Source organism: Natator depressus, chromosome 12 (genome assembly GCF_965152275.1).
Source record: "Natator depressus isolate rNatDep1 chromosome 12, rNatDep2.hap1, whole genome shotgun sequence".
Taxonomy (NCBI): domain Eukaryota; kingdom Metazoa; phylum Chordata; order Testudines; family Cheloniidae; genus Natator; species Natator depressus.
Window position 1 is genome coordinate 40512947 of NC_134245.1, and position 557769 is coordinate 41070715.

The 557769-nt window shown below is 52.3% G+C and overlaps 20 protein-coding genes, 2 long non-coding RNA genes and 1 pseudogene across 35 annotated transcripts in view; 13 read left to right on the forward strand and 10 right to left on the reverse strand.

Annotated features, from left to right (window-relative positions):
- Nucleotides 1-8521: 8521 nt before the first annotated feature.
- On the forward strand, nucleotides 8522-24276 carry DEF8 (differentially expressed in FDCP 8 homolog). 2 transcript variants are annotated; one of them, XM_074968961.1, is made up of 12 exons: nucleotides 8522-8661; nucleotides 12712-12837; nucleotides 13787-13884; nucleotides 14108-14257; nucleotides 14573-14714; nucleotides 15155-15319; nucleotides 16143-16270; nucleotides 16866-16979; nucleotides 17358-17438; nucleotides 18381-18521; nucleotides 19106-19215; nucleotides 19941-24276. In XM_074968961.1, exons 1-12 carry the CDS (start codon nucleotides 8565-8567, stop codon nucleotides 20041-20043), a joined length of 1455 nt encoding a protein of 484 aa, XP_074825062.1. In that variant the 5' UTR covers nucleotides 8522-8564; the 3' UTR covers nucleotides 20044-24276. The 2 variants fall into 2 exon arrangements, with proteins under 2 accessions (XP_074825062.1, XP_074825063.1); XM_074968962.1 differs by lacking the exon at nucleotides 8522-8661 and adding an exon at nucleotides 9147-9254.
- A 1956-nt stretch (nucleotides 24277-26232) lies between these two features.
- Nucleotides 26233-43025, forward strand: LOC141996704 (mitochondrial inner membrane m-AAA protease component AFG3L1-like). The gene is made up of 17 exons (XM_074968963.1): nucleotides 26233-26400; nucleotides 27140-27227; nucleotides 28496-28564; nucleotides 29050-29156; nucleotides 31016-31165; nucleotides 33016-33084; nucleotides 33466-33590; nucleotides 33695-33965; nucleotides 34954-35091; nucleotides 36827-36980; nucleotides 37397-37504; nucleotides 38487-38612; nucleotides 39729-39839; nucleotides 41125-41240; nucleotides 41782-41982; nucleotides 42106-42300; nucleotides 42535-43025. The coding sequence occupies exons 1-17, from the start codon at nucleotides 26287-26289 to the stop codon at nucleotides 42739-42741; spliced, it is 2349 nt and encodes a 782-aa protein (XP_074825064.1). The 5' UTR covers nucleotides 26233-26286; the 3' UTR covers nucleotides 42742-43025.
- Nucleotides 43026-48483: 5458 nt separating this feature from the next.
- DBNDD1 (dysbindin domain containing 1) lies at nucleotides 48484-59954 on the reverse strand. Its single transcript, XM_074968965.1, has 4 exons — nucleotides 59816-59954; nucleotides 52974-53120; nucleotides 52391-52531; nucleotides 48484-49964 (listed from the first exon to the last, which is right to left on the reverse strand). The coding sequence occupies exons 1-4, from the start codon at nucleotides 59844-59846 to the stop codon at nucleotides 49801-49803; spliced, it is 483 nt and encodes a 160-aa protein (XP_074825066.1). The 5' UTR covers nucleotides 59847-59954; the 3' UTR covers nucleotides 48484-49800.
- A 4978-nt stretch (nucleotides 59955-64932) lies between these two features.
- On the forward strand, nucleotides 64933-87365 carry DRC4 (dynein regulatory complex subunit 4). Of its 3 annotated transcripts, XM_074968967.1 has the most exons (11): nucleotides 64933-65044; nucleotides 66941-67033; nucleotides 68884-69081; nucleotides 69413-69619; nucleotides 70681-70735; nucleotides 71545-71750; nucleotides 72355-72522; nucleotides 72982-73068; nucleotides 74928-75137; nucleotides 84193-84258; nucleotides 84918-87358. In XM_074968967.1, the coding sequence occupies exons 1-11, from the start codon at nucleotides 65042-65044 to the stop codon at nucleotides 85065-85067; spliced, it is 1443 nt and encodes a 480-aa protein (XP_074825068.1). In that variant the 5' UTR covers nucleotides 64933-65041; the 3' UTR covers nucleotides 85068-87358. The 3 variants fall into 3 exon arrangements, with proteins under 3 accessions (XP_074825068.1, XP_074825067.1, XP_074825069.1); XM_074968966.1 differs by lacking the exon at nucleotides 64933-65044 and having other exon boundaries at nucleotides 66691-67033; nucleotides 84918-87359; XM_074968968.1 differs by lacking the exons at nucleotides 64933-65044; nucleotides 66941-67033 and having other exon boundaries at nucleotides 68965-69102; nucleotides 84918-87365.
- LOC141996707 (B-cadherin-like) lies at nucleotides 85874-97227 on the reverse strand. The gene is made up of 11 exons (XM_074968969.1): nucleotides 97157-97227; nucleotides 95932-96075; nucleotides 95130-95279; nucleotides 93975-94119; nucleotides 93028-93203; nucleotides 91953-92081; nucleotides 90962-91141; nucleotides 89848-90021; nucleotides 88436-88578; nucleotides 86663-86713; nucleotides 85874-85966 (listed from the first exon to the last, which is right to left on the reverse strand). The coding sequence occupies exons 1-11, from the start codon at nucleotides 97196-97198 to the stop codon at nucleotides 85915-85917; spliced, it is 1386 nt and encodes a 461-aa protein (XP_074825070.1). The 5' UTR covers nucleotides 97199-97227; the 3' UTR covers nucleotides 85874-85914.
- A 10449-nt stretch (nucleotides 97228-107676) lies between these two features.
- On the forward strand, nucleotides 107677-129460 carry LOC141996708 (B-cadherin-like). Its single transcript, XM_074968970.1, has 16 exons — nucleotides 107677-107825; nucleotides 108104-108218; nucleotides 116820-117031; nucleotides 117675-117818; nucleotides 118365-118520; nucleotides 118646-118790; nucleotides 119342-119517; nucleotides 120031-120159; nucleotides 120671-120856; nucleotides 121166-121410; nucleotides 121921-122063; nucleotides 122622-122846; nucleotides 125771-125989; nucleotides 126404-126531; nucleotides 126817-126963; nucleotides 128472-129460. Exons 1-16 carry the CDS (start codon nucleotides 107736-107738, stop codon nucleotides 128679-128681), a joined length of 2670 nt encoding a protein of 889 aa, XP_074825071.1. The 5' UTR covers nucleotides 107677-107735; the 3' UTR covers nucleotides 128682-129460.
- Nucleotides 129461-144446: 14986 nt separating this feature from the next.
- Nucleotides 144447-188577, forward strand: LOC141996709 (B-cadherin-like). Its single transcript, XM_074968971.1, has 16 exons — nucleotides 144447-144579; nucleotides 145409-145523; nucleotides 170821-171044; nucleotides 172738-172881; nucleotides 173453-173602; nucleotides 174609-174753; nucleotides 175526-175701; nucleotides 176646-176774; nucleotides 177586-177768; nucleotides 178708-178952; nucleotides 180726-180868; nucleotides 182167-182391; nucleotides 183214-183438; nucleotides 183710-183840; nucleotides 184775-184918; nucleotides 186065-188577. Exons 1-16 carry the CDS (start codon nucleotides 144523-144525, stop codon nucleotides 186275-186277), a joined length of 2649 nt encoding a protein of 882 aa, XP_074825072.1. The 5' UTR covers nucleotides 144447-144522; the 3' UTR covers nucleotides 186278-188577.
- Nucleotides 188578-191011: 2434 nt separating this feature from the next.
- TANGO6 (transport and golgi organization 6 homolog) lies at nucleotides 191012-278737 on the forward strand. Of its 2 annotated transcripts, none has more exons than XM_074969224.1 (18): nucleotides 191012-191099; nucleotides 193426-194078; nucleotides 199861-199977; nucleotides 203378-203528; nucleotides 204487-204623; nucleotides 204768-204930; nucleotides 208618-208700; nucleotides 217833-217945; nucleotides 219642-219818; nucleotides 222277-222403; nucleotides 223755-223946; nucleotides 226789-226923; nucleotides 232538-233074; nucleotides 234364-234421; nucleotides 246219-246371; nucleotides 260861-261012; nucleotides 268853-268966; nucleotides 277549-278737. In XM_074969224.1, exons 1-18 carry the CDS (start codon nucleotides 191024-191026, stop codon nucleotides 277723-277725), a joined length of 3315 nt encoding a protein of 1104 aa, XP_074825325.1. In that variant the 5' UTR covers nucleotides 191012-191023; the 3' UTR covers nucleotides 277726-278737. The 2 variants fall into 2 exon arrangements, with proteins under 2 accessions (XP_074825325.1, XP_074825324.1); XM_074969223.1 differs by having other exon boundaries at nucleotides 191012-191093.
- A 3213-nt stretch (nucleotides 278738-281950) lies between these two features.
- On the forward strand, nucleotides 281951-300071 carry HAS3 (hyaluronan synthase 3). Of its 2 annotated transcripts, none has more exons than XM_074968974.1 (4): nucleotides 281951-282339; nucleotides 294184-294804; nucleotides 298078-298179; nucleotides 299104-300071. In XM_074968974.1, exons 2-4 carry the CDS (start codon nucleotides 294184-294186, stop codon nucleotides 300025-300027), a joined length of 1647 nt encoding a protein of 548 aa, XP_074825075.1. In that variant the 5' UTR covers nucleotides 281951-282339; the 3' UTR covers nucleotides 300028-300071. The 2 variants fall into 2 exon arrangements, with proteins under 2 accessions (XP_074825075.1, XP_074825076.1); XM_074968975.1 differs by lacking the exon at nucleotides 281951-282339 and adding an exon at nucleotides 283934-284111.
- A 4002-nt stretch (nucleotides 300072-304073) lies between these two features.
- DERPC (DERPC proline and glycine rich nuclear protein) lies at nucleotides 304074-307232 on the reverse strand. Its single transcript, XM_074968973.1, has one exon. It carries the CDS (start codon nucleotides 307230-307232, stop codon nucleotides 305448-305450), a length of 1785 nt encoding a protein of 594 aa, XP_074825074.1. The 3' UTR covers nucleotides 304074-305447.
- CHTF8 (chromosome transmission fidelity factor 8) lies at nucleotides 307229-311035 on the reverse strand. 2 transcript variants are annotated; one of them, XM_074968976.1, is made up of 5 exons: nucleotides 310902-311035; nucleotides 309845-309946; nucleotides 308000-308036; nucleotides 307625-307742; nucleotides 307229-307453 (listed from the first exon to the last, which is right to left on the reverse strand). In XM_074968976.1, exons 3-5 carry the CDS (start codon nucleotides 308020-308022, stop codon nucleotides 307229-307231), a joined length of 366 nt encoding a protein of 121 aa, XP_074825077.1. In that variant the 5' UTR covers nucleotides 308023-308036; nucleotides 309845-309946; nucleotides 310902-311035. The 2 variants fall into 2 exon arrangements, with proteins under 2 accessions (XP_074825077.1, XP_074825078.1); XM_074968977.1 differs by lacking the exon at nucleotides 309845-309946 and having other exon boundaries at nucleotides 310902-311021.
- UTP4 (UTP4 small subunit processome component) lies at nucleotides 311019-323845 on the forward strand. The gene is made up of 17 exons (XM_074968972.1): nucleotides 311019-311109; nucleotides 311506-311671; nucleotides 312604-312795; nucleotides 313755-313839; nucleotides 314510-314599; nucleotides 315015-315226; nucleotides 315598-315769; nucleotides 315872-315963; nucleotides 316459-316555; nucleotides 317496-317560; nucleotides 318493-318615; nucleotides 318920-319079; nucleotides 319562-319668; nucleotides 320591-320686; nucleotides 321295-321480; nucleotides 322241-322351; nucleotides 323624-323845. Exons 2-17 carry the CDS (start codon nucleotides 311513-311515, stop codon nucleotides 323738-323740), a joined length of 2064 nt encoding a protein of 687 aa, XP_074825073.1. The 5' UTR covers nucleotides 311019-311109; nucleotides 311506-311512; the 3' UTR covers nucleotides 323741-323845.
- Nucleotides 323846-328893: 5048 nt separating this feature from the next.
- On the forward strand, nucleotides 328894-376923 carry SNTB2 (syntrophin beta 2). The gene is made up of 7 exons (XM_074968978.1): nucleotides 328894-329365; nucleotides 352424-352637; nucleotides 359154-359364; nucleotides 362701-362843; nucleotides 364962-365155; nucleotides 369632-369816; nucleotides 370537-376923. Exons 1-7 carry the CDS (start codon nucleotides 328894-328896, stop codon nucleotides 370627-370629), a joined length of 1512 nt encoding a protein of 503 aa, XP_074825079.1. The 3' UTR covers nucleotides 370630-376923.
- Nucleotides 366586-366924, reverse strand: LOC141996717 (cytochrome c oxidase subunit 7A2, mitochondrial pseudogene; annotated as a pseudogene).
- Nucleotides 376924-378689: 1766 nt separating the features above from the next.
- VPS4A (vacuolar protein sorting 4 homolog A) lies at nucleotides 378690-385478 on the forward strand. The gene is made up of 11 exons (XM_074969225.1): nucleotides 378690-378797; nucleotides 380271-380382; nucleotides 380865-381012; nucleotides 381322-381383; nucleotides 381770-381889; nucleotides 382152-382308; nucleotides 382571-382719; nucleotides 383253-383334; nucleotides 383663-383882; nucleotides 384125-384265; nucleotides 385150-385478. Exons 1-11 carry the CDS (start codon nucleotides 378777-378779, stop codon nucleotides 385249-385251), a joined length of 1314 nt encoding a protein of 437 aa, XP_074825326.1. The 5' UTR covers nucleotides 378690-378776; the 3' UTR covers nucleotides 385252-385478.
- Nucleotides 385479-391787: 6309 nt separating this feature from the next.
- On the reverse strand, nucleotides 391788-394955 carry COG8 (component of oligomeric golgi complex 8). Its single transcript, XM_074968979.1, has 5 exons — nucleotides 394627-394955; nucleotides 394299-394506; nucleotides 393250-394068; nucleotides 392722-392890; nucleotides 391788-392431 (listed from the first exon to the last, which is right to left on the reverse strand). The coding sequence occupies exons 1-5, from the start codon at nucleotides 394953-394955 to the stop codon at nucleotides 392151-392153; spliced, it is 1806 nt and encodes a 601-aa protein (XP_074825080.1). The 3' UTR covers nucleotides 391788-392150.
- A 96-nt stretch (nucleotides 394956-395051) lies between these two features.
- On the forward strand, nucleotides 395052-401289 carry NIP7 (nucleolar pre-rRNA processing protein NIP7). The gene is made up of 5 exons (XM_074968984.1): nucleotides 395052-395350; nucleotides 395961-396047; nucleotides 396421-396559; nucleotides 398078-398218; nucleotides 398340-401289. Exons 1-5 carry the CDS (start codon nucleotides 395295-395297, stop codon nucleotides 398457-398459), a joined length of 543 nt encoding a protein of 180 aa, XP_074825085.1. The 5' UTR covers nucleotides 395052-395294; the 3' UTR covers nucleotides 398460-401289.
- On the reverse strand, nucleotides 399261-406048 carry TMED6 (transmembrane p24 trafficking protein 6). Its single transcript, XM_074968983.1, has 4 exons — nucleotides 405484-406048; nucleotides 402164-402290; nucleotides 401708-401859; nucleotides 399261-399797 (listed from the first exon to the last, which is right to left on the reverse strand). Exons 1-4 carry the CDS (start codon nucleotides 405742-405744, stop codon nucleotides 399564-399566), a joined length of 774 nt encoding a protein of 257 aa, XP_074825084.1. The 5' UTR covers nucleotides 405745-406048; the 3' UTR covers nucleotides 399261-399563.
- A 338-nt stretch (nucleotides 406049-406386) lies between these two features.
- Nucleotides 406387-418662, reverse strand: TERF2 (telomeric repeat binding factor 2). Of its 3 annotated transcripts, none has more exons than XM_074968981.1 (10): nucleotides 418455-418662; nucleotides 418180-418275; nucleotides 416608-416738; nucleotides 415315-415401; nucleotides 414844-414990; nucleotides 413373-413638; nucleotides 411551-411793; nucleotides 409463-409548; nucleotides 408532-408584; nucleotides 406387-407881 (listed from the first exon to the last, which is right to left on the reverse strand). In XM_074968981.1, exons 1-10 carry the CDS (start codon nucleotides 418645-418647, stop codon nucleotides 407723-407725), a joined length of 1461 nt encoding a protein of 486 aa, XP_074825082.1. In that variant the 5' UTR covers nucleotides 418648-418662; the 3' UTR covers nucleotides 406387-407722. The 3 variants fall into 3 exon arrangements, with proteins under 3 accessions (XP_074825082.1, XP_074825081.1, XP_074825083.1); XM_074968980.1 differs by having other exon boundaries at nucleotides 406447-407881; nucleotides 411551-411949; XM_074968982.1 differs by lacking the exons at nucleotides 418180-418275; nucleotides 418455-418662 and adding an exon at nucleotides 417996-418156 and having other exon boundaries at nucleotides 406463-407881; nucleotides 411551-411949.
- A 4584-nt stretch (nucleotides 418663-423246) lies between these two features.
- On the reverse strand, nucleotides 423247-433212 carry LOC141996919 (uncharacterized). The gene is made up of 3 exons (XR_012641648.1): nucleotides 432258-433212; nucleotides 426566-426660; nucleotides 423247-425631 (listed from the first exon to the last, which is right to left on the reverse strand). It is a non-coding gene; the product is annotated as an uncharacterized LOC141996919 (long non-coding RNA).
- A 420-nt stretch (nucleotides 433213-433632) lies between these two features.
- Nucleotides 433633-467241, forward strand: CYB5B (cytochrome b5 type B). The gene is made up of 5 exons (XM_074968985.1): nucleotides 433633-433866; nucleotides 451551-451679; nucleotides 453214-453240; nucleotides 465875-465906; nucleotides 467133-467241. Exons 1-5 carry the CDS (start codon nucleotides 433711-433713, stop codon nucleotides 467221-467223), a joined length of 435 nt encoding a protein of 144 aa, XP_074825086.1. The 5' UTR covers nucleotides 433633-433710; the 3' UTR covers nucleotides 467224-467241.
- A 15557-nt stretch (nucleotides 467242-482798) lies between these two features.
- Nucleotides 482799-497057, reverse strand: LOC141996920 (uncharacterized). 3 transcript variants are annotated; one of them, XR_012641650.1, is made up of 5 exons: nucleotides 496933-497057; nucleotides 493898-494003; nucleotides 486222-486335; nucleotides 485451-485517; nucleotides 482799-483465 (listed from the first exon to the last, which is right to left on the reverse strand). It is a non-coding gene; the product is annotated as an uncharacterized LOC141996920 (long non-coding RNA). The 3 variants fall into 3 exon arrangements; XR_012641649.1 differs by having other exon boundaries at nucleotides 485362-485517; XR_012641651.1 differs by having other exon boundaries at nucleotides 485362-485517; nucleotides 486222-486356.
- A 636-nt stretch (nucleotides 497058-497693) lies between these two features.
- The window catches only part of NFAT5 (nuclear factor of activated T cells 5), a 136865-nt gene continuing 76789 nt past the window's right edge, over nucleotides 497694-557769 (forward strand). For 2 of the 4 annotated variants that reach the window (XM_074968988.1, XM_074968990.1), the window contains exon 1: nucleotides 547728-547796. Coding sequence is in view for 1 of the 4 variants with exons in the window: in XM_074968987.1 (XP_074825088.1) it covers nucleotides 497719-497791; nucleotides 547671-547796 (199 nt within the window). In the remaining 3 variants the exon portion in view is untranslated. Of the gene's footprint in view, nucleotides 497792-547670; nucleotides 547797-557769 lie in introns of those variants that run through there. The other 2 variants (XM_074968987.1, XM_074968989.1) reach the window with 2 other exon arrangements.

Below are 557769 nucleotides of genomic sequence, written 5' to 3' on the forward strand. Positions count from 1 at the left end.
TGTGGCCTGCCCGGGCAGTTTCCTCCTCCCTCCCCTTCCCCCCCATCGGTGGGCCTGCACCCACTCCACAAACACCCCTGCAACTGCATTGCTGGAGTTAGCAGGGGGTGACTGTCTGCTTGTAAGAAGCATTTATCCTTCAATCCTGACACCCCAGATCCCTGTCCTGGGTCTGAGTTGGCAGAGGGGCCAAATGACAGATGTGGGACAAAGGCTTGCAGAATCCTCCAGAAGAGGCTTTTCTGGCAGGATTTCAGTTCCCTGCCCCATGCTAGCCAGGCCCTGCAGGCTCTGCAGCAGGCTGGGCCCAACTCTACAACAGGGAAGTCTCCAGCAGTGGGGGGTAAAGCAGACGACAGAGGCTCTTCCAGGTGCAGCCTGGACTGACTGTCCCCCACATGTGCTTCACTTTGCCCCTACACTCTTAGTACGCTCCGGCTGTTTGGGTTGATAACTGCTTTGCAGAGGGGGAGACAGATGCTGGAGGCAGCCGGGTGACATGGGACCTATGGCATGCTGGCAGGCTGTCTGGAGTTGTGCTCATCCCACCTTTGGGCTGGGGAAATCCACTTCTGATCACTGCTGGAACAACAAACAGTGAGGTAGTGCCCATCTCCGCTACTGTTTCAGGCTCTGCAGACTCAACGCTGCCCAACCTGCCCCTCCATTTGCAGCCCGAAGGCACTTGGGTTCTGGAGCACCATCTGGGGCAATGGCTGGATTTTTGCAGCATCTTCCATGGCTGAGGAAGGGTGGAACAGCCCTGTCAAAGCCCTAGAATTCAGCCCAATGCACATGAGCTGGTCCTGCCCTGAGGGTAGGATAGAACTGCCCGTTCCGGGGGGAACTCTAGAATGGTTTGGGTTGGGAGGGGTGGCTGAGGCCTCATGGAAGCCAACTGGGCTCTGAGCTTCATTGCAAGGTGTTGGTTGGCACAGTTACCACCATTGCTCCAGCTTTCTCTGTAGACAATTGATGACTTTGCAAGTCTGTGAGCACCCCGCTGGAGGGCCAGGGCTGCAGGTGTCTTCCTTGCTTCAAGCTTCCTTCTCCATACTCTGCCCCTCAACTGAAAGCTCTTTGGATTTTAGTGGCCTCCAAAGGTAGAACCTGTCACGGAGTCCCAGGGCGATGCTCTGGAACTGCTCCCTACAAAGCCAGGCAGGACTCTGGGGAAGTCTCCTCTCTGGGAGCAGCCTGTCTTCAGGGCAAAAAGGTCACACGGCTTCCATCTTCCTGGGTCTGACCTCGGAGCATTCAGCATCCTCTGCCCCTCCGTGCGCTTCCCACAGCGAGTCCGCCCAGGCGGGGTCCTGGGGAAGCCAGAGGGTCCTGCACCTCAACGCCGCAGTCAGATGGGACTCTCAGCCAGCCAGGAGAATAGAACGTTTATTAGATGACAGGAACGTGGTCTAACACAGAGCTTGTAGGTGCAGAGAACAGGACCCCTCAGCTGGGTCCATTTTGGGGGCAGTGAGCCAGACAACCGCATCTGCACTTCACTCCATGTCCCCAGGCAGCCCCAAACTGAAACTCTCTCCAGCCCCTCCTCCTCTGGGCTTTGTCCCTTTCCCGGACCAGGAGGTCACCTGATTCCTTTGTTCTCCAACCTTTAGCTCTCACCTTGCAGGGGGAAGGGCCCAGGCCATCAGTTGCCAGGAAACAGGGTGCCGGCTATTCTCTGTAGCCAGACCCCCCCCCCCACACCTGCCGTCTAGGGCTCTGCAATGATCATACACCCTTATCCCACCACCTAGATACTTAAGAACTGCATAGGGGAAACTGAGGCACCCCCACAATATTCAGAGGAAACATTAAGAACAGTCCCACTTTGTCACAGAACCACAATCAAGTCTCTGGTCCAAACACTAGCAGGGACAATACTCCAGCAGGCAGCCACCTAGGTGAGGAATGATGGGGGTGGAGAATCATAGAATATCAAGGTTGGAAGGGACCTCAGGAGGTCATCTAGTCCAACCCCCTGCTCAAAGCAGGACCAATCCCCACTTAAATCATCCCAGCCAGGGCTTTGTCAAGCCTGACCTTAAAAACTTCTAAGGAAGGAGATTCTACCACCTCCCTAGGTAATGCATTCCAGTGTTTCACCACCCTCCTAGTGAAAAAGTTTTTCCTAATATCCAACCTAAACCTCCCCCACTGCAACTTGAGACCATTACTCCTTGTCCTGTCATCTTCTACCACTGAGAATAGTCTAGAACCATCCTGTTTGGAACCACCTCTCAGGTAGTTGAAAGCAGCTATCAAATCCCCCCTCATTCTTCTCTTCTGCAGACTAAACAAGCCCAGTTCCCTCAGCCTCTCCTCATAAGTCATGTGTTCCAGACCCCTAATCATTTTTGTTGCCCTTCGCTGGACTCTCTCCAATTTATCCACATCCTTCTTGTAGTGTGGGGCCCAAAACTGGACACAGTACTCCAGATGAGGCCTCACCAATGTTGAATAGAGGGGAACAATCACGTCCCTCGATCTGCTCACTATGCCCCTACTTATACATCCCAAAATGCCATTGGCCTTCTTGGCAACAAGGGCACACTGCTGACTCATATCCAGCTTCTCGTCCACTGTAATCCCTAGGTCCTTTTCTGCAGAACTGCTGCCGAGCCATTCGGTCCCTAGTCTGTAGCTGTGCATTGGGTTCTTCCGTCCTAAGTGCAGGACCCTGCACTTATCCTTATTGAACCTCATCAGGTTTCTTCTGGCCCAATCCTCCAATTTGTCTAGGTCCCTCTGTATCCTATCCCTACCTGCCACCGTATCTACCACTCCTCCCAGTTTAGTATCATCTGCAAATTTGCTAAGAGTGCAATCCACACCATCCTCCAGATCATTTATGAAGATATTGAACAAAACCGGCCCCAGGACTGACCCCTGGGGCACTCCACTTGACACCGGCTGCCAACTAGACATGGAGCCATTGATCACTACCCGTTGAGCCCGACAATCTAGCCAACTTTCTACCCACCTTATAGTCCATTCATCCAGCCCATACTTCTTTAACTTGCTGACAAGAATACTGTGGGAGACCGTGTCAAAAGCTTTGCTAAAGTCAAGAAACAATACATCCACTGCTTTCCCTTCATCCACAGAATCAGTAATCTCATCATAGAAGGCGATTAGATTAGTTAGGCATGACCTTCCCTTGGTGAATCCATGCTGACTGTTCCTGATCACTTTCCTCTTGTGTAAGTGCTTCAGGATTGATTCCTTGAGGACCTGCTCCATGATTTTTCCGGGGACTGAGGTGAGGCTGACCGGCCTGTAGTTCCCAGGATCCTCCTTCTTCCCTTTTTTAAAGATTGGCACTACATTAGCCTTCTTCCAGTCATCTGGGACTTCCCCCGTTCGCCACGAGTTTTCAGAGATAATGGCCAATGGCTCTGCAATCACATCCGCCAATTCCTTTAGCACTCTCGGATGCAATTCATCCGGCCCCATGGACTTGTGCACGTCCAGCTTTTCTAAATAGTCCCTAACCACCTCTTTCTCCACAGAGGGCTGGCACAACAGAATCTTGGCTTACCAGTGCTCTGTAAAGAGGGTGAGTTGCTGGTGGTCGGACGGATAAGGCTGGCCTGGGGAAAGCTGAAGAGCAGTTGGTGTCTGGGGCAAGAGGCAGGGGGCACTTCAGCCTCCTGCCTGTTACCCTCCCCTCCCCCACTGACTTAGGTGGGAGCTAGCCCTGCCCTGGATGTTCTGGGCTCTTCCTGGGAGGCTAATGGCTCTTATTTCCTTGCTTAGGGAGCAAGTTCCCATCTGCAGCATGCACCTTGGGGAGAGATGGGCACTGCTGCCTCTGGCTTGGGTGAGTCTCTAGCTAAGGATCAGTGTGCTGGGCCTCGTGCATTTTATCAGCCAGATTGCAGTGTCCTATCCCCTCTTTCCAATGTACTGTGGTATTAACCCTCTGCTCTCCAGTGCCACAGAATGCAGCTATCACTCCCCGGTGGGCTTGGGACAGGACAGCTCTCGGGTCAGTCCCATCACGCTCTCTTCCAGCTGCTAGCCCATTCCTTGTGCCATCATCTAGCTCACAAGTATCCTGCTCCTTCCCTCTGGTCCCCTCTCAGCCTTGGATAGAGATGGGTCAAGCTCGTTACCACCTTTAACACAGGTGTTTAAATGCTACTTCCTGCCCCTCCTAGTGCAGGCTGGGGTCAGCCCCTTTAAAAACCTGCCAGCTGGTTGGGATTGATCCCAGCTCCTGAGCAGGGAATGGGGGGTGGGAGATGCTGCTGCACCAGGGTTTTTAAACACATTAACTTATTGGTTTGCAGAGCATCTTTTCGCCCTGCCTTGAGCAGCTCTCTCTGAATTGTGTGAACACCCTTACTGCGCGGGAGGTGCTGGGGAGGATTCTCCATGCAGGAGGAGGGAGTAGATGTAAAGCAGGGGCTGGGCACTGCACGATCTGTCTGTATGCAGGAATCTAGTTAGCCCTGTTCATGGGCAGATCCCTGACTTGGGCACTGGGACAGCTGCAGAAGTGGCTGGGAAGGGGCCTCTCCACTCAGCTCATGAGCGTGGGATTAAACACACCATGCTGCCTGTTTCCTTTCGAGTGTTGGCCAGGAGCTGGCTTTGTTCCCTGACCCTGCCCTGTCTGCCCGCAGTTGGGGAGGCATCCCCTCCTGTGGCCCGGCCAGGCCAGGCCAGGCCAGCATAGCTGCTCCCTGGGGGGAGCTCCCAGGGAACACAATCCTCTTACCTGCTGTGGGGCAGCCAGAGAGCAGGGGAGCCCTTTCCCCTGTCGGAGGAACCTGTCTCTGCTCAGGCTGGATGCAGTGTCGGGGGAGGGCGTGCGGTGCTGGCAGAGGGACCATCCTCTTGGGAAGTGCCAGACCTGCTTTGCCTGTGAGTTAAGGGATTAGTAACCGCCAAGGAGGGCAGAGAAACAGGTTCCTTTAGCCATCGTCTTTGTGGAACAGCGAACAGGTGCTGCCTCCCCCAGTGTAGCCCCAAGTGTCACTCGGTGCACGGCGCAGGGGGGCACACTCGGTCCTGAGCCTCATGTAACACGGCCCGGCCCTGGTTTGGGGCCAGGACCAGGTAGGGCCCAGCTGGAGATGGAACGCACCATGCTGGCCAGGGTGAGCCTCCCTTGGTCAGGAGCCGATTCCACCAGCGTAGGCAATGGGTGGGCTAGCGCTGAACCCACCAAGGCCGCTGTTCAGCCACACAGGCACCAGCGAATGGCCACTCTGCAGAGGGTGCAGTGCAGGCCGATCCCGGGGGGGGGGAAGCGAAGCACAACACCACGAGTGAGTTTTAGTCTCTCCTGCACTGCGGGATGTGTCCCAGCCTGCCCTGCACCTGGGGCCCGCTCACGCCTTTGCTAGCTGGTGCTTATACCTGAAAGAAGTTTAAACAAGAAGAAAATCTAGGTCATCCCTTCTCTGCCCCCAGTCTGCAGCAAACCCCAACCCTAGGGACCTCAGGGCATCAGTGCTTTGTGCTCCCAGGAGGGCCAGACCTTGAAGGAGTGCTTGCCTCTACAAGGACCTGCCCTGGCTCCTTGTCCACCTTGCTGGGCACACGTAGCTCTGCCAGCTGGAGGATACACTGGGAGGGCCGCTAGCAGCAGAGGAAGGGGACTGTCTGCTTCTTTCTTTCCCTGTGGAGCCTGGTTAGAGCCCCCATAGATGCTGGGGTCTGTTCCCCCTGCTGCAGGATCCTTGGGCTGTCCCCAGTCTAACTGTAAAGGGGGAAGAATGGGCTTGGGAGCTGCTGGAGGGGGGTCAGGCCAGCTGATCCGGGCCCACAGGCAGCAGCAGGACCCCCTTCTCACTAGGCTCCGAGAAGGCAGAACAAGGGCCCAACATCTCTCAAAGTGAGGTGTGTACCACTGCAATGTGCATTGGCCAAGGGGGTCCAGCCAATTGAGGGGCCCTGGAAAAATGGGTGCCCTGCCCCCCACAGACAAGCACTGGGGTGGGGGAAGCCTCCATGCCCCAACCCCACTCTGCCCCTTCCCCCCTTGCAGCAGCACCAGGCAAGTGGGGCAAGAGAAGTCCCAGTGTCCTGACCCTGGTCCCCCACAGCAGTGCAGGGCGGCGGGGGAAGCCCCAGCACCTGGACCCTGCTGCAGCACCAGGACTGGAGGAGCTCTGGGGCTGCAGTGGGGGGTGGAATGGGGCAGGACCGCAGGCGGAAGGGGTGGGGAAGGGGGCCCCCACTTGCTCTGGTCCAGGGCCCCACAAAACCTTAATCCGCCTCTGTACCAGTGCATGTGTGACTCTGGTCAGCACAGAGGCGGTGTGGGGGCCAGTGCACATGTGGGCCACGTTACCTGTTCCACCCTTCCTCAGCCATGGAAGATGCTGCAAAAATCCTGCCTCATGTGAAAGTCGGACCCTAAACGCTGCCGGGGCCCTGACTCTCCTGGAAGAGAAACTGCTGCTACGCTCAATGCCCTTCACCGCGGGCCCCAGAAGACACTGCCGACGGTGGGCCCCCACCGAGAACAGCAAGAGCATCCTGGTCTTAAAAGGGTGACAGGAGCTCAGGTGGAATAGCCCTACAATACGGGCCCCTTCACCATTTTTATGTTTATGGGAGGCCGCGAGCCCTCCGCTGGGATCAGTGCTGCACAGACACATGGTGAGAGCCTGTCCCTTCCCCCGAGACAAGGTTACTCCTGTTGTAACACAGACACCGGGGTTGCAACCAACAGGAGGGGGAAGGGCAGTGGGGAGAGGCTCTTTGGGGACACGGCCTAGCTGGGTGCCTGGTTTTCAAGCTGAGAGTCAAAATGGGTTCTAATGACACACATAAACATGAGGGCTGAATGCTCCCCAGAGGCCTCTGGGCTGGCCCTGGCAAACTGCTGTTTCCTGCAGACAGTACAGGGCAGCGGATCTTAAGGAGGGTTTGACAGAGGAGAAGGGAGAAACTTTGGGGGTTACTTTGGGGAGAGCATTCGGTGAACAAGGGGCAGCTGGGCAGAAAGTGCCAGGGGCTGGCAGAAGCAGCCAGATGAGTGACAGAGGCTGGCACCACGGATGTGGGAGAGGGATGCCAGGGGAGGGTACCAGAGCAGGTGAGAAGGGAAGTGCCTTAAAGGAAAGGCCAAGAAATCTGGGTTATTAATGCAATGAGGAAGAGCGAGCCAGTCGGGGGAGCTGGAAGGTGTGTGTATGAGCGAGAGAGGTAGAGAGAGATGGTCAAAGCAGTGGGCCAGGAAGGTGAGCCAGACGTGGCCCTGAGGCTGTCAGGCACTTCAGAAGAATAATTCATTAGCTTTGCGTTTCTCTAGTGCTGCTTCAGTGTTGACCTCAAAGCATTTTACAGACCTGAAGTCAAGCCCACAATGCTCCCTCATGCAGTATTGCCGCCCTGCTTTACCGCTGGAGCTGGGATTTTCCCAAGGCTGCCCAGTGAGTCAGTGGCAGAGTGTTGGAGAGAACCCAAATCTCCTAGTTCTGGGTCTTAACCATTAGCCTCTGATTCCTGTCATCTGGCTCCCCTGGAGAGATGGGGGCTGAGTGGGGAGACTGGATGAAGAGAAGCCTAAAGCTTGTCTGACCAAGTGGCCTCTTCTTCTCCAGAAATCTCTATGCCCTCAAGCCTCCAGGAGCCCACTTTGCCAGTTGAAGCCTGGCAGGAACTGGCATGGGGTGAAGAAGGAGCCAAGCCTGTTGTGTCTGTGTGCATGGGCCAGGGCGAACAGGACCAAAGGAGACATGTCCATGCCTGGCAGGGAGCCGAGGAGTGGGATTGCCTGGGTTACTGCTACAAATCCACAGGCTTCTCCTTTGTTGCGAGGCTGCTCTCTATGGGATCTCTGGACATCATGGCAGCAGTGGGGCCGGAGTTCAGAGCTTTATTCCTCCAAAGCACAACCCTACGCTATTTGCACTAAAGGGGAATCTTCATGTGCTGTTAACACATCTGGCCTATGACCCACAGTTGAGCAGTTCTGATAATAATCAGTAGAGGGCAGCACTGCAATACATGAGCCAGCTAACTGCAGCTGCAGGTGTTTTGTCTGAGTGCAGCCCAGTTAGACCCATGAATTTATGGAGCCTTAAATATCCCCAAACAGATGAGCAGTGAGCAGGATGAATTGGGAAGAGCCCAGTCCAGCCTAGCCTGTTGACCTGGATTTGGAAGGTCACAGCCACTCTCCCCCTCTGAACACACTGTCCCGCTGGTGTGGCTGAGGAGCAGGCCCGGTCCTGAAAGGGCTAGAGGGACGGAGGAGCAGTGGAGGGAGATATTGATGGGGAAAGGAGGGAGGGAGAACACAGAAGGGAAAAGGCAAGTCAGAAAAGAAAGAATCCCCCAAAGGGGAACTGGGGAGAGCGCTAGAAAGCGGCACTAGGGATACCCGAGCGCTGGCACAGACTGGAGGAGAGGTGCCGGGGCAGAGACAGCGTGGAGGAAGAGAAAAGGGGGCAGAGGAAGGAGCTGTGGCGGTAGATTGTCCAGTGCTCAGCACCTGGCATGTCCAGCTGCTCTGCTATCCAGCCCTAGCTCCTGATGCCCAGGCTGCAGGTCTCCAGAGCAGCCCCTGGGCTGGCTAGGAATTGACCCTCTGCGGTTTGATGGCGTCTTCTAACTGCAGCCGCAAAGCCTGTGCCCCACCCGCCACAGGGAGAGGCAGGATGCTGCCCTGGGCCCGACCCCTCGCCAGGCTGGAAGGTGAGAGCTCGGAGAGCGGCTCTGCCGGCTGCTGCCGGCTCTGCCAGGGGACTCCGCGCCCGAGGCTGCTGGGCCACGAGGGGCTCTCGGGGCGGGCAGGCCGCCAGGGCGCAGGAGAGGCCGGAGGGGCTGGACTCGGGGGAGGCTGGGCAGGTGCACAGCGAGGCCGGGAGCCCCGGGTACCTCGTTTCCCTCGCAAGGGGCGATGGGGCCTGGCCCTCCCGCAGCTGTGGGGCTGCGCCTATGGGGTCAGGCTGGACCTAGGGGCTGCCCCCCGGCTCGGAGCGGTTTCCACCCGAGGCAGGGTTCCAGCTCTCAGCCCCACTGAGCCCAGCCCTGGGGGACGCTCGGCGGCTGCGGGGCCTCGGCCAGGGCCGCTGGGGGGGGGTCCCGGCCGTGGGGTCCCCGCGCCCGGCCCCTGCGGGCTCGGCTCGGGGCTGGGGCGCGCGGTCCGCCCGGCCAGCGGGGGCAGCAGCGGCCCCTCCGCCGCCGCCTGCGCCTGCGCCTGCGCCCCCCGGCCCGAGCTCGCTACAATGTAGCAGGGGCAGCGGGGCTGCGCTGCGGACCCGGCGGGTCGTGCGGGCCATGAGCAGGTGAGAGCCGGGCCGAGCCGAGCCGAGCCGAGCCCCGCCGGCAGCGGCTTGGGGGGGTCTGGCCCGGCCGGGGGGGAGTTCGCCCCCCAGCGTCCTCCCCCCCCCCCCAGCGCTGCAGCCCCCCAACCGTGGGGGCTTCTGTGGCGGCCGGGGCTGGCCTGGCCCGGCCCTGGAACGGCTCGGGGGCCGTCGCTGCTGTCCCGTGGGGGGCGGGGGTTTTGGGGCCCGCGGGGTCCCACTTGTCACTTTCCTCCGTGGGGAGGGCGAGAGGCGTGCGTGGCTCTGGCCTGGGGCTCAGCCCCCCCTGACCTGGAGGGTTCCTCCTGCCGCCCATCACTTGGGGGGGTTCTGCAGAAGGCCCCAGACACCCGTCTCACGCGCCTGCCCGCCAGACGAGAGGCAGCAGGGAATGTGGGGTGCTGCCCTGTGCCCCCTTCCCAGAGGACAGGCGGTGGGGCCCCAGGTGGGGCGTTCTGGGTCCCGGGGATTCCGCGGTGCCCAGCACCACGGTACTTGGGCACCGGGTTCTGCACTGTTCGTAGGCCACTGCAGAAATCTGCAGCGTAACCCTAGCTCTGGTCGGGTGACACCTGGCGGGTCCCTTTCCCCTCTGGTCTCCCACCTATAAAGTGCCCTTTCTCGTGGCAGGCTGTAGAGCGTTATTGTTCTTGTGCTGTGAAGCCCCATGTAAACACTGTGCGTGTTTATCATCACGCCCTGGCTTTGGGCGCTCGGGGGGCAGGTGCGGGGAGGGGCAGTAACTCGGCAGTGGTTTTATTTGGGGGTGTGGATTGCACCACAGCGCCAGTTTTGTCACAGCGATCCTTTTAAAAATCCCACACAGGAAACTGTCAAAACCCAGCTACGTTCACTGTGAGTAAAGAGCCCAGCCCAGCATTGAAATCCCACTCTGGCTACCAACCAGGCCTTGAGTGACAATTAGCTTTAGGCTCCACTGTTGATGTTTTTCGAGAGCCATCTATTGAAGGGCCTAAAATGCTTTATTTGGGGCCTAAATCTAGCTGGTGCGTTCATTGGAACAGAGCTGCCTATTCACTAGGGTGGGATGGCAGCTTAAAAACACACCTGTTGTAAACCAAGGTCCTTCCCCCACTGCTAATGAAGTTTGGATTTGTGGAAGTGGAAGTGGACAAATAATGTATCCTTGTCCTTAGCAAGGTTCTGCTTCTTCTGTGCTCATCTCTGGCATTGCACAATGAAACTGTCCCCCTTGGGGTGCTGAATTGTTTGGGTGTCAGATGCCAGGGGAATGGTTTAGAAAAATAACTGCTCCCTCTGGAGTTCTGAAAAGAGACGTGTTTCTGTGTGCGTCGTGGGTTTGGGAAAAGTTTGTGTGTGGCTGTCTCTGTTTGTTTACAGCATTAAAATTGGAGGCCAGACTGATCCTGACAGTGTCTCTTTATTAAATGGGATAAGAAATGGTTTCTGGAAATTTAGCAGCTGTTTCAACATAACTTCATGGAAAGCAGTTCTCCTGCATTTAAACTTCCCTTTTGGATGTCAGGCTAATTCATGAGAACTAGGAAGTAAAACTGATCACTCTAGAATTGCTGTCGAATGGTCAGACTGTTCACTTGGTAAAGAGCATTATTAGGATTGTGGCGCCAGCAGTGAGCTCGGCTCAGTACAGACCAGTACGGAAACATCCACAATGACGCTGGATAAACCTCTTGAAAGAAAAAAATCCCTGGCAGGAACATGCATCCTTCTGTTTCTGGACACGAGGACAAACGCAAACCCAAAAATTGTACCGCTCATAACGATGTCAGTTTAGTTAATCAGGACAGCCGCTAGTCTGTTTATACTGTTACAGCTTATTCCCCTTCCCGTATGGGACGAGCTATCCCGGTAAGCACTTTACACTAGTAGAACTGAGCCCACACGAGGGGTTTTACCCGTGTGATTCTATCTGTACCAATCACCCCCTACCAGACTGAGGCAGAGCGGTGTGTAAAGCAGGGGGCTGGGAAGGAGCTGGTACTGAACGAGGCGTGCCGCTCAGAGTCAGCTTGGCCCTTCCCTGCATGCGGCCTTGCCTTTGCTAGCCGTAAAGAGCCTGCGTGTAGCTCGGGTTAGCTGACGTGAGGTCAATTCTGCGGATGAGCCAGTTGGTAATCTTCACATGAGTTAGCCGGTAGACACTGACTGTATGCAAAGGCCAGCGCTGGGCTGGGGGGCACCAAGAGTAGTGATGGAATGTGGGGCTGAGCCCCATTGGTGTGTGTTTGCATTACAGGTGCGCCCTGCGTGCCCCGGGGTGGTGGGTGCCTTTCCCGTGGTGTCTGTGCAGAACCTTTCACAAGGAGCTCTCTGGATTTTTCACACACCTAGGTGGTGGCAGTGGTGAGGAGAGAGATTGCACATTCTGTCTGTGCAGCACTCTGAGATGTTAACAACACTCCTCAGCTGTGTCCGATTGTAATTGTGTTGCTAGGTTAAGACCCTCCCAGAACACCAGAAGCCAGTGCTTGCCCGAGGAGAAGATGCTCAAGGACGCCTCTCTTCAAAAATGTGGAGTTTTTCTGTGTGACTAAGGGCTTGTCTACACACGAAAAGCTCGCTCCAGCAGTGGAGGGGTTCACCTGTCAGCAGGGTCAATCCACCTCCCCGAGAGGCAGGAGCTAGGTCGATGAAAGAATTCTTCTGTCAACCCAGCACTCTCCATGCCGGAGGCTAGCTTGGCTTAGCTTTGTTGTGCAGTGGGGTGGATTTTTTTCCCCCCGAGAGGTCGACCCAGCTACATCAATCTTTGGAGTGTAGCCCTGGCCACCAGAGGAAGGCTGGCCTTGTGGGTAGAGCACTGGACTGGGCCTCAGGTTCAATTCTTGGCCTATTGGACCCTGGCCCAGTCACTTCATGTCTCTGTGCCTCAGTTCCCCGTCTGTAAGAGGGGGTGAACACATCTGTCTGCTCCTCAGGGCAGGGGCCCTTGCTAGGGGTATCTAGGTAGGTGTCTAGCACAGCGTGGCCCTGAGCTCTGCTGGGACCTCGAAGCGCTGTCAGAACACGTTTGTGGAGTGCCATTGGTGGTAATAACTCCAGGTGGCCAGAGCTGGGGAGCGTGCTGTAATGATGGGGTGCCACGTGCCGGGCTCTCAGGTGTCTGGCTGACTTGGCTGGAAGCTGGTCTGGCGACATAGGCTGGTGGAGAGACCGGTTTTTCTACCTCCTCTGCGGTGGAGCAGAAACCCCGAGGAGCGTGTGAGCGGGGTGATACTGCTCGGAAGTGGCTGGGAAAAATGATCCGTCAACTTCAGTTTTAAGTGGAAGCTGCCTGGGCTGGGCTGTGGGAGGGAAGGATCAGGCATTGCCAGCTCTAGCCTGTTCCCCTGCTCTGGTGCCACAGGCAGAGACGGGTGAGCACCTGGGGCAGGTGACGTGCCCCGGCGCGGGCTCTGGTGCGCGCTGCTCCCTTCACCTCTGCGTGGTCCGGCAGGTTGGCCTGCTATGGAATGTGATGAGAAGCTGGTCCGGTTCCGACAGGCCCACCTCAACCCCTTCAACAAGCAGCCGGGGCAAGGCCAGCATGACCAGGAGGCTGGGGACGACCTTTCTTGTCGAGGTTAGTGTGGGGTTCTCTCTGCCAGGCTGAGGCGGGGAGGGGTGTGCATGTCTGCCCGCTGCTGGGGAGCATGCAGTGACCAGGGGCTGGCACTGGCCCAGGGAGCTCTGAGAGCCACAACCAAAGGGGTGGGGGCCCCCTCTGACCCCAGTCCTCCCCCACCAGGTCCCTGCAAGCCAATCTCCTGCCCAGTCCCTGGGCTGCCAGAGACCTAAGTGCCATTATCTGGAAGGCTTTCCCCACAGCCTGGAGGAGCGGGGAGAGGACACTAGATTCTCCCAGCATAAGGGGGTTGTGGGCCAGGTGGACTCTCCACACCAGACAGACTCCCAGAAAGGCAGCCAGGGCTCCTGGTTCTAACCCGGCTCGTCCACTCACTGGCTGCTTGGCCAGGTGACTTGTGAATGGAAGCTGTGAGGTTCTGAGCATTGGCAGATCTCGCACATGCCGCAGCTGGTCGTTCTCTTTGGGGCAGGGGTGTAGGGAGGCTGCAAAGTGAGACGGGAGAGCACTTTCCCAGCATTCTGGGGGCTGAGTGTGGGAGCGGAGCCTCCCAGGGTGGGGGCTGTGTGGGGGAGAGGTGAGCGGGTGTCTCTGAACCCGCCCGTGCCCCGCTCTCGAGGGTTCAGTTGGGAAGGTCTGTGCAGGGGCAGCCCTCGAGTGACACACCTCCTGTGTCCCCAGGATTTGGGGTGTGCTCCTGGGAGGGGCCGCTAAATGCTGCTGCTCCTTGAACCTGATGCCCAGAGCCGCCCCCATGCCCAGTTCCCCTTGCCATTCAGTGCTGTGGGGATTCCTGGGCACTGGTGCCCATGTTCTTCAGGGGGCGAGCCTGGCGCTTGCCTTGCAGCTGGGCTGGGACCATCTCATGGTGGTGGTCAGGGCTGTCTCCCTGCTCTCCCCAGGCAGATGTCTCCCTTCCCTCTCCATATGTCTCTGCTTGTTGCAGACTCGCTGCTGGGGCTGTCCCACGGGGACCCCAGGTTCCAGTGCTCAGAGCGCATGATGGACCTGGGGCTGGCGGAGGACCACTTCTCCCGCCCTGTGGTGAGTGACTGCGGCGGGAGGGGGGTGGCATGGGAGTGGGGGGCGCAGGAGTCTCCCGGGGGCGGCTGGGTGAAGCTTGGGGCTGGCAGGTGTGTGATGAGGCGTTGATTGGCCCAGCAGGGGCAGCCTGGGAAGTCTCTGTGCCCGGGGTGGGGAAGGGCACCATGCCTGGGCCCAGCAGGGGCAGCGCTGCTCACCGGCATTGCCCGTCTCTTGCCTGCAGGGCTTGTTCCTAGCCTCAGACATCCAGCAGCTGCGGCAGGCGATCGAGGAGTGCAAGCAGGTGATCCTGGAGCTCCCTGAGCACTCGGAGAGGCAGAAAGACGCTGTGGTCAGGCTCATCCACCTGCGCCTGAAACTCCAGGAGCTGAAGGTGTGGCCCGGGGGCTGGGGACGGGGTGGGGGCTGCAGCCAGCTAGTGGCTTTGCTGGCTGAGGCCTCGGCTGTGTGGGCTCAGAGCAGCCCACCCAGGTAGCAAAGGGCAGGATCCCCTGCTCTGTCCCAGGCACCTTGGCCTCCCTGCTGACTTGCCAACCAGGGCCCAGGCAGGGCTGAGCAGGATTCTGAGAGCAAGGCCCTATGTTGGCAGCGGGGCCTGCAGGACGCGATGGCCTGGCTCTCGGTGCAAAGGAGGCGAATGTCTCCCAGGCTCAGCCCTGCTCTGGCCGTCTGTCTGTCTGCGCTGCAGGACCCCAGCGAAGATGAGCCCAACATCCGGGTGCTCCTGGAACATCGCTTCTACAAGGAGAAGAGTAAGAGCGTCAAGCAGACGTGTGACAAGTGCAACGCCATCATCTGGGGCCTGATTCAGACCTGGTACACCTGCACAGGTGAGCAGCCAGCCCTGCCAGGGCAGCACCTCCCTGCTCTCCAGCCCTGGGGCAGGATGAAGGCTCGTTCTCCTTCCCGGCAGGGCTGATCCCCTGGAGCTCAGCCAAAGCTTGCCGCTCACGCTGGGCTGAAGGGCAGGCGGGAGGCAGCAGAACCCCTGGAATGGGGTGGGCTGGGTGGGTGGCTCTCCGGTCACCTGGGCTCTGCCGCAGACAGGAGTGCAGACCCCTGATGGCATAAATGCCCCAGTTGCTTCTCTGCTGCCACCCCCTCTGCTCTGAGCCGTTCCCCGCCTGTCTCCTGCAGGGCTGGGCCAGTTCCGAGTGTTGTGTGAGTGTTGGCAAGGGGCCTGGGTGCTCCCCAGCCGGGTCAGGCTGAAGCAGCAGGGAGGCTGAGCCAGGCGGGTGACTCCTGGGTCTCTGTGCCGTGTCCTCCCCAGGGTGTTACTATCGCTGTCACAGCAAGTGCCTGAACCTTATCACCAAGCCCTGCGTGAGGTCCAAGGTCAGCCACCAGGCTGAGTACGAGCTGAGCATCTGCCCCGAGACAGGCCTGGACAGCCAGGATTACCGCTGTGCAGAGTGCCGGGCGCCCATCTCCCTCCGTAAGTGCCACCCGCACGGGAGGGGATGCTGGGGCTGAGAAGTGCCTGGGAATAGCCGTTAACCCTCACAGTTACCAGCCTGCATGCACCAGAACCCACGTCCCAGGGGCCCTCCTGCTCATCCTGAAGGAGAGCTCTGTTAGCGGGAGTGGGGCGATCCCTGTGGCCTGAGCACACACAGCCAGCACGTCAGTGTGGTCGCCCTGGCTGGTGTGTGGGCAGGCTGGAGCACAGAGCAGTGCAGGACCTGCCACGCCACAGAGGGAGCGGCGCTCGGTTGGGATTAGATCTCGGGAGTTCCTGGCTCCCAGGCCTGTGCTCAGCCCGCTCTCGGCATCCCTGGCGCTCTGGGGTGGGCGTTCTGCAGGGGCATGGCTGGAACCGGTCAGGAGGTTGCTCTGGGTATATGGAGTGAAGGGGGCAGTGGGAGGAGATGACAGCAGAGATACGGGGAGGAGGCATCAATGGGGGCAGAGGCCTTGGCATCGGGACACGTGGTGTCTGGTCCTGGCTCTGCCCTGACTCACCGTACGCTCATGGGTGAGTCAATTCCCCTCTCCGAGCCTCAGTTTCCCAAGTGCAGAACAGGGCCGGTGACACTCACCCAGCCTCCCCGAGCGCAGGGCTTGGCGCATGCTTGAGGTGTTGGGAGGAGCCTCAGGGCTCAGCGGAGCAGCAGGGAAGCCACCCGCAGGCCCTGCCCTGGCGGGTGAGAGCAGAGACCCTGCTGGGTCTGGGAAGGCTTGGGGCGGGGGACCTGGCAGGGCTGGGGCCCTGGGGCTGTTCCTGGCATGCTGGGGCTGATGACCCGTGTCCCATGCAGGGGGCGTGCCCAGCGAGGCCAGGCAGTGTGATTACACTGGCCTGTACTACTGCGGTAACTGCCACTGGAATGATCTGGCCATCATCCCGGCCCGTGTCATCCACAACTGGGACTTCGAACCCCGCAAGGTGAGCGGGGCGGCCCCATGGGTGGGGGGCGTGGGATGGGAGGTGACGCTAGGGGACACTGAGGCTCAGCTACCCTGAGCCGAGCCAGGGCATAGGCTGGGGGTTGGGACACGGAGCCTTTCACCTTTGGGCAGCGGCGTCCACTCCAGCCCCGGCTGCTGGAGACCGAACCTAGTTCCTGTCTGCACCTGGTGGCCTGTGATGTGAGCCCAGGGGCTCATTTAAAGACAGGAACAGCCCCAGGAGATGGTTCCCTGGTGACCGGCGAGAGATGGAGTCCGTGTACAGCACAGGAGTCGGGCTGGCTTTCTCCGATGTGTCTGCATAGCAGGGCCCTTCCTCTCCCAGGCCCTCAGACACGTCCTTTACTTACCAGAACAGCTGGTCAGCATGGAGGGGCCGCGCCCAGCAGCTCCCCTAACCGCCTCTGTGCTAATCACATGGGCCTGCAGGGCCATCTCCCCGAACCATGTGCTGCCATTTACACCTGTCTCAGTGGGGCGATGGACGATTAGTAAGCTGGGGGACCCTGGCACAGGGCGATGCTGCCTCCTGCCCCTGGTTCATAACAGGGCTCTGCATTCTCCGGGCCCAGGTCTCCCGCTGCAGCATGCGTTACCTTGCCCTGATGGTGTCGCGGCCGGTGCTCAAGCTGCGGGAAATCAACCCCCTTCTCTTTAACTATGTGGAGGAGCTGGTGGAGATCCGGGTAAGTGCCTGTGTCCACTTGGCTGGGCTCTGCTTGGGGCTCGTGCCCCTGGTTCTAAGGGCTGGGGTCCCATCACGAGACCTGACTTGTGAGCGTGTTCTTCCCCCAGTGTGGGGGAGTTTGATGGGGCTTCCAGCTCTGGGCTGGGCCGGGAGCAGCTCCCAGGCGTGCCCCCTTCGCTATGTATTTGTACAGAATTGTACATGCTCACCCGATTTCTCACCCCTAGACACTGGGGCCAGGGGGCAGATTATCCCACACCTGCTACTGCAGGGCCCTTACGCTTTCCTGGGAGGTGTCCGGTCGCTGTCAGGCAGGGTGCTGGGCTAGCTGGGCGGGCCCTATTTCCTGAGACCCGCCTGCCCCCTCTCCCTGCAGAAACTGCGCCAGGATATCCTGCTCATGAAGCCCTACTTCATCACCTGCAGAGAGGCCATGGAGGCTCGTCTGCTGCTCCAGGTGCGGGGGTGTCTGCATGGGGAGGAGCTGCTGTGCAGGGACCGTGTGTGTGAGCGAGTTTGCTGGGATGGGGAGGGAGCTGAACCGCTGGGAGCATGAAGCTGTTTGTGCCACTCCCCGGCAGGGTACAAACCTTCCACCTGTGCCCAGCTGGTGTCCGGTGACGGGCCAAGCCTGAGCAGCTCCAGCCAAGAAAGTGACACTGGAGGGGCAGCTGGGGGGCATGGCACTGCCCACTTGCTGGGGGTGAGAGATCCGTTAGCCTGTCCCTGTCTGGGATCAGCTCCGCCTTGTGCTCTCCTGAGGGTAGAGGCGCTGTGGGGTCAGCGTCACATGGGCCAAGCCCAGAATCCATGGACAGGATTCTCCCAGCCCCAAACCTCTGGCTACTGCGGAGATGGGCAGCTGCTGAGACACGCCTTGCTGTCGTGCTCCCCTGTGGGGATCTGCGACGCCCCCGAGGCTGTGCACAGCAGCGGGTTAAGTGGACTCTCTACAGGACAGGAGCCACGTGCCGGGGGAGGACGAGGGAGGTGTTCAGGCCATGCTGGTGGCTGTGGCGAGCCCAGCTGAGGAGGAGGGGACTGGGTCCAATGGCCGTCGCTAGCCCAGGCGATGGTCTGGGTGGCCTGTATCCCAATCGCCCTGTGTCCTCTGTGGAACTTCAGCTCCTGCACCTGCCTGCCCCAAGCCCTGGGAAACTCGTTGGGTTGATGGGGACGAGCCCTGGGCCAGAGAGGAAGGGCACGTTGAACCCGAGTACGTGATGTTGGACCAGCCACAGAGGAAACCAGAGAGCTCTTGGCCAGGGCTTAGCTAGACTCTGCTCCCGGTCTGAGCCCTGGCTGGGGAAGGCCCCTTGGCGAGTGGGGGCAGGGAAGGCTGGGTGGGGGCAGACAGGCGGTCTGGGAGTGTTGTCATCTGATGATTCTTCCCCTGCAGCTGCAGGACCGGCAGCACTTTGTGGAGAACGACGAGATGTACTCGCTGCAGGACCTGGTCGACATCCAGGCTGGGCGCCTCAGCTGCTCCTTAGCGGAGATCCACACCCTCTTCGCCAAGCACATCAAGCTGGACTGCGAGGTGGGGCTGGGGGCTGACCTGTCCCCTGGGGATCAGCACTGAGGGGCAGATGCTGTCTGAGGGGCCGGAAACTCCCGCTCCAGCCTGTCCTCCCTAGATGTTTGCAAAGACTCTAATTTCTGCATCTTCATAGCTAGACAAATGCTTCAGTGTTTAAACCCCTCCCATAACAGACAAGGGAGGTGGGGGGGGGGGCGCACAGGCCCCGCCCTCCCCCAGTAGCAACCCTAGGATGACAAAGCTGGTAGCGAGCAGGCGTGTAGTGGGAGGATTCCTCTTTTTTGAGTCGGGGCTGGCTGTGGGGAGGCTCAGGGTGGGACGTGAAGGCGCCGTTGCCACTGTCCTGCTGTATTTGTTGAGCCCCTCCCAGGTCACGGAGGTGGGAATGGGGCAGACAGGACTGGGGGAGCAGGGCCTGGAAGCACTTGGACCCCAGGACTCTGACACCCCAGTGTGCAATCTGCTGGAGCCAGCAGCTCCATGGTGTGTGTGGGAGTTGGGGGGGCTGGATCACAGCCCTGGGGCCGAGGGGGGAAGGGCCCATGCGCAGCACCAGACTCAGTGATCTTCACTCTTGTCTCCAGCGGTGCCAGGCAAAGGGCTTTGTGTGTGAGCTCTGCAAAGAAGGGGACGTGCTCTTCCCGTTCGACAGCCACACATCGGTGTGCAGGGACTGCTCTGCTGTCTTCCACAGGTGGGTGGGGAGGAGCCTGGGGCTGCCCTGTGGCGTCCTGTGCCAGCCCCGGCTGGGAGCATGGGGCCCAGTCAGGGAGAGCAGGGAGATCTCTGTGCTGGGGGAGCCCCAAGATATGCAGGGCTGCGAAATGAGCCAGGTGCAGAGGCAGACCCCACGGTGCCCTCAGGTGGCACTGCAAGGAACCAGCCCTGGGCAGCCCCTGCCCCTGGCATGTCCTGGCCCTGGCCCCTGGGGAGGTGAGGCTGCTGGACAGTGCCTGGGGTGCTGCGTGTGTACTCAGCGCAGCGGTGACCGTGGCTGGCCAGTCTGTTCGCGTGCAGTGGGGTGGAGCAGGCCCAGAGCGTGGGACCTGGGACCTCTCCAGTGCTGGGCTGGGAGAGGATGGGGCTGGGCTCCGCCGGGCTGGGCTGGCTGGAGGAGCTGGCTTGCTCCCTGGCATGCTGCCCCCTCCTACCTGCTGGCTCAGGTGCTGCTGCAGCCACGCCCCTGGTGCTGGGCACTAGCCTGGACACGGCACCCACGTCTCCCTGGTGAGGAGGCTCTCTGCAAGGGCACCGCGGGTGGCTCCCCGAGCTGGGGGGGCACTGGCTGTGAATTCTGGGGGCCATGCAGCTCTTTGCCAGCAGAAGGGCCCGGCGAGGCTGCAGGGCTCGCCTGAGCCCCAGCCCCACGCTCCTGACGGCAGGGCTGATGGGGGTAACCTTCCTCCTCCTCGCTTCCAGGGATTGCTACTATGACAATTCGACCACGTGCCCCAGGTGTGCCCGGCTCAGCCTGAGGAAGCAGTCGCTCTTCCGAGGTCCCAGTGCAGAGGAGCAGGCCTAGGGTCCCCCAGCGCCCCCCAGACCTTGGCACCAAAGAACATTGGCGAGAACTGGGCGTTCGAGGGGCGCAGCTGCAGTGCTGGGGCTCCCTGTAGCTGCGAGATCTGAACTAGCTGCCACCGGGGGTGGACCCGGGCAGGGAACAAGGTGTTGCACAGGTCCGAGCGGGCGCTTTGCCCTGGGACTCCGGGACCAGCCCAGCACGCTGCCTGTTGCTGGGAATTGGTGCTGGGAGGCAGCTCCGCAGGTTCTGAATCCAGCTCTGACAACTCGCTGGGGCTGGGGCTGTGTGCAATGGGGTGGCAGGCGCCGCTGGGGGCCTCTCGCTGTCCCACAGCAAGCGCTGGGGTCTGCAGCGCTGCCAGCCGCCCTGCCTCTAGCTGCTCTGTCTACAGCTGTGCAATGAAGCAGGGCACATGCCCTGGCATGCGGCAGCTGTTACCAGGGGTGACCGTGCACAAATCCCTGGTGAAAGGAGGGGCCTGGTGTCCCTGAGACACTAACAAAGGGGGACTTGTGCACCCTCCCTGAAAGAGATCAGCCTGGAGCAGGGGCTTTCCAGGGCGCCGCTACTTGCTGGTGATTTGCCCCGGCCTGTGCTGAGTGTTGCATTCCCTGCTGCAGATGCTTGCTGGCCTGGGCCGAGGGCGGAGAGGAGGGAGGTGGCTGTGGTAGGGAAGAGCCGCTGTGTGCAGCAGCCAGTTCTCCTCCCACGCTGATCACGGCTCTAACCCCTCCTTTGGAGAAGCCCATGTCTAACACTGCCTCTGCGCCCCAGCAAGCCGCCTGGCATGGTTCGGCGTGCCAGCCTCCACTGGCGCCACAGCGCTCCCTCTGCCAGCTGCTCGGAGCTCTCGGGGTGGTGCATTCACGTCTAAAGGGCCACGTTGGTTTAGCTTCAGGCGTGGGCCCAGGGAGCCTCCCCTCCAGGTGTCTGGCCGTGGCCCAGCTGGCGAGGGGCCTGTGTGCAAGGATGTGAGACTCAGGCTGGTCCCTTGGGGACGAGTGTCCACATCATGGCCCTGTCCTCACCGGCGTTACTCAGCCCCGGCTGGGCCATCAAGCTGGCATGTCTCTCTCCTGTCCACAGGCTCTGCAGGGCCGAAGTGAGGCACAGAGGCTGGGAGGAACCGGTGCGTGCTGGTAGAATGGTTCGCGCTCGGTTCTCAGCCTTGCTAGGCTGATCTCGCTGGCTCCCCTGGAGCCTATACCCTCTGCTGAGAGAGGACGCGAATGCTATGGCCTGCAGGCTGGAGCTTGTTGCTTCTTGCTCAAAGCCTGCCAGCATCTGGCGCTGGCTCCCTCCAGCTCCCCACAAATGCGGGTGGCACCTCTCAGAGAGAGAGAGACTTGCAGAAATGAGTGTGGAGCTGATATAGAGCTACTCATTACCTGGCCTTTCCATGGACCCTCCTGTGCTGTTCAGAGGCCAAGGCCTCAGGTTGGAGTCTAGCTGCTTTAGTCTTGTATTTATTTCTGTGCCCAGCCCGGCAGCGCCCAGAGCAGGATCAGCATCTTTCCTCAGCGCTGGGAGCATAGGGCTTGCACTCTGCGTGGTACTGGAGACACCCTGCTGGCTCCATACCGCTGACTGCTGCAGGAGTGAAGAGTGGCACCGGCCTCCCCCACCACCTTGCTTGAGCCGCAGGGCCAATGGCAGACAGAGGGATCCAAACCTGGCCCTTACCCGCAGCTGTAACTGAACCGGCTGCCAGCCCCCATCTCCTGCAGTGCGGCTGCCGCTCTCCCTTGCCAGGGCCAGGAAAGGCAGGAGATGTTCAGAGTCATCCCTTTAAATAAAAAAAGTACATGGGATGGGCACCTTGAGCATTGAAGTCTAAGCCAGCCCCTTCCCCCAGGGCCCCTTTTGAGTGGTACGTCCTGGAATTAAACAATGCACGGAGGGGGGGCTGCTGCTGCTTTACGCAGGGTGTTTGGGTGAAAGAGAGCACCAGGGCCTCCCCCCCTCCCTCCCTCCTGCCTCTTGCCTCATCTGTCTTGTTGCTGCTGTTACTGGGATAGATTGGGGGGGGCTAGGAGCTGGCTGGGGTCTGTCTCCCCAAGCCGCAGTCACACCTCCCCACTGCAGGGCAGCCGTTGGGGTTTCAGTAGTGGGTGTTTTCAACAAGCAGAACCAAGGACTCGCGGCTGCTGGACCCGGCAAGGGGGGTCGCAGGCTTTGGGCAGTGACAGTCCGACGGAGCTCCTGAGTGACAGCTCAGGGATGAGCACTGATCCCTTTAGTCTTCCTTTTTCTACAACAGGGGGAGCAGGGCTGCAGGCTCTGGGCAGGGCCGAGCCCCTCCATCCCTGGGGGAAGTGGGAACTAGCGGGCAGGGCCGAGCCCCTCCGTCCCTGGGGGAAGTGGGAACTAGCAGGCTTTGTTCTAATTCGTCAGTTCTGCTCCCGCCACCCCAGCTGGTGCTGTGCTCAGCTGGTCTGCGTGGGGCTCTCGCACCCCTGGGGGAGGGGCTGTGTATGAAACGCCCTGGATAGCAAGTGAAACACACATTACCTCTTTGTAACCCGCTTGCCTGATTTCCCAGAGGACACTTTTCACCTGCTGGGCCATTTCCACTCCCTTTGGATAAGGGACTTTCTTCTAGTCCCAGTGCTAAGGGCAGCTGAAGCTAGCAGAGGCCCTGAACTCTTGCCTAGAGCTGGAGTCTGATCAAAGGGGATTGGAATGGAAACACCACCTCTGCTGAACGGGGTGTGAGCAGTCAGACCCCTCTGGGAACCGAGATGGGCCAAAGGTAGCACCCCTTCCCCCCTTAGCCAATGTAGTGCGTAGAGGGCCATTATTGCCAGTTTCCATAGTGCCTCTGACCTCTTCCTCTGCTTGGATCATAGTGTTTGCTATTAGCTATTAGCAAACACTGGGTTTATTACTAGGCTTCTGTTAACCCCCACACTCTGTTTTCACTTGCTCATTTCATTTCTTTCCCAATAGTTCTCCTCAGATGAAACTTTTCCTACTCCCTGACCGCATCCCGCCCCTAGGGCTGTTACACATTGAAACCCTCCCACTTCACACTAGCATGGACTCAGCCTCTGGGTGCGATGCTGCTGGTTCCCCTTTGCAGTGCGGATGTTGGATACTCGGGGTCTGGTGTAGTTGTCATGGCCCAAGCCCTTAAACTCTAACTCCCTTTTCAGGTGTTTTTAACTTTCACCTGCTAGGCTGAAATGTCCCTGTCCTGGGCTCTGACCAGAGGCGAGCGCTTGGAGAAAGGGTCTGCGACAGCAGTTCTACCTCTCCGGAGAAAGCTGGCCCTTGTCTCTTCGTTAAAATAAACCACTACATGTCTGGGACCCTCTGAAAAGTGAGCTGCTGCCTCAGCCTTCTCTTACTGGGTTTCTGTTTAATGGCGATTCTGCCAGGGAGGGTGTGCACGGCTTGAACACTAGTGTGAGCACTTTAATTCCTGTACAGTCCTGTACGTTGGTTCTATTTGAGTAGAAATAACAAACCTTGCTACAGAATCCTTGTTTACCCTGTAAGTCCCTGACTTACAGGTGGATCTTTTTCTTGGTTTCTAGAAACACTTTGCCTGTGTGGGTGAGAAAGTGAGATGGCAGGCTCCAGGCAGGCAGGGGGGAGGATGGTTGTGAAGCTGGGGTGAGGTGGTTGGTTTTTTTTAAATTTAGTTCCTAATCTTGCAATGACAAAGTCTGAAGAAGAAAGTGTTCTCCTGGCCCCCTCCCCCAGTTCAGAGGGCAGGACTAGCAGTGCGAACCTGTTTTCTACTCCTGCCTAGTCACCAGAGCCTAGGTTTAAATGAGCGAGGCATGGAAGAGCACTTGCTGAACCTGCTGTTCCACACGCTTGCAGAAGCCTGACAAGCAGCATATGCCACAGGTGTGGCCACATGTGCTAGCCGGTGGCAGGATGGGCAGTCCAGGGGGAAGGGTGCAATTCCCACCTGTTCTTCCATGGTATCTTGTATAAACTTCTGGTAGTCGGGTTATTAGACCCAGCGCTGTTGCACCTGTGACAAGAGACAGTCTCGGTCCCTAGGCCAGCTGCTCCATGGTCTTTATTAAATGCACCTTGGAAAGAGTGAATGCAGCAGCTACTGTGTTGCACCTGAGCCCCAGACAAATCTGTGTTCATGCATTGTTACCAGACCCTAGGAGTCTGTAACTTCGTGGGTGCTTCAGCTAGCATAAACCACCAATGTGAAAGATACCACAGACAGAACAGATGGCATGATCCTGCCTGTATCTGGAAGGGTAAAGATAGGGGAAGAGGCTATGTCTGCATGGCAGCTGGGAGCGTACCTCCTAGGCCGGGTAGACAGTTCTGCTTGAGTTACCAGGCTAAAAAGAGCAGTGTGAATGTTGTGGCATGAGCTAGCCACATGAGTACAAGCCCATCTGCCCTCCTTGCAGCTCTGAGCTCATGGGGTAGGCCAGGGGTTGGCAACCTTTAGCACCTGGCCCGTCAGGGTAAAGCTGCTGGTGGGCCAGTTTGTTTATCTGGAGCGTCTGCAGGCACGGAGCCCCGCAGCTCTCACTGGCCGCGGTTCGCCGTTCCTGCGGGAAGTGGCGCCGGCCGAGGGACGTGCTGGCCACGGCTTCCCACAGCGCTCATCGGCCAGGAACGACGAACCGCGGCCAGTGGGAGCTGCGGGGCTCCATGCCTGGGGACACTCCAGATAAACCGGCCTGGCCTGCCAGTGACTTTACCCTGACGGGCCAGGTGTCAAAGGTTGCCGACCCCTGGGCTAGGCCATGCCACACTACTATCTTTAGCTGGAAGCTCAAGCAGAGCTAGTGTGTGTCTGTATATCGAGCATGGGAGGCATGTTTCCAGTTACATTGTGAACATACCCTTTTATCCTGCAGTCTGATTCCTTGCCATGCCTACCCTCCTGCCAAGGGATCACTTCTTAATGAGAACAAACCTGGTTAGTTGACACAGCTGCCCTGTAACCTGCACAGCAAGGGAGGACAGAACCAAGACCAAGAGTTTGCAGCAGTGATGTCTCCGCCATCCAAAAGTGGAAACAGTGAATGACAAAAACAAAACCTCCTGGAAAGTTTCCCTGTGGTTACTCCACAACTTGGTGACTGTAGGAAGGGGGAGGAATGGGGGATAGTAGCACAGGAATCTAACGTACAATGGTATTGATTCAATAAACCGCTGTATTTGATCATTTTAATGGAGTGTTGTCGTTGCTCATTTGTTGAAGGATGGGGCGGTGGGGATTAGGCCAAACGGGTCACTGAGGTTACATGCTGCTGCTGGGTCTGTCATTACCTAACCGGTTGCACTGAAGCCTGGGGAGGAAAGTCCAGTTGCTAATGGATTAAAGACTACAGCATGACTCAGCATCTGCTGGCACACAGATTAACAGAGCTTCCCATCTGGGCCTTGGCCAGACCAGGACCAACGGGGGGCATAGCTTGGCTTGTTCTGGTGACCTACCTACCAGTACAAGCCCAGCTTGGGCATGCACTGGTGGGGTGAGCCTAGGCCCCTGCAGCTACATGGTTAGTTTTAGCAGAAATGGAAGCTCAGTTCTCTCTGTGTGCTAGTCATGCTGTCCCTTTGAAAGGAAGCCAGGGGGGCGCTCCAGGAGCTAGCTGGGGTCTGTCTCCAGGGCTGCAATCCCCCCACCCCACTGCAGTGCAGACATGGCGGGGTAGGAGCTAGCTGGGGTCTGTCTCCACATGCTGCAATCCGCCCACCCCATGCAGTGCAGACATGGCGGGGTAGGAGCTAGCTGGGGTCTGTCTCCAGGGCTGCAAACCCCCCACCCCATGCAGTGTAGACATGGCGGGGTAGGAGCTAGCTGGGGTCTGTCTCCAGGGCTGCAAACCCCCCACCCCATGCAGTGCAGACATGGGGGGTAGGAGCTAGCTGGGGTCTGTCTCCAGGGCTGCAATCCCCCCACCTCATGCAGTGCAGACATGGGGGGTAGGAGCTAGCTGGGGTCTGTCTCCAGGGCTGCAATCCGCCCACCCCATGCAGTGCAGACATGGGGGGGCGGGGGGTATCCATCTCCTGTCCCTGCGCTGGGAGTCCGCTCTGGGCAGCCCGGAACCAAGGCCCCAGCGCTCGTCCCTACCCGGAATGTCTCGCTGGGACCCCAGGGGCGCCTTTCCTGTCCCTCCCCCGGCGTCAGGCGCTTCCGCCCAAGCCCGGCCCAGGACGAGGGGCAAGGCGCATGTGCACACAGACTTCGCGGGAGTGATTTCTGCGCATGCGCGTCCACGCGCAGCGCACCCGCGGGGAATGGCTCATCGGCTCGCGTCGGGGACTCTGGGGCCGCCTCTCGCTGCCCTATGGCGAGGGGGCTGCCGGACGCACGCAGGGGCTGGGCTCAGGGACCTGGCACCGATCCGGCAGGTGAGAGGCGACGGTTTGTTTTCCGGCATTGTCGTAACACGTACGGCTCCGTATGCCCGTGCAACGGCGCTAACCGTCGCCCGATGATGTCATCGGCGCGCGCTCGGCGCGGTGATTACGTCCCTGTGGCTGGGGAGAAGCGCTGGTCAGGGGGCGTGGTCTGGTTGTTAGAACGAGGCTGTGGGTGGGAGGGGTGCACAGCTGTGAACGGTGTGAAAGCCCCGCCCCTTGCGCCCTCAGCCCCTCCCCTCCCCCCATCGCGGTGCTCTGGGGGGCAGGGCCCGGCCCTCTCCTGCCCCTCCTGGGGTGCTCTGAGTTCTCCAGCTGCCCACAGAGCCGCCCAGGCTTGGCGCCCCCACCCCCAGCTGCATGGACACCAGGCCCGTCCTCTGCCAGCCCGGGCACCGAGGCAAGGCCTAGCTCAGCGCCAAGTCTCCTGGGCCCTGCCAGAGCCCACCATGGGGGGCCAAGTCAAGGTCCAGCTGAGGAGCACTGCATGCAGGACTGGGGAGGCAGGGCGAGGGTTGCTTTGTGCCTCCTGGCATGCTGGGTCTGCATGGCTCCTACTGTCAGTTAGAGCAGCCTCGGCGCTGCTCTAGTTTACGCGTGGGCGGCCTACCGTCCCAGAAGGCAGTTGGAGCACCGCAGCACTCTGATCATTCTGTGGGGTGCCTGCCCCCGGAGAGCCAGTACAGTCCTGTGTCAATGGTGTACGTGAGGCTACTCTTTACTGTTCTAGTGGCTCAAGGGGATCCGCGCCCTGCAGCAGGACTACCCAGGGAGCAGAGCATCCTCTTGGCACTGGCTCTGCTCAAAACCACCCAAAGGTATGTGTCTCCAGCAAGGCTACTTGTAGGGCCTTTTACTTCACTAGCTTTCTTAGTGTAGCTGTGGTTTGCTGAGGGATATAGACCTTAAACAAGAAGAGAGCGAATGCAAGCCCCGAGTGAAAGGGGCTTGGGAATGGATTGCAGAACAACACTACACACAGAAGGTGGGCTGCTGCTACAGGTCTAAAGATCATTAAAGGTCTAAAACAATGGGGAACAGAGATCTGGCTGAACTCCTTGGGTCAGGGATCGATTTTTTGTTCTGTGTTTGTACTTTGTCTGACACCATGGGGTCCTGGGCCGTGATTAGGGCTCCCAGGTGCTACCATAATACACCTAATAGTGTACATCGCTTGGCAGGCCCTGGGCCCATTAATAATAATAATACCCCTAGTGATGTTAAAGGGATGTCATCAGCTGAAAAATCACACTTCTGTTTAAGGGTAGGTTTTTTTAATGTGTGTTTCGGGTAACAGCTGAGATTCATGTGGCTATAAATCTAGACAAATCGGCAGGGGGACTCGGGCAGGGCCCAAACCTCACTGTAACTCACTTTCTGCAACTGCCTAGATTCAAGCTCATGGCCCTTTGATAAGTGTTGTGTTGCAGGGCTCTTGCCTGCTGCCCTGATCTATATCCCCACAAAATCACCTCAAACCTGAATGTTGGGGCACCTTTTCTCCAGAACTCCCCTGTGCAGTGGGATAGTCGAAGGTAACCGATGTGAGCTGAGTGAGTGCCTCTCCTGGCTTAGTCTGCATTCCAGCCTTTGAACCACAGAATGGGGGGATGGATCCCCACTAGAGATCAGGATGTCTTTGTCTGTAGACTTTCAAAGAGTGCAATGCAAGGCATTCCTCTGTGCAGAGACCTTCCCTCTACAGAGGCAGCAACATACTAGCTAGCAGGTGTTTCTTCCTTCCCTTGGATCGATCTGTCCAAGTTAGATCCCAGAAGCAGAGATCTTCTTTCTTGGACAATGCTGTTTGGTAAATAAATGTAAAACTACGTGCTCTAATAATATCTGGTATTGACTGTTGTAACCTCCTTCTCTCCAGTTGTGTAGATACTAATCTGCCCCCTGCAGTCCATTCAGAAGGCTGTCATCAAAATCATTTCCCCTCACTTTTTGGTTTTGGTTTAGTGTCTTCCTGGTTTGCCCAGAATCTTTCCCCTATAAAGAGAGGGGGCTCTTTGACTGGACAGTGTCTGTCCAGTGTCACTGTACCTTTAAATAACCAAAACACAATCACTTTCTCTCTAAGGCTTTGAGAAGTATTTTAAGAAGAATGGAAGAAGTTCCGGCCCAGCAGAGGATGCTCACGAGACTAAAGGTAAACAGTCCTAAATCCTCCAGGGCTGGTCCTTAGGTTTTCTAAAGATGCTCAGGAGTGGGAGTTTTAGTGAGGGGCTGGATAGCGATTGCTACAGTGTGGATGTGTGTAAAATACTCCCATAGTCCATGTCCATGAGTCAGTACGTTTCCCCACCACCACTTCTCTGAGAATTCAGCCCTTGTCTTGACACCCAACTCTCTCTCTATTCGAGTCCTGCCCACCTCCATAGGATCTGCTGATGCACCTCAGTTCAGATCTGTAAAATCCCCATTGCTCTGTAGGTTTCTGAGTATAGTTGGCTTTATCTCGCTTGCCCTGTCAACCTCTTTTTAAATATTTTTTCATTAGACCTTCCAAACAGGGCTGGCTTATTTAATAAATGGGCTGGCTGTTCGGCGTGTGAACGGGATGAGGAAGTTGGGCTTCTTTATGTCTCTTCTCAAAGCCCATTGTCTGTCTTAACGCACCTTTCTTTTCCCTAGGCCTCCCTGATCCAAAAGCGCTCGGTCATGGGGGAGATGGCAGAGGAGGTGGTGGCAAGAGAGGAGGGAAGAAGGAGGATTCTGGGTGGTGGAGGCGCATGTGGAAGGTCTGTAGCTCTGTTACGGGGCAATGACAGTTAAGGTTCCAGAAGGATTATGTCCCTTTGTTCATTCCGAAAATCCGTCTCCGTCCCCACGGGGTTCATCACCCTGTCTCTTGCAGGGCAGACTGAATTGCCTGGAAAGTCCCACGTAAATCTCTTCATTAGTTTAGTGGTTCAAGTGACTCCCTGTTTGCAGTGCAAATCTGCTGTCTGGCTCTTCCTTCAGATCGCTCCAGCGTAATGTTCACCACAGTCACTCACCATAACCGTCACTTTGGACCCTGTGTCCGAAACGTTTCTGTTTGTGCCCCAGCAGCAGCCATGGGAATACAATATCCATCGCAAGCCGCGGATATAATATTCCACAGCAAATCACATACAGGGCTGCAGTGGTCAGGGCTTAGTTGGAATGGGGGCAGGGAAGGGGTGGGGCCTCACGGAAGGGGTGGAGTGGGGGCAGGGCCAGGGCAGCGGGAGGCGGGTGGTCAGTGGTGCGGCCCTCGGCCACATGAGGACTAGTACATTGGCCCCTCGTGGTCATTTGAGTTTGAGATCTGTGATGTAAAGGTTTTCCTGCCAGTCAGACTCACTGCTCCTTGTGTGGGTTTGGTTTTTAAAAACTAGGAAACTCCTAAACACAAACTTAATTAACTCAGGGTTAAGGAAGCTGAAATTGCTGTATAACCCTTAGGTACCATGCTTACCTATAGCATTGCCAGTCAAAATACCCAAGCACTGAAGAGACAGGAAATGAGCGATGGCAGAATATGTTCCCTTGGCTAAGGACAGTATCCATGTGAAAACTCTACAAATGCCAGGGGGAACCTTAGTGCTGGCCCACAGCCCGGACTCACAAGTGAGGGACGTCTGGATTGAAAGAGTTCTTTAGCTTGTCCCGTAGGGCAGGGCGAAGGTGGTGGTTGGAATGTGTAGGGTGAACTTTCCCCTCAGGAGAGTGGTGAATCGATAGAATATTGACATGAGTGATCTGAACTAGTCATTTCCTATCGCTAATAAGTGGGTATTTTAATGGCAGTGCTGTAGTTAGATACGTGACAGAAGTCACTAATTGCATCAGCTTCCTTTTTTCAGAGTCATTGGAGTTTCCTGTGAGGGTTACAAACCTGGATTACAAACCCTTTTGCTTTTTGCCTAAAGTAACTAAAAACGGTGCAGAATTTCTCTGTTGGAAGGATCTAGGTATAGTTTTTCTTTCGGGATTAACATTAGCTCTGTGAGACAGTGGGGTGGGGGCTACCTTGGAAAGGAGGCATGAGTAAAGCTATGTGACACGCAGCCCAGAGCCAGAGGTGTGGCTAGTGAAGACTGTGTGTTTCTTCTTGGTCGGATGGCCAAGGCATCCTGGGACCTGTACTCTGCAGGCCACGCCTCCATGTTCGAGGTGCGAATGGTTGATGTTTCCTGTGGTTTGGTTGGGCAGCACGTCAGATCGGTGCTCAGGCTGCCAGCGCGTCCCTTCTCAGGCAGAGTATGGGGGCCCAGGCCCAACTGCACCCTGGTGCACGAGTACAGGCATTGACTCCAGTCTGATGCACTGGGCTGCAGCTCTACGTGTGAGCGCTCAGTGTAGACAGGCTCCGCGTTCGGAGACCAGGGTGGGGCTGCAGCACAGATGCACTGGCTGTTTCTTCACAGTTAGAGCAGTCGTGCACCCCTTTCGAATCTGGTGTGCCAGCAGCCTGCTCTGAGTCATTCAGCAGCACTGTGGGGCTGGCCGTCAGGGCAGGGGGCAGCAAGGAACTGACAGTTGCTCCCAGGCTAATTCTGAATGCTGGGTGTTTATTTCCCGGTTGGAATCAGGCTGCTGACTTTTAGTGTTCTTTCCTTTCCTCCCACCCCAGGGAGAGTTCCCCTGGGATGACAAGAACTTCGGCTACCTGGCTGTCATGGGGGCAGGCGCTGCCGTGGGATTCCTCTATTTTTTTTGGCGAGATCCTGGCAGAGAAATCAACTGGAAGCATTTTGTCCATTACTACTTGGCTAGAGGATTGGTGAGGAAATGTCATCTGTGTGAGTGAGAATGGCTCTCTCCTGGCTCACTGTGCACGTTTTTCCCATTTGTCCCCTTGTTACTAGCACAGTGCTTGGGCTACTAAGTCACCTCTGAATCCTGCTGACTTTAGGCTGGGGGAGACCACCCCCAAAGGGCCGCTGGAAAGCAGTGACTATTCAGGCACCATTCTGAGGCTGGAGTCAGGGGGCAACTTCTGTTTTGATCAGGGAGAGCCCCGTTATCAGAGCATGGGCACCCCTTTACCCTCATTCCTCACTTCCTGCCAATTGTTCCCAGAGGACTGGGTGTTACACATCAAATGATCCTGTGCGAGGGGTCCCACACTAGCCCTGGGCTGCCCTTTATCTCTAGCATGTAACTTGCAAGGCCTTGTGTGCCCTGTGCCAACTGCCTCTAAATCCTGGGGCAAGGTCCCTAGGTTCTGCGGTAGCTTCATATAACTGGAGGAGAGGGATGTATTGAATTAATAATGCAGTCCCTGCCAGAGCCTCTGTTGTTTTATTTTGACTTTGTCTATTTTATGCTGTCTCCAAAATTTCAGTTTTCAGTGTGGCACAAGTTGCCATCCTTAGGGTTCAGAGTTAACACCTCATTAATAATGGGGCGGTTTGAACTTCCAAGTTGTTGTTTTAGGTTTTCTGCAGAGTCAGGCAAGCATCTCTGTGTCCATTTATGCTTGGTTCATGTTGTCCAGCGTTTCACCACAACTATGAGGTCTGGAAAGGTGTCAGTGTCTCCGTGTGTCTGTCTAAGGAAGCAGAGATTCTGAGCTCACTTCTCCCATCTGTTGTTATCAGGGGAGCCCCAGAGCACTCCTGGCTGTCAGTGCTCCAGGCTGGCCACCGACTACATCAGGATAGTGGGGGCTTCCGGGTTGTTGTGTGCACCCTGTGAAGCCTACCTTAAAGCTAGCATATTATGTGAACAGACACCCCCCAATTGTTCCCTGGAGACTGGCTCTGTGCCCTGCTTCCTCGGGCCCCAGTAATTATGGGAAGCCCCAAGTGGGGGCTCTCTCTCTCAGTAAGGCGGCACGTGGAAACTTCCCCAGACCTGTGTCCTGGTGCTGCTCTGCTGTTGGGCTGGGAGCCCCTCGCCACGCCTGCGTAACTGCCCTTGCTGCCCGCTCCCCACGCTGCTGACGCCATTCGGCTGGTCCCAGCTGAAGCGCTATTGGGATTGCTGCTGGATGGACAACGCTCAGAGTTTGTCATGGCTGGGGGGATGAGGGTGGCCTGAGCTTATCACAGGGGCTCTGCCATCCGGGGAGCATAGACAGGCTTTAATTGCACCCTCCACTTTCCAGTGGGGTTGGGTTAAAAGGACTGTTGCCTCTGGCTGCCAGCTCCCCCAGGGTGTCTGGTAATTACTCCCGGGAGAGCAGCTGCCCCTTTACAAACAAGGGCTGTACCGCCAGGGCGGGGGACGGGCAGTGCGATGGGGGCTGGCTCGCCAGGCTGGGGCTGGGGACGGGCGGTGCGATCAGGGGATGGCTCGCCAGGCCGGGGCTGGGGACGGGCGGTACGATCAGGGGATGGCTCGCCGGGCCGGGGCTGGGGACGGGCGGTGCGATCAGGGGATGGCTCGCCAGGCCGGGGCTGGGGACGGGCGGTGCGATCAGGGGATGGCTCGCCAGGCCGGGGCTGGGGACGGGCGGTGCGATCAGGGGATGGCTCGCCAGGCCGGGGCTGGGGACGGGCGGTGCGATCAGGGGATGGCTCGCCAGGCCGGGGCTGGGGATGGGCGGTGTGATCAGGGGATGGCTCGCCAGGCCGGGGCTGGGGGGGGCTGTCTCATCACCTGCCTGTCTGTCTCTGTCTGTCTTAGGTGGACCGTCTGGAAGTGGTGAACAAACAGTTTGTGCGCGTGGCCCTTGTGCCAGGTGTGACCTCGGAGGTAATGGGATTGTTTCCTAGGTGTGGGGGAGGCGGGTCTCGGCACAGGCACACAAAGAACTGGGGAGGACAGGGAAGCCCCCAGGTGAGCATGCCCTGTACAGAGCCCCACAGCACAAGCCAGGCTGCTGGGGCCACAGAGCGTCCGTGCCCCCAGAGTGGAGGCCGTGTGCGCTCTGCACGTTGCTGGTGTGCCCGGGGAGGGTGGAGAGGCCTCTGATGCAGCCGCCCTGTGAGATAGCTCAGTGAGTGCAGCAGGCAGGGGGCAGTGCTTGGTCCTGCTGGTGGCTTGTTGGGCCCAGCCGGGGATCCTGCCCATGGGTGGGGGGCGGAGGCCGATGCAGCGACTGACTGGCTCCGGGTCTGTCCCTGGTCCCTGCAGAGGTACGTCTGGTTTAACATCGGCAGCGTCGATGCCTTTGAACGGAACCTGGAGACTGCCCAGCTGGAGCTGGGAATGGAAGGTGCTCAGCGGGTCGCAGTGATTTACACCAGGGAGAGTGACGGGTGAGTGCCAGCCGGGGGAGCGGCTGGAGCCCGTGCCGGCTGCGGGTGCTCTGCTGCACCATTGTTGCTGTGTGACAGTGGCTTGTGCTTCTCTCCCCTCCCAGCACATTCCTCATGAGCATGGTGCCCACTCTGCTGCTGGTTGGCTTCCTTCTGTTCACTCTGAGACGTGGGCCAATGGGAGCCGGGCGCGGAGGACGAGGGGGCGGGCTCTTCAGCGTTGGCGAGACCACGGCCAAGATCCTGAAAGACAATGTCGATGTGCAGTTCCGAGACGTGGCCGGCTGCGAGGAAGCCAAGCTGGAGATCATGGAGTTTGTGAACTTCCTGAAAAACCCCAAACAATACCAGGACCTGGGCGCCAAGATCCCAAAGGTGCCGTCTCAGGGAGGGGTGGCTGGGTCCCCTCTGCTGAGCTGTTGGAGTGCTGTCCTGGGGGCTTCAAGGGGTCCAGGACCCTGAGCTGAGCTTTGTGACTAATGGAGAAAAGAGTGAGGAAAGGTGGGCCCAAGGAATGGCAGAGGGCAGCTCGTCCAGACCTGTGGCCTGTGTCCCATGCCTGAGCCGTGCTGCACACGTAACTCGGCCTACAGATGGGTTCCCTTGTCTCAGACGGTGCGGAGTGTTTATCAGCATGGTGCGGAGAGGGGGTGTTGTGAGTGCCCGGCTCCACGAGGAGCACTGAAGCTTTCACAGCTGTGCAGCGGGGACGCTCGGATTCACGGACGCCCACCGGGCCGGCCGGCGCTACACAGTGCCGGGCCGTGCAGTGCTGGTGTCTCTGGCGTCTGGGTTTAGTCGCCTCTCTTTTCCCCTGGGATGTCCGTTAGTTACCATGGGGACGATAATGTCATTGGTGTGGGCGGGGCTTAGTGGCACCTGTAAGTGCCGGTGAATGTGCTGTTTTGAGGTGTAGGAGGCACCAGGGTGTGCGCAGTGCAAGGCGTGGGGGGGTGGGGCCGTGGAGGGGGAGCAGGTGTCTGTGCACGCACATGGACACGCTGTCTCAGCTTCCTTCCCTTGCTGGCCCTGGGAAGCCAGCTCGGAGCCCAATGACCCGGTTCCCCTCGGGCCCTGTGGCACGGCACTGTCTGGTGATCCTGGTTGCTGTGGAGCCCTGTGTGCTAGCCGTGCTGGACTCTGCCGACATGCTGCCAGGTCTGTCCCTGTCCTGCGGGCCAGGCCTGCTACGAGTGATTCTAGCGGAGGCTGCTGGGAGGGAACCAGTCCCCAGACATGCCCCGGGGCACCAGGTGACAGGGCGCTTGGAGCAGCCTTGGCAGCGTTGCTGCCAGCGGGGTTCTGACCATCAGCCCTGCTGACGGTCCCACGCTAGCGCTGGTCTCTTTTGTCTCTGCTGCAGGGTGCTGTGCTCACGGGCCCACCGGGCACCGGAAAAACCCTCCTGGCCAAAGCAACGGCGGGAGAAGCCAACGTTCCCTTCATCTCGGTGAATGGCTCGGAGTTCCTGGAGATGTTTGTGGGTGTGGGGCCCGCCCGGGTAAGTCTGCGGCAGCGCGGCTCACAAGGGCTCCCCAGGGGAAGCGCAAGTCCCTTCTGCAGGGGTCATCTCTGGTGCTGGAGCTAGATGGTGGGGGTGGCTCTTAGCTGCCATGAGAGCCTGGGGAGCGTGGGTCTCCCTGGGTGGTGGCAGGACAGGAGGGCAGCTGGGCTCCAGCCTCTCTTCCAGTACTGGCTCTTTGCCTCCTGTCTGGGGCTGGGCAGGCAAGGGCTGGCTGGGTGCAGGGCTCCCGCTTGCAGCACCTGCGTGTCACAGAGTCCATGGGCGATGCTCTGGAACTGCTCCCTACGAAGCCAAGCAGGACTCTGGGGGAGTCTCCTCTCTGGGAGCAGACTGTCTGCAGGGCAAAAAGCTCACACAGCTTCCACCTTCCTGGGTCTGACCTCGGAGCATTCAGCATCCTCTGCCCTTCTGTGTGCTTCTCACAGTGAGTCCGCCCAGGCGGGGTCCTGGGGAAGCCAGAGGGTCCTGCCCCCCAACTCCACAGTCACACATGACTCTTAGCCAGCCAGTAAAACAGAGGTTTATTAGATGACAGGAACATGGTCTAAAACAGAGCTTGCAGGTGCAGAGAACAGGACCCCTCAGCCGGGTCCATTTTGGGGGCAGTGAGCCAGACAACCACGTCTGCACTTCACTCCTCCTCCCCAGCCAGCCCCAAACAGACTCATCCTCCAGCCCCTCCTCCTCTGGGCTTTGTCCCTTTCCCGGGTCAGGAGGTCACCGGATTCCTTTGTTCTCCAACCCTTTAGCTCTCACCTTGCAGGGGGGAAGGGCCCAGGCCATCAGTTGCCAGGAAACAGGGTGTTGGCCATTCTCTGTGTCCAGACCCCTGCACACACCTGCCCTCTAGGGCTCTGCAACGATCATACACCCTTATCCCACCACCTAGATACTTAAGAACTGCCTAGGGGAAACTGAGGCACCCCCACAGTATTCAGAGAAAACGTTAAGAACAGTCCCACTTCGTCACACTGGGCCTGCTGGCAAGCAGGGGATGGGGCAGTGATGGGGAGGCTGCCCAAGTACACAGCACAGGAAGGAGGCACATTTTAGCCAGTGGAGCCGGCACTGGCGGTTCTGAGCAGGCCATGAAGGGATGGCTTGGGACTTTCCTCCCCCCACAAGCGTAGCTGCTCCTGCTGACCCATCGTCACCCCCTTGTGCAAGGCTGGCTCAAGGGTTGGGGGAGAAGATATGTGCTCCATGGGGCATCTCTGGGTCCCATCCCACCAGCCTCCTGCTGCAGTGGAGAGCCCAGTAGCGTGGTCCTTTCAGCCTGAGCCATCAATTCCCACTGGTTCTATTCCCAAGGCTCTTTGCAAGGAGAAAGGAGTCTCGGGCAAAAGCTGGGCCTGGCTCCTCCAGGCCCAGGGCAGCTGCGTTAGCCGCAGCTCATGTAAGCCCCCTTGGCTCGTTGGTGCTTCGGGACAGTGCATGCACTGCACGGGCTGATGGGCCGGGGCTGCAGGGAGGGGTTAGCTTGGTGCTGTTGTCCTTCTCCCACCTCAGACCTGGCGGGAGCATCCCAGACCAGTCAGAGCCGTGCCTGGGGAGCCTCTGGACGCTCCGTCTCTGGGGACAATGGTGCGGAGAGGGTGACTGGCTCTGCAGAGCCCCTGCTGAATCCCATCCCTGCAGAAAGGCAGTGGCCAGTGGAGGCCTGTCCGGAGCCTTGGAACCCCAGTGGACCCATTGCATGTGGCTGTTTCAGGTTCGGGACATGTTTGCCTTGGCCCGCAAACATGCCCCCTGCATCCTGTTCATCGATGAGATCGACGCTGTCGGTCGGAAGCGGGGCCGGGGGAACTTCGGGGGGCAGAGCGAGCAGGAGAACACCCTGAACCAGCTGCTGGTCGAAATGGACGGTGAGTGAGATTAGGGTTGGAAGAGACCTCAGGAGGTATCTAGTCCAACCCCCTGCTCCAAGCAGGACCAACCCCAACTAAAGCAGCCTGCGGCAGGGCATCAGGGCGCTCCTTAGAAAGTCGCTGGTAATGCCCCAGCCCAGAGTGCCGGGTGCTCCCAGACATGCCAGGGCGAGGGGCGCTGCATGGCTGCTCAGAGCCTAGATAGTGGCTTATGCTCAAAGCTAGTGAAAGCAGAAGGTCTGGCTTGAGCAGTGTAATCTGTCTGGCCTACTGGGCCCACACAGCAATACAGCTGTGAGCCCCTCACAGCCTGCCGGGCAGTCCAAGCCCTCCCAGTCTCCTGTGCATTTTGCTTGTTCCCTTCCCCCCTGTCCTCTGCCGGTATCTGTGTGACCTCCTCCCACTCTGTTTAGGGTTCAACTCCAGCACCAACGTGGTGGTGCTCGCAGGAACAAATCGCCCAGACATTCTGGACCCTGCGCTGATGAGACCAGGGCGCTTTGACCGTCAGATTTACATTGGTAATGTCTGCCACGCCTAACCCAGGCAGCTTCGGGCTCTGCCCTCCTCCCTTGCTCCCCAGCCTAGACTTGATCATTAGCGGTAGAGAAAAGAACTGTCTTGCCCTACAGCTGCTAACGCTGCCTTCACAAAGCCAGGGGACCAGCTGCTGAGCCACTGAGTGTGGGGTGGGGAGATCTGGTTCTCGCCTTGCCTGGCGTGGGGAGCCTGCTGCCCTGTGGAGCAGATTGAATTTCCCCCAGCTTGGCTGGAAGTTGCAGGATCATCTGGCCTCTGTGTAAACATGGAGTTCCATGATAGTTGCAAGGAGTGGGGGGAACCCAGCGGGGGTTAATGTAAAACGGGCAGGACTGGAAGCAAGACCAACCCTGGCCTGGTAGATCCATTACTGCAGGCCCCTGTGGTGGGGTGTGCAAGATCCCAGTGCCAAAGGGGGTCATGAGCAACACTGGTGCCATCTCGGCTCACACTGCACAGGGCTCTGGACAGCGGCTTGTGGGACTGGGGGCTCTAGCTGTCCTCGGGGCAGCTGCTGTTGTAAACAGGCCTTTGCCACTAGGCAGCCCAGCCCGGCAAGTGTCACTGGGGGCGTTACAGAGTTTGGGGGCGTTCTGTGCACCTTCAAGTCCCCCAGCCGTTTCCAAACCATCCTGGCTGCGTGGTGTCGCTGTGGGGCTGTTATGCAGTCCGTGGGGTCTCTGCAGCGATCTCGGTACGTTGTGCGACTGGAGGTGCTCTGGATACAGGCATCACTGTCGTGTCAGGGAAACAGGGACACTTCCAGGCGGCTGACTGTAAATAAAGATGGCTGTGAGTGTTCTCTTCCAACCCGGGGCAGAAAAGGCCCCTGAACTACAGAGTCCAGTGTGGCGAGGATACGAGGTGGTGGGGAGAAGACGTCCCTGTGGAGAGCTTGTGTGGCAGTAGGAGCCCTGCATTATTCAGTTCTGAAACAGCCTCTCTGGCTCTGTTCTCACCCAGGTCCGCCTGATATCAAAGGCAGAGCATCCATCTTTAAGGTCCACCTCCGGCCCCTGAAACTGGAGGAAAGCGTCAGCAGAGACGCCCTGGCTCGGAAATTGGCTGCATGGACTCCAGGATTCACTGGTGTGTGGCCGGGAAATACCAAGTGGGAGGAGGCGTGGGGGAGGGAGCTGTAGCAACTGGCTGATCTGCTGTGATGGGAGGACAGATGCCAAGGGGCTCTGGAAGTACCTAGACAGAGCAGCTGTGAGCCTCCTGCCGTTATGGACATGGTCATGAGCTGCACAGTAAATATTCACTGCAGCCTTCCAGCTCCAGCAGGGTTCAATACACGGTGAACTGGAGTCACTGTTTTCTTCTGTCTCTGCTGCAGAGGGCTGAGTTAGCACGTCCGTGTGCTGCCCCCGTGGCAGAAGGCAGCCAGGCCTCGCCCTGTTCTGCAGGACGGCAGAGGGATCCCGGTGCTGCCCCACATTCTCTTGGTCTCTGTCCCGTTTCGGCTGTGAATGGGACCGTCCCCCACGCACTGGTCCTTCCTCGGTGGGGTGTGACGTGCGCACACAGGCGGGGATGAGAATGCTGCAGTGCTGCTAGGCCAGAGGACTCGCCTCGGCTATTCCTGAGCTGTGTTTGTATGCACCACTCTGTACAGAGCGCCCCCCTCAGTCAGGTGTGCTTGGTGGGGGTTCCACCTTCCTTGGAGCCCCAGGGATTGGAGCTGGGATACCTGAGCAGAGGGGCCTTGGTCTGCCTGGCCGGTCCTGCTGCTGGAATTGTGCTGTGGTGGGGCGTTAGCCAAGGGGAGGGTGGCGGGAGCCTGTTAGCTGTGTGTGAATGGCAGGGGAGCGCAGCTCTGCGGGTGCCAGTGAGGCAGGGTGACTGAGGAGCCCAGCACCCTCCTCTGAGGGGACTTGGGGTGAAGCAGCAGCCTCCCAGCAGGGGGTTCAGTCAAGTTCCAGCCCCGCAAAGCCCTACGCTCCGAGTGCTCCTGTGCCTGGGAGCCCAAGTGCTGCACTGGCGCCGGGTTTGCTGCTCGACACCCAGAGCCCGGGCAGCCTGGGGGACGCGGGTCAGCTCCTGTGGTGCCCCGTGCTGCTGAGGTAGCACTTGCCCTGCTGGCCGTTTCTCACTATGACTGTCCTGAGCCATGGCTGGGGGGCGCTCCAGCTGCCTTGGCTTGTCTGGGCTCCTCACGTGTGCGTGGGGACTAGGCTGATGGCGTGGCCCTCTTGTCCATAGGTGCTGACATCTCCAACGTCTGCAACGAGGCTGCCTTGATTGCCGCTCGCCACTTGAATCGCTCTGTTGCCGAGAAGCACTTCGAGCAGGCCATCGAGAGAGTCATCGGGGGTGAGGCCAGCTCGGAGCTCTGCTGGGGGATGCAGCTACAGGGGGGTTCTGGGAACCACGCAGGGCGTGGCTGGCTGCTGCAGCTTGCTTTGGCCCTGCGCACAGCCAGACAGCTCTGCTGCTAGAGCAGAGACTGACTCAGAAGGTTCGGGGCTTCTGCTGAGCCTGGCAGACGATGCGCCAGGCAAGGTGGGGTTCTCCAGGGCCCTGGGGCTCAGCCCAGGCTCAACTGGTGGTCGGGCCCTGCTCCCAGCTGAGGGGAAGGAAGAGTGCTAGGGAGATGCCCAGGCACTTCTCTTAGGGGGCGTTGCTGTCGGGGAGCCACCTCTGGTGCTGTCAGGAAGTCGACTCTGTGTCCCCCGTACTTGGCTTAGGGGTGATGCTCCTCCTCCTCCTCCCCCTTCCCCCCCCCCCCCCCGCCTAGGAGCTAAGCTGAGCACACTCCTGCTAGCCTGGGAACGCAATGGTTGGGTCCCTGCAGGGTGAGGGTAGCATCTGCAGAGCTTCCCAGGCATGGCACGAAGAGCCACGTGCTCCCTGGGGAGTCTCGGCCAAGCGGGGAAGAATCGTGGGCTGCAGCTGATGAAGGAGGCTGAGGCGCTGGAATGAAAAGCACCAAGTTTTCCCCAGGGGATGGAAAGCAGCAGGGCTGCTGGGCTGTGTGCAAACCCCAGCGCTGCCGCCCCCAGCCCTCTGCAGCCTCAGCCTGCTGAGCTAACGGTCGTGCAGCTCCTGGGCCTGCAGTGGCTCGGAACAGCGATTCCAGCCATCCAGATCTTGACCCAGCCCCGCAGAAGAGGTGCTCGAGTGAACGAACGTTCAGGGTCCCTTCCTGCGCTCTCGTCTTCCCGTCCTCCCACGCAGCCGGGAGTGTCTAGGGGTTCCTTGTCTTCCTCCTGTGGCCCCTCCAATCAGCACAGCATCAACTTACCTCCTGGCAGTGCTGTGAGTTCCTAACCCCTGAGCTTGTGTTCTAGAAACCCATGCAGAGAGCTGGCAGCTCCCATGGCCAGGCACATCCCTCTAGGGAGGAAACGTGAGGGGCCAGTGTCTCCCCTGAGCCTAAAGAGCAGGCTGGGCCTCAGGAATCATCCCTAGCCAGCGAGCCAAGGCCCCAGGTGCTGTCCCTGGCTCGGAAAGGAGGGGAGTGGGGTTCTCCCTTCTGGGTGTTGTGGACACGGCTGGGTTTGTTTCACTGGGGCAGGGGGCTTTCTGGCTCCCAGCTATGGGGTCCTGGTACCTGTCTACCCATGAGTGTCACTGACTCTCCCGAACCTGTGTCCAGGTCTTGAGAAGAAGACCCAGGTTCTGCAGCCGAACGAGAGGACCACAGTGGCCTATCACGAAGCTGGACATGCCGTGGTGGGGTGGTTCCTGGAGCATGCTGATCCCCTGCTGAAGGTTTGTGTCTAGCCTGCTCCCGCTTCCCAGTGGCAGCCTGACGGGGCTTTCCCATTGCTCTGGCCTCGAGCCTGGCGGATCTGGAACTTCACAACACGCCCTCCCCAAGCGTGACCGGCGGGGGGCTCAGGTCAGGATGAGGAGCTGGCAGCACGGATGGGCCCGCTCTGTTGACTGGATTATACCCTCAGGGCCAGACGGCTGTGGAGGCTGTTGAACATTTCGGTTGTGCCTCAGGCCATCCTCCCCTGGAGGAGAGCACCCCTGGGTGCTGGGCACCATGCAGGCAGCATTGCGGACCCCTCCCTTGCACTGACCGTGTCAAGTGCATTCATTGTCTGCCAGGCTGTTCTGGGAAGAGCATGCTCATTCTCAGGCCCCCTTCTGGCCAGCTCTGGTTTCTCCGGATAAAAGCCGGGCCCAAGGTGTGCTCTCACAGGGGAGGCAGGGGTGGCCCCAGCATTCCCTCTCGCAGGCAGATTCTAGAATCCGGGAGCCGTGGCGGCGGGGCCAGTCTCACCAGGTGCCTCGTGTCTTGCAGGTGTCCATCATCCCCAGGGGCAAGGGGCTCGGCTACGCGCAGTACCTGCCCAAGGAGCAGTACCTGTACACCAAGGAGCAGCTGTTCGATCGCATGTGCATGATGCTGGGCGGCAGGGTGGCTGAGCAGCTGTTCTTTGGGCGCATCACCACGGGCGCTCAGGACGACTTGAGGAAGGTGACGCAGAGCGCCTACGCCCAGGTAACGCCCAGAGCCAGGAGCGTGTGGTGGCACCGTGCTGCCAGGTGTCTCTGCCCGGGGGATGGGAACGGCTCTGCTCGTCCCCGTGGAACTAGCCAGCTTAGCAGGGCTGCTCTCTTCCAGATCGTCCAGTTTGGGATGAGTGACAAGCTGGGCCAGGTCTCCTTCGACTTCCTGCGGCAGGGCGAGATGCTCGCAGAGAAACCATACAGCGAGGCGACGGCCCAGCTGATAGACGAGGAGGTCCGAAGCCTCATCAACTCTGCATACGAAAGGACCCGGGAGCTACTGACGCGGTGTCACGACCAGGTGGAGAAGGTACGTGAACGGGCCCTGGTCTGTGCCCCAGCGGGCGCCAGCCGCTGGATGGTTAGCTCCTCCCACGCTGGCATGGGACACCCTGATGGGAGGGGAGAGAGCATGCTGGAGCTGCACACGGCATTTGCCTGTAGAGAAGTGTGCGACTTGTGGCAGGGAACATGTCCCTGCCTTCCCAGTGCAGAGGCTGGATGGCTGAGGAATCGGGCTGTGATGATTTTATTTTCCCCACAGGTAGGAAAGCGTCTCTTGGAGAAAGAAGTGCTGGAGAAAGTGGACATGGTTGAATTGCTTGGCCCCAGGCCCTTTGCAGAGAAATCCACCTATGAGGAGTTTGTAGATGGCACCGGGAGCTTGGACGAAGACACCTCCCTCCCAGAGGGCCTGAAGGACTGGAACTGCGAGAGAGATGAGGAGAGAGCACAGGAGAGCACCTCCTAGCAGTGAGAGCCAGCTGGGGAGGACCGTGCCAGAGCTGCTGCCAGCCCTTGCCGCTGGGTGGGCCCCGGTCTCCAGGGACCCTTTCTGAGTGCGTCTCCTGGTGATACTGCTGACGCTGGACAGAGCCATCCAGGAGGCCGGAGCAGGAGCGAGGCTGTCTGTAAATAGGAACAGCAGACAAGGCCCCTGCACTGCCGTGGTAGGGCTGGTGCACTGGCTTTCCCTCTGAAAGCTGCAGGTCCCGCCCTCTCCTCTCCCCAGGGGCCATCCTATGGCCTGGCTGGCTGACACCCAGTCAGGACAAGTGCTCGTTCCCACTGGCCGGTACAGCAGCTGCTTTCTTGGTGCTCATGGCCCAGTCTCTGTGGGCCTGTTCAGTCTGTGCAGGGTGGATGGAGCATGCTCCTGCCAGCATCCACCTCTCCCCAGTAGCTGTCCCAAAGCCAGCAACCCCAGGAGGGTGCTGGAAGGACTCCCCAGCCATGGGGCGGAGGCTGGGAGCCCAGGCGAGCAGTAGGGTGAGCTGTCCAGGAGCCAGCTCTCCTCTGATTAGCAACTCTGTCTAGGATGCAGTTACCCTAGTGCTACCACAGCATCCTCCCCGACTGTAACACCCCCCGCCCCCCCCAGCACAGCCAGCCTTGTATGAGGGAGGCCAAGGATCCCGGGGCATGTCCTATGGCTCCCTGGGGCGTTAGAAGAGCCAACGCCAAAGCGGAGGGGAGGGTGCGCAGACGGGGCAAGATCCTCCCCTGCGAGTTCCTGTCCTCAGTGCCTTCCATGCAGCCTTTGCAGGTTTGCAGCCGCACTCCAGTGAAGTCCTACTTTGCCCTCGTATCCCTGTGCATAGGCAGTGACTGAGCAAGGACAGAGGTCTAGGAGACGAGCCAGAACAAGTCCAAAGAGCCTTTCAGAGCCACGGCCACGCGCGCCTGGTAGAAAGAGCCTACCTGTGGGCAGTCACTGCAGGGCTAGGCTGAGAAAGGCCCCCCTTTCACCCGAGGCACCCGGCTCCAGGGGAGCCAAGAGCTCCGTGGAAATGGGCTAACAAAATGGTGCTAATTAAGTGACGCTGCTGTGGGCTCTGCCCCCTAGCCTGGCCCACCCACCCTGTTGGACGTTGGCAGGAGTAACTCTGGCCCTGTAGGACTCGGTGAGTTGTCTGGCAGTGTGGGGTGCTGGTAGTCGGAAGTTCCCCAGCTCAGACCCCTGTTCTGGGGGGTTGTGACTGGCCGTGTGAGTTCCTGGGGGCCTGGCAGCGGGTCTCTTGGCCTGGGGTGTCTTTATAGCACCTATAGCCATGTATCAAAGCAGAATAGCTGTTGGCCCAGACATGCCTGGGCTAGATCCTCTCTCCGGGCGGGGCGTTCCTAGCTCAGGCCGATGGGGTGGAAAGGGAGGCCTAGCTTCTAAAAGCTGAGACGTGGATTCCTTCCTTGCGTCGAGCCTGTGCCCTGACAGGGCGTGGGCTTTGCCTGCCATGTCTACCTTGCGTGCAGGGGATAGATGTGGCCTGGGTGCGGCACTGCTGTGGCATGGCGGAGCTTTGCGTTTGGGCCCCGTGCCATGGCAGTTAGCATGCAGCATCCCTGCAAAGGGCGTTTCTCTGCCCAGCCCTCTGACCATGGGCTCCTGAGTGAGCAGCATTCATGCTGCAGGCCCCAGCCGCTGGGGCCTGTGAGGGGAGGGGCATCTGCAGCAACCGCAGACAACACCCCCAGTGCAGTTCAGAAGGTGACGTTTTCATGGTGGGAGGCAGCTTTGCAAATGGCCTGAGCTCCCTGGCAGGCTGGGCTTCCCTAGCGCCGGTGCCGTGCTTTACTCCTGCCCCGCCTGCCCCTCGGCCAGGAACACAACCGAAAGATTGCAGCACCTCCCACTGCTGGAGGAGGCCGCTTCAGCCAGGCCGCTGGATGGCAGCCGTAGTGCCTTCCCCTGCAGCCATCGGCGTTTAGCTTTGGAGTCCCTTTACTCCCATTTCACGAAGGCAAATGCAGACAGCATAACCCCCATCTGTTACGCTGACATCCCCCTCTGCCTGGTCTAGTCACTTCCCCTGGCTGCAGGAGGGTCGAGCTCAGCTATTCACCCCTGGGAGCATGTTCCAGCCTTCTTGGGCTTAGGAACTGCAGTCCATGCTCCAGAGCCCGGTTCGCTCCTTGCCTCCAGGACCTACTGTCTGGGGGGCAGAGCTGGGCATGTCTGCGTGGGGGGTGGAGGGGAGCACTGATTCTCAGAGCCCAGTCAACTGACACGGGCTGGTGCTATGGAGCTAGAACTACCAGTCTAGATGCGCCAGGCTCTCCTGGAAGCGTTTCACATTCATGTCACTCCAACAGGGATGTGCTCTGCTGGCTAAGCAGCTACTGTCAGTCATTTCCGCCCCTTGTCTGCTAGCTGTCCTCTGCGGTTCTCTGACATTTGCCGCTTCCAAAGCACAAGAAGCTGGTACCCTGCAGCTCTCCTCTGACTAGGGCCTGCGGAAAAGGCCCTGGCTTACTCAGCAGAGCTGCCCACTGTTTGTTCCAAGCCGGATCTGCTGACTAGTGGTGAGAAAAGCATTTACTTCCTTTTACTCCCGAAGGACCAGGACCACGTTGTGCTAGGCACGAAATTCAGTCTGTTACGCCACTGGAAGCAGCAGGCCTGCGCCGATGGCGCAAAGAGCATCATGTGAAGGCAGGGGGAATTACATGCCTGGGGTTAATGTACCCTGGAGCCCCACCATTCCTGTGGCTGATGAAGGGAAGAATCCTGCTTGATGTTCAGATGGCAGGCTGAGTTTGGGGCACGGGCAGTTAGACAAATCAGACCTTTGCTTGTAAATGGAGCCCTCTGGCAGCTGGACTCACCACCCATAAACACGAGCCACTCTGATGGAATCCCTTTGTGACATCGCCACGGCACTGCGGCTGTCCTGCCTTCCTTTCCAGCGGTGCCATGCAGGTAGGGAGCAAGGAGGGAAGGAGAAGATGGAGCTGACTATAATTATTATTTATAATGTATTTCTTTTCACATGGTCTAGCTGGCGTAGCAGTGTGTGCTTGGGAGGGGGAGGGCAGCACGAAGGAAAACTAGCTTTGTCGTTGTCTCCGGCGATCCAGCCACGTGTCCAGACCCCCTTTACCACTTTGATAACTGCAGAGTTGTGATTTCTAATGCAGGGTGCCAAATAAACCCAACCCCCACTGTGTGGTGAGGGATCATTCCCTGTGTCAGCACTTTCCTTTCTGCACAAGCCTGAGTGACTGGGCCCCAGCTGAATGGCTGCAGGTGACTAGCACAGCAGGTCCCAGGGGAGCATTGGAGCTGAGGCCCTGGTGAAGGGACTGGAATACCAGGGTATGCAGGGCAAATTCCCTCCTGCCCCACCTCTGGCCAGTGCTTTAACCCTCTGCATAAATGCCCAAATTAGGCATCAAATCCCATGTCCGCCCAAGGGAGAGTTCACAGTTCTTGTTGAGGGATCTGCCTGCAACAACCACTGCTTTTGACTCAAAGGAGTATTATCCTTGGAGAGGGGCTCTGAGGGGCCTGACCCTTGCTGTGCGGAGGGGTGGGGGAGATGGACCTGGGAAGTCCCATTCAAGCCCACCTAGGTGACGAGTGATGTTTTTACTCCCAGCTGGTCCCCTAAGCAGGTCTAGGGGTTCAGCTCTGTGGTCCATGATGAGCGTGACTAAAGAACAGCCATGAGCTGATGCCAGCTCTGGGCTGAGAGACACAGCATTGAACGCTGAAAGCCAGGCCTTCCCAAACGTCACCCCCTTCCCCTTGGGCAGGAGCACGGCCCAGCAGCTGTGCTTTTCTGATCGTCCCCTTCGCATGCAAACCCCTGTCGACTTCAGGTGTGCAGAGCTGGGTGCAGCGCCGCTGGTGCTGAGCGAGGTGGGAGACCAAGGAAACCACTGGACACACCCGGCTGGGCACGTGGGGATACGTTTGTTTTTTAACAGTACAGAAAGCTGCTACACAACCAATGAAAAGTACAGGACAAGGGCAGAATGGCTCAACAGCTGGAGGGTGCAGGTGTGTGTCCTAGAGCTGCATCAAGACTTGGGTGGTTTTAATCTAAATCCTTATTGTGTCATGCTGGCATCACGACCTAACTGCTCTTTTAGTCTGGTGACCGGGTGGCTCCGGGCTGGAGCTCTGGGGAGGAGTTTAACCAGCTCCTGCTTTGGTGGGAGATTGTTTTTAAGAAATCCCTCCCTTGCAAGCCCCCTGCACCCCTCAGAGTTGGAGCCTTCCTTTTCCAGGGGGCTGCTGGCACTTCTATAACTAACATGTGGGACGCTGGGATAGCAACAGCACGGATCTGAATGAAAGCTGCAAACCAGCCCAAACTGCTACTCTGGGCTCAAAGCAGGGAATTTATTTTGGAAGCTGCTCCAGAAGCCCCTCATGGCTCATGTGTCAGCTGAAGCATGAGGTGTGCTCCAGCTGGCAGCTGGTCTGATTTACATGACAATCAGGAGCAGCTCCACTGTCAGGCCATGAAATTTGGGTGCAGCCCGGAGAAAGGCCTGCTGGACCCTCGTTCTCCATGCTGCAGCTGAATTTCACTGCAGCTGGACTCCACAGGGCAGAAACAAGAGCTGTGGTTCCTCCAACCCCAAAGATCTGACCCTCTTTTCCAAATTTGGTAGAGGAGAGAGAGGGCATGGTCCAATGACTGGGGCATTATTTGTAGGGCCCTACCCAATTCTCAGCCATGAAAAAAGCATCACGGACCGTGAAATCTGTATAGCAGAGGGTAAAAGCACACAAAAGACCAGATTTCACGGGGGAGACCAGCGTTTCTCAAATTGGAGGTCCTGACCCAAAAGGGAGTTGCGGGGGGGTTCACGTATTGTTGCCTTCAGCACTGGGTGGCCGGAGACTGGCACTTGTTGGTTGGGCACCCAGCGCTGAAGGCAGCTCCCTGCCAGCAGCAGCCCAGAAGTCAGGGTGACAGTACTGCAACCCCCCCCACACACACGCACAACTCCTTTTTGGGTCAGGACCCCTGCAGTTACAACACTGAAATTTCAGATTTAAATAGCTGAAATCATGAAATTGATTATTTCTTAAGTCCTGACTCTGAAATTGACCAAAATGGACTATGAAATTGGTAGGGCCCTAATTATTTCAAATCCCTTGACAGACTGGTCCGCCCCGCCCCTGCCCAACTGTTACTATTCTCACTTCGCAATGCTGCTGTTGGGCACTAAAGATGAGCTTTGCAGAGAGCTGTATGTGACTGGTTGTGCTGGCCACCTCTGTGTTGTCTCCTTTCCCTCTTGTGAACGTAGCCTCCAAGCCAGGCTACCTTGCCAGCTGGCCACTATCTGCAGCCTGCAAGGTTCAAGGGGCCAGGGGTCCTAAGCAGAGCCAGCAGTGCTGCTTCCCAGACGGGAAAGGACAACATAGCCCCGGCCAAGACACTACTGCGCACACAGAACCACAGGGAGAGAAGGCAGCCGCACGCCCAACGCAATGCTACAGTGAGGCAAGAGACGTTGGTTCGGCAGGAGAGTTTCTTCTCCACAATGGCAGAAAATGAGGATTCCCCAGTTTAACCAAGGGAGGGTGGAAGGAGGGGAAGACCTGCCCCCTCCCCATCCCTCCTTTGTAACTGTCTTTTAAGAAAGTTGCCATGGCTCCTGAGGCAGCCTTGGCATTATTTGGTGCTCTGAACAAGGGAGGAGATGAAGACTAGACAGCCCCGGGGGCTCGGCGGGATGGACAGCAGCAGTTGTGAGGGGAGCCTGCGAAGACATTCTAGCACCGTCCGGCTCCCCCTGCAGAACAGCTGGGCTTAGCAAGATCGGGCTGTAGGGGCATTCAACAGGCTAACCCCACCCCCGGGAGGAGGTAGGAAAAGTTTGGTAACCCACCAGATTCCAGGTGGACAGCAGGGGCTAGGAGGGTGGCAACAATTCAAGTGGGGCTGAGGTTTGAAGGGAACAGGATGTCCAGCTTAGCCCCTCTTGTTTTCTGGGCACAGTGCGGGACCCGTTCCTCTCCCAGGCCCCCTCGACTCCGTTCTGCGCCCTAGCACGAAGCAGCTTGTGTCAATGGTGAAAGGATCAAGTAAACACAGCCCCTCCTGCCTCGCCCCAGGGCCCCCTCCAGCAGGATCTGTGCAGTCGGGCTCATGTTCCCATGCTCCAGCTCGCTTCAGCCTAGTCTGGTTTGACCGCAGAAAGACGTCTGTCCAACTGCCCCTGACCCCACGCCGCTTCCGGAGATGGAACTGGGCTTCCTTGTAACAGCAGCAAAGCAGTCGTAATTCAGACCCATGGGTTCCTCGCAGCCACGTGAGTTCACACGAGCCAGCCCCACTGCAGAGTTCCCTGTGCAGGCTCACAGTGGGAGATGAGCACGGGCTGCTGTTCCCAGGCTGGCATCCAGCAGTGCTGCTCTTACACCGGAGCTAAAGCCCGTACAGGTGTAAAGCCACAGGGACGAGAATGTGCTTCTAGCAAGTGATGGCTAAATCCCACCTTGGCCGGCGGCCCCCAGGCAGCTGGGTTCTGCTCTGAGCTACAGCACTTCATTGGGGAAGAACCAGCGTGGCTGTTTGCCCCCAGGTTCCTTGGACGTTGCCTCCCTCCTGCCCTGGGGGAAGAACGGTGGCTTCCCCCCCCCCAACTCGCCTGCAGCCAGAGGGCTTTTCTCCAGAAAGACGCAATTCTCCCCAAACCTGCTTTTCCCTTCCGTGCAGCCGGGCTCTCTCCTGGCCCTAGGCCCTGCGCTTGCTGCTGCCGGCCTGGCCAGGTTTTGTACAGAGTGAGCAAGAAAGGGTTAAAAAAGTGCTAGGACAGCGTGCTGATGATCTGTCTCCTCGCTGGAATTCCTTGCCCAGCACGGCCAGTGCCCTGGCACAGCTGATCCACGTGCTACGGCCGCACTAAGGGGGGAGCTTTGCATTACACGGAGCCAGCAGGGTTTGCTCGTCTCTCTAGGAGTAGGGGTCTGTTAAGGTCACAAACTGTCTGGAATTGGGGGTAAGTGCAAGAGTGCACACCCCCGGCTTGGCACCTTGGCTCAGATCCCACTGTGGCTCCCAGCCTCCTAGTCCTCCTGGGGCCTCTCCACCGCCAGGAAAGTGTCTACGATGCCTGCTTGCAGCTCCGAGTCACTGAGGTGTTTCTTCTCCCGCCCCTGCTCGCCTTTGGTCCTTGTCCAGGAGGGGGATCGCAGGCACCCGGCCCGAGGAAGGGGGGGCGGGTGCAGCCCTGCGAGGAGACAGACATGCTAAGCAGGCACCTCCCGCGCCCCTGCCAGCCCTTTCAACGTTACAGCAGGTGCTGGCCTGGGCTGGGCTTGCTCCACAACAGCCGCCGAACGGGGAGCAGCAACACAAACTCCCCCCCGCGCTCGTCTCCGCCCCGCTCTTGAGGGACCAGCTCTAGGCAGCATTCAGGCCCCGAACCCCAGGATCACTGGTGAGCCTGCTAAAGACCCGCCGCAGCTAGTGGGCTGGGGCCCTACAGCCACAGGGACGTGGAGTGAGACCCACAGCTCCTTCCACAGCCAGGAGCCTAAAGCGCTAATCACCTTTGCTTACACCCAGCTGGGCCCCTAGCAGCGGAGAGGGCAGAGGCCTGTATCTTATTGCCAGAGCCATTCAGTGCCTTCCTCCACGTGTTTTAATTCCTTTGGGTCAGATTCCTGAGCAAGCTAATTTGCAGTCAAGTCAGGGGCAAGGGGGTTTGGGATTTGCGCTGGGCCTGCTTTTCAGAAGTGGAGGTGCTCTGAATCATGTGTCCCCAGTTTCTATGGTGTTCGGCCCCATTGTACAGGGGTGTGGCACATAGCCTCCTGTAAGCTATGCAAGAACTTTGGGGAAACTGAGGCAAGGAAAGAGTCTGTGTCTTGCCTAAGGTTACACCAGAAACCTTCCAGTCCTGTGCCCTGCCCCACCTGCCTGGGTGAGTGATGGGGCAGATGCATTGGCTAGTTGCAGGTCCTGCTGTGGTAACTGCATGTGCAAATCACACCTGCCATTTTGCATGTGCACTCAAGGCCACAGACGTGCTGTTCACGTTCCCCTTGCCTTTGCATTAAGGGACTTGGCGCAGATTCAGAGAGGATTTATTACCATGTGTCTACGTGGGCAAACTGCAGGTAAACCCTGCACTAGCTCTTTGCGCCCATCTGGGGTGGGCACCTGGTCTGGCAGGTGCTGACTCATCTACCTTTCGGGGCGTGGTAGCGTGAACTTGGTGGCGTTTGACGAGCGTTTTACACACACCCCTGGTGCCCATGCCACGAGTGCGTGCCCACACGCTGTGTCGCAGGAACCAAGCTGCAGCAGGGAGCTACCTTCGGCTTCAGCCATCTCCCTAGTGAGAGTGCAGGGGAGTTCTGCTAATTGATTCAGGTCACGTGTTCCCGCTGAAGATGCTAAAGGGGCTGATTTACATATTCATTAAATCTGTTTCACCGGGCTGCAGCTGCTGTTTCTGCATGCGCTGAGACACAGACTGGCAGAGCAGGAGCCTCAGGCAGATGGGGTGCTGGGGGACAGAACAGGTGGGAGCCCCCCGAATGCCCAGGGCTGCCCGTGTTCTCAGACAGCGGATCCATGTTAGTGCCTGCGCAATAGATCCCTTCCTTCCCGAGCAAGTGGGGAAATGCCAAGTCCCTCACCCCAGAGTACCAGCCTCCCCTTTGCACAGCAGCTGGGACTGACCAGCTCAGATCCCCTGTGCTCTGCCCTGCCCTCCACCCCAGCACTGCAAAGCTGCTTTGGGGCCATCCCCTCAGACAAAGGGCTGCGGCTGAACTGAAACCCAAGTGCCTCCCCCTTGTGCCCCAAACAGGGAAGCAGCCCTGCAGTGAGACTGTGTGGGACTGCACCCCACCTGCTGCAGAGAGAGCAGCAAGCTAGGGCGTGGCAGGCCCCAATGTGCAACCTCCAATCCACTGGTGTCGGTGAGCATGTGCGCCCCTCACTGCCCCACGCTCACCGATCCCCTGACACACACACTCCTGCCCAGGCCCTCGCACCCAGAACTACGGCAGCCCCACGCCCCGGCCCATGTGCCCTTGGTTGCTGCAGGGGCTGGCCCAAGCCCTCGGACAGTTACATGATGGAAGGGAAGAGCCTCCCATGGAGCAGTGATGCCCCGTGGAGACGCCCCTGTCAATCAGTATTGATCTGCTCAAGATGCATGGCAGAGCTGGTGCATTTAATGAGGCCCCCTGCTGCACTCTGTCACAGGCTATGGCCCACACTGGGTGGGGTTTGTCTGCAAAGGCCTGGCTCCAAACCCCCTCCTGGCGGCCCCGGGGCTCAGGCTGCGCTGGAGGAACAGACGAGGCTGGCCCTGCCTCTCTGCTCCTGGGCCTCGCTGCTGCCTTCCCCAGCGAGGCCAGCTGCACTGCAGGCAGCTCAGGGGACGCATGGACCACAGGAAGGATGTGCTGATCCCGTGCTGCCTGTGGCTAGGGGAAGCCGCGAGGGGGCCACACCCTAGCTGGGGCAGGCCTGGGTCGTCAATAGTCTCCCTTGTTGTGTTTAGACATTGAGCTCACCGGGTGCTGCCTTGACCCCCCCCCCGCCCCAGCTGGGAGGGACAGGGACCCAGGTGAGTGGAGTTGTCCCAGTGTGTGGGGGGCAGGCCAGGCTGCCCGCCCCCGGGCTGGGCACACTCACCGGCCGGGGACTCGCTGGCGACGTTCTCGTCGTCGGAGTCGGCGAAGACCTCGGCGAGCTCCTGGTCCGACATGTCCGTCAGCTCGGTCAGATCCAGCAGGTCGAAGTGCACCTCCAGGGAGGACACGCTGCTCAGGGGCTCTGAGGAGCAGAGGTGACAGCTCAGGGATTTGGGGCCAGAGTAATGGCCCTGCTTCCCTCTCCTTCCGCATGGCAGATCCTGCACTCTCACCATGTATCCACAACTGGGGAATCTCCCCCTGGAGTCTGCCTGGGGGAATGAGCCCCTGGAACCAAGACACCCTCTCCCTGGCTTGGAGCCCTGGGCGGGAGGCAAGTCCAGGGCTGGGCTGGGCCCCAGGGCTGGAAGGGATTCAGTCCTGGGGGACAGGCCCCTGGCTGTGCTGGGCCGGGCTGGGACCAGGGCAAGGGGAGGAAGGAGCCCTGGGGGCAGGCCAGGCCCAGGGACAAAGGATCCCCGGGGCAGGCTCCTGGCTGGGCTGGGCCCCATGGCAGGCCCTGGGGAAGGCCTGGCCAGCTGCACAGCTGTGAGCGGGGGGGCGGGATGCTGCCTTGTACTCACGTCTCCGTTCAGCAACCTGCAGCAGGCCCGAGCTGGGGATGGGGATCCCGCCTTGCTCCTCGGCCGGGGGGCTGGGAGGCTCCTCCACCGGCCCATGTGCCGGGATGCCTGCGGCTCGCTCCAGCGTTTGGGGCTCTTTAACCCGTTCTATAATCACAAAGCGCTGCCGGTGTTAGATACCCAGAGACCGAGCCCTGGGCTCTGCACCCTCTGCCCACCTCCCCACCCGTGCAGGGACGAGGCCTCCTCTGCCCCCAAACAGCTCCCGCCAGCCGGCAGGCACTGTGTGCCTTACTACATGGCTGCTCCAGCATGCTCCTGCCTCTGGGACTTCCACCAGCAAGGTGGGGGATGGGGAGAGAGACCCCTGCACTGGCACCTCTAGCCCCCCTTCCCGGGAGAGCTGGGTGCCTGGCAGGGCAGGGGCCGGCGGGATGGAGCCTCTCCCCATTGGGAGACTGGCTCCGCTCCAGCCTGTGCCGCGAGTGGCCCGAAGCCAGGAGATGGCTTTGGGGGTCCCTGCAGCGAACGGGCCATGGAGGCTGAGCTGCCCAGTCCCCCCAGGTGGGTGGTAGGCACACTCACAGGGCTCTCTCTGGCTCTCTCTCCCTGCACCACTCCTGCTCTGGGGACACAGGGCTTTGCTCTAGTCCCTTCCCACCGCCCCACGCCTGCTTGCTCAGGGGCTTGGAGGGGCACTTCCGCCCTGCCACAGACAGGCCTCTTCCCTTGCTCTCAGCCTCTTCCCTGAGTCACACGTGGCTACCCGCTGCCTCTGTCCCTCGGATGCTCTGCCCCTGCCAGTTCCGGTGGCTCTGGGGCGCTCATCTGGCGCAGTTTCCCAAGCCGAGGAAAGCCATTTTGAAATGACAGGACCGGGGGGGCGGGGGTCAGGGAGGCTCTGGTCTCTGCCCTCATCTCCACACCAGAGAGGAGGGACACGCACACGGAGCAGTTCAGAGAGCGCAAGCCACCGCGCTCAGCTCCGCAGCCACTGGGGGAGACGAGGGAACAGCCTGCGCAGGGGGAATGGGAGGAAAGGGCAGTTCCAGACACTGCACTGGTGGGAACCCTGCCCTGGCTGGGGGAGGGGGCAGATGGACCTGTACTGGCAGGACGCCTGGGTGCCCGTACCAGCAGCTCCACACGCCCTGCCCTGCACAGGGACCCTTTGTGTCAGTGAAAACAAAAGCCTGTTCTGGGGAAGCCTGGAAGCCCGAGATAAGAGGCGGTTGGTCTTAGGGGGAGCAAGATCCAAGGGGTGACAGTGCTGAGCCAGACCCTGCACTGACGGCTGGCCTGAGTGCTGGGGCTGGAGCTTTCCCAAGGCAAACTTGTGGGGCAGGATGAATCAGTGCTGCCGGGAAGCCACAGCAAGGAGGCGTGACTTGGCCTGCCACCACCAGCTCACCTCCTCCGAGCAGGGAGCCCTGAGCGAGATCAAAAGGCAGGCAGGGAGCCCGCCGGGCCAGAGGTATCCCCCTAGAGCCCAGGGAAAGGTGAACAGCAGCACGCTCTGGACTGCTCTTGTGAGGGGACAGGAGCCACGCTGGGCATGGGCACACGGACGGGGGGGCGGCACGCGCAGGGACAGGGCCTGCACTGTGCTGGGCAAGCAAGGAAGTGGCAGTGGAGCAGTCACTGCTTTTCACGGTGCCTTTGTGTGTCCTGGGGCTTGAGAGAGGGACCAGGAGGGAGCTGCTGTTTAGGGGTTTGAAGGGGCTTTTCCCCTGTCTGAGCTGGGCGCCCCGGGGCACTGGAGTAGCGCATCAGGGAAGGCTGGGTAATGGGAGGGAAGGATTTGTTATCAGGCTCTGTTTGTTAACTCCTGTTGATTTCACTGCTGGAGAAACCCCTGGGAGAAAAGCTGTTACCGGGAAAGATTCCGCCCCGCCCCAGTGAGGCCTGGGGGACACAGACAGGCCACATCCCTGAGACCTCCGGCACGTGCCAGCAAACCCCAGGGGCACCAGAGACCTAGGTATCCTCGTGACAGCAGTGCTAGGGTCATTATCGGAGTCGGGCGCCAGTGTGCTGGGCATGCCTGAGGCCACAGTATTCTTAACAAGCAGGGCACACTCCAGGTCAGGCCTCGTCTGGACATCCCACAGTAGGAAACAGGCCCACAAGCCCGTTTTCGCTGCAAGGCAGGAGAGCAGCTCACTGAGCTGGCACCAGGTGACACTGGGTTGGGGCCAGGAGCTGCAGCCATCTTTCTTGGGCGGACCCAAGACCCCAGCCCTCAGGGCTGGAACCACAGCAAGTAGGAGCTGCTTGCTCATCTGAGCAGCTGTTCTGCATGTCATTCTGCTCCGGGTGCAGAATGTCCTTATCAGGGTCAGGCAAGGAAAAGGAAGCACAGGACTTTGGCTGCTCAGGATGGTGCCTGGCCATGCGGGTTTCAAAAGCATGCACTGGGGGTGGTTTGGCCTGAAGGGAAATGTGCTGGAGCCAAGCTAGCCAGCAAGCTTGATGCAATGGAGCTCATTCATGCGTGTGCTGCAGCCGGACAGCTGCACTAGAGCTGCCCATGCACCCAAAGGCCATGCGCTGGGCCACCCTGAACAGACACTGTACGCATGCAAAGAGCTTGTGGACACCCCGGCTACATTCACTGTCGCCAGACAAGGCCTGACTGCTCCCACTGCCTGTGTGCGGGACTCCGCTGATTAGATGGGTGGCCAGTAGCCCTCCGGGTGCAGGAAGCCTGTTCTTGCCCCAGGTCTCCGTTAGCTGCCACTCCACATGGGAGGCTGCATATCTGCACCAGCTGAATATATCTGAGAGGAGGCTTGCAGGTTCCTGCTGTAGGGATGGGGTCTCCCCCCACCAAGGGGAAAGATCCTGGGTCTCCCCTTTAGGAAACATCAGGCAAAGGGGGAGGCTTGAAAATCAATTCTAAACCAGTAGAGCAGGTGAAAGAGGGTCATTGGGGCCCAGGCCGGGAGCAGACCAGTGGGAAGGCAGAGCTAGGCAATCAGGCTCAGGGTGGGGCTGTGTCCCGTGACCCCATCTCTTCCCGTGTCCACGGGAACTCTCCTGGCTGTCAGCACGTGGACGCTCTGGGGGGTCGGTGTCGCACAGGACGCAGGGATGGAGATGAGATTAGAAAGAAGGGCTTATTGCTGCAGTTCCTGAGATCAAGGCCCCACCCTGCTGTCCATCTCCTGCCCAGCTGGCCTCACAATGGGGGCTCATGGGCAAGGGGGGCTCCACACTGATTTCCAGTGGGAATATATTAGCCAGACCAATGGAGGGGAACTGAAATCCTTCCCACCCTGACTGAATCCAGCAGGGTGACCAGATGTCCTCATTTTACAGGGCAGTCCTGATATTTGGGGCTTTTTCATATATATAGGCACCTATTACCCCTCACCCCATCCCGATTTTTCACACTTACTGTCTGGTCACCCTAGAATCCAGGCAGGAGAACTGGGGGGAGGGATGGTGCTTTGCCACAGAGTGACCAGATGATTAACACTTCCCTTAGCAACAGGGGGGCGGGGGGGGGAGCCCTCGATTCAGCCTAATCTGGACAAGGGCTGTAGGAGCCTGTGTGGGTGGGGAGGGCAGCATGCTCCTGAGCTGCTGGTGATGAAAGGGCCCCGTGCACCTGGGGGATGGCTGGCACACATGGGCACAACGTGCTACATGCCCCATTTCAGACCTCCCGGGGCTGGGATTCGGCCCAGGAGACTTGGTGCGTGGAAGGGGGATCCACTGCCCCTGGGGTGGAGTTCAGAGCACATTCCCCTGCTGAGAAGGAGACGTGCCCTGGAGAGCAGGGGCCTGCTGCGCTAGCTGTAAGGTGCCCTAGGCTGGCGGGGTTCTGGAGTTCAGTGCCTGGACGCCTTGCCTGCTGCAGCTAACGTCCCCGAGCCTCACCTGCATGGGTTACCCTGCGTTATAACCCCGGTACGTTCAGCCACGAGAGATGAACACACCGCACTTCGGGAGCCAGGCACTAGCATAATGGAACCTGTTTAACTGGCTCAGCTCCAGCCATAAAACTGTCTCCCAGATCCAGTCCCCTAATTTACCAGCAGAAATCCTGGCCCCAATGGCTCATTAAATGCATGCAGAGCTGCTCCGGCTTTGTTCTGTTCTCTCACACTGCAGGCACATGCCTCTCCCGGCAGAGAGACACTCACAACATGGGGACAGCCCGGCCCAGCGCAGACAGGTGCTGTGCAAACCTCCAGCACACACACAGCTGACCTGGCCTGCAGGCCCCTCCCTCTCCCAGTCTCACCCCACACCTTGGCCAATGCACCTTAGTCCGAACCTGCAGCACCTTGTGATGCTCCCGTCCTGCAGTCCCCATGCAGCATGGTTAGTGCCCCTCAGTCCCAACCCACACCATCCCCCCCAACCCCCCGAAGCCACTTCTGAGCAGAGAACAGCTGCAGGGTTGTAATGTGGGTGAATATCAAACTGGGAACCAGGCTGAGACTCGTTTTCCCTGCGCCACAATCAGGATTCAGCTCCCGTTTCCAGAGGCCAAAGGCTGGACCCTCAACCCAGCGGAACCCTGAGGATAGCTCTAGGAAGGGGTTCTGTCCTCCACTCTCTTGCCATTGCTGCCCTTTCGCGGGTGCCCCACAGCTGCACCCTGGGGGGCTAGGATCCGGTTTTGTTCAATATCTTCATAAATGATCTGGAGGATGGTGTGGATTGCACTCTCAGCAAATTTGCGGATGATACTAAACTGGGAGGAGTGGTAGATACACTGGAGGGCAGGGATAGGATACAGAGGGACCTAGACAAATTGGAGGATTGGGCCAAAAGAAATCTGATGAGGTTCAGTAAGGATAAGTGCAGGGTCCTGCACTTAGGACGGAAGAATCCCATGCACAGCTACAGACTAGGGACCGAATGCCTAGGCAGCAGTTCTGCGGAAAAGGACCTAGGGGTGACAGTGGACGAGAAGCTGGATATGAGTCAGCAGTGTGCCCTTGTTGCCAAGAAGGCCAATGGCATTTTGGGATGTATAAGTAGGGGCATAGCGAGCAGATTGAGGGACGTGATCGTTCCCCTCTATTCAACATTGGAGAGGCCTCATCTGGAGTACTGTGTCCAGTTTTGGGCCCCACACTACAAGAAGGATGTGGATAAATTGGAGAGAGTCCAGCGAAGGGCAACAAAAATGATTAGGGGTCTGGATCACATGACTTATGAGGAGCGGCTGAGGGAACTGGGATTGTTTAGTCTGCAGAAGAGAAGAATGAGGGGGGATTTGATAGCTGCTTTCAACTACCTGAGAGGTGGTTCCAGAGAGGATGGTTCTAGACTATTCTCAGTGGTAGAAGAGGACAGGACAAGGAGTAATGGTCTCAAGTTGCAGTGGGGGAGGTTTAGGTTGGATATTAGGAAAAACTTTTTCACTAGGAGGGTGGTGAAACACTGGAATGCGTTACCTAGGGAGGTGGTAGAATCTCCTTCCTTAGAAGTTTTTAAGGTCAGGCTTGAAAAAGCCCTGGCTGGGATGATTTGATTGGGGATTGGTCCTGCTTTGAGCAGGGGGTTGGACTAGATGGCCTCCTGAGGTCCCTTCCAACCCTGATATTCTATGATTCTATGATCAGTGTTACTCCAACCTGTCTCCTTTGCTGACTCATGTTAAACTGCAGCGTGGGCTGGCTCCACAGGGATGTTCCAGACAACCCCCAGTCATCCCCACTGGAACCCTCCACATCTTGCCCTGTCTCCTCTCGGCCCCAGAGCCGCCCTGCTGCCCCCTGCAGGCACCGCTGCCCCCTTATGGCTCAGGCCTGCCTTGTTCCAGACACAGGGAAAGCCTGGGACATTCTGGGGCCCTGAGACACAGGGCAACGCGGCACCGGAACGTGAAGGTAAATTACACACACCAAGACACATACAAAGTTCGTTGTGTGCAAACCACCCACCCCCAAGCACACCACCGCATACACACAGCCACGTGCAAACCCGCAGGCATTCCATGTCCACGTGCAGCCCACACCCACCCACTGAGCACCCCCTCCTGCAACACCCACACGCCCCAGGACACCGTGTAACCCCTGCACACCTGACCACACACATGCAGACAACCACCCCCCCCGCACCACTGGGCACCCCACGCACACACACCCCAGACACCCCCGCATGCACAGCACACCTCCCCACCCCCACTACACACATTCCACCCCCAGCCCCGCGCCAGACAGCCGCACACTTACCCCTCCCCCCGCTTAGCTCGGCCACGGGCCACTCCCACGTCTGGCTGCGCTTCCTGGGCCGGCGGCCCCGTCTGGGCCCCGCGCAGCGCCGGCGAGAGGCTGAGCCAGCCCCGGGGGGCACCGGCAGCTCGGCCCCGCACCCCCCGGCTGGGCTTTGCTCGGGAAAGCCGCCGGGTCGGGCCAGCGGACCAGGGCGGGTCCCTGCGGCGCGGCACGGGCTGGCTGCGGAGCCGGCACCTGCCCCAGCCGGTCACCCGCCTCGGAGAGGCCGCGGCTCCTTCCCGTGCCCGGGGAGGCGTTTCCTCAGCGGGGCCGGTGGCGGCGGTGATGGGCGCGGGGCGAACCTGCCCGGGGCAGCCCGGGCGCCCAGCACTGCGGGGAGCAGCCGCCTCCCCCCGCTGAGCCCGACAGGGGTCCCAGGCCTGCCGCCAGCCCTGCGGGGGGAAGGAGGCGCCGGGGATGGGCGGGGGGACGAGACCCCGGGCGGGGAACGGACGCGGTTCCCTGCGCTCGGACCAACTTTCTCTGGCGTGGGAGCCCCCCCGGACCCCACCCCGGGGAGCGGAGCGGCCCCTTCCGCCAGCCCCCGCCCGGCACGGCGCTGTCCCTCAGCACCGGGGAAGTGCCCCAAAAGCCGCCACGTACCTGGGGTCCCCGCCCCACCGGGAGCCTCCATCCGGCCGGGCCGCGTCGGCTAGGGGCCGCGTCAGGCCGAGCCGCAGCCTCCGGGTCCCCGCAGCAGCCCCGGCGCCCGACGCGTGGCCGAGCTGGGGGATCAGCGCCCGGAGCCGAGCCCCCCGCTGCCCAGCCGGCGCCGCATCGCCGCGGAGCGGGGCGGGGCCCGCAGCGGGCGGGCGGGCGGGGGGTGCAGACGCCGGCAGCAGCCGGGGACTGGGGAGCGGCGGAGACAGGTGCAGCCCGGCGAGCTCGGCGCAGAGCGGCCGCCCCCGGCGGGAGCCTTTCCCAGCCCCCTAGACGCTGCGCCGCGATGTTGCACCCCTGGGCCGGGCCGGGCCCCGCTTGCACGGAGCTGCCGGCTCTGTAGCGTTTAAAAGACGAAGCGGACCTGGGGTGCTCCTGGAAGCCGCCTGCCCACCGGATGCGCTTCCCTCGGCGGGGCTGGCGCGGGGGCAGGGCGAGCGCGACCCGTCCTTGGCTCAGGCAAAGCTGCAGCTCAAGAAAACAGCCCCGGGCCTTGGAGGTGGTGGCGGACCCCGGAGGTGATGGGGCAAAAGCGGGAGTCTCCGCTTTTCTGGGGATGAAGGACACACTGGTGGGGTCCATGTGGACACGCCACTCCCGTCCCCACCCCCAAACTGCCCTCCTTGCTCCAACCTCCCGGGGGGGGGGGGCTGCACCCTGGCCTCTGGAGCAGACCCCTGCATCTTTTCTGCCTCCTCAGCCCCCGTGCCCTCGGTTTGGGGTAGCCAACTCTCCAGTATTGTCCGGCAGCCCCCAGGAATTGAAGATTATGTCATGTGATGAAACCTCCAGGAATACTGCTACCAACACTGGCAACCTTACCCCACTTTCCCGTCTCCCCCTCCCACGTAGCTTTGGCCCCTTCCTTTCTGGAACTGCAAACTGTTGAAGGTACCGTGTGCAGGAAAGGCCAGGGGTCCCCTCCCATGCTTTCTCACAGCCAGAAAGGGGCAATGCCTCCCCTGGAGAGGGCTACGGCCCTCGCCAAGCCGAGCAGCTCATCACACTCCTTGTCATTGCTCAAAACAAAGAGTCTGGAGCCCCTGGTGCAGGAGGGGCAGCGAGTGACATGTAGCCCCCCATCCCCAGCAGGAACAGGCGCACGCGCCCTGAGCAAGGGTGGGCCCCATCACCGGGGGCAGAGCGCTGGAGGACAGGCAGGCGGGGAGCAGTGCGGCCTGGATGGAAGCTGGAAGGTGTGGCGGATGAGGCTCGGAGGAACCTTGCTGGTACGGCTCGAAGAGGAAAGGAACAGGACAGCGTGGCCCAGAGGACATGAAGATACTGCAGCCGCAGACAGGCTTGGGAGCCAGCAGCAGCACCGTGGCAGGCAGGGTGCCATGGAAACACAGCAGCCCTCTGAGGAGAGGGAACTAGGGGCTGGCAGAGAGGAGTGCCCCAAGGGAAATCGTAGGGATGCCAGGCTCAGGGAGGGAGCTCGGGCTGAGCTGTGTGTTGTTTCTGAGGCCTGGTCCACACCTCAAAATTAGATCGCCCCAGCCACATGGCTCAGGGCTGTGAACAAGTGTGTGCCCTGTGCGATGTAGTTAGGCCCACCTGACCCCCACAGAGGTGCAGCTGGGCCTACGGGAAGGATTCTTCTGTCGACCTGGCTGCTGCCTCTCCGCGGGGTAGATTAACTATAGTGACAGAAAAACCCCTTCAGGCAACGTACAAAGCCCCCGAGCTGCAGTGGCACAGCTGTAGTGGAGACATCAGCTGAGTTACCCGTGAAGCCAAGCCCCGGGCCTGAAGGGCACGAAGACCCTGTGGTCTGGGGCCAGCACAGGAACCAAGGGGAAGCAGTTTGTACCTCCCCTGCTCCCGGGCTGTGGGCAGCCTTCAGGGGTCCTGGAAAGGGACCTAATGGAAGAGAGCACAACAGCCCAGACAGGGCAGCGGCTCATGCTCCACCAGTTTGACTCGTCTCACCCGCAGCCCAAGTGCTCAGACAGCCCTAACCGGGATGAGCGGTGGATTGGCAAATGAAAGCTAGCTATGCTCTGGCCCCCACGCTATCTGATGGGCCAGATCTCCCGAGCCCCTGCCCTGTGATTCACCTTAATGCATGACATTCAAAGGCATCCCCCTGTGTCCCCCAATTCCGTCCCTCCCACACACACTGCCAAGAGCAGCACCTCCTGCTGGCTGCAGAGAAGTGACATCTCTGGAGTGCCGACAGGAGCTAGATGCAGTGGGCTTCAGGGCAGCTCGCTGGGTGGGAGTTTAGGCCACTTTTGTCAAAACCAGGTGCCTAAGCTTAAGTTATTATTAAACTGAAATAAATTCCAGTCATGCAACAAAGTCAGGGTGGTCTGTTTCTTTGAGGGAATCACACTGGGGTCGGTGGCAGCTGTGGGGGTGGGGCTTGGTATCCTGCAGAACCCAGCCCCAGGATTTGAAAATTCTTGCTTTGGAGACCTTGCTGGGCAATTAGTGCAAACTGCAGCCATCTATTGTGGAGGTACCAGCTGCTGTTTTTTCCTGCTCAATTCTTACGGAACATGGTGCCTGACTAACGAATTGCCCTGCAGGTAGCTGCAACCTACCTAGTGACCCTCTTCGAGCAAACTCTGAACGATAGTAACAAATGCCCCAGCCTGGCCAGCGTGGAGATGCTGCCTGAGAAGAACAGCTCCAGCCCAACTCCAGGAGCACTGAGCTCATCCCTGCACAGGGTCAAATCGCAGCAGTGGCCAGAGCTCAGAATAGCCAGCAAGGCTGGCAGTGCTGTGGGCAGTGCAGGCAGACACGTGCTGCAGTGGGGTGGGCTGGGTCCTCTCATCTAGGCCGACATGCAAGAAAAGCCTGCACATCTACCATAAGAACTTTTGTTCAAGTTTTCAGTGTATAATGCACCCACAGGGCATTATCTACCAGCGTGTCCCAAGAACACTGAGTCCCTGCCAGAGATCCCTTCAATTCAGCCTCTCCTGGGAGAGAGCCTTGCAGAGTGGTCTTGGGCCAAGTGAGTCCCAGTTCCCTCACTGCAAACACCCTTGGGATGCCAGTCTCAAGGAGGCAGACCAGACCCCAAAACACAAAGGACTTTATACAGCAGAGGCAACACCATTAGTTGCATCTGGAAACTAGTTAAAAGCCCTGGCGTAGTGTGCTCCCTGTGTGAAGCCCTGCTAGGCAAGAAGGCAGCTGCATCCTGCATCTGCTGAAGATTATGAGCGGCCTTTGGGTGTAGTGCAGGGGTGGGCAAACTATGGCCCGCGGGCTGGATCCTGCCCGCCAGACGTTTTAAGCCAGTCCTCGAGCTCCCACTGGGGAGCAGGGTCTGGGGCTTGCCTCGCTCTATGCGGCTCCCGGAAGTCGCAGCATGGTCCCCCTCCAGCTCCTATGTGCTCCAATGGCCCCCTCCAGCACTCCAATGGGAGCTGCAGGGGCTATGCCTGCAGACGGACAGCGTGCAGAACTGCCTGGCTGCGCCTCAGCATAGGAGCCGGAGAAGAGACATGCCGCTGCTTCTGGGAGCCACTTGAGATAAGTGCTGCCCAGAGCCTGTACCTCTGAGCCTCTCCCCATGCCCCTAACCCAGCCCTAATCCCCCTCCTGGCCTCTGAATCCCTCGATCCCAGCCTGGAGCACCCTCCTGCACCTCAAACCCCTCAGCCCCATCCCAGAGCCCGCACCCCCAGCCAGAGCCCTCAAACCCCCCCCACACACACACAATTTTGTGAGCATTCATGGCCCACCATACAGTTTCTATTCCTAGATGTGGCCCTCAGGCCAAAAAGTTTGCCCACCCCGGTGTAGTGCCATGCAGAGCGCATGCTGCACGCTCCCTGCACTGTGACCAGGTTTCTTTGAATCAGGTGAACGTCCCATCAGAAAGGCACCTGTGCAGTGGCATCTCAGTTCTGGTAACTGTTCCTACTACTGCTTCCAGCCCCACACTGCTCCCACACTGCACTATTAACTGCAAGCTCCCCCTGGAACCTATCTAGGCTGACCAGACAGCAAGTGGGAAGAATCAGGACAGGTGCGGGGGGGGGGTGGGGGTGGAATATGAGCCTATATAAGAAAAAGACCCTAAAATCGGGACATCTGGTCACCCTAGACCTGAAAATCCAGCTGTTCCTTCCGCCTCTGCCCTCCTCCCCTGCCTTCCCATAGGGAAGATTCTGCTTGCAGAACATCCCTGACCGACAGTGGGGCTGCACAGCTGGGCCTGACTCCAGCTGGCTCTCCCATAGCCCTGGGGTGTCTGAGTAGATGCTCCTTAGTCTTAATACTGCAGATTTGCTGCTTGGACACCCAGGGAGCAGATCTCGGCACTTGTTATAGGCGTTTCCTGCCCCGGCTGTAGCGAAGCCCTGAGAGACTCAGTGAAGCCCCAGTGCCAGGAGTTTGGAGGGCCTTCGGCCTGTTCCTAATCCCTACAAAGGAGGAGGGAGTCCCCTCAGACCTCAAAGATCAGCATGGGTGGGTCTCTGTCCTGCTCCGCGGGCAGGGCCTGCAGCCGGCCGGAGCGAAGGAAGCCCTGACCCTCGGCCCCAGCTTGCCAAGCACAGCTAGGCTCCGTGTGGGTCAAGGATGCAATGGCGCCTGTGAGCGCCTCTCGGCAGCGCCCGCAGCCCAGGAACGCCGGGCCCGGCGGCGGCGGCGGCAGTGCCCTGGGCCGAGCCCCGGGGACACCGGGCAAGGCCCCGTCGGGCTCGGCCCGCTCCTGTGGCTGGTGCTTGTGTCTGTCCAGGAGCGCGGCAGCCCGGGGCGGGGGGGTGAAGCACAAGGACGGAGTCTGGATGCCCGGGGGACCCGCTGGCACCAGGCTGAGCCTCAAGTCTGGCTGTCCGTCCGCGGGGCCCGGCCCGGGACAGCGGCGCTGCGCCCCCGCCGGCTGGCGCTGGGATCCGCCGGGCCCGGCCCCGCGCAGTCTCGGGCAGTTCCGACGGCTCGGCCCGCGGACAGGACGGGGCTTGGCTGCGCCCCGCGCCCGGGCCTTAGCGCCCGGACCGCCCCGGGGAGGGCCGCTGGGGCAGCGGGCCCGGGCCGGAGCCGCGCGCGGGCCGCGGGGAGCCTCTGGGGCCGCGCGCCGCCGGCGGTTGCTAGGGCCGGGGCGCGCGTTGCTATGGCCGGGCCGGATTCTCGCGAGGCTTCCCCGGCGGTTGCCTGGAGACTCGGTGACTCCGCCGAGCCCGAGCCGCGGCTGCAGGAGCCATGGTGGGGGGGGCCTGGGTTCGAGGGGTCCCCTGGGGGGCGACCGGGGCGCTGGGGGGGGCCTGGGTTCGAGGGGTCCCCTGGGGGGCGACCGGGGCGCTGGGGGGACCCCCTGGGTTCGAGGGGTCCCCTGGGGGCCGACCGGGGCGCTGGGGGGGACCCCCTGGGTTCGAGGGGTCCCCTGGGGGCCGACCGGGGCGCTGGGGGGACCCCCTGGGTTCGAGGGGTCCCCTGGGGGCCGACCGGGGCGCTGGGGGGGACCCCCTGGGTTCGAGGGGTCCCCTGGGGGCCGACCGGGGCGCTGGGGGGACCCCCTGGGTTCGAGGGGTCCCCTGGGGGCCGACCGGGGCGCTGGGGGGACCCCCTGGGTTCGAGGGGTCCCCTGGGGGCCGACCGGGGCGCTGGGGGGGACCCCCTGGGTTCGAGGGGTCCCCTGGGGGGCGACCGGGGAGCTGGGGGGACCCCCTGGGTTCGAGGGGTCCCTGGGGGCCGACCGGGGCGCTGGGGGGACCCCCTGGGTTCGAGGGGTCCCTGGGGGCCGACCGGGGCGTTGGGGGGACCCCCTGGGTTCGAGGGGTCCCTGGGGGCCGACCGGGGCGCTGGGGGGACCCCCTGGGTTCGAGGGGTCCCCTCGGGGGCGACCGGGGCGCTGGGGGGACTCCTTGGGTTCGAGGGTTCCCCTGGGGGGTGACCGGGGCGCTGGGGTGGATCCCCTGGGTTCGAGGGGTCCCCTGGGGGGCGACCGGGGAGCTGCGGGGGACCCCCTGGGTTCGAGGGGTCCCCTGGGGGGCGACCGGGGAGCTGGGGGGACCCCCTGGGTTCGAGGGGTCCCCTGGGGGGCGACCGGGGCGCTGGGGGGGACCCCCTGGGTTCGAGGGGTCCCCTGGGGGGCGACCGGGGAGCTGGGGGGACCCCCTGGGTTCGAGGGGTCCCTGGGGGCCGACCGGGGCGCTGGGGGGACCCCCTGGGTTCGAGGGGTCCCTGGGGGCCGACCGGGGCACTGGGGGGACCCCCTGGGTTCGAGGGGTCCCCTGGGGGGCGACCGGGGCGCTGGGGGGACTCCTTGGGTTCGAGGGTTCCCCTGGGGGGTGACCGGGGCGCTGGGGTGGATCCCCTGGGTTCGAGGGGTCCCCTGGGGGGCGACCGGGGAGCTGCGGGGGACCCCCTGGGTTCGAGGGGTCCCCTGGGGGGCGACCGGGGAGCTGGGGGGACCCCCTGGGTTCGAGGGGTCCCCTGGGGGGTGGCTGGGGAGCTGGGGGACCCCCTGGGTTCGAGGGGTCCCCTGGGGGGCGACCGAGGCGCTGGGGGGGACCCCCTGGGTTTGTGGGGTCCCTTGGGTGTGGCTGGGAGGAAAACACTGGGTTCAGGGGTCCCCTGGGAGCCCCTGGTGTGCTGGGGGGCAGCAGGATTTGGGGCAGGGTTCTGGGGCAGGCAGCAGAATTGTCCCGTTTCCTCTGTGCCTGGGGCACTTTGCTCTGGACTGATGGCTGCAGTGGCCTTCCTGGAGCTGCAGCTGGGCTGGTCAATGCCCTGAGCTGTCAGTCGCACAGTCCTTCCGGGTGAAGGTACTGGGTCATTCTGAGACCTTGGCTGCACCAGCCCGTGGCACCTGTTGCCTTCCCCTCAAGTGCATGCCCCTAACTCATCACAGGGCTCAGGCTGCTCCAAAATGGGCTCTTAGTTGATTGCTTTGGTGTGGAGTTTCTTGTACCTCTACTGACCCTCCAGCCCCCTCAAAGCTGCACCTGTGGCCTGTGGGAAACTGGATGATCACACCTTGTGTCATCTCATTGGTCAGAATGACATCCACACCCAGTGGTCCCCAGCAGCCCAGGTCAGTGGCACCTCTGTAGCTCTGAGCTATGGAAGCCTGTCATGTATATTGTTTTCTTTTCTAAGGCACCCAAAAAGAAAGGTGGCAAAAAAGCCAAGGGGGGCAAAGCTGCAGCGGTGGTGGATGCTATCCCCCCGGAGGACATGAACAAGGATCAGGTGAGAGCTCACAGCATCCCTCCTAGGGCTCTTTGCCCTAGGGCTTCACATGGCCATCGAGCTCCTGGTGAGAGGAGGCTCCCATTTGTAAGGATTATTGGTTGCACGAAGTGCACAAGGTTTGGTTCAACCCATGGAGATGGCAGATGGTGAAGATTAGTAGAAAAGTCAGGGTGGGTTTTCACACCAACAACTGCACCATCCCCCACATGCCTGAACTATCTGCATGGGTGTCACAAGAGCAGGCTCGTTATGGGCTTTAAGGTGTAGTTGGGTTCCCAAAGGGTTTAACCATCTCATCTCTACCTCTCCAGAGCTTCCATAACCTCCCTGTGTCCCTCATCTAGCCTGCACTCTATTGCCCATGACCAGGATTCTGTGCCCTCCTCTGCACCCTGTTCCACTGTCTAGTAGTTATAAAAGGTTTTCTGTGACACAGTCTAGCATTTCCCTGTCAGTCTGAGCACTATGTCTTGTTCTGTCCTTGTTTCCTATTGGAAACAACCCCCTCCACTCACTCTGATACAGGTGTATAACCCCTTTAGAACTTGAATTGCTGATGGAATCAATGTCTGTTGCTAGGGCATTCATACACCCCATGCCATAAATACACCTTCCTCTTCTTCCCGGGCCCAAGCAAACCATTTCCCCAAGTGGTACTGCGTTCAGATTCAGTTCTATGATTGTTCAGTCTGTGGTTTGATGATCTGCAGTCATGCTATCTGCTGTGCTCTCATCGCATCTTAAGCGAAGCCAGTGCTTGAATGAGAGAATGGACTAGGTGCTGTGCGAAGGGGAGTTAGTGATTCAGCAGGTAGCCCTCTTCCCTTGTATTATTATTTAGTATGGTAATGTCCAAAGTCCCAGTCAGGATCAAAGCCCTGCTTTGCTGGCTGCTATACAATCACATAGGAAGACATGATCCCTGACCCAATGTCCCTGTAGTCTAAAAGAGGAACCTGCAATTCTGAGTCAGAATTGGTTGTTAATGAATGCAGCACTGCTCTTCCAGATGACATATAGCGTCTGTTCCCTTCCGATCAATAAAGATGCCTTAGCTCTGTGGAAGTATAACATTGTATAAGTATAATGTTGTATAAGGGGACATGCTGGATACATTGTATATGAGAGGGCATGCCAAAACATGTTACAAAGTATCTGAGGGAGCACACGTAGGGACAGTTAGCTTTTGAATGGAGAAGCAATTAAGATAGAGCCAGCATGTCTAAGAAGCAGGCATCAGAATGGAAGGTGTGAAGGGCAATTAGTTAAGTTAACTGGAAGCTGTTAAAGGAGATTGTTAAGGGTGGCAGGTAATTGAAGATACGTGACTGGTCTCAGGGATCTTGAAGGGTGGTGACTAAAATCTTTTTCTTCTTTTGTCTGTAACTTCTCTGTAACTTGTTCTCCAAAAGACTGTATAAATTAAGAGACACAAGCCCCACTCGGGGGGCTCACTTCTAAATGTATTAGCAGAGCAGCTTTGCTAATAAAACAGAGTGGTCTGATAAATTGTGAGTCTGAGTCAAACTTTGACAGCTCCCTTTTCCAGAGGTCAGGGTGTTAGTCCCAGTATCCATATCTTAATGGCTAATTACAGTCTGCCTCTCTAAACGGCCTGTGGTTTCTGTTGGATATGGCATCGTCACTTCCTGTCCTAAACTTTTGTATCCTGTTAAACAGCTGCCATGCTCCACCCAGGGGAGGCTGTTGGGATTGCTGTGGGTAGTTTGGAAAGAGCTTTGGGCCCCCAGAGGGTGACAGGTACTAGAGAGACATAGGTCAGCAATTTTGTGGGAGGAGAATTCCCCTAGTGGTGCCTTCACCCGCTGTGCTTGTTGGCTCTGCAGCTGGAGGAGCACATTGTGCGTCTCCGGGAGGAGCTGGACCGCGAACGGGAGGAGCGCAACTACTTCCAGCTGGAGCGTGACAAGATCCACACCTTCTGGGAGATCACCCGTCGGCAGCTGGATGAGAAGAAGGCAGAGCTGCGCAACAAGGACCGTGAGATGGAGGAGGCCGAGGAGCGGCATCAAGTGGAGATTAAAGTGAGAGGCTAAGGGAAGACGGTTAGTGGACTCCAGCTCTTGTTACTGATGCCACAGCTCCATGCTTGGCTGTGCCCATAATTAGTAGCACCCGGGTGTTCTTTGAGTGAGCCCTGAGCAGCACGGGATAAAAGGAGGGGACAAAGATGAGTTGGGCAGGACACTAGCAAGGAGTATCTCAGGCAGTATTTAAAGTTCAAATGTGTTCTTGCCAGCATCTGCTAATGCCCCTCTTCCCAGGCCCCTGCAGAGGGGTGGGTCCCCACTGCTGGGCTCCCCCTGCTCCCATCCCTGTCTGCGGGCTTTACACCACTGAATTCCTTTCTTCCAGGTTTACAAGCAGAAGGTGAAGCACCTGTTGTATGAGCACCAGAACAACATCACAGAACTGAAGGCAGAGGGCAGCGTGTCCATGAAGCTGGCCCAGAAGGAGCACCGCACTCAGGAGACGGAGCTGCGCAAGGATATGCGCACCTTGAAAGTGGAGCTAAAGGAGCAGGAGCTGGCCAACGAGGTGGTGGTGAAAAATCTGCGCATGGTACGTTGCTCTCAGACAGATAATCATGGGGCTGCGGACACCTTAGCTGCAGCCTGGAAGAAGAGAGCAGCAGAGACGACAGAGCGAGTCCGAGGCCTGGGTGGTATTGGCATGCAACGGAGAAGGGAGAGCCCAAGGTTAGCTTGTCAGAGAAGGAGGCAAGAGGGGGCACCTGACTGAGACTTCCAGGCTCTGAAGGGCTGAATGGAGACTGATCAGTCCCTGATCCTTCCGCCATCTCCATAATGTGAAACTAAGGGGTCATCCAGTGTGGGAGATCTATTGAGAGTCACTGAAGGAAGTCTGTCCTCCTGGGGCTGGGAGTCAGCCAGTAGGTTCGGTGTTGCGGGAGTCAGAATCCAACATGGGGCTGGAGAACCTGATGACCAGTAACTGCATGTGTCACTCTGCAAACTGCAGTAGGATGGGTAATCAAACCATGTGCTCCAGGGCATCAGCTGATCCCCATGGGGTCAGGAAGGATTTCTGGCATGGCCAGGTGCATTGTGGGAATTTGTGTCCTCCTCAGATTTTGGTCATTTCCTGGGGCAGGATATTGGGTAATATGGACCAAAGGTCTGATTTGATTTGGCAGATACAGTGCTGTTCTCGGAGCTATGCTGGGTGCTGGTGCACTGACGTGGGGGTTACTGTTGGCAGAGCCAAGCTGGTGTGTGCTGCACAAGGAACCCTGGGGCATGGTGGAGAGGGCGCTGGAATTGGTGTTTGCCAAGCAGAAATGGCCAAAGTCAGTAGGGAAAGAAATGTTCCCGGAGAGCGATACTGTCCATAAGGCAGGGGGTGTGCCCCTCAAACACATCTGCAGGTTCGGTGCATGTCCCAGGTGTCTGAATGTAGCCCATACATCCACGGGCACACTCAGCAGCCTTTGGCAGAGCGGGCAGTACTGGCATAGCTGGTCAGCAGCCCTCAAGCCTTTCGGTGATGGCTTTGCACTGCAGCCAGGTGAGCAGATGGCCTTGACTCTGAGCCTGTGTGTGGAGGAGGATTTCTCTCTCTATTTGGCTATCCAGGTCTAATGTGCAGCTTCTCCCTGGCAGAAACAAGAGGAGGAGATCACACGGCTGCGCAGCGACTTTGAGAGACAAGTGAAAGGTCAGTTCCTATTTGGACTCCTGTATGAAACCCAGAGTGAGAGCTCTCTTAGCACTCATCACACTGTGCCTCTGCTGGGCTCCCTCCCCTGGAGCAAAACAGGGCCTAGCTGGCTGAAGGCCATTCTCCTCCTCCTTCCATCTTCTGCCACTTGTGGGCTGTAAGGCTGAGTGGCTTGTTTGAATTCCCAGGAGCAGCTTGTCTGCGTGCCTGCAGAATGGATCAGAGCAGCACCAGCAGCGGGTGCTTTGCTGCCACTCAAGGTTGGACTCGGTCTCACTCTACACTGCCTGTCTCCATGTTGCAGTGCAGCCCTGCTCCCTCGATCTGTGTCGGGGGAAATTGTTTAACACTGTGCTCTGGTGGGCACCATAGTGGGCACTAAGCAGTAGTAAGTGCCCTTCACAGACACTCACTGGCTCTCTGGAGCTGCAGGGCTCTGAGGCTGGAGGAGACTTTACAGGCGCTTAGGTCTTGCGCTAGTACCCTCTTTGTTATAGCGTGGTTCGATTTGCATGGGCTGATTACCTGAGTGTTTCTAGTGCTCCCACGCCTGTGGTGTCTGGGCACCGCAGTCAGCCAGGGTTTCTGGGCATTCCCTTCCATGATTCTGCAGTAACTGGTCCCTACACTAATGGGAACTGATATGGCACCATTAATGGGCACCCTTTCCAAGAGTACCATCCCCATAGTGTGGACTGACCAAGCAGCTTGTCGCAGCAGCAAAGGGGTGCTCACGCACTGAGTCCCAGCCTCTCTGGCCTGCCCTATGGGGTGGTCACTCAGCCATGCGTGGTGTTTCGCTTCAGAGATTGAGGCCAAATACGACAAGAAGATGCGCGTGCTGCGGGACGAGCTGGATCTGCGGAGGAAAACGGAGATCCACGAGATCGAGGAGAGGAAAAATGGACAGATCAACACACTGATGAAGAACCACGAGAAGGCCTTCGGTGACATCAAGAACTACTACAACGATGTCACCCTCAACAACCTGGCGCTCATCAACACCCTCAAGGTAACCGGCACCGGAGTGGGGACACAGCTGGGTCGGAAGCCCAGTGCTGGAGAGGACTGACGCTCTCTTGGAGGTGACAGTTCCTACCTGTTAACTCTACATGCATTTCAGTATTGGCTTCCCACTGAGTGCCTTCCACTGCAGGGGTTTTCCCAGCTGCTTCATATGCTGTGTGAGCACCAGCCCCTCTAATCCTAAGGAGTGGTGACACTCTTACACAATTACACTAATGACGGGTTTCAGAATAGCAGCCGTGTTAGTCTGTATTCGCAAAAAGAAAAGGAGGACTTGTGGCACCTTAGAGACTAACCAATTTATTTGAGCATGCATCCGATGAAGTGAGCTGTAGCTCACGAAAGCTTATGCTCAAATAAATTGGTTAGTCTCTAAGGTGCCACAAGTCCTCCTTTTCTAATTACACTAATGAAGATTATGCAGCTGCTTTGTAAACATCACCATTTTAAGCCATCTGCTGGGAAGCTGCTGTGGCAGTGCTACGTGCAGTGCTTGGGAGTCAGGCAGGCCTGGGGTCTCCTGCCGCGACACCCCATGCTGGCAGCCCTCCTCAGGGACTCAATCATTGTGTATCTGTCCCTGAGAACAGGAGCAGATGGAGGAGATGAAGAAGAAGGAGGATCATCTGGAGAAGGAGATGGCGGAAGTGCTGCTTCAGAACAAGAGGCAGACAGAGCCCCTGCAGCGGGCCCGGGAGGAGGTGGCCGAGCTGCAGAAGAAGCTAGCCCACTACGAGAAGGACAAGGAGGCACTGGCTGTGAGTCACCTGTTCGGCTCCTATCTGGTTTAGGTCCCATGTCCTGTAGTGTCTCCCCCTCTCCTTCTCAGAGCACTCCTTGTGCCGTGTCCAGGGTACAGATTGGGCTTGAATAGTGGCCTCTGCTGGTCATCTGGGAACTACACTGACAGGCTCCAAAATGGAATCCCCTTTAGTCGTGCTTGGCTTACGCTGGTGTCCTCAGCATAGCATCTGGTGGGGATCCCCGAACTCAGGGGTGCAGAGGACCGCTCTCTAGTGGAGGAAGGGGAATAATGGATTCCTGCCCGCCGGGGCTGACTCCTGAGCCCTACATATCTTGTTAAGAGAGAGAGGATTCTGTGTGGGTGATGCCCATCTTGGGGAGCAGAGTCTGGTATTCTCCTGTGCTGCCTCTGCCCCACCCCAGGAACCCATAGCATGTGTCTAATCTCTTTCCCTTTTTCCTCCCCTCTGCAGAACACAAAGGCCCGTTTGAAAGTCACCCAGAAGGAATTAAAAGACCTTCAGTGGGAACATGAAGTGCTGGAGCAGAGGTTCAGCAAGGTGAGAGCCATGGACATGAAGCGAGAGCACCTGGGCATGGGGAGTTCCCGTCCCGTCCCTCGCCAGCCCACTCTGAACAGCTGGGATCCGGGGGTATGAGATGATGTCACAATGGTAACGGTGTAGACGACTGCACGGGCCTCAGCTCAGCTGGGGTTGTCCTGGGTTCTGACACCCTCTGAGTTCCCTAGGAGCGGCTGCCTCCTCTGAGCTCTCTCTGCTCTGCCATCTCCTGTACTCAGTAGACAGACCCAGCTTTGTAGTTGACTAAACAATAACACATGCTCCACTGGTCCCTTCCTGGCCTGGGGCTGCCTGGCTGCAGCATTAGGCCAGGAGGAAGACAAGAGAGATTGTTGATGAGAGTCTCCCTGTTATAGTGAGGGAGTGCTGGATACAGCATAGCATCAGATTACCACTGTGGAGCCCCTGCCCTTCCACTGGAACGATCATCCTCGGGCTCTCCTATAACCGCTGGCTTTAGGATAATCCCTGCTCTGACCAGGCAGAGTCTGTTACTGGCACGCCACCCTTCAGGGAGCATGCTTCAGGTTAAGTGCTTGCAGCCTGAGGGTCTTTTCCGCAGCTCACCCAGCTGAGCGGGTTAAGGCAGCATGGAGCTTGTCTGCAATTCGTGAAGACTCCCCAGCAATATGAATATTGATATGAGACCTCATTAACAAGCTGTCACTGAGGCAGCAGCATATTCAGTGTATTTGGAAATAGGCTTTGGAGGATATGTCTTAATTCAGACACACATTAACTAGATAAGAGCCAAGGTTCTCTTAGTTTCTGCTGCTAACATCTGCCATTCCTACCCGCTGCAAGGCAAGTGAGTGATCCCTTCATGCACTTAGCATTGGGGTCACTCTGAGGGCCAGAATAGGGTCCTGGGGTCTCACAGCCATAGACTTTAAGGCCAGAAGGGACAACTGTGACCATCTAATCTGACCTGCAAAGCCCAGGCCAGAGAACCTTACCCAGTGATTTCTGCATTAAGCCCATTATTGTGGTTTGAGCTATAGTACATCTTTTAGAAAGACATCTGTCTTGGTTTAAAGATTCCAAGTGATGAAGAATCCATCATGCCCCAAGGTCAGTTGATCCAATGATTAATTCCCCTCACTGTTAATTCAGGAGGAGACTGTGGCTACCAGAGGATGGTTTCAATCCATCAGCCTCTGGGCCCAGCATGCTGCCATGGCACCACTGTTCCAGGAGCCAGGATTCATGGGTTCTCTTCCCATATCTGCTGTTGATTCAAGGGGTGACCTGGGGCCAGTCTCTCAGTCAGCCCATCTTGAGACTGCTGATAGTAATACCTGCCTCTCAGAGATGACCTGAGGATTGGCTAATGTTTACAGAGCACTTGGGCCCCTTTGGATGAGCACAAAACGTAGCAGTTGAGGTGGAAACTAGGTACAGGAACTGGGAGTACAGTGCAGAGGAATGAAAGTGGGCTAAGGGGGAAGACCCCCTTCCTATGGGGAATCCGTCTGGGGCGGGAGCTGTTTGGTGGGGGGAGTTTATGACATTCCTGCCTTTGGCAGGTATACTTCGCTTATTACAGTCAGGCCTGTGGGGTGCATGTGCTAAAGGACACACATGCAGTGGTGCTGGCTAGGGAAGAAATGCTCCAGACTCCTCATTCCTCTTGCTTCAGGGGGAGGGATTTCCCCATTGGGAGTCAGGTATGTTAACTTCCACTGAAGTTTCCAGTGTTGCCCACTGTCAGGGGCATGCTACCCAACCTGGTGTTCCATTGGTCAGTCCCAGTGTGGCTGTTCCCACAGTGCAGAGCAGGTGGTTTTGAAGGCACGGCATGGAGCTACCTGGGTGTGTGGTTCTCTCCTGAGCAGGTGCAGGCAGAACGAGACGAGCTCTATCAGAAGTTCACCAAAGCTATTAGTGAGGTGCAGCAGAAGACTGGCTTCAAGAACCTGCTCCTGGAGCGCAAGTTGAAGGGCCTCTCCAACATACTGGAGAAGAAGGAGGTGCAGCTTAACGAAATCCTCTCAGCCTCCAATCTTGACCCCAGCGCCCTCACCATGGTCACACGCAAACTGGAGGTACTGTAGCCTGCTTCAGGGTCTTGGGGGAGAGATGGGAGCAGAAGGGTCACTTCTTGCTGGGCTTGCCCCCTCCCCACTGCAAGAGTTAGGGCTTGGGATGATAGGGCTGCACAGGGGGGCCGGGCCGGCTCTGTGGCTAAACATGGGCTAGATCCCTGGCCTTTTAACCTCAGCACCAAAGAGTTGAGTGCAGTCTCTGTAGCTGGAGAGGGATCCTGCTGGAGGCAGCAGGGGGCTACATTCATGGTGCAGTCAGGCTTGGAGAAGGCATCAGAGAATGGTCGCTTTATGACCAGGAGGGAGCCCTCTCCTTCTCCCTGCACCCCCTGAGGAGCGAGGACCAACCTTGTGGGACCCCACACTCTTTGTTACTCCCGCCTGGTGGCTAGCTGAACTTGGTAGTTTTGTCAGAGTTTCTGGTCTGTTAGCGCAGCCCCAGGCTTGTGGTGCAGGAGGAGAGGCCCAATGGACTGGGAGGACAGAAAGAGTCACCCCTCGTCTTGGAAGAATTTCACCTCTAAGATGTGTGTAGAGCTGGGGCCCTGGCATACTTAGGGAAAAGCCCCGACATGGTCCACTGTCCTGCCAGAATCCCTAGGCTGCCGCTGTGGTAAGGGGATGGGTTTCAGTGGCCTCCTGTAACTCCCATGAAGGCCATTGTATGGGTAACCCCCTTGGGGCACTAGGATTCTCCTTGCATGAGGGGCAGGCTAAGGTGCAGTAGGTTCAGCGCTGAGTCTCGCTCCCTCAGCTGTGGAAAGGGCGGTTCCAAGTCCCATCCTACAGGAGAATTGTTGGGGCTGCTGATTCCTTTGTGTGCCACAAGCCAGGCACTGCTTGTTTGTACTCTGTAAAGGTGAGGGATGGAAGCACACTGAGCAGCAGCCTCACCCAGGCTTCCCCGGCCAGCTCTGCAGAGACAGCCCTCTCCTGGCTGGCACCACCCTCGGCAATCTAAGCAGGCTCCATTCTGGCTCTGCCAACACTTGGAGCTGGAAGGCGTGATTCCTAGCTCGAAGTGACATACTCGGGGCGGCCAGCCTCTCCTGCTGCTTGCACCTTGTGACGATGTGACGCAGCAGGGAGGGGGGAGTGTTGACCTGGGAATGTGCCCTGGGGACGGGAGACCTGAGAGCCTGTCACCTGAGCCAGGAGGGGGAGGGGGAGGTGACACCTCTGCCCAGGAATGTGGATGGAGGCTGCAGCAGGGAACCTGCTCGGTGGGTTTAGTTTCAGTTTGGGGCTGGGTGGAGGAACACAGGGAACCCCAGGGCTGGGGTCTAAGCTCCCTGCTCCCCCAGAAGGACTTGACTGAGGGGTCCTGGGTGTCCCCACAAGCTCTGTTTTGGACTGTGTTCCTGTTGTCCAATAAACCTTCTGTTTTACTGGCTGGCTGAGAGTCTCAGTGAATCCCAGGAAGAGGGGTGCAGGGCCTGGACTCCCCCACACTCCGTGACAACTGGTGGCAGCGGTGGGATCTACTGCACCCCGTGAACGGCGCTTCCTGCAGTAAGTGACTGGGGAACAGTAAAACGAAGGGGGATTGACGGGGACCAGGCGTGCTGAAGATTCAGAGAGAGACGGTTTCAGGGGGCGGTTAACCCCTGGGAGTGTGTGACCAGAGAGAAGGACTTTTGCAGTAACAGGGTCCCCCGGGGGATTGCAGCGAGCGGTCCCAGGGGCGGAGGAGTCTGCAGCTCGACCCTGGCAAAGAGGTGGTGACCTCAAGAAGGACTGGCACACTAGGGGCTTTTCCTGGAAACCGTGGACAGCTGCCCGGCCTGCGAGTGGCCAGCCGGGAGATGTACGCTAAACGCCTTAAGAGCGACCTGGTGGAGCTGTGCAGGCAGAGGGGGCTGCGCGTCGGGAGGTCCACCAAGGAACAGCTGATCGCCCAGCTGGAGGAGAGGGATCGCTTGGATGACCCGATCCCTGTCCCTGAGGGAAGCCGCCCGGCGGACGCAGCGTGGGCCCTGGGGCCTGACCAGGCTGGGAGGGGTCAGACTGCTGCCCAGGACACCCCGAGACCCTTCCTACCTATGCCTGGGGGAGGGGTTGTGGGAAGCCCAGCGAATACCGAGGGCCCCCTGACCCCAGCAGCCAGCAGGGGATCCTCCCAGCGGAGCTCCCCATCCCTGGAGCGGATGCGGCTGGAATGGGAGAGGGAGAGGAAAATGAGGGAGCTGGAGGATCATGAAAAACAACGTCAACATGAGGAGAAACAACGTCAACATGAGCAGGCGGAGAAGGAGAAACAACGTCAACATGAGCAGGAGGAGAAGGAGAGGGAACGTCAACATGAGCAGCAGGAGAAGGAGAAACAAAGACAGCATGAACTGGAGCTGGCCAGGCTGAGGAGCAGTGGGGTCCCGGCTGCGGTGAGTGAGGGGGGACCCAAGACTGCAAGGAGCTTTGATAAGTGCTTCCTGGCCCAGCGGAAGGAGGGGGAGGACATGGATAGCTTCCTGACGGCCTTTGAGAATGCCTGCGAGCTGCACAGGGTTGACCCTGCAGACAGGCTCCAGTTCCTCACCCCCTTACTGGACCCCAAAGCCGTGGAGGTCTACAGCCGGATGACAGGGGCAGAGGCAGGGGACTATGAACTGTTCAAACAGGCCCTGCTCCGTGAGTTTGGGCTGACCCCCGAGATGTACCGGAGAAGGTTCCGGAGTCAGCGTAAAACGCCTGAGGTCACCTACCTACAACTGGTCAACAGGATGCAGGGATATGCCCGCAAGTGGACAGCGGGGGCCCAAACTAAAGAGGACCTGCTTGACCTGTTTGTACTGGAGCACCTGTATGAACAGTGCCCTTCCGACCTGAGGCTGTGGCTGGTGGACAAAAAGCTCGCGAACCCCCAGCATGCAGGGCAGCTGGCCGACGAGTTTGTGAACAGTCGGTCAGGGGGTAGCCGGGAGGAGTCCCAAAAGAACAGGCCCCCCCCGATGCAGAGAGAGAGTCACCATGGGGCCTCCCAGCGGGGAAATAGGGAGAACCCCCTCCAAAGGGGAACGCCTGGTGTCGGGCCCCTCCGACCCGTTCGAGGGGACCAACGTGACCTGAGCTGCTATCACTGTGGCCAGAGAGGCCACGTACGGGCCCAGTGCCCCGGGCTCAGGGACAAACTGAGCAGACCCAACCTACCCAGGGTTAACTGGGTAGGGACTCAGCTGGACGAGGGGCAGGCGACCCAGGAAAGGGGGGCTACCAGTTTGCCACCTGCTCAGGAGGGAAGAGTACCCCCAGCCAGCCCCGCCAGAGGGCTGGAGGCTCTGGACTCAGGGTGCTCGGTTTACAGGGTGGGTGCGGGGCTGTCCCTCCGGAGAGAGTGCCTTGTTCCCCTGGAGGTGGATGGGAGGAAGGTCAATGGATACTGGGATACGGGCGCGGAGGTGACGCTGGCCCGGCCCGAGGTGGTGGCCCCAGATCGGGTGGTGCCCAACACCTACCTGACCCTGACGGGGGTGGGCGGGACCCCATTTAAGGTGCCCGTGGCAAGGGTACACCTGAAATGGGGGACCAAGGAGGGCCCCAAGGATGTGGGGGTACACCACCATTTGCCCACTGAAGTTTTGATGGGGGGAGACCTAGAGGACTGGCCAAGCGACCCCCAGACCGCCCTGGTTGTGACCCGTAGCCAGAGCCGGCGAGGGGCACTGCGACCTGACCCTGGGGAGGGTACCACACTGGAGGCGCGAGACCCTACTCGGGTGGGGAGGGAGCGCCGAGGGGCACGGCTCAGAGAGGCTGCGGCCTCAGACCTGGCCACGGAGGGGGAACCGGGCCCCATCCCTTCCCCAGCCGCTGAGTTCCAGGCCGAGTTGAGGAAAGATCCCTCCTTGCAGAAGCTCAGGGACCTGGCCGACCTCAGTGAGGGACGGACCATGAGGAGAGGCTGCCAGGAGAGGTTCCTGTGGGAGAAGGGGTTCCTGTACCGAGAATGGGCTCCCCCAGGGGAAGGGGAGTCCTGTGGGATCAGGAGGCAGCTGGTGGTCCCCCAGAAGTACCGCCGCAAGCTCCTGTCCCTGGCCCATGACCTCCCCCTCGCAGGGCACCAGGGAATCCGGCGCACCCGGCAGAGGTTGCTACAGAACTTTTACTGGCCCGGGGTCTTTACCACCGTCCGGCAGTATTGCCGATCCTGTGACCCCTGTCAGAGGGTGGGGAAGGCCCGGGACAAGGGGAAAGCGGCGTTGAGACCTTTGCCCATCATAGAGGAGCCTTTCCAGAAGGTGGCCATGGACATCGTGGGGCCTCTCAGCAAGACGACCCGGTCGGGGAAGAAATACATTCTGGTGGTGGTAGATTTCGCCACCCGCTACCCCGAGGCAGTGCCCTTAGCTTCCATTGAAGCAGACACCGTGGCAGATGCGCTCCTGACCATTTTCAGCCGAGTGGGGTTCCCCAGGGAAGTCTTGACAGACCAAGGCTCCAACTTCATGTCGGCCCTGCTCCGGTGCTTGTGGGAGAAATGTGGGGTCCGGCATGACTGGGCCTCAGCGTATCACCCCCAGTCCAATGGGCTGGTGGAGAGGTTTAACGGGACGCTAAAGATGATGCTGAAAACCTTTATGAACCAGCACCCGCAGGATTGGGACAAGAACTTACCTCACCTGCTGTTCGCGTACAGGGAGGTGCCCCAGGAGTCTACCGGATTTTCGCCTTTCGAACTGTTATATGGAAGGAGGGTGAGGGGCCCCCTGGACCTGATGAGAGACGAGTGGGAGGGGAAGGCCACTCCCGATGGAGAGTCAGTGGTGGAGTATGTCCTGACCTTCCGAGAGAGACTGGCTGAACTCATGGGCCTGGCCAGGGAGAATCTGGCCAGAGCCCAGAGGAAGCAGAAGGTCTGGTATGACCGCACGGCGCGGGCCCGTGCCTACGCCACCGGGGATCAGGTGATGGTTCTCATCCCCGTGAGAAAGAACAAACTACAGGCCGCCTGGGAGGGCCCGTTCAAGGTCGTCAAGCAGCTCAATGAGGTAAACTATGTGGTGGAGCTGTCGAACCGGGCCCACCACCGCCGGGTGTACCATGTGAATATGATGAAGCCATATTATGCCAGGGGGAATGTGGTGTTAGCTGTGTGTGGTCAGTGGGAGGAGCAGGGAGATGACCCTTTAGTAGATCTATTCCCTGGGACCAGAGCTGGTTCCCCCCTGGAAACAATCCCCCTCTCGGATCAGCTCACCCCTGCCCAGCAAGCTGAGGTCAGGGGGGTGCTGCATCCGTACCGACAGCTGTTTTCCAACCAGCCTGGACGCACTAATCTGACTGTCCACCGGGTGCAGACAGGGTCGCACCCGCCGATAAGATGCTCCCCCTTCCGAGTCACAGGGAAAACTGCTCAGGACCTGGAAAGAGAGGTCCGGGACATGCTGGCTTTGGGGGTGATCCAGCCATCGGCCAGCCCTTGGGCCTCGCCGGTGGTGCTGGTCCCCAAAAAGGATGGGTCAGTCCGGTTCTGTGTGGACTATCGGAAGCTCAATGCCATCACTGTATCGGATGCCTACCCCATGCCCAGGCCGGACGAGCTCCTAGACAAGCTGGGAGGAGCTCGGTACCTTACCACCATGGACCTTACAAAGGGCTACTGGCAGGTGCCGCTGGATGCAGATGCCCAGCTGAAATCGGCCTTTATCACCCCTCTGGGGCTCTATGAGTTTCTGACCCTGCCTTTCGGCCTCAAGGGAGCACCGGCCACCTTCCAGCGCCTGGTGGACCAGCTCCTGAGGGGGATGGAGAGTTTCGCCGTGGCGTATATTGACGACATCTGTGTCTTTAGCCAGACCTGGGAGGACCACGTGTCCCAGGTTAGACAAGTGCTGGACCGACTCCAGGGGGCTGGGCTGACTGTCAAAGCGGAGAAGTGCAAGGTGGGGATGGCTGAAGTATCTTACCTGGGCCATCGGGTGGGGAGCGGCCGCCTAAAGCCAGAACCGGCCAAGGTGGAGGTGATCAGAGACTGGCCCGCTCCCCACACCAAAAAGCAGGTCCAAGCCTTTATTGGGATGGCAGGATACTACCGAAGATTTGTGCCCCACTTTAGCGCCATAGCCACCCCCATCACTGAGCTATGCAAGAAGGGGAAGCCAGACAAGGTGGTCTGGACCGAGCAGTGCCAGGAGGCTTTCCGGGCGCTGAAGGAGGCTCTGGTCAGTGGCCCAGTTCTAGCAAACCCAGACTTTGACAAGCCCTTTGTGGTGTTCACCGACGCCTCCGACACGGGACTGGGGGCGGTGTTAATGCAGGAGGATGAAAAGGGGGAGAGACACCCCATCGTGTACCTGAGCAAGAAGTTGCTACCCCGGGAGCGACACTACGCGGCCATCGAGAAGGAGTGCCTGGCCATGGTGTGGGCCCTCAAGAAACTAGAGCCCTATCTCTTCGGGCGACACTTCACCGTGTACACCGACCACTCTCCCCTGACCTGGCTGCACCAGATGAAAGGAGCCAACGCCAAGCTCCTGAGGTGGAGCCTGCTCCTGCAGGATTACGACATGGACGTGGTCCACGTGAAGGGAAGTGCCAACCTGATAGCGGATGCGCTGTCCCGGAGAGGGGACCCCGAACTTCCCCAGGTCACTGGTCACAGTGACCCCGCTCAGTTCAGTCTCGAAGGGGGGAGAGATGTGACGATGTGACGCAGCAGGGAGGGGGGAGTGTTGACCTGGGAATGTGCCCTGGGGACGGGAGACCTGAGAGCCTGTCACCTGAGCCAGGAGGGGGAGGGGGAGGTGACACCTCTGCCCAGGAATGTGGATGGAGGCTGCAGCAGGGAACCTGCTCGGTGGGTTTAGTTTCAGTTTGGGGCTGGGTGGAGGAACACAGGGAACCCCAGGGCTGGGGTCTAAGCTCCCTGCTCCCCCAGAAGGACTTGACTGAGGGGTCCTGGGTGTCCCCACAAGCTCTGTTTTGGACTGTGTTCCTGTTGTCCAATAAACCTTCTGTTTTACTGGCTGGCTGAGAGTCTCAGTGAATCCCAGGAAGAGGGGTGCAGGGCCTGGACTCCCCCACACTCCGTGACACACCTCTAGAGCGACACTCGGATTTTAGCAGGCTAGCTCCATGCGTGTAGCACGGTTATGTCTCCTGGAGCTGGCAACGACACCCTCCAGCTCTAGTGGAGGCGTACGCAGAATGTGCCAGATTTGGAGGGGCTTTGTGGCCATGGGGGCTAGCAGGGACATAATGACCAATGAGAACTAAGATGAATCTCACTAGTCACTCCCCCCCATATCACCTGCTTTCCTTCCTGGCTCTGTGGCTCACAGCAGCCTCTGGGATGTCTGGCACGCTAAAAATACATCACAGGGAGCTCCTGGGGCGAGGGGAGAAAAGGCTTAGTGATTCCACATTCCAAGCGAGTGGCAGCAGTGACAGGAGAAGCAGCACTTGCTGTCTGCCTTTGTCCCAGCCCAGCTCAAATGGGAGACCTGGGTTCCTGTGTGACCTGGGGCCAGTCACTTCATCCACCCTGTGCTCAGCTTCCAGCACTATAATGGAGATACCATTTCCCTCCCTCCCTGGGGTGTCGTGAGGGTGAACCATGAGCAGCCCTGTAGTGCTCAGACACTGGGGATGGAATGAGCTCCACTGCCTGGCCTGGGGGGAGCAGATCACAAAACACATTCTTCAGAAACCACCAAGGCGACATCTCTCCAGCAGCTGCTGGCAGTGCTGGAGTCTCCGAATTCCTTTGCTCAGCTGCCTTCTGCAGGCGAAGCTCCCGGTCTGTAACTCTGCACTGGTGCCATGTAGCCCAGGCCCTGACGTTTGAGCAGTTAGGTGATGGAGTGGCAGAAGTGCAGACCTGGCCTTCCCCTCTTGCTAATGTTAGTGGAGCGGCACCATTGGTACATCTCAGGACCAATTTAACTAGTGTAGACAAGCTCTCAGAGGCACCAAGCGGCACCCAGGTCCAGAGGGCCCTGGCTGGGTTCTTGGAGCGGAAAGGCCAGGCAGCACATGTGAGGCACAGCCGCCTCGCCTTATCACAACTCCATACCCGCCCAGGGGTTCCTTTCATAATATGACCCAAAACTGGGGGTCCCCTGCGTTCCTGGGGCCAGCCCCTGAACACTGGAAGCTGCCATAGTGGCCCCTGGCACAAGAGTCACAGTGCAACTGGAGCCTTTTCCAGCGAGAGGCTGGTGCAGTGGAAGTTCCAGGTGGGGGCATGTTGTTCGTTTGCTGCCCTCTGCAGAGCACAGGCTGCTGGCAAGTCAGGCACCTCATGCTTAATGGACACATTTGTAGCCCTCACGCATCCCACGGTCTCTGCAGCAAACCAGCCGCTTAACCAAAGGGAGAACACATTCCTGAACCCCAGAATGTCAGACCAGGTGTAGCAGTTTGACAGAGGGCTCAGCCAGCCCCCAAAGAGAGAGGGCCCACTCAGCCACCAGGGCCCTGGATTTCCTCTGGTCTCCGCTTTCCCCAACTGCAGAGAGAGCCCGGGGCCTGTGCTCAGCTGGCTGTCAACGGGCACTGGGCACCCAGCAGGGCTGGATTCGGACCCTGTGGTTGTGAGGCAGGAGGGTGGGATCAGGGGTAGGGACTGCTTGTCATGGAAGGTTTCAAAGCACTCTGAATGCCTCCCTGGGGACTAAGGTCGCACTCCATTGAGTGGCCTGAGGATTCCCTCTGTCATATCTTTGGCTTGGTGATGGGAGGAAACCAGGCTGGAGTGGGATGAAGTAGGCTGTGAGCTCTCCGAGTGCAGTGCAGGGGCATGGGCTTCTCCGCAGTGTTCGTTACCGAAGGGAGCACAGGCCATGTCTAACCCACCAGATGCAACATGAACTGGCGGGCAGGCAGCACTAAAGGCATCTCAGTCTCTGGGTCAGTTACACTGAGCAGGGTTCTGGGGTTACGTTCCAGTCCCCCCCCACAGACTAGCCCCAGCCAGGAGGCACCACCTCCTCTGGCAGCACTGTGGGAACCTTGCCAAGCCAATCTCTGCAGCTTTCCCGTGGCACCACGCTGAGCTGGGCTCCGGTCCATGCCCAGGGGACCCAACCAGTAACAAGGCTCTGATCTCCCTTCCCAGGACGTGCTGGATTCCAAGAACAACACCATCAAGGATCTCCAGTATGAACTGGCCCGAGTCTGCAAGGTGAGAAGAGGGGACCCTGCTTCTGTCCTGCCCCAGTGGAACCAGGCAGGGTCAGCGCTGGGACATGCCACATGGTTACTGTGCTCTGCAGGGAGAGTCCTCCTGTGCAAAACCTAATGGGAATCAAGGGGAAGCTCCAGGGCCTGCTGGGAGGAGCAGGGCACTGCTCTTACATGGCTCTGTTAGACATAATCTCTCCTGAAGGAGAGGAGGCAGTGGAAGGGCTGTTCCTGCACACGTGTGCACAGATAGACACAGCCATTGCCCAGCACTTCCCTTGTTGTGTCAGGCCTTTAATCCTCTTGATTATGTGGCAAAGCTAGAAAGAGCTGGCCAGACAGCTCAGCCCTCTGGCACGTTGGCATCTCCTATTGTGCGTGCAGCCCTCGCTGCTAGGCAGCTAACTCGATGGCGGGAAGGAATTAGACACACGGTGCTGGTTCTCTCTCTGGGGAGGTTTCCCAGGAACCCCCAGTACCCAGACTGGCTTGGGGGCCGAGTTCTGGTTTCCCTAGTTATAATGACAGCCCCCCTTTGCCCCTGCCGGGCACCACAGGGGATGGTGCAGGAGTGGGTGGTCTGTGTGGGTAGGAGCTAGCTAGTGAAGAGCTGTGTATGGTGTGCACTTCCCTGGGACTCACACTCTGCTTCGCTTTCAGGCACACAACGACTTGCTGCGCACCTATGAGGCCAAGCTCACAGCCTTCGGGATCCCCCTGGACAACATGGGCTTCAAACCACTGGAGACCACAGTGATGGGACAGCTGCTGGGGCAGGGCCCAGCCGGACTCGTTGCTACCCCCACCTAACACTGCTGGGGACGTGCTTGTCCATCCTCTCTCAGGTTACACTAAATATTGTCAGCAACCTCACCATGTGCTCCTGTCCCAGCACCGCAGGGAGCGGGCTGGGCTGTCCCAGGCAGAGAGCAGGGCTGTTTGGTGGCTCTGCCTCATTAAACAGACCCCAGAAAGGTTTTTAAGCAGGCTCCAAAGAAACCGTTTTTTGCTTCCCAGGGCAGGGCCGGGCCTCAGCGTGGAAGGAGACCTCTCACAGCCCAGTGTTCCCTTGCCTAGAGAACGTGCCAGCCAGAGCCAGCTGGTAGCTGGCCCCTGGGTACCGCAGCACTATAAGCAGAGGAGTGTCGCCACTCCAGACCCACACCCATGGCATCCACATGCAGCCTGTTCTCAGCCAGTCCTGCACCCATAGGCCTCCCAGCTGGGCAGGGACTGGAACCCAGAGGCCTGCATGGGTCTCCTCCATATGCCAACAGCTCTCGGCCTCAGGAAGAGGGATGAGCCCTGCTGGCTCTGGAGGGACTGCGCTCACCAGCAGGGAGAACTGGGCCCCTGAGCAGCAGAGCCACGCTGCCCTTCCTAGAGCAGAGCTATCCATCTCCGTGGCTGTTTTACCACTCGGATCCACAGAGCTCGCTAACGAGCGGCTGAGTGCATCAGGCTAAGGCAAGTGCTGCTGCAAGAACCCTTTAATAGCACAGCCCATCCTGAGCCCTCCCTCGCGTCACTTCCTCCAGCCCATCTCTGGAGCCAAGGCCAGTCCGGCAGGGGGTGGGGGACTAGTTCCTGCGCCATGCCGACCTGCTCTCCCTTGTGCTCTAGGTCCCCTTGTAGGTGGTATAGGAGAAGGGGCTGATCAGCAGAGGGACGTGCAGCTTCCGGGTTTGCTCTGTGACTGTGAAGACAACCTGGCAGAGACAAGGGAGGGTTACATGTGTGACAAAGCATGTGCTGGCTGGGGAGAGCCTTAGCCCCACAGCAGTTTGATCTGTCTGCAGACGGTCCCTAAGGCAATGTCGGAGCAGCGCAACCCTTTCCCGTTGACACTGAGCAGCTCCAGCACTGCTGGGGTTTGCTGGGGACAGAGCTGCAGATTAGCCGTGTAAAGTGCATCTGTGCTGCACTGAGCCCTAGTCACTCTGAGATGGCAAAGGCGATGGGTGGGGAGCAGGGAGATGGGGCCAGAGTCTGCTCCTGTACGCTGCTGTCAAACTGGAGCTGCTGCCCTGCTAGGCCACAAGGCAGAGTTTACGGTGGAGTATCAACGAATTTGACCCTTGGGCTCCAGTGCATTTGTAGCATCTGTGGTAACTTAACCCTGACTTAGCAGAAGATTCTGGAGAGGCAGTCACAGAGCAACCCATGTCCTGGGCTTCAGACACTCCATGTGCTCACTGCCTCCTGGGTCTGCATGTGCTAGCACTGGCTTTGTAGACAGGGCTGATTCTCCTCACTCCTGCTTTAGCCCAGGTGAGAGAGGAATTGGGCCCAGACATGCTCCTGGTTAGTAGATTTACCTCCACGTAGGGGTAGAAGCTAGTGTACCCCAGCCGCTGCCAGTAAGCCCCAGTGTCGAAGTGCAGCTTGTATGTGCCAGCCCTCACCTGCTCAGGAGCCTGGAAGAGCAGGCAGCACCCATCCACGGTATGGTAGAGCTGAAATCAAAACAAGTGTATCAAACTGAAGCTGTCCACGGCTCCCTCCTTAGTCCCCTGGAGCCTCCCTGCTGGGAGCCAGTCGCAGGTGCGGCTGAGCCAGGCACAGCTGTTGGGATGACGTGCTCCCTGCATGGTCCTCATGAGCAGAGCAGGAAGCAGAAGGCACAGCAAGGAGAGGCGTGACAGCAGGGGAGAGCGCCTGGGGATGGGGCAGGCAGGGAGGTCCTTCCAGACGGCAGGAGCTGCCCCCAGGGACTCCAGGAGACGGTTTTTGGCCAGCATCACCTCATGCTGCGTGCACATCACCACCCTGGGAGTTGATGGGGAGATTGAACTGTTCTGGGTCACGTCAGAGCATAGGATCTGTCCTCTGCGGTCTGGCCTGCAGCCCAGGAAGGCTGAGCCAGAGCGGATGGCAGTGCCCCACTGGAGTGCATCCCCATGATGCCAGGTGAGTGCGGAGTGGGGGCCCAGCCGAGCAGTGAGGCAGCTGCCAGGCCAGAGACCAGAAGGGAGTAATCCCCCCACCCCACAACCAGAGGGGAAGAGACTCCCAAACCCAAGGAAGGGAGCACCAGGGGAAATGGCTATGCATTGGCTGGGTCTGTGCCAGTACGCTGGCTGGCGGGGGGAGATGGAACTTGTGCCTGCCGCAGGCCCCAGCCCACTCTGCCAGAACCCATCCCGCAGCCTGCACCCCCTGGGGCCACCTTCTCCCTGGTGGCTGGGCTGGGCAGGTGCAGCCTGATCGATGGGGGGGTGGGGAGGGGGGTTGAAGGGCTCAGGTAACTGTTCTGTTGTGGGCTGGGATCAGACTCAGGTGTGAGGTGGGGGAGGGAAGCCTGAGGAAGTGGAAAAACGCTTTCCTGTCCTGCCCCCAGGCTTTAGCTCAGCCCCCCGCCCCCGACCCCCAGGTCTTTGCACTTAGGGGGGTTGTGGGGTGGTGTGACGAAGCGGGACGGTTCTTAATGTTTCCTCTGAATAGTGTGGGGGTGCCTCAGTTTCCCCTAGGCAGTTCTTAAGTATCTAGGGGGTGGGATAAGGGTGTATGATCATTGCAGAGCCCTAGAGGGCAGGTGTGTGCAGGGGTCTGGACACAGAGAATGGCCGACACCCTGTTTCCTGGCAACTGATGGCCTGGGCCCTTCCCCCTGCAAGGTGAGAGCTAAAGGTTGGAGAACAAAGGAATCCGGTGACCTCCTGGCCCGGGGAAAGGGACAAAGCCCAGAGGAGGAGGGGCTGGAGGGAGTTTCAGTTTGGGGCTGGCTGGAGACATGGAGTGAAGGGCAGATGTGGTTGTCTGGCTCACTGCCCCCCAAAATGGACCCAGCTGAGGGGTCCTGTTCTCTGCACCCAGAAGCTCTGTGTTAGACCATGTCCCTGTCGTCTAATAAACCTCTGTTTTCCTGGCTGGCTGAGAGTCCCATCTGACTGTGAAGTTGGGGGGCAGGACCCTCTGGCTTCCCCAGGACCCCGCCTGGGCGGACTCGCTGTGGGAAGCGCAGGGAGGGGCAGAGGATGCTGAATGCTCCGAGGTCAGGCACAGGAAGGTGGAAGCTGTGTGAGCTGTGTGTCCTGAAGACAGGCTGCTCCCAGAGAGGAGACTTCCCCAGAGTCCTGACTGGCTTCATGGGGAGCAGTTCCAGAGCATGGCCCGGGGACTCCGTGACAGGTGGCCTTTCCCTTCCAGGGGCAGCCCATCTGCCTCCCCGCACCTACCTCGTCATCAGCTCCCTCCATTGCAGCCCGGGGCCTTCGAGCCAGGACAGGTGCGTTGCCAGGCCTGTTGCGGGCTGGCCCGTCAGAATGTTCAACACGTGGATGGTCAGGGAGGTGCTAGGGGCCTCGGGCACGTTTCTGGCCTGGGACACAAGATAATGAGCCAAGCGGGGCCCCTCACGCCGGGCCCCCGAAGCACCGCAGCCACTCCCCCGCCCACGGCAGTGCCCACCCCGCGGGGCGCACACTGGGGCATGCAGCAGGGGAACTGCGTCTCTCTTGGCGCGCGCTGGTAAACGGGGAGGGATCGGAGGGCAGAGCACAGGGCACTCGGGCCTGCTCTACACTCCATCGCGATGGTGCTCCGGGCTGGGAAACTCCACCCGCCCTGCGCACCCTGGCTCTGCTGACCGGACCCCCCTCACCCTCTGTACAGGCAGGGAGGGCAATGGGACAATGCCTCCATCCGCCCAGCTGCCATCGCTCGGGGCATGGAAATCTGAGTCTGACCCTGATGGAAACCCCCTGTAGCAGTGTAGGGGGGGTGAGGCGGGGCCCCTGGCGCACGCTCAGGCCGATGGGGGGGGGTGAGGCGGGGCCCCTGGCGCACGCTCAGGCTGATGGGGGGGGGTGAGGCGGGGCCCCTGGCGCACGCTCAGGCCGATGGGGGGGGTGAGGCGGGGCCCCGGTGCACGCTCAGGCCGATGGGGGGGGTGAGGCGGGGCCCCGGTGCACGCTCAGGCCGATGGGGGGGGTGAGGCGGGGCCCAACCCTGATTTCTGAAGCTCGCACAGCAGAACCGCTGCCCCCAGCAGTTGTCTAACCTCATGAACGTGGGGCATCGCCCCAGCAGCTCTGACATGGATCGGGGCAGTGCAGAGCATTGGCCATTTGCCCCACTCCACCCTCCAGTCCCCTCCCTGTGGTACCATTCCCTGTAGCATATTACCAGGGCTTAGCACTGGGAGCCAGGCCCCGGCTCGGCTTGCTGAGCTAGCGAGGCCAGTGAGTAACCTTGGGGCCTCGGCGAGGAGCAGGGCCTGGGGAGGGACTCATGACTGCAATAGGGGTGTGCCAGCAGGAACTACCCCACGCCCCGCCAGCTCAGCTGGGGGTCTCTGTGAGCTGGTTGCAGTCCCACAGCAGGGGCAGGATCCCATGCCACGGACAGCCTGCACTGCCAACAGGCATCCTGCTCACACTCTGGTCTGGGGCACTGTGGCTCGCAGCTCCCTGGGAATCGGGGCATCCCACTTTACTACAGCCCTGTCTGGGGTGCTCCACGGGCTCCCCTCCTAAGTGTAACTGCTCCCTAAGTGTAACTGTAGCTCCTCCCTCGCCCGTCAGCCATTCCCACAACAAGCGGGACCAGGGTCCCCAAGGAGTGTTCTGTGCCCAGTTCCCAGTGCAACCTCTCCTGCTGGGCTCAGGCTTTTGATAGGTGGATCAAAGACTGGGGCTTCGTTCACATCCTCAACGTTCACAGTAACGGTGGCTGTGGAAGTTGGGAGAGACACGGAGAAGGGAATGTCGTTCACTGCGACAACGTTGAGGATGAACTGGCTTTGCACCTCAAAATCCAGGCCCTGGAAAGGAGGCAAAGGAAGGAGTCGGCTTTCCAGGAGAGACAAAATATAAACCCTGCTAACGCCAGGGAGAATTCCCAGAGAGGAGGGAGCAGGGCTGTGAACGGCTAGGAGGCTATTCATCCTGCTCTTGGAGAGAGGACACACGTTAACCCGGTGGCAGAGGAACTCCGCCCATCAGCAGGCTCGCTTCAGGAAGATCCCTTGAGAGCGCTGTTCCCTTCCCCGGGTGCCTTCCATCCAAGACCCCCCCAGTGCTCCAGCCGCATGGGCCCCTCTCCGGGAGGGAGAACCATCCCTACCGCACTGACAGGGATAAGGAGGCACTGAAGTTCTGTGACAGGATTGCTCAACGCTCAGTCCCCCGGTCTAATCTGTTGACCGTGCTCCCTCCCCACTCTTTGGTGCAGTCCCACAGGGCCCGTGGGATCCAGTGCACCGAGCTCTGACCCCTCATGGGCAGGCCCACAGCCCCTAACCAGATCTGGAAGGGGGAGGGAGAAATTTTGGGAACCTAAAGCCCCGAGTCCGTCCTACCAGACGGACTCTCCCCCCCGCCCCCCCTGAGCAGTGCTGGGAAGAGATTCAGAAGAGTAAGTCTCAGTAGAGTTGGTTCTGGGGTGGCTGAGGGAAAGCCCCTGCGACCCCAGACAGAGCTGTACCTTCCCGGGGAAGGACTCGCACGCAGCAGGGCTCTGGGGACTGGGACTGGGAACCCCCCCGGGGCACCCTCTGCTGGGGATCGTGCTCCTGCAGCCTGAGAGCAGTGGCGGGCTGAGCCGGGCCGGTTTACGTTCCTGGGGTGAATGCAGGTGCATGCAGGAGGGGGAAGCGGTGCAGCTGAGGACCCCAGGAGCCGTCCCTCTGGACCGTAGCATTTTCAAAGTCACGTCAGGGTGAGGCGCGGGAGCTGAGGCAGCGCTGGGTGGGCACAACTCACCTGGGAAGTCTTCAGGAGCCCGTTGTTGTTGGGATCCGTGGTTATGGTGAAAAAGCCCCCTTCGTTCCCTCTCACAATCTCGTACTTCGCCCGCCAGGCCGGAGAGCCCTGCTTGTCCCTGTCCGACACACTCAGCCTGGCAACCAGCCCCACTGTGTTCTCGGGCACCGTGGCTTGGTACTGCAATGGAAGGGACAGGCTGGACTGTAGGGCTACTGCCCAGCCGCTGGAGCGCTTCGCGCAGCCCCAGAATCCCACTGATTTTTAAAACAACAAAGCCTAAGCGTCTGGCTTCTGCAGCGGGGCCGGAACCCTCCACACAGGGGCACAGTGCAGCTGCTTCAGCCGCTGGGCTCCAAAGGGAGCCGCAGCTGGAGATCCTGGGCCAGAATCACGGCACCTATTTCCAGGGAGCGCTGGTGGACCCAGAGCTGCTACACTCTCCTAAGGGGCCCCATACATTGGGGGCAGGGGATGGAAAGTTGCACGGAGGGTTCCAGCGACAGAAGACATCTGTCCCTGCAGCTGCTATTCCATAACTACACACCCAGGGCCAGGATCCACAGCTAGGGGAAATCAGCAATTTCCACCGGCTTCAATGTAGCTATGCCGAGCTAGGATCTGGCTCTCAGCACTCAGGTACGAACACACACAGCAAGCAGGTCCCCAGCTCCCGCAATGGCTAGCGGTACTTCCGTGAGGTTGCTGTGACGTTTGCCTTTCACTCATGTTCCTAAAGGGAACAAGTTCAGGCAACTTCCAGTTAGAGGCAAATGTTTTTGGCACAGAAGAATTTGATTCTCTAACCCCATGGAATAATTCTGCCCCTTTGATTTTTCACCACATCTGAGGTTTAGTAACTTGACAGTTTTCTCAGGCATCTAATTAACTCTTTGCGCAGCTGTAGCTAATCAAATCCTCTGTGTTGGGAGTGGAGCTCCTGACCCGGGTAGTGCGAACAGAGATAGAAGCAGGCGAGAGGATGCGTTACCGTGAGTGGGTCGAACACTGGAGCATTATCGTTGGTGTCTGTGACTTCAATCATTGCTGTGGCTGTGGTAGTAAATCCTTCGCCTTTTAAGTCGGCAGCCTGGACAATCAGCGTGTAGTTGGGGGTCATCTGCAAGCCACAAAAGTCACTTTGGGGTTAGCACCTGGAGGACACGTCAGCCTGCTGCCATACTGGCTGGGAATGGGCTTTGCCAGGCCTGGCCTCTCTTCCTCTTGGGGGAACTTGTTATGATTAGTTTCACTGCGGTCAGAGCAGCCAGCAGGTGAGACAGGAGGTGTGAGCGCCTGAACTCAGCTAGCAAGCAACACCACTCTTCTGGCTGCGGGTGCCCGCTCGGGGGAGTTTCATCCACTGAAACCCGGCAGTAACAGGTAAGGAAATCTGCTTCACAATTCAGCAGGCAAGCTGTCATTGTCCCCGCTACTAAAAATTAATATTTCACAGTGGTAGCCTAGAGCATTTTAACCATTCACTTTTCTTTTCAGTATCTACAGTGAACAGCTTGGGGGTTTTCTGCACATCTATCTGGGCTTGGACAATTAATCAATGACGTCAGTTTCACTTTGTATTTGTTAGAAAGTGGGTTTCCCTTGATCAGTAGAGTTCCCAGGGCAACCCCTCCTGCTGGGTGCAAGCTCAGCAAAACCATGTTTCTACAAAACCCAACGTGGGGCTGAGATTTGATGCATTTAAATTAGCTGAATTAACCAAACACGGCCAAACTATCGGGCCTCCCGTGGGGGGTCAGTTTCTAGCGCTGCAGAGATGCCCGTTGAACTCCCCACTGCCTCCCTGCCAAGCACAATTCACTCAGGCCGAGAGCTGGCCGGGCAGGGAAGGTCTAATATGGCATAAGTGCCCAGGAGAAATGGAGACAGCAGAAGTTTGACAAAGACATCCTGCAGCGTGACACGGATTGTGCCGGACACCCGCCACTGTCTATGCGTCTTGGTGCGGAACTCGCACTTCAGAGCCTGGGGCCATCCATCCTCTCTGTGCAAACGTAACTATGCCGAGCTAGGATCTGACTCTGACCCAACGCTGCAGCACTCACCTCTCTGTCCAGCCCAGCTGCAATCACACTGATGATGCCATTATCAAAGTCGATGGTGAACATCTGGTGGTGGGGTTTTTCAGGTATCTGCTGCAGGATGGAGTAAGCAATGACCCCATTGTAGGAGTTTACACTGTCGTCTGCATCTGTGGCTGTCACTTGCATCATGGAGGAACCTGGGCACGAGTTTAGAGCAACACTAATTTTCTCGTTCTAGGACAAAATGAGGCGGGAGACGATTCTCCAGAACGCACTGCCGGGACCAATCCCACCCTGGCCCGCCAAGGGGAATGGGGGAAGGTGACTAGATCAACCACAGGCATTTCCCATCCCTAACATCTGCCGATTCCTCTCTGCAGTCACCAAAGAAAGGGAATAAGATTGTAAGCGCCTCGGGGCAGGGGCCGGCTGAGCCGTCGGCCCAGAGCCATCGATCTCACTGGGGCAATAGAAAGACTGGAGCCCTAGGAGCGTCTCACAGGTAAACAGACGGCACAGTTTGGAGCCACATTTACTGATACCAAATTAGCTCCCCTGTTCCCTTCCAGTTCTCACACCGCCCCCATCAGCGCACCGAGCGCCTGCTCCCTGTCAGCCCCAGAGCCTTCTGCGAAGGTAACTGGTCCCCTCCGCGGGTTCTGTAGCGAAGCAGGTGGTCAACCCCAGGATGCCGACTCTCCTGCAGGATCGGGGGAAGGAACTGCTGGGTTGGAAGGGGAGGGAGAGCCTGCTCCAAGCCCAGCCATCCGCACTCTGGACAAGGCGCGTCTGCTCAGTGGGCAGATTTTAGCCCCTTTGGGTTATTCTGGGATTTAAATTCTTCAAAGCAAAATTAACCCAACACTAAAACAGCCCCTGTCTCTCTCTCTCCTTGGAGGGAACCCTCCAAAGCCACATCTCATGACCGGTGTGTCTCAGCCCCCAAGTCGGGGGCTCTGCTCACATACCTGGCTTGGCTCCTTCTTCTATGAAGCCTGTGAAGACACTCTGGGTGAACTGGGGTTTGTTGTCGTTCTGGTCACTCACAGTGATGATGATCTCCATGGGGTCCTCCACGGGCTTCCCATTTGCAGACACAGCGTGGGAAAAGAGCTGCAAAGCCAGCACGGGGTGTAAGGCACCATTCAAGCCACCCCGCGAGGCCACGAGCAGCCAGCAGCGCCCGCCAAACCCAGCCATGGCTCTGAAAGCAGCGGCCATGCTTGGCTTGTGCATGGCGTTCCACGCGTCCCTGCAGAACGGGAGCCCGAGCCTGGCTGGCTTAGCCAGAGGGGACTTGTCTTCGATTCCCCAACTCCAGCTGCTGGCTGACCATCCCCACCAGGGTCTTGAGTTCACATGCAGGCCACACGGAACAGGTCCAGCATGGGGGAATTCTGCCCAGCTCAGCCTAAACCAAGGGTCCGGACAGCAGCCTTCAAAGGGCCCATCCAGCTCCCCTCCACACTCGGAGGATAATCACTGGCTAGCCCATGGACAGTGAGGTCCTGTTACCCAGGGAGGGGCCAGTCTGGGCTGTCCCGACCCGTGTGGATTTATGGTTTCTCCTCCCTGCTGGGCCAAACCCCAACATCAGTAATGGACTCGGAGCCATTGGCCAGCCCTGCTCTGCCCAGCAGAGACCCACGGGCCCGTGACGAAGCGTCCAGCCAAGCTTTCGGAGACAGGAGGTGCACGCTGAGCGCGTCTCCAAGCAGCAGGGGCCCTGCTGAGGCAACGAGCCGGTGCTAGGCTGTCAGCGCGCTCCAGGCCCGATTCTCACCGGTGCTGGGCCCCCTCAGCAGCACTCAGCAACTCGGGGAAAGAACCGGGCCTCAGGGCCAAGTGCTGACGTGGCCAAGTGACCAGGGCCGGGCACAGATCAGGAGGCAGCGCCCAGCTGGGGTCAGCACCTCCTCTCTGGCTTTACTCTGCCGGGCCTCGGGGAAGAGACCGTGACGGGGGAGGAGAGGGCAGCTGCCCTCTGGACCGTGCGGTACAAGAAACGGAGTGAGACCCAGTTCATTGGAGCCTCGGGCCCTGTCCCAGCCGCCTCCAAGCTCCAGGGGCCATCAGCCCCTGAGAACATGCCCCTTCTCCATCCTTGGCACCCAGGGACTCACCGTGTAGTTGCTGATGTCTTCTCTGTCCAGCGGCTTCGTCACCTTTAGCTGCCCCGTCTCCCTTTCGATGATGAAGACGCCCTCAGGGGGCTTGTCTGCGCCCTGCCCCGTGATGCTGTAGAAAACGTTGGTGGGGATGTTGGATTTGACCTGGTGCCAGAGAATGCCAGAGAATGGGGCGGGGGCCGCCCCAGCCTGTGCTCCCCTCCCCGTCTGTCAAGGACCTGCAAGGAACTGCTCCCATCCAGGCTGCTCCCCACTTGCCTCACTTCCCCCCAAGTCCCTCCCCTCTCAAAACCTCTGCCCCTTGTAGATTCCTGGACACTGCCCCTTTTTCACCAAGCAGCACCAGCATCTTGGGGGATGCCCATGGCAGCCCTGCTGCCTCTGCTGGGATCTCTCACCTTTGGCTGAGTTGGGACCACCAGAAGCCACTATTGTACACAGTTGCCCCAGAGGAAGCCCTCCCCCCAGTTAGGGTGAGGCAGGTCAGCAAGTTAACGTGGGGAGAGGATGCTCGCCTTGCGGCCACCCTGAAGGAAAACTAGGGGATCTTACATCAGAGCTGTCAAATGGGCAGACACCTTTGCCATCAGCACACAATTCTGCTAAAGGTGCTGTTTATAATACACGCAAATTATGTTATATTATGCAAATTAGCACACTAGTGATTTGCATAACACATTATACATGGAGCTGCACTCAACTTGGCAGTATAAATTCCTCACAGCTCCCCATACACACCTTGCCAGGCAGCTAGTGCTGGGCCACCACCCACCACACTGCCAAAGGCCTCCCATACCTGAGCCAGCAGCTTGGGGAAGGGCCCCCTCTCATTCTCAGGGCAGTTGATTGGAGGGATGACCCAGTCCCTCTTCTGCCGCTTCCGGCCAGGGCTGGCCTTTGGGACCGTCAGCCCATCTGCCTGAAGGCAGGGGAGGAAGTCCTGCAGGGGCAGAGACAGCTGCTAGGCAGGGAACTGGGGAGGCACCAGTAACCGCAAACAGCCAAAGGAGGAGGTGAGTTTTGCCTGGGAAGTGGTGCTGCCCCAGTGCCTGTTGCTAGGTGTCTGGAGGGGTTGCAGGGTTTTCACTGCTGATCCCGACCAGGGATCCTGGGACTGGATGTGGAAATGCCCCATCAGGGCTGCTGGAGCCAGTGCAGGGCTCTAGCCTGGGCATCCTGCTGCTGGGGCCAGCCTGAGTGGGTGGGAGACACTGGTTAGTGTCCCTAGGGCTGCCCTAGGCTCCCTGCGGGGCTCCCACCAGCCTACGCTCCCTCGGCGGCTGCTCTCTCCTTCGCAGCTCCTGGAAACTGGCCGGAAAGCCCAGGTGCCGCCTTCGATGAGAGGGGGCTCAGAGCCCTGTCCTGGAACCAGACGCCCCGGCATACCACAGGAGCGAAGGCTGGGCGCGCACTGAGGCCAGGGCAACGTCCAGCCCCCGGCACAGGCCGCTCCGGAGCAGGGCTGGAGCTGCCAGCAGCAGCCTGTTCAGTGCAGGTTCCCAGTACACCCCCGTGGCCGTCCACGGCCCACGACTGTGGGCGGCAGCACCCAGCCCACCACAACGGCACCCAGGGGCCAGGACAGGACTCTTCCAAAGCAGCTGACCCCGGGTACCAATGCTCCCTCCCCTTCCAGGACAGGTGGGGCTCAGGAAGGGCATGGACAGCTTCTCTGAGAGCACAGGCTGCAGCCATGGGCAGAGGGACGGACCCCCCTGGGCTGTGCCACCTTCCCTTGATCCCACGCCCTGCCCCCTGCCCTGCCAATATCTGCTCCCCTTCCCCATCCCCCACCAACGAGCCCACCCCATCCCATGCCCCCCAGGGCCCGCAGGCTCTTCGCACCTCCCAGATCTGCCTGCCCCGCCGGGGCCTGTGCTCCCCCTGCCCGCCCCGGGACCCACGCGCTCCCGCTGGAGTCTGGACACTGCCCGCTCTGCCATCCACACTCCCCTTCCCCCCCCCCGCTCGCTGTGTTGGACCCTCCCCCCCCAGCCCCTGGGGGTGAGGGATCCCCCTACCTGCGTGAGGAGGAAGAGGAGGCTGAGAATGGAGCAGCGCATGGCTCTGGCTGTCTGCTGGCCCTGTGAGAGCCTCCCTCTGGCTGGCTGGCTGGGCCCTGGGGCGGCTTCCCCATGCCCCCACCCCGACCTTCAGCAGGGGCAAAGTCTGCGTGGTGAGCTGGATTTCGGGAAGAGTTTGTGCTGCAGGCTCCAGCAGACCTCTGGGGCAGCCTCGTCCTGCCCAACCCAGTCGTCCCCCCGCCCCCGTACCTCCATCCCCTCTGCCCAGCCCAGGGGAATGGCCCTCTTCCCCTCCCCACCCCGTACCTCCATCCCCTCTGCCCAGCCCAGGGGAATCCCCCACCCCCACCCATACATCCATCCCCTCTGCCCAGCCCAGAGGAATGGCCCTCTTCCCCTCCCCACCCCGTACCTCCATCCCCTCTGCCCAGCCCAGAGGAATGGCCCTCTTCCCCTCCCCACCCCGTACCTCCATCCCCTCTGCCCAGCCCAGAGGAATGGCCCTCTTCCCCTCCCCACCCCGTACCTCCATCCCCTCTGCCCAGCCCAGGGGAATGGCCCTCTTCCCCTCCCCACCCCGTACCTCCATCCCCTCTGCCCAGCCCAGAGGAATGGCCCTCTTCCCCTCCCCACCCCGTACCTCCATCCCCTCTGCCCAGCCCAGAGGAATGGCCCTCTTCCCCTCCCCACCCCGTACCTCCATCTCCTCTGCCCAGCCCAGGGGAATCCCCCACCCCCACCCATACATCCATCCCCTCTGCCCAGCCCAGGGGAATGGCCCCACACACACAGACACACGCTTGGGGGAACAGCCTCAGCCTGGCCTGGAGCAAGAGCTGGGAGGGAGCGGGGTGGCAGCCCAAGTTAATTATTATCAATCATGTTTATTGCCGCGGTGCCCAGGGCCGTTGTGCAAGGTGCTGCAGACACAGTCGCCAGGCCCTGCCCTGAGGTTTCCAAGCGACACTGGCCAGACACAGGGTGGGGGAAGGGGTACAGTCCGCAGGCAGAGTGACCCACGCGATGGGGCACGAGCCCGTTCGGGGGGTGGCTTTGCCTAGGAGGTCAGCCCAGAGCAGAGTCTGCTCACAGCTGCAGACACCTGGGAGGAGCAGTGGGAGCTGTCTGGGGTTCTCTGCTCGGTGTCCCCCTCTGGATCCTGCTTTTGGAGCTCTGAGCCTCACTCCTGACCCTCCCATTCATCAGTTGGCCCCAGTCCTTATTTCAATCCGGGGTCCAGTAGCTCCTCCCCTAGGCTGGGGGAGGGCAGCACCCCCTTCCCCTCCCCTGCCTCCTGGACTTCCATAGGTGCAGCAAGTGCTCCAAGGTCCCTGCTCTGGCCAATCCTGCCCCTGCTCCAGGCTCTGGCTGGCTCCTCCCTGCAGCTTTCCCCCAAGGTGATGAGGAGGGCCCCCCCTTGGTCCTAGTGCCCAGAGGATGAGGGGTGGCCCCCACCCCAGAGGAGTACCTGGCATGTTACTGGGCCTGTTTGCCAAATGCTGGGGCCCTGTGGCGCCCTGTTCATTTCACTGCACTTGAGGGGGCCCAGGCCCTGTCACCCCTCGTGTCAACAGCTCTTCCCGGCACACGTGTGAGGGGGCTGTGTTTCTCAGCGGGGCACTTGACAAGGCAGCTGTGTTTCTCAGTGGGGCACGTGGGGGGGCTGCATTTCTCAGCTGGGCACGTGGGGGGGGTTACGTTTCTCAGTGGGGCACTGGGGGGCTGCGTTTCTCAGCGGGGCATGGGGGAGGGGGCTGCGTTTCTCAGCAGGGCGTGGGGGAGGGGGCTGCGTTTCTCAGCGGGGCACGGGGGGGTTACGTTTCTCAGCGGGGCCCTGGGGGCTGCGTTTCTCAGCAGGGCATGGGGGAGGGGGCTGCATTTCTCAGCGGGGCACGCAGGGGGGTTACGTTTCTCAGTCGGGCACGGGGGGGGGGTTACGTTTCTCAGCGGGGCACTGGGGGGCTGCGTTTCTCAGCGGGGCATCGGGGGGGGCTGCGTTTCTCAGCAGGGCGTGGGGGAGGGGGCTGCGTTTCTCAGTCGGGCACGGGGGGGCTGCGTTTCTCAGCGGGGCACGTGGGGGGGCTGCGTTTCTCAGCGGGGCACCCTCAGCGCACACACCCGCTGCAGGGGCTGCCAGGCAGCTTGGTCAGGTCCTGCTGTGGCTTCGGAGCCCGCTGCCCACTGGCCTGCACACGCTGCCGCAGGAGGTGCCCGCACAGCTCCTGCAGCTGGCAGGGCTGCTCTGCTCATGGGCGCGACGCCTGGCGCTGGAGAGGGCTACAGGCAAATGTGCATTTGGGGAGCTGCCTGGAGCCCCAGTGCCAGAGCCACTGGCCACCCCGGTGTGAGGGACGTCTGGCAGCTGACCCCATTGCAGGGCGGGTCTGGGAGTGCTGGGGAACACCAGCCCCCTAAGCAGCCGGCAGCACACTGGGCGTGTCACCAGGCTCTCTGGGCTGCAGCCCTCGGCAAGGCCCCCTAATGCCTGTCACCCTTTCCTAGTGCTGCGGGGACGGCCTGTGCAATGCGGCGGGTCCCTCCGGCTGACCAGCCACAGGGGATGTAAACGATTCCCACAGCCCACTTAGCCTGTTCCTTTGCTGTGGGTGGAGAAGGCTGCCCTCCTGCTGGCTCAGATTACAGGGGTGGTAACAGGCATGAGCAGGCCCCCAGCCCACAGCTCTCCCCCCAATTATGTATGTAAGCAGTACACCTTACCCTGGGGGCACCAGGAGAGGGTCAGCCACAGCCTGGCCCTTGGGCTCCCCTGCCCCATCCCCTGCAGGGGTAACACAGGCCTCCTGCTCACAGACGCAGCTCCCAGCTCTGCCCTCAGGAAGGGAGTCAGCTGGCGCCAAGCAGAGACCATCTGCCCATCTCATCAAGGGCAGGGGGAGCTCATCAGACTCCGGGCATGGGCGGGTGCATCTCCCTGGGAGCTCAGGCCTGGCTGGGTTTGTGCCTCTCTTTCTGCCCTGCCGATGCAGGAGATGGGGCCAATGCTACAGTCTGAGCGCCCGCCCGGGGCGCCCGCCCCCAAGTCCTGGTCTGAGCGCCCACCTGGGGCACCCACCCGAGTCCTGGTCTGAGCACCCGCCCGGGGCACCAGCCCGAGTCCTGCTCTGAGCACCCCGCTTGGGGAGCCCACCCCCGAGTCCTGGTCTGAGCACCCCGCCTGGGGCGCCCACCCCCGAGTCCTGCTCTGAGCGCCCGCCCCCGAGTCCTGGTCTGAGCGCCCGCCCGGGGCACCCACCCGAGTCCTGGTCTGAGCACCCCGCCTGGGGCGCCCCGAGTCCTGGTCTGAGCGCCCGCCGGGGCACCTGCCCCTGAGTCCTGGTCTGAGCTCCCTGCCCGGGGCACCGGCCCCCGAGTCCTGGTCTGAGCGCCCCGCCCCCGAGTCCTGGTCTGAGCGCCCGCCCGGGGCACCTGCCCCCGAGTCCTGGTCTGCGCGCCCGCCCGGGGCGCCCGCCCGAGTCCTGGTCTGAGCGCTCGGCTCGTGGTGGGAAAGTGGAAGGAAGCACCGCACGTTATGGCCACAAGAGGGGGCTCCAGGAACACACGGGCTGGGCCAAGGCTGATGAAGGCCCCCACCTGGCTCATTCTGCCTTGCTCCCGGCTGAGCACACCTGAGCCTGACGGGGATCAGGCCACCAGGCCGCTGCGGCAGGGGCCAACCCAAGGCCTGTGCACCCTGTACGATCCCCTAAACTTCGAGCCGGAGCCCCTCCAGGCCTCGGGGCTTATGTGGGACTTGGGCGGCACATAGGCCTCATGCTGGCCCCTGGCCCCGGGGAGGCCTCACCCAGCCAGACTGCAGCCTGGCCTCCCGTGGAGGTTTGCCCGCCCCTCTGCCCTCGGAGTAGCGGCACCAGTGCAAACCTCTAGCCCAGGCAGGCAAGGCTGCTGCAAACCCCCAGTTGAACTGGGGCACCTGAGCCTGGCTTCAAGCAAGAGCAAGCTCCCCGGTGCAAACAGCAGCTTTGCCTGTCTGCCCTGGGGCAGCTCGAAGCCAAGCTGCGCTTCTGTCCTACTCCTTCCAGTGGGCTTGAGCAGCGGCCTGGTTGGGCGCTGTGGGGACATTTCCACATTGTGCTTTGATTCAGTGATCTTAGTTACATCTTGTGTTTCTTCTTTAAAGGAAGCAGGAAAAATGCAGGGAAAACCCCAGCCCCCTGGCCTTTCTCCAGGGTGAGTGAATCAACTTCAGGCTCTCACCTGTCACCTGAATTACCCACTCTGGGTTAAACCAATCAAAGGAATCAAATCAGTGAAGAGATAGTCAATTCCTTGCGCCAGACTGGCCCTGCAGCCAGAGCCCACAGAGGATCTTTATGATGAGCACAAGCTGCGGTTGTTGAACATTGAACCGACCAGTGACCAGGTTGCTCTGCCCCTTGAGGCTGGCCCATAGCCCCAGAGGAAGGACTAGGTAGCATTGCTTCATCGGGTGTCCCAGAGAAATATATACAAGAAGCAGCAAAACTCAGTCCCACGTGGATTATTTCTGTCAGCGACCGAGGTTCTAGCACAGGGTGGGCAAAGTACAGTCCGGGGGCTGCATCCAGCCCGTCAAACCTTTTAATCTGGCCCTCGAGCTCCCACCGGGGAGCAGGTTCAGGGGCTTGCCCCACTTTGCACGTGCCATGGCTCCCAGAAGCAGCGGCATATCCCCCATCCAGCTCCTATGCATAGGGGCAGCCAGGGGGCTCTGCACACTGCCCCTGCCCCAAGTGCACTCTGCAGCTCCCGCGGCCAAGGGGGAACATGCAGCTTCTTCCAGGAGCTGCTTGAGATAAGCGCCACCCGGAGCCTGCACCCCTGATGTCCTCCCGCGACCCATTCTCCTGCTCCAGCCCTGATCCCCCTCCTGCCCTCCAAACCCCTTGGTCCCAGCCTGGTGCACCCTCCTGCACCCCAAACTCCTCATCCCCAGCCCCACCCCAGAGCCCACACCCCCAGCTGGAGCCCTCACCCCCTCCCGCATCCCAACCCCCAATTTTATGAGCATTCATGGCCTGCCATACAATTTCCATACCCAGATGTGGCCCTCACGCCAAAAAGTTTGCCCAGCCCTATTCTAGCACCTGGTGACTGGTGTCACAGGAACGGGCCCAGCGGGAGGCATTATCTGACCTGGTGTCTAACGCCACGGGTTTCCTAGGGATAAAGCCGGCCACTGGGGCAGGGGGGACAAGGTGAGCAGGGGAGAGCTCCTTTATGCCTTTTATTCCTGGCCAACGCTGCCATGTTGGAGGTCAGGGCCAGGGCCCTGTCATCACTACCTGGTGAAGTCACACATCAGACGGGCTTGGCCGTGCAGAGCTATGTAACTGTACAGCCCACCCTGCCCCAGTCGGGACCCTGAACCTGACTCCCGACAGGCTTCCCAGTGCCTCACCACCATTCATGACCCACCTGCCTGCTCACCGGGCATTGCTGTGCGCGCCACGTGTGGACTGCCCTCGCACGGTGCCAGGTCTGGCCGGGTGTAACACTTCACCAGGTGGGCCCTGCTGTGTTGAACATGCGGGTGGCGGCTGTGTTTTGCAGAGTGAGCTGAAATGCGGCACAGCTCCCAGTCCCGGCCCTGGCTGCATTCCAACTGCACAGCGACCCACTCATGGCCCAGAGCCGCGCAGGTCCCTTCCTCCTCTGCTCGTGCTGCTCGTCCCCCAGTGGGGTCACGTCATTCATTCATAGAGCGTAAGGCCAGAAGGGAGCACCAGGAGCATCTAGTCTGACCTGCACAACACAGGCCGCTGGATGAACAGATTCCATCGAATGTCATGCAGTGAAGTGGATTCGGGGAAGTCTTACAAACAGGCCCCTCTTCGCCTGGATTTCCTGCTGGCTGTGGAATGGGTGTCTGCTGCCTCCCGCAGCACGGTTATCAGCCTGCGTTTGGGTTTGTTTAATCCCAGCCCCTTCGCTAAGCCATGGCCTTGGAAAGCTCCGTGTCCCAGAACTCAGCCAGTCACATCTACTCCAGGCTGAAACTTGTCAGACAAATTCTCCACACACAGCCTGGGCGAGAGCCTTCTTTCTCCCGGGTCACCTTGCACGGTTCACATGCATGGATGTGCCCGCTGGGCAGGAAGATGCCTTGCTGTTAGCCACGTGTAGATCGCACCCCTTTCTTTGAGACTGTTTGCTCTTCAGAGCAGGGCTCTGTGGGTCGGAGAAGGGGCACGCCGGGGGGCTAACCCTCAGAGATCAGGCATTTTAATAGCTGCTTCGGACAGAGCTGAGGGTGAGGGGCTAATGGGGAGTGCCCCCCCCCGCGGTGTACAGGCTGCCCAACGGGGAGTGCTGCCCCCCCCGTAGTGCACAGGCTGCCCAACGGGGAGTGCTGCCCCCCCGTGGTGAATGGGCTGCCCAACGGGGAGTGCCGCCCCCCCCGCGGTGTACAGGCTGCCCAATGGGGAGTGCCGCCCCCCCCGTGGTGAATGGGCTGCCTGATGGGGCATGCCAGCCCCCCGGCAGTGCACGGGCTGCCCAATGGGGAGTTCACACCTGGGCCGTACTGTTATTTGGCTGGAGACAGTTTTCAGCTGGGCTGGTTTGCCAGGTGGCTGCACATCTGGCCATGCCACAGCTGGGCTTTCGCCAAGGGAAAGGGTCGAACCATAACGTCTGTGCAGCAAACTGCAGGAGGCAGAAGAAACTCCTGAAATCCCAGCGGTGGGGAGGGACACGCCAGCTCAGTGGGGCTGGGGCTGGTAGGACTTTGCTCTCTGCTTCAGTGACTCACGCTTAGTCTCTCTGAAGCCAGCTGTCCCCCGTGGGGCCTGTCCGTACTGGACCCTTAGCAGGGAGAGGCCCCACCCCTGCAGTGACACCATGCTGGGGGCAGGCTGTAAAACCCCCGCTTTGGGGACGCTCCCTAAGCAGGCTCAGCAGCGATTGTTCAGTGGCCTGGCCCAAGTGTGTTTGCACTAGGATTTAACGTCTCCATTGCAGTAATGCCCAGACCCCACCGGAGCAGGGCCCCCTTGTGTCCAGGGCTGGACAGACATGGGGTGAGCCCCATGCCTCTGGGGAACTCTCCCTTGGGGGGCCAACCACTGGGTGTGCTCGGAGGGGTGCGGCCCAGCCACGGCTGAGCGACCAGCCACCAAAACCAGAAGACAGGGCCAGACCCTCGAGGGTAGCTGAGCTGTGCTCAGGGCTGCTCCACGCTGGGGCTCAAGCTGGGCAGGGGCGATGCTGAGGCCCCATGTGCGCCCAGGGGCAATTTTGCCCTAGAAGATTTTGCCCTAGTGTCCCACCAGCAATAGGGGAGCCTCACGTACTTTCATCCACATCTGCCCCAGTGGCACCTTAGTGACTAACACATTTATCTGGGCATAAGCTTTCATGGGCCAGAACCCACTTCATCGGAGGCATGGAGTGGAAAATGCAGTAAGCAGGTATAAATATACAGCACGTGAAAAGATGGGCGTTGCCTTGTCAAGTGAGGGGTCAGCGCTGATGAGGCCAATTCAATCAGGGTGGATGTGGCCCATTCCCAACAGTTGACAAGAAGGGGTGAGTATCAACAGAGGGCAAATTACTTTTTGTAGTGCTAACGAGGCGAATTCAATCAAAGTGGATGCTTCTCAAACCACACAAGGGCCTGCCAGAGGGGCACCAGCACAGGTAGACAGACAGACAGACAGACAGACACACACACGCGCGCGCGTACGTTGGGCGGATCTTATCTGAGCCAGTGATTGGCACTTGCTGCTGCTGGTGTCCGTCCTTTTGACTGGGTGTCGTTAGCAGGATGGTTTTAATCTGAAAGCAGAAGCCCCACGGGGCCCTTCTGTTCGCCCTGTGAGATAGACGGTCCCTGCGTGAGCGCAAGGCTGTAATTCACAGGCCACAAGGCTGCGTGGGTGCCAGGGTGCGAGCCAAGGAGCCCGTGAACGGCAGCAGAGCCCTGGCACTGGTGAGCTGGGCTCCTGTGCGCTCTGCCTCCTTGGATTGCCACGTGTAATGAAATGCTGGCTGATAAACAGCAGCCTCGCCAGTTAACATTGATTTACACCAACCCCTCCAGTATTTCATGCTCCTCCCAGGATCCATCCCCTGGGCACAGTGGAGGGAATTGTAAAAGCTTGTTTCAAATGCAGAGATGGTTTAATGTAAGAATTATGCTGGAGCCAACAAGTAGCCCCCCGGCTCTCGCGGTGGAAGGGCATTGCTGGTACCTGCAGGTACGACGAGCCCTGGGAAAGTATCACTGGGGTTAGAATCGACTTCCCCTGTAGGGAACTGGACTAGCTCAGGAATCAGGCCCCCTGAGATGCGTGAGACCCCCGGGCGTAGGCAGGCAGCTGGCTCCGGAATGGGGTTCGGTTCAGCCTTGGCTGTCAGTCGTGCCCGTCTGCAGTGGCCAATGTGAAAGGAGTTGGTGCTTTTCAGGCTGGATCCGGGGGGAGGCGTATCCGCCTCAGAGCCCCCGGCTAGCACCAACTGACCCTGCTGGGCAAGGGCGGGTTCAGCCAGGAGCCTGAACTTCCCCCTCACTGCTGCCTGGGTGAGGCCGGCAGCGGGACCAGGGGAGGGGAGCGGGCACCGACCCTGCCCACTTCAGGGGCGAGTGACTGGGCTCCATACTCCAGGCCGTGCAGCCAGTACCTTCACCGGCACGGCATTCGCTCCGACGCTGGCAATTTGTGTCCTCAGCACCTGCGCGAGGCCAGTGGCTGGGGCCTGCCGGGGACGTGACACGACTGGAAACGTTCCCCCGGCATTTGCTCCTCCTGGTAACAAGGCACAAGAGGCTGTAGGCCGCTCCCCATGGGCCGGGGGCATTGCTGTTAGCATGGCACCCTCAGCTGGGGCACGTATGTCCAGGGCCACTGTCCCGTCTCCCCTGCAGACCTGCTCGGGGCTGGGATTGCTGCCTTGGCATCACCCTGGGAAGCCGCAGGAACTTCCCATGAGAACAGAGTTATCCTGCTGGAAAAAATCTCCACAGCCGCCCCTTCCCCCCGCTCCAGGGGCCCAACCCTCAGCTCGTGCAAATCATCATAGCGCCATCGAACCCAACAGAGCGATGCTGATTTACACCAGTTGAGGATCGGGCCTTCTGTGTTTAGTCCAGTTTTCTGTCACCCAAGTTACTTTCCAAATCCCAGCGTGTAATCCCTGGGATACTGCCTGTCGCTGCACCCCGCTGTCATACTGTGCATGGTCACGCTGGCACTTCCGCGGCCCAAAATCCACACTGCTCATCATCAGACTGCTGTCTCTGTGCCTTCCTCCCTCTCGCCCCTGTTAGGGAACAGCTTCCCTACCCCACTCTGCAAAGCTGCTCTCCTGGTAAAAATCTCACTCCTCCTGCAGCAGGCCCAGATGTCGAACTCACGAACAGCTGAAGACTCATTTCCACCCAAAGCACACGCTTTTAGCCTGAAAACACTTTTAGTTTGGATTTCAGGAGAATGAACAAGAAAGTGAAATCTCCCTGGGAGAGCACAGCGTGCAGGTCTCCTCCAAGGACCAACTCTACGAACACAGCGGCTGCTGGGCGCTGCATGCGTGTGTAAAACACACACATCCCACCCCGTACTGAGAAACAGAATGAGGCCATACACAGAAAGCAAAAGGTAACAGTTGCAGAGTGCCCCCCCAATAAGCAAACAGTGATAATTAATAATAAATAACTATTAATAATCAAACCGGTTCCTTCAGCTTCACCCACACTCTCAGCCTGGGCATGACTTTACCTGCCATTGTTACAAATACCCAAACAGGGCATTGTAAAGCTGCACTTCCCAAACTTCTGACAGCAGAGTCCCGCTCCAGGGGAATTCCCACCGCCCAACCCTGCTGGTAAAGGCCTTCCTTTAAGAAGCATCACTCAGGCATATTTAAAGGTTTTGCTAACGTTGCCATGTCAGTAGGAGTGTGAAAAAACCATCCCCCAACCGGTTTTTTTTTTTCCAAATCATTGTAATTTTTTATGTAGGCTTTTATTGCACTCAGTACAAATAATGTACAATTTTGTCTCTATTCGTTACTAGGCCTAAACAAAATAGAACCAAATAATGCTCTTTGTATGTTGTGACCGGGTTGGGCCCCCCTAACCGGTTCAGCTGTGTTGGCAAAGGGCCCCGTGTAGACGCAGTTATAGTCTGTGCAGGAACCCGGTTTAAACTGTAGGGGGCTCTGGGGCAGGGTGCGGGGGAGGGACAGAGGGGCTGGGGGGGGAGATTAGATAATGTGGGGAGGTGCAGGGGGGCTCTGGGGCAGGGTGGGGGAGGGACAGAGGGGCTGGGGGGGGAGATTAGATAATGTGGGGAGGTGCGGGGGGGCTCTGGGGCAGGGTGGGGGAGGGACAGAGGGGCTCTAGCGGGAGGCTGGATAACGGGGGGAGGTGCGGGGGGGCTCTGGGGGTGGGGGGCAGGAGGAGCTATGGGGCCCGGGGGGCTCTCGGGCCGGGCCGGGTCAGGGCGGGCCCTGGCGCCGCCCCGCGCCGCGCACACGGGCTGAGCCCCTCCCGGGGCGGAGCCGACGGGGCGGCACCTGGTCCCGCCTCACCTGGAGCCGCCGCTTTAAAGGCGCGGGGCGGGGCAGCCGGGGCGAGATGGAGGCGCCGCGTCCCCCTCGCCCCGCCGCACAGATGGGGCTGCTGCGGGGCCGCCTGCCCGGGCTCTACCTCCTGCTCCTGCTGCAGGTAACGGCGCCGCGCTGCGGGCTCGCTGCCCGCCTGGACCCCGGGGAGGGGCCCCCGGACCCCCTCTGGCCGCGTGTGCCGGGGCCGGAGGGGAGCCCTGTGCGGGGCCGGAGGGGGGCTGCAGGGGGCCGGCCGCGCCGGTTGGGGGGGGGGGGCCGGCCGCGCCGGTGGGGGGGGGGTTGGAGGGGGGGCCGGCCGCGCCGGTGGGGGGGGGCTGCGGGGTTGGAGGGGGGGCCGGCCGCGCCGGTGGGGGGCTAACCCAGCTCTCCCTGGCGCAGGTGGGCTGGCAGCTGGGCGAGCCGGCGGAGCCGTGCCGGGCTGGCTTTGCCTTGGAGCGGTTCGCGTTCGTGGTGCCCCGTGCGCAGCTGCTCCGGGGCCAGGTCCTGGGCCAAGGTAAGGCTGCCTCCCTGGGGGGGTCGGGATCCCGGGGGCAGTGGGGCAGAGCCCGTGGGGAGCGGAGACACTTGGCTGCCCCGGGCTCTGGGTCATGCCCACGGGGTGCTGCTCGCTGCCCTGTGGGACTTGAATGCTGCAGCAGCTGCGGGACGTGCCCTTGGATGGCTTCACCCCACCAGGTGCTCCCCCATGAGCCCTGTCTGCCCCCTGCCTGTGGGGTGGGTGGTGTCGGCTGATCGCTTCTGCCTTGTGTGCTAGTCCTTCCCCTGGGCTCCTAGGGCAGCGTGGTTCTGGGTTACCCCAGGCTGAGACTAGCTTTGATGCTCTGGGGTGTGGCTCTTGTTCTGTCCCTTTGCGCTTGGACATTCCCCTCTGCTTGTCCCTCCCTGGCCTCCGGTGGGCCACTGGCCACGCTTGCACCGTGAGAGCCATTGAAAAGTGGAGCCCCAAATGCTCTGCTGTGATGCCTCTGAGTCCTGTCAGGAAGAGCTGGCTTCCATTCCCTCCTTCCACCCCTCCACTGTTCATCAGCTCTGCCAGACTGCGAGGTCCTCGGGGCAGAGACCTCCTCTCCCTGGGCTCCTGTTGAGCACAAATAATTGAGGGTACCCAGGCAGCCTAGGGGAGGAAACCCTGCATGCTGAGTGAGGTTCCCTGGAGCTATAACAGCTAAGCAGCTTCCTGGCTGCTCCTAAGTCAAAACCTGCCCTGACATTCCAGCTTATTCTCTAGTATCCAGCAGGCTCCAAAACTTGTCCTGGAATGGAGGGTTAATTCTGATTCCCTCTTCTCACCCAGTGCAGTTTAGGAGGTCTTGTGGCCTCCTTCCCTAAACCCCAATCCTCTGGGCTTCCTGGGCAGTTAGTTAGACCAGTGCTGGCACTTCTGAAAGCGGAAATGGAGAGTGCCAGGCCCTGGCTGCTTTGTTCCTCTGAAGTGTGGTCAGCAGATGATCTGATCAGACCCTATAGAGGAGAGTCTATTTCCAAATGGGGGGTGGCTCAAGGGCCTTTTCTGCGGCAGTTGAATTGCTAAAGCCCTAATTCAGACTGGGGGGTTACACGTTTAGTGGAAACTTCCTTAATGTAGTTAGGGCTTAGCCTGCAAAGGCTGTCTCATGTCTGTCCCACCCCAAAGTAGGGGAAATTTCCACTCTGTTTATAACTTTGCCCTGAGTTCTGGTGAACTTGGCCATCCGTGGTCATAAATCCCCCAGGCCTACAACACTTCATAAAAACTGCTTCTATCCCCGAAGAAAGAGTGGGCCTGTCTCCTCTTTATCTCTGCTCCTCCCCCTGGAGTGCAGGAGGCTTTGTCTTGGGGAATGCAGCCTTTGAAATGCTAACGTCCAAACGGCTGGAGGACAATCCTCTGTGACTGGACGGCCAAAGACTCCCACACCTTGTTGAGCCCCACCCGCCCAGGGCAATGGTGCAGGACTAGAGCGTCCTGTAAATGGGCTCTGAGCAAGCCCTGGGAGAAGATGTGGGGAGGGAGCTTTCTGTGAGACAGTTACTGACCTGGCTTGCCCTGCACCCTGAGACCACTCTGACCCCCCACCCCACCCCATCCACCACTTGCTCCTCTTGGCCTGCTGCCTCCTCGGCCCCATCCCCCTGCTCCTCTCTGCTCCCTGGCCGGACCTCAGTGCACCTCCGGCTCCGGGCAGCCTCTGCTTCCCACCGCCTGTGGGTCCCCACCTGTCTCTCCTGGGACTGGGGCAGAAGCCTGGCCAGTCTCACTGGGTGGGGGCAGGGGACAGTGCGGGGAGCTTGGCTGGGCCCCTCCAGGGGAAGTGAGTCTTAGGCCGGGGCAGGTCCTGGCTTGGCAGATCACACCACTCCTGAGGGACCGGAGCCCCGAGACCAGCTCTGGCTGTGCTGGTGCTCAGCCTGGCAGACAGTCACCTCCCAGCAGGGCCAGTGAGTGCGGACAGGAGGCAGGGTGTGGGGGAGTGGGTTTCTTGCGGGGGCACTGCTGAGCTGTGAGGGCAGGGAGGATGTTTGTTAGGGCACTAGGGAGTGGGGGTTTTGTGGGGTGCTGGGCAGTTGTGGGGCTGTGGGCTGGGAGGCTCTGGGCAGGGGTAGTGTTGGGCAGGGCGCTGTGCATTTGTGTGGAGGGGGCTGGGAGGGGTGCTGGGCTGGGGGGGCTCTCTCCATACAGAGTCAGGAGGATTTGGGGAGGGCTGTGTGGTGTGGCCTGGGCCTGCCCCCGAGGGCAGGGGGCACACTGGCAGCACAGGGCCAGGCGTGCCACTGTGTCTGGCAACTGCCAGTTTATAAATAGTGCCCTCGCACTGGGCTGTGTGGAACAGGGCTGCCCTTGCCATGCCATGCCCCATTGCCCCTGGCTGGCCCCTCGCTCTGGGGACTGACCCCCCTGCACCATGCTCCACTGCTCCCATGGGGCCCACAAATAAGTTTGGCGCTGGACTCACAAAAGGTTAATCCAGCCCTGCCTGGCCTGTTAGCTTATTTTGGCTGGTGTCATGTCTTAACAGATACTCCCCCGCCTTCCCCTGCAGCAACCCCTCCCTTCCAGCTAAAGCGGCTCTGCTTGTTGAGTTAGGGCTGCTGCTTCTGGGCTGGAGTCTCCCCCATGCTGGGGCTGTGGATAAATTTGCTCGCTCCTGAGACTGACCTGGGAGCCCCAGGCATGATTCAGCTTGGCAGGGCTGCATCTCTCTGGTCTTTGTGCATGTGGCAGAATCCTGGTGGCAGCACCCCTGAACCCATGTCCTGATGGCTAGTGCCAGGCGTTGGAGGGTGGCATTTAAATCCCCCACCCCCAGCCAATGCCTGGGTTAGACGGCCTGAAATGGCAGTCAGTGGGCCTGTCCCTGCCCTTGCATTCCAGGCCTGCTCAAGCATGGCAGCGGGTGCCAGTGCAGAATTCTTGAAGTGAGGTGGGTGTTTCATTGCCCAGTAGACATGCTCCAGTCACCTGCGGGGTGACCTCCCCAGGGTCCCGAATGGGGGGAATGGCTCAGCTTTGGACTCTCTTCCCTGCCTCTGCTGGCCCACCCTGCAGTGGGCCCAGGGAGTGCGGATCAGGTGCTGAGATGAGCCGAGCCAGTCCTGGGCATGGTTCCGGGGATGTGAAATGTGCACATTGTACTCCAAACAGAGGCTGGTCTGTCTCCTCTGCCGTCCCTCCAGGGACTGGAATGCACTTAACTCCATGCTTGCTGGAGTGATTTCAGGACACCAGAACTTAGTTGATTTAATGTCACCCCCTGCTCTGTGGAAGAAAGACTTCCCTTCCCCATGGGCCAGAGCCTCCCTCACAGTGAGGGGAAGGAGAGACTACACCTGCGTGTGACAAGGGCTTGCCTACACTTGAAAGGTTACAGCAGAGCTGCTGGAGCACTTTGGTGTAGACTGCAGGGGTTCTCCTGTCCCCATGTGGGTAATGCTGTCTGACAAGCAGTAGCTAGGTTGAGGAATTCTTCCATCAGCCTAGTGTGATCTACACAGGGATTTAGGTCGGCTTAACTATACCGCTCGGGGTGTGGATTTTTCACGCAATGTAGTTAAACTGCCCTAATTTTCTAGTGTAGCCCAAGCTGTAGGCTCTCAAAGCTCACTCTTCTGTCTGGAGATGTAAAAACAAATAAAATACCTAACAGAAATGTGCAGTGGATCCAGGGAGCTCTCCCATTATAAGCCAGATCCATGCTGTTCAGTAATTCACTGGCCTGCAAAACTAGCCAAATCCAGCCTGCAGAGCAGTTACTTGGTTAGTGCCCAAAGCCCAATTAACGTTCCTCAAAATGCCAATTGTTCCCTTAGCATGGCAATGTTGCCTTCCCAGTGCTTTGAGCTTGACTAAAACCCTGCACTGGTGGCTGCAGATCAGGGATTGCTGTAAGAGGACCCTGGGGGTGCTGCGTCCACACAGTGGTGATTACTGCTTTGCTTAGGGAGGATTTAACCAAAGCAGGCTTTCTGCTCTTCCTTCACCTCTCACACAGCCTGACCTTTGTAAAGTAGAGGCCTTGAGACAGACCTTTGGTATGTCAACACAGGGGCTGCAAAAATTCCATGCATGCTGGAGAGAGGGGAGGTGCTGATCTCCTAGCTTGTTCTAATTCCCCTTGTGCTGGAAAGCCTGCTACAAATTACTCTTTAGAGTAGCACTATGGTGCTGAAAAGCAGGCCGTTAGGAGAGATTTAATATCCAGAGCTATTTGAGTCCTCTAATCAGCATTACACAGGGATCAAAATGCATCTTAAAAAAATCACATGCACTTAATGTTCTGAAGTGTAACTGCTAATTCTCCAGTGTGGAGGAGGAGTTGGCCGGTTGCTATTAGTCCATCTCAGACAAACAGGTCAACTCTGATTACACTTAAGCCTCTGACCAGGGAAGTGATGCAGAAGACTCCTGGGTGTAGGTGCAGTCCTTGCCTGTACTACAGGGCTTGTGCAAAGGGCGTCCTATTGGCCTTGCCTATTACAGGGCTTCCTCTGCTGTCTGAGTGAAAGGATTGCCTTCCTGCCCAGCTGGTACCAAGGCTGGGTATCCTTGTGGTGAATGCCAGGCAGAGGCAGTTGCTTGCTGGGCTGGGGCCCAAGACCTAGGGGCCATGAAGTGGCTCTGCTCAGGGTTAAAGGCAAGCAATAACCGCTTCCATAGACGACCTAGCGCCTGCCATCTATGCAGTGGTGGGAGCTTTCTGCTGCAGTGCCTCTGGTGGGGACTGTGACCAGCAGTCCCAGAGCTCTAGGAGCTGTATCTGTCTCCTGCATGGTCTGATGCAGGGCAGCATTGCAAGCCCTTGTTTACTCTTTCTGTTTTGAAGTGTCCTGGGGGAGGTGGCTATTTCCAGTAACTGCGTGCAGAACTCTAGCTTCGGTGATGGGCTTAGCTAATGGCTGCAGAACTTGAAATACCACTAAGTGGTGAGTGCTTTCAGCGAGCCAAGGCCGGTGAGCTGACCCAAGTGTGCAGCTCACTCGGAGTACCTCTGCTGGGTCTAGCTGGATGTGGGGAGCTGGAAGCCTTCCTGTTTTCTCCATCCTAGAGCAGAGATGTCTGTTGCAAACACTGTCCCTTCTCTGAGAAATGGAGGCCTATGTTCCACAAAGTATCACTCTAGGACTTCCTGGTCCTGTCCAGGCTGCTGCTGCAGGTTGGGGCTTATAATGTGCCAAAGCAGCTGAGCTGGCCCAGGGCAGTCTCATGGACATGCAGGCTGACAATTACAAAGGAGCCGAAGCCTTAAGGGCCCCCGGGCCACGTTAAGTGTGGAAAGAGCTTGTGTTTTTATTGCAGGGTTTGTGTGATCCTGGATGCAAGTGCAGCTCCCCTTGAGTGTGTAATGGCTGAGGCTGGTGCTGTCTCTGGGAGATGGGTTTTTGTGCATGGCCCTCGGGAATTCTTGTCCAAGACCACAGATGGTGTGTGGTGATAAGGGCTCTGTCTGCACTGGGCACTCTAAAACCTTCCCACCGGTGCAGTTCACTAGGGCTAGTAACAAGGGAGCACTACTGGAGCCCAGCGGCTGGGCTTGCATCGTGCTGGTTAGCCCAGCTCGGAGCAGGCGTGGGCAACGCCACAGCTTGCTGGAGGCTAGAGTCCATGAGAGTGGGAGGACTTCAGCACCTGCTGTCACTCCTAGCATGGCAAGGGAACAAACTGGTGATTGCAGGACTGAAGAGCACCTGGAATCCTCCAGGCATGGGGTCCGTTTGGCTGCCTCAAGGCACCTGTGCTGCAGTTACTGGGTTTCCTGTCACCAGCCTCCCCCCTCCACTCACCCATCCCAGAGAGGCTGGTACCTATACTGAGCTAGCCACCCTAGTCCGGGACCTGTGGAGGAGTCAGTCCATGGAGAGTCAGTTTCTTGTAACTGCTCCCAGGTCACGGGGAAGGTCGAGTTGCTAAGACATGACCAGTCTAGCTGGGCCTGATCTCCAGTGAGAGTGGAGCAGCAAGCTGCTCCCTGACTGTTCCTGCCCCAGGAAGGGAGGAGATCGCACAGTGACCCTGGATTTCTCAAAGACCAGCCATGCTGGTGGGCAGTTGCAGCCTTCTCTTGACAGCCCTAAAAGCTGTTAACTGGAGAATGGGCCAGGCTTCACTCCATGCCCCTGATCTAAGGGTGGTGCAGTCCCCTCCTGTACAGGCTACTTGGTGTTATGCCCAACACCTGCTCTTCGCTGCAGTGGTCAGAGCATGAGCATCTTCCTGTGCAAAACAGGGAGCAGAGGGCCTGTCCTTCCAGCTGTGAGGAACTGCCCCCCAGTCTCACCTCCAAAGCCACTCTACAGAGCTGCACAGTGTTCCCCATGCAACAGCTGCCCCATCCTTGGTGAGGGAGGCTCTGTGGCTGGATCAGCATGGCAGGAGCAGGAAGTGGAACAGGTCTGATTGAATAACTTGGCCATTTAAATACCTGCATAGCAGAGGCTAGACCTCTCAGTGCTACCTGGGAGTCAGTGACTCCTCCTGGGCCCAGGGTCTGAAAGCAAACCAGAAACATGCATGTAACTCACTGCTGGGGGCAGATTACCCAACAGGCCATGCAACTGCTTGGCCTCACATCAGGCTCTTACACATGTGGACTTCTGGAGACCAGTGACTGGCCACTGCATTATCCAGAGGGATTCCTGGATTCCCTGCCGCTGGAGCGTGGGCAGAAACCCCTCCTAAACAAGAGCATGGGATAGGGAAGCCCTGGGTCCGGAGCACTGTTCCAAGCCTGCCTGCCATTACCCTGCTCTCTGGCTGCCCCTGTAGGGCATGGCACCCCTCTAAACTGGCAGCCAAGTGTAGACCTGCTGGCATGCTACATGTGCCCGTACTTGTGACGTGGCTATGGGAGCCCTCGTCTCCTAGGGTATTCGCATTGAGAACGCAGGTCACAGCCGAAGCCATGTTCTGGAGTGTGACCTCAGCCCCTCAATGGCAAAGAAAAGGGGAGCATGCCCCAAACAGGCTTCCATGCAGTAGTCTACAGAGCTGGCTGTCGCAGGGTGCTGGCTTTCCTGGCTTACAGGAAGTCTCTCTTCTACCAGACCAGTTGCCATGCATTTCATGGGCGTAGTATGGAATGGGGGCCCAGGCAATAGTGAATGGCAGGGTGGGTGTTTGCAAGAATCTGTGAACTATCCCATTGCAAAAGCTTTGGGACCACTGGCCTACAGCACAAGGTGAGTACAGCCTTCCTGCCCAAGGAGGGGTAGCTCAGTGGTTTGAGCATTGGCCTGCTAAACCAGGGTTGAGGTCAATCCTTGAGGGGGGCCATTTAGGGATCTGGGGCAAAAATTGGGGGTTGGCCCTGCTTTGAGCAGGGGGTTGGACTAGATGACCTCCTGAGGTCCCTTCCAACCCTGATAGTCTAGGATTCTGACTGCTGAGGTCCTGGCTGCAGCTCTCCTAGGCAGCATTACCTTGTGGAAGAGCTGGTGGCAGAGAGGTCTAAGAAGACCTATAGTGCTCTCGTTAACTGCTGGCCCAATGCACTCAGCCACACAGGGCTGGGGTAGCTCTGGTGAACTGGGTAAGTCTCTGGCCTAGCAGCCTGGTTGTTGGGATAGAAATGGTGTGCCCTGTGGGCACTCTGTGCAAGGAGTTAGGGTGTGGCCAGGATACAATATGACTGAAGCATGCAGTGCAAAGGCTCATTCTTGGAGTCTTTGCCAAGGTATCATGCACCTGGTGTGGGATTTGCCCAAAGCCCTCAGCCCTGCAGTCCGCCTCTTGCATTCCCAACTCCTAATGCAACTAAACCTCTAAACTGAGTCAGGCCATCACAGGCTCTTCTGCAGTAGGAACTACCTGCCAGAGGAGAATTGGCCCTCCTGCTAATTGCTCCATCCCTCTGCCTCCTGTTAACAAGGCTGTCTGCAGACAGCATGGAGGTGGAGTTCTTGTCTGGAACTGCACAGTCATGGGTGCTAACCGACAGGCGGCCGACTTACTGCCTTGTTCTGGAGGTGTAATAGCAAGTGATGCTGCGTCTCTAAAGTGGCACCGTCGCCCTCACTTACCCAAGCTTGGAAGGCCACGTGCTGTGTGGTGGGGGCCCAGGCTGACAGACCCATCGGGATTCTGACCTTGGTGTATTACTATAGGGAGATAACCATTCCTACGGCCAGTTTCAGAAACCCAGCCTCTGTTTGGGCTCGCTGACTGCACTAGGCACAGCCTGTCTTAGCTGAGTCAGCAGCTCCAGTTGTCTGAGAGCAGCCTTAGCTGATCGCATTGGAGGATAAGTCCAGATTTCCCCTGCCCCTTCCTGTATGGTGGGTGCTGTCACATGTCTGGCTTAAACACTTACTGCCTCCTAGTGGGTTACCCAGAGTCTCGCTGGAGATATCTGATCAGTCACGTTCCTGTCTCCCGTCTCCCTTCTCCCTTCTGGCATTGAGAAACTTGTTTGCACATGTGGCTGGGTAGCTCAGAAGGCTGGCTCCAGGCTGGCCACTCCAGGGAATGATGACGTGTGCTCGGGCCCAATGGCTTGGGAAAGGGGTAACATGAAAATGACTAGATAGGCAAACCCCTTCAAGCTGGAAGCCGTTGCAGTTAGTCTGTCTCCTGCCGTCCTGTGCGTGGCGGGAGCCTGTTAACAGAGCCCTTCCTCCCCAGTGAGGTTTGAGGACTGCACGAGATGGAAGCTAGCGCTGTACGATGCAGATGATGCTGACTTCCGGGTGCTGGCGGATGGGACGGTCCTGGTGAGACACCAAACCCAGCTGCCTGGGCAGGGGAAGACTTTTACTGTGAGTGCCTGGGATTCCACGGGCAAGAAATTCTCTGCTTCAGTGACTGTGAAGAACCAAAGCCCTCGCTCAGCACAGGTAACACTCGTGCCAGCTGGCAGGCCTGTAGGGAGCGCAGAGGGCTGACTCTATGGCAACCTTTGTGCCTTGGGTAGAATACAGCACTAGCGAACCTTGTTCCGCTAACAGGATGGCAAGGTGCCCTGACTGATCATGGCCCCTACAAGAGACGGGGGTGGGAAGGCCAGTCCCCCAACCATTAACGCTGTAGTGTTGCCAGTGCACCCAGCCCACTAACTGCCTGTTGCTTTGCTGGGAGTCCGTTACATGGAGAATGACGCTGGTCTAGCAACTGCTTTCATGGCTAGAGCAGCCCAGGAGTGTGGGGCTCAGTGGGAATCACCACTTGTAGCGCTCCCTGGACTGCCAAGTTGGCCCCTGGTCACACTGGGCCCAGAGTGCAACCTTCTCCATTGCACTTTATTTCTGTGTCTGGCTTGGATCATGTATATGGTCTTCATCCCACTCACCGTGGTCTGGCCTCCTGCAGCGTCTGTGTCTGAACGGTCAGCAAGTCTGACTCCAGGTCTGTTGTGCTCACAGCACGCTCTGCATAAAGGAGCCACCGGCTGGCACCGCGCTAACCCAGGGTTATACGCTGGCTGGTCTGGGATCCCTGGGCTTGTTTCTTGTACACATGGATGTCTCCTTCTCCCTGTAGGAATCTGCTCCAGGCCACCCAGCAGAAGTGCTGATGTTCCCACAGGCCAGACCTGGTCTGCAGAGACAGAAGAGGGACTGGGTGATCCCTCCAATAAGGGTTCCTGAAAATGAGAGGGGCCCGTTCCCTAAAAAGCTGGTTCAGGTAGGGACGCATCTCAAACCTGCATTCACCCACCTGAATGCTGCCTCTTGGGCAGGCAGGTGCTGCCGGGTCTCTTGTTGCTGGACCTAAACATGTCACATGCCTGACTGCACAGGTGCTGACTTTGCTTTTTGCCAGTGGGTGCTTTTGAAAAGGTGGTGGGGCTCTGCCAGTTTGGGAGGGCAGGGCTATGTTCGGCATATTTATACACTTCCATATTCTAGTTGTGGAATGTTCTATCATTGGCATTTTAACAATTTAATCCCTATTAAAATAGTAATGAACTACAGAATCCCACTGTCAGGAATTACAGTAGAGGAAAATCTTTGCACTCCCCTAGACGCTGTTGCAGCAGATTCTTCTGTATTTGCTGGAGCACAGTGGGTTCCTGAAGGTTTCCCACTGTTGGTCTTGTCTGAATGCAAGTTTATCCATCTTTCAGTCTGGCCCTACTCACGTCTGTTACTGAGCTGTGACTTGCAGTGTGCTAGTCTAATTCCGCCTTCGTTATACCATACGCCATGTACATGCTTTGATTCCCCCTAGATCAAATCCAATAGGGATAAAGAGTCCAAGATCATCTACAGCATCACAGGGCAAGGTGCAGACACCCCTCCCAACGGCATCTTCACCATCGAGGCCAAGACCGGCTGGATGATGGTGACTCAGCCCTTGGACAGAGAAGACATCGACAAATACCACGTAAGTCACCCAAGCCCTGTGTGTGGCAGGTGGGCAGAGCCCCACTGACCAGGGGGCCTGTTTCTGAGTCAGTCGCTGGTGGAAGGGAGCATGGTGGAGCTCAGAGCCCTCTTGTTTGTCTGTAGCTCTTCTCTCATGCCGTGTCTGAGAATGGCAAACCTGTGGAGGAGCCCATGGAGATCATCATCACCGTGACTGATCAGAACGACAACAAACCCCAATTCACCCAGGAGCTCTTCAAAGGCTCAGTCCTGGAAGGAGCACTGCCAGGTAGGAGGAATGGGTGGAAATAACTTTGTCCTGCTGATAGTGATCCAGGCTCCAGAAATCTGCATCCCTGGGCTCTGCTCTGTTAGCCCTTAGTGGGACAGAGCATGGGCTGGGTCTGGGGTGTCCCTGTTAGCAGGTGGGATTCTGCCTTTGACATCTCTGATAGTCTGCACATGGATTGCAGGGGCATGGATGCAGTCAGTACAGAGCACAAATCAAGCCCTGATAATCTCTTACAAGCCTCTGGTCTCTGGCAGCCCTGAAGGGTCAGGCAGGCTCCCCAAGCCACTGGTCCATGAATGTGGTGCCCACTTACACACCCTTTTGTGTGGCTTGCCAATGAGTCCTCAGAGCAGTTAGCTCTCCTTCCTACTGAAGGAATGAGCCCAACGCTGCTCCGTTCTCCATTGGCAGTCTCTGCTATGGTTCTGAGCTCCTAAAAATTCTAAGCATCTTGTATGAGGCTGCAGCGCCCCTCAGGGGAAATGTTCTGCCTCCTGATCAGGGAGGAGCGAGCCACTACCACCTCCAACTCTACCCCACTCTCTCAGGTACCTCTGTGATGCAAGTAACTGCCACAGATGCAGATGATGCCATAGAGTCCTACAATGGGGTCATTGCATACTCCATCCTGAACCAAGAGCCTAAGGAACCCCATCCCCAGATGTTCACCATCCACAGAGCCACTGGAGCCATCAGTGTGATTGCAAGTGGCCTAGACAGAGAGGTGAGCAGAGATGTGGGCTTGGCAGCATGGCAGCTGTTGCCATAGCAAAGTTCCATGAAGGAGGGTGGCAACATCTTCAGTTACTGAAGTGTGCCAAGGACGGTCCTTTTCCAGCTTGTGCCAGCAAGGGCAGCTGTATGGCACAAGCCTATGAAGGAGACGGCTCCTTGTTAGCAGCCTGCCTCTTGATGGTCTGAAAGGGGCTGCAGGAAATGCCCAGGTTTATAAATCTGGGCTTGACACACGAAGACTCCTGCAGTGGCTCTCCCTGGCTGGAGAACTGTGGGCTGCTGCAGGGGAGAAGGGCTCCCTGTTGATGCATGCCTCTGAGATCTGAGCAGACCCCTGCCCAGGGAGTCCTGAAGCATGGTGGACTCTCATAGTCAGCTTGACATGCCCTGGCTGCTGGGGACTGTGTGAAAGGGTTACAGGGAACTGGCATCTGAGGCAGCACTGCTAATGTCTTATCTATCCATCTCTACCACTGACTGGCATGTCTGCCTCCCCCCCCAGAGAGTGAGAGAATACACGCTGACGCTGCAGGCTGCAGACCTGGATGGGGAAGGCTTAACAGCCACTGCATCCGCTGTGATCAAGATTGCAGACACCAATGACAACGCTCCTGTGTTTGACCCCAGAACGGTACCTACTCAGTCACCCTCTCATGAGTACCAGCTGTGCTGGGGTGTCCTGCCCCATTCACCTCCCTGGGATCGGGTGGGGGGAGATGGCAGGCACAGTGAAGACTGCAAGGAAAAGGGGCCATTCCTTCACCCAAAGCATCTGTTGGCTAGGAGCCACATGAAGTGCTCTCTGCACAGGCTGCTGCTATCCTGAGCCTACCCCAGTTGTAGGGGATCAAACAGCCAGGGTGCCCCAGATGTCTCCCTTTCAGGGGCTCCAGCTGGATCAGCCCCACTGTTAGGTGCTGCACAGACAGTGAGGGCGTGGTTCCAGGCAAGGACTGCAATCTATTGTCTTGTCCTATGCCATGTGCAGGAAGAGTGGGGCAAGGTGGGAGAGCAAGGAGCGATCGCTGTCCCTGCTGGCTGCTTTGTGCTGCTGGCCAGTGGAGAAGGCTCAGGGCGGTGCTGTCTCTGCTCTGAGCTGTGACTGTGTGGCTGACCATGGCCTGCATGCCCCTGTGTTGCAGTACACCGTGGCAGTGCCAGAGAATGAAGCGGGGCGTGAGGTCCAGAGGCTGACCGTGACAGACACGGACGAGGTCAACACAGCGGCGTGGCGGGCTGTGTACACTATTGTGCGAGGCAACGAAGGAGGCTTCTTCACCGTCACCACGGATCGCGAGACCAATGAGGGCATTCTGCGAACAGCCAAGGTAGGGTGGGCTTGGGTTTCATGGGCAGCTAGACCAGTGCGCCTCTGGGCGTGAGAGGGGCATCTGCCTGCCTTAAAACTGGGCTGGCGTGCTGCAGGGCGAAGCGCCGGCTGCGCCTGGTGCCAGCGTCCTGCCGGACTGAAGTAGCTGCATCAAAACCCGGGGCCATTCTGCAGCACAGCTGAGCACATGGTGTTGCCACGTAGCTAAGTCTAGAGCAGCCAGCTCCCACATTGCTGGAGGAATTGCCCGCCCTCCTGGGCATGAGGCAAGAGGCCTGGCTTCACCTTTCCTTCTCGTCCCTCCCAGGGCTTGGACTTTGAGGTGAGAAGCCAGTTCATCCTCTACGTGGCAGCCACCAATGAGGAGCCCTTTGTTGTGAAGCTCTCAACCTCCACGGCCACCGTCACGGTGAACGTGGAGGATGTGAACGAGGCACCTGTCTTCGACCCACCCATCAGGACAGCCCAGGTCTCGGAGGATGTGCCTATTGGGCAGAAAATCACCTCCTACATGGCTCAGGACCCAGACAAAATGCAGAGTCAGACAATCCGGTAAGTGGTGGTGTTGGACTGGGAGCCTGGGTTGGTAACACCACACATACAGAACCCAGCTTCGTGCCTAAACAGCCAGGCTCACCAAGGCCAAACAGAGACCGATGGCCTTGACAGCCCTGTGCCATACAGTCTGGACCTGTAAACCATGGGCAGCGACGCCTCTGGACTGGCCCTTGCCAAACACACCGTATCCCATGGCCACTGCTCCCGTCCCTGAACAGACTAGCTGGCGTGGCAGCCCTTGCAGGACAGGACCTCTGGGCTCCACGCTCTGGAGTTCAGCGCCCGCTGCGCAGGAGTACAGAGCCCCCAGGGAAGCCGCGATTTGGGCAGGAGCCGCCCAGCTCAATGCCCAAGTGCCACCGAAAGCCACCCGCTGTCAGAGTGGTGCTGAGTCTGGCCTCTCAGCGTCTTGGGAGGCACCTTCCAGAATAGCCTCCCCCTACAAACTGGCTTCTGCCCCAGGCTCTAGCGCCTCTTCTGTCCCCTAACGCTCTTTCCTTTCAGGTACCGCATTGGGAATGACCCTGCGGGGTGGCTGGAGATTCACCCGGAAAACGGCATTGTAACAGCGAAGGCCCAGCTGGACAGGGAGGCTGTGTTTGTGAAGAACAACACCTACACGGCCATCGTGCTGGCAGTGGACGATGGTAACAGCTCTGCAGCTGGAATGTGGGGGGCAGGGCTGAGAGCTTGTCTGATCGCTGCGGTTCTGCGATCAAGAGCATCTTTGTTCCCCTGCGCTGGTGATGGCTCCCCATGTGAGAGACATGTGCTAAGGCCACACCCCCTCCGAGGCTGTCACGAGAAACCACACCTAAATTAAAACCCAGCTCCCTTCCCAGAAAGATGGGAGTCCTTCTAAAAGCAGCCCAGGCTGGCTTGTCGGCCCCTCCATCATACTGCACCAGTCTGAAGCAGCCTGTGCTGGGGTGGAACTGAAGGTGCAGGGCTTGGGAGCCTCACCTGAGTCATGGGCAAAGCAGGCCCTGTAGCCTAGAGTGGGGACCCAGGTGGTGGTCACTGTTGGGACTGCACCAGGGACCTCCAGAGCTGACACGTGCTGCCCCTGGCTGGCAGGGCAGCTCTGTTCTGGGTCAGGCACGGAACAGGGGTCTCCCACCTGCTGAGCAGTGGGCTCCCCTTCTGGGCCAGGCGAAGGAGACTGAATCACTTGCCACGATTAACCTCCACTCTGTCCCCAACAGGTGCCCCTCCTGCCACTGGCACCGGCACCTTGCTTCTGACTCTCCTGGATGTGAACGACCATGGGCCCGAGCCAGACCCTCGGGAGATCACTGTCTGCAACCGGAATCCGGTGCCACAGGTCCTGACAATCGTTGACAAGGACCTGCCCCCAAACACCTCCCCCTTCAGAGCAGAGCTCCTCCATGGATCTGGTGCGAGCTGGGCTGCTGAAATGGACAGCAAAGGTAACTGCTGAAGGGATTTGCTGGTCACCTGAGACCTCAGACCATCCATTTCCCCTTCACCTGCCCCCCTCCCCATTCCTTCCTTTCCCTCCAGTAGGAGGAACGAGCCCTGAACTGTGGCTGTGGATCAAAGGCAAGGCAGTGCAGGACGCAGCCCTTGCCCACAGAATGCAACGTGGTGTGGTGCTGGCTTGGAGTCACTCATGTGACTAGGTCTAGAACACTTGACCTACCAGGCAAGATTGGAAAAAGTTAGGTTTGTCTAGTCTGGAGACAGCATGTCCCCTTTCAGTCTAACAGTCATTTTGTAACAACCTCTTATGTATGTGGAGGAGGGAGATAAATTGTTCTCCTTAACCACTGAGGACAGGACAAGGTGTAGTGTGCTTACATTGCAGCACGGGAGGTTTAGGTTGGACATCAGGAAAAACTTCCCATCTGTCAGGGTAGTTATGCACTGGAACAAATTACCTAGGAAGGCTGCAGAACCTCCATGGTTGGAGGCTTTTAAGAACAGGTTGGCCAAACACCTGTCAGGGATGGTCTACAGCAGTGGTTCTCAAGATATTTACCGTTGTGGGCCACCTCCAATTCTAGCTGTATGGCCCTAAGCATGTCACATGAGCTGCAGCTCTGTGCTGATCGGGCTGCAAGTGGCCCGTAGGTTGCAGGGTGAGAACCACTGGTCTAGAGAATACTTGGTCCTTCCTCAGCACAGGGGTTGTGCTAGATGACCTGTGTCCAATCTTCCACTTCTTGTAAGCTTGTAAAATGACCAGGGAGGAGTATAAAAAAAATATTGCTCAGGCATGCAGGAGTGACATCAGGAAGGCCAAATCACACCTGGAGTTGCAGCTAGCAAGAGATGTTAAGAGTAACAAGAAGGGTTTCTTCAGGTATGATAGCAACAAGAAGAAAGTCGAGGAAAGTGTGGGCCCCTTACTGAATGAGGGAGGCAACCTAGTGACAGAGGATGTGGAAAAAGCTAATGTACTCAATGCTTTTTTTGCCTCTGTCTTCACAAACAAGATGAACTCCCAGACTACTGCACTGGGCAGCACAGCATGGGGAGGGGAAGTGACCAGCCCTCTGTGGAGAGAGAAGTGGTTCAGGACTACTTAGAAAAGCTGGACAAGCACAAGTCCATGGGGCCAGATGCCCAGCATCCGAGAGTGCTAAAGGAGTTGGCGGATGTGATTGCAGAGCCATTGGCCGTTATCTTTGAAAACTCATGGTGATCAGGGAAGGTCCCAGATGACTAGAAAAAGGCTAATGTAGTGCCCATCTTCTTTATATAAAAATAAAAGAGAGGAGGATCTGGGGAACTACAGGCCAGTCAGCCTCACCTCAGTCCCCGGAAAAATCATGGAGCAGGTCCTCAAGGAATCAATTCTGAAGCACTTAGAGGAGAGGACAGTGATCAGGAACAGTCAGCCTGGATTTACAAAGGGCAAATCATGCCTGACTGACCTAATTGCCTTCTATGACGAGATAACTGGCTCTGTGGATGAGGGGAAAGCTGTGGACGATGTGTTCCTTGACTTTAGCAAAGCTTTTGACACTGTCTCCCACAGTATTCTTGCCAGCAAGTTAAAGTATGGATGAATGGACTATAAGGTGGATAGAAAGCTGGCTAGATTGTTGGGCTCAACGGGTAGTGATCAATGGCTCCATGTCTAGTTGGCAGCCGGTATCAAGTGGAGTGCCCCAAGTGTCAGTCCTGGGACTGGTTTTGTTCAATATCTTCCTTAATGATCTGGAGGATGGCGTGGATTGCACCCTCAGCAAGTTTGCAAATGACCCTAAACTGGGAGGAGAGGTAGATACGCTGGAGGGTAGGGATAGGGTACAGAGGGACCTGGACAAATTGGAGGATTGGGCCAAAAGAAATCTGATGAGGTTCAACAAGGACAAGTGCAGAGTCCTGCACTTAGGACGGAAGAATCCCATGCACTGCTACAGACTAGGGACCGAATGGCTAGGCAGCAGTTCTGCAGAAAAGGACCTAGGGGTTACAGTGGACGAGAAGCTGGATATGAGTGGGCCCTCGTTGCCAAGAAGGCCAATGGCATTTTGGGATGTCTAAGTAGGGGCATTGCCAGCAGATGGAGGGCCGTGATCGTTCCCCTCTATTTGGCATTGGTGAGGCCTCATCTGGAGTACTGTGTCCAGTTTTGGGCCCCACACTACAAGAAGGATGTGGAAAAATTGGAAAACATCTAGCGGAGGGCAACAAAAATGATTAGAGGACTGGAACACATGACTTATGAGGAGAGGCTGAGGGAACTGGGATTTAATCTGCGGAAGAAGAATGAGGGGGGATTTGATAGCTGCTTTCAGCTACCTGAAAGGGGGTTCCAAAGAGGATGGCTCTAGACTGTTCTCAGTGGTAGCTGATGACAGAACAAGGAGCAATGGTCTCAAGTTGCAGTAGGGGAGGTTTAGGTTGGATACTGGGAAACACTATTTCACTGGAATGGGTTACCTAGGGAGGTGGTGGAATCTCCATCCTTCGAGGTTTTTAAGGTCAGGCTTGACAAAGCCCTGGCTGGGATGATTTAGTTGGTGGTGGTCCTGCTTTGAGCAGGGGGTTGGACTAGATGACCTCCTGAAGTCCCTTCCAACCCTGATATTCCATGATTCTTTCTTTCAGCCCCTTCCAGCCTTACATTTGTGATTTCTCTGCATGTGTTATGTGTTGGGTATCCTAGTCCCAGATATGCCATGGTTGAACACTGGGGAGGGAAGATGCAAACTCCAGGGATGAAGTGGTCTTGGGTAGAGCATGTTCATGGCACTGTAGGGTCTTGGTCTGCTGGGGAGGTAGAGGGGATGTGGGGGGCCTGTTCTCTGACCCCTGGTGACCCTCCCCTCTGGTATCCAAGCTGCTGTCTCACCCATAATCCCACTGTCTGTCTGCACAGGGGAGATGCTCACCTTGAAGCTGCTGGAGCCGTTGAAGAAAGACATCTACCAAGTTTACCTGCGGCTCTTTGACAACCAGAACAAAGACCAGCTGACTGTTCTCAAGGCAGAAGTGTGCAACTGTGAGGGGCATGCAGAGACATGCCCCAAGGAGCAGCTGCCTGTTCCAGGAGTCCCCATCATTCTGGCCATCCTGGGGGCTATTCTGGCCCTACTGAGTGAGTGCTTGGGAGGAGTTGCTCTAGGCCTGGCTGATGGGCATCTTGTGCCAGGGTGGGGTCTTCCAGAGCTAAGCTAGCCTGGCCTGCATGGAGGGTGAGCTGCAGAAGCAGGTGTCTCCCGGTGCATGATGGGACCTGCTGCTGCCTGGGGTGAGGCAGCTTTACCTAGTGGCTAGAGGACCAATGGTCAGACCTGGGACCTTGTTCCGGCTCCACTGCTGACCTGCTGTTTCACTTCTGTGCCCTGGGTTCCCTGCCATTAGAACTGGCACCTGCCCTCCTGCCAGGTGCTCCGAGATGGGAGCTTGCTGGTCACTGCACCAGGAGAGCAGCATGGGGCCCCATCGGGGAGGAGGAGAGCGCCCCAGTGCAGGCTGCATGGCACACACCGACCTGTCTTGTCTCTTCCAGTCCTCCTGCTGCTGCTGCTCTTCGTGCGACGGAGGAAGGTGGTGAAGGAACCCTTGCTGCTCCCCGAGGACGACACCCGGGACAACGTCTTCTACTATGGCGAGGAGGGAGGTGGCGAGGAAGACCAGGTGGGCACTAGTGGCCCATGGTATGTTGCGGGGTGGGGAATGGGTAACAGCACACCCGAAGCACTGGCTTGCCCTGGGGGCTTGACTGGGTCCCACCTTCATACTCTCTGGCTTTCCATGTTTCCAGGAGTGGGCAACCTGGGCATTCAAAACTAATGGCCTTGGAGTCCCTCTGGTGCCCGTGCCCATCCCCAGGACAGATGTGGCCTGGCAAATAGACATCCCAGTTCTGGATCAGCCAAACTTGAGTGAAGGGCCCTGACCCTGTGCATCTCCCTCCTAAAGGACTATGACCTCAGCCAGCTGCACCGCGGCCTGGAGGCTCGCCCCGAAGTCCTCGTCCGCAATGATGTGGTGCCGACCCTGCTGCCAGCTCCCCAATATCGGCCTCGACCTGCCAACCCCGATGAGATCGGAAACTTCATTGATGAGGTGAGGCCAGGGATGCAAGTGTTGCTAAACTCACATGAGCCTGGGCTGATGACACCTAGTGAGGAGCTGGAGCCAGCTCTGGACATGGGCATTGGCTGATCAGGGCCAGCAGTTCCTTTCTAGAGCTCAAGATCTGGTCCTCGCTCTAGCTGGATGTGCATACATTGGGCACATACCACCCTCAGGGCTAGTGGCTAGCCACCTGCGGCGCTGCTGCTGTGGGGATTCCCTGGACAGCTGGTTCTTGCAGCCAGTTCTGCCCAAGGATGTACTTGGCTATGTGGTGGCACTTCAGGGTCTCCCTTCCCATTGCCATGGGGGCCCAAGGTGCCCACCCAAGGTCAGCAATGGGTGTTATCTGCCTGGCCTGGTGCAGTTACCTCACTGCTGGGAAAGCCTGGTTTTATGGCTGTGCTAGGCTCTGATATCCCTGCCCTCATTGTCAGGGTGTAGCTCGCCCAAGGCTGTAACCTAGCTATGGGGAGTGGAGAGGGTGGGTGGATATGTCCAGGTGTGGGCCACATATGCAGCTCTCTGCTAGCAGGCCACATCCATGAGATATGGCCCTGAGGATTGGGCTGCAAGTGGCCCATAGGTTGAGAACTGGTGGTGTAGAGATTTCAGGGGAACTGGCTGAGGGTGGTGGAGAATGTGGCCAGAGCACAGACCTGTTTTTTCTCTCCCCTGTTGGGTCTAGAAAAGCCCACTGGCCAACACTGGAGGCCAACCTCCAGGAGAAGGCCTGTGGCACCCGTTAGTCTGAGCTCTTCCTTTCTGTCAGGGTGCTTGGCATGACCAGCCCCAGCCTCCGAGTGCACATGCTGTCAGACTGGTGATGTGCCAGGCCCTCTGCTCAGACCGGCTGCCTCTGGTCATAGCGGCTTTCGTTCCTCAGGGGCGTTGAGCGCTGCAGCTCCCACTGACCTCAGTGGGAACAAGGGTTGCTCAGGACCTCTGCCTGCACTTGCCCTGCCTGGGCAGGGGTGGCAGGACCTGGCTCCTGCCAGAGAATTCCCCAGGTCCAGCTGAGGGACCAAATTCCAGCCTCTGGGGTGGGAAGCCAGTTGGCGCTGGGGTTGCTCTGGGCTGACCTAAGGTCAGGATCTCCCTGCCGGTGACTCAAGGAGGGAAGACTCTCGAGTGACTCATGGGTGTGGCAGGGGACCCTCCATCAGGACTGATCTGGGAGCCCCAGGCCCAAATGCAGGCACTGAGGGTAGTCTCACTGCTCAGCAAAACTGCCCTTCAGTGCCCTGGTCTCATGATACAAACCTGCCTCTTGACTTCCCATCTGAGAGCTCCCTGCCTGTCCTGTCCCCTGCCAAAGCCTGGGCCCCAGGTTGGCTCCCCCCTCAAGGTGACAACTCACTGGTCTTAGTGCTGCCTGCCAGCACTGATGGGGGTGGCCTTGTTTAATCCCCCTGCCCCCCAAGCTCGCTGCACTGGAGAGGCACCCCAGGAGCACGTGCTGGGATGACTCGTAACCGAACGCTCCTCCCCTCCCCCAGAACCTGAAGGCGGCCGACACTGACCCCACCGCCCCGCCATACGACTCCCTGCTGGTGTTTGACTACGAGGGCAGCGGCTCTGAGGCAGCCTCGCTCAGCTCCCTCAACTCCTCCGCCTCGGACCGGGACCAGGACTACGACTACCTGAAGGACTGGGGCGGCCGCTTCAGGAAGCTGGCCGACATGTACGGCGGGGGCGAGGACGAGTAAGGGGGGTGGCCAGATGCCATGTGCCCACCCACCCACAGAGCAGCTTCTGCCGGGATGCCAGATTTCTCTCCAGGAAGCTCCGCAGAGCAGCTTGTCTTGCATGGGGCAATTGGCAGGCTGGAGCCTCAGTGGGCAAACTCTCTGGCCTGGGTCCCTTCACATGAGATCTTCAAGCTTCTTGGAGAGGAAATAGGCCTAACTCTGGCTCCTGGTGGGCACCTGTCTCTCCATGCCACCTTTGTGGCTGAGCCATGTGTGTGAGATGCTTCCTGGAGCTGAGGAGCCTAGTGTGACTTTCCTGGAGGCTTGCAAACAGCCTTGTGCCCAGACCCAACCATGCCTGGAAGCCTTACACAGCTGCTGGTGCCTTTTGGATCTTAAGACACACTTGCCTGCCAGGGAAAATAAAAGCCTGTCTTATGAATCCTTAACTCCTAGAATATCCCAAAGGCCTGGAGACCTCTGGCTCCTGATTCCAAACTGTGGCTGGATTGCCTCCTTGTGTGAAGTTTGTCAAACTCCAGCACCAGGGTAACAGTATCCGTGCAAGGTGCTGTACCCCAATCAGTCCAGAAGGCTGCTGGCCAGCTACCCATGCAACTGCCTTCCTGCTCCAACCACTCGACTGTTAATGCCCTGCTGCTAGCCCTGTTCCCTACAAAATGTTTGACTACTGCCTTTTATATCTTCCTAGGCCACCCTCTTTTTTCTTTTGTACTGTGTATAAAGTAAGTTAGTGTGATGCTAAAGCATGGGGCAATGGGTGATGTAACTTTTAATAAAGGAAGTTGATTTTTGTTTTTACAGGCTTGGCTCTTTATTCCTAGTGTCCCTCTTGCCAGTTAGACACCACCACAACCCACAGCTCTGTCTCCACGCTATTGCTCGAGGGCTGAGCAGTAACAAGCTCCCTAGCCTTTGGGTAGTTGAGAGATCCTCCCCACTCTGGAGCCCCAGGAGCTCTGGCCTGTTTGCAGGTACTAACTTCCAAAGGGTTCTGGCCATGCTGGCTAGCAGAGCTCTGCCGCTGGCTCCCCTCACCCTGTGAGGGGGGGATGGCAGGGACCCACTTCTTGTGAGACCCCCTAGCTGGAGAGGCCAGCCCTCGCTGGACTCCTGGCAACTGGAGGGGAAAGGGGTTTCCCTAACATAGAGGCAGGATCAACCTGGGGTTTAGTATGCACCAACCCCTCGGGTCATCTAGATGACCCCTGGCAAAGGGACCATGGAAGCAGGACTCCTAGCCATTGCTGCTGAGGGGGTTGGTCTACAGGTCAGTGACCCAGTGCTGCACCCTTGTCCTGCAGGGAGGTGTTAACCGCACAGCAAGACTGAGTGGCCCTCTGGCCTGTAGATACTGCCCCAGTGCCCAGGGGGAAGTGGAGTGATTTTAGCTTCTAGCAATGCTGGTACTGGGAACAGCCAACAAGCTGCTACTATCGGAAGGGAATCCAGCCGTTGCTTCCCTCCAGTTGTGACAAACTCCTACTAGAAATGGCGTCCTGTGTCCAGAGTGATCCCTCTGCAGGTGAACAGCTGCAGCATTTGCCAGAGAGACTAGCCCCACTTTGCAGGGGCAGGGAGGTGTTTATGGCTGCAGGGGCCAGGGTAGCCCAACTAAACTGTCCTGCACTAGCCCCACCCATGCCCCAGTCAATGCACAGCCTGTCGTGCACAGCTGGGCTGCCAGGTGTTTGGAGCAGATCAGCACCTTGCAGCTGGTGGGAGCCCCCTGTTGATCCCTTATCTTGTCCCAGCCCTCCTGCAAACCTGAGCCATAAACGAGCTCAATCAGCCAAGGCCACTGATCTCCAAACAATGCTGCAGCGTGTAGCTCTCCCACAGCTAGGCAGAAGCTGAGCTTGGAAGCTGGCTAGTGAGGAGCATCCCATGCAGAGGAGAGGTTCGCAAGAGTGAATGCTGTTGCTGCTTATCTTCCTAATTACAGCTGCTTGCCTCTGCCACAGGGAGCCAGTGGGCCAGAGCCAGCCTAGGACCTCGTTAAGAACAATGAATGACATCTAAAGTGGTCCAGCTCCTGGGACTGCTCTGGCCTTGGCTTCACTGCACCTCCTGCAAGCTGTGGCAAAATCATCATCTGCAGAAAGGCTTTGGGGAGCGAGTGGCACCGCTGCCCATGGGAGCTTCCTTTGTGTCTGCAGGGAGCTGGGGAGGCCTGTGCAGAGGGTGTGATGGAGGCTGGTGAGAGCTGGGCCGGGGCCGTACGGGCAGGAAGGAGCCAGCAAGGCTTCCTCCCCACTGCCCTAAGCTAACCTGACCACCTGCGCTCCAGGGGCTGGAGTTCAGGGTGAACTGGACTTGTCAGGTGCATGTGCCCATTGAGATGCTGTATTGACAGCGAGTGCCTGAGCTCTGGAGTGAGCATGACCCTCCCCAGCAGTTGTTGCTGAGCTGGGAGCTGCTTAGAGACTTTTCCCTTCCAGGTGACATGATTTAGCCTGTAGCCAGCCAGTGGTAGAACTGGGAAGAGAACCCAGGAGTCCTGCCCTACAGAAGCATGCTTGGCTCTTGCTTCACTGATGGCAGCTGTTGCTGTGGGCCGTGAAAAAGCTGCCCTGTTCCAGCCAAGAGGAGGTGGCAGCTCTGGGGTGAGTCCAGTGACTGTTCTTACAGAGGTGGTGGGGGGGGTGAGGTGCCCAGCAGTTTTGGGGGGATTAAACTTGCATGCTCTATGCTCATGAGCAGGGGTAGGTCCAGGCCCTGCTTGGTACCAGGCCCAAGGACCTTAGCGCTGCAGAGATGAATGCCAGGAAGTCACTTAAGCAGCTGAGTTTCAAACCCTGCTACCCAACCAGTCGGAGGGCAGCGAGGTATCTGGGCCCTGAGCCCCTCCTGCAGCACGTGCCCTCGCTTTCACCCTCCACCAGACTGAACAGGTCTGGGCCTGCCGCTCACGGGAGCCTCCACGGGCACCTTTTACTTAACAGGTCCCTGCCGGGGAGCAGAAGCCCCCTGCTCCGGCCTGGCCCCTTCCTTCTGCCCAGAGATGATCCGCCTGCTCCAGACAAATCCCAGGCTGGGGGAGGGGGCCACTTCTAAACCCAGAGAGCTGCCTGTAACCTGAGGCCAGGCCCTGGCTCCTTGCTTTGCTTAGTGGTGGGGGGCCACAAACTGCCTTCTCCCCAGAGTGCCCTTCCGTGGGGGGAGGCTGGATGCAGACTGTGCCTGGACCTAGCACTGTGGGAGCTGCTCCAACTGCCCCTGGCCTGATGCTCACCTGGGGGGTGTCTACGCTACTTAAACACCCTTTGGGCTCGGCATGTGCCCTGGGAAGGGGGAGGATCCCAGAGCCTGAGCTCCAGCCCAAGCCCAAAGGTCACACCACAGTTAAACAGCCCCTGAGCCCAAGCCCCATGAGTCCAACTCAGCTGGCATGGGCCTGCTCTGGGGTTTTAATTGCAGTGTTGACAAACAACCCTGAGTGGCTCCTCCTGCTGGGCCATATGAGGGTTGCCAATTATCTGATTGCAGAAAACTGAGCACCCCTGTCCCACCCCTTCTCCAAGGCCCTGCCCCGCTCACTCCCTCTTCTCTCACCCCCCCCCCCCCTTACTTGCTCATTTTCACCAGGCTGGGACATGGGATTGGGGTGGGGGTGCAGGCTCTGGGGTGGGGTCAAAGATTATGGGTTTGGGGTGCAGGAGGGGGCTCCAGGCTGGCGGGGGTGGGGCTCAGGACTGGGGCAGACGCTTGGGGTGAGGGCTCCAGTTGGGGGTGGGGGTTCTGGGGTGCAGACAGGGATATGGAGGGGGTGCAGGCTCAGGTGGCTCCCGTAAGCAGCTGTCATGTTCCGCCAGTTTCTAGGCGCAGGGGCAGCCAGGGGTCTCTGCAAGCCACCCCTACCTGCTGGTACCGCCCCCGCAGCTCTCATTGGCCATGCTTCCCGGCCAATGGGAGCTGCAGAGCTGGCATTCAGGGCGGGGGCACTGTGCAGAGCCCCCCTGGCCCCTCTTGCACCTAAGAGCCAGAGGGAGATGCCAGCCACTGTGGCCAACGGGACTTCTAGTGGCAGTACTGACTGGAGCTGCCAGGATCCCTTTCCAGCCGCATGTTCCAGCTGAAACTCGGATGCCTGACAACTGCCAGTCACACACAGGCAGGTCTCTGCCTGCCCCCCATGTGGCTAAAGTGGGGGGCTGCAGCAAGACCCAGACCGCTCCACTTAACCCCACCTGCTCGCTCCAGCCCCCGTTTGCTTGGCTGGGGCTGTCTAGCCCTGCCCACTGACAGTGCGAGAAGTTCCCAGCAGTGGCTGAGCATGTGACCCCACTGATGTGGGTGCAGCCTCCCCCTGCACCAAAGCACAAGCCTGGGCCTGGTTCCAGGGGCAGCCTTTGCTGTCTGTCTCTGAGAACAGCTGTTGGCCTGCAGTGGAAAATAACATTCCCTGTCTCTCTCTACCAGAGCCTGACCCCCGCTCCTCTCAGGGTCCCCCCTGCAGCTGCCCTGGATCTCTGCTGAACTCTCCCAGGACAACAAGACAAACATCCCATTGCTTGTGGGAGCCCTAGGCACCCCTAGCGTGCTCAGTGCCGATCAGCCCCCCAGGCAGCACATCCCAGCACCATCAGATGTTCCCTTTCCCTGAGTTTTACAGAGGGAGGTCTCCCCACCGCAGGGCTCTGCTCTGTGCCCACCAACCAGCCCAAGGCACAGGATGGGGCCCTCACTTCCTCTTCCCCCCTCCCCAGCAGAAGGCAGCAGGCATTGGCTTCTCACCCCATACTGGCCAGGAGGCACCTTGGTTGCTCTCATGGGCAGGAACCCACTGGTGGAGGTGGCCCTAGGAAGAAGGGCCTCACTGATGCTGAGTGCCCACCAGTGACTCTTGGCTCTCACTGAGCAGGAGCAAGCTCCCCAGGGGCTAGCCAATGACCCTGGGCACCTCAGCCAGGCATCAGCTGGAGAGCACAGCCCTGCCCAGCTGCCAGGCATGAACCCACCTCCAGCACTAGCTCAGGGGGCCTGTAGCAGGATGGGGCCGGTGGCTAGTGGGGCCTCGGGGCAGGGTCCCCACTCTTCCCCAGAACAAGGTGGGGAAAAGGTAACTTTTTGAGACCCAAACAGGAGCTTCCCAGCCTAGCATCCCCCCGCAGGCACACGCTCAGCTCCACCGCTGCAGTCACCGGGGGCCCTAGCACACAGCGGGCCCCGGGGCCCCACAGTGAGTCAGCTTGCCGTGCTCCAAGCAGGCCTGGAGGGTACCGTGGGCCCAGCACCCGCTGGTGTCTCCTCCCCTCATGGGCTGTCGCCGGGAGCAGCTGAAAGGGGGGATGGTGATGGACAAGGCGGGTGAGGGACCAGTGTATGGGCTTCACCCAGCTTGTGTCTCTGTCCTGACCAAGCGCAGCTACACCAAGGCTGCAACCAATGGGCTGGCATAGACACAGCTCGAGGCTGAGATTCGGCTCCATGCCCCTGTCGTTCCCCTCCACAGCACCAGCGCTGGGCGGCTGATGGGCCGTGACTGCTGCTTGTTCGGCTACGCAGAGCCGGCTGGTGGCACTCTGTGTGCCTGGACCCAGACTGATGGCTTGGGGCAGGGATCATCTCATTAGCAGTGTGCACGGCCCTTAGTGCAGTGAGGCCCTGGTGTGTGGGGGGGCCACTAGGCACTTTGCACTACAAACATCGTAACCTCCCAGAGGTCCTGGACAGCACCAGGGAGCAGTGCGCTGGGCCGGCTCGAGCTGCGGCGGGCAGGGGCCCCTGGGTTGTTAACAGGCAGGGAGAGTCCATTCCAAACTCTTCCTTGGGTTTGCATTTCCCTCGAGCATCCGCGCTCTGCGGGTTTGCAAAGCCTCTTAGTAACAAGACCTCCACCGCAGCAGCCCCTTCAGCATCCCACCGGCCCCCGGCGCGCTCAGCTCCTGCCCCTGCCCCAGCAGCAGAGAGTTCAGAAAGCTGGGGCCTGCAGACTAGGCCCCGTTGACGGCCGTTGTTTCTTCAGGGCTCTGGTTCCCGCCATCAGCGCGAAGGATGGGCAATGGCCTGGCTGGCACAGCCGGGCACCCGTACAGGAGCAGCTAGAGCCAGGGTGGCGGGCTCCTGCCCGGGACTGCGGGAGGGCCTACGGGGCCGGCGCTGAGGAAGGGACAGCACCCAGTGCAGCGGTAGCTGAGGCCTCAGGCCACACAGGAGGGTCGTACAGGCAGCTGAGGAGCAAAGCTGGATGGGAGGGCGGGGCCGGGCTCTGTCTGACCGGGGAGGCCCTGACGGCCGGTTTCTCGCTCAGCAGCTTTCCCCGAGCTGCACCATCTCCCTGCAGCTAGCCGTGCGCTCCCTGGAGGTGCTGGCCAGCCCGCTGTTCCGCTCTGCCCCTGTCCCTGCCCCTGCCCCGGCCCTGGCCCTGCTGCCCCTCAGCCACCACCTTACACTGTAGCCCACCTGCCCCAGCCAGACCCCTGGATGATCGCCACTCTTCCTTCCTGCCCCCGCTCTATGGCCTGGCTTCACCCGGCTCCCAGCTTGGCATCCTGCCCATCTCTGCTCAGCGCTGCCCCTGGCGTCTCGCCCCTCCACGCCTGCCAGCAGCTGCAGGCCCCCCTGGGCCGTGAGCACCATCACGTCCCTTATGGCAGGGAGGCAGCACGGGTGGGGAACGGCGGCTCAGGCCTTGGCCTTTGGGCAGTGCCACGGCTACCCCGGGGAAGGGGGCAGTGCTCAGAGGGGAGCGTCCGCCTGACCCAGCAGTGTCAGGGCCATGAGCTGCTCTCCACAGTGACCAGAAAGGCCTTGCTGTCACCCAGGCCTGAGCTCCAGTGTCTGGGCCCAGTGTTCATTAGTATTTGCTAGGAGGGGAGCACCTAGAGGTCCTACCGGAGACCAGTGCTCCACCATGCCCAGCACTGCACAGGTGAGAGGCAGTCCCCGGTGGGCCAAAGGAAGGATTATCACCCATTGGGCCTTCTGTACCTGTTACAAATCCCCAAGTCAGTTTGGGGGGCAGGGAGGGGACGCCCCAAGCTGAAGCCCATGGGACTTGCTGTGGCTGCGTGTGTGGGCTGAGGAGAACCCCAGGGAGGGGGGCGGGCCAGCCTACAAGTGATGAGGGACTCGGTGCTGCTCAGACGCCTGCGTGGGCTTCTCTGGGGAATGCAGATCAGCTGGCAGGAGCCACGTGACCTGCCTACTGGGCACTTGGCAAACGTTCCCCTTGGAGCACATTCCTGCAGGGTGTGAACACCCACACTTACTGACAGGGGCCACCACTCAGCCCGCCGACTGCCCAGCACATGTGCAGCAAGCAGCTGCTTAGGGAGAGTGACTCGGAGATCCAGCTCCAGCCAGGCTGCTCTGGTCTGTAGGCGAGAAGCAGAGGTCTGGTCCCTGACAGGTGCCTTCACACAGCACCTAGGGCCTGTGGAGATGAGCGCTCTGGGACTGCTGTGAGTCAATGGGGGGGACTGGCTGATGTGCTGGGCCCCCTTTGTGCCATGAGCTTAGCCCCGCAGTGAATGTCCCTTGGGCAATGAACCAGGGCCAGGGGTTCGGCGGTTCCTCCCTTGTGGAGTCAGTAGCAGGGATTTAAATGCAGCTGACCAGTGAAATGCACTGGCCCCGCTCGTGCCCAGCGCGGCCAGGCTGCAGGTCTGGCTCGGGGCTCGTGTCTGCCACGCAGGGCTCATCCTGCCAGTCAGGGTTCAGGGCCAGAGTTCTCAAACACGGTGGCCGCACTAGCGCAATGAGAGCTAGGCAGGGAGTGGGCTCAGCAGCAGTGCGGCTCCCAGGCTCATTCAGTGTCTCTGACACTGAAGCCGGGAGGAAAATGTGGGAAATAGGAGTGTGAAGAGCATGAGTCAGGTTCAGCATGGTCCATCATCAGCCTTCCTGCATCCCCCGCCCTCCCTCCCGAGCAGCTGGCACTGGCTATTGGCGGGGGGGGGGAGGGGATGGACCCCTGCTCTGACCCACTATGGCGATTCCTAGGTTCTCAGCTGTGCCAGCTTTTCCATGGGTGCTTGCACCTTTTGGCACCACAACCGTTCCATTGTCTGAGCAAGTGTGTTACCTGCAAACCCAGCACATGGGAGGCTTGATCGGGTTGGGTGTTTTTTAATGAATCCTGGTTCTCACAGCAGGTTGCACCGTGCTCGGCACTACACAAATACAGAGTAGCTGCTCCCTACCCCAAGGGCTAAAGAGTCAAGGTAGCCCCGGGGTGGGACACAAAAGCCAAGTGACCGATGTGATGCCAGCAAACAGCGTGTGCGTGCGAGAGTGTGAGTACATGTGGATTCACATTGGAGCGGATTCACTAGCTGGGAGGCGAGGGGGGTGATGGAGACAAGGCTACGAGAATGCCCTGGGGGCGGGGAGCACCTTGGACGCTGGACTCTCGGGGCAGCCCCCAGCATGCTGCCTCATTGCACTGCACAAATATTTGCCTTCCCCAGCTGCTCAGAGGGCAAGGCAGGCTCCCGGGTGTTTTCTGAGGCTTCCCTTTCACAGGCAGTTGGCAGGGCTCTTCCCTGCCCCTTTCCTGGGGTGATTTGTGTCCCCGGGGCGGCAGGCGTACATCCAGCTGAGGGGTTAGCGTGAGGCTACAGAGCAAGGCTGACAAAAGCCGCCTTGCCCTGGCGTAGCTGTGCCCGTCTCCCACCACAGTAACACCACCGCCCCGCACGGCGCTGAGCCCTGGTCGGCACAGGGCCAGTGCAGATACTGGGTTACCTCTGTCGACCCGAACAGCCCTCCAGCAGCGGTCCCCCAGCGTCCGAGCCTGACCATTGTGAACTCCACTGCCCAGGGGTCACGGAGAACGGATGGGAACGCCACATATTTCTGAACTGCCTTTGCACGACTCCCCCACCTAGCAGCTCTCCCAAGGCCACGCTCCTGCCTGGAGCACACAAGAGGTATTGGGTCTCCTGGGCCTGTGGGTAGAAGCAGCCGTGCTGTCACTGCTGTGGAGCAGGCGTAAAGCCGTGGCCAGCTGCGAAAGGATCGTATGGGGGACAGCAGAAGGGGGGTGACCGCGGCCAGCAGCAGTGTAGTGTGAAAGCGATGGAACTGCAGCAGGCATGCCAGGCCGGGGGCCCACCTGCTGGGGCCCACCTGCAGACCTTCTATAACGAGCTGCATGCAGAGACCCCCCAGAGCACTGGGCTACCTCTGAAGTGCCTGAGACAGACCACTGCCAGGAACTGGACGGAGGACATGCAACGGGGGGTCCAGCTATGCCACAAGCCAGGACCTGTTTGAGACTCCACCGCAGCCGAGGCTGAGCAAGCCCGCTGCAGGGAAAGGAACCTCGGCTAAGCGTGTGAATGCATTTTCCAGGACCATGTTTAAACATGCAGATGGTGCCTGACCCCAGCGTCGCAGGCCACAGGTATCGACAAACAGAGGGAGCACTGTGAGCTGCTTTTCATTCCCCTGTAATGCTGGGGGCAGGGCATGCGGAGCAGCTAGTTTATGCACCCGGGGATGGCCCCTGCGTCCTCCTGAGAGATCATGAAACTTCTGTGGCAGTAATCGGTAACCTTCCCCCACAGGGATCTAGGGCTGGCAGCCTCATTTCGTCCTCCATGGTAGGACACCTCCCACGCCACTCCGCGCTGTGTGGCGGCACCATTGCAGTGTGCGGGCTGTGGGCGTACGGGCCCAGGCAGCTATAGGACACCAGCAGCAGCTGTGCTCTCCGTGCGTGGCACCCGTACGCAAGAGAGATCAGCTACAGTCACCCCGCCTGTGGCAACAGTGCCAGCGTCCTGCACTCGTACCCATGTCAATAGGGGCCAAAATGTTATTGTTCGATGCAGCCAAACAATTCCCTCCCGATTTCCCCTCTTCCCCTGCCCCCCTGACAGGCTGGGCTACGCTCACCAGGCCTTGGACTGCAGAGCAGTGCTAGGCAGAGGGTGTTAATAAGCATGGCTTTTTTAAAACTTTGGGGGCAGGGAGTTCTGAACCTTCCCTTTCCGCTGTTACTCTAAATACAATTGATACCTGCCACGGCCTCCTGAGGGTCCCCCTCCACACCTGCGGAACGCCTGTCCCTGATAAAGGGGAGGCAGAAGAGCACTTGAGAGGACATGTTCTCGGAGATAATGCAGGCCAGTGCGGCATCAGCCAGTGAGCACAGGGCCAGGAGGGTGAACACTGCAGACAGCCTGGAGAAGGAAAGAGCAGAGAGGACAAGGGCCCAGGAATCCCAGCAGGAAAAGGAGAGGGAGATGCACCAGGATGTAATGGGGCTTCTCCAACAGCAAACACAGCTGCTGCAGACTCTGGTGGACCTGGGCTCACCTCCCTTTGCAGTACATGGAGAACTCCCTACACCCAACACCGTTCCACATGGCATCAGGGGCTACATCCCTTTCCTGACCACACCACACTGGCGGACCTTAAGGACAACCACAGCTCCACCTGCACTGACCTGCTGTATGCTGCTGTCTGTGTAGCCAAAATGGTCTGTGACGGCCCGGAATGTTCTTTTCCTTGTTAAGTTCTATCTGTTAATTGCTTTCTGAAGTTTTTCTTGTATTTATTTTTCTGTTGCACGTGGGGTTTTTGCACTGGTTTTGGTTCGCAATAAAAGCCTGGTTTTGGAAATGAATTCATCTTTATTACTTGACAACACGTGCTGCAGAATGCGGCGCGCTAGTGAAAGACCCCACTGCTGCGCTGTCAAGGTTCCTTCCCCACTCTGAACTCTAGGGTACAGATGTGGGGACCTGCATGAAAACCCCCTAAGCTTATTTTTACCAGCTTAGGTTAAAACTTCCCCAAGGTACAAACTATTTTACCTTTTGCCCTTGGACTTCATGGCTGCCACCACCAAGCGTCTAACAAATATATAACAGGGAAAGAGCCCGCTTGGAAACGTCTTTCCCCCCAAAATCCTCCCCAAACCCTACACCCCTTTTCCTGGGGAAGGCTTGATAAAAATCCTCACCAATTTGCATAGGTGAACGCAGACCCAAACCCTTGGATCTTAAGAACAATGAAAAAGCAATCAGGTTCTTAAAAGAAGAATTTTAATTGAAGAAAAAGTAAAAGAATCACCTCTGTAAAATCAGGGTGGTAAATACCTTACAGGGTAATCAGATTCAAAACATAGAGAATCCCTCTCGGCAAAACCTTAAGTTACAAAAAGACACAAAAACCGGAATATACATTCCGTTCAGCACAACTAATTTTATCAGCCATTTAAACAAAACAGAATCTAACGCATTTCTAGCTAGATTGCTTACTAAGTTCTAAGACTCCATTCCTTTTCTGTTCCCAGGAAAAACAACACACAGACAGAGAACCTTTGTTTCTCCCCCGCTCCAGCTTTGAAAGTATCTTGTCTCTCATTGGTCATTTTGGTCAGGTGCCAGCGAGGTTATCCTAGCTTCTTAACCCTTTACAGGTGAGAGGGTTTTGCCTCTGGCCAGGAGGGATTTTAAAGATTTTTACCCTTCCCTGTATATTTATGACATGGGCATTGTCCTGGGCAGCAGAACTCATGGGGTCAGTGACACACAGAGTAATTAGAAATGTCCAGCAAGCACTGAAAAGTTAATGGGTGCATTAGCAGACAGGGTTACAGTCACAGATGTACACGATTCCTAACAGGCCCCAAAACTGCAGGGCCAAGGCGTATCCAGCCCAGCCCGCACATCACTGGGGCGGACTGTCAAAGGGCTCTTTCAAGGCCTCCCAGAGCCATAGAGCTCTGTACTGAGCTCTTCTAACAGCTCTTGTGTCAGGCTGTTCAAATTCAGCAGAGAGCCGCTCCACCCCACCCCAGCAGCAACTTCCCCCCTTTGCTTCACAGACATCATGCAGGACGCAGCAGGCAACTAGAACCATTGGGATATTTTTCTCATTTAGATCCAATCATGTGAGTGAACAAAGCCAGCGTCCCACTCTTCAACCTACCAAACGCACATTCAACTCTCATTCTGCACCTGCTGAGCCAGAGGCTGATGCTTCCCTTGGTGTTGTCGAGGGGGCTGGTGTACAGCTTCATGAGCCAGGGGTAGGCCGGGTCCCCCAGGATCACAATTGGCATTTCAACTTCACCAGCGTTAACCCTCTGGTTGTCAAAGACTGCCCCTGCTTGTAACTTTCTGAACAGTCCTGTGTGCGTAAAGATGCGTGTGTCATGCACCTTCCCTGACCAGCCCACACTGATGTCAGTGATGCATCCCTGGTGAGCCACCAATGTGTGCGTAACCGCAGAAACATAGCCCTTGCTGTTGACATACGGTGTTGCAAGGTGAGCGGGTGCCAAAAGAGGAATACACGAGCCATCTATCACCCCACGGCAGTTTGGGAGCACCATTGCAGCAAATTCATCCACTATGTCCTGCACGTTACAGAGAATCACAGACCTGCCCAGCAGGAGACGAGGAGCGGCCTTCACACTTGCCTGCCAACAGCCCCCACTGTGGATCTTCCAGCTCCCAAGTGATTGCCCACTGACCGGCAGCAAGCTGGTGTTGCAAGCTTTCACAGTTCAATCACCGTTCTCTTCTCAGCTGGGAATACATTTCTCCTTCTCGTGTCCCTGCACTGGAGGGCTGGACTGAGCTCAGAGCACAGAGCTAGGAATGGGGCCTGCACTATGACACCATCCATCAGTCAGTGCTTGTTTCTTGGGGTGAGAAGCGCGCTCCACCCTCAGCAGCTACTCCTTGAAAGCCGCCAACATCTTGAACTGGTTTGCGCTGTGTCCCACGCAATCTGTCCTCCACGAAATCATCCCGTTCCCCGGTGCTGTGGTTCTTCGTGCAGCTCTGCAAATACTGGAGTATCGTTCAGCCTGGGTTTGTAACGCTCATGCCAACGGTGCACAGCTGTGTAGGGCCGCAGGCTCCATGTTTCTGTCAGAGATGATGAACCGCAAAAAGGGCCAGGCCAGTGTGTGAGATGTTTTTAAAAGGCATGCATATGATGGGATACGGATGGCACCACTACGGGATGAAGTTGCATGCTGGGAACTTGACCCCCTTGCTCCCAGCACCCCTGCGTGACTCAATGCTGCCCTGCCATGCATTGCCAAGATTTCCCAGAAGACAATGTGCTGGACCATGGTGAGTGGCACATTGGGAAACCTCCCGCAGGGCGCTGTGCTGTGCATCCACACACGCATGCCTGATGAGTACGTGCAGCACCGACGCCAGGACCCAACGTGATCTACCAACGTGCGACATACTAACCGCTGCAGCTCTATGCCACATAACTTGTGTCAGCCCAAATCTGTAGTGTAGACATGGCCTGAGAGACCTCTCCAAGAATGCTGCTGTGCTGTGCTCTGCCTTCCACGGTGCTGAGGTTCCTCTCAAGCCATCCTAACGCAGTCCCAGGGGGTTCACTACTAGCGTAGAGGGATCCCTGGGTGGTACAGAGCCAGGACAATGGCTCCTGAGCCACACCCAACTCTTCCCTGCTGCTAACCAACACCTCATCTTAAGAGGTGCAATTCAGTCCACCTCTCCTGGGTCCCTGCACCACCACAGGGATGAATTCCAGCCAGCCAGGAGATGAGAGTTAGCCAGGCCCTTGGGGCCAGGATCCCAGCTGCTCCCTCCCTCCCTCTCGGAAAGAGACGGATGCTAATGTGTCCTGCTGAACAAGCTAGAGTGACAGGGAGAGAAGGCTCCCCTAGCCCGGGCTGCCCTACAGCCTGGCCCTGCCTTCCAGGCTGGGGATGTGTTCCCAGATCCAGGAAAGGTTTGATGCTACCTTTGACAGGCAGATTTACAGACATTTGTGACAAGCCATGTGGCTCTACCCTGCCCTTCCCACTTACTAACCCACCATTTGCACAAGGCTGAGGGCTGGCCCTCGCCCTCTCTCGGCTAGGCTGGGGCACATAGGTACCAGAGAAGCTGGGGGAGGCCCTATGGCCAGATCCTCAAAGGTAGTTCGGCTCCTAACTTCCACTGATTTGAAGGGAATGTGGGAGCCTAAATACCTCTGAGGACCTGGGCCTAAATTCACACCAAGCAGCTGGTTCTGTCTTCCTTGGTCCGTTCAATTCCCAGGTCCAGGCTGGGGTCGGGCTGAAGAACCTTGCTGTGCTTTTCTTCTGTTTGCTGACGGCCAGACAGGATCGGGCAAATTCACAAACAACAGCTGTTTCCGGGAAAGCATTTGCTCTGTGTTTGCGCAGAAAGGGCACTTCAGCCACCTGTTTCTGCCATCGGGTGGCCATTGAGCCTGCGATAAAGACTGAAAGTTCAGAGACCAGCTCCTCACCTGGTGGAACCTGGAAGTGACATCAGCGGAGTGTTGCCAGTTTACACCAGGTGAAGATATTTAACCCTAGATCCCAACCATCATGCACCCTAAGAGCCAGGATCAAGCTTTCCAATGTCAATGGAACCCAGAGAGGTCAGGACACTCTTATTGCAGGACAGAAGTTTCCTCTCCTGAAAACTTTACAGTCTGAGAACCTAAATCTGCAAACATGTACTTAAACAGCCTGATCGGTTTGGTTCTAGATTCCCCACCAGAATCCCAACAGACAAAGGATGAGGGGCAGGTTGTGAAGTGATTGAGGGGTGACAGCAGGCATCTCACTGGTAATGATAGTTTGTATTTTTGGGTAGCACCCAGAAGCATCAGCTGAGCTGGGCCCCCCATTGTGCCGGGTGCTGCACAGACAAGCAGCAGGAGCCAGCCCTCGCCCCAGAGGCCTTGCAGTTCAAGGGCCAGTGAGTTGTTTCTGAGCAGCGCACAGTGGCTTGGTTTGGGAAATCTGCCTCTCCGGAAAATCCCAAATGGAAATGCCACTTCCTGCAGGGCTGCCTTTACATTCGCTCCTCTGACCTGTGCCACAGTTAGGGAGGCTAGAAGGGCGAGGACAAAACGCAGTGGCAGCTTTCAGGGGCTGGGCTGGGGCTGGGACAGTTCTGCCTTAGCCGGCTCCCTTGAGGCTGCAGAAGTGCATTTCTGTTCTTTCCCGCAGAGGCCGGATCTGCCTCATCCCTCTCCCACGTGAGGAAATAATAAGGGGGCTAAGGAACACGCTGGATCTGCTTGTGTGCCTGTGACTTCGGCTGCACTGCCCTCTCCAGCCATGTCGCCATGCCCCTCCCAGCAGCATCCAGCTGTACCCACATCCCAGGCCTTCCACAACTGCCACACACCCTGGGGACACCGCCGAGGCCAGCTTTGAGAGGGCTTGTTCCCAGGGTGAGAGAAGTGAGGATCATTTGTTATCTCATTGGTGTACACCCCCGCTCCCTGTCAGATTTGTCTGATGTCCCCTCGGAGCTCTAGGCACCTCCTGGGGAGCCCAGGCTCCTAATGCCAGCAGGCCGGATCCGCGCCGGGTGGGTCTGTCGGCCCAGCGGGGCACTGTCCCAGCAGCTCCGCTGGACGTGAGCCCAGGCTCCCCCGGAGCGTTCTCGAGCAGGGACTGGCTCTCTGGGGCACCCAGCGCGGAGGGCCCTGGGTGCTGCCTCAGGGTCCCTTTCTCCAGCCGGCCCAGGCCTTGCTGCCGGCGCCCGGCGGGCGAGCCCCTGTCTGGGCACCAGGCAGGGCTCGCAGCTGGATGCCCCGCGCAGGGGGCGCTGGAAGACACCTCTGGGGCAGACAAAGGGCCGCCCCGGGGAGCCAGGCCCTGCGGGCGAGGCAGGTCCAGGCTGGAGCCCGGATCGGACCGGGCCGGGCCGGGCCGAGCCGCGCCGCGCCGCGCCAGAGCGGAGCGCACCCACCGCTGGCCCAGGGGTGGAGCCTCCTCACCTGCGGGGCGGGGCGGGGCGGGGCGCGGCGCGGCGCTGGGAGCGGCCGCACCTGCCCGGCCGGCACTCGGCGCTGCAGCGCGCCCGGAGCAGAGCGAAGCCTCGATCCGCAGCGACCTGCCGCCTCCTGTCCCATGGGGCCGCCGCGGGGCCGCCTGCCCGGGCTCTGCCTGCTGCTGCTGCTGCTGCAGGTAACGGGGCCGGGGCGCTGGGCCGGTCCCCGATCCCTTCCTGGGGCTGGACTGCGCCCCCCGGCTCCGCTCGGCAAGGGCGAGGCCGGGTGTCACTTCTGGGGGGTTGTGCAGAGCCGCTTCCTGGAGCACCCGGCTGCCACCCCCTCAGCCTCCCATGCGCCCCTTCGTAAGGCAGCACCCGCCCTGGCTGCCCCACTACCACCCCCTCCTGCCCCCACACCCACTTTGTAAGGGCAGCCCCCCCCAGCTGCCCCCTGCTGCCACCCCCCTTCGTAGGGCAGCACCCCCTGCAGTGTGCCCCCCCGCCCTCTGAGGCACCCCTGCCTAGGCAGTGGGTTGCTGTACTTGTGGTGTGCTGGGGCAGCATTGGCCAGCGTTGTGCGCAGTAGCCAGGCGCTGACTCCAGCGTTCAGGGCTCGTTGGACTCTCCACGGTCTCGGATCCAGGGCTGGGACTCTCATGGGACAGGCTCTGCCATGAGGCTGCCGGTCTGTGACACAGACTTTCTCCCTGGAGCCCAGTGCTCCTGCCTCACGGGGATTCTGGCAGTGCAGAGGACAGGGGAGGGCTCAATTGCAGGTGGAATTTCCTTCTAAACAGAGGGATTTTCTGGGAGGCTTACTGCTTGTGACCTGTCCCGGATGCCAGATACAGCTTCCCTGGGGGCTAGGGGGACATGAGCTTTGGGACCCGTTCCTTCTGGATCCTCCGAGTAGAATTCTCTGGGCAGGATTTTTGGGGGTCAGCACGATGGGGTTCAAGGGAAATCGCAGATAGGGCCAGGCCAGAACGTGCGACTTACTAACGCTTATTTCTCGGGAATCAGGCTGGCCAGTGGTTTTGCGAGGAGGTGTCGCAGTGCCAGCCAGGTTTTGGCTCCGAGAACTACATCTTCCCTGTCTCCCGGCGGGATCTGGAGACTGGCCGAGTGCTGGGCAAAGGTAAGGTGACCTCTCAGCTCCTTGAATGCTCCATGCGAGGCAGGTGTTCTCCCACTTGATCTTAGGGCAGCTCACACCTTAATGTGGAGACCGTTTCCCTCAGCTGCTGTGTTCATCATCACGCAGACTGTTCCTGATCATAGGTTCATAGAGTTTATGGCCAGAAGGGACCACAGCGATCATCCCGTCTGCCCACCTCAATAACCCGGGCCATGGGACTGCCTCGAATTAATCCCTGTTTGAACTAGAAAAACAGCCAATTTGGATGTAAAAATTACTGGAGCTGGAGAAACCACCAGATAACATCCTTACAGCAGGTACTGCTGATTGGGACAAGTACAGTTCGGAAAGGATTTAATGTGTTTCTAAATACTGCTGCTGGGAAAAGGGAGAGCCCATCGCCTTTGGGCAGTGGAGATATGGCTGGTCACAAGACCGCAGTTTGCTTTACGCTTTTGCATCTCCCTGTGCTGTAACAGTGACAGAAGTTTCACTAGATCAGTAAATGTTTATCAGTGTCTCCTGCTACTGACAGTCAAGTGTTAACAAGCAGTGAGGATCACTGAAATCTGCCCTTTCCCCTCTAGCTATGGGAGGGGTAAGGCAAGCTGAGAGCACACTTGTTCAAACTAGCAGTCTTTCGGTGTTTACTTTGTGTTTACTCACTGACAATCTGCCTTCAAAGCTTTTCGCTATCATCTGTGTGCCCGGCAGCATGAATGCCCATTTCCTGCTCTTCTTACTGAAGTTTTGGTAATATGAATGGGTCATCTGTTTGGCCTTTGATGTTGTGTCAATAAGGGTATTATTACTTACTTATTAATTAATTACTTAAATGGCATCCGTTGGGGGACTTAGTTCTGGTTTGGCTATAAATTGCTGGGTCTCAGGCATGACCAACAAAACCAAAGCAGACAATCTGTCTACATTGCTGTGGGCTCTTCAACTGTATCGTTTTCAGGGGAGGGACCCTTCCACGGCTGTGTGTAAAACACCTCGCACTAGACAAGTAGTAATTGCCAGCCTCCGGATGGCAGCAAGTCCAGCAAAAGCAGTGCCTCTGTTCTCTCCGAGCTTGTTGATAGGTTAAGTGTGCCCTCCCCGCACCCCCGGTGCAGACACCCTCTGATGGAGCTTTGGTTGTGGTTCGGTTGGCAAGTGTAAGCTGGAGCATGCTTTCTGGGCTTTCATGACTGCATGCAATGCCTCTGACCCATCTTGGACAGAATGAATAGTTCTTTGTTCGTTACTGCTCCCACTAGCAGACTAGGTGCTTCACAAATGCACAGGTGATGGGGGCCCTGTCTGGAGGTGCCTCCAATCCACATCTGTAAACCAAAAACCATCTGGCGAAAGCAGAGTTTGGGTCGCAGGTGTGTCAGTGGTTCCATCTGGTTCCATCCCTCGCTATACATCACACTTCCTTTACAAATGTGCTGCACCTCTCAAACATCCAAACCTGACTTTTGGGAGTAGACCTAGCCACTACCCCGTAACCCTACACTGCACCCATCACCTCCCGCAGTCAACGCTGCCCACTCAGACTTAGTGTCATCCCAGGAAACTTGCAAAATCAAAAGAACAAATTAGCAGGAGAGCAGAAGTTCCACTTCCTCTTCATGGGTCTCCAGAAGACACAATCCCACTTAAACCCACTTCCTCACTTCCATGTCCTAGTGTTGATGACTAGTGCCCAAAGATGAGCTGAAGGAGGGTTTTTCCAGATGGCAATTTCCATTGCAGGCTGTGAAAGAGCCAAGACGCTCGTTCCCTAACATCATCAAAGATTTGGCAGCCTTTAAATCTGGCTTCTCAAGCTTCTACTAAGTGACGTTGGGGACGAAATTCCTATGCTCAGCATTCTGTGAAGAATGAGCTGGTGCAGAGGAACCATCAGTACTTAGCTGCCTTTGTTCCAATGTCCTGGAGTTGGCTGGTGCTTCCTTCACTGGCTACTACGGAACAAAGGAGAGCTGATTTTGTGTGTGACTGGTACCAAGAGTTGTGAGGTGTCTAGTGTCACAACTTTTGCTTGTGACTGCACCATTCCTGGAAATGCCTCTTCCATAACTGGCAGAATGCTTGGTGAGAAGCCATTGTCTAAACTTCTTCTCAAGAGGACAAACTGGTGCTTGGCTAGAACTCCATCTAGGGTCTCCTCTAGCCTGCATCTGGCTTCCTTATGGCTTGTGAGGAACAATGTGTAGCCATGCTTGGAAGTGGGTTGTGGGGGAGAATCAACTCAGGCTGGGGGGTCAAACCCTGTGAAGAGCATGGTGAAAGGCTACAGGCTGGAGACTTTGCTGGGGCATTTGGAACAGTGGTGGCCAGTGTGACTACTGCACTTTTAAGGTCCCGGATGTCGTGTGGGGCAGAGTTCTTTTGCAGCTGGAGGTAGACTGAGCCCAAGAATGAGCTGGTGTTGGGCAGAGCTTAGGACCCACTCGATTTTTGCTGTGGTGATCTAGTCTGTCAGCATCATTGGCTAACAAGACGTGACTGTTGTGTGTCCCGGTCCAAACATGCCTGTCTGTTCAGCATGGCTGTAAAATCAAGCCCCGTTCCTTTGCCCCTCACCTGTATGGTGCCCTCTTGAATATCTTCAGCAAGTGTTCCTGCCCCTACTAGGGGCACTTCTTTCTCTTCAGTTGTTATGGCAAAGTTGGCAGGAGCTGGGGCAGAGCCTATACCTTAGGGAAGGCCTGGGAGCAATGCTCCCTCTTTCTCTTTGTGTTTGTGAAGCAGACAGAGGAAGGCAGGTGGGGTCTCAGGTGAGCAGCAAGCCCAGCGGGGTAGCGCCCTGTCAGAAAGGCTGGTAGCTCCTGTGTTCAGGTGGCTGGCTGGGTGTTGGGATCCTGCTGCAGTTCTCAGGACTGCTCTGTTGATTTTTGACAGGGTTGCTATGGAAATGGTGCATACTCCTGGTTAATGGTTGATAGGGTAGGTAGGCAGTCTTTGGAAAGACAGGCAGGCTCAGACCTAGTGCCTGTGCACAGAGCCCTGTAGGTGAGTCGTTGAGGGCAGGGGAGAACCTCCTGGTAGCTCCTCCTGCTGAGTGAGGTCTTCAGAGGCCCTGCACCGTTGGGCCCCTGGAGCCTGGCAGACCGAAGTTAGACTTCGCACCTCTGTTGTCATTGCTCATTAGCAAAACTGCTTCACTGGTCCCCTGCTCCGGGTCCCTCTGCCAAGTGCCCTGCTGCTAGTCTCGTCTGTGCTGGCGTGACAGGGTGGTTTGCCGCTCAGCGGCCTGAGTCATTTTTCTGCAAAGCCACCCCGATCCCTCAAGCTGGTGGTAGCTGGAAATTCCCTTGGTCTCTGGCGCGTTCTGCTTCCGGGTTGGGGGGGAGGGAGGGGAGAGAGAAATTGCTCTGGGAGTGTCCCCCTCCTCCAAGGCCCAGTGTCTGGCTAACCCATTCGGAAGGCCTGACATCCTTGCTGCTTATTAGTAGAGGTCCAAAGTTTGAGCAAACAGGAAGGTCTTGCCCCAGGCCTAGGGGCTTGCTAGAGGGAGCATGTTGCAGGCGTTGTCACTCTGCTGATTCCATAGCCAGTGGCAAGGAGCAGAGTCCAGGTCTGGGCCTGGCAGCAAGAGCAATTCAGCAGGTTGTAATTCCCATCACAGGGCACGTGGAGAAGGGCGTACTGGGATCTGAGGCAATTCAGGCCTTTCTGGACTGTAACCTGCACCTGCTGGGGGCAGAGTATGCAGCCCGCTGCTACGTGCTCATAGCAGTTTATGCCACGTGACGCAAACCGTTCCATTCTGCGCTAGCTGAGGTGTCTGGGAGGCCCAAGCAGAGCCCTCTGCAGGGATCTGTCCTCCAGGTGAGAGGAGTGGATCCCAGCAGCAAGGTCTACATCACAGGAATGGCCACAGCTTCCTAGCCAGTCGAGGTGGGAAAAGACTCCAGGGACCACAACGCGAACGTAGGACTCCCGGGGAGAGGTGACTCCAGTGTAACCCTGCTGCTGAATCCTGTCGGAAGCTCGGATGTGCGCCTCTGACAGAAGGGGTCCCTGCCCAATGGGGTCATGTGCTTCTCCCAGTTCAGTGGTCGATCAGAGGTTAGCCCCGTGCCATGGAGAGGAACGGGATCACTTGTATTTTCTGATGTTCTATATTAAACTGTCCACTCTGCATTAAGTTCTGGTTTAAGGGCTTGGTCCTTAGATGCCACAGGGGTAGATCTTTAAGAAACTTGATTGCGGTAAATTTGATCTAAAAGGCAGCCCCTGGAACTGGAGGATGGTTGTACTGACCCGATGCTCCAGAAGAGCTAATCACGACACTTCAAAGGGAATCAGCTGGGTCCTGTGACTGAAACACAGAAGCTTTCCCCAGGCTGATGAGTTGGGCTGTAATTAGGATGATTAGCTCAGGGTGTGTGCGCTTTCCAGCTGATGGCTTTGGATAGATTTCAGGACTCATTTTGCTTAGGAGAGAAAAACACCTGTTGTGATCCTGACCGGAGGCCGCCCCCAGGCCTCTGGCTGGTTGTTTTTAACTGGCCATCCAACTCATGCATCTGCAGAAGCGGGGTTTTACCCACGAAGGCTGAGGCCCAAATAAATTGGTTAGTCTGTAAGGTGCCCCCGGACTCCTCGGTGTTTCTCTGGAGGAGGTTGGATGCCTACCCTAAACCTTCCCTACAGAGGTATTGCAGGATAAGGCCCTTAAAGAGCTAATGAAAGGGTTTGATGGAGGAAGAATGAATTGCAAAGAATAGATACTGCCTGCTGCATTATTCCCTCAGCAGCCATTAGCTAGAAACCCTTACGCATCGTTTTGTAACCGCCCTGTCTGCCGGCCTTCCCGCCTGGTGGCAGATGCTGGGATCAAACCGTCCTCTCACGTAAGGGGTGGCAGGTGCTGGGATCAAGCCATCTCTTTCTGAAGGATCTCCGTAGCATCTGATGTTGAATTCAAAGGCAGGTTGCTACCCATTCTTTGGATGGCAGCTGTTCCTGGCCGCCTAGGGCTAGGAGCCGGGAATTCCTGAGCTTTTAGCTCTGGCACTGACTCACTGGTGACCGTGGCATGTCACTTCACCTCTGTGTCCCCAGGGTACGGAGGAGGAAATGGCACAGTGGCCGCAAGTGGAGGGAGGGGACTAGCTTGTGCAGCACTTTGGAACCGATTTTTCTGGCTGATCCTGCCCATTCCATGATTGCAGCCAGGAGGGGCCAACCTCTGGAATCCAGGGCGGGGTGACATCTCCTGGAGAAGGCAGCTGCTGCTGCTTCTCCCTCCTGTTGTATTTATTTGTTAAGCTTATCTGCTAATAGGGTCCTGCTGACACCCTCTGCCCTTCTCCGGGTCTCTGTGGCTCGTGGCCTCAGCTGTCCCGTCTGGCTGCTGGTGTCCAACTCGAGGGAACGCCTCAGTGACGGGCTTCTGGGGAGGCAGCAGCCGCACGACTCCCTTGCTGACCTCCCTGCACCTTGTTCTGCCCCATCCCCTGCACTCTGTCTGTGCGCTTGTGTTGCGCTGGGACTGCCTCATCCAGAGACCTGGTCCCCGATCAGCAGCAAAGGCTGCCACTGTAGGGTTTGGGGCTTTGGCCAGCTTCCCAGGGCTAAGAGCATCCCTCTTAGGTTGTCACCTTTGGCAGCCTCGGTGAATTGTTCACTTTGTACATGATTTCGCCCTGAATCACCTTTTGGGAGAAACTCGGTGATTTCACCCTGAATCACCTTTCGGGAGAAACTCTGTCTCGCGAGCCTGACGTCATGGTGAAACTTCGGTATGACATTGGGGCCTGTCCGGGACCAGGCATTTCCGGGGGAGAGGCGGGGTAGGAGTTCTGCTGTCCTGTTTGTTCCGGGGTCCAAAAAGCTGATGAGTCTCTCTGGACTCTCACTTCCTCCTACGACAGGTGTCTGCGTTTTGCGGAGGAGCGGCTGGATTTGGGTAAACAGAGAAACAAGTTGTTGCCCAAACCCAGGGGCTGATTGTACAAAGGCAGTGACAAAACAATCTACAACTGGCAATAAACCCAGAACTCCTCCCTGACTCCAGTGTGGGAGGCGAGAGCTTGTTTTGCTAATCTGCGGCTCTAAGCCTCTTATCTGTTAAGGAGGGGCTGGCGTTCCCAGCCAGTGAATGACTCACCTCCACCTGCGCTGGGCCTGAATGAAGGAGCCCTGAGTCGGCTGAGAGTGATGTCATTGTTCCCTGGCCCAGCCTGGGCTGGAGCGAAAGTCTGCTCCATCCTTTAAAATGACCATATTCGGCGCTGCGCTAACGGTTAGCGTGGCGTCCACACTCTGGGATCACTGCACTGGTTTGTCGTCAGCCGAGGTTAACGTGACTCTGGGTGTCTGCTGCTGCTAAGTGGGGACTAGGCAGCTTGCAGTAGCAAACAAGGACATCTCACAGCTTAGCTCCAGCTCTGTTGTGGGCCACTGACTTCCATGCCCTCTGTTTAATTCTGACCCTGGCGTATTCGGCTGTCCCTCTCTTTCCACCCTTCTCCCCCCCCCAGCTCAGGCCACAAGACTTGTTGAATTCAGACCTTTGCTCCTTCCAGTGAGGGTTGCCAGGCACCCGGTTTTCGACCAGAGCGCCCGGTCAAAAAGGGACCCTGGTGGTTCTCTGACCAGGCCGTTAAAAGTCCGGTTGTGGTGCAGCGGTGCAGGCAGGCTCCTTGCCTGGATCCACGCAGCTCCTGGAAGCAGCAACAGGTCCCTCCAGCTCCTAGGCGCAGGGGCCTACCCCGAGCACCGGCTCCGCAGCTCCCATTGGCAGGGGTGGTGCCTGCGGACGGGGACAGCGTGCAGAGCCCCCGTGGCCTCCCCTGCGCCAAGGAGCCAGAGGGACCTGTTGCTGCTTCCAGGAGCCACCTGAAGTAAACCTGCACCCGGAGCCTGCACTCCCTGCCACGCCACCTAACCCCAGCCCGGAGCCCCCTGCTGTACCCCAAATCCTCATCCCCTACCCCATCCCAGAGCCTGCACCCCCAGTCAGAGCCCTCACCCCCTCTTGCACTCCAACCCCTGCCCCAGACCAGAGCCCCCTCCCTCACTCTCAACCCCTCATTTCTGGCCTCACCCCAGAGCCCGCACCCCCAGCCGGGAGCCCATACCCCCTCCCACCCCCTGCCCCAGCCCAGTGAAAATAAGCGCGTAAGTGAGGGAGGGGGAGAGCGAGCAATGGAGGGAGGGGGGATGGAGTTAATGTGGGGTGGGACCTCAGAGAAGGGGGGGGGCCTTGGGGAAGGGGGCAGGGTAAGGGTGTTCAGTTTTCTGCAAATAGAAAGTTGGCAACCCTAGTTCCAGCTCTTAAACGACATACAATAAAATTCCAAAGCCTTCCAGAATCGGTGACTCCTTTTAGCTGAGCCTTCAGAAAATCTGTTTTCTACAAGTGGGAGGAATCCTGAAGCCCTTGTTCATCAAACCCTTAACGTCCCATAGCCCTTGTGCCTCAAGTGCCCAGGGAGCCGTCTCTGTGGCCTAGGTACTCAGGGGCCTCCATCACTGTCAGATCCGTGCGCCTCGGGGTCCTCACACGCCTATGAGGCAGGGCACTGCTGTTACCCCCATTGTACAGATGGGGAACCGAAGCACTAAGTGCCGTGCCCAAGGTCACACAGGAAATCTCTGGCAGAGCAGGGAATTGACCCTGGGTCTCCCAGATCTAGGCTAGCATCAGCCTTCCTTTCTATGTCACACAGCGAGCGGCGATGGATCTGGGCATCAGGTCCTGTGTCGAAAGCTCCCGCAGGCAGGTCGCACTGTGACACCATGTGGCTGCTGTGACGGATGGAGGAAAGAACAAGGGGCCTCTCCAGGCTGCCCCATTACTTTGTTAAAGGGCAGTAGGGACAGGCAAGTATCTCGTGTGAAGGCCACACGCTGCTCAGTGCTAGGCTGGTGCTCTGTGCCGTCGCCTGCCCTTTCAAAGTAGGACTGTCTGCCCAAGCTCGGCCGCTGGAGGCTTGTGTGGTGGTTCATGACGCGTGCCTGGGTGCAGTGTAGACATAGTGTTCTCACTGGGCAGCTTTTTCATGGGCAGAGAGCCTGGTTTGACTGATCATAGGTATAAGTAGCTTTGCCTGGCTCGGGGCTCTTCCTGCCCTGTCTGGGGGAGATCAGGGGACTAGAGCCGTATTGTGCAAGGGCAGAGTTTTAGGCCCATAACTGACGGCACGTCATTTGCCAGTAGTTCTGCGTGGGCCAGAAGCCACTTTTCAGTGTCTAATATCTTGGCCTTTGCTGTTTAAAGTTGATTATAATGTGGGTTAGTGCATCCCACAGGAGCCTAATGCAGCCATTTGTCTGAGTGGCTAATGCATCAACTCTTTTGCTTGTATCCTGAATTTTTTTTTTTTTTTTAAATCTACAAAACCCCTCCAGACCCTGCTCTTAGCGGCAGCTGCTCTGTCTCTGCAGAGCTGAGTTACAGGAGTTTCTAACTGAGCGGCTCCGTTCTGTGGCAAATTCTGTCAGTTTGTTCCCTGGGCACCAGAGCAAGCAAGAGGGTTGGAGGGAAATCCACATGAACCTCAATCCAGTGCCCTGACGCTGCCTAGGCTGGGCTCCTGTGCTGTGCGAGGATCGCTCCGTAGTGCTTCCGGGCACCTGTCCTGCGGGAGGAGGAATCTGACTGGCCAGGGACCAGGGTAAAAGTGAACCCTGCTGTGTGCTGTCTGGGTGTGGCTGGGCAGGAATGCACTTTCTTTCCAGCCAGGCTTCCTGGAGAAACAGGTTTAGCGGCTGCTTCTCTCCAATTTAAAGAAGTCGGTCGGCCTCCATTCAGAGGCTCCCGGTGGCCAGGGGCGGTTCTCTCTCTTCTCTTGGGCCAACGTGAGATTTTCTGCAGCACACTCCCTGGGCACATCCTCCTGGCCCAGAGCTGGGGGGCTGGGGAGCCAGTGTGCAGAGGGGAGAAGGAGAACATCTCATCTCCCCTCTCTCTAGGAGTATGAGCAGCACTGACCCCCTCCAAAGGGGCGTCCCACCCCATTCCCCTGGGCTAGAGGCGGTGCCTCGGCGCCATTCAGGGGTTGGCGTCTGTAACCCTCCACTTCGCTCCGTGCTTAGCCTGGGCCTGTAGGTCTCTGAGCCTGAGCACTTTTCGCCTCCAGGCCCCCCGCCGAGGAGAGCAAGTATTGCTCTCCCCGGTCTGCAGATGGGGGGACGGGTGCCCAGAGAGCGAGTGACCAGGCCGAGGTCACAAAGCGAGTCTGTGGCTGAGCCAGGAATGGAACCTCGCGTCCCCTGTCCCTGCGACCAGACTGCCCCTCGCTGGCACGTGGGTAGGAATGGGCAGAGTGAGGACGTGGATGGTGTTTCAGGAACCTTTTCTGCCTGCGCATGGCGAGCGGGAGGGCAGCTCTGAGTCTTTGCCTAATGTGGCCGTTGCCTTAATTGTCCAAAGCATCTACTCTCACCCAGAAGGTTTATTGCAGGAAGAACAGATGTGGGAGTCATTCTGAGACTGGATTGAAATGGAAAATGAAATGAAATTTAGGGACTTTCCTACTTCGCCTGTGATTTCTGTGTGGGGAAATCCTTCGCTGCCCACCTCCCATCCCTCTTACGGGTTTAAGACACCCTTAAACACAGCCATAGACTAACTCAACTTTGCATTATGTGATAGAGAAAGTGGCAAGTGTCTCATTATTATAATGATCTTGCATTATATGTTGCTGGATCCCAGAGCTTTGCAAACTCTGTAGCGTGAATTGAGAAGGATTTCATACATTTTTGATGAGTGTTCCCTAAAATGGAAACACTTTGGAAACCGCTATGAAAACAAATGAAAGGTTCTGCTGGCTGTAACTTACCAGTGACTCCCTGGCTCTATTACTGAGCCTCCCTCTGGAAAATCGGTATTGAAATCTAAAGAACTAATGTCCTGCTTGTTAGTTGAGACTAGACTCTGTTCCAGATCACTGTGGGGGGCCTGGGAGATCATTTATCCCCATCATCTGGGATTTAAAAAAAAAAAACCTGGGGGACATGCTGGCAATACAAAAACTCATGATTATTTTTCACATTGGAAAAATTCTGGACTGGACTCTTCCCAGTTAGTGACTGTGTGAGCTCTTGTGCCCAGGAGTGACAAAGGTATTAAATTGAGGTCCATTTTGTATCTCAGTGCTATGGAAACCCAATAAAATGTGTGCTAAGTTGAAAGAGAATCCCTGTGCACATCTCTGGAATGCAGCTACCTCTGGGTAAAGTGACCGTGTCCTTGTCTCACCACCAGACAGTCCCAGTTCTTTCGAGGAGGTCTTGGCATCCCAGGAACTTCTCCACACTTTCCACTGGATTAAAATGTTTGGTGTTTGTTCAAGACCCTGCTGTACCCAGCAGAGTTTCCTCAGTTTGCCAGGAAGAAGCCGCACCGTGGAATGAGTGTTCAGTGCAGTGAGCAGGGTTTGGGGTGCAGAGCAAGGCTGAAGGAGCCCAGAGCCTCTTGGGGCTGTTCCTTCGTGCCGAGCGAACGGCCACACCACTGGTTCTGTGTTTCCTGAGAAACCTGTTCAGACACTTAGCCCTGGTCTGAACTGGGGGGCGGATGGATCGAAGTTACGCAACTTCAGCTACGTGAATAATGTAGCTGAAGTCGACATGCTTAGACTGACTCACCGCGCTGTCTTCACCGCCGTGAGTCGACTGCTGCTGCTCCCCTGTCGACTCCGCCTGCCCCTTGTCCCCCCCCGGTGGGTAGTGTAGACATACCCTGAGCGACTGGGAAAGTTCCTCTGCTCTGAGAGCCGCACGCAGGAGGCAGCTGAGCGGGAGGCCGTCAGTGGCGACACCCGCACAGTTTGAACAAATTGCTTCTTTGCTGGAGCCTCTTTCCTAACCCCAGCGCTCACACCCAGTGTCCTGGCTTGGGGTTTGAAAGAACAGCCCCCTCGCTTCTGGGGTGGGGCGCTGCAACTCCAGCCGTGCACATTAACGCTGGCCACGGCCAGGGGAGGAAGCACGCAAAAGTAAGTGCATTAAATCTCCCTGCCTGGCTGGGAGGATCCCCATCCGGGGGGCCCTCCCAGTGGGGAGGCCCATCTGGGCTGCATCTCAGTGGTTACAAAATGCTGGGGGGAGAGTCCGAATGGCTAGAATCCTCCAGGGTCTGAATCCCAGACTCCTGCTAGAGCATAGCCCCCACCCTGCCTGTGGCTCTGCAGATGCAAATACAGCGACACACAGTGTGTGGGGGGGGAGAGGGGAGATGGGCGATGTCACTTGAGCGATCTGCCTGTGGCTGGTGGAGGCCACGCTCCTGGCTGAGAGGCGGGAGAGAGCAAAGGGTGGAACAGAAGGGGAAGTGGTTGGGAGGGAATGATGGCTGGCTTGGGGGTGGGCAAGGAAGCAAATGCTTTAATGACCTGTGGGATTTATGTAAATGATACATATTAGTGCATTGTATTTGCATATAATCCCTAGCTGTCTGCTGCTACGGCTTGCACAGGTGTGGAGAGGCCCGTCTGACATCCTGCAATGGCAGAGGGGGCTGAGATCAGCAGGATGTGGCTGGGATTTGTTCTGCCCCATCTGACAGGCTGCTCCTGCAGCAGCCCAATGCCCCTGGGCTGCGGGGTGGCCGGGGGAGTCGCCAAGTCACTTCCCCGCAGCAGCCCCCCGGCGGGTCCCTGGGAAGAGTTTCTCCCGCGCAGAGGTTGGGAGTTGCGCAGCACCCAGAGGAGGCAGCTCCTGTCAGCTGCAGACTGCGCCCAGGATGGGATGCCCTCCTTTTCATATTGGGAACCCTGGGGGTCTCTTGCCATAGAGACCCTGCCTCGGCTTTAGGGGCACCCAAACTCCAAGAGCCGTTTGGCCAATCGGGAGCTGCCGGCTGTGACAGCTGGTTCTGCATAGGATTGTGTGACTTCAGTAAAAATGCAGCGGGCGTTGGAGACACTGGGCCCCCTGTCTCTTACCCCATGCACAAGCTCTTCCTAGGGACCCGCAGCTCGTAGGAAAAGGTAACCACATGCTCACTCCTGCCTTCCCCTCCCATCGTCGGGTCTATTGTAATATCCAGGTCCGGGAAAAGCCTCTCTCCCAGCATGATTTAATTCCCTGTACGGCCTAGCATAAATAAAGTAGACAGGCCGCCCCGTTAGCTCTCTGTCCTGGTGACTTGTGTTCCTGACCTGTGGGAGAACCAACGCTCGCAGCTGGAGGGGCACATCGGCTCTGTCCAGGAGCCCGACGGCAGGTCCCCTGGCTGCAGGACTGTGTTCGTCCTTTGGCTGTGCTCAGTGGGGCCCTTCTGGCTGTCAGGGAGTGTGGACGGAGATCCCGTCGCAGCCAGCAGCTCAAAAGCCAGAGCGCCACTGGGCACGTCAGAAAGAGACCCAGGCGATACAAGCCTGTGGAGCGGAAGGGACTTCGCAGTCCTGCTAGGAGACGGGGCTGTTCAGCGGATCCAGGGTTCCCAGTGAGCGGACACTGTGTGGCTACGTGGGGTTTGGACCTTTGCCCTGCTGCTTGTGTCATCAAAACGCCAGCTGGCCTGCCGGCCACAAGACCGTGACCTATCCCTTCAGACAGTGTGTGTTTGGGATTTGCCAGCCTTTCTCCATTGGCTCAGCCCCCTTACCTGCGTGTGCGATTTGTGCCTGCCCCCTCGCTTTGAGTGGGGCACAAGCCAGCATGCAGACCCACAAATATGAGAGCTCTGGCTGCTGCGGGGGATGTCTGAGGTGCGTGTGCTGGTGACAACCGCTGTAACCAGCCACCTCGTTAGATTTCCCCCCCCCCCACACACACACACACAGCGCAGCTCCCTGTAACGAAGTAGAGCTGACTGCTAAAGCCTTTAAGCAAACCACGCCAATGCCATGTCAGCATATTGCCTTGATGGAACAAAAGGTTGTGTCTTACCACACCCTGAAAACAGACACCAAGGCTATGGAGGATGCAAAGGCAGCTTTAGCCATGAGAGTGTCTCCAGCAGCCAGGCTCAAAGTGCTGTGAACCCCAGAACCCTCGTGGCACCTCCCCGCCCCCCACAGGGTGCAAGGCTGCCCTCTGGGGTGCACAGGCAAGTCTCAGGACGAACTGGCATGCAGAAATTGGCACCTTCCTTTTCCTGAGAGCAGCGGGGTGTCCTCACAGTGCTCTTGTCACTGGGAAGCCTGCATGTGTTGCAGGCAAATCAGCACCACTAACTCTAAACCTTTCCCACTGTTTGCTCGCCGTGCAGGACTGTGAAGGTCTGAACATGTTCTGTTCTGTGGTGCCTGCCCTATCCTGCCGTGGGACTGAGTGAGCCATGGGGCTGTGCCCCCCCCCCCCATTTAGGTGTGGTGTGAGATGTTTTCCCTTTGGTTTGTGTTAATTGTTACCTGCATTATCGTCCCCTGGTACGTCCCTGGGAGTACATCCCAAAAGCTGTGGGCAGGGAGCGTTGCTGCAAGACTGGATCTAGTCCAGGGGTTCTCAAACCTCACTGCACCACGACCCCCTTCTGACAGCAACAATTACTACACGACCCCAGGAAGGGGGACCAGCACCTGAGCCCGCCGGAGCCCAGCTGTCCCGGGCAGGGTGGCCAAAGCCAGAGCCCAAGGGCTTCAACCCCAGGTGAGGAGCCTGTAACCTGAGCCCCGCCACCAGGGCTGAAGCCCTTGGGCTCTGGCTTTGGCCCCAGGTGGTGGGGCTTGGACTTTGGCTTCAGCTCCGGGCGGTGGAGCTTGGTCTTTGACTTTGCCCCAGCAAGTCTAACACCATCTCTGGCGACCGCATTAAAACAGGTTTGTGACCCACTTTGGGGTCCCGACCCACAGTTTGAGAACCGCTGATCTAGTTCTTAACGTTGTACCCTGGCAACACTACAGTGAAGAAGCCATAGGCGGCAGGTATCATAGGCATGGGAAGGATCTGCTGTCCCAAACAGCCTGATGTGTCTCCACCCATGCTCCACCCCCAGGCCCCATCCTGCCTGCTATTCCCCCTGTGTCAGGGGCTGGGGAAGGCAGCCTGGGGGCCGCAGTGCGCCCCCGGGGCCGTGCCATGTCACCCGTCCTCCTGGCGCTGGGGCCGCGCTGCCTGCTTGCCGGCCTGCTCAACACTGGGGCTGGGCCAGGGGGTGCCTTCAGGGGCAGGGGGGTGGCTGGCCATGGGTCAGGCTTGGTGGCACAGCCCCGATGGTGCGACCTGGGGAGGCTGGGGCCGTGCTGCCCGGCTCTCCGGCGCACCGGGGGGCTGGGGGCACTAGCCTGAGGCAGGGGCCAGTGGCCACAGTGGGGGCTGGGCTCTGGTGGGGGTGGAAGGGGCATGGCTGTGGGGCTAACCTCCCCAAGCCAGGGGTTCACCCACGGCCCATGGAAGAAGCCCATTGCAAAGTGCAGACCAATGGTGCTGCTCAGGGGTGGAAGGAGAGGGTTTGGGAACCCTGACGGCAAATTGCTGCTGGAGGAGATGATGAGACGTCCTGCGTTTTGGATTGAATTGGAACGATGTTATTCTAATGGCTTCAAAGAATTTTCCTTTAGCTAGCCTGGTGGTAGGCATGGGTTGACCTCTGAGTGCAAATGGCGCATTGATACTGAGTGGAATTCTTCTTTCTGGGTGAGAGAAGAGACCAGTGTGAAATTGGCAGGGTGTAGATTTAATCCTCTGATTGTTTGCTTTTGTTCAAAGGAACCCATCACTGGGGAATTAAGTCAACTGCAAAGAATGAGTTAAAAGTGGTTTCAATGGTACACCTGCCCTAGAGTTCCCCACCGATTTGTGTGCATTTTCCATAGTTTGCTCTTTAACAAAACAAACACAAGCTTGCTCTTCTCCGCTGCTGCCCAAGGGGAGGGGAAAGAACACAATCTACAGGGGAAGAAATAAACCTGACTGTGTACAAACTGCAGTTAAATGCACCAAGTAAAAAAACCCTGGGAAACCAAGTGCTTTGCTCTGATCTTTCAGTGATGGGCTCTCAGGGGTTACTTGTTACAGAAGTGATTAAGTTCAGGCAGAATTGTGACTTTGTCCATTTAATGCATCATGGAAAATTCTTTATTCTCTTGATCCCTTTGAGCAGTTCTTTGTGATTACAGAGCTCTCCCCACCGTATTTTCCACTGCATGCATTCGATGAAGTGAGCTGTAGCTCACAAAAGCTTATGCTCAAATAAATTTTTTAGTCTCTAAGGTGCCACAAGTCCTCCTGTTCTTTTTGCGGATACAGACAAACACGGCTGCTACTCTGATAGGTGTCAGTGTTTCACAAGGGCAGGCTCCTGTTTACACATACAGGTTTGCCAGGTAAGCGTTCTGACTCCAGGGTGGATCAGCAAGTTGTGCATGAGCAAAGGCAGAAGTAAACTGTACGTTAGAGAAGGTGTTTAGCTGCCTTCCTCCATTTCTGTAATGCACATTGAGCTGCCTGTGCTATTTGAAATCTGCTCAGGGCCCCGTTACGACAGGATGGTGGCCGTCATCTCCACGGACTTCTCACTGCCCCGTAGCCGTGAAAGCAAAGGGGATGCGAGGGGTGTGCTATTTTTTGTAAGACTACGAATAGAGTGTTCTCTGTGTCCATCAGACAATAGTCTGTCCACGTCTGGAGCGCTGCCTTCACCTTAGGGACACGGTCAGGCTGAAACATTTTTTTAAACCCATTTCCTTCCCTTAGGTTGTTGGACTGAAAGAGGTTTAAAAGTCAAACTTACTTTTCACCATTTGTGCTGATGACCCAAAGCAGGGGAGTAAACAGTGACGATAAACTGCCGGGTCCCTTACACAGGCTTTTGTTTATAGTGTCTAGTCAGTTTTGCTTTCCAGTTGTTAGGGTCTAGAATCTTGCTGCAGTCTTTGTTCCAAGATGGCAAAGGAAGAGAGCAGGGACATGGTGGTTATTTAGCCCTAAAGGGAGGGTTTGGAGGACTAGGGAATTCAATTATGGAAAACCCAGTGGCAAGTGCTCCTTTCCTCCTCTTGTTCTGTCCCATAGTCTGAGCAGTGGGGAAAAAGGGGAGCACCGAAAGAACTGGAAGAGCAGTAAGCCTAGAGCAAATAGAAGGATGGTGGTTTATACAGTTCACCTATGTAACTCTCTGCTGCAGGAGGCTAAAAGACAGGCATAGAGGCTGCTGTTGTAGTCTGGTTAGGCCCAGGATATTAGAGACGCAAGGTGGGTGGGGTAATAGCTTTTATGGGACCAACTTCTGGTGGTGTGTAAGCTCGAAAGCTTGTCTCTCTCACCACCAGAAATTGGTCCAATGAAAGATATGATCTCACCCACCTTCTCTTGAGGCTGGCGATTTACAAGGGCTGGATATTTTAATGACTTGTCAGGAGGAAAACTAAGGGCTTGATCCTGCTCCAGTGGAGTCAGTGGCCATCCTGCAGGCACTTAGCTAATAACAGCTCTCACATCTCGTTGCTCAGGGCTCTGGCTTGAGAAGGAGTGTTTCCCCTCTACATAGAATACACCAGAGCTGGCTAGATAGAGCAAAGGAAAGGAAAAATCCAGGCTGAGTATCCGGAGAAAGCGGGTGGAGAAGCTGGTCAGAGTGGGGATTAGGGTCACTGTTTGTGTTGCGGTAGCACCGAGGGGCTCCAGTCATGGATCAGGACCCTGGTGTGCTAGGTGCTGTACAAACTCACTACACACACACGTACGTACGTACGTAACGACGAGATGTATTCTTCCCTTTGGCTCCCACCCCACCTCGCTCTCTTTCTATCCACAACAAAGCAAGGGAGGCCTGTCTGGTGGGACGCTTCTTACAACCAGTGGCAGATTAGCCACTGGGCCAATGGGGCCTGTGCCCAGGGGCCCCAGAAAAATGGGCACCCCTGCACCCTGACTGACCCCGCTCCCCAGCAGGAGCGCTGGGTGGGCGGAGCAGGCCGTGCCCCCGTGCCCCAACCCCATTTCCCCAGCCCAGGGCCCCACAAAACTCTAATCTGCCACCTCTTAGAACAAGCTGGACAGAGAATGTTCAGTAGAGAGATCCTGCACCAGCCCTGGGGGAGACCCCCTTGGTCTCTTCCAACTCTAGGCTTTATGTCCTGCTGGGGCTCGCTCTTTGTTTTGGGTACAACAATAAAGCTCTTCTCCTTTTGTCCTCCAAGGCCCTTCTGGGACCTAGGGCGTCTGCACAAGGTTTTCCCCTGGCTGAATTAGCCAGTCATCTCTGAGGATGCCTCATGCCGAGCATTAACTGGCCTCCCAGCCTTTGAACTGTGATGAAATTCAAAACCAGTATACTACGGGTGGGGCTTCCAGCCTTCCAACTCTGATGGTTAATGGAAACATTTGCTACCCCACTGGTTGGCTTCTCTAGAGAATGTTGTTGCAGGCTTTCCAGTGGAAAGGCTCAAACTTCCATCACGAAATAAGGGCCAGCGTTGTATCCCGGAGTAGAGCACAGGACTGGGCGGGGAGGAGAGTTGGGGGTTTGTTCCTGGCTCTGCCACTGGCTTGCAGAGACACCTTGAACAAGTCACTTAACCTCGCTGCTGCTCAGTTTTTCTGTAATAAAGACAACCCGCCCCTTCCTCTGGAGAGAGCTGGATGAGTGCTTCAATAAAGAGATTCCTAGAGTGTGGAGCTCAGAGGCTTGGGCTGTCCAGAAGCAGGTATGCCAGAGTGCTGTGATGGTGCTTGTTCCCCTTTGGTAGCCAGAATCCGGGGCTCTGCAGGGTGGATGAGAAATCTGGTGATGCTGACTCAAGGAATTGTCTTCGTGTAACTTGTTTTACACTGTGCAGGCCTGTCCTGTTTCCTTGCATGGCAGCAGGGTCAAGCTGCGCACAGGTGGGAATCTTTCTCGGGCCGGTGAGCTGTTTTTGCCTCTGCTGCTCTGCAGGGACTCACAAAGTCTGCTCCATCCTTGCCCACTGCAGTTGCTTAGCCCCTCTGTCTGAACCTGGACATGCTCCTCTCCTGGGGCCACGTGGCCTCCTGAGAGGAGTCTGGGCCAGTCATCTCCCAATCCCTCTGGGTGGCTGCCGGCAGTGCATCCCCTCTTCCTAGGGAGAAGTTTTCCCTGGGTCTACCTCAGTGGCCCTTAACAGGCAGAGCCCTTCCATACCTCTGCTGCTCAGAGCCACTGCATAGCAGGCCACGCTCCGTCTGGCCGCACCCGGGGAGTCTGAGCCCACTCTCAGGGGTGCTGGCTCTTGCAAACTGCTCCCAAGCAGCATTCTGCTCCCGAAATGGGTCCCATCCCGGAATTTACTGTGAGAGAAGCTCCTGGTGGTGACAAAGTGACTCTGAAGGGATGCCTTTCTGAGGGATGCTTCCCTTCGTCTCAGTGCTTGGGTGGGAAAGGAGCAGGTACTTTTCAGGCTGTGTCGCTAGGTGATCAAAGTCACTTCTGAAGGCTCTAACCCATGCAATGGAATCATACCTGGGCCGTTAGTTACAGTAAACATCTGTTCCCAGACTCAGCGCGGAAACAATCCCACAAACAAGTCTGTTTGTCCAGGAACCTTTTAACAGTCCCCCTCTTCCCCCCCCCACTCATGTGACATCACTGAAGTGGAATGCATCTTCCTCCCCCAGAGCCTTCCCTGGAAACACCCCGGGCTGGGGTTCTTCCCCCAACGGTCACAGGTGGGGAAATGCACAACCGAACCTGGGACCTGGCTCTTCTGTCCAGCACGGCAAGCATGTGGCTGAAACCAAGCTCTGCAGTGACTGGCTTGGTGCGTGGCCGTGGACTCCTTGGTTTCACTGAAGATCAATACTGAAAATTGCAGTCTGGATTCTCATGCATTTTGTCATGCTGGGGACTGACCTGGTTCCCAGTAGCCAGGGGCCAGATCCTGCTCCCCTTGCTCAGTGAGCCAGTGGAGCTACTCAGTGAGAGCAAGGGTGGGAGAACTGAGCCCCTGCTATAAGGGGCTTAGATCTTTTTTGTCTTACAAAGCACTTGTCGGAGTGATTATGTGCAGTCCAGGACAGCCTGAGCTGCGTGCTAAGAGCGCTTGGTTCTGGGCCTCCTTTAGCTTCTAGGCCTGTCTCCAGACAAGTGCAGTGACTCTGGAAAGCCCACAGAATGGACATTCTGGGAATACTGACTTGCAGGGCATGGTAAGGAGTAGAGAAGTGGTAACAGGAACTCCCCTGAGATCTGGGTGCTGCCCCTGCAGCTGATCTGCTTCCAGTGCAGAATTCTGACTGATCAATCTGCACCTGCCAAAGTCAGGCAGAGCCCACCGCTCCCCGAAGGAAAATGCCCCATTCCCCTGTGAGCTGAGGAAAGCCTGGTCCAGGGGTGGTGGCAGAGGCCTTCAGGGGCTGTCAATCCATTCAGCGTGTGCAGAGACTGTCACTTGGGTGATGGGCTGGTCTGCTCATGCACCAGCGCTGGTTTAAGGAAAGGTGTGATGGGTTAAACAGGTGTGGACGCTCATGGGGTTTAAATCTGGCTTATCTGTGTAACTTTCAGTGATAAATCTATGGTTGAGCTTGGGCCCAATGTCACCGGTTTTAAACCAGACGAGTTTTCCCCCCAGGGGTTTGCCTCAGTTTAACTAATCAGGTTTTTAGGAAGTCTGGGTGTAGACAAGCCAGGTACGCGGCAAACTGCTCCACCCACCGTTCCTCTGTGATGGAAGAACTGCACGCTCTCTAACCCTGATTGGGGTTCTCGTCCCGGGGGCGGCGTCGGCATCTGGCCATCGAGCTAACTCTTCTCCATGACAAAATGAGGTTTTTACAACACAAAACGCATCCAAAAGCCTTCTTTGCTTGGGATCAGAACGTCCCACGCTGGTTTCTGCCAAAACCGCCCCGCTCCCTTGCTTGGGTGTTATGGTGCTAATGGCAAAGCTATTTGGTTCCCAGCAACGTGGACTGATACTGAACTTCCCAACACTCGTTTGTTTCTAATACTTAGTGGGAGGGAATTGGCTGTAGGCTGTTACGCAAAATAGCAGTGACCGTAGCCTGCTGGCGGGGGGGGCGGGGGGGAGCTAGGTGCAAGCACCTTTCCATTCATGTATCCAGCCAGCTGCCACCTGCTCTGTAACGGGTCTTTGGGAGCATGCACGGAGGGCGACCTGCCTCAGTGCTGGTGGCCAGCAAGGCCGCTCGTCTGCTAAGGGATCTGCCACCTAAGGAGGCGAGAGCCCCTCCAGGGCTGAGGGGTTCTCAAACTTCATCGCACTGCAAGCCCTTCTACAACAAAAATTACTACTGACCCTGGAGCGGGGACCGGAGCCTGAGCCCACCTGAGCCCTGCCAACCTGGGCAGGGGGGCCAAAGCTGAAGCCCAAGGGGTTCAGCCCCAGGCAGTTGGGCTCAGGCTTCGGCCCCAAGCCCCGTCAAGTCTAAGCCAGCCCCAGCCACCCCATTAAAACAGGGTCCCTACCCACAGTTTGAGAACCAATGGATTAGATGTTGAGAGACGGAGAAACATTTCCCATTGTACATTGCTCATGAGAAGCAAACAAAACCACTTCCACAGGCGGGGGACTCATGCTACCATAAATGTGGACAGATGAGAGAATTGCATGCGTTTCCGCTGTGCCCTCTGGCTGCTGGATGGGACAGTGAGTGTAGCACTCTTACCCGCCCTGGGAGTGGCTCTGTGGTCAAAGTTCTGTTTCAAACCAGCCCGGCTTCCTTCCCAGATGCAGGCGACTGTTAGTCATGGCTTTTATGGGGGAAAGAGGGCAGATAACAAAGACCCCTCTTTTTCAGCAGGAGAATAGGGAGAGAGAAAATCTCCTGTTTGGATAGTGGAGTAGGGGGTCCCCTGAAAGATTTTCTGTCCCCATAACTTTGGCAGGGCGCTGGAATAATTTGTACAGTGGGGGTGCTGAGAGCCACTGAACCAAGCTGTAAACCCTGCGTATGATGGAAACTGCTTCAAGCTGGGGGTGTGGCCGCACCCCTAGTTCTACCCCCTATGAACTTTGCTGCCCCACTCCTCCCCCCGCCCCGCCCTTACTGTCCTGGCGCACGTGAGCACTTTGGGGAATTGGATCTGCTCTGGGTCTGACGCGTCACAGCCCGAGAAGCCTGCGGGCAAAAAGTTCTTGAGTTGTGCTGCTGCGTAACTGCAAGATGGGCGGCGAAGGGAGCCTCAGCCGTGGCTGGCTGGAAAGTGCCGGTCGTGCCTGCAGCGCTTGCTCTGATGTGCAGGGCCCACTCCGTGCCCTTGGCAGCCGGCGGCCCACTCCGTGCCCTTGGCAGCCGGCGGCCCACTCCGCGCCCCTGGCAGCTTTTGCTTTTAATGTCGCTGTTCCTCTGAAGGCTGCGCTATCGATTGTCTGGGCCCTGCTAGGGTGCATTTCCCGCCCCCGTCGTACAGCTGTGCGGATGCGGTGCTGAGCAGGGGCCAGCAATGGGAGGTGACCCAAGTCGGAGGGGCACTGGCTCACCCTGCTTGTCCCTTCTCCAGCTGGGGGCTGCGGGTTGTGGAGCCCGCCCCCCTGAACTGCTCCCTGTTTGGTGCTAGCAAGGAGAGCCTGAGAGGCCATTAAAGCAGGGCTGTACTGTGAAAGCTTTTAGTGACCCGCCCCCGCCTGGCTCTCACCGGGCAGAGCATTAATAACCTAGTGCACTAGCTGGGATGGGCTCTGCGGGGGAGGGGGGGTCCTTATTAGACAATGCTTCATTTCCTTGGGGTGAGATCCGGGAGTTGGGGCAAGGAGCCCTCGGCCGAGTCGGAGCTCTGGGGGGCTGGCCCCCGGAAAGAGGCAGGTGGGTCTCACCTACGTTCACTGTAACCACTTGGGATGTTTGCCTGGAGTGGGAGCAGCCGCATTCCAGACTTTCCCTTCCCAGGTTAATCACCCGGCTTCCTGGGGGAGGGGAGGGCGTGGGGTCCCGCAGCCATTTCCTGCTGATCTTGGAGCTGTGAGGACAAAGCAGCGGGGCTGCCATTAGCCCTGGGCTTAGACAGCACCTGGGACTCCCTGCTGTGCTGGGGGCGGAGGGGAAGGGAAGGGAGGGCAGCCTGCATTCAGCATTGACCAGGCATGGGGAAGACAACTCCACTCTCCTCCCCCCTCCCCAAAGTTGGGGCTTGCATTAATAAATGTGGGATAAGTGGAGTCTGGAACAGCAGCTGGCGGCCCCCGCCCTCCCCATAAATAAAGTTGCTGGTGCCCCGGTCAGGGTATGATTTCGAGGAGAGGGTGTAGCAAACTGCCCCAGCGGCTCCCGGGCTGCAAGCTATAGGAATCCCCTTCCAGCCTGTGCCAGCAGTGCGGGATGGTTGGGCCTCCAGAGCGACCGGCCCGGCCGTGCCCACCCAGGCTCGTGACCAGATAGTCCCAGCGTGGGCCCCACGAAACCCACCATAACTCTCTCACTCCCAGTGAAACCCATTTTAAACCAACCCTGAGGAGACCAGGGCAGTTCCCAGAGCCCAGCGTTGCGGTTTGCGCTGCTGGCACCGACTCAGGGGAACGTCGCTTTGTTTGCTTTGGCAAAGGTGCTGCTGTGCCCGGGGCACGTGGGCCAAGGAGACTGGGGCACGGGCGCCCTCTGGCTGAGACTGGCACCTCAGCTGGAAGCTGAGAGACTCACTGGCACAGGTCCCCTCAGTTCTGTGCCTCTACAGCATCCCTGGGGCGGGGGGAGCGGGCGGTTGGCTGTTGGAAGCGGGGCCTGTAGCTTTGATTAGAAGCAGCGTAGGACTGGGTGGGCGGTTATGGCGCCTGGAAGAATACAGGAGTGACGCCTCTCTTTCGAGAAGGGTGCCGATGGCGTCTGTCATGTCTGAGATCTCAGGTCAGGCAACATTGCTCCAAAGCAGCCCTTGGGCAGCATCTGCTTTAGCTCTAGTAAAAACAACGAGGAGGACTTGTGGCACCTTAGAGACTAACAAATTTATTTTGGGCATAAGCTTTCGTGGGCTACAGCTCATTTCATCGGCTGCATGGAGTGAAAATACAGAAGCAGGTATAAATACATGAAAGGATGGGGGTTGCTTTACCAAGTGTGAGGTCAGTCTAACGAGTTAAATCAATTAACAGCAGGATACCAAGGGAGGAAAAGTTTCAGAGTAACAGCCGTGTTAGTCTTTATTCGCAAAAAGAAAAGGAGTACTTGTGGCACCTTAGAGACTAACCAATTTATTTGAGCATGAGCTTTCGTGAGCTACAGCTCTCTTCATCCGATGTAGCTCACGCTCAAATAAATTGGTTAGTCTCTAAGGTGCCACAAGTACTCCTTTTCTTAAGGGAGGAAAAATAACTTTTGAAGTGGTAAGAGAGTGGCCCATTACAGACCGTTTCAGAGTAGCAGCCGTGTTAGTCTGTATTCACAAAAGAACAGGAGGACTTGTGGCACCTTAGAGACTAACAAATTTATTTGAGCATAAGCTTTTGTGAGCTACAGCTCACTTCATTGGATGTAAGCACTGCTTACAGACAGCCCCCCAACCTGAAGCAAATACTCACCAGCAACTACACAACAGAACCACTAACCCAGGAACCTATCCTTGCAACAAAGCCCATTGCCAACTGTGTCCACGTATCTATTCAGGGGACACCATCATAGGGCCTAATCACATCAGCCACACTATCAGAGGCTTGTTCACCTGCACATCTACCAATGTGATATATGCCATCATGTGCCAGCAATGCCCCTCTGCCATGTACATTGGCCAAACTGGACAGTCTCTACGTAAAAGAATAAATGGACACAAATCAGACGTCAAGAATTATAACATTCAAAAACCAGTTGGAGAACACTTCAATCTCTCTGGTCACTTGATTACAGACCTAAAAGTGGCAATTCTTCAACAAAAAAACTTCATAAACAGACTCCAAGGAGAGACTGCTGAATTGGAATTAATTTGCAAACTGGATACAATTAACTTAGGCTTGAATAGAGACTGGGAATGGATGGGTCATTACACAAAGTAAAACTATTTTCCCTTGTTTATTCCGCCCCCCACCCCCACACTGTTAAATGGCCCACCTTGATTATAACTACAAAAGGTCCCCCCCACTGCACTCTCCTGCTGGTAATAGCTCACCTTAAGTGAGCATTCTCGTTACAGTGTGTACGGTAACACCCATTGTTTCATGTTCTCTGTGTATATAAATTTCCCCACTGTATTTTCCACTGAATGCATCCAATGAAGTGGGCTGTAGCTCACAAAAGCTTATGCTCAAATAAATTTGTTAGTCTCTAAGGTGCCACAAGTCCTCCTTTTCCATTACAGACAGTTGACAAGAAGGTGCATCTGATGAAGTGAGCTGTAGCCCATGAAAGCTTATGCACAAATAAATGTGTTTAGTCTCTAAGGTGCCACAAGGGGGGGTAGCTAAGTGCTCTGAGCATTGGCCTGCTAAGCCCAGGGTTGTGAGTTCAATCCTTGAGGGGGCTGTTTAGGGATCTGGGGAAAAAATTGGCAATTGGCCCTGCTGTGAGCAGGGGGTTGGACTAGATGACCTCCTGAGGTCCCTTCCAACCCTGATCCTCTAGGATTCTAAGGACTCCTTGTTGTTTTTGCTGATACAGACTAACACGGCTCCCCCTCTGAAACCTTTAGCTCCAGTGTGAACCTGCTCGGTCACCGCCTCTGAGGACTGGCTGAGGCGCTTTCCCAGCCTGGGTGTCCCAGTGGAGGTGATCGACCGCACAGCTCGCCGATGGTGTCTATATGGAAGACTCTGCGAATACGCAGGTCGCCACTTCCTGCCCCAGTACTCCAGGGTGGAGTTCACGGCCCCGTCACTGCTGCCAGCAGAACCTCCCTTTAAAGTGATAGCCCAGCCTAGCTCCTCAACCACCGTGTCCCTGCAGTCTGAGAACCTTGCTAATGAACCCCCTGCCCGGCGCTAGCGGTCTCTCCCTGCCCTCGGAAGAGCAATTAGCAGTGAGGCCGAGTTGCTAAGGCCTTGTGGCTGGGGAGCCGCGTAGCGACGAATGGGTTCTGCATGGCCCTTGTCCCTGAGTCCAGGATGTTCTGCACTGCTGTGGCCTGGCCTCCGAACTGCTCGCGGACTCGCGGATGGCGCTGCCATGCCACTAGCTGCGGTAAAGGAGCCGGGTTCTGCCTGTGCTCGGTGGGTGGCAGCTCAGTGAAACCTCCTGCCCTCAGCCCATTGTTACGGGCGAGGAGGCTGGCAAAGCTCAGGCTTTAACACCAGCCCTCCAGGAGGCATCGACCTGCTGGTTCGCCCCTTCCGTCCCCTTTCGCGTTCTCGACGCTCGGGCGCGTTGGGCCCCTGGCTGGCGGGGTTAGCGCGGGTGCGGCTCGGTCCGGAGAGAGGAACGTCCGGCTACTGGCTGTCCTGGTATCCGGCGGGGCGGGGGTAGCACTTGCTGGCCTGGCGGGGACTGGAATATGCAGATGGGCAGGTGGCTCCGCTTCTAACCCCCTTCTCCTGCCGGGCTTTGCTGTCTCTCTCCGCAGTGAGCTTCGAGAGCTGCGCAGGAAGGAAGCGGACGGCGTACCTGTCGGATGACACACGCTTCAAAGTGCACACGGACGGAGTCGTCTCAGTCAAACGTCCCCTCCAGCTCCACGGGCACGAAAAGAGCTTTTTCATCCATGCCTGGGACTCTGCCAGCAAGAAGCACTCTGCCAAGGTTACCCTGAAGAGAGAGGGGCACCGGCACCGCCGCCACCGGCACACGGTATGGCGACAAACCCAGCGGGCCTTCTGCCCTGGCTCTGCATCCGCTGCGGGCCATTGTGTCCCTTCAGGCCCAGAGGGTTCCCCCAGCGCTGGCCCCGGGCCAGTCTGGGCTCATCCTCTGCCAGCAGAACGGTCTCTGTGCAGCTGCAGCCACCCCGTCCCGTGACTGCCTGGCTGCGTGGCTGCCTGCGCCTTGCAGAGCCTGGGCGGCCCCCCGGGGGTCCGGTGGCACGCTGCCAGCTGCGCTGGGGGAGGGGGGCGGCTGTCAGCTATTGGGCAGGATAAAGCTGCTGGCAGCCGTTCAGCCCGCGGCTCTCTCCTGGGGCTGGCTCACTCTACAAACGAGGGCAAGGAAAGTCAGTGTCCTTGGGTACCGTCTGCGAGGCTTTGCTAGCTTCAGCCCGCTGGGAACCAGGGGCCACGGCTTCCCTTCCTGAATACTGGGGAGAGACCCACGCGGGGGCGTCCCTGACCCTGGGTGTCTCCATTCTGCCGCCTCCTCCATGTGGGCTCCTGTAGGTCACGTGCCCTGCCGCTACTGCTCGGTGAGAGGAAAGGCCAAGGCGAAGCAGGAGGCTCTGGTCCTGCGGAGGAGCAGGAGTGAGCACAGCACTGCAGGGACGCTGTCCTCCGGAGCAAAGCTGAGTCTCCTGCCAGGGAGCCGCTGCGCTCGAGCGGAAGAGGGGTGGGGTGAAAGGGAGGCTGTACATTTCAAGCGCCTGGTGCTGCGAGCTGCTGAGCACCCTTCACTCCACATCAGCGGGAGCTAAGGACACTCGGCAACGGGCAGGATTAGCGCTAAGTTAAGAGCTTGGACCTCTTCCAGCTCTGGCTCCTGTGCTCTGCAGCGGGGCTCTCAGATTGGCGCTGTGGCTGGTTGTCTGAACACATCTGTTCAGTGTGCAGCAGCCGCCAAACAAGCGAACAAAGTGGGGGGATCACTAGGAAAGGGCCAGATAAGGAGCCAGAGAACACCCTAAGGCCACTACATAAATCCCTGGTACGCCCACACCTGGAATGTTGCGTGCGGTGCTGGTCGCCCTATTGCAGAAAAGATCTGTTGGAATTGGAAGAGGTACAGAAAAGGGCAGCAAGACTGAGTAGGGGGATGGGACTGCTTCTGCAGGAGGAGAGATTAAAAAGCCTGGGGCTGTTCAGTTTGGAGAAGGGGGCTAGGACGGAGCTCTGTACACTCATGACTGGGGTGGAGAAAGTGGATAGGAAAGTGCTGATAAGCACAAAGTAATGCACACTGGAAAACATCATCCCCACTATACATACAGAATGATGGGGTCTAAACGAGCTGTTACCACTCAAGACAGAGCTCTTGGAGTCACTGTGGATAGTTCTCTGAAAACATCCACTCAATGTGCAGCGGCAGCCAAAGGAGCTGGGTCTGGGGCCTGTTACGTCCCTTGTGACAAAGCGCCATGCCCAGCTATAAAAGGGATAGGCCGAAGGTCCGTGCAATTCCAGTTACTTGTTCCGGTCCAGCCCAGCCCAGCCCAGTGGTGAATTAGTAAGAGCTTGCAGCGAATGGCTCCTCAAGCCCTTAGCAGAAGGTGGAGAACCAGAGTCTGGATTTGTCTGTGTAACGGGTGTGGCTGAATCTTGGAAGGTTTGATAAAACTTCCAGTCCCCTTGTGTCTAATGCAGGGACCTCACTGTGAACAGTGTCTCTCTCCCTGCAGGACTCCCCCGCCAATGCTCAGGCAGACATATTGATCTTCCCAGAGTCCCGACTCAGCCGGAAGAGGCAGAAGAGGGACTGGGTCATCCCTCCAATCAACTGCCCTGAGAATGAGAGGGGGCCCTTCCCCAAGTTGCTGGTTCAGGTATGGGAGGCCTTTGGCACGGCATCCCAGCCAGGCGCGGTGTGTTGGATGTGTCACTCTTGGGGTGGGAGGAGGGGGGTAGCTGGGAGAAGGCAGAGGGGGAGCGTGGAGAGATGGGTGGGTGGCATTTGTTTGGAAGAACTCTTGGGATCTGACACCCTGGTTCCGCCTTCCCACTTGCTCTCGGCTGCGCATCCAGCTGGGCCGAGGAGCCATTTCATTGCCTGGGTCTTGTGCACTAGCTGGCTGCCACAGGGCGGCCATGCAGCGCGGGCTGTGGGGAAGGCTCCATCTGCCCCCAGACGGCTGCTCCGTCAGCATTCACAAACAGAACCTCCCCAAGCCCTCTGTCTGCTACTGGGCTTGTGTAGCACCAAACCCGCCTTCCAGGCCTGTCCTCCTCCGCCGTATCCCCGAATGGGGTGGCATGTGGTGCTGAGCAGGAACCTGAACGTGAGGGGCAGCTTCTCGGGGACCGGAGGGATTCTGGCGAGATGGGAGGGGAGCACAGGCTGGGGTGGCCCCCGTGCTCAGAATCCCCCGGCTGACCTGCCCCGTTCTCTGGCACCAGATCAAATCCAACAACGGCCCCAACATTTTCTACAGCATCACGGGGCAGGGCGCAGACAAGCCCCCTGAGGGCGTCTTCATCATCGAAAGGGAGACGGGGCAGCTAAAGGTGACGAAGCCGCTGGACAGAGAAGACATCAGCAACTACACGGTGAGTCCCTGGGTGCCAAGGATGGAGAAGGGGCATGTTCTCAGGGGCTGATGGCCCCTGGAGCTTGGAGGCGGCTGGGACAGGGCCCGAGGCTCCAATGAACTGGGTCTCACTCCGTTTCTTGTACCGCACGGTCCAGAGGGCAGCTGCCCTCTCCTCCCCCATCATGGTCTCTTCCCCGAGGCCTGGCAGAGTAAAGCCAGAGAGGAGGTGCTGACCCCAGCTGGGCACTGCCTCCTGATCTGTGTCCGGCCCTGGTCACTTGGCCACATCAGCACTTGGCCCTGAGGCCCGGTTCTTTCCCCGAGGTGCTGAGTGCTGCTGAGGGGGCCCAGCACCGGTGAGAATCGGGCCTGGAGCGCGCTGACAGCCTAACACTGGCTCGTCTCAGCAGGGCCCCTGCTGCTTGGAGACGCGCTCAGCGTGCACCTCCTGTCTCCGAAAGCTTGGCTGGACGCTTCGTCACGGGCCCGTGGGTCTCTGCTGGGCAGAGCAGGGCTGGCCGGTGGCTCCGTGTCCATTACCGATGTCGGGGTTTGGCCCAGCAGGGAGGAGAAACCATAAATCCACACGGGTCGGGACAGCCCAGACTGGCCCCTCCCTGGGTAACAGGACCTCACTGTTCATGGGCAGCCAGTGATTATCCTCAGAGTGTGGAGGGGAGCTGGATGGGCACTTTGAAGGCTGCTGTCCGGACCCTTGGTTTAGGCTGAGCTGGGCAGAATTCCCCCATGCTGGACCTGTTCCGTGTGGCCTGCATGTGAACTCAAGACCCTGGTGGGGATGGTCAGCCAGCAGCTGGAGTTGGGGAATCGAAGGCAAGTCCCCTCTGGCTAAGCCAGCCAGGCTCGGGCTCCCGTTCTGCAGGGACGCGTGGAACGCCATGCACAAGCCAAGCATGGCCGCTGCTTTCAGAGCCATGGCTGGGTTTGGCGGGCGCTGCTGGCTGCTCGTGGCCTCGCGGGGTGGTTTGAATGGTGCCTTACACCCCGTGCTGGCTTTGCAGCTCTTTTCCCACGCTGTGTCTGCAAATGGGAAGCCCGTGGAGGACCCCATGGAGATCATCATCACTGTGAGTGACCAGAACGACAACAAACCCCAGTTCACCCAGAGTGTCTTCACAGGCTTCATAGAAGAAGGAGCCAAGCCAGGTATGTGAGCAGAGCCCCCGACTTGGGGGCTGAGACACACCGGTCATGAGATGTGGCTTTGGAGGGTTCCCTCCAAGGAGAGAGAGAGACAGGGGCTGTTTTAGTGTTGGGTTAATTTTGCTTTGAAGAATTTAAATCCCAGAATAACCCAAAGGGGCTAAAATCTGCCCACTGAGCAGACGCGCCTTGTCCAGAGTGCGGATGGCTGGGCTTGGAGCAGGCTCTCCCTCCCCTTCCAACCCAGCAGTTCCTTCCCCCGATCCTGCAGGAGAGTCGGCATCCTGGGGTTGACCACCTGCCTCGCTACAGAACCCGCGGAGGGGACCAGTTACCTTCGCAGAAGGCTCTGGGGCTGGCAGGGAGCAGGCGCTCGGTGCGCTGATGGGGGCGGTGTGAGAACTGGAAGGGAACAGGGGAGCTAATTTGGTATCAGTAAATGTGGCTCCAAACTGTGCTGTCTGTTTACCTGTGAGACGCTCCTAGGGCTCCAGTCTTTCTATCGCCCCAGTGAGATCGATGGCTCTGGGCCGACGGCTCAGCCGGCCCCTGCCCCGAGGCGCTTACAATCTTATTCCCTTTCTTTGGTGACTGCAGAGAGGAATCGGCAGATGTTAGGGATGGGAAATGCCTGGTGGTTGATCTAGTCACCTTCCCCCGTTCCCCTTGGCGGGCCAGGGCGGGATTGGTCCCGGCAGTGCGTTCTGGAGAATCGTCTCCTGCCTCATTTTGTCCTAGAACGAGAAAATTAGTGTTGCTCTAAACTCGTGCCCAGGTTCCTCTGTGATGCAAGTGACAGCCACAGATGCAGACGACAGTGTAAACTCCTACAATGGGGTCATTGCTTACTCCATCCTGCAGCAGATACCTGAAAAACCCCACCACCAGATGTTCACCATCGACTTTGATAATGGCATCATCAGTGTGATTGCAGCTGGGCTGGACAGAGAGGTGAGTGCTGCAGCGTTGGGTCAGAGTCAGATCCTAGCTCGGCATAGTTACGTTTGCACAGAGAGGATGGATGGCCCCAGGCTCTGAAGTGCGAGTTCCGCACCAAGACGCATAGACAGTGGCGGGTGTCCGGCACAATCCGTGTCACGCTGCAGGATGTCTTTGGCAAACTTTTGCTGTCTCCATTTCTCCTGGGCACTTATGCCATGTTAGAACTTCCCTGCCCGGCCAGCCCTTGGCCTGAGTGTATTGTGCTTGGCAGGGAGGCGGGGGGGGTTCAACGGGCATCTCTGCGGCGCTAGAAACTGACCCCCCACGGGAGGCCCGATAGTTTGGCCGTGTTTGGTTAATTCAGCTAATTTAAATGCATCAAATCTCAGCCCCACGTTGGGTTTTGTAGAAACATGGTTTTGCTGAGCTTGCACCCAGCAGGAGGGGTTGCCCTGGGAACTCTACTGATCAAGGGAAACCCACTTTCTAACAAATACAAAGTGAAACTGAGTCATTGATTAATTGTCCAAGCCCAGATAGGTGTGCAGAAAACCCCCAAGCTGTTCACTGTAGATACTGAAAAGAAAAGTGAATGGTTAAAATGCGCTAGGCTACCAATGTGAAATATTAATTTTTAGTAGAGGGGACAATGACAGCTTGCCTGCTGAACTGTGAAGCAGATTTCCTTACCTGTTACTGCCGGGTTTCAGTGGATGAAACTCCCCCGAGCGGGCACCCGCAGCCAGAAGAGTGGTGTTGCTTGCTAGCTGAGTTCAGGCGCTCACACCTCCTGTCTCACCTGCTGGCTGCTCTGACCGCAGTGAAACTAATCATAACAAGTTCCCCCAAGAGGAAGAGAGGCCAGGCCTGGCAAAGCCCATTCCCAGCCAGTATGGCAGCAGGCTGACGTGTCCTCCAGGTGCTAACCCAAAAGTGACTTTTGTGGCTTGCAGATGACCCCCAACTACACGCTGATTGTCCAGGCTGCCGACTTAAAAGGCGAAGGATTTACTACCACAGCCACAGCAATGATTGAAGTCACAGACACCAACGATAATGCTCCAGTGTTTGACCCACTCACGGTAACGCATCCTCTCGCCTGCTTCTATCTCTGTTCGCACTACCCGGGTCAGGAGCTCCACTCCCAACACAGAGGATTTGATTAGCTACAGCTGCGCAAAGAGTTAATTAGATGCCTGAGAAAACTGTCAAGTTACTAAACCTCAGATGTGGTGAAGAATCAAAGGGGCAGAATTATTCCATGGGGTTAGAGAATCAAATTCTTCTGTGCCAAAAACATTTGCCTCTAACTGGAAGTTGCCTGAACTTGTTCCCTTTAGGAACATGAGTGAAAGGCAAACGTCACAGCAACCTCACGGAAGTACCGCTAGCCATTGCGGGAGTTGGGGACCTGCTTGCTGTGTGTGTTCGTACCTGAGTGCTGAGAGCCAGATCCTAGCTCGGCATAGCTACATTGAAGCCGGTGGAAATTGCTGATTTTCCCTAGCTGTGGATCCTGGCCCTGGGTGTGTAGTTATGGAATAGCAGCTGCAGGGACAGATGTCTTCTGTCGCTGGAACACTCCATGCAACTTTCCATCCCCTGCCCCCAATGTATGGGGCCCCTTAGGAGAGTGTAGCAGCTCTGGGTCCACCAGCGCTCCCTGGAAATAGGTGCCGTGATTCTGGCCCAGGATCTCCAGCTGCGGCTCCCTTTGGAGCCCAGCAGCTGAAGCAGCTGCACTGTGCCCCTGTGTGGAGGGTTCCGGCTCCGCTGCAGAAGCCAGACGCTTAGGCTTTGTTGTTTTAAAAATCAGTGGGATTCTGGGGCTGCGCGAAGCGCTCCAGCGGCTGGGCAGTAGCCCTACAGTCCAGCCTGTCCCTTCCATTGCAGTACCAAGCCACGGTGCCCGAGAACACAGTGGGGCTGGTTGCCAGGCTGAGTGTGTCGGACAGGGACAAGCAGGGCTCTCCGGCCTGGCGGGCGAAGTACGAGATTGTGAGAGGGAACGAAGGGGGCTTTTTCACCATAACCACGGATCCCAACAACAACAACGGGCTCCTGAAGACTTCCCAGGTGAGTTGTGCCCACCCAGCGCCCCCTCAGCTCCCGCGCCTCACCCTGACGTGACTTTGAAAATGCTACGGTCCAGAGGGACGGCTCCTGGGGTCCTCAGCTGCACCGCTTCCCCCTCCTGCATGCACCTGCATTCACCCCAGGAACGTAAACCGTCCCGGCTCAGCCCGCCACTGCTCTCAGGCTGCAGGAGCACGATCCCCAGCAGAGGGTGCCCCGGGGGGGTTCCCAGTCCCAGTCCCCAGAGCCCTGCTGCGTGCGAGTCCTTCCCCGGGAAGGTACAGCTCTGTCTGGGGTCGCAGGGGCTTTCCCTCAGCCACCCCAGAACCAACTCTACTGAGACTTACTCTTCTGAATCTCTTCCCAGCACTGCTCGGGGGGGCGGGGGGGAGAGTCCGTTTGGTAGGACGGACTTGGGGCTTTAGGTTCCCAAAATTTCTCCCTCCCCCCTCCAGATCTGGTTAGGGGCTGTGGGCCTGCCCATGAGGGGTCAGAGCTCGGTGGGCTACCTCCCAAGGGCCCTGTGGGACTGCACCAAAGAGTGGGGAGGGAGCACGGTCAACGGATTAGACCAGGGGACTGAGTGTTGAGCAATCCTGTCACAGAACTTCAGTGCTTCCTTATCCCCGTCAGTGCGGTGGGCATGGTTCTCCCTCCCGGAGAGGGGCCCATGCGGGTGGAGCACTTGTGGGGTCTTGGATGGAAGGCACCCGGGGAAGGGAACAGCGCGCTCAAGGGACCTTCCTGAAGCGAGCCTGCTGATGGGCGGAGTTCCTCTGCCACCGGGTTAACGTGTGTCCTCTCTCCAAGGGCAGGATGAATAGCCTCCCAGCCGTTCAGAGCTCTGCTCCCTCCTCTCTGGGAATTCTCCCTGGCATTAGCAGGGTTTATATTTTGTCTCTCCTGGAAAGCTGACTTCTTCCTTTGCCTCCTTTCCAGGGCTTGGATTTTGAGGTGCAAAGACAGTTCATCCTCAACGTTGTCGCAGTGAACGACATTCCCTTCTCCGTGTCTCTCCCAACTTCCACAGCCACCGTTACTGTGAACGTTGAGGATGTGAACGAAGCCCCAGTCTTTGATCCACCTATCAAAAGCGCAGTGGTCTCAGAGGATTTGCCTGTGGGACAGCAAGTCACCTCCTACGTGGCCCGGGATCCAGATAAGAGCCAGACGCAGAAAATCAGGTAAGGGCAGGAATGCTGCAGATAAGCCTTGGCAGGCCCCTGGGACTGAGCTCACAGCAACCATTCGATTTGTGCATCAACTGCTCAGGCCACCCCAAATCAGTCCAGAAATACTGTGGAGCAAACACAATGTGGCCTGTGCACGGCCTTTCTGTGTCCCATGGACCCAGGGGAAAGCCAGGCACTAAGGAGGTTCTGATTGTTGGCAAACTCCTCCTTCCTGCATCGGAAATCATCTCAATCATCTGCTCTCTTGAAAGGAAATAAAGGCAAATTCTCCAGGCAGATCCGTGGTATGATTGCCCTGCCAAAACTCATACCTAACTTTGCACAATGTACCTTCATGCTTGAAAATTGCGTAACTGGAAATATACCGAGCTGGCTGTTTGCCCACCTAACCAAGCAGATCAGGGGCGTAGCTATGTGTCCAGCACAGCCAAGCCACCTGCAGCTCCAGGCAAATCAGGCTGCTGCCTGGTGATGCGAAGGCCTGGTTTACGCTACAGAGTTAGGTTGATGTAAGGCAGCTTACATCTAACTGGGTAAGCGTCTACACTAAAATGTAGCTCCCACCGATGTAAGTCACCCACTACACCGACTTCATAACTCCACCTCCACGAGAGACGTAGTGCTTCGTCGATGTAGTGTCCGTGTAGACACCCTGCCACTGACCTTGCCTGTTGGCTGTCAGCTCTGCATGGGGCTCCAAGCTGGACCCCCCCTCCCCGGCAGTGGGGCTCCCAGCCACAGGAACCGACTCGGTGGGTGCTCCAGGGCTGGAGCACCCACAGGGAAAAATTGGTGGGTGCTCAGCACCCACCGGCAGCTCCCTGTGGCCCCCAAGCTCACCTCCGCTCCGCCACCGCCTCCTCCCCTGAGCGTGCTTCCCCCAAGCCTGGGAGCGGAAGAGGGGGGAGAAGCGGAGCGGCGCTGGCGCGCTCGAGGAGGGGCGGGGAGCGGTTCCTCTGCTCCCCCCCAAAGGTTACTTCCTAAGCCCCCCCCTCCTCTGTCCGCCGCCTCCCCTGAGCGCGCCGCTGCTCCACTTCTCCCCCCGCTCTCCCTCCCTGGCTTGCTGGGGAGGAGGGGAAATGTGGTTGGCGGGGGGGGGGGGGACGAGGCGGGGCAGGGGATTTGGAGAAGGGGTTGGAATGGGGGTGGGGGGGGCGCAAGCACCCATCAGCACCGGCTAAGGTCGGCGCCTATGCTCCCAGCTGTCAGGCCCAGGGCAGCAGGGTTCCAGGTGTCAGTGCCCCACTGAAGTCGGTCAAAGTGCTTCTGCCGCTGACAGAAGGAGCAAGTGTGGACGGGAAACAGTGTTTTAATGACGGGGCTGCCTGAACGTCACCGTAATTTTGTAGTGTGGGCATGCCCAAATCCACCCTTCCACACCTCTCTCCTGAGCTCTTCCCTTCAGTTCCTTTAGCCGTGTGCTCTCGGCACCTCTCTGGCTGGCTGGAGGGCAAGTAAACAGCCCCTCTGATCTGAAATGAGACAAGCTGCATTCCTGCCAGCAGTCTGCGAGAGAGAGTGAACCCTAGCAGGCACCTGAGAGCCCTCGGCAGGGCAGCGACCGGTCCCCGCCTGCAGGGGATGTACGCATGAAAGGGGCCGGTTGTTCATATTCACAAACCTAGTTTGCTAGATTTCAGCCTTAAACTCTCACTGGCAAATTCATTTCATGTTTCCATAGAACATCACCCACCTTCAGCCCCCGCACACCCCCTCTCCCCATGCTGGACCTTTCTCCTCATACCTGCTTGCCCTCCCCTCCAGGTACAGCATGGGGAGCGACCCTGCAGGGTGGCTGGCTATTGACGCCGAAAATGGCATCATCACGGCCAAACTCCCTCTGGACAGGGAGTCGAGCTTCGTAGTCAACAACGTTTACAAGGCCATAGTCCTGGCTGTCGACTCTGGTAAAGACACGCACCTCCTTCTCGTTTCGGGCCCCTGTTCTCTGTCCAAGTGAACTGCCTGTGTGATGTGCAGTAAGGCAGCGATCGCTCGCGACTCTCCGGCAGCAGCACTGCCTTCACGCTGTGTTTGGATACAGATGCCCCTGGCAAGAGAAAAGGGATAAAACCTCGCCTCGTGCTTATGCAGCGGCTTTCCTCCCCCAAGTCCTGCACTGCTCCACAGAGTAGAGAGCAAATAGCTGCTACCCCGGCGGTGGGGAAAGTGGCGTATGAGCCCCTGGCTGCACTGTATAATATTCTGGGACAGGAAAAGGAAAAATAGTGCCCATTGGACACTGCTTGGGCAAAACGTGACTGCCCAAGCTGGGACGTGGCCAAGACACCAGGGCTAATGCCACAAGAAAAGTAATGGCCCCAAGTGGTCTGCACTTTCCTGAGAGACAGAGATGGACTAAATCAGTGCTGTGGGAATGCTCACTAAAGCATGGCACCGTTTAAGCAGGGGTGGGCAAACTATGGCCCAGGGGCCGCATCTGGCCCATAAGGCCTTTTAATCTGGCTCTCGAGCTCCTGCCGGAGAGTGGGGTCGGGGGCTTGCCCTGCTCTGCATGTGCCATGGCTCCTGGAAGCAGCGGCATGTCCCTCATCCACTCCTATGCATAGGGGCAGCCAGGGGGCTCTGGACATTGCCCCCACCCCAAGCACCGGCTCTGCAGGTACCACAGCCAAGGGGGGACATGCCGCTGCTTCTGGGAACTGCTTGAAGTAAGCGCCGCCCGGAGCCTGCACCCCTGACATCCTCCCATGACCCATCCCCCTGCTCCAGCCCTGATCCCTCTCCTGCCCTCTCAACCCCTTGGTCCCAGCCTGGAGCATCCCCCAGCCCAACCCCACAGCCCACACCCCCATCTGGAGCCCTCAACCCCCCCTGCACCCAACCCCCTTGCCCCAGCCCAGAGCCCCTTTCCACAGTCTGAACTCATTTCTGGCCCCACCCCAGAGCCCGCATACCCATCCGGAGCCCTCACCCGCTCCTGCACTACAACCCCCAATTTCATGAGCATTCATGATCCGCCATAAAATTTCCATACCCAGATGTGGCCCTTGGGCCAAAAAGTTTGCCCACCCCTGGTTTAAGGCCATCAGCCCAGGTCCCCTCCGCCCCGGCCCATCTGATCACTAGGTTCTCCCCCAGCTGCCCGTGCAGTGCTCGTACCAGGTGTGGGAGTCGGCTGGGCGGCAGAGTGTGTGGGATTCTAGGGTCCCCTGCACTGAGCCGTGGTGTCGCTCTCCCTTAGGGCAGCCATTCGCCACGGGCACGGGGACCTTGCTGCTGACCCTCACGGATGTGAATGACAATGGGCCAGTGCCAGATCCACGGGAATTTTACATCTGCAATCAGAACCCAGTGGTCCAGATGTTAAATATTGTGGACCTGGACCTCCCCCCAAACACCAGCCCCTTCAAGGCGGACCTGCTGCACGGCTCCGGCTCCAACTGGACAGCAACTGTGAACACTCAGGGTAAGGGGCTGGGCCGCTGTGCGCCCCTCTCGGCTTCTTCTGCTGCTGCCCCGGCCTTCCAGAGCAGTCAGTTGTGTGGGGAGCTACCCCGCGCTGGTGTTCCCGCTCGGGCTGGTGGCCCAGGGGCTGCGGGGTAGAACTGGGCCCATCTGCCGGTTCTTTGTTGCTTTGTTTGACTTGCAAAACAGCCTGCGGAGCCACAAGGCCGTTCCAGTTACTGCTTGTGCTCCCCGCCCCACAGCAGAGTGAGGGGCAGGGACCCCAGCCCCCTCTGGGGCCTGGTGCGTTCTCACTAACCTGCCCAGCCGCCGCTCCTCAGAATGAGAATGTGAGAGCTCTGGAGCAGCCAGGCCACTCTTCAGGTGCCAGCCTACCCTACCGGTCTCCTGAACCCACAGCGGGTACCTGAGGGTAGAGCCCCCCTAGGAAGGACCCCGAACGTGTGAAGGGGGCTCAGGCTTCCCCACTCCCGCTGGGCCTGCTGGTTGTAGCCAGTGGCAGCTCCGCCCCCCTAATGCCCCCAATGCCAGTCACACTGCCAGCTGTAGGGGTTGCGAGCTTCCCCCCACCCCTACGAACCCCAAGCTCCGTAAACCTCCCTGCAGGAGCTGGGCTTTGTGGACAGCCAGGCCCTCCCAGCGGGGAGGCTGCTCTGCAGTGTGTCCAGCTATAGAGCTGGAGGGGCTGGCGGCTTTGGCCTCCCACTGTGCCGGGGTCCTGCAGCAGTGCTGATGTGGCATGGCCAGGCCTCGGTGCTGAGACTACCTGCTTCCAGGATCCCGTCACTTTCTGACTCAAGCCCTGAATCCTGCTCTCCCCCAGGAGACAGCCTGGCCTTAAAGCTAACCAAATACCTGGAGCCAGGAGAATACAGCATCTTCCTGCAGCTGGTGGACAACCAGAGTAAATCCCAGGTGACGACTGTCAAAGCCAGTGTGTGCGACTGTGACGGGGAAGCCAGGAACTGCGAGAGGAGAGCAGCCATCGCGGGCGGTCTGGGGATCCCGACCATCCTGGGGATTCTTGGAGGAATCCTTGCCTTGCTGAGTGAGTACCGCGAGCGGAGTCCCCTCACCTCGGAGAGAAGCAAAGAGCCTCCCGTGCCTGCCAAGCGAGTTACTGTTGCAAAAGGCCTTAACCTCAGACTCACGGCAACTCCCCTCACTGCTGAAACGACTCCCCAGCGTGCGCTGTTGCCTGAGAGCTCCCTGGCTGGAGCAGTGCACCAGAGGGAACTGCTCCCGCTGCTCTCCGGCCTGGCCTGGCAGTGCAGGTTGCTGGCCCAGATAAAGGCAATGCTTTCACTCCCTCTTTCTAGTCCTGCTGCTGCTGCTGCTGCTCTTCGTGAGGAAGAGGAAGGTGGTGAAGGAGCCCTTGCTTCTCCCCGAGGACGACACTCGAGACAACATCTATCACTACGACGAGGAGGGCGGCGGGGAGGAAGACCAGGTGGGTGGAGCTCGGAAGCCGTTGCTCTAGGAAGGCCCTGCTCTCGGGGCAGAGCGGCTCCCCTGCGTGCGGCTGGGGCTCTGCGCTGAAAGTCTCCAGCGCGAGAGCATCGCGGGGACCTCCTCCGGACGCAGGCAGGATGGGCTCTTTTTGTGCCTTGCCCAGTCTAACAGCCAGGCTCGTGTGGCCTGGCGAGGTCACACAGTGGGTCAGTGGCACTGCCAAGCTCTGAAACCAGGATCCTCTCGATCCAGCTGCTTGCTGTGCTGATTGGCTCTGCGGGCATCCCACGTCGCTCCCCAAACGCGGCGGTCGCCATCACCCAGGGCCTGGAGTTACGCTGCGTCTTGGTCGCCAGCTGCCCCCTCCGATCTCTGACACCCCACACGTCAGCCCCTCCACCGTGGGCCAGGCCGTTCGGACAGCCCGAGTATGACTCGCTCGGCACGTTGAGTGCGTGCGGCCGATGCACGGGGGGGGGGCCCGTGGAGCTGCGCTGCCGCTCGGGGCTCGGTTCCCCAGTGTGGCCCTGACAATGCTGCCCTTGGCTTCTCGTGGCCAGTAACGTTGGATTTGCTTGTGCTTCTAGCACTGACATGAGCCAGTTACGGAAAAGGAGGAGGAGACATGAAAACCCACCCCGGCCTTCAGTGCTCCTACCCCCTGGCCCCTCTCCCCCCACTTCAGCTACCGCTTCCCGGCAGGTCTTGGTACAGAGCCGTTCTCTGCAGTGCCCCTGTGCAGGGCTGAGAGCTGGATGCACCCCGAGGGAGGCGCTGCTGTGGGGTGACACTGCAGTGGTGGGGGAAGTTCCTGCTGTTGGGCCCTGCCTGAGGCCCCCCCTTTACAACCTTGCTTTGGCTGCATCTCGCAGAACAGCCTGGCTTTCTCTTGCTCGTTTCCTGACATCCCACCTCTTCTCCCTCCTCCATAGGACTATGACCTGAGCCAGCTGCACCGCGGCCTGGATGCTCGTCCTGAGGTCACCCGCAACGATGTCGTCCCAACTCTCATGCCAGCCCCGCAGTACCGGCCACGCCCCACCAACCCTGACGAGATCGGCAACTTCATTGATGAGGTGAGTGGGGCTCATCACTGCCCAGCAGGCAGAGGAGTGGGTTACTCAGAGCTCTGACTCTGTTAGCAAGGCTTCCCGTTGGCTCGGGCTGAGCAGCAGAATCAATTGCTACGGGCTGGGCTGGGCTGTGCGAAAGCCCTTCCTTAGACCCTGCGCCATAATTCCTAAGGCTCCGTCTCTGCGCCCAGTGGGGACACTAAAGCCAAAGATCCAGAATGTGAAACTCGCTGGGGCTAGGGCATTCTAGGTGTCCGGCCCTGGCTAGGGAGCTCTTTCCTGCAGTTCAGGACTAGCCCCCTTCAGAGCCTGGTGCACAGCCCTTCTCCTCCCCCCAACCTGCCCCCAAGTAGCGAAGGCAGAGAGGAGTCCGATTGCCATCTGTTATAATGCTTGGAACTCAGCATTTTAATTCTCTTGGTGACAGCTCTGGGACCCCCTCGCAACTGTGTGCAGTACCAGAGTGCGCCAGATACAGGTGCTCCAGAGTCATCTAAACACCTGGTCAGGACTGGGGTGCCTGGGGGGCCAAGCCCACAGGGACAAAGGGAGGGGGAGATGGCATTCCTGCTGAGCATCCTTGGGGGAGCTAACTGCCTTGCTGGATTGCCCTCCGACCCCTCGGTGGGGCCCAGGTGCAATTCCAGAAGACTGCCCAGATCATCCATGGTAGTGTTAGCCCTCTTGTTCCCCATCTGCTTCTGTCAGCCGTGAAATAGCCCTGTTGTCAACTGGGATAAGCCGCACCCACGTGCAGCGTATCTACATTGGGGTGTGCACTGCTAAGAATACCCCCAGTGCAGACAGGGCTCCGGGTGGATCCCCCCGCACCTCTTCACAGTCAGATCGTGTTGTGAAGGGTTCCTTTGTGGTCACGAGAGCTAGAGGTTTAAGTTTCTTCCAAAGAGAAGCCGAGTCTCTAGCACGAGATGCCAGCTCCCATGGGTGCAGGGTGCCGTTGCATGGGCTGCTAACTGCGATGCAGATACAGAGTGTGCAGGAAGGGCTGATTCTGGGACAGCAGAACTGTACTGCTCCTCCATTTAAAGTCTCCCTGAGATTCTCCTGAGGGCATTCCCCGAGTGGCACCTCTGCGCAGGGCGAAGCTGTTGCTCTAGCTCATGATTTAACTCTCCTCCCCACCCCCAGAACCTGAAGGCGGCCGACACTGACCCCACTGCCCCGCCATACGACTCCCTGCTGGTGTTTGACTACGAGGGCAGCGGCTCCGAGGCAGCCTCGCTCAGCTCCCTCAACTCCTCCGCCTCGGACCGGGACCAGGACTACGACTACCTGAAGGACTGGGGCGGCCGCTTCAGGAAGCTGGCCGACATGTACGGCGGGGGCGAGGACGAGGAGTAGGTGCCACCAGTGTGTGCGGGCCGCAGCTGTGAGAGAAATGTCGCTGCGGCCCGTTCGACACACACCAGCAAGGTCTTCCCGAGCGGGCTGGATGGCTGAAATTCCCTTTCCTTAGCAGACAATAGCACTACGTGAATCTGTCCTCCTTGCAGAACCTGGCTCAGTTTCTTCAGCCCCTGTTGTTCAGCCGTGGATAGCCAGGGCTTTCCAGGTTAATGGGGGTGGGGGGATTCTGTTTCGGTCAACTAAGGGCCTTGGTGGCAGCCTGCCCAGAGTGTGAGGCTTCTGCCCAAAACACGCTGCACTTTGACGGCTTCACTGTAGGGGCTGCAGGTCCCGGCGTGCTCAAGGCAGAGCAACGCACGCTGGGATCTACAGCCTCCACAGACTGACTGGTTCTAGGAGAGGGCAGACGTGCCCCACCCTTTAGTTACCCCAGTTTTGTTTCCTCTCGTGCAGCTGGGGAGCTCCTGGCTGCTGTTACTTCCCCCAGACGGCCAGCCACTTCCACTTCCCTGTGCCCACGTTGCTGAGTACTCACAGTCACTTGCTAAATGGCCTAGTCTTGCCTCTTTGCAGCACACTGGGCAAGGGGTGCCCGGAGAACGCACTCACACCAGTCTGGTGCTGTGTAGCAATGTCTTCACCTGCCGTGCTGCAGGCCTCCCAGGACAGGGGCCTGCTAACTTCTGGGGCTCCTCTCCTCCAGCGGTATCATTAAAAGGTAACCATTTCCCCAGTGCTCTCAGAATACCTCATTCCAAATACAGGAAGCCTAGCGGGAAACTCCCCTCCACCAGCAGATGGGATTTGTTCACTTTTTAATGCCACCCATTGTGTGGTTCGGTGCTGCGTGTGCCCATGGAGTGGGCGTGTTCTCCAAAGGAGATGCTGAAGAGCAAGCGTGAAGTAGCCTCTTTCTCAGTAACCGTGGAGACCAGCTACCGCTGGGCCAGTCTGGAACACAGCCAGATTGCGGGGGACTTTGCCAGAGATATTTTTATTGAATTTTCAGATGCCCCTTATTTTTAATATTATTGTTACCCTTAACCAAGAGCTGCACTTTGATACGTTTAGCGCTGTGCCAACCCAAAGACCAAAGATGATGGTAACCCGTTTACTAAGCAATCACAGGCACAGGAGATATGGGGGAGAGCCCCCAGGAAATCCTCAGGGAACGGACAGTAGATTCACACCCTTTCCTGGAGAACCCCAGACTCACCTTTGCGTGCTGGTTTTAATGAACCCAGCTCGTCCCTGTCCAAGCGTTCATATGCTTGGAACCTGATGATAATTTGTCTCTGTGTGCTGCAGTAGTGACTTTCCATTGCCCTAGAGTTCAGTGTTCTTCCCCACCCCTACACTTTGCCATGCACTCCTTACCCCTCCAAAAACCTGGATTATAAACCAACTCTTAAGTAAAGCGCTCCTGAGTCCCTCCTCTCGCCTGTGCGGCTAAGGGCTGTAGTCTGTCCTCTGCTGACTGGAGGTGTGACTCTGAAGAAGTGTGTCACATGATATTCGTGCCTAGTACACTTGGAGCTCTGTATAAATAAATGCAACGTCTAAAACCTGACTGTCAGCCCAGTTTGATGCTATATTTTTGTATAAAGTTGTTCATTCATATTTCTGAATAGGGGAGAGAGGATCTATAAAATTACCAGCCAATACCATGCCATGTTCTTTTCACGTAGTATTTAGCAGAATGTCTTATTTGATTTAATAGCTATAGGCCGATTTATATTTTTCCATAATGCCACATTCCATAATGTGGCTACTTCCTTCATTGTGTTGTCTAATCTCTAGCGTGTGCTGTGTAATTACTGTGCAATGGAACTTTTAGAAAAAGGAAATGGCTTTATTTGGTTTCTAAACTGTGTATTTGGCTGCCTTAATACTTTGTACCTTTCTGTGACGGGGAATGGTGGGACACAAAGGAAGCTCAGAGAACAGCAATAGCTTCGTGTTAATCTGAGTACATTTTTATAACATTTTAATACATTTGTTTAAAAAAAAAATACTTTTCTCTTTTAATGTCAAGGCTAAAAGTCTCCGAACCGGTGTTGCTGCAGAGTATTCATTGTGAATACTCTGTAGAACACTGGTTCTCAAACTTTTTTTTTTTTCCACGAACCACTTGAAAATTGCTGAGGGTCTCGGCAGCCCACTTAATGATCTTTCCAAATGTTGTTTGTACCATAGGTAACTATTGTAAAGCGCTTTGGATAAAAGCGCTATATAAGAAAACTTAATAATAATTCAAGTTTTTTGGTTCTACAAATAAAAGCACACAACTCATATTTTAATATCCGTAGTCTTACCTTTCTAATGCGATGGATGTGGCCTCTCTCCCCCACTGCAGCAGCCTCCGAGCTGGGGCTGGGAAGGACGGGGGGTCTCTCCCCCGCCACGGAGCTGGGGCTGGGAAGGACAGGGGGTCTCTCCCCCGCCACGGAGCTGGGGCTGGGAAGGACGGGGGGTCTCTCCCCAGCAGCCACAGCGCTGGAGCTCGGGAAAGTCACCTCTTTCTCTGGCCGCCCAGCCCTGCACATCCCAAATTCCCCCCACGCCCTCTTCTCACCCCACTCCCCCCTCCCACCTACCCCTTATTCCCCCCAAGGCCACCACCTCACCTTACATGTGGATCTTCTCCAGGGTCCAGGCACCTAATTAGTGGAGTCACGCTGGCGCGGTTCCCCTGGTTAGGTGGGTGGCCCTTCATTCTCTCGTGTGCGGCTGCCCAGGCACGCACCTGAGAGGGAACGATCCATGGACCAGCTGAATGGAGCTCGCAGACCACTGTTTGAGAACCGCTGCTCTAGAACTCCAAAGCTGAAGTCCAAGCCTGTCCCCCAAGGAGCAATGCTGTGGTGTTTCTGATCAACCTCGGCTGGCTCCTTTGGAAAAGAACAAAAGACAAATGCTTTCCTTAGCCTCTGGCTATTCTGTATGAAAATGGCTTTTGGAACAGCCGCACGCCATGGGACAAACCTGGAGTGTTGCTGGCAGAGCAGGAACTAGCTAACCATTCTCATTCAAACAGCTGGAAGAGCACCTGCTATTGCTTCATACACCAACGGAGGGGTCAGGCTGGGATCCATTTTATACAAACAAGGCACAATAAAGGTCAGAACTAGACTAATTGAGTTTTGGGGCTAACTCAAAACAGCTCATTTCCCTGCAATGGTATCGGACAGCCCCAGCCTACTCTAGGAAAGTTTTGCTGGTCCAACTATACAAGTACACCAGCAACCTCCTCACCCCACCCCCACCCCAGTATAGAGGCAGCTTCCACTGGCAAGAATTGTTTTGCTGGTATAACTCATGCCAGCTCTCCAAGTGAAATAAGTTATGCTGGTATAGCTGCATCTACCCAAGGACTTTTGCTGGTGTAGATATGTTGTCAAAATTCACCCCCCTCTGTGACATGGTTACACCGAATAAAGATTCTAGTGTAGACATAACCATTGAATGATAGTGAACCACACCACCAATGCTGGCTATTCAGCAGCAGAAATCGTAAGGAGAACTGAATGGTTGCTGAGAGTGAATGCAGTTTTACCCTGCTCTCAGCTTCTTCCTGACAGACCCCGGGCGCGTGGGACATGATGATATCTGGTGCACTGGACACAAGGCTGAACTGGAGAACTGGGCTCCAGCCTCAGGTTCCTTGTACTGTACACACTACCGAAGGACACTGGTGCCCTGTGCAGCCAGCCCTGAGGTGTGCACGTGTAACTATCCACCTATTCGCTCTCCAAAGGGCCATATGGGGCACATATGGCTGAGCAGAGCTAGAAGAGGCAGGAGTCCAGCAAAGTAGCAAGTGGGTGGGTCAATCCTCCATTTGTTGACCCGGGGTAGGAAATGGAGGCAAGAGGCTAGCTTTCCTCTGTCAGCTGCTGGGTGGAGGGCTGGAGGCTGGTCAGTGCAGGGGGTCTGGTAAGCAAGGAGTGAAACCTGAGTTGTTGGGACAGAACTGACTTGGGCTGCTGGGAAACCAGGGTCTGCCTACGCTCCCCAGGGCTGCCGGCAGCACCTGGATGGCCTCGCTCGGGGGACTGGCGCAGCGACAATGGGTTAGATGGAACTGGTCTGCTGCGTCCCTGAACTGGGTGTCTCGTGGCTGAGGGGGGCCCCCCAGCCCGGGGCCTGGGGCTGCCCCGTCTGCTAGGGCCCAGCGGGGCGGCTGCAGGGCGGCGAGGCCCTGTCCACGCACCCTGTACCGGGGGGCCCTGGTGCAAAGCCTGGCTGCACGGGGGGACACGGGGCGCGTAGCAGCGCGGCTGCAGAGGAGCCAGAGGAACGACCGGCGGGAAGGGCCGAGCCCTGAGCCGTGCTACAAGCTGACTAACTGCCCACGGTCTGACCCTCCCAAGATGGCGGGAAGACAGCTCACGGAAGCTTATGCTCAAATAAATGTGTTAGTCGCTAAGGTGCCCCAAGTCCTCCTGTGGCGGATTCGGACGAACAGGGCTGCAAGCGTGCGGCTGCGTTAGTCTGACCCTCCCAAGATGGCGGTAGGGCCAGTCCGCTACTCCCCCTACGGGGCGGCACTAGTCTGACCCTCCCAAGATGGCGGCAGGGCCAGTCCGCACCTCCCCCTACGGGGCGGCACTAGTCTGACCCTCCCAAGATGGCGGTAGGGCCAGTCCGCTCCTCCCCCTAGGGGGCGGTACGAGTCTGATCCTCCCAAGATGGCGTCTCGGTGCGCTATTGTGCGCAGGCGCAGTGGGCGCGGGCGCTATGGCCGGGACTTTGAAGCTGGAGCGGGTGGTGGAGGCGCTGGCGCTGCTGATGGGGAGGCCCGGAGGAGGTACCGGTGAGGGGGGCGGGGACTGTGGGGCTCGCATGTTGGGGTCCCCCCCACACGCCCTGGGGGTCTCTACCGCCCCTCCCCACCCCCCATTGCCTGTGTGGGGCCCCCCGCCTCCCCCATTGCCCTCAGCAGCCCCTCCCCACCCCCCATTGCCTGTGTGGGGCCCCCGCCCCCCCATTGCCCGCAGCAGCCCCCCCCGCCCCCATTGCCTGTGTGGGGCCCCCCGCCTCCCCCATTGCCCTCAGCAGCCCTTCCCCACCCCCCATTGCCTGTGTGGGGCCCCCGCCTCCCCCATCGCCCTCCACAGCCCCCCCGCCACCCCCCATTGCCCTCAGCAGCCCCTCCCCACCCCCCATTGCCTCTGTAGGGCCCCCCGCCCCCCCATTGCCCGCAGCAGCCCCCCCCGCCCCCATTGCCTGTGTGGGGCCCCCGCCCCCCCATTGCCCGCAGCAGCTCCCCCGCTGCTCCCCATTGCCTGTGTGGACCCCCCTGCCCTCCTATTGCCTGCAGCAGCCCCTCCCCACCCCCCATTGCCTGTGTGGGGCCCCCCGCCTCCCCCATCGCCCTCCACAAACCCCCCTCCGCCCCCCATTGCCTGTGTGGGGCCCTCAGCCCCCCCATTGCCTGCAGCAGCCCCCCCATTGCCCGCAGCAGCCCCCCCGCCGCTCCCCATTGCCTGTGTGGGGCCCCCCGTCTCCCCCATCGCCCTCCACAGCCCCCCCGCCGCCCCCCATTGCCTGTGTGGGACCCCCGCCCCCCCATTGCCCTCAGCAGCCCCCCCGCCTCTCCCATTGCCCGCAGCAGCCCCTCCCCGCCCCCCATTGCCTGTGTGGGGCCCCCCGCCTCCCCCATCGCCCTCCACAGCCCCCCCGCCCCCCTCATTGCCTGTGTGGGCCCCCCCGCCCCCCCATTGCCCGCAGCAGCTCCCCCGCTGCTCCCCATTGCCTGTGTGGGTCCCCCCGCCCCCCCATTGCCCTCTGCAGCCCCTCCCTGTCCCCCATTGCCTGTGTGGCCCCTCCCCGCCCCCCCTATTGCCCGCAGCAGCCCCTCCCCACCCCCCGTTGCCTGTGTGGACCTCCCCGCCTGCCCCATTGCCCACAGCGGGCCCCTCTCCGCTGTGTAAATAGTGTTTTGGGGTTGGGGCTCAGGCTCTGAAGCCCACCCTGTGGGCTTCAGAGCCCAAATTCCAGCCTGAGCTGCCACTTTAAAGTGCTGTCTATACAGTACAAACCCTGGTATTTATTTTCACCCAATGGATTGGGGAGGGCAGTTTCTCACCAATTATCAGAGGCCAGGAGAGTGTCTTTCTTCTTGTGTATCTTCCTGAGTCATGGAAGAGGTACCAAAGTCTTTGTACCAAACTCTTGCTTGGTGAGTTCCGTGTTGGTACTTTCTTGCTAGCTCAGATAAGCAACAATGTGGTGCATCCATAACCCCTCTGAGACAGGGATTGTCTCTTTATCTGGGCCCTGTGCAACGGGATCCAATTCTGGCTACTATGACATAAATTGTTAGTCTCTAAGGTGCCACAAGTCCTCCTTTTCTTTTTATGACATAAATGTTTATTATGTTTGCACCCTGACCTTAAATCTTCTCCCAGGTTTCTTACAGGCTCAGACACCCTGCTTTCAACTGCCCCTTCTAGCTGTCTGTCTTTCTTTGTCGCTCCTAGGTTTTCTCTTCTTAGAGTATGTTTACACTGCGAAGTTGTCGACAAAACTTTTGTCTTTCACAGGTACTTAAACAATCCGCACCCCCACCCCATCCCCCTCCGCGGGAAAGACAAAAGTTTTGCCGAAGCAAGGGACAGTGTGAACCCGGCTTTGTCGGCAGAAGTGCTCTCCTGCCAACAAGGCTAACACCGCTTGTGGGGCTGGAAGTATTTTGTTGGCGAAAGTGCTGACAAAGTACCGACAAAGAGCGTTTGCACGTGCTGACTTTTAGCAACAAGGCTGTGTCGACACAGCCTTTTCGCTGAAAGCTGCGTGGTGTAGACAAGCCCTCAGCTTTTCTGTGTTCTGCCTCCCCCATGCCTCACAAACACAAAACAGTACTCAGCAAAACCCCTCTGACTCTTAGCCCAAGAACTCTTGGGCAGGTTCACAGCTCCCTTTTGCCTTGTGATTAATTTATCCAGACATTTATGTTAATGGCAGGGTGTGTTCATACCCAGGCTCACAGAGGTTAATGATCCAAGGAGTAGCCAGTACCTCTCAGCAGAAAACTAATAATAATAGCTATGGAGGGACAGTATACTGCTTAGTGGAGGGCAGGTGCACCGCTCTCGCAATCCTTGTACTGTACGTGACCTATTTGTTTTTCCTTTTAGGAACAGGTTCAGGTTCTCTCCAGGCGGCAAAACATGCAGATCTGCTCGAAACCTTAAACTCCAACTTGGCAGCTTTAGAGGAAAAGCTTGGTCAGGATCCCCAGTGGAATGAACTGCGGAGCTTGAGAGCTGAAGTCAGAGAGCAGGCTGTTTGGCTAGAAAGCTCTACAGATGTGACCTGGAGTTTTACTTGTCAAGTCCTGCTGTTACTGCTGAGTCTGAAAAAGCGCATGATCATCTTAGCTGCTGCTTACCATCCAGCCAAACCAAACCCTAGGACCGCTGAAGCTGCTCCAGCTCTCAGCCCTGACACGCTCAGTATCTCCCAGCAGAAGACTGTTCAGTCTGCATTGCAGTTTGTGATTACCTTGGGCCTTTGTCCATATCTCTTGCCTGGGGTTGGAATCCCGCTGAAGCACAGGACAGAGTTCAGTGCTGTTGTTCAAGATGTGGTATCTCCCAACGCTTCCCCCAGTGCAATGCATAGGCTCTACGGCAGCTGTACTGCACTGCTGCAGATTGCACAGCACCCATCTTTAGGCAACCTCATCCTTACCCGCCACCTTGGGGACCTCATAGCAGGTCTGTGCCAGCTAGGATTCTGCCCGACCAAAGGAAAGGGTGAGCAAGCCAGGCCATTGGAGCAACTAAAGGTGTGTATTCTGATTAGAATTTCCTGCCTTAATTTTGTGTATAGGCCCCATCCTATAGCTTCCATTTTTCTGGGGCAAAGACAGCTAACTGGAAGAGACATGAAACCTTGTGCTTCAGGACTTCAGCCAATCTCTCACTATTAGGGAGCAAGATGAGACCTTCCTTGGGGAGAAGATTATCCCATTTCTGCCTTCTGTGTGGTGTCTTGCACCTTCCTTTGAAGCAGCTGGTACCAGCAACTGTCCGAGACAGGATACTGGGCTAGCTGAACCACAAATCTGATCTTGTCATAAGAACATAAGAATGGCCACACTGGGATGGACCAATGGTCCATCGAGCTCAGTATCCTGTCTTCTGACAGTGGCCAGTGGCAGAGGCTTCAGAGGGAGTGTACAGAACAGGGCAGTTTATAGAGTGATCCATCCACTGTTGTCCAGTCCCAGCACCTGGCAGTCAAAGACTTAGGGACACCTATGACATGGGGCTGCATCCCTGACCATCTTGGCTAGTAGACATTGATGGACCTGTCCTTCATAAACTTTATTTAATTCTTTTTTGAACCCAGTTATTCTTTTGGCCTGCACAACATCCCCTGGCAACAAGTTCCACAGGTTGACTGTGTGTTGTGTGAAGAAGTGCTTACTTTTGTTTGTTTTAAAATTATTGCCTATTAATTTTATTGGGTGACCCCTGGTTCTTGTTTTATGTGAAAGGGTAAATAACACTTCCTGATTCACTTTCTCCATAGCATCCATGATTGTACAGATCTCCATCTTATCCCCACCTTAGCTGTCTCTTTTCTAAACTGAACAGTCTTTTTAATCTCTTCTCACATGGAAGCTGTTCCGTACTCCTAATAATTTTTGTTGCCCTTCTCTGTACTTTTTCCAATTCTAATATATCTGTTTTTAGATGGGGCAACCGAACTGTGTGCAGTATTGAAGGTGTGGGCGTACCATGGATTTATAGAGTGGCAATATGATATTTTCTGTCTTATCTATCTCTTTCCTAATGTTTCCTACCATTCTGTTTGCTTTTTTGACTGCTGCTGCACATTGAGCAGAATGTTTTCAGAGAACTATTGACAAAGACTCCAAAATCTTTCTTGAGTGGTAACAGCTAATTTAGACCCCATCAATGTGTATGTATAGTTGGGATTAAGTTTTCCAATGTGCATTACTTTGCATTTATCAAAATTGAATTTCATCTGCCATGTTGTTGCCCAGTCACTCAGTTTTGTGAGACTCTTTTGTAACTGTTCGCAATCTGGTTTGGACTTGACTATCTTGCTACTTTTGTATCGTGTGCAAACTTTGCCACCTCGCTGTTTACCCCCTTTTTCCAAATTGTTTGTAAATATGTTGAACAGCACTGGTTCCAGTACAGATCCTTGGGGGACCCCATTATTTACTCTTCTACACCAGGAAAACTGACCATTTATTCCTATCCTTTTTTCTATAGCTTTTAACCATTTACTGAACTGTGAAAGGACTTTCCTTCTTATTCCGTGACTGCCTCTTTTGCTTAAGGGGTGTCTGCTGCTGTCTGAACTTACAAGACAGCATGCTGACATGCCCTCAGCCCCACCAAAAACCCACTCTCTCTCCCCCCACATACACACAACACACTCCCTGTCACACTCCACCCCACCCTCCCCATTTGAAAAGCATGTTGCAGCCACTTGCATGCTGAGATAGCTACCACAATGCACGGCTCTCTGTGGCCGTTGCAAGAGCTACTAATGTGTCCACGCCAGTGCGCTTGTAGCTGTCAATGTGGACAGATTGCAGCGCTTTCCCTATTGCGCTTTACAAAGGCTGGTTTGACTCAAAGTGCTCTACATCTGCAAATGTAGCCATGTCCTCAATTTCAACCAGTTTGCCCAGTACTGAAGTGAAGCTTACTGGCCTGTAATTGCCAGGATCTCCTCTGGAGCCTTTTTAAAAAATAGGCATTACATTAGCTATTTGCCTGTCATCTGGTACAGAGGCTGTTTTAAGCGAAATGTTACACACCACACTTAGTGGTTCTGAAATTTCATATTTGAATTCCTTCAGAACTCTTGGGTGAATCCCATCTGGCCCTGGTGACTTATTACTGTTTATCAATTTGTTCCAAAAACATCCCTACTGATGCCACAATCTGGGACAGTTCCTCAGATTTGTCACCTAAAAAGAATGACTCAGGTGTGGGAATCTCCCTCACATCCTCTGCAGTGAAGACCCACGCAAAGAATTCATCGTTTCTCAGCAACAGCCTTGTCTTCCTTGAGTGCTCCTTTAGTGCCTTGCTCGCTCAATGGCCTCACTGATTGTTTGCCAGGCTTCCTGCTTTTGATGTAATTAAAAAAGTTTGTTGTTAGCTTTTGTGTCTTTGGTTAGTAGTTCTTTAAATTCTTTTTTGGCCTGCCTAGACTTGCCAGAGTTTGTGTTTCTTTCTATTGTCCTCAGCAGAATTTGATTTCAAATTTCTAAAGGATGTCTTTGTCTCTAACCACTTCTTTTACTCTGTTGTTTAGCCATGCTGGCATTTTTTTGGGTCCTCTTACTTTTTTTTTTTCATTTTGGGGTATACATTTAGTTTGGGTCTCGATTACTGTGTTTTTATGAAGTTTTTATGCAGCTTACAGGCATTTCACTCTTGAGACTGTTCATTTTAATTTCCATTTAACTAGCCGCCTCATTTTTTGTGTAGGTCTCTTTTTTGAAGCTAAATGCTACTGTGGTGGGTTTCTCTGGTATTTTCCCCCCTACAAGAGTGTTGAATTTAATTACATTATGGTCACTATTACCAAGCGGTTCAGCTATATTCATTTCTTGAATCAGATCCTGTCCCCCACTTTGGACTAAATCAAGAATTGCCTCTCTCCCTGTGTGATCCAGGACTAGCTGCTCCAAGAAGCAGCCATTACTGGTGTATAGACATTGTATTTCTGAGGTGACATGTTCCTTGTCAATATGTGGATAGTTGAAATCCCCCATTATTATTGGGTCTTCTGTTTTGGTAGCCTCTCTAATCTCCCTGAGCATTTCACAATCATTGTCACCATCCTGGTCAGGTGGTTGGTAGTATATTCCTATTGCTATACTCTTATTATTCAGGCTTGGAATTTCTATCCATAGAGATTCTATGGTACTGTTTTAATTCATTTAAGACTTTTACTGTATTTGACTCTATGCTTTCTTTCACATACAGTGCCACTCCCCCACCAGTGTGACCCACTCCTATATATTTTGTACCCTGATATTACCGGGTCCCATTGATCATCATTCTACCAAGTTTCTATGATTCCTATTATATCAGTATCCTCATTTAATACCAGGCAGTCAAGTTCACCCATCTTACTATTTAGACTTCTTGCATTTGTATCCAAGCACTTATAAAATTAGTCTGCCTTCGTGTGATGTAATTGAATGGGGACTCTTTTTTGTTGTCTGTTTCTCTTCAGTTCCTACCTGTACTTTGTCAACTTCTATCCTCTCCTCGTTACAAGGATACAGAATATTCCCTTTAATAAATCCTCCCATATGGGATGTATGAACCATGTGCTCCTCGGCACCTATCAGTTTCCCCCACTCCTTAGTTTAAAAACTCCTCTGTGACCTTTATAATTTTACATACCAGCAATCTGGTTCCATTTTGGTTTAGGCAGAGCCCATCCTTCCTGTATAGGCTTCTCCTTTCCCAAAAGATTCCCCAGTTCCTAATAAACCTAAATCCCTCCTCCGAACACCATTGTCTCATCCACTCATTGAGACCCTGCAGTTCTGCCTGTCTACCTGGCCCTGCGCGTGGCACTGGGAACATTTCAGAGAATGCCACCCTGGAAGTCCTGGACTTTAATCTCTTACCTAGCAGACTAAATTAGGTCTCCAGGATCGCTCTCCTACCTTTCCATATGTCAGTGTTACCTACACGTACCATGACCACCAGCTCCTCTCCAACCCTATGCATAAGGCTGTCTAAATGTCTTGAGAGGTTGACAACCTTTGCACCCGGCAGGCAATTCACCATATGGTTCTCCTTGTCATCAAAACCCCACAATGTATATTTCTAATAATCAAATCCCCCGTTACTATTACCTGTCTCTTCCTAATAACAGGGGCCCTCTACCCCAGAAAGGTATCCTCAGTATTCTTTCACACTATGACATCATCTGGAAGTAGGGTCCCAACTTTGGGATTGTTTCACTCCGCTCCAGCTTGATGTTCGCTTCCCTGAGACTTTCCTCCTCGGCAGCACAGAGACTGTCATAGTGGGGGTGGAAGTGCTCTACTTTGGGCTTGTCTACACTACAAAATTAGGTCAACTTAAGTTAGGTCGACCTGCAGCCAATACAGTAATTAAATCGGCTGTTTGTGTCCATTACTACCCTCCTTCTGCCGGTGCTGCGCATCCTCACCAATAGCGCTTGTACCAACTGAAGTGGGGCATTGTGGGGCACTGACAGCCGGAGCGTGGGGCACTGATAGCCACACAGGGTTCACAGCTGGAGCCCTCCTCCTGCCTCAGGGCCGACAGCCCCAGCTGTGAGCCAGGCACAGGGCTCAATTTCACAGTTGACATGCTTGTCAGTTTCATGGCTGCTATTATTTCACTGTTCCTCTCTGGCTGTCAGCCGGTCCAAGGTGGGGCTTACAGCTGGACTCCTGTCCTGGGGCTGACAGCCAGAGCCAGAGAGGAAATGTGAAATAATAGCAGCCCTGAAACAGACAAGAATGTCAATTTCACTGCTGGTAGGCTCCTTGCTATGTAAATGAGCCCAGTGCTGGTGTCACAGCTTAGACTCTCAGCCCTGAGGTGGGGATGGGGAGGATCCCACTGTAAGCTCTGCTGCCAGGGCTGACAGCCGAGAAGAGGTATTGACAACCCGGAGCCCCGCTGCCACCTCCCAGTAAGGGATGCGATGGAGAGGAGAGCCCAAGCCCGGGCTCTCCTCCCCTGACAATCCCTCACTGGGAGGTGGCAGCGGGGCTCCCGGTTGTCAGCTGCCCGACAACGGGGCTCTGTGCTGTCAGGGATCCAGCTGTGAGTCCCGTACTGGGCCAACAGCCAACGGGTAATGTAAGTAACGCAATTACTACACAGACACTGTGTCGCCCTAGTACATCAACCTGAGTGCTACGCCTCTCGCAGAGGTGGAGTTATGAGGTCAGTGTAGTGGACGACTTCCATTGGTGGGTGCACCAGTCTAGTGTAGACAGTTAGAGAGTTAGGCCAAGGAAAACTGTCTTATGTCAACCTAACTGTAGTGTAGACCAGGCATGTGTCCCGCAAAGTCTCATCTGTGTATCTCGCTGTCTCTCTTAGCTCCTCCAGTTTGGAAACTCTCATTTCAATAGCTCATATTCGGTCTCTGAGAGCCACGAGCTGCTTGCACCGAATGCACCTACACCACCTGCCCACAAGGCAAGTAATCGCTGCATTCACTGCAATAAACAGGATGGACCCCACTCTGCTGCTGGACTTTTGCCTGCATTCTTTTTACTCTTGCAGGGTTGTTTTTTGTATTTGTTCCTTGAGTGTGTGTGGCAGTTCCCCTGTAACAGTTGTTCCTGAACAGTTTTTGTATATATTTGCCTTAACTAAAAAACACCCTGTGTCAGACAGAATTTAGAGTGGTCTCTAGATACCCACCTGGATGTTTTCCAGTCGATGTCTTATACGTTGCTAATGGTCCAGTAGAGGGAGCCAGGACCTAGCAAAATACGTGCCCTGTGCTGCTTTACTGTTTGTCTGTGCTGTATTCATATTCCAGCACAGAGACCTGTTGTTTTTCAGGGCCTTACAGAAGAGCAGAGAACCCGCAGCAGGGAGGCCTTGAAGAGTGTCTTGGATCGAGTCTACCAACCGCTAGTGGTCCAGGAACTGCTTGTACTTCAGGGTGGATCCAAACAGGTACCAAGGATGCCAACTGGTTCTGTAGCTGGTCAGGAGGTGGGGGAAGGGAATCTGATTCATAAGGCTGTCTCCAGTGCCTGCACCTTCCAGTGGTACAGGAGCTGGAATATGATATGCTAGGGCAGGGGTGGGGCAAACTTTTTGGCCTGAGGGCCACATCTGGATATGGAAATTGTATGGCAGGCCGTGAATGCTCATGAAACTGGGGGTTGAGGTGCGGGGGGTGGGGAGGAGGACTCCGGCTGGGGGTGTGGGCTCTGGAGTGGGGCCAGAAATGAGGAGTTCAGGGTGCGGGAGGAGGCTGGGGGTTGGTGTGCGGGGGGGGAGGGCTCCAGCTGGGGGTGTGGTCTCTGGGGTGGGGTTTGGAGTGCAGGAGGGTGGTCCAGGCTGGTACCGAGGGGTTTGGAGGGAGGAGAGAGATCAGGGCTGGAGCAGGGGGATGGGTCACGGGAGGAGGTCAGGGGTGCAGACTCTGGGTGGCGCTTATCTCAAGCAGCTCCTGGAAGTAGCGGCATGTCCCCCCTCTGGCTCCTATGCGGAGGCATGGCCAGGTTACTCTGCGCGCTGCCCTGTCCGCAGGCGCCGTCCCTGCAGCTCCCATTGGCCATGGCTCCTGGCCAATGGGAGCTGCAGAGCCAGCACTTGGGGCGGGGGCAGTGTGCGGAGCCCCCTGGCTGCCCCTATGCGTAGGAGCTGGATGCGGGACATGCCGCTGCTTCTGGGACCCACGGAACGTGTGGAGTCAGGCAAGCCCCCGACCCCGCTCCCTGGCAGGAGCTCGAGGGCTGGATTAAAAGGTCTGAAGGGCTGGATGTGGCCCCCAGTCCGTAGTTTGCCCACCCCTGTGCTAAAGCATTAAACTGCAATTTCCTAGCTACCTGTCCAACCAGTGGGATGAAGATGTGGGGTTTGGAATATGCAGCAGAGACTTGCATTTGGAAGCTTTGTTTTATTTTTATTCAAGCTACATACTAGGAGTGAATCTATTTTCTTGAAAAGATAATAGAAGCGCAGAAGCTTCTTCCCTAGAGAAGATGATGTTCTGGATCCAGCATTATATTTGGTGAAGCTATGTTGCTTCACCAAATATTATGCTGTATCAGCAGGGATGAATCTGGCTCGTTGTGGCTGGTTTGTATGCTTCCTGACAAACCAGCTGAATTTGTGCTAAATACACATTGATGACTACTTCCTCCACTCTGAGATTGGCTGGGCTATTTGTCCTAGAAACTTGGCTATCTTACTAGTAATGAATAATGCAAACATATGTTAATAAAACATTATGGATTAGAATATAAATGCACAAAAATCAGCAAAATTGTGGCTCTACAGCAACAGTGACCCTGTCACACTGAACATAAATATTTATGGCATAAAATAGTAATAAAAATTCTACTTGTGATGCCTGCAATAAAGCAGTGTTGCTGTGAGAGCCATAATTTGGAATGTTAATTTTTGTGCATTTACCCTTGTAGCTAGAATACAGCGCTTGTCAATTCCACAAGCTGACTACAGCTCCACACTTTCTTCTTTGCAAAGAAATTGTTCTGAGAAACACCTTGTACGCTTTGCGTGCTCTATGAATAGTAAATAGACATTCCTGGCAATGCTTTGTTCATCGGGTTAGCTGTGCTTTGCCCAGAACTCCCTGGAGTGTATGTACATACCGTCGGCTTCCGTCAAAGCCAGTACAGCATCAGTTCAGCAGTTTGTATTCTGTCAAGCTTCCAACATGGCTGTCCTTCTGGTGAAGTGTCTTGTCCTGTAACTTTCCTATGTCACTCTGGCAAAACAGGCATCGATTTATCTTCAGGCTATGAGGCGCTACCTTGAGTAAATATCCATTATGGCCACACTTTCCAGGGCTATGTGCAATGTGTTCAAAAACAAAAAGGGAGATGGGGAATGTGGGATTAGCCTGTGAAACTGACAATTCCTAATTTCAATCTGTACAGGACTGCTGGGAAAAGACTGGTACTTGGCTTTAAATGAACAGAGGAATTGCAGCTAGATGCACGTCTTTCCTCCCATGTAGCAATTTAAACTAGGCCATGTTTCAGGGTGCTCTGTGGGGCTGTAAACTGGGAGAACCAGGGGAATTCAGCACACTGAGAACTATGTTGCTGTCAGGAATTCAGTGTACCACTTCTGGTGAAATGAGAAATCTGAGCCTTGGTTTTAAAACCCTAATGCACAGTACAGTACTGCCCCTAAATTGGAATTGTGTGTTCAGAAACGCTTGGCTTATACTGCTAGATTTACTGGCAAGGAGAATATTAGATTTTCCTTTCAAGAATCTTGTATGGATCCTCAATACATAGTCATTTAAATATCTTTTCTAATTGCTTATCTGAATAGTGTCAGCAGTATTCTTGTGCTCCAACTGTATAGCGTTATGCTGATCCATCTGTTTGGACTGGCAGGTGTCAATCAAAGTTGATAATTTTGAGCTGCAATTGTTTTCACTTAGCACTGGAGGCTTAAAGGGAGGGCAGCTGCTCTTTAAAGAAAGCTGCTGTCTAGGATGGAGGTTAGGTTAAAGCAACATGAAAGAACAGTCCGTTGAAGGATTCGGGGTGTCAGATCTCATTAAATAAAGCAGCTGGACACTTCTGATCAGTTTTGACCTGGGTTGCCAGTAGCTTTGAATCTGCACTGATTCGTTCTTATTTGATCTTTCTTCCTCCATAAACACCCTTTTTATTTAATGTAGCTGTTTAACCTGGAAGTGAGGGCTGCCTTGTAAAGAAAAAAGGTGAGAGAATCCCCTGAGCTACTTCCTCAGTAAAGCAAACATGCACCCACCTTTTCCACTGTTGGTATGACAGGTGACAGCAAATGCTGTCCATGCAGACTTCATGATTTCTAGGTTTGCAAACTCTAGATGGCACTGGTGTTTGTACTGGAACAGCACCTGTCCTAATACTGATACACACTCGGGTTGTTTCCTTTCTTGACCACGTAACCTATAGATTTGTATTCTCTGTCTTCTCACCACAGTGCTTTATTACTGTGCCCTGCAGTCACTGGAGTTGGAATTGCTCTCCTCTTGAGCGCAATGAGCCCTGATTCATACTGAGAACCCCCTGTGTCTCTCACTGGTAGTGAGACAGTCAAAGCTGATGCATAACCCCAGGAGAATGTAATTTAGGGAAAGAAATATCTGCATGGAGGAGAGGCTCCTGGGATGCTCAGCCCACCTAATTAAACCCTAATTATCTTGGTGCCATTGGGTGGTGAAGTGATTTTTAGAAAATTCCCCTCTGTGCTGTGTTCCTGCCATGACATACATCAAAGCCCTTCATGGCAGAGAGCATGTCGTCTTGCACATCTGGGAGAGCTTGCACCATTCTCTAAAGAAAATACATTTCCTATCCCCCTCTCCATATCCTTTCAGTGCTTGCAGTCCCCTGGACAAGAGGTGAAGCAGCCCCTTGCCCAAGCTCCAGCTTGGCTTCGGCGTCTCTGTGGACAGCTGCTCTCGGAGAGGCTGATGAAACCCAGTGGGGTTCAGGCTGTGGTCCGGGGCATCATGGAGGGAGCAGGAAGTAAGTATGTTGCTCAGACACTGTCATTTCTGTTTTACAGATTATGAATGAAATGAGACTTCCCAGGGTGGGTCAGAGATCTTTCCATCCCATGAAATAATAAGCTGGAATAGCATTATGGGGACCCTCACATAAGAGATTTCCTCTTTAATTAGACTATAAATACTTACACACACAGGTTATGCTTGCTTCTGACCTTAAAAAGGGAGTACTGAGCTCCTGAACTTCAAGACACCTTTTGTCAGGGTGTGTTGTTACATTTCTGGGTTCTGTACCTGGAAACCTCTACAATTATTGAGAAAATATAAATAAAATGACAAAACCTAGGGCAAAAATACCAGTGCATATGAAATGCCAGTTCCTCACTCTTGTGAAGAATAAGTTTGTTTTTAAAGATCTGTATTGTTGATCTTTTTATTAGCTCCTATTTCTGTAAAGGGCATTGGTGCACGGGAACAGTGCTCTGTGTTAGTAAATGATGATCATCTGGGAGAGGAGTGAGATCGATTCCACACCCAATAGGGTTTGGGATGTCAAGGCTTACCACTGCCCCCCTCTGGCCAATTAGCCCAGGAAGGGGTTTCTCTCCAAGACTAACCTCTTGACCTGACCTCTGGGACGTGTGTTCCATAGCCTGCACTCCCAGAGCCCCGGCCAGGGTGGTCAGTCTTGTGCTGTGGCTCTCTGAGAGGGTCTTGAGATCACCACCTGCCTCCAGTGCTTGGTTGTTATGCTTGTGAGTTGGAGTTGACTGCTGGAGTCCAAGGCCTTTGATAACACTTTGTTCCCTTCCTCCAAAGCAGCAGGGCAGTCATCTGAAAGACACCTGGGCTGAGGAGATTGTTAAAAACAAAAATCCAACTTTTAGCCTTAAACGTGTGGCTTCAGAAAAAACGGAGCTGTTGTTTGGAATGCCAGAGTCTAATGGGGTCTGTGTCCCGCTCTCCTTTGCTTTCAGTCGGGGTAGCTGGTGGCAGTGGCGCTGAAGCAGCAGCTGCAGACTGGAGAAAGTGTGACGTGGTTGCTAGGATCTTGGCTTCCTGTCCTCAGCAATCTCTGTCCCTGGAGGATTACTACCGGCAGGTGTGCCCACAGGTATGCCCTTCTTTCCCCGTTCTCACCCCGTTCTCACCAGAGCATGTCTGCAGCGCTCATGAGCAGGGGATTGTGTGCTTAGCCCATAGTCTGTATGCTCTCTCTGTTTCCTGACCTATGTTGTATGTGAAATTTCCATTCCAGATTCTAGACTTATTGCATATTCAGGATACGCTGACGGCACACCAGTTCCAGAGAGTTGCCACCACTTCCCTTCTCACTATGGCCAGAGAATGCCCTCAGCTGGCAGGGAAATATTTGCTCCATCCCATGCTAGCACCGCTTCTCCAATACTGGGATATGGCAGGTAACGGTCCATCTGTCTTGGTCATGTGGTCCCATAACATATCCAGCAAACCCTCTCACTTGAGAAGGGAAGATCGGTTCTCTTTCTTTGGGCTCATCCCCCTGAAACAAATCCCAGGGAGTAATCTCTCTGCAGATCCGGGGTCCTGGTCCTTCCATCAAGGGTTCCTCTTGATTGTCTGTCTGGCTGCTCAGTGTCTAGGCTCAAACTGGAACATGTAGAAAGAGACATTGGTCCAGGAACACTTTGTCTTTATAGCCTGCTGTGACCTCTGCCTCTTTCTGGTTGTGCTGCTTAAGGAACAGCTGGGTGGGTTGAATTTGAGACACGTCCCAGATTCTGATTCCACCCCATGATAGCTACATATGGTCCATTCTTAAAGAGGTTTGAGGAGTGACTTTGTTCTCTGAAATCAGTCACATTCGTGCATGGAGGCCTGGTTTTTGCTGTGGGAAGTGGTGGGAGGAGCGCAATCTGTTTATAGTATGGCGTGCAGTGGGATGGGTGATACCTTCCTGTGCTAAGTCACCTGCTCCATTTGCTCACCCAGCAAAGGTGTTACATTATGTTCTTCAGTGCTTTGTTCAATCTCTGCCACACTGTTAAATGACTCAAGTGGCAGGGCTGCTGCTACTTCCAAAGTCTGAGGTGGTGTCGAGTGGTCAGTGGCAGGTTTCTGGTGGCCACCCTTCCTCCTAGCTGCTGGGGCGTGGGATGTCAGCCTCTGAGCAAGTAGATAAACTTCTCCAATTTACATATTCTGACTTATGTTTTTATAGGTTGTTCAAAACAAAGCACATAACTCATGGTAACCCTTGCAAATGAACAATTTTCCTGTCATCAGCAAGCAGCTCCTAGCCATAACGTTAGCAAAAACTCCTAATCAGGAACACCTAGATCAATGGTCTCCAACCTTTTTATGCCCAAGACCACTTTTTAAATTTAAGGGCAACCCAGGATCTGCCCCGCTCCTTCCCCAAAGCCACATTCACTCCATCCCCCCCCCCCCCCCCCCATCGCTCACTCTCTCCCACCCTCACTCACTTTCACTGGGCTGGGGAAGGGGTTTGGGAGGGCGTGCGGGCTCTGGGTTGGGGCCAAGAGGTTAGCAGTGTGGAAGGAGGCTCTGGGCTGAGCCTGGGGTAGGGGGTTGGGGTGCAGGAAGAGGTGAGGGGTGCAAGCTCTGGGAGGGTTTTTGGGTGCAGGAGGAGCTCTGGGATGGGGCAGGGGCTTGGAGTGCAGGAGGGGGTTCAGGGTGCAGGAGGAGGTGTGGGGTGCTGGCTCTGGGAGGGAGCTCAGGGCTGGGGTTTGGGGTGTTGGCTCTGGGAGGGGGCTCAGGGCTGTGGGTTGGAGTGTGGCCTCCCGCTGGGTGGCACTTTCCGTGGGCAGCTCCTGGTTGGTGGCACAACGAGGCTAAGGCAGGCTCCCTGCCTGCCCTGGCCCCAAGCTGCTCCCGGAATGGGCCAACGCACCTCTGTGGCCCCTTGGGGGTAGGGGGATGTGGTTCTGCATGCTATACCTCTCTGCAGGCACCTCCCCCAAAGCTCCCATTGGCCACAGTTTCCCGTTCCCGGCCAATGGGAGCTGTGGGGGTGGTGCTTGCTGGCAGGAGCAGTGCGTGGAGACTCTTGTGCTCCCCCACCCACCCAGGGCCGCTGGGGCACTCTGGCCACTTTTGGGAGCAGTGTGGGGCTGCAGCAGCCCTGCTACACCACCAGAGATCGCGATTGATAGGGAGAGTCCCCAGGATCAACCTGTCGATCGTGATCAACGGGGTTGGTGACCACTGTCCTAGATATAATGTTAGCTATCGACACTTCAACCCATTCTCATGGTTCTTCTAATTTTTACTTTTTATCCTTATCAGCAAAACTGCAGCTATTTTGTATGCTTACACGACACCCAAGTTATTCCTGACTATCAGGTGTTCTCGCTTCCAATTAATGTTGGCGGAGTGCACAAAATTGCTGTGGTTTTGTCAATGTCTCTTGTAACATTGCCATCACTGTAATGGGAAATAAATTTACAGTACGTCCTTACCCACACATCCTCCCCCCTTGCCCTGGCTACACTGTGGTGCAGTCTCAAACAGGCCCTGACTTGCAGCATAGCTGAATCCCCTGGTCACGTGTCCCCAGCTCCTCCCCTTCCTCCTCCTCCTCCTCACTTTTCAGGCTAGAGGCCTGTGGCTTGACTCCTTGGAAGCATCCATGGTGGTGTGCGGGGTGCTGGTGGTGTCTCCACCAAGTATGGCATGCGGCTCTTTGTAAAACGGCAGGTCTGTAGCTTGACACCGGGTCTACTGTTGGCCTCCCTGGTCTTCTGGTATGCCTTCTACAGTGCCTTCGCTTTCATGTGTCGCTACTGCTGGTCCCTTCTCCTGCATCCCCGTGCAATCTGCTCGTAGATGTTGATATCTCTATGGCTGGTCCATAGCAGTGCCTACACAGCCTCCTCTCCCCACAGGCCCAGGGGATCCAATATCTCCTGTCTACTCCAGGCTGGAGCATGTAAGCAAGACACGAGAAGTAATTCTCCCGCTCTACTCCGCACTGAGTAGGCCTCAACTGGAGTATTGTGTCCAGATCTGGGCGCCACATTTCAGGAAAGATGTGGACAAATTGGAGAAAGTCCAGAGAAGAGCAACAAAAATGATTAAAGGTCTAGAAAACATGACGTATGAGGGAAGATTGAAAAAATTGGGTTTGTTTAGTCTGGAGAAGAGAAGACTGAGAGGGGGTATAACATTTTTCAAGTACGAAAAAGGTTGTTACAAGGAGGAGGGAGAAAAGTTATCCTCCTTAACCTCCGAGGATAGGACAAGAAGGAATCGACTTAAATTGCAGCAAGGGAGGGTTAGGTTGAACATTAGGAAAAACTTCCTGTCAGAGTGGTTAAGCACTGGAATAAATTGCCTAGGGCGGCTGTGGAATCCCAGGGATGGTCTAGATAATACTTAGTCCTGCCATGAGTGCAGGGGACTGGACTAGAGACCTCTCGAGTCCCTTCCAGTCCTGTGATTCTGTGTGTAGTGCATGTAGGCTTCATGGTCAGCTGGGCAGTTGCATGCAATAATGGAGAGCTGCTAGGTGTGCTCACCATTCCGGGCAATCAGGAAAAGGCATTTCAAGAATTTGCAGGGCTTTAAAGGGAGGGGAGGGGGGGCCTAGCGTGCTTCCAGTCTGCATGACCCCGGGCAGTGGAGTTCACAACTGAGACCAGAGAGGTCAGTGTTGGGCATTGTGGGACAGCTGCTGGAGGACTGTTAGGGTCGACATAGGCAGCGCAGCGTTTACACTCATGCTGAATCAACCTCAATACATGCTCCATGGCTCAATGCCACTCAGGGAGGTGGTGGTACTATGTCAGCGTGATGGAGCACTTACATGAATTGGAGACCAATTTAAGTGTAGACACAGGTGCAACTAGATCAACGCAAGGTGGCTTATGTCAGCCTAACTTTGTATAGTAGACCTGGAGGCTGCTGATTTCACCCTTAACTCTTCACTTCCCTCCATCTATTATCCTATAACCTATTTGCATGTGGGTCCAGTGTTGCTCTACTAAACTGCTTTGGGTGCTGTAGCCATGTGCCAGGACAGTGTCACTCTCCTGCTCCCAGAGGCTACTCTTTGAAGGTGCACGTGGCAGCAGAGTCTGGATGCTCATGCTCTGTGGTTTTTTTAGAGATGGCAATGGAAGACTTACCAGCAGGGACTGTGCTGGTGAAAGAGGCAGAGCTCAGCCGCTGCGTGGAAGATGTGTTCAAGGTACAGTATCTCATCTGGATCTCTAGTATGTGTAGCTGTTGCCTAAGGATTGAAGAGAAAACTGTACGTCCGAAGTCAGTCTTCAAGTCTGGGACCTGCTGAGCCACTTAAGATGAATATTCTAAACTATAAAAGAAAACAAAATCTCCACTGCAGCCTCAATGCTGAAATAAGGCAGAGTCAGGAGCGCCAGAGCCAGGGGAGCCATGCCTGCCCACTTTTTAATGTGGGCATAGTTTAAAGGGACGGGGGGCTGCGTTACCCCACCCAAGCTGCAAGCCTCGGGCAGGCACAGAGTGGTGCCGGCAGGGGCTGCACTTTGGGTGGGGAAGATAAGGTGATCAGCTTCCCCACCATGAAGCGCAGCCCTTGCCAGCGGCACCAGCCTCTTCTCGGTGGGATGGGCTGAGGTGGGCCCCTTGGTTCCTCACCCAGGGCAGATGGAGGGTCCAAGTCTCCCCACAGCAGCCCGGGTTCCCTGGGAGGCTCTTAGTACTGCTCAGCCGGTTCCAGCTCTGGCCTGGCTAGGGGGCAGGGCCTCGTGGCCCCACCACTTCTGCCAAGGTTCCAGCACTCCTGGACCGCGTCAATAAGGTTTTGTCTATGTAAACAATTAGTCTGTTGCAAGTTGGGGTGTGCATCCACCCCACCATAGCCTCCAGCAGGCTGTCTGTGTGGATCCTGCTGACACATATTAACAGTTTGTTAATGTGCTTTGATCTAATCCTCTTTGAAATGGGACTAGATCAAAGTGCATCATCGAACTGCTTATGTGCTTCAGCAAGGTCTGTGTGGACAGTTAGTCCATAAGAATGGCCATACTGAGTCAGACCAAAGGTCCATCTATCCCAGTATCCTGTCGTCCGACAGTGGCCAATGCCAAGTGCCCCAGAGGGAATGAACAGAACAGGTAATCATCAAGTGATCCATCCTGTTGCCCATTCCCAGCTTCTGGCAAACAGAGGCAAGGGACATCATCCCTGTCCATCCTGGCTAATAGCCATTAATGGACCTATCCTCCATGAAGTTATCTAGTTCTTTTTGAACCCTGTTATAGTCTTGGCCTTCACAACATCCTCTTACAAGGAGTTCCACAGGTTGACTGTGCGTTGTGTGAAAAAATACTTCCTTTTGTTTGTTTTAAATCTGGCTGTCTATTAATTTCATTTGGTGACCCCTAGTTCATGTGATAGGAGAAGGAGTAAATAACACTTCCTTATTTACTGTCTCCACACCAATCATGATTTTATAGACCTCTATCATATTCCCCCTTAGTCATCTCTTTTCCAAGCTGAAAAGTCCCAGTCTTATTAATCTCTCCTCATATGGCAGCCGTTCCATACCTCTAATAATTTTTGTTGCCCTTTTCTGAACCTCTTCCAATTCCAATAGATCTTTTTTGAGACGGGGTGTACCATAGCAGGCTACAGCGGGGTAGATTTGCACCTTAGCTTGCTGCGAACTCATGTTCATGTAGACAAAATCCATAGAATAACCCTGTATCAAGTACGACTGTGGGGAGACTGCTACTTTTCTGACGTGACCCAGAGACACCTCCGGATCCTTTCAAGCACCGACACCCAGAAGTGTTACTGGAAAGGGTCACAGAGCTAAATCAGCATAGGAGAACTTGCTGTTTGGCTCCTTCCCCAGAAGCCAGAGTCGCTCTGGAGGCACACTTGAGGTAAAATAGGCTTTGTTCTTTCTGGAGACAGTCTTGCAGCAGGCAATGAGGCAAAGAGTTACTATTCTGATCTCACACCCCTGCTTCTTTGGGTACGCTGTCTCTGTGTTGGAGCTGATTGTAGAATCTAAATCTTTACACAGGATAGCTAGCCATTCTGCATTCCTAGCAGCCAGCTTTTAAGCCATTTAATGTGTGCCATGTTAATTGTATATTATTCTAGTTTATCAGAAGGTAGTGCTGTACCAAGTCAAACGCCTTACAGGAGTCTAAATATACTAGATCAACACTGTTACCTTTATCAACCAAACTTGTAACCGCATCAAAACCAGATACCGGTTTAGTTTGACAGATCTGTTTTCCATAGACTCATGTTGAGTGGTATGAATTATATTACCCTCCTTTAATTCTTTATTAATCAAGTCCTGGATCAGCTACTGTATTATTTTGCCTGGGATCTATGTCAGGCCATGTCTGAAATAAGTCAGGTCATCCTGTTTACCCTTTTTAAATATTGGCACAATATTAGCTTTCTTCTAGTCTTCTGGAACTTCCACAGTGCTCCAAGACTTATCGAAAATCAACATCAATGGTTCAGAAAGCTCCTGAGTCAGCTCTTGTAAAACTCTTGGATGCAAGTTATCTAGGCCTGCTGATTTAAAAATGTCTAACTTTAGTAGCTGCTGTTTAACATCCTCCTGGGATACTGGCGGAATGGAAAGATTGTTCACATCACCATATGATATGACTACATCATCTGTTTTACCCAGATACAGAACAGAAATATTTATTGTTATACTTACTGTAAGGCTGTTGTCAGGCTGAATACAGTTACAAAACAGAGGTAAAGCCTATTAGGAGTTGGGAGGAAAAGAAATGTCACCACTCAGCCACAAAGGATACACTGTTCTTTTTGGCTGCCCAGTGTTACACTAGGGTGTACAAAGTCAGGAAATGGCTTGGATGAAGAATTCATGGAGTGACTTATTGGCCAGGGATGTGTGTCTAAGTGCCCCAGGTAGAGTAGGCTGGAAAAAGCAAAAGAAGGCTAGAGCATCAACTGCTTCTGGAAACTGCGGTCATTGTCTGCTCAGCCTTTCGCTTGAGACAATGGGGATGAGCTGGGGGAAGCTGGCTCAGTTAGTTGGGCGTGCCGAAGCTAGCATAGCTAACTAATTTTAGGATTATCCTAAATCTCACTTTCAAAGGATGTATCCAATACCTAAACCCTTCAACTCAGATTTGAGTCCCCTACCCAAGGTCACGCTCAAGTTCTCATTGACAAACAAACACAGTACATATGCCATGTAGAGTTCTGTACACTGCAAACACCAGCTGTCGCCAAAAGGACTAAGGCACTGAGGTGCTTTCCTGTATTCTTGCAGCTGCAGGCTGCTTGGTAGGATCTCTCATAGGGTGGAAGTGACCAGGGCACTGCCCTCTGGCAGCTGTTTGGAGACCTGTATCGAATGAATTTCTCTGTCCAGTTTTTACTGTGCAGCTGTCCACATCACAACTGACACCTGTCAGTGATCGTGTGGGCAGCCTCAATAGTGGTACCAAACATTCTGTGGGGACAATTCCTTCCTCGCTGTCGTTTGCCATCCAAATCAGGACTGAGGCATATGGGTGGAGTGAAATGTGGGGAAACTTGAGCTGTTTCTGTCACTCCTCTTCCTGGATAAACAGGAAACTTCAGTCTCCAGGGCTGTTATCTGATACCTTTCCCTGGAACTAAACTTGAGTAGTTCAAAAAGTGTCAATATTTTACAGTGAGGGTAATTAACTATTGGAACTGATCTAGGGACATGGTGGTTTCACTATTGCTGGGAGTTTTTATATCTAGATTAGATGTCTCTTTTTAGAAGTGATGCTCCAGTTCATCCAGAATTCATGGACTTGATGCAGAGCTCGCTGAGTGAGGCTCTATGCCTGTGCTCTGCAGGAGGTCCAACTAGATGATCACAGTGGTCCCTTCTGGGAGGGCTGGCCCTAGACCAAATGGTGCCCCAGGTGAGGAGTCTTTTTGGTGCCTCCCCTCCATTTGTTAAACTTTCGAATACCTTATTTTTTATTGCATTTGTAGCCCAATTCTCGACTTCGATGCACTATTTGCATGCATGATTTATCCCTCTCATTATAAGATAATTTGCATGCTAGGATCTGTAAAGCTGTATTTATTCATGCCATATATAAGCAAATAAAAAAAAATTGTTTCCTCTAAGCTTAGAGAAACTTTTTAATTTTCAGAGTAATGGAAATGTACTCGCATCAAGAGATTGAACGGTGCCCCAACATTGGGTGGACCAGTATTAAATTGTGTTGTTGCAGGTGACCGCCTTAGAATGTTAACCCTGTGTTGTTCTGTTTCATATATTTTCCTATCAGATTTGCTTCTTGCTGCAAACTATATTGCAATTGAGTTTTTTGCTTCTTATACTGAGCTCCTGAAGGCTTCTTCGGGGGCATCTTTTATTTTCTACGGGGGAAAACAGACAGTACTAGGGAGAGCAAAAAATCTGTGTTCAGCAGTCTTAGAAAGTCATCAAACATTATGTGTTAAGCATGGCAAAAGAAAGAACAGTATTTTTTGTTGCGTAGATAGGGGTTCGATCGATATCTCTGGCGTCTCATTAAATGTCCTTTATTAGTTGCTACTTACACTTGTCAAGTCTTAAAACACACGTACACTTTCACAATTACACACTAAAACAAGGATCACAATATCACAGCTGGGCTGTCAATTCACTTCAGTTCGTTCTCATATCTCACTGACTGGCGACCCCCTGCCCCTTATATACCCATGAGGACATGGCTGACAACATTCTAGGAGGTTCGAGCAAAATATAGTTCTCAAAGTCTGGAAGGTTCCACAAGATTCTATAAAGGTCTAGATCATTCTAGGAGGTTAGTGAAAAATGAAGCCACATACGGAATACCTGAAACATTTTACTTTAAACGTTCTATTTTCTCTTTTGCCACTAACAACAAAAACAGCAGCCTCCAAGTTGTCACCTGTGTTGCCTGCCTCTAAATCCAGCCCTGCCTCCTGGCCTTAAAATCTATGAAAAAAGATCTGCAGAGGAAGTAGTTCCAAGAACATGGAAGTGAATCACTTTAGACTCCATCTAAAGCTTCATTCTAGCTGCTGGGAGCAATCTCCATTTATATTGTGTCTTTGTCAAGCTGCAATTTGTCAGGGGTTTTCCAGTTTTAACCTTCCTGGAAGAGGGCTAACATGTCTTAATTCCCACAAAACCTAGCTTTTACCATCAGTGCTTACCCAATGCTTGGCAGGAAGCAAGTATGGGTGTAATTCCTCTCTTTCGTGATGCATTCCTTCCATCTGGGGTAGTCCCTCTCAAAACACTGAAGGAATAGTGAGAAAGAAACAAAGTTCTCTTTACCTCTGCTACCGTCAGTATGTTTTCTCCTGACAACAGAAGTCGGAGAATCAGGGGAGGTCAATAGTATAGTGTTTTCCAGATTCCTGATCCCATTGAATTCCCTTGGAGAAATCTATAACATTCTCAGTGTAAGTAGATGCTGTACCACGTGCAAAGGAAAAAGTAATAGCTTAATTCTAAATTTAAATTCAGCTTTGGCGCAATGGCAGGGACCCTCATCTTACTCTGCAACATGTGGATTCCTCTGTGTTGTGTAATTTCAGCACTGCAGACAAGTAATCTGGTCAGCAGTCACCACCCATTTTTCAGCATCATTACCAAGCAGTGTAATTTACTAGTGTGCTTTCAAGACCTGCTCTTGCATGGTATAGATCAAGAGGAGGAGAATGAGCTGGACAAGATTTATGGTGATTGGGCCAAGTGCTACCAAAGCTCACTGAAACACGATGGTTTTCCTGCTCCAAAGCACAGAGGGTGCTCTTGTTCAGGTTATAAGAGATGGGGTGATCAGGCAAACTCAAGAGGACAGGAAAATTGATGGAAACATGAGCTTACTACCCAAATGGGCCTGTCACTGTCAGCTTGTGCCAATAACCGACTGTCTTTAATGTTACTGCAGAAATCTCGGCAGGCAGGGAGGATAGTGCAGACTCAGCGTTTTATGTGGAGCTCCTCCCAACAATGAATGATTGTTCTTGAAGCTGCTGCGAGAAAACTGCTCCATCTCAATGAAATCGATTGCCTCTTAGCTGAAGTGCCAGTGTGATGAATGCTATCCGAGGGACTCAGATGGGCTCTTTGGAGCAGTGGTGACTTTGGGTGTGGTGGTCTGGAATGCAGGTCCCAGGGCTATGGCTGTGGAGAGGAACTAACCTTCCCTTGTGACGTTCTTTTAGGTTGTTAAAGGTACTGCATCCATTTGCTCCGAACTATGTCCAGAAATCTGATGTGGTAAGAGAGGCTTGGGCAGGTATCTTACTGTCCTCATCCCCTCTTCCCACACGTCACTTCTGTCCAATGAAATGCTGTAGAGAGGGTAAAAGGAGCAAATGGCCATGTTGCCAGACCCCTGAATTACAGCCCGGAAAGTCTAGGTATGCAGAGCAGTGCTTGGATCGAGATGGAGCGTTGCATGCTGAGACCTGTAATCGGTGGGAGAGGCAGCAGGCTGCATTGTAGAGCCCCATGGGCGTCCTTTAGCCACCCTGCTTGGTGTAGGAAGGTGTGGAACAGAAACGCCCTAGTGGCTCAGCCCAGGTTGGAGCTTGATCCTCTGCTGTGACCACAACGGCAAGTGGCCTCTTTGGGTCTAGCAGAAAACAAGATTCAAACCAGTCTCAGACTCTTACTCATCTGCAGTGAGCCAGCTCTGAGGCTTAGCCACATGTCCTGACAGGGGAACTTGCTCTCTGCTGTGAGTCCCAAGCTCTGGGCTAGAAGGGCAGCATCTGGAGCAGTGGAGTTTAACGGCAAGAAACTAATGATTGGATCTTCGGCAGAAGCCTTGGCAGTCTGAGCTTTTAAACCAGGGGTGGGCAAACTACAGGCCGGATCTGGCCCGCCAGCCGTTTTAATCCGGCCCTTGAGTTTCCGCTGTGGAGCGGGGTCTGGGGCTTGCCCTGCTCTGGCGCTCCAGCCGGGGAGCAGGGTTGCGGGCCGCTCCAGGTGGCTCTCGGAAGCGGCAGCGTGGCCCCTGGCTCCTATACATAGGGGCAGCCAGGGGGCTCAGCTCTGCACGCTGCCCCCGCAGCTCCCTTTGGCCGAGAACCACGGCCAATTGGAGCTGTGAGGGTGGCACCTGCGGATGGGGCAGCGTGCAGAGCCTCCTGGCCGCGCCTCCACATAGGAGCCGGAGAGGGGACATGCCGCTGCTTCCGGGAGCTGCTTGCGGAAAGTGCCTCCCAGAGCCTGCATCCCTGAGCCTCTCCCTGTGCCCCAACCTCCTGCCCCAGCCATGATCCCCCTCCCACCCTCTGAACCCCTCGATCCCAACCCAGAGCTCCCTCCTGCACCCCAAACCCCTCATCCCCAGCCCCACCCAGGAGCCCCGTCCCACACCCTGAACTCATTTCTGGCCCCACTCCAGAGCCTGCACCCCCAACCAGAGCCATCACCCCCTCCTGCACCTCAACCCCAATTTTGTGAGCATTCATGGACCGCCATGCAATGTCTATTCCCAGATGTGGCCCTCGGGCCAAAAAGTTTGCCTACCCCTGTTTTAAACGCTGTGATTGTTGTAGCGTTTTGGGTAGTAATGATCTGTTATAACTAGCTGGCAGGCAGAGACCAGTCAGGGGGCTGCTCTGTGGCTGGTGTTCATTATGAAAATGCCTCCACAATGAAGCCACATATGGAATACCTGAAACATTTTACTTTAAACATTCTATTTTCCCTTTTGCCACTAATGACAAAAACAGCACCCGCCAAGCTGTCACCTGGATTGCCTGCCCCTAAATCCAGCCCTGCCTTCTGGCCTTAAAATCTATTTTAAAAGATCTGCAGAGGAAGTAGTTCCAAGAACATGAAAGTGAATCACTTTAGACTCCCATCTAGAGCTTCTTTCTAGCTGCAGGGGATAAGGGATCCACTAACCTCCTAGAGGGTGGGTCCCTCATTAATGGCAGTGTGCTTTAGTCCTGACAGCAGACAGATTAACAATGGAGACTTCTGCTTGCAAGTGTGCAGGTTTTTTGCCTAGCAAGTGTCATTTGATGCTAGAGTGGGAAATGCTCCTTTGTATACCAAAGATGCTGGTTAGGAAGCACGACTCCACAGGCATTAGCATGGGCAAAACACTCTGCATCAAAACAATAGGCCAAAATATTATCAAAAGAATTTCCTTCCTCACCTAAACTGCTTTCTCACTCTGGGCTGGCATGTTGCATTTGACAGGCAATAGCAACGCTTGGAAGTGAGCCCTGAGATTAGATCAAACCCTAAGAACTGCTGCTTGCCCTCCAGCTGAAAGGGGAATCTGGAGCTGGAAGGAATAGTCTTGTTTAAAGGAACAGTGTCCTCCAAGCAGCACAGTGTCCCAGCTGCTGAGTTGAAGATCATTCAAACAGCTTGCTAACAGGGTCGATATTTTGTTTGCCTCTTCCTGGCACCCTCCCAGTAAAAACATTTTTAACAAACCCACATACCTGTTAATTGGAAATTTACCTTAAAAAATGCACACACTCTGAAATTGTAACTGTGTAACTAATCAGCTTTTTATTTCTTATAGCCTTCTGCACTGGGTGTCTGTAGAGTTGTTGATATAACTGCAGCCATCCTATGAGGGTTTTTAGGGAAATAGTTCAAAACAAACCTGTAAAGTGTAAAATTTTTCAGGATCTCTCTCCCTGGGCTTTGGGGCAGGGAAGGGAGATATGGGGTGATTTGTGTGGCTGGTAACTGGTCTGGAGGTGGGGAGAGGTTGCTGAGGGCGGTTATGATGGTATTTGAAATGTATCCGGGTACAGAGCTCTGGGTAGGTGCCTTTTGGAAATAAAGGGAGGGAGGAGAAAGTGTCACTCTGAAGTCTCCTCTAAGTGCTGCCTGTCAGCAGCCTGAGTCGGGGGCCTTCTGTCTTCTCCTTGGATATCTCACTCCGCACACAGCAGCCCAGCTGCCTTCCAGCCTTCGCTTTCGAGGGACTGATCTGTCTGACCGTGGGAATTTGGCTCTGGGTGCAGTATGTTTATAAAGACTTGTCTCTTCAAATACTGCAGTCTGTAGTTTTAATCCCCTACCCCTGAGTGATAGCCGTCCTGAGTAACTGGCTGTAATATACGAATAGCATGAAGCCCTACTGTAGCTAGCTCTGGCAGTTCCTAGATGACTCTGGAGAAGATGGTGCTGATGAAGGCTGCTTTCAGTGCTTATTAGCAAACAGGAGTCTGGTGTGATCAAGGGATATGGACTCAGAATTGGAAGGGCTGGGAGCAGTAACCTGCACAGTGTACATTCAGAAGTCAGTCCCTACCAGGCATGCATGTGCCTTTCACCCTTCCCTTCCTCTGCACTCCAGGCAGACATTTGACCTTTCTGTCTCCGTAGGTGTATGTGGTTGGGAATGAGCCCTCTGACGTGTTGCTGGAATCCTTGCAGCCAGCTCTGGGAGTGATTTTCTCTCTCTATTGTTTCACCAAGCAGAACGTGTCACACTTACGGTAAGGCATGTGGCAAAACCCTTCTGCTAGGTGAAGTGGTAAAGCCCGGCACGCAGCTTTGTATCTTGGGGTGGGGGAATCCTCCCCGCTTGGTGCCCAGCTGTAAAAGACAGCGAAATCTGTGCCTTATGCTGTGCAGAGATGGAAGTGTCCAGAAGACACTCCTGTGCCGAGCACCAGTGCTACATTTGGCACTGTATGGACATAACTGAAGACAAAGCTTGCAGCCCCAAGGAGTTTAGATTCAAACTCACCCCTGACTATGAATGTCAGACTCACACAGCAGACCAGAACCACCCCCCAACTTGGTGTGGTAAGATATAGTGCTCGACTTGGTTCCTGGTAGGTTGGAAACTAGTACTTTGAGGTGGTGACAAGTCTACCTACAGGGTGCTGGGAATCTGCCATTACTGGGGGGAATAATTAGTTCACTGTCTGGCCTATGTGAAACTGACTAGGAAGGAGGGATCGTGGTTGCCCAGGGACAGCAGAAAGCCCTGTGTGCGTGTGAGGCGAGGGGCTTGGCGGGGAAGGGTGTTTTGTGTGCAAGTGGAATTTAGGGACGGGGGAAAACTTTAAATAAATTCCAGGATATGGACCTGAATGTCCTTGTGCTCCGCTGGCTGTTTGAAGTAAAGGTCATTTCTTTCCCGTTTGAGCTGATTCCCTTCTTCCCAGGAGTGCACAGGACCTGCTCCTCTCCTGGCCATTGAACCTTTGTTTACACTGAGCTCTTCGTTCAGTTCTCCCACCCCTGGAGTAGCACCAGTCGTGTGCTGGCAGCACGAGTGCAGACCAACTGTTGGTGTTTTTGCCACTTTCCTCCCAGCCTGCTTTGAGAAGGGTTGGACAACAGTTGGATAACGATGTTACCAGGAGGTTTACTCTAAGCCCTTCCACCATTCCGAATATCGGTAGAGGTACAAGGGCTTTGACGAAAAGCTCTGTGGAGACACAGCCTTTGCCATCAGAAAGACATCATTAATAATTTCAGAGGTGCTGGGGAACCTCCTTAAAAGAATGAAAACAACAAACTAAACCAGCTGCAGGGAGAGTGGGGCTACCAGGGTGCTGTATCTTTCCAAGAATTCAGCAAGGGTAACTGAACTGCAGCTGCCCAGCACTGGTCAATCTTCCAGAATTTGGCACCTTCATGAAACAGCTGCTGGAGCTCATCCAATTGTTACTGAGTTTATAGGCTATATGACAGGTTTCAGTGTAGCAGCCGTGTTAGTCTGTATTCGCAAAAAGAAAAGGAGGACTTGTGGCACCTTAGAGACTAACCAATTTATTTGAGCATAAGCTTTCGTGAGCTACAGCTCACTTCATCTATGTCACTTCACTCTCTTCCCAATTTCCTCCTCCTCTGATGCCTTGGCGCAGAAACAGCTCTGTGCATGGGGTGTGACTGCAGGCAGTCTTCAGGCCCAGTGAATCACTGCAGCTGCCTTATAAGCTCACATAAATAACTGTCACCTCCCTGGGATTTACTGTATCTGTGAGACTGCACATAGGGAACCTTCCAAGGTGTGTCTGTGGTCACCTGCCATCTTCCCGGTGCCACCTGCTCACTCTGATGGTGTGTGTTTGTGTATTGGAGCTCACAAAACATCGTTACATTGCGCCATGTGTCTGTTACAAGGCAACATGCCAATGGTAGAAAATGGACTCTGTCATGGCCTCTCTTTCTTGACAGCTCACCATGCCAGGAGATTTTATTATGGGTCTTGGAGAAGTCAGAGAGAGAGGTGGCGCTCTCCATGCTGGAAGGATTTGCAGGACTGGGTAGAACCATGCAGTTTCTCCATCCGCTGTGCCAGTTTCAAGTAGCTGGTGGAGGTGGTGCCATGATCACTGTCAAAGAGACCATCAGGTAAGAGTCTACATTATGACACCCTGTGTTAGCAGCCTTACACCCACTGCCTGTGGGTGTGGGTGAACAACTGTCGTCATTCAACCCCTTGGGCTGTTTTATGGCTCAGCCAGTAAGGGGTGCCCATGCAAAGTTCCACAAGGCGTGCAGAATATGAAAGCGGGGCACGGGGGAGGGTTTCACGATGTGGTGGGGGATGCTGTAGTCCCTGTGGATTGTCACCACTAGACAGGGATAGACAGTTGGCTTGGGCTGAGTGCTAAACTCTAGCAGGTGAAACTTCATGGATGGCCTGAACTTTACAGCCAAACGGAGCCAAACATTGCTGGAGCAATGAGGTGTGAAGCTGGAGCAGACTTTTAGCCCTGATACACCTACAAAACCAGTAATAAAATTCATGTTTGGCTTTTATTAGCATTATTAATTTCTTCTTGGGAACCCTTTGTCTTGAGGCTGGATGGCTCAGGGGACTGAGAATAGGAAATGGTCTTTCACTCCTGAACCACTGGTTCAAATTCTGACCAGACTGGTAGTGTCTGACGTAATCACGGCTAATGGCTGATTGGTTGCATGTGTGAAATGCATGGAGTGGACATCTGTCACCATCAGCATGGTATTAATTGACCCCCTTGTTGACAGCCTCTGTAGACTGACTGAATGAGCCATAGTGACCGAACACTCCCGATGCTCCTGGAGATGGTCCCTCCAGGATAGGGGTCAGGCACGTTGATGCCTGGCGTTACACGGCCATTGCCCGTGGTCGGTTTGCTCTGAGGGTAAATGGAAGACTGCAGGCTCTAGCACTATCCGGACAGAGCCCGTCACCAGCAGTACACTCAATTTTAAAAGGAATAGTTTTTGCTTGGGGCATGTATCGATGAGCCAGCATTACCTGGTGGAAAACGCCAGGGCTGAGCCAGGCACTCCTGCTTTGTCACTGGCCTGCTGGGTGGTCACGTTTGGAGTTGTCTGCACACAGACTTGCATCCATTTAGTTAAACTGGTGCAGAACCCCACGTGGCTGTTCTTATTCCAGTATAGTTTAAACCTGTGCCTTCAACTTGAATGAACCTAATTAGAATTAAAATAAGTGCCACACAGGGGTTTGCACTGGTTTAACTAAATCAATTTAAAATCACTGCTTAAGTTAAACTAGTGCAACTCTGCATGTTGACACAGCCTCGCTTCCCCTCGGTGTATCTATTTCCCTCATTTATGGCTGGGAAAACAAGTGTAGGGCTGCTGCATTCATTAATTAATGCTCATCCAGCTCTTCACAGAGGAGTTATGTATGTGCTAAATATTTTGTGTGCATAGATTCCACCCTGGTCATCCCTGCAATGAATATAGGTTAATTAGTGAACTGAATGCTCAGCCATTTCAACTTCATCCCCAGACTGAATGATATTTCATCAGCCACCGTCTGTCCATCCGTCCCCTTTCAGGGAGTGCAGCACAGGGTGTTGCTGTAACCTGGAAGTGATGAAACAGTGTAAACGCTGCCCCAGCTTCCCCTGACCTGGAGTGACAGGTGGGCTGGGAGGGCATGGGAAATATGGAGACATAAAGCTGGACAGATAAGCCAGAAGTCCCTTGGGCTTTTGGGACTTCACGTTGATTCTGTTGCATGGAAAGCACTCCTCACCAAAGGCTTGGCTCATTACAGCTTGAAACCACATTATAAACCTGGATGAGATAGCAAGGGTGCCAGTTCAGGATGGGAAGGAGTGGATCTTATACTGAGGTAGACACTAAATACAACTGAGAACTCTTCCTGATGTCGGTAGGAGAGCTTAGCTTGCTGGAGTTACCTGCTGGGTCTGGAACATGGGTTCACACCCCAGCACTCTCCCTCACAGGAACATGGACAAGGCTCTGGCATACAGCAACAGATTAGGGATTCTTCTGGAAGAGAGGTCATATAATGCTGTTGACCAAAGAGAAGGCAGACAGACCATCCTGTTGCTGGCACACCTTCAACTGCCTGTGGTCTCTCTCACTGGGGTTGGGAGTGATTTTCATGCTTGTTTGAGTCTTAAAACCAGATTTCTGACCCCTCACTAGCTTAAGCAGCACCAAGAATGGGCTAGGCAGCAGGGGCCACCATTGACCATTAGAGCCCTGCATGGTTTTTGCATGAATAGGGACCGTAGTCCTGGTGCCCAGGCCAAATTCCATCTTCAGATAACATTGTCTCTGTAAAAGTTTCCCTGCCGTTTCTGTTGGATACGGTGTTCTCTGCTTCCTGTCACGAACTGGGGTGTAGCACTGCTGTGTGCTGGCTGCTGCATCTTAATGGGGAGATGAAAGGAAGACCCTTGGAAGTGTTCTGGAAATACCTACAGCACTTGGGGATGAAATGTGCCAGGGAAATGCTCTTTCCAGGGGTAGTTCAAAAACCAGTGCCAAAGAGACTCTGGGTGGATTCCTGTCGGGTGAAACGTTGGCTGCATTTCAGCGATGAGGAGGAGGAACTCTACCAGAAGGTCTCCTCGGAGCAGTGGCAGATGGAGCAGTTGGTGGCCCTGTTGACTCACTGCCAGAAGAGCGGCTTAGCTGGAGACTTCTTCATCTGCTGCTTAAAGGTAAGAAGCTACGGTCTGTTAGCAGCCTGGCCTCTGCCGGGTGCAAGGGTCCAGGAAGTGCCTTGCATTTCCAGAGGGTTAACTTTCACATGCCTGGTGTAGGGTCCATGCTGCATGTGGGAAGGGTACTGGGAGAAGGGGGAAGTTCCACTTAAATCTCCTGGGAGTGGTGGGTAAAGAGCCGACAGTTCCAGCGCCAAGCCCTGAGGGGGCGCATGGAGTCCTCAGTCTGTGTGAAAGCGTTAACCCTTGTTCTGACAACGGGAACATGTCTGAAGTTTAATGGTGGGTTTTAAGCTGTGAATAATCCCTACCTTTGCAGACTGCCACTTCTTTGGCTTTCGAGAAGGAAATGCACTTCCCCAGCTCCCTGCCCCGCGTTTCCTTTTCTTCCTGCAGCTTCGTATCCAGACTAACCACTGCCATGGTCCCTGTTCAGTGTTTGCTAGGCCTGGGCCATGCTTTGCTCTCCTTTGCTGCCAGGCAGAGTGTATAATCCGTGTCCTGCTCGCCCCCTTTGGGGTTGGTGCCATGGTGTTATGGCCCTTCTGCTGTGCACAGAGTGCTGCGCTCCTTTGCTGGGCCTCTTTCAATGGCCACCAGAAGAGCTCATCCTGTGTATGGCTGGGAAGGGCCACTGGCAGCATAGGTGCACTTCTGTGCTAAGCAAGCGGGGTGCCTGGGCACCACAGCCCACCACCACAAAGCCCTTCTCAATGTGTTCAGCCGATGTTCCTGTTCATTTTATAAATCAGGAAATATACAGTTAAAATCTAGTTTGCCTAGAGGTCAAAGGGTCTCTGGTGTATCTGAGGCCAGTGCCAAAGCAAATGGGCAAGCAAGGCCCTGGCAGATTTACAGCCTTAAAGTGACTGTCCTTAGAGGGAGGCTTTTAGTGTTCCTGCACCTGATACGTGTGAGGAGGTCATCTGCAGCATTTGGGGCCGGTGGTGGCAGTATGAGGAGAGGGGTGGGAGATCCCGGGCCTGGATAACAGAACCAGCGTGAGATCCTTTTGGAAAGCTTGGGCTTTGGGAAAATGGCTGGAGAAGAACCCCCAAGGCCTCAGTGCAGAACAACCCTGCCTTCTTGCACCTGGAGTGAAGATTCTGGGCTAGGGTGAGGATGGCAGCACAGGGTTGAGGCCTAGCAGCTACTTTAGTAGAATGGACTGCTCTGTGATACTGCCCTGCTGTTCAAATCTGACCTTGTTCTTGGATGTTAGCTGCTGGCAGGTTGCCCGCTGGGTGCCCCCACCTGTGTGGATGGGGCTGTCATTGCCGGTGGCCCTCAAACCAGTTTCCTGTATTTAGCTTTCTTTCTGACGGCCGTGCACTCCCCTCCCTGGCAGGAGCTGACTCACGTGGCTGCAAACGATGAGGCCGGCTTGGATGACGATCCCCTCTCCTGTGAGAGTCTGGTGGAGCTGGAGCAATACCGCAGTCAGCATCTCGTGGGGCAGAAGAAGCAGCTGCTTGTTCTGCAGCTGGTGGCCATGCTGTGTGAGCGCGTCTCAGACACCGTGTTCACAGACATTGTACAGGTAGGTCATGGCAGAGCCCGTTGGCATGGCACTGGCAGCAGCACTGCATATGGCCAATGCCATCCGACCTGAGGCTCACAGAACGACCCTGAGGTGGGTCCTGTATATGTCTTGGCTGAATCCCTTCTGCAAGTGTGACGTGAAGTCAGACGTGGCTGCTGCCTTTCCGTTGACTGAATCTCACGCACTGAGGTGAGGGTGCAGTGAGGAGGGGCATTTCCTTCTGTGACTGCAGGGGAGAATCTCCACCTGAAACCTCAAAGATTTCGGCTTGGGAAAAGGAGGCCGCAGTAGCACTAAGCTTCCCCCAGCCAGCACTTCTGCACCGTGCACGGGTGGGCACCCTGGCGGAAGAGGCAGGGGCTGAGTATCGAGAGCAGAGGTTCTCAACCTTTTTTTTCGTTTGTGGACCCCTAAAAAATTGGGACTGGAGGTGTGGGCCCCTTCAGACATCTTGGCCATCGTCTGCGGACCCCAGGCTGAGAACCACTGGTCTCGGGGGGCCTTGCTGTACTTGGTGCTCCTGCACCATTTCCAACAGCACCTTCTTCTGGGCTAATAAGAGTGCCAATATTGTCCCCCAGCCCCTCGTTCCCAGAGCCAGCTGGCCTTCTGTTCACAGTTTGAATAACGCTGGGAGAATTCAGATGCTCCCATGTTACCCAAGCTGCAGAGGTGGCCTGAGCTGCTGCAAGTGGGTGGAAGGAGCCCCCAACTGGTGGAAATGTGGTGACCAGATACCCTCTGCCCTATTGCCGTGGGGCCCAAAATGGGAGCTACCCCAAAGAACATTACTCTGAATTGAAACCCCTGCATGACATATGAATAGCCAGTAGTCTTCCATGCCCAACACAAATCAACGCTCGGGTGCTCCGTGCTGGCTCCGCACCAGCAGTTAAATGAGCCTCTTCACAGAGTTGGGCTGCATCAGTGCTGCTTGTGGACAAACAAAGGAGTGAGCAGAAGAGCCATGTTAATGTCAAGCTCCATTAGAAATGCGGGAAGCTAAGAGAAGATCAAACGTTTGGGCTGCAAAATGGAGAAGGCCAAAACCAGTTGGGCAAGAAATGTGTGTGTGTTTTTAAACCTTCTTGCAGAGAGTTGTGAACCATGGGGGAAAATGTCTGACCCTATTCTTGACTGCAGACTCGGCATGGAGCATGAGAGGTTTAATCCCTGGCCTTGTCTTACTCTGCATAATTGGGGAGTGCTTTGAACAGATGAAATGTGCCTAGAGAAGGAATAATTGTTGGGGGCTGGAAACCCTGCAGTGTGTTTCTGGAAAAGACCAATTATTATTTATGCACTGAATACTTCAAACGATGCCAAGCACTGTGCTGACTGTGGAGAAGGGCACAGTCCGTGCTGCAGAGCGCTTACAGTCAAAGACAGCCTACAGGAAAGGGGAGAGAGGAGGATTGTTTCAATGACCATATTTGATCCATGCTGAATGCCTGCTTTGCCATTTGACCCCGTAGCTAGCCAGCATGACTTTGATTTGTGCTGGTGTTAATCTAACCTTATTTTACTGAGCTTTCTATTTGTTCCTTACAGGATATTTTAAACCTGGTCCTTTCTTAATATTTTGCACTGTGTAACTCCTACCCATTCTGTATTTACCTAGCTAATATTTCAAGCCCTAGCCTTTTCCTAATGTATTTGAACCCTTAATCCTCCTCTGTCATCCCTCCCAACAGTGATCAGCTGATGAGTCCAATGCCCTTTGTTTCCCAGCACCTCCTCGGTCCTTGCCCACTTCCTACCCTTTTGCTCTGCACAAACCCCTAGTCACCTGCAGAGACTGGCAGTTTGCTCAGCTAAGGTCAGAAAGGGGTAGTTCCTGGTGGGCTGCTAACATACTGATCCCTGGAAACCTTGCAGGGCTCCTGCCCTCGGAGAGGCCTGCTAATGAATGCAATGAGCTGCATTATAGTCATCCAGGGACTGTGAAGGGCTGCAGTAAAGAAGCAAAGAAAAATGCTGCTTCCCTTGGAATAAAGGACTCAGAAAGCCTTGACAGAAGCCAAGCCACTGTTGCTGTTTATAGCCCAGTCTGTCAGTGTGCGCTTTTTAAGGAGTTTCTAGCTAGGCTTTGGGCTAAAACCTGCGATGTATGACTCAGGCGGGGGATGTGAGTGTTGTATTTTAAGTATCAAGTTTCAGAAATATCAGTTTTCTTTCTCAAATTTAAAGGACTGGAGGGAGGGGGAAGGCCTGTTGGTTTGGCTGCAGCCTTGCATTCCTGGTGCTGACAGCCAGGTCTGCTTGTTAAAATTAAAATGGCCAGAACATTGAGGCATAATGTTGCTGAGGTGCTTTTCATAGCAAAGAAAATTAGACAGGCCAAGCTCAGAATATATGAGCAGCTGCTGGGGATTCACATCTTCAGAAACACTTCTAATTTGCTCAAAGTATCTCTCAAACTCCTATGGCTTCCTGGTGCCCACCAAATGAGTTTATAAATAAATTAAGCAAAGCTGCACTGTCTCCTTTTCCCCTGGATCTCCCAGCCTGTCCGGCACTGTGAGCTCTTTGGGGCAGGAACGGTCTATTTTTGTTTATGGTACAACACTGAGCACTGCATGAGTGCCAAACAAAGAATCAGAAGTTCTGCTTCCAAGTAAATACGTCTTTCTCTGGCTCCCCTGGTAGAGGACCATGGCTCCTGTAGTGTGCAGTGCACTGCAGCCAGTCTTCCAAACTGCGGGCCAGCCCACAGGGGTGCAGTCCCATGGGTGTGATGATAGAGTTTGGCTTAGGGACTGAAGGATTATTGTGTCTCTAACTGGAATGATGTGATCTTTCCTTTTCTTCTGTTCCCTAAACTCCCTTCCTTTGGCAGGTGGTGGAATTTGTGGCAGTTACATTGCAGCGGGCATGTGCAAGTCTTGCCCAGGGTTCAGAGGGCACTGTGGAAGCGCAGACTTTGAGCATGTCCATGGGACTAGTGGCTGCCATGCTAGGAGGGGCAGTGCAGGTAAGCCAGGACACAATGGGGTGTGCGCTTGTGATCTGAATGCATGAAAGGGCCTCTGGAGCCCCTGACCAGCAATGCAGGCTACTCTGGAACATGCATGGCAGCCTGTGCATGGGCTGAGAGGAAAAACTAGAATTTCTGAAACTGGATGGTTAGTTTAGATCAGATTATTTTGAAATTTTGAAAATAGAGACTCTTCCCACTCCTGTGCCTTGCCCCTTGGTGCAGACATGGTTTCCCTTCACCAGGATGACTCTTAGGCTGTGGTTTGGATGCTACAATGCTCCCGTCCCTTTTCTCTCCCCCACATCTGCTAATTTTTGTCTGAGAGTGATGCCAAGAAATTGATTCATGCTATTGCATCAACTGGAGTGGCCTAGAGTGTAATGTGGCAAAGGATGTAGCTGTGTTGTAACAAAGGGACCAGATGATTCACAATTGAGCTGTCTACCTGTTGCTAAAGAGGTTACACTTGTACCTGTTTTGGAAGCATTTTCATGCCATCACGCAGGTCTTTGCACTGTTTCCTACTTCATTTCTCAGCCTCTTCCTCCTTCAGTTTGTTCATTTAACCAAGGTCTCTACAATGTGGTGTGTTTCTAACAAAAAAGCCACCAAACCCTAAATCTGTGAACAGACCCAGTGAAGGAGCATGGCCTGGGTGCATATTTAGTCAAACTACTACACTTCTCCTTTAGTTTAGTTCTGTAAATCTGCTAAAGTATGAAGAGGATAGTGATCCTGCATGCGCCTTGTAAGGTGCACGGAAGGGAGCCCCTCTGGGACGCACCTTAGGAGCTCTGCTTCTGGGGAAGGCAGAAAATGTTTTCCCTAGCTACACAACTCTTAAAGCATAAGGGAGAATAAGGCCCTGTCTTGGGACTCCTAGGGTCCAGGGGACAGGTTGTTCTGGTGATATTTTGCCACTTAGTTCCAGATTATGGAGTTTACATGTACTTTGCATGCCAGCAGCTTCCAAGTTCTGGAGAATCAACCTTCTCCTGAGGTGTGTTTTTTCTCTAAAGTAAATAAATCTAGGAAATGACATACAAAAAACTCTGTGCAGCTGAGTGCTCACAAGTGATGAAGTGCCAATTAGTTTCATGCAGAACCCTGCCTCTACCAGCAGGTGTGCGTGATCTGAGTCTCTACATGATCACATTGTATTCCTTAAATATTCATGTTTTTAGTCTGAGATGCTCACGTGTAGCATCTTTTAAGTGCATTACTCTGTATATGCCTGTCAGTCCCTGAAAGTCACTTACATGAAAAGTACACAATAAATGAAACTTATAGGACATCCTCCCACCTATTAAGCAGGCATGGGAATAATAGTGAACATTTGCTGAGCACCTAAGTTTGCAGCTAAATTCACTTTCTGGTCAACCGCCTCATTCCCGAATTATACCAAAGGAAGGCTGACCTGCTGATGGAAAAGGGAATTTGTTGTCTCTATTTGCTCACCAAGTTACTAGAATAACTAATGGGAGAGGAGACACTTTCAGTGAAAACATTCTGGACAGCCTTGGCAGTGAAGTTAGTGTAAGTGTGAAAAAGTGGTGCATGGTGTCACTTGCGTAAAGCAGCAGGAATCTTGTCTGACGCTATGCATGTTCAACAGTAGCCTGTGATCATGTGGTTAATGACTGTATCATGATACATGTGCACAAGAGGAAGACAGAAAGTCAATTCTCCACTCTGCCAAATCCCAGCATTTTAGGTTGTCAGTGGGACTGGGGTGGGGGCATGGATCAGTGTTCACGTCACACTCCCCATCAGTGCCCAGCCCAGATGGGGGAAGCTAATGATCCAACCAGCGGACTAAATTTGGTGATGAATCCTGGTCACGTGCCACCTGAGGCATGTTGTGCGTACACGAAGAAGAAGTAGGACTGGGTGTTACTATTGACTTTTTGGCTGCACGGGGTTAAACTGACAGCTAAATGTGAGGCTGGGAAGGAATTTTGTCCAGGGCCTGGCAGGGTTTTACCTTCCTCTGAACCACTGCCTGGGAGAGTTCCACTCGCATAAGGTGGGCATGTGCCACGGTTGATTTCTTTCCCTTCTGGTTGCAGGGGAGCCTAAAGCACTGAGGGCCATTGTCCCTTCTACTAGCTATGAGCTAAAACAGCGAAACACCGTGTAAATTCAGAGCAGAAGCTGACTCTGCCCTTTCTGTTTTGCTTTCTCACCTAGACTTCTGCTTTCCTTTTGGGGTCTTCTCATTGATCAACTGCCCCTTACCCTCCTCTCTCTGGCAGAGCTACACCTCCTCAGACGCAGAGAATGTGCACTGTAGGTCCGTGCCCCTGACCCACGGTGGATGAGGTAGTGGAGCAGGGCTCCACACTTGTACATGGGCCCCTAAGCCAGACCTGATTCTCACTAGCTCATATCAGCTCGTTAGCCATTATTAATGGAAGCAACTTAATGTGTCCAAGTCAATTGAACGAGAGAGGTTTCCCAGGGCAGATGGTGGTTGACAGCAGACATTTAGGTTAACATTTAGAGCCCTGCAAATCTACAGATATCCGCTTTATATCTGTGAATATCTGCATTCACAGACCATTTTTGCAAATTTTGTATCCCTGCAGGGCTAAGTGTATTGTCTCAAATGGCCATCACAGAGGATATCTATCTTGGTTTTCAATTAAGTGTTTTGCACAATTGTGCAAAAAAATCTCCTGAAACCACTGGCAAACCATTAGCTTCACTACTCAAGTCTTTGCTTTCCCAGATCTAATGATTGAATTTTGAAACTGTGTTGGTCCCAGGATATTAGAGAGACAGTGTGGGTAAGGTAATATCTTTTATTAGACCAACTTCTGTTGGTGAGGGGGGCAAGCTTTCGAGCTCTGTATAAGCTTGTATGCTTGTCTCTCACCAACAAAAGTTGGTCTAGTAAAATATATTACCTGACTCACCTTGTCTCTCTGATTTTTGAAATGCAGTGCAAGAACTTCTTTCCATCCTCTTCCACGTCCTGATACATGCTGCTAGCAAAACCCTGCAGTGCCTCTTGCAGATCCATGACACATTGCTACAGCTTCAGAGGGAACTTCTACCCAGTGACACTCTTGAGTAGCTTGGGCACAGTGCATCTCCCACTGTAAAACAGGGCCTGGGAGGAGCGTGCAGAGGACAGCTTTGTAATCTACCCTTGTGTTGCTGAACCCTGTGGTTCTCTCATGCCTCCCTGCCCCTGCCCTGCACATCCTTTCTGAGGTTGTAGCTCTTATGCTCCCCCTGCTGGCACTTTGCCAGAGCTAGGCGGGTCAATCAGTGCTGCTCGTTAAACAAGGAAGTAAATGAAAAATGCACCTTAATTGCTGCAACCTCGAGAGAAAATATTTGTCAAATGGGAAAGGACATCACTGGTGCAGCAGAGAGTGAAAACCAAAGTAGGTGCGAGAGCCCTGCTCCCCGAGTCTCCCCAGCATATGAGATGCTAAAATACCAGGCATTGACAATGGAGCCTTATTCAGAAGGCGTTGAGGTCTTGTGATTTCAGCGGCGGGCCTGGGAGTTTGGATTTCTGTGTTCTCTTGTTGTGTGGTGTGGGCGAGACCTGACTGCACAGGAGCTCAGTTTTCCAGCCAGAAGAAAGTGGATAATATTTATTTTCCCATCTCCAAAGGGGGCTGTGGAGCCTGATTCATCCGGTCAGTCCTAAAGCTCAAAGGTTACTGTTGCCAAACAGCCATTCCGAGCACATGGGCTCTGCTGGGAGAGGCTCTTTGGGAGATCTGGAGATGGTCTGTCTCCTGCTAGCTTGTTGATTAGGGTGTGCAATCACGCGTCTTGGAAGGGCACGTTTCCTCTCCTGAGGAGTGATCGGTTTCTTGAGCCTCTTGAAGATTCCTGACCTGATAGTAAAGTTTTAAGGCCAAGCAGACATCTCCTGGACAGACTAGAGGCAGCACTGGGATTGGCTCTGGTGGTGGAGATGGGATTGGCCCCGTCCTTGGAGATGTGCTGCAATCCTTTGGGATTGATACAAGCCTTTTGCTGCCTCCCCCCTGCTCCTGCCCTCCAAAGTCTTCTCCCTTCCGAGTTTCTTTTAGGCTTTACGGTGCTGTGTGCTAAATCCAGGAAATTGCCACTTGGTTTATTTTGTCACGCACAGAGCAATTTTCTCCCTAAAGTAGCATCTTCACCCTTTGCTGAGTTCCATTCAATGGATCTGTTGAGGTGTTGGCTACTACAAAGGCAATTGGTCCAAAGTGGGGACATGTTATAATTCTCATGTGTATTTCCTAATAACCCAGCACTTTCACCCTGTCAGTGTCATTTAACAAGTAAAAAGCTATCCACTGGGAAGCAGATTTTAAATCTAGATCGGATCTTTTTCTAAACGATACACTTTAGTTCAAACAGGGATTAATGCAGGGAAGCCATGGTCTGTGTTATACAGGAGGTCAGGTGAGATGATCACAGTGGTGCCTTTTCGCCTTATGCTCTGGGAATCTACAGTCTGTGAAAAGTGCTTTGTGTCCTAGTTCATGTTCATCTCTGGAATAGGCTTCAGGGGCAGGCGACGCACTTGCTGTGCTTTTGAGAACTGTCAAATGATCGGGCTCATTGCCTAGTCCTAGCAGGCGCATTGGTTCCCTGCACACGACTCCTAGCAGATACTGAGGGCGAGGCAATCACTTGTTTCGATTTACAACATACACAAAAGGCTCCTAATCCTGGGATCTGGGCACCTTTGTCATAAAATAGTCACATAAAGGTTGAACCAGCAGCTGCTCCTCGCCTCTAGGCAAGAAAAAAATAACCAAAAATTAACTCAAACCACGAACAAATACCCTCTTAGCACAAGTGCAGGAGATCACTTGCATTCACCCTACACCTGGAGCGTGCTGCCAATCGCCATCTGCACTCATGAAACTAGCCCTCGTCTCTCTCCGTCCTCAGAAGCATAGGCTGAAGACGGGGCCTTGCAGAGTGTTGTGATGGTCATTAATTACCTGTGCACACTTTTACACGTGATCTGTGTGTGCCGCTTGTCAAGTGACTGCTCACACAACTGCACCTGCACATTTCATGCTCCTTTTTGTCCGTGCTGCAGTGAACGTGAGGCCTGAGTAAATGCCTCTTGGGAGGAGTGCCCCCCCGCGCCCCGCTCAGCGGAGCTAGTGCCGTGTGGCTGAACTGCACTACAAGCAGACTGTTGCAGGCATTGGTAGAGGATGCGCAGGAGAAGGAGCCAGTGAGGCTTTACAGAAACCAGTCAGACTGCTTACTGCCGGTCGCTTTCAGCATACGCAAAATCTCTGTGTCTGAAACGCTGCATGACCAGACAAGGACGAGGTGTTCTGGACCTCTGTAGCCACATCTCTACAGGATAGGGCAATGTGAAAAGCTGCTGTCCCACCCCACCCAATGGTCACACTTCCCAGTTTGGGACACACTATTATCTGATCCATCAGGCTCACATCCGTGCTGTGCAGTTACTGAGGTTTCTTATTAGATTCAGCTCCATCAGACTGTCTCCCACCACGCTCTCTCCTGGGCCCCTCAGCTCAGGGGAGTGTTCTCAGGAGCTGCTGTAACTCCATGTGTGCATCTCTCATTTTAGGCCATGCCAGTGACAGTTGTGTTTTTCTTTCAGCTGAAATCGGGTGACTTTGCCATCCTAAAGCAGTTGGTGCCCCTGTTGGAGGAGATCTCCCGCATTCATCTTGAACCTGTCATCCAGGAGCTTGCAGCTGATCTGCGCATCACCATCTGTACTCACGGAGCCTTCTCCACCCAAACTGTTGGCACTGCTGCCCAGAGCACCCTGGGGGAAAAAATAGGGTCAAGAAGGTCAGGAGGACAGACCCACACAAACCCCACAGAAAGACCTGAGGACAAAACAGCCGGGCTCATCCTGGGACAGCCACAGAGTAATGAAAATTGCAGCCACACAAACAACAGCCTGACCAGTAACCCCAGTCCTAAAGGAAAGAATGGGGAATCCACTGTGCAGAAAGAGTGCCCCGTTGGGACTCCTACAGCAGACCACACCCCACAACAGCTTCAGGAGCTCCTCTTATCAGCCTATGACCCGGAAATCCCAGTACGAGCAGCTGCCCTGCGGCGTCTTTCCCGTTTGTTAGAGCAGAGGGATCCAGACGGACTAAAGGCTCAGGAGAAACTCCTCAAGGTAGGCAGAACTCAGGACTAAAGCTTGCTTGCAGATCACGTTTGTTTAATGTGCTGATTCCCTTCTGACACTATGCCACTCTCAACCTAGTGTCATACTTACTGGCTTGTCTTCACACTTATTACATGACAACACACCTGGGACAATGTGGGCACTGGGGGAGTGACTCAGGCTGGCCATACACATGTCTGGGAAGAGCATGCAGGTCCTTTGTTGGCAGTTTTTTTCTGAAGAGCTCAGCCTTCGTCCTCCTCGTGGCCCCAGCAACTCTTACTGTGTTCCCCCTGAACTGTTGGGGTTTGTTCTCTCTCCTCCCCGCTCCATGAAGCGGTAAATGTGATGATTTGGTAGACCCAGTTATTGACCCTGCTAACATGAGATTAACAAGGTTCCTCTGGCCCAGCATGGCTAATGTCCCCAGGCACTATTCCCATGTTGGCCTCTCATGCCCCGCCTCTGCCCCTTATTCCTGGGTTCAGGGAGGAGTAGAGGTCACTTCCATTTTTCTCTGGGGCTAAAGGAGAGGAACCAGAGTTAAAGCAGGAAAATGCCCACGGATCTCTGTAAGTGAACACCTCGCATCCTCCCTGTGAATAGCTAAGGAAACAAATTGTCCTCCATGCATTGCAGGGCTCAGGGGCGATTCCTGAGCCACTCTCCACCCCACAGCTGGAAGTCTCTGCTGTAGTGATGGGCAGCTGAGGAGTCAGTGTCTCACTGGCAGATTTCATGAATCAGTGTTACCTTTATGGCAACCATGACCCAGGCTCAAACCCTTTAACCAGGGCCACGTGCAGTCCATGATGCTGTGGGAATCCACCCATATGACAGCTCTGAGAGGTGTAAATGTCCTCATTCATCTCAGCGGGGTGCTAACTCTCAAGCCTAGTTGTGATGATTTAAATTGTCAGCGTTTACTATTTCACTGCTGGCAGAAGCATCCGGACAACGTACTGGTCCCTCACTGCTGGCTGCAGAGGCGTGTGTTGGGGTCAGGAGGCAGTGGAACAGCTAGTTGCTGTCAAAGTTTAGAATTTCAAAATTTCTTGTTGCTCCAGACTTGCCTACAAGATGGAGAGAAAAGCTGCTTCCCCACAGATCACACAGGGCCTTGCTTGCAACTCCAGCTTGACCACAACGTACAGAGGCTTCACTCAGAGGGGTACGGTCAGCTCAGAGAAATGGGGAAGTATGGATAACACCCCCAAGTGTGTGGGACTGGAGCTATCTTAGGTGAGAACATGGGTCTCACACCCCTAAGAAGGTAACTGGTGTGCTTTGTCCTCCAGGTTTTCTTGGAAAATATGGAACATGAGGACTCCTTTGTGTACCTTTCTGCTATTCAAGGTGAGTGCAGTGCCCAAGTTGCCTGAGTTTGGTGTCTGTTATTTTTCTAAGGATTTGCTAGTTAAACGTGCACACTGTGTCTGTCATGCAGAACCCTTCGCTCCTTTCAGTTCCGAGAAGTGTCTGAGCCAAGACAGCTACCAAGAGAGTAGCACAATGATCACTGCCTGGGTGAGATAGGTGGGGCAAGATCTGAACATAGGATCGGGCAGCAGAAACTGCTGAGTTCCAATCCAAGCTATGCCACTCTCATATTCTGTGACCTTCACCTCTGTGCCTGTTTCCCTCTCTCAAAATAGGGATATTTCCTACCTCCTGGGCTCCTTGAGGGTTAATGTGTGAACTGCACTTGGCAGAACAATACTTTTAGACTGGCCTAGGTAGGAAACTTCTCTGCCCAATCTGTTGTATCCTCCTTGCCAGCAGTAGTAAACACCCCAGTCTCTGGATAACCTGCTAACAGTGAGGGGTTAGCTTCTCTTTCTCCCTCTCTAGCTGCAGAATCACACAGACACTGGTCACTTGTCTGCAGCATGGTAAGGAAAAAAGAAATTTCCTGTTTGTGCCATCTGCACCTCTCTACTCTTCTTATATTGATTTGTACTGAAACCCCTATTGTAATGTCAGGGAGGGCCTTGTTCCCTGCAGCATCCTGCTGTCTTTAGGCCAATTTGTGGGAGTGTCTCTCGGGGCAGTTTCTCTGAGTGTCTGAGAGGCCATTGTAGTCCAAAAGGTGGAAAGGTGCCCAGTTCTTGTGAAGTTCTTCACAACTGGGTCTGTCTTTGTGTCCTCTGTGGCTTGGGCTGTAAAGCTTTCTCTGGCTGCCATCAGTACTTTGCCCAGAGTACAACAAAGCTGCTTCACGGAACTGAAGTTGGAGATCAAATCATCATGACTGCAAAGGGAAATGAACGAGCGGTGATTGAATTCCAACACATTTAAGCCAGGAGAACACAACTGTCCTTGCATCTTTTGCCCAGCTGTTCCCAGAACGGGTCTTGCTGGGAAAGATTTGCTTTTAGAACAAAAGGAAAAGCAAACATTTTACATGGCTTCAGGTTTTGCCTGGGAGCTGTTCCCAGCACCATCTCATGGTTGAAATCGGGGTTGTACAATTGTCTGAAAGTGGGGAACAGATTTTTGGTCTAACAGAACTAGTAGCTCATGATTCCTGCCACCCACTCGGGTGTGACTAATGCACATGGAGGCACAGGTGCTGTATGTTTCGCTGTTCAGATGAGGCAAACCCCGTTCCTTGGTAAGCCATACCGGAGGGCATGTTTCCCACTACGGTTAACTAACATTTGTTTTGTGATATGTATGAGTCCTTTGTGTTCCACCCATGCTCTTATCTGTGAACTGCTAGCATACATCAGCTGAAAGGTTTGGCTTGTTTATTTAGTTTCATTACCAATTAAGCCACTGATTATGTTCCCCTGCTGAGGATGTGCTGTGGCTTTAGTGAGTGTCTCATCCTCAAACACTGCACATTCCCAAGAAAGTCAGAGGCAAGGCAGGAAAGAATTCCCTGGAAACCAGAGAGCCAGTGGCTGGGAAATCCAGGCTTTATGCCTCCCAGTCAGCAGTTTGGATCCATATGGATTTTCTGCTGGGATCACAGGCCTCCTGGCGCTAACATCTCTTTGGCTTTGTCTACACTAGAGCTTTGGTCATGTTGTAACTCAAGGCAGTTGATTGCCAGTTAACTTGCGTTAACTAACATGATCATAAATGCTAATCTAGACAGTCCACGAAAGCGTGTTGGTGGCTGTGTTAGAATTCAGAGTGGTAAATATCTTTTCTTCAGCTGAGTGGGCAAACAATTCGTTGCTGTCACAGGCTTGGTACAAGGCTTCTCCATCAGAATGAAGGGAAGTAGCACAGGATGCGGGGTCGGTGACCTCCGTGCTAGTCAGTGCATGCAGCTGTTAATAGAGCACAGGTCACTCTTAGATTTTTACAAAGGTTGGCTAGTAGGTGTGCTCCCCAAACTGGGCCACCAGGGAAAGGCATTCCTGAAATACACAGGAGAAGGGAAGGGTGGGGGCAGGCTTCTGGTACCTGTGACCCATGGGCAGTGGATTCCAAAATTGTGACCCGAGCAGCTGCTGTCCCAGGGAGAGTAGCATTGTGGGACAACTGCTGGGGGACTGTTGGAGGTGACACAGATAGTTCAGTGGTTTTATGTCGTGTGGGGAGATGGTGTTACTGTTTCGATGTAACAGGGGGGCTACCTCAGTGAGAGACACATGTAGCTGTGGATATTAGGTCAACATAGCTTTGTAGTGTAGACTAGGCTGAAGTGCCTCTTGGTCCATGGTGCACACCGTGCACGTTTGGAACTGGGAGTCTGACACCAGAAACTCTCCTGAGCTGTTTGGTTCTCCAACTATGAAAGCATAAGCCATCCCACCACATGGTGAAAATACCTGGGCTCTCCTAAAAGGGGAAACCTGTCATTTCTAGAGGAACACAGATGTTTGTTTAGCTGCTTATAAAGAATTGCAAGGTGATCTGGCATAAAGCTGTACCAACATGCTTTACGGACAATGAACAAATAAAGAGCTACTTGCGAAGAAAAGCTGTGGTATCCGGACTCCAATCCTATTGCGTGCTACCTATCCAAACAATCCCCTGTGGTTTCCATTCTTCAGTCTGTTCCAAACTCTTGGGTAGTGCTGCTATGCGCTTTTAAAGGGGGCTCCATGGCAGGGATGGGATTAGTTGCTGAATCCAGCAAGGAATTGCGCGGCTGCACTCTGAAGTAGCTGCAAGTGCTGGAGCAGTCCTGCTGAGGGAATTGCTGTAATCAAGCTGTACGGCTCCCTGGGTATATTTGCTGCTGGGAGGTCATGGTGGGGAAAATAAAATCTCTTCCTAAGAAACCTGTGCATGTGAAGAGAGGTTAATAGCTTGCCCATGCATTCTGTTCCATGGAAATGGCTGCCGAAAATGGTGCCAAGATTCCTGACTTTGCTTTCTACCTTAGACTGAGTCCCTGCAATAAGAGGACAGACACAGGAAGAGAGATCATCTGGAGAGATCTTATTCGGCATTCCAGGAAATCTCGTATTGGGGTACCTGGGCGGGTTATTTTAGTATTCACCACTTAGTAATGGGGACACTATCTCAATAAAACCACTGATAGACGGGGAATGGATGCTTGAGGGATGCCAGATAGCATAACCGTTGGGAATGATGGTCATCTATTACCCCTAACTGATCTCTAGCCTTATAGGTGTGACTAGAGCAATGTCAGACATGAGGCCCAAATGACACATTCACAACACAAGCTTTCATTATTATTTAAAAAAAAAATTGTTGTTTCTGGCTCTCAGGGTTGATAAAAACCCTTCCAAAATGTGACCTAAGTGTAAGCAGTGTAGTAGTGATTGCTTGACTCTGCAGACAGCCTGAATCAGTGGCTCTGAGAGGTCTGAACTCCCCAAAGCCCTATTAATCTCCTCTATATGTTAACCCTGGAGCCCAGTGATGACACTTTAATGTAACCATTATCTATTCAATTAACGATCACTGTAGTGCATGGAATGGGGAGGAAGGTGGCCACGGGGAGTTGCTGCAGACAAGGATGTGCAGAAAGAAAAACAGACGCAGTTAAGAGAGAGACAAGGAAGGGAAACACAGTGAGGAAATAATGGTGATCCTGTGGGGGAGCAGATTTCCCTACGGCTGCCGAATAAGACAGTTGGGTTCCAGACAAAACATGTAATGACAGTAGTGCAACGTTTCATTGCTACATAAAGACCAGAGTCTCCCCTGGATCTCTGATGTTGCTGGGGTGCCCCTGTGGATGGACAGGCGTGTGCTGCACAAGACTGACACTTTGGTCCATGGGCCAGAATTAAAAATGGGATTCAGCGCTTGCCACAGGATGAGTGCAAGGCCCCTGGACTGGCACCCCGGGGAGATGGTTACACGTGCACACCGTCTCCTGCAGTCACCAGGTCCGCAGCCACAGCTGTTACCAAAACTTCCATTTCTCAGGCTTGGGCTACACTTAAGTTATGCCAGTGTCACTTGTTCTGCTTGGGGAATGGGTACAAACTGTACCCCGTGTCATGTCTTCACAAGATCTGTGCTACACCCCAGCTCTTGGAGGAACCCCTTCAGTGGGTCCCACTCTTTCCTTCAGGGCTGGCCATACGGTCCCACCAGCTCCTAGACTTGAGCCTCTAGGCTCCTGCTTCATACTGTGAGCTCTGCCCTGTGTGTCCAACTAACAGACACCTGGTAGAGTCCCTGAAGAGTGTAAAAAGTCTAATGGGCCTCGGCAGTTGTTTGCATGAGGCAAACTTTCCCAGACAGAACAGGGTTTATTAGTCACCTGGAATGCAGCACTGGAAGTCCTCAGGTTAGCATAGAGAAATAAAGATTAAGACATAGTCTGTCTGGCCAAGATAGTGCCATCTGCCATCCAAGCTGCTGTGGACCCCATTTCTGGCTCTCTCTGACCCTTTGTCAGTCCCAGGGGAGAGCAGTCCAGCCGCTTCCAGAAGTGAACTCTTTATCCCTGCCTGCCACCTCTGTCCTTCGTTTTCAGGCAGAGCCATGCTGAATTCACATACTCCACCTCTGAGCGCTTCCCACTGTTAAGCGTTGATTGCTCAGTCATTGCGGGGGGAGGGGGGTTCTCATTGTCTCTGTAGATCCCGTTTATTTGGGTTGGTTTCAACCAGGTCTTTAATGACCCATTCATTCCACCCAGGCAGCGGGGTGGGTGCGCACACCTCGTGCCTTCTAGCTGCCCCAACAGCAGACTTACCCCTTTTTCACCTACTTGGTAGCAATGTTAAGTACAGGGGGACACAGAGATACACATAGGGTTCACAAAAATATTACAGAACATTACCATTTCATCACAACTAGCAAAAGCATTCTTGGCAGAATAAACTGTCCCCCCACTAGGAGGGTTTTCTGGGGTAGCTCTACCGGTATATCTGTACTTTTCCAGTGTAGACAAGGCTGACGTGTGACAGAGTTGTCACTTGCCTGCAACCGTCTTTTCGGGTGTATCTGTAATAGAATCTTGAATAAGACCTTAACTCTACCTTTCGGCATCTAATGCTTCCAAATCTTAAACACACAAATCTAGTACTGTTGAGCCAGATGGGGAACCAGGCCATGCATCCTAGTCAGTCTCATAGATGTGCATTGTTTCCATCTCTGACCCAGGTCTCTCTCCTCAGTAGACAGATCTTTCTTGTGTATCGCTGGGTTGGGTGCATAAGGTAGCATTGTTCCTTTGGAAGGAAAGTCTTAGGGACATGATCAATTAGATTCTTAGAGGGGTAAACAATGTATTGCTTAAGAGACGCATAACTATGGAGGAAGAAAACCCCTGCGGACCTGTAGCGAAGCGATGACTCACTGGCGCAGCGCCTCCTGCTGGTTATCTCAGGAATTGGCTCTCTAGCATATGGAGCGCTTCCTCCTGGCCGGTGTTTTCCTCCTGGACCCCGGTGCCCCTTTACCTGGGGTCCTGTCCCCTGGCAGTGCCCCCACATTCTGGGTCCCCCTCCCAGGGGAAGCCCCAACCCTCTATCCCCACCTTGCCTCAGTGGCTACTGCCAGTCATCATCTAGCCCCCGCTCACTGTGGCGACTGCAGCCTGTAATGGCCACTCATCATTGGCAAGGGGTTAGGACCTGCTGCCTTTGCCTATCCTCGGGCTGCCCCGCTGCAGCCCCAGTACCTTTGGTAGGCCTGCTGCCTGGGGGTTTACCAGGCTGGAGCTCCCCAGCTCCCTTGCCCAGCACTGCTCCACTTCAGGTACCTTCCTCTCAGGCAGCTAGCCCTTCCTACTCCAGGGCTAGAGTGAGACTCCTCCAGCTTCTGGCCCACAGCCCTCTTATCAGGGCCAGCTGGGCCCTAATTGAGCTGGCCACAGCTGTGGCTGCTTCCCCAATCAGCTTAGCTTGGCTGCTTTTAACCCCTGCTTATCAGAGTGGGGCAGCTGCCCCACTACAGGACCGTACAATTAGTTACCTCTGTCTCTGAACCTCCTCTGCAGTGCAGCAGAAATCTGAGATGAAGGCAGTCTGGGGTGGTTAAGACTGGGTCCTGAAAAATTCCCAAACCCCAGTCTGTCCCCACTTCTCTTGCTGGCTGGAGTAGGAGCAAGAGAAGAAATACCATATTTGCTGTTTGTAATTGATGACTGGAAGAGCAACCCTTCCTTCCGAAACAACTGGAAGATTAGCTTATCAGTACACTTTCCTCTCTGCCTGTACAGTCTTGAGTGTGATGAGGTTATTCTTGCCCTGCAGGTGAAATATGCACGCATGCTTAGATAGCGTTTGAATGATTCGTGTACTGTGGGCAGCTCCTCACATGTTTAGCAGCCGCTTACGGTTCTGATTAACTGTGACAGTTTCTTGTGGCGTTGAGTCACTAAATATACACAGAAGTAACAGGTTAGCTAAGATTAGAAAGCATTGTCAGTCTTACACTGTAAATGGCCTTCGGGGATGTAGGGCATAGGTTGAGAGCAGCTGATGGATGCTTTCGGCAGGTTCCCTTTTCCTCTGAGCGACACATTCTGCTTCTGCGGTAGGGCTTTCTTGCAAGTGTGTTGGAACTTGCAAGCTGTGTAGGCATTGCTGAGAACTGAAATCAGGTCTCACCCCAGAGCATGATATAGGAAGGGAGAGGGGTCTGGCATTATCCCACTGTATCTATGTAGGCTGGTGGCCAGTAATTGACAGGGAATGTTAGATCATTGATACTTATGATTTGGGGTCTATGGGTGGGGGCTGCTACTCTGAGGATGGGAGGAAGTTAGATCTTGTGTGTCAGCCCTCACCACTGCCTGTGTGCTTGTCAGGGCCATGAAAGCTTTGTGCCACGATATAATTTTCACAGACTAGTATCTGCTTTTTATTATGTTGACAGTCAAACCCAAAATAAGTCTGCAGTCATTTGAGCTCAGTTCCAGAACTGCAAATCCTGGACAAAGCATGGCAGTTCGGAACACCTTCAGGTCTCCTGGCTCTTGTACTGTGCTTTAACCATAAGGTCATGCTTCCCTTCAGGGTCGTTCAGACAAAACAGCCAGGCATGTTCAGATTCCCTATTTCTCAGCCTCTGAGAGTCTCCAATGTTTTCATTCTGTGGCTCAGTCCTGAGAGAGAGCACTTACACCCTTCATGGACTCATCCTTTCCTACCATCCTAGTTGTCTGCTGGTTGGTTCTCAGTATGTTTGTTGTAGGATGGCTCCACATGGAGTACCCCCCCTCCACCAGCAGTAGAACTGGGATGTCTGCCTCAGTTTCCCCTCCTTTGAACTGTTAAATAATTTCTCTCAAACATGGGCATCCAGCTTGATAGCATGCTAACTAACCATAGCATGTTGGCTTTGTTCAGAGGTCTGAGCAGAGGAGCTGTGTGGTGTGTTTAGTAACCAGCTAGGTCATGTCTCTAGCTCAGCCTGAAAATTAAACTCAAATTCTGAGTTAGTTTATGAATCATTATGGGTATTACTGTGGTGCCTAGGATCCCTCGTCCCGCACCAGGACGCCACGGGGCTAGGCTCTGTACAGACACAGAACAAAGACAGTCCCTGCCCCAAAGAGCTGACCTTCTCAGTGTAAGACAAGAATCAACAGAAAACAGCCTGGTGGTGGAGGACAAGGAGACGAGGAAATACTACTGGTCAGCATGACAGGCTCTGCTCTCAGCACACCAGGAATCAAGCTGCCGTCAAGTTTTTTGTAGGCATCACAGTGAATTACAACTCAGCAGCCAGGATCAAACAATGTCAGAAAGCATAAGGAATGGGCTGGTGAATGACACAGAGAAGGGTCATGGGGGCTAGGTGGGTGAGGTCAGATCTTTTATTGGACCAGCTTCTGTTGGCGAGAGACAGGCTTTCGGCACAGCTGCAACACTGCGTACGCAGACAGGTGCCCTGTAAATCCGTGGTGCAGCCTCACCTGGACACCGTGTGCAGCACTGGCCACCCCATCTCAGAAAGGGTCTTCCAGAGCTAGACAGGGCTGAGACATACAAGGAGAATGATCAGGGGCCTGGAATTCAAGGGCCTCCTCAAAGCTAAGCTCAGACCCAGGCGTAGATCCTAGAGATATCTGTTCTGGCTGCAGGTAGGAGGGCTGTGCAATGCTGGGCGTAGCTTTTTTGCGTGGGCAAAACCTGCTGTTAGTTTTCCTCTCTGCAGAGCAAGTGGAAACAGTTTCCCATTGGTTTTGCCAGTGCTGCGATTTATCTACATATATGGCAGGGGGGAAGTCGTGTGACGGAGGTGGTTACAGATCTAAAAAGGAAAAATCCATGTACTTCCTGGCCTTTGAGATGAGGCTTCGGCTCCAGCTGCCTCATTTTCTCCTGTCTGCAGGGCATTGGGTAGGGATTTCTCTTCTTTTCTACCTAATTAGGGTATGGCTAAAAGGAGTCACGTCAGTTATATCAGCAAGACTTTCATGTCAGTTTTATACTCCATATGAAGCTCATTACTCATTCAAATAAAGGCCATAGCTCCGATGCCACTCATTCCTGCCCGATAGTACCCTCTGCTCTTCTAGTCTGGGCCTCTCCCATCCAGCGGTGCCAGTGCGTCTCCATCCTAGTCGGCAGCACCCTGCATTATCCCAGCCCTGACTTCCCCCCACGCACAGCTATCAAGTTTTTTGTAGGCATCACAGTGAATTACAACTCGGCAGCCAGGATCAAACAATGTCAGAAAGCACAGGCCATACTGTCCCGGTCTTTACCTGCAGTTCCATCAGGGTCTGCGTGGAGATTCCAGGTACACTGCACCTGGGCCTGACACCAAATTTTAACCAGGATTCCAGAAGACTACTAACTTACTGTGTCCTTTCCCCTCCCCTGCTCCAGTACCTCCAGCACTCCACGTGTGTGGGCGAAGATGTACATTCATTTCATAGCTAAACCCAGCCAACTCTCAAAACTTCCAGTCTTCTGCTAGAATGAGTTTCTCCAGGAATCTTTAGGTTATTAGCATGGGTTTCATGTAACCTGGAGACTACTGGGGAGAGGGGGGCGTACTCTACTAAGAAGGTGAAATAGCAACTCCAGAGCTGAGAGATACACAGTGCACAGACTGTTAGAAACAGATTTCGTGAGCTGTCTCCTCTCATCTGCTGTGGTGTTCAACCTGGAGCAGTACAAGATGAGTTACTCATGTGACACGAGCCCATTCTGATCTTCAAGAGAAACTTGTCACATAGTAAACTTCCAGCCCCTGTAAAAGCTATTTATTAATAGACCGGCAGTGCCAGAGGACCACAACCGTGGGCTTATGTAAGGAGCAGTTCATTGAACTAGTTAGGGCTTGTGGGACAATGCACTCTACGCAAACAGCACTCCATTAAAGCGCACCAGCAGGGTCTACACAGGCCAATTACAGTGCCCTAAAGTGTTATTCATTAGAAATCAACCCCACCCTACCCCCTGTAGAGCCTACTATCCCACTGTGTAGACAAGCCTTAGTGTACGGGAGTAGGTTGCTGGAAGTTATATTGAACCGGAGAGTAAACGGTTCGACAGACAGACCACATGAGCTGAACGTGAGAGAGATTTGATACGAAGGGGCTGTGTTTAGAGGAAGCTTGGCTAGGGTTGTCTTGTTGATGTCGATGGGGTTGAGGTCTCTTATGAGCGCTCAGAAGTGTCCGAGGAGATAGGGACGTGGGAGCTGCCTTGCAGAGCTCATAGGCGTACGGCCAAAGGGAGAGGGAAAGGGCTAGGGGCCAAGGTTGGTTCATTTATTGAATTGATGTGACCCAGGCTGAATTCCTGTTGTGACTTGGTGCTGATGCCTTGATTTTTCTCATCCCAGCCTATTGGTCTTTGCTGGGAAAGCCAAAACCCGTGGCCTTGCCCCAATGCCTTGTCTGTTGTACAGCGCACCTTGAGGCCTTGCCTTTTCTGTGTTCAACCTCAGCCTTTGTTGTTTGTTTGTGACTCTTGCCTTGCCAGTGATCTCCAGGCCAGCACCATGCTGCAAGAACCTCGCCAGGGCTGAATCCAGATGCCAGCAATTGTGTTCACTGACGGGATGCTGAATATGGCCTGTCCTGGTCTGTGCTACGCGCAACATTGCGTTCAGCGCTGTCAGCTTTTGGTGACAGGACTGAGCCCTGGAAAATGGTGCACTGGACAGTCCTACCAACCCTCGGGCTGCTAGGGCCTGGCTCATAATATTGGGAGTGTTCTGGAAGCCCCAGCTCCTTCAGTCATATGCCTACAGAAGGGGCTCACTCCATTTGGAGTCCTCCTGGCCATGGAGAAAAGCTGTAACGTAACCCAGGTACACCCCAAAGGCTCAAAGTAGATAGCAAATAAATCCCCAACCTTCATTCTTGTTTGAGTCAGTCTCATGATTTTGGGGACCTGCCTTGGAACTTTGGCTCACCAGAGATTGGAGTACTGAGGCCAGGGTAGGACACATGCTGTCAGTCCCCAAGTATGGTGTTTGAGGGAGGGTCTGAGAAGAGAGCAGTGAGGGGTGCAAAGGAGACCACTATGTTGGGTCATAAACTCCCTGGTGTTCTCCCACAATCCCCATTGCAAGGCAGGTCAAAGAGAGTCCATCTTAGGCTACAGGGTGAATTTGTCTCCGGAGCTTAGCTGAGCACTATTAAGTGCCGCAGTGCTGCTGTTTGCCAGCTCAGGCGGCTTTCAGTGATGCTTCGACCCTTCTCCTTCCCTTCAGTTTTGTAACTAGTTTTTGCCTGGTTAACATCTCCTGTCAGTCTGGCTGCGCACTGGTCACCCCTGCCTACTCGCTGCAGATAGGTCTGGGGAGGAGTGAGTACTCTGTAGCTTGATTAGCTGGCCCCGCTCTCCAAGGGCACAGTCAGTGCCATTTTTTCTTGGGTGACAGTGGGAGTGATGGGCTGGCCCAGAACCTGCAGGAGAAGAACTACCTTTCAGGTTCCCAGGTTGATACAGACAGCAAGATACCGTGATCCTCAGGCTTAAAAGCATGAGGAGACGGAGACTGTTTGGCAAGCGTGTTGACGTGTGCTAGAGATGCCAAAGTGAACAAAGACCATTAAAATCCCCCAAACTATCAACTGACGCTGCCTTGTGCAAATAAAAAGATTTGCCTACAACCTGCCTCTTCTAATCACTGTAAAAATCTCCATCTGCAAGCTCTCTTCCTTCTCATTCTGTGCCCCAGTGCATGTCTGCTGGTACCCTACAGCTATGATTGAGATGCATGGATGACAGCTACATCCACCACACAAAGGGCTGGAGCAGTAACCTGTACTGCTAACAATTGCCCAGCAGCAATTAGTGGGAGGTGGGAACCATGGTATTTTACAGCTCTGCTCAGTCACTAATGGAGCTGAGATGGGGGGGGGGGTGCATTTTGCAGCTGCAAGACCAGTTTTCCCACCCCACCCATATTCACAGATCCACAGGTGATTAGCCCTTGGGGCCGGATACTCTTAGCATTTTATTGGTCTGAGAAGTAAAGTGGTAGTTTTGGGTGTAGCTGAATGGGAGTCTGTTGCCCCAGGGAGGGACTGACCTGGAGGGTAGAGCCCTCGAGGCAGAGCAGCTCACTGAGCAGAGAGGTAGTAAACCCAGAATAGACCCTGAGATTGATTTTCTTCTGTAAGTTCACTGTGGTTTGGTGCTCCGTGGTTAGACATCCTGGGTCCATATGTCCAGGTGCTCCTACCTATTCTCTCTTCAGTTATCCTAACAACTGTGTATACTACGTACTCTCCATCCTCTGCCTTATATTTTAGATTGAATCATGTACCCCTTTTTGTTTTGAACGTCAGGTGTTGCCCTTCTGTCAGATGTGTACCCAGAGCAAATCCTCCCCTGCCTACTGGCCCAGTATGGCTGCACTTCACCAGGCACCACAGGACCCCAGACTGCAGAGACCAGGATGAAAGTGGGAGAGGTGCTGATGCGGGTAACCCGGGCACTGGGTAAGTCTACAGCAGTTTCTCTTTTGGAGGGTGTACCAAATACTGCATCAGAGCCACTTGTACCATTACTCTTGTGTATGGCCAAGGGCTTTTATTGCTGTCTGTGTGTCCATGTTCCAGTGAAGATGGTAGAAAACTTTGAAGTTGAAGTTTTCACTGCAAATTTTTAGTTTATTGAATTTTTTTTTCAGATCTACAAAAATAAAACATACTGTGAAAAGTTTGCACTTTCCAGTAGTGACTCTTCTGTAAGTTTGATGGGTTAGTACTGGTCACTTAAACCAGATGTGCCCAGACTTTACCCAGCTGAGGTCACACTGGGAATTTGAGGGCAGTGTCTATCTGACATAAAATGAAGAAGACAATAAGCAACATCCTCTTTTACTGTTCGTGGCCAGGCTGCTTGGATCAAGATGGAACATCTGTTTGGTGTGACGGCTGCACTTTGGTCGCCCTGACTTAAAGCTGCTCATTTGCGACTTGATTTTCAGGTGTGCTGAGCAACTCCAGCTCCTGCTGACTTCAATGCACACCCCCTAAAATCAGGCCTTTAGCACATTAGAATAGTTATCAGAACTACATGCCATGCCCAAATGAATGTTCAACCATTAGAATCGCACTGCTGTGTAAAAGCCCCAGATGCAACCCACAGCTCCAGCAGGCACACCAACCCACTCCTTCCCCAAATATCTACAGGGGTAATGAGCCTGGCAGTGTGTCCAGAAGGCTAATGAATTCCAACCCTGACAAAACAAGGGAGGAAGCAAATCCAGGATCCAGAAGCCTTTGTAAAGAACGTCCCGCCCACCACCCACAAACCAATGGGATTTCAGCTTGAGCACCTCTGCTTATTATGACTGCAGTGGCAGGTATTGCACAGGGTGAAGGATAGTCCCCTGGGTAAGTTGTCAGCACAGAGCACTGGTGTAATGTGCTCTCAGCATGTCATGGAGACATAGAACTAACATGATCGTTTTTAAGGAAATGCTCAATAGATTGGGCTCCATGTCCTTCCCTTTATGATCCAAATAGATTGCCTGTCCCTTTAAGTTAAATAGCTGCTGGTAGAAATGTTAACCTATTTCATGTTTTACAAAGAACTGAGATTTCTATCCTAGGTTGTAGTTTAGGAAAAACTTAAGGGTAGTTCAACTCTAGAACAGCCTTCCAAGGAAGGTTGTGGAATCCCCATCACTAGAGGTTTTTAAGAACAGTTTAGACAACCTAGACCAGTGGTCCCCAACCTTTCTTGTGGGAATAGCATATTGCTATTCCTAGAAGACTGTGGCAGGCGCCAAACACCCCACCACCAAAATGCCGCAGCCGAAAAGTGGCAACGGGAAGAAGTGCCGCCACCGAAATGCCACTGAGAAATGGCAACGCTTCTTGGCGGCATTTCAGCGGCGGGTTGTCCTGCGGGCGCACAGAAATGCCCTGGCGGGTACCATGGCACCCACGGGCACCACACTGGGGACCCCTGACTGAGACCATCTCGGACAAGTGTTTAACTTGGTCCTGCCTCAGTGTTGGGGCTGGATTAGATGACCTCTCCAGGTCCCTTCCAGCCTGACATTTCTATGGTTCTTCGTGTATTTACCCCAGGCAAAATCAGAGGGGAAAATTATCAGCTGGGCTAGTGACCTGTGAGCTGCAGTTGGTTGATTAGACTCTTCCAAACTTCAGTGCTTCCCTGTGGAAGGGAAGGGAAGGTTTGGGCAGGAGGTGCTGTCATGTTAAACAACTACCTGTCTTCCACCTCAAGTCGATGATGGAGTTTGGCAACTGAATCATAAGTTACTCAGCAGAGAGCAGAACAGCAGGAACTTGCAGCCCAGGAAGGTCCAGACATTGCTGATGCTGGTGGTTTTTGTCCTTGCTGCTGCCAGAGTCTCACTGTAGAGCGGGTGTTGTGGGATGCCAAGACACACAGGGTGGAGGGATAAAATAAAGCTGGACAAGTCTCTTCTGGCAGCTGCTGTAACAAGTAATACCTAAAAGTGTGCCCTGCCTCTTCACAGGCTAAGCTAAACAAACCAAAAGGAAAAGGAGCCAGGATTTCCCTTCCTCTCCTGACCTGAAGGTGCTTAGGCTTTGGCTTCCCCTTTGTGAATCAGGAGGGCTGGATGCAGGTCTCCCCCAGAGGAGAGGTATTGGAACCTCAAGGGGAGTCCAGGGCTCAACATACTGCCTCCACACCGCTTATGTTCACCCAAGAGCTAACCTGGAGACCCAGGCCTGCTAACCAGCTGAGCCTCCAGAACCCGATCCTCCCGGGAAGGAGTGATGCCCTTGAATGAAGAGTGCAGAGTAATCCGTGATCCCCATTGACAGGTGGATCTAAACAACTTCCCTCTGTGGGATTTCAGGATTTGGCCGGGCAGGGCCTGCAGCCGATGCCATTGTAACTAGCACCAGTCCCAAAGCAGGGTGCCTTGGAGCTTAGTATCTCCTTCTGCTCCTTAGAGAAGTAGTGATCCCTCTAGTTTCTCTGAGACAATTGCCTCATAAACCCAGCTCTGGCTTCTCTTCTATCTCAGGATACTGGAGCCTTGGCACTTGTTGTGTTGTAACTAGTCTAAACCTTGCGAGGAGAAGCAAAGTCTTTTCAGCGATAATGTCCAGCTTCTCAGAGCTCTACCCACTTTCCCTGGCCCAACAAACACTGGGAAGCCCAACAAAGCTCCCTATATGTTTTGATCCAGGTGTGATATTTACTGCACCATAAACTCTCCCTCTGCTTCACTTCCCTGTCAATGGTAGCTCAGGAGTTGCCTACCTGCTTCCTGTATGGCTAACAACGCGTTATAAAACGAAATGGTATTGCCCAGCACTTCCTGGCTCCCCTGGGACTGAAGCTTTGTGGCTTGTCTGGGCATGATGGTGACTGTGTGCCCTCAAGTTCTGCTGTTACAAAAAAAAATCCTCTTATGGGAGGGGAGTTATTTGTATGTGCCAGTCTGGTGCCTCTGGATGTTTGGGAGACCTGCTTGTCTAATAAGGAGAAATAATACCTGCCTCTTGCCTTCTCTCTTCCCCTGCCCAGCCCTATGGTGTGAGCTCCTCAGAGAACAGACAGTATTCCTCCTACTTCACTGCAGAGCCAGCTGCATCCATTGACTAGATTCCTTTCTAGCCTTTTATTGAACTTAACTCTGTACATTATCAGCTGTCCCAGATGCTTCCCCATCTGTGCCCCCCTCACGTTGGCCTGGTGCAGAAAGTGATTAATAAAACTGCCTTGGGCTGCTGCTAGGCTGCGGTGATGGAGGCAGAAATCCTGCCCTGGCCAGCACTGCTGGTGGCTAAGGCTTCCAGCTCCACGGATGCTAGCATTGGGAGCCCAGAGTTGCCAGGTGCTGCTGACACTGTGAGCACGATGGCCTCTAGCTGCTCAGAGCCATACTAATCAATGCATACTTAAAAAGAAAAGGAGGACTTGTGGCACCTTAGAGACTAACCGATTTATTTGAGCATGAGCTTTCGTGAGCTACAGCTCACCTCACGAAAGCTCATGCTCAAATAAATTGGTTAGTCTCTAAGGTGCCACAAGTCCTCCTTTTCTTTTTGCGAATACAGACTAACACGGCTGTTACTCTGAAACAATGCATACTTAAAATGCTGTTGGGCCTCCCAGAATTGCTCCCACTGGGGGACCTGAGCCTGGGTTAGCAGCAGCAGGGATGTTCTGGTGATTGCCCGGGTGTGGGCAAGGTGGCTGGGGGACGTGTTCTCACAGACATGGAATATCTTAAGACGCTGATCAGCAGTGCTGTGTTCGGGGCGCCCGCCCCACTACTACTCACCCTTTGTGGCTACTGTTCTCTGCACTCGAGTTGTAGCACAGACCTCTCCCTGGTGAAGGGAAAACTTCTCTTCTACAGATTGCTGCAGAAGAACTGTGGGACTATGTTAGAATGATGGACTGCAGTGAGGCTGGAGAGCCTGCTGAGTCCTCTGCTCTCCTGGTCCGGTGTTCTTCCCTAGACCTTTCCCTTTAAAACATGGAAATGCTGGTTTGGTGGGATCTGCAGGTTCGTCACTCTTGGGGTGGGAACTGGGAAGGGTTAGCTGAAGGTTTACATTCTCATTGCCCCCATCTCCTCAAGTTGCCTGGAATGGAGTGTTGTGCTTTCACCATCCTCTTATTGTTCAAATGCAGTGTCCTGAGCGATATCCTTATGCCCAGGAATCTCGAACAAATGAGTGATTCTTGAAACCATGGAGCGATTCTGCAGATTCAGCACAGAGCATAAGTTATGTTCCCCTACTTCGCAAAACAGCCCCTGACTCTGTCTCCTCACTGGGAGTGGTTGATCCAACTCTTGAACGATTGACGCTCTTTCTTTACCTTCCTCCCTCCCAGCCATTCCCCTTCAGTGGGTAGACGAGTGGTTGGGGGAGGTGTGTAGACCAGTCCATCACTGTCTTTCACTGACAGAAACTCCCCCTTGCTGTGTGGTCTCTGCAGCATTTAGAATGTTTAACTCTCAGCTTCCCACTCAGCCGTATGGTGATTTGAAGGGCTTTTTGTTTTCCGAGGTAGAGTTACACCTCTTGCTGGTTGGATTCCTTTACACTGCTATCCTAAACCTTCTCCAAAAACCACCAACTGCAGGAAAATTCTTTTGGCTCGTAGACACGAGCTGCAACTGGCAAAGGGCCCTTTTTTTAAAGTTAATAACATAATTACACTGCAGTATGTCAATGCTGTATCCTGCTCATTGCTGATTTTTCTCCTTTTTTAAAAAAAACAAACCAGTTGCAGTTCTCTCCTCCTCCTCCTCCCCAAAGCAAGGGAGCTGGTTTGGATTGGTGGCCTTTGCCCTGTTCCAGATCTGAGAGAACAGGGAGCAAGAGGCTGAATTTAAAAAAATAAAATGTAGGGCTGGCTGTGTTAAATAGACCATTCGTGAAACTGTTCCCTGAGCATTGCAGTTACCAAACCAGACTGGAAAGTCAGGAGATCTGAACGTCATGCATGGTGTTCAGCAATGCTAAGAATACGAAAGGGCGGGTTCCCACTCCAGCTTTGGCTCTGCCCTCTCATCTCTTATTAATCCTCCTCTTACTGATTGCAAGAGCCCACTAGTGACAACATGAAATGAATTCCTTGGATCACAACAGCAAGATATTTTGCTGTACAGTGACAGCGTGCATTCACTCTTCCAGCCTTTCTTGAGTAGAGGAGACTCCCAGGCCCATCTTGGCAGGGCGTGATGGGGAGACTGGGGCTTTTCCTGCATTCAGCCTAGTCTCTGGACTGAGGCTCTAGCAAGTATCGCTAATGTAGAGGCCTAACCAGTTTTGGGAGGTTGAATGGGGGCAGAATCGGGTATTTGGCCAAAAATGGAGAAATAGCTGGGGAGCAGGGTCTTGTGTGGATGATATGTACAGGGAGATGTGTGATGTTGTGGTCTCTGGCACATACTCCGAGGCCCTGGGGAAGGTCTTGTCTCTAGCCTCTCATGAGACAGGGGTTTGCAGTTTACAAGCCAGTTATGGAGAGCTTTGTCTGGGAAAAGCAGGGGCGGGGCCTGTGGTCCATACTTGAAAATTCAGTGAGGGATGCTCAGGAAGTGGGGTCAGGTTTAAGATACCTGTGTACACTTAGATACCAGTGTGACAGGCACCTTAAATCCCAAAGCTAGATAGAGCCAAGGTTTGCATTGGAAGAGGAGCTAAGTATTCCCTGACTCTGGTGGTCAGCATTTCTGAACTCTAAGACCAGGTCTACACTACAACGTTTTGTCAGGGCAGCTGTGTGAAAAACCACACCACCTAGCTGACGCAGCTATGCCATCAACCCCCCCCCACCCCCCCGAGAGGAGACGCAACTCTGCTGGTAGAAGAGTGCTTCTGTCTGATGTTGGGGGGGGGGGGTGATATGCTGACAGAAAACTCCCTCTCTGGGCGTGTGCTGCATCTACACTAGGGGGCTTTGCCAGCATAACCTGTCAACCATTTGTAGCATACACAAGCCCTTGGAATGGTCGGTCGTCTTGACTTTTGCTTCATTAATACTATTATCCTCTAATGTTTTAAACTGGTCAATAGTTCTCTGTAGCCTCAACTCTGACTTCAGTTGTTTGGCTGGGATTCGTAGGTGACTGTCTCTGCCACCCATCGGGGACCTGCCATGTAGGAGGGATTGGCTCCTTGGCATTCGATTGCAGCCCTTCTTCCTGGGTAGAAGATCGACCTTGTGATGCCCCTTGTTGAGCCTTGGCAGAACAGGGGCTCTGTTGTGACTGGCACGTGGGTGCCTCAGCCATCATGTGTCACTGTAAGGAGAGCACCACAGGGGCTACTGACATTGGGGGTTGGAGGGCAAGCTGTGATGTTGCCAGGCTCTCACCCATCTCCTCCAGACTACACTCTTTTACCGGTACAGTCCCTGAGACATTTAGTCTTTGGCATGTGCTGACTGGCCTGAGTATTTATAGACCAAATTAAATTAAACTGTATGTCTTTAAATTGTGCATATTGCAACACACTAAAGAGTTTATCCAGCATTTTAAACCCGTCTTTTTATCTCTATATTTTTTCTCAACTTTGCCATGAATTGGAGCTCCACCTCCTCCAGGGAGGCAATCCTGCAGCACAACTGGCCCTTTTGTCGCCTTCAGAGTAGAGGGAAGGCTACTTGCAATGGTCTGATCACATCAAATGACTGTAGCTGAGTGGAGTTTGCCAATCCGTACAAGAACTAAAATTAGCCATTGGAAGAACTTTGTATTTGAATGTGAAATCAAAATGCCGGTAACATTTTTGTGTTAACATCTCATTTACCTAATATTGATTTGAAGCATTTGTTGTAACCAAGCTAATGTACATGGTTACATCCCCTGGCTGGGATGATTTAGTTGGGGATTGGTCCTGCTTTGAGCAGGGGGTTGGACTAGATGACCTCCTGAGGTCCCTTCCAACCCTGATATTCTATGATTCTATGATCCAGTAGAAATGGACAGGCCGCTTGAGACTACGCCCAACCTCTCACAACAAAAATAAATACACGTGAATTCTTTCCATGTTGATTTTTATAGCAGGAACATCCCTGGCAAAGAGCATTTCCAGTGTCGTAGCAATCCCTTCGGTAGTACTACTTTGGCTTAGCCAAAGGCCATTAACTCCATTTAGGTTCTTAGGCCGTGCCCACCGCAGTGGTATCTGACTCCTCCCATGTGGTTGCTAATCTGAAGCAAATGGCGTGGACTGGGGCCGTTGTTTCTTTAAGAGGGTGAAAACTGCCTTGCGGTTGCCTCCCTGGGGCTCTTGTGCGGCTGGTGGCACAAACTGTCCCTTCCAGCAGCGCAGCCATGGGTACATGTTTGGCTCCTGTAACTTTGAAATACTTGGCACGGTCTGTCTGCCGTAATGGGCTGTGTCACTGCAGTGCTGAACAGAATACCCTTCCTTGGCTGGTCGGGAGCAAAAGTTGTTACCCACTGGTGGTTGGTCTCCGTGCACAGGTGCCCACATTACAACTGGCATTAGTTGTCAACCTTGGCACAGAAGCCAAGCGCGGAAGAGCCATGAAGACTGAATCTTTCTTACCCCTAGCTGAGGTCTTTCCGTTCAGATTTGAGATGTAAGAGCAGGTCTGGGGAGCAACTGGTGGGAAGCTTGTACTACCCCTGTTCGGGCTGTGCGTATCCAGGTGACCAGGGATCTGAACTCTCTCAGATAAGAACAGTAATGGCCTAATGTTCCCCAAAGTGCATGGGACACTGAGAAATATAGACTTGGGTGGCTGCGTGTGTGCAAACCAGGAAAGCAGAACTATGGGACGACTGTAGAAATGTATGGGGGTTTCAGAGTAGCAGCCGTGTTAGTCTGTATTCGCAAAAAGAACAGGAGTACTTGTGGCACCTTAGAGACTAACCAATTTATCTGAGCGTGAGCTACAGCTCACTTCATCGGATGCATTCAGTGGAAAATACAGTGAGGAGATTTATATACACACAGAACATGAAAAAATGGGTGTTATCATGCACACTGTAAGGAGAGTGATCACAATGGCCCACACTACAAAAGGTTTTCTCCCCCCTCTCCCCTGCTCTCCTGCTGGTAATAGCTCATCTTAAGTGATCACGCTTCTTACCGTGTGTGTGGTAACACCCACTGTTTCATGTTCTCTGTGTATATAAATCTCCCCACTGTATTTTCCACTGAATGCATCCGATGAAGTGAGCTGTAGCTCACGAAAGCTCATGCTCAAATAAATTGGTTAGTCTCTAAGGTGCCACTAGTCCTCCTGTTCTTTTTGTAGAAACGTAGGCAGCCTGCCCGTCCAGTGAGTGCTATAGTGATGCTGTACTGGCTGCACTCACGTGTCCCATCAAGACAGAGAGCTTGCTTCAGCATGCAGGTGGTTTAACATCGGTAGTATGTGCACGGTGCGGAGGCGGCCAGGGAGCTAGTTATCTCAGCCTCCCAACTGCTCCAGAGGAACAAGAGGATGCATCATTCTTTCCCATTTGCCCTCAAGACAGTGGGAAACAATCTTCATAGCAGGTTAAACTGTAGCAATCTGGGCTGGAACAAGAGCCTCAATACAGAATAAAAGTCCAATCAGTTGATCATTGCCTTCAGCAAGATATTAGACCCTGAATTTATGGCTGTAATTGTCGGCTCTAAGTGGTTACGAATAAATTATCCGTATGTCTCTGCTGCAGCTTCAGTAACCATGCCTAAGATGGCTCTAGGGTTCCAGGTTGGGATCCTCTCAGCTAATCACGGAGCTCCAGCAGAGTATTGTTGGGCACCTCCTGGTGGCCCTGTCCAGCCAATAACTGGCCCCTCACTAGATGATAGTACCAGAAAATCACTGACAACTAGTAGGACAATGAGGCAAAATTATAAAAAGGAAAAAAACAATTTAAACCATCCCCTCCCCCTCCCAGTGGTGCTGGCAGTAGCAATGATAGATTGGCAAGAGCTGGCCGGTGCAGAGAGAGGGTACGTTTCTGGGATAAAAGCCCCCGAGTGTGTGACAATCGAATCAACCAGATTTCTACAGCAGCGGAAACTCTGATTAAATGTTCCTCAGTAATTGGCTGGCTAGCCAAGCCCCGACAGAAGGGTCAGTCGGGAAACGCAGTCGGTGACTGGAAATCAGGGTTTATTTCTAGGGACCTTGCCATTCATTCTGTTCTGTACTATACTACACCCTCCCTTGTTTGACTCTGGAGACAGTGGAGGTGGAAATCTGTGGATCCACATGCAGCACAGACAAATTAAATGGTGATTTCTCCTCTTCCCCTCCTGCTGTGACACAGTTGGTGTCAATTGTGGGACAGACTCAGCTGCCTTGGAGGAGAAACCTTTTGCGCTATATTCTGCTCGGTTAGGGCTGAATTCTCATCTTTGGTAGCAGGCATTGCTTGCCTTGAAAAATCTCCGGTGGTGCTGGACTCTACAGGAGATGCAGCGCTGGGCTGCTTGTCTCTCTGAGGACAGGGCTGAGCCCTTGGTTGTAGGCTGTTGTAAGTGACAGTGTGGCACACAAACTTCCCATCCAATGAGTGCTTGTTTGCACCAGCTTTAGCTCTTTGTCTCAGCCTTATTATGAAGTAGATTTTTGCTTCTGGCCCATGGCAGCAGATAGTTCAAGGCAAGTTGAGATCTGTTACCTGGCTGAAAGTACTAGAAAAGCAAATGGAATCTGTGTAACCTGATGCTGGTGTGTGTGTCACTTTGAATCACTGGCTGCACCCTGCTTATCAGCAAGCCTCATTTCGGATGGGGCAAGTGGGGAAAAAGCTCTTTCCTTCCCTCTCTGAGGTTTCCTGAAGGATTTACTTCATCACAGGCACATTAAATCTGCCACAGCTATGTCAGGGGAGACATTTCCTCTGGTTAGTCAGGGATTATCCGCCCTGCTCTGCAGGGGGAGGGGAAGCTGCTTTGTTCGTTCAGTAACTAATCCACCAACCTGCCGGTGCTGTCACTTGCTTTAGCAAGAGAGAGCCATAGTAATTAGCTTTCCCTCAATGGCATGGGCCTTTCAGTGCAATGCAGGGGAGGTGCCAGCCTACCAGTGCAGAGAAAACCCTACAATATTACCTCCAGGGGTATAGACATCTTTGCTGCATGGTACAGTGTGTGAATTCCAGAACAAGGAATGTAGCATTCTTCTATTTATTATTTATATTAGTGTAGCGCCTAGGGACCCCGGTCCTGGACCAAGACTCCATGGTGCTAGGCGCTGTACAGACACAGAACAAAGAGCTGGCCCTTGCCCCTCAAAGAGCTGACAATCCTAACTATAAGACAAGAGAAACAGATGGAGACAAGAGTCAGGGAAGTACAAGGAAACAGTGCTGGCCAGCATGACAGGTGTCGTCTCAGCACACCCAGCAGCCGAACCATTGTCAAGTGTTTTTAGATGTGCCGGCAAAGGAGAGTTTTACGGAGAGATTTGAAGGGGGATCGTAAGGTAGCTTTGCAGTGTTTCCAGGGAGCTCCTCCAAAATGTGAGGGGCAGAATGGGAGGAAGCACGAAGGGTCTGGTGTGAAAATGTAATGCTCAGAGAAATGTCTCAGATGGGTAGCCATGTAGCGCGAGGGCACAATTGCTTTAGTTTATGGTGTTCCCAGAACTCTGCAGCCTAGGTAGCCCTACTAGTAACTGGCTGAAGTCTGTCTGTGTAGAACTGGAGGATGCCAATGAGCAGGCCAGGCTGTGTGACGCTGATACAACGCTGTGTGTTCTGCGCTGCTGTCTGAACTGAGCGGGAATCGCTTAGAATTCAAAGAGAGGTGAAGTTAACAATGACTTGGAAATGCATTGAGACGCGCTCTTGAGAACACCTCACCTCTGGTCCCCTGTTATGGAAGCCAGTCCTTGGTACAAGCCATCTGCTGTTCAGAACTGGAGAATGCGGTTGGCTTAAGTCTGTCAGCAGAAGCCTGAGTTTATCATGCCTACTGTAATAGTGGATGTTCTTGTTGTTGTTCATAGAAATGTTAAATCTTTGTGTGACTGCTGCTGAGCCTTGTGGTATCTTGTGGCAGCTAGTCCTGCATGATAACTCTGCTTGGCACATTTTTTATTAAAAAAAACCCTTTTTATCAGCTTTAAATTTTTGTGTGTTTCGGCTGTGTGTGTCCCCTTGCTCTCGTAGCATGAAGGACTAGACAACAGTGCCTGCTTTGCCCACTCTGAACCATTCATTCTTCTTCAAGTGATGGCTCATATCCATTCCAATAGGTGTGTGCACGCCGTGTGCACGATTGGCGGAAGGTTTTTCCCCTAGTGGTACCCAGCTGTGGAGTCCCCTGGAGTGGCGTTTTCATGGCATTGTATATCGGTCCCTGCCGCCTGCTCAGTTCCTTCTTACAGCCTGTGACAGTCGTTGGAACAGCTCAGTTTCTTGCATTCACAAGTGCCTACCTACCCCTTTTTAGTTGTAAATAGTTTCATAGAGTGATAGTTACAGTAGTTTGTAGTTTCATAGTTAGCTAAGCTTACTTCGGGGGGTCCCCCCCCAGTTTTCCCCAGATACCGGGGCATGCCTCTGTCACAGGGGTTTAAGTCATGCGAGGGGTGTACGAAACCTACGCCCAGAGGCAACGCTGCTTGTCTTAAGTGTCTGGGAGAAAGGTCAGACAGACAAGTGCTCCATTTGCAGGAGCTTTAGACCCAGGACTAAGAGGGAGCGGGACTATCGTTTGAAGCTCCTCCTGATGGAGTCGGCCCTCAGCCAGTACCGGAAGCTGCGCCAGCAGCCTCGGTGCGGGATGCCCCGGCACCGAGAAGGGTCTCCTCCAAGGAGCATCTGCACCACTCCCTGGCTCATAAAGCCAGTGCTAGCAGGCAGCACCGCTCACAGTCCCTAGTGTCGCATAAGAAGAAGAAGGCGGCAGACGGGTTATTTCCCCCATCAAGAAGCCATGAGCGGATTCCAGCGGGGTGCATTCCACGTGAGACACCCGTGGCCTGGGTGCCTTGTCTCCTTGAAGAATCCGCTTTGTCTGCACAGAGACTGGGGTATATCTGCTTTGGGCTGGGCTGACACCCCTGCCATTCGAGCACTCTGTCTCCCACCCTAATACAACTCGCTGAACGTTCTGTGTCTGGACAAGAGGGTTGTACGTCTCATTAGCACATTTTCATCAGTTATGCAAAATTGCATCCCTACCTTTCTCTGTCCCTTGATCCCTTCCTGTGCCTCTCTGGACTGTCTCCTGGGCCTGGTTTAGGACAAGCAGGACTGCAACTCTGCCTCTTTGTCCCATAAGCCCTGGGTGATGCTTTAATAGTTGAATTGAAATGCATGTGTGTGCAGTAATGCCCTCTTCTCATCAAGCAGAAGTGCATGCGAGAGGCATCTCCGCTATCTGGCCATGTAGTACGTCAGCAGCAGAGCGGCATGTTTAGGGGCTGCCTGGCTCTGAGAATCAGCTAGGCCTAGAGCAGCACACGGCAGCCTGCTAGCATCTTGTTCAGATCCAGGTGAGAGTGACGCTCTTCTCTCAAAAGAGCTTGCCCTTTTCTGATGACTCTGATGTCCAAGGGCACAGCCCCTGACCGGGCTGGCTCTGTCTGGTGTTCCCACACCCATAGTCTCGGATGTACAGCCGGTATCACTGGGGCCTGAAAAACTACCAGAAGTGAGCAAACGCCCCTTGGGAGCATGGAGTCTGAGCTCTCTGCCTAATGAGGCAAGATGAGAGCCGTCACACCAGCCTCTGTGCTCTGAGGTAAGGCAGGAGGTCAGATGAAAAGATCAAGATCCAACCTCTCTTTTTAAAATCTGTGACTCCAAAGTGAGGGCTCACCACAAGGATGCTCTGATATTTAGTGGGTGCCCAGGAAATATCAAAGACAGAGATCTGCTCCCCAGCTGCAATGGAAGGATTCTCTTGGCCTGCTCAGAGATGATCCCTGCTCAACGCCATTTTTAGGGATTCTAGTGTGAACAATCAGTGAAGAATCCACTTTACTGGCTCACCCTTTCCTGTGCTGATACAATGTCACAGTTGCTTCATCTCCATTGAAATATATTGCTGAATTCTCTTCTTCCCATTAAGTGCATGCTCTCGCTTCAGTGGTCTCATGGCTTTGGTGCCACTCAAGATTAGAGTTTTTCAGGGAGCAGATACTGGGAGGGCTGTGGCAGGAAGCCCCAAGAGAGGCACTTGAAGTCACTGGCCATCTAAAAGTGTTAATTTCCCCCACTCCACGGTGCAGTAGCTGCCTGTGTAGAGAGCTTGTTAGCCTACCACAGTGTGGAACTTCCATTAACAAGTGGTTTTGCCAATGTATTTGGTTGAGAAACTCTCACCCAGGTCTTGGACCTCAGTTCTGCTCCGATTGTGTGTGTGTGTGTCCCCCTCTGTATTGGTAATATCTGTGGATTCCTAGTAGCTGGCATCACAAGACTCACTGTAATAAATAGCTGAAGGCCAGAACTACTCTCATTTGCCACCTGTGGGCCAGAGAGACAAAATGAGAGAGAAAAGTGTCTTCAGGTACTCATGGAATCATTTTTTTTTTTTTTTTTGGTCCCTGTTGGTCTGTAATTGTTCTGTGTTTGTATTCTGCATTGTTGTCTCTGCACCTATATTTTAATAGTGCCCCAAATTAATTTTAGTTGTAGTGTGTAACAGTTTGGATCTGTATTTTCAGAAAATAGAATGCATGGCAATGCACCTGCCATTTTCGCAATGCTTTTGGCTTGATTTTCGGTTTAGTCACACAGGATGCATGTCCTAATGCCTATAAATTGGATAATTGTGCATGCAGGTAGCTAATTAGACACATTTGTATGCACAGTTACCCAGTTTGCACATCCACAGTACTGGCACATGCTAATTAGATATAGATTTTTTGCACCTTTGAATTTTCTGAAACTCTAGCCTTTAGCACTTCATTCTGATTTTGAAATTGTTTTTTTGTTGTTGTAAGTGTTGAATTTGTAAAGGCTGACAGAAATTACAGACAATGGCGAGAACATGCGCAGCAGAGTGAAAGCCCCAGACACTGGTCTCTGTTTCAGATTACACAGAATGCTGATGATCCACTCTTGGGCTGTTCTTCTTGTGTGCCTCTGGAATTGCTGCTAGAGACTAGGTCTGCAGAGTCCCTGTCTCAGGGACAGCACAGTGGTGCGTTGCTAGTGAAAACACGAGTCATTTAATAAGAGCTGATCACTGGCTCACCTGCATTATCTAGGAGAGAAGCTGCTTAAGAGCTACATCCGGGAACTCTACAGGAAACCATGGTACAGGAACACAGCCATGCTCCAACAGTCATGAAGGGGTTAAAACTACTAGACCCACTAATTTCTAATGCTGGCAACTAAAACGACTGAATTGAAGCAAGGGCTTTTCAATACTGCACCAGGAATGGGCTCAACATAGCGGGAAAGGAGTTCTGAAAAGTCCTTCCCACTAGTGGAAGCATCTCCTGGCCTTTAAACTATTTGCTTTTGAAGACTGTCAAATCTCTTTAAACCTGTGCTTTCTTCTTCTCTCTCCTGCAGGGGACATGAGCTGCCAGTACAGAGCTCCTCTGATTCATGCCTTCCTGAGAGGAGCAAGAGACCCGGATAGCACCCTGAGGGCTAGCAGTCTGTCCAACTTGGGAGAGCTGTGTCAGAGACTTCACTTCCAGCTGGGCTCCATAGTTCAAGAGGTATCAACACTGTACATCTCCCCTATATAATAGCCACTTTAGTTGTATCTGTTGCCACTGGAGAGCGGCCTTAATGACATGGTTACGGGTGTCTTCCTGCCGACCCCTCTCCTACAGAGTGGAGGCATGGGATTGGTGGAGGAGCAGCATTCCTAGGGCTGCTGCATATCTTGCAGGTGCGTTTTTAATTTCCTAATCTTAGAAACCATTCGTGCTGGCTGAGATGGGAATGAGGAGGCCTGTTTATACTCTGAGAGCAGTATGTCCTTTGAATGCAGGTCTTCGGGATCTCCCATTTCTGTCTGTTTATATATTATACACTGTGACAAAGTTCCTCCTCTGCCTTGGTGCGTCCTGCACTTTTTGGCGGATTTGCTCACCTCAGAGGTTCATGGCAGCCTTCAGTTTGGCCGCTTCTGCTAGAGGCTCAAACCTTCCGTTCACTCAGCCAACCTCATCATTGGCCAGCATGTGGGAAATGGAGAACGATCTCCGCAGTCTCTGTTGTCTCAGCTAGTGGGTCGGGGACAGGCCAGATCCCTTTCCAAATTAGACCTTCCCTTCTGGTGTTGCTCACAAACCAGGTCAGCTCCTCCTGTGTCCAATCAGGAGTTGAGGGGATGGGGGGAACCCGGGCCTGCCCTCTACACCGGATTCCAGCCCAGGGCCCTGTGGATAGCAGCTGTCTACAATGTCTCCTGTATCAGCTGCGTGATAGCTACAGCTACAACTCCCTGGGCTACTTCCCCATGGCCTCCCCCCAGCACCTTCTTTATCCTCACCTCAGGATCTTCCTCCTGATCACGCTTGTACTCCTCAGCCCTCCAGCAGCATGCCTTCTCGCTCCTTGCACGCCCTCCACTAACTGATGGGAGGTCCTTTTTAAACCAGGTGTCCTGATTAGCCTGCCTGCCATAATTGATTCTAGTATGTTCTTAATTGGCTCCAGGTGTCTTAGTTAGCTTGTCTGTCTTAATTGGTTCTAGCAGGTTCCTGATTGCTCTAGCACAGCCCATGCTCTGGTCCCTCAAGGAACAGAAAACTGTTCATCCAGTGGCCAGTATATTTGCATTCTACCAGACTCCTGTACCCCGCTGGTCTGGGTCTGTCACAACACGCAAAAGAATGTAAAGGTTGCAGAGTCAAGCACTCAGGTTAAGAAATGCCAGAATTAGGGTTGCCTATAACCTTGATTTGGTCCCCTTGTGTGTGTGCATTATAACATAGTCTTTAATTAAGTGCTCCCATGCTGTTGTTTCATAGAATATCAGGGTTGGAAGGGACCTCAGGAGGTCATCTAGTCCAACCCCCTGCTCGAAGCAGGACCAATCCCCAATTTTTGCCCCAGATCCCTAAGTGGCCCCCTCAAGGTTTGAACTCACAACCCTGGGTTTAGCAGGCCAGTGCTCAAATCACTGAGCTACCCCTCCCTCAGGACCCCTCCCTCATTCAGTGCACAGGATGGACGGTGCCTGCTGAATGAGCAGCTATTCGTTATTTGGTTTTATCTTCATTGTTTGGTGTGTGACTCCAGGTCTTATTTACTGCATGCTAGTCAAGTCCTGTTCTGATACAGAATACAGCTCGCCATCTGAGTCCCAGCTCCCAGTCTCTCTCCCTTAGCTCCTCATCCCAGTCTCCTACCCCTGACATCTTGTCTAATTTCAGTCTCCTCGCTACCCCTTTCCCCCTCTCCTGGTTCCCAGTGTCTCCCCCACAGCTCCCAGTCACTCTTCCTTGACTCTTCACCTCAGTCCCCCATTCCCCCGCAACTCCATACCTAGCTAGTCCTAGTCATCCCTGCCCCTAGATTCCTTGTCTAATCTGTCTTCCGCTCACCTGTTTTCCCACTCCCCAGTTCCCAGTCTTGCCCCCAGCACTTTGCCCCCTCTGCTGCCCCTTTCACATGTTCAGCTCTTGTCCCCTTTGCATTCAAGTTAGGCAGCTTCCTCCTCCAGCCTGCTGGGGTGCTGGCAGGTGGATCACAGGAGAGAGTCTCCCTGTCAGTTCCGGTACCCAGCACCACAGTGCTCCCGGCCAGCTGGGAACAAGAACAGGGAAAGTCCCGTTCAGCGTCTGTGGCCCTGGCCTGGAGCGTGCTCAGTGCAGACAGAATCTTCAGAGAATTTACCTGTTGGTCCCTTCAGAGCATGTGCAAACTGAGCATTTCCAGTGGCCTATCACTTTACCAAATCTGGGCAGTTTTCACAGGAGCAGTAACATGCATAGCTCTGACACTGGGGGAGGCCACCATCCGTGCCACATTTCAAGCCCTTGCTGTCAGACGTGGAGGCCCTATAGCTTCTCAGTTAAACAACGGAAAGAATATTTTAAACATGGGCAGAACAATGTATTTTTCCCTCTTCTTGTTCTCTGAATCAGTTGAACAATTTTTGTTGGTACTTTAATTAGTCTGAGGCAGATCCTTGGCACGGAAAATTTCAGCCCAAATAGTTAAAGTTTGGCAACTGAAAACAGGGTCTTATAATGGGAAGCGTCAGGCTACTAGCCCTGCCTATAATAATTTCACTGTGGTACAAGATCTTAAAGCATATTTTGTACCTGCTACAGGCACCTCGTCCCAGTTAATAGCATCTCATTATGCTTTTCATTGCTGCAAAAGAGGAGAGTTCTGTGCCAGTTTTATCCTAGTGGCGGGGGTGCTGCAGTCTGAGCACTTTGAGGAAAGGCTTTAGGCAAGGTGCGTTTATATCAGAGGCACAACAAAGGTGGAGTTCCCCCAGCTGCTGTTCTCCCTTGAATTTTTTTCAGGGCCAGAGGTGAGTTTCTCGTTTTTCCCTGGCTGATTGTAACTGTTTGGTGTGTGGGAGGCAGTGAACCTGCTACTCTGGCACTAAACCCAGGAACACCGTGTCACTCACTCAGCCCTGAACACTGCTGAGGCCCAGAAGACTCTGAGCTTGCACAGCCAGTGTGTCTGCAAACAGGCCATTCCCAGAGTTGTTCCCTTCCCACACATCACTCCTTTTTGTGGAAGACATATGCAGCCCAGGTGTGTGCATGGTCCAGGGCTTTAATTGTTTAGGAGCAAACCAGCCAAAAATGGCCTCTCAATAGGCATGTGTGAAGAGCACTTTCACACATAGATCAAGTAGTGAACTGGCAAATGTCATTCCACGTTAGCACTCTTTGCACACGAGGATCCGGGAAGCTGTCTCTTCCCTTCCCTTCCCATTTGCAGTCACCAGCCCTCACTTCCCTTCCAGTTGTGCTCTCACACCTCGGTGGCAACTGGATTAATCACGTACTGTTTAATTTAGTAGATTAATAACGTAATGTTATGAAAATAACATTAAATATTTTCCTAGTGTGTTTCTCGCTATATCCAGCTGCTAGTCTTTATTATGTTGGAGGAGAAGAGCCAGCACCATGTGACCAGACAGCTGTATACTCCTTTCCCCTGCCCCAGGTTGGGAACTGCTACACTAGAGACTGTAAGTTCTTTGGGGCAGGGACTGTGTGTTTGTACAGGGCCTATCACCAGGGGTTCTTTCTCCATGACTGGGCCCCTAGGTACTGTGGGGATATAAATAACAGAGCAATGTTCCTGCAGCTTAGAGCCCCGTAACTGGCGCCGTGGACAATAGATGACGACATTGAGTGCAGCTTGTAGCAGTTCTGTTGCCTGCTCAGCGGTGTCTGTGCGGTGCCCTCTCTGACCACAGGGCTCAGGTGTGTTTGCGGCCCAGTGACGCCATGCCCTGCACAGAGAGGTGTGGCCCATCAGTAGATAGTGAGGGTGGGCCTGGCAACCTGCCGGGATCCCAGGGATCAACCTCATTTGCATAAAAGCGAAGCTCCCTGGTGCCTTTGCTGAAATGGAAGTGTTGCCCATCAAGACCATGCCATGCTCCAGCCTCTCCTCCTCTTCACACACATTCTTTGCATCCAGCATCTCCATATTAAAGGCCAGGGTACCTGCGTCTGCGCCATCCAGTGCAAAGTAGGGACACTCCTAGTCTGGTGGCCTGTGTCTGGGATGATACTGAGCTCTAGTCTCCCCAGGGTGCTGAGAACTAGGAATCTCTCCTCCTCATGGCCTGTGCCAGGTGCTGATACAACTTTATCTGTGCTTCCTAATCAGAAGCTGAGGTGCCTGGAATAGTGCACTGCAGTCTTCAGGGCCTCTTCTCCTAAGGCATTGTGTTGGGCTGACAGAAATGAATGTGATTTATAAGCACCCCCCAGGAGCAGGGAGAGGCCGTATCATTGTCGCTTGTGAGCTCCGGTACTATGGCAACAAGTGCTATGGAAATGCTGATAAAAGAGAGCCCACCTATCAGGGCCCGTCAGCCACACACGGGTCAGTGGCGTGCTGCTGTAGGTTTCCGCAGAGACGTGTCAGTGCAGCGCCGGGTTTACAGAGCAGAGATGGGGCCTGCGGTAATGCTCCTTTGAATGAGCAGACTATTAATGAGTTTAAAAGCTATCTACATATTAGGCATGCTGAGATCAGCACCATCCCCGCTGAGTGAGCAGAAGGATAGGGCTGAGGCAGGTGCTCACTAGGAGGCAGGCAGAAGTGTGAGCACATGCCAGAGGACAAACAGGTCACCTCTGTTCTGTGCCCAGTTGGTCTGATCCCTTTTCAGACCCTATGGCAGGTGGAAGTGCTTCAGGGAAGGGAGAACTGCTGCAGCAGCAACGGGAGGCTCTCTGCAATCCCCTCTGCTTGTGAGTTGCTTCCCAGCACCGGCTCTTCCTGGGGATTGGCTGGGTTAGTCCCAGCCTGCTTGAATTCTGGATGTAAGCATAAGGGCTGGAAGCAGTGTGGAGATGCCAAGTTTAGCCTGCGGGCCGGGGCATTCCCACAGTGCCCGAAGAAGCTGCTTTTCCAGTGTTTCTGTAGTAATACATCCTGTGAGCTGTGTGGTCCCATATGAACGTCGTGTTGGCTTAAACCTGGGCTGTGCCTTCCCACACAGTGCTAGGCAGCGGGCTCCCATCTCCCTGCCAACCTCAGAAGAATCACTGGGGCAGATAGTCACTGGGCTGGAAAGCTAGGGGGGATCTTGTTACTGCTCAGGTAGATCTCCAGTAGCTTTGTGTTTAAGCTGGTCCAAGGATTGAAGGGCTTGTGTATTGGCAGAAAGAGAAGACTGAGGAGCTCCATCCGGAGATTGCCCTAGGGCTGAGTCCTGCAGGGTCGCAGCCCCCCACCCCGCCCCCCGAAGGTGACCCACTCACTGATGAGTGAGTGGGCACTATGAATGTGCCTGAAGCAAGCTGTCGGATCCCTACAATTGTGTGAAACTAGTGCAGGTCTGTTGTGGGTGCTTCCAGATCACTTTAAGCCCTGACTCCAGCTCCATTCTTCCCTGAGCCCTTAGTCTCTGGCATGAATAAGTATGTGGACAGATCTGGTGCAGCCCCTCTGTGGCTGCCGTGTAAACCCCTTCTGGCTCTGCGGAAGGCGGGAGTCCAGCCGAGTTGAGCAGGCATTGCAGCAGCCAGCTCCTCTGTGAGATGCACTGTCCTTGAACAAATTGCTGATACTCTCATGCTTTTTCCATTCTGTCTGGAAATGCACCAACCAGTCACAGAAAGTGGAGCATGTCTGTTAATGTCAGGTAGTGCTTTGCAAAGCTGGGATCTACTGGAAGAGAACAGCTTTAGGCACAAGTGCAGTGTGCGCTGGATGTTGGGAATTTGGGTCTGTCTCGGCCCCAAAGCTGGAGGCAGGTGGCTTAGAATCTCCCAGGAACTATGGCAGCACATGTGAGGAGGAAGGCAGGTCATGCTCCCAGGCACGACTCAAGAAAAGAGCCCATCTAGGCAGGGCCATGGAGACACACCGGGTCACAGGCTGGGATGTGACTAGTAGGACTTTGCTGTTCAGCTCTCTGCTGGTCTACCTGTGCCCGTGAACTGCTGAGACTGGTTCCCCACCACTTGTTCAGAGGCTGCTCTGGGAAACCCTTCTTAGCCCGTACGTTTCTGGGGGATCGGCTAGCATCAGAGGCAAGCCGACGCACTGGCGTGGTCAGAAGCTGTGTGGTCAGCAGCAATGCCAAAGCAGAGTGTCCGCAAGCAGCTGGCAGAGCACGCCTTTCCGCAAGACAGAAGGATGTAATGAATATTTCCCTCCTGCCTCTGCTCACGCATCAATCTGGTAGTGATAGCGTTTGACAAGATGCCAATGCACCGCATGTCAGCTATTTCAGGAACATGCTAGCTCTGCAAACTCTCCCTGCTGTTGCTGATTATCTAATTAGACTCTTTAAACTCTGCCTGCCTGCTGAATAGCAGAGAAACACGCAGTCTGCATAGCTGAATCCCTGTGCAAGTGAAGTCTCTCTCCTCAAGGTGGAGATTCGCTTGCTCACTAAAGGAGTGATCCAGGGCTGCCCATGTTCTCTGCATGAGACACTTTCCTTTTGGGCAAAAGGTTTTCCTCACAGGTTTTTAGATGTAGCTGTTCCAGGAAGTCTCACTCAAGCAATTTGTGCCCCCATTTCACCTACTTTATAACAGTGAGACACACTTTGGATTGGTCAGTCTGTATGACAGACTCTTCAGTACCTGTTCTGGGTCATAAAAATCACCTGCAGTATCCGAAAGGGGATTTTAAATAATAAAATACCCAGTGTCTCCCTACGACCCACAACATCTGGCACTGCTGAGAGAGTGCCTGCCTCCTGGGGGAGAGAATCGCAGCACCATCCAGTGGCCCCGAGAAATGCAGACATCATGGATGCCAATGCCCAAACAAGGGAATATATGAACCAAAACCAGTCTTGTGCCACTGAGCAATTCAGAGGCCATGAGGTACCTTATAAACACCTAGGCAAGTAGCATTCCTTCTCAGACCTTCTAAGGAGTGGGAGTACGTGACCTGGCCACGCTTAGAATCCTTTGTTATACAATAGCTTTCTCGTCGCACAGTCTCCGCAGCTTTCCTGGGTCCCAGCTCAGCTTTGCAGCTCCCGTTGCCCTGACAACACACAGAGCAAAGCCTCTCCCAATCCGCGGGGAGCCTAGTGGCATCTGCGCAATTAATCAAATCTGGAAGCCTAAAGTTAGGTGCCCAAATCCACATTTAGGCCACTAAATTGATCTGTGTAAAGGTACTAAATGACCCAGCTCTCACTGAAGTCAGTGGCAGTCTCAGGAGCTCAGCACCTTTGAGAATTCGGTCATTTTATTTAGGATTCTAACTTTAGGCACCTGGGTTTGAAAATGTAGGGAGCCAGCTTGAGAGGCCAGAGGTCTTCTGAAATTGTCAAGAGGATTTCCCCCGTCCCATCCCCTGAAATCACAGGGAGTGGGATGTTTCAGAGTAACAGCCGTGTTAGTCTGTATTCGTAAAAAGAAAAAAGAAAAGGAGTACTTGTGGCACCTTACCCCGCACCAGCAGGGAATGCTGAATGAGCAGCCCCCTACCTCAGCTGGCAGAAAAGGCAGGAGAGCAGCATAACGTCTGTGTCAGGAGTCTTCCCACTCCTGACACAGCCCCCGTTGCCTGCAGCGTCTGTAAAGACCCATGTCATGGGGAGCTCTCTAGCCTGCTGGGCCAGGTCTGCCTTGGTTTCCATGGGCTTGTTTCTGCGCCGAGTTCTCCTGCCTGCTCTGGAGCTGCAGGTGGGCAGGCCCTGGGGGCTGTTGCTGCGGCGTTTTCCCTGCTGTGTGTATGCCATGCCTTTGTGGATCTGCATGTTACAGTCACTGATATGTTTTCCACATCATGTGTGGGTGTGCTGACGGGTTCCTGAATGCACCCCCGCCCCGCCCCGCCCAGAGACACTGCGGTGGGGACGACGGAACGTGGCAAAGGCACTGCATACACTAACAGAGTTCTCACCCCGGTTTGCCCTGCCAGGTGACCTCCTGTTTGACAGCCGTAGTTAAGACAGATGGCGAGGCTGAAGTCCGAAGAGCTGCGGTCCATGTGGTGGTGATGCTGCTCCGTGGGCTCAGTGAGGAAGCGACTGAGGTAAGCCTCCATCCCTGCTCCCAGAGCAGCCTCTTGGCAGACTGACCCTCACTCCTGGCACCACGCTGCTCATGCTCTCCCTGGAGCCTACGGTCAACGCACCTGGTTCCTGCCACATAGCAAGGAAACTCCCAAGTGTCTCCAGACCCAAGGGTCCTGCCCGCTGCACCCATCCCAAGCCTGGTGAGCATAATGTGCTCTCATACAGCAACTTACTGAACTCTCTGGGTATCTCTGAAGCAATCTCTAGATAGCAGCCGTTCAGGCTCTGATTGTGGGAGTTGAGTCACTGGGAAGGGTTACGAGAAACATTTCCTCTAGACTTTGTGGGCAGTAAAACCTAAGGTGTGGCTCTTGGGAGCCTAATAACTCACAAGGTAAATTTCCATGTCTAGGCAACAGCTAATGAAAGTGTAACGGTGAGTAGGAATTCATTCCCCCTGCAGGGTTTCCTGCCTAGCTCCTGGGCCGAGCTCTAAGATTAGTGCACAACGGTGTCTCCTCTTATTGTCTGCATGTGCCAGTCCCCAGCAGGGAGTGCCCCCTCTGCAACACCCAGAAGTTCTAGAAATCATGAGCCCTCTGTCCTGGTTTCGTGGCTCCTAATGCCCAGACCTGTTCAGGAGTCACCAGCATGAATAGTGAAATATTAAGAGAACAGTAATTACCCTAAAAGCCACAGACTTCCTCTACTTCCCAGCACCCACTGTTAATGTTCTGCATTAACACTGATCCCAGCTTCCTCGCTTGCACAGCTGTTCCCCAGAGCAACCTCCCTGCATTTCTATAGCAAAGGCTGTCTTCCTGCCATGACCAGAGATTTCACTCCCATCTCTGACTGTCTAATCCATGCTAGTTCTGACATACGAGAGCACCCAGGCCATCCTGCTAGCCCCGGGCTGCTCTGTTCCTTTTCCCGATCTTCCATGTGTTTGCAGAGAGTGGGAGAGAGCAAAGCCACCAAAGCTACAGCGTCCGGCTGGGGTCAGGAGCAGGCCCAGCACCTGGAGAAGGGGAGACACTGCACAGAATGGGCAGCACTTGCTGTCCACATGAGCTCCCCAGATCCCTCCACTGCCTCCTGAGCTGAGGCTTGCTGCTCTGTGCAGGGATCTCTATTGCAGCAGGCTGCGTGCAGTGGGAGATCCCAGCCAGCTGGGGAGTCTGCAAAGCGCCAGTGAGCCCTCACCCATGGGAGAGACTGTGGTGACTGCCTCTCCTTTGGTCTGTCCCTGGATGAAAGCCCAGCTCTTTATCACACATTTGTAAAGCCTGTGTGTGGAATGACCCAGCCACTCCACCAAAGATGTCAGAGCAGGATTGGTTCTTCACTGGTGTTGCTGAACTTTCAGCTAGTTTATCCCCTTTGAACTGTGCTTCTGTGAAGTCAGGAGCTGGTCTGAGCCAAGCTCCATCCCCTGTAATAACATACACGATCGTCTTGGGCACTTCAGTGTGCAGCAGAGAGCCATGCGGTTTCAGGCTACGCTGCCCTTCCTTGCTGTCTGCTGAGGCCCCTTGGATTCTTCCCTCACAGTGGATTTCTAGCCATAAAATCCTGCTGGGTAGTGCCAAGCTGCTCTGTGCCACCTGCATGTGGGACCCTGTAGGGAGGGCTCACGGGGTCAGTGTGAGAGGGACCTGCTAACGAAGTGCAATACAGCGGGGTTTGGGAGTTGTGCTGCCAGAAATGACTCGGTCCTGCTGAGTGAGCTAGCCCCCTATGAGTGACAGTAGGCTTGTTATACAACAGAACTGGCCTGGGCAGAGGTGACGCATGGCCAATATGCACAGCCAAGAGTTTTACAGTGCAGCTCCCTTATTGTGCTGAGAGCTGGCCCTTCTGGCCTCCACAAGGCAAAATAGAGTATTAAGAACATACGAACCACCATACTGGGGCAGACCAACGGTCCATCTAGCCCGTTATCCTGTCTAGTGCCTGAGGCTTCAGGGGGAATCTACAGAACACGGCAGTTTTGAGTGATCCATCCCCGTTGTCCAGTCCCAGCTTCTGGCACATGGGGATCTGTAGTTTCCACCAGCTGCACTTCTGTATTCAAGAGCGTGACAGCCGATACCACCCTGATAGCATGCCAGTTGGGTGCAGTGCTGGTACTCCAGGCACGTTGTCAGTGCAGCCCTTTGTGGGGCAGTCGGAGCACCCCAGACGTGGGCGCTGTGGTGGTTGGGTGGGTATCGAACAGCGTGTCACTGTAAAGGCTTCCCTGTAAATGCTGATGCGGTAATATGTAAAATCTGGGAAGTGTCTCTCTGGATTTCTTGAGTTCACTAGAAATCCCTCGTCAGAGCTGAATGTTTTGGTGGCAAAGAGCAGATCCCATCTGGGAAGCTGCATGTTGTTCTCTTACATCAGCACGCTGGACAACGTGCAATGGTGGCAACAGCTCTTACGCCAAGGTCCAGCCCCGCAGTGGGTCTAAACCACGACGGCTCCTTAATATCAGCGAAGCGTGCTCATGGCTGCCAAGAGCACTCTGGCAACAGGTGACTGGATCTGAGGCCTGGCTGCAGAGCCTGCGCCTTGGCTGCTGCTGCTGGGGCTTGGAGGGGCTCTGCCTTTCCAAGCAGCAGCTTCCTACCTGGTTGTCTCACTGCAGATTCTTTTTACAATGCAGGTCACTGTAGCTTACACCCGGAGAACCAACCCCTGGGGAAAGCAATCCAAACCAAGTGCAGGGCAGCCCCCACAAGAGGCTGGGCTGGCCCCTTGTCACACCCCGCACATGCTGTGCTCACTGGAGAGGCCATAATACTTAAAGCCAGGACTTCTGAGTTCAGACTGTGCTACTGTCCTAGCTTCACCTCCCTGTGGTCCCTGAACAGGCTGAGAGCTGCCCTGCAGCTTCCTGCCTTTTGTTGTCTTATGTCTCCCCCACCCACAAGTTGTTTTAACACCTTTTTGAGTGTGTGTTGACACTGGCTGCAGGGCTAGCGGCTAGCGGCTGATCCAGACTGTTTCCTCTGCAGAGCTATTCCCCCAGTAAGTGCTCCACATGTAGACAGAGGCTCACTGTAGTGCACAAATGAAAAGAACATTTATATGAGGATGACTCACATCCAGGTTAATTTTATTCCTTAGCAAACTTTCAAAAACAGTCATCAAGGTCCTTGATAGGCAGAAAACAAATGAACACACCCCCCCATCCTGGGCACTGCCTGTTGGTGCTCCTCCCCCGCTAACTGTCTGCCTCTAACCTTTCTGCTTCCCCCACCTCCAACAGACAGCGTGTGCCATCAGCAAGCTGCCCTCCTGGGGCTGGCGCTCACTCTGCTCCAGGCTCAGAGCATTGAGTATTGTCACAGTTCTTGCTGGGAATGGAACACCTTCTCTCCTGGAAAAAGAAAAGGAGGACTTGTGGCACCTTAGAGCCTAACAAATTTATTTGAGCATAAGCTTTCATGAGCTATAGCTCACTTCATCAGATGCATTCGATGAAGTGAGCTGTAGCTCACGAAAGCTTATGCTCAAATAAATTTGTTAGGCTCTAAGGTGCCACAAGTCCTCCTTTTCTTTTTGCGGATACAGACTAACACGGCTGCTACTCTGAAACGTCTCTTCTGGGGCTCTCAGCAGCTGGGGCAGGTTTCCTGTGGCTGATACCATTGACCAGAGATTGAGAGCATCACAATCTCAGCTCTATTACAGCAGCTACATTTGCTTTACCACTTCCTGTCACTCATAGGCAGTTTTCCAGTGTGCTTCGGCTGTGTGTGGTTAATATGCTTCTCTCTGGAACCTGGAAGCTGGAGAGCTGGGTGCTGACTGGGATGCTTACTTGCGTTCCTGTTGCAGGTTTGTCTGTATCCACCTCTACCTAGTAGGTGTCTGATAATTTCTCCTCTTGCTAGCTGCTTACAGGGAAAAGGAGCTGCTCTTTGTCCCTCCACCCCCTCAAGAGTGTCTGCAAGCGGGGACAGATTTCTATAGCTCTCCCCCTCCCTGAGCCTCCACTCAGGGAGAGTGAATCGTACTAGCGCCTGCCTCTGCTGTGCCCATATGTAGTTTTCTCCCGCAGCAGAGTGAAACTGACATTCTTATTTGCACTGCTAGGGACAGAATTCTGGATAGAAGCCATGAAGCTGACCAGGGTGGAGTTAATCTCCTCTGCCACCGTATGGGAAAGCTGTGATCTGCAGCAGAGGCACTGGAGCTGTCTGCAGTCTCAGGAAGTTGACACTGCATTGCTTTACATTCAGTTCATATTTCCAAGGTTTTTCCCTCCCCTTCCCCCCCCCCCAAGGGTTAGAGTTAGCAACTTTTGCAATGGAATATTAATTTATAAAGAAATTGAAGTTTCACATACACACCCCTACCTGTGCCCAGTCACATTCCAGTGAATGCTTCTCACTTGCCATGGGAAAGTGGATTTGTCCAGTCCTGGTTATCTGTCCCAGTGTCAGTGTAGCCAGGTGTGTCAATTTCTCTGTGGGGGAGTGCTTGTCAGTCTTGCAGCCTTTCATTTCTTCCCTGTTGTTTGGCTGCTTGTGAGGTTTTATTCCTGTGTGAGCAACATGCTATATAAAATTTATTATATGGCAGTTTACCAGGAGGAGGATTCCAGTGAAGTTGCTGTACCTGAACAAGCTGCTGGTTAAGGTGGAAGAGTTTTGCTACCATCCCAGTGCAGCTGAATGACTAACTTCAGGTGGTGGCTGGTGTACAAATTACTGAGGTAGCCTGCTGAATTCAGGAGGCATGTGGCCTAGTGGACTGAGCACAGGATTGGGAGTCAGGAACTCCTGAGTTCTAATCCCTGTTGTGTCCCTGACTTGCTTTGGGACCTCTGTCTGTTTCCCCATCTGTGAAATGGAGTTAGTGCCTTGGGCATGTGCTGGGGAGGGATAGGAGGTTTGACAATGTGCATGCTAGGTGCGGTGTTGCATTGGTTATGGTTTTGAGGGGTTTCTGCTGAGGCCTAGCTGCTGTTTCAAGAATCCCAATATAGGCAAATTTCCTGGGGCCTCCCCTTTCCCACTTTCCTCCAAAACACACACATGTAGAAAGCCCCCCCCCCCCAAAAAAAATCCTGCGTTCGGTGCTCAGCAGGTGCAGGATGTGCGGTTATTGCTGCGAAGGGGAGTGGAGCGAGTCTGGCATTAAAAGTGCAGTAGGTGAACTTCCCCCCAAAGAGCAGTAGGTGGCGCTCATGCAGGCATGTGATGCCAGCTGCTCTTTGGATTAGTGGTGCAGTTGTGGAAGTGCCCGCCGCATGCACGGCCGAGGGAGAGGTCAGGTGTGCGACGGGGAGGGGATCCTCAGGATGAAGATTAGATGCCCTGTCACCTGGGTGGGTCAGTTTGATAAGGCATGAACTGAGTTCTAATCTATCGCATCCCAGAGAAGCCCTGTCGACACAATAGCTTCCTCCCCCTTCAGTGGCAGGGCGCCCTGGGGACCCCTGGTTGGACTCACCTGTTGATAACTGGGCCAGTGTTCCATTCACACCACACTGGATCTTCATAATGGGGGGAGAGAGTTAGGGCCAGCAATGGCCTGGGTTCAGCAAAGCTGTTCCTGGCTGTGCCATGCTGGCAGCTTATCCGTGGGCAGCCATATTCCTGGGGAGGAATGAGAGTGGCTCCGAGCTCTGCTGCTCAGGACTGGCGATAACAGCAGCCACTTGGGCTTCATGCTCCGGCGCTCCACGTGTTGCACTGGGAAGACTAGCAGCCTTGTGGTCCCACAGAAACACCACAAACACTGAATTCAAGGCTTGGATGCAGAGCAAAGTGGAGAAGGCCCAAGGACTTGCACACTAGTGAGCCTGACTGGTAAAATCCCCTTTCCCAACCCACCCTCTGGCTGTGCATGTCCTTTCCAGCTGCCCCTCACTTCCTTCGCAGCACCTCTGCTGGGCAGGGCTGACAGCAGCTGCAGGTACCTGGAGTCTCCCCTTTTTGGTACATTTTGTTGGCACCCATTTCCCTTTGCACGGAAGAGGCACGCCCTCCCTCTGAGCTTCAGAGCCAACAGCTGAAACACCAGGCACTGGGGAAGGGAGGTCCAGGCCGGGCCATTCAAAGTATCTGGCTCCTTCGAGCCTCTGGATGAACGACAATGGCTCTGGTGAGAACCCAAGGACTTGCCTGCTTCTTCCCTTCCCCATGGGACACCTTCTTCCCTCAGCTTGTGAACATGAGGGACTCTGCCTCCGTATCAGGCCTGCCTGCCCATCCCTCTTCACAGCAAGGGGAGGTGGCGCTGGTGGAAGGTCCATGTCATTTGTGCTGGAAATGGCAGTGCCCTGGGCTGTGTGTAAAACTAACCCTTCCGGTAGCACGTTCTCAGCTGGCTGTGCAGAAAGTCTGCTCCCCTCATGCCTGGCCCCATGTGGCCGGGGGACCCAGGCTGGGCAGTGCTGTGCCAGTTGCAGGTGACCTACAGGAATACAGCCAGAGGGAGAGGTTTTGATAGGTTGCAGGTGGTCATGGGCTTGTGAGCCTCTCACTCCAAGGAAGGCATCCAGCCTTGTCTCTCTCTCTATGGCCTCTCCTGCTGATTGCTGGATTCCCCTGCCAGGGGGTGTGGAATTCCCCTGCTCAGGAGTAAGACTGAGGAAAGGGGAACTTGGCACAGGAGCCCTGTGGACAGTTTCCTGTGTCACGGGTGTAAAACATGTCAGTGCTACATCTCGGAAAGCCGTAGGCATTGCCATGGGGGCATTCATGTAAATGCAGTGACTGAGGAATGGCCCTTTTATTCAGGGGCAAGGACTTTTCCCACTCTCCTTGCCAGTTGTTTGGTGTTCCCAGCAGCAGAATTTGTTTGGCCACCTTTCCCTTGTTAAAGGAAATAGTTCTCTGGCTCTTGGGAATTCCCAGAGACAGGCTGGGATTGCACTACACTTTGCCCTTGCTTGGCTCCTGCTAGAAGTGGATGCCATTGACGAGTTCTCTCCCACCCATTGCTGTGCCGTCGGGTAACACAGTGAGGACGAGGGGGTGCAGGGGACAAAGCCTTTGGATAACCAAAGGGTGCAAAAGCCAAGAAGGGGAGGGGGATCATTCAGGGCAGTGGTTTTCAAACTGTGGGTCGTGACCCAGCACTGGGTCATGGAATGGAAGGCACTGGCTCGCGGCGGCTCTGGTCAGCACTGCCAACCAGGCCATTACAAGTCCCATTGGCGGTCCCTGCCCGGCTAAGGCAGGCTAGTCCCTCCCTGTTCTGACACCATGCTGCACCCTGGAAATGGCCAGCAGAAGGTCCTGCTCCTAGGCAGGGGGGCCATGGGGCTCCACGCACTGCCCCTGCCCTGAGCACTGGCTCTGCACTCCCATTGGCCAGGCTGGGGGGCGGTGCCTGCAGGCGAGAGCTGCCTGGAGCCACTTGCACGCTTCCGCCTAGGAGCCGGACCTGCTGCTGGCCGCTTCCAGGGCGCAGCTCAATCCACGGTGCCAGGACAGGCAGGAAGCCTGCCTTAGCCCCCCCGCTGTGCGGCTGCCCGGGAGCTGCCCGAGGGAATCCCGTGTCCCAATCCCCTGTCCTAGCCACCACCCCCCAGACCCAGAGTCCCTTCCTCACCCCAAACCCCTCTGCTCCAGCCCAGAGCCCTGACCCCATCAAGTACCCCAACCCTCTGCCCCAGCCCTGAGCCCCCCCAAACTTGGTGTGTCAGGCCAGAGCCTGCCCTGCTCCCTGCGGGATGGTGCCACTGTAGATATGGAGCTGCGCATCACACAGCACTGCAGGAAGGTGTCCCTGGGCGTCAGCCGAGCCCACTGCTGGTGTGTCAGCCCACCCCGGGGGGCAGCCCCTGCCCCAGGGCCCTTTCCAGGATGAGAATGGACGCCAGGGTGTTAGCGAGCTCACTACCAGGGCAGGGAAGGACTTTGTGTTTTCAGGCATCTCTGGACTTCATCTACCCCTGCCATTAGGAGATGGGATTTTCTGACCCATATGCACGTCCAGAAAGGCCTTTGCCCAAATTCCAGAGATCTAGAACCTCCTGCTCCAAAGCTGTAAAAGCCTGGTTCTGTGCATCCCTTCCCCATGAACGCCACACGTGCTCACACCCTTCTCTGGTTCTCTCCCCCGTCAGCCAGACTGGATTGTGCATGCAGCTCTGACCTGTGGGGGCAGCCAATGCTCCTACGGAGCAGCGGGTCACATGGCAAGTGGGTTAGTAAGGGGTGGGCGTGCACAGCCAGACTACGTGGCTAATCTGTACATGCTTCAGTTCCCGAGCCGAGGAGCTAGAAACCTGCCCTGGGGAGAAAAGCCACCACCGGCCTGTTTTAGGGAAAACCCAGTGGCTCAGCATCTGCTGTGGGGAGTGAGCACTTTCGGTTGTAGCTCTCAGTGTTTACAGAGGAGAGGCTGTATCATAGTCCCTCTCTGACAGGTGGGGAAACTGAGGCACAGAGGGGCAGGGATTTGTCCAAGTGATCCTACTGCTGTGATTTGCTGTAGTGTCCTGTGACTTGGCTGAGCCTGGGGTGCTGGACAGAAGGCGACAGGTCCCTGCCCCAATGGGACACACTGGTGGCTTATGGCTGGCTGTTCCTAATGTGAAGGCAGATAATGAGCCTCTTGGAGGTGCTGACTGTCCATCTCTCCCCAGGTTCTCAGGGATGTGCTGCGGGATCTCTACCGCCTGCTGAAGTCGGTGGTGGCTTCTGACCGGGATGAGGTCACTGTGCTTCACGCTCAGCTGGCCTTGGAGGAGCTCGATGACATCATGAGGAGGGTCTTGTTTCCCCCCCAAACGCTAGAAAAGAAGCTCGTGGTCCTGCCTTAGCAGGACAACAGGCCAGCAGGGTTGAGTGCCCCCAGCACGACTTCCAAGCCGACTCGCACCTGCTTGTCTATGCCAGCGCGCAGTGCCAGGAGAGGCCGGATTCCTGCGTCTCACGGCCTCGTCTCTCGTCCCCTTCTGCCTCCCGGTTTGCTGAGAGCATTTAACACACTGTAGGATGTGCTTAGAATTTGCTAGTCCTCCAGAAGCTCCTGCCCCAGCCTGTGTGACTTGGGGCCTGCCAGCATGTGTTCTGGCCTGTCTGCCTTGGCTATGAATGAGGCCACGTGGAATCTGCAAGAAATCAGAAAGTCACAGTGAGGGCTCCCTGCCTGTGTAGACTGCAGCATTGCTCAGGGCCGGCACAGCTACGGGTGGCAGCTTCTCTCAGTGACGAGCATGCCAGGAACTCATGCAGGGAGTCGCTTTTAAAACCAAAACCAAACTTGTACAGAACCCAAAGGCAGGGCAGGAAAAGCTCCCCACCTGTGAAGAATCCATTTGCTCTGCCTTCCGTTCATGTTTAACGGGACAGCTGCCAATGAAACCACTGGCACGTCGCAGTGAGGAGGCACTGGCATCGGGGTGGCTCTGGCCCAGGTACATCCCAGAGAGTTCAACCGGCCTGCCAGGTGCAGAGCTCAGACTGAGGGGACTCGCTGCTCAAAATGCAGAGACCTTATTCCAAACAACAGCCCCTCTCCATGCCCATGGGACTGGCTCCTCGGCGAGAGATGAAACGCAGGGACTGGGAGTCCGCTCTCAGGTTCCCTCCCTGCATTTGACCGTGCTGCGTGTTGCTCTGCACTGCTCTTCACTCCCATTTCACTGGGGGCTCTCCGGCGTTAGCACTGTGCTGCAGGGCTGGGTTTCAAATACCTTTCCGGGGGAATTATTTACAAAACCTCCCCCATGAGCCCCCGCTGCGGTGCCTGGCGCGGGTGGGATATGTTTGATGTTGTTTTTAACAATACCTAAAGTGTGGGCCAACCTTGTGGTGGCAGGGCCCCCTGAGCTGGCTATAAAGGACCTCTGTCAATGTCACGACCTGTAAAGTCAACTTGCGTGGTCCCTGTCTCCTGGGCAGAGGGAGGGGCACGGCAGAGCATGCTGTCTTGCTCTCCCCGGGGAAGCTGGCCCCTGGTACCATGCTGGAGAGCGTAGCCCAGACCAAGCGAGTGCCCTGCAGTGTCTGTGCCCGAGGAAGGGAAATCGGAGGAAATGGGTTTGTTTTCAGTTGCAGAGGGGAGGGAAGGGAATTGACCTGGACAGTGCCCTGGGAAATGCAAAGTAGGATCCAGCCCCTCCTTCCCCTCGAGCTGTCCATGCAGCCTGGTACCTGACACCTCTGGGCGGATGGGTACTGTGCAGTCAGGGGATGCAGACCGCACTCGCGCTGATCTGTCGGACAGGCTGAGCCAGGTCAGACCTGCAAGGCCTGTGTTCTCCCGCCCTGCCTGGGAGCAGGTCAGCACTCTGCGGGCGGGAAGGTGCAGCTTTCCAGTGGCCACCTGCTGAGCACTTTGGGACCAGCAGGTGCGAAGACCTGTCTGAGAGCTGAGGGCGGTTGCTGCTGGGCTGTAGGGAGCTGGCAGCTGCATGGGCTACTGCCTCCTTGGCAGCTCCTCTCTTGAAGCCCCGCTCCTGGAGCCATGTGCCTACAGGAGACTCTCAGCTTTGTGCGTTTTAAAAGGAGGGCTGTGGCCGTCGGGGTGGTGAAGAAAAGCTGGAAATGCGAGAAGGCCAAGAACCAGAGCCAGGTTCAGTCTTTGTCAAAGGCTTCAGTTCAGGAGAATATCTCCTGTTGTGGGGGGGCTGACTGGTGATTTTTGAGGGCCTGGCACTGAACAAACCCATCGACCACTTCCTTAACAGACACCTCCACTTAGGCAGTGGCTGTAGTTGCCACCTGGCGGCAATGGGTGGGCACAGGAGGAGGTGGGGTTCCTGGGCTGGTGAAGGGGCAGGGAGGCCCCCGTGACACCTCTCTGAGATGTGGGGAAAGCTGGCGAAGCCCTGCATGCCTCTTCGCCCCAAGCCCAGTCCCTCTACGTCAGCTGCACGGGGTGAGCCAGGGAGGGGCCAGCATCATGGGCACTGGGCTAAAGCTCCATCCAGCTCCACTGGTCCCTGGAACCTCCCTTAAAAACAATGGGGCCTTGGATTGGAAAGTGATGTGGTGGGGGCTTGTGGCATGTCTGATTCCTCCCTCCTGCTTGGGCGTGACCCAGGGGCCCAGGCTTCCAGCACAGGTGGAGACCAGACCAGGGTCGGGAGAGAATGACTCGCTGCCCTGCTTTCACGGACTCAGCGACCGGACAGGATTCTTCTCCATGCTCTCTTCGGAGCCCGTCTGAGACTGCGGGCAGTGTGGGGAGGAGACATCAGCTCTGGGGCGGCTGGGTTTATGGGAGATCTCTCTGCTGAGCCAGCTGGGGCAGGCTCAGCTACCTGCCATGCTACATGCCCCTTGCTCACGCCTCTGAGCCAGAGCCTGGCCCTCCAGCCCGAAAGGCAAGGTGCTGCAGGGCTCCCTGGGGAAGCCTCACACTGGCTGGCAGAAAATGCACCAAAATCTCTCTGCAGTGAACTGGGTCAGTGCAGAGGTTCTGCCTGTGTCTCCAACTCCCTACAGGGAGAGGAGCTGCCTTTGGCTCAGGTTCTGCAGGACTGGGCACTGCTGGGGCTGGGGCAGCTGCATACTGACCTCTTCGAAATAACCTGAGAACAAACATTAAAACCTGGGATCCCCGAGGCTTCTGCCTGGACCCCGCACCCCATCTGTGTGAGCCCAAAGCCCCCGGGTCCCTGCCTGGACCCAGCACCTCGTCCGTGTGAGCCCAAGGCCCCGCGTCCCTGCCTCGACCCAGCACCTCGTCCGTGTGAGCCCAAGGCCCCGCGTCCCTGCCTGGACCCAGCACCTCGTCCCTGTGAGCCCAAGGCCCCGCGTCCCTGTCTGGACCCAGCACCTCGTCCCTGTGAGCCCAAGGCCCCGCGTCCCTGTCTGGACCCAGCACCTCGTCCCTGTGAGCCCAAGGCCCCGGGTCCCTGTCTGGACCCAGCACCTCGTCCGTGTGAGCCCAAGGCCCCGGGTCCCTGTCTGGACCCAGCACCTCGTCCGTGTGAGCCCAAGGCCCCGGGTCCCTGTCTGGACCCAGCACCTCGTCCGTGTGAGCCCAAGGCCCCGCGTCCCTGCCTCGACCCAGCACCTCGTCCGTGTGAGCCCAAGGCCCCGCGTCCCTGCCTGGACCCAGCACCTCGTCCCTGTGAGCCCAAGGCCCCGCGTCCCTGTCTGGACCCAGCACCTCGTCCCTGTGAGCCCAAGGCCCCGCGTCCCTGTCTGGACCCAGCACCTCGTCCGTGTGAGCCCAAGGCCCCGGGTCCCTGTCTGGACCCAGCACCTCGTCCGTGTGAGCCCAAGGCCCCGGGTCCCTGTCTGGACCCAGCACCCCGTCCATGTGAGCCCAAAGCCCCTGTCTCTGCCTGGAGCCAGCTGAACACTTGTGTGAGCTACAAGGTCCCTAGATGTCCCGTCACACCCAGTCCTGCTAGTTGCTACCCCCCAGCACCGGTACCATATTCCCCGGTGCCTAGGGCTGCTGGGGCGTGCACGGCCCTGTCCCCAGCCCCTCTGGTGATCCGCAGCCATGCTGGCTCAGAGCGGAGCCTGCCAGGACACCTTCCCTTGGGCACCTGCACCGCAGCCCCCAGCTCAGCCCGCGGCCCACGCTCCTCGCCCCCGGGGTGATCACAGGGCCCGTCGCGCTGCCCCAGCGGGGCTGGGAGCCTTGTCGCAGCAGCGGATGGACGAGGGCAGATTTCCCCCAGCTGCCCCTGCGAGTGGCGGCGTTTCGGACACCCGGGTCTGTGGCAAGCACCGAGCCCTTTCGTTGCCCGTCGCCACGGCTGCGTAGCTGCTGGGCCAGCGGCCTCCCCCGGCGGGCAGTGCCACGGCTGCTCAAAGCCCCTGGGAGCTCCGGGGCAGGCCCGGGGCCAGGTGCTCTGCGCGGGCCCTGGGGAAATGCGATTCCGGGCCAGGGGCCAGGACCCCCAGGGTGGGGGCTGATTCGCAGCCCTCGCTGCCTCCCCGCCGCACCCTCGGCAAACCAGCCCGTTCCCTCGGCTCAGCACCTTGATCTGCCGCCGCCGGCGGGGGCCGGAGAAATGGTTTTATGGCGTCTAGGAATCGCTTTATAGTCTGGGCTTTGAACTGCGGGGAAGCGGCCGCCGGGTGCAGGCGCCTCGGGCTTGCCGGAGAGCGCCGGGGTGCCGCGGGGTCTGCGCCCGCGCGTGGGCGGCCCCCCTCCGGCTTACACCGGGCTCTGCTGCCCTGCGGCTTTGCCCGGGGAGGCCCCTTCTTCGGGGACCTGCCCGTTCGGCAGTGTCCATGCCTGAGCTCGCCCCGCCTCGGGCTCGCACCAGCGGAAGATTTCTGAATGACAAGTCTCTTTTAATGTTGTTTCCTGGGCTGCTGGCTGCAATTCTCCCGCTGCAGACAAGGGGGTTTCTGTGCAGGAGAAGACGGAAATTTTATTTATACCTTGGGAAGTGCTTCTGCAGGGAGCCCCGGGAAGGGAAGAAAGGTGAGGCGTCTGGGAGCTGCGTTTGCATCAGAAGGTAAGACCTTGCAGCGCTGCGATTTTACAGCGAGTTGGCCCGGGGGTTCCGCACCTGTTCAAACGCTACCTGGGAAGGAGCATAAAGGTTAAGTGTGTGTGTGTGTGTGTGTGTCTGTGCGTGCACGCGCCCTCGCTCCCCGCCCCCAGGCCCCCTGCACCTCCCTGCGCCCGGGCATCGCGCCAGAGGGTGCCGCGGTTGTCCTGTGCCCGACAGCGGAGGCAGGGAGAAGTCCCTGCCCTTCCCCCCGGCCCGGCACACCATGGAGCGGGGCCGTTCCAGCCGCGGCTTTCTGTGCAAACCCTCCCTGCCGCCGCCGGACGCCAGACCGGGCTGCAGGGGCGTGGGCGCGGCATGGCGACGGGGCCTTTGCGGGTTTCTGGCCCGAGCGGCCGGCAGGCTGACCCCGCGCCCGGAGCAGCCGGCTTGTAACAGGTGCATCCGGCCGGCGCGGGGCACCGGCTGCCCGGGGCTTCCGAGCAATTGCCCCCGGGGGCATTTCTCCAGGCAGTTCTCAGGGCGGCGGGTCTTTTCTCAGCGCTGCCCGCGACGGGCGCGGGCAAGGGCCTGCCTGCCGCCGGAGACGGGGCCGGGGACCGGCCTCCACCTGCACGGGGAGAGCTCGCGTCCCCTCCGGGGCTCTGCTGCCGGTCGGAAGCAGCAGCTTCCGCAGGAGGAAGCCGGGCCCCAGAGAAGCTCTCCGCCTCTTGGGGGGAGCTGGGCCCCGAGGCCAGGACGCTGGTCACGACCATCATCCTTCGCCTTGCTCCCAACCCCCCGGCGCCTGCCAGGATCCCCGGCCCCAGGGCAAGCTGGGCTCCGCAGGGGGAGGGACCCGCCAAGGCACGGAGCGCAGCCCCCGGCCGCTTCACACTCCCTGCGGCCCCCCATTGCCCTCCGCCCCGGGTCCCCGAGGGGAAGGCCTGGGGCTGGAACTCCGGCTTTGTGCGAGTGGCAAGGTGGGGGGAAGCCTGCGGGAAATGGCGCTGCTGGGAAGTGGGGGGGGGATTTTTTCGCCCTTTGCGCCTCAGAATGAGGACGGGCCTCGCTGCTCACTGCCCCAGGCGGGTGCAGGCAGGGGGGCGTCCCGCTGGGGCCTGCGAGCACACCCCGCACAAGCCCAGCCATAAGACGGCTGGCCACGCAGCCCGGGGCCCGCAGCAGAGGGACGTGAGGAGACCGTCGCCTGCTCGGCCGGGCTGTTGGGAACAGGACTCAGGCCGGCACGTCAGACATCCGCCCGAGCCCCGGTCTGGGGCTGACCCCGGCCCCTGGCACTTAGCTAGGAAACACGGTCTCTCTCTCCCTCGGAGGCCGCCTCCTGCCCCGGGCGGAGCTGAGCGCTCTGTGCCTTAGAGCAGCCAGCCCAGAACAAACCCCAACGTGCCCCTTCCCTGGCGGCTGCCCCTGGAGCTGGGTATCTCCCCTCTCCTTCAACGACCGACAGCACCAGGGAGAGGCGGCGGGGGGGGGGGGGAGGTTGGTTCTGGTGGCCCTGGCTGGTCGTTTTTGTGGCTCTCCTCTGGCCTCCCTCCAAGGTGTGCCCATCTTTCCCAAAGCGCAGCGCCCACAATTGGACACGGGACTCCAGCTGAGGCTGCAGCACTGCCCGGCAGAGCGGGACAATGACCTCCCGGCCCTCACATCCGACACTGCTGTGATACACGCCAGGACCCTGTCCGCCTTTTCCCAGTGGCCTTACGCTGCTGACACGTTCATTCTGTGACCCACTCTAATCTCCGATCCCTGCCTGCAGCCCTGCCGCCTACCCGGTTAGTCCCAGTTTGTCCTTGTGCCATTGATTTGTCCTTCCCATGCTCAGCACTTTGCACTTTCCTGTGCTGAATTTCATCTTGATTATTTCACACCAGTTCTCCAACGTAGCAAGATCCTTTTGAATTCTAACCCTGTCTTCCAAAGTGCTTGCAACCCCTCCCAGCTTGGTGTCAGCTGCAGATTTTATAAGCATATAGTGCACTCCATTATTCCAAATCATTGATGCGAACCAGCCTGGACAGTTGCTTGTGGGACCCCAATAGAGACGTCCCCCCAGTTTGACTGAACCACTGACAGTTACTCTTTGAGTACAGTCTTCCAACCAGTTTTGCACTCAATTTATAGTAATTTCATCTAGATCACAGTTCCCCAGTTCGCTTATGATAATGTCATATGGGGCTATGTCAAAAGCTTTGCTAAAATCAAGATCTATCACATCTGCTGCTTCCCCTCTACCCACTCCACCAGTAACCCTGTCAAAGACGGAAATTAGTGGGTTTGGCACGATTTGTTCCTGACAAATCCAAGCTGGCTGTTCATTATCACACTACTATCCTCTAAATAGTTACTAGGGCTGTCAAGCGATTAAAAAATTAATCATGATTAATTGTGCAATTAATCGCACTGTCAAACAACAGTAGAATACCATTTTTTGGATGTTTTCTACATTTTCAAATATACTGATTTCAGTTACAACACAGAATACACAGCGCACACCGCTCACTTTCTATTTATTTTTAATACAAATATTTGCACTGTAAAAACCAAAACCCAAACCACCAAATTCACCTCATCCAAGTACTGTCGTGCAATCTCTTTATCATGAAAGTTGAACTTACAAATGTCAAATTATGTACAAAAAAACCTGCATTCAAAAATAAAACCATGTAAAACTTTAGAGCCCACAAGTGCACTCAGTCCTACTTCAGCCAATCGCTCAGACAAACAAGTTGGTTACATTTGCAGGAGATCATGCTGCCTGCTTCTTCTTTACAATGTCACCAGAAAGTGAGAACAGGCGTTCGCATGGCACTGTTGTAACCGGTGTCGCAAGGTATTTACATGCCAGATGCTCTAAAGATTCATATTTCCCTGCATGCCTCAACCACCATTCCAGGGGACATGCGTCTGTGCTGATGACGGGTTCTGCTCGATAGCCATCCAGAGCAGTGCGGACCGACAGATGTTCATTTTCATCATCTGAGTCAGATGCCACCAGCAGAACGTTGATTGATTGATTGATTTTGGTGGTTTGGGGTCTGTAGTTTCCACATCAGAGTGTTGCTCTTTTAAGACTTCTGGAAGCATGCGCCACACCTCGTCCTTCTCAGGTTTTGGAAGGCACTTCAGAGTCTTAAACCTTGGGTTGAGTGTAGCTATCTTTAGAAATCTCACATTGGTACCTTCTTTGCGTTTTGTCAAATCTGCAGTGACAGTGTTTGTAAATCAATCAACAGGTGCTGGGTCGTCATCCGAGACTGCAATAGCATGAAATACAGGGCAGAATGCAGGAAAACAGAGCCGGGGACACACAATTCTCCCCCAAGGAGTTGGGTCACAAATTTAATTAACGCATAATTTTTTTAACAAACATCATCCATGGAAGCATGTCCTCTGGAATGGTGGCCGAAGCATGAAGGGACATACGAATGTATCTGGCATGTAAATACCTTGCTACGCTGGCTACAAAAGTCCCATGTGAACGCCTGTTCTCACTTTCAGGTGACATTGTAAAGAAGAAGCGGGCAGCATTGTCTCCTGCAAATGTAAACAAACTTGTTTCTCTGAGCAGTTGGCTGCACAAGAAGTAGGACTGAGTGGACTTGTAGGCTCTAGAGTTTCACACTGTTTTGTTATGGAGTGCAGTTATGGAACCCCCCAAAAATCTATATTTGTAAGTTGCACTTTCACGATAAAGAGATTGCACTGCAGTACTTGTATGCAGTGAATTGAAAAATACTATTTCCTTTGTTTGTCACTTTTACAGTGCAAATATTCGTAATAAAAATAATAGAAAGTGAGCACTGTGCACTTCGTATTCTGTGTTGGAATAGAAATCAGTATATTTGAAAATGTAGAAAAACATCCAAAAATATTTAATAAATTTCAATTGGTTTCTATTGTTTAACAGTTTGATTAATCACAATTTTTTTAATTGCAGTTAATTTTTTTGAGTTAATCACGTGAGTTAACTGCAGTTAATCGACAGCCCTAATATTTACCAATTGTTTGATTCATCACTTGTTCCAGTATTGTTCCAGGCATTGAAGTTAGGCTGACTGGTCTATAATTCCCTGGATCCTCTTTGTTCCCCTTTTTAAAGATTAGTTCTGTGTTTGCCCTTCTCCAGTCCTCTGGGACCTCTCCTGTCCTCCATGAGTTCTCAAAGATAATTGCTAACAGCTCGAAGGTTTCTTCTGCTGGTTCTTTCAATACCCTAGGGTGAATTCCATCAGGTTCTGCCGATTTCAATACATCTAACTTATCTTTATATTCTTTAACCTATTCTGGCTTATGTTTCTTCCCCCTTGTTAATATTAATTGTGTTAAGTATCTGGTCATAATTTACCTTTTTAGTGAAGACTGAAGCAAAATAGTCAGTAAACACCTCTGGCATCTTGAGGTCATCCATTATTAGCTCTCCTTGCCTTTTATGTCCCTTGATAGGTGTAACTCATGTTGTCCCTACATGCTTGTGCTCTTTTTTGTGTGCTCCTCCTTAGCAATTTGTCCATGTTTCCACTTTCTGTAGGATGATTTTTGATTTCCAGGTAATTCAAGAGCTCCTGATGCAGCCTTTCTGGCCTCTGACTAGTCTTCCTGTCTTTCCTTTGCATCAGGATAGTTTGTTGTTGCACCTGGTACTGTCTCTTTGAGAAACTGCCAGGTCTCTGGAATCCCCCCCTTTTTTTTTTTTTTAATTTTTTGATTTTCTTCCCATGGGACCTCACCTACCAGTTCTCAGAGTCTGTTAAAATGTGTTTTTGTAATCCATTGTCCTTATTCTGCTGCTCTCACACCTTCCTTAGACTCCTGAAGTCTGTCATTTCATGATCACTTTCACCCAAATTGCCTTCAACCTTCAGGTTTGCTACCAAAGCCTCCCTGTTGGTCAGGATCAAGCCTAAAATGGCAGCCCCCCTGCCTACATCCTGCATAGGGTGACCAGACAGCAAGTGTGAAAAATCAGGACAGGGGGCGGGGGGTAATAGGAGTCTATATAAGAAAAAGCCCCAAATATCAGGACTGTCCCTTTAAAATTGGGACATCTGGTCACCCTAAGCCTGCACCTTCCTGAAACCAGAAGTTATCACCAGGACATTTGAAGAACTTATTGGGCAGTTTGTGTTTTGCTGTATTACATTTCCAGCTGCTGTCTGGGCAGGGCAAGTGCCCCTGACTACTAGATCTTGTGTTTGGGATATTGCTATTTGTTCTAGAAATGCCTCACCCACCTCCTCTTACTAATTGGGTCCCTACTGACATCACCCCTATTTCCCCCCCTTTTATCTTCACCCAGAGCCTTTCAAATGCTCTGTCTCTTACCTCCTGGACCTCAGCACAGGGGTATATGTTCTTGGTATGTATTGCAACCCCCCTCCCTTTTCCCCGGTTTGTCCTCCTGAACAAGCTGCACCCCCTACACCAATGTCCCAGTCAGGAGACTTATCCCCCCCATGTCTCAGTGATGCCAGTGAAGTCATAAACCCGCAGAGCAGTTTGTGCCAGGTGCTCTGCTGGCAACCAGAGCAGGGACTTTCCAGTGTGGATTTTGACTAATCCTTGGGGGACTTCAGCCAGAGGAAACCTCCCATTGTGCCGGTCCTGCTACAGGCTCACGTAAAGCGAGGTCTGTAAAATGGGAGCAATCAGATGGGTCAATTAAACTGCCACCTCTGGGAATTCCAGTCAGCTGCTTGGTACAAAGTGAGCCCCATCGCTGTCTGCCTGCGCCTCCAGCTGTCATGTGCAGGAGGCTCCAGCTGCCTGGTCGGAGGAGAGGGATCCCCTGCCCCTCCACACCGTGCTGGGAGAGCAGTACCGGGGGGCAGTGTGTGGACCCTCAGTCTGCCCAAGGTTCTGGTCAAACCCAATGAAATCCCAGCAAGGAACAGGAGAGAGGCTCCTACCCCTCCCAACACCCTCAGCGGAGCACACAGGCCTCTGCAGGATTCTTTTCTGTCTTCTTAGAGGGAGGTGGCTCTTTTAATGATTTTATTCTCCCAGCTGGCCAGGTCCCCCAAAGGCCCACTCTAGTTTAGCAGCAGAGGTCACAGGAAGTGTCATCTCCCAGCACAATCTCTCCTTAAAACACTGGCTGGGTGGTCGTGTAGCCAGGGCCTAGGCTCGTTACCTGCCAGCCATGGCTACATCTGCCCCAATCACAGCTCTCCGACACGCCCTGCCGCACCAACTCCTGCCTAATGTGTTTGTCCTTGAATTCTGCTGCACTAATGCACTGGACTTTGATTTCACAGGTACCCCCCTGCACACCTCCACTCTCCCTCCCGCACCTCTGGCGGTGCCCCAAAGAGTGCTGGCTGGGGGGGAAATGAAGCACTGGCACCAGAGGTGTATCTTGTTCCCCTCTCACACCCCAAAAGCCGGAACTGGTTCTGCTGCCAGTTCCCGATAGATGCAGCCGAAGGCCGAGCCCAGTTCCGGAGAATTTCAGCCCAAAGGGTCAAAGTTTGGTTCAGGGCAATGCCCCTTTTCATGGAAAGGCGACACTAATCCAAGAGCTGGGCCTGGTGCTCGCTTATCTCTGTAACTTCCCCCGACACACCTGGCTCCGGCTCCAGGGCGGTTAACTTTGTGTCTCTGGTGGCGGAGAGCGGCTGTGTGCCAGGAACCTGGCTCCGAGCACCCTGCCCCTCCCTGGCGCGGGGACGTGAGAGACCCTTTCCAGTCTGTGTGCTGTGTGCAGAGGATGAGCAGCTCAGTCTCCGCCACGCTGCTCGGGCCCAGGAGCCAGGCCTGGGGAAAGGGACACAGCCAAGAGGTACAGTGTGCTGAATGGGACTTGCCCCAACCCAGCAGAGATCTGTAACCTTCGGGGTTGCTCTGGATCAGAGCTTGCATGCATTTGGCTACAAGAAACAGAACTGCAGCCCGAAGCTAGGCTCCAGGTCTCACTCTGGTGTGGGGGCAACCATGCTCCCCCCACTCCCATTCCACCTCCCCTCCCGCTGGCCTGTGCGCCGCTGCATGCCGCCCCCTCCCCTGGGAAGGGCTTCCCTTGCCCGCAGCACCTTCAACCCCCTCCTGAGCCCCTCGGGTCCTGCTCGGGCACCAGCTCCTGGGGGCCTCTCCTGCCGGGCTCTCAGGTACCCGGCTGTCCGGGAAACTCCATCTTCATCCTTAACCCCCGCAAGCCCTTCCCTGGCCCTGCAGGAGGGGAGCCTCTGGCCAGGACAGGGCCAGCGGGGTACTGAGGCCGAGAGAATAAGTGGGGTCCCGCGGGCAGCCTGGCGGAGACAGGGACAGAACCGGCCCGGTGCCCGGGGCACAAGCCCAGCCTGGCTGACGGGGCTGGGGGTTGCTTCACCAGGGAACGTGTCGGGCTCCCGGGCCGCTGGTTTGGCGGGAGCTCTGCCCAGCGTGCCCGGGGCCGGGCCGGCAGGAGCACGTGGAGGGCGGGCAAGGCGGCTCGCTGGGGGCTGAAGGGCGGCGCCCGCCCGTGGAGAGCCGGGCGAGAGGGGCGCCCCCGCCGGCCTCGGGGCGCCTCTCCCGGCTGGGCAGGCGGAGCCCCCGGGGGCTGCGGGCGGTGCCGGCTCAGCCGCTCCTTTAAAGGCGGCTCGGCCGGGCCGGGCTCAGAGCGGCGCGGGAGCCGGAGGCCGGTGCAGGCGGCGGGGAGTGGCGCGTCCCGGGGAGCCCGGCGGCACGGTGAGCGGGGGCGGGCGGGCGGGATCGCTGGTTCCTGCAGTCCGTGTCCGTGCCCGTGCCCGTGCCCGTGCCCGTGTCCGTGCCCCAGCGGCGGGGGCTGGCCGAGCCGGCCGGGGGCTCCGGAGCTGCGGACCGGGCTGCCGCACTGCAGGGTGAGAGGCGCCTCCTGCTCCCCCGCTGCCTTGTGCCCCGCAGGCTGCTCCGGGGTCCTGCCGGCCCCTCTCTCCGCTCCCTGCGTTGTGCCCGTCACCGGGTACCTGGGCCACCAGCCCCCGCCCAGTTGAGGCAGCCAGCTGGAATGGGCAGCCTCCGCCAGGAAGGTGCCCGGGCCCCTCTCGGCCCCACCTCCCCAGGCCCTGCTTTGCTGAGCCGCGCAGAGCTCACCCCCCGGGACCCCTCAGCAGGCGGGGAGGCTGGCAGGGTGCTGCACATCCCTGGGAGGGGAGCCCTCCGTGGGGCTCCCCCGAAATCCTCCTCCAGGTTCTCCTGCGTGGGGACCTCTTCTCCCTGGTGCTCTCCCAGCCAAGAGAACTGAGCTGAGCCTGCTCCCCCCCCATCCCTGCTGTGGGAATGACTGCTCCAGGCCCCAGCGCTGGTCTCCCACCCTGGGAGCCACTGTCCATCAGCCATGCCCAGATCTGTACAGCCCTTGGGGCAAAACGCCGGGCACTCCAGCAGTTCTGTAGGTTGCCTGGAGTGCCCTGGGCCCGTGCGAGCTAGTGCTGGGGAGATGCTCACAGGGCTCATAGACCCTTCCTTACACTGGGTTTCAGCCCCTGGTGTGCCAAGGCTGGTGGTTTGCGTAGCCCAGCTTTCTGCCTGGTGCCTCGTCCTCTGAGGCCTTGCGCATGACCCATAGCCAAGAGAAACACATAGGTGGACTAACAGAGAGTCCGGCTGCCTCGCGACCTGCATGTTCCCTGCTTCTCACGGGACACCAGGCTGGAGAAAGCACAAGCCAATGTGCTGCAGGGACCAGTCCTGCCCTGGCCTCTAGAGCGATGGAGCTGACCGCACCTAACAGGCCTCTTCCCTCCCTCAGAAGTCCCCAGGAGCCTTGTTGCAGGGTGGGGGAGGCTCTGGGGTGGGCCGGTACAAGGCAAACTTCTAAAAAGTTTTTCTTTAATGCATTGAGAGAAACAATCTGCAGCACAGCCTGGCTGGGGCTGGCGTGCGGGGGAGGAAGGTGTGTGTTGGGAATCTGGGACAGGGTGGAACTAGAGAGAGCCTGCCCAGCCAGGGCCCATCGCCCATGGGAGAGCAAGTGCGGGACTAAGAGAGAACCTGCCTGGCTTGGGGGAGAGGCTCTGGGGGTGAGGTGGGTCAGGGGCCAGTGGGAGGGACTATCAGAGAGCCTTCCCCGGCTGGTGCGGGGGCTGGGACCTGCCTGCTCCACCCATCAGGTTAGCCCCTGCCTTCTGGCACCTCACATGTGGTGCAGAAACAGGCCAGCAGGGCTGGTGGGTCCCTACCCCTCACACACAGGGATTGGCCTGACCTGGGGCACTGGGATAGCTGTGAAGTGCTATTGGCAGGAGAGGGCTTGGAGCTGGGTGGGAGGGTCAGTCATTCCTCTCTCGTAAGCCCATGGATGCCAAGAGCAGAGACTCCTCTTAGGAGTGGGATTGCCAAGCGGACAGGGACTCCCTGTGTTTATTCCCCACAGACACCCACCGGACCCAGGACCTCTGTAAGGGCAGCGAGCACCTGGCTGATCTATCGGTGCCATTTGTACAAGTGAATGCCGATGGCATACAGTCTGTCCTGCTGCGGGTCAGCTGGGAGCAGGATGAAGGCATCCTTCATGCCCTTCATTGTCCTTCAGCAAACCCAGGAGCTCTGCTCCGGTGGGGCCTGGCACCCAGCAGCCTGGGTGTGCAGGCGCCTGGGGAGGAGCCTGGATATCAGCTGGAAAAGCTCCAGGTGCCATAGCCCGCATGGCTGTTGGCAGCTCTGCAGCAACCCCTCTGGCTTCCCCCCCCCTTGTACGCCCTCTGTTATCAGATAGCCTCGCTTACCTGTGTGACTGGGAATGAAAGGCTGTTGGTCAAGTCTCCAGCTCTTCCCCCTGGGGACGCATGGCTCTGTGCTTTCCCACCAGTGATTGGCTCCCCAGGGCGAGACCACTGTCTGCAGCCCCCCTGTCCAGGCTTTGGGGGCTCTGGTTTCCTGTAGCTTGGGAGAGCCTCCCAGTGTCTCTGGCTGCTGACGTTCTTCGTCCCTCTGACACTGCTTGGTAGTAAGTGCAAGTGCAAAGCCAAATGCAAGCAGGCCTGAGGCCCCAGGATATGGGGCCGAGTCCCTCCATTGCACTGGCTTTGTACTAAGCTTTGGGATTTATTCCAGTAACCGTGCTCAGAAAGGAGCAAACAAACCCTCCAGGGGAGCGTGAGAGCCTGTGTCCTGCCCCGCAGCCACCATTGGGTGACAGAGGGTCTGTGTGTCCCTGATGGAGACCTGGGAACCTCCCTCCTCCAGGCCGGTGTTGTGGTCAGCAGCCTTGTGGCTGAGGAGGCCGTAGCTGGTCTCGTCACAAGACCCATACGAGCAGGCGGGCTACTGCTGAGTGTAGGGAGGCTGCACCTGAAGGACCAAAGGCAGAGCGGGGCTCTCTGACTCCACCCGTTCCCTTGGCTGGGCCCGTCCCAGAGGAACAGAATGTCATCTGGCTGACTGGGGAAGGCAACTCTTCCCCATTGTAGGGGGCGTGGATGGAGCAGGGTAGCTGCATTAGATCAGGAAAGGGACTGATAGCCCAGCCCCTCCTCACTAGGGACTAGGGATGCCAAGAGACAGACCTCTTCCTCTTTGCTGCAGGTCTGGGGAGCAATGCTGCTTGTCTGACTTGGGCATGCAGTTGCTGCGACTGCTTGTGCAAATGGCTGCCTATTTGTTTTTGCACACCGTTATGCAGTCCATGTGTCATGCACCATCAAGCAGTTGCACGCTCAGCTCTCTGAAGTGTTTGGCCCTGAGAGCCCAGAACCTGAAGCCTGTGTTCAAATTGTGTGGGGGTTTCCTGGCTGCTGGCATTTTACACCCTGCAGAGGGGAGCTGTTCCAAGGGCCTGCCTTTGAATGGCCAGCAACAGTGCACGATAGGTGGGCATCTGGCTGGGGTAACAGACACAACTCTGTGCATGGGAGGCGGAGTGTGTGTGATGTGTGTTGGGAGGGGAAATAATCCTTTCCTCCTGTGTTTGAAATGCTGTGGGCCAGCCTGGTTCCGGGATACAGAACCAGTGTCAAGTCATAGTCTGGCTTTGTGAAAAGTCTTTGGCCACTTCTGGGGAGAGGATGCTTTGATTTCTAGCACTAGTTCTGAGGAGACCTGAGATTGGCTGGGATTCACATGCAGAAACTGTAGGGAGAGTAGCCAACCTCTCTCTCCCCTTGAAAGGTCACCTGTGGCGTGGGTTGTGAAGCAGGAGAAACAGTCGCAGATACAACCAAACACTGAGTATTACTGCATGAGTAGCTGGCTGTGAACTGCTCCTGGGTGGTTCAGAGCTGAAGGTGACTCCCACATAGCCCACTAGCCTATCTCACGGGGGAGAGGGGAGTTTGGGATCCCTGCAGAGGGGGTTAGCCAGCACTTCTGGCAGCTGCTAGAACAGACCCCAGCTCCTTCACTCCTGGGGAAAGTGAGTGTCCTGAGCGTTTGAACAGCGCCGCCCTGGGTGTGGCGACAGCCGTGTGCATGGCGCTTTCCAGAGTGCAGACAGAGGCTGCCGCAAAGGGCTTGGCTTGCCAGCTAACCGAGGCACCGAGCGATGGCAGGCCCTTGTCTGAGACCTGGAGAGCAGGAGGGCACTAGGGGGCTGACCTGGCAATCCCCATTGGCCTGAAAGGGACTGCGAAGTCTCCAATGCACTTCAGGCTGGCCCAGGGCTCTGGACTATTGCTTCATCCTAGCTGGAGCTGGCTGGGAATGGGACCCCCCCTCTCCTTCTGTAGCACCCTCCCCTGGTCCTGCCTTCAGTACCCACTTGGCATGCTGCTAGAATGAAGGTCCCCTGCTTTGACAGCTGGGTGACTGGAGGAAGGATTGCTTGGAACCCCTGGGCAGCACCTTTGCTTCTGTGATGTGAAGAGCGAGGCCTTGCTGTCCTGGACCTCAGCCTGCTCTGTGGGCTTTGTGTTGCACCCCTAACAGAGCCTCTGGTACCTTCTCTTTGGACAGATGCCAGTGAGCTTCACCACAGCCCTTCGTGTTTTTGGTACCAGCCTCTTCGCCTTGGTGGTGCTGGGAGGCATTCTTGCAGCCTACATCACTGGCTACCAGTTCATCCACACCGAGAAGCACTACCTCTCCTTTGGCCTGTATGGTGCCATCCTGGGCCTTCACCTCTTCATCCAGAGCCTCTTTGCCTTCCTGGAGCACCGGCACATGCGGCTCGAGGGGCGGCCCCTGAAGCTGCACCGCTCTGTGGCGCTCTGCATCGCCGCCTACCAGGAGGACCCTGACTACCTGAAGAAATGCCTGCGCTCAGTGAAGCGCATCTCCTTCCCCGACCTCCAGGTGGTGATGGTGGTGGATGGCAATGGCCAGGATGACACCTACATGCTGGAGATCTTCAATGAGATCCTGGGCTCCGAGAAAACAGGCTGCTACATCTGGAAGAGCAACTTCCATGAGAGGGGAGAGGGCGAGACGGAGAGCAGCCTCCAAGAGGGCATGGGGCACATCCAGCAGCTGGTGCGGAACAGCACCTACTCCTGCATCTTGCAGAAGTGGGGGGGGAAGCGCGAGGTGATGTACACAGCCTTCCAAGCACTCGGGGACTCCGTGGACTACATCCAGGTGGGTGGCCAGCTCCTGGGGACAGCTGGAGAGTGTAACAGCACGGGAGAGGGGTGACACTCCCACCTTGGAGGGCACGTTGCAAGGAACGGTGACCACACTGTGCTGGCTGGGCTTTCCACGCAGCTCTCATGCTAACCAGTGGGAAGCGGTTTTATTTTTCTTTGCTTTGAAATACTAAGTGAGGAGGGGCTGGGGCGGCGGAATCTGCTGCCCCAGGACAGGGACAGCACAGCCTTCACTGCACCTTGCCTGAGCAGGAGGGAACACAAGGCTAGGCCGAGAGTCCCAGCTGATGCACCAAGGATTGGCTGGGTCAGGCAGACTGGAGAGCCAGAGCAAGGATGGGTTAGTGGCGAAGGCTGAGAGTTGGGATGCTGCACTCCCAGCTGACTCATGGCAGGGTCCAGTCCTGGCTCCATACTCACCTTCTCCGTATCCAGCCCAGCCTTCCTGTGGGCAGGGAGGGGACTGGATTCATTTGAGATCCTCTAACAGGCAGTGCTAGAGCAGGGAGTCTGGGCTGGCTCATGCTCACTGTGGCTGTGTACGTAGCCGTGCTTCAGGCAGGCTGCTCAGGGCACGTGGGGGATGCAGCCGTGGCACAGTCACTGTCCTCAGTCCTGTCCCTTTCCTTTGTGCAGCCCCTGCCAGCTCATTCGTGTCCTGCCTACTGCCAGTTCCACCTCTGCTTGGCCAGCTGTGTGCAGGGAGCCTGGGGCTCTGCTCCGTAGGGCTCCTCCAGCTTACCCAGTTATTGCCTGCTGGCGGGGCATGTGTTCCTAATCTGGACTCTCTCCAGCTCTGTTCTGTACAAAGACCTCATTCCCACAGTGATCCCCCCCGCCCAGCAAGGACTGAATTACCCAGGGTCGTTAATGTGAGCCATTGGAGGGGTAACCCTGGCTCAAAAGGCTTAGTCCAATAGACAGATGCCCAGAAGTTCAGATGCTCTTGGGTTGCAGGTCTGGTCTGGAGCTCTCCCAAGAACAGGATTTGAATTTTCTCGCCCCTCGTGCTTCCTATTGGGGTCCCAGCAGCAGCTATGAGGTGTGAGCCTGTGCAACCTGCCCCTGGGGGAAATACAAGCTCCTTAGGCCAGGGTTAGGGAGAAGCTAAGGGAAGGAAAAGAGGTGACTAGGTAACAAGGTAACTAGGTGCCAGGTAACAACTTGCGCAACTGCCCAGGGGAATAGCACTCAACCTGGGGGAATACCATGTGTGGGACTAACCCATTTGGCTGCATCCCTTAAACTGACACCCAGCCCCAAAGTGCACCCCAAGGTCACTCAGCAGCTCAGGAAAGTGAGAGCATGTGCTGGGTCAGTGAGTAGTAGCTGTATTCACAGGAGCGGGAGACGCTTGGAGCCCTGCATGTGGGAGGCAGAAATTGGCTCTTTGGGGAAGGAGGGTGCTGGAGCTCTCTCTGCAAACCCTTGGGATAGCCAAGCACAGGGCAGTGCAACCCTCTCTTCCCACTGGGTTGAGAGAGTCCAGAGCAGCTGTCACACAGAGGATCCTGCCTGGGCCAGCCTGCGATGAGTGGGCAGTGGCCAAGCAGGCAGACTGGGTCCCTCCCACTCCTGCCTTGAGACATCCTCTCCAAGAATGGGACTTGGGGAGTGCAGGGCCATTGTCCCTGGGGAGGGATCGCTGCTCCTCTTTCCTGGCAGTGAGGCACTAGCAAAGGGCCACCCTGCCCTGGACGTGGTGCATTGGAGAGCCAGTGTTCATGCACCAGGTCCGTAGTGCCACAGATGTACAGGCCACCTAGAAAGAGGCGGCGATGGAGGAGACTGCAGGATGGGCAAGGCTGGAGGAGGACAGGGCTGTACCCCGGGTGGTACAGGGGAGCGGAGCTCAGGATGGTTTCCTGCTTGCCACAGAATCCTAGGTGGAAAAGCCCATCTACCCTAGACCCTCCCTGCCAGGGCCAGGCTCTGCTCCAGGTCTTTGTCCTGTCCAGTGTTCAGTGGCTGGGGCAGCAGGCCTTTCCCTTGGGAGATGATTCCACAGCCCCCATTAGGAAGCGTTCCCTGATCTCCTTATGAGTGAATCGCCCTGGCTGGCCTGTGCCCCGGCTCTCCAAAGACCCAGCTAGGTGAGACCGAACCAATCCCTCTCCTTGCTCTTCTCTGACCTCCCTTCAGTTTGTCACCCTCTTTTTTGGCATTGATCCCTGCTCTGACCCCCCAGTGCCGTACAGAGAGGGCCTGACTGCTGTGACCCCTCTGCATGTGTGGGGCCCTCCCTCACAGGTCAGGCCTCTGCCCATTCCTCGCTGCTCCAGGAGTGTGCAGGTGGCTCTTACCAAGGTGTCGGGCATGAGAAAACTGCGTCAGTCCATTGAGGAATCCCTGCACAGGTGTTTGGGGACTTGGCAGGCTCCCAGGTACTTGTTGTTCTGGGACCCATGCATTAGCCAGAATGGCTGGAGGGCGCTTTGCCCGGAGAGGAGAAAGGCCGTCTCTGTGCTCCCCTTGCCAGGCCAGCAGCCTTGCCAAGGTGCATGGCATTTCCGTGCACTGCCACAAGCAGGAACTGCTGTTCCCCGGCAAGCACCGAGCAGTTCCCTGCTTGGGGATGCATGCCCTAGCCATGGTCATTTGCTCTTTGGGCCCTGTGAGATGCTAACCCTGCAGTAAATGCCCAATGCCTGGACTGTGCCAGGTCTCCCTACTGATCCTCTAGCACTGCCACTTCAGCTCCTGGAGGCAGAACTGCCTCATGACCTCTTCCCCCTCACCCCTTAGTGAGACCCTTCACCTTTGCCTCATAGTGCACCCCTGCCCCCTAGCGGCAGACTCCTCTTCCCTGCCAAAACTTCATAGCATAAAGGCATGTCTCTCTTCCCTCCAGCCCCCTCTGTGGCACATCCCCTGCCTGGGGCTCAGAACTAGGGCCCCAGTTGCCCCTGTGCTCTGCATGGTTCTGTGAGCCCAGAGCAAGGTGGAGAGGTGATTTGGGCAGTACCATGCTGTTCCCCTGCAGGAGCCTGTATGTTGCGTGCTCCTGAGTCAGGTTGTCTGGCTGCTGTACGCCCTGTGCAGCCTCTCAGAATGGACTCCTGGAGCAGTCCCTGTAGGTCCCAGCGTGTCCGTGGCAGGATGGGTCTCTTCCCCTAGGACTTGTTCTGCGGTGCTTTCTGGTCTAGTTCTAAGTGACGCAGCCTTTGCTGGATGCAGGACTGGAGGCTGGGCTCCCCTGGCATGTGTGGAAGGGAGCAGGAGGGTTAGGCTGAGCAGACCGTGACGATTTCTCTCTGCTCGGTAGGTGTGTGACTCAGACACGGTCCTGGACCCGGCCTGCACAGTGGAGATGCTGCGCATTTTGGAGGAGGATCCGCAGGTGGGCGCAGTTGGTGGAGATGTTCAGGTACAAACACAAGGGTTGTAGCCAATGGCACGTGAGCTGAGTGAGACTTCCCTGAAATCCCAGGGAATGCTGGGCCAACGGGGGTAGGGTGGGGGGATCGCTTGGGGTTGGGTGCCAGGTTCAAAGTGAGCCTGGCTGTGCTGCTGCTGAGTGGGTGGGGAACAAGTCCCTGTGCCAGTGCTGGGAGGGAGGGGCATATCCAGGCATGGGGATGCCAAGGCAAGAGGCTCTATAAAATCCTCGGGTAGAGGGAGCATCCTGGAGCAGCCCAGGAAGGGATGCTGCTCTGGAGGGTGGCTGCAGCTTTTGCCGTGGCTCAGAGCCAGGCAGAACACCAGTCTGCTGGCACATGCTTTGGCAGTGATCATGAGGCCCACCTGGAGTGGCGGCTCCGCATGGCAGTGCAGGTTCTGTCCTCACCGCGTAGGCACAACCACTGGGGAGGGGAGGGGCAATGTCCCTCTGCCCCCATTGCACTGCTGCCTGCTGTGGGGCTCCTCTGTGACTGGTGTGAGGCTGGCAGGTGCCTAGTGAAAGGCAGGGAACCGCCTCCTTGAGTAACTGGGCAGCAGGGCTGAGGTCCTGGAGGCACCTCCCCAAGAGCCTCATTTCTCCTTAGAACGGCCACGGTGCCTGTCTGTGTGCTGGTCTCTGCCCTGCAGGCCTGGCTGCGTGCACAGGAAAACCTGGCTACTGCTGTTGCTCTGAGAGCAAGGGCCTCTCACCTGCCCCTCTGGGCTGCTGTCCTCTTGCAGCAGGGCTCCCCTGCAATGGCAAGCCCTGGGGTGAGGGCAGACTGTGGGAGCTTCTGGATGGGAGACACTGGGCTGCAGTGCAGATGCTGCTCTCCTTGCCTCGGCTGGGGAGGGAAGCCCTGCAGGGCTATTTACTAATGGTGTCTCCTTACACGTGTTGCCTTCCCAGATCCTGAACAAGTATGACTCGTGGATCTCCTTCCTGAGCAGCGTGCGGTACTGGATGGCCTTCAACGTGGAGCGGGCCTGCCAGTCCTACTTTGGCTGCGTCCAGTGCATCAGCGGCCCCCTGGGCATGTACCGCAACACCCTCCTGCAGCAGTTCCTGGAGGACTGGTACAATCAGAAGTTTCTTGGTAGCAAGTGCAGCTTTGGGGATGACCGACACCTCACCAATCGTGTCTTGAGCCTTGGGTATAGGACTAAGTACACCGCCCGCTCCAAGTGCCTGACCGAGACTCCCACCAAATACCTCCGCTGGCTCAACCAGCAGACTCGCTGGAGCAAGTCCTACTTCAGGGAGTGGCTCTACAACGCCTTATGGTTCCACAAGCACCACCTCTGGATGACCTATGAGTCCGTGGTGACTGGCTTCTTCCCCTTCTTCCTCATTGCCACGGTCATCCAGCTGTTCTACCGTGGCCGCATCTGGAATATCCTCCTCTTCCTCCTGACCGTGCAGCTGGTGGGGATCATCAAGGCCACCTACGCCTGCTTCCTCCGGGGCAATGCAGAGATGATCTTTATGTCCCTCTACTCCCTGCTCTATATGTCCAGCCTCCTGCCAGCCAAAATGTTCGCCATTGCCACCATCAACAAGTCGGGCTGGGGCACCTCTGGCCGCAAAACCATTGTGGTCAACTTCATCGGCCTCATCCCCGTTTCTGTGTGGGTCGCTGTCCTGCTGGGAGGCCTGGCCTACACAGCGTACTGCCAGGACCTCTTCAGCGAGACGGACCTGGCCTTCCTCATCTCTGGCGCCATCTTGTACGGCTGCTACTGGATGGCGCTCCTCATGCTCTACATGGCCATCATTGCCCGGCGCTGTGGGAAGCGGCAGGAGCAGAGCAGTCTGGCTTTTGCCGAGGTGTGACAGGTGGCGGGGCTCTGGATGAAGTGGGGAAAGTGCAATGGGAAAGGATTAGTGCTGCCGCCACGCATTGTTTGGGGGCAGCCAGGTGGAGGGCGGGGGAGGAGATGGGATTTTATTTGTGGGTTTTTAAATTGCTGTCCAAGGAATGAGTTCCTGGGCTAATGAGTCTGAATGCCACCTGAGGAGAAGCTGCCTGTTGTCCAGCAGAGAACGCTCCAAGTAGCCTGGGCCACACACACCCGCCCACAGGTGCAGTGACTCCAGTGTTTTGAGGCCCATTCTACTGCTGGAGGAATGGGGAATCCCCTGAGGCAGCTTCCAGCCTCTCCAACATTTGCGATGGCTCCTGTGGAGATTCCTGTCTGCCACCTGCCAGGGCAAAAAATCCTGCTGTGGGAACTGCACTGAGCTCCATTGGTGGAGAGGCCCTGGGCCGGAGGTGGGAGAGGAGGCATTGCCTGCAGACTCCAACCTGAGCAATAAGGCTCCAGGGGAGGCCTGATCTCCAGGAGCCAGTGAGGGATGGGAGTACTTGCTGAAATGAATTCATACTTTAAAAGAATCCAAGTTTGCTAACACTCCGTCCTGCCCGGTGGAGCAGGAGCTGTCTAGCTGCACTGGCAGCACAGCTGGTGACGCAGTAAGCTGGCCGCAATGCGTGCCCCTGGAGCCCGGGGACTTGGTTCCTGCCTGGGGCCCGCAAAAGAGGCTGAGAGGGGCACTGCTTAGCCAGAGCCAGGGCCTGCTCCGAGCTAGGCTCGGTCAGGTCCCTGTGCCTCTAGTGCTGGTCCATGAGCTCTGGCAGTGGAAACTGGCCCATGGGAGTCGAGGCTCACGAGGTCCGAGGCAGGCGAAGGCTGCCCCCCCAGCCTCCCCCCTCCCCCAAGCCAGAAGGAGTGCCCCAAAGTCTCTGCAGGCGAAGCTGTGCTTGGTAGGCCAAGAGCTCCCGCCCTTGTGCTTTAGAGTCCAGACACTGGATTCCCTGGCAGTCTGGCATTCTCCCCAGGCAGGAAAGTGGTCCATAAATATTCAATTTATTTAAGAGGGCAGAAATCTTCCCCCTCCCCCACCCCCTTCTCTCCGCACAGGACTGGCTGCCTGTGGATTTAATGCTGTGAACTATGGAGTGTTCCCTGTGGCTCTCCTTTCTCTCCTGAGGCTTTGTGCCGGGGCGGGGGGGGATCCTAATGCTATGGTGCACCGCGGTCCTCTCCCTGATGCGGTGAAGAGAGATCTCCACCTTGACAACATGAGTTTCCAAGGCAGGGGGAAGGAGCCTCCCCTGTGAGGGCCCAGATGGCAGCAGTTGGGCCACCTGAACATGACCTGGACTGGACAATTCTTTGCTGTTCTGAAGTGGCTTCCTCAGTCAGGTACCACGTCCTTTTCCCTGAGCCGCTTGAAAACTCCAATGATCTTGGCCTCCCGTAGGGATCTGCTGCATGGCTGAGTGCTCTCCCATGGCTCCTTCTGGCCCAAAGCCCTGGGCCTGAGTGGCAGTGTGAGCCCACGGTGGGGATGGTGGTATGAACGGCTGCTCCTCTGTCTCTTCTGCCCGCCGTGCCGCTGACCCCCAGGCAACTCTTCCGTCCCATTCCACACAGTGGGGCTGTGCCCTGGGGTCGCTGCAGGGGGGCAGTGGTGCGTGCTCCACCCAGCCCACGCCCTGGCGTGTCTGTTCCTCAAAGGCTGAGGCAGCATGGCTCCAGCTTTAGCCTTTGCTGTGCTCAGAGCAACGTCCATACGACTGACACACCAGCAGCAAGGCCACAAGACCAGTAACCCTCCCCAGCCTGCTGCTGGGGCCCTGTGTGTAAAGTGCCATATACAGCTCGTGTCCTACGGTGCCAAAGCCCCCGGTACAGTCACCTGGGGCCTCTCTTGGGATGCCTGCCTCTGCCCCCCCAGTCAGTGTTACTCAGCACTTACAGGTGACCCGTGGGCAAGACTGTGCCAGCAGCTGAGGGCAAAGGCAGAAAGGTGAGCAGCTGCACTAAGGTTACATGGCTTTGAGCTTTTCCCCTGGGCCCGCTGTACAAGGGGGAGCACCTTTGCAATGGAGCTAGGCCAAGGCTGGCTGCCTCGGCTGGCGATAGGAATAGGCAGCATAAAGATGGAGTTAGAAGGTGCTTATTACTTAGCCTCTCAGTGCTTCCCCTCCTCCCTGCTCGTCAGGTCAGGGCTCCTGGTTGTGTTGAGGGAGGCACTAGGACCACGCAGGAGGGCCAGGTCCCCTCTCTTCCAGGCCTGGCACTGCTGCTCGATCCCCGTCACGTAAAGGTGAGGGAACGCCATCCTTAGGGCGGCTCAGTATGGCCCTGCCCTGTCATCACTGCTTTCATGTGTCCGCACACAAGTAGACACATGGTCTGCGCCCTGGGAGCCTGGGTACTATTCCTGGCTCTGCCACCAATGCAGGCAAACTTGGGCAAGTCTCTTCCCCAGCTGTGAGGGGGATGGGGGTATGTGGGCACCTTGGGAGACAGGTGCTCTCCCAGGGCAGTTAATTATGTGCTCTGTCTATTCCAGGGGTTAGCACCGTTTGGTATCTTCACTGTGGGCCCCACTGCTAAGCTAGCCTCCGCCAAGAGCCTCAGTCAGCCCTGCCCCCGCTAGTGTCTGCCGCTGGTTGTGGTTCTAGCCCCACATCCTCTCTGGTGCCCAGCCCTGAGCTGTTGCTCTAGCACCCGTGTGAGGATAACTCGCCAGACAAAGAACCAAAGCGCTGCTCTGCATAAGGGCGTCTGTGCCCCGTACAGCTCAGTGGGAGGGGCAGCGTGGAGAGGCAAAGGGATGCTCAGGGAGGCCTGGAGCAAGCAGAGCCAGAGCAGGAATGTAGCAAGTAAGAGTTTGCCCCTGTTGTGCTGGCTGAGGAGCCTCATGCAGGGACTCTGCGATGCCAGGGGAGGCTGAGGTAGAAGGAAAGCAGGGCCTAGAGTTTTGGGAACAGCCACCCAGCCTGTGCAGAAGGGAGTTTGGGAGGGCCCCTTCTGCTGAAGAAACACCACAAAAGCCCCTTAACCCCCTCTCCAGCTTCCACTCTCTGGCCCCCGGTGGGTGTTGGTAGGGTTTGTGGTTTGCCCCATGGGAGAGCAGCAGCGAATTCTGCCTCCTTTGCCAAAGAACAGAAGGGCAGTGAGAGGCCACAGTCAGCAGCAGCCTGCCAAAGAATGGCTGCTGGCAGCTTCTTTGCCTACCCTCTACTCTGCCTGAGGAGTGCTCAAGTGGCTTTTTCCAGGGCCTGCAAGGGTGGCTGTAGCCAAAAAACGTATTTCACACTGTGTCCTGGTGAGCTGGATGCTGCATCAGTCCTCCAGGACAGAGCCTCTGCCATGAGGACCCCAGCCCCCAAGCCAGTTAGTACCTCTGCTGAGTAATGCAAGCTGCTGTGCTGGGCACAAAGCTGGGTGCCAACTGCCCTTGCAGGGGACCCAGCCCCATGGAATAGTTTTGCATGTTGGCTCAAGTCCCTGTGCTGCTCCTGAGCCAGGTTTAGTGGGCCGGGGGTTCCCCTAGTCTCAGGAGCTGCAGGGCAGAGGTTCCAGTGCCTGGGGGAGGAGCTAGCTTCTAACCACCCCCATTGCATACAAGAGGGACAGGAGTCTGAGCTGAGAACACATCCCCCACCCTGCCCCACATTCACGGTTGGTGTGCCACAGCAAAGCTGTTACTCTAGCTGTGGGCAGCACATCCAGCCTGCAAGCTGCTGCTGTAGAAGCTTGTTGGCTGTATGGTTCCTTGTGCCTGAGAGGATGCTCAGCTGGGTCCCAGGGACCGTTAACGAGAGTACCTAACAAGGCACTAGCAGAGACTAACCTGCCATGGCACCAGGCTGCTAATGGCAAGGCAAATGCTGAGGGCTGGGATTCCAGCAGCTGGCCAGGCTGCTTGTCTGACACAGACCACAGGAGTGGGCAGTTACCTCAGGAAAGTGGATGCCCCCAGCTCCCAATACTGTAATCAGCAGAAGGCTGCTTGCTTTGCACCCCTCCTGAGCTAATCACGGCTGCTTTGCTTTTGTGTTGGGTCCATTCAGCTCTGCTCCCAGACTTCTGTGCTTTCTTCTGAGGGAGGGCCCTGGGGATTGTACTCTATGGGCTTCTGGAACAGGTGCCTCTCCCCGCATGTCACTACAGCCTCCCCTCATCTCAAGTGCTAGCGGGGGAGAGCCTGGCCTCCCTTGGCATATGTGGAGGCCTGAGCAGGGACCTGGCTTTGGATCTAGACTACAGGTATGTGCTCCCTTCTGTGCCTGGGAGAGCAGCTTCCACCCCTGCCCCTTCCAGCAGTGTCCCCACATTCCTTGTGTGTAGCCTGGCTCCTGGCTGCACCACAGCTGTCTCCCTGGGCCCTCTTTTCAGGGCAAAAACCTTACTCCAGGTGAGTGTTTTGGGGGGTTTATTTAATACAGGGTTTTTAGGAGACTTTTTTATCTCTTTGATATTTACACTTATTGCTACCATTGTTTGTAAATCTATTTATTTTTTACCGTCATTTTTTTCATTTTTTTTTAAAAGGTCTGTTTTTATATCACAATGGATTTGTCACAATAAAGAGATTTGCACACAGGAAGGCTTGGGAGCGTGTCTTGGGGGGGCAGCTGCCTTCTTGGCCCTAGAAATGAGTCCCCACACATGGCTCTAGCACCTCTGCCAGGAGCCTGACTTGGTAACTGAGTGCCGCCTATGCTCCTGCTACACAGGCTCCTGCAACTGTCCATCCAGAGCCACTTCCTCCCATATCGTTGCCCGGCAGGGGCAGGGGGCTCACCGGGGAGGCAAACATTCCCAAGGGTTTGCTCCAGTAGCTGAATACCAGCTGACCCCTGCTGCGGTAAAGAGGCTTCAGTGTCTGGAGTGGCCCTATCCCTCCTGGCTGCGGCAGGGTTGCTGTTCCTCTCCCCACCCCTGTGGCGCTGGGATAACACAGACAGTGCAGGCCTACTGACCCTCCTGTCACTTTTATTCAAGGGGCAGCAAGAAGGAACACAAAACCAGAACGAAAAGTCAGTTGGCTCCTGGCTGAGCAAGAAAGGTGATGCCACCTGCTGTGTCCACCAGCAGCTGCATGGCTGGGGTTATGCCAAGGGGATGCTTCAGAACGGGCTACTCTGGCTCACTCATCCAGTTCTGAGCACTACTACCAGACAGAGGAGATGGGGGCTTCTGGACTCCCTGCTGTGCAGGCAAGGGGCCAGTGCTGGAGTTGCTGGGCCTGAGATCTGCATTCCCTGAGGAGTAGGTCACAAACACACAGTGCTCCACCACATCTAGGAGGACAAGGGGCTGCTGGCCTATGGCCCCCTGGAGTCCAGAACCGAGCAAGGCTCTGGGAAAAGCTGAGACTGTGCTAGGTCCCAGCTTGTTAGGAGTATGTCTGCACTCTTGATCATCTCTCACAGACCCCGGGACAGGACAGAATCAGCACCACCGCAGCCTGGCTGTGTTGTTAATGGGAGATGGCAATATCCCATTAGGAAAGAGGACAGCTGGCCTAGGGCAGGGAGCTGGGTTTGGCCCTAGGGGGCCAGCTGGCCTGGGGCAGGGAGTTGAGTTTGGCCCCAGGGGGCCAGCTGCTTTGGAGAAGGGGACTGGGTTCATGCTCTGGGGCTCACACACCCTGGGGAAGGGAGTCAGGTTTACACTTTGGGGACCAGCTGCCCTGGGGAAGGGAGACTGACCTAGGGGACCAGTAGGTCTAGTGTCCAGCATGGCAGGCCCCCGTGTGATGGGAGCTGTGTTCACGCCCAGGGAGCTAGTTGTTCTTGGAAGTGGAGCTGGGCTCATGCCTAGGAGGCAACCAGCCCTTGGGCTGGAAGCTAGGTTCATGGTCAAGGGTAAGCCAACTCCTGTGACGGTAGCTGGGGTTGCACTTGAGGGGCCTCCCTCCCTTGGAAAGGAGAATGGATTCATAGGTAGGGTGTCAGCTGGTCGAGTGGCAAAGAGGCCAGCTGACCTCAGCATGGGAGCCGGGCTTGGGCCCAGGGCTCCAGTCCCCCTCAGCATGGGAGCCGGGCTTGGGCCCAGGGCTCCAGTCCCCCTCGGCATGGGAGCTGGGCTCGGGCCTAGGAGGCCACCTGCCCTCACGATGGGAGCTGGACTTCGGCCCAGACCTCCCGCTTCCACTGGGATGGGAGCTGGACTCGGGCCCAGGGCTCCAGTGCCCCGTGGGATGGGAGCCGGACTAGTGCCAAGGAGGCCACCTGCCCTTGTGATGGGACCTGGGCTAGGGCCCAGGGCTCTGGTCACCATTGGGCCAAGAGCTGGGCTAGGGCCCAGGAGGCCACCTGCCGTAGGAACGGGCCCTGCTCTGGGGCCCAGGGCGCCGGGCGCCATCGGGACAGGACCTGCTCTGGGGCCCAGGGCGCCGGGCACCATCGGGACAGGACCTGCTCTGGGGCCCAGGGCGCCGGGCACCATCGGGACAGGACCTGCTCTGGGGCCCAGGGCTCCAGTGCCCCTTGGGATGGAAGCCAGACTAGTGCCTAGGAGGCCACCTGCTTTAGGGATGGGAGCTGGGCTGGAGCCCAGGAGCCCACCTGCTCTTGGAAGAGTAGCTGGATTCTGGTCCATGGCACCCATGCCCCTGGGGGTGGAAGTTGGGCTAGTGCCCAGGAGGCCACCTGCCCTTGGGGTGTGAACTGGGCTTGGGCCCAGGAGGCCACCTGCCCTTGGGGTGTGAACTGGGCTTGGGCCCAGGAGGCCACCTGCCCTTGGTAGGGTAGCTGGGCTTGGGCCCATGGCTCCAGTTCCCAGCAAGGTGGGAGCCGGGCTAGTGCTCAGGAGGCCACCTGCCCTTGGGAGGATAGTTGGGTTCAGGCCCAGGGCTCCCATGCCCCTTGGGATGGGAGTCGGGCTAATGCTCAAGAGGCCACCTGCCCTGGGGAACGGAACTTGACTTGTGTCTTGAGGTCTGGTCCCCCTTACACCAGGAGCAAAGTTCTGGCCCAAGGACGTGGCCCCACCTGGCATGGGAGCTGGAGTTGTACCCAAGAGGCCACCAGGCCTTGGGAGGAGAGCCTGACTCATGTTTTGGAGTCCAACCCCTCTTGGGATGGGAGCTGGATTTATGCCCAGGAGTCCGGATGCTCTAGGGAAGGGAGCTGAGTTTGCCCCCATGGGCCCAGCCCCCTGCCCTCGGGACAGAAGCTGGGCTCGTGTCCAGGGGGCAGGACGCTCTCTGGTATGCGGCCGGGGCTCTTTCATACTTTTTTGGGCACGCTGGTAATGATGGGCTTGGGGCGGGTTTTGAAGAGGAGCTTGGTCTTGATCAGAGCGGTCACCAGATAGTGGGCAGCTGCCCCCGTGGGGCCGTGGTCACAGCCGTGCTCGCTGGCACCACGTTTGGTGAGGACGGCGAAGGGCTTCTCCAGGCGCACTACCTTCCCATAAAGAATGTGATGGCCCACGATGAGCACAGGGACCCCCTTGGGAAAGAAGAGATAACAGGCACAGGGTGAGAACCCTGCAGGGACCTGGCTCCTTACCCCTTCCACGAGAAGATGGACATCAGAACCAGGTGCAGCCTTTGTGGGAGTTGACTTGGCAGAGGACTCCCTGCAGCTGCTCTCCCAAGCCTGTAAGGAAAGCTCCCTCACCTCTCTGGTGTAATGCAGGTCTCCCAGGAGGTTTCCAGCCAGTCCGGTGCTGTAGCGAGCCTCAATCTCTCCCTGCAGCTCCATCAGCACCCACTCTGCCAGGCCATCAGCCCCATCACTGAAAGCAAAGGGCTGGGGGTTACAATGTCCTAAAGGTCAAAGGGCCAGGAGGATGTCCAGACAGAGGCTCCACTACAGAAAAATGTGGCAAGCTTGTAAGCCAGGTCCACTAGCTCTCTGGTTTCTGCGCAATACCTGGGTTTAGACACTGACCTAGCGCCTTGCTGAAGCGTGTTCAGACCCCAGTGAGACACAAGAAACTGACAACTCCTCACTTCCTCACACTAGCACAGGAAGGAGTCATGCCAAACTCACCTGGAAATCACAATCTGCACCATGCTCCACTTCTCCTCTGCAAAGCGAAGGAGACACAGATTCATCAGCAAATGGGACTGAGGGACCAGGCACCTGGTCTGAACCTCCTAGGCCACTAGTGTCTCACTAGATGAGAAGTGACCACCCAGCGGTACCTGGGGAGGGGAGGAGTCCACTCTCTCCTCACCGCCAAGTCTCACTGTTTGAACCACTTATGGCACAGTCCCCAAGAGACCCTTTGACACAGAGGCTCCCTTGGTGCCCTGATGGGTTGAGCAGTGATTAGTTTGTATTTTACTGCCACCTATTGGCAAACTCAGACAATGTTCCTTTACAGCTACAATGGGTGATGTGTTATGCACAACAGAATGTTGTGCTCCCCAAAACAGCCAGAGGGAGCCTCCCAGGAGCAGGGAGAGTCATCAAGAACATGGCCTAGTGACCTGACTGCAACATTAGCAGGGGACTGGCACATATCTGACCCTTGAGGTTACACTCCAAGCCACAATATGTTTGTTTGATTGTAACAAACAACTGAAGAGGCTGGACTGCCAGATGGGATGTTCCAAGATCATTTTCATTGGCAACAACAGACAGGATCTGAACACAAGGGCAGACTAGTGACTAACGCGTGGCTCCAGCAGCCCTCTCTTTTACACAACACCACACTGTCTCAAAGCCAGTTTGCTTGGATGGTTGATGTCATGTCAGCAAAGTGCTTAGAAGAGGCAATCTCCAAGTACCTTCTGGATCAGCAAGATTGTGTAGTTCCCTTGGCTGTAAATAGTTTGATGCCTATCTTTTACTTCATTATCGTTAGTATGGTGGGCCCTGGATCCCAACACCCCAGAAGCAGAGCTCAACCAGCCCAGGTCCCACTGCCAACCAGCCCAGACTGTGAAAATTCCCCTGTAAAGCTAGAATTAAACATTATCTTATTATCTGTAATTTACTAATTCAGGCAGCCTGAAGTGTGTGATGTGAACTCCCCCAGACTATTCAGCAGTGAAAGCTAGGTCCATGGGAGTTTGCAGGGGAAAGAAATTTGCACTAATATCTCAGACTTCCAAGTATTAATCTCTACAGAGGCTAATTCATCATTTCTTGGAGATTTATTTATTAGGTTAACTCATAACAATAAAAGACTCTTGCAAATTAAAACTGGAAAAGTTCCTTTTGCTCCAACTGAGTCCATCTCCCAAGAGCCGTAGCAGAACTACTCCAGGCAGGACGTTTTCTCGTGCTTTGTCTGATCTAATTTAAAGTTTCCCAAATGACGAGGTTTCTGCCCCTTCCTTGAGAGTCTTCCACAGCCATATACATCTCACTGTCACTAGCTCTTTCCTTACATTCAACCTAAATTCCCCCTTGCTTAATTTCATCCTATTCCTCCGATGTACATCCACTTTACTTTCCTATGCAATTTCTATCCCTCCTTGGTGTTTACACTGTTTAGCTACGTGAAGATTTATGTCCCTCACCTTTATTGTCACATAGCGAAGTTAGTTCTTACATTCTTTCCTCATAAATTAATCCCTCCAGCCACCTAATTACTTGTAATTTGTTAATATCTTTTTGACAATTTGGTGTCCAAAATTGAATGGAACATTCCAGGTGTGCTTGCATCAGAGTTGTGTAGAAAGGGGCTATTTTAAAATGATTATTAAAAAATTAAACAGATCTTATAATACTTTCCATCCTGAATTATTCCAACCTGCATTATAAATTTTAATTTTTACACAGTGGAATCACAACACAGGCCACTGCAACACAGCCACCTCTTTGGTGGAACATGTAGCTGTTTGACTCAATTAGTGGAAATCTTTTTTCTAAAATGTAACTTACTTTCACAGAATATCCTTATTCCCAAGAAAGGGAGTTCTGTTACTAATAATCCTCCTTTCCTCTGCCTCTTGTTGGCATTTGCTACAGCCAGACGTGAAACTCCTGCATAGAAACATTCCCTGTTTGCAATTGCTCATGAAATATCAGACTCCCAAACCCTCTCATGACCCGCCTCCTATTTAATCCTCCAGTACAGGCGTTCTAATCAGGAGCCAACTGTCTCTGCAATGAAACTAAGGCTGTGTGGGGAAATGATACTTCCTGTGGGGACAGGACAAAAAATGGATGTGCTCAATCAAAACTCAATCAATATTATTATTGGGTCCAAGCAGTGTGCTGGGTGCTCTACAGGCTACAGTCCTGAGGCGTACACAGGCTCAGTGTGACACAGGATAAGGGAGAGCTTTAGACCTCCGTCTGGGAATGGTGGCCATAGGCTGCGCAGAAATTCTCTTCATGCCACACCCCGGTGAGGTTCTACCCAGCTGTACCCTCATGCCTCTGCTCTCCTTCTTGCAGCATCGCTCAGCCCCCTGCCCCAGCTCCCCTAGCCCTTCCCCCATCTTTCCTCAGAGCCCCTCTCTTCACCTCATCCTTTCCCAGAGCCCCTCCCCCAGCCCTTCCCTCCTATCCTTCCCCAGAGCCCCTTCACTAGCCCCCCTGCACCATTTCCCCAGAGCCCCTCCCCCAGCCCTTCCCGCCTATCCTTCCCTACAGCCCCTTCACTAGCCCCTCTCCCCACCTCATCCTTCCCGCCTATCCTTCCCCAGAGCCCCTTCACTAGCCCCTCCCCCACCCTTTCCCCAGAGCCCCTCCCCCAGCCCTTCCCCAGAGCCCCTTCACTAGCCCCTCTCACCATTTCTCCAGAGCCCCTCCCACAGGCGTTCCCGCCTATCCTTCCCTAGAGCCCCTTCACTAGCCCCTCCCTCCCCATCTCCCTAGAGCCCCTCTCCCCACCTCATCCTTCCCCAGAGCCCCTCCCCCAGCCCTTCCCCCACCCGTTCCGTACCCCCGCCCCTCCCCCATCACCCCTCGCCCCAGGGTCCCTCGTCCCGACCTGCAGGAGGGGCCGTCGACGCAGCAGGCCCTGGCGAGGGAGCAGGGGCTGCCTGGTCTCCCGGCAACAACCGAACCTCCCGCCGCTGCGCACTTCCGCCCAGCCGGACCCTTCCTGTCGCTTCCGGTTCCGGGACGCGCACGTGGGGAGGAGCTGGAGGAGGCGGGGCGCGGAGCGCGCCGGAGCCGGAGCGGAGCCGGAGCCGCGGGTGAGGGGCTGCGGGCGGCGGGAGCGAGGCCGGGGGAACCTCTCCTTCCCGCGCGGGGCGAGAGCCGGGTCGGCGGCGGGTCGGGGGGGGCAGACGAGGGGAGGGGCGGGGGGTAGCTAGCGGGGGGGCAGACCAGGGGTGGGTCAGGACGGGGGGGCAGGTCAGGACGGGGCGAGGGGACCGATGGGGGGCAGGTCAGGACGGGGCGGGGACCAGCGGGTGGGGGCAGACGAGGGTCGGGTCGGGGCAGGACGGGGGGCTAGTGGGGGGGCAGACCAGGGGTGGGTCAGGACGGGGCGGGGGGACAGACGGGGGGCAGGTCAGGACGGGGGGGTCACAAGGGGAGGAGGAGCCGGAGCTGGGACCTGCCCTGACCCACTGCCCACCTCTTCGCAGGGGCGGGATGGGGGAGTTCCAGGTGCACCGGGTGCGGTTCTTCGCCTACGTGCCCGCGGGGATCCGCTGCGTGGCCCACAGCACCCGCTCCGCCCGCCTCGCCCTGGCCCGCACGAACGGCGCCCTCGAGGTCTACAACTTCGCTGCGAACTACTTCCAGGAAAAGGTAACGGGCCACCCGGAGCCTCCGGTAAATCCATGGGCAGCTGCTGCTGGAAAGTATCGGGCAGCCCCTACCCAGAGCTGTCATCCCGGCCCGACTCCAGCCCGGTACCTTGGGGAGAGAATCGGGGGCCTGGGCGCCCACTGGTGCGTGCATGGGTCTGGGAGAGGGTCCTAGGCTGCGGCCCCCGCCCCACCTCCCCAAAGCAGGATGCCGGCCCCCAGAAGCTCTAGGATTTCACTGCTTGCTTTGATTTCACCTGCCTGGCTCCTAGATGAAGCCTGGGCTCTGGGGGCACCCTGAGCAGGCAGCTGTCACCATTGCGAAGTGTGTAGCACAGTGCCGAGCAGCGGTTAGCGTCACTGGCTTGGTTGTGCTTCAGCATCTCGCTCGCTATGGAACGCGGGTCTCCTCAGCTAACCAAGCACCCCCCTCCAGTGGCTGAGACTTCACAGAGGGATGGGAAGGGATCATTCCTGACCCCCCAAAACCCTTGGGGTAATGGAGAAGTCAGATACGTGCCCGAGGGAGGGCCTGGGAGCTGCTCAGGGTGCTGTGCCGCGGCCGATTCAACAATACGTGCTGGCCCAGGGCCCAGTGGCTTTGCTGATCTCGCCATGCGTTAGGGGCAAGGGAGGAGCTTGGGGCCGTCCCAGCAGACAGTGCTATAGGGAAGGGTGCAGCTGTACTGGCTGCCTGGGAGTGACTAACCTCTACTAGCTAGTGTATAGGTAACAGTGGAGGGGCACTGACTGGGGGCGTTCTCAGCCCTGGCCCTCCCATTGGGGATTGAGGTAGGGGAAATCCATAGGAGCAGAGGATGGGGGACACAAAATGAGACTTTTTCCTTATATGGTGCTCAGACCTGGGCTGTCTGAGCCCGGATGGGCTCCAGGGGAAGCAGGATGGTGTGATTCATCTGTGCATCTTTTCAGGGTATCCCAGGCCATGAGACGAGATCCACAGAGGCGCTGTGCTGGGCAGCCGGAGATCGGCTCTTCGGAGCAGGCCTGGGTGGAGACATCAGCGAGTATGATTTAGAGAAGCTGCGAGTCAAGTACTCCCTGGATGGCTTTGGGGGCCCCATCTGGAGCATGGCGGCTGATCCCAGTGGCACTGAGCTGGCAGTGAGTACCTCTGGCTGAAAACTCCCAGGGAAGCCTGCCAGCTCTGTAGCTTGGCTCTGCCACTGGGCCAGGATGTCACTTCTGGGGCTGCTGGCCTATGGAGCGGATGAGGTCTACCTCCGTTGCTGCTGCTCCCAACTAGCCAGCTCCCTGGTGTTCTGAAACCCATGTGCGTACTCGGATTGTCTTCAGTGGCTACGCTCCTGTCCAGCAGCACGAGGCGTGATGGACTGGGTCTGTGCCAGGCAATGGGACTGCTTGGTGCAAGCCGCAGACAGTACTGAGATTAGGGGAGGGGGAGAATCATACACGTTGGTGGGGGGAGTGATGGAGCGGGGACTGCAGAATCTTCTTCCCCCTGTCATGGGTGGGTGTGCAGAGCCCCTTCCCACTACCACAGACCCCAGTGTGGGGTAGGGATTGTGGGGCTCCCTTCCCCCCCCCACTGCTGGTAGCTGATGGGCTGTGAGCAGTGCATCAGTGGTGGGGGGGCATCATAGTTGAGTTGTGGTGAGATGTGCCCAGGAGGCCCAAGGGCAGTTTGCTCTCAGAACTACTTCAGTGCAGAGTCCGGGCTGCCCAGCCCCGGGCTCTTCCAGAACGCAGAAGGGGCTGAACGTAAACCTCTGACAAGCAGGGAGCAGAGTTGTGGTAAAGCCCTAGCTCTTCCCCTTGTGGAGATGGAGGTAAAGGAGTTTGGTGTGCTAAGCAATACTCCTCACCAGACAGTGGGGCAGGCTGGGCTGGCAGTACGGAGCAGTCCTGGCCTTACTGGGTCGCTGTGCCAGGCACTTTATTGTGCTGGGAGCTGGAACTGAATTTGCTTCTGAGCTTCCATGTTCAGGCAACTGGGGAGCCTGTCACTGCCTGCCCTTGGCAGTAGACAGGTGGCACGTGAGCCAAATAAGGGCGTTAATCATCTCTCTCGTGTTGTCTCCTCGCTCGCCTGCCCTCCATAGGTTGGCTGTGAGGACGGGTCAGTGAAGCTTTTCCAAGTCTTGCCTGATAAAATCCAGTTTGAGAGGAGCCTGGACCGGCAGAAAGGTAGATTTGACGGGGACAGAGCAGGGCAGAGGTTGATGGGGAGAGCTTGGGTTGGGGGGAGTGGTGGAAGGGAGGCTACAGAATCTACTTCCTGCTCCCTTTAAATGCCCCAAGCCTGGTCCTCCACAGCTGTCTCTGAAGCCTGCCTCGCCCACCCTGGGTCAGCTGTGGGACATGTGTTTCTGCATTCCAAAGAAGCACCTTAGATGAGTTGAATCTGCTCCAGGTGGGACTCACTGCCACCAGGGGAGCCCTCCAGAAGCCCCACACTGAGCAGCAGGAGTCGCAGCCTGCCCTCTTTCCCCAGTCAGGTGGCCATGGATGGGGCCTTGTGAGCAGAGGGCAGTTAGAAGGAACAGTGTGGTCACTCAGGAGTCCAGGATGTGGGTGTGGTGAAGGGGAGGCTGGTGCGCACCTCTCTGAGAGAAACATGCCAGCCTCCCATGGATCTAGCTGGCCCTGCTTCTGAACTGTCTTCTAGCTTAGGTTGTCTCAGCCCTGTACACTCACCCCCATTGGGAAGGCACAGTGCGTTCTATTTGTGTGGCACTCTGAGTCATGAGACTGCAAGGCAATCGCTGAGCGCAGGCTTGCAGTGAAGGTTGGGGGTGAGGGGCATTGGTCTGGTTGGCTCATGTGAGGTCTCCTTCCCTGCTGTGTAATTCTCTAGGGCGTGTCATGTCCCTCTCCTGGCATCCCTCCGGGACCCGCATTGCTGTTGGCTCCATTGACCTTCTCCGAGTCTTTGACGTCAAATCAGGTGACTAGGAGCGCCCAGCAGAGGTATAAGTTGGGAGTGTTAGCGTCCAGGTGCCCCTGAGCGCTGGATGTGCTGGTGGGCTGTCCCATGAGCACCTGCTGTCCATGTGGGCCATGTGCTCACCCTCCAACTCCTGTGGCCTTGCTGCTGACTCCCTTCCCCCAGCAGAGTCCAACAGCAGCAGACGGAGCCAGCTGTGCCCTGTGGACTCCAGGCCAGGTGGGGTTGCTGGTCCACATACTGGGCATTTCTGATGCAGCTGAATGGGGCTTCTGAGCCATGGAGGAGAGAGGCTCGGGGCCTGGCATATCTGTCATGTTAGCGAGGGGCCCAGCTCACGCACCCTGCCCCCACCCTGAGCTGTAAGCCCCCCATCCCCCCTCACCTCTGCTATCCTGGGTTGTCTTTTTCACAGGCCATGCCATCCAGCGGATCCTGGTGGACCGGCGCCTGCAGGGGCTTTACAGCCGTGAGTGCGTCGTGTGGAGTGTGGCGTTCCTGTCCAACGGCACCATCGTCAGCTCCGATTCGGTGGGGAAGGTGCAGTTCTGGGACTCAGAGAAAGGAACCCTCCTGGAGACCCACCCGGTCAGCAGCTCGGCTGTTCTGTGTCTCGCTGTGTCAGAGGTAGGAGGGGCCTGGCGGCTCCCGGGTGGCCCTGTGCGTGGGCAGGACAGAGGCCTGGTGACTATGTGGGCTCTGCGCAGGGACGCTAGTAATCTGGGATCTCACCCCTTATCTGCAGCATCCTCTGTGACACTGGCTGACCCAGAGAGGCTTGGCCAGGAGCCATCCCCACCTGGTTAAAGGGCACTGCAGGCTGCTGGGGTGGATGTCGCCCTGGCTGATGGCGGCTGGGAGCTCACCCATCTCCTACCCTCTTGGGCCAGCGTGGAAGGAGCTGTTGGGCTCTGTCCAGTACCTAGTGGGATGGGGGTTCACATCCCCACCCTTCACTGTGGGCACGGCGAGTGATGGCTGTTTGGTTTATTCCCCAGGAGGAAGACAGCATTGTGGTGGGCACCTCGGAGGGGGCAGTTTACCAGTTCCAGCTGCTACCAGTGAAGTGGGGCAGTGCTGAGAGCAAGTGGGTGCGGACGAAGCCTTTCCAGCATCACACTCATGATGTGCGGGCCGTGGCACATAGCGCGACAGCACTCATCTCGGGAGGTACGGGCCGAGGAAGCTGCACCAGCCTAGAAGGGGGGCTCTGATCTCTCCTGGGCTTGGCTCAGCACAGTTTAGCCACCTGGGTGTCTCCTCCTCTTTCAGGCCTGGATGCCCAGCTGGTGATCCGCCCACTCATGGAGAAGATGCATGGAAAGGGCTATGATGCTGCCCTCCGGAAATTCACCTTCCCCCACGTAAGTGCCATGCCTTGTGAGCTCTGCCTCGGTAGCCCCGCTCACCAGGTCCCCTTGCTGGAGCCACCGACTCCCGTTTGCTTTGGGGTCCCCAGAAATGCGGGCCTGTGTCACTCATGCTCTTGGGATTGCTCCATGCCGGGCCCTTCCCTGTTGGAGAGGAAGCCTGGTCCTTTTTCACCCTTTCTGGTTCCAGTGGGGTCACCGTGTGTGTGCTGGCTGGGGAGTCCCATCGCTGGGGGCGGCCCGTGCCTCTTGCTGAGCTGCTGGGGAGAATGGGCATCAGAATGTGCTGAGTGACAGTCTGTCCGGCTTCCCACGTGCCATGCACTGATCCTGTGGCATCTGGGTGCCCATCGCTGCAGGGGGTTCTGCACCCACAAATAGGAGCTGTGCATGCTGGTCTCTCTAACCGTCCAGCCTCCGGCCTGGCTTGCCTCGCCCTGCCCCGTTACCCAGGGGCCTCATAACCGTCTGACTGTTGGTTGGTTGCAGCGGCGCCTTGTCTCGTGTGCTAAGAAGGCCGGGCTCCTCCTCTTCCAGTTCCCCCAACACCTGGAGCTCTGGAGACTTGGAGCCACCAATTCTGCAGGTAAGACCACATGAGGGCTCCCAACTGCTGATTGAAAACCGAATCTGTCCTTGGGATCTGGCAGAGTGAAGTGCCCAAAAGGGAATTTCTAGCAAATCCATGAAACGAGTCCAGTGCAATTCCTAGGGGACGAGTGTCCATGCCACCAACCCCTTCCACCCCTGCGGTATCTAACTGGCCCCCTCTTGGCAGCCTTAGCAGAGAGGGCAACGATGGCTGTGCCATGCCAGCATGGCCCGCAGGAAGTGCCCACCGCTATCTGTGTCTCGAGTGTGTCAGTCTCCAGCAGATGAGTCCCCAGCCTGAAAAGGGTTCCAAAAAGAGAATGCTCCTGGTCTAGGAAGTCGAGATGTAGTTTTGTGATTGGAGGGTCAAAGAGCCCCTGCCTTGGCCCCACTGGGACTCCCAGAGCCTGGGAGGGGCCTGAATGGATTGGCTCCAGCGTAACCTCTTGCCTGTGAATCGGCTGTTTCAGCCACATGCAGGGGCCTGGGTAGCATCCTGACAAGTGACACTCGGAAGCATTCCCCACTCGGGGCACAGGCGGGGAGGCTGGTGCCACTCCCCTCTCTTGCTTGCACATGGCCAAGCAGCAATCATGTGCTACCCATGTAAAACCTCTGTACTCAATGTCACTTGACACACGGAATCCCTGGCGTGCTGGCTTGTGTCACGGGGGTTGGCACAAGTGCTGGGAACGATTCAGTGGAGTTCAGTGTGGGAGAGCTGAGCCATGGGGTGGACACCTCTCTGGGCAAAGCTCCCCGCTCCTGCTACGGAATCTGTTCCCGGCATCTTGTGGGAGGAGCTGGGAGTGCTGGGTTCAGGCCAGGACGGATCATCAGCAAGTCTCTCCCCATCTGTGCCGTGGGGGGGGGTCAGGGGTCACCCAAGCTCCTGGAACATTGTCTGCACTAAGTGCTCTTGATTCTTCTCCCAGGGAAGGATGGCGACATCCTGTCAGTTTCCCGTGCCCCGGAGCACTTGCTGCAGCTGAAGAGCAAGGTAAGGCTGAGCAGCCTCTCCAGAGGGGTGCCACCTCCCCGTTGCCCTGGTGGCTGGGCCTGGCCTAGGCCCCCGCTGTCCCCAGCTATAAGTTTTCACATGTGCTGTGCCTGCCTGGCCAGATCCCTGTGTGCAGGGGCGCCCAGGGTAGCGTGAGAGTTACAGGAGAGTCGGAGAGAATAAGAGTGCGGCTTGGCCCCTGAGTGAGCCTTGCCCGCCCTGTGGTCTCCCTGGCCCAAGGCGCTGGCGGATGCTGTGAGGCAGGAGCCCTGTGCTACCGGCCTGTTCTCTCGGAGCCCCGCTGGCTCCCGCTGCACTGCGCTCCCTCATGGCCACGTCTGCTGTCGAGCCCCACTGGGTACGGGAGCTAGAGGGCGCAGAGGGGGCTTTCCTGGCTGCTGCAGGCTCGCTGGGGGCTGTCCGCACTGAGGTGCGGAAACGAGCTTCCTGCTGTGCCCATGGCTCAGCCGCAGGGGGCAGGTTGGGGGCTGGAACGCTCTGCACAGCGTATCCGGCTCTGACAGCAAGGGGAGACCCGTGTGATGGGGAAGGCAGGCCCCTGCCATCCCACTGGCAGCTCTCGCTCCCTGGACGGCCCTGCCTACTCCCTCTTGCTGGGACGAGCTGCAGCTGATTTGTCTGGTTACTGTGAGTCCTGGTCCCAGAGGGACCCAGCATGTGACAGAGCCACAGTGAAAGGCAGACACACCCCACGCTCCCCAGGATGTGTGCGGGAAAGCATGGCTGCTATGGGACTCCTTCCCGTGGGGAGAGTCCCTCTGACCTCCGCAGTGCAGTTCTGCTGGCAGCCGTTCTCAGCTGTTAAATGAGGGTGCCCATCTGCGCGGGGGGTGCAGGTAAAATGAGGGCTAAAACAGAGGGTGGCCTGCTGGTCTGGCCAACCCAGCCTCGGCACTCTGTGTGGTTCCCAGGGCCCTGAGCACATCTGCTGCAGCTGCATCTCACTGTGCGGCAGCTGGATCGCGTATTCCACGGCCTCCAGGCTTCATCTGCACAGAGTGCACTGGGAGAACGGCAGCGTCAGCGTGAAGAGGGTGAGTATAGGCCCTGCTGTCGAGGGCTAAGCCTGGGTGTGGGGGCTTGTTCCTCTCTGATCCGTTCTGCCCTGACTGACCGTCGCTGATGTCCCAATGATGGGGCGGCATTAGAGTGGGTTCTGTGGGGTTGTGAGGTGTGTGATGGAGTGGGGGAGGGGAGAGAGCGATGGGAAGGGAAGGACCTCAGTCCAGTGCCCCCTTGTAGCGAGCTGGAGGGCCAGGGAGCCCTGAGCAGTGGGCGTGACCTTGCCATCTGCATCTAGGAGGTGAGCGCTGACTCTGCTCTCCTGCCCTCTCCAAGGTCTCCAAGGTGCCCAAGCTGCTGAGCTCCGCCCACCAGCTCCTGTGCTCTGCCGACTCCACCAGTCTGTTCGTGGCCTCTGATCAGGGTGCCGTTCATGTCCTCAAGCTCCTGGAGCCAGGGAGCTGCGGGCACCTGCAGACCCTCCGCCCAAACTCAGGTAGGCGCTCCCTGCAGCTCCTGGGTGGCTGCAGGTTGGAGCAAATTTCAAAGGATCCCCAGCCCTCCCCAAACCTGTGCCTGCGGCAGTAGGGGAGGCTAGCCCTGGGCAGAGCCATTCCAGCCCCACTGCCTTCCCTGGGGCTCTGCTGGTGGGGCGCATTTTTCCCCCTGAGGGAGCCTATGAACTCCTACCCCCCCCCCCCATTTGAGATGCCCAGAGTGCCCTGGAGCCCCTTGCCCCTGAAATGGAGCGTGTCTCGTCCACACTCCCTCGGACTCTGCCGGGTTTGCCCCCCAATCTGCCCCCAGTGCAGCCTGGGGCCCTGATGTGACCTCTGCAGAAGAGCCTGGTGGGGGGCAGTGATCCCCTCTGGCTTTGGACGGGGGTTGGATTTGGGGTGCCTTCAAGTGCCCTGCACCTCCATGGGCGCTGGAGAGGAAACAGTGCTGAGCAGTGCGGCTGCTCTGACTCTCCTGCAGGGAGCGCCGAGGCTGTGTACCTGCTGGCAGCGAGCGCGGACGGGGACTGGCTGGCTGCTGCTGGTGGCGACTGGGAAATCAACATCTACAGCCTCAGACAGTTCAAGGTGAGGGCAGCGGCCGCAGAGAGCTGTGGGACGGGTGCCTCCTGTGGTGGGAGGGTGAACCTGAATGTGGTTCATCGCCTGCGGGGGTCAGCCGTAGCCGGGAGACCAGCTGGCTTGGTGCATGGGCTCCTTTGGGGCGCTTTAGCTCAGTGGTTTTCAAAATTTTTTAATGGCAACCCAGTTGAAGAAAATTGTTGAAGTCTGTGTCGCAATGGAGCTGGGGATGAGGGGTTTGGGGTGCAGGAGGGGGTCAGGGCTCTGGGCTGGGGGTGCAGGCTCTGGGGTGGGGCCGGGGATGAGGGGTTTGGGGTGCAGGAGGGGGCTCCGGATTTGACGGGGGGGGTCGTGGGGCGCATGCTTACCTCCGGCGGCTCCCTGTCAGCGGTGCAGCAGGGGTGCTAAGGCAAGCTTCCCGGCTGTCCTGGCACCATGGACCGCGCTGTGCCCTGGAAGTGGCCAGCAGTAGGTCCAGCTCCTAGGCAGCGGTGCACAAGCGGCTCTGTGCAGCTCTCTCTTGCAGGCACACCCCACCCGCCCAGCTCCCATTGGCCGGTGCTCGGGATGGGGGCAGTGCACAGAGTCCTATGCCCGCCCCGCATAGGAGCCGCACCTGTGCTGCTGGCTGCTTCCGGGGCGCAGTGTGGTGTCAGAACAGTTAGAAACTAGCCTGCCTTAGCTGGGCAGCACCACTGATGGGACTTTCAGCAGCCCGGTCGGCGGTGCTGACCAGAGCTGCCGCGACCCAGTGCCTTCCATTGTTTGAAAACCACTGCTCTAGCTGCATTGCTCCCTTCTAGAGGGCCGAATCCTGGGAGTCTTTGCTGCGATCCTGTATGCATTGCAGCTCGGACTGATCAGACACAGCGAGCCTGGCCTTTCAGTCCCGCGGATGTCCGTATCTCACCCTGTTTTCTCTTCTCAGCCCCACTGCACGGTGCCCGCGTACAACTGTGCAGTGACTGCCCTGGCCATTCACCCAGTGACCAATAACCTTGTCATCACCCACTCGGACCAGCAGGTAGGAGCTTTCCGCTGGGTCTCGTCTCCTGCACAGGCTTCCCACTCTCGCCTGCTGCTTTGCTTCCTGTTAACTGCCCGTGCTTGGGTAATACGGACTCCATCCCCCCATGGCCCTGGGGTCAGGAAGGTGGGCGCTGTGCCTGCCATCAGAGTTCATCCCATGCGTCCAGGCTGTCAGGAATGAAGGCACCCATTAGACTGGTTTGTGGGTTGCCGTTGCAGTCGCTGGAGTCCCAGTTTAGGGATGTTGGTATTTACCAGCCGCAGCCTGGATGTGAAGTTGGCAATGTCTGATGTCAACCCTGTGACAGGGAACTCTTCCCATTGTGGGCACCATCCTTCTCACTGCCAGCAGAGTGGTTTGGGGCTGGACTAGCCGGGACAGGGCACCAGTCAGCTCAGCCCTGCAGGGGATGCTGGGTCAGGTCAGCCCGGGCTGTGGGGAGGTGGAGCAGCCGGCAGTTCCTGTAGTTTTACGCTGAGGTTGGTGCTGACTGCTCCTCTGGGCTCAGGGGCAGGGTGGAGGAGAGCCTTGGCCAGGGGTATGTCCGTCTGTCTCTGTGGCTGTAATCCTGCTTCTCCCTGCCCTGCCCTTGTGCTCTGCAGGTGTTTGAGTTCAGCATCCCCGACAGAGAATACACCACGTGGAGCAGGAAGGTGCAGCAGCACGGGCTGCATAAGGGTTGGCTGGAGCGGGACACGCCCATCACCCATATCACTTTTAACCCCAAGCAACCAGCGCACATCCTCCTCCATGACACACACATGTTCTGCGTCCTCGACAAGTCACTGGTGAGCCCTGGCCCTGGGTCACTTCTGGGAAGCAGCTTGTGGTACAAGGCGGAGAGAGCAGGGAAAGCAGTTCTGCCAGTTAGGGCCTTGCCCCACTGGATGTCTGATCAAGGGACGTTCCCTGGAGCGCAAGGTGATGGGCATCCCTGTGGGTGTACGGCTGCACGGCAGCTCTTGCGACTTGCACAAGCTGCTTTGTTAGCAGTGGCCAGGTCTGTCATGGCGGCTGGGACATCCTGGCTGTCTGGGAAGGGGAGTGCGGCAGGGTGGGGTGCAGGGGCGTATGTGGCATGCGTCCCCACGTGTGCTTTCCTGAGACCTTCTGAAGCGGCTCTTGTAGCTGCTGATGGTGCTCGGCCTTAGGGTGGCAGGTCGTGCCCTGGCAGGCCTGGGGCTGTCACATGGGACATTAGTGTGCCAGTTGGTTTGGGAGGGGTGGCAGCAGGTTGAGGAGTGGTGCGCTGAGTGTGCACCTGCACAATACAGGGGCTTGTCCTGTCGTGCGCAGGATGGGGAGCGCTCCCCATTAGCGGCCTCCCTTTAGCATAGCCTGTGCCGATGAACGGCTCCCCGAGGGGCTTTGATCTTGATAGAGTGGCTGTGTCCGTGTGCTCGGCCTGTCCCACCAAAGCAACTCCCCCCCCCCCCCCCAGGATCTTTGTTGGGTGGGAGCAGCGGGAGGAATGGACCAAGCGAAGGGATGGGGGGCTCTGTGGAATCCCTGGAAGGCTGAGACACACAGTGTGGGCTTTCTCCCCAGCCTCTCCCCGACGATGCAACCCCCCTGATGAATCAGACTACCTTGAAGCAACTCTCGGAGAAGGCCAGGCGGGGCTATGCTCACGCCTTCAAGATCTGCAAAAAGTACCAGGTGAGTGTGCGAATGTGAGGGCCACCTGTGGCGAGGGATGGACGGCTGCCTGCTGGGCCCACAGCTCATCCCTGCAGCCTGGTACGGGAGCCAGGAGAGCTTTTCCTTGTGCTGAAGCTCATGCATGTGTGCTGGGAGGCACTGTGCTGCACCTCTTCCCTAGTGGGATGTTTACTCCCCGGGGGACTAATGCCAGAGCTGAGATTCCAGGCTAGCAAGATCAGCCCCTGGGTGCCCTGCTAGCTGGATGGCTCGGGAAACAGCAGGGTGGTGCCAGAGAGCTGAACTTGATGCCCATGGGTTTTGGGGTAGACGTCAGGGCTGCTGCAGCTGGCTGACACGTGGAGGTTGGAGCAGGCTGGATACACCTGTTCCCTGTCAGTCTGTGGAGGGAGGTGTGAGATCTGTTGTTGGAGGAGTACTGGGCCTGTCTAGTTCCTGAACTCCCCCAGGGCCAGTCAGTTCTCACAGGGGCCGTGATGCTGATGGGACAGTCGTCTCCCCCCCACCCCCAGCCATGGAAGTCGTGTGTAAATCTCCCTCCCTCCCTTCTGCAGGGTCTTGGGCAGTTGTGGCAGATGCTCAACTTCCCCAGGGTCTGGTACTGTGTTGGAGCTGCTTCTGTTAGATGTTCTGACAAGGTTGTGGCTTAACTCCCCCCAGCAGCAGTCCCTCCCCCCAGCTGCAGCTGATCCAGACCAATTCTTCTGCCTGCCTGGGTGCCTCCTGCTAAGAGGGCCTGAGACCGCTCTTGTGCCCAGGTGTTTGTGGCCTGAAATCTCTCATGCTTGGGAGGGGTATGGGAGGGGTATTCCTCTTCTTTCAGCTCCTCCCCAGCAGTACAGACCTCTGTGATCTCCCAGGCTTGCTTACCAGCTGCTGGGGGTGCATTTCTATGAAGCAGCATCCCTTCTGCCTGCTCATCGCACAGACCTCTTGAGCCAAGCCAGAGCTGCCTTGCTGGAGGCTGGTCGCTACGGAGCAATATGTGCCCATCCCTTTGACCTTACACAGCAGTAGGTTGAGAGGACTTGATTTGAGGTTATGGGGCTGCCTGGTGTAGGGAACTGCAGGGTTTCAGAGGCTCTTAGGCCGACGGCTGCAGAGGAGCGCGCTGCTCCTGTTCCTGAACTCTGTGGCTAGGAACTGGTCTGGCAGGGCTGCTGGAGAGTTGATTCATGTTACTGCAGAGGCTCCGGAATGCACTCGTCAGAGCTGCTTATGCTGTTCCCAGAAGAGCTTTAGTTTTGTCTCCCTCTTCCTGCCCTGCAGCCCCTGTTGTTTGTGGACCTGCTGGAGGAGGGCTCCCTGGTGGTGGTGGAGCGGCCCCTGATGGACATCAAGACACAGCTGCCTCCACCCGTCCAACAGAAGAAGTTTGGCACCTAAGAGCGAAGCTGGGTGCTCTGCCCATGGAGACTCTTTGTACTGTTGCTTCCCTGAGGACACTCGTAATAATAAATCCCAGCTGTTCTGTAGGGCTGTGCTGTCGAATCTCCTCTGACCAGATGGGCTCCCTGCTTTCCTAGCAACCGAGATGGCTCTAAGGTCAGGTTCCAAAGAAGGGATGTGTGCTGGAGGCATGGGCCCCTGGGGCTTCTCTCATCCCCATCCCACCCAGCAGAGGCTGGACCTGACCCCAGACCCCACTTCCTGGAGGGTTCCAGCAATCTCTCCCCCTTTTCGGTAATCGCAGACCCCGGGCTCGCGGTCGGCATTGGCTCTGTTGCTCTAGGTGGTGGCACTCTTCCTGCGGCACTGACAACCAGCAGCAGGGCTGGTTTGTGGGCACTGGTGGGTCTCAGTCTGATCCCAGAACTGAGACTGGAAAGGAACTCTTCTCACCATCCATTACTGCTGTTTAATGTTCAGCAGCACCCACTGGTCGCTCTTGGGACTGGAAGCCTGTTGAGCCAGGCTCTGCGCAGATGTAGGGGGTAATGCGATCCCTGTCCCAAAAGACCTCCAGCCTAAATTAGATGCTAGAATCCATTTTGGTGACACCTCAGCACGTGTTGGACCTTCCCATCCACTCCTGTGTCTTGCTGCTGGGCCGCTTGCTATGCAGGGTGGGGTAGGGAAGCTGCGGTGGCTTCTGCCAGATGTAGTCAGTTCTTGCCCAAATTCATACCAACAAATATAGCCACTTCGGCTGGTGCCAAAAACCCTGCATCCAACCAGATTTCACACTCAGTTCTCCCTTTGTAGGGAGCTCTGGCGGGAGGAGATCCGTGGGATTGGAAGCAGACCAGGCCGGAGTTCTTTTAGCTGGCGACCTGTTTTCAGTAGGTGCCTGTACCTGGGGCGTGGGTTGAAATGTGCAAGTGACTGTGGCTCTTCTGTGGAACGCAGGCGCTTGATTTGGGTTTGGTTTGTGTCCAGTTCACTGCGAGTGCCATGATGAAAGTCACTGCGGCGTACCTGGGCAGGGACCCATCTTAGAATGTGGAACTTGCACGTGCACATAGCCCAGTTGGCAGCTTATTTATGGGCAAGTGTACAAATCTGGGCCTAGACGGAGCTGCAGGCAGTTAAATCGTAACTCAAGAACACTGACTGGCTGCTGCTGGCTTGTCTAAGTGGCTCTGGGCTAACCGTTCCCGGCCTGTGAGGGGGGCCCGGAGTAGATGTTAGGGCTGCACATACAGGTAGTGACTTGTTGCTGTTGTGTACATGCTGTAGCTACCTGTCTGCTGCTGCCTGCACTCACATGTCCCACCGCAAAGGCAGCTGCAGGCAGCTCCTTGTCCCCTCCAGGCCTCTCACCCCACCTCCTCTTCCAAGCCCACTTTACCTCTCCCTTCCTCTGCATGCCCCAGCACCTACATAGGTCAGCATGGCCAGGTGCACCTTGGCTGGTGGTAAATGACCCAGTCCTCTCCACAGTGGGCATTGCATGAGGCAGAGCTGGCCTGAAATGTTACTACATTTAAAAAGGACAGTCTGCTAGTAGCTTCTGTCCCAGGAGCATAGACAGACTTCCATCTTGTCCCAGAACCTGGACACTAATCTGATGTGTATCTGGCTCAGTAAGTGATTATGAGCCACTTGAACCCCATGCTGGACACCCCTGTTCTACCCCAAAAGTTCTCAGGCTCTTTTCGTAGTGTGGGTTGTGCCTTAAATTGTGCTGTGAATGCCTCCCTTCCATTTACCACGCCCCCTCCCCCCCCCCATTTGCCATCATTTAGCCCCACTTCCCATCCCATAACCTTCCTGTGCCAACTCCAGCTGATGTTTACATGGAAGAGAAGTATCAGGGAAGTGTTAAGGGATGTTGGTTGTCTCTTAATATGACTTAACAGCTGGGCTGGAGAGCCAGCCCCATGGGAGCAGCCAGCACTTTGCTGACCAGTCTGAGAACTGCTGTTCTGCATTTTCCTAGCCTTTAAGGGTGATATTTTGAACTCTGTGGTGTAGAAACAAGCAGGAAGATGCCCACTCAGCCTTTGTATATCATCAAACAGCACCCTGGTTTGCTCTGCTCTAACACGGTGCCAGCAGGGGGCTCTGTTCCCTTAGCTTTTAGGATACTGCTAATGAAAGAGAGGAGAGGAGAGATTGAGTTGGGAGGAGAGATTGAGTTGTTCTCTCCCGAGATGTACTTGGTGCTGTCTTGACGCAGAGGGCTAGACTAGATGACCACTCAAGGTCCCCTTCTAGCCCTGCGCTTCCATGATTCTAAGATGCTGCAAAACTGAACTTGGATTTTCTGGCCAAAGCAACAGACTTGTGAGAGACAGAGTAAAGGACTGCGTGGGTGGCTCCCTCTGGGCTGTCAGCTTGTTACAGCTTGGTAGGTGTCAGAAGGAAAGGAGGTTAATTCACAAAATGTGATGAATAGAGATATGCTCAGGCTTGCAAAACCGTGATCACCGTAAGCTTGAGTTTCCCTGCTGATCCGTGAAGGGAGACAGAGCCCAAGCCTGGTTACAAACAGGACATCATCTTTAGGGCTCCATGACTGCCCCCTTCTCCCCCAAGGGAATAATACTTAGCCAGACTGCATTTATGTGACTGCTGCCATCCCTACTCCGCTGGGCTGGCATTTCCATTCATCTCCTTTTTCAGGGGCTCTTGTTGTGGCTACTTTAATTCCCCTCCTGCTGGAACTCAGTGTGGCATGTCACCTTTTAACAATCCATCTGGCCTTCCAGCACTTGCGATTATCGTGCAGCCCTGTTGGCATCGGTGTACCAAAGGCCAGCCCTTGGACTGAGTTACAGCATCATCTGTCCAGAGGAGGAGGAGGCAAGAGCTCTCCATCAGAACTCATTCAGCAGGTAAATTACAGAATAGCAGCTCCGCAGATTTCGGCAGCTCCAGTGAAATTAGATGACCTTTCAGTTCATCTGCAAAAGCTCATGTGTGGTGAGAACATTTATACTAAATAGTGAATCAGAGCAGGTCTCTGCCCACTCACACGCTTCAGCAGGAAACCACAGTTGCAAAGAATTGCTTTGTAGAGTAGGTTGTTCCATCTACAGTGGAAAGCAGCCCCCGCTCCCCATACTGTAGGCTACCGCCCTTTGGTACTATTTATACATCTGATCAACAGGAAGGATACCTAAAACAAGCCTCCAGTTATACAAGGGCAGTTGTTGCTTTTCCCAGCTTTTTTGGTCTTACACAGCAATCATGTTAACATTCAAACCCTGCGGTGCTTGTAATTCTGGAGTAGGCAGTCCTGATACATTCTAAGTTATACCCCCCCATACTTATCATTTGTTTGTGATCACTTCATCCTGAAGCACTTGAGAAACCACCTATTAAACATGATACCAGTCTTATAAAATAGTATTCCCAAATCCTAGTAACTTACATTGCATGGGTTATTGCTGTTTGTTGCATATAATATTTAGTAGAGGTCTGATGTGCAAAAACACCTGACTGTGTGAATAAAACTTGTATCTACTGCTGTTTGAGCAGTCGACAGGGCTAGAACACAGGGGGGGAAATGTAGCTTAGTCTTGATAGATGACTTCTTTAACTGAGTTTTTCCTAGTACTCTGGCCACTTGATTTCTAAAGCAAAAATGCCTATATCCTGCCTCCCCCTGAAACCTTGGAACTGCTCTAATTCACAATTCCCTTCATTCTCATGAATGAGAATGGAGTGTCAATTTAGTGTGGTTCTTGCTTCCTGAACCACCTTCCCTGACCCCTGCAATCACAGTGCACTGGGCCTGAACACTTAGTGCCCAAGAGCTGGAAGGAGTTTATTGTATTTCCCCTCTCTCAATAGGTGTCCTCAGGAGTCTGGGATCACTGGTGATTACATATGCTTGAGTTAAAAATAGTGCTCCTGCTCTGAAGGATCAGCTGCCAAGGCCCAGCCTCAGGCAGGAAGTTAGCAAGCTCCAGGCTGATGGGGCTGCACTACTCTCAAGTAGGCCTGCAACCAAATTTCTATCTTAATATTGGATCTGCTGCTACACTAATGCCATCTATGTAAACCTGGTTATGTTCCCCTTGCTCAGGGCTACCTTTTTCCTTGAGCAAGAAACTGAAGCAAAGCGAGGTGATCTGGAAGACCCTTAGGTGTTCCCCTCTAGGCTTTGGCTACACTCTGGTTCTTCAGGAGGGAAGGACCTAGTGGCCATACTCCTATCCCCTCTTCCCCTATTATTAATACTGTTTAGCCTTGCACTGTAGGCTGCACTGAACTGTTTCCAACCCATGCTACAGCTTTGACTTCTAGCAGCTGGGTCTTATCTCACTGCTACGCTGAGCCGCCTATCAGGGTAAGAAGGGCTCTGTGGGCTTCCACAACTGGGCCTCCAACTTCACCTCTGATCTGCTCCAGTCTCCAGGGGAGATGGTAGTTTTCTGCCATAGCTGTCCCCTGCCCTGGACTCAAGTCCACCTTGGGCAGGGCTGGGAGGACAGAGGCCGCGACTCCCAGGTGGGTGCTGAAGGCAATGTGGCTGGCTAGGGGCAGTGGGGTGGCGGCTCAGGTGTGCCAGGATGAGGGAGGCCCATCTTATGCGGGGGGGGGGGGGTATGATCTACGCCATGGGAAGGGCCCCCGGTGCCCACCTGCTGGGTATGGTGCGGACAGCCCAAGCTGCGGGTGGGCCCCACGGCGTGGGGGCAGCTGCTGCCCTTGGACCCAGTGTGGCTGGGCACCCTGCTGGGATGGGGGCCTGTAGCTCTCCTCCCCTTGGCCCCGGGGCAGAGAGGGGAGGAGCCTGCAGCCGAAGCCCCGCCCCTAGCGACCTGGCGGTTTTATGACTGCTGTAAGGGAGGAGCTTGAGGAATAAGCCCCGCCCCTTACAGTCTTCCCGGCGCTGGGGCAGCCCGCCCTCTGCCGCCTCTCGCTGGGGGGCGGGGCTCAGGCCTGCAGGCACGCCCCCTTCCCGCTCCCCACCAATCGCGCGCTCCCATCGACGTGCCGCCCCCGCCCGCTGCGGGAAGGAGGCCGGGCGGGAGCGCGAGCCCCGCCCCTCCGCCAATGGCAGGGCCGCGCCCGCCCTCTCCGCAGCGGGGCCGGAGCGAGCGGGCCCGGGCCGGCGCAGGAGCCGCGCGCGGCGGGCGGGCGGGATGGCGGTGTGGACGCGCGCCGCCAAGGCGGGGCTGCTGGAGCTGTTGCTGCGGGAGCGCTGGGTGCGGGTGGCGGCGGAGCTGAGCGGCGAGGCGCTGAGCCTCACCTCGGAGCCGCCGCCGCCCGAGCCCGCCGCGCCGCCCAACGGGCTGCCCCACGGCGCCGAGCGGGGCGGCCCGGAGCCCCGCCCGCCCTCGCCGCCCCCGGCCGAGCCGGCGCCGCCGGGCGTGCGGCGGGTGCGGGTGGTGAAGGCCGAGGCGGGCGGGCTGGGCATCAGCATCAAGGGCGGGCGCGAGAACCGCATGCCCGTGCTCATCTCCCGCATCTTCCCGGGGCTGGCGGCCGAGCGCTGCGGCGCCCTGCGCCTGGGGGACGCCATCCTCGCCGTGAACGGCACCGACCTGCGCGACGCCACCCACGACCAGGCCGTGCAGGCGCTGAAGCGGGCCGGCCGCGAGGTGCTGCTGGAAGGTACCGGGGGCCGCGGCGGCGCGCGGAGCTTTCCCCCCCCCCCCCGGCCGGGGTCTGTGAGAGACAAGCCCCCCCCCCCCCCCGGCCAGGGTCTGTGAGAGACAAGCCCCCCCCCCCCGGCTCTGCTGCCGGCTCCGGGACAGGGCCTGGGTCCCCTGGGCGAGACGGGGGTCGGGCCGAGTGCTCAGCCCCGGTGTGGCCCCGGGCCAGTCCCTGAAGCCGGTCCGCGGCTTGCGTGGGCCGATGTGTCCGTACAGCGCCTCGCACGCGTGGCCCCCCGCCTGCTCTGGCCTGTCCAGACCCGTCATGTTGCTGTTAGCGTACGTGCGGGCTCTGAACTCCTGGTGGCATGGAGGGTTGCCTGTGTGTGGCCTACAGGCAAAGGGTGGGCGATGAAATTAAGAGCTTTTCTGGCTCATGGTGCAGTATGATCCCCTCAGTGGTGGGGTCTTGCAGGGCGGGAGTATGTGTGTAGGAGGAGCAGCAGCAGCCCAGTGTTTACATCTGAGCTAGATACTTGGTTACTTTGGGTTGGTCCAGCAGAATCTTGCTTTCCTGCAACTGTGCTCATTTGTACCCCGTCCCTGGGCAGGGGAGCTCTGTTCACAGGTGCAGCTCTGTAGGTTAAGTTAGTGCCTGAAAACAAGCTCCTCCCTGCTGATTTCGTGTGTGGTCCTAAACTGAACAGCTCTATCACATACAATTTTCCTTCATTTGCATTTCAAAGCTCCTGCTCTGTGGCATTTGTCCCGGTTGGGTTCTCTGTAATACAGAAGCAGAGCAGTGGGGATAGCCATTGAGTCCTCTTTGGAGATGCTGTCTGTAGGGCTGCTAGAGTGAAACTCCTGTTTCACAGTCTGTCATCTCTAAGTAGCCCAGTGTTAGCGGGGACATGTCCTCACCCTAGCCCTTGTAGTGGATCTCCTATATTGAAGTGTACTTGCATTCCCATGGTTGAAAGATGTGGTAGTGGGTGTAAGGCCATGCCTGATTTGTCTGTTGTTTTAGGGAAATTCATGAGAAGTAGCCTGGGGGCCACAAACCGCAAGTGAAGATGTTATTTGGTGCCTCCCTTTCTTTCCCAGGGGGATCGTTCACTGCCTGGCTCACATGCTAGCAGCAGCATCTGCTGGCTGCTAAGCCCCAGCCCATGGTGAAAGCTTTAGTGCAATTCTGATCCTCAAGTCTGTTGTTGTGGCTTTGCCTCCAGTAGAGATGCTGCTGCTATTCTGCAGTTGCTGTGTAGCTCAGCGTCTGCAGCTGAACCCGTAAGGTAGTATTTGTGGTTGGAAGTCCCTTATAGCCGAGGGCCTGTAACTAAAAATGCAGCTGTACAGACTTGTCCGTGGGTGCTTGAGCAGTAAGGTTTGTGAATGATGTACTCCAACACCACTGGAACAGACTAAATTTAAACACTGGGCTGCAAAGCAACTAGCCAAAGTTTTCTGTTTGCATGAAGGTGGAGGCACATGCTGTGAGCTCTTCAAAACAGTCCTCCCTTAACTAGAGGCCCATGCTGCTGTGTTGGTTTTGTGGGAATAAGTCTTCTCTGTAACGGAAAGTCATTGGTGGCCTAAAACTTTTATGAAGGAAAGCAAACTGCAGTATTAGGTGATGGATTTAAGTTTGTTCTGTAAAGTTACTGGAATCAAACTTCTGATTGCTTGTGTGTGGGTGGCATTCTGCAAAGAACATTGAGTTCTCACACCTTGGGACTGCAGGTTGGATGGGATGGTCTGGAATGGGGTCGTGACCCAGGTTATTACATGGTCATGAGCTCCACCCCGCTTCTCCTCCAGCATTTATAATAGTTAAATGTAAAAAATGTGTGTTTAATTTATAGGGGGGGGGTCACACTCAAAGGCTTGCTGTGTGTGAAAGGGGTCACCGATGCAAAAGTTTGAGAACTGGTCTGAAAGAAGTTGGGATGGCTTCACAGCATCATTTCCTGTGCCCTGAACATCCTGACTTGGACAGACTACTTATTTGTCAAGAGCCTTGTTTTATGAAAGTTCTTGCAAACCTGTTTTCTGAAGCAAAGCCTCTACATACTGGTGCAAAGAATGTGATGGGAGAGTTGCTGGTGATTGGAGGCAGATCCAGAGGGTCTTAAAAGAGGAATTTATCTGTGGAAAGCTGAAATATGCAGCAAGCTAACCCACTGTTAGTGATGAGGGTGACTGCATTATCTGAAAGATTATAGCAGTAAGAAAACCATAAAGCTATGTTCAGAAGGGTTGTAAATTATGGGGTGTATTTTATTTCACTGTCTTAGCCGTCCAGTGCACTGCTGTATCATGAAGGCAGAAGGCAGTTTACGCATAATTTGTTTAATACTGTGAAAAGATTTGATTCTTGCTGAAGGTAAAATGTGGTTCAGGTTTGCTATTCCTTTGGGAAGCTGCTTCCTTGAAGTCTGCATGCTGTGATATGAAGATGTTGGTATTTTTAGATTTTTTATTTATTATACAACTTTTTGATTAAAAGGTGTTGAGAGCATAAATTATCTGCTGGTCTAGGGAGTGACTCTGTCATTAGTAATCTGTGGTTGCAAGTAGGGGAAACTGAGCGATTTCTCTTCTAAACCGAACAGAAAAATGAATCTTAGTTTGCAAGATGCATCAGGAAAGCAGACAGAGAAACCTTGATTTCTGGAGAGGTAATTCCATTTTAAGACCTACAGTTCCCACATTGAGCTGTTTGGGTAGCTTCCGAGCTCTGGAGAGCCAGAGGGAGTGAGTCTGCTCTTTTACTGCGTTCCCTGGGCTGCCTTTCTCAACGACATTTATGATTCTAGTGAGAACTGATGCCTGAAGCTGCCAATAGAGCTTCCTTTTAAAGTCCATCAGTGGCTATTAGCCAAGATGGTCAGGGATTCAATCCCATGCTCTGGGTGTCCCTAAACATCCAACTTTCTGAAGCTGGGACTGGATGATGGGATGGGTCGCTCGAAATTGCTCTCTTCTATTCATTCCCTCGGAAGCACCTGGCATTGGCCACTGTTGGAAGACAGGACGCTGGGCTAGATGGACTTCTGGTCTGACCCAGCTTGGCCTTTCTTATGTTCCTGTACTCTGACAGATGGCTGCCAGAACAGGGGTGGGTTTGAAGTGTAGCTGCTGCCTCCAGAATCTACCATCTTGCAGCAGACCTGAGGCTGTCGGAGTAAATCCTGCAGGAGTCCGAGGCTAGATGTTCTAATTCTAGTTCAGCTTTCTAAATCCTTCCTGTGCTCATGTGGCTGATTTTGAGGTACCTTCTTCCAGTGATTGCTGCTAACGATTACATTAACCCTTTAAAATGTAAAGCCTGAAAGTTGCTGACATGTGGTAGAGTCCTGAGTCAGCAGTGGAAGGCTTGGCTGCATTGAACCTCTGGTTTGCAAACTGGGCTAGAAATCTCATGAAAGTTTGCCGGGAGATTTCCAGCACTTCCTGGGCTTTTCTGTCACAGCCAGTGACTGGTGATACATGTATAAGGGACGAGGGTTTGGGTTTGTCTCTGTAGCAGAGCATCATGCCCCAGAGCTTTAAGAGTTCAGTCCTTGTGGAAGTAATTGGTGTAAAAGTGATCAACATGACAAGAGATTGCATAATATTCTGCCATGCAGAGCAAATATGACTCTAGCACTACCATTATTTGACATGCTCAGACAAGAAATATAAAATAACCCAGCCTTCCAAGAGCTTGAACGAGTAATTCCAGGTGGATGGTCAGTGCTTTGGGACTGCCAAGATAAAATTGCTGCGTTCAAGGGGATTCCATTCAAAAGTCACGGTGTAGTAATATATTACAGTATCAGGCTGAGCATAATGCACTGATTCCCATCAGGGTACAGAGATGTGTAAGAACTGCCCATAGGCTGTAGTTGGATACAGTCTGGGCACTGGCAATGTAGATGCCTCCTTCAGTAGCAGAGTGCAGTTCAGCACATTCCCATCTTGGCATTTGTTTGTTTTGCTATGGCTGCCCATAAATGTCAGCTTTATGTTGATTTTTGGGCTGTGGAACTGGCTTGAGAACACACGTTTTCACATACAGCACCAAACAGACATTATATGGGGTCTAATGAGGCCATGTTCCGCCTGGACTGCATTAGAATTGGTGACCTAGAGTAAAAAGGCTATGCAGCCCATTACCCATATCCTTGAACCCCCTTCTGAATTTCAAAGGGACTCAGTAGTGCTGCTGCCGGGTTGCTAGAGTTATAACATGAAGGGCTCCAGCTGATGCACAATTGTTGTGAACCCCAGCATGAAGACTAGAGCTGCCAAAGAATGCTGATTTACCCCAGCTCAGCTGTAACCTGATAATTTGAGCCTTTGGGACCTCTGGAGAGAAGTCAGCATTGCTCTGCGGTGGCTGGGAAAAGATTTCACGTCACTTCACTAGCTCCAATCACAGTTATTGCTTTTAACAAAAAATGCACTTGTCACTTAAACACTCTCCATGGCATTACTTTTAGCTGATGGGATTGGAGGCTGGTCTCTAATTATTGGATGAGAAGCAGAGAAAGTTTCTATTCAGGTCTTATGTGCCAGACTTAATATTTCTCCTCCTCCATCTGTTCCCCTTTCACTCCTTGTCTCATATTGTAAGGTTCCTTTTGAGCCTCTTGTACAGAAGAACAAGTGACTGTATATTTTTAGAAGTTTGTCCTGTACATTTCACCTCAGTCATAAGAGAGACGGCTCTGAGATGCCAGAGCTCAGAAGTCAGCCTCCCTCACTTTACAATCTGGAATGCATTACAAAATGCTTCTTGCTTTCTAGTGGGGATTGTAAATCTGCTAGTGTATCAGCTGTACGTTATCTAGTGACCCATTGGTACATGGCTCAAGTGAGAGTCTTTCTGGGGTTTGTATATTCACGTAACACAAGAACCAGGGATCACCCAATAAAATTAATAGGCAGCAGGTTTAAAACAAACGTAAGGAAGTACTTCTTCACACAACACGCAGTCAAGCTGTGGAACTCATTGCCAGGGGATGTCATGAAGGCCACAAAGGAATTAGATAAGTTCCTGGAGAATAGCCAAGATGGTCAGGGAGGCAACCCCATGCTCCGGGTGTCCCCAAACCTCTAACGGCCAGAAGCTGGGACTGGATGACAGGATGGATAATTTGAAATTGCACTGTTCTGTTCATTCCCTCTGAAGCATCTGGAATTGGCCATTGTCAGACAGGATATTGGGCTAGCTGGACCATTGGTCTTGACCCAGTGTGTCTGTTCTTACATTCCAGCATCTCTTATATGGAGGTCTCATGAGGTGTGGGCAAAGGGCAGTTAGCGTGAGGACTGGGTAACTGGTCCAGTCAGTAGACTGCTCATGCTCATCTGTGCTGAGCCCTGCCAGAGTGGCCTTCTATAGAAAGGCCCCTGTCATATAATGGTTAGAGACCTGATAGAATCTGTGCAGTAGTATTATTTGGGGACTCTAACCTTGGATGAACCGAGTACCTCAGACTGGCATATTACAGATCGGCACAGAAGTGCCATCATACCAGGAGAAGAAAATGCCATCCAACTGCTTTGCAAAAGCCAGAGCTAGTAGCTGCATCCAGGGACAAGAAGGCAGCGATTAGAGGTTCACAGCAATTGTATTGGTGGTCTGCTGCTTCTCACGCTTGAGAGTGGTAGCCAGTGCAATGCTTGCAGGGCACTGGGCTCATCTATAGCCCAGTGCTTGCCCCTCCTTTGCTGGTTAGATACGGGAGCGGTTAGAGAGACTGTGTTTCTGGGGAGTGGACCCCATGCTGAGTGTTTCCCTCCCAGGACTGCCTCTGAATCAAGGCTGTGTGTGAATGTGTTTTAGTGCACTATTTGATCAGAAGGTTTTCTGAGCTGGGGGATGGGAAGCTCTTCCTCTTATTAATTCTAAAGCAGATTCCTGAGACTTCAGAGCAGAACTTCCAGGGAATGGGGCAGGTTAAAATTCAGCCTGTGTGGCTCACAAAGAGGAAGGAGAGCTGCAAGACCACCGCAATCTAGATAAAATTCTGCATGTTCCACAGTTTTCCCTCTCCAGGTCTTGCTGCTTTGCTGGCAGCCCCCAGGGATGAGGGTTCTCTGTGGAGGGGCTAGTGGGGTATGAGCTGCAGCTTTTTTAAGACATGTTGGCAACCCCATGTCTCTAGTCACTTCCAGCCATGAGGGGTGCTAGGGGAGTAAGGGCTTGTCTTCGCTGAGGTGTTAGCTCATGGTATAATGCAGGTGCTCCTAACCAGGCTCCTGTGCACACCCACAAAGCTCTAGTGGAGCTCTAAAGTCCAGCTAGCTGTGCCATCAACAGGGCGCTGCTGATGCTCAGCCAGTAATGCAGGGGCAGGACTCGGCTCCTCTGCTGCTCATCCAAACACTGTGCTGCTAACCCAGCTGCTCTCATCCTGTGGAGCTGCAGGGTTGTGTTGTGGTGTGAGCTGGGCTAACTTGAGCTAACACTGTCCTGAAGAGGGTATGTAATCAACCAAGCATGACAAGTGTTCTAAAGAACCTTAAAGTACCAGCTGTGAAGTTCAGAGGCTCCTCCTTGCAGGCTGTGGCAGTACTGAAAAGTAGCACTGAGAGTTCTCTACACTTTATCTCCTAGGTATGTTTCCTGTCTGTCAAAGCCACATGCCGAGGCCCCCTAGTCTTGTTGCCCAGAGAGTAACGTGCTGCACAGTCTTCCCCACAGGGTTCTGCAGTTGATACTGCTTTAGATAGCTTGGTCAGCTAACCGCTTAAAAGAAACTGCCCTGATGACTGACACACACACACAGAGTTCTTCTAGCTACTGAGGCTCAGTATCTTCATCAGTGTATTTAAAGGTGTGTTCTAATCACCTTATCAAAACCTTTCTGGTTCCCTTTAGTGCTAACTGTTGCTGTCTTTGTGCTTGTGTGCCACCTTGTTAATTACTGCTGGAGGACATGCCCACTCATGTACTTTGCCAGCAGATGCATGTTTGGCCCATAGCCAATGCTGAAACACTCCAGTTATTGCCGAGATTTGGCAAGTGAGTCTGCAAAAGGCCTAATTCTTCTTACTAAAGCTGGTTAACAATAAACTTAGTGTCTGAATATTTGTAACGTTCTGTGTTCTAGGGACGACCTGCAGCGTCACTGTTAAGCTGTAGTATGGCCTGGTTTTATAATGTCAGTGCCTACCAGCATGAATGAGACTTGTGAAAATCTGCTCCCCAAGCAGCCATTGGGAGACAACTGACTCTTGCGGTGATGGTAGCATTTCAGCTTAAGGGGTGAGGAGAGCCTATTTTAAACATTTAATTCAGGACTCCGTAATTGGAATGAAGTAACTAACCAAGGTAGATCTGGCTCAACAGCAGCTTTTACAGCCCCCCTCCCTAACATCTGGCATGGGCAGAATATCTGTTATGCTTGTAACCAAGGGCTGTTTGAATAGCTGGGGATGAATCAACCCCTGGCAGTGACAGGTGGAGTTAGGCGTCCTCATCAAGGGCTGTGTGAGAGGGAGGGAACAAGAGTGGGAAGGGGTTAAGATCCTAGTACACTTGGTGGAGAAAGTCTCAGCCCTAAGGCAGCTTCCATTGCATCAGGGCATAGAGCTAACCTGGGTTTCAAAACACACATGACCACTTCCTCATTTGTTAAACTTTATCTTAAATCCCAGGCAATGAACTTTAAGCTGGAGTTGAGGTTGGTAGAACACCTTGGTAACTTACAAGTGGTGAACCCTACAGGAGAGCTGTAGCCATACACCAGACAAGCAGCAGAAACCCAAGACGTTCAGAGTTAAGGTGCAATTTAAAGAAGCCCAAACACTTGCCAGTACAGAAATTCACAGTTAGAATGTCCCCAGACCATATATCTTTCTTTGCAGCAACTCCAGCCTCCAGTCTTTCCTTTGTCCTTTACACGGCAAGGGGCCAGAGCCTGAGAGCCCCTTACTCAAACAGTTAATGGTTTACAGGATCAGGGTTCTTGTTGTAAGGTGGGGTCTGTGGATCAGATGCTTCTAAAGGAGTTCAGAAGTTCCTGAGACGTTCAGACTGCACCTGTGGATGCCTTAACTTTGGAGAAGTCAATGTCCTGTTGCAACGTCCATACCATAGCAGCTTCCCACTTTCCTACCATCTCCTCCCACAAGCTTTAAAGAGCCTGGGGTCTGGGGAAGTTCTGAGGGCTGTATTTGTACTGACTCTTCTGTATAACGTCACTAGCGAGTGTGAGGCTTTGTCACTGCACTAGCTCATTCCTTATGAGTAAGTGCTCCACTTTCCTGGCCAGGCCTGGCAGGGCTGTGTGCGTAGATGCACTAGCTCAGGAACAAGGTGGTTAAGGAGAACTAGGTGATCGGTATGTGTGTTCCTTGTATTGCAGTAGCACCCAGAGGCTGCAGTTGGGGATTGGGCCCCGCGGCAGTAGGCTGCAGCAGCAGGCACCCTAGATGTACTTTGTGATTCCATAGAAGTAAAGTGTTGGGAGTTGCTTCCCTTTCCCAAACTATCTGAAACCATTTTGCAGATACGGCTGCATTTCTGGCTCAGAGCTGACTCGCCACGCTCACCACAATGCACCTTTAAAATGGCAGCTGCAGTTTGCTAGGGTCAAACTAATTGGCACACGGCAGCACTCACAATAGATTGGAATTAGAGAAGATAATGGGGTTGGGGAAGAGGATTAAATGAGAGAAGGGCATGAAATCCTCTGAAGCAGGGTTTGCCTTGCTTTTACCTCGTTCACTTGAAAGCAAAGAAGACGTTTCTCGAAGTGCAGGCGCTTTTAGTGTGCATAGGAGGGAGGAATGATTCATTGGGCTACCAGTCGTTATTGCTCCCAGCTGACAGCAGAGTCACTGCTGAATGCCTGTGTACTGGAGTTAAGCAGGTGAGTGGCTTTGGTGTCTTCCAAGCATTGCACTAAGGAGTGCATGGCCAAGGCTGCTTCAGAACCACAAGCCTGAAAGTGCAGCCACCTGCCCTGCTGCAATAGTGAGACAGCAAAACTGTTGTGAGCAACAACTGCAGACCAGCCTCTGGCTTTTGCAGTTTTATATTAGTACGTCAGTAAGCTCTCTCAGCTTCCTTCTTGACCTGCTCTGGGGGTCTGCTGCTCTCCAGCACTTCCAGGTTGGTGCTGGACTCAAATCTGCATTGAATGCTGCTGGGAATGCAGAGCGCTTGTCTTTCTGTGACCATTACCAGCTCACCCCACCCTTCCTCCCTGGTGATGTTTCCTGTGCTGGTATCAGACTACTGAGCTGACCCTTGCTGAACCAGATCAAGCTCTAATTTCTTATGAGCAGATGCAGGCATCAGGCCTGATATTCCCTGGGGAGCAGTGGGTTAATGTTTGACTGGCCTCAGAAGTAGGAGGAGGGAAGGGGCGCATATGTGACAAAATGATCTCTCTTGTAATTAGAGAGAGCATATGGCATCTGTTCATAACACTGAAATGAAGTCCAGAATCTTTTGTTCAGATGTCCAGCCAGCATATCAGGGGAGAGAAGCACAGCTTGTCTGCAGAAGACTGATCTTCCCCCACACAAGTGCATCCATCTCAAAATGTCTCCTGCATTCTTGGCTCCTCCGTCTAGGTTCTTGTTAACACATTCCTGTTTACAGTCGCCTTTGCCACCTACAATGCAGCCAGTCCCTGTTGTTCCTGTAGGCTGACCTCCGGTGTTTGAATAGTCCCATGTATTCCCATAGCTGGGGGTAGTGCCTGACTGTTGGGGCTTTACTGCTTGAGGCATGCAGCAGAGATTTTGATGGGTTCGTTGGGTAGCTGTTTACCAAGTCTTGCACCACGTCAAGTTTTGGTTGGTTCAGAGTAGCTTGTATGGGGGGTGGTATTTAGTCACTGGGGGGATCTTGGTTGCTGGTCTCCTGCTTTTCTCCTTATCCCTTTGGCTAATTCCCTTTCCAAAGGCTATCAGTGGAGCACCTGGTATTGTCCCCCCAGTTAGAAAAGTGGCATTGTTGCAAAGTTCTCCCTGAAAACCTGAGAGTTCCCTCCAACACAGAGTATATCACAGTGCTTGATTCTGCTTTTTTAAAAGGGGTTAAAAATCCAACCAGCCCTGGCAAATCTTCCTTCATGTACGCTGCAAAAATAACCATGTGGAAAAGCTGCTGAGGCCAAACCACATTACTCCATGGTGTATTCTTGGCTATGTGGCTAGGGAAAAGCCTGTTCTTACTGTGTCGTACTTTGGTCGCCTAGCAGAGGTAAAACCTAGGTGGTTAACACTGTTACAGCATGGCCCTTGTTGTGCAGACAAACTTCTTGCCTTCGACTTTGCTACAGTTGTTTCATCGTGGCTGTGTTTATAGTCTAGAGGCCAACCTTAGTCTCTTACTCTGAAGCTCACTTGTTCGCTGTGTAGGCAGCTTTTTCATGTTTATTTGTATATTTTTCCTCTCCCAGTTAGAAGTTCTGTGTTCACTTTTGGTAGCTCCTTTTTCTCGGTATTTCCATCCATGCAGTTCATAAATTAATGGATTTGTAAGGCCAGAAGGAACCACTGATTTGGGGCTGTTTTCATGTCCCAGTGAAATACATATTAACCTCAGGAAAGTAGGGTGCTAGGTCGTAGCCAATTCCCTGGCTTCAATAGCTTGCACACTTGAATGATAACCGAGCTCCCAGTTTTGTCCCTGTTGGATTGCGGGCTCCAGCTGTTACAGGACAGCAGTCCCTGTCTATCGAAGGGCTGTGTTGGCTTTTTCCTTTTCTGTGAATTTAAGCTGTGAAATGCTGTAACGCATTCTTCCTCAAACACCAAATTAATCTGCAGGGTTAGAATCCGTCACTAAGGATGGCTTACAGTTGAGGCCCAGATGTAATCCTGACAGCAGCAGCGTTAGCAGACATGGGCAGAGCACAAACAAGGAATTCCAGCCTGTCCTGAGAGGGATGGACCTTCCAAGCTGCGAGTCCTTGCTGGGCATCTTGCATCCTCTCTGGCCCATCTTAAAATACATTAGGCAACTCTTGAAAGTGATGGTGACAAGCTCTGACTCTTCTCCTTCCCTCCAAGAACTTGTCGTGTCACACTGCCTTTTATTGGTCCCCTTTGGCACACCTTTAGCTGGGAGGAGAGCTGCAATAATAGAAGCACCAGGTTTCCATGTGCAGAGGGGATATTGTGCCTGTTGCTGAGGCCAGCCCTTCACTGACATGGGTTTTAGCTACCAAATGCAATTCTAGACCGTACAGTTCCAGCTTCGCCTTTCTGTACCTGGCCAATCCTGAATGAGGCTCCCCCATCTGGAGCTGCATTTGGCACAGTCAGACGTGATGAGGTTCTGGTTGTGTGCACACTTTGCTGCCATGTTCATAGCAGCCTTTGGGATTATCTGATCAGGTTCGTTTCACTCACTCAAAAATCATTGAAGGCTCAGCAGCTCACAGATTTTCCTTTTCAAAGAGTCAAGCCTTTAGCCCTTCCTTGAAAGTTGGGGTGGGGTTTCAATGACCCACCTGCGTTCCACCATGTGGGTTATGCTTTGGTGGTATTTAACTTCCTGACTGTATTGGAAAACAACTTAGAACAAAGACACCAACATCCACATCTGATGGCCAGCTGTGTAGCAGGCCCCTTTGCAGAGTGCTGGATTAGTGCTCCACCTCGCAGGGTTCACCCATCTCCAGTAGGGAGGAGAAGATTAAGGTGCATGGAGCTGTGTAATCCTGGGATAAGTGCTCTGTCTGCTTGCAGGAGGTTAATATTAACTCTAGTTTGCTGCCCTCAGCAAGGGCAAACTTCTCATCACAGCATGGATCTTGGTCCAGCCATGCCACTTAGCTGAACCGATCTGATGGGAGCACAGAGCCAAAGGAAGAGGGCAGGGGTTATTGGCTTGAAGCTCATATAACCAGATGAAACTTTTCTGCATGGCCTTGGCTCCTTTGCTCTTTGCCATACTAACACTCAACACCCACTGCTCTTACAGCTCAACAGCCCCTGGACACAAAGCATGGGTCCTGAGGAGGTGGGCCTGGCTAACCATGTCTATGCACCTGTCACAGACAGAGACCTAATCCAGAGGTGGAGCTGGCTGCATTAGTGCTGCTCTGCCGCCCCCCCCCCCCCCCCGTGCAGCCCCTGGTACTTCATTGGCTGTGTAAGGAGATGCTACAATGCAGCGTTAACCCTCTGGTGACTGACTCTCTTCTTCCTGGTTAGTTGAAAATGTTGCCTTTTGGAAGGCAGCTTGGGGGGCCGTGACCGAATGCAAAGTTCTGATCAAGCACCATGAGAGCCTGGCTTTGTCTCATGCCGCCTTGGGGTGATGTGTTAGAGCCCGGGAATCCAGTGAGTGGTAATGCAGAGGGATGCTACCTTCAGCAGAAGTCTGCCCATACCTTGTCATCAGAACCGAGATTGGAACAGTCTGTGAAGACTCTGCAGCCTGTATTTGAAGAACTCCCCTTGTGTCTGGGCAGAATCCAGAGAGATGCTGGAGGGGCCTTGCTTTAATGTCCCCTTTGCCGTTGAGGAGCCTGGATAGAGCAGCACCTGCTGGTGCTGAATTCAGCAGTGTCAGAGCTCGCTCTGAGCCCATGGCCAGGCTTGGTGACTGAACCCCCCACCCCGGCCCCTGAGGCTGATGGAGCCACCGGACAACTGGCTGCACTGTGCATGTGATGGCTGGAGGTGGGTATGGCCTTGGGAAGCGGGATGAGCTCAGACTTCTGACAGTGACAGGAGTGGGAGAGGGTGTGGTTGGTCATCATAGGTAGGACTAACAGCAACACCTGGACTGGAATGGGGCAGGGGAGGGCGGGAGGCCAGAGCGGAGGAGGGAGTGATGACCAAGGGTTTGAGCTGGAAGGACGGGTGGGGCAGTGTGAGTGATGCTGAGGCAAACTCTTCCCAAGGTTGGAGACCGCCTGGACGCTGGGGAATGCGATTGAGAAGTAGATAATGTGCTGCGGTGCTAAGCCAGGACACATGAAGGCTAATGGACTTGTCAGTGGTGCTCAGAGGGGCTGGGGTTCTGAGTTGGAGGATTCTTAATTCCTCTCAAGAGTTGGCTTTGGCTACTGCAAAACTCATTGCACAGAGCATTGCCAGTAAGTGACACGCCCCAAGGCCAGAGGTCTCCTTGTGTGCTGGTGTTCCTGTTACAAAACCCCATCTTTGAGACATTTGAAACTTGATCACTTTGAGTGAGACTGAAACTTGGGAAACAGGCTGAGACCAAAGAGGTGAAATAATCTATTAATCAGCTGTGCCAGTTTGGGATCGCTTCCTTTTCCTGAGCATGAAAAAAGAATTGCTCTGCAAAGGAACTGAAGACGTGTGGCATGTTCTCCTGACATGCCCACTTCTGGCATTACTGCTAAAAGGCTGCCTCCTGCACCTGCGCAGGCAGACAGGGAAGTGGAAACTGAAAAGCCCTAGCACAGAGGTGGGTAAACTACGGCCCAGGATCAGGCCCTTGAGCTCCTGTTGGGAAGCGGGGTTAGGGGCTTGACCCGCTCCGCGTGTGCCATGGCTCTGCGTGGCTCCCACAGCTCCCATTGGCTGGCAACCGCGACCAGTGGGAGCTGCAGGGGGGGCACCGCCTGGCCGCACCTCTGCATAGGAGCGGGAGGCGGGGACATGTCGCTGCTTCTGGGAGCTGCTTGAGGTAAGCACTGCCTGAAGTCTGCACCCCTGACCCCTTCCTCCACCCCAGCCCTGATCCCCGTTTTACCCTCCAAACCCTTTGGTCCCAGCCCAGAGACTCCTCCTGCACCCCCAGCTGGAGCCCTCACCTCCCCCCCACCCCCCCAACCTGCACCTCAACCCCCTGCCTCATCCTGGAGCCCCCTCCCACACCCTGAACTTCCTTTCTGCACCCCAGGGCCCACACCCCCAGACGGAGCCCTCACCCCTTCCCACACTGCAACCCCCAGTTTCATGAGGATTCATGGCCCACCATACAATTTCCATACCGAGATGTGGCCCTCAAGCCAAAAAGTTTGCCCATCCCTGCCCTAGCATCTTCATGCTGTCGCTTCTCCTCCATGCTGGACAGCTCTGCTGCCTTAAGCAGTCCCATCGGGATGCTCCTTTAGCAGAGTGCATGATATCAAAAGCTTGTTCTTACCCTCTGAGAACATGCTACTATCCTCAGGGGAAAAAGGCAAAAACAAATTTGAAACCTAATGTGTAACACTTCTAAGCATAAATTACAGGAGAGCCTGGTATTGGATCATTCTATATTGATTGTTACACAGTTCCACCAAATGCCATAAGCCTAAATCAGAGGATCAGACTGTCTGGCTAATGTGTAGGTAGTTTAGAATCCCAACTAGTGGAATCAGCTGGCTGCACAGCCCTTGTGTAATCCCTCTACTATTTCTCTCTCAGCCCCTCTGCTAGCTTGTCATCACAACTCATTGTCTCTGCTTTCTGCGTCCTGTCTTACCACGGAGCGTTGCACTCGCCTTGCTGCTGTTGGTTATATTCTTGTTTGACATGATTGGGTTAATTGCAGATGCCCATTTGGATCAGACCCAGACAAAAGTCAGATGCAAATAGCCACACAATTTTCACTTCTCATGATACAGAAGCTCAAGAAGCGTGGGTGCTGGTGCCACTAATGTAAGCTGGTGAGCCTTTGTCAGCAGCTCTTGTGCAGCTATTGGGGGACCATGCAAAGGAGGCGATATGTGTTGGGTGCATTTGTGGCTTAGGTTACTTTGAGGGTCCACTGTAAGGGTTTTGACACTAATTTCTCCGTTTGGGGAAAATAACTATCAGAAACAAGAGAGTTCACAGAATTCTCTGTGTTGAATGGGGTGAGCAAGGAGTGCAGGTTTTGCTGTAATACTGATTTATCTCCTGTTTGTATTCTGGAGAGATTTAAAGGGGAGGCATCCCCAAAAATGTAGTGGGCAGATGCCCCCTTGTGGTCGAGACTGTGGGAAAGCCACTCTTATTACTGAAACCCTGAACTTCTAAATAAAGCAAATTGTTCTGCCTCAGAGGCTCTGAATGCCTGAGCGTCCTGTTTTATGTTAGCAGTGCATATTGTCCACTGTGTGTGTGTGGTGTTGTAGCAGGATGGTATATTGTTTGGGTTTTAATGGTGCTTTCATGAATTGGGTTGCAAATATTTGATGTGGAGAGGACTAAGAAAGACTTTGAGGGCTTTTCAGATATTTTCCCAAAGCCGTAGACAGTTTCAGTTCATAGTGGGCTATAGCTAGTTTGCTTTTTTCTTCTCTGCTGACTTGTAGTTCATTAGTTATTGCCTTCAGCTTTGTTCCCCTTCTTCAAAGATGTATAACTAGGATTCACTGTCAACTGTCTGTTTTCAGGATCTGGGTTCCTCCAATTCTCTACCTGCAAACATGCCTTATCCCTAGCTGCTCCAGAGCTAGGACATTTAAAATATGAATGCTGAGATGTTTTCACTATTTCCTTGCCTTTTAGGTGGGCATGGGAGCATTAGATTTTTAACAGTGAAGGTCAATTTCATCATGCATACACAGATCAGCAAAAAGAATATTCCCATCAATTACTGAAATTTCCACATAGGCAAAGTAAGAAAAATGCTGCTTGAAAACATTAAAGTTTGACTTAAGGATATTTACGTTGAGTATTTTGGCATGTGAGGTTGATGATGTATTTTAAGTTGAGGCTTTAATTTTTTTAATCTCAACATGTACTGTCATTAATTTCCCACTGCTGTGAAAATTAAAGTAGATAAAAATAAAAAAATGCTTAAATATAAACATTGATGTTATCATTCAGTTATTGGAAAAAAAAATTGAATTCTGCCAAGCCTACTTGCATCAGGAGTGTTCTTGACCTCAGAATCATCTGTGCCTTTCCAGAGCCCCTGAGGTCAATGGTTCATGCAGGGAGAGCCTCTCTGAAGGGCTGGGGACAGCATGTGCAGAGCTACACAGGTGAACTTGGCGTGTTAGGACCTGATCCTGCATCTATTGAAGTGTCAATAGGAGTTTTGCCACTGACTTCAGTGAGCACAGGATTAGGTCCTCAATGAAGTCTTTCACAATGCAGCTGTTAAACAGGAACCACTTCAGGAGTCTCCTCTTGTGACCGCTGCTAATGGCAGCTTCAGAGGAGCTGCCGTGTGAATGCTGGTGTTCTTAGTGTGGCTCATCTGACCACAAAAGTATGTTACAACTGACGGGGCTGTAGAAAGAAAAAAAACGTGTTTGGCCCAGTACCAGTGAGGAGGCTAACACAAAACAACCCTGCCCTAAGTAGCTCTGGCCAGAACTCTTACACTGGGTGCCCAAAGCCACAGTAGGCACCCTGCTGACAGTGGGTCATTTGTCTGAGGTACTGAGCACTTATAGCTCCCACTTCAGTGGGCGTGGGCCATGCACGGAAAATCAGACCATTTTAGTAGGGTGCCTAATTTTGGGCACTTAAATGCAGCACAACATTTTCTTTAACTTAATTCAGGACTAGGTGTGTCCATCCTGCGGAGGCCAGATCAGTGCCTACTTAGGTGGATACATGCTATATGTCTGCTACGTGAGGCAGCCTTCACCTATGTTGTAGTTAACATATTTAATGTTAAATGGTTGAGACTTAGTGGGTTATCCCTGAAAGGCCTTGTAGAGGTCTAAGTGGCAAAAAACCCACCAAACTGCTTCTCCCAGATTCAGAAAGATCTCTGACTACTTCTGCTCTAAGTTTTGGGTCATCCCTTCACTGTCTCTGATGGAGGATTTGGACAGGATCTTTGGAGAACGTTGTGACGTTATTGACGTGAAGTGTGACTGTATAGATCATTGTTGCAACCAAGGTCCTATAGTTGCATCAAATCTTGTACAAAAGGAGGTCAAGTAAGGTGTCTATGGAAAGGTGGTAGTTTGCTGGTTATGATTACGCTGTTTGTGTGTGTGTATTGGCTATGTACTTGTATCTCAGTGTGTTTGTTTGTTTGATTCTAAGTAGCATCAGTGAAGCATTTGGTCAGCTTCTTGAGAAAGGACTATTCTGAATAAGTGCCCAATCAAGAAACACTCAACTGACAATGGACTTTGGGAGATGCCAATCCACATCTGAGCTTTCCTGGGAATGTTCAAACTAACATGTAAACAATGGTGTCAGCCTGCAAAAAGCTGAATCATTCATGGACATGTGACTTGCCCAGGCGGATACAAACTCCATCTTGTTGCTGTGACTTTGCACAGAAAAACAAATGGGTTTCTGCCCACAAGAGAGAGACTATAAAAGGCCCTGGAAGCCTCTCCATTTTGTCTTCAGCTGGCTCAAGAGAGAGCCTCCCCACCCCAAAGAGATGCCTGAAAGAAACTGGGACAAAACTGTAACTACGGGGGGGTGAGAGAGTGCTGGACCCAGGCCATAAACCACAACGTTGGTCTGAAAAGGATTGGGCTCAGACTAGGAAGGAGTCTAGTCTGTGAAAGAAGCTTATTGAAACATCTCTGAGGGTGAGATTTATCTGTATTCAGTTTCCTACTGTATTAGGCTTAGACTTGCGTGTTTTGTTTTGCTTGGTAACTTACTTTGTTCTGTCTATTATTACTTGGACCCACTTAAATCCTACTTTTTATACTTAATAAAATCACTTTTGCTGATTGATTAACCCAGAGTAAGTAAGTAATACCTGGGGGAGCAAACAGCTGTGCATATCTCTCTATCAGTGTTATAGAGGGTGGACAATTTATGAGTTTACTCTGTATAAGCTTTATACAGAGTAAAATGGATTCATTTGGGGTTTGGATCCCATTGGGAGCTGGGTGTCTGCGTGCTAGAGACAGGAGCACTTGCTAAGCCGTTTTCAGTTAAGTCTGCAGCTTTGCGGGCCTGGGTCAGACCCTGGGTCTGTGTTGCAGCAGACTTGCATGTCTGGCTCAATAAGGCAGAGTTCTGGAGGCCCAAGCTGGCAGAGAAAACTGGCTCAGAGGTAGTCTCAGCACATCAGGTGACAGTCCCAAGGGGTCTCTGTAACCGAACCCGTCAGACATCACACAAGACTGTAATAACCCAAGCTTCCTGCTTTGGTGAGTGGAACAGCATGAAGCTGTAAAAGTGAAGGGCTTCACCAGTGTTGACCACAACTTTGTCTTGTGTTGATGTGTCATACGTATTCTTATCAAAACAGGTTTTGCATTTAAAACTAACAGAGAAGGAAGTATTATCTGTAGATAATGAATTGAGCTGATTTGTTTCTGGTCACCATGTCCTTTAAAATTTTAAACTAGATCTCATCCTCTTGAACCTCATTTGTACTCAAAGATTGGAAGAGGAAAAAGAGCTGTCCTGCCCCCGCCACCTCCTAGAGAAGTGACTCTGCTGTCAGAAAGTTGGCATAGTGTTTTCGAGCTCTGGTCCCAGGTGCTTAGCCAGTGACTTCCCCTTGTTCAGTGGCTTCACTTCCTTTAAAACTTCAATAGCAAATGTACGGCTTGATTTTTTTTTATTTAAATTATTTTAAAATATTATAGTAAATTGAGGCCTTAATTTAGATTGTCATATTTTCAGATTTAATATTTAATTTTAAATAGGTTTATTTTACAAAGAAAAATCCAATTTAAATACATCCTTTTTAAAAAAAAAAAAAATCTGTTTTAATCCACCCTCATTCATAGGGCTTTTTCCCCCTACATGTTTGGCAGGAGACTGGCCTTATCTGTACTAGAGGAAACTTGTGAATTTTTTTTCCCCTTGCACTGCTTCCCCCTTCCCTGGAGTTACCGACATTGGAAACCCTAATGTAGACAGCCTACCTGCTGCTAGTACATTTTTCAACGCTGTGTCATCCATGCCTGCGGGGAGCAAGTCTAACCGATTTGCTAGCACTGGTTCTTCCGGACTGACGTTAGCAATATTGAGGAATCTTTCCAAAATGTCCTTAGTGTAGGTAAGGCTAGTGGTGAGTCTGTTAGCCTACTGTGGAAATGCTCCTTCTCAGCTGTACTTTAGTCATGTCTTCTGTGGGGAGGTGATCTGGTTAGGGGGAAATGTACGAAAGGCTCCCCGTTCTCCTTCCTACTGCTGACACCGGAGAAGCCTTTGGAGCTGTGCCAACTTGGCTAGAAAATCCCCGAAGATGACAGAATCCTGGCAGCTGTGAACAGCAGATCCTAGGCTAGTGGTGAAGTGTCAAAAGCTTTGGAAACTTGGGTAACGTCGTCCTTCCGCAGTCGTGGCTACAGATGAGATCCAGGATGGGATGGCAGCTGACCCCTTGGTCACATCCATTGTGCTGGTTTATATTCTCTTTCCTGCTTTAGTTCCGTTCCTTGTGCTGCCGGTAACTAGAGATGAGCTGTCCGGTCCCTCCACCCTTCTAAGGACACGACTCATAGGTTGGAGGTATTGTGCATTTGAACTTCATATGAAGAGCCCTTGTTTTGAATGCGGAGGAGTTTCTCCAGGTCTGAAAAGTCTTCACTGCCCTTAGTAGTGGCAATAGTCTGAACAAGGAGGGACTGGTTGCTCCCCTTCCCTCTTTGAACAACTCATAGTGGGGCTCTGTTGTTTCGCTCCAGTAGGGCTAAAACAGCGGATGTCAATCAACCAGCCATTAACCTCTTGCTCTTTGAGTGCAGTTGTCTGACTGGGAGCGGAAGGAGCAAGGAGGCTATGCCTGCTGTGGAGATTCTGCCTCAGGCTGTTCTGAAGCTTCAAATTGCCCAGAAATGAAGTCCCAATCCACACATCTGAGTCTTTGCAGGGCAGCATGTTATATCATCATTCTTCTCTGCACCGTTCACTGTTGGCACCATTGGAGCCAGCTCGCCCTTGGAATCATAGACCCTTTCTCCTTGTCTTGTAATCAGTAATGAGATTACTCTAGGGCAGTCGTGCAATATTCTTTGAGAGGGAGCACGTGCAAGGGAAAGAACCTTCCACGACTGTAACATGGTGCAGAATGCATTGCAGAGAAGAGCTGGACTGGATAGGCAACTGTCAGCAATGTGGAGCAATTCCCTAATCGGTGTGGTAACTCTGGGCGTTCTGTTTTTTGCTGACAATACTGCACACTGTTTTCCACCTTTTTAGTAGCTTTGGCAAGTTCCTCTTTCTGACCAGGGATAAAGGATAAAGAGCATGTCCCCTGCACGGTCATTGGCTGATTTGGCGGAGCTATCTGAGCCCTTGGTGGCACAGGCTCCCACTCCAACGGGATTTGATTCAGATTTCCTGCTTAATGAAGCTGTTGAGATTTTGAAGGTTTTTTGTGGAGTCTTTGATCGTCCAGCCAAATTCTAAATCTTGGTGTGCTCTGGGCAGGTGCCAGGGGCTTCTCTCGGTCAGCTCTTCTGTTTAATTAGACCACATCCCAGCCTGAAGCCGCAAGGCTTAGCTCTTCATAGCCAGAATGGGGGGTGGGGGTGGTTAGCTGGCCATCCTGAAGGAGCAGGTTTAGAAGACTCCCGCCTGAAACTGGTTTGTTCAGGCTTGAGCCTGAAGTCTGATGCTGAGAAGGGAGGGATGGCCAGAGAACTGGAGCAGGGCAACATAAATAGGTACAGTCAGCTTGGGAAGGGACTGGAATTTTGCCCCAAGGTCCACGCCCATGCAGGCCAGTTTGGGGTGTCTTCTGGAAGCTGCATTTACAGAGTTTGGATTGGATGTTGGTTGGGAACTGCTGGGAATTGCTGACCCGCTCCTGAAGGATCGAAGAGCATGAATGCAGGATTGATGGAGTGCTAATTGTGTTGTAGAAGGAAATTAGTGGTTTCTGGGAACCAGCTGACGAAAGCTTTGTGGCTGTAATAAATAACCATCATTGTCTAGATGATTAGCACTTACTCAGCCCAGCCAGGATGGTGGCTTAGCGCACAGAAGGCCAGGGCAGAGAGAGCCTTCCCGCTTCATTGAGCCTAGTCATGGAAATGCAATGCTGAAGTTGAGGGGAAGGTGGGTCTGTGTCGCTCTTTCCTGTGCGTTAGCTGATCTGGAGGGGAGGCACTAGAGGGGACCGTCTCAGTTGTACCTGTGGAATAGCTAATTATATAGCGTGCTGTGTTTTATGGAACAGTCTGCCTTGTATGGTGGCTAAATCCAGATCAATCGTTGCATTAGTCTATGTAGCGCAGTACAGTCTGCTACCCCACTTAAACTGTGTGTATGTATATGAACGCTTAGTTTGTGGCAAGCGGGTGTAAAGCAAACTTGTGCTAGCCTGGCAAGCACTTACGGTCCATCTGGACCCTGCTGCAATGCACTCAAAATTCCCTAGTGCACTTTGATTGACCCTGTTTTAAAGCAGGCACATTAAAGTGCACTCGGGAACTTTTAGTGTGTGGCAGGGTAGTGCGGGGTACATTTGTACCCTGGCTTGCCACAAACTAAGTGTTCACGTAGACATAGGTTTGCTAACTTGGTAATATTTAAAAACTAGACACTCCAACAGAGTGCTGAAACCTCCCTTGCCCCACATCTTCCCCTGGGGCTCCACCCCCTGCCCCCATCCACTCTTCTTCCTCCTTCAACTCCCCCTTCCCCATCGCTTGCTGCTTTTCCCCTCCCACCTCCCTGCCTGGGTCAGGAGGGACTTGCCTGCGGAACCGGTGCTGGGAGCTGCAGCTGCCCAACGCAGGTAGAAGGTGGCCCTGGCTGAGTAGGGGCTGATGTGGGTGATGACCCAGAGCCTCCCCATCCTGCAGTAACTGGACTTTGGGTGTTCGGTCAATAAATCTGACTGGACACTGTCAGGTCCCCTTTTTGACTGGACTTTCCGGTTGAAAACCGGGCATCTGGCCACCCTACATAGACAAGCCCTGAGCCATTCATGAGGCTAGTCCCATTCTAAATCCATATGCCACAAAAATTCACTGCTGGTTAGAATGTGGACCGAGGGTTTGGTCCTTACCGGAACAGCACCGGCAGCAAAGATGTACAAAAGTCAATTTAGAAGCACAAAAAGTAGTGACTAAAAAGTCCTCACATTCAGGAGAATGTCTTTCGGCAGCTATCCCTGTGTCACCAAAGCTGGAGCCCTCTTCAAAAATACTGCATACATCAGCTGTCTGCTTAACTTTCCAGAATGTTGTATATCAGGAATTGGTGTGTGCACTAAATGTGGCTTCACGCAGCTTCTCGGGGTCCAGGAAGCTGCTGAGACAGAAACAATTAAATTATTTAAAAAATCCAATAAACCCCAGAATTCAGTACCCCTTCCAGCCTCTGACACACTCATCCCTGAAATAAAGCAATTAAATACCAAAGAGCTGCGTTTCCCAGGTCGCTCAGTTTTTCTGAACCATCATTCAGCTGTCTGGACTCTGTTCTCCTCCTCAACAGAGTGAGTTGGGGACCATATTGGCCTGAACCATGAATTTCCTGTGGTTTTAAAAATCTAAACCACTTCATTGTTTAAATGCTGTATCATATGCTGAACCCAGTTTCAGAGAGTATCCTATACGGTATAAGGGGAATGCTAGTGTAGTCATTGGCAGCCCCACAGCTGCAGAGCCTGCATTTGCTTTGGGAAGCACATCCAGAGGTTCAGATACTTATCCAAAATTTCTGCAGCTGTAAACTTTCCGTGCCCCAGCTCCCCCTCCCCACTGCTTGGTTAATAGGAAGGGAGGGGAACAGCTTGATCTTAACCCTTCCCTCTGCAAAGCCCTGGTCACATTTTCCAGCGGGCTAACAGGCCTGCTTCCATTTCTTGTGCAGCTGGCATGCAGATAGACAATTCTCCCCAGATTCCCAGAGCACTCCAGTGCGCGCCCCCCGCCCCAACCTGCAGAGGAGAGGGGCAAAAGCTTGCACGCATCCATATGAGGGGCTAGCTGGGCAGGTTTGCTCACCTGTCCTCTCTGGAAGGTGGGAGCAACTAACTAACTCTAAGTCTAAGCTAGATCCCTAGCAGCCGACTTCTGGTCCTCACAGTAGACTATGGTCTGAGCCCTGCTTAGTGTGCCGCCCCCCACCCCCCTGGCCGGGAGGCACTGCCCTCACAGTGAGTGTAGACCATTGCTCCCTGCTGGTGGGGGAGTTGGCACACTGCCCTGGGCTGCACAGATCCTCAGGTGCTGCCTTACCTTTCTGTGCAGGTGCATTCAGTGTTTTGTGCACCCCTCCTGAGGTGACCCAGGTGCTAACACTCTCCTCTCCCACCTCCTGTTCTTAGTGAAGTTCATGCGGGAAGTGACTCCCTACATTAAGAAGCCATCGCTGGTGTCAGATCTCCCGTGGGATGGGGCAGCTCCCCAGTCACCGAGCCTGAGTGGCAGTGAGGACTCCGGCTCACCGAAGCACTACAGTGGCACCAAAGACAGGAAGGTGATCCCTCTGAAAATGTGCTTCGCTGCTAGGAACTTGAGCATGCCGGATCTGGAGAACAGGTGAGCTGGAGCCTAGGGAGACAGAGGCCTTGGGGCGTAGCAGGCTGCTCTGGGCCGATCTGCCTGGCATTTTGGGTGCAGAGAGGAGTGCTGACACATGCTGGCGGGACATGCAAGGTGAGAAATAATCCCTTTTTTCCTGCTTTGTAATGTGTAAAGGAGTCTGGGAGGCTTTGAAAAAGCTGCTTTTTCTGCTTGGCTTCTATTCGGATGTCAGGAATGTGGAGCCTCATGTGTCTGTTTTCCTGGAGGGCTCTTGGGAGGCCAGTGTCCCAGGCCCTAGTTATGGGGGTAGGAGTGTCTGAGTCTTTGAGAGCTTTTCTCCCTGGTGCCCATAGGAGCTGGAGTTAAATGGGTGCTTACAAAGACAAACAGGGTTTCAACCCCCTCTTCCCTCCCCCCCCCCACTTGCAAGCCCTTGTGATGCCAAAGTCCTGCTTAGGGTGACCAGATGTCCCGATTTTATAGGGATAGTCCCGATATTTGGGGCTTTGCCTTATATAGGTGCCTATTACCCCCACCCCCGTCCTGATTTCTTCACCCTTGCTATCTGGTCACCCTAGTCTTGCTAGATCTATTGGTTCTGAATCCTCCAGCAAACAAAGACAGATATGAGACACCTGCATTCCTGATGCAAAACCAACCAGGAAAAACACACCAGACTTTGGCTGTACGTCAGGAAAGGGCACAGATGTTTCTCTTCCCTTGTAGGCCCCTTTACATGCGCGAGATCCAATGGCATGGGTTTGTTCCTTCAGGCAGCTGGGGGGAGCTGTTCTGCTCATCCCTGTGATGAACAGGTGGGAGTCAGGTGTGCGCTGGGTCCCCCAGCAGTGCGAATGCCCTTGCAGCTGGCCTTGTGGCAGCAGCCATGGGGCTTTCTACAAGAAAGGCTGACACTGCTTGAACGAGCTGGGTAGCTGGTGGCCTGACTGGTGCTTGCTGACATTCGAGGTGGTAACCCTGCTGCTGGTTCAGTCTTGGCCAGGTCACTTCACCTCAAGGGGGCTGATCCTGCCTGGCTAGAAGATGGAGCTGAGAGTCAGGAGACCTGTGTTCTGACACTGCCTGCAGCTCAGGGTTCTCTGACCTAGCACGGGTGTGTCACTTCCCTGGGGCAGTTCTTACCATACTGCGCTCACAGGGTGATGTGAGGGTTAACCAGCCTGGTTTTGGAGAGCTGAGCTCCTCAGCTGGAAGGTGTTATAAAGGGGTCATTATTTCGCATAAGTTTCAGCAGGATCTGGCAGCTTTGACTTCCTGCCCCAAAGCGTTCAGTGTGGAGCCTGCGTTCCACCCCAGAAGTAGCTGTTTCATAGGTGGGTGTGGTTATTCCTTATCTGCCATAGCGGGGGTTGGGAGCCTTAACTAGTGCACGTGACCCAAGTTTATTGCTCTGCCTGGGTCGAAGGTGATGTATAAGTGCCAGGCTCCTCTTTTGGCTGTATTAGTTTGCACCCAGGGTCCTGAACACAGTTAGGGCTCCTTTGTGCCAGATGCTGTACACCCACAGGGATGCCTGTGGAGCTAAATGACCCAGCGCCTGACCTACGCGGGGCAGGAAGGTGAGGGGAACAGCGAGGTCCATGGCCACAGGGGCCGTCTGTGCAGATAGATGCTGCAGACCCCGTTGCCACTCGTTCTGCAGTCAAAGCAGAGATGAGTCTGGAGAAGGAGGATTGTGGTCCATCTTCTGGGCATCTAGTTCAGCTGTGTCTCTGCTTGCAGCCAGGTTACATGTAACGCCTGTGTGTTTAGCATCTGGGTTGGCAGACAAAGTGTCCTCTCCTGGTGCCTTTTGGGAGGTGCAGGCAGGCTGACTGGGTGTCCGCAGGATGTTTGGCTAATCTGCGTGTTGAACTCTCTCCACGGAGAAGATACCTGGCCTTGTGCCACACGCACACTCCAGCGGAAATGGCAGTTCCTCTGCTGCTCTGTGTGCCTGGGATCGGCTCTGGAGACGATGCTCAGGCTTCAGCTAAGCAGCAGAGGATGGACTAGATGAGACTTAGGGTGGGAACAGCTGCTCCTGAGGCCAGTCTCCTGATTCACTCATCAAATTATAACTGCAGCTTGCAGGAAATTCTCAGTGGTTTGGCTGCCAGCCAGGTCTCTCCACTCAGCGCCCCTCCTCCCCCCAGGCCCCAGCGAGAGCTGGCTGGCTGCTGCTTGGGACAGGCAGTGTTTGTATTTTGCTGTCCTCCTGGGGTAGAAGGCTCCAGCTCAGGGAAGGATGCAAACCCCCACGTCTGAATTGCCTTGCTGGCAGTTCAACCTTCTTCTAAAACAGAGTTCAGATGGATTTGGGCTAAATCTCACCCAGGCCTTCCCCCTGCTCTGGTAGTGCCTGTCTGCCCTGTCAGGTGGGGGCAGTGTTGCGTGTAGTCCTGCCAGTGAGTGGTGGCCAGGGGCAGTTAGATGCTATTATTGATCCTGTTTGTGGGGGGGGCAGGTGGGGGCGGGAAATCTTGGTTGTGTGTGTTTTTCATTCTCTGCTCTTGGCACCTCTTCTTTGTATCTGCCAAGTGGCTGTATCCTAGGTCCAGCCGGGGCAGAGTTGGAATGTCACACCTAGCCCATGGTCCCAAAGCAGCTGCACCTTCCTGTTTAAAAGAGAGTTAAGTACTGGCATATACACAGGATTGTCATCAGGATTCAGAGTTAACCTGTTGAACTGGCCCTTGGACCTGTGGTTCATCCCTGCAGATTGTGTTGGGTTCATTTGGAAGGATTTCCTCAACCACCTGGGCTTTGTTAAAAGGAAGGTTAAACTCTGTAGAAACGGATGAGACCTCTGGAGCCAGGTTGGTGTGGCCTGTGTGAGCGGGCTCAGGCCTGGAGGCGGGGCACATGAACATCATTGGTTGGCGGTACTGGATAAGCAGCGGTGTCCCAAACTGGGCTCTGCTGCAGGAAACTTGCTGCTTGGAGCGAGCTTCTCCTCTCAGCGTGTTGCTGAGCATGTGAGCTGATTCCCCATTTGCCCAGGAGGTGGCTGGGCCCTGCCATGCAGAGTGGGGTTGCATTGCTGTGCTCTGAGTTGGGTTTGTTGTTAGAGGGAGGAAATGACATGAATCACTTCCCCTTGTTCTCGCTGTATCTGTCATTACCTATGCAAAGCCCTCCCCTGGGTGCTAGGGACCAGGGAAATGCTGACAGGCTCTCACTGCTGGGGAATTTGTATAGCTAGAAAGCTCTGAATCTTCAGGGGATTGCGCTGCCCCACGTACACTGCTGCAGGGCTGATTACCTGTTCTCCTGGGCCTGACACTTATTGCAGGACCAGTTTCCAGGGTGGTGTCCCTTCACCGTCCCATGCTCCCCACACACGCCTGCTGGGAGGCTGCCTCCCACTCAGCACTTGGGAACAGTTGTGGCTAAGCTACAGGGTTTTGCAGCATGCAGGCTGCCTTTTGCAGGACTCTCCCTCAGTGCTCCCACGAGAAGATCTTGGCCAGAGATCGTTTGACATGGTACCTTTGCCCCACCAGCGTCTCTGTCCTGGCACAGAGTTGGTTCACGATGGGAATGACTAAGGTTTCCGGCTGGCGCATCCCTTTTTGAACAGGGCAGAATCTTCCTTGCAGACTCCTCTTAAATGAGGTGGTGGGGAATGTGACGCTGTCTCTTCCAAGTCTTCTGCCCCTTTGCTATAAGCTGCACAACTTGGCGCACTTTTGCGTCCACATGGGTGGACATGTGAAAGAGCCGTAATGCCTTCAGTACTAACATGACAGGGGGCCAGGAAAATAGCGTCTTTTTAGAATGCCTATGGAATTACATTGCCGGAAATGTACATGGGCGAGTAAGAGCTAACTGCTCGTATGTCCTGAACTCGGAACAGTATTTGCTCTCAACTGAGAGAGCCCGCTTCCGCAGAGCAATACGCACTCACGAGGCTAACGTGTCTGGTGTAAGGTGAGCCACCCTTTCCGGGGCTGCTGGAGTTTGTGCCAGCATAGGTGCTTGTGCAGACTCGGTGTTTTCAGCATGCCCTAATGCTGGGGGGTTTTCATGGGGCTGAGCTAGCCAAGGCCCCTTGGCACTGGCGCCAGTGCCAAGAATGGGAGTGGAATACTGTAGCTGGGAGAGAATGCAGTGTCAGTGTAAATAACAGTGGCCAAGAGCTTAATGATGGCTTTGTCTGTCCTTGGAGAGCCAGCAAGCAACCCAGTCTGCATAGCTGTGGAAAACCAAGTGAGCTCTCAGACATGCACACTGCTGACCTGCAGGGCTCGATCTGTGCTGAAATGCCTCCCCTGTAGCTTCTGTGTGGGATGAGGAGCGTAGTCCAAGGGTACACTACGCTTCAATCAAAAACCCATGGCACAAAATCCTAGATCCTGGGGCAATTGACTCTGGCTCATGGGGCTCAGACTATGGCACTAAGAATTGCAGTGTGGACACTTTTCAGAGTAGCAGCCATGTTAGTCTGTATTCGCAAAAAGAAAAGGAGTACTTGTGGCACCTTAGAGACTAACCAATTTATTTGAGCATAAGCTTTCGTGAGCTCACGTCATCAGATGCCGTAGCTCACAAAAACTTATGCTCAGATAAATTGGTTAGTCTCTAAGGTGCCACAAGTACTACTCTGAGACCCCATGTGGTGGGAGGGTCTCCGAGCCTAACCTCAGGCCTGAGCCCAACCATCTACACGGCAATTTTTAGCCCCACGAGCCTGAGTCAGCTAACCTGGGCCATCCGTGGCTGTGCCACAGGACTTTTATTGCAGTGTATGTGTACCCCAAGTGTCTGGATCTGCTGTGCTGCTTCTCTGTCCTTGTGAGACTGAATTTCTAGCACTGGAGCGTTCGCAAAGCTACAGCCTGGTACCAAGAAAGCACTAAAAGTAACAGGTTTCAGAGTAACAGCCGTGTTAGTCTGTATTCGCAAAAAGAAAAGGAGGACTTGTGGCACCTTAGAGACTAACCAATTTATTTGAGCATAAGCTTTCGTGAGCTACAGCTCACTTCATCGGATGCATACTGTGGAAAGTGTAGAAGTAGCAGCAGTTCACAAGGGGCTAGCACCATGGCAATCTTTGCTGAGATCTTGGGCTCCCTGATACCATTCACAATTCACTGCGTAGTGCTGCTGGTTACTAAGCCAGTCTGTACCCCCGGGTTCCCAGGCGAGCAGCATGCTGGCAAGTAGAATTTTGCAGCCAGACTCAAGCGCAAAGTCCCTCCATCTCCCAGAACTTGACAAGGAGGTGAGCCTCTGAGGATGGCTGAGGAGCTGTATGACCAGAGGTCTCAGCTGTGCTCTGGACCTAGACAAAGGCAGCACCAATGCCCTGTCTAGGGTCCTGCAGCACAGACAAGTGGGAAGGGCAGAGCGTTGTCCTGGGGTTCCCATCGGGATCAGAGAGAACTGCATGTAGCCTGTGTTTGGAGAATGCAAATCCAATTACACAACCCCCACTCATCCAGGTGGAAATAAGCTGCTGCTGCAAAAGGCTTTTGTCACGCTGTATCTGCTGCCTCTCTGGAGTTCTGCAACAGGATTTCTGCACTGACTTTGCACGCTGGTGGCTTCTTGCGAGGAGCGGTGCACACGCTCCTGTCTCAAGCTAGCCAGCCCCAATGTACTTTTAAGCACACTCGTTTCTATGTGTTCTGTGGTCTCACGCCTGCTTCTCTGTTGTGTTAAGAGGATAGTAGGCAGCTTGCCTTTGAGTGGCATTCGTGCAACTTCCACTCCACTTAACAGCCAGTCTCAAACGTTTTGCGGTTACAATCTCATCCCTGTAGCTGCTTGTCACCAGGTGATTGCCCCGAGGTCCAGCTGGGCTCCTGGAGGGAAGAGATGCCAGCTCGTCCTTTGGTCTCTGTCTCTCTAATAGCCTATGCCTGAGCAATCGGGTGAGAAGTTTGGTAGGGATCTGGGCTGGGCACCCCCCCTCCTGAGCTGCCGCAAGAGGGTTTCTGCAGAACCTGGGTGCCCTTGCTGCCCCCATAACTCTCTGAGCAGCCGGCAAGCACTGGGCGAGTGCTCGCTTACTTCCTGGGCGCTCAGATGTTGCATCAGCCCCTGGCAGGGTTGCCTGACAGCTGAGGTTAGAAAGCTCTGTAATCTTTTAATCAGTAGCACAGCTTTTCAGCCATCTGATGGAGAGGATGATTCACAAGGTATCCCCCTGCCCTAGCAGAGCAGGGATCGTCACCGCCTCCAGGGCTGTGGGTCTCATAAGCACCTGGACAGATGAGTTTCCAGACAGTGCTCTGCCATGCAGCACTGGAATTCCATCCTGCCATGGAGCCAACTTTGCCCTACGCTCCGTCTGTGGTGAAGTCTGTGTGAGCACTGCCTGGGCTGCTTGTAGCTGACCCCAGCCAGGGGCTCTCCCTAGCAGACTCCAAAGGGCTGAGGGTTCATTTGAGCATTTCATGTGTACTTTTCTTGGGGAGGCAAACCCCACTGATGTAGGGAATGTCTGCTGCAGGGCTTCCGCGTTCCCCCTCTGCCTTAGCCCTGGCTGCACTTCTCAGCCTAGCGCTCTCTCTTTCTATTCAGGTTGATAGAGTTGCACTCACCGGACAGCAGAAACACCCTGGTCCTGCGGTGCAAAGATACAGCAACAGCACATTCCTGGTTCACGGCCATCCACACAAACATCATGGCCCTCCTCCCTCAGGTGCTGGCCGAACTCAATGCCATGCTAGGTGCCAACAATGCCACAGGAAGTAGCAAGGAGGTCAAACACATCGCTTGGCTGGCGGAACAGGTATGCTGGGATGGAGGGCCCCTGATGTCTTGACCTTATTTGGGTAGAACTCATTTTTACAGGTGTGGTGGCAGTGCAGTCTAGCACTCTGCTTAAGGTGTAGCTGTGAAGAGATTCGTTTTCATTGGCAGGCATGGGAACAGGTCAGCACTGCAGAGATTACAGCACTTTGGTAGTGGCTCGTGTTTTCTGTTCTCCTTTCTCCACTTACTACCGTGAGCCAAGAAGCCAGCTCAGTAATGGAATCCAATGGCAGCCGGAGCTATGTTAGAGACCTGTCCAGGGAGGGGTTTGTACCAATCCAGTTTTGGAAATGTAACTTCTACCTAAAACCATCCTGACCCATTTAATGTTTCAGCGCCAGCTTTCATCTCTGCCCGGCAGGCCACAGCTCCAGTAACCCTCCTCTCCTCTGGAGGTGTGGCCCCACTACCCACCCTGCAGGGGCATGTGCTGTAGTAGTGTTTGCCTGTTGTAGACGGGGCTGTAACCTCCTCACAGGCTTCCCATCCCTGTTGCGTGCAGGGTTTGTCTGTTCTGACTCTCAGCAGTGTCAGTGCAAGCCTGAGCTCGTTCCTAGCAGCACTAGGATGGTGCTTCAGTCAGCAGCTTTGCATGCACGCAGGGCTCCAGGGTTTCTCATCTGAGTGTCTGTCCTCTCTCCTTCCCTCAATAATTCATTTCCCCTTTGGTCAAAACCTCACCTGATGCTCTTCCCCTTTATTTAAAGGCGCTAGGCGTATGCAGTTGTCTTACTGGCCTCTGTGTGCAATAAAATGCCTCTTTCTGGGTGGGAGTTCATGTTCCATGTGCCAGTTTCACACTTGACCCTAGGCTAGCAAAACTCCCTAGCTTCTGATGCTTGGCTATCTGTGCACCATTGTGCATGCACCCCTTGGGTAACTAGACTGGCAGGAAAGGGTTGGCAATGCCATAATCTTGATGGGGATGAAGAATGGTTAAAGCAGAGACCCAGGGCCTGTGCACAGCCCTGTCACTGAGTCACGTGGCTGTGGCAAATCGACCACTCTGCCCATCTAGTAATGGGGTTGAGAACCCTCCTTGGAGCTAGGGGAAGTAACTTGCTTATACTGAAGTGCTTTGAGATCCTTGGGTACAAGGCGCTATGCAAAGCATTGTTGTGAGTAGGAAGACCTGGTAAAGTAGAGGTCATTCCTCATAGGCCCGTGGGAGGGACAGTTCGGGTTCAATGAAAATCTTTGACCCAGCAGTCTTGTGAAGTTCATGGACTTTTCCTGAGGTCCCGTACCTGATGCTCAGCTGGGCTCCCAGCTACGTTGCTGTGCAATTGGGCCCTGAAACTAATGTAGGCAAGGCTATGTGAGAGAACCAATGTGAACATGACACTCCCTCACATTTCACTGAGCCTGCACTTCCTTCCCGGGGCTGTGTTCAGTTAAAGATGTTAAACCTTTGGCAGCTCCAAGCTTCCTAGATCCTCTTCAGAGTGGCCTAGAGCCTTTGTTCCTGCAGATACGAGGAGACAAAAGTGTGTCTGTGGGGGTGGAATGTCCTGTGTATTTAAGCCAGTCACTTGATGTCAGCTGTTGGATGCGTGGGCTAGTGGCTAAAGCACATGACCAAGAGTTAGGTCTGGAATCTGTTCCGGGGTCTGCCACAGACTATGGCTTTGGGCAAGTCAGTGACACTCTGCCTCCACTTCCCAGTCTGACGTAGGAGTCATGTTGACCTAACTCCCAAGGGTTTGCAAAGGTTAATTTCTATTGTAAATATTATAAAGCAATGCACTCCTCCTGTGTGCAGTATGAAAACCACAACCTTGCAGAGTTAAAGGGCTGTATGTTGTGCAACAGTGCAGAAAACCCAGCAATGGGAACAGTCTCCCTCAAGGTATTCAGGCAGGTGAGCGTTTTAACAGCTAAAGGAAGGTAGGCTTATCTCCACACGGGGCAGAGCACTATTCCAATGGGATGATCCCCACAGGCCAGTGGGACTGTGTCCTTTGAAGTGTTGCTGTGACAACAAGGAATTGGTTGTAACATCCGGACAGGGTCCATTGTGCTCACTGTCCCGCTGCTGCAGGAGGCACTGTGGCTGCCCGTGGTCCCCATGCCTGGAACGTTGCAATGGCTTTACCAGAGGAGTCTGTGACTCCAGAAGCATTTGTGAAGCACTTTGCGTTCCACCCCAGGAGCCTAGAGAGGGTTGGCCAGGTTCACAGCAAGCTGGGCTTATACCCCTCTGGGCTGTGCTCCTGTCCTGTTCCCTGCCCCCATGTGATGGGTCATAGTCTGAGTGAGTGGAAACCAGCGCTTACCCTGCGTGGCTTTCTGCTAGGGTGGTGAATCCCATTGATAGGCCTGGGCTCTCCCAGTTGCTGTGTGATCGGGACTGACTGACAGCATCTAGCAGTGCCCCCAGGCAGGGATGTGTGTGGCAGGTTCTGAATGTCAGTCTGATGCCCACGCAGCATGAGCCCTCGACCATGGGATTTGCCCAGTCGCCGAGGAGTTAGAACTATAGTCCCAGACTTGCCCTTACGTGAATTTGCTGATCCCAAAGTTGTAGTTTATCCTTGACCTCGTAAGTGTTTTCTTGGCCTGATAAGAGCTGGACTGCAGCCGTCCTTGGCATGGCATCTCCCGGGTGGCTGGGCCCATTAGTGCCTTGCTGGCATTCCTCAGATGACGAGTTAATACATTCCCACAGCATAGTAATAAAGAGCCCACTTGACCCAGGGTCAGATTAGACTCTTTGGTGCCTGCTCCTTAGGGTGCAAGTACGGTTATTGGTTATTAGTACGGCGCAACAGCATGCTGCTTGCTTCAGACAGGGCTTGGCTCTGGGCATGAAGGGAAATCCACTCTCGTTAGTTTTCCAGCTTATTTTTCGCCCTAGTGCTGTTGATCTCTCTGAGCAGATCGCCTCACCCAGGGAGGGAGGCGAGCACAAGTGTCCTGGATTGATTCCACATGGGGTCAGACAAGAGCACTACAACACATTGCCTGAACCCAGTGTGCCCCACGGAGAGGGGAAGGCGCTGGGCTCTGCTGCTGGGAGGGATGGAGGGAGGGAGAGAGAGAGAGAGGGGCAGGAACTGAGAGTAGAAAAACTCCAAACCCAGTTCACTACTCCCTTCCTTAGTCTGCATCGCCCTGTCTGCTCTCTTAATCAGGCTCCTCTCCCCTCTGCCACTGGCACATTGTGAATTCTTTAACAGATGCACTAATCAGGAATGTCCTTTGGCTCCAAACTGCAGATCTTAGATACTCCCAAATGAGGATCCTTTGCCCCCTATGGCAGCACTCACTGCTTCCTGGACTTCATGTTAACAGCTCTCTTGACTTCTTGCAGGCTAGACTAGATGGAGGAAGGCAACAGTGGCGGCCCATCCTCATGGCTATGACGGAGAAGGACTTGCTGCTCTATGATTGCATGCCCTGGACAAGAGACGCATGGGCATCACCTTGCCACAGCTACCCTCTTGTTGCTACCAGGTAGGATCAAAGCTTCCAAGTTGACTGGGGGGACATTTCTTTGATGAACGAAACCCTGCCCCGTACAGTGAAAGCCTTTCCCACTTAGCGCTTCTCACCCACCAGGCTCCAAGCGCTTTGTAAAGCTGAAGCTTTTCAGGGGAAATTGAGGCCCAGAGTTGGGACGTGACTTCCCCAGTGTCATGCAGTGAGTCTGACTGCCAGGATCAGACCTCTGGCCTTTGCCCAGTCTTCATTCCACTAAACCACAGCAGCCTCAGCCCACAGCTCCAGCCAGGGCATTAACTGGAATAACATGGCTTGGGTCCTTCCGTGTGTGCTGCTGATAGGCCTCTCAACAGCTCCTCACCTGGCTGCTGGGGCTAGGGTTGCCAACTGTCTAACCACACAAACCCAAACACCCTTGCCCCGCTCCGGGGCCTCACCCTGCTCACTCCATCCCTCCTCCCTTCGTTGCTTGCTTTCCCTCACCCTCACTCAATTTCACTGGGCTGTGGGAGAGGGTGGTGGTGGTGTGGGCTCTGGAGTCCAAGCCAAGCTTTAGCCTTCTACCTGGAGACCTCGGTGTCATTACTCCCCTGCTAACTCCTTCCATGATAAGCTATGGGGCAGGATGCATATGCGTTCTCCTCCCAGGCCCACTCTTGCTGCCAGTCCCACAAGTGAAAGGGAGTGGGGCATGGTGTGCTGACAAGCCTGTATTTTAGACAGCCTTTACAACCTCCAAAACAAGAGTGTTTTGTTATTGTTGGAGCAGGGAGTGCAGCTGCTGTGATCAGAGCAGGGGTCCCCTGACGTGGGAGGGGCTGCAGGCTCTCGGCATGGTGAGATGTCTGCCTGCATCTTGTGTTGGGCTTCTTGAGTGCTGGAAGGGGGCTCTTGGCTACTTACCTTTTCATTTCTAGCCCCGTCTCCCTGTGAGCCGTCCTGGCTGTGCTACTTTGCTAGCAGCCTGAGTCCAGCCTTGCTGGGAGCTGGAGGTGCTGTCATGCTGCCAGAGAAAAGGTTCCGCCTGCCTGAGCAGGCTCCATGGTGCCTTGGTGTCATGTTCATATCCCTTGCTCAAGCCTCCCGGTGACACCCATAGGGGCATGTGCAGCTCCTGCCGCTGGATCAGTTCATGTTCCCTGCCAAGCCTTCGGCAGCCAGAACCATAGGAGGAAACATTCCTTTAGTCTGAGCGTTTCTGTAACATCTGGCTTGAGGCCTCCTGGAACAGGCTGATCCCTGCTTGGCATCTGCAGATGCAGGGCGTCTTGCCCATTGTCCCATGTCGCTGCTCAGTTTGTCACCTGTCACCTCCACAGGGCTGGGCGCCAGCTGTCTGGTTCCAGGCAGCCCTTGGCTGCACCAGCTGGGAGGACGGAGGGGAGCTAGCTGCATCTCTCGAGTGCATCTGCCCAGAGAACCCCCAGCCCCATGCACTAAGGAGTGTGCCTTTGCCAGCCTGCTGCCCATGTAAGGGGAGGGTAGTTTAAATAGCGTGTTAATTGTGTTACTGCCCTCCTCCCCGGGCACTGCCTCCTAAACAGAGAATTCAGTCCTCGGCTGTCTAATGTGCCTCACTCAGTCTGGGAGCAGCGTCTCCCTAGTGTGCTCTGACCTTCTCCATTACTGCCTGGCTGCCTCTCTGGTGGACAGATTTCTGAGGCGCCCCTCGGTACATCGACAGAGAGGAGGCTGTGTGTGATGGGAGGCGGCAAGGGATCAAGCTGGGAGTGGCTGCTGGTTGGTGCTGGGTTTTTCACCCGTGACGCATGACTGGATGTTGGATGTGTGCATCGTGGAAAGGCGAGTGTTGTGTGACCCATGCATGTGGCTTCCCCAGGTCACTGTCCAGGAGCAAGTTGGCTCAAACAGTGGCTTAGGAGCAGCATAAGTCTCAGCTCGGCCACTCACCAGCCAATAAATCTGTATGAATGAACAAAAGCAGCCACCTCCCACGGAGACCTCCCTCCCTGCCCTGTGATGGAGGGTCATTAATGAAGCACAGCTTGCTCCCTGCCACGATGGGAAGCAGCAGTATCCCTGCACGATGTCTCCCTGGCCACTGTGCAGTCACACTGGTGTCCCTCTTCTCTGAGTAACGTCCCTCTTGCTCTCCCATGTGATCCGCAGGCTGGTTCACTCTGGCTCCGGACGCAGATCACCTCCGGGATCCGAGCTCACCTTTGCAACAAGGACAGGCTCTCGCCAGGGCATTGAAATGCACGTTTTCAGGGTGGAGACGCATCGGGACCTCTCCTCCTGGACCAGGATGCTAGTTCAGGGCTGCCATGCTGCTGCGGAGCTGATAAAGGAGGTGTCCTTAGGTATGCTGGCTGGTATCTTGTTTCGGGGAGCAGTTACTGTCTGTCTGGAACCCCACTTCTCCCTCCTGAGTTGCTCAACTGCCAAGAAATCAGTTGATCACCTACCCTCTGGGCTGGGGTCCCAGCAGCTCTCCCTAGCTGAGCAGAGTCAGGGCTTGGATAGGGGGCCGCCTAGCATTCACAAACACGCAAGAGAGAGCTGTTGGACATGGTTTGGAATTAAGACTCAGAGGGACCCAAGAAAAGTAAGTGTAGGAAACTTAACACTGAGGTGCCCAGTCTGTTCAGGCTAAACTGCATTGCCTGGAGTCTCAGCTCGGTGACTGTGCTTCTGGTGGAGATAGTGACACAGGAGGTCACGGTGGGGCCACGTGGACTGCACAGAGCTCTGGGTCTTGGGTGAGGGATGTTCTCTGCTATAACTGAGGGACTCTTGCTAGTCTCTAACAAAGCCCCGGTACTGTTGGAGCGAATCCCTTGCCCTTCTCTACTTCTTTCCATAGGAAGATCCGAGTGCTTTCATGTGCTCAGAGATGGCCAGTGTCCCTCTGGAGCTGAGGCTAGTGGGAGGTGATAGTGCAGTGAAACTGGAAGGTTGATTAAAGTTCGCACCTAATTGGTTGATGGAGCAGCCTAATCAAAAGGAAGCCAATTATCTCTCAGCCCCTGGTGGTGCACAACACACCTTCATTGCCTCAGCACTTCCAGGTGTGTGCTGGTTTCCTGAGTTATATGGAATGTGTGGCTCTCTTGATAGGCAGACAAGCCTGAGTGGAAAGTTTTATCCGTCTGGACTCTGGCCATTAGTCCATCTCCCCAGCGTAAGGACAACGTCATTAATATCCGGAGGTGCCGTGACTACAGTGTGATTGGCAGAATCTGTGATTCTGAGACATGCTTCTGGCATGCAGCTGGAGCTGAGCACTGGGAAAGCCAGCTTTGTTCCTGCATTCTGAACACTTGAGGCTGCCTATAAATTTGAGAACAGAGAGGAGCTGGGCAGTACGGCCCTGGGCGCAGGAAATCAGTCCAGACAGTGCGGGTGTGAATTGGCATGTACCTGCAGAGTCATTCTGCTGAAGTCCTGAGCCCCTGTGCACCTAGAAAAGCTAGTTTCAGCCTTGCTAGCTGGAGTCTTCCAGCTTGGGGGCAGGAGAGGGCTCAACAGCAGAGAGATGGAAACAGCCAAAAACGAAGTTCTAGGGTGATGAGAGGGGGGGTTGGGTCTGTTGTTACCTATGGCTTAAAAGCTCCCTCTAGTGTTCTGAAGAGAATAGCACACATTCTACAGGTCCTTCCACCTTTTGAAGGCTTTAATTGTTGTAGTTTTTGTCTTGTTTTTTTTCACGTAAAAACTGCGTTATTGGTTGCTGTTAACATGTGACAGTAAATATTGATCCCAAACATGAAATCAACCATTTATGACAAGGACAAGCAAGATCCCTGAAGAATTACGTGAAATTGGATAAAGAGATGTTAATTAAGGAGGCATCTTGTAAACTGGAATCATTTCACTGTCTTGGGCATTGCAGCTACAAACAGCTCATAAACAGCGTAGCATGTTCCAAAAACCGTTAGAGCCATGGTGGTTCTATACAGCAAACCATCTGCTAGTCCACCCTTAAGATGCACTGGCATTCCATTATCCTCCTGAAAAAGCTTCTGCTTCTCTGGAACTGTATTCGCAACTTGTCTGCGTGAAGCAGTGCTTATGGTCCTCTGGGAAATTTGCTGAAGAGCCAGCAGGTTCCACAGCATCTTGGCCCTGGTCCCTTTGCTGAGCCTCTTGCTTGCCACAGTCATCTTACTGGGAAGCACTAACATGAGGTGGCAGGCCAGCTTTCATCCTGCTGCAATAGCAGCTTAATTGCTGCAAGGATAATAGATTTTTATCAAAACTGTTAGTTTTATTTGTTAACTCAAAGGCCTGCAGGTAGTTGGGAGAAAAGCTGTTTTGTGAAGTCAGGTCCCGCTCTAACATTAGGTCCTGAGAAAGGCTCACATTCTATCCTGAGTCCTCCAGCAAAGATTGGAGAGCCACACTAGCATGACTAACAGTAAAAGACCAGCAGAAAAAAACAACTTTTAAAAATGCTTTCAGGGCGTCTTTATATGTCCCAAACCTATGTCTTGTCCTTTGGAGGTTCCCCTTGATAGGAGAGTTCAGAATAGGTTAATGGTGTCTCTGATCCCTGATCATTACTGTGAGCTCTTTGTGTCCACAGTGAACAGAGAAACCCCAGAGAGCTTTCTTTTCATGTTTAAGTATTGGATGAGATGGGTTTCTGAAAGGGACTGGAGAGCGGAAGGCAGGCCTAGACTGACAGGCTAAGCCACCGCCCTGTGCATTCTTGGTGAGTTAGTTCATCCTATGTTCCCCGCCCCTTTCGCCACCGGGCTGTGAAGGCACAAACTGAGCAATCCTGCTCTTCCTGGGCGCAGATCCTGTGTCATGCTGGTGCCTCAAGGATGTTCCAGGTTGAGCTGTCCCGGGACACAGCCAGAGTGGCTCTGACAGACAAACCATCCTAGTCTCCAGCAGGACATTAGTCTTCATGCACCCATCTAGTTACATGATTGAGATCCCAGGCTTTCTGCTTTTCTGAGATGCTTCCTCTGCTAGTGTCCTCACCACGCTGCTGCTTTAACTTTCCAGAGGTATTTCTTCTCTTGGTGACATCTGCCAGTCTCTGCTCCTGGTTTTTAGCTGTACCAGGCAACATCATCCCTGTCCCAGAGAGGTGTCCATTCAACCCCGCCTGGTCCCCAGTCTTTTCCCTTTTTCTGTGCAGTGGTTCCATTTGTGTGCTCTCTGGGCAGTCGGCAGCATGGTGAATTTCCCAGCTCCTGGCTCCGCAAAGGGGACTGCCAGTCTCATCCCAGGAGTTAGGAAACACCCTGGTGTCCCTTGGTGATGCTTTTGTAGGCTAGGTACACAATTGCTTTTGTAGGCTAGGTGCACAATTGTGTAGTGAAGGTGAAGAATTTCCACTTGATCAGCTAAAAAGTAATAAGTCACCAGGACCAGATGGTATTCACCCAAGAGTTCTGAAGGAACTCAAATGTGAAATTGCAGAACTAACTGTAGTTGGTAACCTATCATTGAAATTAGCTTCTGTACCAAATGACTGGAGGATAGCTAATGTGATGCCAATTTTTAAAAAGGGCTCCAGAGATTACCCCGGCAACTACAGGCCAATAAGCCTGACTTCAGTACTGGGCAAACTGGTTGAAACTATAGTAAAGAACAAAATTGTCAGACACATAGATGAACGTAATTTGTTGGGGGAAGAGTCAACATGGTTTTTGTAAAGGGAAATCATGCCTCACCAGTCTACTAGAAATCTCTGAGGGGGAGTCAACAAGCATGTAGATAAGGGTGATCCAGTGGATATAGTGTATTTAGATTTTCAGAAAGCCTTAGACAAGGTCCCTCACCAAAGGCTCTTAAGCAAAGTAAGCTGTCATGGGATAAGAGGGAAGGTCCTCTAACGGATCGGTAACTGTTAAAAGATAAGAAACAAAGGGTAGGAATAAATGGTCAGTTTTCAGAATGGAGAGAGGGAAATAGTGATGTCCCCCAGGGTTCTGTATTGGGGCCCAGTCCTACTTAACGTATTCATAAATGATCTGGAAAAAGGGGTAAACAGTGAGGTGGCAAAATTTGCAGATGGTACAAAACTACTCAAGATAAGTCCCAGGCAGACTGCGAAGAGCTACAGAAGGATCTCTCAAAACTGGGTGACTGGGCAACAAAATGGCCGATGAAATTCAATGTTGATAAATGCAAAGTAATGCACATTGGAAAACATAATCCCAACTATGTATACAAAATGAGGAGAGATTAATAAGACTGGGACTTTTCAGCTTGGAAAAAAGATGACTAAGGGTGGATGTGATCGAGGTCTATAAAATCATACCTGGTGTGGAGAAAGTGAATAAGGAAGTGTTGTTTACTCCTTCTCATAACACATGAACTAGGGGTCACCAAATTAAATTAATAGGCAGCAGGTTTAAAACAAACAGAGGGAAGTATTTTTTCACACAACACAGAGTCAACCTGTGGAACTCCTTTCCAGAGGATGTTGTGAAGGCGAAGACTATAACAGCGTTCAAAAAAAGAACTAGATAAGTTCATGTAGGATAGATCCATCAATGGCTATTAGCCAGGATGGGCAGGGAGGTTGTCCCTTGCCTCTGTTTGCCAGAAGCGGGGAATGGGCGACAGGGGATAGATCACTTGATTACCTGTTCCTCTGGAGCACCTGGCATTGGCCACTGTTGGAAGACAGGGTACTGGGCTAGATAGACCTTTGGTCTGACCCAGTATGGCCGTTCTTGTGTTCTTAATGTTAGGACACAGTGTCCAGTGCAGCGGTTGCAGGCTCTGTCTTTGCAGTGGTGGGGAAAGGCTTGGGGGCATGTTCTCTGAGCTGGCTGGCTGCTCCTGAAGTTCTGTGCTCTGTTTATGTGCAGGCTGCACATTGAATGGCCAGGAGGTGAAGCTCACAGTCCATTATGAAAATGGATTCACACTCTCCAGGGAGGAGGCATGCTCCACCCACACCCTGTTCCTCTACCCCTTTGAGAAGCTCAGAGTGTCTGCAGATGATGGCATCAGGAACCTCTACTTGGATTTTGGTGGTCCTGAGGGGGAGCTGGTGAGAACGGGGCTGGGGATGCAGCGTGATGCTGTATTTTGTGGGGTGGGAAGGATTCGGGTTTGTCCATTGTCAAACTACTGTGTGACTTGAGTTAATTTCAGGTGCTCAAAACCTGTCTCAGCTGTCTCTCCCTTCCAGATGCTCCCATCCCACCCCCTATGGCCCTCACCTCCATGAGCTGAACTCTTACTGGGCCTGAGAGCTGCCCTGGGAGATTCCACTCTCACAAGGCTGGGTACCATTGGGCCAAAGGATCCCTGTCTGCTTAGACATACTGGGGGAGCCAGTCCTTCACAAACCATGCTGGTGGCTGATCATTACTGTGCAGACACGTCACTCCCAGATCCCAAGGGGCAGGTGGATTGGTAGTCTGTTGCTTGTTGAAACCAGACTGAGCAGTGCAGCCTCAATGGTGATTACAGGCCCTCTGTGCTTTGGGCCCAGCTTTTCCAACCCCTTGGGAATTGGGGGTGTGGGGATTGGCGGTTCCCAGGGGGCAAGCTCAGCTCAGGGTCTGCTCTTCCCTGCTGTGTGAGAAGCTCTTTGTAACCATTAGTCTCTATTGTTGAGTGGGAGCTGAACACCTTGCCAGTGAGCACCCAGGCTGCTGTCTCTGTCTTGGGGTGGTTTGCTTGCAATCTGTATAGTGTCTCTTCTGCTCCAAGGATAGCCCTGTGCTATGTGTGGGACTGACAGTCTCTTGTGCTTTCTCTCCAGACCCTGGACCTGCACTCCTGTCCCAAACCCATTGTTTTTGTGTTGCACACTTTCTTGTCAGCCAAAGTCACCCGTATGGGACTGCTTGTGTAAGAGGTGAAGGGTCCCAACAGTTCGGAACAACACATCTACTGTCCCAGCAGCAGAAAAGCACAAAAGACTCTAGTTTGTGGTGTCCTCCTGCAGTACCAGTGCCTTGACAAAGACTGACTCATGCCAGAACCATGACAGTGTGGAAGGAAGCTCCTGCCCTCCTTAGAGCCATAGCCAGAAATTCCAGCCTCTCCACAATCCCCTGGAATAACTGCTCTACCTGACTAGAAGATGCCTAGTAGGCTGCAGCTGGTAGCTGAATACTGAGATCTGAGGAGACACAGTTCTGGCATTCTCCCTTTCCAGCCACTTCCTGGCTGCTGGCAATTTCAGAGACTTTTCTTCCTGACACCCCTGGGATTCGATTGTCACCCTGAAGACTCGACGTAAAGCCGAGCATCCGGCACTCGTCTGCTGCAAGAAGAGAGCCGTTGTCATGGGGCTGTGAGCGGGGGAGCTGGTTAGGGTAGGAATTATAGCCAATCTGTATGAAGTCATTTTTATTGCTTACCAAATGTGCCTTCGGCGGAAGGTGGGTGGTGCTTTACTGGAGATGGGGATGAGGAGACTGGGAGTTCAGTGCTGTTCGCTCTGGAAGAGTGCTCCATGAGCCCCTGCTCTCAGCTCGTTTCAAGCTGCCCGGCCTCCCCTGGGGAGAAGTGAGTTATTACAAAGATGGACTTGCGGCTGTGTGGCAGCTCCCACAGGGTCGTGTAGGTGAGGCTGCGTTTGGTGAGGATTCCTCGTGGTGGGAGGGGGACTCTTCTGAGAGCTGGTGAATCCCTGCCTCTTCCTTTTGCAGTTGATAAATATTGGGGAACGGTATGCAGTACATAGCCCCTTCCCCTAGTCACTGAGTCAGAGGAGGGAACTCTGAAGGACTGATCCAGCTCCCTCTGTTGCCACAAAGCCACCTTCCCAGAGGTCCTTGGTAAGGAAGAGGCCTGCCCTTCTCACTAGCCAGTGGGTTTAGATCCCCTTGCTGAGTGGGATGGATAATCAGGGAGATTTCAGCCGCTTTTCTGACTTGCTTTGGGCACCTGGTAACATCCTGACTACAGAGCACTTAGATGGTGCTTTTCATTGATGCTTCTTACCGAGGCCCCTGATAGTCAAATGCGACAGGACAGATGCCACTTGGCTGGATCAGTGGCACAGAAAAGCCAGCTGGTTGCGTGTTCTGAAATGAGCTGGAATGCATAAAGCAGCTGATGCCCATATAGTGATGCACACAGCATCTGGGCCTGGTAACTTTCTTCTGAGACCCTAGCAGCACCCTCTCTCCTTTCCTGGTGCTGGGCTGCCTGTCTCCCTCAGCCTGTGCTAAGCCCATGTGCCCAGGTGTATGTGCTGCAGAGAGGTGGGTGACAGGGGCCTGTGACTTTGAAATACCTGGGAGACAAGGTCAGGGGACAGTATCTTTTATTGGACCTACTTCTGTCAGTGAGAGGGACCAGCTTTCAAGCCACACAGCTGTGTGAATGCTTGCAATACCTGTCGTTGGCACAGCCTATCCCATTCCTAAAGAAGCTCTTCTGAAGCATCTGCAGGGCTGAGGGGAGGCAGCTCATCCACCAGAGGCAGGGAAATTGCAGTGCTTCCTTCACTCTGGTGGCAGTATTTTAACACAGGGCTTTTGGAAGCCCCCTCCCAGCATATCACTGACCTCTTCCCAACAGGACTCAGGGCACCTGGCAATGCAGCCTGGCTCAAAACTCTGATAAACAGATTTCACTGCGTAACCCAGACCTTCAGCGAGGCCTGCACCCGCCAGCTCTCCTCCTAGATTCCTGTTTTCTCTCATGCTTGGGAAGAGCTGGGACACCCAGAGATGGGGGGCAGGGATTCCAGGAGCTCCACTGTATGCACACGACAGGTGGCTTGGACCGTCCTTTGAGGCTCTGCCTGCTTCCTTGGAGCTTCTCTAGCGCTCACGGTTGTGAGCATTCGATTCCCAGTGTAGGTTGCTCAGGATTAACTCCTGGGATTCAGCTTGTCAAGTTACCAGTGTGCTGAGCTCTCCGAGACTGGCCAGAGCCTTGTGGGACACTCACTCCATCTGCAGGCCGGTACGGTAGCCCTTCTACAGCCCATCTCCTTAGTGGCACAGATCAACTGCTTGACTTAGGATGAGAATTCACAGCACAAACATTTGAAGATGAACCCGAGAGGATGCCGCCTCAAGCCCGGCCTTCCCCAGAACGGGCTCGCAGTATGTGAAGCAGTGATCCTGGAGGGCACGCTTCCTTTAAGTGAGGGGTGAAGCAAAGCTGATTTGCCCAGATTGTCCTGCCAGTGCAGCAGCCTGCTGAAACCCTAGGGAGGGAGTGTTGTTCACAGGCCCCTCACAACCACGTGGCCTATGCCCGATGCCTAGCAGCTCATTTCCAAATGCTGTTTTAGGAACCAACAAAAAACAATTCATTTGAAACATGTTTGTTTAAACAACAAATCATGCCAGGTTATAAAATACTTAGAATAGTGTCTTAGCTGATTGGAGTTTATGGAGTGAATATTAGGTTAATATAAAGTGTGAGTTCCCGCACAGTTCTGGTTTGGATAGGTTTGTGTTCACCCAACAGACTGTTATCCGTTCTGTGGACCAATCTGAAGAGCTGTCATTTCCACGCAAGGCCGTTAAGCTCTTCAATATATTTTAGCTGCTCTTAAAGTGGATATTTTAGCTCTAGTATGGTTGGGGTTTGTCCCATCAGTACAGTGAGTGCTGGAAAGCACAGAGTCTGCATGCTGAAAAATCTACTGCAGGGACAGTAGACCGAAGCCTCAGTTTCTTAGCCAACCCATAAAGAAATACTCAACTCCACAAGGTGATGAAGCTGTTACCATGTTAGACTACTTTCTTATCTAAATGTCCTGGTTTTTTTAATCTGCAGCTTCACCACACTGGTGGCTGTAAAGCATCTAGAATATTTTTACAGTTAGAGGCTAGGCCAGTTTGGTCTCTTACCAAAAGCCACAAGTCAACTTAAATTGGAATTCTGGACAAGGTCCCTCCTTCTCCCAGGAAAACATGGCTTGCTAGGAACCAGTTTCCGAGGGTAAAGGTGGGGTCCATCAGCAGGGGAACATTCACCCCTGTTGTATAATTACTGGAAGTGTGAGAAGTGTCAGTATATCACATAAAATGGGACAGCCTCCCCCTTCTCCCCATATTATTCCTTTGTTCTGCAAATTACCTAATAAGCTGCTATGCAAATTCTGCTGTGCCCTGGCTGGTTTCAAGGGCTTAGCTATCCCTGAGAATTTCAGGGAAGGACTTATAGACTTTCTCTGCTTTTTTATTTTGCTCTGACACTTAAGGTTGAGTGGTTGCTATTTTAAGCTCTGGTGGTAGTCACTGATTGTCAGTACTGCTCATGATCTGTGCAAAACTTCAGTGTAAATGCCTTGCTGCCAGTGGGGTGAACTCTTCCCAAATTGCCTCTCACTAGCAAAGCTCTGGTTGAGGTGGCAACTGAAATGTCCAGAGTAGACGCCAAATCAAATTGCACGTGATGGACGCTTGGCTTAACAGGAGGTGGGAGGTTATTTTCACTCATTTCGATTGGATTTCGATTTTTGTGGGAGGTGGGGGAGTACTTAGTACCTGCCTTGTCATAACCGCCCACTACAGGCTGAGTTGGTGCCCTTGTGCACAGCCAGCTGGAGTGAAGTACAGTATGGTCTGTCTTCCCCTTTGTATCGGACATGGTATAGTTAATGTACAGAAAGGCTCGTGCTGCCAGCCTGGAACTCTCTCCCAACAGACCCAGGTTCCTTCCCAGGCTTCGCTGTGTTAGGAATTACATTCTGTCATGTTTAAGCAATCACTTTGAGCCTTTTGCCACAAAGCCTGAATTCGATCCTGACTTGCTTCACCAGAGAAGCCCCTGAGATCTCTCAGCCTAGTCCCCAGAGAACATGTGTCCAAACCAGACCCATCTTCTCATTCGCGTGAGCATCAGTGTCCACTGAAAGGAAGCTCAGGTCTGTTGCGGATCAGAGGTACTTGGGGAAACTTGCCAGTTGCACTTGGCCTAGTTCTCCCCAGGGCTGTCTTTCATTCATGCCAAATATCTGCCCTGTTACAGAATGCTGCATGCCCATCTGGAATGCTGTGAGCTGTCGCTTACTCTGGAATCTCAGGTCCTCTTAGCTTTTAAGGTTTTTAATGTTTTAACTTGGTATTAAAAGCCTGTTCTGCAGACTGAATTTCTAATGCTCAAGCCCCCACTGTGTCCCAGCTCCTCCCCAGCAGCGTTGAGTTACCAGATTTATCTGCAGTGGGCATCCACTGTGTGCCTCAACTGGCCTCATTTGTTTCTGGTGGCAGCAGACTCCCCTCTTCCCAGAGCCTGTGTAGAGACATGGAGAAATGTACAGACTCCTGGGAGCTTGCCCTGTCTGTTCCCTGTAAGTGAGGGAAAGGGCTCCAGAATGTCTGCAAGAGACTCTGCTCCTGCCCCGTCTCAAATCTATGCAAACCTCTGGATTTTGAGTGAGGCGGTGTGTTGGAAAGCTAGAAAATGCCCCATGCCTCGGCAGCTGGAGAGCTCTGTTACAGCGTTCCATATGGAAGCTACACTACTGAGAGGCATCCCAGGTTATCCTTGGAAACCAGAGGGAGGAGAGGGGAATATCTATGCTGAGCTTGTTTTCTATCCAGAATAAGAGCAGGCAAGTGTCTTAAATATGGCCGTCAGCCTGGATGGCAATATGGTGGTGTGTAATTAAACTAGTGAATGGTGCTTGCAAAACCTTACACAAACTGTGTAGACTTTAAAATGGAATGGAATGGAATTTAGACTGGTCAAAGTCCCTTCTCGTCAATCAATTCCTCCTACCAACTCCTCTTCAAACAGCACTTGTGGGATTGACTCCCAGAGTTAATACTCTGCAAAATCTTTGCAGATTCTTGTGCTTTTCCCAATACAGCATTTCTATTCCTGTGGCTGATCCACACAACTGAGAGCAGATATTGCATGCAGGACTTAGTTTGTAATGAAAGAGGTGCCAGGGCTCAAGCTATTTTTTTACTTTCATAACTGATGCACCAAGCCCGGAAGTGCTGGGGCTCAGCCCTGGCAAAAACTAAGCACTGATCACATGTAGAAACCATGCCACGCTTTCCTTTAAAAGGAGGCCGGTAGCCTCTTCGCATTAGATAATAAGCAATGAAGAAAACGGATGTGAAACTAGTAAAAGCAAATGTTCTTTGAGTCTGGCTGTGGATCCTCCTCCAGATGTGCATGTGCTTCATGGGATCCACATGTACAGAGCATCTTGAAGCACCATGGTTGGTGTAAGGCTAAGTAACCGTTCTCTACAGCCAGCCCACCTCTGCCTTTGCCTTTATGCTGCCAGGATTTTGCTACATGAGTTAATTCTGTTTCTGCTGCTGATCTTACAGTATCCTGGCCTGCAATATAATACATTAAAACATTGATTTCACTTTCATGTTCTAGAATTTGGGGGAACTACAGGGCTAGTTCTACCTGGTTTTAAAATAAATTAATTTGCAGTGACATCTCTTCTCTGCCAAAGAAAATTAAAAAAAAAAAAAAAATCCTTTGGCACATCAGTGTTTGTGGAGCTCCATTTTCCTTGTAGCATATCTGCCTGTCTGGGATCAGCCAGTGTTGGGGATCTCACTACAGTGTATTAGTGTTAAGTTTACAATTTGGGTAAATAGAGCATTACAAGGCCCAGGTGCAAAAGACAAAAACCCTGTAAGTGTAACTGGCCCCAGGTCATCTGAAGAATAAATTGCACAAAACCACTACAAATAAACTGTTTTTTAACCTGTGCAAACTCTATGCCATTTGATATGGTCAAGGCACAGACTGTAACACTCCCATAGAAAAACTAAAATAACATGCAATCATTTCTATTTTTGTATTCTTTGTAGTTCACTATTTATACGATTCTTCCTTTTTTGAGGTTTTTAATCTCACGCTTTTGGAACTTCCAAGTTACCAAATCCAAATAACCCAATGGTGAAAAGCAGGGGAGTTTGTGTATTCTACAATCACATTAAAGCTTTATGTGTATTCTATAAATATAGATGCATAGACAACCTATTGTCCCTTGAGTTGCATGTTAACTGTATAGTATTGTACATTACAATGAAAATGTAACTTAAGGGCAAGTGTAACTTTTATACTGTAAATAACAATAAAGGCTTTTATGCTTTTAGATTTTTATGTTGCTTTTTCTCTATGGAACATGTTTTGTCTGGGATATGAGATGCTGTTTTGCCAGTCAAGATGGAAAACATTACTCCCTACCCTCCTCTGCCACAAGGTTAGGGGAGCAAACAAAAAAAAACCCAAAACACCAAGCAATGCAGTTGTGCAGCACTCCTGGAAGCTGGCAGCCAGGGAGACCACCTGATCCTAGAACAAGAGACTCTGCTTTTCCTGCCACACACGGTTCTGTGTTGGAGGGGCAGGTAGGGGGCTTGGCAGAACCCCCAGGACAACAGTGGATGTGTGGTGTTCATGCCCCATGGAGATTCATGAGGCAATTCACCCATTTGAGACATGGGCTCTCTGCCGGCTCAGAGAACTGTCCCTGCATCAGTTACATCAAGCTTTTCTTCTCCCCCATGAGGGCAAGAAAGTGTGTGTTTTTTGTTTTTTGTTAAAGCTGAAATTCTCACATAAGCACATGATTGGAGGAGCTGGGATCTTAGGTATTGGCCTACAGAACCTATGCCTTAAAGCAGCCCTGGATGAATGGGGCTGCGTTGAGAGGCCCATGGCCCAATAAGCATCTGTTTGTTGCTGTGATGTACCAGGTGGCAAGAAATCTCACCCAGACAACGCAGTATTCAGAAAAGTTTTAGGGTTTAACAATGGAAGAGTCTGCCTACCATGGAAAGGCCTGCGTGTACAGACAATCACCTGGGACCAGGCAAGTTTCACCCACTGAAGGCGGGGCAGTTCTGTCTCTGGGAAAAGGAAAGGTAAGGCACTGTGGTGTCCATTAGATTCTACATGGTTATTAAAGCCCCAAGACTGAGTGTGAATGGATGTATGCATTCTAGCGGCCAGATGCCAAAGTGGGGGTAGCACCGTCCATTAGAGGGGGCTCTCCTGGTTCAAGGCAGATAGCGATGAGGAGGTAACAATGCCACTTTAGACACAGGAGTGCAAAGCCTGGGATTCTTTGTGTCAGCAAAGAGGCTGGTAACCACCCTCCCCGCGCAGGGACCTGCCAAGGAAAAACCGTGGCTCAGTGATCTCTTCTCCAGAGACGATGCTGTCTCCTAAAGCGCTGTGTAGCAGAGGAAGCTGTAACAACCCCCCCGGCGGAAAACAAAAGTTAGGCTCGATGTATGAGCCGGGAGGGAGACTAGCCCCCGGACCAAACGCCCTAGGGAAGCAGTGCGTTCTCCATCTCCAGCCTCCGCCAGGCCGACTTTCTGGGGGAGGCTTTAGCCAGCCGCAAGTTACTGGGCTCAGCACAGGGGTAACTGGGTGTGAACGTGACTCGCCCCCCATAACGCAGGAGAGCAGAGGAGATGAGCTAATGGCCCCTTTAGACTGAAACTCTGGGAGAGGCTAGGGGAAGGCGGGGGGCTGTGTCCATCCCTTGGGGGGGGCTTTGTGCGGGGGGGCTGTGTCCATCCCTTGGGGGGGTTCTGTGCGGGGGGGGCTGTGTCCATCCCTTAGGGGGGGGCTTTGTGCGGGGGGGCTGTGTCCATCCCTTGGGGGGGGCTTTGTGCGGGGGGGGCTGTGTCCATCTCTCGGGGGGGGGGCGGGGATGAGGGGGTCATAGGCACCTACAGAAAACAAAGCCCTGCAGAGCGTGACTGGGCCCGACTCTGGGGGGCGAGGGGCGGTGTGCGGGTGTCTCCCTGCTGGGGGAGGGGGTGCGGTGTCTGTTTGGAGGGGGGCAGGCTTTGGGGTGCCAGCGGCGGGGGGGCGCTCGGAGGGGCGGGGCCCCGCCCGGCGCTCGCTGCAGTTCCCGGCGCGGCCTGCAGGGGGCCCCGCCGCTCTCGCTCCCCGCGTCGCAGCTGCGCGGCCGGTGGGTCCCGGTTCGGTGCCGCCGCCGCCGCCTCCCGCCCGCCCCGGGGCCGCCCGCCGGAGCCGGATCCAGGCCGCTCGCAGCGCCCCGGGGACTCGGGCGGCACCGGCGATGAAATGACCACGTCAACCCTGCAGGTAGCGGGCGGCGGGGAGCCGGGCCCGGCCATCGCGGCCCCCGCGTCGTGTCCAGGCCGCGCCTTGCGGGGAGGCCCCGGCCCGGCCCGGCCCGGCCCGGCTGCGGGGAGGCCCCGGGAGCCTCGACCGGGCCCCGGCCCGCCCTGTGCCGCCTCCCCAGCCCGGCCGCCCCCCCCGGCCCGCCTCCCCCGAGCCCCGCCCTTTCCCGGCGCGCCCCCGGCCCCCCGCTGCCCGTGTCGGCCGGCCCGCGGGTTCCTCACGTGGCAGAACCTGTGGCTCCTGGGGGCTGGCTCCCCCCGCTCTGTGGGCCTGGGGCCCGGGGGGGCCGCCGAGGGGTCCTGCCCCCGGGACGCGGCAGCCCCCGGGGCCGTGGGTGGGGTGCGGGCTGCGGGGGGCTTTTCCGGCTCCGAGGTGGGCCGCGGGCAGATGCCCCTGGCCGGCACCCGTGGGGCTTGGGCACGCCGGGGCAGGGCAGCGCCCGGCAGCAGCATTGCGTGCGGACTGGCCCTGGGTAAGGTGCCCCGGGACCGGGCCCGGCGCCGGGGCCCTTTCGCAGCCGCGCCCCGGTGTGGCGTTGGCCCTGCTGGGACCTGGCAGCGGGTCTCTCTCCCGGCGCACGGTGCCCCTCCGCGGAGCCGCCTGGCCACCTGCTCTGGGGCCCGCCAGCCTCTCCCAGCGCCCGGGGGCGCAGTGTTGGCGCCGCGCCCTGGAGAGAAGGGGCTGTAGGCAGGGGCTGTTTCTTCAGCTTCCCCCAGAGCGGGTGCCCAGCCCCTGGCCTTCTGGGGTGACTCTTGCTGACTGAGCGCTCTGCCTGTGGGCAGTGGGAGGTCTGTGCCCCGTGTTTGTATCATGTGTGAGTTGGGCTGTTTCTTTCTTTCTTTTCTACCAAAACGCTTGGACCAGGACAACCCTATAGTGAGGTGAAGGTGCCTGTTACCAGACAGCGTATCCCCCTTCCTGTACGAGCATGGCTATGGTATAAATACATTTATACCAGGGTAACTGTCCACAGAAGGGAGCTGTCTTGCTTTCACTAAACAGGGGTGCTACAACTTCTGTATGTGGACAGGGCTTTCCTTGCAAGGCCCCCAGGGGTGCCTCTCTTTCTCCTTCCCTTGCTCAGTGGCGGTGGCATTGGTTAAAGGTCCCAGTGGCACAGGAGCTGCCTCCTTGTGCTGCCCTGCCCTGGCAAATGGAGATAGGGTCTGGGCTTGGTTTTTGCTCTCTGAAATCGGTGGCTTTGTCCAGCCCAGGAGCTGCTTGTGAGTTTTGTCTGCTGTGTGTGAGCAGAAGGCTCATGTGAGAAAGAGGAGATGACTCTAGGTGCCAGGAGCTTTTGGGCACAGCTGCTGCTTCTCGGAGGTGTGCAAAAACCCATTACCTCTGTGGGAAACTCTTTATTCTTTCACTGATAGCTCCTTCTCCTGTGCCCTGGGGCAGCTGTGTCATTGGAGCGGTGTTCTCTCCTTGCAGAAAGCCATTGATCTGGTAACAAAAGCGACTGAGGAGGATAAGGCCAAGAACTATGAGGAGGCTCTGCGGCTGTACCAGCATGCAGTGGAGTACTTTCTACATGCCATCAAATGTGAGTCTGGCTCGTCTCTCCTGCATTGCTGGCCTGGCCAGCCTGTGCAAGATCTTTCCCTCGCTATTCCTCTTGGGATCCTTCTTCCCATTTCCCCCTGCTGGGAGTCAGGCCTGCCCAGAATAGCGCATCCCCAAAGAGATCACCCTGCACCTGTTGCAGAGCCAGATGGCCGGCTGAGAGTTCCCACGAGCGCATGCGTTCTCTGGGGAATGATCTAACTGTAGAGCTGGGCTCAGAAACCCTGAAGTTGCGGGATTATCCAAAGGGAGGTGGGGCTTCCCCTGGCTGCGTCTGTCTCTAGGGGCAGCTTCTCTTGGTGGATTCTCTCCAGCTGCCCACATGGTGGGAGCTGGTGGTGTCTCATGGCCCCGAAGAGAGCTCTTCTTCCCATTGCTGGTCCTAAACTGGTGGGGGCTGTAGGGCTCTCCTCACTCCGTGCCCATGGAGAGCTGCTCACTGTGTCTTGGGTGCCCTGACAGATGAGGCTCACAGTGACAAGGCGAAGGAGAGCATCCGAGCGAAGTGCATGCAGTACCTGGACCGGGCAGAGAAGCTGAAGGATTATCTACGCAACAAAGACAAACAAAGCAAGAAGCCTGTCAAAGAGTCTCCAAATGATAGCAAGGGGTATGTGTGCAGTCTCCATTGCACCCCCTAAACATGCTCATGCCCTGTAACAATGGGAGAGGCCAGCCCCAGGCCCCTGGGTGCCCCCTCTTCTCCTGGGAGTGACTGGCAGTGGGTTTCAAACCAGCACTTCTCCCTCTCCACACTGTGTAGTTTGTGAGTGAGCGTTGGGGTCTCCTGTTGGGGCTGGCAAGAGCCAGCACTCTGAGGCTTCGACCCTTCTGGCGCAGCCGGGCCAGATCCTCACTTCCCCCCAATAGCGGGACCTGGGGCTTCGCTGGCCTTACCATGACTACATCCTCTCCACAGGAGCGACAGTGACAGCGAGGGCGAGAATCCGGAGAAGAAGAAGCTGCAGGAGCAGCTGATGGGTAAGAGGCCTGAACGCAGAGTCCAGCGCGGGGGCTGAGAGCACGGCATTGCGCTGCAAGGCCTGCTGGTGGAGTTCCTGACCTGGGAAGCAGCTGGCGCATGCTGCTTGGTGCAGGGTCTGTGGGGCTATAGATGAGCCACTCCTGGCGCAGGATGAGGGGCTGCAGGGCCGCCTCCTCCTCTAACTCTGTGGCCGCTGGGCAGCACTGGAGACTCCTCGTGAGCCCTAGCGAAAAGGAGATGTCCCTCATGCGTGATGACAGCCTGGCTGGGGCGGATGGAGTTTGGCAGCTGGCGCTGTGGGGGGAGGGAGGCTCAGGCGAGCCCCTAGGCGGGAGTGCTGTCGTCTCTTGTCCCGCTAGGGAGAGCTGCCTTCCTCTTGCAGGTGCCATTGTGATGGAGAAGCCCAACGTGCGGTGGAACGATGTGGCTGGCCTGGAGGGCGCCAAGGAGGCTCTGAAGGAGGCTGTGATTTTACCCATTAAATTCCCCCACTTATTCACAGGTGAGGGTTGCTGCGGTAGCTCTCGGGGGTGAGGCTGGGGCAGGGCGGATTGGCTGCTGCTCCCTCCGAGAGGGACCGTGGCCCCTGTGGTACCAGTTCTGGTGCCATGCGGAGACTACGCCCTGGGATCTGGAGTACTACGGGCCCCAGCCTGAGCAGAGCCCAGAAACTTCCTTGGCCAACAGCCCTAGCGGAGCCCTGAGCAGCGAGGTGCGTGTGAACGGGCCAGCTCTGCCCCTGCTCAGTGTGTGCTGTGTTGCAGGTAAGCGCACCCCATGGCGTGGGATTCTGCTCTTTGGGCCCCCTGGCACGGGGAAGTCGTACCTGGCCAAGGCCGTGGCAACCGAGGCCAACAACTCCACATTCTTCTCCGTGTCATCCTCGGACCTGATGTCGAAGTGGCTGGGAGAGAGCGAGAAGTAAGTTAGCAGCTGGACTGCGCTGCTCAGAGGCTGCCACGCCTGTCACAGGCACTAGCGTGTCTCCCGAGGAAAGTGACTCCAGATGCAGTGGGGTAAATGAGAACAAGCTAAGCAGTGACAGTGGGGGGAGCTCCCTGCCTGCAGCCCGAGGGTGCTGCTCCTCGCTCCCCCGCTCAGGGGGCGTGTGTGGGTTGCAGGGTCAGGGCTGGAGGGGAGGCTGCCTGTCTGTTAGTGCTGACCCCAGGTCTTTCTGCCCCAGGCTGGTGAAGAATCTCTTTGAGCTGGCAAGGCAGCACAAACCCTCCATCATCTTCATCGACGAGGTGGACTCTCTGTGCGGCTCCCGCAATGAGAATGAGAGCGAGGCTGGCCGCAGGATCAAGACGGAGTTCCTGGTGCAGATGCAGGGTGGGTGGGGCCTTGGCTCGGTGCGAGTTAGCTCCGGCCCCCCAGAATTCACCCCTTCCTCGGCCCCGGCTGGCACTCACTGTGGGGCTGGCTGGCTCAGATGGTGCCATAGCAGCCCTGGAGAAGTGAAGAACGAGGAGCTGCTCTAGTCCTCAGCCTGCTCGTTCCCTTTGCCGAGGGCAGCCTTGATGGGTGCTTGGGCAAAGGGTGTGTCTTGGACTGGCAGCTGGCTGACTTGGCAGTAATGGGTTTGCAATGGTGCTGGGCCCAGACTCAGAAGTGGCTCCACCCACACTCTGTCTCTTCCTCCTGTGGTCCCATCTGCTGTCCTCTGCCCCCTCCACCCTGTGGGAGTGGTGGGCGGGGCCTCAGGGGACAGAGCAGAGCGTGGGGATGGGACCATGGTCCAGGCTCCGGGGCCCACAGGTGATTAATCCGGCCCTGACTGTCACCCTCCAGCCGTGGCACTCTTCCGGCCCCTCCGAGGAGTCAGTCCTGCCTGCTCCCTGATCGCTGTTTCTTCTTCCTGGTAGGTGTTGGTAATAACAATGACGGGACCCTGGTCCTCGGTGCCACAAATATCCCCTGGGTCTTAGACTCGGCCATTAGGAGAAGGTGAGTGGGAACTATTGGAAACCAGCAGCCAGAGCTGCTCTCCTGTGCCTGGCTCAGGGCAGCCACACTGAATGTGCCAGGAGCCACTGCCCCCCTCTGGAAGTGGCCCAGAGAACACAGTGTGGCCTGCCCCAGGGCAGGCTTAGGTCTGTCACCAACATTACTGAGTGCCTCAGCGCTCCCCAGCCCCACCCAACAGCCCAGGCCCCTCCCTCCCCCTGCCTGCAGCTCTTACTGGAACCTGTCAGTGCTGCGGTGATCTGCACCGCACGCTGCTGGCAGGAACGAGGGCGGCCGCTCACCTGCTCTGCCCACTGTCGGTGCCTAGGTTTGAGAAGCGCATCTACATCCCGTTGCCGGAGGAGGCAGCCCGAGCCCAGATGTTCAGGCTGCACCTGGGAAACACACCACACCACCTGACAGAGGCCAACATCCACGAGCTGGCCAGGAAGACGGATGGCTACTCAGGAGCCGACATCAGCATCATCGTGCGTGACGCCCTCATGCAGCCAGTCCGCAAAGTGCAGTCGGCCACGCACTTCAAGAAGGTGAGAGCAGGTGTGCGGGACCTGCCGCTCCCCTAGGGCTCCAACACCCAAGTCTGGGGCCGCTGGCCTGCAAGGGAGGGGGCTCCATGGCCACCCGGGTGTGCACTGCACCCTCACACTGAGATCCTTCCTGAGTCCCCCAGGCCAGCCTCAGAGGGCCCTGGCAGAGGCCCCCGTGGGTGGTAGGGGAGCCAGCCCTGGCATCTGCCCTCTCAGTGCACCTCCTCTCTGGCGTGCTGCAGATGCGAGGCCCGTCTCGAACCAATCCCAGCATAACCGTAGATGACCTCCTGACCCCATGCTCGCCTGGAGACCCTGGGGCCATTGAGATGACTTGGATGGAGGTGCCTAGTGACAAGCTGCTGGAGCCAGTGATCTGCATGGTAAGTAATTCGTTAGGAACGGACATGCTGGGCCGGAGGGTGGCTGGGATGAGAGCGACTGTCACTTGGCCAGTGACACAAGTCAGCGTGCAATACCCCTCAGGCCAGCAGAGCCCTTGCTGGTGCAAACAGCCTCACTCTGCCCTCCCACTTTCCTGCTGGGCTGGGGGAAGAGGTGCTATCCTGGTCAAAGTCACTGTCCCAGAGTAGCTGGATGTTCCTGGTGAAATGATCAGCGTAAAATATTCACCTTGTCGTCATTAGGCTTCAGAGTCAACCCACGTAGCTGAAAGGGTCAGTGGGCATCCCTGAGCGATTGCTTGTTCCTTCTGCCTGCAGCCTTCCTGCAACTGTCCCATCTGGAATGCTTGGCTGAGAGCCCCGGGCCTTTCTCCCTGACTGTTCTATTGTGCTGAGAGCTGGGGCAGCAGAGTGGCCAGGGCAGCAGTGTCATGTGCTGGAGTGGGGAGGGCAGGGGAACCCACAGAGCAGACATGGGCTCCTCGTGATTTATGCCTGCTGGAAGAGGAAAGCGTCGTCCTCCACCTGTGACCCCTAGGAGGTCAGTAAGCATGGCCGTCCCAAGGGACAGACTGGAGAATGCACAGAGCTGGAGGTCAGACCAGGAACAGCATCGAACCTGAGTCCTGGCTCCCAGGCCTCCGTTCCACGCACCTGCCCTGGGGGACCCTCTAGGGACATGCCTGTTGTTCAGGACAGAAAGGTACTAGCTCCACTGCCTTGGCTAGGGCTAGGGTGTTTAGACCTGGGATTCTCCCCCACAACCAGAAACTTGGGTAGGATTTCAGAGGGTGTCCAGGTAAAAGCAATGCAGACTCTGATGTTGCACTTCGGCCTCAGTTGCTCTCTCCCCTTGTTTGCAGTCAGACATGCTGCGCTCGCTGGCCACCACCCGCCCCACCGTGAACGCCGAGGACCTCTTGAAGGTGAAGAAATTCTCAGAGGACTTTGGACAGGAAGGTTAAAAGCTTCTGCCATGGGGCGTGTGGGGGTGGCTGGGCTGGCAGGGCACCCCTTGCAGCAGCAGTGTTTGCGCTTGCAAAGCCCTTGTGCTGGCAGGCGGACGGTGCCAAGGGGAGGCTAATGTTCAGCTCCTACAAACCCACCTCTCTGTGGGCCCCCAGCTGGCACGTTATGCAGCAGAACTGCCCTGCCAGCCTATGGAAAGGGCTGAGCAGAGCCCAGGGGCCACCCAGCGCCCCCCCCCCCCCGACCCTCCTTCCCGCTTTTTTCTTTTTTTTTTTAAATTTTTTTAAATTAATGCTGCTTGTTTTGTCTTGTTTATACAAAAATAAAAACGATCCAAAAGCTTCGCCAGCCGAAACAGGACTTTCCTGGGGCAGCTGAGCCCACATGATGATGCACTGATCGCACTGACCAAGAGGCCAGCCGTGCAGGGTGTAACCCTCCTCTGCCTCAAAGAGCAGAAGGACTAAAGCCCCTGGGCTAGGCCCCATGTGCCAGGCTCCCCGCACTGAAATGGCCCCACGCTGAAGCAGTGCTGAGGCACCCTCCCGTTACCCAGCCTGTTATGTTGCGAGCAGGAAATGGATCTGGATGCATGGTTGGGTCAGGTTCTGCAGCACATGGGGGGTCAGAAGGCTGCCTTGTCTCCAGCTAGGCCAGTGGCTCAAACTTTTTTACTGGTGACCCCTTTCACACAGCAAGCCTCTGCATGTGCTCCCCCCTATAAATTAAGAAAACTTTTTTATATATTTAACACCCTTATAAATGATGGAGGCAAAGCGGAGTTTGGGGTGAAGGTTGACAGCTCAAGACCCCCCCATGTAATAACCTTGCGACCCCCTGGGGGGGTCGCAACCCTGTTTGAGAACCCCTGAGCTAGGCCCTGCTGTAGCAGGGCAGAGCCGTGGTCTCTCTCCTTGGCTAGCTGGTGTCTGCTCCTGGCACCCCTTCATGGCAGGGAGATCTCTCGTCTGCAGTGCTGCTGACACAGGGAGCAAGGAGCTGCTCTGCACAACAGAAGTCCAAGGGAGTCCTCCCCGGCTTGCTGCTTTTCCATGGCTGGGGGACCTCTCCTGCCTGCTGTACAGTGCCCTGGGAGGCTGGTATTTCATCCCCTCCGTGAGCCTTGCTCTTTGCTTTCCTGTGTGCTGCAGCCTCCAATCCCATCAATTCCTGGATTACTAAGGCTTCGTTCCTGCTGCGAGCTGGGGTCCTAGGCCCCTCAAAGGCAGGCCCTGCCGGAGAGCTCAGGGCTACTCAGCTTCACCCTCCCGCCCTGCTGGCATTAGAGGATCCCCATAAGAATTGAAGGGGTGGATGTGGGGCAAGAGTGGCTGCATAACAGTCAAGGGGAGGGGGAGATCTGAGGGCTACGTCCTCCAAAGGGGGGTGACAATCCACAGCCCCTTGGCTGCTGTACTTCCCTGTCCTGCTTCGCCTGATTCTCGTCTCCTAGGAGTGTTCAAGTGCCAAGCCCCAGCGCTGGAGCTCAGGAGCTTCGTTAGCCTAATAAGCTAATTCCACACCCTGGCTGGTATAGCAAACCCCCTGGCCATCTCTGCTCCCATTGCAGTGACCTGCTGTGTGCTCTGGCTGCAGCCTGCTTGTGGGAGTGCCCCATCTGCACTCGCTGGGTGGGAGCCAGATGGGCTGGAAGAGCCGGCATTGCTGGCAGTAACAGGGTGGTGGTTGTGCTCCAGAGCTCATGGGGGCAGTTCTCTCTGTGCTGCTGTTTGTGTGCAGGATCCCAGAGCACCACTCGTACAAGACGCCTGCTTCACAGCCCTGGGGCCCGGCAGATCAGTTGGCTGGAGCACAAAAGCTTGTGTCCTCACAAAGTGCTCAGATCTGCAGCCAGCTCCTTGGAGTGTGAGACTCCCTGCCCCTCCCGGGGCCAGGTGAGCCAGGGGCAAGTGGAAAGGCCCCAGCCATTCTGCCTAGGGCTGGGGTAACAGCCATGAGAAAGCTTTAACCCCCATCTGCGGGAAGCTGGGCCCAGGCTCTGGGGACTGAGTGAGTACTGCGAGCACAGGACTGGGAGCCAGGAACTCCTGAGTCTAGACTGAGCGCTGGGGCTGCTGCTCTGTAAAACAGGGATAATGCAGGGCTGGGGGAACGAGTCTCTAAAGCACTTTGGTACCTCCTGCCAATGCTGAGCAGGACTTAAGGGGCTGCCATGTGCTGGGCTTGGTGAAAGCAGGCAGGGTGATGCCGCTTCTGAGCCAAAGCCTCGGGCCTGTCCCAGTAAGGGCCCTGGAGTCATGTTGCCCGCTGCTGGGGCCAAGCCATGTTCTGGGTCCTGCAGCCTGAGGGCTGTGCTCACCTCAGTGCCATGAGTTCTTGGCTGCTGTTGGCTGTTTCTGGGGTGACCCTGGAGTCATGTTCCTGGAGGAGCCGCCACACCAGTCACTGAGAAGGATGAGGGGCTGTTAACCTTTTGGGAGGGAGGGGCCTCCCCCACAGGCACTGGGGTGCTGCCCACGCACTTTCCTCTGCACCATGATGTAGGTCTGGGTCCTGCCAGTGCCAATGCAGGGGTTTTAGGTTGGCCCCTGCTAATGCCACCTCATGCTGGCTATAGCACGGGCAGGGACAAAGTCCAGGCCCATAGCAAACCCCACTGACCCCCGGCCCTTCCCTCAGCCACGCAGGGTGCACCCCTGCCCAAATCTGGCGTGTCTCCTAGAGCTTTGGGTGCCACTAAAGGGGTGGAGTGGGGAGGAGAAAAGCAGCAATTGCTCTTCCTACCCCACTCCCTCTGGGGCCAGTTTTACTGTCAATCCCTCTCGGAGGCTTGTAGCCAGCCTGGAGGTGGGGGGTGGTGCCTGGCACAAGGCCCCTGCATCAGCTTGAGGCACCCGCTGCTTAACTAATGTCCCACCTCCATCTACCCCCCCGCCACACCTACTGCTGCCTTGTCAGGGGGTTGCAGTATCCAAGCTGCTGCCTTATGTGCCTGGGTGGTTCAGCTCAGGCCCCAGCCAGGCAGGTTGCTATGGGGGTGGATCAGCTTGCACGGCTGCCTACAGGAGAGGTGCTGGCGGGGGGGGGGGGGGGGGGGAGGGAAGCTGCTGAGCTGCCCAGCAGAGGGGCTAGCCCAGCAGAGCTGTCACGGCTGGTGTTTGCCCATAGGCTACTTGTAACCTGAATGTTTTTCTTTTAGCTCCATGACCATAGTCTCACATTGCCCTTTTAGTTGAATTTAATTCCCAACCCATCCACCCAGCTCACTGTGCCCTGGGGAAATGGGGCTCACCCCGTTCACGTCTGAGGGCTGGATTTACATGGGAGCTTAGCACTCTGGGGGGGCTGTTTTCAATGTGTGCAGCTCTTGAGCAGCATCTTGTAATGAAATCTCTGCAGCAGATGTGGCTCTTGGGAAGAGCTCTGCTCTGCACTAAGATGGCCTGTTCCTGGCACATGTGTGTTTCATTCAATTGCTGTCTGGCTTCTCAGTAGGGAAGAGAACTCCTGCTGAAGGCCTTGCAGGCTGATAGCAGGAGAGCCCCTGCCCAGGTAGGCAGCTGCCTGCTAGGGTCCCTCTGCCAGGAAGAGTCTGCGGCTCGTAGGGGAGCTGCCCTGTGTCAGGCTTCTCTTACATATTGGCTGCCACAGGTAGTTGGATGAGCCCAGCCCGTGAGCAGGGAGCAGGCCTGCCCTCATCCAGCTTGCAGGGGATAGTGGGTGGCAGGAGGTGAGGCACGTGGGGTGGAAAGGAACCCTGGCTGGAATTGTGAAAGACTTTCTCTGTATTTGCTGTAATAAAACTGGATGAGTCTCCCTGGCCTGTGGCTCAGCAATCGTGTTCCTTCCCTGCTACAGAGGCCTGGCACTGTGGGTAGCAACCGGTTGCAGGCACCAGCACTGGTTTGGTACCTGCTAGCCACCTCTCCCAGCAGAGGAGACAGTATTCCTGCTGACAGGAGGGAAGGCTACATCCACTGGCCTTTCCCCCTAAGGCCTGAGCTTCACACAGTGCATTGACAGAAGGGCAAACAAGTTAATCTCAGTGTGGTCCCTGGGGGTGCACATCATAAAACTACCCTTCCAAGTGATGGCAAACCTGAACCAGTATGGCAGGACTTCCCTGTGCAGCCAGGTGACAGCCCTAGGCAGGGGCTGCTAGGGAAGCACAGGAGATGCACCAGTCTGCCAGCTCCGGCTCCCAGCAGGGAGAAAGTGTTAGCCATAGTATCAGAGGGAAAGGGGAAGGTTGGCCCCCCACCTGGCCACAGGCTCTCAGACTGCAGCTGAGCTGTGCAACACATTTATTTTCCTTGCTGTCAGTGGGAGAGCTTCCTCCTCCCTCCAGAGGCTCTGAGTGCATCCATCTGGCCCTCACTCAGAGCAGAAGTCTTGCCCCATTACAACCCAAGCTGGTCACTCCAGCTGCCCATGATGCAGCACCCAGTCCCCTGCTCTGGGCACAGCAGCCTCAGCTGCATGAGGGGCTCACGCATTCAGCTCCATCCAGCGTGTGTTCACAAAGGTCCGGCTCTCCATTTTGTCGATGTACAGGATGCCCTGCAGGTGGTCCACCTCATGCTGGAGGATGCGGGCCGCCCACCCGCTTGCCTGCCAAGAAACGGCATCTCCTGCCTCATTCAGGCCTGCAGAAGTAAACATGGCCCAGGTGAGAAGCTGAGCATCAGGCCCCATGCTTCCAATACAGCTGTCCCCAATCACCCCTCTGGCTAGGCACAGCATGTCCTAGCCCCCTCAGGGCAGGGCTCACGCAGCAGGGCCAGCTGCCTCACCCTGTCTGGAGCTGCTCACAGGCAGAGTGGGAGGTGTTTGGGCCCTGCCAAGGGGCAGGGTGGGATAAGGCCGGGCCATTTCCCACTCTGATCAGCACTGCAGAACCGGGGTCTCCCCACGCCAGCAGGAGTTGCTGCCACTTGCACAGTTACCACATCAAAGATCGCCGTCTGTCCCCGGCTGCCTGGTTCAGTGATAGGGGGCTGCTGCCCCACTGGCCCTGCCAGAACGCCGAACTAGCCAGCAGCCCGCGTCTGCGGCCAGTGGGCTGCCCCACTGGCCCTGCCAGAGCTCAGCGCTGCCCAGCAATGCCAGTGGGTGCCACAGGGGTGGTGTGACGGGCTGGGACAGGAGAGGGGACAAGGCTGGCTGGAGGAGGGAAAGGGGATGGGTGGGGTGGGCCGAGCCAGGGAGGCGGGTGATGGGAAGGGCAGGCTGGGGGGGCAGGGGCTGGGAACGGGAGGGGCGTGGCCCACGGGCCAGGCTCGCTCCAGCCAGATGTGGGCCACGCTCAGCAGGGCGCTGCTCGCCCGGGAGGCTCCTGGCACGAAGCCCCGCAGGGGCCCCCGAGCTGGGGCGCGCTCAGCCCCAGGCAGGGCAGCCGCCGCGGCGCCCGGATGAGGCCCTGCCCCCCGGGGCTGGCGAGGCGCGCGGGGGCCCGGGCGGCGGCGGCCCGCAGCACGGGGTGGCCCGCCTGGCACACGCGCGGCTCGGGCGGCTGCGGGGCCGCCAGCACGCGGCGCTCTCGCGGCCAGCGGCGCCCCGCCGCCCAACCGGAAGGAGCGGAGCATGCCGGGAGTTGTAGTCTCCTGGAGAGAGCGCAGCCCCTGGCGGCCGCGGGCGGCGTCACCGGCTCCAAGCCAGCGCGGGCGGCCGCAGGGCTTTGCCGCTCGCTGGGGCTCCGGGGCAGGCAGAGCACCCCTCCGCGGAGAGCAAGAGCGGCCCCTGCCCTGGTCCCCGGGGGCAGCCAGGAGATCCATCCAGGCCCCGCGCTGCTGGGCCTGTACGCGCTCCCTGTCACTTCCTGCCGATGCCGCAGGTCTGCCTCCAGGAAGGAGCCCCAGCGCGGGGAAGATGGGGTGTCGCCGCCCTGGGCACAACGGAAGGTAGGGGACGGATCTGCTACATTGAACAGAGGCTGCTGGGTGTCCTTTCTCCACCTCACATGTTGCCCATGGCACTATACTTCCCAAAGGAGGGCATCATGGGCCCCTCGCTGCACAGGGAAACCACAGGCAGGGGGAGGGGGCATGCCCCAGAACATACCTTCTCTACCCATGCCTCTCACCCTCCAACTGCCTACAACCCCCAGCCCTGCCCTAAGCCAGCAGTCCCTTCCCCACTTGGGCTCAAAGTACACCTGGAACCCACCCCCATACAATAGGGGGCACAAGCTGTCCCCGCTGGGTTTTGGATGTTAGGTGTTGTAGGGATCCCCACACTGTGAGAAGTGCTGGACTAAGCCCCAAGCTGAAGGTTCCAGAAACACAAAGGCATCTGAGAGCCTTCCAAGGACCAGCACCAGCTCCTACCCCACTCAGCCATGCCTGGAGATGGGCCTGTACACCACTGCACCTCCTCCCGCTCCATGCAAGCTACAGTGTTATGAAAAATACACAGATTTTTCTCCGACGGTTGCCTCTTGAGCTACCAGAGGTTTGAGCTCAAAGGGGGTAATAGCAGTAGCTCAGCAGCTGTGACTGTCTTCAACAGCTGAGTGCTTGTCAGGCTGGGGGGAAGGCGGGTGCAACACAGAATACACTAATGAGCTTTATTTATACAATGATCAGCCTTTTTCAGAGGTATGTACATCATTGAACCTGCTTTCGAAGTGAGAAAGCATTCACCCTCCTTTCACCTGGACAGCACCAGGAAAGCTGCAGGGGCCATTGCCCACACTTGATGGTTACAATGAAGCCAAGGAAGTAGTTACAGATGATGTAGCCTGTAATCCTCTGTGCAGTTCCCATCAGCAGACGCAGCCAATGCTCCTGTTCATCTCTATCTACACCCCCACACTCAGTGCCATTGTTCAATACCTTGCTACGTGCAAGACTCCCACAGGCCTCTGCGGAAGGCCAGAATCACTCAGTATATGCAAGCAGCACGGAGGGCAAGCTGGGGCAGTCCCCTCCCTCTGTTAGGTTGTGGCTACTGGGTCATCAGGCTGAAGAACAGCCATTGCATTCACGCTGCTCTCCTCTCCAGCCACGGGAGGCAGCTGCGCATTGGGTTCTACTCCCTGCTCTGGCCCTGGAATTTCTGTTGCAGGTGCTGGGGTCTCCTGGGCCAGTTCCTTCTCCTCGTCTGGAGTGAACATGGCCTCTCTCTTTGGCAGGATGAAAGCGAGTGGCTCCTTGATCACATTCACGTCCACACAGCCAAGGCTACCGTACTTGTGCAGCTGAGTGGGAGGAACACCTGGCCAAGAGAACAGAGAGTTAACTCACCCAGAGCCCAACTGGAAGGGACATGGGGACAGTGACAACACCACACAGCTCAGGCAGGGATCCCTGTAGACTGTTGGACTTCACTGGGGGAGCTCTGAGCATTTCAGCCAACAAATGTCCCATGGGAACCAGAGCAGGGCAGTGAAGGGATCAAAGATAAGGGTCTCTGGGACCCAACCTGCTCAGCAGATCCGCCCTGGCTCTGCATGAAAGCAGGCACTTCCCTCATACTTCTCTGCTGAGGGAAGAAGGAATTCTTACCCAGGGTCTGTGCTATCTGGGCTGGGGGAAAGAGGACCTGGAGGCAACGGTTAAGGTAGGGGAGCAGGTCTTCCAGGAACACTGTACAGAACTGAGCAAAAAGCTCCTGCTCCCGGCTGCTGAAAGCCGCCTCCTCTGCCCGGTGAAAAGCTAGGATTGTTTTAGTCACCTGCAGGAAAGAGAGAGAGAGCGCACGTAAGCACCTTCAGTTCCTCATCCCGCAACCTCCACCCTGGGCAGCTACACCAAACAGCCTCACATTCCCCAAGCTGCTCAGTGTGATGGGACTGGCCCTGGAGAGCAGCCACTGACCCACCACCTTGCCCTACACAATTCATCTTCTGATACTGGACCCCAAGTCTGATTCAGCTTCCCAATTGTAGGGGAAATGCAGGGGAGGGGAAGGGTGCTCATTCAGCCAGCGGGAAGTGGGTGCAGAAGGGAACCGCAAGATCCATCCTTGACAACCCAGTACAAAAAGCTGAGATAGAGAGAAACGGCTATCCCCTGTCAAGGTGCCTGCCTCACCTTGCCAAGCGCAGCCTCCAGGGAAGTCGTCACATCCTGGGCAAGAGCCACAGGGCAGCAGAGACGCAGGTCATTGAAGGCAACCAGAATGTTGTTCAGGAAGCAGGCAAGAGGTGGGAAGTCCAGCAGCACCATGGGAGGCTGCAGGGTTCCTGGCTGGGTGGTTGGCACTGCTACAGGGATGGTGCTGCCCAGGACAGCTGGAGCAGAGATCAGTGTGTAGGAGTTCATCTCATCTTGGAATTTGTCCACAGCTTCCTGAACTGCCTTCCTGAAAGTGCCAAATGCAACTTGCTGGAATACTGGGGCCAGCTGGCCCCGGAAATCAGCCCCCACCCTGCTGAAGGACAGGCCAAAGTACATGCATTGACCCAACAGTGAATCCAAGCGGCTGCCCACCCCCCGCTGGAGGTCATTGTCCAGAACCTGCAGGAATTGTGAAACCTTCTGCAGCACCCAGCCATGGAAGATGGCACTCTCGTTGACCGCATGCTCGCCGGGAGGCAGCAACGGCTCCTCGTCCGAGAAGATGGCGCGATACTGCGTGATGATGTCAAAGAGATGGACGCGGCAGGCCTCGATGGTCTTGGTGATGTGGAAGTAGGGGTCATCATCAGGGATGGAGGCCTGGATGGAGTGGAGCCAGGCGTCCCGGGCTTGCAAGAACTTGATGCGCAGTTCAGCCTCCGTGAAGACATCCATGCGCCGCAAGTAGCCGATGACACGCAGGCAAGCTGGCAGCTGGATATTAGCGCGCAGCTGCTGGATCAAGTGATTCAGCATCAGCTGTGAAGACTGATGCACTTCGTCCACAATGCCCTAGAGCCAGGGAGAGAGAGACCGCAGCTACGAGAGAGCCCACCACGGCTTCAAGGGTCATGCCCCAAACCTGAACTCCAAACATCACCCCGCAAAGCACACTCCTCTCAGAGCAAGACCCCACCCGCTGCGTGGAGGCAAGTCGACCCATGCCAGCCACCATCTGAGGAGCTCATCCCATGCCCAGGGGCTGCAGCCCCTCCAGCATGGGCAGCGCTGTTTGGACGAACCTGGATGACAGGGATGGAGGAGTGTTTCCTCTCCAGCCGGCGCACATAGGCAGCGAGCTCCAGCGCCTCCTCGTAGTAGCCGTTGCGGACGCAGGTGTCCATCAGCTGCGGGATCTCCAGGATTTCCAAAATCTCCGTGTGCCGGTTCAGTGTCAGGCTGTTCATGCGGCGGCTGGAGGCGATTTCCTCGGCGTCCCGCAAGAAGCTCCTGCTGGAGAGAAGGAGAACTCAGCCCCTCAACGCCCCGGGCTCAGGTGCCCCCTGCCCCGGCCCAACGCCCCGGGCCCAGGTGCCCCAACGCCCCGTGCCCAGGTGCCCCCCGGCCCACCTGCAGCTCTCCTGGAAGCCGGGCAGCCGCCCCAGGAGCCGGGCCAGGCCGCGCTCGATGCCCCCGAAGCCGCGGCCCGTCTCGCTGGTGCACTCGGCCGAGCGGATGAAGATCTTGTAGTGGGCGAAGGCCAAGTGCCGCGTCTGGGCGGCGGCCAGCGCCCGCTCCTCGGCCAGGCGGCCCGGCTCGCGGCCCAGCGCCTCCAGCCCCAGCCCCGCCAGCTCCGCCAGGTACCCGGCCAGCTCCGGCCCCGGCGCCGGCCCCGGCGCCCCGCGGAACAGCCAGGCCAGCAGGCTGGCCTCCTCCAGCGCCGCGCCGGCCGCCGCCATCTTGGGGAGAGCGCCACGACACGCAGCTACGCGCTATGCACAGGGTGCAGGACTCTATGGTGTGGGGGGCACTCTACCCCCCCCCGGCAATTCCGCTGCTCTGGAGACACTTGCTCTGGCGCCCCCTACAGCTCCGCGAACCCAAACCCGGCGCGCGGGCCTGCGGTGACACCCGGACTCTATGGCACTGAGCGGGGCACGCCGGCCCCACCACTCCGGGAAGGAGGCCGCTCTACGTTCCAGGCTCTATTGGCCCAGAGCTGTTTCCGGTTCCGGGCTCCCCCCCCTCCCCCACGTGGAGCCGTGCACTGACTGAGCCCGGAGCTGCCGGGTGCGGCGATGCGGCCCCTCACGGAGGAGGAGACCCGGGCCCTGTTCGAGAAGCTCGCGAAATAGTGAGGCGGGGCCGGGGGGCCTGGCCCTGGGGCGCGGCGCTGGTCTGGGGGAGGGCAGTGGGGGGCTGGTCCGGGGGGCTGGGGCTGGGCAGTGGGGGGCGGCCCGGGGGGCTGGGGCTGGGCAGTGGGGGGCGGCCCGGGGGGCTGGGGCTGGGCAGTGGGGGCCTGGCCCGGGAGGCTGGGGCTGGGCAGTGGGGGCCTGGCCCGGGGGGCTGGGGCTGGGCAGTGGGGGCCTGGCCCTGGGGCGGGGCGCGGCGCTGGTCTGGGGGAGGGCAGTGGGGGGCTGGTCCGGGGGGCTGGGGCTGGGCAGTGGGGGGCGGCCCGGGGGGCTGGGGCTGGGCAGTGGGGGCCTGGCCCGGGGGGTGGGGCTGGGCAGTGGGGGCCTGGCCCGGGAGGCTGGGGCTGGGCAGTGGGGGCCTGGCCCGGGAGGCTGGGGCTGGGCAGTGGGGGCCTGGCCCGGGGGGCTGGGGCTGGGCAGTGGGGGCCTGGCCCGGGGAGGGGCGGCGTTGGTCCGGTGGAGGGGGGGATGGGCAGTGGGGGCCTGGCCCCGGGGGGTGGCCCCTAGGTGGTCCGTCCCGGGGCCCAGCGCTCACGGTCTCTCTCCCCACAGTATCGGCGAGAACATCCAGCTGCTGGTGGACCGGCCTGACGGCTCCTACTGTTTCCGCCTGCACAAGGACCGGGTTTACTATGTCAGGTGGGTGGCGCAGCCGGGCTGCGGAGTCCCTGGGGCACAAGCGCAGGCTCCGCAGCTGCCACTGAAGTGACTAGTTCTGCAGACTGGGCCCCTGCTGTCTCAGTGGGAGTCCACCTGGCTCCTAACAAGCTCCCCTGGCTCAGGGCAGGGACTGGCCTCCAGGATGCTCTGCCTCCTGGTCCTTTCCTGGAGATTGAGGGGCTGATGCTTCTTGTGAGGGCAGATATTCATGCACTGCAGGTCCCCAGCCAAGTTGCCCTGCCCCATCGTGCCTCTGGCTGACAGCGGGGTGCCTGGTGCAGGTTATAACTTCTCTTTTAGGTGCTGAGCTTCTCTGAGAACTAATCACACGGCTGCATTTGTTCTTTTCTAGTGAGAGAATCTTGAAGGTGGCGACCAGTATACCTGGGGACAAGCTGGTGGCACTGGGCACCTGCTTTGGGAAGTTCACCAAGACCCAGAAGTTCCGGCTCCATGTCACTGCCCTGGATTACCTTGCTCCCTATGCCAAGGTGAGAGGCTTGCTAAGGAGAAGCTTTCAGGCAGCAACCTGATCCTTAGTCATGTTTAGCAGTACTGGTGTGCTGTGTTCCCTGTAAGCTGCTTGCTTAAGCAGCACAGGAGAGATTTAAGTGCTGCCCACCTGATTAGCAGAGCGTGCACAGTAGCAGCATGTGGTCAGGTCCCCCTCCACCCATGTTGCTCCATTCTGCAGCTGCTCCCGGGACCCTCCTGCTGGCTGTGCAGACCAGGGGTGGGGGAGGAGGGTGCTGATCCCCCTTCCCCAGCTCCTGTACCCCATCTATGCAGGGCAGAGGGGACACAGCCTGGCTTAGGACTTGGAACTTCTGCGGGGAAGGGTGAGTGACTGAGTGCCTATTTCTGAGATTTCCCCAGCAGCCTGCTCACACAGTCTCTGTCTCTCTCCCTGCCCATGTGCCCCATCTCCACAGAGCAGGGGAGGGGAGACAACATGGCTCAGGACAGAGCAGAAGAGCTTTCTGTGAGTGCCTTAAAGAGACAGTGTGGGGCATCTCTCAAAAACTTTCCCAGCAGCCAGCACATACACAGTCTGTGTCACACGCGCCTCCCAACATATACTTGTATTATTGTTTTTGTTACTTCTTGGTACTTCCTGCAATGCACATATATTCTCTGTAATTTTATTCTTTCAAAGTGTTATTTTAGTGTTTTGACTGGTTTGTGCATTTCATAATTTTTTTCTCTTACTACTCAAAGAATTAAATTTAAATGTGAGTTCTAAAATGCCTAACCTGTCCTTGCTGTCCCTATTTAACTTTTTTAAAATATATCTAGGTTTTTTGTTTCTACTGGTGGTGCACATCTGCACATCATAAAATTTATTCCACACATAGATGGAAAAAATTAGAGGGAACATTACTGGTGCGAGGGGCCTGGGTGGGAAAAGGGTGTAATATATCTGCAGACCCTGTAACTACACAATATAGACCAATTCTTTCCCATACTCATTTGCTTTTATATTGCCCATACTCCCTACCCTTTGTCTCTCTAGATTGGATGCATGGAGTGTGTCTTTAATAGATTTGTACAGTGCCCAGGACCCCGGTCCCGTTTAGGGTCTTCGGGTGCTACTAACTACTTACTGCTAATATTTCCCTCCCTACTTATCCCCCTTGTGGCACTGGAACTGTCTCCAGTCTCAACTGTCTGCTTTCTGGCTTACCTTATACTGGGGCTCTACCTACAAAGTAATCTGCTTTCTGTGAGTTTCCCTGGCACAAACCCCTGCTGGCCTCAGCCTCTGGTCCCCTTACATGGCTGCATGAAGAGCACAAGGAAACAATGAACTGTTACAGGTCTTCTCTGTTGTCTCCCATGCCCAGATACCAACTTATGAAGTAAGGCTCAAGTGGGGTATCACCTGTGTCTCTTCCCTTGTGCCCAGTTGTATGAGGAGGAACCTTGCAGGTTCAGCAATAAGTTTAACTTGTGACGATCTGGGTGAGCAACTGCTCTGCCTCCTGAGGATGGGTGCTTTTCTCTTGCAGTATAAAGTGTGGGTGAAACCTGGAGCAGAGCAGTCCTTCCTTTATGGGAACCACGTGCTGAAATCTGGCCTAGGCCGCATCACCGAGAACACAGCTCAATACCAGGGTGTGGTGGTGTATTCCATGGCCGATGTTCCTCTGGTAAGCAACAGTGCTGGTAGGGGGAGTGGACCGTTCTTCAGAAAACGGTGATGAACTTGCTTTGAGTAGAGGGGGGTTAATACAAGTGGGTGCCCGACTTTCACTATTCTCAATTCCCCAGGGTTTTGGAGTCGCGGCCAAGTCTACCCAGGACTGCCGGAAAGTGGACCCCATGGCAATCGTAGTATTTCATCAGGCGGATGTTGGGGAGTACGTGCGGCATGAGGAGACACTGACTTAAAGGGCAGCCAGCAGCACAAGGCTTTGAGGATTCAGCTGCCCATGGCAAGAATGGAGTGTGTTTGAAATCAGAACTCAAAGCAGCAGGAGGGAGCTCTCCTGGCATGGGGCTCTGCAGGCTGCTGGGGAGGATTACAGACCAATCTACCTGTGACTTAGTCATAACTGTTGTGAGCTCTGGGGCCTGCCTGTCCCAGCCTGAAGAGGAGACAGGGATTACATAAAACTTGTTTTCTATCTAATAAAACCCATGTTGGTGTGGCCTAGTGAAAGACCTCAGCTACTTGGGCCGAGGCCCTGCCCAGGACCGGCTCTCAGCCTAAAGGCAGTTGTCTCTGTAGTAGCTGCTGAGGGGGGTAGATCACCTTCGTGCAGCCACCTACTCTCCCTCCATGGGTGCTAGGGCTACCTGGAAGTTCTGTGTCACAGGAGACGGAGGTGAACACAGCTGTTTCAGTCAACAGGAACAAAGTGATTCCTCCCCTTCCCCAGGGTCATTTCTGCCTCGTTCCCCAACAGAGACCTGGGTGCGAGGGGGGTTGGGGGAGCTAACAGGTTGTGCCACTCGAGGACCACATAACCACACACCCAGGGCTAGTCAGAAGCAGTGTAGGTGGGTGCTGTAGCAGTGATCTAATTCCTGGGGCAGTACCACCAGCCCTGGTTCCTGGAAGATGGTGGCTTCAGACAGGACAGTACTTTCACAGTGTGAACTGTTTATTTTATTTATAATATGTGAACAGCTTTTCAAGCCATTTCACTATTAGACCATTGGGTAGATTAGGCCTAAACTAGCCCCACCCAGCACTGAATGCAGTGAACCATCCCCTCTCCCTCCCCCAAAAATGGGTCTTGTACTAGAGGCCCAGTAGAGAACGAAGGTAAGGTAAAGCGCCAGCTAGACACTAGGGCATTGCGGGGAATTCTGTACCTGAAAAATCCCACAGCCCAGCTCCTTCCACACGTAGGATCTCCCATTGTTCCATGGAGGCGGGGGGGGGGAGGGGAGAGGATGAGATGGAGTTCAGTGTGCTCTGCAGTGTTACGGGCCTGCCCTTTGGTCCTTCCTGCAGCATGGGTCCCGCAGTGGTGTAAGCTAGGGGCCTTAGCACCTCGGTTTATTGGTGGCAGTAGTGGGCTGCACATTGAAGAGCCGCTTCAGGAAATACAGCTGCAGGACTCCCGAGAGGACAATGAAGAGGCTCTGAGCCAGTGACCACCAGTTCACATAGTTATAGTTGGACTGAAGGATGAAATAGTCAGCTGCTTTCCTCATCCGGGCAAAGTTATAGAAGCGCCACATGTGGAAAACATGGGTCTGCAGCTTGTGGGTGCTCTCCTGCAAAGAGCACAAGGACAGGTAATGAAATACTTCTCCCAACCTTTGATTAGACTGTGGTACTCAATGCCACGAACTTGGCAAGATCCAATGGATATTATTGTTCATGCTAATGGTTTTGGAATAGCTTTAACTATGTGCTTCAGGGCTTAAGCCAATCTTTGGTAGTGGGGTTTGGGATGAAACCTTCAGGGGGACATTATCCCACATCTGCCTTCTGCCAGGTTTCTTGAATATTTCTGTGAAGCATCTTGTGCTGGCCACTGTCAGGCAGGATACAGGAGTAGAGGAACCTTAGGGCTGATCTGGTCTGGCAGTTGCTAAGTTCCTGTGAGAACCAGTAAGGGGAAGAATGGAAGCCCCCCAGACCTCCCACAGAGCCTGCAGGAACAGATCTTCCACCATTTGGGATTGAATGACAAGAGCAGAGTGTTTCAGGAACAGAACAGGAGCCTGTTGAGTGACACATTCCATCCAGATCCCCAGCAGCAAGCCCCATCCAAATTCATATGCCCCATTGACATAGACCTCTCTCTCAGCCACCCTTCCTGTTTTTCATACAACCCCCTGTGACCGAAAGCACCACTGTATTCACATGCTACACACTACTGTAATCTGTGTTGAACATAGGCCTTGTGAGGTATCATTTGGAAACTAATAACTTGCTTGTCAATATCCTGGTGAGATGTACGCAGCAACATGATTTGCAGAGTTATGAATTCCCCCTGTATGGTGGTGATAACACAGCCCTGGCTAGGCAGAAGTTGTTCAGGACAGATCTGTTTAACACAGGAATGTGCGCACCTCAATTTAGATCTAAGGAGTAAACAATGTCCTCAAGACAGCAAAACGGGGAAGTGGCAGGAGACAAGCTGCATTTCAGCATATACAGGGGAGACGAATGATCATGGAGCCACTTTCACCACCAATCTCCATGTCGCCACCTTTAGAGTTTGAATAAACTTTGCTTTGAGGGTTAATCCTCAGAAGAATCCACTTCAGAAGGTGGCTGGACTATAAAAGCGAGGGGCAAAACCACCCCAAAGCTCTTGCTGCCTCTCTCACCTAAGATGACAAAGGAGCCAGTCCTTTGACTTTAGGAGACATCCTGAACGGAGAATTGTCAGCAATTTTGCTAAGGATTTTACCTTCAACCAAGTCTAGCTTGTTGAGTTTTAGCTACTAGACAGTGCTTTATCTTTAGTTTTCTTGTAACCACTTCTGACTTTAATGCCTTATACTTGTACTCGCCTAAAATGTCTTTAAAAAATAAAATGAGTTTCTTTAACTACAATCAGAACTAATCCAATGCTGTGTTTGAACTGAACTGTTTGGGTAACTCCAGTTCAGGTAGCAAACTTGAGTACTGACCCCTTAGAGGGGCAATGGGCTTCTAATACCTGAACTACTCAGCAGAGGGCTGGACAGCACAGAACACATTTTGGGGAAAATTCAGGACTGGGAGTATGTTGGGGTCACCCTGCAGGTAGTGACCAAGCCAGACGGGGACGAGTGTTGCTGCCAGGCTGCAGGGCTGGTTGGCTATACACAGACAGTCAAGGTGTGACCTGCATGCTGTTTGTGGTCATTGCAGGTTGGGAGCTACAGCAGCAAAGCACTGTGAGGCCCCCAGGGCTACAAGGCAGGCAATGACAGAGTTACTCACTGATCTGGATTGCACCCCAGAATGTGACACACACCCCCATTCCTGGCTCTCTCCAGAGCCACGTGTCTGACTGGTTTAACACTACTCCAGTTGCTGCCCCTTGTATGTTTCCTGGGAGCAGTAGTTATCCTTAGCTCCCCATTTATTTCCATGTGCCTCATTTTCAAAACCAAGATGCCCGTCTGAGCTTGCCTCAGCCCTGCAATTGATTCCAAGGCAGCTGACAGTGCAAATAAAACATTACCTCAATTGCCTCCAGTGTGTCATTAATTTTCTTCCTTTCTATATCTGGCAAGTTTTGCAGGTCAAAGCCTTCATAGAACACACCGAAGCTGAGATAAACCTGCAGGAAACCGAAATGGTTGAGCCGATTGCTCAAGCACAGCTGGTAAAAACCTGTAGAGAGAAGTGGTTCCAAGCATCAGAGGAGAGCAACAGGTGCGGTGACAGTCAGACATTACCCCACTGTTAGCTCCCATTTGCCCCTTCTCTGCAGCAGAGACTGGTCTCTCTGAGCTAAGCAGCTGCAGAAAAGCTTGGCTGCCCGTATAGTCAAGTTCTGAGCTCAGTATCACACATGCTGTGTCTAGCAAGACTTTTACAGGCCTATGGCTTAGATCATTAATGATCTGCAGGCTGCCCTTGGATTGGAGTAGTCCAGATCTCATGTAGGCCAGGGAAGTAGCGGGGTGGCAAGAACCTGTCTCTTTGGTTGGGAAGTTCATCTGTCCTCGTACATCCTGGGAAGTGCCCATTTGGAGGCCGTTGGGATCGTTTGCAGTGGCCAAGACGTGTCTGTCATGTCCAATTCCTGAAGTTCGTTGTACCTGAAGCCAAGAGATATGGAGCAGAACAGGAAACTTTGGGTGCAGGTCTGAGTTCTAGCAAAGAACAAGCCTGACTGATGCTGTCCTCGGAAATTCCCACGGAAACGGATGGGGCCCATGTTGCTTATAAAGGCAGCAAAGCCCATGACTGATCTTAGTGGCATTTACTTCACAGCTAACTCGCCTTGAGTGGGTGCCCGTGAGTTTACAGGAGCCACAGCGTCCTGAGCAGACCAGACAGGCTACACAGAGGCACCATCTGGAGGAACAAGCACAGGACTGGGAAAGTCCTGGCTCTCCACACAGTGTATGGCTGGATGATTCAGTTCCTGTCAGTGAAATGGGGAGAATGCTACCACTCTGCAGGGTGAAAGATAAGAGCTTCCACCTGGCAACTAAGTGGTTCCCTGTGCACTCAAGCCAAGCTCCAGGGGATGCAGGATCAGAAAGGAAGGCTGGGGCAAGGAGAACCTGCTTAGTCAGTGCAAGGACACCAAGGATTTGGCCCAGTTTTGCGCTGGACAGTGTAATTCTCCTCTCCCGCAATCCCCTCTCTCTCCCCAACCACTTTGGGGGTTTCCAATGGACCTTGACATCAACCCTGGTATTTTCATTCCTAGTCTGTGTACTGATCTGTGCCACGGCTAGTAGAGATCTAGCTAGCACAGGGCTGGCCCCCAAACACGTTCCATGATTGGGCAGTGAATTCGCTTCCCTCCATGTACAGTCACCCCCAAGCGGGAGCTGTTATGGTTCAACCCAGCCCTCCTTGCCCTTTACGCATGCAGCAATCAGTACTTCCAGCTGCACATCTCCCCTGCTTTGGAACAGGCTAAAAGAAGGGTGGGGGAGCACCTTGGGCTTGAACACCAGCTCAGTCCCCCGAACCCTGGAACAGCTCCAGCCCCTCTGCCTACAGCCCAGCTGCTTTCCTCCACACGCAGACAGATAAAGGGAGCCGCTGATAAACCCGAATAGTGACAAGAGTGCCAGGCACAAACTCCCAGCTCTACTTCAGTCGGGCCTGTGTAAACAGAAGCTGGGAAGTTGCAGGGTTTAAGATAAGAGGACTGGAGGGCTCCATCCCAGGCTGGAGCCCAGGTAAACAACCATGCAGCAGGAGACCTGGGATATTCCTTCCACACGCACCCCCAGGGGACAGGAAGGTCTCCTGTTGCGAGTGCTTAGCTGAGTCCATGCACTATGGAACCTCCTGCCAAGCGAAGAGCCGATCAACACTGGAAGCTGGCTACTAGCACTCGCCCCTCTGCTACCAACTTGGCAAAGTTCCCCAGGAACCTTCGGAACAGCACATTCTCCAGAACAAGGAGACATTCTCTCCACTGAGGTCAAAGCCAAAGCTGGGAGTTGCCCGAAGTAATCACTAGTTAAGCCTCTAATAGTCACCACAATACAATCAAGTTCCAGTTTCCTCAACAGAGGGGAGCGCCCCAGGAGCAGCATGGCAGGGCCTTAACTTTTAGTAAGGGGGAGTTTACAAGAAATTTAGTCAAAAATGCCCTAAAAACAGTCCTTAGACTCAGCCTGGAGCGAGGTCACTAGAAGGCAGGCGCTCCCCTTCACAAACCAAACAGGAAGGTGAGGTGGGGGCAGGGGAAGAGGGTATTTGAGCCACCCTCTTGTTCAGGGGAAAGAAATCCAACTCCAGTGAAGCCAATAGAAAGGAGAGTAAACTATGGCAGTAAGTGGGAAAATGGAAGTCAGGTGGGTTAAAAGGGGATGTTTAAAGAACAGCTTTAAAGAACGAGAAAAATATGATGCCATTATATGAATCACTAATAAACCATCAGCTAAAAAGAAAGAGAGAGATCAGGGCTTCTGTTCTCCCTCTCATAACGTAGGGGACAGTCAATGAGATGAGAGAGCAAAATGCAAAACTAACAGGAAGCAAACACTTCCACCTGTGAGATTAGACTGCGGAACTCATTGCCAGAGGATGTTGCTGTGGCCAAGAATTAACAAGAGTCAAAAAGGGACTGGACATTTATATGGGTAACAAAAATATCCAGAGTTATAATAGTTAATGCTAACAAATTTTGGGAGAGACAATAAACCTCATGCTTCAGGATTTAAACCCATCTCTTTAAGGAATTAGGAAAACACCTAATGTGTGTGTGGGGAGGTGACAAGCCAATCACCCCACACCTGCCTAATACAAGGCTGGTTCCACTTTCCTCTGAAGTATCTGGTTCTGGCCACTGTCAGACATTGGGAACTGGACTAGAGGACAACTCCTGTGTGCTACCAGGATAGAACACAGTACTCATCACCTTACTTCAAGGGATACAGGAAAAATAGAGGGCGTCCAGGGACAGGGATGGAAGTTTTGAGGACAAGAAGAATGAGACTGTTCAGTTCAAAGGAGACGTTAGAAGGGACAAAATAGAGGTGTGGAGAAGGTAGATGGGGCACTCCTATTCAAACCCACTCAGAAAACAACAGCAAGCAGACACTGAAAGTGAAAGGCAGCAAGTTGATATAGAAGATACCATTTTTAAAGATCTGAAGCCAGAAGGGACCATTAGATCATTTAGTCTTATAAAAAAATCCTTAGCTAGTCGTTTTGAGTGCAATTAGAACCAACAGCTGCCAAATTCCACTGGAAGTTGAGTGCTCCAAAGAACCCAGCACCCCAGACAGCTGGCCACCCTGATAGCTGGAAAGATTCAGGAGTTTGTCCTTTTTTCAGTCAGGGATCTTTTGTGCATGCGATGCAAATGTTACAGTACAGAAACTGCCTGCAATATTTTACACAATGAACAGTTAATCTGTGGAACTCGCTGCTGTAAGAGCTAAGACAAACTTTAGGGTTCAAAAAAGGTTGGAGATTTAAGCGAACACTGAGAACATCCAGAGTTACACTAACTAGGATTTTTTAAAGTAACTGTTTTTGGGAGCTATCAGCCCTCCTGCTTTAGTACTTAAACCAGCTACTGACTGAAAGCCTCTCTCTAAGAGCAGGTTATTGCCTAATTGTTGACTACAGGATCCATTCTACCTTCCCCATGAAGCAGCTGGTACTGGCCATTGCCAGAGACCATGACAGATGGATCCACTATGGCAATTCCTCGTTGGATACGCAACTGTCTGGCTGCAGGAAGTTATTTATTTTACCAGGAAATTCTATTAAGCTGAAAACCTGCCATTTGCAAGAGTCCTCCCCAGCACTCACCTCATAGCTGAAGTAGAAGTAGCCACTCTGATGTGCAAACTGCCAGAAGCACTCGGTGCCACCCGCAGGGACAACAATGGCGAAGTCATAGCGATCAGCTCCACGGAAGAGAGGCTGCTCACTGGAGCCACTCAGGGGCTCAGTCTTCGGGCTCCTGGCAGGGCCTGTCAGACTAAGCAGCCCCACAGTCACAGCCAAAGGAAAGAGCGAGACCATACTGCCTTGTGAGGCTGCCTTGTGGCTGGGGCAGAGCAGGAGCATGGGTCCCAGGATGCAAGGGGGATAATCATTAACTTCACTCCTCACTCCCCTGCTTTTGCCATACACAGCTGCACTTATCCAAACCTCAGGGGCACTTGGAAGGAGTTCAACTCCTCAAGGTAATCTCAGTGAAATTACCAGGCCTGCATAGGCAGCTGCGCAGTTTGTCCTCATTAGAGTTTAACAGTCTGAAACATTTTGTAAAACCCTGAAGTCCACTTTGCAGAAACAACACTAGGCACAAACGGTCCTTCCTGGGGAACTGCTTGTTCTGGGAGCAGGCTGGGTGCCCTGCACTCAGACTTCTGTCTACAGCCTACACCATGGTCTGAAGGACTTGGTTATAGTGATTAGTGTGTTAAAACATTCCTAGAAACTTTATTTAATACAAGAACTATAGATACTGATCACAGAGCAACAATATGCCAGAGAAGACAGGGCAAAGGGCAGGGAGAAAGAGTCTGGCTAACAGCGAAGTTGAAGAGATTACTTGAGCCACTTGTATCCAGACAGCCATGAGTTTCTCTGGCAAGGTTCCTTCCAGCAACTGCTAGTGCCAAAGGACATAGCTAAGGCAAGCAGGGGACTTCTACCCAGCACCAGTGACAAAAGAAGCAGTTCACAGGACCCCCGCTGTTGGGGTATTTCTGCAGCTAGAACCAAAGGAAATTAAATGCATGAGTGTTGGTGAAAGTGAGGGGAAGATGATACATAAGTGCCTCTGAAATCCACCTGTCCCTAATAAGCAGCAGCATCCCACCGGATAGGGGTACAAGACTTTCTGGCACTCCAATTCAGTTAGTTGCTGATGCGATGCTCCCGGCTTCAGCTGGCTCAGGAAGTGAATGCAGGATGAAATTCTGGTCATTAACAGGGTGTCCCACAAAGCTGTCACTAGGCCACTGACCCAGGGATATGCCAAGCTTCTCCCTTTTCAAGGGGGACTATTTACCTGAGGAGAGAATGCTGGGGAGATGCAAATCAAATTTGTTGCAATTGTTATATCCAACACAGGAACTGCTTTATTTTACACGATGGGTTTAGACATGGGATTGGACTTCGCACTAGAAGGCAAGGCATGTCTGGTGCCTGCCAGAGATCCCCAGAGACCTTTCAGAGATAATGCACTACTCCAGGAAACAGACAGAAGGAAGGGAATTTTGCAAAGAAGGAGGCAACTCAAACACAAAGTCAAACCAACTGAACACTAACTTTTAACTTGGTGACATCTGGCTCCAAACATTCTAGAAACTAATGAGCACAAAGACAAAACATCTATTTTTAAAGCATCAAAAAAATGTCGAGGAAGAAATCCCCACTCAATATAAAAATATACAAAGCAGAGAATTGTGGAAACAAATGCCAGTTCCCTGGCCAAAAAGCCAGACTTCTGCCGGTGCAACTCAGCAACAGCTCCTACACCACTGCTTTCCCCTCTCGGAGGGGCTGACGGGCAAATGGAGATCAGCCAAGTGATTCACAATTGGTTTAAGAATATTAATAGAGATAAAACAGTCGGTGACAGGATTACCCTGCCATTCAACCAACACCTGAGTAGAGAAAGCGGTGATCCCAGTTACAGTCCACTCAGGTTCCAGCTCTAACGCTCACAGGGCAAAAGCTGCCAGAGTCCTCGCTGTTTCTGAACATATACAAAATGTCAGTATTGTAGCACTTCTACTACAAGACTATTTCCATAGTTACTCAGGCTGCCTTGCTTCTGTTGACAAAGATCTAAATTTAGTGACTCCAGCTAAATACAAGAACTAGGAAGGTTTCCCAAACTCTAGTTAAACTTTGCTTTTTCCAGCTGTAGCATTCAGCTCTGCCAAGCAGCCATAACAATTCTCCACATCATTCCTGTCACATTGCTAGGAAGGGGACTACAACCTTCCTCCCATGGCAGGTGTTGCTTTCGTCCATCTTTTGGAGAGAAATGAGAGCAAGTGTCACTCGAAGAGTTCCTCAACTCCTGTTTTCAGTGGAGTCCCAGCTTTTTCATGGTCCGCCAGCGATCCTTAATCATCACCGAGGTGCGGTTCTCAAAGGGGAACTTTTTGCAAATGATTTTCCAGTTCCCTTCTCCAAACTTCTTCACTCCTTCTCTGATCCACTCGCTTTCCTGCACTGTCCACCTCTGCAAAAGAAGAACAAGGAGTGACTCTTACAGCACAGGTCCTATCACTTCTGCACTAAAGGCTTCTTAGCCTCCTTGGTCCCCCTTTCATCCATACTATCAGCACCTTCTTATAAGAGTTCTTACAACCCCGGCACCTCCTGAAAGTGTATTTATATTTTCAATACTAGCTGCAGGCTTATTTAGGAATTATGTGGTTTCTAGAGTGTGTTCTGGTTCTTCGCCTCTTTAGCTCACTTACCTGCTGAGCGGTTCAGGAAGCAGATGCCAGCCAGGATAAGCGGCACACAGTATTTTAGGCCTCTACCACTTTCCTGGCTTTTAGTGGACAAACTTAAGCCAGGCCCTCCCAATTTCAAGAGCCATGCAACCCAACTCACCCCCTCGTAAGTTCAACGCTTAGATAACGCAAGCATTGATCAAGGTACTCCAGTCCCTGAGTAAATATCATCTGTCAGTGCAGCATCTGGGAGAGTTCTCCATTCAGTGTGCATCAATCACTTGGACTCTTCTAACTGAGCTGATTCCAGAGGCTTAGAAATCTCTGAACAGCAAAAGGGATTTCCCCCTCCCAACCTTTGCTATTGCTTCACTACCCCTGCAGAGCCCTGCTCTGGGCTGCTGAACGGAGCTGGAGGGCTCTATATTACCTGCTTCTTGGAACCCAGGATTGAAGAGCTGTGGCTATTTCTCCCAGGGGACCCTGAAAAATAAACCAAGAAGAGTCATATTTCAGTATCCACCTTCTGCTGTGCATGCATCTCCCAGAGAAACTGGCTTTAGCCTGTTCGATTACAGGGAGAGAGCGGCATGGCCACCAGGGGAACACCCTTGGCCAGGGTATGGAAAACAGAAACAAATGCCTTTACTTCCTCTAGCTGCTAGAATTCCATGTATTGAAGGGACAGTTGGCCATTTTGATCCAAGCCCTGGTTACCTCATAAGAAGTGTAACTAAAGAAATATAATAACTAAGACTGAGTCAAAAGGAATTAGACTTGTCTCAGGTTAGCAAATGTGTCTAAGGAGGAAAAAAAAAAAAAAAAAAAGACAGCCTGATCCAAAAAACTTCCTCAATAGAAATCCCTGTTCATAAATGGAACCATGTTCAGGACCCAGCAGGGAAGATCCCAGCTGTTAAACAGCATCCAGGAGAAAAGTCTGAGGTGGAATTAATTACATCTTTTGAAAAAAGCCAGCAAATGCTGATCTGCCACCCTACAGCTGTTAACGGGATGGAACTGCTTTTGGGCTGGGTCTCAAACTAGAATAGCAGACAATGACTGACAGATAGTTTTATCTCAGGTCTGAAACTGTAATGAGAGGGTACTTGCTAGATGTTCCACGATCAGGTACACAATGGATTTAGCAGCTTCCCATTGTTTGGGCCTGCCTAAGAAAGGACATCATCTCCATTGCTGCAGTCCTATAACAGCAACCATAGACCCAAGCTTTCCTGGGTTATGGGATTTCTAGTCTTTTGGTTTCTGTCAAGTATTCAAGGCAGCAGAGTGTCCCAGGGCCAACAGCATGGTGGGGACCAGCAATTAAAGCGTGTGCATGGCAAAAATAGCATACTTACTCTTGTCTAGGAAGAGCTCATCTTCCTCACTCCAAGTGTCCTTTTCTTCTTGCCCATTCGAGGTGTTCCATCTTGCTTTCAGTGGCCTGAAAACACACAACACACACATTTTAATTGCAACAAGCCAGCCTGATTAATGAGGGCTGAAGTGACAGTCACTTCAGACAGCTAAATCAAACATCCAAAAGGACCACAGACCACTGACTAATTACCTAGAGGCCACTGGTAAAACGGTCCAGGACCACCTTGGTACCAATGAGTCAAGACTAAGATCAGTGTGCAGCACTGGGAAATGTGGGAGCTTGCCTGACAGCTGGATTATGTATGTTTGCTTCACCTCCACAACACATGCATCTCAGTTCACTGCCATTGGACTGGTTTGTAGGTAAAGGGTGCCATGTGTATGTCTGGCATTCAAAGCCACTCAGTGCCATATTAATAACTACAGGAGGTTCTCTTTGGACCTTAACAGATCCCTGTATAACACACACAAGAAGCAACTGAGAGCCAACTAGGTCAGAATTAAGCAGTTGCTGCAAACTGATACAAACACCTGAGCTGCCAAGAAGGTGCCGTGCATGTGGCATGAAAGAGACAATGGAATGGGGCAGGAACACTTAGCAAGGGTCATATGCTCCACAAGGCTGCTATAAAATTTTTACTATAGGCAAGGCCAGCTGGTTCCAAACCAATTATGTTCCTTATTTCTCTCGCTCACATGCATGTACTCAACTCCTTACAGAAGATTCAGCTGAAATCAGGTGTATTTAAAATATGCTGCAAATAGATTTGATTAGTTTTCATATTACAGCAACTACATGAAGACAAACGCGCCCTGTTAGTGGTACGCTTGTGCATTCCGTCGCCTTGGCAGCACGCAAGCGTTTTCACACAGGTGTATATGAGCGTTTGGGCAGGGGAAGGTTTGAAGCTAAACTTCTGAAGCAAAAGTTGACATCCTTTGTCACCAATAGCCATCACCATCAGCACCGCTGCCACTTAAAGCATTGCAACCGAGCTAGGGTCTTCGTCAACAACGAGAGGCAAGAGCCAGGGAGTCCGGGAGCGCTTGGAAACATGCCAATCTTGGGCGTGCCGCAGGGCACTGGGATCAGCTGACCCTACTGAACTGCACAGAACATTTTATGCTGGTGGCGGTCAACTTCCGAGCATTTTAGCGCTTTGGCACTTAACATTTTAAGCATATAAAACCTGAAATGCTATGCTCTCAAACCGTCTCTTTTCAAGCATGAAACTTCATGCAGCTCAGTAGGGTCTACTCTGCAATCAGTACCCTGAAGTGCTCCTAAGTCTGAGAACTTTATGGAACTACCACGTTTGCCTCATCTCTCCTGGGGAACCCAAGTACTGCTCAGGAAAGGGAATTTCCTCCTGTTTCATTCCTGCAGATCCACAGTACCGCCTTACGAGTGCAAAAGCAGAGGCCCTCATCTGCACAGCCTCCAAGATGCATTAGAAGGGAACCCTGCTACACCCTCCTCATCAAGTCCTGCAGAAAACATGCATCCCAGAAGCCTGGCTCCAGAGAATGCTTTGTTCCCACACATCCATCCACTCCCCCATCTAACTTGCAGCTAAGTCATATAATACATATACAAGGTACCAAACAAGTGTGGAAGAATTAAAGTAACTTGCATCAATATTCTATTACTCTTAAAATTCCTACATGGTTTAAATTCATCACTGACATGAAAATTTACCTTAATCTGTCCCACAAAACATACCCACAAACTCCAACCTGTGTATTACTAACTGCAGATTTACATAGTCAGATGCATACACTGAGAAGCAGTCTGCAAGGATGTCAAGGGTCAGCATTAAGGTTATTGGAATGTAGGAGGTGAGCTTTCCCATTTCCCACATTGCTAATCACATGTATGATCTACAGGAGTAACAGAACATTTGCTTTAAACTATCCATTTCCACATTTTTGCAAAAGGGAGGGATTTTTAACGTTCTAGTTTTGCTCCGATAAGATTATATTGTTTAATGTAGCAATGTTAGCTATAAGTTCTCAAAGCATTGTGTCTGCATTAGAATACCCAGTGTCACAGATATGCTTCATACTTGGGACTTTTGGAAGACACACGCTGAACATGTGGCTTTCGAACAAGAGTCCTGAATGCAGAAGATACCACCGGCTCCTGGGATGAGTCTGGAGTCTCACTCAGCTCAGTACTCTGGCTGTCCTGCTCCATAACCAGTCTGCTTATAGTCAACAAGCGTTTACTCTTTGGGGGTGATTTAGGTATGTCTGAGGTCTCAGAGGTCTCCAAGGGTGGATTCTCCTCTTCTCTGTGCCTCTTGAGTCTGTGGGATACAGAAGGGGACAATTGCTTGGGGAAAGAAAAGTCTGTTTCATCCAGTTTGGTAAAGGCTGCATCAGAATCTTGGGAATTTGACAAGGTCTTGAAAGCTTCTCTCAGAGCAGAAATCCCAAATGTTGTTACAGTTCCAGGCGGTTGCCTGTAAAATAAATGAAGCTAAGCAGGTTACATCAACAATTTCAACAATACACTGCTCTACTTCACTAAAATCACAGCTGCTCCCCTCACTCTGCCTCACAGCTAAGCTCCTACCAAATTCACATCCATGCAAAAGCACATCACAGACCATGAAATCAGACCTTCCCCTGTGAAATCTAGCTATTGGAGGGGACGGGGAGAGACAGCGCTGGGAGTACCCCAACCGGGAACTGCTCCCGTGCACCAGGCTCCAGCTGCTAGTCCTGTCCTGTCAGGGATGGGACTTCCTCTTCCCCAGCACGGCCACTTTCAGGGGGAGGTCAGACCCACCTCCGGGTACCTCTCCCAGCTGCAGGAAGCTCTATGGCTGCTGACTTCAGAGCCCAGCTCTGAAGGCAGCGCAGAAGTGCTGGTGGCAATCCTCTCTCTCTCTCCCTTCCCCCACTCCACAGTCCCCTTTGGGGTCAGGGCCCCCATGGTAACAACACCATGAAATTTCGGTGTAAACTTCTAAAAACATGAAATTGACTAATTTTAAAACCTTCTGGCCATGAAATTGATCAAAATGGACAGTAAATTTGACTGCTTTGACCATTTAACAACTCTCTTCTCGTTCTTTTCTTTTCTAATAAAACCTTTAGTTTTAGATACTAAAGGATTCGCTGGCAGTGTGGTATTTTGGGTAAGATACAGACTAGTACTGATCTGGCAATGTGGCTGGCCCTTTGGGGAATCAGAAGAACATTCTGTGTGCTGAACAGAGTTTTAAAAAACTTCTCACTGTTTGCTGATTGGGAGCCAGAGAACTGGAATACAATAAAGGGGGCTGTGCGATTTCTTTGTTAGCTTTTTGATAACCATCCTGGGAGATCAGGAGCACAGTTTGGGACTAGTTGGTGAATCTAACTTCAGTGTTAACCACCAGTTTTGGGAGAACATGCTCTCCTTTTCGCAGCCTGCCCTGACCTTGGCATTTTCAGCGTTGGCTACTATAGACACCTCAGATCACAGCATCCATCTGTTTTATCCCTCCAAAGAATGGCAAACTAAATGCCATTAACCAAACCTATGTCCTCTGAACCATGGACACACCAAAACCCTTCTGTAAACGTAAGACCCTCTCTCATTCACCACCTGTCACAAGGGGACTCCTTCCCTTCCTTTAGTCCAAACACTCACTAGGGTACTTTTCAGAAAAAAGATCAACATTTTAATTCAGAGATAGACAGCCTGGTGAAAAATCCTAAAGTAGTAGCCCCTGGGGCAGCACCACTGCATTGGCACATGGCAAAAAATTACAGCTGCCTGCACACAGTGAAAGCAGTGGGTGCTACAATTCAGAAGCAAAATTCTGGCAAACTTCATTCACCATATGTGGCCAGATTTCCTCTCCACACTGCGAATGCATCACCATCGCTGCTCACCTCCCAGAGTCCTTTGAAGACATTTCCACAGAGTCTGGAGCCGCGGCTGGTGGTTGCTTAGCTACTTCCACAGAGTCTGGAGCCGCGGCTGGTGGTTGCTTAGCTACTTCCACAGAGTCTGGAGCCGCGGCTGGTGGTTGCTTAGCTACTTCCACAGAGTCTGGAGCCGCGGCTGGTGGTTGCTTAGCTACTTCCACAGAGTCTGGAGCTAATGCCAGCTTCTTAGTTTCATCAATATATTCTGAATTCAAAGTGTTTTTCGCCATCTTTGACAGGAAGAAAGCGCATAATAATTACAAGGAGAACTCCATGGAACTGCATTTATTTTACTCCCATTCCACAGGCATGAAACATTAATTAATTAAGTGCACATTCCCTGCAATTATTTGCTGTTCTATGGTCAAGGTGCTATTTGGTATATTGGAGATAAGATAACAACTGTGGTCATTTGTCAGGTGTTCTGCAGTAGTTATATGTGCAGAGTTAAGTTACCTTGATTAAGAACTATAATAATGACCAAGTAATTTTATAGCATGGAACCTCAAGAGAGGGTCTGAATTTTAAATGCTAAAAATTTATTCCCTTGGTGCTCTGGTCCCAAAACTTTAGAGCCAGACATGTGTATCTGACTTCTGAGTACAAGTCAAAAATATTACATGTCAATAAGACAAAGAAACAAATTGGTAACTTCTTTCCAATTCATATAATTTGAGACCATTGTATCAACATTATAAAAGTTATCTGCACCTCTGTGAGCCAGAGATTGTATTCTAACTGCACAGAGGTGATTCACCAAGTTTCCCCAAGGATCTACAATCACGGGAGGTGGGACAGGTAAACACTACCAATTCAGTATAACCCCAAAGGATTTTACAAATAGTGGATCAGACCAGTTTCCAGAGGCCCAGGAAACAAAGAAAGTCTTTCGGTACAAAAGGTGAACTTAAAGCGGGGAATTGGGGGGTTGTTCTTGACCTGAAAAGTGACCTGAACCTTTAACAAGAGGGCAAGCCCTGCTGGAAGGGTCTGAAGGACTTTGACTCTTACCAGACCCTCATGCAAAAGACGAGTGGCTTCTGGTAAGCTTAATATGCACTTAGACTTTTTACGGTTTTATGACAAATTTTCCTCTGTAATTCTTTTGTTCTTAAATAAATGTGCTTTGCTTTGTGAAGGCTAGCTGGTTCCTTGTCCTTCAGGAAAAAGAGTGAAACCAGGGGTGGGGAGCTAGGTCAGACTGCTGGGATAGTCACAGAGAAATGCAAGCCTAAATCCCAGATCAGAAGGGAGAGTGTCACAAGACTCTGCCTATAGAGAGGTGACAGCTGGAGGCCTGAGACCTAAGGGTGTATCCCTTGAACAGAGTACAGAGAGGTTAGAGGTGACATGCATCACATGCCATTTTTCTGCAGACCCTGAGGGGTGACAGCTGGGTGGGGCTGAAATGTGGGTAGCCAGGGTAGACACATACGGTCAAGAGAAAGGGCTCTGAATCCTCCAGGTAGGTCTCCAAGAACTGGAACGCACTCTGCTGAAAAGTCTTGTAGGAAAAATTTCGGATCATCGTATGAGACAAATTCTTCTCACGGATAATGCTGAGCAACTCTGTCCTCAGTTTCTAGTCAAGAGGCAAGAACATTCTGAATATGTACAAATAATACAAGTTACAAACACAGGAGCTGGGGGTTTGGGTGGAGAGGGGACTTCCCCACTGACACTACAACATTACCAACTAATTTACACTGATCTAAATTAGGAAGCAAAAGTCCAAAAAGTCTGGAGTCTGTGTCAGCATTGCCAAAAACACTCGCTTTCAGTGCTGGACTATGCAATGGTAGCAGCAGACAGAAGCAAAGAAAAGGAAATACACGTTTGGGAACATATTGCACAGCCAACAAGATACTCCATCTCACGCCCCAAAAACTCACATAATCAAACTCACCTGGGTGCTGGGATCCTTTGCCATGTTTTTTTTCAGAATTTTTGAGGCTTTATCAAATTCTCTCTTTTTAATACAAACAATAACAGCCTAGAGAGTAAAAAAAGGATCTCTGTTGTAGCAATTCAACCACATCACCTAAATCAGCTTCACAAACAGGTTGGGGGAGGGATAGCTCAGTGGTTTGAGCATTGGCCTGCTAAACCCAGCGTTGAGAGTTCAATCCTTGAGGGGGCCATTTAGGGATCTGGGGCAAATATTGGGGATTGGTCCTGCTTTGAGCAGGGGCTTGGACTAGATGACCTCCTGAGTCCCTTCCAACCCTGATATTCTATGAGTCTATGAACAGCAAAAGCAAAATGCAAACAAAGTCTGTGATGTTCCTTCCAAACACTATCCAAGTAACATAGAAATAACGCTATTTGCAAACACCTTAATGAGCTGCTAACCTGAAATCCTACTACACCCTTCTAACTTTCTCATTAATGCCAGGTTACAATTAAGGATTGCGTTACCTGATTTTCATTTGTATGGTGCCATTCAATTAATCTACGTTTACAATAAGTATTTTGCTGGACACCCCTGAAGTTTGAGAACCCATCAGTTCTCACTAAATTTCCTTGGCTTAATTTTAAACAAACAAATAGCCTTCTACAGGACCAGAGTTACCCGGCATGTCAATACTAAAAGAAGCTGACATGGCCCCTCCCCAAATAGCTTACAAGTGAAGGTAGACAGCATGTGGGTGTAGGAAGCGGGAAAAAATGTGCCAAAGACATTTTGATGAGGCTTAGCAAGTGTCTTGTAGCCTCAGGTTTGTTTACTATAGTATAATATGCAATAAAACATCATAGTTACATTTTACATATATCATACATGCAAACTTTATCCCAGGCCAGCAAATTGAACAGACCAGTTTGCAGGGGATGACTAGTTGCAATAGCAAGTTTTTAGGAGGGATTCTTAGACTCTAAGAGCATTCTGGTTCTACATTTAAAAGGTCCTCCAGTAAAAAGAAGTGAGAAAGGATGCGTTATTTCTAATATATTCAATAGAGAAAATGGTAATAGCAAAAGAAAAGTTCTGCTTTTCAGTTCACCTTTAATAGAGTTACAGATCCTGATAGGTTACTATCTTCCTAACAATGGAAAGCTCCCAGAAGTAAGGCAAATGATGGAGGGAAGACCTGAGAAGGGACAACCACCCTCAGTGTAAGGGAAGCTTTTTTCTTTTAGTTAGATTAAAGCTTACAAAACTCTAAATTATTTGAATGAAAAAGGAGAACTTGACCCTTACAGCTTGTTTCACCATTTTTCTAACAGATTCCATTGCCACCTCAGACACAGGAAATTCTCTTTCAATCAGCTCCAGCACACCGATTGCCGATTCAAGAGGGGTGAGCTCTGACTCTGTATCAAAGGTGCAATCTACAATTAAAAGAAACAATTCATTCCTATTGGTTTTAAAACAGACACAAATCTACCTGAGCCCAAGAAATCCTCCACAGGAAGCAGCCAAAACAAATAGGCTCGGATTTGCTCAGTTAGGCCACTAATGCTGCAGTAACGGACAAGCAGAGAACAGTACAAACAAAACAATTATGATCAAGAAAGGCTGTTGAAGGTATGAGAGATCCTCGAAAAGAAACATGACAGTTGGTGAGTTTGAAATTAAAAGCAATAACCATTGTGAGCTGAGTATGTGGAGCTTTGCTTTACTTTATACTATAAAGAGAAAAATCAGGAATTAACACACTGAATAAAAGTTACATAAGACTACACTAATGCAGTTTAAATGCTCAAACATCAAGAAATTCAAAAGTAAAGTTCTTGCCATAATACTGAAAGGACATTGCTGTCAGATCAAATTTGATCCCCAAGTTTAAGTTTTGCTCATGTACAACTAGATCTAAGACTGATATACGTGGTTGCTTTACTTAATGTTTTAATTCCAAGTGAAAGCAAAAACAAAGTCTTCTTCACAGAGTTTTCACTCAAACATTGTGTTCTTGTTCTATTACAGGAGAAATGAAGAATGAAATTGATTTACCTATACATTGTTTGTAAAAGAAAGTGGAAGGGACTTTGTTCCAGATGACAGAGATAGAAAACATAGAATCCCTGCAAAGAAGCCAGGTTTTTCTTAAACAAAAACTTTTGTTTGAGGTTTAGACTCTTAATAACAGAATGTTTGAAGTTTACCCCACATGTTGCCCTCAAGTGACAATGCTAAACAGGAAAAAAGAAAGAAAAAAAGAAAAAAGAAATCGTACTTCAGTCTGAAAGTTCTACCTATTAGTGTTCGATTCCCATAACTGAAAAGAGTGAAAATTACTTCGTTATTTCCCAGATTGTTTACCCTGCACATTAACTACCCTTTGAGAAGACATGCATCTGAACAAGTGAGTATTCAGCCACAAAAGCTTATGGTCCAATACGTCTATGAGTCTATAAGGTGCCACAGGACTCTGCTGCTTTTACAGATCCAGACTAACACGGCTACACCCCTCCGATACCTTTGAGAAAAATCACTTTTGACTATTTTGGTTCTGGTCAGACGCACTACCCCTACTATTATCAGGCCCATGCCCTCTCCTTTGGAGAAATGATCCTTATAAATAAAAAAACCACAAGCAGATTATTTCAAGGAATTACAACAGAAGTTTCAGAGGCCTTTATCCAAACCTGAACTCCAATTTTAAAAAATCCAAAGAGTAGATGGTTCTCCTCGGCCAAACAGTAGATAAAAACTGATTGAAACAGAACGGTCCCACGCTGCACTGTGCAGGGGCCATACAGTGAGGTGAATATGGTTTTGGGAACAGGGCTGAGCACCAGTAAGACGAATTGTGGTGCTTCTCTCTCGTACCGAGGTTCTCTCCCTCCTCAATTCTTGAAAGAAACTGCATAATCCGGAGCAGCCGGGAGATTGCAGGCTCCTTAACCAGGGGCCGCAGCAGCAGAGCTGGAGAGAGAGAGAAGAGGACAGAGAGCTTGGGACACCCCAGTCAGAAACACCGCCCCGCCCCCCGGCCCCGCCGTTGGACCCCAGAGCCCCCTCCCCGGGCGGGGCGGGCCCCGGCCCCCTCCCCTCCCCCGGCCCCCTCCCCCCCCGGGCGGCCTTTCCCCCGGCGGGCCCCTCACCCTGCATCACGTCGCGGAACTCGCGGAAGTCCTGGTACCGACGGGCCCGATAGGCCCCCACGGCCTGGTGGAAGTAGAACTGCAGCACCCAGCGGTTCACCGTCTCCTCGGGGGCGCGGAGCCCCAGCGCCCCCTTCCCAGCCGCCATGGGCCACCGCCGGCTCCGGGAGACCCGCCCGCGCCCGCCGGCCATCCCGCGCTAGGATTCGGAAGTGACGCGCACAGCACGACGGAAGTGACGGCATCCCGCCGCTGCCCTCTCCCCTCCTGAGGGAAAGCGAGCGCCCCCTACACTTCCTCCTCTTATTGCTAAGCGGGGCCCACGAACGACTACAATGACCGGCATGCACTGCGGCCGGCGGCTCCCAACATGCCCCGCAACCCAGCGCCCGGATCTCCCGGCCTGCTCTGCGTTGCGCGCCCCCTGCCGGCCTGGAGGAGCCATGCAGTCCCCGGCTGGTTGTGCAAAGCCCACGCGGAGGGGGATTTAAGCCCGTGTTCTGCGTGGGAGCCGGGTCCCGCCCGCAGCCCAGACATTAGCCAGCGGGTCTAGCCCAGTGGTGAGCTGGAGCCGGTTCGCGAGACCCGGTTGTTCCATGAGTGACAATCGGTTCTAAAAGGGCTTCTAAATTGAACCACCGGCATAAGTGGTGCCTTAGGCGCCAACTCCCTGGGTGCTCCGGGGCTCGAGCACCCACGGGGAAAATTTGATGGCTGCAGAGCACCCACCGGCAGCTCCCTGCCCGGCCCCAGCTCACCTCCGCTCCGCCTCCTCCCCTGAACGCGCCGCCCCGCTCTGCTTCTCCGTCCCACCCCCTGACCCCGGCTCCCCGCAAATCAGCTGTTCGCGCGGGAAGCTGGGGCAGGCTGAGAAGCAGGACGCGGTTTCGCACTCAGGCCCAGGGAGGTGGAGGGGAACTGGGGAGGGCGCAAGGAGGGCTGCCCGTGCCACATCAGATAACCCGGAGGGGGGGTGCAGGGGAACCGCTCCCCACCCCAGCTCACCTCCACCTCCCTGGGCCTGAGTGGGAAGCCGCTGCCTGCTTCTCATCCCTCCCCAGCTTCCTGCCAAACAGCTGATTCGCGGGGAGCGGGGGGGCACAGAGAAGCAGAGCAGGGCAGCGTATTCAAGGGAGGAGCGGAGGTGAGCGCGGGGTGGGGAGCTGCCGGTGGGTGCTCTGCACCCACCAAATTTTCCCTGTGGGTGCTCCAGCCCCGGAGCACCCAGGGAGTCGGTGCCTAAGGCGCCACTTTTGATGTGATCAGTGGGGGAGCGGCTGCTCCCCCACAGCTACGCTCCCCCACCCCTAGAAGCCAGAGGGACCTGCTGGATGCTTCCTGGGAGTTGCCCCAGGTAAGCATCTCCAGGACTCCCCACCTCGCCCCCCAGCAGGGGCCTCTGGCTCTTAGGGGTGGGCATCCTCTACGGTGACCCACGAGACCCTCCTGCCCAGTTCTGGGGGCAGTCAGGGGAGGGGGGTGGATAGGGCAGGAGTCCTGGGGGGGCGGGGGTGGGCAACGACCCCCTCGTGGGGTGAGGAGGGAACCCGTTGTTAAGATTTTGGCAGCTCATCACTGGTCCAGCCCTTCCCCGTCCCGTTGTCAGGCCTGGTCCACGCGATAACAGCCCCTGCCTGCAAACAGACCGGCCCAAGACCATCCCCGGTGCTGCATCCACGGGGTCCTTTGGGGGTCACTCAGCCTATTGCACCCACCATCCACTCCTTGGGAGTATCAGCGCCCTCCTTTCCTCTGTCCTGTGGAGCCGAGCAGTGAAAGATGGGGACCCGCGACCCCTGGTGTCCCTGTGCCCTGATTAAAAGCGGCTCCACACTTTGTAATCGCCTTGGTTCCAGCTTCCTTATACACATAACTACAAGTTGGCTAAAAGCATTCTCCTAATCGCTAGTAACAAATTAATGACGATTGAAAAGCTTTTTCAACATATAAAAGCAGGAACTGAGTGACCACCTCTTTCTCTTAACTGTCCAGAATATAGTATCAAAAACTCAGAGGCCCAGAAAATATTGTCTTCCCTTGACACCACCCTTTGAGTCCCATTAATAATCTTGGATGAACTATGTTTGAGTCTTGCTTATGTACCATCCTCAGTTTGAAGTTGTGCTACTAAGGTATGCCCACATCTTGAATACTGTGTGCAGATGTGGTCACCCCATCTCAAAAACGATCTATTGGAATTGGAAAAGGTTCAGAAAAGGGACACAAAAATGATTAGGGGTAAGGAACGGCTTCTGTATGAAGAGAGATTAATAAGACTGGAACTTTTCAGCTTGGAAAAGAGACGACTAAGGGGAGATAGGATTGAGATCTATAAAATCATGACTGGTGTGGAGAAAGTAGATAAGGAAGTGTTGTTTACTACCTCTCATAACACAAGAAGTAGGGGTCACCAGATGAAATTAATAGGTAGCAGGTTTAAAACAAATAAAAGGAAGTATTTCTTCACACAACGCACAGTCAACCTGTGGAACTCCTTGCCAGAGGATGTTGTGAAGGCCAAGACCATAACAGGGTTAAAAAAAGAACTAGATAAATTCAAGTAGGATAGGTCCATCAATGGCTATTAGCCAGGATGGGCAGGAATGGTATCCCTAGCCTCTGTTTGCCAGAAGCTGGGAATGAGTGACAGGGGATGTGTCATAAATATAAAGGGAAGGGTAACCACCTTTAAATCCCTCCTGGCCAGAGGCAAAACCCTTTCACCTGTAAAGGGTTAAGAAGCTAGGATAACCTCGCTGGCACCTGACCAAAATGACCAATGAGGAGACAAGATACTTTCAAAGCTAGAGTGGGGGAGAAACAAAGTTTCTCTCTGTCTGTGTGTTGTTTTTTGTCAGAAACAGAAAAGGAATGGAGTCTTAGAACTTTGTAAGTAATCTAGCTAGATATATGTTAGAGTCTGTTTTGTTTAAATGGCTGATAAAATAAGTTGTGCTGAACGGAATGTATATTCTGGTTTTTGTGTCTTTTTGTAACTTAAGGTTTTGCCGAGAGGGATTCTCTATGTTTTGAATCTGATTACCCTGTAAGGTATTTACTACCCTGATTTTACAGAGGTGATTCTTTTACTTTTTCTTTAATTAAAATTCTTCTCTTAAGAACCTGATTGCTTTTTTAATTGTTCTTAAGATCCAAGGGTTTGGGTCTGTGTTCACCTATGCAAATTGGTGAGGATTTTTATCAAACCTTCCCCAGGAAAGGGGGTGTAGGGTTTGGGAGGATTTTGGGGGGAAAGATGTTTCCAAGCGGGCTCTTTCCCTGTTATATATTTGTTAGACGCTTGGTGGTGGCAGCAATGAAGTCCAAGGGCAAAAGGTAAAATAGTTTGTACCTTGGGGAAGTTTTAACCTAAGCTGGTAAAAATAAGCTTAGGGGGTTTTCATGCAGGTCCCCACATCTGTACCCTAGAGTTCAGAGTGGTGAAGGAACCTTGACAGGATGGATCACTCGATGATTACCTGTTCTGTTCATTCCCTCTGGGGCACCTGGCATTGGCCACTGTCGGTAGACAGGATACTGGCTAGATGGACCTTTGGTCTGACCCAGTAGGACCGTTCTTATGTACTACCCTTTCTTCATTTGCATTTCAGAATATGTGAAAGAGAGAAGGGAGTAACACTCTCTAGCATACTATACAATAGTGCTCACCCAGACCTGAGGATATCCTCGCTTCATCCTAATTTCTTCATAGATCTCGTTCAGTATATTTGGTGGTATTGTAAATTCATCTTTCATTGACAACAACTCTTCTTCTTCCCCTCACATATAATACTCCTTCCAGGAATCTTGGAAACTGAACTCACTTTAGGAGGATCAATCGTCCTGCCCCTCTTTTGTTCCTAATGCAAATCCTATCTGAAGACGTCTTCCTTTCAATATTCCAGTTAACATACTGCAGGATTTATTCCCATCGACAAATAATTTATGTGAGTAATTTAGTTTATAACATTACAGCCAATGACTGCCTTGCCTTCATTATTTCCTTTCTTGTTTTCAATCCCAACATTCTTTTTCTGTTAGATTCCTTTCCTATGTGATGCCAGTTCTAATCCCCAATGGACCTAAATTATCTCTTTGGTGTGTGCCTCCTATAAAAACATTTCCTGTTGCAAACAATAACCCTACATAGATTCCTAGTGCCTAACAGTCACCCCTCTTTGAAGCACTGCACTGATAGGCTCCAAAAAAGATTGTTCATCCATTTCTAGTCAGTTAGAAAAGTCATTACAAATGGGAGTTCTGTTTGGCTTTCAGGACATCCACACCCTTTCCCTCCCCTCCAGGGGCTCACTGGAAGAGAAAGAGGAGGAAAAACAAACAAGAAAAATTAATGTGTGTCAAATGGAAAACAATAAAACTGGGAGGGAAAGAAATGCTACTGGCAAACAAACAAAGGAAAGTAAAAAGAATTAAAATCTGCAAGAGCACGAGGATGATGTGTTTTCACCTCTGGATTGAGTTGAGTGACCTCTACAGTGTATACACAGTCATGGGGCAGTTAGAATGGAACTAATTATAAACTGATTGTCACAAGTGTTAGAGAGCTTATTCCTTCACTCTCCCACTTCCCTGGTCCTTCTCGCATGAACAGAGAGCAACAATACCCGAAGTCCGAAGGTGCAAACAATTCGATGTTTATTGGGGTGAACTTCCAGCAAGCTTAAATACAAGTTCCTTTTTCCTTATTTTCGAATCCCAACTTACTTCCTGTTTGCCCCTAATTTATATAGTAATATTCTTAGCTATACCTTAACCAATCATTCTACTGAAATTTAACTAACCAATCCTAACATATTGTAACATGATTAGCTAACCAATTATATCCCACCACCTTAATTAGATTACACCCAGCAAAATTAATTATACAGCAGACAGAAACAATCACAGAACCAGACAGAGATTATACAGACAAACAATAGCAAAGTGGGAACTCTAATGACAAAACAATACAGAAGTGAGGATTTCACATCCCAGCTATTGATAAGTGAGTTCTTGCCAGACAGGATGCTATCAAACTAAGTTTCCTTTTACATTTTCTAGGCACTTCCCTTTCTCTGGAGGTGATAGGAATTATCAGGACAGGATTGTATTCCTAACAGCCCAATAGCACCTTCTTTCAATGTGACTAGTTTGGAATGTGAGGATGTGACTGTTCGCTTCCTGGCTTATGGCTGCCTCTGCTGCTTAGCCAAAGGCCTTAGCCTAAGCACAGGGCCTCAAACTGTCACAGTAAGAGAAGGCCCTTACACCAGCAGACAGTGATTTTGATTCTTTCTTTTATACCTCTAACTAGCCAAGTGATAAGAATACCCCTAACTTCTTAAAGTACAGGCCTTTACAGACAGGCCTGAATATCTATATCCTAACAACAAGGTTAATTTGTTCGAATGCAGCACTGAAGGGTTAGGAAGGATACAGAGAAATCTACAGATCCATATTGTGTCCTGTTCTGTGAGGTAGGATGACAGAATGATACAGTTTGCTTCGGATCCCTTACCTTATAAAATGGGCAAGAGCTAATGGAGCAAGCCAGGTGACTAAGGTCTCAACCCATAAGGCCATGGCCCAACAGCTGATCAGTTTGGTATTAGTGAGCTGTATTGGCTACTCATGATCCAAGGGAGACATTATTAGCAAGGGAAAACATCTGTAAGATTGTTACTCTAACTTTTTTAAATACATTCTTAATTTTCAGGCTGGGACATCCTAAAGCATCCAGGATCTGTTAAACACAGCAGCTTTCTCACCCTCCTGAGAGACATTGCTCCTATTAGATACAGCAGCTTCAGCCATGGTTGATGCAACTGCATTCAGCAGACTATAGAGGTTTCAGGAGCTTGAGCTTCTTTGTTCATTTTAGCTTGAACATCAGAAAAGTGAGATCTATTAGACTACCCAAGGGCAATAGTGGAAGCCTCACCATTTGCGTCACTTAAACTGAACTGGACAAAGCTCTGGAGACTACAGGTTAATGAACAATCCTGCAATGGCTTCTGCAAGGATGGGGGTGAACAGGAGGGAAAGAACTCATGTGACCTTATAGGTCTTTTCAATTTCTATCTTCTACTATTCTGTGTTCAGTTGGTTAAAATCAATAACATCAATAAACAATGCTTTTTTACATTATAGAGCCCAGTTCAAGTTGTTGGCACCCTTTCGTCTGTGAGAGACTGGGAATTGCAGCCTATGATGTAAATGGTTTGCAATGTCTCGTGACTGAATAGTCCAATCTGAGATTTGCATGATCTTTGGCTGTTATTGCAAATGTCTGTATCTTGGGAGCTGCTTGCTTCTGACTGGCTCTTTACTCTTCAAGCTTTGGGGGACCAGCTTCTGTCATGGACTTTGATACCCTGATGGAGATGATGGCGCCACTTTTTACGATCACTTGCCAAAATTTCCTGTTTGTCAGGATCAATTCCAAATTCCTTCACATCTCGCTTGCATGTGTCTTTATAGCAAAGCTTGGGCCATCCTGTTGTTCTTGTCCCCTCTGATAGCTCCCCGTATAGCATATCCCTGGGTCTGCGTCCGTCTCCCAAACTACTCAGAGGGCCCAGCCAGTGCAGTTGTCTTTGCTTGGGCAGGGCTGTCCCACTTGGTAAATTTGCCCTTTGAAGAACCTCTGCATTGGTGACTTTATCCTGTCATTTGGTGTTGAGTGTGCAGCATAAACAACGTAGGTGGAAACTGTTCAATCTTTTCTTATGATGAGCATAAGTTGTTCATGTTTCCCCACCATACATGAGTGCTGAGGATGCAAGCTTGGTACGCTAGCATTTTGGTCTTGATAGTAAGCTTTGAGTTGTTCCAGGCTCTTTTAGTTAGTCTAGTAAAGGTGGTGGCAGCCTTTCCAATGTGAACATTTAGTTCTTCATCCAATAAGAGGTTGATGGTCACCGTAGAACCTAAATAGCTGAACTTTTGAACAACTTCTAGCTGGTTTGTCAGCAGAGCAGGTCTATTTGCAATACTAGAAAAGACAGGATGCCCACCAACTCCGTTAAGTCTTATATGTTCATTCCACAACAACATGAGAGCAACTGTCCAGTTTGACGGGTCCACTTCGGACAGCTTTGGGATGAAAAGCGAAGTGAAAGCAAGGATGTGTTCTTGCCCCTACGCTCTTTGGAATCTTCTTCTCAGTACTCTTGAACTGTGCATTTAAAGACATGAAAGATGGAATATATCTTCACACAAGTTCAGATGGGAAACTCTTCAAACTGTCCCGACTTAAGTCAAAGACCAAAGTCAAAAAGGTGCTAATCAGGGAACTTCTATTCGCTGATGATGCTGCCCTCATAGCATAGGCACCGAGTTTCTAATCTGCCACGGGAGGGGAGGGGACGGGAGGCTTCCCTCTGGCCCTGCCAAGGCCCCACCCCCACTCCACCCCTTCCCCAAGGCCCCACCCCCACCCTGCTTCTGCCCTGCTTCTTCCCACCCCCACCCCTTCCCCACCCATTTTCACCCCCTCCCCGAAACACGCTCCTCCCCCGTTCCCCCATGGGCCTCCTGATGCCACGAAACAGCTGATCTGCAGCAGGCACTAGGCACTGGGAAGAAGGGGGAGCTGCTGATCGGCGGGTCCTGCTGGCGGGCAGGAGGTGCTGGGGGGAGAGGAAGGTTTTGGAAAGTGAGCTGCTGGTGGGTGCTGAGCACCCACCATTTTTGTTCCTGTGGGTGCTCCAGCCCTGGAGCACCCACAGGGTCAGTGCCTATGCCTCACAGCCCACAATGAAGATCTACTACAAGAACTCATGGACCACCTTTCAAGTGCCTGTCAGGCATTAACTCTCACCATCAGCATCAAGAAAACAGTTGAATTAGGGGGTTCCACAAGGAGCCCAATTCAGCTCCGGGTTAAACTGGTCTTATTTGGACCATACAGTGTTCAAAACGTGGACTAGAAAACTGGAATAACAGACTCCAAGATATCACTCCCAGCTTATGAAGGCACCTTTGTTTAATCTAATTTAACCTTTGTTTGATCTATTTAGGCACCATTAATAATCCCAGCCATTTAGAATGGGTTCATTTAATTAGCACACTCATAAAGGACATTGTAAGACATGGATTTGGGCACCTACGGAAGACATGCAGCTTGACTCCATGAAGTGGGTCCTCTTAGCAGCCTGTAGATATCCAACCTTGAATGAGGATCTTGTCAGGAGGGATGTCATTTCTGAAAAATTCAGGCGGGGGAGGACAAAATTGTGTCAGCACACATAATATGATATGTGATTATATTATTGTCACGCTGTCTGAAGTGGCTCACGAACACGGGTGCCAACCTCAGGGCAGACTGTCAGGAAATAGGGCACAAATCCCAAATTGGTTATATGTTCTATAATTGGATTTCACCAACCAAGTAACAAGTGTGAACTCCACAAGCACTATAACAGCCTTATCATGGAATCACAGATGGACCCCTTGGACACCCCAGTCTATCTTGCCACCCAGGCAAACCTGACTCATTGACAGATGGTCCCTTATATGAAAAATCACAAGAGTATTCAGGTTAGTCCCAGTCCTAAAGGACCAGCCACTTATCCCAGGTCAATTGTACCCCAGTTCTCTCACCGAAGACAATGCTTGTAGCCAATCCTGTAATAAACTAACTAAAGATGTATTAACTAGGAAAAGGAAATGAGTTATTTACAAGGTTAAAGCAAGTAACATAGACACACAAATGAGTTAGTCTTAGATTCCAAAATATAACAAACTCCATATGTCCATTAGGGCTAACCCAGGCAAAGCAACTAGGGGCTTTTGCTTATGCTTAGTGATTCTTACCCTTTTAGAGTGCAAGCAGCAAAAAGAACCAAGTTTCTCTGTGTCAGGGATTTTTCTCTCTTTCTCCCCAGAGCCCAACTGATGGGATGAGTTCATATGCAGGTCTCCTCTTCCTGGAAGGAGTGAGGAGTGCAATTAACAAAGTCTTTGTTCTTTTGATGTTTGAAACTAAGTGAACTATTGTGAAAGACATTCTTGTTGGGCAGGACTTTACTTCTTCTGTAGGAAGCCACCATTTGCATTAGAGATGGTTCCTTTCCTGTTTGATGAGGTTTACCTTGCAAACATTTGCTATTGCTTTATAACATGGTGTACAGATGAGTGAGACTATGCAGCATCCTACAAGTTATTCAGAAGTACGGCTCAGGGTCTGTCACGGAGGTCACAGAATTCATGGATTCCGTCACTTTCTGAGACCTCTGTGACTTCTGCAACGGCCAGTATGGCTGCCCCCAGTGCCACCCAAGCAGCTAGCTCAGGGAGAGCCACACCGGCTGCTGCTGGAGTGGGTCTGTAGCCAGTCACTTGGGCAGCCCCACAGCTAGCTGCACCAGCCGCTGCTTGGGTGGCCCAGGGCAGCGGGCCCTGGGGACCACCCAAGCAGTGGTCCCTGGGGCAGCCAGAGCAGCGGCTGCTCTGACGGCCCCTGGCAGCTGGTGCTGCTGGCCCTGCCCCCCCCAGCAGCGGTGTGCCCCTCGCAGCAGTGACCCCTTGGGGTGCACATCACAGTAGCAGCCACCCCAAGATTTAGTCTGGGGTATTTATAGAATAAGTCATGGACAGGTCATGGGCCATGAATTTTTGTTTACTGCCCATGACCTGTCCATGACTTTTACTAAAAGTACCTGAGACTAAATTGTAGCTTTATTCATAAGGCCTAAACACCAAACACATTCTTACAACTCTAATATCTATCTTAACAATATAACAGACAGGAGAGTCAGACTGGTTTCCACCTATGCATTTGTCAGTGTTCAGTGAGGCCTGGGGCCATGCCATGAGCTGGCACTTGGTCTGCCAGCATCACAATTATATCCTGCAAAGTTGCAGAGGGCAGGAGTGGAAGAGATAATGGAGCATATAGACCTATGAAAAGTCTATATCAACTCCTCCAACACATAGCAAATGACTCCCTTGCTAGTCAGATCCCTAAACTAAGCAGTGTTAGGCCTGATTGGCACGTGGATGGGAAATATCCACAGAAATCCCCAGTGTGTTTCAAGAAGTGGTGTTGGTTATAGAATACGTGACATTCTTCCCTCTGTACGACAGCTGAACCTCATGGCTCAGCCTGGTGTTGAAGAAAGACCCCAGTACTGTTGGAGTACTTATTTCTGGAGGAAGGTCTGAGCCACTTTATGGTAACAAAAAATCCCCTGACAGTTTTTGCCAAGGTAGAAATGTTAGTCTTGGTGTGCCAGTCAAATTCCAGCTCAGGTAAATTACTCTCTGGCTGACCTAATTTACTCTAATAGTTTCAGCTAGCCAAAGTACCCACGAACAATTAGGGTGTGCGCTGCGCTGCATTTCATCCTAGAGGGCAGTGAAGTCTCACACAAAGTCTGCAAAGCACCTTAATGTCTCATTTTTAAAGGACCTATAGAAATGTAAGAAATTATTTGCTCCAGAACATCTCTTAACAGCCCAGAATCATTAGCAATCCCCCACCAAGGAAAGGTTTGGTTTTCTCTATGAAAAAAAAAAAAAACGAACCCCAAACAAAAAGGCCCCAAAATCCAACCTCAGCAGGGAGGAACAAATCACAGCCATGTTTGTGCTTTTTGTCCCAACTACTTGATTTACGAGCCCCAGTGCAATGATTAGAGATGAAAGAAAACATTCCAGAGGCCAAGACCTGCACATTGCTGGTGTCTCATGCCTGCCTTTCTGCCTGAGTTACTGTAAAGGGGACGGGAAACAAAACAGGAAAATTACAAGGAACATACTGGTCACCACAGGCTTCTTTCTCTTATCATTTACTGAGCACCAGCTGTGTGTACAAAACATAGGAAAATAATCCCTGCACTAACGTGTTTGTTATCTAGACAGACGAATGATAATGTTCAGGCTCCCATTGGTGTCTAAGAACGGTAAGGAGTAATAGTGGCCAAAGGATGAGTTTATTGCTTTATTTTGCTATTTTATTTTAGGCAAATGGAAGAACTCAATGTGTCTGATTAGGGTGGGCTGTCTAAGAGTACGTCTGAAGTGTTTGAAAGGGGAAAAGGTGGATGTTTGTTGCACTGGACAGGAAAGGATGATGAGAGAGGGGACTAGAAAGGCTGCAAGCGATAACACAGTTTTCGTTCTGTATATAAATGAAGACAAGATAGAGTTGTAACTTGCTTGCTCCCCAGGACTCTGCACTACAACACAGGAGCTCACATACATGTCTCCACAAAGCAGCTCTGGAAAAAATGTGCCCCTGTAGTGCAGGCACTTACAACAGTGATGAAAAGGGTTCTTCCATTGACCTCTCCACGGGGCGGTGACTAGGAATTATTCCGTACACCTAGTGGCATCTACACCAGGGGCTAGGTCAGTTTAAATACATTGCACAGAGTGTGAAATTTTTCACGGCCCTGAGTGATATAGTTAAGCTGACCTAATTTTGTCGTGTAGAACAGCCCTTAGTAGTTTGTGCCAGCAGAGCATAGAATAAGAATTATGATAAAGGTCTATATAGTAATTGTCAGGCACAAGGAAATCTGATGCATTAATACAGGAGAGCAGCTTCCTTTGGACAGATACAGTGTAGAACCTGAGCACTTGTCTAGGCCTAAACATTAGATCAACCTAGTTGAATAGCTCAGGGCTGTGAAAAATATCACATCCTGTGCAATGCAGCTTGCATGAGGAAAACATTTATCCACCCCAGCGGATATCAAAGGACAGTAAGAATGTGCCATTCTGATGAGTGGTATAAATGAGTTTAATATATAACTCCCTGTTTCTGGAGGAGTAGAGGGATAGACGATACACTGTAAGAGCACAAAATTGGTCTGAAGTCAATATGAATGAGATGCTTCTTTGGCTGAATGTTTTTTCCTACTCCTATCGCAACTGGTGCATCTCACACAATGGCTCTCTTTCCTTAAAAAGGAGTACTTGTGGCACCTTAGAGACTAACCAATTTATTTGAGCATAAGCTTTCGTGAGCTACAGCTCACTTCATCGGATGCATTCAGTGGAAAATACAGTGGGGAGATTTATATACACACACAACATGAAAAAATGGGTGTTTATCATTAACAGAGTTGGCAACGGGCTTTGTTGCAAGGATAGGTTCCTGGGTTAGTGTTTTGTTGTGTGCTTGCCGGTGAGTATTTGCTTCAGGTTGGGGGGTTGTCTGTAGGCAAGAACTGGCCTGTCTCCCAAGATTTGTGAGAGCAATGGGTCATCCTTCAGGATAGGTTGTAGATCCTTGATGATGCATTGGAGAGGTTTTCGTTGGGGGCTGAAGGTGACGGCTAGTGGCGTTCTGTTATTTTCTTTGTTGGGCCTGTCCTGTAGTAGGTGACTTCTGGGTACTCTTCGGGCTCTGTCAATCTGTTTCTTCACTTCAGCAGGTGGGTATTGTAGTTGTAAGAATGCTTGACAGAGATCTTGTAGGTGTTTGTCTCTGTCTGAGGGGTTCGAGCAAATGCGGTTGTATCGAAGAGCTTGGCTGTAGACAATAGATCGTGTGGTGTGGTCTGGGTGAAAGCTGGAGGTATGTAGGTATGAATAGCAGTCAGTAGGTTTCCGGTATAGGGTGATGTTTATGTGACCATCGCTTATTAGCACTGTAGTGTCCAGGAAGTGGACACTGAAGCAACCTGAAGCAAATACTCACCAGCAACCACACAGCACACAACAGAAACACTAACCCAGGAACCTATCCTTGCAACAAAGCCCGTTGTCAACTGTGTCGACATATCTATTCAGGGGACACCATCATAGGGCCTAATCACATCAGCCACACTATCAGAGGCTCGTTCACCTGCACATCTACCAATGTGATTGATATATGCCATCATGTGTCAGCAATGCCCCTCTTTCATGTACATTGGTCAAACTTGACAGTCTCTACGTAAAAGAATAAATGGACACAAATCAGATGTCAAGAATTGTAACATTCATAAAGACAGGTTTCAGAGTAACAGCCGTGTTAGTCTGTATTTGCAAAAAGAAAAGGAGTACTTGTGGCACCTTAGAGACTAACCAATTTATTTGAGCATAAGCTCAAATGAAGTGAGCTGTAGCTCACGAAAGCTTATGCTCAAATAAATTGGTTAGTCTCTAAGGTGCCACAAGTACTCCTTTTCTTTTTGCAACATTCATAATCCAGTCAGAGAACACTTCAATCTCTCTGGTCACTGGATTTCTGACCTAAAAGTGGCTATTCTTCAACAAAAAGACTTCAGAAACAGACTCCAATGAGAGACTGCTGAATTGGAATTAATTTGCAAATTGGATACAATTAACTTAGGCTTGAATAGAGACTGGGAGCGGTTGAGTCATTACACAAAGTAAAACTATGTCCCCTTGTTTATTCCCCCCCACACACTGTTCCTCAGACATTCTTGTTAACTGCTGGAAATGGCCTACCTTGATTATCACTAAAAAGGGTTTTCTTCCCCATCCCCCACCCCACTCTCCTGCTGGTAATAGCTCATCTTAAGTGATCACTCTCCTTACAGTGTGCATGGTAAACACCCATTTTTTCATGTTCTGTGTGTATATAAATCTCCTCACTGTATTTTCCACTGAATGCATCCGATGAAGTGAGCTCTAGCTCACGAAAACTTATGCTCAAATAAATTTGTTAGTCTCAAAGGTGCCACAAGTACTCCTTTTCTTTTTGCGAATACAGACTAACACAGCTGCTATTCTAAAACATCTCTTTCCTTACTAATTCTTTGATTGCTTCTTGGTCCCGATTTATTTCCTTAGACAGCACCCGTAAAATGAGGCAAAGATAAACCAGTATAACTGAATACCAACCTATACTTCAGCTCTTAGCTCACAGCTACAGCTAGCTGGGCTATGGAAAACAGCAGTACAATTAGATTTGAAGTTACGGTTGGCAGGCACCAATGGGGCAATTTCCTTATCTTCAATAACAAAAATACTCCTTTCTGACTGGAAAGAAACCTGGAAGATTTGTTAGACACGTAGGCTGGGATTCTGAAGAAAGTGTAAGGGAGGAAGACACTCAGCTCCCACTGCATTTAAATAGGGTTTGGGTATTTAATTCCATTGGTCTCCTTGGAAAACCCCAGCTGTAGTAAATAGTCTGGAGTTAGTAGGGTCATTCTTTCGCTCTCTGTTTGTAACAATGGACAGTTTTCGTAACACCTCCTTTGAGTTATGCAACATTCTTCCCTCAGCAATGAGATTGAAGTTTGTAGCCCACTGTTGACCAGTAAATATAGCGGATTATATTTAAATATATGACGTACATGTACAAGAAAAACTCCATTAGAAAGGCGGGGCAAAAACTGCTGCGGCTTCAGCATGCTGGAGCGGAGCAGCACTGGAAAGGCCTCTGCTCGGTCACAGGGCTGGGCTACCCGCGGGGGAACGGCCCGGGGAGCTCCGCATTCCGTTCTGCAGCTGGGCGTGTGGGCATTTTATTTTGGAAACTGCTGGACATTCCTCGCTGGTGTTAAAGCCCTGGGCCATTTCGAAGACTTGCGAGGCAACAGAGGGTCTGCTGCCCCGCCTTCGGAGGGGTGGCAAGGAGAGAGCCCGGCGGAGCCCGTCCCCGGCGCGCTGGCATGGTCCTGCTCCCCAGGCTAGCCGCTGCGAGCTAACTCCGCCACTCGGGGAGGCGGCCAGCGTCGCTTCCTCCTTCTTTGTTACTCGCCAGGGGCTGGCGCCAGGCCCGGCTCCCAAGGCCTCGGCAGGCTGGCTCCGGACGGGGGCCTCCGACCCAGCGCGGCTCGCGACCAGGCTCCGGCCCACGGCGGAGCAACGCAAAGGCGGCCGGGCCGGGCCGGGCCCTGGCTCCGGCGGTCAGCGGGGCCGCGCGGGTAACCCGGGCAACCGCCCCGGCGTAAGCAGAGACCCAGGGCCGCGCGCACGTGGCATAAGGCCCGCCTCACGCCACGTGACCAGACCCGACCGGTCTCGGCGCTCCTCCTCAGCAGCCCAGAGGAGGCGGGACGCGGCTCTTTGTCTACCGCCTCCTGCTTGGGCGGGTTGGTGGAATCTCGCCCTTTCATTGGCTGCGGTGGGGCGTGAGGGCACCTCTGATTGGCTGTTAGGAGTCGAACCACAACGGGCTACGAGCGGCCGGCCGCCCTCTCCTTCGCCATTGGTCGATAGCGGGGGAACCGGCTTGGGACGCGGAAAAGCCCATTGGTCTCTAGGGCCTGGAGGGGGTGTGGCCTAGGTACGGCGGCCGCGCGGGGCCTAGCTAGTTTGCCGTTCGGTAAAGGAGCCGGGAGCCGGGATGGGGAGCGAACAGCTCGGCGCGGCTGGGGCCGGCGCGGCGCCCGAGGGCGGCCCCGTCTTCACCCTGGCGGAGGTGGCGAAGCGCAACTCGAGCCGCGAGGCCTGGCTGGTGATCCACGGGCGCGTGTACGACGTCGGCCGCTTCCTGGGCGAGGTGAGGTCCGCGGGGCCGGCCCGGGGACACCCTCTGACCGGCCTCGAGAGGCGGGGCGGCCGGGCCCTGCCCGCTCAGGGACGGGCGGGCTTGGGGAGGGACCGGGGGGGGGCTGGTATTTATGTCCCCAGGGGCTGAGCACCGCCCGGCTGGGCACCCCTGTGCTGCGAGCGACACTCCCTTGCCCGGCGGAGACGGGGCGGGCCGGGGGAGACGCTGACGATGGTTGTCCCGTAACGGGGTTTTATTATTCATCGCTCTGTGTTTGTAGTGCAGCGGCGTCCTGAGGAGCCCGTCAGGCTCGGGACTCTGTTGTTTGTGAGCCACGCAGCCTGTGCAGACAGGTTTCAGAGTAGCAGCCGTGTTAGTCTGTATTCGCAAAGAGGAAAGGAGGACTTGTGGCACCTTAGAGACTAACCAATTTATTTGAGCATGAGCTTTCGTGAGCTACAGCTCACTTCATCGGATGCATATTGTGGAAACTGCAGAAGACATTATATACACAGACACCATGAAACAATACCTCCTCCCACCCCACTCTCCTGCTGGTAATAGCTTATCTAAAGTGATCATCAAGTTGGGCCATTTCCAGCACAAATCCAGGTTTTCTCACCCTCTGCCCCCCCCCCCCCAAACTCGCTCTCCTGCTGGTAATGGCCCATCCAAAGTGACCACTCTCTTTACAATGTGTATGATAATCAAGGAGGGCCATTTCCAGCACACATCCAGGTTTTCTCACCCCCCCCACCCCCCTCCAAAAACCACACACACAAACTCACTCTCCTGCTGGTAATAGCCTATCCAAAGTGACCACTCTCCTTACAATGTGTATGAAAATCAAGGTGGGCCATTTCCAGCACACATCCAGGTTTTCTCACCCCCCCCACCCCCATACACACACAAACTCACTCTCCTGCTGGTAATAGCTCATCCAAAGTGACCACTCTCCCTACAATGTGCATGATAATCAAGGTGGGCCATTTCCAGCACAAATCCAGGTTTTCTCACCTCCCCCCCACAAACTCACTCTCCTGCTGGCAATAGCTCATCCAAACTGACCACTCTCCTTACAATGTGTATGATAATCAAGGTGGGCCATTTCCAGCATAAATCCACAGACAGACGCATTCCTGCCCCATGTGGCCGACAGTCTGATTTAAAGCAGATGCAGCAAGTGGATTGAGGTGGGAAGGGGGATAGCGGTAGCACATGATGTGGTAGTTTCAAATTGTTTCAGTTTTTCTTTTCCAAACAAATAATTGAACCGAGGAGTTCTTGTTGGCATCTCTGATCCCCTCATGAGATGAAAAAAGTAAAGTAAAGGCTTGGATTTGCATTTCTATCTTGGTTCCCTTAGGCTAAATGAATTAGTATAAGATTTAATACTAAGTTGTGAGACAAGGTGTGTGAGGTAATATCTTTTACTGGACCAACTTTTGTTGGTGAAAGAGACAAGCTTCCAAGCTACACAGAGCTCTTCCTCAGGTCTGTGGAAAGCTTGTTCCTCTCAGCAACAGAAGTTGGTTCAGCAAAAGATATCACCTCACCCACCTTGTCTCTCTAATACCTTGGGACCAACATGGCTACAACAACTCTGCAAATAATATACTAAGTAGTGTCAGTAATATAATAATAATATACAGGGTAGGTCAATATTTTGAAGACCGATCTCCAAGCAGAATCCAGGTTTAGTATCTGTCACATTATTCACTTCCAAGAAGTGGGTGTATCTCTCTGCCTAGGAAGGGAGTTATCCCTGTGTATAGTCTGCAGTTCTCCTGCATTCTCTGGGGTGAGCAGTGCTATGTGGTCGCTCATGTTGCTATTGACTTGGATTCTTGAAAAGTTTTAAGTTATAGGTTGCTCCTAACAGTGTTTGGAGTCAGTAACTGAGCAGAACAAAAAATGGCAATAAATTGTCAGCTGTGTTTTTGTCCCACCTCAAAATAAAACCTCAGCTGCCATGTCAGCACCACCCTCCCGAGCTTCTGGCTTCTACATAGCAATGCACCTATCACCTCATTCTGAACCAATGCTAAAACAGAAGCACTTCACTGAAAAAAGCACCATCTTCCTTTTCAGGACTGTTTGTACTCTGTGTAAACTTGGCTTGGGTTTACCACTAGCTAAAAATGTCCATTTACATACACCTGCTATGTGGTCATAACATTATTAAGAATATGAGCAGGATGTTTGATCTCCAGGACATGATGACTAAAAAACAAATCTAGTGGAATCTACAGGCTATGTGATAGAGGACAGAATGATAACTCATCCGCCTTTTTGGGTCCTTCCATCTTGCACCATCTGAGATATTGGAGGCCACGGCTTTGTGTGCGTGTGAAGCTTTCCAGGATTTACAAAGTAAGACAAGATACATTTTTATTGCACACTGGACAAGATGGTGCTACCTTCCCCACCAGATACTGCAAAGCTGAGTAAAGACTGTGGAGATTGTGCCTGCTGGGCAGCTGAGGCAGCCAGTTTAGAATAGGATTCCTTCTCTTACACAAAGACTTGACGATGTCCCGAAGTCAAACTCCTTCATTCAGCCTTTGCTTTTCTTTCAACAAATGTATCTTAGAAGATTCAAATTGTAGCCTCACTTCTTTCTTAGCTCCAATTGCCGTGAATGTCTCCTCACTGATTCATGGTTGATGTTTGAAGGGCTTAGTCAGCAGTCAGCACTGATGACTTGAAACAATGCCGTTCCTCATCGGATGACTGAGAAAGTGGAACTTTGGTTTCTTAACACTTAAACAGCCTTGAGCAGTTTGGAACAGGAAGCTGTCTGTTAGTTGGGTTCTAATAAGAGCTTTTGGTTGATGGGACTATTTTCAGCCTATTATCTGGCTGATGTCAAAGTCAGAGGTGCATTTTTCTAAGCAGAAGCAGATCGTCAGTGCCCAGTTCAGCATCTCTGCCAATTCGTACATCAATGACTGTTGACTGCAGAGGTGCTGGAACAGTTTTCCTAGTGGGGGTGCTGAGAGCCATTGAACCAAACTGTAAACCGTGTATATAGTGGAAACTACTTCAAGCCTGGGGGTGCTGCAGCACCCCTGGCACCTCTAGTTCCAGCACCTATGGTTGACCACCTTTGACTGTTAATGAGTCCTAGTGAAACCATGTGGAGTGTACTGGGGTCTGCTTGTGAATCCTCATGTGATGAAAAAGCAAGTCAGCAATCACCATGTCATTGCCATGTTCCAAGCCCTTTAGCCTCCGTGGTGACATTGGAACATCAAGCTCACTATGAAGCTGTGGATCTATTGGACTATGGTTATACCAACTCAGTTGTGTGGAAGTGAGAGCTCTGAGGAAGGTTGAAGAGCACCAGATTGATGTCTTTGATTCTTGTTGTCTTTGTCAGCTGCACCATATTAAACGCCCGACTGAGATCTGCAATGAAGATATTTGTAGCCGAACCCACCAACCACCTCCATCAGCACAGGTTTTGGTTTGGCATCTTCCTTGGTATGGACATATTATTAGGACAGAAGACCAGTGAATTTTGAGCACACTTATGAAGGAATGTTGCTACATGGTCAATGATGGCCTACATGCCAAAAGCTATGGTGGTGCAGTGAGGTTGGCAGTGATGATCATAGACTGAACATCCAGCAAGACTGTCTTAAAGACCTAGCTAGAGATTGATCTAGGTAGTGCTTGCTCTGCAAGGAGGCTGCATTCCTTTGGAATTTGCGATGATAATGATAACACTCATGGTCATCTTGTTGGAAGACTCTTGTAAAAGGCAGACAGCCTCTGTGCCCCTGTGTGGTACAGCTTGGGGTCTTTCACACTGCATTGGCTTAGGCTGTCCCTTCTTTGCTTGAGTCAGTTTTGCATAATTTGCAGCTTTCATAGTGAAATGGAACTGAAATCTTTTCTTGTCTTTGGTGAGGTCTACAGTACAGACTTCTGACGAAGTAGCTATGTCAGTCAGGAGCGTGAAGAGGTCTGATCCCTGACCAATAGAGCTGTGCTAGCAGAAGCTGCTAGGGTAGAGAAAGTTATACTAGCAAAACTGGGCTTTTACTGGTATAGTTTGTTGCTCACAGGGAGTGATCTTGTTATACTGGTACAAAGCACAACTTTGACAGTTTAGCTGCATCCATGCTAGGAGTGCTTCACCAGTATAGCATAGCAGTAATCCTATATCGGTAAAGCACTTCTAATGTGGACACAGCCTTTCTCTGCAGGACTATAAAGGGGTCTTGGCTCCCAGATCCTCTGCCTATCTAGATGTGCCATTGATATTCTAGTATTGCATTCAGCTCTGCGTCTGTATGCTGCAGTGTCTGAAATGTAACCTGCCGAGCCACTGTCTGGGTATTTATAGATACTGATCACAAGAGTACCCTAAGTTGTACTGGGAAAAGCACTTTTTCCCCTGTTTGTACTGGGGGATTTGCTGATATAGCTATACCTGTATAGCCATACCAGCAAATCTGTTCTAATGTAGGTTAGGCTTGCATCTACACTACAGCTTTTAGTGTGATAACTATGTAGGCAAAAAAATCACACATCTTACCAACATAGTTATGCCAGTTACATTTTTAAGTGTAAATCAAACCTTATTTTACAGACAAAAGCAAGTTTAATCCTCATTAGCCCTATGTAGTCAATACAGCTCCTGGAGAGTGTCAGACCCAGGCGCTTTAATGGATTTTAAACAAGCCCAGGTTTCAGAGTAGCCGCCATGTTAGTCTGTATCTGCAAAAAGAACAGGAGTACTTGTGGCACCTTAGCGACTAACAAATTTATTTGATAGCCCACGAAAGCTTATGCTCAAATAAATTTGTTAGTCTCTAAGGTGCCACAAGTCCTCCTGTTCTTTTTAAACAAGCCCAGTGTCTGATAAACTGTTCTGCATTAGATCTCTGAGGGTATGTCTACACTAGCAGAGTTACAGCGCCACTCAGAGAATGCTGAAAGGAAACCACTGTTGTGTGTTCACACCGTCAGCTGCCTGTGCAATAGAGGTTCACACTTGCGACACTTGCAGTGGTATTTGGAGTGGTACACTCTTAACAGCTGTCCCACAGAGCGTCTCTTCCTCTTCTGTTGCTAAGAGTTGTGGGAAGGCAGAGGGAGTCGCGGGGCATCCTGGGTCCTTTCCCAATGCCCCGTGATGCATTGCTTCACATCCCAGCAATCTCTGTGCTTTCGTCCGGATTTGGCGCCATCTTTCAGTGGTTTGTGTACTGCGCGCTCTGCCTCTTCAGTCTGCAGGAATGGATCTCGCACTGTCCTGGCACGCCGTGTTCTCCTTTTGATCCCTCTTCTCGCTGTCCCGCCACTCCTTCAATTCTTGTTTTTCGGAGTGCATCATGACATCATGCAGAAAGTCCTCTTTAGTTCTTCATGGCCACTTTCTAATTCTGCGCAGCCATTCAGCCGGTGATAACAAAGACGGAGGCTGGGCTCCCAAGGTCATATCTGTGAAGCCAAAATGCAACATTTTACAGAAGCCGTATTGTTTGCAACACGCAGACCACTGATTTAAAACACAGCCACTATTCACATACCTGTCACTAATTGGTTAACACCAGGCAAGTACACATGAGCCACAAGACCCTGAAAATGATGAGGAACCGCAGGGGAAATCAGTGTTCCAGAACCGTACTTTACACTGGGCACATGGCTCTTGGGGAGAGCCAGCACTGTTGCTGGCTCTCCCCAAGAGCCATGTGCCCAGTGTAAAGTAGGCACATGGCTCTTGGGGAGGGGGCCTTATAACCATTTACTGTCCCCACATTTTCCACAGGATGTGATCATTATGGAAGCTATCTCGCTGCTGAGGGTGAGCAGGGAATCAAGGGAGGGTCTTCTCCAAGACTGCAGCTTCCGCCCTGTCCCTTACGCGGCTCGCCTGTGTGCAGCAATGATCCTCTTCTTCCCCTCCCCCCCCCCCCCCCCGTGACGGCAAAGTGGCACGGGAAAGTTACCCTTAATGGGGTAAGAAACGAAGCAGCTCTGCCAAAGAACCTACGGCAACAGATTGCCCAATATCTCCATGAGAGTTTCCTGGAGATCTCTGAGGCAGATTCCTGTGAAGTGACGGAGTCAATCGACACCCTGTTGCGCCGCTCAGACTAGGCATGTGGTGGTACATGCATCATACAGACACACAAGCCTGCTTTCTGCAACCCTCCTGCCCCCGACTCTCGCTTCAGTGATTCCCAAAATCAAAGCCACTTACCAGGGCCCTCCTGTTTGCGCTTCACCAGGCTCCAACAGCTGTGATTGGCTAACCTCCTCTGGGGTAGAGAAGAGCTCCTGACCGCATGCATCTCTGACCTCCAAGTCATCCTCTGCCTCTGGGTCCCCCTCCCCATCCATGATTTCCTCCTCCTGGCTCAGTCCACTGTTGACTGGCACGTGAGCTACCGAAGTATCCACAGTGGCCTTTGCAGCGGAGGTAGGGTCACCACCGAATATTGCGTCCAGCTCTTTGTAGAACTGGCCACTCGTGGGCGCAGCACCGGAGCGGCGGTTTGCCTCCCGCGCCTTGTGGTAGGTATTCCGCAGCTCCTTCACTTTGATCCTGCACTGCAGTGTGTCTCAGTCATGGCCCCTTTCTGTCATGCATTGTGAAATCTGTCCGTAGTTGTCATAATTCCTACGGCTGGAGCGCAGCTGGGACTGGACCGCCTCCTCTCCAAATGCTGATGAGGTCCAGCGGCTCGGCATTGCTTCAAGCGGGAGATTGTCTGGTGCGTGGAGCAGCCATGGTTACCTGGAAAGATGCGCTGAGACCACTGCATGTGTCACTGAGCAAACTTTCAAAATTCCCAAGGAATTTAAGGGCTGGGGCTGATGGATGGTCACCTGAGGGCAGGGCAGTAGAGTTCAAACTGATGACCAGAGAGGCTAGAACAGGCATTGTGGGACACCTCCCGGAGGCCAGTCGCAGTGCTGCAATTGACCAGGGTATCTACACTGGCACCATGGCAATGTAGCCCCGGCACAGAAAGCTGTATCCTCTCGTCGGGGTGTTGTTTTTTTTATAGTGCTGGAACTACGCAGTGGCTTGGCAGTGTGTTTACCTCAAGAGTTACAATGCAGAAAGCTGCTTTGCTGGCAGAAATTTGCCAGTGTAGACAAGGCCTGAATTGCTGTAACTGCAGATGTCAGGGATTCAGCATGAAATGTTCCCCCTCTATCCTCTGTAATGGTTGGGGAATTGCTAATTGCTGCCTGGTCTAGCCCTTGGCCACATGTTATTTGTACAGAATTGCTGAGCTCATTGAAGTGCTATTGCAGGGCTATTGCATAATCTCTGAGAGGCCACTCTGGTTCCTGCAAACCAGACACAGTGGGTCAGGTGCTGGTCAGTCTGTCTAAAGTGTGTCCGTTGCAATATAGATTATTTTAAACTTTATCATTTTATGTTGCTGGTTACATAATAGAAGTTCTAAGACATTGGACTTACCACATGGCAAAAGTCCATCAGGTCATAAGAACATGGACGGAATGAGGGAGATGTACAAAGGCAGCTCCTCAAGTTGCATGTAAAACCTATAGTGAGTTGGTATCTGTTTCTCTTCCAGAGCTGGCTGGGCTGCAGTGGGGGGTATGCCTGATGTGTTTCAGCTGAAGTAGAACCATTTCCATAAATATCTCCCAAATATCAAAAGGGTAATTCACTTACCACTTGAAACAAAATAAGCCCCAGAATGCAGGTTACAGTGGTGTCTCTGTGCTGCAACTGCATGAGCTATGAAAACTGTCTGTGTTTAAATATGGATTACAGGTAAACTGCAGAGGGTTAACTTTCCAATTATGTGCTGAAATGGCCTGTCAGGAGCAGGGGTAAATATACCTTTTGATTAGCACTGTGAAGTGTAAGTCGCCCCGTGCTGCATGCCCCTTTCTCCACCACATGCACACTACCATTTGGGGCACTTAACTCATCCCCTCCCAAAACTCCTTGTATTTCTATTTAAGGTACTCATAAACATCGTAGTGGGGGGGCTTGAAGTCTTTACTGGATTTCTCCTCACAGCCCCCTTCTGAGGTAGGCAGTGGTGTTGTTTGTATTTTACAGATCGGGAACTGAAGAGTGGTGAGTTGGGGCTCTCTACTTGAATTCTGGTTGATATTGTGAAGTTGTATCATGAAGAACCGCTTTATTATGAGTACCTATGGCTGTCTACACCACAACTTATGTTAGCATAATTTGTTGCTGTGGGGTGTGCATAAACCACCCCACTGAGTGACCAATTACACTGATATAAGCACCAGTGTGGAAAGTGCTATGTCAGCAGGAGAGCTTCTCCGGCCAATGTAATTACCGCTGTTTGCGGGGGCTGGCTTAGAGCAGCTACGTTAGAGAGCTTACAGTGCATTGCTATAAGTTATCTAGTGTAGCCAGAACCTGTGTGTATATGGGTCCACCATGGATGACAGCGCCTGTAACAGGTATGACCCAGACAGAAAGAGTAAGGCCTTGTCCACACTACAGTGTTAAGTCGACTTAAGTTACGGTTCGTGACATACAGTCACCACTGTAATTAAACCACTGTTGCATCTCCACACTATCCTTCTTGTGTCGGTGGATTGCGTCATGGGTAGCTATCCCACTGTGCAACTCACCACCATCTACCGCAGGGTTTATTGGGAAGGTTTTGCAGTGCCTCATGGATAGGGCCCTACCAAATTCATGGTCCATTTTGGTCAATTTCATGCTCATAGTGTTTTAAACATCGTAAATTTCACAATTTCAGCTATTTAAATCTGAAATTTCACAGTGTTGTAATTGTAGGGGTCCTGCCCAAAAAGGAGTTAAGGGGAGGGGGGTGGCATTGCGGTACTGCTACCCTTACTTCTGCCCTGCTGCTGGTTGTGGTGCTGCCTTCAGAGCTTGGCAGCTGGAGCGCGGTGGCTGGTGGCCAGGCGCCCAGCTCTGAAGGCAGAGCCATTGCCAGCAGCAGCACGGAATTAAGGCTGGCATGGTATGGTATTGCCACCCCTATTTCTGTGCTGCTGCCTGCAGAGCTGGGTGCCCAGCCACCAGCTCCAACTCTCCGGCCACCCAGCTCTTAAGGCTGCGCAGAAGTAAGGGTAGCAAAACCGCGGACCCCCTAAAATAACCTTGTGACCCCTCTGCAACTTCCATTTGGGTCAGAACCCCCAATTTGAGAAACGCTGGTCTCCCCAATGAAATCTGTATAGTATAGGGTAAAAGCACACAAAAGACCAGATTCTATAGTAGGATACCAGATTTCATGGTCTGTGACGCATTTTTCATGACCACTAATTTGGTAGGGCCCTACTCATGGGGGCAGGTTCAGGATCCCATGATGCAGTTTTCCCTATCCCATAGTTCAATGTGCATCCTAGTACGTTTCATGCTGCTTTTCAACAGTCCCTGTAACCTGCGCGCCCGCCATCTCTGTCAGGAAGCATGGATGCTGGACTGCTCTTCACTATTGTGATGAGCGTTATGAACACAATGTACCTGATCCCGCAGTTTTTCATGAGTTGTGACTCTGATGACGATGCCTTGGCGTCTGCCTTATGATGAAAGAAGCAATTCACGATTGCTGTTTGCATTCATGGAGCAGCTGCCCATGGTGGACTGTGGTTTCTGGGCTCGGGAAACAAGCACTGAGCGGTGGGATCACATCGTCATGCAGGTTTGGGATGACAAGCAGTGGCTGCAGAACTTTTGGATGTGCAAAGCCACCTTCCTGGAACTGTGTGCGGAGCTTGCTCCAGCTCTCCTGTGCAGAGACACTAAAAGGAGAGCCACGCTCACAGTGGAGAAACGATTGGCAATTACTGTGCTGAAGCTGGCGACGTCAGACTGCTACCGATCAGTCGCAAATCAGTTTGGAGTCGGGAAATCCACCGTGGGGGTTGTTGTGATGCAAATGTGCAGTACTATTAATTGCCTCCTGCTAAGAAAGGACTGTGACTCTGGGCAGTGTGCGTGAACAGGGGATTGTTTTGCAGCAGTGGGGTTCCCTAACTGCGGTGGGGCAATAGGTGGCATGCATATCCTTATCTTGGCCCCGCACCACAGAGTGCATCAACAGAAAGGGCTACTTTTCCATGGTATTGCAAGCATTGGTGCATCTCCAGGGTCATTTCACCGACATCAACATGGGCTGGGCAGGGAAGGTGCATGACAGAAAGCTGCAAGCAGGGATTTTCTTTCCACACCAGTGGATTACTATTGGAGGTGTGGAAATGCCAATAGTGATCTTGGGAGACCCAGCCTACCCCTTGCTCCCGTGGCTCATGAAGCTGTACGCTGGCCACCTTGACAGCAGCAAGGAGCATTTCAACAATAGAATCAGCAGGTGCAGAACGACTGGTCAATGTGCCTTTGGCTGTTTGAAGCGTCGCTCGTGCTGTCTCCTCAGGAGGTTCGACCTCTGTGAGGACAATATCCCTGTGGTCATAGCTGCCAGCTGTGCGCATCATAATATCTGTGAAGCAAAGTGGGGGAGAAGTTTTCCCAGGGTGAAGGTGGTTTCCCACCTGTGAAGGTGGTTTGGCTGCCTGCTTACTTTGAGCAGCCAGATACCAGGGCTATAACGGGCTCAGCGCAGAGCTATTTGCAAACATACCTGTGTAATGCTGAGGTAAATGTCATACATACAGAGAAAAGTATCTTTAAAGGGGAAGGAACAGGGAATTTACAAGCGCACACAATAGCAAGGCTCTCTCAGCTGGGTATATGTGGGGTTGTCAATTTGTTTAATCCCCGTTGGGTGGAGTGACTTGGGTACTGTTGCAGCCCTGGAAGATGCATGCAGTGTGCGGGGGGAGGCGTGTAGGTAGGTCCTGGAATGCCATTTTCTGTGGGCTGCAGGGGGAGGTGAGCACAAATGTGTTCAGCCTGAAGTTGAATCTGAGACCGCAGCATGTCTGTTTGCTCCCTAAGCAGCGTCATCATCTGCTGCCCATATTTCCCGTCCCGACTATCCCTCTGCATTTTGTCATTGATTGTGAGCAGAGAGCTTGGAGGGTGGCAATCTGAAGCTCCAGAGGCTTGCAGCACCTCCTGGAACATGTCTTCCTTATTCCTCTTCGTTCTCCACATCTGTATGATCCGCTCCGTCAGTGTGCCTGATGAGACCCTCAAGGCCACATCTGTAGCTGGTAAAGAGACAATGGACAGAGGTACCATTGTCAGTGCACTTACACCCCTTAATCCAAATAAGTTACAAGCACAACTTTCTCACTTTCCCTTGGGAGTCACAGAGCAGGGTTGCAGTCCCAGCCATGGTGAGTGTGGCCCAAAAAGGAGGAGTGGGGGAAATGGGGTAGCAATGGGGTATCAGTACAAGCAGATAGGGCTATTGTACTGAATGCTGGCACTGATTTCCACAGGCAGTGTTGATTGTAGCTGATATCTCACTTCTGTGGGTAACCGAGGCTGCAAGGGAGCAGCTCCTGCATGTGTCTGGCTGCAGACCAGGTCTGTATGCTGCTAGCCTGTGCGCTGCAGTAGTTACTCCTGGGGGGAATTCTGCACCACTGCACGTGCATAATTAATGAGCTGTGCATCTTTATTTTTTTGAGTAGAAAAAAGCTTCTGCTGAAAAGTTGCTGCAGTTCCATCTTTTGCCCACCAGAATGTGCTGTGGTGATAGAACACAGCACCCGCTCCCAGCCAGCTAGGGAAGAGAGAGCCCGCAGAGCCTTCTTCACAGTGCTGTTGGGTCAGGTCAGGAGATGGGGCTATGGGGCGACAGACAGCGTGGGGTGCTGGGGGATCAGATAGGGGCTCATAAGGGCTAATGGGCAAGGACAGACTGGGGCAGGGGCTGAATGGCAGCGGCAGTGCAGGGCCACAGGGGAGAGGGAGGTGCAGGGCCACAAAGGGATGGAGGAGTGGCTGAGTGGGGGCATAGACACACATTGGGGTCTGAGTGGTGATGGAGGGACACATGTGCCTGACTGAACAGGAGAGGGTAGGGGTCAGGCAGGGTCTGCATGGGGAAAGCTCCCTAACAATCCCTTCCCACCCCCCAAAAAACCTGTTCCATACTTTTCCCACCCATACTCAATAACCCTCCAAGTTCACACCCAGGCTCCTTCTCAGCGATTTACTTCCCTCTCTCTCAGCTCCTCCGTTACCCGACTCCCCCCAACCTTGCACTGCTTCTGGGGGATGCGGGAAATACAGTTCTGTATTGTAGTTTAAATGAATTATCACACAGAGTTCTGTATTAATATGCCTAGTAAGGAATCTATTTGTCAAAAAACATTTTCTGAATCTATTTTGTTGTCAGTGTTGTTACAGGCATACTTGCTGACATGTATTTTGAAATAAATGACCAAAAATAATTGAAACTGGTGTGATTATATTATGTTATTTTGACAAATAAAATATGCAGAATTTGAAAATAGTGTGTGCAGAATTTAATTTTTTTGTTGCAGAATTCCCCCAGGACTGTAGTTAGAGCCCTGAAAATCTGCTGGTATCCGCTTTGTATATCCACGGACCATTTTTGCAGATCGCAGCGTGGATGCAGATATAAATTTTGTATCCACACAGGGCTCTGCAGCACACAATCACCCAAACAGAGCGGCTGTCACCCGAACGGAGCAGCTGTCACCCAGCCTGCAGGCTCCAGCTTGGCTCTCTGAATCACGCAGCAGTGTGCTGGACATTCTGGGAGTTATAGTCCCCAGTTTGCTCAGCAGGAGGAGGTAAACTACAACTCCCAGAAGGAAGTGAGCCAAGCACCATTTTGAAGGAGGGATTGCTTTTTAAATGAGCCAGGCTGCAATGGTTGTGTGCATTAGCGATGCCGCAACTGTGTAGGCATGTCCGAGCCCCCCATGGAGAGGGTGGCACTGCATAGAAGGGCCCAGAATTTTAGTCTCCTTGCCTGGAGTGGGGAAGGAGGTATGGCAGGGGCGGAGGGGGGGGCAGGGCAGGAGGTCTCTGGGGAGAAATGGGGTGGTTGGGGGCTTGACACAGCCCTGTGTCACTGCGGCGTAGTGACCTGTGGAGCCAGTTCGAGCCCTGCAAATCCACAGACAATTTTGGCGGATTGTGGATTGGATGCGGATACACCTTTTTGTATCCACGCAGGGCTCTAGCAATAGTGCCTGCTGAAGTAATTCACTGAATAGCGTGGCAGTGTCCTACCATGGGAGGAAGAAACAAGGCAGCCCTCCCAAGAAATCTTTAGCAAAGGATTTCAGATTACCTCCAGGAAAGTTTCCTAGAGATCTCTATGGAGGATTTATGGGACATCCTGGTGCACATAAACTGTTCTGCAGGGCTCCCTCTGCCTAGCTGAACAGGGGAATGAGAAGCAGATAGCAACTGTACCTGTATTAGTTATTTCACTACTTCTTCTATCCTGATTTAAAAAAGCAGTACATGAGCAGATGTGTCCCTGAAGTATTGAAACAAACTGACTTCTTACCAGAGGTTCCTTCCCTGCATCAGGTTTGCACAGCTGGAGTGCTAGGAGAAATAAGTCTCACCAGGACCAGATGGTATTCCCCAAGAGTTCTGAAACAACTCAAATATGAAATTGCAGAACTATCACTTAAATTGTCCTCTGTACCATAGGACTGGAAGATAACTAATGTTATTTCATTTGTTTAAAAAAGACTCCAGAGGTAATCCTGGCAATTACAGGCTGCTAAGTGTAACTTCAGTACCAGGCAAACTAGTTGAAACTGTGGTAAAGAAGAGAATGATCAGACAGATGAACGTGATATGGTGGGGAAGAGTCAATATGACTTTTGTAAAGGAAAATCATGCCCTACCAATCTCTTGCAATTCTTTTGAGAAGGGTCAACAAACATGTGGACAAGGTGATCCAGTGAATAAGGTATATTGACAAGGTCCCTCACCCAAGGGTCTTAAGCAAAGTAAGCAGTCATGGGGTAGAGGGAAGGTCCTCTCATGGGTAACTGGTTAAAAGATAGGAACCAAAGAGTGAGAATAAACGGTCAGTTTTCATAGTGGAGAGAGGTGAATAGGGGGATCTCCCAAGAATCTGTACTGGGACAAATGCCAGTCAACCTGCTCATACGTGATCTGGAAAAGGTGAAACAGCGAGGTGGCAAAGTTTGCAGATGATACAAAATTACTCAAGACAGTTAAGTCCAAAGCAGACTGTGAAGAGTTACAAAGGGATCTCACAAAACTGGGTTACGGGGCAAGAAAATGGCAGATCAAATTCAGTGTTGATAAATGCAAAGTAATGCACATTGGAAAACATCATTCCCAGTATACATACAAAACGATGGGGTCTAAATGAGCTGTTACCCCTCAGGAAAGAGCTCTTGGCGTCACCGTGGCTAGTTCTGTGACAACATCTGCTCCCTGTGCTGCGCCAGTTTAAAAAAAAAAGTTAGGAACCATTAGGAAAGGGAAAGATACGAGAGAAACGATAACGCCACGACATAAATCCATGGTGTGCCCACACATTGGAAACTATATGCAGTTCTGGTCAGCGCATCTAAAATAAAAATGTACAGAGAAGGGAAACAAAAATGATGAGGGGGATGGAACAGCTTCTATATGAGGAAAGATTAAAAAGACTGGGGCTGTTCAGTTTGGGAAAGAGCTGAGGGGGGATAAGACGGAGGTCTGTAAAATTATGAACAGTGTGGAGAAAGTGAATAAGGAAGTGTTGTTTATCTCTTCACATAACACGAGAATAAGGGGTTGGGACAAGTCGTCTTCTCTCTCTGGGAAGTGGGGACTTTATACTGGGAAGAGCAGTATTAATCAGAATCCTGAGTCTAGCATAGGGGTTCACAACATGGGGTCACGGCAAGTGTTTCAACCACCTTTTCCAAAATGCCAACTAAGAGCAGGGGTCCTGGCGTAGGCAAAGTTGAGAACCGTTGTGCTGCCTGGATTGGTCTGAGTGCCTGTGTATGCGAACTACTTTCTTCATGGGCTCTCATCACTAGACAGCGGAATGTTCTAGCCTTTCAGACTCTTAAGGACACAGGAGGACTAAATGTTGAGGCAAAAATTGAAAAGGCCCTAGGCTGCTACCCTTACGTTGAATAGCAACTTACAGTGCACAGTGTTTAAGTTATTAGTTCCTGGCTAATTGACTTCTGCTTAATAGGTGTTGGGTAAATTTTTCAAGCCCTGAAAACCACCCTTGAAGATCTACAGCTTTAGATGAATCACTTTGGCTAGTTTTCGGGCACAACTCCCTTAAATGCAGAGTGGAAAGATGAGGTGCACTTCATGCTTTGGCTGTCATGGCAGAATGCATCTAATTTCTTAGTGATGCATGTTCTCTGCCTTGGGCAAGGCTGTTTGGTTTCAGTAAGCATCTTTCCATCTTCTTTCCTGCATTCTTGCTCTCTGTAACAAAACCAGAGGCAGGAAAAATCCAGTTCCTAAGGGATTTAATCATGCTTTTCCTATCTGTCATTTCTTCCTGTACTGCCCACCTGCATCCATTATCTCTGCACGCTCTTGTGTCTCACTTTGGAGGTAGTAGGCTGGTGGTGTGAAACCTGCCAATGGGAAAGGCCTGTGGTGTTCATCATGAAAGTGACACTTAACCTCTGCCCTCACCCTCGGAAGACTTAGCTTGGGTGGAGAACACTCCCCATGGTTCTTCCCAGCTCCTTACAGAAGCATGTTCATATGCAACACCCACTCTGAACTCTGACTCAGGGTAGGTGTCATAACCATAGGGGTAGGCTAAATTCCTCCTTACCTGTAAGGGGTTAAGAAGCTCAAGCAACCTGGTGGGCATCTGACCAAAGGAACTAATGGGGACAAAAGCTACTTTCAAATCTGGGGGGGAGGCTTTGTTTCGGGTTCTTTGTTTCTGTATTCCTTCGCTCTTGGGACTAAGAGGGACCGGACATCAATCCATGTTCTCCAAATCTTTCTGAACAAGTCTCTCATATTTCAAACTTGTAAGTAACAGCCAGGCAAGGTGTATTAGTTTCTTTTTCTCAACTTGTGAGTTTTCCCTTTGCTAGAGGGAGGTTTATCCCTGTTTTGTTGTAACTTTGAAACTAGGGCTAGAGGGGGTTCCTTTGTGCTCTTTGAATTTTCTGCTACTCTGTAAGGTTAACTACCAGCCTAACTTTACAGAGGTGATTCTTTTACCTTTTTCTCTTTAAATAAAATCCTTCTTTTTAAGAACCTGACTGATTTTTCCATTGTTCCAAGACCCAGGGGTTTGGGTCTTTGATCATTTTGTAACCAATTGGTTAGGATATTCTTCTCAAGCCTCCCCAGGAAAGGGGGTATATAGGCTTGGGGGAATATTTTGGGGGAATTAGGACTCCAAGTGGTCCTTTCCCTGATTGTTTGTTAAAATTACTTGGTGGTGGCAGCAATCCCAAGGCAAGAAAGAAATCTGTGCCTTGGGGAAGTTTTAACCTAAGCTGGTAAGAGTAAGCTTAGGGGGTCTTTCATGCGGGTCCCCACATCTGTACCCCAGAGTTCAGAGTGTGGAAGGAACCCTGACAGTAGGTCTGTGCACAGCTATCATTCTGTTGTTGATTACAGCTTTTCAAGGGTGAACAGGTATCTTCTATAGCCTGTGGTATTTTATACACAAGTTAGATACAGGTTCTATGGAGGAATGCAGCCTTGAGGGGGAAGGAGACTAATTTCAGTGATTTAGACACTTCAGAGATGAATTTTTAAATCAGTCAAAGTGCAAACAGTAAGAGTTCTCTTTAGGACCTTCACTACCCCTGGCTGCTGAGTGTTTGGCCCTGGCTGGATTTCAGAGGGGGCCAAATGCAATGCTGGTGAATCAGAGGCTGCTTTAAGGAGGGTCACTAGAGTTGTCAGCTTATACCATTGGCAAGCTTGGCCCTCTCTCTGTTGTTACTGTAAGTGGAAAGATTAACTAAAGCAGACAGAGATCTTCTTATTGCAGCACCCTGGGGAAATGGAATAGCAATGTTGCCTCCACTGACATCCAGGAGAGGAGCATCCTAGAATGAGCACCTATGAGCCCTTCCCTAGCAGCCTTTATTCCAGCAGGTGAAGAAGAAATAAGAATGGCTCATACATAGAAGGAAAGGGGAAAGCACACAGCAGGAAAGAGCTCTCTGCAAGCGAGAGTGCCTGGCCTACCCAGCATGCTCTGTTCAAGAGCCATGAGGAGGCACTCTCTCTGTTGTGCCTAAATAGTCACCGTCACTGATGGAGTATACTCAGCGCCTTATGCTCTGCAGTTCAGGGCTCCTGTGTTTGTGTGTTGCTTGCACTTACGGCTTCTCTAGAGATATGAACACCTGCTCATATCCTATGTTGTGCTTCTGCATGAGAATACGTATAGGTGCATCAGGAGTCAGACCAGCCTGTCTTGGCTATGAACCTTAGGGACTGCAGAGCAAATGTGACCGAGAGGGCCGAGTCAGTGGTTCCTTGTGGATGTTGAGGAATTGCTTCTTGTTGGTGGAGGGATTTTTGCTGTCTATAAAGCAGGTAAGGCTGGATTCCAGGTGCCTGCCAGACCCTGCAGTGCTCTCTCATTACTCATGACTGCCTGAAGGGGAGGCTGCAGACTTGGACCTTCAGTGGGGTTATCTTGAGCTGTTCTGCAGGGGCTGTGATGAACTGAAAAAGTTGGAGTACGTTTGCATTGTTGGACCCAGGACATTACCAGAGCATTTGGGAAGGGGACTGGAATTCTTCTCATTGCTTTTTATCCCTCAGCCCTGGGCTCACTGAATTCCTTCTTTTCCAGCATCCAGGTGGAGAGGAGGTTTTGCTGGAACAGGCTGGTAGGGATGCCACAGAGAGCTTTGAAGATGTTGGACACTCCACAGATGCCAGGGAAATGCTCAAACAGTACTTCATAGGAGAGGTTCACCCGGTAAGGAACAGCTGGGCGTGACAAACCCAGAGGGAACAGTGTGCATGCCCCCTCTGGGTAATCCAGCAGACAACTACATCAAGATCTGTCCTCCTAAATGTGGAGTTGCTGTGTACCTCCTTCCTCCACCCAAAAAAACCAAACAAACCCCCAAACACATGCTGAAATGGAGGCTGTAGATTAAAATCTAAACAAATCTCCCCTATCTAGAGGCTTCTAATTGCAATTTAGTCAATGTCCCTGTCACAGGGCGCACCTCTTACTGCTGGGCTGGCATCTCCTCCTGGTCACTGTGGGGTTAGCTCGAGATTGACATTCCTGGGCATGGTTGCACACCATCACTCTGACTCTGGTCTGCAGCTCCTCTTGCTCCAGGACCCACAGCAGCTCGTTTGTGATTTAGTCCTCCAGCTAGGTCACTCAGCATTCCCCCTTCCAAGGTTCAGTCCATCAACAGTGCTAGGCAATCTGCTGTTCACTGCCTCAGTTCTGGGCCATGCCCTCGGAGGCTGGTAGGGGAACCCAGGACTTGCCATCTTCTCCGGGCTCCAGTACAGGGACTCTTGGCTCAGTAGTTCTGGGCTCCTTTCTCTCCCCTCACTGCTCCTTCCCTGGACTGCTTCCTACCTGTCTGGCTCCCCTTCTCTCTCTGGGTGTTCCAGCTCCAAGAATCCCCTCCCCAGGAATGACTGTTGCCTGCCTTCCTGTAGCCTTTCCTAGCCACCCAGTCTGGAGCCCACTACCTGGCTTTACAGGCCCCACCTGTTTCTTCACATATGAGCCTCTAATTAACTGCCTGTAGCCTAAAGCTCCCCTGTTTGCAGCCGAATTAGCTGATTAACCCCCTGCACCTTACCCAGTTCAGCTCCTGCAGGGCCAATGTGGGAGCTCACCCAATTGCAGTCCCTTAAAGAAGTTCCTTTGGGAAGCTGACTCTGCAGGGGGTGGGGTCTAAACTCCTCCTTGCCTTGTGGATCAGGGATTGATGATGTGAGACAGATGATGCTGTGGACCCTTGCATTCTACATGCTTTGTGATTAAACTTGCTGTAAAGCGAGTGCCTTTCAGATGTCAAGGTCTTGGTCACAGGCAGGGGTACCAGAATGGGGGATGGACCCATCACTTTTAAAAGTAAGAGGGCTATGCCCTCCCACTTTTTACTGGCCGTAAGGGTGAGCAATGAGGGGGGAAGGGAGTGAAGAGGCAGGAGTGGGAGGTGGGGTCTCGGGGGGGGGGGGAAGAGCCAGTGTGGGGGTGGGGCCTCTGGGGAAGGGGTGGCGCAGGGGCGGGGACCCTGTTCAGGCGGCAGTGGCCTCCGTTCGGGCACCGATGGTCCCACTGCTCTTAGGGAGCTGCTGCTGGTCACAGCTAGGAGCTGGAGTTGAAATGTTCCAGGCAGCTGCCCAGGTGGTGCTGGTTGGGTGCCTGCTGATTCTTCTGCCATGGTTGAAAACTTCCTTCCAAAAAGCAAAGTTACAATGTTTGTAATCTTTTCTCTTCTCTTTTCTCCCCCAACCCCTCCAAAAACCTGCAGTGTGATCGTAACATTGAAGGCTCTAAGGTAAGAAGCAAGTGTTTGTTCCCCCTCTATAATTTAAGGAGTACTAGTGGCACCTTAGAGACTAACCAATGTATTTGAGCATAAGCTTTCGTGAGCTACAGCTCACTTCATCAGAGTGGCACCAAGCTTATGCTCAAATAAATTGGTTAGTCTCTAAGGTGCCACAAGTCCTCCTTTTCTTTTTGCGAACACAGACTAACATGGCTGCTACTCTGAAACCTCTATAATTTAGTGTCTAGGAGTCTGCTGGGTTCAATTAGCAGATATTTCATTTGTTTCTACGCAGTATGTTAGGCATTAGCCTAGATGGAAGAGGTTACACAAACCGTAGGGATTGGACACTCTGCTGAAGAGACCCAAGAATGTGTCTGTGCAGGGGAGGGGTTGAATAGAGAAACTACTAGTAGATTGCTGCTTTGGAGAAGAGGGGGCTCACGGCCGTGCCAGGAACAGCAGGACTGTCACATTGGATATGAAGTGGAAGAGAAAGATGGTATCTTGCTTTGCAAATGAGATATGGCTCATTCTTTAGAGATTAACGATTTGTCGTATTTTTACCCTAGTTGGGGAAGGGCATCGTTTTCTTCCAGAGTCTTTCATGGCATTTAAACCGAGAGTTGGGGAGTTAGCATTGGTGTCCTGCCAAATTTCAATTTGAGTAATTACATCTTTTTACCTAAATTCCCCCCAAATTTTACTTACAGTATCTTCCTTCCATTCCTAATCTCTTCTGTAGTATTGCTGTGAGCTGCTACACAGCTACCATCTTACACTCAAGGTTAGCTGCATTTATTTGGTAGGAAAAGTTATTTTTGTATACATATTTGTAAAGCACTTCAGCGTGAGCCGTTAGACAGAAAGCCCATTGTTTAAAACAGATGATTGAGTTGCTAGAGTGGTCTTTCCCTCTTTTTTTGCCACAGTAATACCAACTTTTCTGAGTTCTCATTGCAAATCCAGTGTCTTGATTAGGCAGATTGAGTTTGAAGAGCTGGGAAATATGCAGGGTGGAGACCACACAAGAATTATTGAGCAGACACCCATGGTAGATGTAACTTTTAGTATGATGGCCTAAATTGCACACCATGTGAAGTACAGCCAACAGTTTTGGGTCAGACACAGGAGTGTGTTTAGCACCTGTCTGTCCCCAGAAGGTCTAATGGAATATGAGCAGGAAAGGAGCCATCTGTTGCCTTGCAATTCTGACTGTGTAAATGAGGCCTACGGAGTCTATCCATGCTCAGTTCTGGTACACCACACATTTATTGAAAGAGGAATAAAATGGTTCTTTGAACTAGTTCTAAGCATTATCTGTGCCTTTCATTTTTTTTTTAATCTTCTTCCCCAGTTCCTGTTGATAAAGATTTGAAACAACCATGATGTCCTAGTTCACAGTTTATTGAACTTTGTTCTGAGAACATCAACTTTTGATTGTAAACACCATGTCCAGGGAAGTGTCCTACTAATCTGAAAGTGTTCCCCAGCAGCCAAGAGATTTAAGCCAATATCACCATGCATTTGTGGCCTTTGTTGAAAACGGCCTTGCTTAGGCAGGATCTGCTATTCCCATGTGCAGTATCAATGTCTTGAGAGGTCGTAAAATCCATACCATGGTTTAGTTTGTGATATGTTGGAGGGCAAAAGATCCTTGAAAATATGAGTGACATCTTCAAATGTGGAAACAAACTGCACCAGTACACAGCCAACTACAGAACCACCCAAATGGTATGTCCATTCTAGCGAATGAAAATGTGTAAGGATATCCTAGCAAGGTCAGTCCTATTTGTATGCCAGTGAGTGGCAGGTTGGAGGAACGTGTCTTATTTATGTTAATGTTACTTGTTTGCAAATTTATGCATGCAGTGGTGGCCAGAAAAGGAGATATTTTACCTTGCTTCCTGTCCTATAAACACCACACTGTCGTATTTCCTTCTAAGTATAGGAAAAAACCACAGTTCTGCAGTAAAATCAACACTGCAAGAAAGTAAGTATTTCCCTTTGATCTTGTAGGTGTTTTTAAGGCACCTGTCCCCTTGGTATCTAACTTTTAAGATCACCTCCTGTATCTTAACTTTAGTTAACATTTGTGTAGCTAAAGAGGTCTCAGTGTGACATGGTTCTCAGCTTGGATGCAACAGGAATCTCTAAAACCTCTCTACAGAAGGAGGAAAAAACCCTCCATCCAAATTTCCCTGCTGTCAGGTACAACTGATGGGTTGCTTTTGAACAGTTGCACTCTTGTTAACTACTTATTTAGTGTTTATTTCCTCACTTTCACTATGTGCTCAGCAAAAGGCTACTCCTGTGAGTCTAAAGAAATAACAAAATCTTCCAGTTGCAACTCCAGCAGTGGAGTGGAAGATGCTTTAAGGTACCAGTGGTTGCTCATATCCAGGCCCTTCCTATTCTAAGGGCTGAAGAAACCTCTTAGAGGCAACCTGCTCACCTAACTCAAGATTAGCCACTAGATTTTCAGAGCAGGCTTGCAGGACTTGACCAGCTTTTTCAAATACTAGTATCAAAATGCACTGTTCTCATTTAGCACTTTTGTAGTGATTGTTACCCTGAGAGTCTGGATATAGTGACATACCACACCATCTCACACTGATATGAGAAAGGAGTCATGGTGATGGTAGCTCAGGCCTCTTTTGGGTACTACTAAAAGAACTGGAAACTGAAAGCTTTGGTGCCAGAATATGAAAGTGCATCATACTGTCTGGTGTTCACGTATCAACAGCAAAAAACTTAGACTTGACAGGGCCAACTTGTTAAATGCTTGGGGGGGGGGAAACGTGTGTGTAGGACTTGTTTCCTGTCTTTAGTTACTGACTAGTGTCTTTTTGATGAGACTCTGCTACTGTAGTTGGCCTTAAAGCCTGTGGGTATCCCTCTTGCTGTCTTACGCTTCACATTGTGTTCTCTTGGTCTACCTTCCATAGAGGAAAAAAATATTTGAAGGATGGATGTGTGACAGGATCCCCCCGGAGTGCCACCCAGAACTGGGTACTGCTGAGCTCCATGAGCCACCAGCCTGGGCTCCCTCTCACACTGTGCTACTGTGACAAGCTACAAAGCCCTCCAGCCTGCACTTTCACCAGCATACGTACAAGTAGGGGCACACCCAGCTGCAGTTACAAGCAGGCTCTCTGACCAGCCTCTGCATGGGCAGTCTACTCCCTGCTCCTTAGGCACGCACCCTCTCTGGAGTATAAACCCAAAATTATACCATCTTGTGCTGGACAGGGAACTGTAAGCTCGTAAAATTTGCCCCTTCCCTCAATGTGGAGAGGAATATGCAACAGCCTTTTGCCCAGAGATATGATTCTCACACTGCTTCAGATGAAGCAAAAACCCAAAAGATAGATTAAGTGATAGCTTATAAGTGATAGCAAACAGATCAAAGCAGATTACCTAGCAAATAAACAAAAAACGCAAACTAAGCTTAATATACTAAATCGATAGGGTGAGAATCTGCTATTCATATCCAAAGAGATGATACAAGCAGGCTGTAGATTCTTAAGGGGCAAGCTGCACTTGCTTTACAGCTTGGAATCCCCAAGTGTTTCGTTTCACAGGCTAGAAATCCCTTTAGCCTGGGTCCAGCACTCTCCCCAGTTCAGTGTTTGTTCCTCAGGTGATTTTCAGGAGTCTTCTTGTGTGGTGAGCAAAGAACACCACCAGAGGATGTCACTCCCTGCCTTATATAGCTTTTTGCATATGGCAGGAACCCTTTGTTCCCAGACCAGTCTGCAGACGTGGTCTCCTCACATGTCGCTGTAGAGTTGTAGCAGCCATCACTCACAGGCTCTTTGGAGCCTTCACAGGAAGGCTTACCAGATGGGAGATTTGTTTTTTTTCCCTAATGGCCCATTGCCCTAAATAGGCCCTTCCCCACTCATTGTCTAGACTGAAAGCATATTGTCTAGTGGGCGTTCCCCAGGTCTATCTACATTTGAAATACAGATACATAGTCAATATTCATAACTTCAGATACAAAAATGATACTTGCATACACATAGGATAATCATATTCAGCAAATTATAACCCTTTCAGTGACACCACATAACTTATCTTGCATGAAATACATTTATAATTGCCATAATCATATAATATCACTGAAGTGCAGTGTGACAGGATCAGGTTTATGCTGGGTGCAGTGGGTTAGCAGTTGTCCCTCCCCCTCTGGCTCAGTGGGAGGTTACGCTCCAGTGCCAGGGTAGGGTCAAGCAATAATACTGCCTAGGCCCCTCAGGCCAGGCAGAGCAAACAAACAGTCTTAAGGGAGCTCAGGTCCTTAGGCAGGGCAGAGCACACAAACAAATGGTCTGTTGCCTGAAGTCCTGGCTCAGACAGATGGCAGACAAATGCAGGCTTCTTGCTCAAAGATGGGGAGGCTGCCACCCCAGGGTGGGGTTGGCAGCAGCAGCTAGGGGGATCCAGGCCCACCCTGCTCCATCAGCCCAAGGCCCTAGCAGTGCCAGAGGGTTCCACCACTGGGTCAGCAGGGCTCCTACTGCAACGTGCCGACTCGGGTTCTAACACCAAAACCGGACCAGCGTCTGGTTTCCCTGGGCTACTTCCTACCATGGTCTTGATGAGGGGTTTTGTGTCCTGGGGTCTTCTGTCGCCTTGGGATATATGGCAAGCAGCAGTCCTGGCAGCTCTTTTCCTGGGTCAGTCTCCTCTAGGGGCAGGGCACAGCGCAGCTTAGGTTCAGCTCCAGGGTTGTGCACAAGATTGGAGACATTTGCTTCCTTCCCTGGCTCAGGCTCAACTGGGCTAAAGGTCCTGTGATTAGCTTCCAGCGGGAGGAGTGGGCCTGGGATCAAAGTGGCTCCTCCCTTTCTGGCTGAGTGGGAGGCCACTCCACCTCACTACACTGGGCCTTTCTGATCTGCCCAGTGAGTCCCCCAGTCAGGTCCTCTAGCTTATACAGTCTTTTGTTTGTTGGTAAACTAGCGCTTTCACCTAACCTGTGGTGATGTCCTTCAATGCATGCTTAGATGCTGTTTGAAGGGGTTAAGGCTACGATTTGGTCACAGAGGTCACAGAAGTCAGCAGACCTCTGTGACTTCAGCCCGCAGCGGCTGGGAGCTGCAGGCTACCCCCACCTCCCGTGGTAGCTAAGAGCTTCGGGGTACCCCTGCCGCCTGGAGTGGTGGGGGTTCCCCACAGATTCCCCTGCTGCCGCAGGTGTGGGGGGAATCCCCTGGAGCTCCTCAGGCCCTGCGGGCAGCGGGGGATCCCAGGCATCTCCTCCACCACCAGTGGCAGGGAATCCGCTGGAGCTCCTCAGTCCCTGAGGGTGCTGGGGACCCCTTGCAGCGCCCCAGCAGCTCCCCCCGGTGGGGAATCCTCCAGAGCTCCCCAGGCGGCAGGGGGTGCCCCGCAGCTTGCCAGCCACCACAGCGGGGTCCCTCCCAGCTCCCAGTCATGGGGCAGGGACCGTAGCTCCCAGCCACAGCAGGGCACTGGACCCTCCTCCCTCCGGCTTTTTGTCATGGACATTTTTAGTAAAAGTCAGGAACAGGTCATGGCTTCCATGAATTTTTGTTAATTGCCTGTAACCTGTCCGTGACTTTTACTGAAAATGTCCATGACAGAGTCGTAGCCTTAATTGTGGTTGATTGCACTGTAACATGATCTCTGCAGCTGATGGTTAGTATGTGATTTGGTGAAGACTCTCTTCTGTTTTAAAGTACAAGTTTTGTTCATAGGTGTGGAAGAGCCATGTTTTAGCTTCTTTTATCTACTGGAAGGAAGCTGGTAATCTTTCTTATGTCTAAGAGCATGTTGACATGTGCAGCTTTCCCAATCAGTGGAGTTCCTTCCGCTTGGTAGTAGACAATACTATGCTTGAGGCAGGCATGTTTACACAGCTCTTTAGTTTAGAACTGGTGTCAGACAAGATTGCAGGGAAGAATGGTAATAGAAGGAAGATGATGCAGCTTTGTTTTGCCAGATTCTATCTTGAGCTAGATGTTCTGTGGACAGTAAACTGCTCCCCACCACAGTCCAACAAAACGCTACATACGCTTTGTGTAAGGTCAAAAATTACCCCAAACCGGGTTTGGCTGTATTGCTGAAAGTAACACAAACTCAACTTAAGAAATTCCTCAGGCCTTCTCCACAGGCTTGGCTACCCTAGAGTTCCTGTCTGTCTCTTCCAGACCCTACTTTGCTCTTTCTAGAGCTGTTCCACCTCCCTTCGCATTTGGGTTGGAGTTAAATGAGTCATCCCTGTCCCAGTGAATTCAGTAGGAATTAACCTGACACTTCCCATATGGTTCTAACAGGGTGAGAGTAGAAGAGAATCTTGCCTTCCCATTACATGGACCCTTCTGCTGTAGGACTACATCATGTTTTGGTACCAAGATTTTTTTTCACAGGAAGGCCTTACAATTATAGGATGATTCATCAAGAGCAGTGGTTCTCAAACTTTTGTACTGGTGACCCCTTTCATACAGCAAGCCTGTGAGTGCAACCCCCCCCCCTTATATAACACATATAAATATAAAATACATAAATATTAAAAACACATATTTTTATATTTAACACCATTATAAATGCTGGAGGCAAAGCAGGGTTTGGGGAGGACGCTGACAGCTCGTGACACCCCCCCCCCCCTGTAATAACCCCATGACCTCCTGAGGGGTCACAACCCCTAGTTTGAGAACCCCTGATCAAGAAGATCACTAATATGTCTAATGCTTTCCCTTATCTGCTGATGTCCATCTTGTTCACCTCTTCAGTGATGAGCTGTAACCTAAAAATATGGCTATTGCATCATTGTGCTCTTTGCAACCTGCTTTGGTGTTTTTGGGTAAAGGTTCTCAAATGCTGCTGCAAGTTTCTGTTTCTGGAGCATTTTGGCACTGAGTGATTTCTTCTTAGATATGAAAGGTGGTGTGTGCCCCAGCAGCTTCTAGTATGCATTGGTTTGGTACCCAACAAGTCCGTAGCAGCTTTTTTCACACTACAAGTAGATGGCTGCTCTGTGTTCCTTAAGTGGGATTTCTTAAGTCCTTGCTGCTTTTTGATCGTATGGTCTCCTTACTCTTTTCAGCACTTGACTCTGGAACACACCTTTTGTCTGCTTGTTTCTGAAATGTACATTTCATAAGAACATAACATAAGAACGTCCATACTGGGTCAGACCAAAGGTCCATCTAGCCCAGTATCCTGTCTGCCGACAGTGGCCAATGCCAGGCGCCCCAGAGGGAATGAACTGAACAGGTCATCATCAAGCAATCCATTCCTTGTTGCCCTTCCCAGGGACACCATCGCTTCCCCTCCTGGCTAATAGCCATTGATGGACCTATCCTCCATGAACTTATCTACTTCTGTTTTGACCCCTGTTATAGTCTTGGCCTTCACAACATCCTCTTACAAGGAGTTCCACAGGTTGTCTGTGCGTTGTGTGAAGAAATACTTCCTTTTGTTTGTTTTAAACCTGCTGCCTACTAATTTCATTGGGTAACCCCTAGTTCTTGTGTTATGAGAAGGAGTAAATGACACTTCCTTATTTACTTTCTCCACACCAGTCATGATTTTATAGACCTCTATTATATCCCCACTTAGTTGTTTTTTTTTTTTCCAAGCTGAAAAATCCCAGTCTTATTAATCTCTCCTCATATGGCAGATGTTCCATACCCCTAATCATTTTTGTTGCCCCTTTCTGAACCTCTTCCAATTCCAATATATCCTTTTTTGAGATGGGGCGACCACATCTGCACCCAGTATTCAAGATGTGGGCGTAGCTTGGATTTATACAGAGGCAATACGATATTTTCTGTCTTATTATCTATCCCTTTCTTAATGATGCCCAACATTCTGTTTGCTTTTTTGACTGCCGCTGCACATTGAGTGGATGTTTTCAGAGAACTATCCACAGTGACTCCAAGAGCTCTTTCTTGAGTGGTAACAGCTAGTTTAGACCCCATTATTCTATATGTGTAGTTGGGATTATGTTTTCCAATGGGCATTACTCTGCATTTATCAACACTGAATTTCATCTACCATTTTGTTGCCCAGTCACCCAGTTTTGTAAGATCCTTTTGTAGCTCTTCGCAGTCTGCCTGGGACTTAACTATTTTGAGTAGTTTTATATCATCTGCAAATTTTGCCACCTCACTGTTTACCCCTTTTTACAGATCATTTATGAATATATTGAAAAGGACTGGGCCCACTACAGACCCCTGGAGGACACCACTATTTACCTCTCTCCCTTCTGAAAACTGACCATTTATTCCTACCCTATTGTTTCCTATCTTTTAACCAGTTACCAATCCATGAGAGGACCTTCCCTCTTATCCCATGACTGCTTATTTTGCTTAAGAATCTTTTAATCAGATTAATATTTGAATCAGATATTAATCTCACTCTTTGACTGGAATTGTGCTTATTTTGCCTGTTGAAAATATTAGGGTTTTGTTCGACACCACCTGTCCCCAACCCATTCTCCTACTCCAAAAAAAATGTTGCGCAATTTGCAGCTTTTAATGTATAGATATCGGGGAAATTCAGACTTTCTGTTGGAAGTCTTTTCCTACAGCATTTGGCTCTACTTCCTTTTTTTAATTGCAATTCCATTTCAAAACAGAACATGAAAAGACAGTATGTTGGCCTTACTATGCAGGTCTCTTGTATAATTGTTCAAGAACACGGACTGGGTTGTGAACTGTCCCTTCCTCGACGAACCTCAATGAGCAACCCCATCCAAGAGACTGATGGGGAAAAGTGTACTCTCTGAATGTTGGTGGTTCCTGTGTAGATACTCCAAATTTCACGGGGGTGGATTAAGAATTGAATGGCAGCCTTCGCTGCTCTAGCCCAGGAGAGCTAGGCCTGGTTCCCTCTGGAGATTGCCAAAACAGCTGACTAGTTTACTAGTTGCTCTAGTAAAATGAAGCCCCGAACCCCATCTTTCCAGGCCTAGGTGACTGTGTACATTCCTGGCTGTGGCTCAGGACCGGAGGGAAAAAACTGAGTCATTCAGTGTTTCTTCCACAGAGCTGGTGGTTTTGTGTTTACACAAATTGGGATCCTGAATAAACCTTGCAAGCAAATTATTACTTTGTTTTTGTTCTAAAGATCAGCAGCACCACCTCAGTGTGGGATTTGAACCTCACTCCCCTGACATCAGCAGAGTGTTATTTCCACACCTTGAACCGCAGACCTCTGTTTGCATCATTCAGTGTGTCCTGATCACTGAACTGTTAGTGTTGTCAGAGTCAACCCAGGAGACAGACCCAACCACCTGGGTTTGGCCTGAAATCATTAATTCTGTGTTAGCATCAGCAAGTGATCTCTAGGGCTTCTGCTGAAAACTTGGGGACTCCTGGATCAGAACCTGGGTGGGGAGGCATATTGGAAAACTACCCTTGAAAGGATGGGGGTGGCGAATCTTTAGTAAATGGAATCTAATTAAGGAGTTAAATGTGTGTCTTGCAGTTGGCTTCTCCTTGTACTTGACTAGGAGAGTTGGCCTGGTAACAGCTCTGCTTTAGACAGCCCTTTCATTAGACATCAAGAGGCAACCTCTTCTTTTTCTGCAGTCTGTTGGGAGGGTCTGTTTGTTCTGGTCTGCCATGGAGAGTATCGTTCAAACCAGCTCAAACCCCAGGTTAGTTATACAGAACAGCAGGCCTTTCAAATTATTCTTTTTTCATTTCAACCCTATTTCATAAACTGATGCAGAGCCACGTGCTTCAATAAAGGGTGTATAGCAATGGGTGCCAGCCTGAGCAGCTGTGCTGAGTATGAGGAGAACTTAGGGCATTTCACAGCTTACTGCTATATTTAGATATGTCAAAATGGTGGATGGTGAGCCTCCAAGGGGATCTAAAGAAACTGGAAGATTGAGCAGCACTATGGAAAGTGCATTTTAACTTGGATAAATCCGACATAATGCTCACTGGAGGGGAAGAAAGATCTATCCTCTTCTGATAGGTTCTGAACTTGCAGGATGCTCTAAGTAGAAAGATCACTGCTGCTGTCCTTAGTTCAGTGGAGAAGATCAGTCCAGTGTGCTGCAGCAGTCTAGGGGAACAAGTAGGTGCTCAGGTGTATTTAAAAATAACAAAAGATGGATAAAAGATGTTGCCCCTTTGATATCATTTTCCTTTTGAAGCTCTCAAAGTTCTTCTCAAGCACAAATGATGGTATTGCTGCATCTAAAACAGCATCTTAATTTCAAAGACAGCATAAATTGCAAAGGGCAGCACATTGGTTAGAGGTGTATTGGGACTTACGGAGGATGAGACACTGTAGAAGACCTTGGAAAGGGGAAGTGTTGTAGGGGTATTCAGTTCTTAGGAGGTCCTTCCTTTCTTCTGCCCCATAGCATGAAAACAAGGGGATCACTTTCATACTTCATCCATTTCACACTAAGTCAAAGGAAAGAAAGTATTTTTACACATTGTATAGTCACTTTGTGAAACTTACTTTCACTGAAGGTCAGTACTTTTGCTTGTATATACAATCATATATTTTAAAAACCCCAAACCAGCCCCGGGCTGGCTTTGTGTCTCCTTGTTATCTGACACCTTTTCACAAACACTAAAACTAACTCACTTTAAAAAAAAAAAAAAAAAAGTGGGGGGAGTGGATGATGATGTGGACATACCATATGCAACTCTTCAAGCTCAACAAAGAAGGGGAATAATCTCTTAGACATCATGGCATCAGTTGATTTCCTGGGAGAAAAATCTTTCCCAATCTCTATGTTAAATACAAAATTATGCTTTTGTCCAGATGTTTTATAGATATTTATACTTTCCTCTGAAACATCAGGTACTTGTCCTGGATGCAAGGTATCTGGCTAGCTGAGCCAATGATTTGATGTTTTGGCAAATCCCATGTTTCTTTTGTGATGTGGGCTAGTTACAGGCTTTGTCTGTCTTAGCAGATGGGGTAGCATGTCCCTTAAAGGCTGTAGAATCTATCAACCTAGTATCCCTATGTAATAAAGTATAGTTGTGATCAGAGGCTCCAATCAAGATTGGACCCTGTTGTGCATAGAGATAGATGTGGTCTCTGACCTGAAATGCCTATAATAAAAGAAGAGAAGGGGGAGACTGAGACTAATGTGTATAAAAATTGAGGATTTTTAATACATAAATATCAGCTTGCCCTACCTGCCCCTTTCTAGGCATAAATTGTTGACTGACTTCTTGTAGGTGTTATGGAAGAAATAGATCTTTAAAAGTGATTTGAAGGAGGACAGGGTTAGTAGCCTTACAAATCACTTCCGGGAGGGAGTCTATAAATAAGGAGTGACGTGGCAGAAAGCGCAAAGCTATTTATGGAAGGAACAGACAAGTGAGTGGTCAGTAACTTAATCACCAAGAGATTGGAAGAAAGTTGGGGATAAATATGGAAGGACAGAGTAGTAAAGGGCTTTGGTGGTAAAGAGAAGAAACTTGAATTTGATGTTGTGGACGAGGGTTAGGCAGCAGAGGGAATTACAGGAAGAGGATGTGATGTGGTTAGACATGTGGGCAAGGAAGATGACTTTAGAAGCTGTGTTTTGACCAGATTGGAGGGCAGCAATGGTGGCTGTGAGGTTCAAGCAGCCGAGACCGGAGATGAAGGCCTGACTGAGAGTTTCAGCTGCCTGGACAGAAGAGGATCAATTCTGGAAATTTGATGGAGGAAGTGTTAGGATTTGGAGACATCCTGGATATGTGTAGTAAGTGCAAGGGTGGAGTTGAAGAAAATTCCTAGATCCTATGCCTGAGTGACGAGAAGGTTGGTGGTGTCAGTCACTGGGGGAAGTAGATACAGGTTTGGAGTCCATTTTTGGGCACATTAGGTTGTTGGTGAGACATCTGTGTCAGACGTGGAATTTGGTGGAAGGACAAGAAGTCTGGAGTGGAAAGGTAGATTTACAAGTAATCATCCATAGCACATGAAGTAGTGTGAACAGATCACCCAGAGAAAGAGAGAAGAGGAGAGGGCCGAGGATGGAGCCCTGTAGGACTCCAATGGAGACTGGGAGATGGGGAAGAGATGAACCTGCCAGAAAAGATGCTGAAGGAATGATCAGACAGAACCAGGCAAAAGCCAAGGGAGGCAAGAGTTTGAGGAGGATGAGACTGACCATGTCAAGCAGCAGGGAGGGTCAAGAGGATGAGAATGGAATACAGGCTCAGCGATTTATCCAGGAAGAGATCATTCAGACTCGGTGAGAGCAATTTTGGTCAAATGCTGGGCACAGAAGCCACACTGGAGGGGGAATCTATGATGCAGTTTCAGGAGAGCAACTTGAGGTAATGGTTGTAGATAGCACATTCAATGAGTTCAGAGGTGAAGGGGAGAAGTTGGATGGTTGCTGCAGACAGGTGGGTAAAGAGTTCATTTTGCTTTTAAGGATGGGTAAATCCAGCATATGCTTGTATTTAGAGAATAGGTCTGAGTGTGAGGTTGAGGAGGGAGTGGAGTCAGGGAGGCAAGTGAAGAGATGTGGCAGAGAGCAAGTGAGAACCCTGTGTTGGTTATGGAAGGGAAAGAGAGGTATGGGAAAGGGAGGAAGATGTGAGGGTTTTTCTGTCCCCCTCTCTATGGCAGCTACATGTTCAGGGTTGTAGTTCTGTCAGTACAACTTGTATAATGTATCTCTCTCTCTCCTCAGGATCCAAACACGACATCCTCAAGCCAGTCAAGGTATAGTACCGTTTATATAGGAATAAAGAGGTCTGAGGGCTGGGGCACTCTGTAGCATTACATATTAATTCTGTGCCTTGTCAATGTACAGAGCAGAAATCCCAGAACCTTAATGCAGAGCTCTTGAGTGCAGCCAGTCCAAGATAAGTAGCCAAATTGCAGCCCAATGAGTTCTATGTGAGTCCACAGTTCCCCTCTCTAATATGCAGGAGCCATCCATGGAGACAAGTCCCAGCATGCAAAGCTCCATCTTGTTCAGAACAGCTAGGCCTCCTAGCGACCTGGGACTTTCAGTCTCTGGTTCACACTTTCATTTTAAATATTACTATGGCTGCAAACTGCTCCACTGTAATGCTAATTTAGGTGAATGTCACAGATTCCTGGCACACTGTTAATGCATTATATGGATTGGCAAATTTGTGGGAGCTGCTGTTTTACTGTAGAGTGGCCAGTCTAGTTTTGGTGTAGTCCCAGATAGGGTTGCCAGGTGTCCGGTTTTTGACTGGAACGCCCAGTCAAAAAGGGACCCTGGCAGCTCCGGTCAGCGCTGCTGACTGGGCTGCTAAAAGTCTGGTCGGTGTCACAATGGGGCTTAGGCAGGCTCCCTGCGACTCCCGGAAGTGGCCAGCATATCCGGCTCCTAGGCACAAGGGCAGCCTCAGGGGCTCCGCACGCTGCCCCCGCCCCAAGCGCCAGCTCCAGAGCTCCCATTGGAGCCAGACATGCCGGCCTAGGAGCTGGACATTCCGGCTGCTTCCAGGAGCCATGGGGAACCCGCACCCCCTCTCACACCCGCACCCTGAACCCCTAGTTTGTGGCCCCACCCCAGAGCCCGCACTTCCAGCTGAAGCCCTCACCTCCTTCCGCACCCCAATACCCTGCCCCAGCCCGATGAAAGTGAGCAGGGGTGGGGCCTTTGGGCAGGGCAAGGGTGTTAGGTTTTGTGCAGTTAGAAAGTTGGCAGCCCTAGTCCAAGAAGTATATAGAATCAGAACAGGTTTCTGGATTTCCATGGCTGATGTAGAAGGCCCTCTTCTGTAAGGAGGCCAGTCAGCTTGACTGGAGGTGAGCTCCTCTCAGTGTCTAAATATGTGGTTTCTCAGAGAATTTCCCAGATCAAACCAGTCCAGATTTGAGCATGTTGGACATTAGGAATAAATTATTAATTTGCTGCTCTCTTCTGTTTTTTGTGTTGTGTGTTGATTTTTTCCCCCTCTCTTCTGTAGTTTCTGGTCAACATGGCTAATCCCCATCTTCGGCGCACTGGTCATAGGCTTAATGTACCGATATTACATGTTGGATGGGAAATCCTCTTGATCTGGCCTCGCTGGAACCTTGAGAAGCATGAGAGCACACACATGCGAGCAAGAGCTCTGGGGTTTTGGTTTTCTTAAACCTTGCATATTTTGTTCTTAGCTTTGAGTCTGTCTAGCAACGGTGGTGTCTGCAGAGCCAAGCTAGTGTTAGAGAGTCTGTCCTGACTCTGGGATCCGCTGCCCTGTCTCACATTCTCCTCAGAGTCTTTGTATGTGTTTTGGGATAGGGGGTGAGGTGCAGTGTCCTAATATTCCATTATGTGTCTAGTCTGTTTCCCTGTAATAATTAATCATGGGTAACTTTTAACACCTTTTTGTTAATCCCAACAATGTGGAACAGCTGCTAGCGTGTGAGCCTGTGAAATGCCTCTGTCTTTCATGTGAGCCTTGTCAGAGAAACTGCAAGCTGCCTACGATCCCCTCCAGCAAGCGTTCTGTGTCTGAGCAGAACAGCTTTCCCAGTGCACCCAGGCAACAGTAACAAGAGCAGCAGGACATTGCTAGCTTTTGTTGTCTCTTCATATATGTGGCTGTTTTTAAATGGTTAAGCAAATATATATTTTAAAAATGATCCATTTCACTTTCTAATATTTATGTCTGTCCTGTAAAATGAGAGCTCACAGCTGTTGTACTTGGGACCCTACCTCCATAGTGACTGATAGCTGGCTTCTTGGAACAGGTCTCTTCTCTCTTTACCTGAGCTCTGTACTTGGGGTAAAACACATTCCTATTTAAAACATGAGGGTGGACTGGACACCTCCCTCGTACAGCCTGGGTTCCTGGGGAGGGCTAGCAGGAAGAGTAGCCGTTAGAACTCCCTACTTGGGATTGGTGTATGATGTTCTGGTTTTCTGTTGGGACTGGAGTGTGGGTGTTTCTGTTTTCCTGAGACTATTCCAGAAGCTACCCTTCTGCTGCCAGCCCCAAACAGGGAAGAGAGGCAGCACAAACCATGCTTTATGATCTTTCCTATCTCTTCCAGTAGTGTAGTCCTGTGACTCTACAATCTGTGGTAACTGCAGTGCGGAATACAACACAACACCAGATAGAAAAGAGGAATTCTGGTTCTTACCATCCCTCTGGGATTCTATTGTTTCTAACTTGCTCTGAGACTCTTTCCCAATTGGGGGCATCTTAGCAATGAGGAGAGCACTGTAGCAGAGCTTGTCATTGGATAGTAGATAAGGAATGCCCTCCTTTCTTTATTGCTTCTCTTTTTACTACATCCCTCTGTCCTGTATATGAGAACACTCTCTGGAAGGGGGTGTGTTGTTTTAGCTGCTTGTTATTCCCCACTCCAGGCAGCCAGTGTGCTCCCCAAAGTTACTGTTTAGTTGTCTTTGAACTCTGGGAATTGCAAGCTAGGTTTTTTCAATATAAAAGGCCGTGAAGTCTCCCTTGATGGGAAAGAATGACTATTGAAATGGCCTTAACTCCCCTCCAACATGCGGGATCCTGTCACTCCCACCACGTCACCCACGTGGCTTAGCACTAATTAGCAGGCTTTTGGGGCTGCTGCCTCGGAGTCCTCTTCCATATCGGGATTCCTTAGAACAGAATTATTAAAAGGCCCTTCTCTTTGGTGCAGGACTCCCTTCCCCTGCTCTGGATTATGTTCTGTCTTCTACTGTGAACTGCGGGAGGTAGAAAGCTGCCATCCATAGTGTGAGGAACCCTGGGGTTACTGTGTGGTGCTGAGAATTCCTAACACAGCTTTTAGCCGTTCCATCCATTACAAGCTGTCCTTGGTCTGCTGCTACAAGGGAAGGGACTGAACCCAAGGTTAACTTTAACAGTTTATCAGCCGTGTGTGTATGTGTGTGTGTGTTTTGGGGCCAGTTGTAAGAGGGGCATAAATTTGAGCCAAGCAAAATCCATTGGGAAAGATCTTGCAAATATCTGTGATTTTTAAAATATTTAAAAAGGATATATGGGATGACCTGGCTAATTATAGACCTGTAAGCCTGACATCAATCCTAGGCAAAAAAATGGAACGTCTGATACAGGACTTCATTAATAAAGAATTTAATCCATTGTGAGTTAAGCATATGTACAATCTATTTCATCCTTATGAGAGAACTAAATATCCATCATATAGAAATCCCCGCCCTCCCCCTCCCTCAGCACTACATTTATTGTCTTAGGCAGTCAGAGCCATGTTTTGATATCTGTGGAAACTGTCACATTTCAGCCAGCAGTGTCCACTGTGGGCTCTTGCTTGTCTATTTCCACTGATGATAGACTGTGGTTCAGTCCACAGTTTGAAATCAGTCAGCAAATATCTGGGGTGCAGATGGTTGGGGAAGCATAGTGCTCTGTAAGAGAGCTGTGAATCTGGCCTCGAGTTCTTCCAGACAAAGTGGATACTTTTGTGAGTGACTTGTTTACTTCTTAACAGCAGTAGGGGCTTGTTTTCAAGTCTGTATTGCTATTTTACTGGGTTTAGTTTTCACAAGGAGGAAGAGCTAGTTGGCATCTAATAATATCTGCCTCTGGGTTTCCTCTAGCAGGATCATATTGTATATGTATTTGAAAGGAGAGCTAAAACAGTTGTTTGGTCTAATTGAGTGCAGTGAATGTGTTTGACAGACACTTGCACTGATTCCTGGAGCAGTAATTTGCCACTGATACTGTAAAATGGCAGCACATAGTTGCATCTGATTCCTGGGGTAAGGATGGCATGTTCAATTACCTCCTGCTGCTGGAGAGCTGGCCACGAACACAATTGGAAGTTGACTGTGCTGTAGGACCAAAAATTCATCAGATGAGCAGCTATGATAGGCAGGTTGGATTGTCTAGGACTGAAATAGGATGGTGCTACTTGTCCAGATGGAAGCACACCTGCAGAACTGAGCTAGGCGCATACCTAGCTGGTGCCAGCATTGACGTGACTGATCATGCAATCAGTCCATAAGTTTCCCAAGCTTGTGCACTTCCTTTAATTATTTTTTTAAAAAAGTAATGGGTTCATCCAGTTTTTTTCATTCCTTTTTCCTTAAAAGTCATGTGGATTATAGCTTTAACCCTGAGTTTTAGCCAACTAAAACCAGCTTTAAAACTTGAATGAACAAAGAAACATTAACAATAGCTTGTTTACCTCTTTCATTTCAGGATTTTGTAAAAACAAAAATATTTGTCTTTATACCCAGTTTCTCTCAGAGCAAGTTTACCAGACCTGCTACATGATAAAGGTTTGGTCTCCGCTTTCATCCATGGAATAAAGATATTTCAGTGAAAATAAAGCTGGGTGTGTAGGGTCTGTTCCCTTCAGGTGTTTTGGAAAAGGATTCTACTAAACTACTGTATACATGACCAGAGGCAGCTTTAAAATTATTAATGTAACTAAATTAAAACTGGCCTCCAAAGTGCCAGAGTATTTGGACTGCTATTGGTTTTTGACTCTTCAAGAACCTAAATTCCTTGACATATGAATGCAAGTGTTAACACTGGCTTTGTAGATGCTAGGAAGACCAGGGAGCCAGATTTGAGTCTGTTTTCATTTCTGTTGAAATTACCTGATAAAGGAAACAAATTGCAAGGGAACAAGGTACAGGTCTGTCTGTAAAGCCAAGGTTCAGATCTGGTTGTCTTGGAAACTGATCCAAGTAAATTGCTGATTGTGATGGGAAGAATTTAGGAAGCTGCCTGGTTCTGAAACTATAATGATTTGTACAATGCAAATTTGTATCTGGATATTGTCTGTCCAGTGAAACACTGGATTATATACTTTTTAAAAATAAGCATCTGTACAGCTAATGAGTGCATAGTTCTGTATTGGACTGATCTCCTTCAATTGTTATACTAAAACTGGAAAATTTTGCGGCGGATTGAGTCTCTGCTTATTTTTGTGTGTCCTGACAGCAAGCAGATCATTCTCACATTTTTCAAACTCAAGGTCTCACATTGACTACATCTGTTCAGACAAAGGACTAGACTACAGCAGCAGCATTTGTGATTTCCCATCCACACAGATTGCACCAGTTCACCTGAAACCCTAAGCCAAAGATTTTGTTTCTTGCAAAACACTCAGGAAAGCTGTAGCCTCTGGACAAAACATGGTGCAGGCAGAGTTCAGTGTTTTCTTGCATAATATAATTAATGCCACAATGACCTACATTAAAAAAAGTTATTAAACATTGTAATAAAATAATGTATCCATGCACTAAAAGACTTTGTGAGGTGCACAGGTACCACAATAGTGGGTTAACTCAGTCTCCTAGAGAGAGAATTCTTGCTGAAAATGGTGCTCGGTTTCTTTGGAACCGTGATCTCTTTCTCTGTTGCAACTACTAATTTGTAATTAGGATCTAAATGATTGTCTGAGATAGTTATGCTGTTAACCACGATCTCACCTTCCCACTTCCCAGAGTTGCTCCTTTCTGGGATGTATGTTGATTCCACATAGTAATAGCAGCTCTTAAGGTTTCCTTTATACATTCTCATTCTAAGCTACACTGGAACAATGTGAACCATTTTTTGAAAGTAATCACAGAACTGTAAAGAGGTTGGATACCTATTCATTTATTTTGTCTAATTCTACTAAACTTCAGTTGGTTTGTTCAGGAAGTGAAATGTTCAAGGATCAAATCAGTTATTCACACAAACCTGAGAGATGTCCTATAGGGGACGTTATTAACTCCTACTAATATGAAACTGAGTACAACCTCTTGTCTTCTATAATTGGACCTTTGTGTACTCCAGTAGCAAACGGAGCTCCCAGCAGGGCTCCTGCTGTGCTAGTGGTGTACAAAGCAAGCTGGGGCAGGGACTGTCCCAAAGACCTCATCATCAAAGGCTTTGTCCGCATTGCAAAAGTAGGGTGATTTTTTTTACAGTGAGATAACACATGCTAAGTATCTTGCTGTTAAATCCTAGCGGAGAGAAGGCACCATAGTTTTTACTGTGAGGTAGCTAGGTGAGGCCTACCATAGGCACGGGTATAGTGTTGACTTTTCCTAGCTACCTCACAGTAAAACTGTAGTACCTGTCTCTACTAGGATTTTACAGTGGCATAGTTAGCATGTGTTAATTATCCCCTAATTAAACACGTGTTTTTTGGCAGTGAAGAAAAGCTTCAGACAGATGGGGGAGAGGGAGCCATGAAATGTATGCAATTTTACACTTCTTCTATTTTTGGTAATTACATATATGAATAACACCTGCTTTCTCCAACTGCTAATTAGTCCAGCTCTTACAATTGGGCTGATTTCTTGTAGTTTTTTGTGGTTGCAGTAAATGTGCATTAGGGTTGCTCCCAAAGGCCCCAGTGTGCTAGGTACAAACACACAAAAGAGAATCCCTATTGTGAAGGGTTTAGGTTTAAGGAGGAGAAGGAAGTAGCCGCACAGCAGGGAGAGGGTACCCAAGAATAAGTGCAGCTGGGAAGAAAGTGAAAAGACTGAGGAAAGAGCTGACAAGCATGGGGCTGTATTGATGCTAGCTGAGTAAAGGGAGCAGGGGAAACCCAGTAAGACAAAAGTGAGCAACCCCCAGAAGTTCTTGTTAAACCCTGGATTTGTGCTGGAAATGGCCTACCTTGATTATCATACGCAATGTAAGGAGAGTGGTCACTTTGGATAAGCTATTACCAGCAGGAGAGTGAGTTTGTTTGGGGGGGGGGGGGTGAGAAAACAGCCCAACTTGATTATCATACACATTGTAAGGAGAGTGATCACTTTAGATAAGCTATTACCAGCAGGAGAGTGGGGTGGGAGGAGGTATTTTTTCATGCTTTGTGTGTATATAATAAGATCTTCTACACTTTCCACAGTATGCATCCGATGAAGTGAGCTGTAGCTCACGAAAGCTTATGCTCAAATAAATTGGTTAGTCTCTAAGGTGCCACAAATACTCCTTTCCTTTTTGCGAATACAGACTAACACGGTTGTTACTCTGAAACCCCCAGAAATGGGCCTTTCTAGTCTGCCCCTAAATGCTGGAGAAAACCTATTTAGTGAAATAAGTGTTCCTAGGCAAGCTTTAAATTCATGATACAGAGGCAGCATTGTTGATTAACTCAATCTAATATAAAATATAAAGACGAGGCAGATTTTCTGTAACAGACAAACATGAACTGAACTTTCTCTGCCCAAATACAAGGAACAGGGGAAGCAAACAGATCAAACTAGAAGTGTGACTGAGAGATGGGGATTGTGACCTAGTGAACGTAACCGAATCATTCCACCATGTTTTTCATGCCTATGCTGCAGAAGGCTACAGTCTCACAACTGGAATAAACAAGCTATATATGAAAATGATTAGTTTGTGCAGTGATTTGAAAAAATGGAAAGTGCTACTAAATTAAAATGCAAAGAGGATACAGTAGGGGAACTATTCAGTGATTCAACAAAACCACCAAGCTACTAATTAAAGAGTGAGTATGTTTGTGAGACTCTTAGGTTAAGAAGAGAAGATATGGAAAATGGGAGGAAGACATTAAAGGGGACATCTGCATGAGAGAAAATGGGGTCGGGGTGGGGAATCACCTGGCCTTAACTTGGGCTGAAGTCAGAAGTTCCTGTACTTGCAGGATGATTTAAGACAGCTGTTGGGGATAACATGCAGCCAAACATGTATTGTGAAAGAGGTTCCTGAATTATGAGAAGAAGGCTGTGTGATCCAGAAAGCAGAGAATCCAGTCAGAGCAGAAGACATCCTAGGTCTGCTTTTTACTGGAAGAAAAGGTTATTAAGAGTAAGAGGGATGCTTATAAGTTATTTCCTTGGTAGACAGTATGTTGCTCTGCATTTGATTAGTGGTTTTTGGATCACGGTCCTAGTGAACAGTGTAGTGAAGACTAAAGTAAATGGGAGTCTTTGAATGGACTGAAATAGGTTATAAATCAGGACCCCAAAGCCTGAAAATAAGTGTTGATATTTGCTGTAAGAGCCTCTTACCCCTACAGCAACTGAAGTACACTGAAGTTATGACTTGTCCACGAGCAGCAAGTCAGTCCAGCACTGATAAAAACAGAACCCAGAAGAATCTGATCTAACCACTCCAACTACGTTCTGCAGACCAGGCAGTAAGCTACACCAGTAGCTCTCAACCTTTCCAGACGATTGTACCCCTTTCAGCAGTCTGATTTATATTGTGTAGCCCCAACTTTCACCTCACTTAAAAATTACTTGCTTACAAAATCAGACATAAAAATACAAAAGTGTTACAGCACACTAGTATCAAAAAATTGCTGACTTTCTCATTCTTACCATATAATTATAAAATAGATCAACTGGAATATTAATACTTACATTTCAGTGTATAGTATATAGAGCAGTATAAACAAGTCATTGTCATTTAGTTTGTACTGACTTTGCTAATGCTTTTTATGTAGCCTGTTGTATAACTTGGCAAATATCTAGATGAGTTAATGTACCCCCTGGAAGACCTCTGCGTACCCCAAGGAATTTGCTTACCCTTGGTTGTGATCCACTGAGCTACACTGTATTGGTCAACTAGAAGAATGCTGGGATACATTTCAAATAGAAGGAGGGGACTCTGTCTTTGTTTTTCACCATAAGAGGTACACAATACACAACAGCCAAGGCTATCTGTAGTACTAAGTGCATTATGGCTGCTCCAGCTATCTAAACCACCCCTGCATTGTCCTTTTATGAATGATCTAATCTAAATCCCAGTTGTATTCTCTGCTGCTCAGTAAATACATTAATTTTATATTCATTCTCCTCTGCTGTTTTTATGTTAAATGCTAAATAGTGCCCTGCAGCAAGTGCCAACTGGAAGAGCAAATAATTTTAAAACTAAGTTTTAAGTTGCTATGCAATCTCTCTTTCCAGTTCAACATACTGCAGCATCAAGCTCTTCTGGCCAGAATCCCTAATGCCGTTATTTTGACTCAATTCTGACTACACTGCATTTTTCACATATGCAGCCTGTGCCCGTCCTGCCTTCCATATCTCTTGGAGGCAGCATCGTCCCTTCTATTGATTCAAAATATATCTAGCATTAATATCTGCTTGCAACAATTTCCAAACTACACTCCAGGCAGCTCTTGCTGCTGGTCTGGGGATATCCTGTTGGTCACATGGTATCGACTCTCCTGGTTTCCAACTGAAATAGAATAGGTGCAAGGGGAAGAGAAAGCAAAAGCAAAATGTGGTTCATTTTATCCAAAGAGGACAAAACCCTCATGGCATTAAAGTCAGCTTAAAATACTGCTGAAGCTGCCACAAGGATGTTACTCATTTGTGAATGGGAGCTGTTTTCCATGAGACACTTTATTGAGATGTGGTTCACACTATGGTGATAGTGCCTTATTAAATAACCTCCACCTAGAGCACCACAGATGGTTTTTGTTAGATCTCTGGCTAAGCAGTATTAAACTGGTCAGTGCTTGTCTGGAAGATCATCAAGAAAACTCCTGTTGGTGCAGTAAGTAGCCTTAGTGATTCCAATAGGGGGAGGAAAGTTCTTCCTTCTGTTATGATACAGGAAAATTCTTCTAGATGAGACTTGAAACTGAGATCCAGCCCCTGCCCCCCCGCCCCCGTGACCTTCAGAGATCCCACAGCAATTTCTTGCAAGACTGGGATTGTTGGTCTTAAAGCCAAATCCACCCCCTCGAGCTACATAGGTGCTTCTCCCAACAAATTCAATGGGAGCTACATCCATGTAATTTGGGTTGGAGAACGGGAACTGGGGCCCTCAATGTCCAGGCCAAATTTCAACTTTGTTAATGAAATTCCCTGTCTGCTGTGGCTGGACGTGATATTCTTCATTTCCCACAACTAAATGGCTGATATATTCCAGACTGGAAGTAGCTGCATTTCAAGTGGTGAGGGAAGTTGTGGTGATGCATACGCTGTATTCTAAGCCTGTAATTTTGTAAAGCATTTGGAGGGATACAAAAGATCCTATATAAATCAATAAATTCAATCCAACCTTCTTTACATGGTGTGCTAATGATGTCTTTACCTTCCACAGGAGAATATTTTACTCTAATTCTCCCAGCAGGGGGTACTGTAGGGAATGGTGCAAGAGTGCTGGGAGTATACGACCACCAACTGTGAAGTAGGCTTATAATTCCTAGGTCTGCCTATATTAGCAGGCACTGTTGCAGTGAGTGGAATAGGAGGCACTGGCACACAGCTAGTCCAGTAGCTGGGGAGAAGATCAGTGCTTATCAGCTCCCAATAACAGCTGCAATAAGCAGAGCAGCAATAAATACCTCTACCCTGGCAGAACAGACAGCCTCTCTCCCAGTGCAGCTTCTGCTGCTGAAGATAGTGGGCTTTTTTCTCTAGCTGACAGATGGTGATACTGAGGCTTTTCTGGCACCAACAGTGTTTTGTAAGGAGTTAATTTTTAGAGAGGATAAGAGGCAGAAGGGCCAACATGTTTAACTTGGAACAGCTACAGCTCTGACTTGCCAGTCAGGTTCATACAGCTGAACACAGGAAATCTCTTGAACTGATGCTAGCAGTTATCCCTAGTGTGAAGAGTGGAGCTTCACAAGGATTGTTCAGCTGTGACCACTAGGACTACATACTGGGCAGACTCATGGAAAAGAAGATTGTGGCAAACAGTTAAAGATTCTACCCAGGAACGGTCTCAGTAGCATTTAGGCTGTGACAGCCCCAAAGGAATTTCCCTGCTGAGCTTGTTCTGCGGTGAATTGACAGCTCTGGCTGAATTGTGAACTCTGGCATGCTGGAGCCAAACTGCCACCAAGCAGAGTGGAAGCCTGGAGAGTCTCACAGCTCCCTATGGCAGAACCTGGCTGACTCATTGGAAGTGATGCGTTCACTCTTGGGGGACGAGAGGGTCCTTTGTGCAGCTCCACGGCCTGTTTATCCATGGAATTTTCTCTCCAGAAGAACCCACACACCTGCCATTCCTGCTGGAGGTAAGTGACCAGGACCGCTAATGTCTACATACCTGATCAGACAGCTAGTAGGACCCAAACACTAGAATAAAAGAATTCAATAGGTGAAAAATCGTTCAAAAGCTTATTTCAGGACGTTATTATTTAACGACTAGGTGGCTGTATAGGTGTAGTGGCTTTATCCCATCCCTGAGAGCTATGTGTGTCTGTGCATGAAGGGCTGGCGAGGCACCAGAGGCTGCGCTACACTTTTGTGTAGCTAGTTTAGAGATCTATAAGAAGGAGTATGCTAAACATTTGTATTGCTTCTAAAGCTGCAAAACGGAAGCTAAAAACCCCTCAAGATGTTCTAAGATGAACATCTGAGTCTCTTTTCAAGTTTGGCAAATATTGTTAAGAGCTGGATCCAATTTATAAAGAGTGTGAGAACATGACTGAGAAGAAAACAGTTTTTTTTATTTTGGAACGATTAAAAAAAAATCACTTGACCTCTTCATTTCAAGACAGTTATACAGACAAGGGAAGCATCTTGCAAATAATTAAATTCACTAACTCTGGATTTTCTTTGATTAATGAGGGGGCCCTGAAATACTGTTCTAAGATTTGTCACAACCGCTCTTTTCCAGGAGATTTTTTAAAAATAAGTATTTCCTCCTTTATAAAAGGAATCCAGCAATTAACAATAGTCAACAATTTCCCCTGAAAGTCTGAATTTACAGAAGAACATGTTTGATCAGAAACTTTTAAATTAATTTAATAAAATGTGCTAAGATTATTTTCTCCAAGTACTTCATAGCCTCAGAAGGTAACATTTCTTATTTCCTCATTTTATGTACAGTGAAATATGTCTTGAGTGACTTCAGGTATTTGGCAAAAAGTTGCTTGCTTCGTGGAGGCGGCTTAATAAAAGGGGGGCAGAGGTGTACTCAGTATATTTGTGGATATTTTGGCATAGTCTTTTAAGACGGGGATGCCTAATAAGGGTAGTCTCCTGTGCAGGTTCTACTGTACTATGTCAAAAGTTAATATCCCCTCATTTCTAATAAAGACAGATTTGGGGTTTTAATTTGATTATCTTGTTTACAAATCTAAACCTCTAATACCCCATAATGCAAATGTATATATTAGCCTCACTTAGGGTAGTGCATCTTGAGAAAATTAAGCCATATATTATTTAAATGCAAAGTTTAAAAAAATGTTGGAGCTGTACATTCAAAGAGGAAAAAAAATACCATGGCCAAATTTTTCAAACTTAGGTTCCTAAAATTAGGCACTTGAGTCCATCTTTAGCTTCCTCAGCAGAAGTGGCCACACCCATAGCTCCTTCTGAAACTTATGGAAGCTGCATGAAAATAAAATGGCTTGATTTAGGTGCTAACTTTAAGTACCTGCCTTTCAAAATTCAGGTTTCTATCTGTAAGGGTCATTTGTATATTCGCACAACAAGAGGTTTCGATGAGACTGGAATAAACTAAAGAGATTAAAGGAAACATTAATTGTGACAGATAATTGTATATAAGGTATAGTTTTAAGAACCCCCAATATTCAATTTTACAACAGCAAAACATACGACTACAGTTAAAAAGCAAACATTCAGACAGGAACAAATTAACAGCTCAGCCAGCTAGTGAATCAGCGATAACAATGCTCCTTCTCAACTTTCTCCAAAAACTCTCTAAAATAAAGGCGGTGTACCTATGCCCTCCTTGGTGTATGTATTTTAATTTTAAATGATTGTAAAATTTGGGCCCTTACCTATTGAGGTGGGGTTCCCCTGCAGCTGCATGAAAAAAGAGGTGGTTGCGGGTCTATAAAATATACTTCAGTGTACTTACAGATTTCAAAAACAACACTGCCCTCCTGTGAAGGAGAGACCAACTGAACATAGTTGAGCAATATCCATCCTGGTGGCAGTAGGGAACACCTATTAAGGCCATAAGGCTAATATGAGGAATAATGCTAAGGGGCTCTGGAGGAAACATTGGCCAGTCCTCAGTTTAGACAAAGGGAGGATCTTTTTGGACCAGATCTCTACACAGTCCCACTTGTGGTGGCATGGACACACATTACCACTGAGCTTTGGTTAGTTTCCGGAAAGCATAGTCCACTGGAGCTACATGCTGCCCTTTAACCAGACAGCTGAGGTTATAAAAGGCTTGTGTTAGGGCCCTTTATATTCTGAGTGACGTACCCACATATGTCCCTCCATCTTATTTTAAAAAATGTAATAAAGTTATTAGAGCCTTTCTGTGGGCCCTGCTCAATCACCATGACTATCATTAAGCCTTGATCTACACTGGGGGGGGGGGGGGGCGGGATCGATCTAAGTTACGCAGCTTCAGCTACGTGAATAACGTAGCTGAAGTCGAAGTACTTAGATCGACTTACCGTGGTGTCTTCACCGCGGTGAGTCAACGGCTGCCGCTCCCCCGTCGACTCTGCCTGCGCCTCTTGCGGCACTGGAGTACAGGAGTCGATGGGAGAGCGCTCGGGGGTCGATTTACCACGTCTAGACTAGACACGATAAATCGATCCCCGCAGGATCGATCGCTGCCCACCGATCCGGCGGGTAGTGAAGACATACCCTTAGAAAACTATAACTCCCTGTAGCCAAAGGAGGTCGGAGTAGGCTCCCAGACCTACAAAATTACTATTTTGCTTTAGTCGTGTCCCAGATGTCAAAGTGGTTCCAGCATGCTAAATAAAAGGCATGATTTAGGTGCTAACTTTAAGCACCTGCCTTTCAAAATTCAGGTTTCTATCTGTAAGGATCATTTGTATATTCGCACAACAAGAGGTTTCGATGAGACTGGAATAAACTAAAGAGATTAAAGGAAACATTAATTGTGACAGATAGTTGTATATAAGGTATAGCTTAGGCTCCTATGCACTACCACAATATATATAATAATCAGCTTGAGAGCCACACTTAATTAGATAGATCAGGTCCATGGCTTCAGTGCCTAGTCTTCATTAGGCACGAGACCACACTGGCTTAGAAGAGAGAGCTTTCCAGTGCCAGAACTTTATCAGTGCAGAAGCAGATATTGTCTTCTAAGGATCCCATTGGTCCAGGTCTTTCCTGAGTACTGAAGAAACCTGGTCCTAAGCAGACACCTACTTCTGTGCTGATGTAACCCCGACAGACCCCGGTCACCTCTGGAGCTTAGTGCATGAGCCTCTACCGCATGAGCTAAAAGCCAGCTGACTGGTAGCTAAGGCTGCAGAGCAGACTCACTTTATCTCTCTCTTTAAGTGCTCTCAGTGTCACTATATGGGACAGAACACCACACCCAGGAGGTGTGTGGGTTACACAGACACCAGAGATTCCATTGGTACTGGAGAGCTTTGTTGTGTTGGATTAAGCCAGTGCAGCTATCTCCCCACCCCTGCATCTCCCTCAGTACCAGGATCTTCCATAGTCAAGAAGATGCTGGTGCCATGCCATGAGGCTATCAGTGCAAAGACTTTTTGGGTATGTCTACATTGCAATTAAAAACCTACAGATGGCCCATGCCAGCTGACTTGGGCTCACAGGCCTTGGGCTGCGGGAATGTTTAACTACAGTGTAGATGTCTGGGCTCAGGCTGGAGCCCAGACTTGAGGACCCTGTGAGGTGGGAAGGTAACAAAGCTTGAGCTGCAGCCCAAGCTAGAATGTCTACACCACAATAAAACAGCCCTGCAGCTCAATCCCTGTGAGCCTGTGTCACCCCCACCTGTGCGCCCACAAGTGTCTAACTGCAGTGTAGACATACCATTTGAGACAACCGTCAAAGTCTCGGCCCTACTGGGTCAGACCAAAGGTTCATTTAGCCCAGTATCCTGTCTTCCGACAGTGGCCAATGCCAGGTGACCCAGAGGGAACGAACAGAACAGTAATCATCAAGTGATCTCTCCCGTCGCCCACTCCCAGCTTCTGGCAAACAGAGGCTAGGGCCACCATACCTGCCCATCCTGGCTAATAGCCACTGATGGACCTATCCTACATGAACTTATCTAGTTCTTTTTGAACCCTATTACAGTCTTGGCCTTCACAACATCCTCTGGCAAGGAGTTCCACAAGTTGACTGTGCAATGTGTGGAAAAAATACTTTCTTTTGTTTGTTTTAAACCTGCTGCCTATTAATTTCATTTGGTGACCCCTGGTTCTTGTGTCATCAGGCGTAAATGATGCTTCCTTATTTATTTTCTCCACACCAGTCATGATTTTATAGACCTCTATTATATCCCCACTTAGTCATCTCTTTTCCAAGCTGAAAAATCCCAGTCTTATTAATCTCTCCTCATATGGCAGATGTTCCATACCCCTAATCATTTTTGTTGCCCTTTTCTGAACCTCTTTCAATTCCAATATATCTTTTTTTGAGATGGGGCGACCACATCTGCACCCAGTATTCAAGATGTGGGCATACCATGGATTTATACAGAGGCAATACGATATTTTCTGTCTTATTATCTATCCCTTTCTTAATGATTCCCAACATTCTGTTCATTTTTTTGACTGCCGCTGCACATTGAGTGGATGTTTTCAGTGAACTCTCCACAGTGACTCCAAGATCTCTGTCTTGAGTGGTAACAGCTAATTTAGACCCCATCATTCTATATGTATAGTTGGGATTATGTTTTCCAATGGGCATTACTTTGCATTTATCAACATTGAATTTCATCTGCCATTTTGTTGCCCAGTCACCCAGTTTTGAGAGATCCTTCTGTAGCTCTTCACTGTCTGCCTGGGACTTAACTCTTTTGGGTAGTTTTGTATCATCTGCAAATTTTGCCACCTCACTGTTTACCCCTTTTTCCAGGTCATTTATCAATATGTTGAATAGGACTAGTCCCAGTACAGACCCCTGGGGGACACCACTATTTACCTCTCTCCATTCTGAAAACTGACCATTTATTCCTACCCTTTGTTTCCCATCTTTTAACCAGTTAACGATCTAGGAGAGGACCTTCCCTCATATCCCATGTGCATTTAGAAGATGCCACAGTGCCTCCCCTGGCTGCCCTCAAAACCTGAAAGAAGTGCTCAGGGTTCCTCTGTTATGGAGTTCTTAGCTCCTTCCATAGGCAGTGGGTATCAGAGGCTGGGGGAGGCTGAACCTCCCAAAACAGCCAGGTGTGGCTCCACCCCCAGTCCTCCTCCATCTGCTTCCCGCTCTGCGGGCGGCCATCTTTTCCCTGTGCCATCGTGGTCCCAACTGGGGCTGGGGCTGCACTGCCCGGCCACTGGGTGCTCCAGCCCCCCCAGCCCCAGAGCACCCAGTGGCCAGGCAGTGCGGCCCCAGCCCCACCAGCCCCAGAGCACCCAGTGGCCAGGCAGTGCGGCCCCAGCCCCACCAGCCCCAGAGCACCCAGTGGCCAGGAGCGCAGCCCCAGCCCCCCCAGCCCCAGAGCACCCAGTGGCCAGGCAGCGCAGCCCCAGCCCCCCCAGCCCCAGAGCACCCAGTGGCCAGGCAGCGCAGCCCCAACCTCCCTAGCCCCAAGCTGTGCTGCCTGGCCACTGAGAGCTCTGGGGCTGGAGAGGCTGGGGCTGCGCTGCCTGGCCACTGGGTGCTCTGGGGCTAGGGAGGCTGGGGCTGCGCTGCCTGGCCTCTCGCGCTGGGGGGCTGGGGTTGCACTGCCTGGCCTCCCGGTGCTCTGGGACTGTGGATCTGGGGCCGCACTGCCGGACCTCCCGGTGCTCCGGGGCTGGCCAGTGGCGAGGCTGAGATCACACTTCCTGGCTCCTGGCGCTCTGGGGTGAGGGAGAGGGCTGGGACCGTGCTGCCTGGCCTCCAGTCTCTCTGGGGCTGGGGATGCTAGCTTGGGGCAGTGGCCAGTGGCCTTGGTGGGGGAAGGGGTTCTGGGTTGGGCTCGAGTGGGTGCGGAAGGGGCGGGGCCGCCTCGGACGGAAAGGACGGGACTGGGGGGCTAGTCTCCCCAAGCCAGTGGGTCACCCACCACCCATGGCTCCTTCCCAGAAGAAAAATATCCCAATTAGTCCACAGACTGTGTGGATGAGCTGTCTGCCCTCATACCATGGTGTCAAGGGCTTCTCCTGCTCTGTCTGCTGTTGATGATCTCTAGGATCCCAACTTCCTCTCCTTCATATGTGGCCAGTATTCCATTACTGGAACATACAGTCATGCCCTTGCCTGCACCCTCTTCTGATCCAGAGCGTTAGATGGCGAAGAGCCTTAGCTGAGATCTCAGTTCCATGGGTTGTCCTGGTCAGCTCTGGAACTTCCTGGGGAAAACTGAGAGGCTTCTTGGGACAGCTTGTATAGCACAGAGGGACATCCCAGGGCTCTTGTTCTCATTCAGTTGCTGTAGTCTCTTTAGGTATCCCACTTCAGTCTCTCTTCCTATGTAGCCTTCCTGGCATGGCAGGGTTTTTCCTCTTCCCCTTGGGAGTCTGGAGATTTAACAGATCAGCCATAAGACTCCTCCTCACCTTTCTCTCTCTCGTAAGACAGCTTTGTTATTGTATCTGCTTCCCAGACCAGTAGAAATGTTTGCAGCAGCATCCCCTCTGCTAGCCAGTATTCCTGACTACCTGTCTATGCAAGAAGTGGCACTGTCTATCTATAGACCTCTTCCTGTCAAACAGCAGTGCAAAGTTTCTCTTGTTCTGCTTCAGAGCAGGGATGGACAGACTATCACCCATGTGTTTTTGTTGAGAGCAGAGCATAGAGGAACCTTATATATTCTCATTGTTTCCTTTAATCCCACCTGTGGTGAAAAAGACAGAACCCAGACATATTAGTTGTTCCAGTATGGGCCAGATAGTACTGACACATGCTTCTTCTTTGAGTGGCTCTGCATATTCCCACTTGTGGGGCACTTTGCCACCTTGTGGTGCCCAACAGAAGAACCTTCTCCAAGCAGTGCCTGTTGGAGCGCATGTGAGCCCCATCTGACTCTCCCCTTGGTGTTTTTGAATGTTCCAAGGGCAAGACTAAGGGGGTGCTTCTCTCTCTACCGTCTTAGTTCCTTTCACCTGCTATGCCAGACAGAAATGAACTATTCTGGTCCTTCAGATCCGGAGTTTCTCCAATTATAGTGCCTTGTTATAGCTGTTGTTCTTAGTATAGTTTTTGTATAAGGTAATTTATGTACAGTAGAATATAGATAGTTTAATATAACTTTCATAAGGCAATTCCATGTGTTATGGTGGAACTGCAGATGAAGCTGTTGTTGAGCTTTAAGAGAAATGTTTCATTACCAGCTGTCATCCTGGTGTCAGATAAATGCATGAGGTGCCTTAAGTGCCTGGTAGAAGGACACTTTTTGTATGGGTGTTCTATTTGCCGGACTTTCACTCCCAGATTAAGGAGAGGCAGAACAGACATTGCTGCTGCTCAAGGAATCTCTGGCTGCTAAATCAACCGGTTCTGGAAGTTGCAAGTTGCAGTGGGGGAGGTTTAGGTTGGATATTAGGAAAAACTTTTTCACTAGGAGGGTGGTGAAACACTGGAATGCGTTACCTAGGGAGGTGGTAGAATCTCCTTCCTTAGAAGTTTTTAAGGTCAGGCTTGACAAAGCCCTGGCTGGGATGATTTGATTGGGGATTGGTCCTGCTTTGAGCAGGGGGTTGGACTAGATGACCTCCTGAGGTCCCTTCCAACCCTGATATTCTATGATTCTAAGATCACTGGATCTGAAAACTAATAGGCCTGATTTGGCTTTGATGGCTTAGAATCATAGAATATCAAGGTTGGAAGGGACCTCAGAAGGTCATCTAGTCCAAGCCCCTGCTCAAAGCAGGACCAATCCCCAATTTTTGCCCCAGATCCCTAAATGGCCCCCTCAAGGATTGAACCCACAACCTTGGGTTTAGCAGGCCAATGCTCAAACCACTGAGCTATCCCTCCCCCCATTTTTTAGCAAGGTTGAGTTCCAAGTCATTGGGTTCTTTATCAGTTCCAGTTTCCGATCCTTTAGCTAAAACTGTCAGGGCTTTGAAGATACCATTGATAGAAAAGGGTTGATGGCCTGCTAAGGTACCTAAATCCATACTGATTCTGACTGTATTGGTTCTGAAGAAGCAGTTGAAAGAGAAGACAGTGACTATTAGCAATGCCAGATCCTGTACGTCAGACTTACTGAATCTGTCCGAGTCTGACCTAGCCTCTATGATTCTGACTTTGAAATCCGGACTTTCCTCAGATTCGAAGAGAATGTTAACAGTCGTGGCTGATGACCACTGTCCTGCACCTAAGGCCAGGTCTACATTCGGAAATTAGATAAGCATAACTGCGTCGCTCAGGGGTGTGAAAAATCCCCAATCCTGAGGGACAGTAAAACTGACCTAACCTCCGACCTCCCAATGACATAGCTACTGCCTCTCAGGGAGGTGAAGCTGCCTCTTAGCTCAGCTGCAGAGTTTTAAGTGTAGACCTGCTCTAAACGTTCCTCAGATCTGTTCCTCAGTCTTCCTCAGTTCCACAATTTGCTTCATTGTCACCTGAAAAGAGGAGAAGAGCAGAGGAGATTGTTAGTTTTTTTCCTGACCCTTTTATGTTGCCTCCTCCTAAGACCCCTACGGACAGATCTTTCTCATCCTTTATTTCTTTTCACCCTAAGGTTCCAATGCTGTCTCCAGTGAGATCCATAGTGGATCTGAGATGGAGGACAGAGGATGATGGAGGAAGAATCAAGAGACCTGATTTGTCCTGAGTTGTGCCTCCTTATATTTTTCCTCCTCCTATGGTATATTTCCAGATCCCCGCTACTGGAGAGACTGGCAGCTCTGGTCTTCAAGTCCCTATTGGATTTCACCACCACAGTTACTGGATCACCCTCCTTATGGATGGAGAGGTGAAGTTTAATCCGTTAAGGATCTGGTTACTCAACAGTTCTCAGATCTGTTTCTTCCGTATCTGTTGGTAGCTCAGATGGTAGAAACTGATATGCTTTCTGAAGAAGAGGGTAAGGAGATAGTTCCTATTTTTAACAGGAATAAATGGATATAGATTTTGATCTAGATGTAACATCCTATGAGTTTGTGGGTGTAGCTTCTGTGTCCTCCCACTCTGAAGATGCTTTGCAGTTCCATGACCTTGTGGATTGCACAGTAGCCACATTAAACTTAAAATTTAAGACTCTGGATCAGTACCAGAGCAGGCACAGACTTAACATTTTAAAAAGTCTAAGCGAAAAGGTACTTACAGTAGATCTTCCTTGATTTGCTGGCCAAGACCCAAGCTCATAGTTCCATGTTTCTCCTGGAACAGTTGCTGGTATCCTCCTTCTTTCACTACCAGGAACTGGAAGAGCTTCCCCCTAGGCATGAGTGAATGAAAACTAAGAAGGATTATTCTAATAAAAATGAAGTACTAACGTAAAATTTAGTATAAAAAAAAGGAAATTTGGAGCAATCTAGGGTCTGCTGAATCCTTTAATTCTAACATCTGCTTAATACAGAAGGTATATTTTATATCTGAGATTTAAAATTTGTATCTGTATGTGTGAGCTCATTCTGTGTAAAGGACTACCTTAGAAAATACACTGATTTGAATGAAGCAACAAGGTTGTTCTGTAGCTCCCAGTAAGCCTGGCATCCCAAAAGGCCAGAATAGTTTTGTTCATTGTTTCTTCTATGCAGGGTCCAGAGGCCTAGTTGTTGATCTTATGATTTGCAAAATTCCCCTCAGAAATGTCTCACTTACCCCAAACAGGCAAGTGTATCAGGAGAGGAATATTCAACACATGGGTTAACATATCACCAGATAGTAGAAAGATCCAATTATAAAATAGATATGTATTTATAAAGAGAAGAACCAAATTAACTAAATTGTGCTGTAGAAGTTAACAGGTGTTTCTTTTAACTAAGTACAACCCTACAGTTTTAAATATTGCAGTTTCAAAAGTATCTTCTGATATCATTAAGGAATACAATTGCATTAATACTACTTTCACAGCTCCTTTTACCTGAGAATCTCAGCAGTTTAGAAACATTAAACTTCTTAAAAAGAAAAAAGAAAAGGAGTACTTGTGGCACCTTAGAGACTAACCAGTTTATTTGAGCATGAGCTTTCGTGAGCTACAGCTCACTTCATCGGATGCATAGCATATCGTGGAAACTGCAGAAGACATTATATACACACAGAGACCATGAAACAAAACTTCCTCCCACCCCACTCGCCTGCTGGTAACAGCTTATCTAAAGTGACCATCAAGTAGGGCCATTTCCAGCACAAATCCAGGTTTTCTCACCCTTCCCCCCCCCCCCACACACATACAAACTCACTCTCCTGCTGGTAATAGCCCATCCCTCTTTGAAACCTCTCTTTATAATGCGCATGATAATCAAGGTGGGTCATTTCCAGCACTAATCCAGGTTTTCTCACCCCCCCCCACACACCCCCCTCCAAAAACCACACACACAAACTCACTCTCCTGCTGGCAATAGCTCATCTTACAATGTGCACAGCAATAATCCAAGTTTAACCAGAACGTCTTGGGGGGGGTTTGTAGGAAAAAAACAAGGGGAGATAGGCTACCTTGCATAATGACTTAGCCACTCCCAGTCTCTATTCAAGCCCAAATTAATAGTATCCAATTTGCAAATGAATTCCAATTCAGCAGTTTCTCGCTGGAGTCTGGATTTGAAGTTTTTTTGCTTTAAGATAGCGACCCTCATGTCTGTGATTGCGTGACCAGAGAGATTGAAGTGTTCTCCGACTGGTTTATGAATGTTATAATTCTTAACATCTGATTTGTGTCCATTTATTCTTTTACGTAGAGACTGTCCAGTTTGACCAATGTACATGGCAGAGGGGCATTGCTGGCACATGATGGCATATATCACATTGGTGGATGTGCAGGTGAACGAGCCTCTGATAGTGTGGCTGATGTTGTTAGGCCCTGTGATGGTGTCCCCTGAATAGATATGTGGGCACAGTTGGCAACGGGCTTTGTTGCAAGGATAGGTTCCTGGGTTAGTGGTTCTGTTGTGTGGTATGTGGTTGTTGGTGAGTATTCGCTTCAGGTTGGGGGGCTGTCTGTAGGCAAGGACTGGCCTTTCTCCCAAGATTTGTGAGAGTGTTGGGTCATCCTTCAGGATAGGTTGTAGATCCTTAATAATGCGTTGGAGGGGTTTTAGTTGGGGGCTGAAGGTGACGGCTAGTGGCGTTCTGTTATTTTCTACATAGAGTGCTTCCGCCGACGTGCACGGGCTGAAATTGTGGAAAAGCAGCATCACTTGCCCCATAACCTCAGCCGTGCAGAACACAATGCCATCCACAGCCTCAGAAACAACTCTGACATCATAATCAAAAAGGCTGACAAAGGAGGTGCTGTTGTCATCATGAATAGGTCGGAATATGAACAAGAGGCTGCTCGGCAGCTCTCCAACACCACTTTCTACAAGCCATTACCCTCTGATCCCACTGAGAGTTACCAAAAGCATCTACAGCATTTGCTCAAGAAACTTCCTGAAAAAGCACAAGATCAAATCCGCACAGACACACCCCTGGAACCCCGACCTGGGATATTCTATCTACTACCCAAGATCCATAAACCTGGAAATCCTGGGCGCCCCATCATCTCAGGCATTGGCACCCTGACAGCAGGATTGTCCGGCTATGTAGACTCACTCCTCAGGCCCTATGCTACCAGCACTCCCAGCTACCTTTGAGACACCACTGACTTCCTGAGGAAACTACAATCCATTGATGATCTTCCTGATAACACCATCCTGGCCACTATGGATGTAGAAGCCCTCTACACCAACATTCCACACAAAGATGGACTACAAGCCATCAAGAACACTATCCCCGATAATGTCACGGCAAACCTGGTGGCTGAACTTTGTGACTTTGTCCTTACCCATAACTATTTTACATTTGGGGACAATGTATACCTTCAGATCAGCGGCACTGCTATGGGTACCCGCATGGCCCCACAGTATGCCAACATTTTTATGGCTGATTTAGAACAACGCTTCCTCAGCTCTCGTCCCCTAATGCCCCTACTTTACTTGCGCTATATTGATGACATCTTCATCATCTGGACCCATGGAAAAGAAGCCCTTGAGGAATTCCACCATGATTTCAACAATTTCCATCCCACCATCAACCTCAGCCTGGTCCAGTCCACACAAGAGATCCACTTCCTGGACACTACAGTGCTAATAAACGATGGTCACATCAACACCACCCTATACCGGAAACCTACTGACCGCTATTCCTACCTACATGCCTCCAGCTTTCACCCTGACCACACCACACGATCCATCGTCTACAGCCAAGCTCTGCGATACAACCGCATTTGCTCCAACCCCTCAGACAGAGACAAACACCTACAAGATCTCTATCAAGCATTCTTACAACTACAATACCCACCTGCGGAAGTGAAAAAACAGATTGATAGAGCCAGAAGAGTTCCCAGAAGTCACCTACTACAGGACAGGCCTAACAAAGAAAATAACAGAACGCCACTAGCCGTCACCTTCAGCCCCCAACTAAAACCCCTCCAACGCATTATTAAGGATCTACAACCTATCCTGAAGGATGACCCAACACTCTCACAAATCTTGGGAGAAAGGCCAGTCCTTGCCTACAGACAGCCCCCCAACCTGAAGCGAATACTCACCAACAACCACATACCACACAACAGAACCACTAACCCAGGAACCTATCCTTGCAACAAAGCCCGTTGCCAACTGTGCCCACATATCTATTCAGGAGACACCATCACAGGGCCTAACAACATCAGCCACACTATCAGAGGCTCGTTCACCTGCACATCCACCAATGTGATATATGCCATCATGTGCCAGCAATGCCCCTCTGCCATGTACATTGGTCAAACTGGACAGTCTCTACGTAAAAGAATAAATGGACACAAATCAGATGTTAAGAATTATAACATTCATAAACCAGTCGGAGAACACTTCAATCTCTCTGGTCACGCAATCACAGACATGAGGGTCGCTATCTTAAAGCAAAAAAACTTCAAATCCAGACTCCAGCGAGAAACTGCTGAATTGGAATTCATTTGCAAATTGGATACTATTAATTTGGGCTTGAATAGAGACTGGGAGTGGCTAAGTCATTATGCAAGGTAGCCTATCTCCCCTTGTTTTTTTCCTACAAACCCCCCCCAAGACGTTCTGGTTAAACTTGGATTATTGCTGTGCACATTGTAAGATGAGCTATTGCCAGCAGGAGAGTGAGTTTGTGTGTGTGGTTTTTGGAGGGGGGTGTGTGGGGGGGGGGTGAGAAAACCTGGATTAGTGCTGGAAATGACCCACCTTGATTATCATGCGCATTATAAAGAGGTTTCAAAGAGGGATGGGCTATTACCAGCAGGAGAGTGAGTTTGTATGTGTGTGTGGGGGGGGGGGAAGGGTGAGAAAACCTGGATTTGTGCTGGAAATGGCCCTACTTGATGGTCACTTTAGAGAAGCTGTTACCAGCAGGCGAGTGGGGTGGGAGGAAGTTTTGTTTCATGGTCTCTGTGTGTATATAATGTCTTCTGCAGTTTCCACAATATGCTATGCATCCGATGAAGTGAGCTGTAGCTCACGAAAGCTCATGCTCAAATAAACTGGTTAGTCTCTAAGGTGCCACAAGTACTCCTTTTCTTTTTTCTTTTTACGAATACAGACTAACACGGCTGTTACTCTGAAACCTGTCATTAAACTTCTTGACACCCTTATGAACTATGTAAGTAATTCAATTCAATTCATTTTACAGAGGGGCTAAATTAAGCACAGCAAGGTCACGTGGTCCAAAGTGGTCCAACATTGGCTGTGCTACTGTCGCTATACTATTTCTAGTGTGCTTGCTTGATGAGAGCTAGTGCAAGTATGTGCACATGAGCTGGGAATCACACCCCTAGTTCACAGTGTAGACACAGCCTTAGTAACTGGTTACCCAAGCTATGCTTATTTCATTCTTTTAATCTTCGCACAAATTAGTGTCTCCAGCCCCTACATTTTTTTCCTCAGAATTCTTTTCAGACTGTTTAATCTTTCTAGCACTAAAGGCGATCAGAACTAAATGCAGTATTTCAGAGCCCCTGAGAGCCAAGGTATTCTCATCTCCCTGTTCCAAGATATAACTGTACATGCAGAGAAAAAACAACATTTTTGCTACAACAGCCCATTGCAAGTTCATATTTAATCTGCTAACCACTGGTCTGGTCTCATCTTAGGGCTTCTGAAACATCTCCTTCCCTGGTGGATTTGTGTTGTGAATGAGTTCTCTCTGACGGCATTGGGCTCTACTTTTGTAGACTGAATCCCAGCACTATTTCTTGCCCATTTTCTAATCTTTCTCGGTCCCTTGATATTACTTCTTCCTTGTTGTTTGCAGTTGTTATTCCCAACTGACTAATAAATTTACCACTTCAAGTTCATTAATCCGTCAAAGAAAGTTAAAGGCAACCAGGTCTTAAAGGTACTTTGAAGCACCTCTCTGGACACTTCCCCCAGTGTGATACATTGCCATTTATTCTTATTTGTTTATGGACTATTTTCAAATGTATTTCGGTTTGTGGGATGGTACTTACACCCAAGACATGTTGAATTACACTTTCAAGTACAATTTTGAGAGGTACTCTGTTAAATTCTTTTCTAAAATCTAGATAGAGAACATAGACTATTTCTTCTATGTCCATTCATTTTGTTACTTTGATTACAGAAAGCACTCAGGTTTGTTTTGCATGGTTTTGATTGTATATTTTTCCTGATTTCTGTGTCACCAAGGTGTTTACAGATTATTACATACATTTCTAAGGTGCCTAACACTATAATATTAGTTTGGCAGATTTTTATTTTTGTTCAGTTTTTTTTCCTGAGTCCTAGAAATCAGCTTTAATGGATGATAAGTATAAGGACTGCTTCTATATTGCCCTCTTTAAGATTGTTACTGCATTTGTCTATTTTCTTCCTCCTCCAAGATTTGATAAAACTAATTGTCAGTGGCTCAATAAATTCATTAGTTAATCTTCTTAGATCCCCGAGATTCTGGGCCTGTTTATTTGTACAGTTCGATGAATAGTCAGTTTTCCCATGTCTTTCCTTACATGCTTTTATTGACAGCTAATGTAGGCACCCTTTACTATAGAGGCCTCTGAATTTAATTGGGAGTGTTCCAGTTGGGAAGATCCTGAGTGTTGCAATCCAGCCTTGGAGACTACAATTCCCATGATGCCTTGAAGGAAGGAGAACAAGAGAGAGAGAAATAGAAACTAACTTCCTCTTCTACTGGGAATGCAGCCAGGTAGAGCATGCAGTGGGCTCCATTTTGGGAGAGGAGCTGAGATTGCTCGATGGAGCTCAGCTGAGAGCCTGCAGGGGCTTTGACCAAGCAGGGAGCCTCAGAGGCTGTTGGTGGCTTCACTGGAGCCAGGGCAGAGACTTGCTGTGCCCAGAACTGACTGAGGAGGGCCTCCAGTGAAGGCAATGTGAGTAGCCACCACCCTTGTTTGGGAAAGTACTTGCCAGGAAGGGGGACAGTGAAGAGACTGTAAGGGGTTGTCTGGGTCTGAGAAGAGATGGAATGGTCTTGTTATGTAACCAAACCCAGGGTTCCTGACATCTGGTTAAAACAATTCCCATCTTCAGAGGGGTTGTGCAGTTTGGAATGATTCCAAATTAGAATTGCCCTGCCTCTTGTTGCCTTGGCTGGACTGATTCACTGGACCAAGAGTATTGTCCCCAGCTTCAAGATCCTCAAGCGCACCTACGCAAGCATTTAGACCTCTGAAATCCAGAGGAGAGTTCACTCAGAGGTGGGGTAAATGGTGGCAGTGTAAACGCAAGTTAGAATAAGTTTCATTTACTACAGTACACTGTATTTGTTAATTGATTTATTGAACTGCCCCCTGCTGATTTAAATTAGTGGTGACATTTAATCTCAGTCTATCATGTTTTCTTAAATTGTTAAGTAAAGATGTGTTAACTCCAATCTAAGTGTATATTGTTTAGAACTGGTGTTTTTGAGTAAGACCCATTGCACGGATTAGTTTAGATTTATTCCTTGAGGCTCCCAAGGCACACCATTGAGTGTGTACAGGGTCCAGCTAAGTGGAGGCACCACCAATTTTAATTTCCTTTACAAGTAAAAGGACTGCAGCAGAGGGGTGGATAGAGGTTTCCCACCTATCCAACATCATCACTGGGATACTCCGGATCTCCTTTACTGTCAACAGCATCAGGCACCCAGGTGAGTGTTGCCTGCTCCCAAGTAACAGAGAGGAAAGGGGGTTACACTATATTCATGAAGTCTGTTGTTTATTTTTCTATACTAGTCATTGTTTAAAGATAGAATTTTGAGAAGTAGTTCAGGAGCTCAACCATTTTAGACGTGCTCATTAAAATGCCTTTTAAAATATTTTTATTTTTCATTTATTCTCTTCAGCCTTGTTCACACTTGCAGCAGTGTACAGGGTATATGTAGTTACATGGAGCAGTGATAGGCAGTCTGTGTCCACATGGTGGTGTGTGGCCACACATGGCAGTGAAAGGTTCTGGCAGCAGGGAAGGCTCCAGGAACTCCCACTGCTCTCCCCCAGCCAGAGCCTTTCACTGTGGCAGGAAAAAGCTCCAGAAGCCAGGAAGCAGCAGAAAACTACATTGCAAAAATAGCAGCATAGAAATGGGAGGCACTGCTTTGGCATGTGGCAAGCCGTGTGGGGTATACATCCTAGAGTTCTGACATTTCTGTACTTGACTCACCTAAGCAATGCCTCATTGTCTTCACGGCTATTTATACCTGTGCTAGCTGGGCATGTAGTGTCTGTATTCAATATGCTGCCCTTACTGTAGACCATGGGTTGGCAACCTGCAGCATGCGTGCCAAAGGCCTGGGATACCAGCCGCCAGCCCCGCTTACCTCGCTGCTGGTCTGTGGTTCCAGCTGCCCAGCCCCCTGCTAGCCGGGGTCCTGGCCACTGGCTCCGCTCAGTCCGCTGCCAGTCTGGGGTTCCGTCGGGGGGCCCCTGTAAATGTAAAATTTATTACTGGCATGCGAAACCTTAAATTAATGAAGACTTGGCACACCACTTCTCAAAGGTTGCCGACCCCTGGTGTAGACATATCTTCTTAATATGAAGAAGTTCAGTGGTATTTTTTTGTTTTCTTCTTTTACCTTGAAATTTTGTATGGTATAGTCTTCTTTTGTTCCCTTTTCCATTCCCAGTGCAGGTTCTCATTTCTTTGGACCAGAGTCTTGTGCATCCACACTTGTTGTCTCATATTTCTTCTTCATCAGAGGAATTGTAATCTTAATTAAGAAGTTTGAGATTCCTCAGCCTTCTTTCACATTGGTGAATTTTAATACTTTACATCACCTATTATTCACTAAGTTTCTTAATTCCCCAATATTTGCTTTCTTGAAATCCATATCTTCTGTGAACTCAGTCTTCAGTGTGTTTATTTCAAGTATACTTTGGTCACTAGTTTCAACACTTCCGTTATTTACTTTCTCAGTAGTTTTTCTCCCTCTTAGTAGAATATTTACCCAGGAGGAGTTTGCATCTGCCAAGATACCATGCTCTTGGCATAATGAAGTTTTTCACTAGAGAAAACTTGGGAATCTTAGTTTTAATTATACTTGTCATTCCAGACTTCTGGGCAGTTGCTTATGCTATCTTGTGGTCTCTCTTGCGCCTTGATCCAAGAATTTTTCACTCACTCTTTGCTTATCTTAGTGCTCTTCCACAGATGCCAATTGCAGTGTCGTTCCCCCACCCCAATTCTCATATCTTTTCTAAAAGTATTTATCCTCTTAGCTGCTTGTTAAGCTCAAATTTGTGAAACCCCAGGCAGGTCATTTAAACTCTGTGCTGAAGTTTCCTTATTCTGATATTATTTAGAGAGTAAATTTGTCTTTGTAAAGCACTTTGAGATCCTCAAACATGAAGTGGGGTTTTCTTTGCCAAGCGTGCACAACGCTCCCCCCCCCCCCACTCGGTGCTACCTCTTCTCTTTTTCCCTTTCCTGAATTGATTGATAGGGATAATATCAACATTATGGTTGTGAGAAACGTCTCATCAGCTTTGTGATGCCATCTAGGTTATGTCCTCTGTGAAGGAGTTGAATACTCTGGCTCCCCTTTATACAGCAGGCAGACAAGCCTCAGAAAACACTTATTTTAGAAAAGGCTAAATAGCAAGAACTATTGGCTGTCTCCGACCCCCTCTTTTTTCAGTGTTGCGTTTTTCTTTGATAGGTCACCCATTCGCTTGCATTTTTTCACCTTTCAAGGAAAGGGCTCTCTTACCCACACCTTATGTACATATAATTTATTTGGGATATAAGATACCAACTAGTTGTATGGAGCAGGACCAAGCATGATATCTTTGTAAAGAATGAAAACTCAAAATTGTTAGTTTTAAAAACAAATAGTAATTTTGGGGCCTTTTGTAGCATCTACCCTCACAGAGCAGCTGTTTAGTAGGAGTCCTGAGGCTGACTGTCATTAGGACCAGATTCAGCAGTTCAAGAAATCGAGGCCTGGAACATCCTGTTTAGAGAAAAAAACTAGCAGCACATGGGCTGATACACAATGCTCTGGTAGACTGTGGTACAAGGGATGCCATTCACAGAGAGTTGATGGACAGAATAATAGGTACTATTCTGACTTGATGAGCACAAAAAGATTAAGTTGAATATTAGTAACTTCTTCATTCTAACCTAAACCTTATCAATCCTTCCCTATTTTAAGGGAAACCAGTCCATGACAAGTTTTAACGTATCACAGGAAATCAGGTTTGAAGTAGAGACATAAACTTCAAACTCCAGCAAATGTGGCATTTTTTTACAGCTGTGGAATAGTTTTCCTCCAACTTCTTCAATCAGCTTTGAGTGATTTTCTTCAAACTGTTGCTGGGGGGAGAAAATTTAGCTCTTATGGTCTGTACCTGAGGGTGAAAAGCTATAGCACAGGAAGAGGAACACAGATCCCTGCAGCCTAACCTATGCGGGTCCTCCAGCTCTTTCTCACCTTTGCCTAGTAGCAGCTAGCATTCCCCTCTTGTTCTGCTTTTACCTCTTTCATTCCCCAATCAGGGATGGTTTAGTCATTGTGGCCAAATGTGTAACAAAAAGGGGCCTTACTTCACCAGAGACCATTTGACTAGCATTCACTACACCTGCCCCAGAGCTGCACAGGGTCAGAGAGGAGCTGCTTCATGCTTGTCAAGCTACAGTGATTACAAAGTTCCAGGAGATTCACCTAGGGTGACCAGGTGTCCGTTTTTTGACCAGAACACCCGGTGGAAAAGGGACCCTGGCAGCTCTGGTCAGCACCGCCGACTGGGCCGTTAAAAGTCCAGTCAGTGGTGTTGCCCAGCTAAGGCAGGCTAGTCTCTACCTGTTCTGACGCTGTGCTGCGCCCTGGAAGTGACCAGCAGGTCTGACTCCTAGGCGGGGAGGCACCATGGGGCTCCGCATGCTACCCGAGCACCGGCTCTGTACTCTGGCCAATGGGAGCTGGCAGGGCGGTGTCTGTGGGGGAGAGCAGCGCCCAGAGCCACCTGCAGGCCTCTGCCTAGGAGCCGGACGTGCTGCTGGCCGCTTCTGGGGCACGGCACAGTGCAGCCCACGGTGCCAGGACAGGCAGGAAGCCTGCCTTAGCCCCCCCGCTGTGTGGCTGACAGGAGCTGCCAGAGGTAAGCCCATACCCCAACCTCCTGCCCCATCCCAGAGCCCCCTCCCACACCCTGAACTCCCCATCTCTGGCCCCACCTCAGAGCCCTCCCCTCCGCCCCCGTGCCCAGTGAAAGTGAGGGAGGGGAATGTAGTGAGCGGGGGCGGCAGGACCTGGGGGGCGGGGGTGTTCGGTTTTGTGCGATGAGAAAGTTGGCAACTCTAGAGTCACCACATCCTCTCATGTCTGCGTGAGGCACAAGGTAAGATCCCCCCTACCTAGGGGCTAACTGGATTCTCCATCTGTCCCCTCCGCACGTTGGACGGCCCCGAGCGCGGCGCGGCCCCTGCCCATTCAGGAGCCCCCTTGGTCTGGCCGGTTCCCCCCTCCCGTGGCGTGGGTCGGGCCTGCCCCCTCAGGTTTTCTAGAAGCGTCGCTCTTTCCTCAGCTGAGGCTCTTCTCTCTTCCTCCCTCCGTCAGTCACACGGACCCGGCTACTCCCTCGCTGGTAGTACTCCCTCCCACCGCGCCCAGAAACTGCGCAGGCGTAGAATCTCACTCGCGGGCCGCTTGTGATTTGAGCACGCGACCCCTCACCAAGGGGCCTGTGGGCAGGCAGGCACATGCGCAGAATGACCCAACGAGCGAGTCAAAATGGGCAAAGCCTGACTGGGTCAGTCTACGCATGCGCACAATATCTGACCTGCGGCTGTTCTCATCCTTATGCCCCCTCCCTCGTCTCCCCTCCGGAGCGCGTGCGCAAGTCGCCCGCTCAGTAGTTCTCGATGTGCGCCACCCCTCCGGAGCCCTTTCGGTTGGCGCATGCGCAGAGCAGTAACGGAGGGGGCGGTCTGGATCGTTCCGTTGGCAGCGGCCGGATTCCTGTCAGCGGCGGCGGAGCCCGATCCTGACAGCGCGTGAAGCCCCTGGCCTAGCCCGGCCCGCAGTGAGCGCGGCGCGCCCCCTCGGCTCCCGGTGTCTCCCCTCCCCACGCCGGGGCGGCGGAGGCAGCAGCGCCCCTCCTCCCGGCGGCCCCCCAGCCCCTGCCGGGCCGCGAAGCTGCGATGCCCTCGGACTTCATCTCTCTGCTCAGCGCCGACCTCGACCTCGAGTCCCCCAAGTCTCTCTACTCCAAGGGTGAGTGCGGGGCCGGGGCGGGGCTGCGGGCGCGCTCGGCCCCGCGGGACCCGCCGCCGCTTGCCGCGGCGAGGCTGCCGAGAGCTGGCTCCGGTGCTCGCCCCGCGGCGCCCTCGCTTGGCGGCCGGGCCCCTGCCAGGGAGACCTGCCAGGCGCGGAGCGGGGAGGATGCTAGCAGCCCGCCGGGGGGAGCGGGCCCCGGCAGGCATCCCAGGGAAGCCCCAGCCCCCCGCTCGGCGCGGAGATGGCAGCGGGGCTCCTCGGGCTGCATTCCTGGCGCGGACACGGTATCCTCAAGAATGTGTCCCAACAGGTTGGTGCGCACGGGACGCGGCAGGCGGCCCGCCGCGATATCCGCTCTGCGATCAGACCCGTGGGCAGAGGGGCTGGGCTGCGCCGTGTGCCGCTCTCCCTTGGCCGGGCCGCCGCTCGGCTGCTACCGCTGGCTTCCCGCTGCCATTTCGGAGTGTGTCTGGAAGGCACGCAGACTGAGTGTGTAAACAGCGCCGAAGCTGACATGTTGGCTACATGCTGGCCTGGGTAGAACGTCTCGGTTGTGACTACAAAAACAACGGAGACCGGGGGAATGGAAACACAGCTGCGCTGGATTCTCATAAAGCTGTTGACTAAATCAATGAAAAAAATGTTCTTGAATAAACTGAGTCGTTTCAGGGAAAGAGGTGGAATTCTGTCACAAAGTAGAAACTGGCTAAGAGTCAAAAAACAAAAAGAGTTGAGATATGTGGTTAATTTTCAACATGGCAAGAAAGTTTATGGTGCCCAGTGGTTTGAGCTGGGACTAGTATTTACTCTTTTAACTGGGGATTTGGAAAAGGGAGTGAACAGGGAGGTGGCAAAGTTTTCAGATGCTACAGTCTTTAAGGATAGCCAAGATGATAAAAGAATGTATGGAACGTCAGAGCTGTGCTAGGTGAATGAGCAGCCTGATGTCACGTGAAAGTCCATGTTGGCAAACATATGGTAATAAGGAAACGTGCAGTGGAGGGAATAATTTGAGCTACATGTACACATAATTGATTGCTAAATCACTTTTAAATTAAAGATTTGGGTGTTGCTGTGGGCAGCTTAATAAAATATCTGATCATTGTGCAGCAGAGATATACAAAATACAACTTTTGTATGTATAATAAGGGGATAGAAAATACTGAGCATATCTTGCTGCTATATATTATGTCCAAGTTTAAAAAAAAACAAAACAAAAAAAAACCTATTAAACTGGAGTTAAGGTACCTTAACCAGTACCCAGTTTTTTTAAAGGCCAGAAACATCACAATGATCTTGTTATCCCCAAAAGAAAAGTTATAAACCCAGGAAATGCAGGCCTAAGATCAAACTTAAAAGAAATTCAAACATGTTAAGGTATGGAAATACACAGTTAAGGTACTCAAACAGCTTTAACTCGTCATGGTGCCATGCAGTAACCGTAGAATTGTGACTAGTACGTAATAGTGTTTGTAGTACCAGATTAGATTAAAATGATTTTTAGACTTTTTTTTAATCCCCCCCTCCCCCCCGTGTCACTACAGGGTGGTGTTCTGTTGTTTGGATGTCTTAACTATGTATTCCAGTTTGCCTCAATCCTAGTGAGAATAATAGCAGGTGGCAGGCGTTTTGAAAGAGTTCACAGGCTACGTTGCCCTGTCTGGGGTTCTCAGCCATTTTCTCTGTGAGGCACCCCTCGACATGCTATAAAAACTCCAGGGTCTGGTGCGGGGTGTCGCTTGGGGCAGAGGCCTTGGGCATAGGTGTAGTTTGACTTCTAGGATGGGGGCAGGTGCCAGTGGGGTTTGAGCCACCTCCGCATGGTGGGGTCCAGGGAGGGAGTGCCATCTCCACCCCCCGACTCACCTCAGCAGGGCACCCAGCCAGTTGAGAATTGCTGAGCTAGATCTTAGTGGATTTTAACTACAGTAGGACCTCAGTTACAAACACCAGAGTTATGAACTGACCGGTTAATCACACACCTCATTTGCAACCGGAAGTACACAATCAGGCAGCAGGACCACCCCCAACCCGGCAAAAATAAAAGGCAAATACTGTATAGAACAGTACCGTGTTAAATGTAAACTACTAAAAAAAGAAAAAAGGAAAGTTTAAAAAAAGATTTGACAGGATAAGGAAACTGTTTCTGTGCTTATTTCATTTAAAAGCAGCATTTTTCTTAAGTATAGTAAAGTTTGAAAGCTGTATTATGTCAATGTTCAATTGTAAATTTTGAAAGAACAACCATAATGTTTGTTCAGGTTTACAAACACTTCAGGAATGGAGGTTGTTTGTAACTCTGAGGTTCTACTGCATACTGAAAGTTTGAAGAATATATTGCGATAAAGACTATATAGAACCAGGAGTGAGGGAAAAGAGCTGATAGTCTAGTCAAACTGTCAGTCACCCAGAGAGGGACTTCCCTTCTGCTGTGCAAAGGGTTCTGGGTAAAGAAGCATTCTATAAAACTCCTAGGTCCAGAGGCAGAGTAAGTTGCAGGGCAGGTGAGGAAGGGTCACATGGGGGAAACTGGGCCAGTTACAAGACTTATAGAGTACTTTGAATGAGTAAATGGACTGATGTAATGGAAAAGTATCCATTGTTGTCGTTCTTTAGCTTGTTTTTTTATTATGTAGAATAAATTATTAGCACTCATTTTGATAAACTTCTCTGAACTGGGTCCTGCTGATTTGTTTGGGGAACCTTGCTGCCATGCTCTGCTGCAAAGTTTCTGTTACTTCATTAAGATAATTTAGGACAAAATGGTCTGATACAGGCTGCCAAGTTTCTTAAAGAACGCACTTAAATTTAACTTTAACCTATAAATGGGCCTTTTTTTTTTTTTTTTAAATACAAATCCTCAGAATATTTGTTTTGTTCTTCAAGTGCCATAATTTTCGAGTGGATATATTGTATTCTTTATATGTAAGAAAGTGGTTGAATTTGCTTGAAGTGCCAAACTGTTTTCAACTGAAATACAATATATAGACTGGTGGGCTTCCATAATGTAATTGATATGCCTTCACCGTTAGTTCTGGTAATCATTTCTGAAAAGAGAGCAGAACTTGAGATGGATGAAATGATGACTAGAAGTATGCGTAAAGTGTTTAATGTAGAGGAGATGAATAAGATTGGGTGTGTTATAGGTTTATAAAACAGAGTAGATGAAAAATTGATTTAAATACAAATCAAACTTTAAATTTAATATAGGTTTATTTAAACAAATATTTGAAATTGACAACCTATATTAATGTGTACATTTATTATATTCTAATATCTTTTTGTATTTGATTTAAAGCAGTACAGGTTTGTTGCAAAGTTTTAAAGAAAGTCAGACCACTGAAGTGATGGAAATCACTAAGTATCTTGAACACAGATGTAGAGAATGTTATCTTAATTTCAGTTTATTCAACTTGTTCAGGTCAATAACTAGTTAATTCAGAGTTAAGAAACTAATTGCTAGTTGAAAAATTAGGAAAGCTCCTTCCTCTTACAATCGCTGAATAAATGCTTTGTATGAGAGGATGAGATTCACTATGTTTCAAGTCTTGAAGGCCGTGGTGACCAGAAACAATCAGTCCAATTTGCTAACTACAAATAATATCTCCTTCTGTTTAATAAATCAGTTGTTTTGTATCTAAAAATATGTTTCGGCAGACTTTTTTCTTATGGATCTAGCACACTTAAGGTAGTTTTTAATTGAATTTGAATTTCTGTCCATATCCAACTTGACAAAAATCTCAAAAAATTAATCGTTTAGTAAAAAGTTAAGCTATGCTGCTTAAATATGAATAGCTGTTGTGTGTCCTCCTTGTTAGAAAAAAGAAGCACTAAATTTAGTGCAAAGACTATATTTAATTGCAAATCAGCGTGTTTTAATGGTTACCATCCAGTGAGAATTAACCTGTCTTTCAGAAAAATAACTGTTGTGCAAATGCAAATTGTGATAAAATTGATTATTTAAGTAATAGATTTTCTGCTTCCTGATCTAAATCATGATTAAAATTGGTGATTTAAATCACTTTGATCTAACTCAATCAACCCTGATATAAAACAATAATATAAAGAAATATGAGGATTTCATTTTTATGCTTTATCATACGATAAGAACAAAGGGACATTCACTTAAATTGAAAGGCAACTCATTAAAAACTATAAAAGAAAATACTTCTACACAGTGAATAATTAATCTGAGGACATAATTGCCCCATGTTATCCTTGAGGCCATTAGGTGGGTACAGAAAAGTACTAATGTTTCTGTGGATAATCAGAACATCCACCATTATTATATTCCTTGTATTTTTCTTCTGTCTAACCTCTTGTGATTCAGTGCATAAACTAAAAATCGAGAGAGTTAGGAAAAAACTCTGGCCACAGTGGGAATGGCCAAAAGTTGAGGCATCTACATTTGTGGGTGTAGGCTAGGGAGTATTGAAAGGATGGGATTTTATATAATTGCTATACTGTTGTTGAGAAGTGTAGTCATCATGCAGATCAGAGCCCCTCTACCAATCAGATTGTATAAATTTGTGTTAATTTATGAGTCTATTTAAAACTATACAGTATCGCTGCACTCTGAGACAATTACAGTGTAGTATAATACCCATCTCATAGAATATTGACTATTAATATTTGTACAATGTTTGGAAGTAAAAGGACCATATGAATCATAAATATTTGACCACATTAGTTTCCATGTAATTAAGTTTATTTCCAAACCATAGGAAAAATAATCAGAATTCAAGCAGTAGGATATAAGTACACTTTTTTTTAAACATTCAAAATGGGCAACAATATAGAAATATCTATATGGTGGTATTGCTGTTGGAACAATGAGTTTGTCTGCCTGAGTTACATTTTACATGACTTTATCAAAGTCAAATGGTTGGTTTGACGCTTCTGATGTAAAAACACTAAGTGCATAATTGAAATGATGGAGAAAACTGTTTCACAGACTGTCTCTTAATAATTTCAAAAGCTTGATATGGATTATTGGAAGCCCAAATGAACAACGAAAATGACTTCTGTTCAAGATGCTGTAACACATGTCAATCTTTGTACTGATTAATAGTTCCTACTATATCTGTCTCAGTTTGAGTTATCTCATTTACATACATTTTTATAAATAGATTTTATTCAGCTTTTGGAAGAGAATATCCTTTCTGTAAAGATAGTATCATCACTGAATTCTTAGGTTGGCAATTCCAGTCATGCACTGGAAGCTTGAAAAGATAAAAGAAACAAATGCCAGAGGTGTTCTTAAAAGCATGTCTATGGTGCCCATTTCCATATTATCTTGAGTATGTGGTTGTTAGAACCAAGCAAAAAAAACCTTGAAGGTCTAATGTCTGGAAACCATTGCAAAAAATGATGCCAAATAGCCTCAAAAACAAAAAAACCCAAACCACAACTCATGGCAAAAGAAACAAAAATATACATGTTCATTAAAACCATGCGCTGATAATATATCTAAAGAAAATAATAATGGGTCTAACTCCAGACTTTGCAAAACACCATCCTCAAGATAAAACAACAAGAATTTTGTCATACAAAGGTAAATTAGCAATCTAAGAGACAAATCACTGGCGCACATACTCTTGAAAACCTAGAGGTTAGTTGTCCTGTGGTTGGTAGATTCAAATGCTGTTTTCAGTACTAAGAAAATTACGTAAATGATAAACTATTCATTTTAGCCATTTGAAAGGCCACTAAGTACCATGAACAAATGGAGTACTTGTGGCACCTTAGAGACTAACCAATTTATTTCAGTGTAAGCTTTCGTGAGCTACAGCTCACTTCATCGTAGTGAAACAGTTTGTCGAGTGATAGGCCCTAAATCCAAACTGATTAGTAGCCACTAATTTAGTTAATCCTTTCATTTCAACAATTTGCAGAAATATTAAACCACTTTCCAAAATTATGTGCCATATATTGCTTACCTATGCTTGTACAATGCCATGAAGTCAGGTTTTCCACTGGTGCAAGCAACAGTAGGACTTTGTATTTTGTCTCTCTTTTATTAATTTCCTTATGTAGTTGAGTTATTCTAAAAGTTACAAATCCAGTACAACTGTAAAAATGCATTTTGTAGGATGTATTTGTGCTGCCTTTAAGAAGTAAAGTAGTAGCTCTTTGTACTGGGAGTATTGTATAGGTGCACATGACATGTTTTCTTTCCTTATTTAAAGCTTCGGTGACTTCATAATCATTTTGATGTTTGTTAGAGAATTGTTGATACAGGTCTGTATCTATCTATCAAATAAAAATTTCTAGTAAGCATTTTAGCACTTTATGTAGAGCCTTTTCATACTCCAGGTATTTCAGTGCTTTAACTTCTTAGCATATGCGCAACGTGCCTCAGGTGGCACATGACTAGGAGTCCTCACCAAATTTGGTCCACTGGTTGGATCATTAGTTTCCCCGGCCCGGGCTGGGTACTGATGGAGAGCATGACATGAATGCTGATCCATGCTAAAATGAGTTAAATCCCAGTAATACAGTGACTACATAGTCAAAGAGAACTAGAGCACCCATTTTATGTTTACTTACAACTTCGGATATTAAAATTTGTGTTGAGAAGAGAAAAGTTGGGGAGGATATTGCAATTATCAATTTGTTTGATCCTCATCACTATAGTATCTGAGCATCTCCTAATTATATAGGAATAGAAATAATAAAAATTAATACTCTGATTTATATTTTTAGTTTTTCTTAGGAACATAGAGGGAAGGAGTTGTCATACTGTGTCAGACCCATAGTCCATTTAGTTCAGTATCCTGTCTCTAACAGTAGTGCTTCTGATGAATGTGCAAGAAAACCTGCACTAGGCAAAGATTAGGTAATCTGGCCTTTATGAAGGTCTCCTCCTAACAGATAATAGTTAGAGATTGTCTAAATTCCTGAAATATCCCTTTCAAAAATTGTTGGCACTATAACTCTTGATATTTTGGCTATCCATATGAATGTCTAATTCCACTTTGAATCTTGCTAGGTTCTTTGTCTCAGTGACATTCTGTGAGAAGGAGTTCCACAATCTAATCACACAGTGTGTAAAAGGCATTTCTTTTAAATAGTTTTGAATTTGCCACCTCTCAATTTCTTATTGACTGTTTCTGTGCTCTTGTGTTGAGACAGAGAACAGAAGCTCCAGATCTTCCTTCTTTATACGTGTATTATTTTGTGTACTTCGTGTTACCTCTTATTCATCTCCTTTCTAAGGCTCTTGTTTGCTTTCTAGTTTGTATGTCTCAATGTGAAGAAACTGAGGGAAAGCTAAGTTGAATAAATGAGTTTTGTATTAAGTTGTTCGTTCCATAGTCATTCCTGTCTTTTGCTGGGTTGAATACTGTTGTACAGGTTCAGTTCCCGGGAAATATCTGTCTCCACCTCTCATGAACCTCCTCATATTGATCGATAGATCTGTTTTTCAAATGAAGTGTCGCTGTTGTGGGAGGTCATAGTCAAAGAGAGAAATGTGATCTTCCAGGTAGCAAGGACCAATCCCATGAAAGGATTTGAATATCAGAACAGAAACCTTGTATAATTAAAGCTGAACTCTATTCAGGTTGACTCTATGTAAGGGAAGCCAGCACAAAGAACAGCACACTAGAGTGATGTGTTCACAGTAACCTGTCTTGCTGCAGTGCTTTTTGACAAATGAACCTTTTCCAGGGTGTGTAGCTTGACTCGTGGATATGAGCAGCAATAAATAATCAAGCCTGGAGTCATGAGTGTGTGATGCCAGGTGTATGTTTGATAGGTTGGGGTTCAATTTTCTGCTCAGTTGGCATGGTGGCACTCACTTCTGTTTACAGTTTGTGCTGTGTATCCAGTGACACTGAGGAATCCCAAAGGATCCAAAGGTTGAGGGTTGATTTATCAGTCTGAGAGTAGATACCCACAATAATTGTGGGCATTATAGAGGAGGGAAGTTCTTTGAAGTGCTGCTTTCTTCCTACCAGCTTGATCTCTCTGTCTTGGGTTCATCTTTACCCTCTGCTCTTCACTCAGGTGTTGGTTTTGGTGTAGGCCTTGTTTAGGATTGTGTTTGTTTTTATGTACAGAAAATGTAGAACAGGATGATGTCCGTGTACTGCTGGCATTTCATCCTAAATTTTCTCACTGTCTCACCAGCTTCCCAACAGCTTCATATAGATGTTGAATAATATGGGGTAGAGAATTGACTCTTGTGGGACTCTGCAGTTGAAGGTTTCACAGATAGACTATCATTTTATGGAACTTTTCCTCTGTGCTTAATCTGAGAGGAAGAACCTGAGTCATTTCAGATCCTTTCTGTTCAGTGCTACAACTCCTTGGAAGAAGGACAGGAATAGTTGGTGATCAATGAAACTAAATGTAGTAACAAAGTCCACTGGGGTATGTATGAATGTATTTTCCTTGTCTCTAGGCAGGAGGAGATAGTCCACCAGAATAATATGCTGTCTCAGTACCATGTCCTAATGTGAAACCTAAATGATAGAAATTCAGCATTCTGGTAAATAACAGATGGGTCTGGTTACTGTCTTTTGCAGTTTCTTGATTAACTTAGAAAATGGGAGGTTAGATGTTGGGCTGTAGTGATTGAAATGTCTAGTGCAATCCAGTTGGGACAGGTCAGTCTTGTGTGGCGGCCCTGATTGCTGTCAAGTCTTTCATGACTACTGCTTGCGTCATAGGGCTAAATTCTTGAAAGGAAGGGTATTGTGTCTATGGTTTTGCCCTTGGCTTGGTTTTGTTGGCCTATGGTGTCATTCCAAAACCAGGTGATTTACTCTGTGAAATAAGAGAACTCCTCACATCTGGAGATGCTATATTCTTGGGTTGAGTAGAAGCAGTTAGGGATTTTAAAGTGACTTTATGGTTTGGGAAGATTCTTCAGGATATGGTTTCCTGCCTTTGTGGCAGAGGAATAAAGATAGGCCCTACACCTCCCTTAGTCTCAAAGAGTATCTTATGGTCTTTAACTTCATCTGGACCAGCAGCAGAAATCTTTTGTTCTGTCTCACGTGAATGATAGCATCTTCTTCCCAGGATGACACTGCAGAATCAGTATTCTGTATGAATCATAGAATATCAGGGTTGGAAGGGACCTCAGGAGGTCATCTAGTCCAACCCCCTGCTCAAAGCAGGACCAATCCCCAATTAAATCATCCCAGCCAGGGCTTTGTCAAGCCTGACCTTAAAAACTTCTAAGGAAGGAGATTCTACCACCTCACTAGGTAACGCATTCCAGTGTTTCACCACCCTCCTAGTGAAAAAGTTTTTCCTAATATCCAACCTAAACCTCCCCCACTGCAACTTGAGACCATTACTCCTTGTCCTGTCATCTTCTACCACTGAGAATAGTCTAGAACCATCCTCTTTGGAACCACCTCTCAGGTAGTTGAAAGCAGCTATCAAATCCCCCCTCATTCTTCTCTTCTGCAGACTAAACAAGCCCAGTTCCCTCAGCCTCTCCTCATAAGTCATGTGTTCCAGACCCCTAATCATTTTTGTTGCCCTTCGGTGGACTCTCTCCAATTTATCCACATCCTTCTTGTAGTGTGGGGCCCAAAACTGGACACAGTACTTCAGATGAGGCCTCACCAATGTCGAATAGAGGGGAACGATCACGTCCCTCGATCTGCTCGCTATGCCCCTACTTATACATCCCAAAATGCCATTGGCCTTCTTGGCAACAAGGGCACACTGCTGACTCATATCCAGCTTCTCGTCCACTGTAACCCCTAGGTCCTTTTCCGCAGAACTGCTGCCTAGCCATTCGGTCCCTAGTCTGTAGCTGTGCATTGGGTTCTTCCGTCCTAAGTGCAGGACCCTGCATTTATCCTTATTGAACCTCATCAGGTTTCTTTTGGCCCAATCCTCCAATTTGTCCAGGTCCCTCTGTATCCTATCTCTGCCCTCCAGCATATCTACCACTCCTCCCAGTTTAGTATCATCCGCAAATTTGCTGAGAGTACAATCCACACCATCCTCCAGATCATTTATGAAGATATTGAACAAAACCGGCCCCAGGACCGACCCCTGGGGCACTCCACTTGACACCGGCTGCCAACTAGACATGGAGCCATTGATCACTACCCGTTGAGCCCGACAATCTAGCCAACTTTCTACCCACCTTATAGTCCATTCATCCAGCCCATACTTCTTTAACTTGCTGACAAGAATACTGTGGGAGACAGTGTCAACAGCTTTGCTAAAGTCAAGAAACAATACATCCACTGCTTTCCCTTCATCCACAGAATCAGTAATCTCATCATAGAAGGCTATTAGATTAGTCAGGCATGACCTTCCCTTGGTGAATCCATGCTGACTGTTCCTGATCACTTTCCTCTCGTGTAAGTGCTTCAGGATTGATTCCTTGAGGACCTGCTCCATGATTTTTCCAGGGACTGAGGTGAGGCTGACCGGCCTGTAGTTCCCAGGATCCTCCTTCTTCCCTTTTTTAAAGATTGGCACTACATTAGCCTTTTTCCAGTCATCTGGGACTTCCCCCGTTCGCCACGAGTTTTCAAAGATAATGGCCAATGGCTCTGCAATCACATCCGCCAATTCCTTTAGCACTCTCGGATGCAACTCGTCCGGCCCCATGGACTTGTGCACGTCCAGCTTTTCTAAATAGTCCCTAACCACCTCTTTCTCCACAGAGGGCTGGCCATCTACTCCCCATGTTGCGATGCCCAGCGCAGCAGTCTGGGAGCTGTCCTTGTTAGTGAAGACAGAGGCAAAAAAAGCATTGAGCACATTAGCTTTTTCCACATCCTCTGTCACTAGGTTGCCTCCCTCATTCAGTAAGGGGCCCACGCTTTCCTTGGCTTTCTTCTTGTATATATACAAATATAACAGCTGGTTTGAGACTTTAAAACAGACTTCAGACCTAGAAGTGAAAACGCTTTCAAGAAAGCTGTCTGTAAGTGAAAAGCAGTATTTTCAAAATAACTTCATTCTCTAAAGTTGGCATTATATGTTTTGTCAATATGCAAACTTATTTCAGGTATTAATAGGCATGGTGGTTTAAGCTTTTACTTCATAGATATAAACAAAGTTTACATTTAATGGTGGTAGAAGGATTGCAACTTGCTGATAATGTGGCAGTAAGCCAAGAACTGCAAAACCTGTTACTGGAGCGTGTCTATATTGGCTGTAACTATAGAAACTCTAAACCTGATCGAGTTGCAGATACTATCTTTGGCTTTACGTTTGTTCATTAGACTTTCTGATTAAATTAATGAGGACCTAGTATTAGACAGCTATTGTCAATAATAAATTCATTAGTTGGCCTCGAACAGGTGATCTATGTTGACTTACTAAATAAAAGTTTCAACAGCTTTTTGGGTGTCATCACAACAATGACTATGGTTGAGCAGAAAGTTATACCAGCATTTTTTTGTTTTAAATTACAGAGATGCTGCCAATTTAGTCAAGGCTTGAAATCTAGATTTTAATTTCAGCAGAGAGGACTTACAAAACTCCAATAGAAATGGAACTTTAAAAAAAAAAAAAAAAAAAAAAAGTTTGACTGTGAATACTTCCCTGCAGTGAGGCTTAAAAGTGAAATTGACCAGTTCAGTTTCATTGTCCATTTTAGGTGAAAAGCAAATAGATTTTTTTTTAAAAAAATTACCAATTATTCTGATTTAACTCTCATGTAATAATTCAGTAAAATACAATTAAGGTTACCTTTAACACAACTAGAGTTTATACAAAAAGTCCATTTTCTAAAAAAGTTCATGTGTATTCTAGGTTTGAATTAATAAGGTAGGAATGCTTCCGGAAGCAGCGCAGGGCCCGCGGCGCCACCAGGGTGGCAGTCCTGCGGGCTGGATCCAAAGCCCTGACGGGCCAGATCCAGCCCGTGGGCCGTAATTTGCCCACCCCTTGTCTGGACCCTTGGATCATCAGGGGCTTCTCCACCTACCCTGCTGAAGGATAGACATCTACCATGGTTGCCTCATTAGGGATTGGTAGAGAAGCCCAGGTCCACTCTCTCCACCAGGCTCTGATCTAGGACCCAGTAGTAGGCAGCTAGCCCCTGCACATTGGGATGCTATTCAGCTGCGTCCCAGAATTGCTTCCTCTCAGTGCCTCTCTTCCCCTAGGATAAAGAACTGAAACACAAAAATAAAGTTTGAGTGTCAAAAGTCACCAGTCCCTCCTTTGCAGGCTCATTCACTATCACCAAGCTTCAGACAGCAAGAGCTCCTGTGGTGCTCCTTCCTAGGAGTTCAGAAGGCTGATCAGTTACCTCCTCTGCCTACAATTTAGCTACTCTGTTTCCCTTTTTAAGCTCTCCCTCTAGATTTTTGCATGCTTGGTCAGGCAGGGCTCCTTAACCCCTTCTTCTCTAGCATGGGATTTCTATACCCCATCATAGGTCCCCGGCAAATCAGGCTTCCTAAGCAGGCCTCCTTTGCTTTCTCCTCAGAGGCTATAAACAGCATAATTGTAGTATTACACAGCTCTTCGCTTTCTTCAGCGCTGTGTCAGGATTTGGTGCAGCTTCCCCGCTGAGTCCATGTGGGGGAATTGCACAGTGATCTCCCACCTCTGTGCAGCCAGTGGCCTGTGTTCTCCACTGCCCTACTGGAGCTTTCACATTTATTTGACAAATATAATTTGCAGAATTTTTCAGTATTGCGGGCAGAATTTTTAATTTTTTGGCGCAGAATGCCCTCAGGAGTAATCACACTGATCTTGAATTGAACATTCAGGTCTGGCTTAAGGCTGTATGGTAATGTCTGATTCTAATGGACAAACAGTAAAAAGCTAAAATAGTTGTCTTTTCCCAAAACCCCTTACATCAACAACTTGTCATAACAATGTATGTTTCAGGTGTGATGTGTAGAAACTGCCCAATGGTGGTACAGTATAAATATGTATGGATTATTAGTGTTCTGTTTTATAAATCCGCCATCACAAAATATACTTAATATTAATGTTTTACATAATACATTACGTAGTATTTATTACCTATCTTTTTCATTTGGATGCAGTCAGTGCATCCATCAGTTATCCATGCAGTGAACATTGAGGTCACACCGTTGTTATTTTCTAAATAATTCAAAAACCTTTCAGATCACTTACAAAGTTTGAAGATAGTACAATAAAAATTCTCTTGGTTTTCAAAACAGGAGTGGAGTTAAAAGGCTATATTTTGCTTTTTAAGTGAACATGAGCGAGATGGGCAGTAATTCACAGTTTGCTTTTAATATCCAGAACATGCAGACAAGTTGAAACATGCCAAGGAAACATTTAGAGAGTAGGGTGAAGTCTCTCATATTGGGGGTGAGCTTTGCATCTCAAGAATGTGTGTGTGGAAATAGAGCTCTGCTCAGAGGCTTTCTTAAAATAAATTCATCTTATTTAGTTGCACTCTACATTATTCTCCCTGCCAAAATTGCAGGCCACGTTCCTGTGCCAGCAATTAAAAACTGAATGCCAAAGGGAGAGGGGGGGAAAAAAGCACCCATTTCTTTAGTCTGCAGTCCCTTCAGAAATGACCTGTTGTGTTGGTACCACCTTGTTTAGAGGTCTGCACAGCAAATACAGACGAACAAATCAGTGGTAGTTCTGGTAGTACTACATTGCAGGTAAGTGATAAACTGAGAATTTGAATAGTGTCTGTTTATATTATGGCAATTTCTATGAGACTTTGCCTTGGACTCCTGGTCCATTAAGTCCAGTATCCTGTCTTACAATGGCCAGCACCAATTACTTTTCGTAAAATCCAATTTAACCGTTCTCTTCAAGCTAATATATAAACTAAATTGCTGCATTCTTTGGGACAGGGACTTTGTCTTCCTATGTTGTTAGGGAAAGTACCTGGCACATTTTGGCCACTACTGCAATCTAAATAACAGTAATCTGAATTGACACAGTATATCTTGTTTCAATCCTAATTTCTTCTCTACTTTTGGAAATTGAGTCATTGCAGACACTTGTTAGCAATGGGTACCTCTGAAATTGTGTAAACAATTTCAAGAATTTCATTGCCGTCAGCTGTTTTGGAAACTGTGATTGAGATCTGGTTCTGCCAGATGGCAGTGCTTGGGTGCACAGGTGATAGGTGTCTTAGCTAGTATACACAGAGGTAATGTGAATTGGAAAAGGTAATGGAAAACAAGGCTTCTATTTGAATGAAAATAGAGCTGGCAAACACTACTTTAGTACAACTGCTCAGCATATGTGCAGTTGTATTTGCTCTTTGAGTCAGCCAAATGGGAAGAATTTATTCACTTTAACAATATCTTTGATCAGCTCCAATGGCAGGTCTTTTTGCTGAAGCTAATCCCTTAACTAATTCTTCCATGTGATATAACTTGCCCTTTGAAAATTTAGCAGCTCTTGAAAAATTTGAGCCAGTTGACCTTTTCATAACACTTGTTTTAATGGAGAAAGCCAGACCCATTACTTGTACAGTAGACCCATACCATCTAAAGATCAGCTTGTTCAACAAGCACTGCTGTCTAACAACTTGGGTACTTTTACTTACCTTTAAGTTACAGCATTTTAGATGTTACATACACTAATTAATAAGATGTTACTGTTTTGTGGATACAGTATTGCACGGTGTGAGTTTTCTGCTAGTTTTCAACTTGGGGCCAGGGTTCTTTATTGCTCTTGGATAAAGAGGTATAGCATCAGTATCGATGTAGACCACTGACCTATTAACCCCTATTGGGCAAGTCTTCTCAGCACTGTCCCACAGTGATCTTGTCACTGCAAGGTAGTCTCTCTGGTCCACTTTATGCACACCACTGCCCAAGGGTCAAGTGGTTGGCAGAAACCATCCTGTGAACTTGCTCCTAGCTGGTGAGAAGCTAGTTTTTGGGACTGGTATTGATTCAGGGAAAGGGAGAGATCTAAGGTTAGCTGAGCAAAGTGATATGCAGTACCCTGCTGTTTGACCAGGTGGCCACATGAACTGGCAGAACCGTAAGCAATGCCATGAAAAAAATCAAGAGACTTAAGGTGCAGTACAATTAGGCCAGGGACACCAATAGTTAGCCCAGCTCCAGATGGAAAACCTCTTCATTTTCTGAGGAGCTGGCCCAAAATCTGGTAACTTTGCCTTCCATGTATCTGGAATTGCTGTCGCAGTACAGAAGTGCCTTGTGACCTCATGGTGATGGATGGATGATGAAGAAAAACAACCCTGGGAGTTTGGGTGGACCAGGCTGTACTCATTAAGATGTAAGTTGGATAAGCCTCTACCTAGGGTCCCACAGCCTAGAGTTGCAATTACATCACAGTCTCATTTCAAAAATGTTTGGTTTTTTTCATGGTTAGAAAGCAAAACTTAAATGTGAATTGAGTGTAAGTTATATGGAATCATCTGCCTGAGTTTGCAGGTAGCCTCAGACAATAATTCTGAGACACATGACCTCCCCCATTCATCTCTGGAGTATTAACTTTAAGATCTGCTAATCTGAGGGCCTCCCCACCAACACCACCCAACAAAGGACTCTGTGTGTCTGAGAGGAAGAGTTCAGTGAGTCTGGTTTTCTCACCCACCCAGATACCCTTGCATCTGGGTTGTAAGTGGTTGCTGTTACTCCTGTTTCTCAGGCTGTTGGTTGGGGGAAGAGGACTGCTGCCGCTCTCCTGATAGGGAGGCGAGAAGGGGCCCTTTGTTGTTCCCCTGGCTTCTTTGAGATTAGCAAGGGATTCCATGTCACTGCCACTCCAAATGGTAGATGGAGCCACGGAGGGCCCCATGTTGTAGTATGCCTTGGGCTCCAAATTCCCTTAACTTGGCCCTGGGACTAGGGAGTCATGGAACTCTGCTAGAAAAGCTGGAAGTGTTGCCAGGATCTCGGAATCTGTTAACAGGGATCCAGAGATGACAACTGTCATGGTTTGGTAGGAGGAGGAAGGGTCTTAAGATGAGTGTCACTCTGTAGCATAAAGAAAAGGAGTACTTGTGGCACCTTTAGAGACTAACAAATTTATTTGAGCATAAGCTTTCGTGAGCTACAGCTCACTTCATCGGATGCATTCAGTCTTTTCCACTGAATGCATCCGATGAAGTGAGCTGTAGCTCACGAAAGCTTATGCTCAAATAAATTTTAGTCTCTAAAGGTGCCACAAGTACTCCTTTTCTTTTTGCGAATACAGAGTAACACGGCTGCTACTCTGAACTCTGTAGCATGTTTACAGTTTTTATTATAAAATATACTAGTGGGGACTGATGTTGCATGCTCAGTGGCTAGGAGAAAAGTTTTCTGATTTTTACTAATGTCACCTTCAGTATCGTATAAAAGAGCAGATATAGCTTCTTCATGAAGGTAGCAATGTCACTACCTCTGCCCCGTTCCTTGGACATAAGTGGCTGCCGAAGGTAGTATCACCATTTAGTTCCTTCCATGATACCGGTAAATTCTTCCTACTTTTAGCTGCTCTCTTCCATTATGGGGAAAATGTCTATTTCAGTTTGCACGGTGGCTTCCTGATGCATTCCATGTGGCTAGACTTAAAATGGCAGAGAAGCAGGGAAAATTTTCTAACAGTAAATCCGAACATTGTAAATAAGAGAAGATTTTGGCAATGTGTTTAATGCATTTATACAATATTGTACCTATCACACCAGATATTAGTGTGGGACATCATCATAGCATCTAGTGCTTATCTCTCTGAAATCACAGTTTTTCTGTTGTGCACTAAAGCAAATTCCTTCTGTCTTTTTATAATGCCCTAGTGTTAAGCAGATGTAGTACTCAAATTTAGTGTGTAGCTAACACATCCTTGGGTAATGGGGCATAACATTTAACTTATGGAGTTATCTGTTAATCATTGCACTTATTTATCCCAATATCATGGAGTTATGTCCAAATGTCTCTTTCAATAATTGAAGTATTGTGAATCTCAAGCATTCATAATCATGAATCAGCCCTCCCCCCACAAATCAGAAGCTATTAAATAAATTGTATTTATTTGCCTTCTAGTTTTTTGAGCCATTAGGGTTAATATTTTCAAGCTTTTCCTGCTCCCATGAAGACTATGGGTATGTCTACACAGCAATTTAAGTCCGGGTCTGAGCCTGGGCTCAAGCCAAATTCCCATTGCATTCATACTGCAAATGCGCTAACCTAGGTCTCAGCCTCAAGGTCCCAGGACCCTGCAGGCCTGGAAGGTCCAAAACCCATGTTAAGCTGGGACCTAGGGTCTGAGCCCTATTGCTTTCCTGTGTGCACGCGGCCCTGGCTTGACTCAGGTCGCAGAAGTCCTCCAGATGTATCACAGAATTCCTGGTGGCAAAAGAGCAGTGCTTCAGGCAACCAGCACAGTGTCTGTAAGCGCCATTACTGCTTGACTGAGTGCGCTCTCCCTTCCTGCTCTGCCTTGCTTGTCCAGAGCAGGAAGCAAAGCTGACAGGTGAAAGGCATCTCCTGGCCACTGGGATGTTGTGGGTCATCCCTCCCCTGGCTGTGCTGATCTGGGCACCCTGGTGCGCCTCCTCCTGCAGGACAGCACTTGATCCCTGCTCTGCTCCCTAGCCCTTGCTTCTGGGCCCCTCCTGCCCTCTCTGGGGCTGCATATGCAGGGGCACTGAGGCTGCATGCATTGTCAGGGCAGTGAATGGGAGTCAGCCCCAAAACTTCCCCACAGCTTCCTGGGGATGTTGTTCTGGCTTGCTGCGGGAAAGTCTTGGGGCTAGCTCTGATCAAGCTAGTGTGCTAAAAATAGAGCATAGAGATGTTGGCACAAGCTGCAGGGGAGGCTAGCTGCCCTGAGTACTTACCTGTCCAAGACACTAGGCACGTACTCACAGTGACTAGCTGCTTGCACCACAGTAGCTATACTCTATTTTTAGCATGCTGTATCAGTCAAAGCTAGTGTGGGTATGTCTGCTTGAGCTGGAAATTACACCTTCCAGTTAGAAGTGTAGACGTATCCCTGCAAACCTTCAGACCAATAGCATCATCTGTGGACTTACTGATGCTAATTTGGTACCCAGCTGGTAACTGCTAGGCATAGGTCGCTCCCATAGGGCAGTGACCATTTTTCATGCTAAATGGGGCACTCATACTTCATAGTTTTCTGCTGCAATGTCAGGGCTAGCTCACCACAGACATGCAAATAGCTATTGTCTCTCATTCTGAAGTTCTGCAGCAACCAGGTCTGTAGAACAACACTATCCCACCAGTCAGCACTTGTGATCCAGGCCCAAATGAAACAGTCTGCCTGTTAATTATCCTGTGCAGTTACTGCATGGAACTGGTTTCTATGTGGGGGATGTGCACCTTTTTTGCAGTGTAAACTGTGCAATTGCTTGGTTCTTGGCATGTATACCTTCCACTGTCTCATTTCAGTGCCCTATGATTAGGGCCCTACCAAATTCACGGTCGTGAAAAATGTGTCATGGACTATGAAATCTGGTCTCCTCCCGTGAAATCTGGTCTTTTGTGTGGTTTTACCCTATACTGGGGAGACCAGAGTTTCTCAAATTGGGGGGTCCTGACCCAAAAGGGAGTTGCAGGGAGGTCACAAGGTTATTTTAGGGTAGTTGCAGTATTGCTTCTCTTATTTCTGCTCTGCCTTCAGATCTGGGGGCTGGACACTGGTGGCTGTTAGCTGGGCACCCAGCTCTGAAGGCAGTTCCCTACCAGCAGTGCAGAAGTAAGGTTGGCAGTATCATACCAGGCCATCCTTACTTCTGTGCTGCTGCTGGCGGCTGCTCTGCCTTTAGAGCTGGGCTCCTGCCCAGCAGCCACCGCTCTCCAGCTGCCCAGCTCTGAAGGCAGCGCTGCCGCTAGCAGCAGCGCAGAAATAAGGGTAGCAGTACCGCAACCCCCTACAATAACCATGTGACCCCTCCCCCCACAACTCCTTTATGGGTCAGGATCCCTACAATTACAGCACCATGAAATTTCAGATTTAAATAGCTGAAATAATGAAATATACGATTTTTAAAATCCTATGACTGTGACATTGATCAAAATGGACCATGAATTTGGTAGGGCCCTACCTGTGATGTCTGTCCAAAAGCTCCAGCAGAAACCTTTCTTGCTGAACAAGAAGAGAGCTGACCAGCCGAGCCACCATTTTGAAAAAAACAACTTGAACATGATGTCAGGAATTATGGGAGATTCCCAGTGGAGGGAAATGTACAAGGAGACATCTCTTTTCACAATTTCCCTATGCTCTTTGAGGTATCCCAAAGGCCTTCTGAAATTGCCCAGCAGCAGCCACCTCAGAAAGTGGTGCCAATAGGTGAAGGTTAGATATGCAGAGGAAACTGCAACCACAGTTGTGTAGAATGCAGCCAATGTGTATGAAGTGCAAAACTTGCAATGGTCCTGAACCCAAAATTAAATAGCTTTTGTGGACACAGTGTACCATTCATTCTTACAAGACTGTTAACCTACTGGTCCAACTAACATTTCAGTTCTCTAATCCAGAAGGGGGATTTTTAACCAGATTTCCCCTGGGATGCATTTGAGATGTTAAGAGTAACAAGAAGGGTTTCTTCAGGTATGTTAGCAACAAGAAGAAAGTCAAGGAAAGCGTGAGCCCCTTACTGAATGAGGGAGGCAACCTAGTGACAGAGGATGTGGAAAAAGCTAATGTACTCAATGCTTTCTTTGCCTCTGTCTTCAAGAACAAGGTGAGCTCCCAGACTCCTGCACTGGGTAGCACAGCATGGGGAGGAGGTGACCAGCCCTCTGTGGAGAAAGAAGTGGTTTGGGACTATTTGGAAAAGCTGGATGAGCACAAGTCCATGGGGCCAGATGCGTTGCATCCGAGAGTGCTAAAGGAGTTGGCGGATGTGATTGCAGAGCCATTGGCCTTTGAAAACTCATGGCGATCGGGGGAGGTCCCGGACGACTGGAAAAAGGCTAATGTAGTGCCCATTCTTAAAAAAGGGAAGGAGAAGGATCCGGGGAACTACAGGCCAGTCAGCCTCACCTCAGTCCCTGGAAAAATCATGGAGCAGGTCCTCAAGGAATCAATTCTGAAGCACTTAGAGGAGTGGAAAGTGATCAGGAACAGGCAGCCTGGATTCACCAAGGGCAAATCATGCCTGACTAATCTAATTGCCTTCTATGACGAGATAACTGGCTCTGTGGATGAGGGGAAAGCAGTGGACATGATTGTTGCAGAATAGGCCATTTTCAACTCTTCTCTAAAGAGCCATGTTGGATTTTTTTTTTGTCATGAGTTCCATTTCAGCTCTTTTAGAGTGGGCAGACACAACTGAACTAAAAAAAATTTTTTAAATGAATGTATAACACAACTGAATAAAATGTTGCTTTTGGGAAGACACTTTGGATATATAAATAGCATATTTTTATCTCAGGATCTCAAAATGCTTTATGTGAAGGAAGGCAAGGGGTTAGGAAGTGAGCCTCCACAAGCAAGCTTCTGTCTGTTCTTCACTGATTACCATGTATCAGGGGGTAGCCGTGTTAGTCTGTATCCACAAAAACAACAAGGAGTTCGATGACACCTTAAAGACTAACAGATTTATTTGGGCATAAGCTTTCGTGGGTAAAAAAACTTATTCAGATGCATGGAGTGAAAATTAGAGATGCAGGCATTATATACTGACACATGAAGAGAAGGGAGTTACCTCACAAGTGGAGAACCAGTGTTGACAGGGCCAGTTCAATCAGGGTGGATGTAGTCCACTCCCAATAATTCCAGCAGCTAGACACCACACCACAGAAACACTAACCGAGGAACCAGTCCCTGTGGCAAACCTTGTTGCCTACTCTTTCCCCATATCTACTCTAGCGACACCATCAGAGGACCCAACCACATCAGCCACACCATTAGGGGCTCATTCACCTGCACATCTACTAATGTTATATGTGCCAGCAATGCCCTCTGCCATGTACGTTGGCCAAACCGGACAGTCTCTACGTAAAAGAATAAATGGACACAAATTGGACGTCAGGAATGCTAACACACAAAAGCCAGTCGGAGAACACTTCAATCTTCCCGGACATTCTATAACAGATTTAAAAGTAGCCATACTTGAACAAAAAAACTTCAGAAACAGACTTAAAAGAGAAACTGCAGAATTAAAATTCATTTGAAAATGAACACCATTAATTTGGGCTCGAATAGGGACTGGGAGTGGCTGGCTCACTACAAAAGCAGCTTTACCTCTCCTGGAATTGACACCTCCTCCTCAATTATTGGGAGGGGACTACATCCCCCCTGATCGAATTGTCCCTGTCAACACTGGCTCTCCACTTGTGAGGTAAATCCCTTCTCTTCATGTGTCAGTATATAATGCCTGCATTTGTAATTTTCACTCCATGCATCTGAAGATGTTTTTTTTTTTTACCTATGAAAGCTTATGCCCAAATAAATCTTTTAGTCTTTAAGGTGCCACTGGACTCCTTACTGATTACCATATAAATAATAAAACTGAAACAAGGGGTCAGGGGTGAAGCTGTATCTTTGCCTTCTCTGCCTCTCCATGGGTACCCTTTCCAAGTGAGGTGCCTACACCTGTGCTTCTTTGAGTGGAATCATGAGATTCACCCCATTTTTAGATCAGACTGACTAGGCAACAGCACCCCCTCCTTTACCAATCATGTCCCTAGATGGTCCAGATGGGTTTTGGCTCCTGCTTAGATTTCCATCTGGGAGCCTGTGACCAGTGTGAAAATGCAGTGGCAGAATTTGTTAAAAATACAGTATATATATTTTTATCCATAGGAATATCACTAGCAGGGAGAAAAGGGTGAAAAATAAACAGGCATACAAGCATAGTGTCTTACCTAACCTTAGCCTTGCTTGCCAGTTTAAGTAGGTATCACTTGAGCCAGGCACTCCTCCTACCCTAATATTGGAGCTGGTCAAGATAGACTCTATTCCCACAGCTTCTGGCTCTGACATTCTGAATCCTCCCTCTCCCTCCCCCTCTCCCCCATCAGTGAAAGTGTGAACATATGTGTCCCTCAAGAAAAAGGCTGTCTTCTATCCATTTCAAAGTTACTTCATTCTAGAGTTCCCACCCAAAAATCTCCTGGTTGTCCAGTTGGGCTCCCAAATGTGGTCAGACTGGTGTCTGAACAGAGTCAGCTCCCATATTGTCTACATAAAACAATAGTTGCATGTGTTCACATCTGGTAGCTGTTCAGTAACCAATATGAAATGAGTCTCTGGTTCCTGTTGGGCAGATAACAATCACAATTCCTTTGACTATGTCAATGGAGAATACAAATTATCATGTAATTCCAAGGCATGATCCCTCAGAACTAGTGTAGAGATGTGTTATCAGAGGTTCAGTCTGCTGTACTGTACCTCTCCTGAAAATGATGCCTTAATTTTCTAGAGCACTCTGGGCACCTTTTACTAGCAGTACATTAACTTTTTACTAAAAATGGCTAAGAACAGGGGAAGTGTGAGAACACATCACTTGACTGCAAAGGAAACATAACCACTATTCCTTTTTAAAGCAAAATTAACCTTAGTTTCTTCGAGAGTTTTTAATATGTCTCTTTATATAGCTTATGCATGTGTATTAAGGAAGTAATGTGTTCACAGAGGTATTGAAACTGGTATTTTAGGCCAGAAATTCCCTGTAAAATTCAGTTTCCCTTCTGTTTTCCAGTTATTGCATAGGATTTGTTTATGCTTGCAAATTATGGAGGTGTTGGTAACAACTTCAGGGTTATTGCTGAGTTCTGCATTGAACCTAAAGCAGGGAGTCATTTAATGTGAGAAATGGTGCATCTCCCCTGTCTTAGGGTATGTCTACACTACGGAATAAGGTCGAATTTATAGAAGTCGGTTTTTTAGAAATCGGTTTTATATATTCGAGTGTGTGTGTCCCCACAGAAAATGCTCTAAGTGCATTAAGTGCATTAACTCGGCGGAGTGCTTCCACAGTACCGAGGCTAGAGTCGACTTCCGGAGCATTGCACTGTGGATAGCTATCCCACAGTTCCCTCAGTCTCCGCTGCCCATTGGAATTCTGGGTTGAGATCCCAATGCCTGATGGGGCTAAAACATTGTCGCAGGTGGTTCTGGGTACATATTGTCAGGCCCCCCTTCCCTCCCTCCCTCCCTCCGTGAAAGCAAGGGCAGACAATCGTTTCGCGCCTTTTTTCCTGAGTTACCTGTGCAGACGCCATACCACGGCAAGCATGGAGCCCGCTCAGGTAACCGTCACCGTATGTCTCCTGGGTGCTGGCAGACGCGGTACGGCATTGCTACACAGTAGCAGCAACCCATTGCCGTCTGGCAGCAGACGGTCCAATACGACTGATAGCCATCCTCGTCATGTCCGAGGTGCTCCTGGCCACGTCGGCCGGGAGCGCCTAGGCAGACATGGGCGCAGGGACTAAATTTGGAGTGACTTGACCAGGTCATTCTCTTTAGTCCTGCAGTCAGTCCTATTGAACCGTCTTATGGTGAGCAGGCAGGCGATACGGATTGCTAGCAGTCGTACTGTACCATCTTCTGCCGGGCAGGCAAGAGATGAGGATGGCATGCAGTCCTTCTGCACCGTCTGCTGCCAGCCAAAGATGTAAAAGATAGATGGAGTGGATCAAAACAAGAAATAGACCAGATTTGTTTTGTACTCATTTGCCTCCTCCCCCGTCTAGGGGACTCATTCCTCTAGGTCACACTGCAGTCACTCACAGAGAAGGTGCAGCGAGGTAAATCTAGCCATGTGTCAATCAGAGGCCAGACTAACCTCTTTGTTCCAATAAGAACAATAACTTAGGTGCACCATTTCTTATTGGAACCCTCTGTGAAGTCCTGCCTGAAATACTCCTTGATGTAAAGCCACCCCCTTTGTTGATTTTAGCTCCCTGAAGCCAACCCTGTAAGCCGTGTCGTTAGTCGCCCCTCCCTCCGTCAGAGCAACGGCAGACAATCGTTCCGCGCCTTTTTTCTGTGCGGACGCCATACCAAGGCAAGCATGGAGGCCGCTCAGCTCACTTTGGCAATTAGGAGCACATTAAACACCACACGCATTATCCAGCAGTATATGCAGCACCAGAACCTGGCAAAGCGATACTGGGCGAGGAGGCGACGTCAGTGCGGTCACGTGAGTGATCAGGACATGGACACAGATTTCTCTGAAAGCATGGGCCCTGCCAATGCATGCATCATGGTGCTAATGGGGCAGGTTCATGCTGTGGAACGCCGATTCTGGGCTCGGGAAACAAGCACAGACTGGTGGGACCGCATAGTGTTGCAGGTCTGGGACGATTCCCAGTGGCTGCGAAACTTTCGCATGCGTAAGGGCACTTTCATGGAACTTTGTGACTTGCTTTCCCCTGCCCTGAAACGCATGAATACCAAGATGAGAGCAGCCCTCACAGTTGAGAAGCAAGTGGCGATAGCCCTGTGGAAGCTTGCAACGCCAGACAGCTACCGGTCAGTTGGGAATCAATTTGGAGTGGGCAAATCTACTGTTGGGGCTGCTGTGATGCAAGTAGCCCACGCAATCAAAGATCTGCTGATATCAAGGGTAGTGACCCTGGGAAACGTGCAGGTCATAGTGGATGGCTTTGCTGCAATGGGATTCCCTAACTGTGGTGGGGCCATAGACGGAACCCATATCCCTATCTTGGCACCGGAGCACCAAGCCGGCAAGTACATAAACCGCAAGGGGTGCTTTTCAGTGGTGCTGCAAGCTCTGGTGGATCACAAGGGACGTTTCACCAACATCAACATGGGATGGCTGGGAAAGGTACATGACGCTCGCATCTTCAGGAACTCTGGTCTGTTTCAAAAGCTGCAGGAAGGGACTTTATTCCCAGACCAGAAAATAACTGTTGGGGATGTTGAAATGCCTATATGTATCCTTGGGGACCCAGCCTACCCCTTAATGCCATGGCTCATGAAGCCGTACACAGGCAGCCTGGACTGTAGTCAGGAGCTGTTCAACTACAGACTGAGCAAGTGCAGAATGGTGGTAGAATGTGCATTTGGACGTTTAAAGGCGCGCTGGCGCAGTTTACTGACTCGCTTAGACCTCAGCGAAACCAATATTCCCACTGTTATTACTGCTTGCTGTGTGCTCAACAATATCTGTGAGAGTAAGGGGGAGACGTTTATGGCGGGGAGGGAGGTTGAGGCAAATCGCCTGGCTGCTGGTTATGCGCAGCCAGACACTAGGGCGGTTAGAAGAGCACAGGAGGGCGCGGTACGCATCAGAGAAGCTTTGAAAACCAGTTTCATGACTGGCCAGGCTACGGTGTGAAAGTTCTGTTTGTTTCTCCTTGATGAAACCCCCCGCCCCTTAGTTCACTCTACTTCCCTGTAAGCTAACCACCCTCCCCTCCTCCCTTTAATCACCGCTTGCAGAGGCAATGAAGTCATTGTTGCTTCACATTCATGCATTCTTTATTCATTCATCACACAAATAGGGGGATGACTACCAAGGTAGCCCAGGAGGGGTGGTGGAGGAGGGAAGGAAAATGCCACACAGCACTTTAAAAGTTTACAACTTTAAAATTTATTGAATGCCAGCCTTCTTTTTTTTTGGGCAATCCTCTGTGGCGGAGTGGCTGGTTGGCCGGTGGCCCCCCCCACCGCGTTCTTGGGCGTCTGGGTGTGGAGGCTATGGAAATTGGGGAGGAGGGCGGTTGGTTACACAGGGGCTGTAGTGGCAGTCTGTGCTCCAGCTGCCTTTGCTGCAGCTCAACCATACACTGGAGCATACTGGTTTGATCCTCCAGCAGCCTCAGCATTGAATCCTGCCTCCTCTCATCACGCTGCCGCCACATTTGAGCTTCAGCCCTCTCTTCAGCCCGCCACTTACTCTCTGCAGCCCGCCACCTCTCCTCCCGGTCATTTTGTGCTTTCCTGCACTCTGACATTATTTGCCTCCACGCGTTCGTCTGTGCTCTGTCAGTGTGGGAGGACAGCATGAGCTCGGAGAACATTTCATCTCGAGTGTGTTTTTTTTTTCTTTCTAATCTTCACTAGCCTCTGGGAAGGAGAAGATCCTGTGATCATTGAAACACATGCAGCTGGTGGAGGAAAAAAAAAAGGGACAGCGGTATTTAAAAAGACACATTTTATAGAACAGTTGCTACACTCTTTCAGGGTAAACCTTGCGGTTAACATTACATACATAGGACATGTGCTTTCGTTACAAGGTCGCATTTTGCCTCCCCCCACCGCGTGGCTACCCCCTCAACCCTCCCCCCTCCCTGTGGCTAACAGCGGGGAACATTTCTGTTTAGCCACAGGCAAACAGCCCAGCAGGAACGGGCTCCTCTGAGTGTCCCCTGAAGAAAAGTACTCTATTTCAACCAGGTGACCATGAATTATATCTCACTCTCCTGAGGATAACACAGAGAGATAAAGAACGGATGTTGTTTGAACGCCAGCAAACATACACTGCAATGCTTTTGTTGTACAATGATTCCCGAGTACGTGTTACTGGCCTTGAGTGGTAAAGTGTCCTACCATGAAGGACGCAATAAGGCTGCCCTCCCCAGAAACCTTTTGCAAAGGCTTTGGGAGTACATCCAGGAGAGCCGCGAATGCCAGGGCAAAGTAATCCTTTCACATGCTTGCTTTTAAACCATGTATAGTATTTTAAAAGGTACACTCACCGGAGGTCCCTTGTCCGCCTGCCGGGTCCAGGAGGCAGCCTTACGTGGGTTCAGGGGGTACTGGCTCCAGGTCCAGGGTGAGAAACGGTTCCTGGCTGTCGGGAAAAGCGGTTTCTCCGCTTGCTTGCTGTGAGCTATCTGCAGCCTCCTCATCATCATCATCTTCTTTGTCCCCAAAACCTGGTTCCGTGTTGCCTCCATCTCCATTGAAGGAGTCAAACAACACGGCTGGGGTAGTGGTGGCTGAACCCCCTAAAATGGCATGGAGCTCATCATAGAAGCGGCATGTTTGGGGCTCTGACCCGGGGCGGCCGTTCGCCTCTCTGGTTTTCTGGTAGGCTTGCCTCAGCTCCTTCAGTTTCACGCGGCACTGCTTCGGGTCCCTGTTATGGCCTCTGTCCTTCATGCCCTGGGAGATTTTGACAAAGGTTTTGGCATTTCGAAAACTGGAATGGAGTTCTGATAGCACGGATTCCTCTCCCCATACAGCGATCAGATCCCGTACCTCCCGTTCGGTCCATGCTGGAGCACTTTTGAGATTCTGGGACTCCATCATGGTCACCTCTGCTGATGAGCTCTGCATGGTCACCTGCAGCTTGCCACGCTGGCCAAACAGGAAATGAGATTCAAAAGTTCGCGGATCTTTTCCTGTCTACCTGGCCAGTGCATCTGAGTTGAGAGTGCTGTCCAGAGCGGTCACAATGGAGCACTCTGGGATAGCTCCCGGAGGCCAATACCGTCGAATTGTGTCCACAGTACCCCAAATTTGAGCCGGCAAGGCCGATTTAAGCACTAATCCACTTGTCAGGGGTGGAGTAAGGAAATCGATTTTAAGAGCCCTTTAAGTCGAAATAAAGGGCTTCGTCGTGTGGACGGGTGCAGGTTTACATCGATTTAACGCTGCTAAATTCGACCTAAAGTCCTAGTGTAGACCAGGGCTTAGAGAACTTACTCTGAGAGTAGAATGAATGTTCTGAGAAATTGCAAGTAAATCTATTAGAGTTCAAATTAATGGAAAACTGGGTCCTTAAAAAAATTTAGCATCAATGTCAGCTATTTTTGGCCCAAATGATCTTAATAATGGCATAACAGAGACTCTTAAAACTTTCTGTATAGTTACAGTTAATTGAAATCTTGTGCATAGGTTCTATTTGCTGAAATTAGATTGTAATTAAGGTAAATATTGATTGTCTCTAATGGCTGTGATTGTATAGACTATAGACAGGCTAAGGTCAACAGTACAGGTAATTCTTACATGTGGTCATTGTGACTCAGCTTTATGCAACAGCTTTATAGGTTGTAATGACTCTGGCATGAGGGAGACTGGACATGTCTCAAGAGTTCTCATTGTTAGATTACCTGACCCAACTGTCATTTTGTTGGTATATTTTTTCCAGAAGTCCCATAGCTGTATGCTTGCTAGCTTTGGCATTAGTGTTCGAAAGACTCCCTATGTCACTGCTGCCTTGGTTCTATTGTGCACCAAGGCAGCTCTGCTGGGGAACTGAGGCAGGAGCATAGGTGGAGAGCTTCAAGTGCAAAGACATTTGTACTCAAGAACTGGGCTCTGCCTGCCCCCATTCAAAAAGCAACAGTCTCACTAACACAGCTCTATAAATCAGTGTTTCTCAATCCGTATGTAGCCACCCCCAAAGGGGTCATGAAAAACAATCAGGGTGTGTTGTGAGGTGTGGAAAACGATTACAGTCTAAAGCAAAGGAAATCTTACTTCCTATGCTCCCTTATTTGTCAAGGTCAAGTATTGTGTCAACCTCTCTCTCTCTCGTTACCAATGATAACATTTTCCTCTTTTATAGTAAATATAAAGGGGTTGCAAAATGTTTTTGTTTCAAATAAGGGGTTGCTGACCTGAAAAGGTTGAGAAACACTACTCTAAGTCAACTGTAAGTAAAGGATCACTTCCACGAGGAGGCTTCTGCTGCTTTGTGCTGCTCAGGTTATGCAATGCAGCTGTAAACGCAGTTTAGCTGGCTGGCATGCTCTGGCTGCTCTGTACCATTCTGGTGTATGGTGAATCTGCACTCAAAAATTTTAAAGTTTTCAAAAAGGTTAATACTACACATCTTCAAATCTTTAGAAATACCATATAGTAGCATTCTCTTTGGGTTTCTTGTTTAGTTTTTATGAATGACATTTTTACTAAATAAAAAAAAAGAAAATTCAAAGACAAAGCTATCCTTTTGTTGAGTTGAAAGAATACAGTAATTTGAGTAACTTAACATTAGCAAGGTGTTGTAACTATCCTAAACCAAGTCTGACAAACCCAGGAAATTCAGAGTTAAGGTTACAGTTAAAAGAAGTCCAAATAAATTATAGTATGAAATTTTTGGTTTCAGAGTAGCAGCCGTGTTAGTCTGTATCCGCAAAAAGAACAGGAATACTTGTGGCACCTTAGAGACTAACACATTTATTTGAGCGTAAGCTTTCGTGGGCTACAGCTCACTTCATCAGGTACCCAAATGTATTTAACTCTGCTCTGTCCTGACACTATGAAGGGGGGGGGGGGGAAAAACTAGTGTAATTAAATATCAGTTTATTCCGGAACCACGAACAATGAAATGCTTTAATCATAATCATATCGTGGTTGCATGGCATCACTGCAGAAAGGGTTAAGGTTGCAGGAGTACCTTAATTGAATTTCTGTATCTTAATATACTTGAACGTCTTTTAAGTATATCCTTAACCTAATTTCCTGGGTGGAGGGAAGTACAATATCCCACTAAATTTTTTTTATCTTTTAATTACAGATAAATACTACCAACCTTAACCATCTTGAAATTGTTTTTTGTTTTGGATTATTTAAATAGTTTCTGTTTAATTCTGTACACCACAGACAGGAATTTTTAGTTGTTTTTCCTTATGCTTGGTGACGCATCTTTTAAAAATATAAACCACTGGAAGATTAATCTTTTTGCTGGAGATGCCTTACTTGGTACGTATATTTGCAATCCTGTCATTCCCTAGTTAATTTACTCTAGAGTCTGTGGTACTTTCAAGGATTTCGAAGTAGTTGATAGTCTGTAATCTGAGCCTTAAAATGATGTAGGATAACCCAGTGGCGCCTACTCAGCTATTTCTTGGAGAGGGTGCTTGGGGTGGAGGGGGGAAACGGACTCCGGGCCTCCTTTCCTCTCACGCTTCCAAGGGACCTTTTTCTAGTCTCCCTTGCCCTGGTAGTCTCCCCCTCTCTTTTACCCACAGCACATGAGATGGTGCTACCAGGAGTTGAGTTGTCGGCAGTTTCTGCTGTGCTCCACTGTACAGTAACAGGTTTCAGAGTGGTAGCCGTGTTAGTCTGTATCCGCAAAAAGAACGAATATATATAATCTTCCTACTGTATTTTCCACTGCATGCATCCGATGAAGTGGGTTTTAGCCCACGAAAGCTTATGCTCTAATAAATTTGTTAGTCTCTAAGGTGCCACAAGTACTCGTTCTTTTTGTGGATACAGACTAACTATAACTCTCCTTACAGTGTGTATGGCAACACCCATTTTTTCATGTTCTGTGTGTGTATATATACACACACACACACCCACACAGAACATGAAAAAATGGGTGTTGCCATACACACTGTAAGGAGAGTGATCAATTAAGGTGAGCTATTATCAGCAGGAGAAAAAAACCTTTTGTAGTGATAATCAGGATGGCCCATTTCTAATAGTTGACAAGAAGGTGAGAGTAACGGGGGGGGGGGGGGGAAATAAGCATGGGGAAATAGTTTTACTTTGTGTAATGACCCATCCACTCCCAGTCTTTATTAAAGCCTAATTTAATGGTGTGCAGTTTGCAAATTAATTCCAATTCAGCAGTCTCAGTAACAGATTCCCCATGCACCAGGTTATAACCTCATCTGAGCCAGAGGGGGGGCAGCTGGGCCAAATTTTTGCAGTGCTGTGATCACACAGGCACAGTGATGCTCTGGACGCACCAGCAGCACTTGTACTGATGTAGTATGGGACTACTGCTTACAAGTTGTTAGGCCAAGGATCCCCACCCCTCAGTGGGGCATTTGCCCCCTGTCTCCTTAATTGGTGCCATTGAATAACCTGTTTTGAGAAGTCCCTGCATAGTAATTATTTAAGTGACACTTGCCAAATCACATTGTTCTCTTCTGGAATGTGTAAAATTGGATAGAAATGTGTAGGATTTATACTGTCTGTCCACATTTATAAAAGTACTCTTTGAGCTGTGAATAGAGAAAGCTGAAACACTGCCAGGAAAGCTTTATATGATATTTGGAAGCATGCCAAAAAATAGTATTCCATTAACACATGCCTTTGTCAGTTGTTTAACTTCAACTTTAAAATAATTAATTTCTCCACTTACCTTGTTGTGCAGAAACCTGAATATTGAGATTAACAGATTTTCTAAAGGCATGGGAATAGTGTATTATCTGATTAGTAGAATTAGAAATTACGGGCCAGATTACTTGTTAGTATTAAAACAAATAAAAATATTTTTTGTGCTAGTGCTATTGCCAACTTGTTAAAGAAATTACAAAAACCCTTCAAGTTTAATCTTATTTAAAAAAAGTTAAATGCCTGTATCAGTTTTATACTGTTTAGCTATGATTAAATCCTAATGATATCACCAGTTAGTAGCACTCTACCTAATGATTAGACTTAAAATAGTAGCATCTCTTCGTGAGTGAACCTTATAATCCCAGCTACACATATAAAATGATGAGATCTAAATTAGTAGTTACCACTCATCCGATGAAGTGAGCTGTAGCTCACGAAAGCTTATGCTCAAATAAATTTGTTAGTCTCAGGTGCCACAGGTACTCCTTTTCACTCAAGAAAGAGTTCTTCGAGTCATTGTGGATAGATCTCTGAAAACCTCCACTCAATGTGCAGCGGAAGTCAAAAAAGCTTAACAGAATGTTGGTAATCATTAGGAAAGGGATAGATAATAAGACAGAAAATATCATATTGCCTCTATATAAATCCATGGTACGCCCACATCGTGAATACTGCAGGAAGATCTTGTCACCCCATCTCAAAAAAGATATACTGGAATTGGAAAAGTATCAAAGGGGTAGCCATGTTAGTCTGGATCTGTAAAAGCGGCAAAGAGTCCTGTGGCACCTTATAGACTAACAGACGTATTGGCACATAAGCTTTCGTGGGTGAATACCCACTTCTTCAGATGCATGAAGAATTGGAAAAGGTTCGGAAAAGGACAACAAAGATGATTAGAGGTATAGAACAGCTTTCTGTATGAGGAGCAATTAATAAGACTGGAACTTTTCAGCTTGGAAAAAAAGACGATTCGGGGGGATATATTAGAGGTCTATAAAATGCTGACTGGTGTGGAGAAAGTAAATAACAAGAACTAGGGGTCACCCACTGAAATTAATAGTTAGCAGGTTTAAAACAAACAAACAAACAAGTATTTCTTCACACAACGCATAGTCAATCTGTGGAACTCTTTGAAAGAGGATGTTGTGAAGGCCAAGACTATAACAGGGTTCAAAAAAGAACTAGATAAATTCATGGAGGATAGGTCCATCAATGGCTATTAGCCAGGATGGGCAGGGAAGTTGTCCCTTGCCTCTGTTTGCCAGAAGCTGGGAATGGGCGACAGGATGGATCACTTGATGATCACCTGTTCTGTTCATTCCCTCTGGGGCATCTGGCATTGGCCACTGTCGGAAGAAAGGATACTGGGCTAGATGGACCTTTGGTCTGACCCAGTGTGGCCGTTCTTATGTTCTTTTTGCTGTTCTTCACTCGCAAGCTGTGAAGCTGTAATACACCACTGGAGTAGCTCCATTGGTGGTAGGAAACAGGGCAAATTGTATTACAAGCAAGACTTAGGCTTCTTTACAATCACTGTGTCTAACCCCAAATGCCCAAATCCTGTCTACAGTGGAGCTTGCACTGTTTCTTTCACCAGTGGTAAACTGTAGCCACAGATGTGGCTGTGATGTTGCACTCCATATTTTTTATGGAAATATGCTTATGAGTGTAAATATAATGGAACTGGAATATGCTTTATGCAAAAGGTCTCTTGTAAGGTGTCATTACAAAGATTCTCTGTGTATATAAATCTCCCCACTGTATTTTCCACTGAATGCATCCGATGAAGTGAGCCCGTTGCCAACTGTGTCCACATGTCTATTCAGGGGACACCATCATAGGGCCTAATCACATCAGCCACACTATCAGAGGCTCGTTCACCTGCACATCCACCAATGTGATATATGCCATCATGTGCCAGCAATGCCCCTCTGCCATGTACATTGGACAGTCTCTACGTAAAAGAATAAATGGACACAAATTAGACGTCAAGAATTATAACATTCAAAAACCAGTTGGAGAAGACTTCAATCTCTTTGGTCACTCGATTTACAGACCTAAAAGTTGCAATTCTTCAACAAAAAAAACTTCAAGAACAGACTCCAATGAGAGACTGCTGAATTGGAATTAATTTGCAAACTGGATACAATTAACTTGGGCTTGAATAGAGACTGGGAGTGGTTGGGTCATTACACACCGTAAAACTATTTCCCCTTGTTTATTCCCCACCCACCCACCACTGTTCCTCAGACGTTCTTGTGAACTGCTGGAAATGGCCCGCTTTGATTATCACTACAAAAGGTCGTCGTGTCGTTTCCCCCTCCCCCCCACTCTCCTGCTGGTAATAGCTCACCTTAAGTGATCACTCTTGTTACAGTGTGTATGGTAACACCCATTGTTTCATGTTCTCTATGTATATAAATCTCCCCTCTGTATTTTCCACTGAATGCATCCAGTGAAGTAAGCTGTAGCTCACAAAAGCTTATGCTCAAATAAATTGGTTAGTCTCTAAGGTGCCACAAGTACTCCTTTTTCTTATTACAAAGATTATAATCTACTGAGTGTGTTCGACCTATTTGTATGAATGTATCATTCTTGTATCTCAAGCTAGAAATATGAAGTATTACTCTGAAGTCCTATTGTAATTATGCAAAGCGTGGACCATTACGGGTGGCTTGGAATCTTGATGGCTCCCATTGATTAGGAAAATTGGTTGTGAATGGCTCTGTTTACTTGCAAATCTTTCTGGGGACCTGCAGGCCAGCCCTGGAAGAATGAAGGCTGGGGTCTCCCAGGACATGTGACCATGTCACATGATACTGGAATCCATCTTAAACCTGGTGCTTTTCCATTTAGAAGGAGGGGTGGGGATCCAGAGAGACAAAGGGTTCCTGCCTTGGGCCAAAGCTATAAAAGGGTTTGGAGCAGAACAAAGGGGGCTGCCAGTCATGAGAAATCCCCTGGTTACCACATGAGCTGGAACTAACAAGAACTGTACCGGGGAAAGGATTGGGCCCAGACTAGGAAGAAGTCTAGTCTGTGGGGAAAAAAGCTTATTGGAACATCTGTAAGGGTGAGATTTGCCTGTATTTGGTTTCTTAATGTATTAGGCTTAGACTGGTGTGTTTTTTGTTTTATTTTGCTTGGTAACTTACTTTGTGCTGACTGTTATTACTTGAAACCACTTAAATCCTACTTTTTATATTTAATAAAACCACTTTTGTTGATTAATTAACCCAGAGTAAGTGATTAATACCTGGGGGAGCAAACAGCTGTGCATATCTCTGTCAGTGTTAGAGGGCGGACAGTTTATGAGTTTACCCTGTATAAGCTTTATACAGAGTAAAACAGGTGTATTTGGGGTTTGGATCCCATTGGGAGCTGGGTGTCTGGGTGCTGGAGACAGAAGTACTTGCTGAGCTGTTTTCAATTAAGTCTGCAGCTTTGGGGGCGTGGTTCAGACCCTGGGTCCGTGCTGCAGCAGGTTAGCGTGTCTGGCGCAAGAAGACAGGGTTCTGGAGTCCCAAGCCATCAAAGAAAACGGGCTCAGAGGTAGTTTCAGCACATCAGGTGACAGTCCCAAGGGGGTCGCTGTGACCGAGCTTTTCACAGTAGCCAGTGTTACAATGTAGAAAGTCCCTTGAGCAACAGCTAACAGTCTTCACTTCAAAGCCTGGTCTTTGGTATAGAAGTGCCCAAAGCTGTCTGGAAAATTTCCCCAGTTAATGTGGTAGCCTTTAAACATATAACCTAGTTTAAGTTATGCAATTTCTTTAGCTGAAATTTCATTATTTTTCATATAGTAGATTTAATCAAATTAACATAGATCAAACACACAACAAAAGACCCCTGAAATAAAAATTGGATAATATGATTTAACAAATGCAGTTCAATTAGTCACTAAACTGCTTGGTTTACACAGATTATAGACCTCTGTTTAGTTCTTTTGCCATTACATGGGTTTAGCTTGATCATGGAGTGCCATAATGAATATTTGCTATCCTTTTAATAGTAGCCACAGACTCTGGTTCCCACCTATGCTCATTCAGGGTTCTAGCTAAAAATAATCCTGCTTCCTATTGTGTGTGTGTGTGTGTGTGTGTAACTTATAAAAGCTTCAGAGGCAAACCTGATTCTTGGGATATTTGACACCATTTTTAGTAGTATTGCATACACAAAACTATGCTAAAAGAATGTTAGAGTTACAAAGTCAAGTACTGTAAAAGTTAGGGAGTGCTTAGGGTCTGATTTTTTTTTTTTTTTTTTTTTTTTTTTTTTTTAAATAGTACATAGCTTTCTGTAGCTCTTAATATGTTCAAAGCACAGCACCCATTCACTTCAGTTGCAGCTGAGAGTGCTTGGCCCTACTGCAAATCAGGCCTAGGGTTTAAAGTTGGGACGTATAAAATGAGGAATACACAGTAGTGAACACCTGTGAAAAGTTTGGTTTAAGTGACTTGTCCAGCATCATGTAAGAACTCTGTTGCAGAGGCAAGGGTAGAATCCAGTTCTCGAGAGTGGCATTGAGTTGCTTTAACCATTAGGCACCATCCTTTCTCCTTCCTTCAGGCAAGTCTCCTTCACTAAACGGCTCTGATTCATTCCGAGAGCCTGGTCCATCTTATGCACTTAATGATGCAGGGCTCCTATGTAAAAAATATTATGTGGTCATGTATTTAAAGACTGTATCATAATGCATACTCACAAAGTTGAACAAATTAACCGTAATTGTGGCATTTCCTAACTTTTGAGAACTTGATTTTTGCAGCCTTAATATTCTTTTAATGTATTTTTGTGTGTGATTTCGTAGGATTTAAAAAAAGCAAACTGAATCATATTGACACCCACCTGGATTATTAGTAGGTTTGGAAACCTTAGCTCCACAGCACAGACATTTTGCCTCTTGAGCTCATGCATAGGTGAGAACAGTAGTAGGTTGTCATGCTCTATGTGGACCAGCATTAGAAGAGGATGACACGTTTCCTGCAGGTTTCAGAGCAGTCTATTGACTGTGGAGGAAAGTAGAGGCCCATGAATCTTGGATTCCATGCCAGGCCCTGGAGTGGACTCTGGTGGCTACAGACCTCTTCTGCCCCATCTCCTCCAGCCTGTCTCAATTGTGCAGGATTAACATTAATACCCCCTCCGCCGCAAAAAACAAAGGTCTGTAAACTGAGCAAATTTGGTCTAGTCAATGACACTATAAATAACCACAATGTATCACTTTTAATCACTTCCAGAATAGAACTGAACTACAGATACTTAAACAGTTTGTTTCATCAAAGGATTCCAAAGGACTTTATCAATAATGCATATATAGTATAACTGAAATGCCGTTATAGCATAATAGCTAGGCACTTAATTGAGACACAACCTGCTACACAACAATTAAACTAGGTTTTGGTACTCCACAATCCATTTGCAGCTTTAGTAAGACTGTAATCTGTTCTTTTTTTTCCCCCTCCCCATCTCTTGGAGTGGTAGCACAAAATCCAACTCTGTACTTGGATTTCAGGGTGAGGCTCATTCTTTAACAGGAGGGGCTTCATTCCAAAGTGACAGCTGTTTTCACCGTAAAAGATTGCCTGAAGCTCTTAAATGAGGACTGTGGTCAACAACTCTGCTTCCCAGGCACACTAGAACTGTCCACAACAAAGGTAAAGGTTGTTTGTGCAGTAGATAGAGCTTTCTTTGGGGCCTGTTGAAGGCTATGCAAGAGAACTCCCGCAGGATCTAACCACCTTGATCATCACTGCTTTCTGTTTCAAGTGCAAGGGACACTTCTTTGACTGTGCCTTTAATAACAAATACACACCACACCAGGCATAAAATGACTACAAAAATAAGTTTTTAAAAGCTCTCAGTTTTCCCATTGGGTAGAAAGACTTTTGTGTGACAAATGGTAGTCATGTTGCTTAATGTACTTCTGAAATGTGCTCCGATACTGTGATGAGGACTGTATAAGAACCTGAATATAACAGAACTTTGAAAAGGCAAATATACACTAGACCCCTTATATTGGGATGATAGTAAAGTACTCAAGATGGTTCTAATTTAGCGTCTTTTGTGCAGAACTCTGAGAGCCTGCCTGCAAAGAAGGCTAATGTTTGATTGCATGCATACAGATTTTCATTAAAAAGCCAAAGGGTCTCAGCTGATGTAAATTGCCATATGAGAGTTTACATCAGCTGAGGATCTGTTCCTAAATCCTTCTCATATATGTGACATACCTTGACGAATACCTTGAGAATTTTTTGTTCTTGCAGATATTTCAAGATAGGCAATGATGCATGCCACTCACCTGAGACTAGATTGTGGTTTAGATTTACACTGTGTAATCTACACATTTTGAAAATGGGTGCTTGCTGTTTTGATCCTGGTAATTTATTTCTGGTGAACCATCATGGCAACTAATTCTAATACCATGTGAATTTTTTAATTAGAGTAATTGTATATAAATTGTTCAGTTGGTGTGAATGAATACGTACAGCTTTACCCTGTCTTCAGTCACCTCATAAAACAAAATCCTGGTTGTCCTTGATGTAGAACGTTTTGGTGTCTTGGATGATGTTAGCTCATTGCCTCTGGTCAGTGTGGCCATGTGAAATGTCATTTTTTGAATTTTCAGTATAACTGGCAAGAAGATAAGAGTTGCAACAGCTGACCTCAGCTGTGAGATTAGGAGTGAGGGATAATCAGAGCAAGGGCATTTGAAGAAATTTGACAGCATCTAAAATAATAATTTTTCACACATCTGTCTCGTCCCCTTGTGTCCTTGATCTGAGTAGTTGGATATGAGATACATGGAAGCCTCTAGCAAGCAAGCATTATGGGTTTGGGTGGGGGAGGGGAATGGGAAATTTGGAGGCTTGCTGTAAATAATGTGTCCGATAACTGCCTGAATAGATGCATGGGATAGGAAACAGGTCACTGCCAATCTACATGTCTGTGCTCTATGAATGGAGGGGTGTGCTTTTACTTTTGCTGACCAGCAGATTTTTCTCTTTTGGTTTGATCTGGAATAATCCTGAAACATCTGTTCTCACTTTGAGGCAAGACGATCTGTTGGTGTAGAGGGATTTTTAAAAGTGCCCTTTACTCTTAATGAAAACTTTGAGTATAAAAGGAAATTCAAAATTTAAGGGATCAGCTTTTCACAGAGAGGGATGATGAAATGTATTAACTTTTGTTGAATGACTATAAGTTGATTGTGCTTCTTTATGCAGCAGAATACCAGTGAGAACTGGAGTGCTGTTATCTGGGTTTTTCTTCTACTTAGGTGGGAGCACAGCAAGAGGCTAGGGATTTTATGGTTTGGAAATTGTAGTTCAACATTTGGGTAGCTATTTTGTTGCAAATGTATTTTTATTGAATAAATTAAAGTGGGTTTAAGAATAACTTTATAATTTAAAATATGATGATGAGCTACTTGGTTGGTTGTCACGGATCTTAATTTTTTGGGGTGATAATAGGTAATTTCCTATAAAGAGGGCTGTTCTGAACTGTAGGGAACATCCCACAGTACGCTTTAGACACTTCTGGAGGTAGTTGGAGAGTGGACGTGAACTTCATTCCAATAACGAGCTTTAGGCAGCTAGCTTGCTTTCCCCTGCTGGTGCAGTTTCACAGATGTCTCCTTAAATTTGGGTAGCACCTGAGGATAGAGGACTGGACTTCTCATCAAGGCATTTTACCTAGACCTTGCTAGTATATCACAATACTTCCCTCATCTTTTATATCTACCTCTGATGTCAAGTTTAGTCCTGTAGTTAGAGGGTATCTGGTCAACTGGTCAAAGGAGATCTTGTTGACTACTTTTTTTAAAAAACGTTCAAACAGGGAATTATATTTTTATTTCAGACGTTTACACTGGGCGTACACATCAGTAATGGCCAAATAAGAACTAACATTTTCCAGTATCTTCAATAACAGTAAACTGTTTGAGCTAAGTAATTTAATCCAATTTACAATTATACACACATTAAGCATCTGACAATTTAAGAAACCCAGGAAATGAAGAAATAAATTGAACTGGTTTCTTAATCCACTCTTTTATACTTAAGTACATTGCAAAATATTGTCAGTCACATTGGCACTGTAGGACAGTATCTGAAGGCACAAAAGCCTACTCACAAGCTGAGTGCAAATATATAACCATGGTCAAAATAGTACATTCCATTGTTTATGTCGTCATAACTCAGGAAGAATTGCTCACATAAATATATTTCCAATGTTTTCCAAAGCAGCATTTTGCAATAATGCAAATGTTGGAGGGCTATATAGAATAAGGATTTTCAAAAGTGTCTAAGAGTTATATGCCCACTTCTCATTGAAAATCATTGGGGTCAGGTGCCTAACTTCCTTATGTGCTTCTGAAAAGTTTCACTTTTTGTGTAGAACACAAAACAATTTACATTAAACTAGTTCAACTGGGAATTAATTTATTTAAAAAATAAAGAATAAAGATCTTGAACATTAACAAATGTAAGAGATTTGGGTTTTCATTCTCAACAGTATTGCATAATTTAAGGTAATCAATAACAACAGTCTTATTTTTGGGGTGATAATAGATGCTTGCCTGATGTCAGATACATCATTTTATGCTTCTGTTAAGTAACATAAATGAAGATCCACTGCCAATAGCCAGGAGCCAGTTTTAGCTTGTTGGAGAGTCACAATGAGTCACTATTGTTTTGAGGCATCTCTGAGCCAAAGGGAGTGGTAAAGGATGTGGTCAACAGAATTGTTGTACGATGTCCCTAACGCTTTTATAATTTCAAAAGTGTTTGAATGTAGGGATTGCCATAGTGGATCAGATCAGTGATCCAACAAATCTAATATCCTGTCTCTAACAGTGACCAATACAGTCTACTTCACAGGAAGGTGCAAGTAACCGTGCACAAAACACTTTAATGGAAAACCTGCCCCCAAGGAAAGTTTCTTCCTAACCCCTAGTAATTAGAGGTTGTCTTATGCTGTGAAGCAAGAGGGTTTATGTCTGTTCCTAAACTTTATTTTTAAAATCCTTACTGTTATAACTGGTTATTCTTGTTATTTGCATAAGTATCGTATTTTTGTTTGAATCCTGCTAAGCTCTGGTCTCAGTTATATCTTGTGGCAGTGAGTTCCATGGGTAGACTGCATGTTGTGAAGAAAACATGTATCTCTCTGTTTGAAATTTGCCACCTGTAATTGAATATCCTTTTATTGTATTATGAGAGGGCAAATAGAAGTTTCATATCTACCTTTCCATACCATTATTTTGTATACATTTATCGTGTCCTCTTGTTTACTTCATAAGGCAGACAGTCCAAATCTTCTCAGTCTCTCTTCATATAAGCACTTTCCAGGGCTCTAATAATTCTCATTCTCTGAGCCCCTGCTTTTTTGCCACATATTTCTTGAGATGGGGCAACTGGAACTGAACAAAATATTCCAGGCAAGATTATAGCACTGATTTATATAATGGTCTTGTCATATTTTCAGAATTATTCTTGGTCTCATTTGTATTGTAGTTAGCATGTAGTATTGAGTTGGAAGCCTAGATATACATAGGTTGGAGTTTAAACTTCATCTTCTTAGATTTGGTTACTGGAGGTAGTACATATATGGATCAACGGTTTGGCAAGTTAAAGGACTGTATATGTGCAAAGTATTCGTAGGCGCTGACTCACCGATAGCCAGCTTCCCCCCATCCCAGCATCTCCTGCCCGCCTGCTGGCTTGCCAGTCAGCACCTCCCACTCCCTCCTACCGCAGTCAGCTGTTTCATGACATGCCGGAGGCTCTGGGAGGGAGGGGGAGGAGTGGGGATGGGGCATGCTGCGGGGGAGGGGGCGAAAGTGGGTGGGAAGAGACGGAGCAGGGGTGAGAGCAGGGCCTGGAGTGGAGGGGGGTGTAAATAAAATTGCAGTACTTCTAAAAGCAAAACAGGTTGCCTCATCATAAGCTGAAATACATTTCACAGGCTGTTTCCCTTCAGCTTCGGACCGTGCCTCCCACAGTTCAATGATGTTTCTCTTTGTCTTCCAAAAGATCTTTCTTCCTTGTGTCGAGGTGGGGAAGGTAACGGGGAAGCCAGTGTCTCTTATTTTGTATCCTCTTCCTCCTCTGTGAGGAGTACCCTCCCAGCTGGGGTGCAGACAATCAATCTGTGGTGTATGAGATTTAAAATGTCTTTCAGGTGAATAGTAAATTTCTTGCTCACACCTGTGTATGTGATGTTTGAAGCCTCTTCAGGGATGATATGCAAGACATTTGTTTACAGTCCTTTTGCTATCTCTAAGAACCTAGTCTGCATTGATAGACTCAGCATGTTTCAGTAACAAACATATAGCAAAATCTCATAACTTCATTACAGTGATGTTCAACAGATTATGACTTTTCAAATGATACCTCACAAGGCATACTTTGTACAACATATATCATAACTTCGGCTGAAACAGAAGGGGACCTGCAAGCCACATCCTGTATGTTGAACTAAGGCAAAATTAGCATACATATGTTTGGGACCTTTCACCTAAATAGATGGTGATGAACTAAAGCATAAGTCCATATATGACTGTGGCCTTTAACATAGAGGATGCGTTAAAGCAGGTTGGCGTAGGGGCTTTCCTAAATTCAGACCCTTTTAAAACTTAACAGGTACACCACAACTTAGAACTTGGAAAGAACCAAAATAACCAGTTAGGACAGAAATAACAAATGTGATACCTAACCACAAAAGGGCCATTGTAACAAATGGACGTATATGATAATAAGTTGAGATTACTGATATACTAATCTATAGGAAAAAGACACCCCAACATTAGTAAGGTAAGGAAACGCAAATAAGGAAAAGGGGGAAAAATCCCCTACTGAATATGCATCAAACATAGTGGGGTCAGCGTAGTGTGTTATAAAAGTGACATCCCAGCCTAGGAGCGGTAGGAGAAAGATGTAGTTGCTGGGAGGTGCCAAAATGACGGCCACTTGTGATGATGGGAAGGTGATGGTGATGAGGAAGATGATGGCTAACATTTCAGGTTGTTCTGTAGAAGATGGAGTGAGTATATGGATGTGCAGATGTACATTCTGTAGTATATCTATCTACTTACTGAGTTGGGGTGTTTGTGACTGCTAAATGTATTAATAAGCTATATTTGTAAATATAAGAGTTCCTATAGTGCAGGGGTCTCAAAGTCCCAGCCTGCGAGCCATCTGCGGCCCGAGAACCTCCCTGCTGTGGCCCAAGGAGGAGAGACGCATGCGGCCAAGCTGCCGGCCATGTCTGCTGCAGGCTCCGCCCCCCCCATAGCTCCCATTGGCTGGGTGAGAGGGACACAGCTACCATCACTAGTTGCCAGGCAGAGTCAGCCATGGAGGCAGCATCATTAGTTACTGGGCAGAGTCAGCCATGGAGGCAAAAAGAACAGGAGGACTTGTGGCACCTTAGAGACAAACAAATTTATTTGAACATAAGCTTTCGTGAGCTACAGCTCACTTCATCAGATGCATTCAGTGGAAAATACAGTGGGGAGATTTATATACACAGAGAACATGAAACAGTGGGTGTTACCGTACACACTGTAAGGAGAGTGATCACTTAAGATGAGCTAATACCAGCGGGGGGAGAAAACCTTTTGCAGTGATAATCAAGGTGGGCCATTTCCAGCAGTTCACAAGAACGTCTGAGGAACGGGGGGGATAGTTTTACTTTGTGTAATGACCCATCCACTCCCAGTCTCTATTCAAGCCTAAGTTAATTGTATCCAGTTTGCAAATTAATTCCAATTCAGCAGTCTCTCATTGGAGTCTGTTCTTGAAGTTTTTTTGTTGAAGAATTGTCACTTTTAGGTCTCTAATCGAGTGACCAGAGAGATTGAAGTGTTCTCCGACTGGTTTTTGAATGTTATAATTCTTGACGTCTGATTTGTGTCCATTTAGTCTCTTATGTAGAGACTGTCCAGTTTGACCAATGTACATGGCAGAGGGGCATTGCTGGCACATGATGGCATATATCACATTGGTGGATGTGCAGGTGAACGAGCCTCTGACAGTGTGGCTGATGTGATTAGGCCCTATGATGGTGTCCCCTGAATAGATATGTGGACGCAGTTGGCAACAGGCTTTGTTGCAAGGATAGGTTCCTGGGTTAGCGGTTCTATTGTGTGGTGTGTGGTTGCTGGTGAGTATTTGCTTCAGCTTGGGGCGCTGTCTGTAAGCAAGGACTGGCTTGTCTCCCAAGATCTGTGAGAGTGATGGGTCGTCCTTCAGGATAGGTTGTAGATCCTTGATGATGCGTTGGAGAGGTTTTAGTTGGGGGCTGAAGGTGACGGCTAGTGGCGTTCTGTTATTTTCTTTGTTAGGCCTGTCCTGTAGTAGCTGACTTCTGGGTACTCTTCTGGCTCGGTCAATCTGTTTCTTCACTTCAACAGGTGGGTATTGTAGTTGTAAGAATGCTTGACAGAGATCTTGTAGGTGTTTGTCTCTGTCTGAGGGGTTGGAGCAAATGCGGTTGTATCGCAGAGCTTGGCTGTAGACGATGGATCGTGTGGTGTGGTCAGGGTGAAAGCTGGAGGCATGTAGGTAGGAATAGCGGTCAGTAGGTTTCCGGTATAGGGTGGTGTTGATGTGACCATCGTTTATTAGCACTGTAGTGTCCAGGAAGTGGATCTCTTGTGTGGACTGGGCCAGGCTGAGGTTGATGGTGGGATGGAAATTGTTGAAATCATGGTGGAATTCCTCAAGGGCTTCTTTGTCATGGGTCCAGATGATGAAGATGTCATCAGTGTAGCGCAAGTAGAGTAGGGGTATTAGGGGACGAGAGCTGAGGAAGCGTTGTTCTAAGTCAGCCATAAAAATGTTGGTATACTATGGGGCCATGTGGGTACCCATAGCAGTGCCGCTGATTTGAAGGTATACATTGTCCCCAAATGTGAAATAGTTATGGGTGAGGACAAAGTCACAAAGTTCAGCCACCAGGTTTGCCATGACACTATCGGGGAAACTGTTCCTGATGGCTTGTAGTCCATCTTTGTGTGGAATGTTGGTGTAGAGGGCTTCTACATCCATAGTGGCCAGGATGGTGTTTTCAGGAAGATCACCGATGGATTGTAGTTTCCTCAGGAAGTGACCTCCTGGGTCATCGAATGCAGTCCTCTGCTGTCACATGCAATCCAGAAATATAATCCTGTCCCAAATTTATCAAGCTCCATCTTAAAACCAGTTAGGTTGTTTGCCACCACTATGGTTATTGGAAGCATGTTCCAGAACTTCACTCCTCTTGATGGTAGAAACCTTCTTCTAATTCCCAGCTTAAATATATTCATGGCAAGTTCAGGGCAACTGCACCTATACTTCTCCTTTATGGTTCAGCAAGGGCAACCACTCTCAAGCTTCCAGCTCCCCTGGCTGTCATCTCTCTTGAGTGGAGACCCAAGACTCTCCATTCTGACCAAACAGGTCCCTGTTTTCTCTCTCATTTCCAGCAAAAGACTGTCTGCCTAGACAGGCCTGCATGCTTCTCCCCTTAGAGACAGTACATAGTGTCATTGGCAACAGTTATAAGATACCACACAGCACTTCCTGTGAAAGCCTATTTATTTTTAAGGTAAAAGCACTAGAGAGAGAACTTATATCACATCCAGTTTATACCCATTTGTTCTGGTGCCAGCATTGTCCTTGAGCTTAAATATCTCTTCTCCGTTCCTGGTGTTTACCGTCCTGAATAGAGAACAATCATATCGCCTCAGCCTTTATTTTGCTGGGTTAAACAAGCCTAGCTCTTTTGATTTCTTCTTGTAAGGTAAGTTCTTCATTCCCCTGATCATCTTCATAGCCCTTCCTTGCACCTGTTCCAGATTGGATTTATCTTTCTTGAACATGGGTGACCTGACTCATATAGTGTATTCCAGATGAGATCTTAACAGTGCATTGTTCAATGGCATTAATACTTCCCTATCTTTGCTGGAATTACCTTGTGTGATACATCCTAGGATCCAATTTGCCCTTTTCAGAGCTGCATCGCTTTGATGGCTCACAGTAATCCTGTGATTGACTAATATACCCAGTTCTCTCTCTCCTGTCCTTTTCTGTTTTTTTTTTAAAAGTAATATAGGGATTGCTGCCTCTTTCCCTTATGATAATGTGTGCCTAGAAGAGGGTGGTCTGTCCCCTGTAAAGGGTAGTTTTGGGCCAGGACAGACTGGACTGGGACCCAGTAAAGAAGATGGTTGGAAGCACTGTGTTTTGTTTGGACTTCATTTGGAACTCGTTTTTACCCCAAGAGGGATGGACTTTTGACTTTGACTAGAGGGCTAGAAGTACCACAGTGGCCTACAAGCCTGGGGAAGACTGTTGGCAGTGGAGAAGCTGAGGCAGCAGATGTGTCTCAGCTCTGGATTGGGGAAAGTGGTGTTACAATGCCAAATGTATTTTGGTCAGTCACTAAGGCCTTATCCTTTCCCCTTTCTTTTTAATATATTTTTTCCATTTAGATTGTAATCTCTCTAGCGCAGAGAAACTCTATTCTCACAAGTCTGTAAAGTGCAATGCATAGCAATGGCATTATGTAAGTGAGTTAATCTACAGGGTTCTCAAACTGTGGGTCGCAACCTTGTTTTAATGGGGTCGCCAGGGCTGGTGTTAGACTTGCTGAGGCCCCAAGCCCAAGGGCTTCAGCCCTGGGCGGTGGGGCTCAGTCTTTGGCTTCAGCTGCAGGCGGCGGGACTCAGGTTACAGGCCTGGGGCTAAAGCCCTTGGGCTTAGGCTTTGGCCTCCCCACCCACGGCGGCAGGGCTTGGGTGGGCTCAGCCTGTGGTCCCTGTCTCCAGGCATTGTGTAGTAATTTTTGTTGTCAATGAAGTTATACTTATAAAAGTATAAGATTGATCAGTATTTAGAGGAATAAAGTATTAGACATGAGTAAGACCAGCTGAAACATGAGAACCTGTTGAGGCCTGCAAGACTTTACCTTAGCAATTTTAGGTCTTGGAGACAAGAAATGATGACATAAATGACCGGAAGATAACCTAATGCCCTAAGATTATGGGAAAAGAGATACCAACTGGTACGATTGCAAAAAATTACTCAGAAGATTAATATTAGATCATAAAAACACTGTAAAGGCGCATCTGTCTCCAACATGTCTTAACCACAGGATACAGGTTGTGTGTGTCAGCGCTAATGAGGATAAAGGGAACTTACGCAGCCTATAGAAAATTGGGTGTCCCTTAAGTTTACAGTGGACACAGACCAGTAAGAGAAAAGAGGGTTGACATTTTTATGGACTTGTGCTGAATGTAGGTATAGATAGAATCACAGTTTAAAAGGGATGCCTAGAACGGGAATATTTGAGCTCCCTATGGGAGACTCCACCATTCCTCTACTGATGATCAAGCCATGAGAGACCCATCAGACCCTGACACTGTTGTTAAGGATGTGAGTCCCTAGCCTCTGTTTGCCAGAAGCTGGGAATGGGCGATAGGGGATGGATCACTTGATGATGACCTGTTCTGTTTGTTCCCTCCGGGGCACCTGGCACTGTCCACTGTCAGAAGACCGGATACTGCGCTAGATGGACCTTTGATCTGACCCAGTATGTCCATTCTTATGTTATGTTCTGTGACAGGACAAGGCCAGATGGCTATAGAAAAGTAGTGGGAGATAGATATATTAGGTCCAGGCTAAACAAATCCCTGGTACCAGGATAAGTGAAATGGCAGCTGCTCCAGGTCAATTAAGACACCTGGGGCCAATTAAGAACTTTCCAGAAGGCAGGGAGAAGGCTAGGTTGATTGGAACACCTGAAGCCAATCAGGGGCTGGCTGAAACTAGTTAAAAGCCTCTCAGTTAGTCAGGTGGGTGTGCATGTCAGGAGCTGTGGGAGGAAGTTGCGCTGTCGGAGAGATTGAGTGGTACACACCATATCAGGCACAAGGAAGGAGGCCCTGAGGTAAGGGTGAAGGGGAGCTTGAGGAAGTGAGGGCTGCTGTGGGGGAAGTAGCGCAGGGAATTGTACATGTCATGTTTCTAAAAGGTCAGCAACCATAGCTGATACTATTAGGCGCCCTGGGCTGGAGCCCGGAGTAGAGGGTGGGCCTGGGCTCCCCCCCACCACCTTTGCCCCCTGATTAATCACTGAGACTGGGAGACAACAGAGACTGTGCAAGGAAGGATAACTTCTCCTCACCTCCCTCACTGGCTTATGATGAAAATGGCTCAGTAGACTGTGACCCTTGTCTCTAGAGAAAGAAGGTTACGTGGAGGGTCACAGTGAGCCTCTGAGGCTAGCGAAATCCGCCAGGAAACGCGGGACCCACGGAGGCAAGGACAGAGCTTTGTCACAGTTCTTATAACTATATTTGTAACTTGTGCATAGGTCTGTATAGAATGTCTATATGCTTGGGCAATCATAACTTTAATTGTAACTTGAATAAACTTGTAAAATAGACTTGACCTTGTACTTGTGACTGTATGTGTAGTCACTACCTTTGATCTTTGTGTTCCGAGAGACTCTAACTCTGAAGCAAGTAGCAAATGTGACTTTCACTCTGTTAAACTTGAAACTGTAGCTACCAGAGCCGAACCCCAGTGGTGTAATACCACATTATATAATTCATGTTAAATAAAATAAAAGACTACACTAGGTTCACACCCAAAGAAATTTCAGAATTTCAGCTGAAACAGTAAGTTCACTTAAAATGTATTCTTTCCAAAAGCGCACACATCTGCAGAAGAGAGGAGGCTTCATTCCTCGACATGTGCCAAGCATTAGCTGTTTACCTGCAAAGAACAATATCAATCAGAAAATCTCCCAGACTGTTTATCTCCATAGCAGAAAAAGTTTGAGGTCAAGGTATATCCTCTCATAGAATATATAAATGGATCTTGGGCTGTATTTTACTTTGCTATCAGCTGTCTAATCTTTCTGACCCTCCTGAGCATGAGGGCTCGTTCCATGAAAACACACATGACATCAATGGTATCACTTCAAGAGGTGCCTCTGTGTGACTTTTGCAAAGCAGCTATGTGAAGTTCCATCCACATGTTTGCGAGGCATTATGCTTTAAGACAGGATTCCTTCATTGAAGGGCTCTCATTCCAAAGGATGAGTCAAACCGTTCTGCCATCTGCCTCTTCACACCCTCCTATGTGAGTACTGCTTGTCAGTCACCCACAGTGGAATACACATCGGGACCAGCACTTGAAGAAAAAAAGAAAGTTACTTACATTCATAACTGGAGGATTTTCTACGTGTGTGGTCCCTAGCTATATTCTACTACCTGTCCTCCTTCCCCTCTCCTTTAGCCCATCTTTGGATTCATGGTAGAGAAAGAACTGGGGAGGCTGTTGGTCTGCCCCACCCTTTGTTTCTTTGGTTGGAAGTACCAGGAGACCAAGGGCAAATGCGTGGCCCAACAGACGCTGCTTTCAAGATTCTGTGGCTCCAGGGGCATGGAGTGCATCTGTATCCATAGCGGAATACAGATAGGGACTACATATCTCCAATTATGAAGATAAGTAACTTTCTTATTCACAGGCCAGTTACTATCCAAATAATCAGTGAGAGTTTCTTTACTCTTCCCCATTTAGTGAGCTTCTGAGGTTGAGGGACATGATAAGCAATTGCTATATATGTCTTATAGTTATTCAGGGTTAGATTTCTCAAACCTTTTTTGTCTTGAACATATGTGTATGCCATTCATTATAGAATTGACTCTGGATAGAGGTTTTTAGTCAGTTGCATTGTCAGCCTGACTGTACTTTCGTAATTAAATGAAGTTCCTCTTACAGAAGAAATGCTGTGCAAGTCTTGATTACTTTAGGTTTGATTGGACAGCATGGTTGTTTGTTGTCAGACAAATTTTCAATAATGCATATAGAATTTTGCACGTATCTGGCATATAAGTATCGTGATACAGGGGAAGTCAAGGTTTTCTGGCATTTTGGAATGCAGATGTAAACCCATTTGCATGTGTACATCAGAGTATTTGTATGTCTAAATTGGGTGCATGAAACAGTAATGGTATGCATTTGTGCATCACTTTTGTAGAGATGGCTCCATACCTGCCTGTTAATATCTTACTAAAGACCCATGTTTCTTTACAAAATGTGCTAATAAATACACTGTAAAGTAGATAGATGGCATATTCTTATTGTCTGAATGCAGTGACAGCTTTTATTATGGGGCTCATTTTAAATAATTGTGATTACAGGTGAATAGTTAACCTTTGAATCAGCAGTAAAAGTGGAAGAGCAGAGTGAATTTGGTGTTAGGTGACTTAACATCTTGAACTTTGCTGTTGTGGTTTTGTGTCAGGCATGTGGTGTGTAGCAGCCATAACTGTTTCACAACAGATACATTCACAAAAATACTTAATTATTTATACTGCCACACATTATTGTAGAGTCTGAGGGCCTTCCACATAAAACAGCATCTCTAGCAGGTTCTGGCTTTTTTCTGATACCCTTTCAGTTTACAGAATCTTCGTTTGGGATAGGTTTTTGTTTTTGTTTTTTTTTTTGGTTGGGGCGGGGAGGGAAAGAGGTGACGTGTGTTGTGACCACCATTCTGGTTATCGTGACAAAGATTTATTAAATAGGAAGGTTTTACATTATTTCCTAAATGTGGTTCTATTCTCCACTGGAAGCTATTTCCACTCTTGAATACTGAGAGTAGTTTTGTTTCCAGATCTCAGGTGCTTTGTTCTGGGTTTCATCATCTGCATTGTTTCAAAGGCACCCTTATGTGTTGCAGGTTCATAGATGGTCACTCTGTGCCTTGAAAGGGAAAATGCAAATTTGCTCAGTCTTCAAAACTTGTATATTTTAAGTTTAATTTTTTTTAAATCAACTTGATTCTATGGGTCAGTGATCTCCAAGAAATTTGCCTATGCAGCAACTTATGAAGCTTCTTGAGATGCCACATCGATGGTCTATATTCCTAGACTAAAATCTTTAATATAATCCATGTTTATAAAAATGACAGTTGATATCTGTTTAAACCCCTTTTCTCCTTTTTATTCTCTCAGAATCTGTCTATGACCTCCTCCCAAAGGAGTTGCAGTTACCACCCTCCAGAGAAACATCTGTAGCATCCATGAGCCAAACAAGCGGTGGTGAGGCAGGTTCGCCTCCTCCAGCTGTAGTTGCTGCTGGTAAGCATTCCACTTTGCTCAGTTATATCCTTAAGATGTGTAGTATTCTGGCCAACATGAACAGTGCTGGCAAAGTTTGGAGTCTGAGACGATCATGAAGAAATAAATGAGAGCTCATTCTAGGAGATTAACAATCAAACTGATATACATTACAGTAACATGTTACCTTAATCATACTTGCGTTACATGCATAATGTACTTACAACCAAGAAATGTAATACTGTGCTTTTCCCACTGGTAGTCTTCAACACCATAGGTGTGTACTAACTCCTAGAATGCACTCTTCTCTTCAGCTATGGTAGGCACCAATTTGGAACTGAGTCAATGTGTGTAAAACAATGAATTCCACATAGCATAAAAGATAGAATATGAGATGGTATTTTGGCCTTAAGTCTTTTATCAGGCTATAGGAAGAAAAAATACCATGTTTTCCTTTGTATGGCCTGAAGAAGCTCTCAGGATTAAACCACACTTAGATATATTTTCTGTTGTTGCATGTGCTGTAATCTTTTTATTGCATATTAAAACATAAATAACTACTTAATGTGATTTCATATTTATCAAAAATGTCTGAAAGTATTATTTAAATTAGGTACACCGTTTAGAATTAAGCACATTTCTTTTTATAATGTGTCATTTTGGAGAAAGTGTGGGACATGACACTTAAACTTTATTTATTTACAAAATACTAAGATCATCTCCTTATGCAGAATATTTTAAACTTAAAGCATAAAGTCCCTTTTATTGATCTTTGTTTTTAAAAAAATTCATAGGGAAGTGTTAGTCCATTGCTAAGGATAAAGTTTTGATTTGTGAGGTTGGCACCAGTGCTCTCCAGAGTGCTAGTGCATAGCTGGAACTCTTTAGTCAGCTGTATAGACTAGTAAGCAGCTTAACTTTAGCAAAAAGGCAAACCAATCATTGTGCCCATGGTTTATACCTCTTCCCTAATGGGCTGAGATTTCTTGAATAATTGGATCCCTGTAATCTTTATAACATTATATTAAGTTTGAGAGGTGTGTTGACCACCAGCTGATGTTCTAGAAAATTAATGTTTGAGGTGGGGGTGCTGGTAGCTGCATTATGCAGCTTTTGCTGTAGATTCATGTGCATTAACCTTCTATATAAAAACATGCCCCAGAAATGCACAGTGCCGTAAACAGACTTCCTGGTTGGGTGCTGAAAAGGTTTAAATCTGGAAGAGAAACTTACAGCACTGATCACCGTTCATGTTTTGCCAGACATTTTCTAACCGAGCCAGTGGATTTAATTGTGTACTGTGGAGCTTGCTAGTCATTAGATTTATAAAAAGTGGTAATTTCTTTTACAAGTGTTTGATTCCAAAAGATTTTAAATTACAAGATATTTTAGCTCAGTTCTTAATTATGAATCTGGTTTAAAGGTACAGCAACAATTGAGCACTATTGCAGAAACACAGATTTTTAAAAAAACTGTTACAGTTAAATCCACAGATAGAAATGTAACTGCTAATTATGTTTGTAGCTTTACTGAGACAATTTTTGAGCATTTGAATTGAGATAAACAGAACTAAATGTCTGTTCCTGCTAGGTTTTTAGCATCTGCTGACAGTCAATCCAGATCGGTTTAAAAAGCTGGGAATGTGTTAGCTGTGTTTGGGTTACACTGCAGCATTGACAGTTCAAGATTATAACAGGGTTCCAAAAAGAACTAGATAAATTAATGGAGGACAGGTCCATCAATGGCTGTTAGCCAGGATGGGCAGGGATGGTGTCCCTAGCCTTTGTTTGCCAGAAGCTGGGAATGGGCGACAGGGGATGGATCACTTGATGATTCCCTGTTCTGTTCATTCCCTCTGAAGCACCTGGCATTGGCCACTGTTGGAAGACAGGATACTGGGATAGATGGATCTTTGGTCTGACCCGGTAGGGCCTTATGTTCTTTCCTTTAAAGAAAACTGAAATAAAATAATGTAGATCAGAGGTTTATTTGTAAACATTGGAAGAAGGTTCCATGTTCACTGAACTAAAAGGGGTCTTTAATGTCACTTTGAGATGCTGATTCTTCTGCATCAGCATTGTGAGAAGCCAGTTGGGTTTTTAGATTTCACAGGGTGCAGTTAAAAAGCTGGATCAAAAGTGGCATACTTGATTGTAAAATTGTAAAGAATTTAACAGCTTAGATCATATAAACTTTGTTAACAATTAGCATAAAACATTAAAGTATGGATCTCATTACTGATGTCACCTGCCATAAAAGTGAGTGTCCGAAGGATTGAATCTTGGTATTTTAAATAGTGTTTCATTAGTACCTTGAAGCCCCAGTCAGTGATCAGCACCATTGTGCTGTGCACACATGTAACCACTGTGATGGTCCATAACCCAAAGAGTTTATGACTGGGGCTTTTGAAGGAACCTAAGGGAGTTATGTGTCCATATCTAATTGACTTTCAGTGGCAGTTAGGTGACTAATTCCCTTAGACCCCCAGTGAAAACCCCAGGCTACACTTTCAGAATGTGACAGGAGTCAACAGAAGTGTAAAACAGACATAATGCAAGTGAATCTACTGTTTGCGTAATACATAGCAGTGGAAGTGTTCTTCCCCTCTTTGCCTCCACCATCTGGTGCAGTTTGGGAGAAGGCTTCTCTCCCCAAAAGAACTAACGGTGTGGAAGGCTGAACAGGACCACCTGTGTCTCTTTCCCCTGTGAACTTAGGACAGTTTTGGAGGTAGTGGGGGAAGAAACACCCCCTTTGTCTCCAAGATTGGGAGAGGCTGCTTGGGTTAGTCTGGTAAATTTTGGACCTGACTTGTGACTGCCCCATTTGGAAGCTGGCAATAGGAGAAGAAACAGCCCCCTCCACAAACAATAGGAGAGAGTGGAGAAGTGAGTGTGAGGCTCTGTCGTGGACCCAGTGGGCTGGTTACTAGTGTTGCCACGAGATCCCTGATCATTCTGCTGCTGCATCAGTGCCAGTGGCCCTGCTGCACTCCCTCCAAGCAGACTTCTGATCTGCCACTGGGAGGTGAGATGAGGCCCAAGTCTCTTTTCCTCCCCACCATCTCCTTCACACAGCAAGGAGCCCTCTCTGAGCATGTAGGATTTGCCCAGTGCAAAGAGATGGATTCTGGGCTGGGGAGATTCAGAGACTCTGCCTTCCATCTTTCCCCTTGACCAAATGTCTGCAAGGAGGGGAGCCCAGTAGTCCTGCTTCAGTGGGAGGTCTGGGAAGTTTACACTTAGGGCTGGAGTTAGTAGACTGGAGCCCAGGCTGGGCTCGCCTAGAGGATTACACATGCCTTCTTTTTGAATGTTTTGGAGGGATTGATTCTCTTATTCCCAGAGGAGCCATAGTTTCAAGTTATGGTGGGTTACACTTCCCGAGCCCTCTTCTCAGTTCTCTCTCAATTCCTGTGAAGGAGGAGTTTGTTTCTCCCCTATACCAAATTTCTCCAGGTTCCCAAAGGAAGGGGACACAGGTGCTTCAGTCAGAAGGCTGCTATTTCTCCTTCTTTGGAAGGAACAGTATTCCTCTGTGCTGCACTAGTTCCTTTTTGGGTGCACCCCTCTCTATTGTATGCCCCAATTGTCTTAGGGTTGTTGCAGTCTCTTCAGGCAGCTGCCACAGCTGGCCCTGACTCTTGCGGTATAAGGAGTCTATTTGGATGAGGTTCCTTTCTGTTAATAGGAAAAAAAGTGGGAAGGTCACTCCAGCCTCCCTGTGCATATTGTAGAGAGAGAAAGAGGGCTGTGTGTATTTATATTTAATTTAAAAAACCAAGATTGGCCATTCACTCATCTTGATTGTCACTTTTAAAAAGTGGTTAGTAAAAGAGCACAGACGCACATTCAAGTGGCTGACATAGAAATAGTAAAGTTGGGAAGAAAGGTGACCTTGTCATCTTAGACTTCCACTATCATAAGCAAAAAGAACAGGAGTACTTGTGGCACTTTAGAGACTAACAAATTTATTTGAGCATAAGCTTTCGTGAGCCACAGCTCACTTCATCGGATGCATTCAGACTAACACGGCTGCTACTCTAAAATTATCATAAGTCTGTTTGTTCTTTCTAGTATTTTGTGTAAATCTTGTGTGCTATCTTATTTATCCTAAAACTACAATGTATTTTGTATGTTATAAGTTTAAACCTACATCACTGTAGATGAACCCATTAAAATACATTGTTTTTTAAGAGATGGGGTTAACTAGAAATAGCTCTAGCATTTATTAGTAAAAATAAATAAATAAAATGATGCAGGTGCACTTTACTAGAAGCAATGAGAAGATTAAATCATAGGGAGTGATGTTTTTTTTTTCTCATTTAAAATTTAACATAATTTGTTTTCTGCTTCCGTAGCCACAGGGTAACACAGTATCTGGCTGAAAATCAGATTACTGTAGGGTTTTCCAACAGATGCTTTGCTCTGAGTTTTTGTTCCATGTAAATGCATTGCATAAAAATCTTGCTGCAGCTAACTCTTTTTAGATTTTTGGAGGAGCAGGATGGGCTGTTTACAGGTATGAGGGCCTGACAGAAACAGACTTCTAGTACTACCATTTAACATATTTTTTTACAATTTACAGGTCAGTTTAAAAATTTTAAAACTGGGTCTTAATAGTTGGATTTTCATGAACACATTTGAAATTTTAACATAAGCAATACAATGTGTATCTCATATTCATCAATTCAGATGAAGAGTTTTACCCACTCTTTGAAGGTCAATCAGGCAAGTATAGCCAACTAGGAATCCAGAATTTTGTGCTGCAACATTGATATCCTCAGCTTCTTTCTCAGGTAACTAGTTCCATCACACTTCCAGAAAATAGGAGGAGGAAAATGGGATCCCTATATGCATCAGCACTAAAGACTAGCATTGTGAGCTCTTTGCGTAGACTGCTGCATGTAGGAGAATCTTCATCCAGAGGGCAGGAAAAAGAGTAACATGAGCCAGCATTAGCATATTACTAGCAGGAAATATGGATCATTTACTAGGATCTTTTGATTGCAGACCCAGATGATGAAGCAGTCCCAATCTAGGCTGTAGTTGGAGTTGATTACTTACATAGATCAGTAGCTGGAGCTCCAGGAACCCACCCTTTTGATGTTCCTGGCATGAGCATTTTCAAACCTTTGCTGGAGAAGGTGCCTGATTCTTCAGTTGTATTTCTCAGATGTTGATGAGATTTTTCACATCTGGAGGACATGGGTTTGTACGAAACTGATTTAAACAAGCCTTTATCTTTCTGTTCAAAATGCTAATCTAAGTCTCTTCTCTTGTGTTCCTTTCTAGTAGCAAGTCAAAAGCCCTCTGTCATCTTCTATGTGGAATGCTTCAAATACAAGAGCCCCTGTTCCTAAGCACTTTAAACTGTATTGCTTTTTGAAAGGTAAATGTGAAGGGTGAACCTGTTCTCTGAATTAGTATGTACAATAAAATCCTCTCTACCCTTACACAGAAAATATCAAGGGAGTGTCTTGACTGACAGCTGTAGTCCTGTTCCTTCTCCCTCCAGTAGAATCTTAACAAAGGACAGTTTGCAAATCTTTGGGGTGCAGTAAGGAATGCATCCTTTCCAGTGTCTTTTTGATCTCTTGTTCCCATTTTGCCACTGTGGAAATAGATCCTTCTTCCATATTTTTTCCTCCCCACCATTATGAACAACCTTCCTGCATCTGATTTGATTTTCTGGCTGTTTTCAATTCCCATCTCAACTTTTCGAGCTCTAATAAAACAATCAATTTGTTTTCTTATAGTAAACACTGGGACACAAATTCCACATCCCTGAAGCTTGTTCACAGAACCCTCGTAAATTGCATCTGCCATATATAGCATGTAATCAGACAGGTTGAGCAATGTTTTTGTGCAAACAATATACAAAAATAAATTATATTGGTATCTTGAGAGAGAGTAGCATAGACCTGTTTGATCAAAATTTCCCCAAAGATATATCTGAATGCACATTCTTCTTATGTCTCTTCCCACCCAAAAATATTTAAAAAAAGATGATCTGTGGGATTCTGTCAGCTGCCATCCACGAGATATGAGGTATTATGGAGTAGGTGGAATCTGGTATTCTAAACAAAAGGAATAATACTTCTAATCTTCGAAAGTTTGTCCCTGTGGAGTGGGCTAATTGTAACCTTTTAGCAAATTCAGCGCTACTATAGATGTTTCATTTATACTACAGCTAGGAATATATGGATTGTTCCTTCCTTTAAAATGGTATATAGGAGGCAGGTTTAAAGAGGTAATTTAACTTCTCCTGCGGGGGGGGCTCCATAATACTTGCAGTAATAATTTTTGTACATTTAACTCTGAAAATGATATTTTGCTGCTCTTTTGTTAATTAATACAAGAGCCATACCATTAATTAATTTGTCCCCTCTTGCAACCATACTCTAAGGGTTAGGTTCATTTTCTTCCTTCATAAAGCTAAAGAAGCTTTTGGGTAATACTCATCCTAAAATATCCAAATCAGTTAGTTGAAAATAAAGTTTGAAAATGGAAAGTGAGTTTTTGCAAAATTGAACCCAGGACATCATCTTTTCCTATGCTTATTTCCATATATCAATAGCAGAAATTTCTCATATTTATTCTAGATGGATTTCATTGGCAGTGTCAGTCACTGGTCCTTTCCTTTGATCTGGAAGCAGTTACCAGAATCTTCAAAGGTGTGAACCTGCTAACACAGCAGGTTTATGATGTCATGTAGTGACTCGATTATGAAAAATAAAAAGCTCGATCTGGTTTTGGTCTGGTGTCCAAAGTCTTGGAAAGCTTTCAATTCTTGCAGTTCGTAGTCAGGTATGCAGAAAACTGTCACTTCACTCACAACGCAACAGATGAATGATCGGGAAGTGCGTTTCCATATCTTTCAGGGGAGGAAATTTTAAGGGGGACAAACTTCAGAGAATGCACAGCTTTGAGGAAAAACTATCTATAGCAGGTTTGTTTCAGCCAAGAAATATCAACTGCTTCTCTTTTTTTACAAGGTTAATATACATTGTAAAGCTTTTTCGGCCAGGGTCTGCCTCCGACTATGTGATAGTACAGTGCTTAGCATACTGGGACCTCTGGGCACTGTTTGTTGTAATACAAATAATTTCTGAGAAATTTCTAAACTGCACTCCCCAGTATGTCACTTCTAGGTACGTACTATTATGAAGATAGTTTCAACAGTCCAGGAGAGGCCAGTGTCTAATTAGCTTGATGGCAGTTAAGGCAAGGACGTTCTCTCATCATTCTGAATTCTATGTGTAACGGTGATAGTGCATAGATATGTACTGGGAGAGTCGAAGAAAGGAAAGTTTCTCACAAACACTCTTTCCATTTAATGGAAATTTCTGTTGGTAGTATATATTTCCTCTAAAAATACAGTGGAGTAAGTAGTAGACCTTTAGGTCTGTAATTCCTATTTCTGTTCTAGTCCAAAGTTGCTTTCAGCCTTCTCTTGACTGATGTATAAGCAATAAAGCCCACCCATTAAGAAGGTTTTGGCATTAGTTCATTATGAAAATGCACTATTCTTATTATCAAATAATGGAAAAACAGACACAGGAAAAAGAGGACAAACCTAGTGTGTAATTACTGGGGAGAAATTCCTTGTCAGAGTGGTATAAAAACCTCACTTAGTCCAGCACAATATTACTACATTTTTGGAAGGAACTGGTGGATTTGAGGAACAGAAGAGAGAATTTCCTAGCTGGAGATGTTTTTTGTAATTCTGATCCACTAGTCAAGACATTACAGAATTATTCCTTTTAAGATGGTTTGGTTATGTCAGGAAGTTGGGGAGATGAAAGGTGAGAGCTGGAAGAGGGAGCAGCTGAGGAGGTGTAGAATTCTGCCTGACTTGCTTGGTTGCCTCTGACACCACTCTGAGTGGGAAAACGTACTAAACTGAATTGGTGGATGAGAACCACTAACAAAAAAGTTGCAGGTAAGAAATTACTACTTTTGTATCTTTAAACATGAGTGTAAATAATTGGTGGTGTTTATAGAAAATCAGATAGAATGATGTATTTAATCTAGGTATAAAGTACTGCTTATTTCAGCATGTAATTGTAAGGAATTGAAACTGTTTTGGGCTTAATGTAAATTAAAATAACCAGCCTATCTTGAATCTGTGTGACTATTTATTAATTGGTGAATTGGATTGCTTGATTATATTTACTGGGATGCTAGTTGTTTTCTCTATTAATACTTAACTTGCATTCTAGCTCCGCCATTCAGAGACAGGCATCGTGTGGTGGGTTGTGACAGTGTCTGTCAATAGTGAAGACAAATAGTGCCAGAGACACTTAACCCATCCAATCTCACCCAGGGTATAGGTCGGTCTTGTTTTCAGACTTCTTCATAAGTCTTTTTTCTTTCTTTTTTTGTTTCTAAACAGTGGATTGATTGAAAACTAAACTTTTTTTGTAAAGTTTTTAACTTTACATTAGTAATACTAAAAGAAGAAAAGTAGAAACCCAAAGTTGGCATATGAGGTGTTAAAAGCAGGTTTGCAGCCACTTTGTAAGTTCTGGTTCATAACTTTTAAACCTTTGGCAACACCAGGGTTGATGCTTGAAATTATGTATGTAGCATCCTTCTGTTTTATTCTGAAAAAGTCAAATATTGCCAAGAATACAGCATGTAAGGTATATAAATAATACTCCTGGAGGGCCACACTCCGTGCATTAGGCCTATAAATAAGGCCCTATTTGAATTGCGGGATGATTGTCACACAAATGTGGTTGAGTTGCAGACAAGACATGGACAATTGCGAAGAGGGAATAATGGGCCTTATTTGAAGTAATAAAGCCCATTATTATTTTTCTGCGATTTTTCTGCTGTCAGGGTCCCGGGGCTGAGAGCGGGGGCTCCTGCTGTCAGAATTGCGGTGGAAGCCTAATATTGAGAAATCTGCGATTTCCACTGTATCGCAAGTTAAGTAGGACCTTACCTATAATGTCCCAAACTTTATCCTCTGTGTTGATGGAATTTTCATTTTTGTCACCAATGGTTTTCTAACAGCCTGTAGTGGACCACATGGCACACATGCTAGGCCCTGAAAAATAAGGAGAGTTCTTAATGACTTCTTGTATGTAGTGGATGTTCATGCACAGGGGGTTGGAATACTTAAAAAAACAAAAAGATCTCGCATAGTTGCATTTAAAATCTTACAATTTCCACTGTGGGATGTGACTCACATTGCATGTCGGTAGTAAGGCATTTGTTTCTTTTTGAGGGTTTGTGAATCCTTGTAGTAGTGAAGGATTTCTGTGAAGAGAGTGAACAAGGATTTCATGGAACAAGGATTGGCTCCTCTTAAGCTATTTTTAAAGACTGCAACTCCCTCCATGGCAAGCAGTGATCATCCCACCCCCCATAATTATTTTAAAGGCTGAAAGTCTTGTTTGACTTCACAGAATTATAGAAATATATAACGTGGCCTTAGTCGGTAATTCAGGAGCTAATGTTTCTTTCCTTTTCAATAAACAAATTGTTGTAAAACAAAATCCAGCACTAATTTGCACATGGGAATGCTCTTAGCTTTGCATTCCCACTCTTCCTGATACTAGCCTGTGAATTTGGCAGCATGCATTTGTGCCACATGGACACTGCATCCCTTTTTCCCCACTGTCTGCTTTCTGGCTGCTTTTTATTTTCAGAAAGAACCTAAATTATTCCAATTCATAGAAAGAAGAGGCTGTGAAAATAACACTGTTTTACTGCCCTGAAAGTGAGATGGTCACTTGGGACTAATAGGCAGCTTTCAGCTTGTTGGAAGCAAACATGAGTGAACTGATGCTATGACCAACTAGAAATTATGCATCAGTCCTTCTAGAAATAGTGCAGAGAAATAGATGTTTGTTCTTGATTTGTATTATAAACTCCAGCACTGATCAAATATGTTAAGTTACAGTTCTTGGTTAGTTTAGGTTCTTTCATTTACAAACTATAGAACTGCATCTGACTATTAATGTGTAAATTGTGTTGCCTGA

Excerpts from the sequence above, each read along its gene's own strand:
- DEF8 (XM_074968961.1), top strand. The coding sequence starts at position 8,565 with ATGGCGTCTTCTAACTGCAGCCGCAAAGCCTGTGCCCCACCCGCCACA. Across the intron at positions 8,662-12,711 it reads ACCCCTCGCCAGGCTGGAAG|GTTGGCCTGCTATGGAATGT; the intron begins GTGAGAGCTCGG and ends GTGGTCCGGCAG. Across the intron at positions 14,715-15,154 it reads GACCTGGTACACCTGCACAG|GGTGTTACTATCGCTGTCAC; the intron begins GTGAGCAGCCAG and ends TGTCCTCCCCAG.
- LOC141996704 (XM_074968963.1), top strand. The coding sequence starts at position 26,287 with ATGGCTCATCGGCTCGCGTCGGGGACTCTGGGGCCGCCTCTCGCTGCC. Across the intron at positions 33,085-33,465 it reads TGCCAGGTGTGACCTCGGAG|AGGTACGTCTGGTTTAACAT; the intron begins GTAATGGGATTG and ends TGGTCCCTGCAG. Across the intron at positions 35,092-36,826 it reads TGGGTGTGGGGCCCGCCCGG|GTTCGGGACATGTTTGCCTT; the intron begins GTAAGTCTGCGG and ends TGGCTGTTTCAG.
- DBNDD1 (XM_074968965.1), bottom strand. The coding sequence starts at position 59,846 with ATGGAGGCTCCCGGTGGGGCGGGGACCCCAG. Across the intron at positions 53,121-59,815 it reads CGGTGGGGCGGGGACCCCAG|AACGGGTTAAAGAGCCCCAA; the intron begins GTACGTGGCGGC and ends TTGTGATTATAG. Across the intron at positions 52,532-52,973 it reads GCAGGTTGCTGAACGGAGAC|AGCCCCTGAGCAGCGTGTCC; the intron begins GTGAGTACAAGG and ends TCTGCTCCTCAG.
- DRC4 (XM_074968966.1), top strand. The coding sequence starts at position 66,917 with ATGTATATTGTTTTCTTTTCTAAGGCACCCAAAAAGAAAGGTGGCAAA. Across the intron at positions 69,082-69,412 it reads GGCATCAAGTGGAGATTAAA|GTTTACAAGCAGAAGGTGAA; the intron begins GTGAGAGGCTAA and ends CCTTTCTTCCAG. Across the intron at positions 75,138-84,192 it reads TGGTCACACGCAAACTGGAG|GACGTGCTGGATTCCAAGAA; the intron begins GTACTGTAGCCT and ends CTCCCTTCCCAG.
- LOC141996707 (XM_074968969.1), bottom strand. The coding sequence starts at position 97,198 with ATGCGCTGCTCCATTCTCAGCCTCCTCTTCCTCCTCACGCAG. Across the intron at positions 93,204-93,974 it reads AGAAGAAGGAGCCAAGCCAG|GTTCCTCCATGATGCAAGTG; the intron begins GTATGTGAGCAG and ends ACTCGTGCCCAG. Across the intron at positions 92,082-93,027 it reads CAGCTGGGCTGGACAGAGAG|ATGACCCCCAACTACACGCT; the intron begins GTGAGTGCTGCA and ends TGTGGCTTGCAG.
- LOC141996708 (XM_074968970.1), top strand. The coding sequence starts at position 107,736 with ATGGAGGCGCCGCGTCCCCCTCGCCCCGCCGCACAGATGGGGCTGCTG. Across the intron at positions 107,826-108,103 it reads ACCTCCTGCTCCTGCTGCAG|GTGGGCTGGCAGCTGGGCGA; the intron begins GTAACGGCGCCG and ends TCCCTGGCGCAG. Across the intron at positions 118,791-119,341 it reads CCTGGAAGGAGCACTGCCAG|GTACCTCTGTGATGCAAGTA; the intron begins GTAGGAGGAATG and ends CCACTCTCTCAG.
- LOC141996709 (XM_074968971.1), top strand. The coding sequence starts at position 144,523 with ATGGGGCCGCCGCGGGGCCGCCTGCCCGGGCTCTGCCTGCTGCTGCTG. Across the intron at positions 172,882-173,452 it reads TCCCCAAGTTGCTGGTTCAG|ATCAAATCCAACAACGGCCC; the intron begins GTATGGGAGGCC and ends CTCTGGCACCAG. Across the intron at positions 180,869-182,166 it reads AGTCCTGGCTGTCGACTCTG|GGCAGCCATTCGCCACGGGC; the intron begins GTAAAGACACGC and ends GCTCTCCCTTAG.
- TANGO6 (XM_074969224.1), top strand. The coding sequence starts at position 191,024 with ATGGCCGGGACTTTGAAGCTGGAGCGGGTGGTGGAGGCGCTGGCGCTG. Across the intron at positions 219,819-222,276 it reads ACTGTCAAAGAGACCATCAG|CGATGAGGAGGAGGAACTCT; the intron begins GTAAGAGTCTAC and ends GCTGCATTTCAG. Across the intron at positions 268,967-277,548 it reads TCAGTGAGGAAGCGACTGAG|GTTCTCAGGGATGTGCTGCG; the intron begins GTAAGCCTCCAT and ends ATCTCTCCCCAG.
- HAS3 (XM_074968974.1), top strand. The coding sequence starts at position 294,184 with ATGCCAGTGAGCTTCACCACAGCCCTTCGTGTTTTTGGTACCAGCCTC. Across the intron at positions 294,805-298,077 it reads ACTCCGTGGACTACATCCAG|GTGTGTGACTCAGACACGGT; the intron begins GTGGGTGGCCAG and ends TCTGCTCGGTAG. Across the intron at positions 298,180-299,103 it reads CAGTTGGTGGAGATGTTCAG|ATCCTGAACAAGTATGACTC; the intron begins GTACAAACACAA and ends TTGCCTTCCCAG.
- DERPC (XM_074968973.1), bottom strand. The coding sequence starts at position 307,232 with ATGAAAGAGCCCCGGCCGCATACCAGAGAGCGTCCTGCCCCCTGGACA.
- CHTF8 (XM_074968976.1), bottom strand. The coding sequence starts at position 308,022 with ATGGTGCAGATTGTGATTTCCAG. Across the intron at positions 307,743-307,999 it reads GTGCAGATTGTGATTTCCAG|TGATGGGGCTGATGGCCTGG; the intron begins GTGAGTTTGGCA and ends CTTTGCTTTCAG. Across the intron at positions 307,454-307,624 it reads ACCTGCATTACACCAGAGAG|GGGGTCCCTGTGCTCATCGT; the intron begins GTGAGGGAGCTT and ends TTCTTTCCCAAG.
- UTP4 (XM_074968972.1), top strand. The coding sequence starts at position 311,513 with ATGGGGGAGTTCCAGGTGCACCGGGTGCGGTTCTTCGCCTACGTGCCC. Across the intron at positions 313,840-314,509 it reads GAGCCTGGACCGGCAGAAAG|GGCGTGTCATGTCCCTCTCC; the intron begins GTAGATTTGACG and ends GTAATTCTCTAG. Across the intron at positions 322,352-323,623 it reads AGATCTGCAAAAAGTACCAG|CCCCTGTTGTTTGTGGACCT; the intron begins GTGAGTGTGCGA and ends CCTGCCCTGCAG.
- SNTB2 (XM_074968978.1), top strand. The coding sequence starts at position 328,894 with ATGGCGGTGTGGACGCGCGCCGCCAAGGCGGGGCTGCTGGAGCTGTTG. Across the intron at positions 359,365-362,700 it reads TCGCTTGGCTGGCGGAACAG|GCTAGACTAGATGGAGGAAG; the intron begins GTATGCTGGGAT and ends GACTTCTTGCAG. Across the intron at positions 365,156-369,631 it reads GATAAAGGAGGTGTCCTTAG|GCTGCACATTGAATGGCCAG; the intron begins GTATGCTGGCTG and ends GTTTATGTGCAG.
- VPS4A (XM_074969225.1), top strand. The coding sequence starts at position 378,777 with ATGACCACGTCAACCCTGCAG. Across the intron at positions 382,720-383,252 it reads GTTCCTGGTGCAGATGCAGG|GTGTTGGTAATAACAATGAC; the intron begins GTGGGTGGGGCC and ends TCTTCCTGGTAG. Across the intron at positions 383,883-384,124 it reads CGGCCACGCACTTCAAGAAG|ATGCGAGGCCCGTCTCGAAC; the intron begins GTGAGAGCAGGT and ends GGCGTGCTGCAG.
- COG8 (XM_074968979.1), bottom strand. The coding sequence starts at position 394,955 with ATGGCGGCGGCCGGCGCGGCGCTGGAGGAGGCCAGCCTGCTGGCCTGG. Across the intron at positions 394,069-394,298 it reads CCTCCATCCCTGTCATCCAG|GGCATTGTGGACGAAGTGCA; the intron begins GTTCGTCCAAAC and ends CCCTGGCTCTAG. Across the intron at positions 392,891-393,249 it reads TGGAGGCTGCGCTTGGCAAG|GTGACTAAAACAATCCTAGC; the intron begins GTGAGGCAGGCA and ends TCTTTCCTGCAG.
- NIP7 (XM_074968984.1), top strand. The coding sequence starts at position 395,295 with ATGCGGCCCCTCACGGAGGAGGAGACCCGGGCCCTGTTCGAGAAGCTC. Across the intron at positions 395,351-395,960 it reads TTCGAGAAGCTCGCGAAATA|TATCGGCGAGAACATCCAGC; the intron begins GTGAGGCGGGGC and ends CTCTCCCCACAG. Across the intron at positions 396,560-398,077 it reads ACCTTGCTCCCTATGCCAAG|TATAAAGTGTGGGTGAAACC; the intron begins GTGAGAGGCTTG and ends TTTCTCTTGCAG.
- TMED6 (XM_074968983.1), bottom strand. The coding sequence starts at position 405,744 with ATGCTCCTGCTCTGCCCCAGCCACAAGGCAGCCTCACAAGGCAGTATG. Across the intron at positions 402,291-405,483 it reads ACTTCTACTTCAGCTATGAG|GTACAACGAACTTCAGGAAT; the intron begins GTGAGTGCTGGG and ends TCTTGGCTTCAG. Across the intron at positions 401,860-402,163 it reads CTTCCCAACCAAAGAGACAG|GTTTTTACCAGCTGTGCTTG; the intron begins GTTCTTGCCACC and ends TTCTCTCTACAG.
- TERF2 (XM_074968980.1), bottom strand. The coding sequence starts at position 418,647 with ATGGCCGGCGGGCGCGGGCGGGTCTCCCGGAGCCGGCGGTGGCCCATG. Across the intron at positions 415,402-416,607 it reads GAAAAATGGTGAAACAAGCT|GCTGTTATTGTTTGTATTAA; the intron begins GTAAGGGTCAAG and ends TTTACTCTCTAG. Across the intron at positions 408,585-409,462 it reads TGAGCTCTTCCTAGACAAGA|GGTCCCCTGGGAGAAATAGC; the intron begins GTAAGTATGCTA and ends TTTATTTTTCAG.
- CYB5B (XM_074968985.1), top strand. The coding sequence starts at position 433,711 with ATGGGGAGCGAACAGCTCGGCGCGGCTGGGGCCGGCGCGGCGCCCGAG. Across the intron at positions 451,680-453,213 it reads TCATAGGAGAGGTTCACCCG|TGTGATCGTAACATTGAAGG; the intron begins GTAAGGAACAGC and ends AAAAACCTGCAG. Across the intron at positions 465,907-467,132 it reads ACATCCTCAAGCCAGTCAAG|TTTCTGGTCAACATGGCTAA; the intron begins GTATAGTACCGT and ends TCTCTTCTGTAG.